Source organism: Thalassophryne amazonica, chromosome 1 (genome assembly GCF_902500255.1).
Source record: "Thalassophryne amazonica chromosome 1, fThaAma1.1, whole genome shotgun sequence".
In the NCBI taxonomy this organism is placed as follows: domain Eukaryota; kingdom Metazoa; phylum Chordata; class Actinopteri; order Batrachoidiformes; family Batrachoididae; genus Thalassophryne; species Thalassophryne amazonica.
Genome location: NC_047103.1, coordinates 161,477,663 through 162,054,378, shown reverse-complemented (window position 1 = coordinate 162,054,378; position 576,716 = coordinate 161,477,663). Strand labels below are relative to the sequence as shown.

The 576,716-nt window shown below is 41.9% G+C and overlaps 5 protein-coding genes and 1 long non-coding RNA gene across 9 annotated transcripts; 4 read left to right on the top strand and 2 right to left on the bottom strand.

Moving 5' to 3' along the window:
- Nucleotides 1–11,598: 11,598 nt before the first annotated feature.
- On the bottom strand, nt 11,599–125,691 carry LOC117517162 (inositol polyphosphate-4-phosphatase type I A-like). 2 transcript variants are annotated; one of them, XM_034178096.1, is made up of 27 exons: nt 125,597–125,688; nt 90,008–90,128; nt 82,916–83,136; nt 82,787–82,831; nt 82,469–82,587; nt 82,140–82,256; nt 81,906–81,985; nt 81,224–81,341; nt 76,005–76,095; nt 72,505–72,652; nt 70,088–70,218; nt 69,868–69,972; nt 69,639–69,747; nt 67,108–67,125; nt 59,553–59,739; nt 57,875–58,090; nt 57,395–57,536; nt 55,915–56,055; nt 52,093–52,125; nt 51,612–51,784; nt 46,470–46,593; nt 46,297–46,364; nt 44,503–44,702; nt 44,225–44,322; nt 41,949–42,061; nt 41,599–41,753; nt 11,599–11,771 (listed from the first exon to the last, which is right to left on the bottom strand). In XM_034178096.1, the coding sequence occupies exons 3-27, from the start codon at nt 83,019–83,021 to the stop codon at nt 11,639–11,641; spliced, it is 2,970 nt and encodes a 989-aa protein (XP_034033987.1). In that variant the 5' UTR covers nt 83,022–83,136; nt 90,008–90,128; nt 125,597–125,688; the 3' UTR covers nt 11,599–11,638. The 2 variants fall into 2 exon arrangements, with proteins under 2 accessions (XP_034033987.1, XP_034033979.1); XM_034178088.1 differs by lacking the exon at nt 11,599–11,771 and adding an exon at nt 24,984–25,647 and having other exon boundaries at nt 125,597–125,691.
- Nucleotides 125,692–136,809: 11,118 nt separating this feature from the next.
- Nucleotides 136,810–182,071, top strand: LOC117518410 (sodium/hydrogen exchanger 2-like). The gene is made up of 13 exons (XM_034179560.1): nt 136,810–137,242; nt 137,677–137,929; nt 143,173–143,245; nt 151,439–151,573; nt 152,184–152,278; nt 157,944–158,042; nt 166,688–166,899; nt 167,194–167,227; nt 176,983–177,189; nt 177,452–177,557; nt 180,734–180,850; nt 180,938–181,031; nt 181,339–182,071. Exons 1-13 carry the CDS (start codon nt 136,963–136,965, stop codon nt 181,644–181,646), a joined length of 2,013 nt encoding a protein of 670 aa, XP_034035451.1. The 5' UTR covers nt 136,810–136,962; the 3' UTR covers nt 181,647–182,071.
- Nucleotides 182,072–205,664: 23,593 nt separating this feature from the next.
- Nucleotides 205,665–449,232, top strand: LOC117517143 (inactive dipeptidyl peptidase 10-like). Of its 3 annotated transcripts, none has more exons than XM_034178064.1 (27): nt 205,667–206,019; nt 339,382–339,496; nt 339,772–339,867; nt 371,693–371,787; nt 379,039–379,113; nt 388,065–388,117; nt 388,271–388,352; nt 395,262–395,382; nt 397,529–397,683; nt 404,144–404,241; nt 404,321–404,444; nt 411,009–411,047; nt 411,182–411,289; nt 414,078–414,169; nt 417,807–417,854; nt 417,927–418,045; nt 418,187–418,234; nt 420,709–420,804; nt 420,958–421,027; nt 424,480–424,608; nt 428,370–428,435; nt 429,487–429,541; nt 429,715–429,814; nt 435,239–435,297; nt 445,553–445,625; nt 445,869–445,942; nt 448,916–449,232. In XM_034178064.1, exons 1-27 carry the CDS (start codon nt 205,960–205,962, stop codon nt 449,045–449,047), a joined length of 2,382 nt encoding a protein of 793 aa, XP_034033955.1. In that variant the 5' UTR covers nt 205,667–205,959; the 3' UTR covers nt 449,048–449,232. The 3 variants fall into 3 exon arrangements, with proteins under 3 accessions (XP_034033967.1, XP_034033955.1, XP_034033962.1); XM_034178071.1 differs by lacking the exon at nt 205,667–206,019 and adding an exon at nt 326,137–326,302; XM_034178076.1 differs by lacking the exon at nt 379,039–379,113 and having other exon boundaries at nt 205,665–206,019.
- Nucleotides 449,233–477,797: 28,565 nt separating this feature from the next.
- LOC117520736 lies at nt 477,798–490,579 on the top strand. The gene is made up of 3 exons (XR_004563746.1): nt 477,798–477,808; nt 481,089–481,099; nt 490,267–490,579. It is a non-coding gene; the product is annotated as an uncharacterized LOC117520736 (long non-coding RNA).
- A 320-nt stretch (nt 490,580–490,899) lies between these two features.
- On the bottom strand, nt 490,900–504,363 carry LOC117517136 (nuclear receptor subfamily 4 group A member 2-like). The gene is given in 8 exon segments (XM_034178057.1): nt 490,900–491,224; nt 492,606–492,784; nt 497,827–498,026; nt 499,490–499,647; nt 499,782–499,911; nt 502,925–503,490; nt 503,493–503,805; nt 504,133–504,363. Coding segments are annotated over 7 exon segments (1,746 nt in total). The 5' UTR covers nt 503,758–503,805; nt 504,133–504,363; the 3' UTR covers nt 490,900–490,976.
- Nucleotides 504,364–519,741: 15,378 nt separating this feature from the next.
- gpd2 (glycerol-3-phosphate dehydrogenase 2 (mitochondrial)) lies at nt 519,742–568,353 on the top strand. Its single transcript, XM_034178049.1, has 18 exons — nt 519,742–519,848; nt 531,536–531,642; nt 537,607–537,615; nt 538,994–539,165; nt 543,571–543,695; nt 543,786–543,883; nt 544,040–544,203; nt 549,994–550,158; nt 553,542–553,686; nt 555,105–555,298; nt 555,715–555,849; nt 555,938–556,113; nt 559,219–559,350; nt 559,599–559,757; nt 560,064–560,176; nt 561,371–561,449; nt 561,543–561,641; nt 568,201–568,353. The coding sequence occupies exons 2-18, from the start codon at nt 531,541–531,543 to the stop codon at nt 568,324–568,326; spliced, it is 2,193 nt and encodes a 730-aa protein (XP_034033940.1). The 5' UTR covers nt 519,742–519,848; nt 531,536–531,540; the 3' UTR covers nt 568,327–568,353.
- The last annotated feature ends 8,363 nt before the right edge of the window (nt 568,354–576,716 follow it).

Below are 576,716 nucleotides of genomic sequence, written 5' to 3'. Positions count from 1 at the left end.
TTAATCACTGCATGTCTTATAAGCCAGCCGCAAGCTACTTAACTTATCATACAAACAAATCCCAAGAAAATTGCTCATTTTTAAAAGAAACCGCTGGGATAAAGCTCTTCTCTGAGCATTTTTCTGCCATATAAAAGCTGTATGAACACAGTGCCTTAGATGACATACTTACAACCCAAAACCAGTACACAACACCTGACACAAAACTGGGTGATAACCTTCTCAGAGTGGTGACTATAGTATATCCTCTCCCCCCTTCAATTTTTAGGTTAATGTTTATAAAAAAATAAAAAGTGGGAAGAAAACTGTAATTTTGCTCTGCTGGCTGTAACGTGAGTGTAGCATAATAAAATAAAATAGAAAGAAAATTAACCATGCTCAAAGCCAGGTGCTGAGGAAAAGGGGATGAAAATGGTGATTTGAGAAAAATGAGGAAGGAAGAGCTGAAAAACATCATGCAAGCGTTTGTGGGAGTGCAACTTTATTGAGCACAAGTACCGCAAACAGCGACTACCAGTACATTTTTTTAACAACAGCTTAACAACAAACTTTTTACAACATTCCAACACACAACTGGTCCAAACTTATTTTGGAAACACAAATTCACAAGTCAGTAAAAATCAGCAAAGCAGCAAGAAGTTATGTTTCTTCTAAGAAGCAGCATTTTGGAATTTGGAGTCGACTTGGTGCTGATTACAGAGAGGGCGACGGAGGTTATGTGCTCGTTCCTATCTGTGTCCACAATATGACCTTTGAGTCAAGGAGGCAGACTGAATCAAACTGAAAAATCTGGTGTCAAATACAATATAAAATTTAACAGAAGCGTCTCCAATTCTTTTTATTTTATATATTTTGGCATTTACAAAGTTTTTAACTGGATGCTAAATTACATTAAACAGTCCATGAGCCAAGCAGGGTTTCCAAACCACTTTAGGGGACTAAACAAGACTGACAGTTCTGTCTCAGTTTGCTAGGGCCTACACAAGAATGTATGATAGCCATCCCAGGGTGGCATCTGTGGCCAGATAGGGGTCAATGAAGAATAACACAGAGGACAGACAGACATTTTGCATCCTTACAGACCAACAAGCATCCAAAACACATCAGTTTCCCTGTGCTTGCACACAGATAAAGCAGGTTATCATATTTCCTCACTTTCACCAGATACGGACAAATTTCTGAGCTGGTTTTAAAATGTGTAGTAACATGTTGTCAGGTATATACAGTGAGGAAAATAAGTATTTGAACACCCTGTGATTTTGCAAGTTCTCCCACTTAGAAATCATGGGGGTCTGAAATTTTCATCTTAGGTGAACGTCCACTGTGAGAGACATAATCTAAAAAAAAAAAATCTGGAAATCACAATGAATGATTTTTTAATAATTTATTTGTATGTTACCGCTGCAAATAAGTATTTGAACACCTGTGAAAATCAATGTTAATATTTGGTACAGTAGCCTTTGTTTGCAATTACAGAGCTCAAACGTTTCCTGTAGTTTTTCACCAGGTTTGCACACACTGCAGCAGGGATTTTACTCCAGACCTCCATACAGATCTTCTCCGGATCTGTATGGAGAACCGGACAAATGCAAGTCACTTGGTATTTTACATGCGACCATTTTTCAGATGATGACTATGAGATTATGCAGTCATTAAATAGTTCCATTTCTGATTATGAGATAATGGAACAAAAGGAACACAGGATATGTAGCTGGATGAGATATACAGTAAAACTCGAATTTTGTCCGTTAAAGTCAAAACCAGCTATACGAGGTCTGTCCATAAAGTATAGGTCCTTTTTATTTTTTTTCAAAAACTATATGGATTTCATTCATATGTTTTTACGTCAGACATGCTTGAACCCTCGTGCGCATGCGTGAGTTTTTCCACGCCTGTCGGTGACGTCATTCGCCTGTGAGCACTCCTTGTGGGAGGAGTCGTCCAGCCCCTCGTCGGAATTCCTTTGTCTGAGAAGTTGCTGAGAGACTGGCGCTTTGTTTGATCAAAATTTTTTCTAAACCTGTGAGACACATCGAAGTGGACACGGTTCAAAAAATTAAGCTGGTTTTCGGTGAAAATTTTAACGGCTGATGAGAGATTTTGAGGTGATACTGTCGCTTTAAGGACTTCCCACGGTGCGAGACGTCGCGCAGCGCTCCCAGGCACTGTCGTCAGCCTGTTTCAAGCTGAAAACCTCCACATTTCAGGCTCTATTGATCCAGGACGTCGTGAGAGAACAGAGAAGTTTCAGAAGAAGTTGGTTTCAGCATTTTATCCGGATATTCTACTGTTAAAGGAGATTTTTTTAATAAAAGACATGCGGGCGGATTGCAGCGTCGGCTCGCCGCCGCGATGCTCCGCCACAGGAAAACACCTCTGTTGGAAGCCTTAAGGACAAGTTGGAACATGTCCAGCTGTTAAACAATTTCTCATATACTCACTCCACTGAAAGCCATCAAAAGCCGCCTGGATTTTACAAATGGTTATCAACACGGAGGTGTTTTTCCTGTGCCGCCGCACCGTGCCGGCTGCGTCCCGACGCGCGGATCCGTCCGCACGTCTTTCATTAAAAAAATCTCCTTTAACAGTGGAATATCCGGATAAAATGCTGAAACCGACTTCTTCTGAAACTTCTCTGTTCTCTCACGACGTCCTGGATCAATAGAGCCTGAAATGTGGAGGTTTTCAGCTTGAAACAGGCTGACGGCGGCGCCTGGGAGTGCTGCACGACGTCTCGCTCTGTGGGAAGTCCTTAAAGCGACAGTATCACCTCAAAATCTCTCGTCAGCCGTTAAAATTTTCACCGAAAACCAGCTTAATTTTTCTAACCGTGTCCACTTCAATGTGTCTCACAGGTTTAGAAAAAATTTTGATCAAACAAAGTGCCAGTCTCTCAGCAACTTCTCAGACAAAGGAATTCCGACGAGGGGCTGGACGACTCCTCCCACAAGGAGTGCTCACAGGCGAATGACGTCACCGACAGGCGTGGAAAAACTCACGCATGCGCACGAGGGTTCAAGCATGTCTGACGTAAAAACATATGAATGAAATCCATATAGTTTTTGAAAAAAATAAAAAGGACCTATACTTTATGGACAGACCTCGTATGTACAGTGAGGCAAATAAGTATTTGATCCACTGTCGATTTTGCAAGTTTTCACACCTACGAAGAATGTAGAGGTCTGTAATTTTATCGTAGGTACACTTCAACTGTGAGAGACAATCCAAAAAAAAAATCTGAAAATCATATTGTATGATGATTTTAAATAATTAATTTGCATTTAGAAATAAGTATATGATCCACTAGAAAAAGACCTTAATATGTGTACCGAAACCTTTGTTTGCAGTTTATGGCTAACCGAGAGCACGCTCCACACGCCAGGCACCACACGTGATGCAATTTAACAAACTTTCTTTGTGCTACATGGACATAGCGCAGTAAAGTAAATAATTACAAACTAACTGTGCTCTAAACTGCTTCTAAAGCAAGGTACATTAGCAATTGGTGGCTTTCAGTACACATTTCAGTTTACAAGTTGCTACATACCAACAGCATCATTCAGAATCCCACTCTGATTCAGATGATGATGATGATGATGGTGAATGAAGACATGGTCAAGAGGAGCAACTGTAATGCTTACTTTTACTCATTACTGAACAATTCAGCACAGAAGATTTGCTTATTTCAACTTAGTTAACCATTGTGGGCAACCCTTTGAGATGGTATTTGGCTTTTGCAATGTAAAATAATTTAATTTGATAAGCAAACTCACCATATATTTACAAATAATTGAGAAACTGTTCCCAGCAGAAGCTGTGTCCTTTTCCATCGATAATTTCTTGATGCAATATTTTTTTGCTATGGTGGTAAAAAACATCAATTCTTGTCTTGGAAAATTCTTGTGATTTTGGTCCACCACAATTTTGTCCAGGGACATTTGGAGCATATCCTTGATTTCCAGTAATGTAATGTCCACCTTGTTTCAAGGTTTGTGGAATTAGATGTCTATTATAATCAGTTTAAACCAAGGCACAATGAACATTTACTAGTAATTGGGAAGTCCACTGTGTCCTTCATGATATCACAACTAGGGGGCAGTCTTTTTAAATTTTGTTAAATTTTATTCTATGACAATAAAAGGCATCTTATCTTATCTTACCTCCCTATTACACAATACTGTCAGTGGTCAGAACAGTGGTTATGATACATCTCTACACTGTTACTTTAAAATGTGAATAAAATGTTATCTATTGATTCTAAATCATTCTTTGTATTTTTCTTTAGGCATTTTTGCATCTCATGGATATACCGCTAATTGATGGCTAATTACTAATTAAGGAGCAACTATTTTTGTGGGAACTCTGCACTTTCTGATAGTCCTGACTACTACAGAAAATCAAGTGGAGTTCTCTTGCCCCTTGAAAATCACCACCAAGTCAAAAATTAATCCCCGGACAGATTTGGCCCCATGGTGTAGTTCTGGAGTGGCCATCTCAGTCTCCTGACTTCAATATCATTGAGCCACTCTGGGGAGATCGCAAACATGCAGATCATGCAAGACAACCCAGGAATTTATAGGAACTGAAGGCTTTTTGCCAAGAAGAATGGGCAGCTTTACCATTAGAGAAAGTAAAGAGCCTCGTCCACAACGACCACAAAAGACTCCAAGTTGTCACTGATGTTAAAGAGGGAAACACACTGTATTAAGAACTGGGGTATATAAACTTTTGATCAGGGTCATCTGGGTAGTTTCTGTTGTCATTGGGTAGGGCGTGTTGTCAGACTGCACTCTACTGGTGGTTGGCTCTCACTGTGGTATTGTATCACTTCCTGTTCCGGAGCACAGCGGTGTTGCTGTATCTGTTAGCTGTTTAATCTGCGTAGTTAGATTGATCTAGATAACGATTTATTTCATCATTCATTCATTTGAAAGCTTGACTCTTAGTCTTGTCCATCCAAATTGGAAGTCTCAAAAACCAGTTTTATTTGTTATTATCTATCGTCCACCTGGTCGTTACTGTGAGTTTCTTTGTGATTTTGCAGACCTTTTGTCTGACTTAGTGCTTAGCTCAGATAATTATAGTGGGTGATTTTAACATCCACATAGATGCTGAGAATGACCTCAACACTGCATTTAATCTATTATTAGACTCAGTTGGCTTCACTCAAAATGTAAATGAGCCACCCACCACCTTAGCCACACTTTAGATCTTGTTCTGACATATGGCATAGAAATTGAAGCCTTAACAGTATCCATGAAAACCCCTTTTTGTCTGATCATTTCTTAATAACATTTACATTTACTTTAATGGACTACCACGCAGTGAGGAATAAGCTTCATTACAGTAGAAGTCTTTCTGAAAGTGCTGTAACTAGGTTTAAGGATATGATTCCTCTTTGTTATGTTCTTCAATGCCATATACCAACACAGTGCAGAGTAGCTACCTAAACTCTGTGAGTGAGATAGATTATCTCATCAATAGCTTTACACCCTCATTGAGCACAACTTTGGATGCTGTAGCTCCTCTGAAAAAGAGAGCCTTAAATCAGAAGTGCCTGACTCCGTGGTTTAACCCACAAACTCGCAGCTTAAAGCAGATAACCCGTAAGCTGGAGAGGAAATGGCGTCTCACTAATTAGAAGATCTTCATTTAGCCTGGAAAAGTGTCTGTTGCTCTATAAAAAAAGCCCTCCGTAAAGCTAGGACATCTTACTATTCATCACCAATTGAAGAAAATAAGAACAACCCCAGGTTTCTTTTCAGCACTGTAGTCAGGCTGACAGAGTCAGAGCTCTACTGAGCCGAGTATTCCTTTAACTAGTAATGACTTCATGACTTTTCTTTGCTAATAAAATTTTAACTATTAGAGAAAAAAATTATTCATAACCATCCCAAAGATATATCTTTATGTTTGACTGCTTTCAGTAATGCTGGTATTTGGTTAGACTCTTTCTCTCCGATTGTTCTGTCTGAGTTACTTTCATTAGTCACTTCCTCCAAACCATCAACATGTCTATTAGACCCCATTCCTACCAGGCTGCTCAAGGAAGCCCTACCGTTAATTAATGCTTTGATCTTAAATGATCAGTCTATCTTTATTAGTTGGCTATGTACCACAGGCTTTTAAGGTGGCAGTAATTAAACCATTACTTAAAAAAGCCATCACTTGACCCAGCTATCTTAGCTAATTATAGGCCAATCTCCAACCTTCCTTTTCTCTCAAAAATTCTTGAAAGGGTAGTTGTAAAACAGCTAACTGATCATCTGCAGAGGAATGGTCTATTTGAAGAGTTTCAGTCAGGTTTCAGAATTCATCATAGTACAGAAACAGCATTAGTGAAGGTTACAAATGATCTTATGGCCTCAGACAGTGGACTCATCTCTGTGCTTGTCCTGTTAGACCTCAGTGCAGCTTTTGATACTGTTGACCATAAAATTTTATTACAGAGATTAGAGCATGCCATGGGTATTAAAGACACTGCGCTGCGGTGGTTTGATTCATATTTATCTAATAGATTACAATTTGTTCATGTAAATGGTGCGTCTTCTTCAGGGACTAAGGTTAATTATGGAGTTCCACAAGGTTCTGTGCTAGGACCGATTTTATTCACTTTATACATGCTTCCCTTAGGCAGTATTATTAGAAAGCATTGCTTAAATTTTCATTGTTATGCAGATGATACCCAGCTTTATCTATCCATGAAGCCAGAGGACACACACCAATTAGTTAAACTGCAGGAATGTCTTTCAGACATAAAGACATGGATGACCTCTAATTTCCTGAAGTTATTGTACTAGGCCCCACAAATCTTAGAAACATGGTGTCTAACCAGATCCTTGCTGTGGATGGCATTACCCTGACCTCCAGTAATACTGTGAGAAATCTTGTCCTTCTTGTCCTATGTCCTTCAATGCGCATATTAAGCAAATATGTAGGACTGCTTTTTTGCAATATCTCTAAATTAGAAAGCCTTGTCTCAGAGTGATGCTGAAAAGCTAATTCATGCATTTATTTCTTCTAGGCTGGACTATTGTAATTTATTATTATCAGGTTGTCCTAAAGTTCCCTGAAAAGCCTTCAGTTAATTAAAAATGCTGCAGCGAGAGTGCTGACAGGGACTAGGAGAGAGCATATTTCACCCATATTGGCTTCTTTTCATTGGCTCCCTGTTAATTCCAGAATAGAATTTAAAATTCTTCTTCTTACTTATAAGGTTTTGAATAATCAGGTCCCATCTTATCTTAGGGACCTCATAGTACCACATCACCCCAATAGAGCGCTTCGCTCTCAGACTGCAGGCTTACTTGTAGTTCCTAGGGTTTTTAAGAGTAGAATGGGAGTTTTTTTTCCTTTCCACTGTTGCCAAGTGCTTGCTCATAGGGGGTCGTTTTGACCGTTGGGGTTTTTTCTGTAATTATTGTATGGCTTTTGCCTTACAATATAAAGCGCCTTGGGGCAACTGTTTGTTGTGATTTGGCGCTATATAAATAAAATTGATTTGATTTGATTATGATTTAAAAAGAGTAAACACAGTTGTTTGACAATAAATGACTTTACCCAACTAATAACCATGAGTGAACAAAAAGATTTTATCATTCATATTCTCTGAAAAACTGAAAAGAGGAAGAAAAACAAAATCCTGCCATCGTATGCAAACATTTGAGCACAACTGTGTGTGCGTGTATGTGTGTGTGTTCCTATTGATCTTCACCCAGGCGCACAAAACTTTCTTTGTGATTTTGTAAAAAAAAAAAAAAAAAAGCCTTCATGTGCAGCTAATATGTATATGTTGTGGGCATGAACGAGCGAAGCTCTTCAGCATCTCACCATGCCATTTAGGACAATGTTGTCCGGTTTGTGGCTTCTTCTCCAATGGGCAGACCTTTTGTGCCATTTCCGGTTTGTGGCTTTTTACGACAATGTTGTCCGGTTTGTGGCTTCTTCTCCAATGGGCAGATCTTTTGTGCCATTTCTGGTTTGTGGCTTTTTACGACAATGTTGTCCGGTTTGTAGCTTCTTCTCCAATGGGCAGATTTTTTTGTGCTATTTCCACTTTGTGGCTTCGTCTACCATAGAGCAAGCTGCGCAGCGCTAAGTTCGTAATATGTATATGTCACAGACATGAATGAGCAAAGTTTTTACGACAATGTTGTCCGGTTTATGGCCTCTTCTGCAATGGGCAGATTTTTTTGTGCCTTTCCGATTTGTGGTTTCGTCTACCATAGAGCAAGCTGCGCAGCGCGAAGCTCGTAATATGTATGTCGCAAACATGAATGAGCAAAGTTTTTACAACAATGTTGTCCAGTCTGTGGCTTCACGGCTTCGTCTACCATCGGTTTGTGGCTTTTACGACGATGTTCTCCGGTTTTGTGCCTTTGTCTACCATAGAAACAAACAAACAAAAAAATCGCCAGTTCTAAGGCTGTGGATGAACTTTTCATCTGTGAGTATGATTGAAATGGAAAGAAATTAACAATAATTTGAAGAGTTCTATCCCTTATTCCAGCATATAGGCAAAGATAATAATAATAATATGTGGCTTATGTGTAGCCACATGTTGAGTATCATGTTGGATGAACTATTTTAAGACATTAGGTCTACTTGTGCATTGTTTTGGAGCTTTAGGCATTGTTGCTACGAGCTTTATTACTAATATTAAGCTGGAGCTTGTGTAATAAATATTGTCCTTGAGAGGGAAAAACATCTCTCCTATACCTAGTTAAGTAGTGTTTTATTCTTTCAGTGTAACTATAAAAAAAAAATCCACTATTGCTATATTATCCATCATGACTTTTGTTATCCATCCAATTTTGTTCTTGTTCACTGTATATATATATGAGCGGATGCCAAAACGTTTTGAGGCTCGCACATTTTTCCCAGTCGGATATTATAGTGCATCACACCTGATCTACATCAGTGCCTTAGCTACTTATTTCATGAAGGATCATATTGCTCACTTCAATTGTTGAGTCATAACACTGTGTGGAAGACACACACCCTCCAGTGTCAGTCGTGGCATTCTGCTTCACCAGGACAACACACCAGTCCACAGCAGCCGGGTTGGCATGGACACTGCACGAGTGTGACTATGAACTTCTTCCTCACCCACCCTATTCTCCAGACCTATCCCCTAGTGACTTCCACCTCTTTCCCAGGCTGAAAAAAATACCTTCGGGGCCAGAGATTTGAGAATGACGATGAGCTGACTGCTGCAGTGGCGGGCTGGATAGGGGACCAAGATGCAGAGTTCTACCGATCGGGTATCAATGACTGGTAATTAGATGGAACAAGTGCATGGAGTTGGGAAGGGGACTATGTTGAAAAATACATTATAAATCAAAATATCTTGCTCTTTCTGATAGAAGCTCAAAACTTTTTGATATCCCCTCGTAAATATATCGATAAGCTTGCGGATGATTTCACAAAACTTGTACAAACGTTGATTAAAGAAACATAATATTTAGAATTGAGTATCTGTTCCAGTGAGATATGAGTCACTGAGAATAAAAGGGGGAGAAAGTGTCAAAGTAATAAAAGAAAGAAAGTAAATAAATCAAATAGCTAATCACGGCAGACAGATTAGGAGGGATGATCAACTGGAGAACAAAAATAAGGACATGAGAGAATCAGTTCAGTTATTACTTGAAATTGTTGACGCTCTAATAAGCCGTCTTTGTGCGGTCCGTATAACGTGTGAGTGGTAAGATGGCCGCCTGTTTGGTTCAGCGGTTTGTACGGAGTGTGTGGGCCAATGAGCGATCCAGTGTTCTACTCAGATCAGTGGGCCGTCTCCTCTGTAGATATGACGATCTCTGGAAGCTGAAGAAAACGTCAATTCACTGCTGCAGAAATTATACAGAAATGAAGACGTTTATAAATATTATAATTCCATTTCTGTTAATAAACGCCTCTAAATTCTACAAACTGGAGCTTTAGTATGACACTGTGCATTTTTAACATTGAAGGTGAAGCTGAGAGTCCTGATTTAAATCATGTTTTTTTTATATTAGCATTTTGCAAAACAGGATTTCTGTGGTCAGTGGTGAGTAAAGCACACAGAGACTCGATGACTAACAATGTTTCATACAAGTCCAGATTTACAACGTGAACTTTCCCTTTAAAACTATTTAAACATCAGCTGTCACTTTTATGTCTGTACGAACAGATTCGGTTTTTTGTGTCGTCACTGTACTGATCTGAAGCCGCCTCAAAACAAACAACAAACAAACAACACTTTTTAATCTTTATTTCAGCATCATAGAGACAAGTAATTTAAAACAATGAAACCTTTTCTAGGTCTGGATGAGAACAGTTCGTGTTGTAATGTCACTTAAAAATTCACTGTGAGACGACAAAACAAGCAGCATTCAGATGGTGAATAAAACATATTCAATAATGGACGGACACGCGGTTCCTGTCCCAGCTGGACGTGTTTGCTCTGACATACAATGAATACTGTGTTTGGATTTGATTTTTTTCAGCACAGTGGATTCAGGTTCACAGTGTTCACGACTTCACTGGAAGAATTGAAACATTCTGGTGCACTACAAAGGCGTTTGCTGCCATTAAATATCCCGCTGTAGGTGAAAGACACTGCAAAGTTTAATCCACAGAAGAAGTTTTATCTCATTGTGACTATTAGATTTCACAGAACATCTTCTCTGGCTCCACTTTTTAGAGGTCTGACAAATTTTTACTTTATGTTTGCTTAAAGACAGATGGATTAATCATCATAAAAACCTTTTAATATCTGTGGATCTAATCGATTTCTGTGTTAGACAGAATGACTCAGCACAGTGCTGCACTTGGAACATTTATGCCTCTATGTGTGAGGCGCCAGTGTGTTTTTCCAGGAGAAGAAGAGCTAGCAGCTCATGTAGCTGTGGTGCTCTGATCGCTTCCGCCATCTTTTATGATAAAATAATGCTGAATTTATGTGGAAATGATTGCTGTACAAAAGCTTCAGATATCTGTCGCTGAGATAGATGATGGACTGGTGTGCAGTTTGAAGCAGAAACAAGGTGATAATCGGTGAACCGCGGCTGATGACGCATGCACAGTAAAGGCAGGGCGGGCCAATTTTTAGGGGGCACCGTTCGGTCTGCGACACTGGACTCAAGCAGCTGGGAAGAAAAAGGGAAATGGCAGATGGGTGGGGATGGACTGGTGGAAATGCATGATCCCAGACCAGACCTGACCTGCAAGGATGAGGGATCAATAAAATCAAGATTTGTTGAAAAGTACTTTTTTCTTGTCGCTTCCTTTTTGATTGATTTTAGACAACCAAGTTGAATTTCATTTTTATCTGACTGACTTTGATTTTGCTTATATTTGTGCTTCACTATTCATTTCTCAAACGTTTCCACGGTGCGTTACTGATTGTAACAGTGCTCGACCAGGCATGAGGCAGTGATGTTTATCTGTATTTACAGTGTGTAAAAAAACAAAAACATAACAGCACTTGAAACTGCAACTAACAGGAAAAAGTCACAAACTTGCGTGGCACAACAGTTCAGATCAGTTTTTGTATCCAAGTGCCTCCATTGTGTCCACAGTGTCTCCATTTTTCCCACTTCACCTTCCCAAAACACAGCAGCCCTACTATCCAACAGCATGGCGGGGCTGACTGATCCAATCAGGTTTCGACTTTCCCGTAGGTCCCCTCGGGTGGCCGGTACTGTTTGGGGAAGGCCTTGAGTTGCAGTGCGTTAAAAGCGTACTTTCGACATCCGACGTTCTTCAAGGTGTTTTCTCGCCTGCAGCCCTCGCTGAGGAAACACGAGACAGACAGAACGTCAGACACGGGATCAGACATCATCAGAATCAGAAGGGCCTCAAAAACAATCATAAACTTATCTGATACAACGTCAAGCAGCACCAGTGTTGTGCTGCATTCACATGTTGATGGTAAACCAGACGTTCTGTAGTTTTCAACGAGAAGATGACAGAAAATTCTAGAACCACTGCTTATAAACGCATCATCCATGCACGATGACACCATTTCCCATCAAACATTAAAATTTTGCAGCTAGCTGTTGACGCCTGTGGTAGCAACAACTAAAAACTGGATGTTGTCTTAACTTTAATGATTGGGAAAAACTTAAAGTTACATTTTAATGCCACTAAAATATTTTTTTAAAAAGCAATAGAGTAAAAGGTTGCTGTTTTAACATAACATCTGTGCATAATACTAAAACTTAAGTGTATTTTTCAGTTAAGTAAATCACTGCCTATGTTGCTTATTCAGAAAAAAAACCCTCAAATCATCTCCTGCTGTAGGTTCTGCTGCTGATGGTCATTCTGATAGTTTTTCTACAGTCAACATGTGAATGCAGCGTGTGCTCGACCTTACCCTTATGAAGCGTCTTGGGGTTACTGATGTTGTGATTTGGCGTTACATAAATAAATCAAATTAAATGCAGCATCAGAATTCATGGTAAAAAATTAAGATGTTTTGGACTTTTTTTTCCACAAAAGCTTTTTTGTGAAGGAAAGCAAACATGGCTGTAAATCTGACTGGATTTTACATCAATCGGCTCAACTATCACAAATTTATTTACTGTGTGCCAAAATTTCTGTTGTTGCAAAGTTATTTTGTAATTCTGACTTGCCAACAACTGAGGACTGCGTGAGCCGGGATGGTTTTAAATTTAATAGAGTATGACTAACCCGTCTGCTGTATCACATACATAAAAAAAAAAAAACACACAACAAAAACAACACTGCGGCAGACAGACCTAATGACGAAAACCAAATTAACCAATGTACAAGTTGTTAACCCTGTGATAAGCTCAATATCACGATTTATATCAATCATTGGCCACTGGTTAAAATGTTTTAAGTAACTAAATGCTGTGAAATGTCTAATATTTATCAGTAAAATGGTTGGTCAGATATTTTTATTTAAGAATAAGAAAGAACTTTATTAATCCTGAAAGAGAAATATGCTGTCACTTGATAACTGTAGCTTTCATTTTTGATGAATATATTTTCTTTAGGAAAGTTAATGACATGAAGAAGGTCAGACTGCATTTTTAAAATAAAAATTCTACAGTGCTTAACCCTCTGGGGTCCGAGGGCATTTTTTTTTTTAGACAATTCACTCGCCTGGCATAAATGTTTTATTATTGCTGTTAACAGCTCTCCCTGCATCCCACAATCAAGTTTTATGTCTCTTTTTTTCCAGGACAACCTGTACTTTCATAATAAATATGCTTTTGTTGTGTTTTATAAGTGTAATAAAGGTTTACAATCAGAAATAAGAAAGGAAAAAGTAAAGCGGGAAATAATTTTCCACACACATTTATTCAAAACACACAGCAAACTATAACAAACAACGGTTTTGACACTTTATAAAGGTAATTTCAAAAGAGAAAAAGAACTAAACTGCTGCTCAGTGGTCCAAAGTCCTCTTTTGAGATAAAAGTAAATTTTGCATTTCATTTGTCAAAGTCAAAGTGTACTTTATTGTCAAAAATCTATGTAACAGGGTTAACACAGAAGATTGAAATTTCATTTGACCAGTCTCCAATGTGTAGTTAAACTAACATATAGATAAGACATTGACAATAATCTCTCACACACACACACACACACACACATGGACAGACGGACGAATGAAACTGACCAACAGAGTCCTGATAATGAGCAAGAACGACAGCCTGCACAGTTACAACAAATCAGTAGATGTGAAAAACATCAGAATGTAACGTTTAATCACACAAATAAGTAAAACCAGCAGTGAGGCTGAAGCTCGCCGACACAAACAGCTGATCAGAAAACTTGAGCAAATATTTGGAGGCAAAAGTAAAAACATGGAAATCTGCACCAGATATTTTTGAAACAATAGATCACAATAGTCTGAGCTCTCCTTCAACAAATCTAATCAACAGATATCCTAACAGATATCCACCAAATACTATCATCATTACTATTATCATCAACATCATTACAGTGTGAATGTCTTTATAAGATAAGAAAGAAACACAAACAGTTCCTGGAGAACCAGATCCAATCCAGAATTTAAAAGAAAATTTGAGTTGTTCTTTGGGTCGACTTTGTTCCTGCACATAGTTTCATGAAATGTGCAATTAAAAAAAAAAAAAAAAAAAAAAAAATCTATATCTCAAAACCCAATCAGGTGTTATGATCCACTGACACAAAGACTACAGATCCGAGGCAACAGAACAGGGCCCGACAAGACTGGATGTGATCCCAGATTTGGGCTCTATGTTCTCAGAAGGGAACATGTTAAAATCCTTTAGTGCAAATAACGGTGAAGAAGACAAATATCTCCAAATGTCCCAATAACTGACAGACATATGTAGAAAGAAATCCTGTGTGAGTGAGCGAAGCCAATGGACAGGTTGAGACACTTTCTTTTGTAAAGAGAATAAAGAGTGTGAACATTTTTTTTAAAACGTAACTGCAAATTAAATGTCTAAACATAACAGTTACATGACTAAAACAACATAAATGGGCACATTACAGCAAAAGCACTGCGATGTGAAGATGTAATATTCTGACAGTTGTTGCACAAACACTTTAAAACATGTCATTTATAGATATACTTATACAGTATTCTGCTTTGTAATAAGACAATACAGAGCAGTTGTTAAGCATACAAGCATGTAAATACAGCGGCAGTACACACAAATATATTCTTTGATACAACTTGAATAAAAAGAAAAAAGTATCACCCTCTGTGGAGGATTATATCATTACATCTGTTCACGTTGGTGAAATAAAGATAAAATGTTTCAAAAGCCTTTAATTAGACGCATGACACAGGGGATTAATTATACCTGCAAGAAACTGTAAGATAAGCTTTTAATAAATTTTATAATCTGATAAAGTAATTCCCATTTCCTCACTTCCAGACAGTAAACAAATAGAAAGGTACAGAAGTTAATATTTTGCACTATCACAGAGGTAGTCTAAACAGAAACAGATACATCATACCATATTCAAATGTTGGATCACGTATAAAGATCCACAGGCTTTTAAAAATGTGTTGAAATTTATTAACAACCAATAAAAGGCTTAAAAACAACATACTGCAGAAAACCTGGAACACTTCACAGTAAACTGATCTCTAAAGAGCCGACTGTAATATTAGAGTGTTTAGAGGTCACTGGAGCACGGCGTCATCCCAAAGGAGACTATTCTGGGACGATCCTTTTCGTTACTGGGTCGATCTAAATGACAAAGCGGTCTCCGAACTCTTGGGAGCTCAATGATGGTTCATTTGCTTCACAGGTTTCTACGACATGGATTCCAATCAATAAATCAATGCGAGGGCCCGTGGTTTCTTGTAGGGTTTTTTGTATTTACGACTTTGACATTTCCTCTAAAGTACAAACAAAAGAAAACTACCAACACACTGATAAACACAAGCTGAGATATCAAACGCAATTAAAAGAAAAAAACAAAAAAAATATATTATTATGCTGTATATCATTAGTATATAATTATACATCATTACTGCGCTATGAAAAACAACTTGGAAACAAAAATCAACTCTGTTTTCAGACAAAAAAGAAAATATATTTTTAGAGTTGGGGGTGGGGTGGGGGTGACATGTTCTATTGCTTAATAATTTTCACTTGAAATTTTTGAAACTTAAAGCTATAGGGCCACCCAATTTCATTAAACTGGCAAAATTTGTTTCTACTGACATGAACGCATAATGGGGTTTATTTTAGAAACCTCTTGAAAAATTTACAGGTCATTTTAATAGAGAGAATATAATTATCTGGGGGGATGTCCATAAGGAATATTTCTTTTTAACACTGTCTGGAGGAGGGTGTGCATGTGCGCATGTATGAGCTTTTGAAAAGAGTGGAAGCCATCTTTGATCATGGTGATGTGTGCACACGTAGCATGCATGCTGATGTCCCTAAGAAATCTTGTAAATCAACAAAAACAGTGCTTATTTCTCAATTTCAATTCACAACAATTGCTACCTTTTATAAAATATATGAGAAACATGCTAGATTTATACAGAAACGCCGCGGTTTCGGAGTGTTTTACGCCATGTTAGATTAGCAGCCAGAGAGAGGCCGGCCAGTGAGGTCATGATGCCTCTCTACTCTGGTTTGCTGTCACCATGTTGTTCTCCAGAATGAATCACTCAAGTCTGAGGAAGCTCCCACATGATCTATGATGTCACTGTCATCGACTAGGTGGGTCTCAACCATTGCTGCCATAAGTAGTTCAAGGTCATCTGTTCTTGATATTTACCCATCAGGGAACTTTTCATTAATTTTTTCTAGGCAACATAAAATTTGATGATAATGGCAATGTCATAATATGAATCCCCCATTTAAAGGCTAATAGATAAAATTGTAGTGGTGCCCAAAGAAAATTCTTTTTATGCCTTAAATCTTAAAAAGCTTAGTGGCCCTATACCTTTAATAAATAAAGCTTCAAATCATTAATAGTTTCTTTTTTTTAAAGCAAGAGAAATTTTCTGTTGTGCATTTTTCATCTATTTCAAAGTGCATAAACCAACATAAAAGTGATGTGAATTCAGACGAGGACATTTCATTCACTGCGGCTTAAATTTCTTCACAGACAGATGGAGCGGACCTGGATTCCCCCGACAGAACCTGACTAAAGCATTTGGCACAAAGCATGATTACATTCCTTATTCAGTCATCCGAATGCTTCGCTACAAACATGGATTAATTGCATTAACACAACCGGAGAGTGTCTCACTGAGCAGAAGTCAACGCCACAAAATAAATAAAAAACTACTGCGAACCAAACAGGTACCAGCTCTGAAGAGTGCAGAAAGCTACAGTGATACTCTGCATAATCAAACAGATCCCCTGATTATCCAACAATCACACATTCAACAACCACAAACAGAATTAGAAAGAAAAAAAAAAAACAAATATCTGTCAAATATTCATCTTCACCACAACAACAAAAACCGAGTTGCAGAAGTGGTTGAATCATCTGGATTAACTCATGGTGTAGTGCAATAAGAACCATGAATTTCCAAACTGTAATTTTGAATGACTAACAAAACGTGCATGACTGGCTGATCAGCTACAATGTGGGAGTTCAAAAAAAAAAAGCTTGAAGCCACCAACAGGTACAGCTTCAAAAGTTTAAATGACCAAGTCTGTCTCCCAGACTACACCTAAAAACAATCTAGTTAGCACATTACCAAATTAAACAACATATAACTGAACTTTACCAACTCATACAACTTGGCTGATTCAGGATTATAAATAAAGTGGTGGATAACTACAACATTACTATCTCATTGTTAATTGTGAACAAAAAATGCTATTGGAAAATTTAATTATTGTTGTAAATTTCTATCCTCCAGGTAAGCGAACTCTAACTGTGACAGGAAAAGACAGTTTTATTTAATGCATTACTGAATGTATAATAATAATAAAGTTATTTATAAGGCATTTTAAATTAAGAAAAAAAACATACTCCATAACTCCATAAGAACATTAAACAGAGACCCCCATACCACCGAGTAAATAAATTAATTCTGTACCATCAAATGTATTAAAGAAGCTAAAAACTACAAAACTAATGACAGCCAATAGATAAGAAATAGGTTTTAATGTCAATGGAGTCTTTCAAATCCCAACATGTAGGCTATTCCACATGAGGAAAAAAGGCTCTAAAACCTGTCCTTTGGATCACAGAGGACCCAAAGAGAAGAGAACCCAAACATCGCTTCAACCGGAGGAAAACAGCTGCAAGACACCAGGATCTCAAAAACTATTGCTCAATAATAACAGTAACAACAACAACAACAATAATAATAATAAAAAAACTACCATGGGGAAGTGATCTCTTAATAGTCAGCTCTTCAACAAGCTGACAAGTTATCATGTGACTCAAAAATATATTAGTGTTGCAACTTGAGATTATTTCCATTATTGGTTAATGTGACTATTATCTTCTCGATTAATCAATTAATTGTTTGGTCATTAAGATGTTAGGAAATGGTGAAAAATGTCAGTCAGTGTTTCCCAAATCTCAAGATGACATCCGCAAATATTTTGTCCACAAAAAAAACCCTGAAAACATTCATGATTAAGAAGCTGAAGTCAGACAATTTAGATAAAAAAAGTGACTTAAAAATTAACTGATTATCATCACAGCTGGCAATTAATTTAATAGTTTATTCATTGTCGCAGCTCTACAACAGAAATCCCAATCAGGAATCAGTGATTGTCTGCTGGTTGCTAGTGCAGGCTAACAGTGGTGGGCATAGCTAACCAAAAGTGAGCTTTGATAACCATTAATCCACTAACTGAAAAGTTAACTTTTATAAAGCTAAACCAATAAATCCCTAAAAATTTTAGCTGACGTTACAGATAAAAGCTAACCTGATAACTTTCAGTATTGATTTCAGCACACAGGCAACTACTGACAACAATGAGTCAGCGCTTCTGTCTCAGATCAGCCTTCCCTCAGCAAAAGAGACCTGGTGACCAGAGAGAAAAGAGGGAGGGAAAAAAAATGATCTTCACAACATACCAGCTGGCATATCACTGGAGTCATGCACAGGCAGACAGTTTTGACTTATGGTTAGAATTTTAAACAAACTAATTATGGACAAGTTATTGAAATTAACATCATGTCTGTCATTTTACAAAGTGAAAATATCAGCTATATGTTTTAGTTTTAAAGTAATGCACGAGTTTTGAAGGTTTTAGCATTTAGACACACATACCGCAATGCATTATGGGAACATTCGTTTCAGTGGTCGGTATAACCATATACTGAAACGTGGTGGGTTTTACAAATAAATCTGTATATGTCATTTTTTTTCATTTGTTAAAAAAAGGCAATTTGAAAACTGAAAATTCTGTTTGCTAAGTGATTCATCACTTTTAGCGAATGTGTGGCAAATGCTATTCACACTGCCATGAACACTGCCATCTACTGATGTCAGGACACTAATGTTCCCATAATGCATTGTGGCATGTGTGTCTAAATGCTAAAACCTTCAAAATTCGTGCATTACTTTAAAAGTAAAACATGTAGCTGATATTTTCACTTAGTCAAACAACACACCTGATGTTAATTTCAATAACCTGTCCGGAATTAGTTTGTTTAAAATTATAACCATAAGTCAAAACTGCCTGCCTGTGCAAGACTCCAGTGATATGCTGGCAGGTCTGTATGGTGTGAAAATAAATTATCTTTTTTTCCTCCCTCTTCCTTTCTCTCTGGTAGCTCTCCCATTCATGGCTGTCTGTCTGCTAGAAAACATGTAACAGGTAGGCACTAACATCTTTGATTTCAGACTTTACGGGAACTAAATTTATTGGAAGCTAATTGGTCCGTTGAGGATTTTCAAAGTTATCTGGAAAGCTAATCCACTAATGAAAACATAGCTTCGATAATTAGCGGTTAGCGGATTTCGGAAATGTGCCCACCACTGCAGGCTAACAAGTCTGAGAAGCGTCATTTTTGTGATATAGATATACATATTGCTTATCACCAGGGCTCTATATCGTTTCTCAAAACTCAAGACAATGCAATACGCATCACTGCACATCCGATACTCAATACATATGATATCAATACATTTATGTGCTTAATACTGCTCATGAATTTTTGGCATTTAAGTCGCAATAGAGTATAAGTCACAGGGCCTCCCAAACTAGTAAAAAAAAAAAACATGACTCATACTACAGAAAATATGGTATTTTCTTCAGCACAATTTCACCTTGTCTTTATTTTTATACCAAACTGACTAAGATTACTAGCCACAAGAAACAATCATTTTCATATGTATGGCTTCCATCATCCCAGTTGACCTGATTTTAAAGCTAGAACCCCAAACAGACCCAGTTATGCATGAAAGTGGACACCGCTTAAAAACAAAACAAACAAAAACAGCATTTTGCCTCACATCCCACTTAAATAATGCAGAAATGTTAAATTTAGTAAACATTTTTATATGGCTCATCAATTCCACTCAGTGCAGAACTGTAGTAAAACATACGCCCAGAGTAATACTGATCAGAGTAATGCTGATTAAACAGTTGTTAAAAATACTATTATTAGTAGTAGTAGCAGTAGCATTAGTAGTAGTAGTAGTAGTAGTAGTAGATACAAAAAAATGTCTTCTAGAGTGGACCTTTATACTAAGAGTGTTAGGGTGGCTGGGGTGGGAAGGAATTCTGATCCCTCTGGTTACGCCCCTGGACTGCCCATGTGACCAGGAAAAATGGAAACTTTATTTATTCAGAAAACGCCACCTGATTGACAGGTAAGAAGGTTTTATCCATGACTTTATCCTCATAAGAGAATGTGCATATTTGGGGGCGTTAGCAGCGGGTGAGCTGCTGCTGTTCTTAGCTTCTGTTGGCTTCGCACTAACACAGCCAGAGGATGCGCACCGTTTGAAAGAAAGCAAACATGGAAATATGTTTTTAAAACTCACCGTGGGTGTTTGTTTTGTGTGAGACAAAGCAAGACAACGCCAACTGTTATAAAGCAAACAGAGCAGCTGCTCGCCACTTCCAGCACTAATACACCAAAAAATATGGTGACGGGAATACTGGTACATGTACCGAACGCCTTCTACCGGTGCTCTAATTAAAATATGAACTGGTATAAACCTGTATTTATCCCAAGAGAAGGCCAGAGAGCAGCAGGAATCCAGTCACCAAAGAAACACATGACCACTCGATGACACACTCATGGATGATGACTCTGACTAGACGATAAACTACAGCTTTAATAAAATGAAAAACTGACTTACACACTATGCCTTTTTATGCACTCTATTTAAAATAACTAGGCTAAATAGCTGAGGATGAAGAAAAAAATGACACTGAATATGAGAAGATTCAAGATATATCTAAAACAATATGCTGTACATATGCAGAAGACAAGTTTTCATTACTAAACTTTGTATGTTAGTCTGGTTGATTCATTTACTGCTGAATAAAGAAATGCAAATAAAATAAAAAACTTAGACCTTAATATGACCAACAAACTCAGCTCAGCACTGTCGTTGATACAGTCTGGAAAACCCCCACTAAAATTCCAAACCCAACAATAACTGCTATATCGTTGACATAAATGATGAATAATCTACATCTGGTAGAAGTGCACAAACTAGAAGCAAGCAGCTTCCATCAATAACCTGAAGATTTAAAAGGAGCAAAGGTGACCTGAAAGAGCAGCAGCTACAACTGGTTTGGTTCAAATTCTGCTTTAGCTTTTAAGTGCAAAAGTACATGGAAGACAATGAGATAAGCATAAACAACAAATGAAACAAGTCAAATTGAAATTATATATTTATACCATTTATAATTATGAATATATATAATTAATGTTAACCCTCCTGAGAAAATGAATAATCTATATCAGTATGGATTAGGGATGTTGTTCTCTCCCTTTTAAGCCTTTAATGGTCAGCTCAACCTGACCATACTGATATCTACTACATTTGATTGAAAAATGTGAGACAGTTAAAGGGTTTAAAATGGTCAATGTGGTGGCCAAGTGGTTAACGCGCTTGGTTTCAGTTCAGAAGGTTCCGGGTTCAAATCCCACCCCTGCCACATTTCTCCATGTAATGTGGAGTTGCATCAGGAAGGGCATCCGGCATAAAACCTGTGCCAATTCAACATGCAGACCCACACTGGATTTGCTGTGGCGACCCCGAATGCAACAAGGGAGCAGCCAAAGGGACTTACTTACATCTGGATACATGGGTTACAATAGTTTTCAGGGACGAGTCTTAAACAATTAACATTTTCTGTAATTTGATGTACTGTATTCCAAAACAAGTCTCTGTTTAATGTAAACATTCATTTGGGGGTATTGTGAATCTCTGCAGCCTGTCATGCTAGCATTTTGGCTACACATTTTTCAAGCAGGTTTTAATGCTGCGTTCAGGACCCTCTAAGATTCTGACCTCTAGCTCGGGGAAAATGCCTTGAATGCTAATTTTCACTCAGAAACTTGTAAGGAAATTACTAACGTTGAAAATGCATCTTTAAATAAGTTTTTAACAATTCATTACTGTTATACAATATATTCACATTCTATGTAGAATTAGTGAAGTTACCAGCACCACACATCAGCAAAAACATCTTTGACAATTTAGGTAATTTAGCTTAAAAGATAATGCCAGTCTGTGGTATAGGCTAAGTAGTTGATGACTGAAAATATGGAGGTAATCTCATGAATGCATTTTTGACATAAGTAGGGTTTTTTTGTTTTGTTTTTGTCTGGTCTTTCTGAACGTCCAAGGGTTCTGAACGCAGTATAAATCACGTATTTACCGAGGCCAAAATATGGTCATCAGCAGTGGTGGGCACAGTTCCACTAATCCGCTAATCGCTAATTATCAAAGCTAACTTTTTTGTTAGCGGATTAGCTTTTCAGCTAACTTCAAAAACCATTAGTGGACCAATTAGCTTCAGATAAATTTAGTCCCGATAACTTTTAGACCGCTATCGTTTTTTTTTTTTTACATAGTTAGCAACAGCGAAAAACATTTAGAAACCCTGTTGGCTCCTGTCTGCTATGTATTTTGCAGCAGTGAGGCAGCTGAGAGGAGCTGAGCTCAACTCTACACCAGCAGAAAGGGCTGACCGTCAGGCTACCACAAAAAAAGAGAAGTCATTACCCTTTACAGCATACAGCGGTCCAGCTGTGAGGCGGAAGTCCTCAAAAGGAAAGCAGGTTTGACTTATGGTTTTGAATATAAACCAAATGAATCTGGATCCACTGTAAAACTCAATGAGTTAGTTGAACTCAAACCATTTGAGGAAACCAGATTGCCTTAAACCATTTGAGTTTGCCAACTTAAATAAAATATTTTTCAAAAATTTAATTGTTAAAGTTTTAGTAACTTAACAATTTATAGTTAATTAAACTTATGTAAATCTAGTTTAGGTTTTTCAATAAAAAGTGACAAAGTTCTGCCTAAAAAATTTGCATTATATTTTGGATTAGATTTTTGATGCATTCTTTGGTTTACTTGTTGACTCTGGGTTGTGCTGTTATGACTCTGGCCATTCGCTCCCCTCAGGACGCAAACTCACGATCTCCAGCATGGAAGTCGAACTCTCTAACCAGAAGGCTAAAACCCAGTACTCTGGCCTTGTGACCAGAGAAATCTTTAGAGCTGTTGGGAGTGAAGTTTACTATCTACATATGCACAGTGACACCTACTGGCCTCCATTACATAAACTCAATTAAAATGAGTGAATGAATGCACTGGAAATACATCACCAACAGTTAAAACTTTAAATGCACTTAAAGGAACTGAGTTGTTATGACAACAATTCATTTGTGAGTTTGTTTAATTAATGGAAATGAGTGATTATTACTTTTTCAAAGTTTGAGGTACATTAACTTAATTAATGTATTAAAATGGACTGTTCGGTTTAACAGTGTAGTTTAACGGCATTAATGTCAACTCTGTCATTTGTACAAAGTGAAATTCTAACACATATCTTTTAATTTTAAAATAATGCACAAATTCTGAAGTTTTGAACACATATTAACACACATACAGATGCCAAACTGCATTATGGGTAAACTGAGCCAGCGATCACCGATTGGTTGATTCATTTAACCAACACAAAACTTAATGTGTGTGTTGGTTTTTACAAATAAATGTGTATTTGTAAAATATGTCATTTTTTTCATTTGTTAAAAAAACGCATTTGCAAAACTGAAAATTCTGTTTGTTAAGTAGTGAATCAGCCAGGCAGCAACAACCATGTGCTAAAATCAGGCATCATTCACACTGCCATCCAGTAGATGGCAGTGTTCTATGCATTTTGAACCATCTACTAGATGGCACATTACACACTGGCATATTATGTTACTATGCTTTTTATTTTTTACTCTCTTATTATGCTTTGTAATCTTTTAATTCATTTTGTGTTTTCTGAATTGTTTTGTGTGAAGCGCTTTGAGGCAACTCTGTTGTGATATGGTGCTATATAAAGTGAATAACTGAACTGAAATTGGGGCTCAGTTTACCCATAATGCAGTTAATACATTCAAAACTTAAGAATTAGTGCATTATTTTAAAATTAAAAGATATGTGTTATATTTGACAGACTTCACATTAATGTAGTTAAACTATCTGGATTAATTTGGTTTATAAATCAAAACCATAAGTCAAACCTGCTTTCCCTTTCAAGATGTCTGCCTCACGGCTGGACCACTGTATGCTGTCAAGGTAAATGACCCTTCCCTACAGCAGTGGGCAGGGCGCACAAAGACAGAAGCACTGACTCATTTGCTGTGTTTGGGTTCGTGATCGCCTTTGATTCTATCAGAAGCGTTGGCGGTGTTTAAACTCAAAATTGGCTTGTCAGTAGCTAAGAGTGTACGGGAGACAATATTGAAAGTTATCGGTTAGCTGTAGCTTCCAATAAATGTTTTGGTGGTTTATCGGTTAAGCGTTATAAAAGATAACTTTTCAGTTAGCTGATAAGTGGTTATTGAAGCTAACTTTTTGGTTAGCTGTGCCCACCACTGGTCATTAGGTATTGGAAAGTCTTTGCGTCCATCCGTCCGTGCTCAGCTTAAGTCTAGTCCTATTACTGCCAGGGTCTTCAAATTCACAGGGCCCATTCTTGGGACACAGACCTTGGACAAGTTCAAAGATGGCTAACCTTGACCTATTATAAGGGGTCAAAAGGTCACATTCTTTTTCCTATTTTCATGTTCATATGGCAAGGGTCTATTAGCATTACGTTATATTTAATTTGCAATGGGGTGGTTACGTTTCTGTAGCTGTAAAAGCATTCATGTAACTTGAACTTTAGCGCATCTTTCAACAATCATATGGCATCCCAATACTGCTCAGCATTAAAGAAACCAAAAAAACAACGGCATCCAAAATGGAGGTGGTTTGTTAACTGTGTGTATAATTGAAAAACCAAAAAAAAACAACAACAAAAAAAAAAAACCCAGTGCTAGCTGAGCATAAAATGTTTTTAAAAAGTTTAATTTAGCTTCTAGTCATTAGACAACAGTGGATAGCTCAAGTAGTGCAACTGCCTGGGTATGATATCAACTGAGCCAGCTAGCGTAGCCCTATAACATGCCTGCAAAGCATGTACCCTACTTAAAAGCAAGTTTGTAGAACCCGTGTGTGCGCAAAAAATCCATTCTACTAACGTGGAGTCATGGGTTAGGATTAGGCTGTTACCCAGTTTGTATTTAACAAAACAACTTCACCTTGCCATTGTGGCATTAGCGCCACAGTAACAATGCACTGATGGGGTTTAGCTCCACCCACTCATGAGAACACAAAGGAAATTCATGTTGTAATTTCCGAATGAGAGCAGTGCCTGTGTTTACGGATGGTGCAGTGGTAGTGTGACAGTGTCACAGTTTCAGTAAGTCATTGTGGAACATTCCGACCCACAAACGTGCTTGTTGGCTGGGAGTTGTGTTTTGCATTTTGTTAGTCCTTCCAAACAGGCTGTTCAGCTGCAGCGGAGCTTGGCGAGGAAATAGGCCACGCTGAGGAAGAGCCACACCACCAGCAGGTTGGGGCTGAGGGCCAGCAGGGGCAGCGAGTACATGAGGCTGGGGTCCAGCCGGAAGTCGCGCACCGGCAACAGGCCACTCAGGTTCTTCTGGATCACCCCCTCCCTCGTCCCAATGCTGCCGAGTAGAACGAGGTGGGAGGAAGAGGAGGAATGGATCAATGTTGTGGTAAGGAGGATGAGTCAAAGAAAGAGGTAAGGAAAGGTAAGTAAGAGACAGAAGGGAAAGTAATGAGAAACAAAGAAAAAGAAAATAATTGAGGGGCCAAAACAGGTGAAGAAAAAGGGAGGATATTGCAGGGAAGGAAGAATGAGGTATAGAGAAATAAAATGATAATAAGGAAGGAGGAAAGGAAAGATTCAAGGAGAAGGATTGTTGTGTTGCACCAAAGCCCAAATAAACAGATGGCGTATACGTGTGCACGCACAGCGGTGAAATGTCAAATAAAAACATGATACCAGTGGAAAAAAAAAAAGAGGTCACAGCCATCACAATGGTCACATGACAGGCGTGTTATTTAAACAAAATAAATAAAAATGAAATAACAAAATGGGACAAAAATTTGAAATGAGTCACAAACAAACCACAGCAAAACAATCACACACAAAAACAAATTTAAAGACAGCAGGGTCAAACACGGGAAAAACAGGAAGAGACAAAAAGAGATAAACAGAGAAAATTAAGGAAGACGTTCTTCAATCTTGAGGAAAAAAAAGAGAGAAGATAATACAGTAACGGCTCTCCACATTTGATACTTTAAAATGCCGGTGTCGCAGACTGAACAGTCCCCCCTAAAAATCGGTCCGCCCTGTCTTCACTGCCGATGCGTCATCAGCCGCGGTTCATCGGTTATCACCTCATTTCTGCTTAAAACTGCACTCCAGTCATCATCTATCTCAGTGACAGATATTTGAAGCTTTTGTACAACAATTATTTACACGTAATTTAGCATTATTTCATCATAAAAGATGGAGGAAACGATCAGCGTGTGCAGCTACACAAGCTGCTAGCTGCCTGGGTACACAGTGTGTTTTCTTAACCTGTTATGCCTTAAATAAATAGAAAATAGCTGTTATTCCACAGACACTTTGCTTCTGTGATCAAGACAATGATATTTTGAAATTTGTCTGTTTTCAAGAATATTCTCGATTCGCCTTCACTACTACTGAGTAGTCTTCTAGAATATTCTTTAACTGCTAGAACTGTCCAGAATTTTCTAGACGTTTCCAGAATTATCTAGAAATTTCAAGAAACTTTTAGAACTTTCTAGAACGTTAAAAAAAAAAATCAAAGTTTGTGCTGAATGTAGTCATTTTTCCATAGACTTTAGACATAAGCAGTTGAAATATAACACTTAGAAGCCAGGAACAAAAATTGTGTTACATAGTGTTATCGCCTCGTTTCTGCTTAAAACTGACTTTAGAATGATTTAAGAGGTTTTACCTTGTCATCTGATGGTTAATAATCCCATGAATCCATTTGATCACTTTGAGATTCTGTCTCAGACGAGCTGCTGAGCTCCAAAATGACACATGCGCAGTGGAGGTAGGGCGGACCAATTTTTAGGGGCGGACCGTTCAGTCTACAACACCGGATTAAATCATGCAAGGGAAGGAAAAGTAAAATGTTAAAGATGAATGATAACCAAAAGCATGCACTGAAAAACACCCTTGAAGGATTAAATCAAAGCACATGTTCCCCCCACTGAGTCTGGTCTGCCTGAGGTTTCCTCAAAGAACCAAAAACTGCTTTTTCCTGACACTGTCACCAATAGTGATGCTAGGTAGCATCACTATTGGCAATCAACATGGTGGTTTTAGGCTCTCAGACTTTTAAAAGTGATGTATGGCTGTAGTAAAACCAACAAACTTGTGCTGTTTCCTAACAGTATTAAGACATTTATTCTACATTTTTATTATTTTATTATTCATTTTATTGTTGCACGTTTTGTATTGTATTGGAATTGTACTGACTTAGAATGATTAATGCCATAATTCCCCACTTTCTGACACAGTAGGTGGCGGTATGCACTTTTGAAGCTGGTTTGCGATCTGCCAATGAAGTTTTATTAAGTTATAAATGTTATGTTTATTTTCAGACAGTGGCTGAAACTGTCCAAGGAGAACACCTTAAAGCAGAGGTTCATGATGGATTTAATCTTTTGTGTGTCTTGAAAACATCATGTTTTAGAAGTTGCTATTATTACATAGCCCAATGCTAACAACTAACATAGCCAAATGGCTTCATTGTGAGCATTTTATTAGAAATACTTGTAATATATATTTTTTTCTGGGGATAATCTTATGCACACAGAAAGAAACTATACAGAGAGTGCCAAATTCAATGCGGGCACACATGCAGAGGTGCACACTTAAGGCATTTCATACAGGTGAGCCCCATTAACTTGTGCGAGTTGTGGTTGAAAAAAAAAAAAAAAAGAAATCAGACCGCAAGTTAATGAAGTTGACCACAAAAATATACAATACATAAATATACAGTCTAAATTTTTGGGGTCTACCAATCTACTGTGAGTAAAGCTGAATTGTGGCTTACGGATGCGCGAGTTAACGGGGTTCACCTGTATATAGGATAAATGTGTAAATCTCAATTAAGCATTGCAGTGTAATCAAAGCAGATGTGTGTTTAAAAAGCAGGAAATGTCTGTCGATATGTGGGCCACTCGGTCTGGTGCAGGCTTGCTGCCGATATGAAAAATGATCAAATCTGTGACAACAAACCCCAATCAGATCAAGTGTGAGTTTTGTGATCCCTTGCACACTTCACTGACAATATTCTGTATTTCCTTCAACTCCCGTTTTAGGACTACAAAAAAGTTTGCAGTTGTGTTTCAAATAACCTAGGGTTGGTTTCGTGCACCACTATTTGAAAGACAAGCCCAGTTCAGACTAATAGCACTTGATTGTGTGCCAGTTACTGAAGATAATGCAAATAATTGATGCTGAAAAGCTACAAATTCAAGATCAAAACAAACTTCATATTAAGTCATGGTTACGACTGATGTTAGTATGAATGGATTCAAAAAGGGAAGACGAGGCACTGAAGCAGGGATTTGGAATAAAGTGGTAACTTCAAGGCTCTTTCCCAGCATGCATCACAGCTCAAACAAGCACAAACAAAAATGAATAAGTGAAACAGAGCCAAAGGCTACATTCAAATTGCAGGCAAAAGGTTCCAGATACAGTAGTGTTCAGAATAATAGTAGTGCTATGTGACTAAAAAGATTAATCCAGGTTTGAGTATATTTCTTATTGTTACATGGGAAACAAGGTACCAGTAGATTCAGTAGATTCTCACAAATCCAACAACACCAAGCATTCAATCAATCAATCAATTTTTTTATATAGCGCCAAATCACAACAAACAGTTGCCCCAAGGCGCTTTATATTGTAAGGCAAGGCCATACAATAATTATGTAAAACCCCAACGGTCAAAACGACCCCCTGTGAGCAAGCACTTGGCTACAGTGGGAAGGAAAAACTCCCTTTTAACAGGAAGAAACCTCCAGCAGAACCAGGCTCAGGGAGGGGCAGTCTTCTGCTGGGACTGGTTGGGGCTGAGGGAGAGAACCAGGAAAAAGACATGCTGTGGAGGGGAGCAGAGATCGATCACTAATGATTAAATGCAGAGTGGTGCATACAGAGCAAAAAGAGAAAGAAACAGTGCATCATGGGTGTTAAGGATTTTATATATATATATATATATATATGTTATCACTGTTAAACATTTGTACCTTCGTCTTCTGTCTTATGAAAACGGTGTTGTGCTGTTTGCACTTCACCCTGAGAATGTATGTGTTATTCAACCTTGTTTTAGCTTTGTCTTCTTTCTCATGAGAACGGTGTTGTGCTGTTTTGCACCTGTCTTAACCAAGCCTGAGAATTCAATTTTGTTTTAGCACTCTGGGGTCAATCTGAGCTGGGAATGAAGGACTGGATGTACTTATTGTTATAACATAACTTTGTTTTCGCAGCCTCTAACGACTGGGAGCAAGAGAACGTTTTGACTATTGTGATGTGGTGTTTAGTGTGAAGGAGTGTGGAAGACAGGACACTTCAGGCAGATGCAGAACAGCTGATACCTGCAACAGACGAACGAGATGTGCTGACCTGAAGTGTTCTTCCTTACAGCTGCACTTGACGTATGCGTTTATGTTATGGGAAGAAACTTGTCTTGCGTCATTACCCCCACCCTTAGGACAAGTTTCTTGTTTATGTGATGAGGGCGTCTCTTAATAAAAAGAGCGGAAAAGCAGGCCAGACTTTAGTGTAGCCTTGGTGTACAGCCTGGCCGCACTCCGCGCGTAATATTTGACTTTCTGTCTCACTGGTGTTTCTTGACTCTGTTTGTCTTGTTAAAGGTTATGCAAATGTTTGGAGGAGAAAATACCCAACAATGGGAACCCCCCAGCAGTCTACGTCTATAGCAGCATAACTAAGGGATGGTTCAGGGTCACCTGATCCAGCCCTAACTATAAGCTTTAGCAAAAAGGAAAGTTTTAAGCCTAATCTTAAAAGTAGAGAGGGTGTCTGTCTCCCTGATCTGAATTGGGAGCTGGTTCCACAGGAGAGGAGCCTGAAAGCTGAAGGCTCTGCCTCCCATTCTACTCTTACAAACCCTAGGAACTACAAGTAAGCCTGCAGTCTGAGAGCGAAGCGCTCTATTGCGGTGATATGGTACTACGAGGTCCCTAAGATAAGATGGGACCTGATTATTCAAAACCTTATAAGTAAGAAGAAGAATTTTAAATTCTATTCTAGAATTAACAGGAAGCCAATGAAGAGAGGCCAATATGGGTGAGATATGCTCTCTCCTTCTAGTCCCCGTCAGTACTCTAGCTGCAGCATTTTGAATTAACTGAAGGCTTTTTAGGGAACTTTTAGGACAACCTGATAATAATGAATTACAATAGTCCAGCCTAGAGGAAATAAATGCATGAATTAGTTTTTCAGCATCACTCTGAGACAAGACCTTTCTGATTTTAGAGATATTGCGTAAATGCAAAAAAGCAGTCCTACATATTTGTTTAATATGCGCTTTGAATGACATATCCTGATCAAAAATGACTCCAAGATTTCTCACAGTATTACTAGAGGTCAGGGTAATGCCATCCAGAGTAAGGATCTGGTTAGACACCATGTTTCTAAGATTTGTGGGGCCAAGTACAATAACTTCAGTTTTATCTGAGTTTAAAAGCAGGAAATTAGAGGTCATCCATGTCTTTATGTCTGTAAGACAATCCTGCAGTTAAGCTAATTGGTGTGTGTCCTCTGGCTTCATGGATAGATAAAGCCGGGTATCATCTGTGTAACAATGAAAATTTAAGCAATACCGTCTAATAATACTGCCTAAGGGAAGCATGTATAAAGTGAATAAAATTGGTCCTAGCACAGAACCTTGTGGAACTCCATAATTAACTTTAGTCTGTGAAGAAGATTCCCCATTTACATGAACAAATTGTAATCTATTAGACAAATATGATTCAAACCACCGCAGCGCAGTGCCTTTAATACCTATGGCATGCTCTAATCTCTGTAATAAAATTTTATGGTCAACAGTATCAAAAGCAGCACTGAGGTCTAACAGAACAAGCACAGAGATGAGTCCACTGTCTGAGGCCATAAGAAGATCATTTGTAACCTTCACTAATGCTGTTTCTGTACTATGATGAATTCTAAAACCTGACTGAAACTCTTCAAATAGACCATTCCTCTGCAGATGATCAGTTAGCTGTTTTACAACTACCCTTTCAAGAATTTTTGAGAGAAAAGGAAGGTTGGAGATTGGCCTATAATTAGCTAAGATAGCTGGGTCAAGTGATGGCTTTTTAAGTAATGGTTTAATTACTGCCACCTTAAAAGCCTGTGGTACATAGCCAACTAACAAAGATAGATTGATCATATTTAAGATCGAAGCATTAAATAATGGTAGGGCTTCCTTGAGCAGCCTGGTAGGAATGGGGTCTAATAAACATGTTGATGGTTTGGATGAAGTAACTAATGAAAATAACTCAGACAGAACAATCGGAGAGAAAGAGTCTAACCAAATACCGGCATCAGTGAAAGCAGCCAAAGATAACGATACGTCTTTGGGATGGTTATGAGTAATTTTTTCTCTAATAGTTAAAATTTTATTAGCAAAGAAAGTAATGAAGTCATTACTAGTTAAAGTTAATGGAATACTCAGCTCAATAGAGCTCTGACTCTGTCAGCCTGGCTACAGTGCTGAAAAGAAACCTGGGGTTGTTCTTATTTTCTTCAATTAGTGATGAGTAGAAAGATGTCCTAGCTTTACGGAGGGCTTTTTTATAGAGCAACAGACACTTTTTCCAGGCTAAGTGAAGATCTTCTAAATTAGTGAGACGCCATTTCCTCTCCAACTTACGGGTTATCTGCTTTAAGCTACGAGTTTGTGAGTTATACCACGGAGTCAGGCACTTCTGATTTAAAGCTCTCTTTTTTAGAGGAGCTACAGCATCCAAAGTTGTCTTCAATGAAGATGTAAAACTATTGACGAGATACTCTATCTCACTTACAGAGTTTAGGTAGCTACTCTGCACTGTGTTGGTATATGGCATTAGAAAACATAAAGAAGGAATCATATCCTTAAACCTAGTTACAGCGCTTTCTGAAAGACTTCTAGTGTAATGAAACTTATTCCTCACTGCTGGGTAGTCCATCAGAGTAAATGTAAATGTTATTAAGAAATGATCAGACAGAAGGGAGTTTTCAGGGAATACTGTTAAGTCTTCAATTTCCATACCATAAGTCAGAACAAGATCTAAGATATGATTAAAGTGGTGGGTGGACTCATTTACTTTTTGAGCAAAGCCAATAGAGTCTAATAATAGATTAAATGCAGTGTTGAGGCTGTCATTCTCAGCATCTGTGTGGATGTTAAAATCGCCCACTATAATTATCTTATCTGAGCTAAGCACTAAGTCAGACAAAAGGTCTGAAAATTCACAGAGAAACTCACAGTAACGACCAGGTGGATGATAGATAATAACAAATAAAACTGGTTTTTGGGACTTCCAATTTGGATGGACAAGACTAAGAGTCAAGCTTTCAAATGAATTAAAGCTCTGTCTGGGTTTTTGATTAATTAATAAGCTGGAATGGAAGATTGCTGCTAATCCTCCGCCCCGGCCCGTGCTATGAGCATTCTGACAGTTAGTGTGACTCGGGGGTGTTGACTCATTTAAACTAACATATTCATCCTGCTGTAACCAGGTTTCTGTAAGGCAGAATAAATCAATATGTTGATCAATTATTATATCATTTACCAACAGGGACTTAGAAGAGAGAGACCTAATGTTTAATAGACCACATTTAACTGTTTTAGTCTGTGGTGCAGTTGAAGGTGCTATATTATTTTTTCTTTTTGAATTTTTATGCTTAAATAGATTTTTGCTGGTTATTGGTAGTCTGGGAGCAGGCACCGTCTCTACGGGGATGGGGTAATGAGGGGATGGCAGGGGGAGAGAAGCTGCAGAGAGGTGTGTAAGACTACAACTCTGCTTCCTGGTCCCAACCCTGGATAGTCACGGTTTGGAGGATTTAAGAAAATTGGCCAGATTTCTAGAAATGAGAGCTGCTCCATCCAAAGTGGGATGGATGCCGTCTCTCCTAACAAGACCAGGTTTTCCCCAGAAGCTTTGCCAATTATCTATGAAGCCCACCTCATTTTTTTCATTCAAGTATACTATTATGTCCAAACTGCTTTTTTATCAATCCTGTGAATCACTAAACTAGTATTTAGTTGTATAACCACAGTATTCCATGATTTCTTCACATCTGCAAGGCATTAATTTTGTTGGATTGGAACCAAGATTTTGCTCATTTACTAGTGTGCTTGGGGTCACTGTCTTGTTGAAACACCCATTTCAAGGGCATGTCCTCTTCAGCATAAGGCAACATGACCTCTTCAAGTATTCTGACATATCCAAACTGATCCATGATACCTGGTATGCGATATATAGGCCCAACACCATAGTAGGAGAAACATGCCCATATCATGATGCTTGCACCACCATGTTTCACTGTCTTCACTGTGAACTGTGGCTTGAATTCAGAGTTTGGGGGTCGTCTCACAAACTGTCTGCGGCCCTTGGACCCAAAAAGAACAATTTTACTCTCATCAGTCCACAAAATATTCCACCATTTCTCTTGAGGCCAGTTGATGTGTTCTTTGGCAAATTGTAACCTCTTCTGCCCATGTCTTTTATTTACAACAGAGGGACTTTGCGGGGGATTCTTGCAAATAAATTAGCTTCACACAGGCGTCTTCTAACTGTCACAGCACTTACAGGTAACTCCAGGCTGTCTTTGATCATCCTGGAGCTGATCAATGGGTGAGCCTTTGCCATTCTGGTTATTCTTCTATCCATTTTGATGGTTGTTTTCCGTTTTCTTCAACACGTCTGTTTTTTTGTCCATTTTAAAGCACTGGAGATCATTGTAGATAAACAGCCTATAATTTTTTGCACCTGCGTATAAGTTTTCCCCTCTCCAGTCAACTTTTTAATCAAACTACGCTGTTCTTCTGAACAATGTCTTGAACGTCCCATTTTCCTCAGGCTTTCAAAGAGAAAAGCATATTCAACAGGTGCTGGCTTCATCCTTAAATAGGAGACACCTGATTCACACCTGTTTGTTCCACAAAATTGACGAACTCACTGACTGAATGCCACACTACTATTATTGTGAACACCCCCTTTACTACTTTTTTTTTTTTACTAACAGCCCAATTTCATAGTCTTAAGAGTGTGCATATCATGAATGCTTGGTCTTGTTGGATTTGTGAGAATCTACTGAATCTACTGGTACCTTGTTTCCCATGTAACAATAAGAAATATACTCAAAACCTGGATTAATCTTTTTAGTCACATAGCACTACTATTATTCTGAACACTACTGTATGATCCTTTCCCACCACGTCATCCCAATCAGAGTTTTTTTTCTCCTTCCTGACCAAAACTGGCTGCTAACCTGATATGAGTGAGAATAATAAGGTGGGATTTAATGGTTTCTTTCCATCTACTGTATTGGTCCAAGGACAAAACATGTTTTGGGTATCACCTTAGCACCTGCGTCCACAGTGTTTTTTTTTCTTAGTGCCAGCGTGTTTTCCTTATTGTTCCAAAGGTGAAAAAAGGGTATGCGCCTTCCGCCATTAGAAGCACAGCACCTAGGATTATCTTCAGTGTGTACTGCCTTCTTTGTGCAGCCACTCTTTTTGCATAAAGTTAATAATCTCTGACCTTTTCAGGCAACCAATCAAATGGGGCAAAACCTGTCATCCTTACAATCAAGAAAGCAGAAGACAAAACTTGCTGTCTTCACCTTCAGTCAGCTACTATGTCACATAAAATCTATCACAATAGAGACCAAACAACCTCGTCTGTGACAGCAGGATGGACAGATGCTGTGGTCCCTCTGCAGGTGAGTGCTTTTAATCACTGCATGTCTTATAAGCCAGCCGCAAGCTACTTATACTTATCATACAAACAAATCCCAAGAAAATTGCTCATTTTTAAAAGAAACCGCTGGGATAAAGCTCTTCTCTGAGCATTTTTCTGCCATATAAAAGCTGTATGAACACAGTGCCTTAGATGACATACTTACAACCCAAAACCAGTACACAACACCTGACACAAAACTGGGTGATAACCTTCTCAGAGTGGTGACTATAGGTGTATATCCTCTCCCCCCTTCAATTTTTAGGTTAATGTTTATAAAAAATAAATAAAAAGTGGGAAGAAAACTGTAATTTTGCTCTGCTGGCTGTAACGTGAGTGTAGCATAATAAAATAAAATAGAAAGAAAATTAACCATGCTCAAAGCCAGGTGCTGAGGAAAAGGGGATGAAAATGGTGATTTGAGAAAAATGAGGAAGGAAGAGCTGAAGAAACATCATGCAAGCGTTTGTGGGAGTGCAACTTTATTGAGCACAAGTACCGCAAACAGCGACTACCAGTACATTTTTCTTAAACAACAGCTTAACAACAAACTTTTTACAACATTCCAACACACAACTGGTCCAAACTTATTTTTGGAAACACAAATTCACAAGTCAGTAAAAATCAGCAAAGCAGCAAGAAGTTATGTTTCTTCTAAGAAGCAGCATTTTGGAATTTGGAGTCGACTTGGTGCTGATTACAGAGAGGGCGACGGAGGTTATGTGCTCGTTCCTATCTGTGTCCACAATATGACCTTTGAGTCAAGGAGGCAGACTGAATCAAACTGAAAAATCTGGTGTCAAATACAATATAAAATTTAACAGAAGCGTCTCCAATTCTTTTTATTTTATATATTTTGGCATTTACAAAGTTTTTAACTGGATGCTAAATTACATTAAACAGTCCATGAGCCAAGCAGGGTTTCCAAACCACTTTAGGGGACTAAACAAGACTGACAGTTCTGTCTCAGTTTGCTAGGGCCTACACAAGAATGTATGATAGCCATCCCAGGGTGGCATCTGTGGCCAGATAGGGGTCAATGAAGAATAACACAGAGGACAGACAGACATTTTGCATCCTTACAGACCAACAAGCATCCAAAACACATCAGTTTCCCTGTGCTTGCACACAGATAAAGCAGGTTATCATATTTCCTCACTTTCACCAGATACGGACAAATTTCTGAGCTGGTTTTAAAATGTGTAGTAACATGTTGTCAGGTATATACAGTGAGGAAAATAAGTATTTGAACACCCTGTGATTTTGCAAGTTCTCCCACTTAGAAATCATGGAGGGGTCTGAAATTTTCATCTTAGGTGAACGTCCACTGTGAGAGACATAATCTAAAAAAAAAAAAATCTGGAAATCACAATGAATGATTTTTTAATAATTTATTTGTATGTTACCGCTGCAAATAAGTATTTGAACACCTGTGAAAATCAATGTTAATATTTGGTACAGTAGCCTTTGTTTGCAATTACAGAGCTCAAACGTTTCCTGTAGTTTTTCACCAGGTTTGCACACACTGCAGCAGGGATTTTACTCCAGACCTCCATACAGATCTTCTCCGGATCTGTATGGAGAACCGGACAAATGCAAGTCACTTGGTATTTTACATGCGACCATTTTTCAGATGATGACTATGAGATTATGCAGTCATTAAATAGTTCCATTTCTGATTATGAGATAATGGAACAAAAGGAACACAGGATATGTAGCTGGATGAGATATACAGTAAAACTCGAATTTTGTCCGTTAAAGTCAAAACCAGCTATACGAGGTCTGTCCATAAAGTATAGGTCCTTTTTATTTTTTTTCAAAAACTATATGGATTTCATTCATATGTTTTTACGTCAGACATGCTTGAACCCTCGTGCGCATGCGTGAGTTTTTCCACGCCTGTCGGTGACGTCATTCGCCTGTGAGCACTCCTTGTGGGAGGAGTCGTCCAGCCCCTCGTCGGAATTCCTTTGTCTGAGAAGTTGCTGAGAGACTGGCGCTTTGTTTGATCAAAATTTTTTCTAAACCTGTGAGACACATCGAAGTGGACACGGTTCAAAAAATTAAGCTGGTTTTCGGTGAAAATTTTAACGGCTGATGAGAGATTTTGAGGTGATACTGTCGCTTTAAGGACTTCCCACGGTGCGAGACGTCGCGCAGCGCTCCCAGGCACTGTCGTCAGCCTGTTTCAAGCTGAAAACCTCCACATTTCAGGCTCTATTGATCCAGGACGTCGTGAGAGAACAGAGAAGTTTCAGAAGAAGTTGGTTTCAGCATTTTATCCGGATATTCTACTGTTAAAGGAGATTTTTTTAATAAAAGACATGCGGGCGGATTGCAGCGTCGGCTCGCAGCCGCCGCGATGCTCCGCCACAGGAAAAACACCTCTGTTGGAAGCCTTAAGGACAAGTTGGAACATGTCCAGCTGTTAAACAATTTCTCATATACTCACTCCACTGAAAGCCATCAAAAGCCGCCTGGATTTTACAAATGGTTATCAACACGGAGGTGTTTTTCCTGTGCCGCCGCACCGTGCCGGCTGCGTCCCGACGCGCGGATCCGTCCGCACGTCTTTCATTAAAAAAATCTCCTTTAACAGTGGAATATCCGGATAAAATGCTGAAACCGACTTCTTCTGAAACTTCTCTGTTCTCTCACGACGTCCTGGATCAATAGAGCCTGAAATGTGGAGGTTTTCAGCTTGAAACAGGCTGACGGCGGCGCCTGGGAGTGCTGCACGACGTCTCGCTCTGTGGGAAGTCCTTAAAGCGACAGTATCACCTCAAAATCTCTCGTCAGCCGTTAAAATTTTCACCGAAAACCAGCTTAATTTTTCTAACCGTGTCCACTTCAATGTGTCTCACAGGTTTAGAAAAAATTTTGATCAAACAAAGTGCCAGTCTCTCAGCAACTTCTCAGACAAAGGAATTCCGACGAGGGGCTGGACGACTCCTCCCACAAGGAGTGCTCACAGGCGAATGACGTCACCGACAGGCGTGGAAAAACTCACGCATGCGCACGAGGGTTCAAGCATGTCTGACGTAAAAACATATGAATGAAATCCATATAGTTTTTGAAAAAAATAAAAAGGACCTATACTTTATGGACAGACCTCGTATGTACAGTGAGGCAAATAAGTATTTGATCCACTGTCGATTTTGCAAGTTTTCACACCTACGAAGAATGTAGAGGTCTGTAATTTTTATCGTAGGTACACTTCAACTGTGAGAGACAATCCAAAAAAAAAATCTGAAAATCATATTGTATGATGATTTTAAATAATTAATTTGCATTTAGAAATAAGTATATGATCCACTAGAAAAACAGACCTTAATATGTGGTACCGAAACCTTTGTTTGCAGTTCCAGAGCTCAGACATTTCCTGTAGTTCCAGACCAAGTTTGCACACTGCAGCAGGGATTTTGGTCCACTCCTCCATACAGATCTTCTCCAGATGTTTCAGGTTTGGAGTTTCAGCTCCCTTCAAAGATTTTCTATTGAGTTCAGGTCTGGAGACTGGCCAGGCCACTCCAGGACCTTGCAATGCGTCTTACAGAGCCCCCCCTTAGTTGCCCTGGCTGTGTGTTTGGGGTCATTGTCATGCTGGAAGACTCAGCCATGACCCATCGTCAATGCTCTTACTGAGGGAAGGAGGTTGTTTGCCAAAATCTCGCAATACATGACCCCATCCATCCTCCCTTCAATACGGTGCAGTCGACCTGTCCCCTTTGCAGAAGAGCACCCCCAGAGTATGATGTTTCCACCCCCATGCTTCACGGTTGGGATGGTTTTCCTGGGGTTGTTCTCATCCTCTAAACATGGTAAGTGGAGTTGATTCCAAAAAGCTCTATTCTGGTCTCATCTGACCACATGACCTTCTCCCATGCCTCCTCTGGATCATCCAGATGGTCACTGGTGAACTTCAAACGGGCCTGGACATGTGCTGGCTTGAGCAGGGGGACCTTACTGCCCTGCAGGATTTTAAACCATGACAACATCATGTGTTACTAATGTAATCTTTGTGACTGTGGTCTCAGCTCTCTTCAGGTCATTGACCAGGTCCTCCTGTTTAGTTCTGAGCTTTTTCAGAATCATCTTTACCCCACAAAGTGAGAGCTTGCATGGAATCCCAGACTGAGGGAGATTGACAGTCATCTTGTGTTTCTTCCACTTTCTAATAAATAATCACAACAGTTGTTGTCTTCTACCAAGCTGCTTGCCTGTTGTCCTGTAGTCCATCCCAGCCTTGTGCAGGTCTACAGTTTTGTCCCTGGTGTCCTTAGACAGCTCTTTGGTCTTGGCTATGGTAGACAGGTTGGAGTGTGATTGATTGAGTGTGTGAACAGGTGTCTTTTATACAGGTAACAAGTTCAAACAGGTGCAATTAATACAGGTAAAGAGTGCAGAATAAGAGGGCTTCTTAAAGAAAAATTAACAGGTCTATGTGAGGCGGAATGCTTGCTGGTTGGTAGGTGTTCAAATACTTATTTGCAGCAGTAACATACAAATAAATTATTTTAAAAAATCAGACATTGTAATTTCCAGATTTGTTTTTTTAGATTATGTCTCTCACAGTGGACATGCACCTAAGATGAAAATTTCAGACCCCTCCATGATTTCTAAGTGGGAGAACTTGCAAAACCGCAGGGTGTTCAAATACTTATTTTCCTCACTGTATGGATGTGCATTTTCTAGATTGATTTTTTTAATCTTTTTTTCTACTCACAACACCCCATAATGACAACAAGAGAAGGTTTTTTAACTGTTGCAAATTTATTAAAAACAAACAAACAAAAAACTAAGAAATCACGTGTACATAAGTATTCACACCTGTTGCTCAATACTTTATTTACGCACCTTTGGCAGTAATTGCAGTCTCAAGTCTTCTTGAATATGATGCCACAATCTTGTTGTAACTATCTTTGGGCAGTTTTGCCCATTCCTCTTTGAAGCACCTCTCAAGCTCCATCAGGTTGGATGGGAAGCATCGGTGCACAGCCATTTTCAGATCTCTCCAGAGATGTTCAATGAGATTCAGGTCTGGGCTCTGGCTGTGACACTCAAGGACATTCAAAGAGTTGTTCTGAAGCCTCCTTTGATATCTTGGCTGTGTGCTTAGGGTCATTGTCTGAGGTCAAGAGCGCTCTGGAGCAGGTTTTTAACCAGGACGTCTCTGTACATTGCTCCATTCATCTTTCCCTCAATCCTGACTAGTCTCTCAGTTCCTGCTGCTGAAAAACATCCCCACAGCATGATGCTGCCACCACTATGCTTCAATGTAGGGATGGTGCATGGTTTCTTCTAAACATGACACCTGGCATTCATGCCAAAGAGTTCAAGCTTTGTCTCATCAGACAAACTCCAGGCGGGCTGCCATGCCTCTTTTACTAAAGAGTGACTTCCATCTGGCCACTCTACCAGACAGGCGTGACTGGTAGATTGCTGCAGAGATGGTTGTCCTTCTAGAAGGTTCTCCTCTCTCCACAGAGGAATGCTGGAGCTCTGACAGAGTGACCATCGGGTTCTTGCCACCTCCCTGACTAAGGTCCTTCTCCCTCGATCGCTCAGTTTAGACGGCCGGCCAGCTGTAGGAAGAGTCTTGGTGGATCTGACCTACTTGCATTTACAGATGATAGAGGCCACTGTGCTCATTGGGACCTTCAAAGCAGAAATGTTTCTGTTCCCTTCCCCAGATCTGGGCATCGAGACAATCCTGTCTCAGAGGTCTACAGACAATTCCTTGGACTCCATGCTTGATTTGTGCTCTGATCTGCACTGTCAACTGTGGGACCTTATATGTAGACAGGTGGTTTTCTTTCCAAATCATGTCCAATAAACTGAATTTACCCCAGGTGGACTCCTATTAAGCTGTAGAAACATCTCAGGGATGATCAGTGGAAGCAGGATGTACTTCAGCTCAATTTTGAGCTTCATGGCAAAGACTGTGGATACTTACGTACATGTGATTTCTTGTGGTTTTTATTAATAAATTTGCAAAAACCTAATAACGTTTTCACATTGTGATTATGGGGTATTGTGTGTATAATTTTCAGGAAAAAAAAAAATTTAACCTATTTTGGAATAAGGCTGTAACATAAAATGTGGAAAAAGTGCAGCGCTGCGAATACTTTCTGGATGAATGGTATTTCCTCAAGAAAATCAATTAATTAGAACAAATAAAATTGTCAAGGGAGAAAATGTGCCTCTGAATTTGATTATATAATGGAGAATGCACAGACGTTATCTTAGACACAAAACAAGGTACACATTGAAATCGCCATAGAAATCTCACTTTGTTAATGCTGCTGGTATGTCAACATGACGACTGACAGATCTTGATTTTTGCTCGAAAGCACTTACCTCACGCGTGGGCGAAAAGACTACATGCTAAAACCTTACCTGACTGAATTAAACCATGATTATGGCACCCTCCATGGTTAGCGGCTAAAGAAAACCTACGACACTAGCTCTAAGCAATTATGCACAGAATCTTTTTTTTCCCAACACTTGAATAAATGAGTTTTCACTAAACAGAAAAATGATACTTATGCCTGAACACGACTGTTTCCAGGCAGTTTTCAGAGTCCTACCTTCTCATACAGTCGAGGGCTTGCGTGAAGACCTGCGGCGCCATGCCGTGTTCATGCTGCAGGATCAGGCACTGTTCCAGGGTGACCGACATGGCTGTGCGGTCTTTAGCACTTTTGCAGCTGGTAAAACGTACTCCGTGTAACCGGCGACAGATCTGAAAACGGAAAGAGACACGATTTACAATAAACAAACAAAAAAATCCAGCATCTTTCATTGTACAACTTTAACGTGCAGCCATGATTTCAATCATAATCACAAATGTACAATTAAAGCCTTTTAAGAAATGTAAGGATCTCAATAACAGATGAAATTCTGAGGTATCTGATGTCCAAAAAAGCAGAAACGTCACCTCGGCAGCCTGCCACAGGATGTCCACGTTCTTGTTTTTCCTCGCATTGACATTTTGTCCCAGAAACCTCAGCAGCTCAGGAAGACAAGTCTGAGAGCGAGACCTCGGCAGGCCTGAGGGTTTTTCAAGAAGACAATGAATGGAAGTAAAGCAAAAAAAAAAAAAAAAAAAAAAAAATCCAAGAAGGAAGAATAAAGGGCACAAAAAATTGGAAGAATTCAAACAGCCTGGGAAAGTGAAGTTTGGGCTCCCCTGCTGGAGCTGTTGCCTGCACAACGCGATCCCAGATAAGCAGTTGAAGATGTATGTACAGCTGAAATATTGCAAAAACAAACAAACAAAACAAAAAACTAACAGATAATGCATTGATTTTTAACTAACCCTGATGATTGGCATATTTTAATGGCTTTGAGAGGGATTAAGAAACAGATTTGCCATTTCTGAAAAACAGCGAAGCAAAGAATCAACGAAGCAGCAGGTCGGAGCGCTGCTTCATTGCTTCAAGCTGAGTCACACTGCAAAAGCGGATGATTACAGACCCGCTGCAGGGTTTCCAATCAACGTAGAGTAATTATCATTTTCCCGACACACACCCTCAAAAACAGCGGCCACTCTGAAGGACCGATAAGAGAATTGTTAAGCAAAAAGGATATTGATGTCGGTGGATCGAGTCATTTCTTAACGATTCTCGAAAAGAACCGGTTCCCGATACCCAACCCTAATCAGTATTCATTTATTAATAGTGATCAGTGTCTTTATATTATTAAATAATGTATCATTTAATACATTAGTTAACATGAACACTAATAAATGATTGTTAACATTTAGGCCTGAATCATTGTTAATTACTGCTTAATACTGCTTTAACTAACAGTTAATTGTGTTCAGCAGAGGTGCCCAAGTTCGGTCCTCGAGCTCTACCTTCCTGGCACTCTTAGTTGTCTCCCTGTTCCAACACACCTGAATCCAACAAAAGACTCGTTAGCAGGCTTTTAATGAGCCTTTCATTGGATTCAGGTGTGTTGGAACAGGGAGACAACTAAGAGTGTCAGGAAGGTAGCGCTTGAGGACCAAACTTGGGCACCCCTGGTGTTCAGTAATTATTTACTAATGTGTTCAATACCCTTATAAATTACTAAAGGTAATGTATAAATTAATATCTAAGCATGAACACCCTTAAATGATTCTTAAGCAGTTGAGTCTTATTTCACTGTTAATTAATGCTTACTATTGCATTATCTAACAGTTAATTAAGAGTTAAGTGTTTAATCATTTATTAATGTTTTTAGTAACATTAACAATTAATGTAACAAACACAAAACAAATATCTTAGCTAACATGAGCACTCTTAAATGACTAAGCAGTTACATACCAATTCACTGTTAATTAACATTTAATGCATTAACAAGGAGTGAATTACAGTAAGAATTAACAGTGTTTAGGCATCATTTCAAAGTTTTCAGTTGTTTTGTTGTTGTTCATTTGGCTGCTCCCATTGAGTTCGGGGTTGCCACAGCGGATACAGCCAGATCTGCATTGGTAATTGGCACAAGTTTTATGCCGGACGCCCTTCCTGACGCAACTCCAATTTTACCTGGAGAAACACACACAGCCGCTGGCATTCCAAAGAGGTCTCCCATCCAAGTACTAACCAGATCCTGCTCTGCTTAGCTTCTGAGATCTGATGGGATCAAGCTGACACAGAGCAGACCAGCTGCTCAAAGTGTTCAGTAGCATTATAAATTATTAGATAATATATAAATTAATACCTTAACATCAACAACATTAATAAAAGATTAAAAAATACAATGTAGACTTAATTCACTTTAACTTCATTCTTACTACTCAGTTTTTGTACTCTTATTGTAAAGCATCACCAGGGTATCTGTAAATATTAGACATTTAGCAGCTTCTCATTATATTTTAAAGGTTTCTGGCACATTAAAGAGCCAACATGGTGGCCAAGTGGTTAGTACACTTCCTTCCAAAACAGAAGGTTCACAGTTCAAGATATGCCCGTTCTCCCATGTAATGTGGATTTGTGTCAGAAAGGGTATCCGGTGTAAAACTTGTGCCAAATCAACATGCAGATAGATCCATGTTGGATTTGCTGTGGCGACTGGAGAAGCCAAATGTTTTTTGCCACAAAACAGCAGACATCATACCACAGGACTGTGTTCTCCAGTTTAAAGAATACACATTAAAAATACAGTTATTTTTCTCGCTGAATTCAGTCGTCTCTGTAACAGATGGATGATGAGCATGTTTGCACTTACAATCTTCAGGCAGAACTTCTTTGAATTGTTGGTAGTATGAATTTAGCCTGGTGAGACTCTCCATGTTAATGGTCTCCTGGAGAGATGTGTCTCCAAACCTGCAATCGCAAACAACCTTTTTAATTTTCTTTGAACAAACTTGAAGTGAATCCCATCTTCAGTCACACTGTGTGGACTTCAATCATCATTATTCTCTCCAGGAATTTTCAAAGTTACGCTGATTTGAACAGGTGAGTAAATGATATGTAGACGTGTAGATTTCACACTAACTCACTCACTTCTCAGCCAGCGTCTGCTGCTCGTTAATGCCGACGTTGAAATGCACCGGTTGAACCCTCAGTAGCATCCCGCTTTGGATCTCCCGCGGTAACGCGTCAAACATGGTTCCTGGTAGAGGAATGCGGACGTTGAAGCCGGCCCGGTTCCCTGTGATGACTGGCAACAAGTCGGGAGTGGAGCTGCTTGTTGCCTGCGTGACCTTAAAGTTGTAAGCCCGACCGACCGACAGAGACAGAGATGAGATACAACATCACGGGTAAGATGCTGCTTTGTAGATGTAATCATTAGCAATTAAAACATTTATTCAACCTTACTAAATTTCCACTGGAGGTAACGCAAACTATCTTCAAATGTGAACCGATGTTTATGCTGATCAACATCTGCAGCCCGTTGCTAGACATTCCAAGAAACAGACAGATTTCCACCTTCTGGCTTTATTTTTTTATGAAATTGGGTTCCATTAGCCTCAACAAGCTAACAGGTTATTGCTAATATCATCTAAAGGCCCTGTCACACCTTGATTTATCCAGCGTATGCCGATCGCATTAAAAAACGCTGGCATAAGTCTAATAAGTTAAGGGTAAGTTGTTTTTTTTTATATAAGTTAAGAGCACGTTGAAGCTCACTGATGTATGTCCTAATAAGCTGAGCTCCTCAAAAAATTTGGGGTATGCTGAAAATTTTCAACGCATACCAGCGTGTGACTCGCACATGCGGGAACATAAGTTGAGGTAAGTTATACAACTGTTGGCATATGTTTCTTGTAATTTACTCATGAGTCTAAATATGTCCATTAATGCTGGCCACTGATTGGCTGAAGCCTGCAGTCCTCATGCGGACAGACTGTTTCTTTCACACACGGAGTAAATCTGACCTGTTCATTTCAGTCCAATTCACCATCACAGACTGACATGAATCCACATAAAGCTCCCGGTTTTTGAAAATGACGTCTGAAAATACTTTAATTCGTGGCTGGAAAGGTAGCGTTTTAAACCAAGTCCCTCTGTGGTTTTTCTGCTCCAGGTGCGTTTCTCATGCCAGTGTCACGCTCTGATCACACAGAAGCGCCGTGATGATTTAAACTTTTAAAGCACCGTCACTGTGGTGTGATCGATCGATCAGGGTGATCACACCTGATTAATGCGCTGTTTAAACATTTAAAACGCCATCGCTGTCGGTGATCACCACACCGACCGAGCACACAGCACTTCATTCATATCACGCCTGATATGCCTGATATGTCGAGTGGTACTTTAAAAGTTTAAATCATCACAGCGTTTCATTATTCAGGTCTCTGATGACCTGATCAGCAGACCTGATCAGAAATCAACAGCGCTTGAAACATTTAAAGAGACAGCACTTCATTCATTCACGGCAGCATTTCCAGTCCACTCATCATTATTCTGCACACAATGAAAATGCTCCACCAAGATAACAAAATGAAAATAAAAAAATAAAATAATGTTAAATTACTCTGTTTCTGACCGCACCCCACCATGCAGTACCGACCCGAACCACTGGGTAGACACGGGACTGTCGGCATACGCTGGTGAATCATCAAGGTGTGACAGCTGCATTAATTTATTAGATGTACGGCAGCGTGTGCCAGCATTTTTAATGTGGTCGGCATGCGCAGGTTAAATCGTCAAGGTGTGACAGGGCCTTAATCACCAGAGACTCTGCTGCTTTCTCATTTGACACTATAATTATTTGAACTTTATCTCTGCTTATGACCGAGTCATCTTCCTATCATGTTATTCTTGTATTTTTTTGTCAGTAGTCTCGTTAAATACCTTAAAGGTGACGTTACGTAGATCCATAATGCCAACACACATGTCCTCTAACATGGCGAGCTCCTCTCCTGGTGACACACAGATATAACAGATATGAGTAAACAGCTGTAATCCATAAACACCAACACTGTAACAAAGGGAAGCTGTGCGTGTGTGTGTGTGTCTGAGCACACCATAGGTACTCAGCAGGGACTCAAAGTGAGCCAGCAGGCCGATGGTGTGGAGCTGTCGGAGGAATCCGTTGTCACGGAGACAGTTCCTTAGTTTGATAATGAAGCCACAAATGAGAGCTGTGAGCTACAAAACACACACACACACACACACACACACACACACACACACACACACACACACACTGGTAAATGCTTTTTTGATCATATACAAAATCAGAAAAAATTTTCTCAGCAGCAGATGGTTTGAACATACTTTCATTTCTCAGTGACCAAGAATCCGTAATTCTCTGTCATTACGCATACACAATGATTTTTTTTTTTTGGTAGCTCTAGGCTTAAAAAGGCACAGGTACTTTTGAAAAAGTACTTTAAAAGAGCATGTGTGTGTCTGTAGGGGGCGGATGGTCTGATGGTCTGTATGTGTGTGTGACTGCAGGGGGCGGATGGATTTCACAGCTCGGGGGAAGAAGCGGCCTTTTAGTCTGGTGGTACGTATTTTTATGTTTCTGTACCATTTTCTGGAAGGAAGCGGTACACACAGTCCACTGCCTGAGTGCAGCGGTACATCTGGCCCTCTTCTGTACACGTCCAGCGTATACCGAGTCCAGATCTGGGAGAGGACCTCCCACAATCCCCAGTGCTGTTCTCACCACCGGGGTTAAGTCCTTCCTGCCTGTGTCGTACTACACTGTCGCACTGAGACAGAGGACATTCTCTACTATGGCTGTGTAGAAGTTAGCGAGCAGCCGACAGGAGATTTGATTTTTTTATTTTATTAATTTTTGTCATGTCTCATGTCATGGTCTCAGCCATATCACTCGAATCTTTCAAAGTTACAGTGAGGAACACAGAATTCTTGGTATTTACACAGAGTAGAGTGTGAAGAAATGGTTTCTTTTGTTAATTCTTCCCCCAGTTCTTTCTGTAATACTGCACCTTACAAAGTACAAACATAAACTATTATGTACTTTTAAGTTTAATCAAAGTCACAGCAAAAATAATCAGGCCTGGGCCCTGCAAGAACTCCTCTTACAGACAAGGTCCGCTCTTACAGAACCCAGAACAATGGATACACATATATACACATACAGTAGTGTTCAGAATAATAGTAGTGTGGCATTCAGTCAGTGAGTTTGTCAATTTTGTGGAACAAACAGGTGTGAATCAGATGTCCCCTATTTAAGGATGAAGCCAGCACCTGTTGAACATGCTTTTCTCTTTGAAAGCCTGAGGAAAATGGGACATTCAAGACATTGTTCAGAAGAACAGCGTAGTTTGATTAAAAAGTTGATTGGAGAGGGGAAAACTTATACGCAGGTGCAAAAAATTAAAAGCTGTTCATCTACAATGATCTCCAATGCTTTAAAATGGACAAAAAAAAAAAACAGAGACACGTGGAAGAAAACAGAAAACAACCATCAAAATGGATAGAAGAATAACCAGAATGGCAAAGGCTCACCCATTGATCAGCTCCAGGATGATCAAAGACAGTCTGGAGTTACCTGTAAGTGCTGTGACAGTTAGAAGATGCCTGTGTGAAGCTAATTTATTTTCAAGAATCCCCCGCAAAGTCCCTCTGTTAAATAAAAGACGTGCAGAAGAGGTTACAATTTGCCAAAGAAGACATCAACTGGTCTAAAGAGAAATGGAGGAATATTTTGTGGACTGATGAGAGTAAAATTGTTCTTTTTGGGTCCAAAGGCCGCAGACAGTTTGTGAGATGCCTCCCAAACTCTGAAGTCAAGCCACAGTTCACAGTGAAGACAGTGAAGCATGGTGGTGCAAGCATCATGATATGGGCATGTTTCTCCTACTATGGTGTTGGGCCTATATATCGCATACCAGGTATCATGGATCAGTTTGGATATGTCAAAATACTTGAAGAGGTCATGTTGCCTTATGCTGAAGAGGACATGCCCTTGAAATGGGTGTTTCAACAAGACAATGACCCCAAACACACTAGTAAACAAGCAAAATCTTGGTTCCAAACCAACAAAATTAATGCCTCGCAGATGTGAAGAAATCATGAAAAACTGTGGTTATACAACTAAATACTAGTTTAGCGATTCACAGGATTGGCAAAAAAGCAGTTTGAACATAATAGTTTTGAGTTTGTAGCTTGAACAGCAGATGCTACTATTATTATTATTTTTTTACTAATAGCCCAATTTCATAGCCTTAAGAGTGTGCATATCATGAATGCTTGGTCCTGTTGGATTTGTGAGAATCTACTGGTACCTTATTTCCTATGTAACAATAAGAAATATACTCAAAACCTGGATTAATCTTTTCAGTCACATAGCACTACTATTATTCTGAACACTACTGTATGATAGACATATGATTTAGAATAGTAACGTAACTCTCCTTATCCTAAGTGGTACAAACTGGTTAAATCCAGTTCTACATGCACATACCAAGAGAGAACAAAGGAAAATGAGAATAAGAATGAAACTAAAAATATAACCCTAAATGAAATAACTACCTTAATACCAGTGGTGGGCACACTTCCGATAATCCGATAACAGATAATTATCTAAGATAATGTTTTCATTATCAGATTATCTTTTTAGATAAATTTAAAAACCATCATCGGACTAATTATCTTCCAATGAATTACCGTCCGATAACTTTTAGACCGATAACGTACTAAACTAAGCTGAACAGTGAAAAACATTTTTAAAACTGTTAAAGCTGTTGAAACCTACCTGTTATAAGTTTCCTAATAGGCATGTTGTTCTACCCTTTGCAAACAGAAACCACTCTATCATCTGTAAGCAAAGGAAAACTGGTGACCAAAAAAAAAGTCATTTCCTTTAACACCATACTAATATAATCACAATGTCACCAAGTCATCCAGAGGCATACATGTTTAACTTATGGCTCAAATTTTAACCACTCATTTTAGACAAGTTATTTAAAATTATTGTCAAGTCTGAAGTTTATAAAGTAAAAATATCAGATATATGTTTTCGTTTTAAAGTAATGTGCTAATTTTTAAGGTTTTGTGAGCACATGCTGTGCCAGGCAGCAATGCATTATGGGTAGCATAAGGTAATCTCAGACGTTCACGACAGGACAAATGCATTTCAGACACTCTGTTCAGGGTCCACAGATAGCAGCATTAAACTCTAGTGCCTAAAACTCTCGTGAATATATTCTCTGGGTTTATAGACGTTAGTGTATTTGCGTTTGTTAAATTCCACGCATCTTAAATGTAGCAGGCACGGATTATCTGGAATTTTGTTGGACATTTTTTCAAGGCCGCTACTGCCATCTACTGGCCAGGAGTGTTCATGGCAGTATTAAACATCTGGGTACATGGCTGCTCTCAAAGTGTTGGTATTGTCCATTGTCCAGGCCCTTTTGTGTGCATATATTTGTTAACTTTGTATTCTAAAACTACGGTTAGAAGTAACTCCGACTCCTTATCGGTCCACACGAACGAGGTTGGCGCCATGTTTTTAGTTTTTGTGGAAGTGACGACAAGAGAATAAGGCTCCTGATTGGATAGAATTTTAATCAGTACCGCCACCCAAAGGTTTGGCAGACTAATTACAACACATTTATACGGTGCAATGTGGATGGATGTTTTTTTTAAACGACGTAGTGTGGATGAAATGTTTTCCCCAAACTGAAAGGGTAAGATATTCGGTTTTACAAATACCCGACGTGTGTACATGGCCTTATGTCTGTGAAAGGCACTATATAAATAAATTTACTTACTTACTTACTAATATTGAGTACACGTTTTACAACATCATAACAGTTTTAAAACATGCAACTGCGATGACACTTCCAGGGCTCCGTAAAAATGCCTGTTTTTACAAATAAAAATAGAATATTTTACAAAAGCACATTTATCTTTAAACCAACACACGACACACGTCACATAAACGTGTTGGTTTACATAATGGATTACTGAACCAATCACTGTTTAGCAATTTTACCCAGAATGCTTTGCGGTCTGTGTTTGTTACAAAACCTCAGAATTAGTGCCTTATTCAACATTAAAAGATATATGTTATATTTTAACTTTGTACAAATGACAGAATTGACATTAATGGAGTTATTCTATCAGTATTTTCAAAAAACCATAAGTTAGTATGACTTTATTTTTCAAGACCTCCGCCTGACCGGAGTGTTGAAATTGATAGGAAACTGGCCTTATGGTTGCTCTCGGTGTGTCTCTGTGGTGGGAGCGCTGTTGTAAACAAGAGCTTTGAGCAGGGGCAGAATGTTGAAAGAAAAATTATTATGATTAGTAAAGAGTTGATTTCGTGGGTGCTCTCAGGATTTGTCTGTGCTGGTTCCTGCAGGGGGCAGCATGGTCAAACATTCTTGCTTATTCTTTAGGTCTTTTACTGCTTTTCATGCTTTCAAAAGCGATCGTGTTAAAAATCAATTTCAGCTCTTTAGTAACTGCATATGTCCCATAGACAACACCGGAATTTATCGGTTATCGATTATCTGTACCGTCCGATATATTTTTGGGTGGTTTATCGATCTTTATCAAAGATAACTTTTCAGTTATATTATCTGTTATCGAAGTTAATTTTTTGGTTATCTGTGCCCACCACTGCTTAATACCAAAAACAAGTATAGAAAAAAATAAAGAAAACCATAATTGAACACAGAAATATATCTAACAGTTTTCAGTCCTTGTAGAAATTAGCAATAAACGTATTTTGATTTAACATTATTATTGTAAAATTGGTTGTTTTTCCTCGTAGAAGTGACTGGTGCACATGGTTAAGTCAAGAACTGAAATATGAAATAAATTTTATAACCTTGATGATAATTTCCGTATTTTTTTTTAACAGTTATGATAAAAGATTTTGGTAATTTTTAAGAAGAAAATGTGCCTTTCATACCCACTGGTGCATTGTAGGTTTCAGAGGGTTCATCCAATCCATTATTCTGTGCTTCATAAAGCTGTTTGGCTTTGATCAGGCTGTAGAGAACTGTTTTAATTAAAGACTAAAGAGCATCGTAACAAAAGTATATGAAGGCTGACTTTAATAACATGCAGCAGCTTGAGGGGTGTGTAGTTTGCATCAACACTTTCACTGAGAAAGGTCTGCAAAACAAACACTGCCTGTGAAAAACATCTTCAATTGAAGTACGCTGGTGCGTGCTGACCGTCTGACAGAAGACCACGTCGCGGCGGTACTGCAGTGACAGGTCCATGGCTATCGTCGGAGCGCTGTCCTGCATCAACAGGAACACCATGGACTTCTTGGCCGTGTCACTCATCATGGCGACGCACTCGGTCAGCGTAGTGAGGAGAGGGTACAACGCCTCACTCCACTCACCTGAAAACACACACAGAGACAAAGTTAATGAGAACTACAAACACAGCAATGCACACAATTAAAACCAAAGCACAACTGGAAGGTACACGCAACATCAGCCAATGAAATAACGGATAAAAGCCTGAATCAGACCTGCATTGGCCTAAAAATATAATCTGCAGCTGAATTATTCACAACTCTTTCTTTAAAAATGAATGTATGCCATGATCATTGTTTTTCCTCCCTGTTTTAAACTTTCTACAAATCACATGAGCATGACTGAAGAGATGGGGAAAGAAGACAAGCGTGTACAAGGAGGCAGCGCTTACCTGGGTACACCTCCTCAATGCTGGAGCTTTCATCTGGAAGAGGGGATGGAGGTGCAACATGCATGATTAGGGGGTGCTGTAGTAAGCCACAAACAATAGCACAGACACACAAAGAAACATGCAGACCAGGGCGAAAGAGCCGTCAAAATAAAGTCCCCAATAAAAACATGGGTGCGTAAGAGCAGCTTTTGGATTTCTTCGGATTTCTTCTGTGAAGAGATGGGGCTTTTTCCCCTCTGACAGAGATTATTACTGCAGTGTGTCATTTTTACTCTGGGGGGAAAACAAACCTGAGATACAGATGAATCTCTCAAATATGCCATTATTTGCAGCAGCACTAATGAACTTTAATGCACATCATCACATTATGCAACTGGCCTAAGTCTTGTATGGCAACCACCCCGCAGACCATCACCCAAAAATAACCATCTATCTGTCACAGTCTGGTGATAGGAAGTGCTCCCTTGGCCTTAATCACATGTTGCGGTCCTCAACAGTGGGCTGAATGCTGGCTCATACCCAAAGAAGCACCACAGCCAAAATGTTATGACTTATGTTATCTCACAACGCAAATGACACTGAACTGTTCATTTGGCACACAAATTGTTAAAAAAAAAAAAAAAAAAAAACCCCACCAAAATACTCCAATGGCACCCAAAGACCTTCAAAAGAGGCCGAGTACCAAAGCTATTCAGTCACTGCCTTTGGTTAGCATCTAGGTCTGACAGCCACACACAAGAAAGGAAGCACCAAGACCAAAGGTCTCTCGATCTCAAAGCCCGAAGATCCAGAGACATGAATTTCATTTCTGAGATAATGTGTCTATAAGTGAGTGCTGGAAGTCATTGAAAGCCTGGATCTTAGACATGATGTGGGACATCACAAAAGCAGACAGACTCCTCACTCAACTTGTCAGGGGCTGCAATCAGGAGATCCACAGATTACCCAGAGCTCCAGTATCACCCATGAAGTCAGCATCAGTAATCTTTTCCTCACTGAAAAACACACGCACTCAGTGGTTTCCACAACACTACCCAACACCAAGTCCATGAAATCCCCTAAGAACTGACCCCCAGAGGTCAGTTCTTGGCCCTCTATTGTTCTCCTTCTATATGTTATCCTTAGATTTTTAGGAAGCATGATATTCCTTTTCACTACTTCGCTGACGATGTTCAGGTATATTCGCTGTTGAAGGCCCCTTTCAAAGATTCTCTTCAGGCTGTGCTTAACTGCATCAGTGATATTCAAATGTGGATGGTGTTAAATTTCTTAAAATTAAATGAAAACAAAACAGAGGTTGTCCTGTTCAGTCACCCTGACCTGGTTCAGGTCCTTGCCAGCTCCCTAGGTCCACTAGCACCTTACATAGGATCCCATGCAAGGACACTTGGTGTGATTACTGATGGTGAATTAAAATTAGATAAACAAGTTAGCTTAGTGGTTAAGTCCAACTTTTTTCAGTTGAGGCTTTTAGCCAAAGTTAAATCTTATCTAAGCCAGAAAGATCTTGAAAAAGCGATTCATGCATTTATTACACCTCGCTTTGATTATTGCAACTCCTTGTATATTGTCATTGATCAGTCAGAGCTTAACCACCTGCACCTTGTGCAGAATGCAGCAGCTTGTCTCCTAACTTGGACAAAGAAGTGTGAACACATAACTCCGGTGCTCTCTTCCCTTCACTGGCTTCTGGTTAAATCAAATCAAATCAATTTTATTTATATAGCGCCAAATCACAACAAACAGTTGCCCCAAGGGATGGTTCAGGGTCACCTGATCCAGCCCTAACTATAAGCTTTAGCAAAAAGGAAAGTTTTAAGCCTAATCTTAAAAGCAGAGATGGTGTCTGTCTCCCTGATCCGAACTGAGAGCTGGTTCCACAGGAGAGGAGCCTGAAAGCCTCCCATTCTACTCTTACAAACCCTAAGAACTACAAGTAAGCCTGCAGTCTGAGAGCGAAGCGCTCTATTGGGGTGATATGGTACTATGAGGTCCCTAAGATAAGATGGGACCTGATTATTCAACACCTTCTAAGTAAGAAGAAGAATTTTAAATTCTATTCTAGAATTAACAGGAAGCCAATGAAGAGAGGCCAATATGGGTGAGATATGCTCTCTCCTTCTAGTCCCTGTCAGTACTCTAGCTGCAGCATTTTGAATTAACTGAAGGCTTTTCAGGGAACTTTTAGGACAACCTCATAACAATGAATTACAATAGTCCAGCCTAGAAGAAATAAATGCATGAATTAGTTTTTCAGCATCATTCTGAGACAAGAAGATTCCCCATTTACATGAACAAATTGTAATCTATTAGATAAATATGATTCAAACCACCGCAGCGCAGTGCCTTTAATACCTATGGCATGCTCTAATCTCTGTAATAAAATTTTATGGTCAACAGTATCAAAAGCAGCACTGAGGTCTAACAGAACAAGCACAGAGATGAGTCCACTGTCTGAGGCCATAAGAAGATCATTTGTAACCTTCACTAATGCTGTTTCTGTACTATGATGAATTCTAAAACCTGACTGAAACTCTTCAAATAGACCATTCCTCTGCAGATGATCAGTTAGCTGTTTTACAACTACCCTAGGTTAGGTACAGGATTGATTTTAACATTCTTTCATTTTTTTTAAGTGTCTGAATGGGCTGGCTCTGGAATACTTGTCTGACTTTATTCAACTGCACCAACCCTCCAGAGCCCTTAAGTCGATGAACCAGATGCTTTTGGACGTTCCCCAATCCTTCTTAAAAACCCGAGGAGATTGAGCCTTTGCGGTTGTGGCTTCCACTCTGTAGAACCTGCTATTGTTCACTGTGCAGGCTGCGAATAGCCTCTCCAGTTTTAAAATGCTTCTTAAGTCTCACTTGTTCACCTTGGTCTTTGGCTGAGTATAACCACCATTATTGTTTTTTGTTTTTTTTTATCTGTTTTATTTCAGTGTATTAGTGTTTTTGGCTTTTATTATTTTTACTGCTTTTCGTATTTGTATTTTTGTGCCTATTTTATTGTAAAGCACTTTGGGAGGCCAATGGCTGTTTTAAATGTGCTAAAGCTGACACTGACAATCAAACAGATCAGGAGCCAGAACACATCCCTGAGGAATACCAGTATTCACAGTGAGGAAGTTAGAGACAGCCCCAACCCCCACACTGACAGCATTAATACACTTTGATTTACTTATTGACACTGCAGACATCAGACATGGGTGCTGGTCTTCCTGTCCATCCTGTCCACCTTTCAATAATTTGCAGGCGATTTACCGTGACAGACATTTCACCCTGGTCCGGTACAGTGTACATTAAAACAAACTTGACATACTGAATGCATTTAGCTCTAACACAAGCAACATGGTCTGTACTGGCACAGAAAACCTAGGAAAAAAATTGCTTCTGTGCACGACTGAAGAGTGCAACATTGTGGACTAGGAACAAACAAAGATGGGCAACAGACATGGTGCACAAAACATAACCCTCAACACGAGATACGTACTTCATCGCAATATAGGAGGAGGAGCTGTTAAGAAAGAGCCGACTTCTTATGTCAACAAAAGTTGACAGATGTGGGTAAAGAAAACTAAATTTACTTTACAAACAAATTTCAGAAAAAAATAAAGGGATTGCAATGAAAAGTACAAAGAAGATGATGCAGGAAAATAATTTTTTTCTACGTATGTCATTTGACTTGATGGTTATTGTAGCTGTCAAGCTTTAAAAAAGAATGAAAAAAAAAAACCTAAATCAGCTGAAAATTGAACTAAAATGAACATAAGATTGGCCAGATGAAGGGTTGAAAAAAGAAGATGAAATGAAATAAACGTACAGGATTCCTGCTCGGCGCTGGGAGGATATGCAGACGAGTGTGCAAGCACACAGGATGACGATGATGATGACAACAACAGTGTTGCGGAGTTCCACGATTCATTCCCTGGGTTGATCCAGTAGGCTCGTGGCTTCCCATTATCTTATCACAGCGACACACAGATGTCATTTATTCACCAAACATACATTATTAAACGTAGGGCTGAGCAATAAGACAACAAATATCACAGTTTTCCCCGTGTTGACTGATAGATATTCATCATGGTATATCATTTAATTAATAATGCTGCCAGTTTGAAGACAATCCTGATAATGGTTGAAACCTGAAGGAACTAGTGGGTTCATCAACTAAGCCTTTGTCTTTTTTCTTTTTTGTATTTTACTTTGAAAAGCACTTTGCATATAAGGTTAGAAAATCCTACACAAATAAATGTTGTTAATGTTATTGGTGCTGCCACTGCAGTGCATGTGTCAGATTTTTTTATTGTGAAAGGTGAGGATGGCTATCGTTACTTCTCCTTCCCAAAATGGGTTTTGCTCAACAGTATCTATGTTGTCATCCTGCTAAAAGGGTGAACACAGCTGCAATAGCCTAATGACATAACCTTGTTTGGCAACAATTTCCTCAACTTTGAAGGATGATGAAGGTTCGATTTCACAGTTGTTTTTGTGTTCGCCGGTGACTCAACTCTTCCCCACTCTCTCCCCCCCCCCCCAGTTCTTTCTTGACCACCGGTAAAGCAGTTCACAGTATATATATTCCCAAAGTTTATCATTGTTATTGATGCGTATGTTATCCTAGTACATTATCATGACTGTTTTATCCTCCAGCCATAATTCATTGTGAATTTTATCGAATGTTGACTTATGCTTCTGTGTAACACATGAGGCAGAGACACTTGATTAAACAGTGACCGGGAAGCGGGAGGCGACACCAGCACTTGCCACTTGCCGGTGTTGGCAGTAAGTGCTGACGAGTACACCACGCTAATGGTTGCCACTAACACACCACACACGCCTCCTGTGTGAGAGCTACTTGAGCACCAGTTTCTAAACAAACAGAAAACAGTGTTGTCATCTGACAGAATCAGCAACTATCAAATGGCCCAATCACAGCTCATGGTTTTGCACTGGTCACAGTGTGGTTGGATTTTTGGAACAAAGCATGTGATTATGGCACAGATGTACTTTTGCAGTTAATATCCACATTTGACACGGGAATAAATCAGCTTTTATTTTTCCCTGCAAAATATACTTTCAATGTTTACAGTCTAATAAATAGATGTCATCACAGATTTCACCTTAATAATTTGGAATTTTTTTTTTAATTTTGATTTATTCTTTATTATTAAGAGACTCCACAAAAGCAAATTAATGTAGAATAAAGCATTCAAAATGAAACATGAATGATCTAAACAGAGCGTTAATGTTACTCAGTGGCGACAAGCTGCACAGAATACAGGTGGTGCAGTGCGCTCTACCTTTTTTCGTACTGCCGCCCTGCAGGTCAGTCTGGGTACTATCCTGACTGCTATCGCTGGGTCTCCTGTCCTTCTGAAGCATCTTATCAACACGCTGAATGACACACTCCAGAGACTTCTCCACATTCATCCACACCTTCTCCTGGAGACAGAAATAAATTACAGTTTTAATATCTTTTTTTTTTTTTTTGGGGGGGGGGGCAAAACTTCATTAAGAAACTCACCAATTCACTGCATTTCAAATTTAAGACCTGCTTTAATATTTGCATATATATTAAAATATCAAACCCTAAATTATGAACCTGTGTCTGGATTATTAACATTCCTTTCGGTGTGGATTCTGTGAAATAAATGTTCTTGTCTCTGCGTGTGTTTGATGTGGATGTTGAGCAACATTGTGGCTGCGACAGGGACGTTTTAACGTCACCCACCTTCATCAGAAACGGCATCATTTTCATGACTCCTAATCAGTTAACTCACCCAGTCCTCCTCGTGCCAGTCCACATGCAGTGAGGACCGGCTGTTGCTGCCGCTCCACTTGGCCAGCAGCGTGTCCTGGTCGTTACGGAGGATTACTTGTTCTGAATCAGCAGAAGGAGAAGCTTTGGAAGCAATGTATTCGGGCCGTGCTGCGTTCAAGGCTTGAATGGCTGAAGCCAGCAGCTTACAGTCGCACACATTTACCAGCTGACGAGTCTGAGAAAAAAGAAGAATTTGGCTCCTGATTTTTATGCATCTAATAATGAATGTTAATCCAGAGCACCTCACTCACTCACTCACTCACTCATCTTCAACCGCTTACTCCAATTAAGAGTCACGGTGGGCTGGAGCCCATCCCAGCAGTATCGAGAGCACCTAATCCTTCCAAAAAAAAATTCTAAAATAGAATGGCAGGGCACATACCTCAGCCATGGCCTCATAGTCCCTTAAGGTAAGCACCAAAACCAAAGTCCAACCCTTAGACCACTATGATTTAAGACCAGTCCTGGATCTTTACTAGGGGTGGGGCTGATCCGAACCAATATCAGTATCGGGTTCCGATATCAATGTAATTCATGTATCAGAACATAGCCGGACTTTGGTAAAGATGCTTTTCCAAAGTCCAGCTATGGCTGGACAATCATGGAAGCTTGATCAGTCACCTTTGACCCTAATCACTCATCTTTGGTTGTGATTGCTTATCTTTGATCATAATTTCTCAACTTAAATCCTGATTGCTGAACTTTGATTCTGACCACTCAAAAATTAATTCCTGGCAGTTGAACTTTGATCCTAATCACTCAAATTAAAAATTAATTCCTGGCGGATGAACTGTGATCCTAATCTATCCATCCATTTTCTATACCCGCTTACTCAATTTAAGGGTCACGGGGTGCTGGAGCCTATATTAGCAGTCACTGCGCGTGAGGTGGGTACATCGTGGACAGGACACCAGTCTATTGTAGGGAAACGTGGACAGACAAACACATTCACATCCGCACGCACACCTATGGTCAATTTAAAAAGTTTCTAATTCACTGCACCTGCATGTCTGGATGTGGGAGGAAACTGTTGCACCCAGAGGAAACTCAAGCAAACATGGACACAACATGCAAACTCCACACAGAAAGGCCCCAGGTGGGAAGCGACCCCACAATCTTGCTTTGAGGCAACAGCACTAACCACCAATCGACTGTGCTGCCTTGATCCTAATCACTCAAATTAAAATGTAATTACTAGCAGCAGAACTTTCATCCTGGTCATTTGTCTTTGATGCTAATTATAAACCTTGATTTGGGATTAAAGACATCTGAGTCAGAGATCAAACATCAAAGGGAAGGTTCTGCTCCTTGGTCAGGGGCCACACAAAATTTAAGTGGTTCCCTCTTAAGCCAAGGCCTATGACTCCACCAAACCTGACTGAAATCCACGCATGTTCTTTCAGGATATGCTGAGAATCTAACAGATAAATGGTAGCAAAAACATAACCTCCTTGAAAGAGGTATTAAAAGTCTGTATTCAAGTAAAACAAAACATAATAAAGAACTGCCTCTAATATTGTCTTCTTTTTAGCAAACGATGCTTTTAAAAATCTTTGACAAAATTTAGATAATGGATATCCATTGTTCTTTCAGAACTACACTTTTATTTGTTTAGCACTCCAATTTCAGTTCCTTACCTTATCAGCCAAAATGGTGAGCGTCTTCTCCAGCCCGCTGACAGATCGGTCCTTGGCAGCTCGGGAAAGCCTCTCAACGTAGTAGCTGACCTGAGTCTTAAGCGTGTTGATGCGACCGATGATCTCTTTGGCGCAGACGATGTCGTTGGGTATGTAGACGATGGACTGTGAGCTGGACAGGGCACTGCTGCAGAGAGATAAGACATGTCTGTGTCAGAGTATGATGATGACCTCTGGCATCATCTCTACAGTACTGCAAATATAGACATACAGCATCGTCAGATCATGACTCACTCGGCTAATTTCTCCACAGTTGTTGTTTGCTTAGACTGATCCCAAAATTGCCTTTAAGGAGTTTGCTTTGGAAAAAGCCAAGATCACTGGGTTCAAAGGTCATATTTCAACGTTTGACTTCAATGCCAACCAAACATCAATCAATCAATCAATTTTTTTTATATAGCGCCAAATCACAACAAACAGTTGCCCCAAGGCGCTTTATATTGTAAGGCAAGGCCATACAATAATTATGTAAAACCCCAACAGTCAAAACGACCCCCTGTGAGCAAGCACTTGGCTACAGTGGGAAGGAAAAACTCCCTTTTAACAGGAAGAAACCTCCAGCAGAACCAGGCTCAGGGAGGGGCAGTCTTCTGCTGGGACTGGTTGGGGCTGAGGGAGAGAACCAGGAAAAAAGACATGCTGTGGAGGGGAGCAGAGATCGATCACTAATGATTAAATGCAGAGTGGTGCATACAGAGCAAAAAGAGAAAGAAACAGTGCATCATGGGAACCCCCCAGCAGTCTACGTCTATAGCAGCATAACTAAGGGATGGTTCAGGGTCACCTGATCCAGCCCTAACTATAAGCTTTAGCAAAAAGGAAAGTTTTAAGCCTAATCTTAAAAGTAGAGAGGGTGTCTGTCTCCCTGATCTGAATTGGGAGCTGGTTCCACAGGAGAGGAGCCTGAAAGCTGAAGGCTCTGCCTCCCATTCTACTCTTACAAACCCTAGGAACTACAAGTAAGCCTGCAGTCTGAGAGCGAAGCGCTCTATTGGGTGATATGGTACTACGAGGTCCCTAAGATAAGATGGGACCTGATTATTCAAACCTTATAAGTAAGAAGAAGAATTTTAAATTCTATTCTAGAATTAACAGGAAGCCAATGAAGAGAGGCCAATATGGGTGAGATATGCTCTCTCCTTCTAGTCCCCGTCAGTACTCTAGCTGCAGCATTTTGAATTAACTGAAGGCTTTTTAGGGAACTTTTAGGACAACCTGATAATAATGAATTACAATAGTCCAGCCTAGAGGAAATAAATGCATGAATTAGTTTTTCAGCATCACTCTGAGACAAGACCTTTCTGATTTTAGAGATATTGCGTAAATGCAAAAAAGCAGTCCTACATATTTGTTTAATATGCGCATTGAATGACATATCCTGATCAAAAATGACTCCAAGATTTCTCACAGTATTACTAGAGGTCAGGGTAATGCCATCCAGAGTAAGGATCTGGTTAGACACCATGTTTCTAAGATTTGTGGGGCCAAGTACAATAACTTCAGTTTTATCTGAGTTTAAAAGCAGGAAATTAGAGGTCATCCATGTCTTTATGTCTGTAAGACAATCCTGCAGTTAAGCTAATTGGTGTGTGTCCTCTGGCTTCATGGATAGATAAAGCCGGGTATCATCTGCGTAACAATGAAAATTTAAGCAATACCGTCTAATAATACTGCCTAAGGGAAGCATGTATAAAGTGAATAAAATTGGTCCTAGCACAGAACCTTGTGGAACTCCATAATTAACTTTAGTCTGTGAAGAAGATTCCCCATTTACATGAACAAATTGTAATCTATTAGACAAATATGATTCAAACCACCGCAGCGCAGTGCCTTTAATACCTATGGCATGCTCTAATCTCTGTAATAAAATTTTATGGTCAACAGTATCAAAAGCAGCACTGAGGTCTAACAGAACAAGCACAGAGATGAGTCCACTGTCCGAGGCCATAAGAAGATCATTTGTAACCTTCACTAATGCTGTTTCTGTACTATGATGAATTCTAAAACCTGACTGAAACTCTTCAAATAGACCATTCCTCTGCAGATGATCAGTTAGCTGTTTTACAACTACCCTTTCAAGAATTTTTGAGAGAAAAGGAAGGTTGGAGATTGGCCTATAATTAGCTAAGATAGCTGGGTCAAGTGATGGCTTTTTAAGTAATGGTTTAATTACTGCCACCTTAAAAGCCTGTGGTATATAGCCAACTAACAAACATAGATTGATCATATTTAAGATCGAAGCATTAAATAATGGTAGGGCTTCCTTGAGCAGCCTGGTAGGAATGGGGTCTAATAAACATGTTGATGGTTTGGATGAAGTAACTAATGAAAATAACTCAGACAGAACATCGGAGAGAAAGAGTCTAACCAAATACCGGCATCACTGAAAGCAGCCAAAGATAACGATATGTCTTTGGGATGGTTATGAGTAATTTTTTCTCTAATAGTTAAAATTTTGTTAGCAAAGAAAGTCATGAAGTCATTACTAGTTAAAGTTAATGGAATACTCAGCTCAATAGAGCTCTGACTCTTTGTCAGCCTGGCTACAGTGCTGAAAAGAAACCTGGGGTTGTTCTTATTTTCTTCAATTAGTGATGAGTAGAAAGATGTCCTAGCTTTACGGAGGGCTTTTTTTATAGAGCAACAGACTCTTTTTCCAGGCTAAGTGAAGATCTTCTAAATTAGTGAGACGCCATTTCCTCTCCAACTTACGGGTTATCTGCTTTAAGCTACGAGTTTGTGAGTTATACCACGGAGTCAGACACTTCTGATTTAAAGCTCTCTTTTTCAGAGGAGCTACAGCATCCAAAGTTGTCTTCAATGAGGATGTAAAACTATTGACGAGATACTCTATCTCCCTTACAGAGTTTAGGTAGCTACTCTGCACTGTGTTGGTATATGGCATTAGAGAACATAAAGAAGGAATCATATCCTTAAACCTAGTTACAGCGCTTTCTGAAAGACTTCTAGTGTAATGAAACTTATTCCCCACTGCTGGGTAGTCCATCAGAGTAAATGTAAATGTTATTAAGAAATGATCAGACAGAAGGGAGGTTTCAGGGAATACTGTTAAGTCTTCTATTTCCATACCATAAGTCAGAACAAGATCTAAGATATGATTAAAGTGGTGGGTGGACTCATTTACTTTTTGAGCAAAGCCAATAGAGTCTAATAATAGATTAAATGCAGTGTTGAGGCTGTCATTCTCAGCATCTGTGTGGATGTTAAAATCGCCCACTATAATTATCTTATTCACAGAGAAACTCACAGAGAAACTCACAGTAACGACCAGGTGGACGATAGATAATAAATAAAACTGGTTTTTGGGACTTCCAATTTGGATGGACAAGACTAAGAGACAAGCTTTCAAATGAATTAAAGCTCTGTCTGGGTTTTTGATTAATTAATAAGCTGGAATGGAAGATTGCTGCTAATCCTCCGCCCCGGCCCGTGCTACGAGCATTCTGACAGTTAGTGTGACTCGGGGGTGTTGACTCATTTAAACTAACATATTCATCCTGCTGTAACCAGGTTTCTGTTAGGCAGAATAAATCAATATGTTGATCAATTATTATATCATTTACCAACAGGGACTTAGAAGAGAGAGACCTAATGTTTAATAGACCACATTTAACTGTTTTAGTCTGTGGTGCAGTTGAAGGTGCTATATTATTTTTTCTTTTTAATTTTTATGCTTAAATAGATTTTTGCTGGTTATTGGTGGTCTGGGAGCAGGCACCGTCTCTACGGGGATGGGGTAATGAGGGGATGGCAGGGGGAGAGAAGCTGCAGAGAGGTGTGTAAGACTACAACTCTGCTTCCTGGTCCCAACCCTGGATAGTCACGGTTTGGAGGATTTAAGAAAATTGGCCAGATTTCTAGAAATGAGAGCTGCTCCATCCAAAGTGGGATGGATGCCGTCTCTCCTAACAAGACCAGGTTTTCTTCCAGAAGCTTTGCCAATTATCTATGAAGCCCACCTCATTTTTTGGACACCACTCAGACAGCCAGCAATTCAAGGAGAACATGCGGCTAAACATGTCACTCCCGGTCCGATTGGGGAGGGGCCCAGAGAAAACTACAGAGTCCGACATTGTTTTTGCAAAGTTACACACCGATTTAATGTTAATTTTAGTGACCTCCGATTGGCGTAACCGGGTGTCATTACTGCCGACGTGAATTACAATCTTACCAAATTTACGCTTAGCCTTAGCCAGCAGTTTCAAATTTCCTTCAATGTCGCCTGCTCTGGCCCCCGGAAGACAATTGACTATGGTTGCTGGTGTCGCTAACTTCACATTTCTCAAAACAGAGTCGCCAATAACCAGAGTTTGATCCTCGGCGGGTGTGTCGTCGAGTGGGGAAAAACGGTTAGAGATGTGAACGGGTTGGCGGTGTACACGGGGCTTCTGTTTAGGGCTACGCTTCCTCCTCACAGTCACCCAGTCGGCCTGCTTTCCCGGCTGCTCGGGATCTGCCAAGGGGGAACTAACGGCGGCTAAGCTACCTTGGTCCGCACCGACTACAGGGGCCTGGCTAGCTGTAGAATTTTCCACGGTGCGGAGCTGAGTCTCCAATTCGCCCAGCCTGGCCTCCAAAGCTACGAATAAGCTACACTTATTACAAGTACCGTTACTGCTAAAGGAGGCCGAGGAATAACTAAACATTTCACACCCAGAGCAGAAAAGTGCGGGAGAGACAGGAGAAGCCGCCATGCTAAATCGGCTAAGAGCTAGTAGCTACGCTAACCTAGCGGATTCCTAAAACACGCAAAGTGAATAATGTGTAAATAATTTAGAGGTGATTCAGCAGAAGGAGTGCTTTAGTTAAGGCACGTAAAGATTACACTGGGAAACAAATCGTAATCTAGATAACTAGATCAATCTAACTGCGCAGATTAAACAGCTAACAGATACAGAAAAACACCGCTGTGCTCCGGAACAGGAAGTGATACAATACCGCAGTGAGAGCCAACCACCAGTAGAGGCAAGCAAGAGTGATGCAGTGTCCAAACATGGTACAAACTGTATGTAGATAGTTCCTGGAATTGCCACAGTGGTGTCAAATTTGCCAAAGGTCAATCATTTCATTCAAAGGGCAAAATGAAAGTTTGGGTGGGTTCATGAACTGCCAAACAAAGTCAAATTTGCCAAAGGTCAGTCACTGAGTTCAAGGTCAAGGTCTGTCTTTTGGCCTCCTCCGTCAAGGTCTTTTGGCAGAGTACTAACAAATTTGGTATGTCAAAGAAGGTTGGCCCCAAAATTTCACTCAAAAAATTCATTTTGCCAAAGGTCAAAGAATTTGATTTTCAACCCAACTTGGACAAATGGGGCATACTTGTAGGTGGGTCCTCTAACTGCCTTGGCACCATCAGCCAGAGATCTATCATTTCTGTCAAATTTCAGATTGCCACAGCTGTTACTGTCTTCATATCCACAGGTATTACCTAGTTTCTTACAATCTGTGGCGTCAACCTGTTAAAACATATGGGTCAACACAGAAAAATTATCTTGTAGTTTTTAAATTTTGCAAGACAAGATTCATTGCCTTTTTAATGGATTCCCCCCCACCAAAAAAAAAAAAAAAATCCTTTTCACATGATTAAATAATTGACATGATGGCAGTCTTGAATCACAATATAAACCTTCAAATGTCAACCTGCCGGCAGGTTTAAAGGTATGCTTTCAAACATTACAAATGTGAAATCTTCAATGGTTCATCTGCAATTAACAGTGATATGGGAACAATTTAGCAAATATTCAACTGAATTACAGCGTGGGACAAATAGAGAGCTATGTCAAGAAAGACAGCATAGAAAAACAAACATGTTTAGTATAAGTTCAGCATGTGATGCCCCTTCAATATCAGTAACACTTGTGGGCAGGAAACTGTTTCCATTTTTTCTAAAACAATCAAAGAAATTCAACTCAAGTCTTCCCCCAGCCCCCACCCTTTTATGATTTATAATTTCATAACTTGTAGTACTGCCTAAAAACATTTTTGTTTTCAAACAAAAATGCCTTCTTCTACCCATAACGGGGTTGTTTCCATGGAGCTGCAGGATTTACAGATGCAGCGAAAAATTTGCCCACAGTGAGTAAAATTGAAGAGATCAAAAGCTTCCCAGAAAGCAGCCCCTCACTGAAAAATATTTTAATCATTAATTTAGGAGGGCAAGCAGAAATTTTAGGGAACAGACCTTAAATTGTCCTACCACACAAATATATAGATTTTTCCCAATTTTAACTGTTACTGATAAATGCTTTTGAAATAAATTAATTCTTTCAGCCATTCCTGTCGGAAGCATATATTTTTTTTCCTAATCTGTCATTGAAGGCTTAAATGGAGTTTTCTCAATCTCTCAAACACTGTGATGCCAGTACATGATGTTCCTGAAAGGGAGCGACAGACCCACACAGCGACAGACTCCTACTGGAATATCACACAACCGAGACTTTTTCAAAATAGAATGCAACACCACTAAACAAACCACAGAGCATAATATGAACTAGAGAACAATGTGAAATGATAGGGAGGCTCGGTTGGTCCTTGTTTTTCAACATGGAAAAAAAAAGTCTGCAAATTTGCAAGTCACACGTGCGAAATAGCTGTAAAAAAAAAAAAAATGCTCGCACCATCTCAAAAAATGTTTGCAAAGAGCAACCATTTGGTTTCATTCTGGAGCCCTGCACCAGCTTAAACCTGTTTTGTAAAGGTTTTGGCACAAGCAGAAATTTTTGTTACATTCCAATCTTAAATTACTACCTGCAATGAAGCCCCCTTTTTAATTTAGTTGAACATAATGTAGTTCAAGAAATGTAATATGAGTGACAAGCTGGCGTGTTAGCGAACGTGACTTTCAGGGTTGCTGTCAAAGCACAATGCCGATCATTGTGACACACTAACATTCATAATGCTGACATATTTTTCAGGGCAACACATTAGCTGTATTAACATGCACATGCCTGATCTTAACCAGTGGCTCAGGAAAAATGCTACAGATACACATGAAAACAACATAAAACTGATGTTAACAGATAAAGCTGGGGGGAGATACCGCTAATTTTTAAAATTTACAAAAATGAGCAATTAAATAATTTTACATGAGTGCAATTTCATCAGCTCGCCTCAACCTCCTACAATTTTAGTTCTTTTTTATTATTACACATGATTTAATTTTTGTCTAAAAATGAGCAGTATTCAACAAACCTTTGTAAATTATTTTGAAGTGTTTTTATTTTCAGACACATTTTATTTACAGTGTTAATACCAATATGCCACCTGTCATTACGTACAGTACCAACAGCACAGGCTGTGTGAAAGCCTATTTGAAGTGTTGCTCCCAACCAACTGTAATCTTATGCATCCTACGCCTAATTTCTCTCAATTTACACAGTGCAAAGACACAGTGACCCAACATTCTCTTTATGTGGTGCAAAAGTGAAAGACAAGTGCACAAACATGTAAGAACAAGCAAAGCAGTGCAGTGACTCACCATTCCTCCTCATTTATGCTGATCAAAAAAGTAACAAAAGCAAAAGTAAGAGAAAGCCACTGAAATCAACTGCAAAATTAATGCAACAGCTGAAAGAAATAAAACATTCCCTTCATGTAAAAATGACAACAGGGCAGCTACATTAAAAATAACAAATTAAAAAGACTCATTTGAAGTAAATTATTTACCATTTGAATAACAAATTTCAAACTCCAAAATATGGCTTAAGCTTAAAAATAGAGAACTTGTCTGGCAATATTTAACACAAAAAAATGAAGCAAATAAAAGCAGGCATCAGTTTTGGAAAATAAAATAAATTAATTAATGAAAATGCAGTGTTTTTATTTTTAAACTGAATTGAGATTCAGCAAAGGATTTTAATGGAACCAGTGCATGACTGGATGTGCAAAATGTCAGACACCGTAAAATCTACTACATATTCAGCTCTAATATTTGAGGTTCTTATAGATGCAGGTGAGGATCAGTCATACTACTACTGTGGGTCATGTTGACAACTTTTAATATGCAAAATAAATGGAAATGACCATCATTCATGCACAGTCTGTCACCAGTGTTGTCAGAGCCATTTGCCGGGACCCTGCATAGTTCAATCACAGTTATGTGCAGGAAACTGAATAGGTGCTACATTCTTTCACATGCCACATTTCTGCCACAAAACCCCCCCCCCAAAAAAAACAGTCAAAAGTAAGTTCACATATTATACTCAACAAAAATATAAACGCAACACTTTTAGTTTTGCTCCCATTTTGTATGAGATGAACTCAAAGATCTAAAACTTTTTCCACATACACAATATCACCATTTCCCTCAAATATTGTTCACAAACCAGTCTAAATCTGTGATAGTGAGCACTTCTCCTTTGCTGAGCTAATCCATCCCACCTCACAGGTGTGCCATATCAAGATGCTGATTAGACACCATGATTAGTGCACAGGTGTGCCTTAGACTGCCCACAATAAAAGGCCACTCTGAAAGGTGCAGTTTTATCACACAGCACAATGCCACAGATGTCGCAAGATTTGAGGGAGCGTGCAATTGGCATGCTGACAGCAGGAATGTCAACCAGAGCTGTTGCGCATGTATTGAATGTTCATTTCTCTACCATAAGCCGTCTCCAAAGGCGTTTCAGAGAATTTGGCAGTACATCCAACCAGCCTCACAACCGCAGACCACGTGTAACCACACCAGCCCAGGACCTCCACATCCAGCATGTTCACCTCCAAGATCGTCTGAGACCAGCCACTCGGACAGCTGCTGAAACAATCGGGTGCATAACCAAAGAATTTCTGCACAAACTGTCAGAAACCATCTCAGGGAAGCTCATCTGCATGCTCGTCGTCCTCATCGGGGTCTCGACCTGACTCCAGTTCGTCGTCGTAACCGACTTGAGTGGGCAAATGCTCACATTCGCTGGCGTTTGGCACGTTGGAGAGGTGTTCTCTTCACGGATGAATCCCGGTTCACACTGTTCAGGGCAGATGGCAGACAGCATGTGGGTGAGCGGTTTTCTGATGTCAGTGTTGTGGATCGAGTGGCCCATGGTGGCGGTGGGGTTATGGTATGGGCAGGCGTCTGTTATGGACGAAGAACACAGGTGCATTTTATTGATGGCATTTTGAATGCACAGAGATACCGTGACGAGATCCTGAGGCCCATTGTTGTGCCATACATCCAAGAACATCACCTCATGTTGCAGCAGGATAATGCACGGCCCCATGTTGCAAGGATCTGTACACAATTCTTGGAAACTGAAAATGTCCCAGTTCTTGCATGGCCGGCATACTCACCGGACATGTCACCCATTGAGCATGTTTGGGATGCTCTGGACCGGCGTATACGACAGCGTGTACCAGTTCCTGCCAATATCCAGCAACTTCGCACAGCCATTGAAGAGGAGTGGACCAACATTCCACAGGCCACAATTGACAACCTGATCAACTCTATGCAAAGGAGATGTGTTGCACTGCATGAGGCAATGGTGGTCACACCAGATACTGACTGGTATCCCCCCCCCCCAATAAACAAAACTGCACCTTTCAGAGTGGCCTTTTATTGTGGGCAGTCTAAGGCACACCTGTGCACTAATCATGGTGTCTAATCAGCATCTTGATATGGCACACCTGTGAGGTGGGATGGATTATCTCAGCAAAGGAGAAGTGCTCACTATCACAGATTTAGACTGGTTTGTGAACAATATTTGAGGGAAATGGTGATATTGTGTATGTGGAAAAAGTTTTAGATCTTTGAGTTCATCTCGTACAAAATGGGAGCAAAACTAAAAGTGTTGCGTTTATATTTTTGTTGAGTGTATGTTGTTTAAATGTGGTATTGTTCACTCCTTATTGCATTTTTTTGAGCCGTTCTGTCTCATGCTGGCCGCATGAAGTTCTTAGTTCAGAGAAAGTGTGCATCAATCACGCTAGCAGCCTCAATGCTAATTGCAGGTTTATGAAGGCAATTAAGGAACTGGTTGAGTGTATGCAGAAAAGTCTGTTAAAGCTTAAACTTACTGTTTCTTTGTCTCCTCAAACTTCTGAATTAGTTTCCTCAGGCCTCCGTTTTTAAACCCCTGGCAATGAGCTGTCGGCGCACCAATTGTGACCACATCATAGGTGTGATCTGCAAAAGAACAGAAGCAAAGAGTCAACAAAATGTTTTTTGTGTATATCCAGAAAGTAAGAATGTCTTCAGAGTGTATGATCAGAGTAGATGTTTGTGTCTAGGTTGGTCCCATCTCACCAACACCAAACTCATCTTGCACCCTCATCCTCTGCACATGCAAGTTGGTTGCCATGAACTCGAGCTTCCTGTCTGCCTTCAGGTGACTGGCTTTAAATGACGGACCTGAGGCGGCATGGGCGCAAACAAGTAACCAACGGGAAACAGGTGAGACAACCTAAAATAAAAACCAAGCTATTTCAACCAAGAAGGCTACACAGAGACATACATAGAAGCTGACCTCTGTAGTCACCGAGGTCAGATAGCGTTTCCTGGCATGAGAGTATTATTGTCTGGTACTGAGAGACAATCTGTCTCCGCAGATTCTCCCAGCAGGGGGACAACTCTCCGAGCTCCTCTAGTTCACACACTCTGGAAACAGAGAGGCACAGAGAGCAAGAATGAAAAAAAGAGTGAAAGAAAGAAAAGGTATAAAAAGTAAAGCTGTATAGAAATGAGTGCCCATAGTATGTTTGGTCACTCCACATATTATTGTTTACCCTACGATCAGATCAACTACAAATGAAGGTGAAAAGCAGTAGGAATTTGTCAGCTGTTGTGCAATCCCGGGTGTGGACAGATCATGTGGTTCCTTGTCGTTAAAGCACACAATGTATAATAATAGATTATAAAGGATGGGAATATCAGACAAGGTTTTCCTCCATCCTTGACTGCTTAATGGAACCAAAGTTCGGTTGATTTGTTTTAGTGAAACGTGTCACAGTGATGCTCTTGTATTGATGGCCTAGGGAGGTGATGGACTAGTGGTTAAGCGTTGGGCCTGAGACCAGAGGATCCTCAGTTCGAAACCCAGCCTGACTGGAAAATCATGAAAGGCCCTTGTGCAAGGTCCTAAATCCCCAAGCTGCTCCGGGTGTTTAGTGAGCACCTTGCACTGGCAGCACCCTGACAACGGCTGTGTGAATGTGAGGCATCATTGTAAAGTGCTTTGAGCTTCTGATCAGGTTGGAAAAGCGCTATATAAATGCAGTCATTTACCATTTATTGATAGTTAGCTTGCTAACATCTGATATCTTGTAAATCACCTCAGAGGTAATACTTGATTACCAAAACAGGGTCATAGATCTAAAAGTTTTTATTTTTCGCTAACCTTTGTAAAATATGAGAAAGAAAATGCCAAACAGATTTATACAGAAATACATCTGCCTGGGCACATATTTAGTTAACTCAGATTATTTTGTTTGAGCAACCAACAAATCTATGTCACACAGCCGTCATTTTGCCGTCACCTAGTTTGCAGACGTGTTGCCTCACTCAGCATTTATATAAAGCAGAGTTCTCATCAATAGGGCACTGCAGTCCCATTTGAAACCTGCGTGATATTGCGGGATTTGACAACATATGGGGACCACCGGTTCCGTTGTGCAATATATACACAGCATAACTTCACATGGAAAAATGGTGAACTGGTTTGTTTTCGGCTGCTATCACCGAAGCAGTCGCAAAAAGTGTTTATTTTTCGGTTCCCAGTGGAGAAGGGAAGATGAGGCGAATGGGAGATGTGTTGGTAAGTGTTAACCTACACAGTTATCCAGAGTAGCTGTGTTCTCTCGCCTGCAAAACCGCCTTGACATGTTTGAGCTCCGGGTCATAAACAAATCGGAACACATGTCCACTTTCCCACCACATCCTCCTTTTTTCTTTGCATTTTCACTTTGTTTGCGTGCTGCCCAAAAACTCTGCGAAAATGCTGTGTTTTTTTCCCTAGAGAAATATGCGTCATATTTTACTCCTTTAGTGCCCGCCCTCAAACGAGACTGCGGTGCCCAATTTTAGCCCTGCCTATTTGGCGGCATAGAGACCACTTGTCACTCTGACTGAAAATGAATGGCAGCTGGTCGCATTGCCTCTGTCTCTTGTAGGTAATGTGACCAAGAAGTTAGCAATTGACAGCTTCAAGGAATACTTAGAAGATTCACCATATGAAGATGCAGATCACTGATTTGCAGTGACTGCTCCCTCACAAGTTGAAGTGTACTGACCCCTAAATCCAACAGGTGTGACCGGACTGCGTGTACGTGTTGGTGATTCTACCAGCAGCACCGTGCTGCAATTCAGGTGTCTCTCAGAAGAGGCTTTCTGCTCTGTGCAGAAGACATGTCAGGTCTATTTGTGGGAAATGACACTTCTAGTAAGCGTATCACTGGTCAATCAAGTCACATTTTCCACATGATTTATGAGTTTTTCCCGTCACCCTGTCTCATCACTGTAATGTATTTTAAACAACTGAAAACACATCCACCAGTCTTTTTTGGTCCCCGTTGTTCATAACTGAACTTTAAGGCCCCTGTCACACATAGCAAGAATGTGGAGGAGCCATTCCGACACGGCAAATACTGCCATTATCCAACGCAGTTGGAAGAAAAAGAGGTGTGGTCAGGCGTGGTCAGCCATGGTCCGAACACATGCAGACTGCCTCGTGCACAACTGCAGGATGCAGCCCAAACATATTTCAGACAACAGTCAGATGACACAGATTGCTGTGGTACAGTTGATTTGTTAAGTTAAGCAGAAGACTTGTAGAAAAGTATCTGTACTTGCACTCAACTTCACTTACTTTATGAGGTCACCATTCACTATGAACATCACAATAACTTAACTGAACATCCTCATACTCGATCTAAACCAAGTGTGCACCTGTCAGCATCTTCCTCCAGCAGCAGCTTGACGAATTGTCTGGGAACGTTTAGGGACAGGATGCTTTCGGCCATCTGCTCCAGGACCTGCAGGTGGTTTCCGTCAGTTGTAGGAAAGCGATACATCCTGGACATCGTGCCACCAAACACTGAGGCCAAAGAAAATGTCGACACACCTTCAACTAGACTCATATTATGTCAGACCATTAAGCTGATTTAATTCAGATCTAAGTTCCCCAATTAGATCAGTGAAGTAAGTAAGTCCCAGATGGCCCTGAGGTACAATTAATTCTTTCTTACCTCTGTTTAACTTATTTGTGTGTTTTGGGGCTTTCTTAGAAGACTGTAGCTTCGTCTAAGTATAAATGTGAGATGTAAAAACAATATACTGTTGGAACTAAACCACTAAAGTCAGGCATAGCTATTATGGCTATTGATACGGAGGACCTGTGCAGCATTTTCTGGTGCTGGAAAAGATGCAGGGCTATTGGTCAACATAGGTAGATTTCAGCCGTTTCCTAAATGTGGCCATTTAAAATTATGTCATTGTAGGTAACTGTTACAGTTCTATCAATTGGCCAAACTCTAAGTACATCGGTGAATACATTTTTTTCTAATCTAGCACTGCAAAATAAATAAATCATTAATTGGAGCAGAACACCAGTCTCACGAAAACTTGGACATACCAGGATCCACAGGGAATTCTCATATCTGTACTATAGCGAGCTTGTTCCTTCCTAGAATTTTGTAAATCTGCAAAGCTTAATAAAATTCTAGGAAGGAATAATAGAAATAAAATCAACATCAACAACATACACTCAACAAAAATATAAACGCAACACTTTTGGTTTTGCTCCCATTTTGTATGAGATGAACTCAAAGATCTAAAACTTTTTCCACATACACAATATCACCATTTCTCTCAAATATTGTTCACAAACCAGTCTAAATCTGTGATAGTGAGCACTTCTCCTTTGCTGAGATAATCCATCCCACCTCACAGGTGTGCCATATCAAGACGCTGATTAGACACCATGATTAGTGCACAGGTGTGCCTTAGACTGCCCACAATAAAAGGCCACTCTGAAAGGTGCAGTTTTATCACACAGCATAATGCCACAGATGTCGCAAGATTTGAGGGAGTGTGCAATTGGCATGCTGACAGCAGGAATGTCAACCAGAGCTGTTGCTCGTGTACTGAATGTTCAATTCTCTACCATAAGCCGTCTCCAAAGGCCACTCTGAAAGGTGCAGTTTTGTTTTATTGGGGGGGATACCAGTCAGTATCTGGTGTGACCACCATTTGCCTCATGCAGTGCAACACATCTCCTTCGCATGGAGTTGATCAGGTTGTCAATTGTGGCCTGTGGAATGTTGGTCCACTCCTCTTCAATGGCTGTGCGAAGTTGCTGGATATTGGCAGGAACTGGTACACGTTGTCGTATACGCCGGTCCAGAGCATCCCAAACATGCTCAATGGGTGACATGTCCGGTGAGTATGCCGGCCATGCAAGAACTGGGACATTTTCAGCTTCCAAGAATTGTGTACAGATCCTTGCAACATGGGGCCGTGCATTATCCTGCTGCAACATGAGGTGATGTTCTTGGATGTATAGCACAACAATGGGCCTCAGGATCTCGTCACGGTATCTCTGTGCATTCAAAATGCCATCAATAAAATGCACCTGTGTTCTTCGTCCATAACAGACGCCTGCCCATCCCATAACCCCACCACCACCATGGGCCACTCGATCCACAACATTGACATCAGAAAACCGCTCACCCACACGACGCCACACACGCTGTCTGCCATCTGCCCTGAACAGTGTGAACCGGGATTCATCCGTGAAGAGAACACCTCTCCAACGTGCCAAACGCCAGCGAATGTGAGCATTTTCCCACTCAAGTCAGTTACGACGACGAACTGGAGTCAGGTCGAGACCCCGATGAGGACGACGAGCATGCAGATGAGCTTCCCTGACACGGTTTCTGACAGTTTGTGCAGAAATTCTTTGGTTATGCAAACCGATTGTTTCAGCAGCTGTCTGAGTGGCTGGTCTCAGATGATCTTGGAGGTGAACATGCTGGATGTGGAGGTCCTGGGCTGGTGTGGTTACACGTAGTCTGCGGTTGTGAGGCTGGTTGGATGTACTGCCAAATTCTCTGAAACGCCTTTGGAGACGGCTTATGGTAGAGAAATGAACATTCAATACACGAGCAACAGCTCTGGTTGACATTCCTGCTGTCAGCATGCCAATTGCACGCTCCCTCAAATCTTGCGACATCTGTGGCATTGTGCTGTGTGATAAAACTGCACCTTTCAGAGTGGCCTTTTATTGTGGGCAGTCTAAGGCACACCTGTGCACTAATCATGGTGTCTAATCAGCATCTTGATATGGCACACCTGTGAGGTGGGATGGATTATCTCAGCAAAGGAGAAGTGCTCACTATCACAGATTTAGACTGGTTTGTGAACAATATTTGAGGGAAATGGTGATATTGTGTATGTGGAAAAAGTTTTAGATCTTTGAGTTCATCTCATACAAAATGGGAGCAAAACCAAAAGTGTTGCGTTTATATTTTTGTTGAGTGTAAAATCAACATCAACAATCAATAAAAGCTTTGAATCTTGAACATTAGATTCATTAAGTGCTTCCTTTATAAACACTACAACATGTTAGCAAATCCAAACTATAAACAGCAAAACTTCAAATACAACAAAATTGACTAAGTTTTTTTTTTCAGATTCTCCCTTTTTATCCCTCACTCTCAGTCGCCACAGCAGATCCAAGATGGAGCTGCATGTTGACTTGGTTTTATATTGGATAGCCTTCCTGGTGCAACTCCACATTACATGGAGAATGGGCATGGGTGATCTTGAACCAGGAACCTTCTGCTCCCACACTGTCCAAAAATTTGAAACTTGACTACTTGTTAATAATAATGACAATAACAATACATTTTAATGTTTTCCTTCCACATTCTTTGATCCTGAAATATGGAGTTTCTGCAGAAACTTGTAAAAAGAAAAAACAAAAACAAAACAAAACAAAACATAAGAACAAGCAGAAGGACAGTTTTTATTTGGAAATGAAACAAACCTATAATGCCTCCATTACCTAATGGGAATCGATCTGATTTACTTTTCTGTGTTGACTCATCTTCCAAATCTTATTGTACACTTTGAAACATTCTGCACGCTATTTCTAGAGCGACAATCCATCGCTGAGGTAAAATAATACCTCCCACAGATCAATGACAATTTATTTCTGCTGGGTAATGAGATTTACAGTCTGATGCTTCAATAAACACGGAGCCACGCAGGTGAAAGGAGAGGCCGAAAGAAAACATGTGAATGCTCATGTGAATCACCATCAAAACAGAAACTCTGTACAAAACGTTTCAACCAGTTGTAACTAAAATTAACAGACGTTTAACACTGAAGGTAGAGATGGAACAATTTGTGAAGACTGCTTTAAGAATGAGGAGCGGTTAACCCACCTGAGCGCAGCAAAGTGTCTTTGCTTAGTGACGCGTACTTGATTCGCACTCCCATGGACTCAGTCAGACTCTCGTCAACAGACAGCACCATCTACATGACACGTACAAATTAAATGCAGTGGTTTACACAAACAGACACATCCTGCTATCTCACGCACACAACACTTTAGCGCCTCTGACACATACATGAAGCTTACGTTGCTGTACAGCAATATGAACACATTAGTGTCTAATATGACAGCATAGTTCGAGTACATTCTACACTCTTCTTTTGCAGCTAAAATCTGATTGAAAATCTGCTAGAAATTTAGAATTATATAATTCATTACCTGATCAAACTGACCTGTCAAAATACTGCACTGGGATCAGATTCGTATGATTCATATAATTTTCAAACTAATGTTCACTGTTGAAGTTGAACTGAGGTAGATCCTTTCCCTGATTATTGTCCTACAGATTAAGTAATTATTTTTGGTTGAAACTTACATATACTCTACTTGATTAGAATGCAGTATTTGATAGTTTTGAATATGTCAGGTAATAGAATTTGCAATGTCATACATTGCTAGTCAAACAAAATTCTATTTTTTATTAGAAAAAAAATAACGTTACAAACGTTAATAAACTAAATAAAAAATGTTTTGTAAGTGCACTATAAACAAATATTCAAATAACATTGAAATGAGAGCGCTTTTTCAATTTCATTGATGTAAAAAAAAAAGAACTTACAAACCTCAATAAAAGCATGAGGATAAATATTCAAACAAAAAACAAACGGGGAAAAAAGATCATTAAAGAAAAATTAATCAAGTTACAAACCTCATCTAAGAGACTTTCTGGTCAGTGTTCTGTTCAATACAAGACAATGCAAAGACTGTCTCTGATGACCACTCAATAACATAATTAAAAACCTGATTAAATGCAATCCAAACATACTTTAAACTGCACAACATTAATGTAACAGCCAACCAAATCACCTATTTTTTTTTTTTTTTTTAAGTTGTAGGTACAAATTACCCAACAACCTCTTTTGTATGTGAAGTGGTTTATAGGACAATAGGGGATTGCATGTGTCAGTGCGCATTCACTCATGCAATGTATCATGAGATAGTCTGTATGCCTACAGCTGGCATCCATGGACGTAAAGAAGGAGAGATGCGGTACTTTCAAGCCAATTCTGGACCCAGTAGATGTACCTGGAGCTGTTATTAATTCACCATTTGAGGCAGCAACAGTAGCAGAACTAAAACGATGGTTAAAGTATTTCTGGAGTTATTTACAAGACTACGCATGAAATGGCAGCTGCAATTTTGGCAGCAGTTGTGGACAAAACTACCGTATTTGTGGTTTTGATGGAATTGGTTTGAGTGGAAAAACAGTTGGTGTGTCTACCATGTTATTTTTTGTAAGTTTTGAATTTTGTATCACCAGTTATCCATCTTCATGATGAAGTGGTATAGAGGAGGATTTTCTTAAAAAGAAGACCCGAAAGTTTAGCTACAAACTGCCAGAAGGTACATCTGAGATGCAAGCCTGGATTTGATCTGTTTTGGTGAAAGAAAATCCTTCTCTGCTCTACTCCACTATGAAGCTAAGAGTAGTGATGCAAAATGCAAAGCTTGCACTGTGCACAATTTCTCCAATCACAGCCATATAAGCCTATAACTTCTCCTGGGTTGTCTGGGTGTCTTGGTGGCTTTCCTCACTCTTCTCCTTCTTGCACAGTCACTCAGTTTTGAGAACTGTCTACTCCATGCAGATTTACCATAAAGTGCCATATTGTTTGTATTTCTTTGTAATTAATGTAAATAAAGTCTGAAACATATTCAGTGGCAGCTTTACCATCAGAGAACCTCGTCCAAAACTACCACAAAAGACTCCAAGCTGTCACTGATGTTAAAGGGGCAATGCACAGTATTAAAAACAGGGGTATGTAAACTTTGGATCAGGGTCATTTGGGTAGTTCTCTTGTCATTTTGATTTAAAAAGAGGAAACAGTTGTTTGACAATAAATGGCTTCACCCAACCACTAACCATGAGTAAAAAAAACGTTTTTGTGTTGTCATTCATATTCTCTTAAAAAAACTCAGCCACATGGGGTGTGCAGCCACTACATTCTGAGTGCCGGTCCCAAGCCCGGATAAATGAGGAAGGTTGTGTCAGGAAGGGCATCCGGCGTAAAACAAGCCAACCCAACTATGCAGACTAAGAATCGAATTTCCATACCGGATCGGTCGTGGCCCGGGTTAACAATGTCCGCCACCGATGCTGTTGCCCAACAGGGTGCCGGTGGAAATTGGGCTACTGCTGGGCGAAGACGATGAAGAAGAGGAGGAGAACGTTTCCACAAACAGCAGGAGAAGAAAACCGATGATGATGATGAATATCATCAGTGCATATGCCCCACAGGTAGGTTGTGAGATGAAGGAGAAAGAAGATTTCTGGAGTGTGTTAGATGAGGTGGTGGAGAGTGTGCCCAAGCATGAAAGAGTGGTGATAGGAGCAGACTTCAATGGGCATGTTGGTGAAGGGAACAGAGGTGATGAGGAAGTAATGGGTAGATATGGTATCAAGGATAGGAATGGGGAAGGACAGATGGTAGTTGATTTTGCAAAAAGGATGGAAATGGCTGTGGTGAATACCTACTTTAAGAAAAGGGAGGAGCACAGGGTAACATATAAGAGTGGAGGAAGGTGCACACAGGTGGACTACATTCTTTATAGGAGATGCAAGCTAAAAGAAATCAGAGACTGTAAGGTGGTGGCAGGAGAGAGTGCCGTTAGACAGCATAGGATGGTTGTTTGTAGGATGAATTTAGAGGTAAAGAAGAAGAAGAGAGTGAAAGCCCAACAAAGGATCAGATGGTGGAAGCTGAAGGAGGAAGACTGTTGTGTGCAATTTAGTGAGCAGGTGAGAGAAGCACTGGTTGGAGGGGAAGCAAGTTTGGACAACTGGAAAAGTACTGCAGATGTGGTGAGGGAGACAGCTAGGACAGTACTGAGTGCGACATCTGGACAGTGGAAGGAAGACAAGGAGACTTGGTGGTGGAATGAAGAGGTCCAGGAAAGCATAAAGAGAAAGAGGTTGGTGAAAAAGTTTTGGGATAGTCGTAGAGATGAAGAAAGTACAAGGAGATGCAGTGTAAGGCGAAAACAGAAGTGGCAAAAGCGAAGGAAAAGGCATATTGCGAGCTGTACAAGAAGTTGAATAGTAAGGAAGGAGAAAAGGACTTGTACCGATTGGCCAGACAAAGGGACAGAGCTGGAAAGGATGTGCAGCAGGTTAGGGTGGTAAAAGATGCACATGGTAATGTGCTGACAAGTGAGGAGTGTGTGCTGAGAAGCTGGAGGGAATATTTTGAAGAGCTGATGAATAAAGAAAATGAGCGAGAGAAAAGGCTGGATGATGTGGTGAGAGTAAATCAGGAAGTACAAGAGATTAGTAAGGAAGAAGTGAGGGCTGCTATGAAGAGGATGAAGAGTGGAAAGGCAGTTGGTCCAGATGACATGCCAGTGGAGGCATGGAAATGTCTAGGAGAGATGGCAGTAGAGTTTCTAACCAGACTGTTTAATAAAATCTTGGAAAGTGAGAGGATGCCTGAGGAGTGGAGACGAAGTGTGCTGGTTCCTATTTTCAAGAACAAGGGTGATGTGCAGAGCTGCAGTAACTACAGAGGCATAAAGTTGATCAGCCACAGCATGAAGTTATGGGAAAGAGTAGTAGAAGCTAGGCTTAGAAAACAGGTGAAGATCTGTGAGCAGCAATATGGTTTCATGCTGAGAAAGAGCACTACAGATGCAATGTTTGCTCTGAGAATACTGATGGAGAAGTACAGAGAAGGCCAGAAAGAGTTATAGTGTGTGTTTGTGGACTTAGAAAAAGCTTATGATAGGGTGCCAAGAGAAGAGCTGTGGTATTGTATGAGGAAGTCTGGAGTGGCAGAGAAGTATGTTAGGGTAGTGCAGGACATGTACAAGAATAGTGACAGCGGTGAGATGCGCAGTCAGAATGACAGACTCATTCAAGGTGGAGGTGGGATTACACCAAGGATCAGCTCTGAGTCCTTTCTTGTTTGCAGTGGTAATGGACAGGTTGACGGATGAGATCAGACAGGAGTCCCCATGGACTATGATGTTTGCAGATGACATTGTGATCTGTAGTGACAGTAGAGAGCAAGTTGAGTCTAGTCTGGAGAGGTGGAGATATGCTTTGGAGAGAAGGGGAATGAAAGTCAGTAGAAACAAGACTGAGTACATGTGTGAGAATGAGAGGGAGCCCAGTGGAATAGTGCAGTTACAAGGAACAGAAGTGGTGAAAGTAGATGAGTTTAAATATTTGGGGTCAACTGTTCAAAGTAATGGAGAGTGTGGTAAAGAGGTGAAGAAGAGAGTGCAGGCAGGGTGGAGTGGGTGGAGAAAGGTGGCAGGAGTGATTTGTGACCGAAGAATATCAGCAAGAGTGAAGGGGAAAGTTTACAAGACAGTAGTGAGACCAGCTATGTTGTACAGCTTAGAGTCGGTGGCACTAACAAAAAGACAGGAGGCAGAGCTGGAGGTGGCAGAGCTGAAGATGTTGAGATTCTCTTTGGGAGTAACAAGAATGGACAAGATTAGGAATGAACATATCAGAGGGACAGCTCAGGTGGGACGGTTTGGAGACAAAGTCAGAGAGGCGAGATTTAGATGGTTTGGACATGTGCAGAGGAGGAACCCAGGGTATGCAGGGAGAAGGATGCTGAGGATGGAGCCACCAGGCAGGAGGAGAAGAGGGAGGCCAAAGAGGAGTTTATGGATGTGTTGAAGGAGGACATGCAGGTGGTTGGTGTGACAGAGGAAGATACAGAGGACAGGGTGAGATGGAAACGATTGATCTGGTGTGGCGAACCCTAACGGGAACAGCCAAAAGACAAAGAAGAAGATTCATATTCTCTTAAAAATGGCCAAAAAAAGCAAAAATTCTGCCAGGGTATGTAAACTTTTGAGCACAACTGTAAGTTTACAGGTTTATCCCTGAGATGTTTACTAAAGCATCCAGGGGTATAAGTAATCCCCCAGCATTCTGTGCCTTTTGTTTACTTTCTAAGTGCACGCATTTCCAATAATCGCCTGCGCAACCAAAATCCAATATGGTGAGTATGCAAACCCCCTATTAAAAGAAGCCACAATGGTCAACTGAACTACGCGCAACATAACATCTCAAATGCCAAAGGCATCTCATACCCGGGTGTTGATGCTTTCTGACAGACGACCGATTGACACAGATATCTTCTGATCTGCCTTCTCCTCCATCTGCCACACAGCTACCACAACCTTCCCGACCCGCTCGTTCTCTGCCGACCTGTTCAAGTCCAAAGCATGTCAGACTAAATCAGAGTTGGTGGAGCAGTGGAATGAAAACACACTGACTTTATCCAGTGAAATGCAACTGACCAAGAATTATGTGAGCTAGACCCTCTCAAAAGAATACCGTAGGGTACCAGGTATACTGAAGAGATATCATCTTGAAAAAGTGAAAATCAATCATCTGCATGCGTCAAATGTGTTTGATTATCTTGCAAACAAAAGTCACAAACATTTACTTTTACATGTTCAAAGCTCTACCTCTAAATGAATATGAGCTGACAAATTTAATAATAATAAAAAATATAAAAATTTTATACCATTACCAGCCAGCAAATACAATTCATTAAAAAAAATCCCTCGTTTAGTTATTACAAACTTTCCAACTATAGAACCAACAGATGGAGGCAAAAACTTCCTTAGTGAAAGTAAACATGCTTCTAGATCTAAAAAAATAAATGTGACTTTAAGATTTTACAAATCAACATGTATTGCAAGTGTTCTACAGAAAATTAACAGGTTACTAAAGTAAACATAAGACAAACCTGACAGGAAACATTACCTCAGTTCCAGCTGCAACCTGTGGTTCTTGTCCTGTAACAATTCCTTCACAGGAAAAAGTGCTGAACCCAGCAAATACATCTACAGAAAATGAGACTGGGATTCAGACTTCTGTTCAGCTTCAGCTGCTTCTTGGAAGATATTTTGTGAAAATATTGTGGTTAACTGTGTAATAATCAACATCATAATGGGTTAGCAGGAAGGTGTGCACGGCTGTCAGTGCTCTACATCATACCATGCCCTGGGAGCGGTCCTTGACATCGTAGACGCATAGTTTCACTTGTGTTTGCTGGTTGATGTTGGAATCCTGGAAGAAGGCAATGCTGCTGAGGAAAATGGGATTACTGCTGCCCTACAGAAAGGAGGGTGGCACATACATCAGTGCACTGTTACCACCAGAGTTGCTTTAATCTGATTTGAAGGTTCAGTTAGCTTGCATGGCTGAAAAAAATACAACTAAACACTGAACAGCAGCTTCCTCCTTCATATGCAACACTTCTGATCTAAAAGCATGAAGCACACTGCACTGTGATGGATATGTCTATGTATGTGCAGAGGTCTGACCTCTATGACCTCTGTCTGGGCGTGTTTGGTCCAGAAGGCTTGTGGCGGCGTAGTGCAGGTCACTGCTACAAAGCTGTTTGGTTTTCGATCCAAAGCAGGAGTCACCAGGTCTGTGCAGGCTGTCAAGGAAAAGACATAAGAAAAATTAAAATATCTACATCAGAACAGAAATGAGAGGTTTATTGCTCCAAACAGCAAAATGTATGAGCTGCTGAAATATTTAAGAATGTTTACAACATGTAAATTCTTTCCAACACATCCCTTAATGATGACGATGATTTAAATGCTTTAAATGTTTTCAATTCCAGCAGTACTCACAGAGACTGAACTCCAGCACAGGCTCGTCTGGGTCCTGAATGTTTCCTGGAAAACAATCAATAAGTCATGAATACGTTTTTTTTTTTTTTTTTTTGTTATTTTTAGTCGTAAACTAGTAGCTTATCTCACCTGCGAGGGCCAACCCGATCATCTCACTGGACAGCTCGAACGTGTTGGCCCGGTAAACCGACCACGGTCTCTGTATCCGTGAGCCGCGCTCTCTGCCCCCTGCCATGGCTGTCCGGGAAGAGCGGGTGATGGCAGGAGGCCTGAACACACACCCTTACACACACTCCCATGTGATGTGCCCCTCGTTCGTAAATCCAGTTTCTGCAGGAACCAGCTCACTTCTGTAAAATAGAAATGGAGGAACAGAAAAAAAGAAAAGGCTATTGAATGAAAGATTTTTTTAAGAATAACAACATTGGTGTCAGGTTCTTGAGAATTAAATAAATATAAATTTGCACATCATTACAAAAAAGTTACATTTTTCATCAATTTAATCACACACAAAAAAAGGTGTCATAAAATTTAGAACATTTTCCCAGTCAACTCAGTGAGGTTAAATCTTCAAAATAACCCAAACTGGAGCTACAAAGTCTTCCAAAAATAATTATTACTGAGTAAATGTATTGCATATTTTATGGTAGCAGACTGACTTTATCTGGACCCTTTGGCTTTTTCTTGTAACAGCAATCTGACATTTGACCCTACTAACCTTGATCTTCTAACAAATGACTCTGGCTGACCTTGCCAGGGCAAGTCTGGAATCCTTAAATAATAAATTTGAACAAAGGTCAAAAAATTTTCAACCCATTTTAGACCAAATGCAGCACACATTTAAGGCCAATTATAGGGTCAACCTTCAATTATATACTACATTTTGTTGAAATCAGCAAATGGATTTGGGATGAGGAGTCCAACAGACAGACAGACAAGACCTTTGACCTCAATCACTGAGTTTTGTCAAATTTGACCTCACCTGTCTGAAACGTTTGGTGCAAATTGGAGTGAAAAACTTAAATGTTGACCTTAAATCCAATGACCTTGATTGCCACAATGAATGACCTTTATTAAATTTGATCTTCCCTGGGCAATTCCAGAACTAACCCATATATGTGTGCCACATTTCATCGACATCAAAATGAAAAATCTAAATTTTTATCTTTCACCCCAATCAAAAATCCTTCAAGGCCAGTTCTGGTGTTGACTGTCTGTATGAAGATTAATGGGAATCAGCTGAAGGACTTCAGAGAGCAAGGAAACAGACATTAATCTTTGCTCAAATTACAGCAAGACATACATTTACATTTATATCAAAATCCTTAGAGGGCTTCCAACATTTCATCCCCAAAGTGGAAAAAAGAAAAATCAAGTCAAGTGGACAACAGTATTCCAACAGCTTAAATTTAACAATGATGATGACACCTCTTCACAAGTTCACAAGCATCATCTCTTCACAATGGACACAGAATGTGTTCATTCTGATAATGTCCAACTGATGTAGTGTACATCTTTAAATCATGCAAATCAGACTATTTTTCAGTGTGGCATTAAAAAGAACAGATAGATGAAATATGACAAGCAGACAGACAAACATCAACATATGAAAGCAGAAGAAGACACAGCTGTGAAAACCAAAAGTAGGTGGTGAAACAGCTACACCGCCGGTTAAATAGTTCATCCTGCCCCTGAGGACATCCAAACCTCTGCAAAGCAAATCAGCTGTGGTATGCCACTTGTTTTTTAACCTGACCCAGACTATGAGAAGGATGACAGAGCCGAAAACAAAGCTGATTACAACATTTTTATATTTTATGGTCTGATTCCAACAAAACATGGCACAGATGTATTATGTCACTTCATTGATATGAAACTTAAAATGGCAAAGTTTTATTACTGTGAAGAATTACAACAAATTTAAATAATTTGATGGATCATGATGGATTAGTGAATTGGTGGTTCTGAATTGACTAAGTGTGAGTGTGTGTTCTTCTGTCTGTATGTGGCCCTGTGACAGACTGGTGTCCTGTCGAGGGTAACTGGGTATGGTGAATGAATGAATGAATGAATGAATGAACTGATGGATGAATGACTAGCCTCATGAATGTGCAAAGACTAAAAATGAATTACTGCTAAATTAATAAAATAAAATAATAATAATAATAACAACGATGATCTATGAAAGAAAATGAACTTGAGCTCTGATCTGTCTTCTTCCTACACTATCTCAGCTGCCTACCTTTCCATAAAAACAAATGCATATTAATGCACCATACAAACGCCTACTAGTGCAGCAGGGGCACCGCCTGAAGAGGTCAGAAAGAAAGGAGGAGAACCAGAAAGCAACAGACCAAAACAAAGAATATATGAGCTGGAGAAAAGCAATCTGTTGCTTAGGGGTGGTGCAATACAGACCAAAAAATATATATATATATTTTTTGCCTGTGAAAACAATGATCATTTGATGATTTCTTTAAAAAAATGTGTTTGTAAAGATCTTAGAACTACTAGGCATTAATTGCTTACCAGTGACACTAATGGGCACAATGTTTCAGCAAAACCACTCCTATTTACATACATCTTCAACCGCTTATCTGAAATCGGGTCACAGGGGCAACAGCTCCAGCAGGGGACCACAAAATTCCCTTTCCCGGGACACAGTAACCACCTCTGACTGGGGGATACTGAGGCATTCCCAGTCCAGTGTGCAGATATAATCTCTCCACCTAGTCCTGGGCCGTCACCGAGGTCTCCTCCCAGCTGTACATGTCTGGAACACCTACCTAGGGCTCTGCTGCATCCACGTCAGGTTGCACATCATTTAAACAACAATCACAATATTATTATAGATTATATATATATTGCACACCCCTATTGTTGCTGATTGCAGCATCTGGGAATTAACTATTGTACTAATTTACACTATGACTGAGATAAATAAAAACACTAATCTGAATGGGAAAATTTGCTGTTCACTGATCAGTTTTCCTCCTAATTTCAACTAACTCTTATGAGACTTATTTTCCTCAAGATTTTCGCCTGTCAAGCAGTGAGTATCCCACAAAGCCTACGAGTATGTTCTACTTTGATGAAGAGCAATTAGCCTATTTGTAGCAAATGTAGAAGCACCGCGGTCGAGTTACAGTCAAAGACATTCATAGTTTGACACAGTACAGCTGTGTTCCAGTTCATGCAGAAAAACACCTATGACTCAGTTTTAGGTCCGATCATACACCTATAAAGGTTAGGAAAAAAGGTTACTCCAATTTTTTTTCATGAACAGAAGGAAAATTTAAATCTGTAAAGATCCCCAAATAAAACAGACTGAAAACCAGCTTTGAGATGTTGATTTTATAAACAGGACCACATAGTGAGCTTGCTTTCATTTTGGTTCATCACTGGCAGCCCACATCCTAGAAATGACCACCACTGATTACCAACCAATCTTTACTCTCGATCCTTTATCTGTTAAACCACAGCTCATTTGTGTACATTTGAATTTAGTTTGCATTTGCTTGTATGCAAGAGCAGATCTACAATGTCCAACAGAGATTCCTCCAAAATGTTCTGGTGTTGAAGCTTTCTTAATAAGAAATCGTAAAACTCTGAATACAGCAACAACAATGATAACGCTCAATGTCTACTTGATGTATGTAGACCGTCAATGTCTACATAGAATGTGTGCACTTGATCTAACATTGGTATCATTCTTCAGACACACAATACTATTATGTTATTTACATTTATTTAGAATCCACACGGTTTGACTGATGAACAATGAAGAGATATACGATAACAACCCACACATCAGATGAATAGGATTTTGGAGCCCATTTCTAAGAACAAAAATTTCATAATTCCGTTACTGTAATCCAGTTACCATGCAGTCTTATTTAATTTTCTTTTAGATGTATAGTGCACTCATTCCCAAACCTGCTCACTGGAACCCAGAGAACTACACATTTTCATTGCATACTGGTCTCTGAACTACTTACACCGGATTAGCTCAGTGAAGTGTTTTCTGCCAATCACTGAACACATCTGGTTTCACTCACGATGTGCAGTTAAAGCTGGCAAAAATGAAAAATGTGCAGTCCTTGGGGTCCAGAGCACCAGCTTTAGGATCCATTGGTATAAAAAACTTGACAAAGGTTTTCTCAGCAAAGAGGTAACTTATGAAATAATTTTTCAAAGTAAGTGATTTTTTTACAATTCTGTCACCAATAAACTGAGCAGAACTGTTCTTCATGTGAATTGTAGATGAGGTTTGAACCCGTCAATACAAAATTTTGGGCTGATTCTCCCAGTAAGTAAGTCCCTTCGGCTGCTCCTTTGTTTGCACTCGGGGTCACCACAGCAAATCCAAGGTGGATCTGCATGTTGAACTGGCACAGGTTTTACGACGGATGCCCTTCCTGACACAACTCCACATTACATGGAGAAATGTGGCAGGGGTGGGATTTGAACCCGGAACCTTCTGCACTGAAACCAAGCGCATTAACCACTTGGCCACCACCCCTGGGCTGATCCTCCCAGTATAGGATAGATTTACTTTTTGTCTTTTTGGCTAGAAAAGGGTGAAAGCTTGAATACTGACACATTTTGATCTTAATGCAAACCTATTCCTGAAGATTGCGTAGTTGTCTTTAACATAAACTGTCTATATAGTGGACAAACACTCTGTGATGTCATACAGAATTCCTGAAGAACAGGTCTGAAGCTCAAATGGAGTGGCGTAAAATGTTGGAATCGTGGCAGTGCCTGACTTCACTTAACTCCCAGCCCACCCATAACTAGTTAACAAGATGGAGCATGGACATGACTGGCAGGATGTGGGTGGGATGAATGAAGCCTGAACACGCCCCCTTTTCACAGTTAAAAAAAACAAGCTAAGGCTAACAGACTAAACCCTGAGTGTGATTAATGTACCTTTTTGATGACCGAGTGGTGGTTTCATAACGGATATGATAAGCACTGACTTGCATATTACCATAGTAACCACGGCATGACCAATGGAGCCAATGTCACCAAGCTATGATACCAGCTAATGCGCTAACATTTTACGCGACAGAAATACTGGAACACAGACTTCTTAGATGGTGCATTAGTACAATTAGCCATACAGCAAGCCATATTATTTCAAATACTTGAAAGTAAATGCTCAGAAAGCACAGTCAAGTCCATAACAGCTTGTAGATGCAGCAGCACCCAAGCAGTCATTCAAAACTGCTTTTGTACTAGGATGTAAACATTAATTTCTGCTGTGAAGTTAGCATTTTAACTCTGCGGTCAGAAGGAGTGACTCACTGTTGGAACCTGCCTCAAGTGGACATTCAAGGAACTGCAAGATTTGGCACTTCTGCCTGCATAGGTGACACAGTACCAAACAATGCTGGCAGTGGAACAGGGGAGAGCATCATGTTTTTTCAGTATGAAATGAACAACACACACACACACACACACACACACACACACACACACACACACACACACACACACACACACACAGAGGAGCCTGTAAGAGTCATTAGCAGAGTGCTGTAGTGAAGAGCAGACACACAGGAACGTAAACACGAAGGTGTTGCTTACTTCAAAATCCCACCAGACACTGTGACAGTGTCTGCATGAAAAGGGCTTTTCAATGTTTTAAAATAAGAAATAAAAACAGGAACGAGTGACTAAAGGGGTTTCAAAGGAAATGTGCAGTTTCGATTTGTTGCTAAAACAAAGTTTCATGGTGATAACGGGCATCTAAACAGTCAAACACACATTAAATGAACCACCTTCCTAAACGGACATTCCACAGAAGTGACTATTATTAGCCAAAAGCGTTGTCTTAATTGCATGTTATCAACAAGGGCTGGGCGGTAGACCTTGCCGTAGCTATCACCAGTGTGATAGTTCACCACGATATAAGAAAAGCATTTGTCCTAGTGGCCGTCTGTGTATTTACCATATTTTCCAGAGTATAAGTTGCACATTTTGTTACTGCATTATCAGCTGTCAGACCAGAGTATAAGTGTAATTGCACATGTCACAGTGCATGCATGTAGTGTAATGTGCATGCTACTGCCCTCTTCTTCTTCTACTGTGTAATCAACCTAAAAGGCTGTAAAAGCATCAACATTTGATTTGTGACTTGTACAAAGCTTATAAAGAGTCAATAAATGCGTTTATGTTGAGAAAATCAGAAGATCACAGACAGTCGATGTGGCTTCTGCACATTCTCTACACAGATTTATCAATTAAACAATGCGTAAAACAAGAAGCTGATGCTCAAAGGCAACACCAGCCTAAAGGATTCATCCCACCCTGGCCACTCTGTGTTTGAGCTACTGCTGTCAAACAGACAGTCCAGCACCATTAAAGCAAGTACAAATAGACTGAAATACAGTTTCTACCCAACTACTGTTAGAGCTATGAATGCCACTGGAACCAAACAGCCATGTCATTCACATACCACATTTGAAAGGAGTGCAATATTTGTTAATGTGCAATCCACCCTTTTCAGGTTTAAAATCCCGCAAAACTTCAGAGAGGTTGCCGCGCTGCGAGATCTCAGTAACATTGAGAACTGCATTGAGACGCTCTGATCATGCTGCACTTCAACTGCGGCACACGGACAACACCATTAACATCGCAACATAAAACTATTTTAATATTGTGCCTAAAACTCTCATGAATATATTCTCTGGGTTTATAGACATTGTTATTGCGTTTGTTTTATGTAAACATGCGAGAATCACAGGTCGTTTCTCTGTTATTTTCAAAGGGAGCTGCTGTGAGCTACAATCGCTTCCTGATCATGTCGTTCTGGGGGAAAGTGAAGTTTGCTCTTTAACGTCTTGATTATTGTTCTTTACAACACTGTTCAGGATATCATGTAGCAGTCTCTTATTAACATGACAAAAAGCATAAAAAATTACATTTTTCTAGTATAATATTCATTTACAATTGTCATGTGGATTCTCTATGTTGTTTTGACTGCAGCGACTGTCTGGCACGCAAGGGATTATGGGATACATGAAAACCCTGGTGATCCACTGCCACTGAAATATCCAGTTTTGTACAAAAGTTTCTCTGTACCACACAGACAGACACACACACACACACACACACACACACACATTTATTTATTTATTTATTTGGGCTGAAAGGGTAAAGCAGAACTGGACATGTCAAAAGCGATTTGTTGTGTACTGCGGAAATACGACAAACCTCAAAGCCCAACTAGCAAGGCACCATCCTGAAGTAAATGCAGAGCTTCCAGCCAAACGTCCTACAGCAGCAGCAAGCCAGCAGACACTGAAAGCAGCATTTTCCAACCTATCCAGCAGTTCTGACAAAGAGAAAAGCATCACAAAATCAATCACGGACTTTATTTGCAAAGACCTGCAGCCTCACAGTGTTGTGGAAAATATGGGTTTCAGGAACATGCTACACACGCTGGAGCAGAGGTACGTGATACCTTCCAGAAAGTATTTCTCTGAAACAAGAGGGTCACATTTGAGTTTTCAGGTGCTCAGGTTCAGGTGCTCTGTTTGTGAAATTTGTTTTATTACAGCACTGACTAAGCAGAACAGTTAAATAAGCTACAAAAGTAAATATTTTTGTTTGTGTATTATACATTTTATTTACTACGAGGGCTGTCCGTAAAGTATAGGTCCTTTTTATTTTTTTCAAAAACTATATGGATTTCATTCATATGTTTTTACGTCAGACATGCTTGAACCCTCGTGCGCATGCGTGAGTTTTTCCATGCCTGTCGGTGACGTCATTCGCCTGTGAGCACTCCTTGTGGGAGGAGTCATCCAGCCCCTCGTCGGAATTCCTTTGTCTGAGAAGTTGCTGAGAGACTGGCGCTTTGTTTGATCAAAATTTTTTCTAAACCTGTGAGACACATCGAAGTGGACATGGTTCGAAAAATTAAGCTGGTTTTCAGTGAAAATTTTAACAGCTGGTGAGAGATTTTGAGGTGATTCTGTCGCTTTAAGAACTTTTCACAGTGCGAGACGTCGCGCAGCGCTCTCAGGCAGCGTCATCAGCCTGTTTCAAGCTTAAAACCTCCACATTTCAGGCTCTATTGATCCAGGACGTCATGAGAGAACAGAGAAGTTTCAGAAGAAGTCGGTTTCAGCATTTTATCCGGATATTCCACTGTTAAAGGAGATTTTTTTAATGAAAGACGTGCGGACGGGTCCGCGCGTCGGCTCGCAGCCGCCGCGACGCTCCGTCACAGGAAAAACACCTCTGTTGGAAGCTTTGAGGACAAGTTGGAACATCTCCAGCTGATAAACAATTTCTCATATACTCACTCCACTGAAAGCCATCAAAAGCCAACTGGATTTTAACAAATGGTTATCAACACGGAGGTGTTTTTCCTGTGCCGCCGCGCCGCGTCGGCTGCGTCCCGACGCGCGGACCCGTCCGCACGTCTTTCATTAAAAAAATCTCCTTTAACAGTGGAATATCCGGATAAAATGCTGAAACCGACTTCTTCTGAAACGTCTCTGTTCTCTCACGACGTCCTGGATCAATAGAGCCTGAAATGTGGAGGTTTTAAGCTTGAAACAGGCTGATGACGCTGCCTGAGAGCGCTGCGCGACGTCTCGCACCGTGAAAAGTCCTTAAAGCGACAGAATCACCTCAAAATCTCTCACCAGCTGTTAAAATTTTCACTGAAAACCAGCTTAATTTTTCGAACCATGTCCACTTCGATGTGTCTCACAGGTTTAGAAAAAATTTTGATCAAACAACGCGCCAGTCTCTCAGCAACTTCTCAGACAAAGGAATTCCGACGAGGGGCTGGACGACTCCTCCCACAAGGAGTGCTCACAGGCGAATGACGTCACCGACAGGCGTGGAAAAACTCACGCATGCGCACGAGGGTTCAAGCATGTCTGACGTAAAAACATATGAATGAAATCCATATAGTTTTTGAAAAAAATAAAAAGGACCTATACTTTACGGACAGCCCTCGTACTTCTGAAGTCTAGGTTTTTAAAAGAGCACTTTTCAAATTCAATTTAATAAAGTTAAAGGCTCACATTTGAGTTTTCAGGTACTCAGGTTCAGGTGTTCTGTTTGTGAAATGTGTTTTTTTACAGCACTGACTGAGCAGAACAGTTAAATAAGCTGCTAAATAAATATCAAAAACAGATTCACATGTGATATGTATTTTTGTGGGAAATATACCTCCTGATATAGACTGCAGACATCATTATGCAACTTTTTCACTGGTACTAAACTAAGAATCGCAAAAATCGGCAATATTGTAAAAATCACAATTTAAATCGAATCGGCACCCAAAACGTCGTGAGAGAATCAAATCGGTGGAAAAGCATATCATCCCATCCCTAATATATCTTTTTTGCTACTATGTACTTATTTCTTTTCTTATATACTGGGCAAACCCTCTCATATCACCCAAAGGCTTTCTGAAGAGCAGTTCTGAAGCTCAAATAGGGTAGTTCGAAATGTCACCAACTTGACAGCGCCTGACTCCATCTAACACTGGCCAACCCATAACTTGGTAATTCCATCCAATGTGGTAGTTCCCAAACAAGTGAAGCTACTGCTAAGACTTTAACTTTGGTTCAGGTATTTGATAAATGTACATTTTTAATAGACCTCGTGGTGGAATTTATAACTGATGGCTTGAAAACACCAGCACACAGCTGTCACTCAAAGCGACCACACTTTTAGTGGCACATACAGCCTGAAGATTTCTGCTTCTGCACCACTTGCAACATTTGAAATGCATAAAACTATGAAGTGGTCCAATCACAGCTATTGCAGCCTGGCATAGCTGGCTGGCAAGTTCCGTCTTTAAATGTGCTGTACGTACGACTAACAGGAAAACACACATCCTGTTTCTTGGTTAAAATATGAAAGACTTGAGCCATTCTCAAATGTGTCTTTTCTTCTGTGAATCTGAACTGGATTTAACTCCATTAAAAAAAAAAAAAAAAAAAAAAAACTTTTATTAGACCATGACAAACTTTGATTTTACTTCCTTCATGGATGATTCGAATAAAATGTCATAGTGAGATTGCTGACAGCAGGACGCATCGTATTACACAGAACTGATGCTTTTAAGTCTGAAATTTGATCACAGTGATCCCTAGAGGAACAGTGCTTCAGAGTATTGACTTTCAAATTGTCAACTTTTTAAATAAGTGAATTGATGCAAAGGCAAAAATTGAAAAAAGTGTTCTGCCAGAGATGAAATTATGAAGTCATTGATCAGAACTGCAGGAAACATCTTGCTTATTTGCAACCCCCTGCTTCCACACTTCATGGCAAACAGATGACAAATATGTTACAACAATTAATAATTAATAATAATTAATGACAGACAGACAGACAGACAGACAGATAGATAGCTTTTATTGTCATGGTCATTACAACAACGACATTTCCGCACTCACATTCCACCGACAAACAACAATTAATCCACAATTATTACTTGTTTACCGTAAGCTTTTATTCCTCCTTATACAGGTCTGAAAAGTGCTGTGAACAAACAACAAGTTTTTCCTTACCACTGTTGCTCTGGGGGTTGGTAAGGTTAGACCTTACCTGTGTGAAGTGCATTGAGGCAACTCTGTTGTGATTTGGCGCTATATAAAGGAAAATACACTCAACAAAAATATAAACGCAACACTTTTGGTTTTGCTCCCATTTTGTATGAGATGAACTCAAAGATCTAAAACTTTTTCCACATACACAATATCACCATTTCCCTCAAATATTGTTCACAAACCAGTCTAAATCTGTGATAGTGAGCACTTCTCCTTTGCTGAGCTAATCCATCCCACCTCACAGGTGTGCCATATCAAGATGCTGATTAGACACCATGATTAGTGCAAGGTGTACCTTAGACTGCCCACAATAAAAGGCCACTCTGAAAGGTGTAGTTTTATCACACAGCACAATGCCACAGATGTCGCAAGATTTGAGGGAGCGTGCAATTGGCATGCTGACAGCAGGAATGTCAACCAGAGCTGTTGCTCGTGTATTGAATGTTCATTTCTCTACCATAAGCCGTCTCCAAAGGCGGTTCAGAGAATTTGGCAGTACATCCAACCAGCCTCACAACCGCAGACCACGTGTAACCACACCAGCCCAGGACCTCCACATCCAGCATGTTCACCTCCAAGATCGTCTGAGACCAGCCACTCGGACAGCTGCTGAAACAATCGGTTTGCATAACCAAAGAATTTCTGCACAAACTGTCAGAAACCGTCTCAGGGAAGCTCATCTGCATGCTCGTCGTCCTCATTGGGGTCTCGACCTGACTCCAGTTCATCGTCGTAACCGAATGAATCTCGGTTCACACTGTCCAGGGCAGATGGCAGACAGTGTGTGTGGCGTTGTGTGGGTGAGCGGTTTTCTGATGTCAATGTTGTGGATCGAGTGGCCCATGGTGGCAGTGGGGTTATGGTATGGGCAGGCGTCTGTTATGGACGAAGAACACAGGTGCATTTTATTGATGGCATTTTGAATGCACAGAGATACCGTGACGAGATCCTGAGGCCCATTGTTGTGCCATACATCCAAGAACATCACCTCATGTTGCAGCAGGATAATGCACGGCCCCATGATGCAAGGATCTGTACACAATTCTTGGAAGCTGAAAATGTCCCAGTTCTTGCATGGCCGGCATACTCACCGGACATGTCACGCACTGAGCATGTTTGGGATGCTCTGGACCGGCGTATACGACAGCGTGTACCAGTTCCTGCCAATATCCAGCAACTTCGCACAGCCATTGAAGAGGAGTGGACCAACATTCCACAGGCCACAATTGACAACCTGATCAACTCTACGCGAAGGAGATGTGTTGCACTGCATGAGGCAAATGGTGGTCACACCAGATACTGACTGGTATCCCCCCCAATAAAACAAAACTGCACCTTTCAGAGTGGCCTTTTATTGTGGACAGTCTAAGGCACACCCGTGCACTAATCATGGTGTCTAATCAGCATCTTGATATGACACACCTGTGAGGTGGGATGGCTTATCTCAGCAAAGGAGAAGTGCTCACTATCACAGATTTAGACTGGTTTGTGAACAATATTTGAGGGAAATGGTGATATTGTGTATGTGGAAAAAGTTTTAGATCTTTGAGTTCATCTCATACAAAATGGGAGCAAAACCAAAAGTGTTGCGTTTATATTTTTGTTGAGTGTAAATTGAAATAAATTGAAACAAACAGAGCAAATGAAGATGTTTGAAAACAAAGATGATGGCTTCAATGTTCAAGCTTTATTTATTTATTTCATTTATATAAATGCCAAATTATAACAAAGCTGCCGCAAGGCGCTTCACACAAGTAAAGTCTAACCTTACCAACCCCTAGAGCAAGCACACAGGTGACAGTAGTAAGGAAAAACTCCTTCTGATGATACTGAGGAAGAAACCTCAAGCAGGCAATACTCAAAAGGGTAACCCATTACTTACTTGCAAAGTTTTACAAAACTGAAGGAACAGAAAACAGGAAATCAAACAACACAACTTTATAAAAGAAAAAAAATGATTAATTTGATGAGAAGTCCACACAGGCAGGGGTTATCCAGGCTTCCTCATGCCATCAGTAGGCCTGTTCATCTGACAACATCCATTCCAGACAGACTGCACAGATACAGTTAGGCTTAAAGCTCCAGTCCTACGAATAATAAGCCATGAATAATGAGCCACGCATGGGTGTGTCAGCGATTATTTGAAGAATGATCCATGTTTTCATCTATCACGTATCCAATATGAAGAAGCCTCTACGTGTCTCTAAGTACCTCACGTGTCAGGTATCAGCCTCTAGTGAGCCACAACTGACCTGTGATTTGACCCCAGTCCAGCCTCAAATGGCTCGTGTCGCCGCATATGATCCACGTCAAGCCACATATGATCTATGTAGCGCCATGTTAACGTGGCATTGGTGCACGTTTGGCATGGGTTTGGTCCAAACATCCAGCCATCCCACACTTGATCTTGATCCCTTTAAGTGTGGGTTTTCAATTCACAGCATCCATTCAAGATGTCACATTTTTTAAATGCCGTCCAAAAATAGACGTGCCAGTACTGTCTGGCGGGTGTGCGCTACAGGTTCCTGGACAGTCACCTCAGCGCTTCCTCTCGATGGATTTATTCCTTCCGTGGCTTAACAGGCATTTTGACACCGTGATCCAACTTTTAACTTTGTGTTCGTCCGTTATTCATTGCAAAAATCAGTCTTTTGCGCATGCGTGCTGCCGTTCTGGATAAATGGATTTCTTGAGCAAGAGTCATTGCGTCAGTGCGCACAGAGAACACCTCATCTGATCCATTAGAAGATGTTAAATATATCATAAACATACTTTTACAGCAGCTTATAAAGAAGGAATGAACATGCAACTGTTTTACCAAGCTATTACAATAAAAAATAATTATCTTTTAAGCTGTTCCAAAATATGTTCTCCACTTCATGGAGCAGGAGAGAGGAAAACAAAAGGGTCCAGATGAAACGGTTCTCTGTGATTCCAGAAGCGATTAGAGGTGTTTTCAACATCCAAACTGACAGAAAATGATTAATCCACTACAAAATAATTAATTTATATACAGCGTCCGGCGTACAAAGCAGGTGGGATTATGCACAAGAGGGTTGAGCCTGTCCAAAACGATCCTTGTAGCTGCCAGGTGCTCGGACAATGGGATTTTAACAGCCTCATCCTCACCATACACATGCCTCTATAATCCTTGTTAGTCTTCGTAGTAACTCGCACACAAACTGCCCTACGCTGTTATTAAATTTTGAACATGAAATTAGCGCCCCGTTCAGAGATGAGCCTTTTTAATCGAATATACTGCCTCATTATTCATCCTTCATTATTTGGTGGGACCAGGGCTTAATAATACAGGGATGCCTTCTGTGAGTGTGTCCGGTGCTGTTGTGGTTTGCTAACGTGGGGCGAGATGACGCAAGAGATTGAGATGATGGGTGTGGGGGAGGGAGTTCCCATTAAAAATGCAGATCAATGCTTGCTCCCACTCTGCTGGGCACTATGTCATTACTATAGCAACCAATGTGGAAAAAGATGGAAAATGATGACTACCACAGAGATCAGATAAGGTCAGTTGCTATGTATAATGTGAACAGTCATTGATTCATTCATACATTTTTTGCCACTTTCCAGGTCTGGGTCATGGTGACAGAAGCTCCCAAGTCAGCTTGGAAATGTGATCCCTCCAGTGTGTCCTGAACTTTCCCAGGGGCCTCCTCAGACCTCCTGAAGGAAACAACCAGGAAGGATATTAGAGAAGCTTGAATCTTCAAATGGACCGAGTTGCTTGACGCAAGGACGTTTTGCTTCTAATCGCAGAAGCTTCCTCAGCTAAAATTCTTGCTCTGGTAGTCTGACTTCTGTCTTGACTCTTGTAAGTAAATCCCTTCGGCTGCTCCCTTGTTTGCACTCGGGGTCGCCACAGCAAATCCAAGGAGGATCTGCATGTTGAATTGGCACAGGTTTTACGCCGGATGCCCTTCCTGACGCAACTCCACATTACATGGAGAAATGTGGCACCTTCTGCACTGAAACCAAGTGCATTAACCACTTGGCCACCACCCCTTCTGTCTTGACTCTTGTAGAGAAGAATAAAACAGAAGCCAACAAAATCTGGAGTTTTAAACCTAACTAGACCCCTCCTTCCGAAACGCAGACTGCTATTGGGTAGTGACTTAACAATTCGTCTAATTAGCACCTATTGTGCTCTAGTCAGCACCCTCTTAATGACAGGGTAGCTGTCTCTCCTAACGATGGGACTGACACCTCTCCTGACAACGTGAATGACTCATTACCATGAACAAAAGACTGAAACTGCTTTGACCTGAGTACCCCATTGTAAACAGGGGACAAAGCGTGTCTCAGACCCCCTCCCCGGTTAAGGCTGGGTTTCAACTGTTTCACATACAATGCTTCTTTCACTCCCCTCTCAAACTATTTCTTTTCTCTGGCTAAGATTTTAACTCCCTTGTCCTCATATGTGTGGTTAGTGTCTTTAAGGTGAAGATGAACTGCAGACTGAGGTTCACCGGCGCCCTCTCTGCGGTGCTGGTATAGCCTTTTGTGCAATGGCTGCTTAGTCTCACCTATGTAGTGTTCGTTACAGTTTTCCTGACATCTGACAGAATACACCGCATTCCTCTGTTTGTAACTAGGGATCCTGTCCTTAGGGTGAACTAATTTCTGTCTCAAGGTGTTAGTTTTAAAGTAAACTGAGATTTTGTGCTGTCTGAAGATCATCTGTAGTTTTTCCCCTACTCCTGCTAAATAAGGGAGAGACACTCTTCTACTTGGCTCTGTCAAATTGTCAAATCTGCAGTGTCAAATTTGTAGTTGTTGATCCTCATACCAGTTGCTTCATATTCTGCCTCAAACCTGCCCAGCGCACAAAGATGGGACCCACCATTGCAGTTCACCAATCCAGAGGTCAGACCTCCATGTAACTGTGTCTCGGTATGTCAGCCAAGACAGCCCAAAAAATATTCAGAGACTTCAGCATCTCAGGGCGAATTATCTGGAGTTGGTCTCTGGGCACAAGACTGCGGCTGCCCACTGCTCCTAGCGGTTGAATTGTGTCTAACTGCAATTACGATGAGTTAAATGCAGAGTACAGATTTGGCTGCATACATGTATGTACAATAACAATAAAAGACACTTTACTTGAATCTCATCCACTCCAGGTGACTTGCCAATGAGTTGTTTTCACTACCTCAGTGACTTCTGACACTCAATCAGTGAAATCAGATTTGAATCAGCTATGCAATAAATCCGATTTGAACTAGCAGTCTGAAGAAAACCTTATATACCACATACGTTTAGCCTATTATGAGAAGTTCAAGAGGAAGAATAAAGATGTGCTTCCTTTGCAAAACAGAGTAATACACTTATCAGCTCTCAAGTAACAGAATAAAAAAAGCAAGCCAGAACAAAAGGACATTTCGCTGCCATAAAGGATTCAAGGATTCAAAGGAATTTTATTGTCATATGCACAGAAGAACATGTTCCCTGCACAATGAAATGTGTCTACTGCATTTAACCCATCCTAACTGCCAGTAGGAGCAGAAGTCGCCATTAGGCGCCCGGGGACCAGCTCCAGATGTACATCCATGCCTTGGTCAACAGCAGGGCTGAGCAAACCAAGACCGACCCATAACAAACGACACACAACACACATAGGCCGGCCCGGTACAGAAACATATATTGAAAAGCAAAACACGAGGGAAAAGGAGAAAAAAAAAACCCTCATAGCCGCTGCATTACACAGCAGCAATGAGGAAAAAAAATCCCCATCAGCACAGAAAAACAATAATCACACAGACAAAACAAGGACGCAGGACGACAACCGAGATTTGAAAGGTCCAGTTTATCAGAACACTCCGGAGGCAGCCTATTTGGCGCCGTCAACGGCCTTGTCCGACAATCCAGGAGGGGGAGGGGCTCAGCCCTGAGCAGTCCACTGTCACAGTCAACGTCAGAGCTGGAGAAGCTGAGGGGAGGGGGGAAGACCAGGCAGCGAGGCGAGGAGAAGTGTTGATCTTCTGAGGAGGTTTTATCACAGCGACCTTGAAGTGCAGCTGTGTTAGGGAGGCCAAATGAATAACCAGATTAGCAGACGCCTGAAAGATTCCACAGTTCTGAGAACAGAGTGGCTCTCAATGCATCTGAATGTACAATGTGGTCTTCACAGACGGTCAAAGCGGGTTTCCAGGGCTGCGATTCTGCTCGAGATCTTTTCCAGCGTGCGGTTAACACCCGCCGACTGCGCAGCCACTGCCTTCCCAATCGAATCAATCATGTAGGGCAGCCTGGAAGGACCAATCAAAGCTGCTTCCACTTTCTTGATTTTCCGGTAAACCAGCGCTGTGCCCGCTCCACACAGCAGAAAGCCGGTCACCACCAAGCCGAATATGTACACATCTTCGACGTCCTCCACAGAAAGCATGTAAAGGCACATGACCTGCCATCTCCTCCACGAGTCCATCACGTAACCCATCACATGCGTCCTGGCAGGACAGGTCGGGTCCTCCGCCCCCGAATGTCTTGTAGAAAAAATTGTGTCAATTGCATTCAGAGACCACTTTAACAGATCTATTTTTGTCATTTTCCAGAAGAGCAAAGTTGCAGCCTCACAGACAACACGCCACAGAAGCAGGAAAGATAAGGAGGGAGGGAGAAAAGTGCGTCCGTCTCGGCCGAGTGCAAGCGGGCCATCTCGGCCCGCTTGCACTCGGCTAAACAAAGTTCCATGAACATTAATGCCAACAAGATGATTACAAGATTCAGCTCTAGACCACTTTGTTTCAACTCCTAGAAGGTATTTTCCAGACTCTGCCAAGTGGAGTCATATTTTCCACTCTCAAAGCCAAAAACACCATCTTTTGACAGAGTTCACGCTCAAGCTCAGACCTTTATTCTCGTTTCCAGATAAAAAGGCTTTCCTGCACGTCATCCTTTTCCAAGTTTGATTCCTTTTATAGGCATGAATGAACTGACTGAATGTCAAGCTGTTGATGTTGGGTGTATCTGACCAACACTCCAGTCCAGATGTAGGAACAAGCATTTCCACATTTTAATATGAATACAAAAAGGGGGGAATTCTAATCTAAACCTGTCAAGTCCAAATTACTTTGACTGTAGTGAGGTAATTACAAGCAGTGTCATGTGATTTTTTTTTTAACTAACAGAGATATACTAACAATTATCTATTTTGTCAAAAGACTTGTGAGCACACACTGCAATAAATTCATAAACATTTTGTTTCCTAATCCAACACTCGCCCATGTGAATAAAATACCACTTTGTGCATGACCTGTAAAAGATGACAAATTTAACACATAATTAAAGTCAACTACCACATACAGTATGGTTGTTGCTTTTACTGGCAAAATGGTACAAAGATGTCAAAACACAGGATGTGCACATCAACTCAAGGAGTTAAAACTGCCTGTGAACTTGGCTCAGGTAATGCTGCCATATAAGGGGGCCCCAAATTTAACCCAGCGTGTTATTCTGCAGATGTGCATAGATTTGTGTCAAACAACACACATACACTCTGTATCAGCCACAGAATATCCAGACCAGAGCCCCTGACATGTAAGCACATAAACCGGGACTGCAAGTGGATCTAGGTCTATTAAGGGACGGTACAAAAACAGGTCTTGACAACAATATATGAACTGAAAAGATAAAAGCTGGAAGACGCATTGTGTCAAAGTCAGTCACTGTCACAACACCATGAGGTCACACAGCAATTGTTCAGGCCACCACATTACCAAGACCTAAAAATAAATAAAATAAAATAAAAATAGGAGGGCAAGTCTGTTAGAGACTAAAATAAGCAGTTTGGTGTTTACGGTTTAGCAGATTGGGCCACACACACACACACACACACACACACACACACACACACACACACACACACACACACACACACACACACACACACACACACACACACACACACACACACACACACTTTTCTCCCCCTCAATCTCAGCCATGTGACAGTGTCACCTGTTTACATTATTTGCTACAGCAGGCTAACCCTCTGCCATCTGTTAACATGATGTATGCTATCATTTTGTACCTCAGCTAATTAAAAGGACACGTAAGGTGTTTTCTCACATGTAAACACGAGTTCTTCTTGCATCATTTTATCAACCCAGTAGTTTTAGCCACTTGCACACATTTAACCCCCGCAAATCCTCGTGCCAATGCGACCCGCTTAGTTCCACTGGATGCTGCACTTTGTGCCACTGGGCACTGCATTATATAAAATAATTATTTTGTAGCAGATAAATCATTTCCTCTCAAGAGTTTGGCTGATGAAACCATCTCAATCACTCTGGAATCATAGAGGAATTATGGCTGTTCTCATGTGCTTCATGACGTGGAGAATGCATTTTCTTGTCTGTAAAATTCTGTTCATTATAGATTTAACATCTCGTCATAATCATTCAGATGAGCTGCGCTGTGGTGTGTCGCGCTGACTCAGTGACTTGCACTGACACAGCGTTTTTTGAATTGTTTGCGCAATGTTCACATGTGGTTCACAAAATTAATGCATGCCAGAGATTTTGAATATTTTGAAATGTTCTTTGTACTCGTGCACAGTTTACAACGCGTTTACTCTCTGACACGGCAGATTGCATACCAGTGCGCAGATCAAATTCATCAAGTGTCAAGGTGCCTTTACTTCAGTCCAACTTCGACCTGGATGTCACTCTTTAAAAACACTCATTCATGCCTTTCAGCCAAGGTTTTACTCCACTTGTGAACACGTCATCTGCCCACTTGCTGTTCCAGAATCAACATTAAAAGCCAACACACTGAACACAAAGTTATGAGCTGATTAAATCTATATTAAAGTACAACACAGAGACCAACGCTTCAGTTGCTTGCAGAATTCATGACTTTCAGTCACACAAAAATTAGATCATGGTCTGAGTCATGTAGAAACCTCATTCAGAGTGTTAGTGTGTGTGATCTATGAGTATTTCTTCTTCAAGACTGGAGCACTTCCTTCTGTTGTTTCAGGAAATTTTTGAAAGCATCATCTCTCAGCAGTAACTTCCATCTGACGACACTTAGTATCTACTGTACCTGCTTTGCTGCCATAATCACATTCAAGATGCATACAAGTCTAAGTACAGTATTTGCACTATATATATAATTGTTTATTTTAGACAAGCCCCCTCCATTGTGGTCGCCAGCCCTTCCTGCTCCTCTGATGAATTGCTTGCACCTCTTTGACCTCTGGTAGATGGTAGCAGAAACTCTGTCCTGCCACCACCGGACTTAACTGTTTCTTCCCTCGAGCAGCAACACTGCTCAAACCCACATTGTTCACTCAACACCACACTCATGAAATCATCTTAACCTCCTCCCACTCAATGTGCATAAATCCGCCTCACTATGCACAAAATACTTTAATCAATGCTGCATCTGCATTTTCAATAATATACAATGCTCTTATGTTCTGTTTCAGCATGTCTGCACCTGTTGCAGCTTTGTTTCTCCACTTACACATGAAGAGCTTAGATGCAAAATGCTACAAATGCAAAACTACAATATTTAGTTGAGGTCAATATGCATTTGGCTGCTTAGGTCACTGTGCAAAATATTTATGAATCTGAAAACACTATTTTCATTTTATTAAAAAAAAACCCTGCATTTTCTAATGCATTTTGCTGTGAATTTTTCATTGCATTTTCCCCATTTGAAATGGACTTATAGCATTTTGCATCTAAATTGTTCATATTCACTTTGTCATTTATATGCTGTCAAATGAAATCAAATTTCACTCCAGCATGTGGTTAAGCAGAAATTTTAGTTCTTGGAACTGAATAACACATCAGAACATGAGCATGTTTTTGTTGTTCAACATGAAAATAACTATTTAAAGAGACACATGAAAGCAGAAGTGTGCTCAAGGTTCTAGGTTATAACTCAGTTTTACCAAGTTAGAAAAAAAAAAACGCAAGCACCAGCTCAGATCATATGAACGACACACTCAATGAAAACCAGCTGACAAAGAACAGAAGTGATCAGGTTCAGGTCTGTAAAAACATGTTGCCAGTGCTTTGCAGTCTTTGATTTCTCACTTCTATGCCAAAAATGCTGAGGAGGAATTACAGAACAGAGACAGTTAAGATGTTGGGAAATAGCAAAATCAAAACCTGTTGCAAATGAACCTCAAGATCTGAATGTACAATTCTTATGATAAATGCTGCACCAGTACTGCTTGGGATTTAAAAATACTCCCGCAGCCCACGCCTGACAACAGCAACTTTGACTCTGTTAAGCAACGGTAATTGTTCTATTTTTCAGACCAAACATTTCATTAAAAAAATAACTGACAGTCACAAATCCTACGGCTCTTGGGACACATCGGGCACTGCTATTTGAATTAGTATTGAACCTTAAAAATCTGGTGGTCATTTTACTTGAATCAATGAAAGCCATCGTTAATAAAGCCATCGAAAAACATAGCTAATAAGCTAATCCACCAACAAAAAAGTTATCCAAGTTGTAAATTGGCTACTAATTAGCATTGTTGGCACCCCCATCCATGGTCGACTCCCACCACATTACACTTCCTTTCTGTGGAAAACACTGCAATTATTATTAACATTTTTTTAGTTTAGCCTGGTAATCCCAAAGTGTAGGTGCTTTGGAGTATGCGCTGTTTGTTTGTGGAGAAAAGTTTGATTTATGCTAATACAGTTTAGTACAGAGTGGTTCTTCATGTCACGCATATACAAGAGTTAAGGCATAACAATAGCCTGGATTTTTTTTTTTATATACAACCCCTGGCAAAAATTATGGAATCACTGGCCTTGGAGGATGTTCATTCAGTTGTTTAATTTTGTTGAAAGAAAGATGATAATGCATCTTGCCATAGAGCAAAAACTGAAAGCATTCCTTGCAAAAAGACACATAGGGTCAATGTCATGGCATAGGGTCAATGTCAAGGAGCCGATCTGATTTGATGCAGGTGTTAGTTTTGGGGATGAAAATTTACAGGGTGATTCCATAATTTTTTCCTCAGAATTGAGTGATTCCATATTTTTTTCCTCTGCTTGGTCTAAAAAAGTAACCGTTACTGACTGCCACAATCTTTTTTCTTGATTTCTTATAGTGTTTCTTAAAGCCAGAAAGTTGCCATTTGAAATGACTTTAGTTTTGTGTCATGTCTGTGATCTGCTTTTTTTCTACAAAATTAAACAACTGAATGAACATCCTCCGAGGCCGGTGATTCCATAATTATTGCCAGGGGTTGTATATACACCTGGCAAAGCAACAGGTTTTTTTTTTTTATAAAGGCAAATGTGACCTCTAATTTTAAAAGAAAGAAAAGTGATGCTTTACTTAAAAAATAGTCAATTTAACGAAAGCATTTACCAAAAGAAAGGACATTAGTTTGCCATGCATCAGGTCACTGTCATAGACTGGACAAACTCTCCGTGACGTCACCCATAGGTTTTCTGCAGATCTGAAGAGACATTTTGAAGCCCAGAAATTGCTGCTCTGGGTGGTGCCACATTGGCAGTGCTAACTCTACCTACATCATGACTAAAACATATGTGATAAAGAGGTGGAGCATGGCTGACACCATGTATGACCTGGGCAGGACAGATGAAGCCTGACCACCCCCAACCTCAAGTTACCACAAAGCTGACAGGCAAACCTTGGTTAGAGTGTTTATTCATACACTATCTTTGGCCTAGGCATTAAAAATGATAGCCTGTGTATCTTTTCAGTAATAACGCATTAACAGGACCTAACGGACAAGCTACGAATAGCTTCTGTTAGGTATCACTCAAAACGGCCACACCCCTAATTATGCATTTCTTATAAAAAATAATTTTGAATAAGAAGGCAGAAAAAAATTCACCCCTGTACAGTTAAGATGGAGGCATAAGCTATCTAGAGATACCAAAATTGTTTTTTGTACCAGGCTGTAGACATGTTGATTTCTTCTCTAAAGTTGTACATTTTAAAATGCTCAGTTTTAGAGGAAACCTCAAGTGGCCAGTCAAGGAACTGCAACTTTTTTCTTCCAGGTATGCCTCATTTGGGACCACTGATGTTTACCATTTGGTCACCATGTGTCTGTCTCCATTCATGCAGCTCTGTTCATGCTGAAGATCATGATTTTATCTGCACAAGTTTGATGCTAGTTTTCAGCACAGATATTTGGGCTCATTTGGCAGAAGCTTTTAATATCAGGTGGCAACACTGTGTTCTCAAGTAAGACACATCCCGCTGAGGAAAGCCAGTATGTCAACACATAAATCCTCACATGCAACACACACACACACACACACCCCTCCTGTATGGAAACATGTTGCTCTGCTGATATCCTGTATACATACATATGACCATTTCTCAATAAATTCTAAGGTACTGTGTACTCCAGACAGATTTATGCCATAGTACGGTACATACACATAGTATGGTACTACAATACTATGTGTATTTCATAATGAGTGCTGCAAATGTAGCCCAAGACTAATTCAGTGACTTTGAAATGTTTGTGTATCCATCTCATGATTTGTGTAAAGAACACTGGGTGTAAAAGTAATCATCTGTATTAACAATAATGCTTATATTTAGTTATATTTAGTATGATTACTTATGGCCTCTGACAATGAAGGCACTGTATCTAAAATGGCTGTTATTCCTAAATAGTAATTTGGTTGTTTTTGTTAAACTCCCTGAATTAGCTACAAACACATAATGACAGCTTCATATTGAACCCATTGTGGTGGTGGTGAACTACAACCCCAATTCCAATGAAGTTGGGACGTTGTGTAAAATGCAAATAAAAACAGAATACAATGATTTACAAATCCTCTTCAACCTATATTCAATTGAATATACCACAAAGACAAGATATTTAATGTTCAAACTGATAAACTTTATTGTGTGCAAATATTTGCTCATTTTGAAATGGATGCCTGCAACACGTTTCAAAAAAGCTGGGACAGTGCTATGTTTAACACTGTGTTACATCATCTTTCCTTCTAACAACACTCAATAAGCATTTGGGAAGTGAGGACACTAATTGTTGAAGCTGTGTAGGTGGAATTCTTTCCCATTCTTGATGTATGACTTCAGTTGTTCAACAGTCTGGGGTCTCCATTGTCATATTTTGCGCTTCACAATGCGCCACACATTTCCAATGGGTGACAGGTCTGGACTGCAGGTAGGCCAGTCTAGTACCCACACTCTTTTACTACGAAGCCACGCTGTTGTAACACGTGCAGAATGTGGCTTGGCATTGTCTTACTGAAATAAGCAGGGACATCCCTGAAAAAGACATTGCTTGGATGGCAGCATGTGTTGCTCCAAAACCTGGATGTACCTTTCAGTATTCAATCAATCAATTTTTTTATATAGCGCCAAATCACAACAAACAGTTGCCCCAAGGCGCTTTATATTGTAAGGCAAGGCCATACAATAATTATGTAAAACCCCAACGGTCAAAACGACCCCCTGTGAGCAAGCACTTGGCTACAGTGGGAAGGAAAAACTCCCTTTTAACAGGAAGAAACCTCCAGCAGAACCAGGCTCAGGGAGGGGCAGTCTTCTGCTGGGACTGGTTGGGGCTGAGGGAGAGAACCAGGAAAAAGACATGCTGTGGAGGGGAGCAGAGATCGATCACTAATGATTAAATGCAGAGTGGTGCATACAGAGCAAAAAGAGAAAGAAAGAAAGTGCATCATGGGAACCCCCCAGCAGTCTACGTCTATAGCAGCATAACTAAGGGATGGTTCAGGGTCACCTGATCCAGCCCTAACTATAAGCTTTAGCAAAAAGGAAAGTTTTAAGCCTAATCTTAAAAGTAGAGAGGGTGTCTGTCTCCCTGATCTGATTTGGGAGCTGGTTCCACAGGAGAGGAGCCTGAAAGCTGAAGGCTCTGCCTCCCATTCTACTCTTACAAACCCTAGGAACTACAAGTAAGCCTGCAGTCTGAGAGTATTGATGGTGCCATCACAGATGTGTAAGTTGTCCATGCCATGGGCACTAACACACCCCCATACCATCACAGATACTGGTTTTTGAACTTTGTGCTGGTAACAATCTGGATGGACTTTTTCCTCTTTTGTCTGGAGGACATGACGTCCATGATTTCCAAAAACAATTTGAAATGTGGACTCATCAGACCACAGCACACTTTTCCACTTTGCGTCTGTCCATTTCAAATGAGCTCGGGCCAAGAGAAGGTGGCAGCATTTCTGGATGTTGTTGATGTTTGGCTTTCCCTTTGCATGGTAGCGTTTTAACTTGCACTTGTAGATGTAGCAACAAATTGTGTTAACTGACAATGGTTTTCTGAAGTGTTCCTGAGCCCACGCGGTAAGATCCTTTACACAATTATTGGTTTTTAATGCAGTGCCGCCTGAGGGATCGAAGGTCACGGGCATTCAATGTTGGTTTTCGGCCTTGCCGCTTACGTGTAGAAAGTTCTCCAGATTTTCTGAATCTTCCGATTATATTATGGACTGCAAATGACGGAATCCCTAAATTCCTTGCAATTGAACATTGAGAAACATTGATCTTAAACTGTTGGACTAGTTTTTCACGCAGTTGTTCACAAAGTGGTGATCCTTGCCCCATTTTTGCTTGTGAACAGCGAACCTTGTGGGGATGCTCCTTTGATACCCAATCATGACACTCACCTGTTTCCAATTAACCTCTTCACCTGTGGAATGTTCCAAACAGGTGTTCTTTGAGCATTGTTGCCTCTGTCCCAACTTTTTTGAAAAGTGCTGCAGGCATCCATTTCAAAATGAGCAAATATTTGCGCAAAAACAATAAAGTTTATCAGTTTGAACATTAAATATCTTGTCTTTGTGGTGTATTCAATTGAATAAAGGTTGAAGAGGATTTGCAAATCATTGTATTCTATTTTTTTTTTACATTTCACACAATGTCCCAACTTCACTGGAATTGGGGTTGTATGAAATGGGAAATTTAGTTAATCTTGTTATGTCAACCGGACCTACAAAACATGTGTTTAAAAAAGGGAAAAGCAAATTGTAACAACTAACTTCATACTGTGTGTTTCCCATTTAAACAACAAAGTTTCGTCAGACCGGTCGCCACAACATGGTCAAGGAAATATAGCTTATGTTTTTTTTTTGTTTTATTGACTGATTTTTTTTTTTTTTTGAGTGTGTACAGAGGAAAACTAACATAACATTTCAGCTTTAGCTATGCCAAATTTTTTCGTGGAGAATAAATTAGTCAAGACATTTTTTGGGGCTTTTTTCTTCTTTTGTGACAACTTAAGTAGCCAATTATTATTTACTTATTTACCAATAAGTAAATAAAATAATAGTCATAATAGTAGTTGTAACAATAATAATAACAATAATTTGCGTAATTAATGGTTAATTTCTCAAAAAAGCCAAAGCTACATTATAATTTCTTGAGTACTTGTGTGACATTTTCACACACTAAATAATTCATTTATATAAAAAAGTGATGGGGACAAAACAGTCACTGACTTAAAACGCACAGCCTCAGCTGTTTATCTATTCCTATGACCCCCCACCCCCCACCCCCCCCACCCTCTGACTCATTCTGTCCACTTCGATCAGATCATTTTCACAATGACAACAGTTTAAACAAAAAAAAGGAGATGATGTCAGTATCACAGCACTCAGCAACATAATCCAGTGTCGTACCGGCTTCCAAACACAGCAGAAGCACTATTAGGACTAAATCAAGTTTTACAAGCAGCAATCAGCATGACTGTGCAAAACAAAGAACATCTTAATCTCAACACACAGGAAAAAAAAAAACAGCACAACACAAAGCTGTTGACAAGGGTGTTGCAATAGAGTAATTACGGTAACAAACCAGAGGACGTGTGCTCCACTCCGATCCGTGTGCTGCCAGTGGATGTCAACAAACTCACGCTGCAGATATCGCCACGAGCCAGGAAGACTGCAGCTGCTGTCAGCCCTCACCTCACCCTTCCACTCTCACAGAGCTCAATGCTTCCAAAGCATGCCAGTGGATTAACTCTCTGCAGAGTCAAGTGGGCAATATCACCTCTCCCGGTAACATAGACAGATGTGAGCACATATCTGCACGGGCTTTATCTCCACAAGTCAGAGAATTCTAATGCTGACCCCTTTCAGAGCTTTGTTACATTATACGCTTCCATCTCACAGTTATCAAACAAGTGGAACTAAGCTAATGCTAACAGGCTAACATTGGTTTGGGTGTTTGTTTTTACACAAAAAGGTGGTGAGCAGCCCACATCCTCGGTCGCAAACATGTTCTAGATTGTGGACATTTGATAGACTCTTTTTCCTCTCTGTTTATTACCCAGAAGAAAATAATGATCAGATTGACAGTGAAATTCATAGCTAAATCCCTCAAACTATATCAGCACAACTATGTTTTAAATAAAGGCATAAAAATGGCATGAAATCAGCCCCATTAGCAAAGCGGGACTAATAATATTTGATATACGACTTTGTTGCAGTAAAATTGAGTCATGCAAATTAATCCTATTGTGACAAACCATAATTTTAGTCATGCTCCATGTGGGTCCAAACACACACACACACACACACACACACACACACACACACACACACACACACACACACACACACACACACACACACACACACACACACACTCACACTCACTTTTCTTTTTATGGAAACTTCTCCATTTCCTGGTGTTCATAATTTATGAAACAGATCAGTTTATGAGGGCAGCAAAGCACATCTCTGCTTTTTGCTGATGATGTTCTTCAGTTGGTTTCAGACTGTGACCTCTGATGTGCTCTGAGGAGGTCTGAGGCAGACTGTGAAGCCAGTGGAATTAGGATCAGAATCTCCAAATATGAGAAGATGGACCTCTGTCAGAAAAGGGTGGCTTGTCCCCTCTGGGTTTGGAGAGTTATTGTCGCAAGTGGAGTTCAAGTACATATAACATCACCTATGGTCATGAACTTTGGAACAATTGGGGGATATGAGATTGATATGAGGAACTCTGAGCAGCTTCTTTGAACTGAAAGAAGCCAGATGATTTAGCTGGGACATCTGTTGAGGATAAGCCAATCATCCCGATTAGCAGAAGTGGGTTTCCTCTGGGTGCTCCGGTTTCCTCCCACATCCAAAGATATGCAGGTTAGGTGGATTGGAATCTTTAAATTGTCCATAGGTGTGGAAGTGGGTGTGAATGTGTTTGTTTGTCTGTTTGTGGACCTGCGACAGACTGGCTTCCTGTCCTGGGTGGTACCCTGCCTCGCGCTCTGTGTCTGCTGCGATGGGCTCCAGCCCCCCCACGACCCTTGATTGGACGACTGACTGTAGGTATGAGTGTAACAGGAAGAAAGCAAACCAAACAAGAACAGACTGTGTCAAAGCAAAACAGGAAGTGGGGTGAAACTGACAAGACATTAGAATAAAACCAAAGTAGGATATTTAGAAATACACCTAAACCTCAATAACACTTAGAAACAAGGTTGAAACCAGATATACACTTAAAGAATAAACCAGAACTAAAGCATTACATGGATCACAACACTCGAACCGAGGTTAGCCTAGGTGGTTTGGACTCAAAGAGAGGGGCATGTTCAGGCTTCTTTCATCACACACCGATCCACCCACACGCCAACACTTTATGGATTAATGAGTTTATCCTGACAAAGCCAAAATCAGTGCAGCCACTGCCGCCAACATGGTGATATGGGCTTAATATCGGATGTTCTAGCTCATTATAGAAAACCTATGGGTTACATCAAAAAGGCTTTGTTCTGTTTATGGCTCTTGCATGACATGGAGAATTGCACAGGAGGTCTTCAACAGGGAATCATCTGTTTTCAAAGCACGTGCACTAACCACTCGGCCACTATGCTGCCCCTACTCACACCACAACCAAAACCGGTTAAAACGCCTCAATGTCACAGAGCTCACATGGTTTTATTCTCCACACTATTTCCTCCCGAACTGTGCAGTTCAGAAAATGGCACACTGTGAAAAAAAATTCTTTACCATGAGCTGTTAATTTTCTAAAAATCATTCTAGCATTTACACTATTGTGTAAATACACTTCTGAATGAACCCTGAGTAGCAGGTGAAATGTTTACAGCAGTGTGTGAACTGTCTTGGGGGACAGTAATTTACACACTACTATAAATATTTTTTTTCTGGTAGTTGAGGTTCTCTTCCAAAATCTTTACAACAGTACCTAAATTTTGTTGAATGGTATGTTATTTTGGTGATTTTTTTTCTTCAGCCACTATGCAATTCGAGAACATACACCATTTTGGCTAAATTTTTTTTGTTTTCACCACCAAAACCTGTGAACAGTGCGTAATGAATCAAACAAAGCCATCAGAATTAAAATATATCTGTTGTGTGTTGGGGGGATGTGACTGGACATTTTGGTGTTCTTTTCTTTTCTTTGCTCTCCAGGTGGTATGAAAACTGATTTGTCTGTGGAGAAGGTGCTGGCTGATGAGTCCTTCGCCCTCATCAACGTTATGTGCATCACCTGTGGATGGTGCTCACGTGCAACCTTAGAGACTTTCGGCTGAAGCGGATGATGAGATGGCGTTCTGCATTTAAGCCATGTGTGATTCAAGCAGAGTTGCCGGGAACTCGACCTTGTGATGTTCGTTTGTGAGACGCTGAGGACCGCGCCTGGGTTTGACACATCGTGCCTGTGAAGGAAGAAGGGTGAGGGACACATGCTGTCAGCACACATCTGAGGTGATTAATTGTTTGACTAATTGTTGATAGTAACTTGGTGTTTTGTTACGCAGTAGATTTGAATTATGATGAGAACTGTGCAGCTCGCTTCTCACTGCCGTGGCGTGCGGAGTGGTAATCCTCCACCTGTTGTGAGAAGCTGCTCATTTACATAAAGCTTAAATACAGACCTGAATGTGTTGCTGATAGTGTGTGCCTTTTGAAGGATACTGATTGTAGCTGCTGACTTACCTCAACTTTTCTATCCTTCGCAGAGAGTCGGTTTGTCGTGTCCACCTGGGGGGTGTTTGGCGGTAAAGTGAGTCCAGAAGCGCCGGGCTTCGATCCTTTTAGGCGCTGGAGAGCGTGCCAGCCTTCACTCCACCAGACTGACGCATTTTTTTGTTCATACACTTTGTTATGCACCAGAGGGTGGAAAAATAAATTGTTTTGTTATTGGAACCGCTTTCTGGTTATTTTAGCGCTGGGTTCCATCAGACGCAGGTCCGCTCCTCAACCCGCGTCGACACATAACAATATCACAACCATTTTTGTCTGTATTTCCCCAAAATGTGCTTTAACGAGGCAAACAAAACTGGAATCAAATCCAACCGGACACTGAAGGAGGAGCAGCTATCGATTTAGTAATCAAGTATTCTGTCAATTATTCTGGCGATTAATCGAGCAATCCGATAAAAAGTACATTTGTGTTTCTAAACATCAATAGTCAAGGGCTCTACCTAAGCAATGGCACAATGTCACTGCATCAAAGCCTTGACATTTTGCTGAAGTGGTATTGGGGTGTGGCTTTCTGTTTTGTTTTGTTTTCCCCAACTTGTAGAATTTAAATGCGCAGTAAGTCTATTTCAGATGATCAGCGTGGACTCTCTTTCTCTTAAAAGCCTTTACTTTACTCTGTGTGTTGCACTGGAAAGCTGTAGCTTTTGGTGCTAAATTGCTCTAGTCTTCTGTTTTGTTTTGTTTTTTCTGGTGACGTTACAGCGCCAAACACAGGCCTGGCATATGTACTACAACGTTAAACAGAGTTTCAAGGCACAGAATTTGCCTCGAACATTTTTTGTAATACAATTATTCAAGTTACTCGACTAATCGTTTCAGCCCTACATTTGAATGAATTTCACAAGTTTCAATAACAAGAGTTCCATATTTTCCTAAAAATTCCAATTTAAAATTTCTGCAAGAAAGAATTGTGAATAGTGCTTAGGTGAAGCAAACAAAATCACTGAAATCAAAATTCATCAAGAACAGAAAGAGAACAAGCACTATGGATTAATTTCACAGTTTTCACCCAAAAGATATCCATATATTCAATAAAATGTAAAATTTTTAAATTCTGTGAGGACGAATTGTGAGCAGTGTGTAGATGGTACAAACAAAGTCAGGAGAATCAGAACGAAAAGGAGATCCAACTACTGGTACACCATTTTTGATACAATTTCTCAGATTTTATATTTGAGAATCTGTCCTTCCCCCATGTAGCTATATTTGGCTGGCCAACAGATGATATTAAAGTGTCAGTGACTCAGCGGCGTGTCACTGCCTTTACCTCTTTGTTCGTTGACCTGAGAAATTTGCTTTTGTGGAAGTCATTGTTGCCACCTTCAATTAAGGCCTGGTTGCACAATGTCTTGTTTCTTTTGAAACTGAACAAGTACACGCTCAGCAAGTCTTCTGATAGGTTCGTTCCCCACTGGAAGCCTCTAATTTACCATGTCAAGCATCTCTCCCTGGGGAAATCTCCCCATAATGGAAGTAAGTCCCTTCAGCTGCTCCCTTGTTTTCACTCGGAGTCACCACAGCAGAGCCAAGGTGGATCTGCATGTTGATTTGGCACAATTTTTAATGCTGGCTGTCCTTCCTGATGCAACTCCACATTACACAAAGTGTGGCAGGGGTTTGAACTGGAAACCTTCCACGCTGAAACCAAGCACACTAACCACTTAGCCTGCCTAAATCTCCCAGTAATGTAATGGAGTGAAACTGGAATAATCTCACTCTCGGTCCTACTTTGCCATCTGCTCACCTGCCACTTGCACGGTCACAGGACCCACTGGTTCTTTTTATTATTAATATTATTATTACTATTATTGATGGATCCTCTGCATGTGCGTTTTTGTTTGATTTCTTTGGTCCATTTTTTGGGGTTCGTCTTTGTTCATTTGTCTATAGTATTTATACTGTTCAGTAAAATATACAATTCAATTTTCAATTTATTTTCATTTATATAGCGCCAAATCACAGAGTTGCCTCAAAGTGCTTCACACAGGTAAGGTCTAACCTTACCAACCCCCAAAGCAACAGTGGTAAGGAAAAACTCCCTCTGAGGAAGAAACCTCAAGCAGACCAGACTGAAGGGGTGACCCTCTGCTTGGGCCATGCTACAAACATAAATTACAGAACAATTCACGGACAAATATACAAGAAATGCTATTGGCGCACAGGACAGGAAGATCGCCAACACGAATACAACTCCCATCTCTGGATGGAGCTGCACTTTAAACAAAGAGAAAAAACAGAATCAGGCATCAGAAAGACAAAAAAATACTGTATAATTTGCCAGCATTAAACAACAAGAAAAACAGAGAAATACTAAGGTGATCATTGGCCACTAGCCCTAAACTTCACTAAAAGACCCAGAATTTAGGTAAAGTTGAGGCCGCAGCCCGCTCCTATTACTAATAAATGAATTAAAAGAGTAAAAAGCATAAAACAAAACTGTACCAGTATGCTAGCCATATGAAAAGGAAAATAAGTGCGTCTTAAGTCTGGACTTGAAAATCTCCACAGAATCTGTCTGTTTTATTGATGCAGGGAGCTCATTCCACAGAAGAGGGGCACGATAAGAGAAAGCTCTGTGACCCGCAGACTTCTTATTCACCTTAGGGACACAAAGTAGTCCTGTACCCTGACAACGTAAAGCCCGGGCTGGTACGTAAGGTTTAATTAGGTCAGCTAGGTAGGGAGGTGCCAGTCCATGATTAATTTTATAGGTTAGTAGCAGAACCTTAAACTCTGATCTCACTGGGACAGGAAGCCAGTGAAGAGATGCCAAAATGGGTGTAATGTGGTCGAACTTTCTGCTTCATGTCAAAAGTGTGGCTGCAGCATTTTGAACAAATTGGAGACCCCTAATGCTAGACTGTGATAAACCAGAAAATAGAACATTGCAGTAGTCCAATCTAGAAGAGATAAATGCATGGATCAGGGTCTCAGCATCAGCCATAGACAGGATGGGACGAATCTTCACTATATTTCGCAGGTGGAAGAAAGCAGTCCTAGTAATATTTCTAATGTGGAAGCCAAAGGACAACGAAGGATCAAAAATTACCCCAAGGTTCCTCACTTTGTCAGTGTGATGTATGACACACGAGCCGAGGCTGAGCATTAACTGGTCAAATTGATGCCGATGTCTCACTGGACCAAGAACCATCATTTCAGTCTTATCAGAGTTTAAAAGTAGGAAGTTTCTAGACATCCAACTTCTCACTGCTGCAAGGCAATCTTCTAAGGATTTTATGTGAACGAGATTACCAGCAGTTATCGGCATGTATAACTGAGTATCATCTGCATAGCAGTGAAAGGTAATCCCTAAACGCCGCAATATGAGCCCAAGGGGTGCTATATAATGGGAGAAAAGCAGGGGGCTTAAGACAGCCCCCTGTGGAACCCCAAATTTCATGTCACTAAGGTTAGAGGTAGTGTTACTGTACAAAACACAGTGAGAACGACTGGTCAAGTATGACGTCAGCCATGCAAGGGCACTCCCAGTAATCCCAAAATGATTTTCCAGCCTATCAAGTAGAATATGATGATCCACTGTATCAAATGCAGCACTGAGATCTAACAGCAACAGAACCGTAGTGGTGTCCGAATCCATTGTAAGCAGAAGATCATTTACCACTTTAGTGAGAGCTGTCTCTGTGGAATGATATTTTCTAAAAGCAGACTGCAGTGGCTCAAAGAGATTATTCTCAGTAAAATAGTCTACGAGCTGCCGTGACACCACTTTTTCCAGAATTTTAGAGAAAAATGATAGATTTGATATCGGCCGCTAGTTTGTCAAGATTAGGGTCAAGATTAGGTTTCTTAAGTAATGGTTTAATCACTGCAGATTTGAAACATTTAGGAACAGATCCAGAAGTTAAAGAAAGATTAATAATTTCCAGCACAGTCAGCCCAAGAGTGGGCCACAGGTCCTTAACTCATTGAGTGCCATTGACGCTTAAACGCGTCTTTTCAGATAGTAACGCTCAGCGCCAGAGACGCGTTATCACACCAATTACATTTTTTATGGGGGGGGGGGGGGGGGGGGTAATCAGCTGATCTAGCTTGTGTAAAAAATCAGAGTTGTAATCACAAGGGAACCCATTCTGTGGGTGGTAGCAGTGTGAGTGTGGACCGGAGCGCGGCTCGCTCTCCACCGTTGTGCGGACGTCTTACAGTTGTACCGCTCCTAATCCGAATGGTTTCCACCTGGCTGTCGCCCGGTGTCTGTCAAACTGTGATGCAGTCGCGCTGCTCCAGTCGTTCCGTCTTTTTCCTTGGAATGAAAAAACGCTGAGCGCACGACACACACCTCACACAAAGGCTGCCTACAAGCAAATGACGCAATCGACAGGCTCATGCAAGCACACGTGATTCAAATCCATCAGGTTTTTGAAAAAAATAAAAAGGTCCGATACGCGGGAGCCAGAGGGAAAAGACGCGCCACCGAGAGAAGAGACAGACGGAGTCCCTCCCCTAATGATTTTTTTTTTTTTTTGGTGCATTATACAATAGGATCACTTTTCATAATGTTTGAGATGTCACTGAAACAAAAACAATTATAATCAAAGACATTTTCTCCTTGACATGTTACTTGTCACAAAAAGCCAATTTTCTCAGTTTTTTGTCAGAAATCAGCATTTTTAGTAATACCCACCCATGTTCTGCAGACAATTACTAAAGAATGGAAAGAGGTACAAACAAACATTTTTTTTCTGATGATAAACGAAAGTCTGAAGTTTCTTTTGGTATGTTTGTTGTTGACATGGACATAGAACTCAATTTTCTATGGGTCTTTAAAAACACTCAAATGCTGAAAAATCCTGGCACTGGGATGTTCAGAACTTTGAAAATGGCTGGCACTCAATGAGTTAAACAGTTTTGTTGGTATAGGATCAAATAAACAGGTTGTGCTTTTTGTTGACATTACGAGTTTTGTCAGCATGCCTAGTGAGATACTATCAAATTCTGTAAATCTAGGTAATACCTCAGTAGTGGCGCCCACCTCAATAGCAGGGTGTAGTGGCTGGGTTAAGGCATGCCGGGATATGTTTAACCTGATGTCTTCTATTTTCTTCCCAAAGTAATCCAGGAAATCTTGTGCTGTAAAAGGAGAGCGAACTACAGGTGGTTGTCCATGTATAAGTGTTGCCACCGTGTCAAACAAGAACTTTGAGTTATGCTTGTTTTTGTTGATCAAATCAGAGTAGTAAGTCCACTTTGTAGCCAATAATGTATGCTTATAGTCTAAGATAGCATCACGCCACGCAAGGTGAAATACTTCTAATTTTGAACGACGCCATTTCTGTTCTAGACCTCTTGCTTTATGCTTGAGGTCACACAGATAATCATTGAACCAAGGTGACTGTGATTTGGGGGAGCGCGGTTTTAACACAGGGGGTGCAATCATGTCGAGTGTAGTTTTGAGCACTGAGTTTAAACTATCCACAAGTCTGTCTACTGACTGGGTATTTGTCAAATGTGAAGCTAAGACATCAGGCAGTCTAGCTTCAAGTTCAGTCTTAGTTGAGGAGTTGATGCATCACCGTAATGATATATAAGGTTGTTGTTCCACTAAACACGGCAGCGAAACTGTAAACTTAATAAGTGAGTGATCAGACACCACTGATGTAAAAGGCATGATGTCTATATTCGTGACAGCAATACCATGTGCGAGAACCAGATCCAGGGTATTTCCACTAATGTGTGTTGAATCCCGAATGCACTGCCGAAATCCTAATACATCCACAGTTTCCATAAATGATTTGCAGAGGGGATCAGAAGGCTTATTTATATGAATGTTAAAGTCACCAATAATCAGAATATTATCTACACTAGTTGACAAGTTAGAGATGAATGCACCAAATTCATCTAAGAATTCAGAATATGGGCCAGGGGGCCTGACAAAGTAATACGACTGATTTTTATTCTTCTGACCTTGGCAATGTGTAATATCCTGAGCAGAGCGGAGAATCAGATGCTCAAACGAGTGATATTTGTAACCCCCAGGTAATAAGCTAAACCTAGATTTATAAATAAGAGCAACACCCCTGCCTTGCTTCACATCACGAGGGACGTGACTAAATGTATATGCTGGTGGGCAGGCCTCATTTAAGGGGAGGACAACTGTAGGTTTAAGCCAGGTTTCACATAGCCCAATCATATCTAAGTGATGATCAATAATTAGATCATTGATCAACAATGATTTTGAGGACAGTGATCTTATGTTAATGAGACCCAGTCTAAGGACCTCAGTGGGGTTAACAGTTGAACTGTTTGGGTTTAGGGGTGGTTCCAGAGTAGCATATATAAGATGCCTAGAAGTAGATTTAGGTTTAAGACATTCCATGCGCGTTTTAGGTAGCAGACACGAAATCTTTGCTATTGCTGGAACAACCACTGGCCATTCTCAATTTCAACATCATCCAATATAGTAATGGGTATTAAGTTTGGAAAGCATATCCCTCTATGATTTTTATGGACACGAATACGGAAGCAGGTCAAAGTCTCAACTTGTTGAAATTCCCTCCACGGCAAATAAACGGCACTATCACCATAGTGGATTTTCTGCACTAAATTCCCCGCTAAGCTAATGGATTCCACACCCACATTTGTCGTAAGCCTTGCAGGGTCTATAATCACCTGCTCCATGGCCTGCTGTAGATTCCTAATGTTACCCTCCCTGTAGAGCTCTATCTATGTTCGCAGACAAGATGGCGGCACCTTCCCCAGTAGAGTGGAGGCCGTCCAGCATCAGCAAGCCACGGCGGCCGCAACACAAAAGCCAGTTATCAATAAAGCTAAAGCCTTGCTGTCTACAAAACTGCGCCAGCCACCTATTTAATGATGTCAGCCTGCTAAACGCCTCATCAGTACCCCGGGAGGGGAGGGGACCAGAGACTATTAATCGATACCGACACATCTTTCTGGCAAGGTCACAAGTCCTCTCTAGGTCCATTTTTGTGACCTCCGAGTGCTTCATCCTGATATCATTGGTGCCAACATGAATAACTATGTGACTATATCTCATGTCATGTTCCTTCGTCTGTCTTCCCTTCTGCAGCGTCAGCACCCTAAGATGAGATGCAATGTTAGGAGCTCTGGCCCCAGGAATACATTTAACGTCAGCCGGCGTCTGTAACCTGACTTTGCGGGTGACAGAATCCCCTATCACTAAAGTCCGGTGTTTCGGCCTGGAGACAGGAGTGGAAGTCACTTGTGGGCTCAGAGAAGTCACATCTGGCAAATCCAAGGGGGAGAAACAATTCACAGTTTGCACTGGCGAGTGTGATTGGAGTGCCACAACCGGGCACTAAGCCCTATGTGGCTTCCTCTGCCGAGCCACAGTCTGAAAGCAGTCCTCCACAGCCGGCGTTTCTAAGCTGATGCTAATGGGCTTGCTTGCCGGCCCAAGAGTAACCTCATCTGGAGTGCCCGTAACATCTTACTCCACTGAGCTAAAAAGCTGCTCTAACTTACGGACATGGCTCTCTAAGAGAGCCACCCTATCTTCCAACATCAAGCAGGATTTACAGAGGGTGTAAAGTAGAATTAGTAGTGTACTTTGTGCACTAAGAAATTCAAGAATGTAGCCAAGCAAACACGAGCTAACCAATAATGGAAAGCTAACCACTCCTAAGGCTTACACAGACGTAAATAAATTAATTAAAATTCACAGCAGTTACACTGAAAAACTAACAGAAGTATTAAACAGGTAAAAAAATCAGCAGCTATAAAATACACTAAACAGTTAACTAACAGGAGTGTAAAAAAAATGAAATGAAAAAATGATGACGGGGGTCCGAAATAGCTAACGCAAGATAACTGCTAGTGAAAAACTAGCCGCTCCTAAGATTTTACACAGTAAAATACACTCAACAAAAATATAAACGCAACACTTTTGGTTATGCTCCCATTTTGTATGAGATGAACTCAAAGATCTAAAACTTTTTCCACATACACAATATCACCATTTCCTTCAAATATTGTTCACAAACCAGTCTAAATCTGTGATAGTGAGCACTTCTCCTTTGCTGAGATAATCCATCCCACCTCACAGGTGTGCCATACCAAGATGCTGATTAGACACCATGATTAGTGCACAGGTGTGCCTTAGACTGCCCACAATAAAAGGCCACTCTGAAAGGTGCAGTTTTGTTTTATTGGGGGGGATACCAGTCAGTATCTGGTGTGACCACCATTTGCCTCATGCAGTGCAACACATCTCCTTCGCATAGAGTTGATCAGGTTGTCAATTGTGGCCTGTGGAATGTTGGTCCACTCCTCTTCAATGGCTGTGCGAAGTTGCTGTATATTGGCAGGAACTGGTACACGCTGTCGTATATGCCGGTCCAGAGCATCCCAAACATGCTCAATGGGTGACATGTCCGGTGAGTATGCCGGCCATGCAAGAACTGGGACATTTTCAGCTTCCAAGAATTGTGTACAGATCCTTGCAACATGGGGCCGTGCATTATCCTGCTGCAACATGAGGTGATGTTCTTGGATGGCACAACAATGGGCCTCAGGATCTCGTCACGGTATCTCTGTGCATTCAAAATACCATCAATAAAATGCACCTGTGTTCTTCGTCCATAACAGACGCCTGCCCATACCATAATCCCACCGCCACCATGGGCAACTCGATCCACAACATTGACATCAGAAAACCGCTCACCCACACGACGCCACACACGCTGTCTGCTATCTGCCCTGAACAGTGTGAACCGGGATTCATCCGTGAAGAGAACACCTCTCCAACGTGCCAAACGCCAGTGAATGTGAGCATTTGCCCACTCAAGTCGGTTACGACGACGAACTGGAGTCAGGTCGAGACCCCGATGAGGATGACGAGCATGCAGATGAGCTTCCCTGAGATGGTTTCTGACAGTTTGTGCAGAAATTCTTTGGTTATGCAAACCGATTGTTTCAGCAGCTGTCCGAGTGGCTGGTCTCAGACGATCTTGGAGGTGAACATGCTGGATGTGGAGGTCCTGGGCTGGTGTGGTTACACGTGGTCTGCGGTTGTGAGGCTGGTTGTATGTACTGCCAAATTCTCTGAAACGCCTTTGGAGACGGCTTATGGTATAGAAATGAACATTCAATACACGAGCAACAGCTCTGGTTGACATTCCTGCTGTCAGCATGCCAATTGCATGCTCCCTCAAATATTGCGACATCTGTGGCATTGTGCTGTGTGATAAAACTGCACCTTTCAGAGTGGCCTTTTATTGTGGGCAGTCTAAGGCACACCTGTGCACTAATCATGGTGTCTAATTAGCATCTTGGTATAGCACACCTGTGAGGTGGGATGGATTATCTCAGCAAAGGAGAAGTGCTCACTATCACAGATTTAGACTGGTTTGTGAACAATATTTGAGGGAAATGGTGATATTGTGTATGTGGAAAAAGGTTTAGATCTTTGAGTTCATCTCATACAAAATGGGAGCAAAACCAAAAGTGTTGCGTTTATATTTTTGTTGTGTAATTACTTAAAATTCACAGCAGTTCAACTGAAAAACGAACAGAAGTATTAAACGGGTAAAAAAAAAAAAAAAAAAAAAACAGCTGTAAAAAGTAACGACGGCGAGGGGAGGGGTTGAACTAGCTAGCAAAAGCTAACCGCTAGCGAATGCTAACCACTAGTGAATGCTAACCGCTAGCGATTCACAACAGGACTGTTGTTAAATAACGTTCAGAGTAGATACAATTAATAACCAGAACAGAAATAAAAGAAGCGTATACAACCGTGTGAAGTTCAGAGTGGTGTCACAGCAACAAACAATCCGTCAGAAGCAAGTTGCCAGAGCAGTATAGATCTATACTGAAAATAAAATAAAATAAAAGAAGGGAAGGAGAAGCATTTTCTATGAACTGGGGATGGACAACGAATGGACAGATACTTTGCCATGACATCGGACCATTGGTTCAGATGAACGGTCAACCAATTACTGGCCTGGTTGATTATTGGATGAGATTTTTATGATAGTCAGTACTGTTTTTTTACTGATTACTGACACAGAGCATTATTTAATAATGTGCTGTGTGTCTGTCTGTCGTCATTATCAGTGGTATTCAGCAATGCGCTACACTGCCTGTCACTAATTATCAACACTGAAGTGAATCCTGCCACACAATAACTGGAGCAACACAAGTAAGTGAGCGGAACGTGTTCTAAGTTGTAAGGTTCACTATGATACAGTTAATGAATTAACTGCATCATAGTGAGCCTTAGAACTTTTCAGCCTACCCTCGTATAAGGCAGCAGGTATTGCCAAAGTTGCAATAAACAGCACAATCATCAAACTGAAGTTAAAAAAAGTCATCTTCTATTTCAATTATGACAAGTAGGATGAGTTTGCATAAGTAATAGACTTTGTTGCAGTGATATACAGATAAAGGTGCCCTCAGATTTTATGCACTAATAGCGCAGCCAACTGTGGATTCAGACTTAACAGCTTCCTGTGGAAATAACAAAGCAACACACCCTCTGTGCTCTGAGCTTTTCTCCTTTTACAATCTTAATCGGGCTGTGTCTAACGTCTTGATGCATGAGATTCTGTAATGATGAACTGTGGGGAAAAACATGCTAGTATTGGTAAGCAGAAATGCCAACATCTGAACCATACAATTTTGATAGATTGGTGGGGGGGTGAAATTCTTGATTCCTATTCCCACTGGAAGGAAGATGTGCTAATAAAACAGATGATCCATTTGGGCAGACTTGCTGTTTCCTCCAGTACTGACACCAGGATGGAAGCAAAGGCCACAAAAACTCAAGATCAGACACTGAGTTTAGTCACACAGCAGCATGGCCTCATTTCCAAGCAAGTCACTCTCCATCTCACAAAGAGCATCATCAGCTCTACAAATCAATGTGTCTGGTGAGCTTGACTCCTGTACAGTGAAACTCAAAACCACAGAAAGACTGCAGTAGACCATGCACAAATGCACATAGACTCAGCACAGGTGCACATCCACATTCATATTGTGCATGTGGTACACAATAGCACAGTATATATACAGATGCATTTGTTCCCACAGTGGTCGCACATGACAGAATTATGAAAATGAATTCAGAATATAATCATTTATGAACTCTGAGCTGCAAAGTCAAGTATATAAAACTAAATCATACTGAAACTGTAAGGTGATCAGCACAAAAGTGAACAGGTACTTCCATAATTTGTTTCAGTCAAGCGCGCACACAAAAAAAAAAGAGATTCTCAAATGCAAGAGTTTGTTCCTTTTCAGGTTTGAAACTAGGGATGCACAGTTATATGGGAAAGCATCTTATCAGCCAATAAACCTTAAAAGGATAATTATTGGGATCTGCAGATATGAAAATTTATGGCGATGAAATTGCCCGATAAGGTGACAGACTGAATGCTGCATGTGTACTTTTCCCTTTAAGACCAAGTGCGATGTTGGCAGGTTGTCATCATTTTTAAGACATGTCAATCAATCAATCAATTTTTTTATATAGCGCCAAATCACAACAAACAGTTGCCCCATGATCAGTTGGGGAATCCGAAATGCATTATGGGAAGTGTGGTTCGTTTTAGTTTTAGTGCTTTAAGCCCTCAGAACCCATTTATGTTTCATTTCAGACCATGGGTAAAGACATGGCCGAGGGGAGTGACTTGAAGCAGCAACAACTGAATCATTCAGGAGTGCACAACGAGGAATATTGAGAGCACAACCACCCACAGTGCTTCTGTATTGTATTATAATGTAATCGCTTATGTGCAATTACATTATCTCTCTCTCTGTGTGTGTACAAAATATCTCAGGAGCAGCTGATCAAATTTTCACCAACTTGGTGGGAACACTCCCTGAGTGAGTGCTTTAAGGGTTGTGATGGTCAAAGGTGGATCCAACTACATGTAGCACAACCACATGCTACCAAACCTGGCCTGTAGTCAAGGAGGGCATGCTGATTGATACCTTTGCTTTCCATGAAGGTTAAGGTCCAAGTCTCTGCAGCCCTGTGGCTTCCTGTCTTATAACACGGTTATGAGACTTGGATTCTAACCAGCAACCAAACGTAATGACTGGATGGCTTTGCAGCTAGGGTTCTCCGAAGGATCTTGGGTACCACCAAAATGATTGCACCACATGAGCAGTTACTACAGGAGACTCAGATGAAGGCAAGAGGCATATTACATGCATGACACTTTTGTCATATGAGACACAATGGTCATGTGATGCATTTTTCTGAGCATGAACCAACATACAGGTGCCCAGTGCTGAGAACCTGAGCCATTTAAAAGGGGCAGGAGGAAACCCCATGTATTACATGGCTGCTACAGAACATAACATTCAGGATGGAGTGGTGGTTTGTCTGGATGGTTGCTATGCTAGTAAGAACACAGGAGGGCAAGTTCTCAGCTATCACTTGACCAGTTAAGTAACTTCAAACAAACTGCAATCTTACATTACAAATAAGGTGGTTTCAACATGTCTGAAATAACCTTCACATGTACTGGATTACAAAATAAGGCATTATCTGTTTCTGCACTGCTTTAACATCATGAATGCATTGGTAAACTGGATTAACTAAATTAACCTGGTATCAATTTGTCAATAGGTTTTGAACAATTACCTTTGCACTTTTTAAGAATCTCACATAAACAGATCACTGAATTTAGATGGATTTAATTTTGAGATCAAATCTAAAAACACAGACTCTCTTTAGATGTGACTGGTGATGAGATGTGATGGTAAACTGTGGCAACAAACTCTGCAGAGCAATCACAGGAAATACACAAAATTCACACATTTCAGGCTGCAAGTCACCTGACAGTCAAGACACTTTGCATCTTTTCTCTTAGGGAACATTTTGTGCACATCCGGGCAGATAAACAATTATAACATATTACTCACTTCATCTTTAAACTCCTGACCGTGTACTAGTAATCCATTATAACATAATGTGACCAAGTTAATAAAACAGACTTAAAAGCGTTTGTGGTTTTGAGTTACTCGAATTTATGACGTCACGATAGACAGCTTCAGTCTTTAATATTCGTCTCCGTCCTATTTTACGCAAATGGTCTTGCAAGCTATTACTAAAAAGTTATTATATTTCAGGTAAATAAAGAAGTAGTCATAAGGATTCGCTCAACTTTGCCTCAGTACCCTAACGTGAACTTACCGGTAAGCGCTTAAAAAACGCTTTTGCTAGCTCTTTCAGCAGAAGCGCTGTTTATAATCTGCATATTTAACTGAACACAAGAGAACCGTTCATTACTTACCACTCTAGCTAAAAATTCAGATAAATATCCATTTATTTGAGGAAAGCTACCTCCCCTCAGAAGAGTGTGTTAGCAGCGACCTAATGCTCTTTCTCCATTTCAGCCGCAGTGACTAAGTGCTGCTGTGCTGTTGGACACGCCCCCGACGTACCACGCAGGAAACGTCATCACGTACGTACGCTCGTCAATGTTTTCAAACTTCCAAATAATGTTATTCACGTGATTTCTCTAGCAGTAAATAAATAAATAAAAATACAATTATATTATATTATATTTATTCTATATATTCTATATATCCGGAGTCGCGATCCGACTCCGGATAAAGCGGAAGAAAATGGATGGATGGATGGATGGATATTGTATATTTTATTTTTCCATTAGGCAATTAGAGGGCACTCCACAATAGAAATAAATGTTTCCGCTTGATTTTACTGCTTTGTTTTATGTATTTTATGTTCTGTCGTGTTGAGGCAACCCCCCGCCCCACGACGGAGTTTTAGGGCCATGTACATTGAATTTCTTTCTTTCTTTTTTTTTTTTTTTCTTTTTTTTTTGGACTTCGAGAATAAAGTCGTAATATTACGAGAATAAAGTTGTAATATTACGAGCGAAAAGTCGTAGTATTACGAGAATTTTACGAGAAAAAAACTCGTAATATTACAAAAAAGTCGAATATTATGACTTGTAATATTATGACTTTATTCTCGTAATATTACGACTTTATTCTCGTAAAATTGCGACTTTATTCTCATAAAATTACGACTTTATTCTCGAAGTCTTAAAATTACAACTTTATTCTCATAATATACGACGTTATTCTCGTAACATTACAACTTTATTCTTAAGTCTAAAAAAAAAATTCTATGTGGCCACGCGTCGTAACAAGTCATTTCTCATTTTTAGTTATAACAGTTTTAATGAGACTCGCTTGACAAAAAAAAAAAAAGGGAATTTGTTAGGAAAACGTGTTTTTAATTGAACCAGGTTAGTCCCATTGAGATCTCTTTTGCAAGGGAAACCTGAACTCGTATTATCAAGTTTGCAATTCACCTAACCTGCATGTTTTTAAATGTGGGAGAAAACCCACACGGGTAGAACATGCAAACTCCACACAAAAAGGCCACAGGTGGGAATTGATTCCATGACCTTGCTGGGAGACAACAGTACTAACCATAAGCCGCCATGCTGTTGATGATAACATAGAACTAGGCATGCACCCGTGGTCCCGTCAAATCTCAGAAGTTACACAGAATAATAACACACACACACACAGACAAAACAACAACAGAAAATTATTCCGATAACTTCTGCTAAAAGCACAACCTGTTTGTTTGACCCTATGCCAACAAAAGGACCTGTGGCCCACTCTTGGGCCGACTGTGCTGGAAATTATTAATCTGTCACTAACCTCGGCATCTGTTCCTAAATGTTTCAAATCTGAAGCGATTAAACCATTATTTAAGAAACCTAACCTTGACCCTAGTGTATTGAAAAAAATATAGGCAGATATCAAATTTATCACTTTGTTCTAAAATTCTGGAGAAAGTGGTTTCACAGCAGCTTGTGAACCACCTTACTGAGAATAATCCCTTTGAGTCACTGCAGTCTGCATTTAGACATACCATTCCACAGAGACAGCTCTCACTAAAGTGGTGAATGATCTGCTAGCAGTGGATTTAGGCACACTACCATTCTGGTGCTGTTAGATCTTAACACAGCATTTGATACGGTGGATCATCGTGTTCTACTTGATAGGCTGAAGAATCATTTTGGAATTAGTGAGAATGTCATGGTTGGCATCATACCTAACCAGTCGCGCTCACTGTGTCCTGCAGAACAACACTACCTCTAACCTTGTTGTCATGAAATACAGGGTTCCACAGGGCTCCATCTTAGGCCCCCTGCTTTTCTTGCTTTATATAGCACCTCTTGGGCACATATTGTGGAATTTTAGGATTACTTTTCATTGTTACACTGATGACGCTCAGGTGTACATCATGATAACTGCTGGTAATCTCATACACGTAGTGTTTAGAGGATTACCTTGCGTGAGTGAAAAGCTGGATGTCCAGCAATTTCTTGCTTTTAAACTTGGACAAGACTAAAATTATAGTCCTTGGTCCAGCGAGACATTGACATCAGTATGACCAGCTAATGATTAACCTAGGCTCGTGTGTTATACATCACACTGACAAAGTGAGGAACCTTGGGGTGATTTTTGATACCACATTGTCCTTTGACCTACACGTTAGATATATTACGAGGAGTGCTTTCTTCCACCTTCAAAACATAGTGAATATTCATTCAACCTATCCTGTCTATGGCTGATGCAGAGACTGCTCAATGCATTTGTTTCTTCTAGATTGGACTACTGCAATGTACTATTCACTGGTTTTCTGCAGTCCAGCATTAGGGGTCTGAAATTGGTTCACAATGTTGCTGCCAGAGTTTTGACAAGATGCCGAAGGTTTGACCACATTACACCCATTTTGGTATCTCTTCACCGGCTTCCTGTCCCCAATGAGACCAGATTTTAAGGTTTTGTTACTAACTTGTAAAATTATTCACAGACTAGCACCTCCCTACTTAGCTGACCCAATTACAACCTACATACCAGCTCGGGATCTGTGTTCTCAAGGCGCAGGACTACTTTGTGTCTCTAAGGTTAGAAAAAGGTCTGCGAGCCACAGAGCCTTCTTGTGCCCCTGTTTTGTGGAATGATCTCCCTGTAGAGATAAAACAGTCAGATTACGTAGAGACATTCAAGTCCAGACTCTGTTCTCTCTCATATGGTTAGCATACTGGCATAGTATAGAACTATGCTTTCTATCTCTTTAAGTCATAACGGAACAGGTCTCGGCCTCCCTTCATCTAAATTCTGGGTCTGTTAGTGAAGCTCAGGGTTAGCTGCCCGCGATCACCTTAGTATTCTCTCTGCTTCCCTATCGATTTATTGCTGGTGAACTTATACCTTAGATGCAGTTCTTTCCAGCTGATTGATTCTGCTCTTTTTCTCTCTCTCTCTCTCTCTCTCTCTCTCTCTCTCGAGGCACTGATGACAGCGCACAAGGCTGACAACTGCACACCACACAGTGCTGGACTGACCACAAGATGCCATGGCTGAAGCTGACACAGCACATTGCTTGTACTGTGGCTCACTGATGATGTGATGGATGGACGCTGGCGCTGCACCCCAAGGTGCTGGATGACCCCTGCCTAAGGTGCCAATGACTGCATGCACATCACAGTAATGCCCTTTGTTTTTGATGCTATGTTGGTTTTGCTGATTTCTGTTTCTTCAGTTTTGTAAAAACATTGTTAAAAAAAAAAACTTATAACTGCTAGAATGGCCTAAGCAGTGGGTCACCCTTCTGAGTCTGGTCTGCTTCAGGTTTCTTCCTCAACATCATCAGAGGGAGTTTTTCGTTACCACTGTCACCTGTGTGCTTGGTCCAGGTCCAGGTCATGGTGACAGCAGAGCAACCAGCTCATCCCACACGTCCCTATTCTCAGCCAAGTCTTGTAACTTTTCCTGGGGGGATCCCAAGGCATTCTCAAGCCAGCTGGGAAATATAATCTCTCCAGCATGTCCCAGGTCTTCCCTGTGGCCTCTTCATGGTTGGACGTGCCTGCAAAGCCTTCCTAGGGAGACAACCAGGGAGCATCCTCACCAGGTGCCTGAACCACCTTAATTGACTCCTTTCAATGTGAAGAAGCAGTGGCTCTACTGTGAGTCCCTGCTGTATAGTCGAGCTCCTCACCCTGTCCAGGAGTGCAAGACCAGATACCCGATAGAGGAATCTCAATTCTGCCACTTGTATCTATTCTTTCAGTCATTACACAAAGCCCATGATCATAGGTGAGGATAGGATCATAAATCGACTGGTAAATTGAGAGCTTTGCCTTCCGGGCTCAACTCCTTCTTCACTACAACAATCCGGTACAGTGTCTGTAAGACTTCAGACACCGCCCCAATCCAACTATCGATCTCATGCTCCAGCTTACCCTTACTCATGAACAAGACCCCAAGATACTAAAACTCCCCCCACTTAGGGCAGTAACTCTCCCCTAAGTTTCTCCTGTCCCAGAGAGGACAATCCACCATTTTCTGGTGACAATAAAAGTCTTAAAGCACTTTTATAAAAAATTTCTAAATATTTTTCTGTTATCATCTTAGCATTTAAATTATTTAATCACTAGAATAATTTGTTTACTAATTGAAAAAATTGATGTTTGTTAAACATTTTTTTTTACCTTGCAGTTACAGTCTGTTGCCAGTAGGCACTGCTGCAGTCTCCTCAGCACCACTACTTCCAACATCCATACGTGATGGTATGTGGTGTCTGTAGTGCCCTTCTAGCTATTCATTGGACTTATTACCCTGTGCAACAGCTGTGCAGCAGAGTACTCTAATCGATTGTGTGTGTGTTTGACTCTCTGTCTGGATACAAAATAACTCTACCTGGTGAACAGATTTTGAATGAATGAATGAGTTTATTCAGCACGCACACAAACATATCCAACAAAAGAATCTCTTACTAACAAAACAAATAAAAAAAAAAAAAAAAGAAGAAAATACATCAATAACTCAAACCATTTTCCAGTTGGGTGCAGGCTGAAGCAAAAGCTTATAAACGCCAACCCCTTACTACAACCCCTGGCAAAAATTATGGAATCACCAGCCTCGGAGGATGTTCATTCAGTTGTTTAATTTTGTAGAAAAAAAAGCAGATCACAGACATGACACAAAACTAAAGTCATTTCAAATGGCAACTTTCTGGCTTTAAGAAACACTATAAGAAATCAAGAAAAAAAGATTGTGGCAGTCAGTAACGGTTACTTTTTTAGACCAAGCAGAGGAAAAAAATATGGAATCACTCAATTCTGAGGAAAAAATTATGGAATCACCCTGTAAATTTTCATCCCCCAAATTAACACCTGCATCAAATCAGATCTGCTCATTGACATTGACCCTATGCCATGACATTGACCCTATGTGTCTTTTTGCAAGGAATGTTTTTGCAGTTTTTGCTCTATGGCAAGATGCATTATCATCTTGAAAAATGATTTCATCATCCCCAAACATCCTTTCAATTGTCCAAAATATCAACATAAACTTGTGCATTTATTGATGATGTAATGACAGCCATCTCCCCAGTGCCTTTACCTGACATGCAGCCCCATATCATCAATGACTGTGGAAATTTACATGTTCTCTTCAGGCAGTCATCTTTATAAATCTCATTGGAACGGCACCAAACAAAAGTTCCAGCATCATCACCTTGCCCAATGCACATTCAAGATTCATCACTGAATATGGCTTTCATCCAGTCATCCACAGTCCACAATTGCTTTTCCTTAGCCCATTGTAACCTTGTTTTTTTCTGTTTAGGTGTTAATGATGCCTTTCGTTTAGCTTTTCTGTATGTAAATCCCATTTCCTTTAGGCGGTTTCTTACAGTTCGGTCACAGACGTTGACTCCAGTTTCCTCCCATTCGTTCCTCATTTGTTTTGTTGTACATTTTTCGATTTTTGAGACATATTGCTTTAAGTTTTCTGTCTTGACGCTTTGATGTCTTCCTTGGTCTACCAGTATGTTTGCCTTTAACAACCTTCCCATGTTGTTTGTATTTGGTCCAGAGTTTAGACACAGCTGACTGTGAACAACCAACATCTTTTGCAACATTGCGTGATGATTACTCTCTTTTAAGAGTTTGATAATCCTCTCCTTTGTTTCAATTGACATCTCTCGTGTTGGAGCCATGATTCATGTCAGTCCACTTGGTGCAACAGCTCTCCAAGGTGTGTTCACTCCTTTTAGATGCAGACTAATGAGCAGATCTGATATGATGCAGGTGTTAGTTTTGGGGATGAAAATTTACAGGGTGATTCCATAATTTTTTCCTCAGAATTGAGTGATTCCATATTTTTTCCTCTGCTTGGTCTAAAAAAGTAACCGTTACTGACTGCCACAATCTTTTTTTCTTGATTTCTTATAGTGTTTCTTAAAGCCAGAAAGTTGCCATTTGAAATGACTTAGTTTTGTGTCATGTCTGTGATCTGCTTTTTTTCTACAAAATTAAACAACTGAATGAACATCATCCGAGGCCGGTGATTCCATAATTTTTGCCAGGGGTTGTATACACATTTAGATACACTCAGAACAAAGTACCAATCAGAAAAATAACGTAACTGAACACAACAAAACAATCAGTAATATAATGTGCATTTAGACCATGGGGCTTAGCTTGAAAGAGGCTTAGAAATGAAGTTTCGTTTGACATATGAGCTAACAACCTGAAAACACTTATTCCTAGGTAATTTAGGGGTGCTAAATTCAAAAATAATGTTTTCTTGGTCATAAATGTGCACATTAACCCCTCATGCCCCAAAACGTACAATATAAGAGCAAAACACTAAAAATTGTTTAATTGTGGGGGGAAATGAGCAAACAACCTGAAAATAGGTATCCTTGGGTATTTTTGGGGTGCTCAATTCAAAAATTATGTTTTCTGGGTCATAAAACTGAATATTAACCCTCCACGAACCAAAACTTGCACTATAAGAGCAAAATTCTTAAAAATGGGATAAATGTGTGCATCATGAAATTGTGCATGATTTTTCATGAAAATTTTGGAATATCAAATGAAAGTGATATACTCTCTCCTGAAAAAACATATTTCACATTAACCCTTTACATGCCTGGAAAGTACATGTGTATGGTGCACGAGAACTTTAAATTCAAAATTCAGCTTTCTTCAAATCATTTTCAACATATGGAGGAGCAACACCACCCGTAGCCAAGTTGACAATTCCTTTGTCAGAGACAGAAAATGGGTTGCACATGGCTGTAACTGTTGAAATGAGGTTCTGCACAGATTTTTCATCAGTGGAGATTCTGTATTTGTCGAGGTCCTTTTTTGGTCTACTGCTGTCTGTTTTCCCAGCCATTTCTGCTAGTCTGTTGCTGATTTCTGCTCTTGCAGGGTAGGAAAGAATCCATCTATGGACAGCACCCTTGTTGGTTGTGATTCCTGTCATGCCTCCCTTTGTTTTTGAAGATCTATTCACTGTTTGTTCAATTGTCTGGTCTATAGGAACCTGGGAAAAGCCATATCTATTCTGCCGTTGGACTACAAATCCTCCACTTGACATGTCTTCATGGATGGCTGCATGCAATGTCTTGAAGTTGGTCATCTTTAGTAGGTACACGGGAGCATAACGTGCATAGTTGGTACGGTCGTAAGGGAAGAAACTGGGTATCATTCTGCATAATGATGAAAGGTGTAGCTCCCAATTACCTTGTCTAGAGGCCCTGATGAACATGAGGAGATTCCTGACCATAGTGAGGTAAGAGGACCAATACTCAAATGTAGGACTTTCCTGACATCTGCGGTCTACGAATTGATCAAAGTCATTCAACAATCCAGAAAAATCATCTGAGAGGCTTATGTCCTGGAACTCCTCGTGTGGAAACATGGCCTGTAGCTCAAGCACCGCATTCCCTACTTCAGTAGCCTTGATCTCTGGCAATTAATCAAGATATTCCTCCCACAGCAGCCTATGTAATGCTTCATAAAAAAGTTTATGTGATCGTACACTACGATTGTAGTGGTTTCCTGTCAATACTCCATTGACTGACCCCTGAGCTATGACACCTGATTCAACCAGTATATCTTGAATCCCAGAGTCTTTAAATCTCTTGCCAATGACAGCTAGGTATGCCTTTATGGTGTGAAATTGGCCTAAGCGGATGACTAGACGTTCTTCAAAGATCTGTTTTTTCCAACGTATTTGCTGCGCTTTGCAGTAGCTGGCTTGATCAGATACGAGAGTGATGGCATGAAGGTTGAGCTGGTCTGCAATGCTGATACTCCTGTGTAATATTGTATTTACTGTTGTCATTTCTGTGGGACTTGCTGGTAGAAAGGCAACGTGACTCATGGGTGGAATATTATGCCACAGTAAGGTGTTAAAACCTCTCCAACCAGGCAGAGGTGTCTCCGTCTCTGTCGACTTCACAATGACATAAGCTGCATCAAGTTGACAAGCTCTCTTTTCCTCAGTGCATGTAGCTGCAGTCGTGTCTTCCAGGAACTGTTTTGGTCCCACCTTCTCGCCCCCATAGTACTCCACTAGATTCTTTTCTGGGGTACCTATTTTTCTGTTACGTGATTTTGGCAGAGAAATTTCAGTAATAGTGCATGGTGGTGCTTCCTGATGGCATTGGATAGCAATACCATTGGTATTATGTGTTGGTCCTGCCCCACTGAGTGTTTCCTCTACAAAATCATTGTTGTCCCATGCTACTGTTGTGGGTATACCCATGATGAGCCCCTCTGGAAGACCATCATTGAGCAAAGCTTGCCTTTTAGCCAAGGCTGTATCATATTCTAGGACTTTAGTGTGTGAAATTGAACGTCCCAGACCATTCATGTATTCTACAAGCTCAGATGAACCTGTCATATAACGCAAGGTCAATCCTAATGGCAGGTGTTTAGGGATGTCTTTTTTTCCTTTGGATGCAATATACACAATGTCTTGTCCTACTGAGAAAATCTTGCTTTGCACATCTGAGTCCTGAATGGAAATGCATCCTTCGAACTGAACATCATCTGTTTCTCCAACCAACCATGCCAAGAAATTGTGTAGTTCAGCAGGGACAAATTTTTTTATTGCTTCATCATCCAGGAATTTAGAACTTGGTGGCCATGGTCCACATTGTTTAGGGATTTGAGACATAACACCACGCAAAAACATTGCTGATTTGTACAGATTTCTGATAGACTCTTGCGAATAATGTCGTTTCTGTTCATTGTCTAACCCCTCTACCAGATTGGTTTCAGATTCTGAACTATCACTGAACTCTGTGGAACTACTTTCATCACGTGGTACTTTAAGGTTTTGAACTTGATCATATAGAACTAATTCACAAGGGCTGCATGTTCTGTTCTTTAAGAAGACAAGGTCTGGAAACTTCCGTTTCAGGCAGCGCTTTAGCAGGCAGTTTTGGTAATCAGGTGGCGACTCGTGATCATCATCCACACTCATCTTATACTGCAAATACTGTGTAGTCAGCTTGTACATGTGAATTATTCTCCACCCTGGATGATTTTGCCTTCAATAATTTCTGAGCACAAGATGTCAAATGCTTTATCACCTTTATTCTTTGGTTCCTTGGTACAAGCTGGTTTCAGAATACGTGTGTACTCTCTGTAACAGCACCTATGATAATGGGCTTATCATCATTTACATCTATTGTTCTTATCAAGAGCTCTTCATCATTGTGCAGTTTTGCTGCTGTCTTTAATGCATCTGAGGCATTTTCTGTAAGGCACTGACTTACTACCTTTCGCTTTCTACTGGCAGCATCTCTCATGTATTTAGCCTTGTGACATATACAGCATTCCAGAGGAAATAGGTCAAGGCGCTTCCTACGTTCCTCTAATGAAACACTATGAGAAATCTGTGATCTGAGCCTGGGCTTTTTGCAACTTTGTTCCCCACTATGACTAGTGCTAGCACATGCTGCCCCAACTTTAGCTGAAGATGGTGCAAGACCTTTCAAATGCAGTTTGTCAATCCTTTTCTTGGCAGCCTCTATCCTATTTTTGTCAGTGAATAGGGCATAACACCGTTTGTGATGGCCAAGTTTAGAAAGGAACACACAGTGCATGACATGCATGACACATCACCAGAGAATAGGAACTCATGTTCAGGACAATCAGCACTTTTTTCAGAAAGAAGACTAGCTACTGCCAATTCCTTCCTGTCCAGACAATTCCACTCTTTCATACAATCACAAATCTTCTCGTAATTAGCCACAGAGATATTTGAAATTGGCCCAAAGTTGTTCTCCAAAAGATGTAAGCAGCATTCCATGGGGGCTGCCATGTTGCTTTCTTGATGATAAAACAAAGAAGCTGATTGGTAAATTAATGTCACCAGAGCCCTCTGGGAGACCTGTTAAGAACTACAGTCATATTAAAACAAAGACTGTAGATTGGCACCTGGTGCACTTTTGAAACAGCTGTTACTAATTAATGTGCAGGTAATATTTCCAGAAAAATGGCATTCTGGCACATATGTACCATTCATCAGAGGATACAAGAGTCAGATCTTTGTTCAGTAATGGGTCAAACGAAATTTCATATTTCTGTGGAATGCCCCATGGTCTAATTTAAACAAAAGAACAACCACAAAGACAGTTAACCTAATATTATGTACTATAACTATAGTAAGAAATGAAGTTGTTTTTATAACTTGGTGGGAATACGCCCTGGATGAGTGGGTGAGTTGAAAGCACTCACCCACTCATGGTTCGGATGGTTAACATTTGGAGATGGGTCAAAGGTCATGTTCAAAGTAGTCAAAGGATATCATGAAAAATATATTTCAGGATATTGTCGCCATCATTATCCATTACCTTGTTACTTATCATTACATAGCACAAGTAAAATCATAATTACATCACTAAAAAATCATGAAATGATGAATGTTAGAGACTATCATACTTTTACTGTGGAGTATTATTTGTGCATGTGGTAAGTTGTGAAACTCAAAACCATAGTAAAGCTGTGAATGCTTTTATACTGACATTGTTGCTGAATGGATTGGTTCAAAACAACTACATTTATGCATAGTTCATTTTTGTATCTTTTATAATCTTCTATAACAACCAGCCTACAATTACCTACATACTCCTCCACTCATATTATATACTCAGAGAGATACTTCCAGGATAATCGCAATAATAATATTATAGTAAAAATAACAAATTCATTCCACAAACCATACAAACATGATCATACATTTAATTAAGAATTAGTGGTAAAATATACTGTGTTTATAATTTCAATTTTATTAATTTGTTTTGTTGTTATTTTCCTGTATTTAAAATACTATGTGAACAATTGCTTTTGTCATTATTGCTATTACGGCAGGTGACTGTTGAAAGAAAAATGGTCCTTTATCCCCATCACATGGCAGTTATGTATAATTACATGCTTTCACACCACTTGCATTTCAACTTGGCATAAATCATTACTTTACAATAAAAGGGATTTTGTTAAATAATTTCAGGACTTTGATTCAGTCAGTAACCAACTGCATAATTCTCCTTGTTGATCATTTCGTGAGCTCCACCCAGTAGGCACGGCACACCGGTGATGTGACAAGCAGGTTCAACAAGAATCTTGCTGCACCTCAGAGATGACACACGAAAAGCTGAAGCGAACAGAAACTCTTTTCATGTGTTGATGTTTTGTTGTACTGGACATGAACTGGAGGAATGGATTGGCTGAGGTACTAAGAAATGAGAGATTTTTGAAAATGAATCTTCATTGATGGATATTGACGAGTGGAAATGTGGAGTGTAAGTTTGTCTGAAGTCAGGATGGGCAGAGGGGCTCTTTACTTGGTTTTGCTTCTGCTGGCCTACTGCACTGGAGGGAAATGCGAGATTCAGGACACAAATCCTTTATCAGTGACCAATGTCCCTGCCGTCAAACCTGACAACAATCAACCTCAGGCCTTCCCGAGTGAGGAAAAGAATAACCTTCCGGTGTTCATGATGGACTACCCTCGGATCCAGCTCCCATTTGAGTTCACACTCTGGGTATTGCTGGCCTCCTTTGCCAAAATTGGTATGTTTGCACAATTTGGGAATCTAGATGGTTGATGCAGAGATGGTTTATAGCAGTGGTGTCCAAGGTATTCCAGAAAGGGCTGAGAGGGTGCAGGCTTTCCTTGCAGCCATTGACTTCAGCAGGTGATTTCACTGATTGCATCACTATGAGCAGGTGGGATGAGTTCAGTGAAATCACCTGCTGGATTCAGTGGTTGCAAGGAAAACCTGGACCCTCTTGGCCCTTTCTGGAATAATTTGGACACCATTGGTTTATAGGACTGTGTGTGTATGAAGATCATACTAAAGTCAATTAAACTCCAATAAAACCCAGTGACAGGGTGGTATAACTGCTTGTTTGAAATGTGGTTGGATCAACAGCTGTTTTTGGTCTTGGGGTTTGAAGCCATCACAGGAACCCAGGAACCTATCTCTTCTTCTCTTCACAAACAGGGTTTCACATCTACCATAAAGTCACCATCTGGATCCCAGAGTCCTGCCTCCTGATCGCCATCGGCCTCATAGTTGGTGCCATCATGCACTCAGTGAAAGAGGAGCCCCCTGCTGTGCTCAGCTCAAATGTTTTCTTCCTCTACATGCTGCCGCCCATCGTCCTCGACGGCGGTTATTTCATGCCCACACGGCCGTTCTTTGAGAATATCGGCACGGTGCTGTGGTACGCCGTGGTGGGGACTCTGTTGGGAAGGTGTCGTAGCACGGACCCACAACAGGGGGCGCAAATGAACGGACAATGAGTAAGCCAAAAGGTAACAATTTACTGTTGTGACAATACACAACTAAATGTACAGAAATTGCAAAGTCAATGAACACCAGGTGACGTGTGGGCAGGCTCGAAGATAGAAGACCCCGACCGAGAGAGAGACCCGCGTCCCACACGGCCTCCACCACCAACGGTCTGAAGAACACCGGAGCCGCCAAGTCCCGAATCCCCAGGTGACCTCTGTCTTCGGCTGTCGACCCTGGTACTGCTGGCAGAAAGCAGAAAAAGATGAGTGAGTGTAAATCCTTACACTCAGTGGTCTACAGTCTGTGCACAGTTAGGAGGAGAACCTCCACCTCCGAATCACACACTCGTGCAGCTCCTAGTGTGACCACTTATCTGTAGCGCGGTTGTCGTCGTCACGCTCCACGCCACTTCCAGATAAGGGTGAACACCACAGGATTACCGGCTGCAACAAAAGGTCAGAATCCTAACACTGTGTTAAAGTCAGCAGAGAAAATTACCTCACGGTAGTCGATTTCTCGGCGAGGAGGTGGAGTTCCGATCCGGGTTTTAAGATGGTGATGCTGATGATGAACGAGTGACAGCTGGTGCAGGGGATGAATGACAGCTGTCACTTCTTCAGGGTCCGGCGCCCTCTTGTGCTTGGAGCCCGCACTCCAAGCAGGGCGCCCTCTGGTGGTGGTGGGCCAGCAGTACCTCCTCTTCAGCGGCCCACATAACAGGACCCCCCCCCTCAACGGGCGCCTCCTGGCGCCCAGACCGGGCTTGTCCGGGTGTCGGCTGTAGAACTCGGCCAGGAGGGCCGGGTTCCAGGATGAAGCTCCTCTTCACCCAGGAGCGTTCCTTCAGGTCCATACCCATCCCCGTCCACCAGATATTGGAACCCCCGGCCCTTACGACGGACGTCCAGGAGCCTGCGGACCGTCCAAGCAGGTTCCCCGTCGATGAGCCGGGCAGGAGGGCGGCGTAGGTCCAGGTGCACAGAAGGGGCGAGGTGTGGTGAGGCTTTATGTGGGACACGTGTTTGGAATACCGGGTGGATCCGCAGTGAAGCTGGGAGTCGGAGCTTCACGCGCGCTGGGTTGATGATCTTGAGGATTGGGAAGGGTCCGATGTATCTGTCTTTCAGTTTGGGGGAGTCCACACAGAGGGGAATGTCCTTGGTCGCGAGCCACCCACCTCCTGCCCGGGCTGGAACTGGGGGCCGGGGACCGTCGGCGGTCTGCATGGGACTTGGCCCTCGTCCGGGCCTTTAACAGGGCAGAGCGGGCGGTCCGCCACACCCGGCGACATCTCCGAAGGTGGGCCTGGACCGAGGGCACACCGACCTCTCCCTCCACCAGCGGGAATAATGGGGGCTGGTACCCCAAACACACCTCAAAAGGGGAGAGGCCGGTGGCAGACGAAACTTGGCTGTTGTGGGCATACTCGATCCAGGCCAGATGGTGACTCCAGGCCGCCGGATGTGTGGAGGTGACACACCGAAGGGCCTGCTCCAACTCCTGGTTGGCCCGCTCTGCCTGGCCGTTGGTCTGGGGGTGGTACCCGGACGAGAGACTCACGGTGGCCCCCAGCTCCTTGCAGAAACTCTTCCACACCTGTGAAGAGAACTGGGGACCACGATCCGAGACGATGTCCGACGGTATCCCATGCAGCCGCATGACGGGTGGACCAGGAGGTCTGCCGTCTCCTGGGCAGTCGGGAGCTTCGGGGGCCACGAAGTGGGCCGCCTTGGAGAACCGGTCCACTATCATGAGGAATTACGTTGTTGCCCTGGGACGGCGGGAGGCCCGTGATGAAATCCAGCCGATGTGAGACCAGGGGCGATGAGGCACCGGCAGGGGGTTGGAGGAGGCCCGTCGTCCTCCGATGTCTGCCTTGCCCCTGGCGCAGATGGTACAGGCCTGGATGTAGTCCCGGACGTCGGTTTCCAGGGACGCCCACCAGAAGCGCTGCTTGGACTACTGCCACGGTCCTACGGCACCCCGGGATGACAGGAGAGCTTGGACCCGTGACAGAAGTCCAATACGGCAGCTCTTGCCTCTGGTGGGACGTACAGTCTGTCCTTGGGGCCAGTCCCCGGGTCCGGGCTCCTGGTCAGGGCTCTCTCCCGGACGGTCTTCTACACGTCCCAGGTAAGGGCGGCCACGCAGTGGACTCGGGTATGAATGGTCTCGGTGGGTTCGACAGCCCGCTTTGGCTTCTTCTTCGTGCACCCGGGGAGAATGCATCTGGTTTTTGGTTCTTGGTCCCGGGGCGGTATGTAATCCGGAAGTCAAGCGCCCGAAGAACAGAGAACAGCGGGCTTGCCTGGGGTTCAGCCGCTTGGCGGTCCGTATGTACCTCCAGGTTCGATGGTCAGTGAAAACCGTGAAGGGCAACGAAGCCCCCTCCAGGGGAGGTGTCTCCACTCTTCAAGGGCCTCCTTCACCGCAAGAAGTTCCCGATTGCCAACGTCATAGTTCCGTCAGCTGGGGTCAACCTGCGGAATAAAAGGCACAAGGATGTAGAACCTTATCAGCCTCCACGCTCTGGGACAGCAGGCTCCTATCCCTGAGTCAGAGGCGTCCACTTCTACTACGTACTGGCGATCAGGATCAGGCTGCACCAGAACTGGCGCAGTCGAGAACGGCGTTTCAACTCCTGGAACGCGGGCTTCGCACCGATCCGACCAGGCAAAGGGGACCTTGGTGGAGGTCAGGGCAGTCAGGGGGCCTAACTACCTGACTGTAACCTTTGATGAACCTCCTGTAAAAATTTGCAAAACCGAGGAACTGCTGTAGTTTCCTGCGGCTTGTTGGTTGGGGCCAATCTCTCACCGCCGCAACCTTAGCCGGATCAGGGGCGACGGAGTTGGAGGAGATGATGAACCCCAGGAAGGACAAAGAAGTGCGGTGGAACTCGCACTTCTCGCCCTTCACAAACAGCCGGTTCTCCAACAACCGCTGTAGGACCTGACGTACATGCTGGACATGGGTCTCAGGGTCCGGAGAAAAGATGAGTATATCGTCCAGATATACGAAGACGAACCGATGCAGGAAGTCCCGCAAGACGTCATTTACCAAAGCTTGGAACGTCGCGGGGGCGTTAGTGAGGCCGAACGGCATGACCAGGTACTCGAAGTGACCTAACGGGGTGTTGAATGCCGTCTTCCATTCGTCTCCCTTCCGGATCCGAACCAGGTGGTACGCATTTCTAAGATCCAATTTCGTAAAGATTTGGGCTCCATGCAGGGGCGTGAACACTGAATCTAACAGAGGTAACGGGTATAGGTTGCGAACCGTGATCTCGTTCAGCCCTCTGTAATCAATGCATGGACGGAGTCCGCCGTCTTTCTTGCCCACAAAAAAGAAACCAGCACCCATCGGGGAGGTGGAGTTTCGGATCAGCCCGGCAGCTAAGGAGTCCCGGATGTAGGTCTCCATTGATTCGCGTTCCGGACGTGAGAGGTTGTACAACCTACTGGACGGGTACTCAACGCCCGGGACTAAATCGATGGCACAATCGTACGGCCGGTGCGGAGGAAGAGTGAGCGCCAGATCTTTGCTGAAAACGTCAGCAAGATCGTGGTACTCCTCTGGCACCGCCGATAGATTGGGGGGGACTGTGACCTCCTCATTAGCTGTAGTGCCGGGGGAACCGAGGATCCTAAACACTCCCGGTGGCAGGCTTCGCTCCACTGCGTCACAACCCCGGACGGCCAATCAACCCGGGGATTGTGCTTCACCATCCATGGAAAGCCCAAAATCACTCGGGAGGTAGATGGTGTTACATGGGAACACTATCTCCTCCCTGTGAGTCCCAGACACAACCAATGTCACTGGTTTGTGTCTGATGTTGTGATCAATGGGAGCAGGGTGCCATTCTAGTGCTCGCACCTGCATGGTGCTGGCAGAGCCACCAGAGGGAGCCCTACTTCCCTTGCCCATCTGCTGTCCCAGCAGATTCCCCTCTGACCCGTGTCTATCAGTGCTGGGGCGTGAAGGGTTAACTCCTCACAAAGGATGTCACTGTGATTCGTAGCCGAATCTGCGGGGTCTTTCCCGCGTGTGTATTATGGCCCACCCTTAGTCCAGATTCTAAGGACGGGCGTTGTAGTTTGACCGTTCAGGGCATCCCTCTGCATATGCTCACAAGAGCCGCAGAACAAAAACACTCCCCGCGGGCCAGTCTCCTTTGTCTGTCACTTATTTTAACTTTGGCCCTGCTTGTGCGCTTCCACCCTGGCGGTGAGAGCCTCCACTCTCGATTAAGGAGGACATTCTGCTCGAGTCGCTAAATCAACCGAGCCGTGAAGTCGGTTAAGATCTGCTGCAGCTCACCCACACGCCTCCCGCTGAGCCTGCGCTCCTGGCTCTGCCATTGGCCGTTCACGCTCGAGCTGACGCCCCTCGGAATCCATGACGATTGGCCGAGAAATCCTGTTGGGAAGGTGTCGTAGCACGGACCCACAACAGGGGGCGCAAATGAAACGGACAATGAGTAAGCCCAAAAGGTAACAATTACTGTTGTGACAATACACAACTAAATGTACAGAAATTGCAAAGTCAATGAACACCAGGTGACGTGTGGAGGCTCGAAGATAGAAGACCCCGACGAGAGAGAGACCGCGTCCCACACGGCCTCCACCACCAACGGTCTGAAAAGAACACCGGAGCCGCCAAGGCCCGAATCCCCAGGTGACCTCTGTCTTCGGCTTTCGCCCTGGTATGCTGGCAGAAAGCAGAAAAAGATGAGTGAGTGTAAATCCTTACACTCAGTGGTCTACAGTCTGTGCACAGTTAGGAGGAGAACCTCCACCTCCGAATCACACACTCGTGCAGCTCCTAGTGTGACCACTTATCTGTAGCGCGGTTGTCGTCGTCACGCTCCACGCCACTTCCAGATAAGGGTGAACACCACAGGATACCGGCTGCAACAAAAGGTCAGAATCCTAAACACTGTGTTAAAGTCAGCAGAGAAAATTACCTCACGGTAGTCGATTTCTCGGCGAGGAGGTGGAGTTCCGATCCGGCTTTTAAGATGGTGATGCTGATGATGAACAAGTGACAGCTGGTGCAGGGGATGAATGACAGCTGTCACTTCTTCAAGGTCCGGCGCCCTCTCGTGCTTGGAGCCCGCACTCCAAGCAGGGCGCCCTCTGGTGGTGGTGGGCCAGCAGTACCTCCTCTTCAGCGGCCCACATAACAGACTCTGTGGAACAGTATTGGCATCGGGCTGTCACTCTTTGCTATCTGCCAGTTTGAGGTCTTTGGAGTTCAAGATATCAACCTGCAGGTCAGTTCATGTTCATGCATGGAGTAGGTGGGGCAGAGTGTTGGTGTCTCAGGTCAGAGGGGAGACTCACCCCACTACTGATGAGGTCCTCCACTTCTTCAGAGAGCCCTTTTTAGAGCTCATTACTTTGATGCTGCCTTCCACAGTTTTTCCCACCAGCCAGATCGAACTGAATTTTTTCTTTTTGATCTTTGAAATCCCAGCAGGGTAGAAATTTTTTTTTCAGTTTATTTTGACATACATAAAAAAAAACTTTATGTGTATCTTGTGAAAGGGACTCTAGAATAGGGAAAAAAAAATAGCAAAGCCATAGTTTGCTCGAGAATTGAACTTGGGTGGTGCAATAAACGGTTCCTGTAATCGGTGGTTTAAAAAAATTTTTTTTTCTTTAATTGGAACAGTTACCCAAAAAGAAAGAAGGTAAAACTGAAAACCATCATGAAAGCCAACATGAAGATCTTTTTGGGAAGGTACCACATTAAAATCATGGGTATACTGTGGATTGGGAAAGTAGTCACAGTGCTTCACTTTCTCCACATTTTGTTATGTTACAACTTATTCCAAAATAGAGGAAATTCATTTTTTCCCTCAAAATTATATACACAATATCCCATAATGACAATGTGAACAGTGTTTTTTGAGATTTTTGCAACTTTATTAAAAAAAAAAAAATCACATACGAGCCTTTCCCATGAAACTCAAGATTTAGCTCAGGTGCATCCTGTTTCCACTGATGATCCTTGAGATGTTTCTACAGCTTAATTGGTGTCCACATGGGGTAAATTCAGTTGATTGAACATGATTTTGGAAAGACACACACCTGTCTGCATACAGTTTGACAGTGCATGTCAGAGCACAAACCAAGCATGAAGCCAAAGAAATTGTCTGTAGACCTCTGGGACAGGATTGTCTCAACGCAAAAGTCTGGGGAAGGGTACAGAAACATTTCTGCTGCTTTGAAGGTCCCAATGAGCACAGTGGCCTCCATCTTCCATAAATGGAAGAAGTTCAGATCCACCAGGACTCTTCCTAGAGCTGGCCGTTCGTCTAAACTAAGTGATTGGGGAGAAGGGCCTTAGTCAGGGAGATGACAAAGAACTCAATGGTTACTCTGTCAGAGCTCCAGCATTCCTCTGTGGAGAGAGGAGAACCTTCCAGAAGGAAAACCATCTCTGCAGCAATCCACCAATCATGCCTCTATGGCAGCATCATGCTGTGGGGATGTTTTTCAGTGGCAGGAACTGGGAGACTAGTCAGATTGAGGGAAGATGAATGCAGCAATGCACAGAGACATCCTGGATGAAAACCTGCTCCAGAGCGCTCTTGACCTCAGACTGGGGTGACGGTTCATCTTTCAGCAGGCCAGTGACCTTAAGCACACAGCCAAGATATCAAAGGAGCGCCTTCAGGACAACTCTACATGTCCTTGAGTGGCCCAGCAAGAGCCCAGACCTAATCTGATTGAACATCTTTGGTGAGATCTGAAAAATAGCTGTACACCGACGCTCCCCATCCAACCTGATGGAGCTTAAGAGGTGCTGCAAAGAGGAATGGACAAAACTGCCCAAAGATAGGTGCACCAAGTAAAGGTATTGAGCAAAGGGTGTGAATACCTATGTGCATGCAAATTCTTGGTTTTTTATTTGTAATAAATTTGCAAAAAAAAAAAAAAAAAAATCATGTTGTCATTATGGGGTGTTGCAAGTAGAATGTTGAGGGAAAAAAATAATTTACTCTATTTGGAATAAGGCTGTAGCTGTTATGTGAGCTGCTGAAGAGGAGGTACTGCTGGCCCACCACCACAGAGGGCGCCCTGCTTGGAGTGCGGGCCTCCAGCACGAGAGGGCGCCAGACCCAGAAGAAGTGACAGCTGTCACTCATTGCACCAGCTGTCACTCATTCTACACCACTATATAAGCCGGACTGCAACTCCACCTCCCTGCTGAGAAATCGACTACCGAAGAGGTAATTTTCTCTGCTGACTCATATCGTTGAGTGATAATCTGAGCTTCTTTTGCAGCCGTTATCCTGTGGTGTTCGTCCTTGTCTGTGGGATTGGCGTTTGGTGTGACAGCGACGGCTTTCGCCTCACACCCCAAACCAGATAAGGTGGATTAAACAGGAGCTGCACGAGTGTGTGATTGGAGGTGGAGGTACTCCCTCCTAACTGTGTGCAGACTGTGGATTGCTGAGTGTGGCAGACTCACACTCATAGTCATCTTGTCTTTGCTTTCTGCCAGCAGTACCAGGGTCGACAGCCGAAGACGGAGGCCACCTGGGGACTCGGGACTTGGCGGCTCCGGTGTTCTTCAGACCGTTGGTGGTGGAAGCCGTGTGGGACGCGGCTTCTCTCTCGTCGGGGGTCTTCTATCTTCGAGCCTGCCCACACGTCACCTGGTGTTAATTGACTTTGCTAATTTTGTGTATTTAGTTGTGTGTTGTCACAACATTAAATTGTTACTTTTTGGCTTATTCATTGTCCGTTCATTTGCGCCCCCTGTTGTGGGTCCGTGCTACGACACCTTCCCAACAGGATTTCTCGGCCATTCGTCATGGATTCCGAGGGGCGTCAACCCGAGCTTGAACGGCCAATGGAAGAGCCAGGAGCGCAGGCGTCAGCGGGAGGCATGTTGAGTGAGCTGCAGCAGATCTTAACCGCCTTCACGGCTCGGCTAGATTTAGTGACCAAGCAGAATGTTCTCCTTAACCGGAGGGTGAGGCTCTCACCGCCAGGGTGGAAGCGCGCGATCAGGGCGCTGCTGGCAGCCACTCCTCTTGCTGGTCCTGGGCCCGTAACAGACGTTCCACTGGGTCGTTCAACGACCCCCCCACGTCCCCGGAAGCATACATAAGCCTCCGGAACCGTAACGGGGCTGTGTTGAGACGTGCGCAGACTTCCTCATGCAGTGTTCGCTTGTCTTTTCACAGCGTCCTGTCATGTACAAGTCAGACGCCAGCCGGGTGGCTTATGTTATTAGTCTGCTTCGAGGAGAGGCACGCGCCTGGGCTACGGCGCTTTGGGAGCAGAATTCACGGCTCCTAACGTCTTATGCTGGGTTTATACGGGAGTTCAAACAAGTGTTTGACCATCCCAACAGAGGCGAGACCGCTTCGAGCGTGCTGCTGTCAATGAGACGGGCGTCGCAGCGCAGCCGAGTATGCAGTCGACTTCCGCATCGCGGCAGCGAGGTCCGGCTGGAATAACGTTGCGCTCCGAGCCGCCTTCGTAAATGGACTGTCTCCGGTCCTGAAGGAGCACCTGCTGGCTAAGGAGGAACCGTGGGATTTGACGGGCCTTGTCGATTTGGTTATACGCTTAGACAACCGTTTAAATGAGCATCGTCGGGAGCAGACCCGGGGGGCGTGACCGGGCACGAGCCGTCCCTCCCCCTTCCCGTTCTGAAAAGGTGACGTCGTCCCCACGCTTCACTGCCATGAGCTCCGTGTGGCTACAGCTCCCCTGCTGAGGAGCTATGGACACGAGCAGGGCCAAGTAAAAACAAACGTCAGACAAAGGAGGCTGGCCCGCGGAGTGTTTTGTCTGCGGCTCTTGTGAGCATAGCAGAAGGACTGCCCCAAAACGGTCAAACTACAATGCCTGTCCTTAGAAACTGGGCTAAGGGTGGGTCATAACACGCACGCGGGAAATCCCGCAAATCTGCATGAATCCCAGTGATGATCCTTTGTGGGGATCTAACCCTTCACGCCCCAGCACTGGTAGACACGGCGTCGGAAGGGAATCTGCTGGATAGCAGATGGGCAAAGGAAGTAGGGCTCCCCCTGGTGGCTCTGCTGGCACCATTGCAGGTGCGAGCACTAGATGGCACCCTGCTTCCATTAATCACTCATCAGACCAGCCAGTGACCTTGGTTGTGTCTGGAAATCACAGGGAGGAATAGTGTTCCATGTAACACCTTCTACCTCCCGAGTGATTTTGGGATTTCCAAGGATGGTGAAGCACAATCCCTGGATAGATTGGCCATCCCGTGGTTGTGACGCAGTGGGAGCGAAACCTGCCACCGGGGAGTGTTTAGGATCCTCGGTTCCTCCCGGCACGACGGCTAATGAGGAGGTTAAAGTCCCCCCCAATCTATCGGCAGTGCCAAAGGAGTACCACGATCTTGCTGACGTCTTCAGCAAAGATCTGACGCTCACTCTTCCCCCGCACCGACCGTACGATTGTGCCATCGATTTGGTCCCGGGCGCTGAGTACCCGTCCAGTAGGTTGTACAACCTCTCACGTCCGGAAACGTGAATCAACGGAGACCTACATCCGGGACTCTTTAGCTGCCGGCTGATCCGGAACTCCACCTCCCCATGGGTGCTGGTTTCTTTTTTGTGGGCAAAAAGGATGGCGGACTCCGTCCATGCATTGATTACAGAGGGCTGAACGAGATCACGGTTCGCAAACCGATACCCGTTACCTCTGTTGGATTCAGTGTTCACGCCCCTGCATGGAGCCCAAATTTTCACAAAATTGGATCTTAGAAACGCGTACCACCTGTTCGGATCCGAAGGGAGAAGAGTGGAAGACGGCATTTAACACCCCGTTAGGTCACTTTGAGTACCTGGTCATGCCGTTCGGCCTCACTAAACGCCCCCCAGACGTATCCAAGCTTTGGTAAATGACGTCTTGCGGGACTTCCTGTATCAGTTCATCTTCGTATATCTGGACGATATACTCATCTTTTCCCCGGACCCTGAGACCCATGTCCAGCATGTACTCAGGTCCTACAGCGGTTGTTGGAGAACCGGCTGTTGTGAAGGGCGAGAAGTGCGAGTTCCACCGCACTTCTTTGTCCTTCTTGGGGTTCATCATCTCCTCCAACTTCGTCGCCCCTGATCCGGCCAAGGTTGCGGCGGTGAGAGATTGGCCCCAACCAACAAGCCGCAGGAACTGCAGCAGTTCCTCGGCTTTGCAAATTTCTACAGGAGGTTCATTAAAGGCTACAGTCAGGTAGTTAGCCCCCTGACTGCCCTGACCTCCACCAAGGTCCCCTTCACCTGGTCGGATCGGTGCAAAGCCACGTTCAAGGAGTTGAAACGCCGGTTCTCGACTGCACCAGTTCTGGTGCAGCCTGATCCTGATCGCCAGTACATAGTGGAAGTGGACGCCTCTGACTCAGGGATAGGAGCCGTGCTGTCCCAGAGCGTGGAGGCTGATAAGGTTCTCCATCCTTGTGCCTATTTTTCCCGCAGGTTGACCCCAGCTGAACGGAACTATGACGTCGGCAATCGGGAGCTCCTCGCGGTGAAGGAGGCTCTTGAAGAGTGGAGACACCTACTGGAGGGGGCGTCATTGCCTTTCAACGGTTTTCACGGACCATCGGAACCTGGAGTACATCCGACCGCCAAGCGGCTGAACCCAGGCAAGCCCGCTGGTCTCTGTTCTTCGGAGCGATTTGACTTCCAGATCACGTACCGCCCCGGGACCAAGAACCAAAAATCGGATGCGTTGTCCTGGGTGCACGAAGAGGAAGCCAAGGCGGGGCTGTTCGAACCCCACCGAGACCATCATCCTGAGTCCACTGTCGTGGCCTCCCTTACCTGGGACGTGGAGAAGACCGTCCGGGAGGCCCTGGCAAGGAGCCCGGACCTGGGGACCGGCCCCAAGAACAGACTGTACGTCCCACCAGAGGCCAGAGCTGCCGTATTGGACTTCTGTCACGGATTCAAGCTCTCCTGTCATCCGGGAGTGCGTAGGACCATGGCAGTGGTCCAGCAGCGCTTCTGGTGGGCGTCCCTGGAAACCGACGTTCGGGACTACGTCCAGGCCTGTACCATCTGCGCCAGGGGCAAGGCAGACCATCGGAGGACCTCGGGACTCCTCCAACTCCTGCCGGTGCCTCACTGCCCCTGGTCTCACATCGGCCTGGACTTCATCACGGGCCTCCCGCCATCCCAGGGCAACACCATCATCCTCACGATAGTGGACCGGTTCTCCAAGGCGGCCCACTTTGTGGCCTTCCCGAAGCTCCCGACGGCCCAGGAGACGGCAGACCTCCTGGTCCACCACGTCATGCGGCTGCATGGGATACCATTGGACATCGTATCAGATCGTGGTCCCCAGTTCTCTTCGCAAGTTTGGAGGAGCTTCTGTAAGGAGCTGGGTGCCACTGTGAGCCTCTCGTCCGGGTACCACCCCCAGACAAACGCCAGGCAGAGCGGGCTAAACAGGAGTTGGAGCAGGCCCTTCGCTGCGTCACCTCTGCGAGCCCGGCGGACTGGAGTTACCATCTGGCCTGGATCGAGTATGCCCATAACAGCCAAGTCTCGTCTGCTACCGGCCTCTCCCCTTTTGAGGCATGTTTGGGGTAACCAGCCCCCATTGTTCCCGCTGGTGGAGGGAGAGGTCGGTGTGCCCTCGGATCCAGGCCCACCTCAGGAGGTGCCGCCGGGTGTGGCGGACCGCCCGCGTCTGCCCTGTTGAAGGCCCGGAGCGATGGCGCAAGACCCATGCGGACCGCCGGCGTTCCCCGGCCCCCACATACCAGCCCGGGCAGGAGGTGTGGCTTTCACAAAGGACATCCCTCTCTGTGTGGACTCCCCTAAGTTGAAGGACAGATACATTGGACCATTTAAAATCCTCAAAATCATCAACCCGGCCGCAGTGAAGCTCCAACGCCCAGCTTCACTGCGGATCCACCCTGTATTCCATGTGTCCCGCATCAAGCCACACCACACCTCGCCCCTCTGTGCACCTGGACCTATGGCCGCTCCTGCCCGGCTCATCGACTGGGAGCCTGCTTGGACAGTCCGCAGGCTCCTGGACGTCTGTCGTAAGGGCCGGGGGGTTCCAATTCTGGTGGACTGGGAGGGGTATGGACCTGAAGAACGCTCCTGGGTTGAAGAGGAGCTTCAATCCTGGACCCTGCCCTCCTGGCCGATTTCTACAAAAGACACCCGACAAGCCAGGTCGTGCGCCAGGAGGCGCCCGTTGAGGGGGGGGGTCCTGTTATGTGGGCCGCTGAAGAGGAGGTACTGCTGGCCCACCACCACCAGAGGGCGCCCTGCTTGGAGTGCGGGCTCCAAGCACGAGAGGAAGAACCCAGAAGAAGTGACAGCTGTCACTCATCGCACCAGCTGTCACTCATTCTACGCCACTATATAAGCCGGACTGCAACTGCACCTCCCCGCCGAGAAATCGACTACCGAAGAGGTAATTTTCTCTGCTGACTCATATCGTTGAGTGATAATCTGAGCTTCTTTTGCAGCCGTTATCCTGTGGTGTTCGTCCTTGTCTGTGGGATTGGCGTTTGGTGTGACAGCGACGGCTTCGCCTCACACCCCAAACCAGATAAGTGGATTAAACAGGAGCTGCACGAGTGTGTGATTGGAGGTGGAGGTACTCCCTCCTAACTGTGTGCAGACTGTGGATTGCTGAGTGTGCGGACTCACACTCATTCATCTTGTCTTTGCTTTCTGCCAGCAGTACCAGGGTCGACAGCCGAAGACGGAGGCCACCTGGGGACTCGGGACTTGGCGGCTCCGGTGTTCTTCCAGACCGTTGGTGGTGGAAGCCGTGTGGGACGCGGCTTCTCTCTCGTCGGGGGTCTTCTATCTTCGAGCCTGCCCACACGTCACCTGGTGTTAATTGACTTTGCTAATTTTGTGTATTTAGTTGTGTGTTGTCACAACATTAAATTGTTACTTTTTGGCTTATTCATTGTCCGTTCATTTGCGCCCCCTGTTGTGGGTCCATGCTACGACACCTTCCCAACAGTATCATAAATGTGGAAAAAAAAAAAGAAGCGCTTTGAATACTTTCCAGATACACAGTAGTTGGGGGCCTACTGGATGCTTCACCTCCAAAACCAAATAAACATGAGCAACGTCTAAAGTCGATTACTGCATATTTTGGATAAGACTTTAAGATCATTTACTATTTCAAAATATTATTTCATATTTTTATAAAATCGCCCGAGCTCTGAAATAAGTCTCAGACTTCCTAATTAATTAATAAATCCTAATTTGTATGGAATAAAGCACAGTGGGGTGTCTGGTTCGTGTGGTTGCCTCCAAACAAAAGACCCCAAGGCACATGCTCGACTTTCCGTGTACATCTGGAGTTATGTCACAAAGAACATTTTGTGCCAAAATAATGACAAAACAACTTCCAGATCCACTTGTGACCTTATATGCCAAATTAATTGTTTGGTTTGCCATTTCACATCATCCCTTGTTCCATCACAGGAGAACTTGCTGTTTGCTGCCATCATATCGGCTGTGGACCCAGTGGCTGTGCTGAATGTGTTGAGGATATTGGAGTCAATGAGCAGATATATTGTCATATTTGGTGAAGGGCTTTTCAGCGATGCTGTCACAGTGGTAAGTATGATATTAGTAGAAAATCATTGTGTTGACATAATGGGTTTACTGACCTTGATGTTACAGATGATGCAATGGTTTGGAATCAATGGATACCTTGATTGTAGTATTTGATAAACTGAGTGAGGAACAGGAGTGTTTGGGTTTGAAATGGTGTTGGATCAGACTAAGATCCAGGCTTTCACTGATTTCCTGGACTTATCTGTATGCGGTGAAAGTGACAAACTTGCAGAAACATTCACTTCTCTGGATCCTTCACCTTTGAGGTTGAGAGACACCTAGGAAGAGTTTATGAAGTCATGAGGTCACTGGACAGAGGTTCAATGGTTTTACAGGAGAATGATGGTCCAAGTCTTTAGGAATCCTGGTGCTTCCGCTGTTATGTATGGTTATGAAACTTGGGTGCTAATCAGTAACCTAGACCTAGACCCAGCACCAAAGACTGAATGTCTTTGGTACCAAGTATCTTCATAGGATTCTTGTTTTTTACTGGAATGATTTAGATGATTACGCAGGCTGACTAAGATGAAGAGTATCATTTGCATTGTGAAGGAGCGTCAGCTATGACATGCTTTTGGTCATGTGGTGCGTTTCTCTGTGTGTGATCCAGCACGGAGGTGCATCACTGTTGAGGACTCCGCGACTGGAGAAGGCCAAAGGCGATGCCCACATTTCACCTGGCTGCAGGAGACAGATGGTTACTTTCTAGAGGTGGGGATGAAACTGCAGTCTGCCTCGGTGGTTGCCCTCGAGGACCTGATGGGTTCTGTAGTGTGGTGGATGCAGAAACGTGGGACACCATTGTGTGTTCCCTGACCTGACCTGGCATAATACAAAGTTTTTCTTACATAGTATATCAGTTAAGGTACATATAATTTAGATTAACCCCTTAACCCTAGAGTCCCCAAATTTGGGGACTTGCCCTGTTTTGGAACATTTGAACACTCATAACTAACCAATGCTGACACCAACATACACTTATTATACATCAAAATGTCAAGCGAAGTCTCCTCTACAAAAGTATCCACTTCAGTCACATATCAACTAACCACAGCTGAAACGCCAAGCAAATAAATACATAAATCGGAATTCATTTTTTGGGAAATAAACCTCATGTACTCCTACCAAGTATTATTCACTTTCAATTTTTTTGCATCCACAACATCCCCTAGGACCTGTCTTTTAGCTGATCCAAACTTTTGCATTTTTGACCTTGTACATGCCGAGAAATAAATCATAATGTATGGGTATGTGATTTTGGTGCAATAGGCTCTAGGGCTTAAGGGGTTAAATACCGAACATCACCGAGCTATTTCTCTTGTACACTACCGGTCAAAAGTTTCGATACACTTTCACAAATGGGAAGTGTGACTAAACATTTGACTGGTAGTGTACATTTATTTAAAGCTATCTTGGGCCAGTAAACTTGTTTCACTCTCTACATTTTGATTGGCAAGATTCCCACTGATGAACAATATGTCAGTCATACAAATCTCTTCTTTCCTGCAGCTGAGTTTCAGTTAAGAGTTTCACCTAACACAGTCTAACACTGCATTCTTTCAGTGGTTTCTACAATTTGAAGTGGAAAAAAAACATGTCAACACACTAATTTTGCCAGTAAAACACTAAAATTATGTCAACATTTTCAGCCTAACAACTGAAGCTGAAACAGAGTACATGCCTGGGAATATTAGAGTGGTTGAACCTGTTTGAAGAGAAGATAAAACCGGTTTAGAGATTTATGTGCATGGTTTACACTATGTGCAGAAAATGCAGAAAGTCCACCCCGGTGTAAGCAACACAGCATGACCACTGAGAACATTCTTGCTTCCACGAATCTGTTGGAGCTGTTCAGGTTTGTAGTGACACCCACTTTATTCACAATTTGCATTTGTGACAAAGATGAATAAAATAGACCATTTATCTCCTTGACAACCAAGGAGGAAAGGGTTACGAAATGCATGTAATAAGAAAAATACACTGTATAGAGAATTCATAAAACTAAAGACTAAAGAGGCAGAAAATAGATATAAGAAATACAAAAATAGATTAACTAATATTATACGGGTATGTAGGAAGGAATATTATAGTACATATTATATAATAACAAAAACATATTAAAGGAATATGGTATATATTAAATAGCATTATCAAAAATGGTATAAAAAAACAGAGTTACCCTCAGTATTTCATTGATATAATGTCAAGAAGGAAAATAAGGATGAGGTAGTCAACGGTTTTAATAATTTTTTTGTAAATATTGGACCAAGCTTGGCAGAAAAAATTCCCGATTCCCAACCTGAGGATTGGGATAATAATCTCATAGAAAGAAATCCTGTTCAATGTTCCTCACAGCAGTGGATGGAAATGAAATTATAGACATTGTGAATAATTGTAAATATAAAACATCTACCGATTTAAATGAAATTGATATGGTGGTGGTAAAACAGGTCATTGAATGGATTGTAGAACCATTAACATACATCTGTAACTTATCATTTCAAACCGGTAATTTCCCAATCAAATGAAAATAGCTAAGGTTGTGCCGCTGTATAAGACTGGGGGATAGACACCACTTCACAAATTATAGACCTGTTTCTTTGCTTCCACAATTTTCCAAATTATTAGAAAAGTTATTCAATAATAGATTAGACAAATTCATAAATAAACATAAATTACTTACTGATAGTCAATATGGATTCAGAGCACATAGTTCAACATCACTTGCATTAATAGAATCAGTTGAGGAGATTACAAACGCCATAGACCACAAATTACATTCAGTTGGAATAGTTATAGACCTTAAAAAGGCTTTTGATACAATTAATCATGACATATTAATCAATAAACTTGAACAGTATGGGATTAGGGGGTTGGTGTTGCACTGGGTGAGAAGCTACTTAAGTAACAGAAAACAGTTTGTGAAGTTGGGGGAATATACATCATCATGCTTGGACAATGCTTGTGGCGTCCCACAGGGGTCAGTATTGGGTCCAAAACTGTTTCTAATTTATATAAATGATATTGTCAATGTTTCCAAAATATTAAAATTAGTATTATTTGCAGATGACACAAGCATTTTTTGTTCAGGGGGGGATTTACAGGAGTTACTGAGGAGGATCAGTATAGAAATGGGAAAATTGAAAATATGGTTTGACAGAAACAAATTATCATTAAACTTAAGTAAAACAAAATACATGTTATTTGGCTATTGTAATACAGACATACAGGTTCAGTTACAAGTCGAGGGGTAGATATTGAAAGGGGTACATGAAAATAGTTTCTGGGGGTGATAATAGATGATAAGATAAACTGGAAGACTCATATAAAACATATACAAAGTAAACTGTCAAGAAGCATTTCAGTTCTAAACAAAGCGAAACATATTCTGGACCACAACTCACTCCGCATTCTTTACTGCTCACTGGTTTTACCATATTTACAGTACTGTGCAGAGGTATGGGGTAATACTTATAAGGTACAACACAATCACTATCAGTAATGCAGAAAAGAGCTATAAGAATTATTCATAATACTGGCTATAGAGATCATACAAATCCACTATTTTTACAATCCAAATTCTTAAAATTCACAGACTTGGTTCATTTTCAAACAGTACAAATCGTGTATAAAGCAATAAACAATTTACTTCCAGCAAATATTAAAAATATGTTTTTTAACAGATCAGGGGATTACAGTCTGAGGGGGAAATTTAATTTAAAGCATCAGTGGGCACGAACAACATTAAAAGGTTTCTGTATTTCTGTCTGTGGGGTGAGGATGTGGAACAGATTGGGAGTGGGGCTCAAGCAATGTCCAAGCATGAACCAGTTCAAACAGCGGTACAAAAATATGTTTTTTCTGGGTATAGGGAGGAGGAAGGGTAATGAGGGTTAGGGTGTTTTTGTTTTTTGCTTCGGCTTGTAAATATATAGTATTTTGTATGTAAGTAGGTATGTGTAGGTGTATATTTATGTTTGTGTATATATATATGTGTATATATGTATATGTGTATATATGTGTATGTATATGTGTATGTATGTTGATGTGTGTATGTATATATGTATGTGTATGTGTATATATATGTATGTATATATATATATATTGATATCGGTTTAGGTGTGTAGGAATCTATGTGTATATGTGGCAAAGGGTATTACTGGTTGTGGGGAAGAAGGGGTAGGGATAAATAAGCTGATGCTTCACCCTACCCCTTTCGGACATGTTGGGTACACAGTAGGAACTTTTTGTTGTTGTCTTTACTGATCTATCTTGTAATTGTTGTTGTATCAAATGTTCGAAATAAACAGTTTTCATTCATTCATTCATTCATGCTCTGCTGTCTCACTGGCATGACATTTGTTGCTCTGAGGACCTATACGAGGTCTGTGAGAAAAGTATCGTACCTTTTTATTTTTTTCAAAAACTATATGGATTTGATTCATATGTTTTTACGTCAGCCATGCTTGAACCTTTGTGCGCATGCGTGAGTTTTTCCATGCCTGTCGGTTGCGTCATTCGCCTGTGGGCAGGCTTTGAGTGAGCACTGCTCCACCCCTCTCGTGGTTGTTTCATTGCGAGAAAATGGCGGAATGGTTTGGGCTTTTTTTCCATCAGAATTTTTTCAGAAACTGTTAGAGACAGGCAGCTGGAAACCATTCGAAAAATCTATCTGGCTTTCGGTGAAAATTTTACGGGCTTCACAGAGAATAAGGACTGTTACTACAGCTTTAAGGATGCCCCACAATGGCGCACAGCGCGCCACGCTCCGAGCTGCGACGACGAGGCACAAACCACTGGATCATTTCTAAATGGATGGTTGTGTGGATACGAGACCGTCGTGTGCTCTTTCTCTGTTTAACACAAGAGCTGGACATCAGCCATTTTCCGGCAGATTTCACTTTTAACAAGAGATTTTGTCATGGAAAGCCGCGCGGAGGCTTTGTGCGTAACGACCGATTCGCTGTGGAAGCGAGACAAAGGAACACCTCTGTTTCGGAGTGTTAGAGGACAAGTTTGGACATGCCTATCTCAGCTTTCAATGCTTACCAGTCCAGTAAGTATCAGAGAAATTGTGGAGAGCTGGGCATGTCCAAACTTGTCCTCTAACACTCCGAAATGGAGGTGTTCCTTTGTCTCGCTTCCACAGCGAATCGGTCGTTACGCACAAAGCCTCCGCGCGGCTTTCCATGACAAAATCTCTTGTTAAAAGTGAAATCTGCCGGAAAATGGCTGATGTCCAGCTCTTGTGATAACCAGAGAAATTGCTCACGATGGTCCCAGCTCCACACAAAATTTTCACCAAAAGCCAGATAAATTTTTCGAATGGTTTCCAGCTGCTTGTCTCTAACAGTTTCAGAAAAAATTCTGATGGAAAAAAAGCCCAAATCATTCCGCCATTTCCTGACAATGAAAATCCGACAAGGGGGCTGGACCACTCTTCCCACAAGGCGTGCTCACAGGTGAATGACGCAACCGACAGGCGTGGAAAAACTCACGCATGCGCACGAAGGCTCAAGCTTGGCTGACGTAAAAACATATGAATCAAATCCATATAGTTTTTGAAAAAAATAAAAAGGCACGATACTTTTCTCACAGACCTCGTAATTCTTTGTTGTTACTGCCCAATGCAAATATATACATTTGACAGCAGGTGATGTAGTTTTCCCATTTAGTGGGATTTAACCTTTAAAGGTGCTGTGGAAGATTTTTCTACCACTGGATGTCGCAATTGTGCCAGACTTCAGTGCATAAACAGAGCTTGATCCTTGGCCACTCCTCTTCAACCCTTCCTCCTCCACATTAGCAGGACAATGCCAATTAGAGTCTTTGAACAAGTCTAACAGCTCCAAAGTGTATAGTTACATTTAAAGATTAACAAAAGTAAAGCACAGTTAATTAAGATAAAAGAAACGATTCCAACCTTGTATCAGTAGAAGAGCGGAGAGAAGTCCAGGCGCCGAGGACTCAATCCATTCACAGGGGCGGGAGCGGCAGCCTGCTATTCCTGCAATCTGATTGGCCACCCTGTATGCTTCTCCATTGTCACTGGCTGTTGGTCATGTCAATCATTGTGCTTGATGTAAGTCTCCATTGTGTGATCAAACGGAAACAAAACAGACACCTAGAATAAGACTGCGCCGTGTATGAAACACTATAGAACTTTTATTTTGACACAAATGCAGGAAGTGGCTCTGCAGCTGCGCCGATTAAATGCTGTAGCTTCACCGATCACGGACTTTCTTCGTGTTGACAGCAGTGCGCGGTTCGAGAACACTGTATATTTCCATAATCTCTATAAATATGGGAGGGCCGGCCCACGCATTTCTAAACGTGCAGCGGCCCACCGGGCAAATGCCCAAAATCACAGATTATCAGTCCGAGCCTGGATCGAGCCCCTCTTTGTCTTCATGTACAGCTACCTGGCATACTTGGTGGCTGAACTGTTTGCCATCTCCAGCGTTGTGGCGTAAGTGGAAATGCTAAGAAAGAATGTGACCAGTAATTATATCTTTGGTAAAGGTTCCAGTCTGTAGGTTTAAATATGATTCATGATTAAGAGCTCTGAGTAGGGCTGTAAAAATGTGTTGACTCATTAATTATATACAGCGCATCCAGAAAGTATTCACAGCACTTTAATTTTCCTCCATTTTGTTACAGCCTGATTTCTAAATGGATGAAAATTCAGTTAAAAATTCTACACACAATACCCCAAAATCAAAACGTGAAGAAAATTTGAGATTTTTGTAAATTTATTAAAAATAAAAAAACAAATAAATCACATGCACATAAGTATTCACAGCCTTTGCCATGCAGCTCAAAACTGAGGTCAGGTGCATCCTGTTTCCACTGATCATCCTTGACATGTTTCTACAGCTTAACTGGCATCCACCTGGGGTAAATTCAGTTGATTGGACGTGATTTGGAAAGACACACACCTGTCTATATATAAGGTCCCACAGTTGACAGTCAGAGCACAAACCAAGTATGAAGTCAAAGGAATTGTCTGCAGACAATGAAACACACATTTGAAGAAGTTGAAAACCCTATTCTAACCTTAAAACACTTAAAAGTTGCTTATATATATATATATACGAGGTCTCTTAGATAATAAACCGACCCTTTTATTTTTTTTTTAACTATATGGATTTGAATGACATGCGATTACACCAATCATGCTTGAACCCTCGTGCGCATGCGTGAGTTTTTTCACGCGTGTCGGTGACGTCATTTCCCTGTGGGCAGGCCTTGAGTGAGATGTGGTCCCGCCCTCTCGGCTGAATTCCTTTGTTTCACACGCTGCTCAAGACGGCGCGCGTTGCTTTATCAAAATTTTTTCTGGACCTGTGAGGAATATCCGAGTGGACACTATTCGAGAAATTAAGCTGGTTTTCTGTGAAAAGTTTAACGGCTGATGAGAGATTATGGGGTGTTTCTGTCGGTGTAAGGACTTCCCACGGAGCGGGACGTCCTGCAGCGCTTCCAGGCGCTGTCGTCGGCCTGTTTAGAGCTGAAAACATCCTAATTTAAGGCTTAATTCACCCAGGACATCGTGAGAGAACAGAGAAGATTCAGAAGAGGCCAGCATGAGGAATTTATGCGGACATTCCACTGTTTAAGGACATTTTTTTAATGAAAGACGTACGCGCAAATTCGCCGAGTTGTTTCCGTGACGACTCGGCAAATCTGTGTGCGCCGCGACAGGAAAAACACCTCCGTGTTGAAAACCATTTGTAGAATTCAGGCGGCTTTTAATGGCTTTCAACAAGTGAGTAACTGAGAAATTGTTTAACAGCTTGGGCATGTTCCAACTTGCCCGTTAAGATTTCCAACGGAGGTGTTTTTCCTGCCGCGACCCCCCGCGGTCGGGTCCAGCCCGACATGCGACTCTGCCCGCACGTTCTTTCATTACAAAATGACCGTTAACAATGGAATGTCCGAATAAACTCCTCATGCCGACTTCTTCTGAAAGTTCTCTGTTCTCTGACGACTTACTGCGTCAACAGAGCCTGAAATGTGGAAGTTTTCAACTTGAAACGGCGAGACGCTGCCGCCTCGAAACGCAGATCGCCATCAGGCGCCGTGGACCGTCCTTAAAGCGACACTACCAGACCAAAATCTCTCATCAGCCGTTAAATTTTTTACCGAAAACCAGCTGAATTTATCGAATGGTGTCCACTCAGTTGTGCCTTAGAGTTTTGAAAAATTTTTTATCAAACAAAGCAACAGTCTCTGAGCCATTCCTAAACAATGAAAAAAAATCGACGAGCGGGTGGACAACTCCTCACTCAAAGACTGCCCACAGGCGAATGACGTAACCGACAGGCGTGAAAAAACTCTCGCATGCCCACGAGGGTTCAAGCATGTCTGATGTAATCACACGTGATTCAAATCCATATGGTTTTTGAAAAAATAATAAGGTCGGATACTTTTCTAATAGACCTCGTATATATATATATATTTTAAACTGTTGTATTGTAATATATCTTGTGCTTAGGACTCCTTTTATAAGCTAAGGTAGCTTCTTGGGAGATCCTTTTTACAAATTTCAAGAAAGCTTCCTCAAATGCATACTTTCTGAAATGTAAATGAAATGTCTTTCTTTGAAACATTTGTAAATAAAATTTGTAAATAAAAAACAAATAAAAATAAACTTCTATATTAACCAGATTAAAACCAGGTGAAACCAGTTCAAAGTGTTCCACTTTAAAATAACTTTAATACATGTTTGAAGCAGTTTAAGAGAAACTCAATAATTTCAACAATATCAAGCCATTTAAAACATGAAGAAAAATGCATCTACGTTAACCAGATTACAATCACTTGAAATGTTTTATTTTCATTTAGAACAGTTTAAATTCTATGGAAACTAAGGTTTCTGGATTTAATCAGTTTAAAAGACTTTTAAAGCCATTTAAAAGGAGCTTGAACCTTTATATTCTTGGTTAACCGTTCACAACAACATATCTTCAATTTAAAACCACTTTACTTTGGTTTTGGGCTGTTTATGATCCATAAAAATGAAATATGTGGTTTAAAACTATTTGAAAGAAGTTTCTCTTTGAAATCAGTTATTCTGGTGTTTGTTTATAATATTTTTCAGTAAACCCACAAATCAATTGTTTCAAGTAACTGTCTCCACAGACAAACAAACTGAAGTATTTGTTGTGTGGGCCGCTGAAGAGGAGGTACTGCTGGCCCACCACCACCAGAGGGCGCCCTGCCTGGAGTGCGGGCTCCAGGCACCAGAGGGCGCTGCCGCCTTACGAGAGCAGTCAGGGTGACAGCTGTCACCCATTACTGGACACAGCTGACTCCACTCAGCACGGAGGTATATCATCAGGACGGCGTCTCCACCTCAGTGCCGAGATATCGCCTTAAGATTGAGGTAACGTTCTCTGCACGCATATTCTGCATAACCAGATAAAACTTGTTAAACCTTTTCAGGACAGCTGACTACTGAAAGCTAATTACTTGGATAAGTACTCACCTTCCTGCTGTATAGTGACAAGAGGTGGAGGCGGCTTCTCCCCTCTCCGTTTACTGGGTGCTGTCGCATCCACACCTGTGTGTTTGTTGCTCTCTCCCGCCAGCAGTACCGGATCCGACGAGCGGAGGCAGTGGCCACCTGGGAATTCGGGACTTGGCGGTTCCAGTACTCCCAGGGTTCGGTGGCAGAGGAGATCTGGGTGGTTCCGGTTCGACTGGGACGGACGTCTCCTACCTTCGAGCCTGCCCACACGACACCAGCGGATTTCGACTCAAACCCCAAATTATTGATTGTTGTATTAGTTGTGCTCGTTTCACAACAGTAAAACTTGTTATTCACCTTTCTCCATTGTCCGTTCATTACGCCCCCTGTTGTGGGTCCGTGTACCTACACTTTCACAACAGGATATCTCGGCCAGCGTCATGGATCCCGAGGGGATTCCGGGCGCCGCTGCGGCTCTCCCTCCCGAGGACCCTGCGCGTGATAGCGACGTTCCACTGGTCGTTCAACGGTCCCTTCCTCCGTCCCCAGAAGCTTACATAAGCCCTCCAGAACCGTACGGAGGCTGTGTGGAGACGTGCGCGGATTTTTTGATGCAGTGTTCGCTCGTCTTCGCACAGCGTCCCGTGAGGTACGCGACTGACGCTAGCAAAGTAGCTTATGTAATAAACCTGCTTCGCGGGGAGGCACACGCTTGGGCTACAGCGCTCTGGGAGCAGAACTCACGGCTCCTTCATACATACGATGGGTTTGTGCGGGAGCTCAGAACGGTGTTCGATCATCCCAACAGAGGAGAGACCGCTTCAACCGCGCTACTGTCAATAAGACAGGGGCGTCGGAGCGCAGCTGCCTATGCAGTCGCCTTCCGCATCGCGGCGGCGAGATCCGGCTGGAATAGCACTGCCCTCCGCGCCGCCTTTGTAAATGGACTGTCACTGGTCCTAAAAGAGCACCTGGTGGCGAAGGACGAACCGCGGGATTTAGATGGGCTCATCGATCTAGTCATACGACTCGACAACCGGCTAGAGGAACGCCGTCGGGAACGAGGCGAAGGGCGTGGCCAGGCACGCGTCGTCCCTCTCCCTTCCGGTTCCGACCGAGCTCCGCCCTCCCCACGCTCCTCTGTTCCTGCGCTCCGTGCGCCTACGGCTCCCCCTGCTGACGAAGCTATGGACACGAGCAGGGCAACATTTAGGGCACCTGGAGCACAAAGGAGGCGGGCCTACGGAGCTTGTTATGTTTGTGGCTCGAGTGAGCATCTCGCAAGCGACTGCCCCGAGCGGTTAAACTCCAACGCCCGCCCCTAGAGACTGGGCCAGGGGTGGGCCGAAACATTCACGTGGGACACACCCACATTGCTACACGACTCCCAGTCACGATCCTGTTTGAGGATTCAACCCTGAAGGCCCCAGCACTGGTGGACACGGGCTCTGAGGGGAATCTGCTAGACAGTAGATGGGCCAGGGAGATAGGGCTCCCTCTGGTGGCTCTTACCTCGCCTGTGCAGGTTCGGGCACTAGATGGCTCCCTACTCCCACCAATCACGCATAAGACACCTCCAGTAACTCTGGTGGTGTCAGGTAACCACCGGGAGGTGATCGAGTTCTTTGTGACTCAGGCCACCTCCCGTGTGGTTTTGGGTTTTCCCTGGATGCTAAAGCACAATCCCCGGATCGATTGGCCGTCCGGGGTAGTGGTTCAGTGGAGCGAAACCTGCCATCGGGAGTGTCTAGGTTCCTCGGTTCCTCCCGGCTCCCAAGCTAAGGAGGAGGTCCGAGTCCCGCCCAATCTGAAGGCGGTGCCGGCGGAGTACCATGACCTCGCTGACGTGTTCAGCAAGGATCTGGCTCTCACGCTTCCTCCCCACCGCCCGTATGATTGTGCCATTGATTTGGTTCCAGGCAGTGAGTTCCCGTCCAGTAGGCTGTACAACCTCTCACGGCCGGAGCGTGAATCAATGGAGACCTACATCCGGGACTCATTAGCTGCCGGGTTGATCTGGAATTCCACCTCTCCGATGGGTGCTGGTTTCTTTTTTGTGGGTAAAAAGGATGGCGGGCTTCGTCCATGCATTGATTATAGGGGGTTGAACGAAATCACGGTTCGCAATCGATACCCGTTGCCCTTGTTGGATTCAGTGTTCACCCCCTTGCATGGAGCCAAAATCTTCACCAAGCTTGATCTTAGGAATGCGTATCATTTGGTTCGGATCCGGAAGGGAGACGAATGGAAGACGGCATTTAACACCCCGTTAGGTCATTTTGAGTACCTGGTCATGCCGTTCGGTCTCACTAATGCTCCCGCGACTTTCCAAGCGTTGGTAAACGATGTCTTGCGGGACTTCCTGCACCGGTTCGTCTTCGTGTATCTGGACGATATACTCATCTTTTCCCCGGATCCTGAGACTCATGTCCGGCATGTCCGTCAGGTCCTGCAGCGGTTGTTAGAGAACCGACTGTTTGTGAAGGGCGAGAAGTGTGAATTCCACCGCACTTCTTTGTCCTTCCTGGGGTTTATCATCTCCTCCAACTCCGTCGCCCCTGATCCGGCCAAGGTTGCGGCGGTGAGAGATTGGCCCCAACCCACAAGCCGTAGGAAGCTGCAACAGTTCCTCGGCTTTGCTAATTTCTACAGGAGGTTCATTAAGGGCTACAGTCAGGTAGTTAGCCCCCTGACAGCCCTGACCTCTCCAAAAGTCCCCTTCACCTGGTCGGATCGGTGCGAAGCCGCGTTCAAGGAGTTGAAACAACGGTTCTCGTCTGCACCAGTTCTGGTGCAGCCCGATCCTAGCCGCCAGTTAGTGGTTGAAGTGGATGCCTTGGACTCAGGGATAGGAGCGGTGCTCTCCCAGAGCGGGAAGACCGATAAGGTCCTTCACCCGTGTGCCTATTTTTCCCGCAGGTTGACCCCCGCTGAACGGAACTATGACGTCGGCAATCGGGAACTCCTTGCTGTGAAAGAGGCCCTCGAAGAGTGGAGACATCTGTTGGAGGGAACAGCCGTGCCATTCACGGTTTTCACTGATCATCGGAACCTGGAGTACATCAGGACCGCCAAGCGGCTGAACCCCAGGCAAGCCCGCTGGTCACTGTTCTTTGGCCGTTTTGACTTCCGGATTACCTACCGTCCCGGGACCAAGAATCAAAGATCGGATGCATTGTCCCGGGTGCACGAAGACGAAGTCAAAACGGAACCGTCGGATCCCCCGGATCCCATCATCCCGGAGTCCGCTATCGTGGCCACCCTCACCTGGGACGTGGAGAAGACCGTCCGGGAGGCCCTGACCCGTGACCCGGACCCCGGAAACGGACCAAAGAACAGACTATACGTCCCACCAGAAGCTAGGGCTGCAGTCCTGGACTTCTGTCACGGTTCTAAGCTCTCCTGTCACCCTGGGGTGCGAAGGACCGTGACAGTCGTCCGGCAACGCTTCTGGTGGGCATCCCTGGAGGCCGACATCCGGGACTACGTCCAGGCCTGTACCACCTGCGCCAGGGGCAAGGCCGACCACAGAAAGACCTCAGGGCTGCTACAGCCACTGCCCGTGCCTCATCGCCCCTGGTCCCACATCGGCCTGGACTTTGTCACGGGTCTCCCGCCGTCCCAGGGAAACACCGTCGTCTTCACGATAGTGGACCGTTTCTCCAAGGCGGCCCACTTCGTGGCCCTCCCGAAGCTCCCAACGGCCCAGGAGACAGCGGACCTCCTGGTCCACCACGTCGTCCGTCTGCATGGAATACCATCAGACATTGTCTCCGATCGCGGTCCCCAGTTTACCTCACACGTCTGGAGGAGCTTCTGCCGGGAACTGGGGGCCACGGTCAGCCTTTCGTCCGGGTACCACCCCCAGACCAACGGGCAAGCAGAGCGGGCCAACCAGGAACTGGAGCAGACACTACGCTGTGTGACAGCCGCGCACCCGATGGCCTGGAGTACCCACCTGGCCTGGATCGAGTACGCCCACAACAGCCAAGTGTCATCAGCCACCGGCCTCTCCCCGTTTGAGGTGTGCTTGGGGTATCAGCCCCCCTTGTTTCCAGTGGTCGAGGGAGAGGTCGGTGTGCCCTCGGTCCAGGCCCACCTACGGAAGTGCCGTCGGGTGTGGCGTGCCGCCCGCTCTGCTTTGTTGAAGGCCCGGACGAGGGCGAAGAAACATGCAGACCGGCGGCGGGCCCCGGCCCCCAAGTATCGTCCTGGGCAGGAAGTGTGGTTGTCCACCAAGGACATTCCCCTTCAAGTGGACTCCCCCAAACTCCAAGAACGATACATCGGTCCCTTCAAAATCCTCAAAGTCATCAATCCCGCCGCAGTGAGGCTCCAGCTTCCGGCCTCGCTGCGGATTCATCCAGTGTTTCATGTCTCCCGGATAAAACCCCATCACACCTCACCCCTCTGCACCCCGGGTCCGGCACCACCTCCTGCCCGGATCATCGACGGGGAACCGGCTTGGACCGTGCGCCGGCTCCTCGACGTCCGTCGAATGGGCCGGGGTTTTCAGTACCTGGTGGACTGGGAGGGGTACGGCCCCGAAGAACGCTCCTGGATGAAGAAGGGCTTCATCCTGGACCCGGCCCTCCTGGCCGACTTCTACCGTCGCCATCCGGACAAGCCCGGTCGTGCGCCAGGAGGCGCCCGTTGAGGGGGGGGTCCTGTTGTGTGGGCCGCTGAAGAGGAGGTACTGCTGGCCCACCACCACCAGAGGGCGCCCTGCCTGGAGTGCGGGCTCCAGGCACCAGAGGGCGCTGCCACCTTACGAGAGCAGTCAGGGTGACAGCTGTCACCCATTACTGGACACAGCTGACTCCACTCAGCACGGAGGTATATCATCAGGACAGCGTCTCCACCTCAGTGCCGAGATATCGCCTTAAGATTGAGGTAATGTTCTCTGCACGCATATTCTGCATAACCAGATAAAACTTGTTAAACCTTTTCAGGACAGCTGACTACTGAAAGCTAATTACTTGGATAAGTACTCACCTTCCTGCTGTATAGTGACAAGAGGTGGAGGCGGCTTCTCCCCTCTCCGTTTACTGGGTGCTGTCGCATCCACACCTGTGTGTTTGTTGCTCTCTCCCGCCAGCAGTACCGGATCCGACGAGCGGAGGCAGTGGCCACCTGGGAATTCGGGACTTGGCGGTTCCAGTACTCCCAGGGTTCGGTGGCAGAGGAGATCTGGGTGGTTCCGGTTCGACTGGGACGGACGTCTCCTACCTTCGAGCCTGCCCACACGACACCAGCGGATTTCGACTCAAACCCCAAATTATTGATTGTTGTATTAGTTGTGCTCGTTTCACAACAGTAAAACTTGTTATTCACCTTTCTCCATTGTCCGTTCATTATGCCCCCTGTTGTGGGTCCGTGTACCTACACTTTCACAACAGTATTCACACATATCCTTCATAAGCATGAACATGACTCAAAATCAATTCATGGCACTATGAGGCACATTATTGTGTAACATTAGTGAAAATTTCATCTTGAGACACAGACCGTGAAAGACATTTTACTTGCACCATTTTAGGCTCATCATTGGCATTTAGTTGACACGCACACATTATCACATCCTTCAACATACTGGCCACTGTAAAAATGAATTGACACACTCTGGCATCTTCTCCCTCCAGCATCATCACGTGTGCCATAACCATGAAGTACTACGTGGAGGAGAACGTGTCCCAACGCTCCTGCACCACCATTCGACATGTAGTCAAGGTGCTGGCCATCATCTCCGAAACCATCTTCTTTCTCGGCGTGGTGACCATAACCACTGAGCATGAGTGGAACTGGGCCTACATTGTCTTCACGCTGGTGTTTGCTTTCATCTGGCGGAGCATCGGTGAGAAATGGGGCGTGTGGTCTTCATGTTTATCTGAAAATACCTTTGGCTTCTATTTTTGCTCTGGGTTGATTTGGCATGGACATCAGTCTATAAGACCTTCCTAAAGTGACTCCAGTTATACAAGGAGAACAAAGTAAGAGTGGCCTCAACGTAGAGATCTTCTCAGTGGGACACAAGCATATGAGCTGCTTGTGCCAACATGCTTCCCCTAGTCCAACAATACTGTGCACATGTACTTCCATATTTGTCATTCTTCTTCTTGTGTTCAGTCTGTCTTCTCATCTTGTGCAGGCATTCTGGTTCTGACCCGCCGCGGAATTCCTCCGCACGTCTGTCTCAATGTGCCAAAAAAGTGCTGATGTCCATGTCTTTTCACAATTCCTGTGCTAGTCAGACGACGTCCCGGATAAAACACAGCGTCCAGTTTGGAAATGAACGGTACATTCCACTGTTACAGGAGTTTTTGTCATGGAAAGAGAAGCGGAGGCTTCGCGCGTCGCGGTGGTGCTGCTTGGCGCAAAGCAATGCCGTGATGAAGCCTCACGGGACATGTTCTGGCATGTCCAGGCACATCCACAATTTCTCGGATAATCACTCGATGGAAAAACCACCGTCAGCTGTCTGAACGCCATCTCAAAGCCGTCCTGTGAGACCAAAACGGAGGTGGTTTTGTCTCACTCCAGTAGCGAATCCATCGTGACGCGCGAAGCCTCCGCTTGGCTTTCCATGACAAAATCTCTTGTTAAAAGTGAAATCTGCTGGAAAATGGTTGATGTCCAGCTCTTGTGATAACACGATGGTCACGGCCATCCGTTTAGAAATTAAATGGTCATTTAGCCTGTCGATGGCGGCTTTGGAGTGCGGCGCGCCCCACAGCCGCTGGGGGCCATCCTTAAAGCGACAGTAACACTCCTTATTCTCTACCAAGCCCGTAACATTTTCACCGAAAGCTAGATAAATTTTTCTAATGGTTTCCAGCTGCCAGTCTCTAACAGTTTCTGAAAAAATTCTGATGAAAAAAAGCCCAAATCATTCCGCCATTTCCTGGCAATGAAACAACAACGAGAGGGGTGGACCACTCCTCACTCACAGCCTGCTCACAGGCGAATGACGCAACCGACAGGCGTGGAAAAACTCACGCATGCGCACAAGGGTTCAAGCTTGTCTGATGCAATCACACGTGATTCAAATCCATATGGTTTTTGAAAAAAATAATAAGGTCGGATACTTTTCTAATAGACCTCATATATGCACAAAAACAGTAAAGTTTATCAGTTTGAACATTAAATATCTTGTCTTTGTGGTGTATTCAATTGAATATAGGTTAAAGCGGATTTGCAAACCATTGTGTTCTGTTTTTATTTACATTTTACACAATGTCCCAACTTCATTGGAATTGGGGTTGTAAGTAAAAACATAAATCATAGTGGCAACAAGCTGTAGCGAGTACGCGCGTGCACAGAGTGGACATTGACCGCCTGCCAGGTTGAAACAGACCGTCAGATCAGAACACGCAGTGGGTGATGTGACCATCACTTCACCCACATGTGCACTGTTCTACATGATGCAGTGTCTGTGCTGTGGTGCACCGTCCACAAGACACGCATCTCGGGCAGTACATGCACTTGGGGCCGGCTGGATACGCCGACAGCAGATGTGGACATGATAAGAGCGCCCTGCTTCTCATTCATGTTATTTCATGACTGTATGTCAGTGACCATGGGTTCATATTTGTATTGCTCGCTTGATAAATGCAGTGTTTTTACATGGTGTGTGATTTTAATTTTTTTTGTAATACTTCCATGTCCTTCCTGATATGAAGCGGCTTCCCATAGTGTTCAAAGAACAGCTCCATAGCCGCAGTGGTAATGTTGCTGACTGGGAATCAGAGCTTTTAAAAGGCATGAGTTCGCATCCCGGGTGGTGTTTTTTTTTTTTTTTTTTTTTTTTTTTTTCTTATTCTACATAAGCAGCACGATGTGGTCCCACTGGTACTGGCTTGTTATTTTTTTTATTTATTCCACATAAGTGGCACGATGTAGTCCCACACACACCAGCTGGTTTTTATTTCTTCCACATAAGCGGTGCCATGTGCTGCACCTAGCACTGTTCCTGCTCGAAAGACACCTGTGCATGCACAAACTCTCGCACCGGGTTAATGCACACCTACCCGCCAGCTCGATGTTTTGTGGGCACTAATTTCAAACTGTTTTGCGCTGTTTCACCGTAATCAACCAGACCTCGACCATACTATGGACTATGTATGAAGGGGCCCTTAGGACTGTCTTGTGTTCCCTGTTCTCACTCTGTCCCAGTTTGAGTTCCACATTTTTTACTCTGTGTATTGCCTATGATGTTAGCTTTTGGGTTTGGACTGTTTGTTATTTGATCTATGTTGAGTGGTTTTCTACATCATGTCTGTTTGTTCAACGTTTGTTTTTGCAGTTTCGTGTACTTTATGTTTTGGTTTTACATTTCATGATTTGGTTTTATTTCTGTTTTTATTTATTTCCACTCCACTTGTTTTATATTGTATCTTTGGATGTCCCTTTATTTTCTCTCATGCCCCAGCTCTTAACTGGTTATACACTTGCTGTTAATTAGTTGAGGTTGTATTTAAGTCACACCTTTGTTGTTCACCTGCCGGTCGATTGCCTCTGTCACGCGTTCTGTTAGTCTCTACTTTGGTCTTTTCTTGTAAGTACTTTTCTTTTGTTGTAAGTGTCTTTTTCCCCCGCTGTGTGTTTTTGCATTTTCAGAGTCCTAGCACCTCCCCCACGATATCCGCCCTGTCCTTGCATTTGAACTTGGTTTTTGTATTCTTGCCCTGTCACTGTTGTCTTCTAGTCATCTCAGTGAATCGCTCTGTCACTGACTGATTAGCTTGTTTGGCACTGAAGGTTACTAAAGCACCTTGGTGCCCTGCCCAACTTCTGTGCCCTGGCTGCCTGCATCTGGGATTCTATTTGTTTTAAGTTTAGCGCCAATCGTATTTTGCAAACTATACACAAGTACGATCTAGGCCAGGGGTGGGCAACTGCCAGGATGGTGTAGGTTTTCCTTTCTTGCATCACCTCAGCACCTCAAGTTTTAATGATGAACTTTTGCCCTCAATTAAAAGTCCTGATCATGTTGGGGAAGTGTAATGACACGGACCCACAACAGGGGGCGCAAATGAACGGTCAATAGATAGTCCAATAAATACAATTTATTGTGGCAAATGTGCACAACAGGTCGAATACTGCTTTTAGACAGTCAATTACAAAATACAACAGGTGACATGTGGGCAGGCCCGAGGGTAGGAGACGCCTATCCAGAGAAGAGCCAGGGCCCACAAGGTTCCGCCGCCAACGAACACCTGCAGTACACCGAAGCCACCAAGTCCCGAGTCCCCAGGTGGCCTCTACTTCAGCTGTCAGATCCGGTACTGAGTGGTAAACTGATATCTCGGCAGAGATGTGGTGTCTCCTCCAGGCTTTTATGGTGCAGTGATGATGATTACTGACAGCTGGTAGTCCTGGCTCCTGGGTGGTGACGTGACTGCGCCCTCTGGTACCTGAAACCCGACTACAGGCAGGGCGCCCTCAGGCATTGGCCAGCAGTACCTCCTCTTCGGGCGGCCCACATAACAGGACCCCCCCCCCTCAATGGGCGCCTCCTGGTGCCCGACCTGGCTTGTCGGGGTGTTGCTGGTAGAACTCGGCCAGGAGGGCCGGGTCCAGGATGAAGCTCCTCTTCACCCAGGAGCGTTCTTCAGGTCCATAACCCTCCCAGTCCACCAGATATTGGAGACCCCGATCCCTCCGGCGAATATCCAGGAGCCTGCGGACAGTCCACGCAGGCTCGCCGTTGATGATGTGGGCAGGAGGCAGCGCAGGTCCGGGGGTGCAAAGGTCTGAGGTGTGGTATGGTTTGATCTTGGAGACATGAAAAACAGGATGGATCCACAGTGAAGCTGGGAGTTTCAGCTTCACTGCGGCTGGACTGATGACTTTGGCGATCTTGTAAGGTCCAATATACCTGTCCGTCAGTTTTTGCGACTCCGTGTTGAGAGGAATGTTCTTTGTTGACAGCCAGACCTCCTGCCCGGGCTGATATTCCGGGGCCGGGTCACGTCGGCGGTCTGCATGGCTCTTCGCCCTCGTCCGGGCTTTCAGCAGGGCAGAGCGGGCTGTACGCCACACCCGACGGCACCTCCTGAGGTGGGCCTGGACCGAGGGAACCCCGACCTCTCCCTCCACAGCTGGAAACAATGGGGGCTGGTACCCCAAACACGCTTCAAATGGGGAGAGGCCGGTTGCTGATGAAACTTGACTGTTATGAGCGTACTCGATCCAGGCCAGATGTTGACTCCAGGCTGTCGGGTGCGCGGAGGTCATACACCGCAGGGCCTGTTCCAACTCTTGATTAGCCCGCTCTGCTTGTCCGTTGGTCTGTGGGTGGTACCCGGATGAAAGGCTCACGGTGGCCCCCAGTTCCCTGCAGAAACTCCTCCAGACCAGGGAGGAGAACTGAGGACCACGATCCGAGACGATGTTCGTAGGGATACCATGCAGACATATGACGTGGTGGACCAGGAGGTCTGCAGTCTCCTGGGCCGACGGGAGCTTCGGGAGGGCCACGAAGTGGGCCGCCTTGGAGAACCGGTCCACTATCGTCAGGATGGTTGTCATACCCTGGGACGCAGGGAGACCCGTGACGAAGTCCAGGCCAATATGGGACCAGGGGCGATGAGGCACAGGCAGCGGCTGGAGGAGTCCCTTCTCCGGTTGGTGGACTGCCTTGCCCCTGGCACAGGTGGTACAGGCCTGGATATACTCCCGGACATCGGCTTCCAAAGACACCCAACAGAACCGCTGCCGGACAACTGCCACGGTCCTCTGCACCCCTGGATGGCAGGCAAGCCTGAAACCATGGCAGAAGTCCAAAACTGCCGTCCTAGCGTCTGGTGGGACGTACAAACGGTTAGGTGGTCCACCGCCGGGGTCCGGGTGACGCGTCAGGGCCTCCCTGACGATGTTCTCCACATCCCACGTCAGTGTGGCAATGATAGTGGACTCCGGGATGATGTTTTCTGGTTGATCCGACAGCTCCGCTCTGACTTCCTCTTCATGCACCTGGGACAGTGTGTCAGACCGCTGGTTCTTAGTCCCAGGGAGATAGGTGATCCTAAAGTCAAAATGGCCAAAAACAGAGACCAACGGGCTTGCCTGGGGTTCAGACGCTTAGCGGTCCGGATATACTCCAGGTTCCAATGGTCGGTGAAGACCATGAATGGAACCACAGCTCCCTCAAACAAGTGTCTCCACTCCTCCAGGGCCTCCTTCACCGCCAGGAGCTCCCGATTGCCGACGTCATAATTCCGCTCTGCTGGGGTCAACCTGCGGGAGAAATAGGCACAGGGGTGGAGTACCTTATCGGACTCCCCGCTCTGGGACAGCACAGCTCCTATCCCTGAGTCAGAGGCATCTACTTCCACAACAAACTGGCGGCTAGGATCAGGCTGCACCAGAACTGGCGCAGTAGAGAACCGGCGTTTCAACTCCCTAAACGCGGCCTCGCACCGATCCGACCAGGTGAAGGGAACTTTTGGGGAGGTCAGGGCTGTAAGGGGACCAACAACCTGACTATAGCCCTTGATAAACCTCCGATAGAAATTAGCGAAGCCGAGGAACTGTTGCAGCTTCCTACGGCTTGCCGGTTGGGGCCAATCTCTCACCGCCACTACCTTGGCCGGATCAGGGGCGACAGAGTTGGAGGAGATTATGAACCCCATGAAGGACAAAGAAGTACGGTGGAACTCGCACTTCTCGCCCTTCACAAACAGCCGGTTCTCCAACAACCGCTGCAGGACCTGACGTACATGCCTAACATGGGTCTCAGGATCCGGGGAGAAGATGAGGATATCGTCTAGATATACGAAGACGAACCAATGCAGGAAGTCTCGCAAGACGTCATTTACTAATGCTTGGAATGTCGCGGGGGCATTAGTGAGGCCGAACGGCATGACTAGGTACTCAAAGTGACCTAAGGGGGTGTTAAATGCCGTCTTCCATTCGTCTCCCTTCCGGATCCGAACCAGGTGATACGCATTCCTAAGATCCAATTTAGTGAATATTTTGGCTCCATGCAGGGGCATGAACACTGAATCCAACAGGGGCAATGGGTATCGGTTGCGAACCGTGATCTCGTTCAGCCCTCTGTAATCAATGCATGGACGTAGTCCGCCGTCTTTCTTGCCCACAAAAAAGAAACCTGCACCCATCGGGGAGGTGGAGTTCCGGATCAACCCGGCAGCTAATGAGTCCCGGATGTAGGTCTCCATTGATTCTCGTTCGGGGCGTGAGAGGTTGTACAGTTTACTGGACGGATACTCAGCACCCGGGATTAAATCAATGGCACAATCGTACAGTCGATGCGGGGGTAGAGTGAGTGCCAGATCTTTGCTGAAAACGTCAGCAAGGTCATGGTACTCAACAGGCACTGTCCTGAGATTGGGGGGGACTCGAACCTCCTCTTTAGCAGTCACACCGGGTGGAACCAAGGATCGTAAACACTCCCGGTGGCAGGTTTCTTTCCATTGAACCACAACCCCAGACGGCCAATCAATCTGGGGATTGTGCTTACTAATCCATGGATAGCCCAAAATTACTCTGGAGGTAGAAGGTGTCACAAAAAACACAATCTCCTCCCTGTGATTCCCAGACACAATAAGTGTTAAGGGCTGTGTCTGGTGTGTGATTAATGGAAGAAGGGTGCCATCACTGGTGAAGGAAGGGCCACTAGAGGGAGCCCTACTTCTGTAGCCCATCTGCTATCAAGCAGATTCCCTTCCGATCCCATGTCAATCAGTGCTGGGGCTTGAAGGGTTAAATCCCCACAGAGGATCACAACTGGGATTCGTGCGGATTTTCGTGCAGTACCCGCGTGTGTGTTATGGCCCACCCTTAGCCCAGTTTCTAAGGGTGAGCGTTGGTGTTTGACCACTTGGGGCATTGTTTCTGCAGATGCTTGTTAGAGCCGCAGAAAAAGCACTCTCCGCGGGCCAGCCTCCTCTGTCTGTTTTCTAATTTTATTTTGGCCCTGCTCGTGTCCATAGCTTCGTCAGCAGGGGGGGCTGTTGTCACACGGAGCACTCGGGCTCTGGAGCATGGGGAAGGTGGGGCTGCTTCGGAACGGGAAGGGAGAGGGGCGGCGCGTGCCTGGCAACGTCCTTCGTCTCGCTCCCGTCAACGTTCTTCCAATCGGTTGTCTAGCCGTATAACCAGATCTATAAGCCCATCTAAATCCCGCGGCTCATCCTTAGCCACCAGATGCTCCTTCAGGACTGACGACAGTCCGTTTACGAAGGCGGCGCAGAGTGCAGCGGTATTCCAGCCGGACCTCGCAGCCGCTATGCGGAAGTCGACCGCATACTCAGCTGCACTCCGACGCCCCTGTCTCATTGACAGCAGCGTCGTAGAAGCAGTCTCGCCTCTGTTTGGGTGATCAAAGACTGTTCTGAACTCCCTCACAAACCCAGTATAAGAGGTAAGGAGCCGTGAATTCTGCTCCCAGAGAGCCGTAGCCCAGGCGCGTGCCTCGCCTCGAAGCAAATTAATTACATAAGCCACCCTGCTGGCGTCCGACTAGTACATCACGGGACGCTGTGAAAAGACGAGCGAACACTGCATTAAAAAGTCCGCGCACGTCTCCACACAACCCCCGTACGGCTCTGGGGGATTATGTATGCTTCAGGGAAAGGTGAGTGGGGTCGTTGAATGACCAGTGGAATGTCTATATTCGACACCGGGTCAGCAGGAGGAGGAGCTGCAGCAGCGCCCTGAGCGCGCTTCCACCTGCGCGGTGAGAGCCTCCATTCTACGATTGAGGATGACGTTCTGCTCGGTCATTAGATCCAACCGAGCAGTAAAGGCGGTGAGGATTTGCTGCAACTCACCAATCACGCCTCCTGCAGACGCCTGTGCACCCTGCTCTTCCATTGGCTGTTCAACTGGTGGTTGACGCCCCTCAGGATCCATGACTTTGGCCGAGATATCCTGTTGGGGAAGTGTAATGACACAGACCCACAACAGGGGGCGCAAATTAACGGTCAATAGATAGTCCAATAAATACAATTTATTGTGGCAAATGTGCACAACAGGTCGAATACTGCTTTTAGACAGTCAATTACAAAATACAACAGGTGACGTGTGGGCAGGCCTGAGGGTAGGAGACGCCTATCCAGAGAAGAGCCGGGGCCCACAAGGTTCCGCCGCCAATGAAGACCTGCAGTACACCGAAGCCACCAAGTCCCGAGTCCCCAGGTGGCCTCTACTTCAGCTGTCAGATCCGGTACTGAGTGGTAAACTGATATCTCGGCAGAGATGTGGTGTCTCCTCCAGGCTTTTATGGTGCAGTGATGATGATTACTGACAGCTGGTAGTCCTGGCTCCTGGGTGGTGACTGCGCCCTCTGGTGCCTGAAACCCGACTACAGGCAGGGTGCCCCCTCTGGCGTTGGCCAGCAGTACCTCCTCTTTGGGCGGCCCACATAACAGATCATTTGTGTAATCACCCGCTAAGGTGATCAGTAACAAGAAAAACCTGCACCATCTTAGCCCTTCATGGCACCCTGTTGCTCACCCCTGGTCAAGACCTTACTGACCCCATGAGCAAGCATGCTAGCAACAGTGGTAAGGAAAAACTCCCTCAGTATTTTTTTGATTACAGGAAAAAAAACCTCAAGCAAACCAGAATCACTGGAGTGTTCATCTGCTATGGCCATTCTCAACGACCAAATATTTTACCTGCCTGCCTGCCTGGAAACTGTTTACGCTATGAGCGTCTTTGACCACGTGGCTTCTGGTACTTTCCAGTATGTCACTACTGTATGTCACTGCCCACGTGGCAATGTGGAGCTATAAACACATGCAGGCAGGTACTTGTACCTGCTTGAACATATCAGTCAAATCTGCATTGTTTCAGTGCACCCAACTGTAAATGAGGACCGACCTCAGCTGGGGAAGTAAACACTGTGTAACTGGCATCTTGTTCAGGGTGAGGGGTAGACTCTCATCTACTTCAGGCTATGGAACCCAGGGAGAAGCACCATCACCAATGGGCCTTAGGGCCTATATAGGACTTACTGCTTCTAGCTTGTTCTATGTATCTTGTGATGCCACTTACTGTTTAAAGGGTAGTATATGTTATATGTTGCTGCTGTTGACTGTTGGTACCTCGCTTGCACTTCTGTCATCATTTTACTGGCGTTATCTGCATTGCTCTAGCCTGTTGTTTATGTATAGTGAGTATCTGGACTGGTACTACCCGTTGCTTGCTAGGATGCAAGCTTGGTCTTCTTTGTTCTTTGGCATGTAAATGCCATTGTATCTTAGAATCAATTTCTAAGTCTGAGATGCCCTGATTGGCTCTGTTGCTATCTATACCTAACATTTTATTGGGGATGTGATGGTCTAGTATTTAAGCACTGAGCTACAGACCAGAGAATCCTCAGTTCAAATGCCAGCCAGACCAAAAAATCGTTAAGGGCCCTTGGGCAAGTTCCTTAATCCCCTAGTTGCTCCCGGTGTGTAGTGAGCACCTTGCATGGCAGCACCTTGACATTGGTGTGTGAGTGTGTCTGTGTGAATGGGAGCTTTGAGCTTCTGATACAGATGGAAAAGCCCTATATAAAAGCAGCCCATTTACCACCCAAAGCTTTGCAAAAGGGATAGTATTCTTGTCTCTGATGTTTTTGTTGTTGTTGTTGTTTTTGTTTTTGCGTTGTTATTGTTTGGGGGAAATATTAAATATATCACTGTATACAGACAGTATGGAGATATCACATAAATAGTTTAACTGTTTCCATGTGGTAGGGGTATGCACAGTATAACTGTCCTTGCAGTGTACTCTTAATTATTCAGCTGAAAGTCTGTTTTGTTGATCTTGGGTAACATTTAGTTTATGTAATTACTGATCTGAATTTGTAGTCACAAATCAGGAGTCTGTTTTTACTATAAAGTAAATAAACGTCTCTTTTTAGAGCTTTAAACTAGTAATTTAGCACTCACGTATCCATGGATGTCTATTGACCATGAAGTGAGAATTTAACAAGATCTGTGTTCTTTTTGTGCATCAGGTTTAAAAAGTTCAACGATCATATTTTGAGGCGTATCCTTCTCCAAGAGAACAAGGAAGAGTCCAGCATTGTGTCTCTGTACAAGAGACTAGAACTGCAGAACGCCATTGAGCTGCTGGACACATCTGTGGGAGACATCAGCGCAGCGCCATCTGTTGTGTCTATAAAGTACGTTTGATAGACCGAGCTGGTCCTTTTATGATGAAAGACAGACTGGACATCACTCTGTAAAGTGTAATTGTCTTTGAGGAAGACTCTGAAAGTGTATCTACTCACTAAAGACAAGTCCATCATCTAAATGCATAAAACATTTACACCAAATCTAATTTGGCTACAGCTGAGGAGGCTGCTTCCCATCAGATGCAAGTCGAGCATATCCTGATGTCAATAGTAATAACAAATCTCCATTTACTGCTCTCACATTCATCAGCGATGACAGGAATGAAGCCTCTCGACCAAAGAAGACGTTCTTGGCTGGTGATGTGAGAAAAATGCACGACATCTTGTCGAAGTACATGTACAAGATCCGACAGAAGGTAAAACCACACAGAAACTATTTTCTTAAGAAAGAAATTGATCTTATATAAAACTGTAATTTACTGTATTTGAATGAAGAAATAATTCCTGAAAATAAGAAATAGGGCCTGAGGCTGATTGGTGCTGGTGTTCATCACCAGATGCCACGAAGCGGATGAAAGTCCACAAGTTGTCCTAAATGGGACCTCAGCCCATCTGAGGTTACTTCCTCAGCCAAAGCTGGATGGACTGAGACAATGCAAATGAAGTATGTTGTCCAATGACACACAAGACAATGTGACTTGGAATCAAAAATTCAGATAAGGTCTAGTTTTATAGGTGTCGTGTAGGTCTGTGCCAGTATTTACCTGGGTACCAGTGTCACTAAGGGCATCACTATGGAAGTGTTGCACTAAACGCTTCTCTTTTGCAAAGTTTAAGGGAGATTGGTTCAAACATTTTTGGATACATAATCCTGCTAAAAGATAAGTTAAGTCACAAATGGTGCTGGTCAAGAAACGTGCAAAAATCTTTTTAATAGCTTCTATTTTCATGCACACAAATGTATTGGGAACACTGCACATTCTATTCCAAATCAAAACATAAAAATAAAAATGATCAGATTTGTTATTCCTTTACAGAAAGCGAAGAAGAAGGAATATTAGGCTGTTAAATAAAAAGCAGTGTCTGTATTTTTCTTTACGATTGCAAACATTTACTGTATAAACTGAAACATGCTTGAAAATTCAGCTTCCTGTGAATGACTGAACTAATATTTAGTTGTATAACCACTGTTTCTGAGAACTGCATCTCATCGGTACTGCGTGGAGTCGACCAACTTCTGGTACCTAGGAACAGGTATTCTAGCCCAGGAAGACTGGACTGCATTCCACAGTTCTGGTATTCTAGCCCAGGAAGACTGGACTGCATTCCACAGTTCTTCAGCAATTCTTGGTTTTGTCTCAGAAACAGCATTTTTGATGTTACTCTACAAGTTTTCTATTGGATTAAGGTCCCAGGATTGGGCTGGCCACTCCATAACTCTGTAACATTAATCTTGTTGGTCTGAAATCAAAATGCTGCTTGCTTGCTGGTGTGTTTGGGGTCGTAGTCTTGTTGAAATACCCATTTCAAGGGTATTTCCTCTTCGGCAAGAAACAGCATGACCTCTTCAAGTATTTTGATGTATTGAAAGTGTTCCATGATCCCCAGTATGCGAGAAATAGGCCAGACACTATAATATGGGAAAAAAAAACCATATCATGATGCTTACTCCGCTGTCTTCACAGTGTGCTGTAGCTTGATTTCAGTTTCTGGAGGTTATCTGACAAACTGTCCAGACCCAAAAAGAACAATCTTGCTTTCATTCGTCCACAACATGTTGCACCATTTCTTTTTAGCTCAGTCAATGTGTTTGGCAAATTGTAACCTCTTCAGCATATCATTTTTTTTTGACAGTAGGAGTTTGCAGGGGCTTCCTGCCTATATCTTGGCTTCACACAGGTATCTTCTAATTGTTACTTTACTCACAGGTAACTTTGGACGTTCTTTGATCACCCTGAAGCTGATCATTGGTCTAGTCTTTGCCATTCTGGCTATTCTTTGATGTATTTAAATCATGGTTTTCTGTTTTCTTCTACATTGTTCTGGTTTTTGTTGCTGTTTTAAAGCATTTGAGATCACTTCAGCAAAGCAGTCTATCATTTCCATCACTTCTTTATATGTTTTTCTCTCTAGTCAACTTTTAAACAAAGTACGCTGTTCTTCTGAACAATGTCTGGAACGACCCATTTTACTCAGATTTTCAGAGAGAAATGCACCGCAGCCAGCATGTACAGCATTTGCTGCCTTTGTACTTAAATAATGGCCACCTGTAAGGGTGTAATTGGAGACCGCAGTCTCATTTGAGGGCGGCGCTATAGGGGTAAAATATGACGCATATGATGTAATTTCTCTACTTCTGGGAGACCAACCACAGTATTATCAGTGGGTGTTTGGGCAAATCAAATGCAAACAAAGTGAAAATGCAAAGAAAAAGTGACAATGCGGTGGGAAAGTGGACATGCGTTGTGGTTTGTTTATGATCTGGAGCGCAGGCGAGAGAACAGAGCTACTCTGGTTAGCTTACACTTACAGACACAACGTCTCCCATCTGACTCGCCTTTTCTTCTCCAATGGAACCCCCCCCCCAAAAATTGCGACTGTTTCGGTGATTACCACCGAAAACAAAACAGTACACCATTTATCTGTGTGATGTTATGCTGTGTACATATTACGCAACAGTGCTGAGTTCCCCCTAAGTGGTCAAATCCTCCAGTATCACATAGGATTCAAATGAGACTGTGGTACCCTATAAGGGTCACAGAATGAAACATGCAGACACTGCTATTTTTTTGAACAGCCAAATATTCCTTTTGCTTCACTTTCTGGAAAGTAATAACAAAAATTTCATCAATTTGTCTTCATATTTTAATTTGAAATAGAATATGCAGTGTTCCCAATGTGTTTGCGTATATGGAAATAAAACCTATAAGGATTTGGAGGTTTACTTTTTTTTAAACACATTGCTATTATTTTGAACACGACTGTACATGTGTTGTTTGACTAGACATTTGATCCAAACTGACGTATATGTGCGGAGCAAAGAATCAGGCTCAAGTACAGTAAAAGACATTGCAGAGGACAATGAGTGTAGAAGGAAAGGAAAGAGAGCTCGGTACATTAGGGTGACAGAAGGTTATCAGAGGAAGTGATCTCAAAAGAGATGGGTCTCTAATAAGTTCCTGAAGATGGGCAGGGATGCCCCTACTCTAATAGGAGCTGGTAGGTTGTTCCACCATTGTGGAGTCATGATTGAAGATACTCTGGACTGAGATTGTCTCATGGATAGTTACACCAGATGGCATGTGATCTTGTAATTTGATTGAATACTACCAGATGTGTCACCAGGTTCTGAACCATATGTAAACGTTTCACTGCACATGCCAGGAATTCTGCTCAAAGGGTATTGTAGTCGTCAGTGTGAGCAATAACCATGGCCTGTACCAAAAGCTGGGTAGCTTACTAAGGTAGGTAAGGCATGATTTTTTGGATTTTGTAAATAACGAAACGGGGTGACTACCAACCTGAAGGCTTCTAACAGACATCACTGAGATCTGTATATCAGCTTTAACACTTTGTTTTTCACATCATCCAGACACAAGCCTACACCAGCAAATACAATCTACCTGACAACAGCCAGGCCAGAGAGATCTTGATCCGCTGCCATCCAACTGTCAGACGCAGTCTGCGTGCAAGTAGTTTCAGAGATACGGTGGGTCACTGTTTTAACAGAAGGATCCCATATTGTGTATTCTTTTCCCATTCTATCTGATTCTTCTTCTGATTCTTGTTCTTCCAGCCTTCACAGAACATACCTCGGTCTCAGAAGTACTTCTCCCTCCAACCTGGAGGAGACCTGGAGTCTGCTTTCGCCCGCAGAAGACATAGTCAGGGTGAGATGAATCAAAGTTCATTTCCACGAATAAATCACAAACTCACATTTGTAAAGAAGACAAATGAAGTTGAAGGAAACTCAAAGAAATAAGTAAAGACCGAATGCTAAAAAGGGTGCACTGGAGTGTAATGCTTTTGTTTTTCCGACTATAAATATGCAAATGAAATATTTCCTCAGTTACCTATCAAGCCTTTGTGTGTTTGGTGTATCTCATTGATGTTTTAAACATTTTATACAATTCATCAAGTTTCTCACTTCATCACTGTGCTATAAGTGGACAATTGTAAAGATTGGTTTTGTCTTAGGTGGGGGTGATGAGGTGGTCCGACTCTCAGCTCGTCTCCAGTCTTCTGGGGTATCACCACGCTCTTCATTCAGATCTTTCGTTCCTCTAAGAACGTTGAACACAATCAGGGAATCAGGGGACAGTTTACACAGGCTTGAAGACAACAGAGACCAAGAGTTTAGATCTGCTGGAGAAGAAGAAGAAACGCCAATTCCAACACCACCTCAAGTCTGGGTACCTGAGAATCAGGATCCCAGGGAGCACGGGGCAGGGAACCCCCTCCTCAGATGCACAGCAGAGGGGTCTCAGGACTCATGGAGGTCATGACAGGATGAACAATTTGACTTTAGTATTCGTATTGTGCATTGTAAAGGCCTAGTGCCCTATCTTGATGGTGTTAAGTGCATGATGCAGCTGGATCTGGGATGTGTCCAAGGCCTTTTTGCTCTCCAGAAGGAATGAAAATTCTCCACTAAGTTTGGCACTGAATGCAAAGGGAGTAAATTTATCCTCTTTCTTGGTCATGGCCATGTTTTGAGCATAACATGAAATAAACCAATAAATTCAACTCCATTCCATTCATTTATGCAATGCCAAATCAGAAATAAGGAATTCCCCTCAAACCATCATTATTATTATTATTATTATTGTTATTATGGAACTGCCGTCCTGTCCAGAGTGTACCCTGCCTCTTGCCTTGTGACTGCTGGTATATGCTCCTACTCTGGCCAGAGTAGGACCATATGAGGTCTGTCAATAAAGTATAGGTCTTTTTTATTTTTTTCAAAAACTATATGGATTTCATGCATATGTTTTTATGTCAGACATGCTTGAATCCTCGTGCGCATGCGTGAGTTTTTCCACGCCTGTCGGTGATGTCATTCGCCTGTGAGCACTCCTTGTGGGAGGAGTCGTCCAGCCCCTCGTCGGAATTCCTTTGTCTGAGAAGTTGCTGAGAGACTGGCGCTTTGTTTGATCAAAATTTTTTCTAAACCTGTGAGACACATCGAAGTGGACACGGTTCGAAAAATTAAGCTGGTTTTCGGTGAAAATTTTAACGGCTGATGAGAGATTTTGAGGTGATACTGTCGCTTTAAGGACTTCCCACGGAGCGAGACGTCGCGCAGCGGTCCCAGGCGCCGTCGTCAGCCTGTTTCAAGCTGAAAACCTCCACATTCAGGCTCTATTGATCCAGGACGTCGTGAGAGAACAGAGAAGTTTCAGAAGAAGTCGGTTTCAGCATTTTATCCGGATATTCCACTGTTAAAGGAGATTTTTTAATGAAAGACGTGCGGACGGGTCCGCGCGTCGGGACGCAGCCGGCGCAGTGCGGCGGCACAGGAAAAACACCTCTGTGTTGATAACCATTTGTAAAATCCAGGCGGCTTTTGATGGCTTTCAGTGGAGTGAGTATATGAGAAATTGTTTAACAGCTGGACATGTTCCAACTTGTCCTTAAGGCTTCCAACAGAGGTGTTTTTCCTGTGGCGGAGTGTCGCACCGGCTGCGAGCCGACGCTGCAATCCGCCCGCACGTCTTTCATTAAAAAAATCTCCTTTAACAGTGGAATATCCGGATAAAATGCTGAAACCGACTTCTTCTGAAACGTCTCTGTTCTCTCACGATGTCCTACATCAATAGAGCCTGAAATGTGGAGGTTTTCAGCTTGAAACAGGCTGATGACGGCGCCTGGGAGCGCTGCACGACGTCCCGCTCCATGGGGAAGTCCTTAAAGTGACAGTATCACTTCAAAATCTCTCATCAGCAGTTAAAATTTTCACCGAAAACCAGCTTAATTTTTCAAACCCTGTCCACTTCGATGTGCCTCAAAAGTTTAGAAAAAATTTTGATCAAACAACGCGCCAGTCTCTCAGCAACTTCTCAGACAAAGGAATTCCGACGAGGGGCTGGACGACTCCTCCCACAAGGAGTGCTCACAGGCAAATGACGTCACCGACAGGTGTGGAAAAACTCACGCATGCGCACGAGGGTTCAAGCATGTCTGACGTAAAAACATATGAATGAATCCATATAGTTTTTGAAAAAAATAAAAAGGACCTATACTTTATTGACAGCCCTCGTATGTACACTGGCAGTGTTAAATTAACACTACCAGTGTTAGTTTTACACTGGTGAATTTACTGTGTAGCTTTCGAGCTGATGAGTGCAAATTTTCCTCCAGTATTTTCTGATAACATACTGCATTCATCCTGCCATCAATTTTGGCCATATTTCCTGTGCCTTTGTAGCTCACACATCCCCAAAACATCAGCGATCCACCTCCATGCTTCACAGTAGGAAGGGTGTACCTTTCATCATAGGCCTTGTTGACTCCTCTCCAAATGTAACATTTATGGTTGTGGCCAAAAAGTTCAATTTTGGTCTCATCACCCTAAATGGCTTTGTTCTCTGTGCTGTTTGGCATATTTTAAGCGGGATACTCTGACGTTTGCATAGTAATGGGTTTCTTCTGGCAACCTGACCATTCATCCCATTTTTTCTTCAAGTGCCTCCTTATTGTGCACTTTGAAACAGCCACACCACTTTTTTCCCAGAGTTCTGTATTTCAGCAGAAGTTATTTGGGGGTTTTGCTTTGCATCCCGGACAATTTTCCTGGCAGTTGTTGCTGAAATTTTTGTTGGTCTACCTGACTGTGGTTTGTTCCAACATAATCAATCATTTTCCACTTCTTAATTAGAGTTTGAACACTGCTGATTGGCATTCTCGTCCCTTGGATATCTTTTTAGATCCCTTTCCTGTTTGATACAGATGGATGACATTTCATTTGCTTTCCCTATGACTCAGAAACCAGAAACATCAGTGCAGCACTGGATGAAAGATGCAAGGGTCTGTCAGGACCCCAGAAACTCACTGACCTTTTATACACACACAGTGTTTACAAGCAAACAGATCACAGGTGAGGATGTTTACCTTTAGTACCCATTCAAATCCGTTGGTGAGGATGTTTACCTTTAGTAGCCATTCAAATCCGTTTGTGTCAACTTGTGTGCATGCTATCAGGCCAAAATCACCAGGGTATGTAAATTTTTGATCAGGGTCATTTGGTTAATTTCTGTTGTCATTTTGATTTAAAAAGAGTAAACACAGTTGTTTGACATTAAATAGCTTCACACAACCATGAGTGGAAAAAAAAAGTTGTTTTTCATATTCTCTGAAAAATGGCCAACAAATCAAAAAAAATTTCCAAGGTATGGAAATTTTTGAGCACAGCTCAAAAGTATTTCTCACTCCTTTCTTTGAAAAGGAGTGAGAAATACTTTAACAGATCACTTAAGTCATCTGTTTGCCTTGAAAAAATGTGTACATTTCAAGTAATGTGAACCAAAGATTGTATGATCAGTGGTGCCTGAGATATAGCATAACTTGATGATTATGCATTCAAAGAGGCTCAGGCATGAAATAGAGTCAATATGCACTAATTGATTCATATGTGGGTCATCCAGTGTTTTTTTTTTATTATTAATTTAGTGTATACTTCTACTAACGCCAGTAAATTCTATAATTTTTCATCAGGATCAGCGACATTATTACATGACTAGTCATTCATTAACATCATCACCATCAATGTCATTGCTGAGATAAGTGAATGCCTCTCAGCTTTAACATTTTCATACGGATACACTTCTGAAAGCTGACTCCTCAAAGTCACTGAATACCTGGATCTTTTATGCAGCTGTTTCATGCCCTTTGCAAACTCACCAATAGGTTCAAGGTTGAGTGTCCTGGAGATGGTGAACATCCCAGCAGGATGATCAGGCTTATGCGGTGCATCTGGAAAGTCTTCACAGCGCTTCACCTTTTCCGCATTTTCTTATGTTACAGCCTTATTCCAAAAAGGAGTAAATTATTATTTTTTCCCTCAAAACTCTACTCACAACACTCCATAATGACAACATGAGAAAGGTTTTTTTTTTTTGTGCAAATTTATTAAAAATTAAAAACTAAGAAATCACATGTACATAAGTATTCATACCCTTTGCTCAATACTTTGTTGATACACCTTTGGCAGCAATTACAGCTTCAATTTGTCTTTGCAGCACCTCTCAAGCTCCATCAAAAATGTAAAAAAACAAAAACAAAACAAAACAAAAAAACCTTTTTCACATTGTCATTATGGGGTATTGTGTGTTTGATGAATTTTGATGAAAAAAAGGACCATTGCTTTCCTCATTACTAAACTCTTTCAACAACCAGAGCTGTTCGTCTGAGCCTCGCATTTGTGTCCTGAAAAACCCGAGTGTCATCATGCACAAATAGTGAAGAAGAATGTGACAAATTTTACACCTGTATTGTTGGGAAAGTGTAGAAACACGGACCCACAACAGGGGGCGCAAATGAACGGACAATGGAGTAAGTCAAAATAACAACGCTTTACTGTTGTGAATGTGCACAACGAATACAACCAATTACAGAAATGGACAACAGTCAATTCACAAAAGCTCCTGTGAGGCGGCGGCGCCCTCTGGTGCCTGGAGCCCGCACTCCAGGCAGGGCTCCCTCTGGTGGTGGTGGGCCAGCAGTACCTCCTCTTCAGCGGCCCACACAACAGGACCCCCCCCTCAACGGGCGCCTCCTGGTGCCCGACCGGGCTTGTCCGGGTGGCGAGGGTAGAAGTCGGCCAGGAGGGCCGGGTCCAGGATGAAGCTCTTCTTCACCCAGGAGCGTTCTTCGGGACCATACCCCTCCCAGTCCACCAGATATTGAAAGCCCCGGCCCATCCGTCGGACGTCCAACAACCGGCGCACTGTCCAAGCCGGCTCGCCATCGATGATCCGGGCAGGAGGTGGTGCCGGACCGGGTGTACAGAGGGGCGAGGTGTGATGGGGCTTGAGCTTCGACACATGAAATACTGGATGGATCCGCAGTGAGGCTGGAAGCTGAAGCCTCACTGCGGCGGGATTGATGACCTTGAGGATTTTAAACGGTCCTATGTACCTGTCCTGTAGTTTTGGGGAGGCCACTTGTAGCGGGATGTCCTTTGTGGACAACCACACTTCCTGCCCGGGGCGATACGTAGGGGCCGGGGTCCGCCGCCGGTCTGCATGGGTCTTCACCCTCATCCGGGCCTTCAACAAAGCAGAACAGGCGGCACGCCACACCCGACGGCACTTCCGCAGGTGGGCCTGGACCGAGGGCACACCGACCTCTCCCTCAACCACCGGGAACAATGGGGGCTGATACCCCAAACACACCTCAAAGGGGGAGAGGCCGGTGGCTGATGACACTTGACTGTTGTGGGCGTACTCGATCCAGGCCAGATGAGTACTCCAGGCCGCCGGGTGCGTGGCTGTCACACAACGCAGTGTTTGCTCCATTTCTTGATTGGCCCGCTCTGCTTGCCCGTTGGTCTGGGGGTGATACCCGCACGAGAGACTAACCGTGGCCCCCAGTTCCCGGCAAAAGCTCCTCCAGACATGCGAGGAGAACTGGGGACCGCGATCGGAGACGATGTCTGATGGTATCCCATGCAGGCGGACGACATGGTGGACCAGGAGGTCCGCTGTCTCCTGGGCCGTTGGGAGCTTCGGGAGGGCCACGAAGTGGGCCGCCTTGGAGAATCGGTCCACTATTGTGAGGATCACGGTGTTTCCCTGGGACGGCGGGAGACCCGTGACAAAATCCAGGCCGATGTGGGACCAGGGGCGATGAGGCACGGGCAGCGGCTGTAGCAGTCCCGGAGCCTTGCGATGGTCGGCCTTGCCCCTGGCGCAGGTGGTACAGGCCTGGATATAGTCCCGGACGTCGGCCTCCAGGGACGCCCACCAGAAGCGCTGCCGGACAACTGCCACGGTTCTCGCACCCCTGGATGACAGGAGAGCTTAGAGCCGTGACAGAAGTCCAGGACTGCAGCCCTTGCCTCTGGTGGGACGTAAAGTCTGTTCTTTGGTCCAGTCCCGGGGTCCGGGCTTCGTGCCAGGGCCTCCCGGACGGTTCTCTCTACGTCCCAGGTGAGGGTGGCCACGATAGTGGACTCCGGGATGATGGGTTCCGGTGGATCCGACAACTCCGCTTTGACCTCGTCTTCGTGTACCCGGGACAAGGCATCCGATTTCTGGTTCTTGGTCCCGGGCCGGTAGGTGATGCGGAAGTCAAAACGGGCGAAGAACAGTGACCAGCGGGCTTGCCTGGGATTCAGCCGCTTGGCGGTCCTGATATATTCCAGGTTCCGGTGGTCAGTGAAAACCGTAACTGGCACGGACGTTCCCTCCAACAGGTGTCTCCACTCTTCAAGAGCCTCTTTCACCGCAAGGAGTTCTCGGTTGCCGACGTCATAGTTCTGTTCAGCCGGGGTCAACCTGCGGGAAAAATAGGCACACGGATGAAGGACCTTATCGGTCTTCCCACTCTGGGACAGCACAGCTCCTATCCCTGAGTCCGAGGCGTCCACTTCAACCACTAACTGGCGACTAGGATCGGGCTGCACCAGAACGGGTGCAGACGAGAAGCGCCATTTCAACTCTTGAACGCTGGCCTCGCAACGATCCGACCAGGTGAAGGGGACTTTTGGTGAGGTCAGGGCTGTCAGGGGGCTAACAACCTGACTGTAGCCCTTAATGAACCTCCTGTAGAAATTCGCAAAGCCGAGGAACTGTTGCAGCTTCCTACGGCTTGTGGGTTGGGGCCAGTCTCTCACCGCTGCAACCTTGGCCGGATCAGGAGCGACGGAGTTGGGGGAGATGATGAACCCCAGGAAGGACAAAGAGGTGCGGTGAAACTCACACTTCTCGCCCTTAACAAACAGCCGGTTCTCCAATAACCGCTGCAGGACCTGACGTACATGTCGGACATGGGTCTCAGGATCCGGAGAAAAGATGAGTATGTCGTCTAAATATACGAAGACGAATTGGTGCAGGAAGTCCCGCAAGACATCATTAACCAATGCTTGGAACGTCGCGGGAGCATTTGTAAGACCGAACGGCATGACCAGGTACTCAAAATGACCTAACGGGGTGTTAAATGCCGTCTTCCACTCGTCTCCCTTCCGGATCCGAACCAGGTGATACGCATTCCTAAGATCAAGCTTGGTGAATATCTTGGCTCCATGCAGGGGCGTGAACACCGAATCCAACAAGGGTAAGGGGTATCGGTTACGAACCGTGATTTCGTTCAGCCCCCTGTAATCGATGCATGGACGTAATCCGCCATCCTTTTTCCCCACAAAAAAGAAACCCGCACCCATCGGGGAGGTGGAATTCCGGATCAACCCGGCAGCCAAAGAGTCCCGGATGTAGGTCTCCATTGATTCGCGTTCAGGTCGTGAGAGGTTGTACAGCCTGCTGGACGGGAACTCAACGCCTGGAACCAAATCAATGGCACAATCATACGGGCGGTGCGGGGGAAGGGTGAGTGCCAGATCCTTGCTGAACACCTCCGCAAGGTCATGGTACTGCACCGGCACCGTCCCTAGATTGGGCGGGGCTCTGACCTCCTCCCTGGCCTGGGAACCGGGAGGAACCGAGGAACCTAAACATACCCGATGGCAGGTCTCGCTCCACTGAACCACTACCCCGGACGGCCAATCGATCCGGGGATTGTGTTTCAACATCCAGGGAAAACCTAAAATCACACGGGAGGTGGCCGGAGTCACAAAAAACTCGATCTCCTCCCGGTGATTCCCCGACACCACCAGAGTTACTGGTGGTGTCTTGTGAGTGATTGGAGGGAGTAGGGAGCCATCTAGCGCCCGTACCTGCACAGGCGAGGTAAGCGCCACCAGAGGGAACCCTATCTCCCTGGCCCATTTGCTGTCTAGCAAATTCCCTTCTGAGCCCGTGTCCACCAGTGCTGGGGCCTTCAGGGTTAAATCCTCATAAAGGATTGTAACTGGGAGTCGTGTGGCGATGTGGGTGTGTCCCACGTGAACGTCTCGGCCCCCCCCTAGCCCAGTTTCTAGGGGCGGGCGTTGGTGTTTAACCGCAGTCTCTTACCTGATGCTCAATCGAGCCACAAACAAAACACGCTCCGCGGGCCAGCCTCCTTTGTGTGACCGGTGCCCTAAATGTTGCCCTACTCGTGTCCATAGCTTCGTCAGCAGGGGGGGCTGTGATCGCACGGAGCGCAGGGGCCGTGGAGCGTGGGGAGGGCGGAACGCGGTCGGAACCGGAAGGGAGAGGGACGATGCATGCCTGGCCACGCCCTTCGTCTCGTTCCCGACGGCGCTCATTTAACCGATTGTCTAATCGTATGACAAGATCGATAAGCCCATCTAAATCCCGCGGTTCGTCCTTAGCCACCAGGTGCTCCTTGAGGACCAACGACAGTCCGTTTACGAAGGCGGTGCGGAGGGCAGTGCTATTCCAGCCGGACCTCGCAGCCGCGATGCGGAAGTCGACTGCATAGGCAGCTGCGCTCCGGCGCCCCTGTCTCATTGACAGCAGCACGGCTGAAGCGGTCTCTCCTCTATTAGGGTGATCGAACACCGTTCTGAGCTCCCTCACAAACCCATCATATGTCAGAAGGAGCCGTGAACTTTGCTCCCAGAGCGCTGTAGCCCAAGCGCGTGCCTCACCACGAAGCAGATTTATCACATAAGCTACTTTGCTAGCGTCGGTCGCGTACATGACGGGACGCTGTGCGAAGACGAGCGAACACTGCATAAGGAAATCCGCGCACGTCTCCACACAGCCTCCGTACGGCTCTGGGGGGCTTATGTATGCTTCAGGGGAAGGTGGGAGGGGTCGTTGGACAACCAGTGGAACGTCGCTGTCACGCACAGGGTCTACGGGAGGGAGAGCCGCAGCGGCGCCCGGAGGGCGCGCTTCCACCTGCGCGGCGAGAGCCTCCACCCTGCGGTTCAGGAGGGCGTTCTGCTCGGCCATCAAGTCCAACCGAGTCGTGAAAGCGGTGAGGATCCGCTGCAACTCACCGATTACCCCTCCTGCGGACGCCTGTGCGCCTTGTTCTTCCATTGGCCGTTCAACAGCCGGTTGACGCCCCTCAGGATCCATGACGATGGCCGAGATATCCTGTTGGGAAAGTGTAGGAACACGGACCCACAACAGGGGGCGCAAATGAACGGACAATGGAGTAAGTCAAAATAACAACGCTTTACTGTTGTGAATGTGCACAACGAATACAACCAATTACAGAAATGGACAACAGTCAATTCACAAAAGTGTCGTGTGGGCAGGCTCGAAGATAGGAGACGCCTCTCCAAGGTAAGACCGGAACCACACGGCTTCCTCCGCCACAGGACCCCGGGAATACTGGAGCCGCCAAGTCCCGAACTCCCAGGTGGCCACTGCCTCCGCGTGTCGGACCTGGTACTGCTGGCGAGGAACAAAGAACAGTTAGATGGGGGCGCGTTTGCACCCAGAACTCCGAACAGCAGGAAAGGTACCTCCACCTCTCGTTGGAACAGTAATCCAATAAACTAGCTCAGTCAAAAAATATGTACTCTGTTTGCTTCGATATGTTACCTCTCCGGTAGAAACGATATCTCGGCGATGAGGTGGAGATGCCGTCCTGCTGATATACCCCACTGATGATTGCCGTCAGCTGTCTCAGGTGATGGCTGACAGCTGTTACCGAGGCTGCTCCTGTGAGGCGGCGACGCCCTCTGGTGCCTGGAGCCCGCACTCCAGGCAGGGCTCCCTCTGGTGGTGGTGGGCCAGCAGTACCTCCTCTTCAGCGGCCCACACAACATGTATTACAGGATGATAATCATACTCGCTGACAATTTAGCATCTCACATGCCATTAAAGCTTTAATATAGATTGCTGTTGTTTCACATTCCATCTCATCACTCTTTGTGCTCATTATCTTTAACGTAAATAGATCTTTAAGTACATTAAACTGGGGTGGAGATTTGCGTCAGGATGCAGATCCAAGTAAATGGTCATTGATGCATGCAGACTGGGAGTAATATTGCAGTACTCTAATCTGCCATTTAACCAGTGCATTTAAAACCAGGCAGAGGACCCAGCAGTGCCATTAAATCCAGCAGGGAGGAGATAGTGCACTAAACAGCAGCTCGATTGCTTTCATGTCTTTTCTAATTTGTCCATCCGACTGTCTGATGGCCGTCCCCCATCCAGTGGCGTCTTTCAGCAAAAGAAATACATCAGTGTAGAGAACAAAGGCAGTGGAATATCGTTATTTGCTGCACATTCATCTGTGATAATCCTCTTATTACACAACGCATCAACTTGCCTTCTTTCTTTTCTGCTGATATAAGAAATTCATTCATGTACAGGCAGGAGCGACTCTTCATTAGTTTTTATTTATCGCTGCTGCACCAACATGAGGTCATGGGTCTGCTCTTCACCATTATGGAGCATGGTCTAAAGCGCACTACACAAGTGCATTAATGGTGTGTCTACCTGCACTTTTCTTAGCATGTAATTGGAGTGCAAATTAATGTGTAGGGTGCAAGGAGGGTGTATTTATTCAACTAATTAGGCATGTGTGTGTTTTAGGCATAACATGAAATAAATCAGAGTATCACCTGTCATTGTCTTTAAATGGCAAGTGTTCCAGAAAATGATGTGCTACTATTTAGATGCAGAAGTGAGAGGTTTATGTCAAGAGCGCCACCTGAAACACTGCCTTCTCACCATCCTACAGCCATCTGATCTCCTGCAAATCACACCAAGTGCAGACACACATCACATCATTTCAAGGTATCACTTGGAGATTTTAATCCATGCTTTTGTCATGACTCGGCTGGACTATTGTAATGCACTGTACGCTGGTATTAGCCAGGCCTCGCACGGCTGCAGCTGGTTCAGAATGCTGCAGCCCGGCTTTTAACTGGATCCCGGAAGTATGACCATATTTCACCCCTTCTTTCTTCCCTTCACTGGCTGCCAGTTTGATATCATATTGATTTTGAAATTTTATTGTTTGTTTTTAAATGTCTCAATGATCTTTCTCCACGGTATCTGTCTGACCTGCGCGTGTCTTATTCCCCATCACGTTCTCTTAGGTCACGAGATCAAGCTCTGCTTGTAGTTCCTCAGACCAAGCTCAAACTTAGAGGTGATAGAGCTTTTTCTGCTGTTGGTCCCAGATTGTGGAATGACCTGCCTCTATCAGGCAGGCGGAGTCACCTCTAGTCTTTAAATCTTGCCTTAAAACATATTTTGACTAGGGGGTTGATGATTTTACTGTTTTAAAAACTTTTATCATTGCCACTGTTATTTTACCATGTGATTATTTATTTATTTATTTTATGTCTTTGTACAGCACTTTGGTCAACTTTGTTGTTTTTAAATGTGCTCTATAAATAAACTGGATTGGATTGGATCAACATCCCCCCCTCCTGCCCAACACCCGCACCATCATTTAGACATGGTTTTTGGTGCTCCAAGTGATGGACAGTATGAACATGCCATTTTGTGTTTGACCACACGTATGTGTAGGCCATCATGAGGATTAGTGGCCTCATGACTTCAAGGACACGGGCAGAAAAATGACAAATGTGTTGTGTGGGCCGCTGAAGAGGAGGTACTGCTGGCCCACCATCACCAGAGGGCGCCCTGCCTGGAGTGCGGGCTCCAGGCACCAGAGGGCGCCGCCGCCTCACGGGAGCAGCCTCGGTGACAGCTGTCACCCATCACCTGAGACAGCTGACGGCAATCATCAGTGGGGTATATCAGCAGGACGGCATCTCCACCTCATTGCCGAGATATCGTTTCTACCAGAGAGGTAACATATCAAAGCCTACTGAGTACACAGTTTTGACTGAGCTAGTTATTGGTTACTGTTCCAACGAGAGGTGGAGGTACCTTTCCTGCCGTTCGGAGTTCTGGGTGCAAACGCGCCCCCTTCTAACTGTTCTTTTTCCCTCGCCAGCAGTACCAGGTCCGACACGCAGAGGCAGTGGCCACCTGGGAGTTCGGGACTTGGCGGCTCCAGTATTCCCGGGGTCCTGTGGCGGAGGAAGCCGTGTGGTTCCGGTCTTACCTTGGAGAGGCGTCTCCTATCTTCGAGCCTGCCCACACGACACCTTTGTGTATTGACTTTTGTCCATTTCTGTAATTGGTTGTATTCGTTGTGCACATTCACAACAGTAAAGCGTTGTTATTTTGACTTACTCCATTGTCCGTTCATTTGCGCCCCCTGTTGTGGGTCCGTGTTCCTACACTTTCCCAACAAAATGTGTCTTATCAAAACTAACGATGGCACCTGCTGGGTGCAAGTTTGCACTGGATGGAAGATGGAAAACATGTCTGCTTTGCTATATTCACAGAAAATCTTTTGTGGGAGTTGTGGCCATGTATTTTGAGTTTTAGAATGTAACTATTGTTAAAAAACTGAAAATAATAGTTTACTGCTCTGATTTATATCATGCATTTCTGAGTGGAAAGTCTCTCTCTCTCTCACTGACCCCATTCACTGTGTACCTCACTCAGCCATCTCTGTCATTCTCTCATCTTTTTCTTTCACAGCTAAATTCATATAAAATCCTTTCCACTCAGCTGTGTAGAGATATGACCATGTTATTTGAGTTTTAGAACATGAGCACTATTAAACAATCAGAAACTAACAATTTACTTCACTTATTTATACCCCTATTCCACAGAGTGTCGTTCCTTCCCATTACATCCCGAGTAGCATCATAGTAACTTCTTGATCCATGTTTTGTCAATCTTGAACAAACTTGGTATGCACAATAGTTACGGCCATCATCGGCATCCATTTTTTGAGCTGTTCAAAAAATTTCAAACATGTCAAACATGTACCTGAGACGTTACACACTCTGTGTGACCCTATAAGTATAAATTCATTTGCCACTATAAGTTCATTGCAAACAGTCATTATTTGAAACAGTGTTTGTCTTAGTTAAACTCAGCGTCACTGCTTTCAACAAACAGCTGCTCTGATTAAACGCTCACCGCAGCGTTGAGTACGATAAGAGCGTTTGAGTTACTGGAAATCACCACAGTGTGAAATTAACCATTTTATGATGGGAATAAAAACAAAGGTGCGTATTGGTAAATGCGCAATTTGGGATTATTGTAATTAGTGGAACTTAAGTATGGTCAGTAAATGAAGACAAATGTGCCAATTGAAGAGTAAAGTTCAAATACAGACTCAGAAATATTAGTGACAGAGAGAGAGTGAGAGAGAGGGGAGGGAGTTATTTCCTTCTCAGGTAGCATTTCAAATATGGTTGTTGTTTTTGACCTTCGAAAGGAGTCAGTTGAGGTGGCTTGGACATCTTTTCCGGATGCCCCCTGGACGCCTCGCTGGAGAGGTGTTCCGGGCACGTCCCATTGGGAGGAGGCCCTGGGGAAGACCCAGGACACGCTGGAGGCACTACATCTCTCGGCTGGCTTGGGAACGCCTTGGGGTTCCCCCGGAGTAGCTGGGGGAGGTGTGTGTGGATCGGGAGGTCTGGGCGGCTTTGCTTGAGCTGCTGCCCTCGCGACCTGACTCCGGATAAAGCGGAAGAAAATGGATGGATGGATGGATGTGGTTCTCTGTGTTGGGGTCCTCTGTCTAGCCTTTACAAATACACCAAGCTATGAGATGCACACATTTAATGAATTGTTACAGAAAAAAATTTACCAGGTTTGCCTCCCTTTTTGCCATCAAAATTAAGCCTTCCATCTCTTTTTGACAATCCAAGCTTTGTAATTACCTCATAAGCTGTAATTGCTTGCAAAGCTGTGGACCATTTGTGCAAGGGGAACAAATGATTAGAAGTTGTAGATCTTGCAGACCCACTTTCTGTAATTCTTTCCAAGAATCCTCAACTATTGACAGACGGCACTATTTTTGGCATGTCTGCCTCCATCTCTGATGAAGTGCCTTTGACTGACATGACATTTTGATGTCATTTTGTCAATCTGTCATTTCAACAGACCACTTCTACACAACCAGCTGGATCTGGATTTGCTTTTACTGGCATGCGAGGTTATGTTTAAAGTTTTCTCATCTCTCACATGACTTTCTGCAAAAGACAGCATCTTTGCCGGTGCAGAAACAACATCTGTATCTATCGGCAATGGAATGGTGATGATACATCTAATTAAATCATAAAAAATGAGGACATGTTTGTCTCACTCATGTTTCCTAAAATGTATGAAATTATGTGGATTTGTCGCATTTCTTCAACTAACTGTTGCATTTCCAAGTGTGGAACTGATATTGGGGAGTGATGCTCTGATATTTATTTTTGTCTTCCTCAAGAGGGAAAATAAATGTAAATGGTTTTCAAGTATGCTGAACTTGTCATTCTAATAATTCACATATTGCAACACAGTGCAACATTCTTACATGCCTTCAATGTTTTTCTTCTTAATCCAAAAATGATGACGAATTCATAGATTAACCAAAACATCAGACCTTCTCACATATACATACAGAACAATTACATTATATTAGTTTCAAACATGATCATAATTTTATGTTAAATCACAGTCCCAGTTTTTGAATATGTTTGATTGATGAACAATTACTGTATTTTCCGAAGTTGCACATGTCAGAGAAAGCCTCTTTAATAATAATAATAAAACATATAAATTACTCAGGAATATAAGTTGCATCTTTTGCCTGTAATATCAGCTCTGTAATTTGCCATTTTTGTGCATTGTTGTTGTGTACTTTTATATTGGCATTTATTCAACTGTTAGTGGATATTAATTTGTTTAGTGCTTTGATTCTTGGAAAAGCCCTACATAAATAATAATAATAATAATTATTATTATTATTCATAATAGTCATTCGCTTTTTTCGTATATAATCTGCGGAGGAGTATAAGTAGAAAGACCTCCCAAAGTAGCAAAAAAACAAAGAAAAATAACATGACTTAAAACCTGGAAAGTACGGTACTTTAAATGCATCATGTATCATTATTGAAATTTTGATGTTTGTATTTTAACTCAAAATTTTGTAAAACTTTACATGATCATCACAGTTCTGCTACAAATGTTGATCATCTCTACCCTGAACAGACTTTTTTCTGCTATTGCTTTGCTACAGTATTGTCTAAGAATGAGGATTTAATTTAAACCAGTGTGCAGGATTTAAATAACTACACCAGAAGAAAATACATTTTCATTGTCTGGGCCTATAAAGTGCAGTTGAGCAGAAACCCAACTTTATTTGAGAGCTGCACAAAATTATATTTAAAGGGAACTGTGGAGAGTTTAATGTTATTTTAGAGGATTTTTCTATCCATCCTGCAAAAGTTGTGTTCCTCTTTCATGCAAGGCTTTTATAACATTCAAAGTTACTGAATATTATCAAACACTTTTTACGATAACATTCTGTTACCTGTAATATCCCATTTATGAACCACCTAATCTCATTTAAAGGCTCCATATTAGCGTGTAATAAATCTGCTGTATGCACAGATAAAAAAGCAGGAGGTGGAAACTGATTCATGTAAAGGGTTCTGCAGAGAGAATGTGAAATCTGAAAGAATGTGTATTGCTGAGAGTTTATAAACGTTAAAAGCTCTATGGTGCATGCTCAATAAAAGTGATCAGACATGATAAGAAATATGATTTGTGCTATGGAAAATGGCAGGTCATTAAACATGCATCACGGGCATACATTTTTAATGCAATCAACAATTTACTGCAACGTCATAACAAATCTGGGAACAGGGCTGCAGGGTTGATGTGTAGATACGCATGGATCTGAAACGTATGTCACATTAATCATTTTTTCCATCTTGGCAGCAGCAGGCATTCAGTTTTTGTAGAGTTGTCTTACATGAACTGAACAGAAATCATAAATATTAATTACCGAGTACCACCCGAGGTAGTGAAACTTGTGATGTTGCACATGACCATGCTGAAGATGAGGTTCACTGTGGAAAACTATACCAACAGGCAAATGCTCGAGGAGGGCATTATGACAGGATGCACCATTTTGGTGGTCTTGTTTGTGGCTGCAATGAACCTGCTTCTTAAGGCTGGGGAGATGCAGTACAGAGGCCCTAAAGCTGATGATGGTACAAGACATCCTGCCTGCCGAGCTTTCATGGACGATGTAACAGTCATGACTCCATCCATCCAGGGAACACAGTGGATCCTAAGTGCATTGGAGAAGATGGCAACATATGCTCGAATGCAATTCAAGCCGGAGAAATCCAGGAGCCTCTGTATCCTAAAGGGTAAATTAACAACTAACACATTTAGGATCCAAGGATCACAGAATCCAACTATTCAAGATCAACGTAACTGTTGCCTTGGGAAGAACTATGACAGCTCTCTGAAGGATGCCGGCAACCTCAAGGACACTAAATTTCTACTTGGCACCTGGCTCAAAGCGATTGATGGCAGTCAACTGCTTGGGCGCTTCAAGGTGTGGTGCTTTCAGTATGGTGTTATACCCAGACTGCAATGGTCACTCCTATTGTATGACTTTCCCATATCACAAGTGGAAGAGATGGAGAGGCTGTACAGCAAGTTTTTTTTTTGTGTGTAAATGGCTGGGTGTCCCCCATCTTTTAGCTCAGTGAACCTGTACAGCAAGTCCTCCAAGCTATGCTTACCAGTCTCATCAGTGTCAGAAGAATTCAAAGTCACCAAGGCAAGAGCAGTCAGTTTACTGCTTTTGTCCAAGGATGAGAAGATTTGGCATGCCAATAAATCCATTAGGTGTGGAAGAAAATGGAACCCCCAACAAGCGGTGTCGGATGCAGAAGCATATTGGATGCACCAAGAGGTTGTTGGTGTGGTCTGCCATGGCCAGCTAGGCCTTGGAAATTACAACACCAGGAGCTGGAGCAAGGCTGGCACTGAACGCAAAAGGCAGCTTGTGGTCTAGAGGGTCCAAGAAGCTACAGAAGAGGATCGCCAGGTGAAAGTGGTCGGACCTGCTTCTCAGGGGCAATGGATGCAGTGGGAACAAGCACTTGAGTGACCACTGTCCTGGAAAGAGCTCTGGGGCACTGACCAAGGCAAGCTGTCCTTTGTGCTATGAGCGGTAGCTGATCTTCTGCCCCAAGGCGTTCCCAAGCCAGCCGAGAGATGTAGTCCCTCCAGCGTATCCTGGGTCTTCCCCAGGGCCTCCTCCCAGTGGGACGTGCCCGGAACACCTCTCCAGCAAGGCGTCCAGGGGGCATCCGGAAAAGATGCCAGAGCCACCTCAACTGACTCCTTTTGACGTGGAGGAGCAGCGGCTCGACTCCGAGCTCCTCCCGAGTGACCGAGCTCCTCACCCTATCTCTAAGGGAGCGCCCAGTCACCCTGCGGAGGAAACTCATCTCGGCCGCTTGTACTCGCAATCTCGTTCTTTCTGTCATGAGCCAAATCGCATGACCATAGGTGAGGATCGGAACGTAGATCGATCGGTAAATCGAGAGCTTTGCCCCCCTACTCAGCTCTCTCTTCACCACGACACCACGTCCGATACAGTGACCGCATCACTGCAGATGCTGCACCCATCTGTCTATCAATCTCACGCTCCATCCATCCCTCACTCGTGAACAAGACAAAGAGATACTTAAACTCCTCCACTTGAGGCAAGGACACTCCACCGACCTGAAGAGGGCAAAGCAACTTTTTTACGGTCGAGAACCATGGCCTTGGATTTGGAGGTGCTGATTTTCATCCCGGACGCTTCACACTCGGCTGCAAACTGCCCCAGTGCACGTTGAAGGTCCTGATTTGACGAAGCCAACAGAACTACATCGTCCGCAAACAGCAGAGACAAGATTCTGTGGTTCCCAAACCAGACCCCCTTTACACCCTGGCTGTGCCTAGAAATTCTGTCCATAAAAATAATGAACAGAACCGGTGACAAAGGGCAGCCCTGGTGGAGGCCAACGTGCACTGGAAACAGGTTTGACTTACTACCGGCAATGCGGACCAAGCTCCTGCTGCAGTCGTACAGGGACCGGATAGCCCTTAAGAAAGGACCCCGGACCCCGTACTCCTGGAGCACTCCCCACAGGGTGCCCCGAGGGACACGGTCGAACGCCTTCTCCAGATCCACAAAACACATGTGGACTGGTTGGGCAAACTCCCATGAACCCTCGAGCACCCAATGGAGCGTGTAGAGCTGGTCCAGTGTGCCGCGACCAGGACGAAAACCACACTGCTCCTCCTGAATCCGAGGTTCGACCATCGGTTGAATTCTCCTCTCCAGTACTCTGGAATAGACCTTACCCTGGGAGGCTGAGGAGTGTGATCCCCCTATATTTGGAACATACCTTCCGGCCCCCCTTCTTAAACAGAGGGACCACCACCCCGGTCTGCCAATCCAGAGGCACTGTCCCCGATCGCCACACGATGTTGCAGAGGCGTGTCAGCCAAGACAGCCCCACAACATCCAGAGACTTAAGGTACTCAGGACGGATTTCATCCACCCCAGGAGCCTTGCCACCGAGGAGCTTTCTAACCACCTCGGTGACTTCGGCCTGGGTAATGGATGAGTCCACCTCTGAGTCCCCAGTCTCTGCTTCCTCTTCGGAAGACGTGACAATGGGATTGTGGAGATCCTCGAAGTACTCCTTCCACCGCCCGACAACATCCCCAGTCAGGGTCAACAGCTCCCAACCCGCACCGTAAACAGTGCTTGTGGAGAGCTGCTTCTGCCTCCTGAGGCGTCGGACGGTTTGCCAGAATCTCTTTGAGGCCGACCGATAGTCCTCCTCCATAGCCTCCCCGAACTCCTCCCAGACCCGAGTTTTTGCCTCTGCGACTGCACGGGCTGCGGCACGCTTGGCCTGCCGGTACCTGTCAGCTGCCTCTGGGGTCCCACCTACCAACAAAGATAAGTAGGACTCCTCCTTCAGCTTGACGGCATCCCTTACTTCCAGTGTCCACCACCGGGTTCTGGGATAGCCGCCGCGACAGGCACCAGAGACCTTGTGACCACTGCTACGAGCAGCCGCATCAACAATGGAGGTGGAGAACATGGTCCACTCAGACTCCATGTCTGCAACCTCCCCCGGGATCTGGGAGAAGCTCTCCCGGAGGTGGGAGTTGAAGACCTCGCTGACAGAGGGTTCCGCCAGTCATTCCCAGCAGACCCTCATGATACGTTTGGGCCTGCTAGGTCTGACCGGCTTCCTATCCTCCCAGCGGATCCAACTCACCACCAGGTGGTGATCAGTCGACAGCTCTGCCCCTCTCTTCACTCAAGTGTCCGAGACACGTGGCCGAAGGTCAGATGATACGACTACAAAGTCGATCATCGACCTCTGGCTCAGGGTGTCCTGGTGCCACGTGCACTTATGGACACCCTTGTGCTCGAACATGGTGTTCGTGATGGACAAACTGTGACTAGCACAGAAGTCCAACAACTGAACACCACTCGGGTTCAGATCGGGGAGGCCGTGCTTCCCGATCACCCCCCTCCAGGTCTCACTGTTGCCGCCCACGTGGGCGTTGAAATGCCCCCAGGAGAACAACGGAGTCCCCAGTCGGACGCGACCCTCTCGTTCACCGGAGTGAACTCCAACACTTGGCGACTGAGCTGTGGAGCAATAAGCAATGCGATCCCAGCTCTCCGCCTCTCCCCGTGGGCGACGCCAGAAAAATGAAGCGTCCAGCCCCTCTCCAGGAGTTGGGTACCAGAGCCCAAGCTGTGCGTGGAGGTGAGCCCGACTATCTCTAGTCGGTATCTCTCAACCTCCCGCACAAGCTCAGGCTCCTTCCCCCCTAGCAAGGTGACATTCCACGTCCCAACAGCCAGGGGCTGTGAGCATGGACCGGGCCACCGGGCCACCCGCCCTCGACCGCCCCCCAATCCTCTTTGCACCCGACCCCATGGCCCCCTCTGCAGGTGGTGAATCCACAGGAGGGCGGGCCCACATCACTCTTTTGGGCAGAGCCCAGCGGAGCCCTATGGGCTAAGGCCCGACCATCAGGCGCTTGCACATGAGCCCCAACCCCAGGCCTGGCTCCAGGGTGGGACCCCGGCTCCGCCATACCGGGCGACGTCTCAGTCCTTGATCTTTTACTGGTCATGGAGGTTCTGAATATTATCTTGTGCTTTCTAACTGAAAGCACAAGATAATATTTCTGTCTTACTTTTACCTCAGATATTGTAAGTCAGAACTGAGAATGACGTCTCAGGTAAATATTTTCCACAAAGCACAGCAAGTTGGAAAATAGGCTCGATGCCTCAAAGACTTGAGTACAGTGTTACTATATCTATCTATATACACATATATATACATATATATATATATATATATATATATATATATATATATATATATATATATATATATATATATATATATATATATATATATATATATATATATACACACTATATACATATATATACATATATATATATACACACACACACACACACACACACACACAGTGTTGCCACAGTTACTTTGAAAAAGTAATCCAATTACTGATTACTCCTTGAAAAAGTAACTTAGTTACTTTAGTGATTACTCAGTTTTAAAAGTAACTAAGTTAGATTACTAGTTACTTTGTTACTTTCAGAAGCTGCCGACAACCCCCCCCCCCACCATCTCAACATGAAAATAAGCCGTTTTGCCAATACTTGCTTTAATATAAATATTAAATTCTTTCTAACATTTTTCAAACATAAATTCCTTCTAAAATTTAGTTGCTGAATTTTAGTTGTTGAAATTATTATTATTATTATTAAGTAGTATTAGTAACAGTAAGAGTATGAGGGTGATTCTTAGACTACGGGCACTTATTATGTCCTTTGATCATATTGTATGAAAAACAGAAAAAAGGGGAAATTTCACACTCTTATAGTTATCTTTACAATGAAAGTGTGTTAAGAAATTTATTCTAGTAGTCTATGATGACTTTTTCACCTTTTTTCAGCATCATTATATGCAAATATTGCTGTTTTTGTTGTGTGTTGGGGGGTGTGGCTGGATGTTTTGGTGTTCTTTTCTTTTCTTTGCTCTTCAGGTGGCATGGAAACTGATTTGTCTGTGGAGAAGGTGCTGGCTGAAGAGTCCTCACCCTCATCAACATCATGTGTAGCACCTGTGACTGGTGCTCACATGCAACCTTAAAGACTTTCAGCTGAAGCAGATAATTGGATGGTGTTCTGCATTTAAGGCATGTGTGATTCAAGCAGAACTGCCGGGAACCCGACCTTGTGATGTTCGTTTGTGAGACGCTGAGGACCGCGCCTGGGTTTGACACATCGAGCCCGTGAAGCAAGGAAGGGTGAGGACACATGCTGTCAGCACACATCAAAGGTGATTAAGTATTTGACTAATTGTTGATAGTAACTTGGTGTTTTGTTACACAGTATACTTGAATTGTGATGAGAATGGTGCAGCTTGCTTCTCACTGCTGTGGCGTGCGGATAATTGATCCTCCACCTGTTGTGAGAAGCTGCTCATTTGCATAAAGTTAAAAAAGATACAGACCTGAATGTGTTGCTGATAGCGTGTGTCTTTTGAAAGATATTGTTGTAACTGCTGACTTACCTCACCTCTTCTTTGCTTCACAGAGAGTCAGTTTGTCGTGTCCACCTGGGGGGTGTTTGGCGGTGGTAGTGAGTCCAGGAGCGCCGGGCTTTGATCCTTACGGGCGCTGGAGAGCGTGCCAACAGTCACTCCTCCAGAGGGACGCTTTTTAAGTTCTTGCACTTTATTATGCACTAATGGGTGTAATAAATACATTGTTTTGTTATTGGAACCGCTTTCTGGTTATTTTTAGCGCTGGGTTCCGTCTGACGCAGGTCCGCTCCTCAACCCGCGTCGACACATAACAGTTTTGTGCTTGTCCCACACCCAGACTTTTGATCTTCAATGATAAAAATGAATGGTAAAGAAACGTTTTTTCTAATGTTTTAAAATATCTCTGAATAAAATATCAGTAAAATAATCAAAACATAATTGGGGTATTCAATGTCATACAACTGTTGTGATTTTGTTTTTAAACAAAATGTAGTTGTCCCACACTATTGCCGTAATTTCCACCACAACACTGTAATGTCCCTTTAAACAGTTTGTATGAAAGATTGTTTGGGTAGTTTCTATGGAGATAAACAGTGACATCAGAGCACATGTATATAGCGCCAAATCACAACAAACAGTTGCCCCAAGGTGCTTTATATTGTAAGGCAATGGTGTGGTGGAAATTACATTTACAAGGCCAATAGTGCCCATGAATAAAATGACTTCAAAAGTGGACCTTTAATCTAGGGCTGCTGTAGGGAGACACGTCCAACACCCCCTTCCTGTGTAGAGTCGCCCTGGTTTGCTGTTTGAGCTGAAGAATGGATAAAATTTATTTATGCAGAAAACATGACCAGATTGACAGGTAAGAAAGATTTGTGTGTGTGTGTGTGTGAGTGTGCATGCATACACGAGATTGAGAAGCAGCAACAGTCGGGTGTGGTTCTCCATCTTTTGCATCCTGAGAAACCAACATTTCTTGAGAATGTGGGAAGTTTTGACTCACTGGTTGCAATGTTGAGAAATGTTGGTGGAAAACACCAAAGAGACTTTGTGGAAGTGGACAGGTACCTCGTTACATTACTGTTTTTCATTTACCGCTCAGTTTGTAGCGTGGGGTAGACAGTTGCTGTTTGCAACATCTACTGGGTTAGCCAATATTTGCAGCACCACTTCGTAAACAACATTTTATGCAGTATTTCACACATAAAAATGCTGCATCAACATGTCCACATGCACCAGCTTGTCCCCAGTTTATTAAATTAGACACAAAAAAACCCTAAGTACTGAAAACCATTAAAAACTACAGCTTTCATTACTGCTGCTGCTGCAGGCAGGCATGTTGGGTTGTGAACTCAGACTACGTTGGGTTTGAACGAGCGGACAAGTTGGAATTCTGACATCAGAGGCCATATGCTTGAAATTCTTACTTCCAAGTAGAAATGGAACACATGAGAATGAGTTATGACCGGCTGCAAAACATTATGATCCTTTTGGAACAAATCAGGATCTTGTGCACAAGATATTTTCTTTTAAGACAAATAATGCTGATGAGCATAAAGATAACTGTCTTGGTGCACTGAGCTGTTATCCTGTCATTGCAAGTTTTTGTGATATTCACTTACTGCCCCGTGCATAAAAGGATGTCATGGCTATGAGCCCACAAGACCTTATGATCATAAGCTCAAGGTCAGGATATTATACGAAAATAGTGACACCAGATAAAAATGACATAATATCTGTGGGCTTTAAGATACAAAATTAAAATGCAGCAAAACCGAGACAGATTGAAAATTGCCGGCGTCTCTTTAGCTGATATTTACGTCATTTTTTTCCACACAGACTGTCAATAACAATAAACTAGATTTTGAGTCATGAATCTAGTCACGGTTTTAGAGTATCCCAGAATCCTTTGTGTGCTGGGGAGGGAGGCTTGATAATGGCTCAGCTTAATGCTAACTTTAACATTGAAAATGCCATAGACATGCTAACGCGTTAGCATCTGTCCCGTTCTTAAGTTATTAAATACATCTGTCAACTGTTTCAGAAGACCATAACAGGTCAGCTTATCATAAAAAAGGCAAATATTACTCAGACATATGCTCTTTAGGGTTTTAGTGGGGAAAAATTAAGATAAAGTTAAAATAAAACAAAGAAACAAAACAGCAGATCGAACACTGAAGCAGTGCTTCAGTTGTTCAAGGTTCAAAGCAAAGCCGTACTGCAGAAACGGTTGATTATACATACCCGCTGCAGGGTCTGTAATCAATTTAGAGAAATGATCATTTTCCAAACACCCCCAAAAACAACGGCCAATCTGAAAGACCGATAAGGAAATCATTACGCAAAAAGGCTAATGATGTCGATGGATCGAATCATTTCTTAAGGAACCCTAATAGCAACACGCTTTTTAAAAAAATTTTTTTTTTTTATAAAACTCACATTAAAGACTCACGATTATCTTAGTTAAACACCTAAATACATATTTTGGTTGAACCCACCTCCATAACGGCGCAATGTTGCAAACAAGTTGCCGCAAACGCTTGTTTACACTGACAATGAAATCTCGGACTCCCCAGCGAGAACGTGATTATGCGCAAGATTTGACACCGTAAAGGCGTCTATAAGGAATCACAGCCTTAAACCAAATCTTCCACTCCAGGTTAGAATGTGCATCAGAAGAGCTGGAGGGACAAAAGTTCAAGCTCAGCATTAAATCTCCTGAACACAAATATCTTTCACACAAAACACTTACTGTACATCTCCTCGAATAAAATGCCTGAAATGTAAAAAAGCCCAAACCCAAGCTCCTGCAATATCTCTGCCTGAAGGAAATTTGCATTCTGATCAAGAAGCGTCTTGATACGTGGGAGTGTTTGGCAAACGTCCTGGTGTATGAAGTGTTTCTCAGCGGCTGTGTGGTGATGAGGCAGCATATACTGGCCTGAGTGGGAAAAGTGGGAGGGAGGAGGGACGGCTTTTGTTTGTTGCATTTAATCCATTTACAGAGCCGGTGAAACAAAGAAGGAGGGCAAACAGATATTGCATATGTAAATGTGTCGCCTGTGGTGATGCTTCAGTAATAAAGCGAAGCTCGGTGAAGGATCAGTGGAGCCGCTCTGCAGCCCACAGGTCTCAGTATTATTAGCATCAGCAAGACTTGGGTCAGCCAAGAAACAGAAGAAGAAACTCTAAACTACAGCCATCCGTGCCTCACGGTGCCTGAATGCATCAGAAATAACCTAGTGCTCTGATAAAGGGATATTCTGTGAAACGGCGTAGCCGCATCCAAAATGAACCAAACTGCGTCCGTCTCTCATCAGATCGAGTGTCAGCCAGTCAAGGATAGCAAGGTAGGACGGATTTATTCCTGTGCCCATTTGGTATTCCATCCCTTTTTGTCTTGCATCCTTTATCACCACGGCACCGCTCTGGCTTATCTGACAGAATGTAAGCAGCATATAAACAAAGTTTGAGTGTTTAGTCATATATAACAGGCAGCGTGTTCATATTCTGTGAATGTTGCATGCAAGAAGCACCAAGTGTTGATATTTGCTTTTAAATGTAAAGTTTTTCCAACTTTATCCTGATCACAATCAGTTTTATAGCAAAACTAATCAAATTCACTAAACTTTCAAGCTTCACTATCATCATTAAAGATATTTCAGTCTTACTTTTCATTTTCAAGGACGCTTTTAAATAATCGGCTGCAAAGTTAGTTTGTATTTTTTTCCTACTTTCCCTTTTTGCCCTTAATATAGACTGTAAAGGGGCAGAAATGTGTGTTGGCTAAATGTCTGAATATTAAAATAAACCTGTGAATAACCTGACTTTTATGTCACAGCACACATAAATTTGCTGTCAGTCACGCAAATTAAAAAAAGTAAATACAGAAATAAAACATATCTGTGAAATGGCAGATACACAGTGCTTTTAATGTGTTTTATTTTTATGAACCATTTAAAAGATGTTATACTTTTAGACTTTATTTTATTTTCCCAGCAACATGTTTGTTGGCTTGTTAAATCAAAACCTGATCCATTTCACAGGCGATGCTAGGGGGATGGATGTTGGATTCAAACCCTCACCATCACTATTTGAGGCTTTTACAAATATAAGAGAATTAGTTGTTATGAGCATATTTGTGAATATCATGTGCTGTTTTAAAATGATTGAAAACATAACAGAACTAATTGCTTAAAACATGACTAAACTGTTTTCAGGCACTTGAAACACAAATTAAACAAGTGTTTCAGAAACAAATGTTCAAAACAATAGCAAGCCTAACTAAAGCAATTGTTTTGGGAAATGGTTGGAACACTAAATTAAACAATTACTTCTTATAATTTGATGGCTTTGAAACATTCAACATTACAAATGAAATAATTTCTTCAGACAATGATTAGTGTTTCAAAACAATCAAATGAACAAACAAAAACAGCTAACCTGAACCAGCTATTGTAGGAAATTATACACCTCTTCAAAATGCTTGCAACACTAAAACAATTATTTCATATAACTTGAGAGTTTTGAAACACCAGGTCAAACAAATGAAACAATTGCGTCAGAAAATGATTAACTGTTCAAAACAATAGTTAAAAACCTAACTAATCCAACTGTTTTAGGAAATGATATTAATGCTTGTAACACTAATTTAAACAGTTGCTTCATATAACGTGACAGTTTAGAAACACTCAATATAAAAATATAACACAATGCTAAAATACCCTTGGCAGTATGAGCATTGTGTTCTTTATAATTTACAGTTGTTTAAGATCCTACTGCCTTACATACCATTTGTACATGTTTAATAAAGCCTCTCTATCAATCAATCAAAAACAATATTTATGTTTTAAGAGTGGAAGTTGTGCAAATCAAGGGATATTTGTAGATCACCTTCTCTGCATTTGCAGGTGTTAATGACACAAATGTACCCCATAGGAAGTTAGCTTTGAGTTAGCAGAAGACACATGCACTCCAATGTCTGTAAAATGTCTTGTAAATGATTCCAGAGGTGTTATCAGGTTACGAAAACAGCGCTTTCAGTTTTACAATTGTTTATTTCTTGCTAGCTTTTACATAATATATAACAAAGAGGATATATTTACATACAAATGAGTTTTAAAGCTTGCTACCAGGCTGTGATGTCACCATGCTAATGTTCGCAAAATGTCTTGTAAATAAATTCAGAGATGTTATTAGGTTCCATTAACAGCATTTTCAGTTTTAGAAGTGTTTAGTTCTCACTAGCTTTTACATAATATATGAGAAACGTATATAAACACACAAAAAGCGATTTTGGAGAGAAAAGCCACTGACGTCATGGTGCAGCTCTATTCTGATTGGCCGTCAGCCTCGCCACTCAAAAACAAAACAGAACAGACTGAAACTGAATGCAACATTTTAACCCCTTAAAATACTTCTTGAAATATGTAAAAGTTAGCCATCTTTGAACTTGTCCAAGGTCTGTGTCCCAAGAATGCTCTTTGTGAATTTAAAGACTGTGGCAGTAATAGGACTGGACTTATGCTGAGCACAGATAGACAGACAGACGGACGCAAAGCCTTTGCAATAGCCGATGGCCATATTTAATGGCCTCAGGTAAAAATGAAACAGTTTCTTCAGAAAATGATTAACTGTTCAAAACAATAAAACACTAACTAAACCATTTATTTAGAAAATTACATAACCTTTCAAAATGCTTGTAACACAGTTGTTTCATATAACTTGACAGTTTTGAAAAACTCAGTATAACAAATGAAATAATTACTTCGTAAAATAATTTACTATTCTGAAAATGTGGAAAACATTCAAATTATTTGTGACAATTGCTACACATATGTCTGCAGTTTTGAAAGACTCAAAATAACCAAAAATTGCTTCAGAAAATTATTCACTGTTCTGAACCTGCTTAAATCATTGACTAAAACAGTTGTTTCATAAAATAAATATTCAAAACAATTAAAACATTAATTGAACCTGTTGCTTGAGAAATTAAACAATTGCTTCAGATAAATTCACTGTTTTTAAACATTTAATATAGTAAATGAAACAACTCTTCCACAAAACTATTCATTGTTTTAAAGCATTAAATCAGTAAATAATTTTTTTTCTGAAATATTTACTGTTTTAAATGACTTATTATGCTAAATAAACTGATGCTTAAGAAAGTGATTCAGTGTATCAAAACTGTAAATGAAACAATCGCTTCAATAAAAGATTCAGTATTTTAAAGCAGCCTTAGTAGAGATATGCTCTTCCAGATCTTTCATTTAATTGCATTTTTCTACAATACCCTAAATAAAATTAAAACTGTTTATAAGTAAAAGTTTCACTGACATCTAAACTTATGGGTCGCACACCACAAACTATTGTGCACATAGGACCAACGGTGGCGCAGATATTCAACAAATTCTGCTTGTTGTTATTTATTTATTTCACAACTGGGGCATTCACTATTTCTGTTTGTTCTATATTGAGAATCCAGAAATGGCTGTTTCTCATTTTTTTTTAAATTGGTTTCCTCCCACTGCAGCGGTGCAGATGATGAAAGTGCGGTTGTGTTGCCTGTGATCTCGCCATGTTTTGTTGCTGATGTCAATAAATTCCGACATAGTGACAACAGCAAGTGGAAGAACGGTCCAATCATTAAGGAGCTACATTTTTGCTAGCGGTTTATGCAAAGCACTTCTGAGCTGCAAGCACATCCCTGAGACGAAGAGCCAAGATCTAATCCAGTACAATCCTGTGGCCCTGCAGCAGCAGGATAGCAATAATACGGCAGGACGAAGCAGCAATTTATGCAAAGAAGAAGTTGCATTACTCTTTCCAAAGATTTATCATTCAATATAATTGTCAACACACCTTTTCGTATCTTGTGTTGACTAACGGTTTTAAAAAGAAAAATCAGAGTGTCCTTTAAAGAATCAGGAGCGGCAACAACATCAAGTAATCTGAAGGATTCCTTCTAATATTTTGCATAACTGAGTCTGTGCTCTTTAAGTTGTGTCATGAATCACGCCTCAGTAATCCACCCTCATCCTGCCTTCTGGTTTCAGCTGCTTCATAAATAAGCCGGAGATAAACACACTCACCCACCTCAAAGCTGCTTGGTGCTGAAAGTGAAACACAGCTTATCTTCTCAGTCTCTGGACATTTTAACATGAAATTAACTGAAACAACAAATGTGGATACAGACAAATATTTAACACCACTTCAGACAATATGTTTTTGTGTCTTCTGATTGTTTATTTGGATGGTGACATTTTTCAGCATTTTATTTAATAGCTTAGGTTATTAAGTTTGCTTCTTTTAGGCAGATGGCCAAGTGGTTAGTGCCCTGTGTTTCAGTGCAAAAGGTTCCCGGTTCAATCCCCACCCCTGCCACATTTTTTTCATGCAATGTGGAGTTGCGTCAGGAAGGGCATCCAGTGTAAAACCTGTGCCAAATCAACATGCATACCCACCTTGAATCTGCTGTGGCGATGCAGAGTAAAACAAGGGAACAGCCAAAAGGTCTTACTGTGAGGTTTATTTGTTTCAAGCCTTTGAGATCGTGAAAACCTGGGAAGATCACTGGACAGTGTTTTGGCGATGCCCATATCTTTGCAGGAGAACAAAAGCCTGAGAGTTTTCATCATGAAATGCCCGATCAAGGCAGTTTTTGATTAATCTCTATCCTATTAATTAAACCCGTCACCTAATAAGTGTTCAAATATCTGCTATGGTATAAAACCGTTGTCCTCTCTTTAAACAGTGCAGACTCGCTCTGTTTCACAAGTACGGCACAGTCACAGGCTGAGAGCTTCACAGTATAAGTGTAAAAACGCACTTGGCTTCAAACACATACCAACTCTGTTTCTGTGATATTACCTTCCTCCCAGCCAATCAGGTAGTGATTTCCACACAAAAAAAAAACAAGTTTTCCTCACCTTCATCTGTTTAACTCCTGTTTACACAGGCAAGGCACAGGTGCGGAGCCACAAAGGGGGGTTAAAAGGACTCTACCCCCCTTTATGACATCTTTATGCATACAACAAAAACAACAACAACGATAATAATAACAAATATATTTTTAACATCTAAAACATCATGCATACTATTACCCTGAGCATCCTAGTTTTTTCTACTGCAGCACTGCACAAATTGGCATTGATGAGACATAAAAAAAATCTGTTGTTTTAATTTATAAAAAATAAATAAGAATTACACTTTTATTGAAGATAATGTGTGATTAACTGGGATTAATCAGAAGTTAACTATGGTCAACCATGTGATCAATCAATCAATCAATTTTTTTTATATAGCGCCAAATCACAACAAACAGTTGCCCCAAGGCGCTTTATATTGTAAGGCAAGGCCATACAATAATTATGTAAAACCCCAACGGTCAAAACGACCCCCTGTGAGCAAGCACTTGGCTACAGTGGGAAGGAAAAACTCCCTTTTAACAGGTGATTGCAATGATAACATTTTATAAATTGACATGAAGAGGAAGAACCTATTAAATTTTTTCTATGAGTTGAGTGGTGTTGATTATGGACAGTTTTTAATACATAGCAAAATTCAGAATTTGTTTGACATTTTGATATTTCTCAAAACGTAATGCACTGATTATGATTAAACTTGTCAGTCACACTTATAAGATAAACAGTCAACATGTGAAATTTATTGTATATTCATATAAGGCTCCATATATATATATTGCAATAAAATGTACATCCAGACACGGGTCATGTAAACTACAACACTGAAAAACTTCAAGGATTGTTCAGCTTTAGTTAGGTTCTATTTTCAGATAAGTAGACTACCCAAGGCATTTTCTGTTAAAAACAAGCAACCGGCTGATTCTTATGTATTTTGACGTACAGAATTCAAATATTGTTGTTAGCATGCTGTAACTCTACTCCTTCACTGCCTAATTTGCATAAACTAAATGGGCACCCGTTTTTTCACATTTTCCCAAAGTTTGCTTGTTTTTGCTCAAGAAAGGCAATGAAAACTCTTATCTTTGTGTTATTTGAACTGCTGAGTTCATAGTTTGTTATTTGCAAGCTGTATCTTCTCTCCTTCATCCCTAATATGCATGAAACAACATGGCCGCCTGCTGTTTTCATACTTTGTAGAAGCTTGTTCTACAAAAGAAATTGATAACAAAACTAATTTTTCTCAATGCCTCTGCTGCACAATCAGGCCTACAAATGTATGTATTTGTCAATCTTACTTATACTAGCCTATTGAAAAACATCTCCTGTGGATTTAAAATTCACAGTATCATTATATTCATTCCTTGATGGCATGTGAATGACTCTCATGCATATTTCATCACAAATGCTGACCAATATAATGCTAATACTATGTGAAAACCTATATAATTTGCTCAGTACAGCACAGATTATGTATACAGCTTCAACACCTGAGGGTGACTGCTTTCGACACCAGAGGGCAAGAAGCCAAAATTCATACCAATCAAAGACATCACCTAAGCCACTGCCCTGAATGATGAGGATGTGAAGCTGTTGCTGCCCTTCCATGCACTCACTGGAAGTGACTCAACTTCCAGTGAGTGCATGGAAGAAGACAGCTCTGAAAGTATTCAGAGAGCACAAGATGCTCCTAGCAAACCTTGGAGAGGAACCACTCACTAGGGACTCCGAGGCAAATGCTAAGAAGTTCACATGTCTTGTGTATAGCACTTCCGATGACACCACTAACAGTGCTAGGGTCACTCTGTTCAAGAAGGGAGTGAAGCAAGAGCTTTTGCCACCAACAACTGATGCTGCACAACTTCACATCAAAAGGAGCCATCATCAGGCAGCAACTTGGCTGCAAGCACACAAAGCATTTCCTCAAGTTCCCCCAGTAGTTGGCATGGGCTGGGAGTGGAGAAATGGACAGTTAGTGCCAACTCTGCTCACGTTACCCCACATACCAGAGTCCTCCTGGCAACTGGTGAGCTGCCGTTGCACATCTGGATGTTCCTCTTGTCACTGCAAATACAGGAAATCTGGCATGCTTTGCTGCGGGTCATGCAAATGCTAACTGCTGCAATGTGGATGCATCATAGACTGAGTAGGGATAAACCCTTGTGTTTATTATGCCTGGTTCACACGGCAAGATTTTAAAATTGTCTGTAAGTTTCCAATACCTGAGAGACCACACACATGAAGATAAAAACAACAACAACAAAAAACATTGATCTTACAGTTTTGGTCATAAAGTGTGCGGTGTGCAGCCATACGGTAAAGACAACGCACCACACACGAACATTCCCAGGTCAGACAGGAAATCTCGCAAATCCTCTCCAGATTAAACGTGACTTCAGAGTAAACAAACGTGGTGGATGAGGAAGAAGCAAAGGATTGTTTAAAGGAGTGGAGACAGCGCAACCACTGGACTTTCTGGTGCGCCATAACAGCCGTTTTGATTTTGGATTCTGCTCCATGCGTACGTTATGTCGCTTTCTGATTTGGTATAAGTCACATTCAGCAGGCTGCGTGCTTGTTTGTGGTTGGGGGACACCACACACTGGGATATCGGGCCAAGACAATCCAACATGTTGAATATCCATGATTTGAGGTCTGAACAGTCCTGACGTCCTTCCAAGCAGACTAGAGCACCACACACAGCAGGCATATTTGATAAGATTTTCTTTAGCGTCATCACAATAGCCGGGGCATCCTTAAGATTGTCAGAAGGGGAAAATCGGGTCCGATATCAGCATAGTTATTTTGCCATGTGAACCAGGCATTAGTATGTTTCTGTCAATGTAGAAATTGATCTATGTATATACTGTTATGTATAAAATTGTAGTCTTCATATTAGTGTAGCATTACGGTTAGGCATTACAATACATTAGTGCTGTTTTCAATGTTCACGTTAGACTGTTTGTATTATGTATCAGGTAGTTTAATGTTCATGTTAGACTTAAGGAACATTTGTATTATTTACGTAACCACACTATTACTAGATAGATAGAATAGTTTTACCCACGTTTGACCTTTAGAGACATGCTTATTTATCCAAGAAACGTGTTTCATGTCAAACTATCATTCTTTTTTACTTCATTTTGCTCATTTGCTTGCCTTGGTCAAATCAAAGATGATTTAATTTTTAGTGATAACAATACCAGCCAGTCACTAAATTCATTATTTTTTATTTTTGCTAATTATGGGGTGAAGGAGTAGTAATACACACCAATCACACCACACGTCTGACAAATTTGATGAAGAGGGCGGCCAACAACAATAACTGAACTCAGCATGTCAAAATACATAGAAATAGAAGTTTTATTTTCTCTTCTAATGCAAACACAAGCAGACTTTTGAAAAGATTCATGAAATGAGCAGCTATTTTGTTTAATGAAAATTAGGGGTGAAGGGATAAAGATATAGCTTGCCAACACTATTTGAATTCAGCAGGTTAAAATACATAGAAATTGATGTTTAGTTTGCTTTGATAGTACATATACAACCAAAACTGTGGAAATTTTGATGTAATTGGTGGCCATTTTGCTTTATGCAAATTAGGGGGTGAGGAGGTAAAGATACAGCATGCCAGCAGCAATTTTTGGTCTCGGCAGGTCAAAATGCATAGGAATCAGTCTGTTGTCTGCTTTTAACAGAAAATGCCTTGGGCACTTTATACAAGCTTCTTTTCTGAAAATGGAACCTTACCAGCTTGGCAGAGGTTTGTGTTCGCTGAGTGGCTTTCAAGATTAAGTCAAGCAATGTCTTTTTAATAAATATAAATTACAGCCTTATTCCAAAATAGAGTAAATCCATTTTTCCCATCAAAATTCCCATCACAAGACCCAATAATGACATAAAAAAGTTGTTTTGTTTTTTTTTTTGCAAATTTCTTAAAAATTTAAATTGATTAATTGCACTACATATATTAGTGTAATGATTGCAGTTTTTAAGATGTTTGCAAATTTGCACTTTTCCCGTTCTCCCTGCACAATTTTCTAATTGCTCTCACAATATAAAACAGATTGAAATACTGAAATAATACTTGTGCTGTTAATGAATGTTTTTGTTGTTGCTATCTGTTAAAAAACAAACATGCAAAAATTCCTCTATAATTCCCAGTAGCAAGAAAGAAAGAAATAGGATTTGCAATAGAAGTATTTAAGCACATGGTTTGTGGGCGTTAAGGAGACAGAGACTAATTCTGTGTTTGTGCTACGACCCAACATCCCATATAGCAGCTGAGGTAATCTTAATTTTAAAAGTCACAAGGAAACAGCCTCCAAACAGATTCACGGCAGCGTTAATCATCTCGCTCAGCATCTTATATCAGTTCAGTGCTGCTCTGGAGGTGTAAAATCTAAACATAGCTGCTGGTAAAGCAAAAACAAAACAAACAAACAAACAAAAAACAAGTATAAACATATTTGCAAATAGCTAAGGACATAAAATATAAAAATAAATGCATGTTAATGGTCTGAATTCTGAATATTTCTTACCCACTGAGCATTAATTTGTCCTTCTGTTTGGCAAAATTAGTGTATTTTCAGCAGAATATCAGCCACTAAATTGTTTGATTACATTATTTTATACAGTGTAAAGGAAGAAAATCAAATATAATAGACAAGAATACCCACAAAAATGTTGCACTTTCAAATTAGATTAAAAAAATACCCAAACATTTGCATTACGAGTGTAACTTAAATTCTTAATGTGACTGTAGGACCTTTGTGACTGGGATGGCGGTGGGATCGAACCCAGACAGCTCGCACTAAAGACCATTCCTCTACCAGGTCAGCCAAAGGGGAAAGCCCTGTTAGCCAAGCTAGCGGGAACGTCTTTTCAATCAGGACCCGGGACCTTCATCCCGCTACATATCTCCTCACCATTTTTGACTTCGTCCCGAAGTCACAGGTGCATTTAAGCATGTTCTGTGACTACCCACATCCTGTTCGTGATGCCAGATTGTGACCGCAGGACATTTGTGGCCGGGGCGGCGGTGGGATTGAACCTGGACGGCTCGCACTAAAGACCATTCCTCTACCAGGTCAGCCAAAGGGGAATTCCCCATTACCCAAGCTAGCGGGATTGCCTTTTCAATCAGGACCCGGGACCTTCATCCCGCTACATTAAGATTAGCAGTAATTAAAATATTTGTTAATTAATATTTCCTCATCTGGTAATTTAGCAGACAAAAGCAGATGAGGATATTACAGGCAAGATATTCAAGATGTTCCCACAATGAAGCTCCAGCTACAAGTTAACTAAAATAGGTTAAAATATAAACTCTGGGGTGATTGTGCTTTTGCGGTAGCTGGCCCCAGACTGGAACAAGATACCTCTTGATTTATGCACTATTCCTGACCTACCACTTTTTATATCTAAGCCAAAGACTTATTTATTTAAGCTGGCTTTTGACACCAAGTGGACAGGTGACATGTTCTCTTTTTATGTGCTGTGTTAATTTAATTGTATGTGTGTTTTATTTTTAGTTTTGTGAATCTGTGTTTTTAAACACAGATTCACACCAAATCACTCAGTTTAGACGTGTTTCCAGCTCTAGGAAGAGTCCTGGTGGATCCGAACTTCTTCCATTTATGGATGATGGAGTCCACTGTGCTCATTGGGACCTTCAAAGCAGCAGAAATGTTTCTGTACCCTTCCCCAGATTTGTGCACAGACAATCCTGTCTCAGAGGTCTACAGACAATTCCTTTGACTTCATGCTTGGCTTGTGCTCTGACATGCACTGTCAACTGTGGGACCTTATATGTAGACAGGTGTGTGTCTTTCCAAATCATATCAAATCAACATAATTTACCCCAGGTGGACTCCAATAAAGCTGCAGAACATCTCAAGGATGATCAGTGGAAACAGGATGCACCTGAGCTCAGTTTTGAGCTTCATGGCAAAAACTGTGAAAACCTATGGTATGGACATATAATTTCTTAAGGCCCTGTCACACCTTGATGATTAGCCAGTGTATGCCGACAGCCCTGTTTCCACCCAGTGGTTCAGGTCAGTACTAAACGGTGTGGTGTGGGTCAGAAACAGATTACCTGATCAGGTCATCACAGACCCGAATAACGAAATGCTGTGATGATTTAAACTTTTAAAGCACCAGTCGACTATGATCAGGTGTGATCTGAATAAAGTGCTGTGTGTTCTGTCGGTGTGATTGGTCAGTATGGTGATCACCGACAGCTACGGCACTTTAAATTTTTAAACAGTGCATTAATCAGGCGTGATCACCCTGATTGATCAGGTTGTCTGATGATCACACAGACAGCAACGGCGCTTTAAAAGTTTAAATCATCACAGCACTTCTGTGTGATCAGACCACACGACACCGGCATGAGAAACGCACCTGGAGCAGAAAACCCACCGAGGCACTTGCTTTAAAACGTTACATTTCCAGCCACAAATTAAAGTATTTTCAGACGTCATTTTCAAAAATCAGGAGCTGTCATGTCCATCTGTGATGGTGAATTGGACTGAAATGAACAGGTCAGATTTACTCCGTGTGTGAATGAAACAGTCTGTCCGCATGAGGACCACAGGTTTCAGCCAATCAGTGGCCAGCATTAATGGACAGATTTAGACTCATGAGTAAATTTCAAGAAATGCGTGCCAACAATCACATAACTTACCTACAACTTATGTCCCGCATGTGCGGGACGTATGAGTCACATGCTGGCACTCGTTGAAAATTTTCAGCATGCCCAAAATTTTTTGAGGAACTCAGCTTATTAGGATGTACACCAGTGTGTTTCAGCGTGTGACAAGGCCTTTAGGTTTTTAAGTTTAATAAATCTGCAAAAAACTTAAAAAAAAAAAAAGAAAAAAACTTTCCCATTGTCATTGTGTGTTGAATTTTGAGGGAAAAAAAATCAATTCCATCCATTCTGGAATAAGGCTGTAACATAAAATGTGGAAAAAAGTCAAGCCCTGTGAAGACTGTTGGAGTACTTATGGGAACAGCTATTTTGTGAATTTCGCCGATGATACAGTATGGTCATTTTGAGCCTTTTAATTAAAAAAAAAAAAAAAAAATTGAGCATGGTCGTAATGTTAGTGACTTCATTACTTGGTGCAAGGATTATTTTTCATCAATCAAGACCTGTTTAGCGATTTTTATAGAATCCAGCCTCATGTCACACACACTGTCCTTCACGAGAAGGATGTTGACGTTGTTACTCACTATAAATACTTGGGTCTCATTATTGATGACACATTGAGCTTTGAAACGAATACTGTTTGTAAAAAAAAAACAAAAAAAAACAAAAAAACGTCCAGCAGTGACTTTTCTGTTTAAGGAAGATGAAATTTTTGAATGTGTACAATGTTTTAATGACTTTGTTTTATGAGTGTTTCATTAATCTATCATCACATTTTGCACTGTGGTTGTATGGTGGCCTTTCAGCGTCAAGTAAGAACAGGCTGACAAAGCTGGTAAAAGCGGCGAGTAAGGTGATTTGGGGTGCAGCAAACCCAGCTGCAGAATATTTATAGACAGCATGTTACAAGTAAAAGTCAACACATACTTCACTGTCATGACCATCCACTTTTTATGGACTTTAATCTCCTTTGGTTTAGAATGACTAGAAGAAAAACACACAAACACACACACACGCTGATGTGTTTGCAGCAGTTTATTACATTTCTAGATGATTGTAAATCTACACTGTTTCTGGCCTTCAGAGGCTTCAGAGTTAAAGCCACCTTGACACTTGCACAAATCTGATCCCTGTACTGGCACGCAATCTTGCGTGCCAATGAGTAAATTTATTGGAAAATGTGCACGACTGCATGCCAGTGGGAAAAGAAAATTTTGAAGTGTTCAAAATTTCTGGCAAGTATAAATTTCTTGCCACTTGTGTGAACTAGTTGCGAACATTGTGCAACCTACTGGCAAACACTGCGTGTCCCTGCATGTCAAGGCATGCCATTACACGCAGGACCTCACACAGTTTACAACAGTTTATGAGTTTACTCATTGGCACGCAAGACTGTGCCAGTGCAGGGATCAAATTCTTGCAAGTGTCAAGGTGGCTTAAGACATGTCAGCCATTGTAGGCTTCCTCACAATTTATATATATATATATATATATATATATATATATATATATATATATATATATATATATATATATATATATATATATATATATAGTATTTTATTGCCATCATGACACTGGAGCACTGTTGTCTCTCATACTTTATCTTTGCATTTTCAGCTGCTGCTATAATCATGTGGGTTGTTGCTAAGTAACTTGTTATTTGAGGACATTTACAGTGTGTGTGTGTGTGTATATATATATATATATATATCATTTAAATCCTGTTTGCACAAGAACTGAACTGAGGGAGCGTGTTCATCTTCATACATGGAGGTTTGCAGTGAGTCACCTCTAGTAGTGCCAACTCATTCTCATCTTCTAAAAAACAACAAAAAATTTTTATAATCTTTTTGTGTCTGTGTTGAAATTCTGACGATCTGTTGACATTGTGATGCATGACATTGTGACTGTTTTTGATTTTTTAATTAATTGCCCTCTATGTAGATATTAGAAAAGCAACTCAAACAATATTTCAAGAGTATAAGTTTTGTTCATATTTTATATTAAATACTGTTGGGATTTCATGTTAAACATCCTCAAAGTCCCACATGTACGCTACATTCCACCATAAATCTAAATTCAGACGTGGAATAGCTCATTGTAGACTTTCACAACATATGTCACATCTCACCTGCTCAGCAACCTGATTGTTTCTCTTTATCCTCTACTGACCATCAGTCCAGAAGGGCGATATAGAAATGCTCTCCATTAGTGCACATGTGATGCATACATCACACTTTTTTGCACCCATGATAACCTGTACAAAAAAACAAAACAAAACATTTTTATTCAATTTGAAGGTGACATCCTAAATTACTGTATTTTGGACCAGTTTGAATTTAGGAATAAATGGCTTTGGTCAAGACCCTCTAGGGACCGGCCACTTTACTGAACAGAGTATGGATTCTTGTGTTCATGATAACTTGAACAAAATGTATCGGCATTTCACCAAATTTGAGGTTGCCAGAATAAATGCTTTAAGGACACTGCATCTTCGAAAACCCTTGACATTGATGTCCTGGGAAACCCTTGCACAAGAACACTCTGCGTGGCCGAGCAGCATCAACAAAGGAAGACAAACCCTTGAGCCAAAATAAACCTCCAAAGCAAAATACAAGTAAGCTTTATTATGCAGATATAAGACAGCAGCTAACCTGAACTGGTGTAAAGTCTGCCATCTGATTTGAATCCCTTTGAAGTGCCCTTGAACAATCTGCTTACTTTTACTTATAATTATGTACAAAATTACAATGTAATTATACTTTACATAATTCATATATCATTGTGTTGTTAACTGAAGTCTGAATTGTCTCAAGCGTAAAATTTAAATAAATAAAACCCACTTATGCTCTGACTCACGAAAGAGACTTTCCATTAGCACTGTATATTTTCTTCAAATCACCAAAAACAGTTAAGAAATGACACATGGGCTGAACTTTCGATGCAAGACTGAGCAGACTTTGATGATAGCCGATGCTTTGCAGCCTGTACAGAAACCCAGCGACAGTCCAATCACTGAATAATAACAACACGAAACACTGCTGTCACGGCCATCTGTTACAATGGAGCAATCAGGAGTTGCTAAGGCGTCAGAGTCGCGATGGGAGATGACTAATTCAGTCTCATCTGTCCTTATCCTCATTTACTTTACCAGACCGGTGATGCATGCAGCGTCTTAGTCTTTACCTAAGTAGCTTCTGTCATTTTAAATCTCACCTCATCATCTGCAACCGCTTTATCCAGGATAGGGTCGCGGGGGCAACAGCTCCAGCAGGGGACGCCAAACTTCCCTTTCCCATGCTTCCCATGTTATTTTAAGTCCTTCAAACAAAAGCAAACTATACTATCTCAGACATACATAATGCACATTTAGGGCTGTAAATGTCACTGAACTCAAATGATTTGGATGTTATGCGAGCGCTCCACTCACCTGTGACAGCTGCATTAGGAAGTACATGGTATCAACAGAGTACCTCCAGCAGAGCTCCATAGGAATTCAAACTAAGTTTATCCAAGCCTTGAATTTACAGCGTGTAATGCATTCTTGCATTTTATGATAACTTACATCATATATGAGTGATGGTATTGCTACATTTTGAATGGGACCGTTTACCTACTGGTGGTACTTGAATCTTCTTCAACCTGCATGTGACCACATCCATAAACCTCCTTTGTGGCCTTCTTATTCCCCTCCATCCTCAGCATCCTTCTCTCAATATACCCCGCAGCCCACCTCAACACATGCCAGAATCGTCTCATTTTCAAGAGCTGAATCAACTTTTAGAAAATGACTCATAATGCAAGATCCACGCATGACAACAGCAAACACCTAATGTTAATGGAGGGCTGACACAAAACCCTGAGTAATGGGAAAGTGTATACCTATCTGGCTGTGTTTCTTTAGGAATTGTTGCAGCACCAGTGTGCTGATGATTAAAAAAAATCGGTTGTTGGCATTATTTTGCTACTCCAAGTGTATGCATTTTTTCTTTTTTTTTGTTTTTGCACTCATACATTTTATTTGTAACAAACTAGTGATTTTGCTGTAAGAGGATAGTTAAAATGAAAACTTGCGCTCTAATATCTGCTGCTATTATAAATGCAATTATAGCTGTTGCCCCATGGTCACATTAGCCATAATACAGGACCAAAATAACTTCTCAAATCAATATACAGTCAAGACCATGCCGGACATTTGAGCAGCTTTTCTTGTCATCTAGCGAGCGATGTGAGCATTTCAGGGCTTCTGTACATTACCTACTGGAAACCAATTGATAAATGTCTGATTATTATTATTATTATTATTTCTAACACTAGACACATTGAGTTTTGGCTGACAAGTAGTTGGAAAACCAGCCTGTAGCATGCTCAGATAAGCCAGTGTTACAGATGTCTTTCTGTCAAGGTGACATGGCCTACTGTGTCAAAGCCTTTTGACAAATCAATAAAAAGGGCTGCACAATATTTCCTGCAGTCCTGTGCCTCGATAATGTCAATTACAACCTTAATAGCAGCTGTTATTGTGCTGTTTTCTAAATCCAGACTGATATGGAGATTAAATACTATTTGTATCTAAAAATTATTTAAGTTGTTTGCTGACAAACCTTTCACAGACATTGGCTAAACTACGATAGTTGTTAAGAACTGAGAAGTCGCCTCCTTTCAGTAAAGGGAGAACATAAGCAGAATTCCAGATAATGGGAATGACATTATGGGAAAGTATAAGATAAGATACGTAAAAGTACCGGAATCTTTCACAATGCAGGCTGGCAATTCATTCGTGGTTACAGGCTTATATGAGGATTTTATTGCTTTCCAAAAAGTGTTGGGGTCATTAAGGTTGGTCATTTTGATTGGGGAAAAACGAGATTTAGCCTTTCTGATAAAAGAGGTAAAATGATTTAAACTGGACAACTGAGGGGTAAACCATGGATAGTTTCAGCGTGTATCTCTAAATTTATGAAAGGGGGCATGTATATTTATGATTTTAAGAAAAGCATCATAAAAATAATTCTATGCTACTTCTGCATCATTAATAAAAGAGATTCTGCTCCAGTTGAAGTCCCATAGATCATAAAAAGGAGGCTAGTGGGGCAGCATAGCAAAACAATTGTTCATTTTGTGATAAAAGCATGGAATTTGGCACACATATTCTAAATTAACTGTTTATTTTCAGATATGGAGCCATCCTGGACCGTGAGCCACAGGGGTTGTCGTCACCAAAAAAGTGGCAAAGGCTACCATACCTTTTCTGAAAGCCTGAAATCTCAGCTTTTCAATGATATGATGGCCATCTGACAAGAGTTACAAGTTATGGCACATAATGTAATCTAAGGTTGAGAAAAATTTTGCAGATGAACCAATGCAAAATAGTGAAGTAAAATGGTATAACAACAAGTGAGACATGGATTCCTATGTTTTTGGGTATGACAAACCCAATTATGACATTAGCATTGCTGTAGAAGGTCAAGGTCATGACCTTTTGGCAAGGTCAATGACATTTTTTGACATTTTCCCACAAATTTTGTCAATTTTCCCATCCTTTATTTTGTGAACAACAAATGAGAAACAGATTCCTAAGTTTTTGTTTGTTGAATATCCAATTACAAAAATAACAATGCCATGAAATGAATGGCAATGAAAAGCAATGAAAGGTCAAGGTCACAACCTTTTTCTCAGGCTGGGTAACATTTTTACCAGCCTGAGAAAAAGGAGCAGCCACAAAATGCAGCTCTCTACCAATCATAACGCTCCGGTCAGGTGGAGGTCTTGGAAAATAAAGCCATGCTGACTTATGGTTTTGATTTATAAGTAATATTAATACCAATAGAATAACTCCATTAATGTCAATTGTGTCATTTGTACAAAGTTAAAATATAACATATCTTTTAATGTTGAATAATGCACTAATTCTGAAGTTTTGTAACAAACACAGACAGATCACAAAGGATTCTGGGTAAAATGTGCCTCTGCTAAACACTGATTGGTTCAGTCATTCATTATGTAAACCAACAGGTTAATGTGACGTGTGTCATGTGTTGGTGTTTACAGATAAATGTGCTTTTGTAAAATATACCATTTTTTTTATTTGTAAAAACAGGCATTTTTACGGAGCTCTGGTAGTGTCATCGCAAAATGTTTTGCATGTGGAGAGAATTTTAGGATGTTTTTGTTGGGAAGGTGTCGTGACACGGACCCACAACAGGGGGCGTTAATGAACGGACAATGGATAAGCCAAAAAGTAACAATTTAATGTTGTGAATCGCACAACGAAGTACAGACAATAACAATATTGTGGAATGTCAATTATACACAAGGTGACGTGTGGGCAGGCTCGAAGACAGAAGACGTCTGGCGAGAGAAGAGCCGGATCCCACACAGCTTCCACCACCAACGGATCTGAAGAACACCGGAGCCGCCAAGCCCTGCGCCCCAGGTGGCCACTGTCTTCAGCAGTCAGACCCGGTACTGCTGGCAGAGAACAGAAACAGTATTGATGAGTGTGAGTTCGCACACTCAGTAATCCCACAGTCTGTGTTCTTTTGGGAGGGAGCACCTCCACCTCCAATCACACACTCGTGCAGCTCCTGTCTAATCACTTATCTGGTTGGGGTGTGAAGCGAAGCCGTCACTGATCACACCAAACGCCAATCCCACAGATAAGGAAAACACCACAGGAAAACGGCTGCAAAGAAGTTCAGATTATTACTCAATGTTTTAAGTCAGCAGAGAAAATTACCTGAATGGTAGCTGATTTCTCGGCAGGGAGGTGGAGTTGCAGTCCGGCTTTTATGGAGGATGACGTAGATGAGTGACAGCTGGTGTTGATGATGTGACAGCTGTCACTCCACTAGTTTCGGCGCCCTCTCGTGCTTGAAGCCCGCACTCCAAGCAGGGCGCCATCTGGTGGTGGTGGGCCAGCAGTAACTCCTCTTCAGCGGCCCACACAACAGGACCCCCCCCTCAACGGGCGCCTCCTGGCGCCCGGCCTGGCTTGTCCGGGTGACGGTTGTAGAAATCGGCCAGGGGGGCCGGGTCCAGGATGAAGCTCCTCTTCACCCAGGAGCGTTCTTCGGGTCCATACCCCTCCCAGTCCACCAGATACTGGAAGCCCCGACCCTTACGACGGACGTCCAGGAGCCGACGCACGGTCCATGCTGGCTCCCCGTCAATGATCCGGGCAGGAGGCGGTGCAGGTCCAGGGGTGCAGAGTGGTGAGGTGTGATGGGGTTTGAGACATGACACGTGGAACACCGGGTGGATCTGCAGTGAAGCTGGCAGCTTTAGCTTCACTGCGGCCGGACTGAGGACTTTGAGGATGGGAAACGGTCCGATAAACCTGTCTTTGAGTTTCTGTGATTCCACTTGCAGCGGGATGTCCTTGGTCAATAACCACACCTCCTGCCCGGGCTGGTAAGCAGGGGCCGGGGAACGCCGGTGGTCTGCATGGGCCTTGGCCCTCGTTCGGGCCTTCAACAGTGCAGAATGGGCGGTCCGCCACACCCGGCGGCACCTCCTGAGGTGGGCCTGGACCGAGAGCACACCGACCTCTCCCTCCACAAGTGGGAACAATGGGGGCTGGTACCCCAAACACACCTCAAACGGGGAGAGGCCGGTGGCTGACGACACTTGGCTGTTGTGGGCGTACTCGATCCAGGCCAGATGGGTGCTCCAGGCCTTCGGGTGCGCGGAGGTTACGCAGCGGAGGGCCTGCTCCAGCTCCTGGTTAGCCCGCTCTGCCTGTCCGTTTGTCTGAGGGTGATACCCGGACGAGAGACTCACGGTGGTCCCCAGTTCCCTGCAGAAGCTCCTCCAAACCTGGGAGGAGAACTGAGGACCACGATCCAAGACGATGTCCGCTGGTATCCCATGCAGACGCACGACGTGGTGGACCAGGAGGTCTGCTGTCTCCTGGGCCGTAGGGAGCTTCGGGAGGGCCACGAAGTGGGCCGCCTTTGAGAACCGGTCCACTATCATAAGGATGGTGGTGTTGCCCTGGGACGGCGGGAGGCCCGTGACAAAGTCCAGGCCGATGTGGGACCAGGGGCGGTGAGGTACCGGTAGGGGCTGGAGGAGTCCCGAAGTCCTCTTATGGTCAGCCTTGCCCCTGGCACAGGTTGTACAGGCCTGGACGTAGTCCCGGACGTCGGCCTCCATAGACGCCCACCAGAAGCGCTGCTGGACCACTGCCATGGTTCTGCGCACCCCGGGATGACAGGAGAGCTTGGAACCATGACAGAAGTCCAAAACCGCAGCTCTGGCCTCTGGTGGGACGTACAGTTTGTTCTTCGGGCCGGTCCCTGGGTCCGGGTTCCGTGTCAGGGCCTCCCGGACGGTCTTCTCCACGTCCCAGGTGAGAGTGGCCACGACAGTGGACTCGGGGATGATGGTCTCTGTGGGGTCTGACAACTCGGCCTTGGCCTCCTCTTCATGCACCCGGGACAGGGCATCCGATCGTTGGTTCTTGGTCCCGGGGCGGTATGTAATCTGGAAGTCAAAGCGCCCGAAGAACAGTGACCAGCGGGCTTGCCTGGGGTTCAGTCGCTTGGCGTTCCGGATGTACTCCAGGTTCCGATGGTCCGTGAAAACCGTGAAGGGCATCGTCGCTCCCTCCAACAGGTGTCTTCACTCTTCAAGAGCCTCCTTCACCGCCAGGAGTTCCCGATTGCCGACGTCATAGTCCCTCTCAGCCGGGGTCAACCTGCGGGAAAAATAGGCACAAGGGTGGAGAACCTTATCGGACTCCCCGCTCTGGGACAGCAGGGCTCCTATCCCTGAGTGAGAGGCATCCACTTCCACTGTGAACTGGCGATTAGGATCAGGCTGCACCAGAACTGGTGCAGACGAGAACCGGCGTTTCAACTCCCTAAACGCGGCTTCGCACCGATTCGACCAGGTGAAGGGGACCTTAGTGGAGGTCAGGGCTGTCAGGGGGCTAACTACCTGACTGTAGCCCTTAATGAACCTCCTGTAGAAATTTGCAAAGCCGAGGAACTGTTGCAGCTTCCTACGGTTTGTTGGTTGGGGCCAATCTCTCACCGCCACAACCTTGGCCGGAACAGGGGCGACGGAGTTGGAGGAGATGATGAACCCCAGGAAGGACAAAGAAGTGCGGTGGAACTGGCACTTCTCGCCCTTCACAAACAGCCGGTTCTCCAACAACCGCTGTAGGACCTGACGTACATGCTGGACATGAGTCTCAGGGTCCGGAGAAAAGATGAGTATGTCGTCTAGATATACGAAGACAAACCGATGCAGGAAGTCCCACAAGATGTCATTAACCAACGCTTGGAATGTCGCGGGGGCGTTTGTGAGGCCGAACGGCATGACCAGGTACTCAAAGTGACCTAAGGGGGTGTTAAATGCCGTCTTCCACTCGTCTCCCTTCCGGATCCGAACCAAGTGGTACGCATTCCTAAGATCGAGTTTGCTGAATATTTGGGCTCTATGCAGGGGCATGAACACCGAATCCAACAGAGGTAATGGGTATCGATTGCGAACCGTAATCTCGTTCAGCCCTCTGTAATCGATGCATGGACGGAGTCTGCCGTCCTTCTTACCCACAAAAAAGAAACCCGCGCCCATCGGGGAGGTGGAGTTCTGGATCAACCCGGCAGCTAAGGAGTCCCGCATGTAGGTCTCCATTGATTCGCGTTCTGGACGTGAGAGGTTGTACAGCCTGCTGGACGGATACTCACCGCCCGGGATCAAATCGATGGCGCAATCGTATGGTCGGTGCGGGGGAAGGGCGAGTGCCAGATCTTTGCTGAAGATGTCAGCAAGATCGTGGTACTTCTCCGGTACTGCCGTCAGATTGGGGGGGACTTTGACCTCCTCTTTAGCTGTCACACCGGGTGGAACCGAGGATCCTAAACACTCCCGGTGGCAGGTTTCGCTCCACTGCGTCACAACCCCAGACGGCCAATCAATCCGGGGATTGTGTTTCAACACCCATGGAAAACCCAAAATCACTCTGGAGGTAGAAGGTGTTACATAAAACACAATCTCCTCCCTGTGATTCCCAGACACAACCAATGTCACGGGCTGTGTCTGGTGTGTGATTAATGGAAGAAGGGTGCCATCTAGTGCCCGTACCTTCAAAGGTGAAGGCAGAGCCACCAGAGGGAGCCCTACTTCCTTTGCCCATCTGCTGTCCAGCAGATTCCCTTCCGACCCCGTGTCTACGAGTGCTGGGGCGTGAAGGGTTAACTCCTCACTAAGGATCGTGACTGGGATTCGTGCGGATCTACGGGGCTTCCCCGCGTGCGTGTTATGGCCCACCCTTAGCCCAGTTTCTAAGTGACGGGCGTTTGTCATTTGACCGTTTGGGGCAGTTCCTCTGTATATGACCACTAGAGCCACAGAAAAAACACTCCCCGCGGGCCAGCCTCCTTTATCTGTCATTTGGTTTCACTTTGGCCCTGCTCGTGTCCATAGCTTCGGCAGCAGGGGGAGCTGTTGCCACACGGGGCCCTCTGGCTGTGGAGCGTGGGGACGACGGCACCCTTTCGGACCCGGAAGGAAGAGGGACGGCTCGTGCCCGGTCACGCCCCCCGCCTTGCTCCCGACGGTGTTCCTCTAAGCGGTTGTCTAAGCGTATAACCAGGTCGACAAGCCCGTCAAAATCCTGCGGTTCCTCCTTAGCCAGCAGATGCTCCTTCAGGACCGGAGACAGTCCGTTTATAAAGGCGGCGCGGAGTGCAACGGTATTCCAGCTGGACCTCGCAGCCGCGATGCGGAAGTCGACTGCATACTCGGCTGCACTGCAGCGCCCCTGTCTCATTGACAGCAGCACGCTCGAAGCGGTCTTGCTTCTGTTGGGATGATCAAAAACCTGTTTGAACTCCCTTACAAACCCAGCGTATGACGTTAGGAGCCGTGAGTTTTGCTCCCAGAGCGCCATAGCCCAGGCGCGTGCCTCTCCTCGAAGCAGATTAATGACATAAGCCACCCGGCTAGTGTCTGACGCGTACATGACGGGACGCTGTGCAAAGACAAGCGAACACTGCATTAGGAAGTCCGCGCACGTCTCGACACAACCTCCGTATGGCTCCGGAGGGCTTATGTATGCTTCAGGGGACGGTGGGGGGGGGGGGGGGGGGGGGGGGGGGGTCGTTGAACGACCAGTGGAACGTCTGTGTCTGACATGGGACCAGCAGGAGGAGGTGCTGCAGCAGCGCTTTGATCGCGCGCCTCCACCCTGGCGGTGAGACCCTCCATCCTCCAATTGAGAATAACGTTCTGCTCGGTTACCAAATCCAACCGAGCAGTGAAAGCGGTTAGAATTTGCTGCAGCTCACCTAACACACCTCCTGCTGGCGCCTGTGCACCTCGCTCTTCCATTGGCTGTTCAAGCTCTGGTTGACGCCCCTCGGGATCCATGACATTGGCCGAGAAATCCTGTTGGGAAGGTGACGTGACATGGACCCACAACAGGGGGCGTTAATGAACGGACAATGGATAAGCCAAAAGTAACAATTTAATGTTGTGAATCGCACAACGAAGTACAGACAATAACAATATTGTGGAATGTCAATTATACACAAGGTGACGTGTGGGCAGGCTCGAAGATAGAAGACGTCTGGCGAGAGAAGAGCCGGATCCCACACAGCTTCCACCACCAACGGATCTGAAGAACACCGGAGCCGCCAAGCCCTGCGCCCCAGGTGGCCACTGTCTTCAGCAGTCAGACCCGGTACTGCTGGCAGAGAACAGAAACAGTATTGATGAGTGTGAGTTCGCACACTCAGTAATCCCACAGTCTGTGTTCTTTTGGGAGGGAGCACCTCCACCTCCAATCACACACTCGTGCAGCTCCTGTCTAATCACTTATCTGGTTGGGGTGTGAAGCGAAGCCGTCACTGATCACACCAAACGCCAATCCCACAGATAAGGAAAACACCACAGGAAAACGGCTGCAAAGAAGTTCAGATTATTACTCAATGTTTTAAGTCAGCAGAGAAAATTACCTGAATGGTAGCTGATTTCTCGGCGGGGAGGTGGAGTTGCAGTCCGGCTTTTATGTAGGATGACGTAGATGAGTGACAGCTGGTGTTGATGATGTGACAGCTGTCACTCCACTAGTTTCGGCGCCCTCTCGTGCTTGAAGCCCGCACTCCAAGCAGGGCGCCATCTGGTGGTGGTGGGCCAGCAGTACCTCCTCTTCAGCGGCCCACACAACAGTTTTATCTTTATGACCTATTTCTCACACAATATTGTCATGTACTCTCATAAATTTCATGACGTTTTATGATGTTGTGCGCACGTTATATTATATTGTGCAATGTGCACGAATTTTATTATATTGTAAAACGTGCACTCAATATTGTCTTGACACAAATGTTGGCTATTCACCCTACTGACATTTCAAATCCCGCAAAACTTCAAAGAGGTCGCCGCTCTGCGAGATCTCAGTAACATTGAGATGCTATGATCACGCTGCACATGGACAACACCATTAATATCGCAACATAAAACTATTTTTTATTGTGCCTAAAACTCTCGTGAATATATTCTCTGGATTATTGTCATTGTTATTGCTTTTATTTTATGTAAACATGCGAGAATCACAGGCTGGGAGCTGCTGTGAGCTACAATCGCTTCCTGATCATGTCGTTCTGGAGGAAAGTGAAGTTTGCTCTTTAATGTCTTATTGTTCTTTACAACACCGTTTGTCCTCTTTGTCTGAGACTAATATATATAATATGTCTGAAATTCGGTTTGCGTTTATTAAATTCCACTCAGATTAAATGTAACAGACACGGATTATTTGTTCTATTGTTTTAGCAAGTTTTCAGGGTATCATGCATGCAGTCTCTTATTAACGTGACGAAAAGCATAAAAAACCCATTTTTGTAGTATAATATTAATTTACAACTGTCATCGTGTTGATTCTCTATATGTTGTTGACTGCAGCAACTCTCTGGCATGCAAGGGATTGTGGGATACGTCAATAGGGCGAATGAACACTACTGGCCAGTAGATGGCAGTAGAGACCTTGAAAACTTGCCAAAACAAAATTGAAGATAATCCATGTCTGCTACATTTAAGATGCGTGGAATTGAATAAACGCAAATACAGTAACAACATTTATAAACCCAGAGAATATATTCATGAGAGTTTTAGGCACTAGAGTTTAATGCTGTTGTCCGTGGAGCCTGATCAGAGTGTTTCAAATGCATTTCTCATGTTGTGAACGTATTACCCTATCCTACCCATAATGCACTGCTGGGCACAGCATATATCCACACTAAAACCTTAAAAATTAGCGCATTACTTTAAAACTAAAACATAGCAGAGAACTTAGGCGATAATGATGTACATGTTCCTGATGTGTACTATCATAGGGCATGTAGGAGTAAAAACTCTGGATAGGTTGAGAAAACAATGTCCTGCAGAACCATCATGCAGTGTGCAGGACAACTTTGAGCCACCCAGAAAGATGGCCCGTGGATCTCTAGTTTCAACCAAAACATCCAGAGCATATGACAGGATTTGCATATTTTGCAAAAAGCAGGACAAGTACAAAAAAGGCAGTCACACAAGACAGCCTCTTGTGAAATGTGCAGAGTTGAGTTGTGATGGAAAAAGTTCGCAACATAGCAATGAGAAGAAATGATGCTGACATCCTAGCAATTAGTTCTAGGGATATTGTTGCTGCTGAGGCACACTACCATCGTGTCTGTTACCGTCAGTACACTTGCAGTGCTTCATTGCAGTCAAATCAGGCAGAATTCACTGACAGCGATGACAGACCGTATTGTCGTGCTGAAAGTGAGGCTTAAAAGAAACTGTATGCCTATATCAGGAATACAGTCATACCAGAATGCTGTGTTGTGAAACAATCAGATCTGTTAGATAAGATAATCCAGTTTATGAGAACAGATGATAGTGTGACTGAAATTAAACACTCAGCCAAGACACACATTTGTAGAAATCTTTCTAAAGAATTTGGCACAAGCATTCATTCAGTTCCTGATAATAATGGAAAAGTCCTGATATTCCCTGACAGTCTCACTCGTGAAATGCTGGTCAAAGAGAATATGACTCATAGGAAGAGAATTTCAAATCTTGAAAGACCAAGAGATGGCATTGAAGTTTTATGTCAGGTTGTTGCAAACCAAATCCATCAAGATGTGAAGCATCTCAATCAGGACCAGCCATGGCCACCTCTACCGACAGAATTGGACTCCTATTCCTCTGTCATTCCTTCCTCTGTGAAGTCATTGCTATCTTATCTGTTACCACTATTACTATCAGTGTATTATATATGTATAATATACCAACAAATTGTGATAGAATACAGGTGTTCTTTTCTCATTTTTGAATGTTTATACATACTCATATAAATACATTAAACATATGCCAATATTCAAAATCTCATATGGGTCTTTGACTCGAAAGTGCATCACTGAAACACTGCAATATTTACCTTTGTAAAAAAGCTGGTGTCTGCCTCCTACTAGGCTAATATACAAATGCTATATACCATTTAAAAGAGCATTTCATTGGGATATAAATAAAGACATCTACATGTGTCCTCACAAAATTATGGATGGTGAAAATTGAAAGAAAAATTATATAATTTGTACAAAAATGTCAAAAAATGTCATTGACCTTGCCAAAAGGTCATGACCTTGACCTTTTACAGCAATGCTAATGTCATAATTGGGTTTGCCATACCCCAAAACATAGGAATCCATGTCAAACTTGTTATACCATTTTTAGATTTTCAACTATCTCACTATCCTTCTTTGGTTTGTCGACAAAAAGTTTTTCAACCTTAGATTACGTTTTGTGCCATAACTTCATTACAGCTACTCTTGTCAGATGGCCATCATATATTATTGAAAAGCTGAGATTCCAGGCTTTCAGAAAAGGTATGGTAACCTTTGCCACTTTTTCGGTCATGCTTTCCGTATTTTGAGGTCCTGGCTCACGGCCTCGTACACCTGTTGCTACAACTATTTGTGCACACCAGCGGCTGAATGACAAAGTGTGCGCTGTGTGAACCCATTGCACCCTCTTGTGACAGGTGTCAGTCAAATTCCAGGTAACACGCATGAACATCTAACACCGCTCACACGGCACTTAGAAAATGTGTGGCCAGTCGCACTCTTGGCATGATAACAGACTGCAGATGACCACTGTTGTACTTGCAGAGAAATTTGTCTAAGTTCCCCACAAGTGTGGCTTTGGTGTGTGCACTGAGAACTGGCAGGAGGTGTGGCTATAACAGAGCAGCTGTGGTGATCTGTCATTCTGGACATTCCAGCTGGACAACACCTACTGTGTTTGGACAGACATGGACTAACAACTGTCCACAGTGAGGTGCATGTGTCTGATTGCTGTACTTACGTGGACGTTAACAAAAACATATATTCTGGTGGCGACAAGCTGCAGCCAGCAAGCGCGCGCACGGAACGGACACAGCCTGCCAAGTTGAAATGGACCATCAGATCAGAACACGCAGCAGGCAATCTGACGTCACATCACCCACATGAGCTCTGTTCCACATGACGTGGTGTCTGTGCTGCGGCGCGTCATCCACAAGACACACGTGTCGGGCAGAACATGCGCGCAGCTGACTGGACGCACCGGACCAGTAGATGTGGATATCAGAGTGCACTGCTTCTCATTCATGTCATTTCATGACTGTATATCAGTGACCATGGGTCATCTACAGAGGAACAGATGGATCATATTTGTATTGCTCACTTGATAAATGAAGTGTCTTTGTATGGTGTGGGATTTAAAAATTTTTTGTAATACTTCCATGTTCTTCCTGATATGAAGCAGCTTCCTGCAGCTTTCAAAGGACAGCTCGGTAGCTCAGTGGTAAAGTTGCTGACTGGTAATCAGAGCTTTTGGAAGGCGGGGGTTCGCGTCCAGTGGGTTGCATTTTTTTTTTTTTTTTTATTCCACGTGAGCAGCAACAATGTGGTCCCACAGGTACCAGCTGGGTTTTATTTTTATTTATTCCACATAAGCCGTGCAATGTGGTCCCACAGGTACCGGCTGGTTTTATTTTTTATTTGTTCCACATAAGCGGTGCGATGTGGTGCACCTCACACTGTTCCTGTTCGAAAGACACCATCGCATGTATGAACTCTTGCACCGGGATTGTGCACATCTGCCCATCAGCGTGATGTTTCATGCTGTTTTATTGTATTTGTCCAAATGTCATCCAAACTTCACACTATGTGTGAACAGGCCTTAACAGTTCCAAAAAGTTATAGTTTGGATTATCTATGATTGAATGTTCTGGAGTTATGGGGTGAAAACGGCAAAAATGGTGACAAAGGTCAGTTTCAGTTTGTACAGGGGTCAAAAGTTAAAGTTGCTCCAGTTTTGGTAAAAAGTGGTGCAAATTATTAGTTGAAATAAAAGGATTAATAAATGGAATAGTTTTTGACTGTGTTGAATGCTTGGTCTCCAAGGTAAAGATCAAACAAGGTCAACGTCCATTAGATTCCATCATGTACGACATATGTTACCTTGTAACATAATACCTAAGCATGACAGATGGTGCAAACTATTCCTTTTTAAAATGCTATTAACTCAGCCAATAATTTGATTTTTTTTTTTTTTAACCAAAACTGGAGCAACTTTAACTTTTGACCCCTGTACAAACAGAAACTGACCATTTTTGCTGTTTTTACCCCATAACTCCATGGAATTCAGTCTTAGATAGTACAAATTATACCTTTTTGGAACTATTATGATCAGACAAATAATGTGGTATAGTTTTCAACATGACTGGAGCATTTTTAAATTTTGACCCCTGTGTAATTCTTTATTGACCCCTGTAGCTCATTAGAGGTCAGCTCCAGGACAGTTCCATATCTGAAAAAAACATTAGTTACTTTAGAATTGTGTGCCAAATTCCTTGCTTTTATCACAAAATGAACAATTTTTATGTTAATTTTAGCTAAGCTGCACCACTAGGCTTACTCACAGAAATGCTTAAAATTTTTTTTAAAGGATTCAGCTCGCTCCGCTGCACTATTCCATTTTTGCCTTACAAACCTTGTACTTTTTCTTTCGAATTCCAGTTTCACTTTTATTTTTACTTTTTGTATTTATGATGTTTTGACCACCTGCAGAATGTCCAAGTCTAAATGTAAGCCCAAACAAAACCGAGAAACTTCACAGCTTGCTGCACCTGTAACTACAGCAGAAATTAGCCTTCTGCTGGAAGATCACCGAGCTGCGCCGTCTGCGGGCTTTAAGCCATCTTTTGAAAGTTTGTCATCCAAGATGGACAGTGTCCAGTCTGCAGTGCATGATCATGGATTACGCATTAATTCTCAAGAATCCGCTCACACCAATTTTGATTGAACCAGCTCAAGGACAAATGCTCTGCACTCCGAAAAAGTGCTGGACCAGGAACACGTCTAAACGTTGCAGGACACCGGTCCGCGAGTATTGGAATTAAATACCTCTGGTCTGTACAGTTCATGGTGCCTCAGAAGAGCCCACAGCATTTTACAGGGTCTAATTCATCCGGGACACGCACTGTTTGGACTGCTGCCCTCGAGCAAACTGTTCAGATCAATAAAATCCAGACATGTAGAGAAGCAATAACTGCCCTCAATGCTGTGCATACTTGACTCTGCGTGCAATATCGGTTACGTCTGTGTAGGACAAGCTGAATGTAAAGGGTATGCACATACAAACAATACTGAAACTTTAATCTATACTTTTATTTAAATATTTGTATAAAGTACAGTGCATCCAGAAAGTATTCACAGCGCTGCACGTTTTTTTCACATTTTTAATGTTACAGCCTTATTCCACAATAGATTAAATAACTTTTTTTTTCTCAAAATTCTACATATAAAAACATTTTTTTTTTTCAAATTTATTAAAAATAAAGGTCTAAGTAAGTATCATGAGTATTCACAGCCTTTGTCATTTAGCTCAAAATTGAGCTCAGGTGCATCCTGTTTCCACTGATCATCCTTGAGATGTTTCTACAGCTTAACTGGAGTCCACTTGGGGTAAATTCAATTGCTTGGAAATGATTTGGAAAGACACACACCTGTCTACATATAAGGTCACACAATTGACAGCATGAAGTCAAAGGAATTGTCTGTAGACCTCTGAGAAGGGAAGATTACACAAACATGTCTGCTGCTTTGAAGCACAGTGGCCTCCATTGTCCATAAATGGAAGAAGTTCAGGTCCACCAGGACTGTTCCTAGAGCTGGTTGCCCGTCTAAACTGAGTGATCGGGAGAGAAGAGCCTTAGTCAGGGAGGTGATCAAGAACCCGATGGTCACTCTGTCAGAGCTCCAGCATTCCTCTGTGGAGAGAGGAGAACCTTCCAGAACCTTCCAAAAGAGGAGAACCTTGCAGCAATCCACCAATCAGGTCCTTATGATAGAGTGGCCAGACGGAAGCCACTCCTTAATAAAAGGCAGATGGCAGCCAGTCTGGAGTTTACTAAAAGGCACCTGAAGGACTCTCAGACCATGAGAAACAAAATTCTCTGGTCTGATGAGGCAAAAGCTGAACTCATATTTGGAGGAAACCAGGCACCATCCCTACAGTGAAGCATGGTGGTGGCAGCATCATGCTGTGGGGATGTTTTTCAGAGGCAGAAACAAAGAGACCAGTCAGGATTGAGGGAAAGATGAATGCAGCAATGTACAGAGACATCCTGGATGAAAACCTGCTCCAGAGCGCTCTTGACTTCAGACCGGTGTGACGGTTCATCTTGCAGCAGGACAATGACCCTAAACACACAGACAAGATATCAAAGGAGTGACTACAGGACAACTCTGTGAATGTCCTTGAGTGGTCCAGCCAGAGCTCAGAGCTGGATCCAACTGAACATCTCTGGAGAGATCTGAAAGTGTCTGTGCACAGACACTCCCCATCCAACCTGATGGAGCTTGAGAGGTGCTGCAAAGAGGAATGGACAAAACTGTCCAAAGATAGGTGCACCAAACTTGTGACATCATATTCAAGAAGACTTGAGGCTGCAATTGCTGCCAAAGGTGCACCCACAAAGTATTGAGCAAATGGTGTAAATACATATGTACATATGACTTCTTAGTTTTTAATTTTTAATACATTTGCCAAAATGTCAAAAATATTTTTATCGGGTGTTGTGAGTAGAATTTTGAGGGGGAAAAAAATTACTCCAATTTTGGAATAAGGCTGGAACATAATGAAATGTGAATGAATGAATGAATTTACACACACACACACACACACACACACACACACACACACACACACACACACACACACACACACACACACACACACACACACACACACACACACACACACACACAACAAAAAAAAATCTCTCGTAAAACAAACAAAAATTGCTGAGGCAATTTTATGCAAAAAGTGAAGTGAATAGTTTCTGGATGCACTGTACCTTTATACTTTTTACATTCATTTGTAGCACCAAAGGATACATGGAGTTTCATTGTATCCAGTATTCCAGGCCATCCCTCCAGGACCGGGACACTTCCAGGGCCCTGAAGCGAGCAAGGAAGATAGTGGCCAATCCCTCTCACGCAGGACACAAACTTTTTGCCACCCTCGCCTCTGGCAGATGGCTGAGGTTCATCAGGACTAAAACCTCAAGACACAAAAACAGCTAATTTCCATCTGCAGCTAGACTTATAAATAATGACAAAGACCCTATTTATCCTTCTCCTCCCCACTACCACAAAGTACAGATTGATCATCCCTGCATTGACAGGTACTTTACATCTGTATGCCTTACACAGCCCCATTCCACTATGTTATATTTATTTGACAGTGAACATAGTTTGCCCATTTTGTCTATTTGACTCCTTCACATCTTACAGAAGTATTTTTCCTTTTATTTTTATTGTTTTTTTTAATGCACCAATTACTTCTTACATACTGTAAGTATTTTTTCCTTTTCTTTTTATTGTTGTTTATGCATCCATGACACCAGATCGAATTCCTTGTATGTGAGAACTTATTTGGCAATAAATTTGATTCTGATTCTGATTCCATGACAATAAAGGCTTAATTGAATTGAATACTAAACCACCATTGATCCTGATTAGAAACTAGCTGGGTAGACCAGACTATTAAAATGGGATTCATGATTAAACAACAAAATTAAGGAACATGTACACTGATGAATTATCATCAAGCAAACATCATGGCCATTTACAGTGAGGAAAATAAGTATTTGAACACCCTGCGGTTTTGCAAGTTCTCCCACTTAGAAATCATGGAGGGGTCTGAAATTTTCATCTTAGGTGCATGTCCACTGTGAGAGACATAATCTTAAAAAAAAAAAAAAAAAAAAAAAATCCGGAAATCACAATGTATGATTTTTTAATAATTTGTTTGTATGTTCCTGCTGCAAATAAGTATTTGAACACCTACCAACCAGCAAGAATTCTGGCTCACACAGTCCTGTTAATTTTTCTTTAAGAAGCCCTCTTATTCTGCACTCTTTACCTGTATTAATTGCACCTGTTTGTTGTTACCTGTATAAAAGACACTTGTTCACACACTCAATCAATCACACTCCAACCTGTCCACCATATGCAAGACCAAAGAGCTGTCTAAGGACACCAGGGACAGAACTGTAGACTTGCACAGGGCTGGGATGGACTACAGGTCAACGGGCAAGCAGTTTGGTAGAAGACAACTGTTATGATTATTTATTAGAAACTGGAAGAAACACAAGATGACTGTCAATCTCCCTCGGTCTGGGATTCCATGCAAGATCTCACTTTGTGCGGTAAGGATGATTCTGAGAAAGCTCAGAACTACACAGGAGGACCTGGTCAAGAGAGCTGGGACCACAGTCACAAAGATTACATTAGTAACACATGATGCTGTCATGGTTTCAATTCCTGCAGAGCAGCAAGGTCCCGCTGCTCAACCCAGCACATGTCCAGGCCCGTTTGAAGTTCACCAGTGACCATCTGGGTGATACAGAGGGGCATGGGAGAAAGTCATGTGGTCAGATGAGACCAGAATAGAGCTTTTTGGAATCAACTCCACTTACCATGTTTAGAGGATGAGAACAACCCCAAGAAAACCATCCCAACTGTGAAGAATGGGGGTGGAAACATCATACTCTGGGGGTGCTCTTCTGCAAAGGGGACAGGACGACTGCACTGTATTGGAGGGAGGATGGATGGGGTCATGTATTGTGAGATTTTGGCAAACAACCTCCTTCCCTCAGTAAGAGCTTTGAGGATGGGTCATGGCTGGGTCTTCCAGCATGACAATGACCCCAAACACACAGCCAGGGCAACTAAGGAGGGGCTCTGTAAGAAGCATTTCAAGGTCCTGGAGTGGCCTGGCCAGTCTCCAGACCTGAACTCAATAGAAAATCTTTGGAGAGAGCTGAAACTCCAAACCTGAAAGATCTAGAGAAGATCTGTATGGAGGAGTGGACCAAAATCCCTGCTGCAGTGTGTGCAAACCTGGTGAAAAACTCCAGGAAACGTTTGACCTCTGTAATTGCAAACAAAGGCTACTGTACCAAATATTAACATTGATTTTCACACATGTTCAAATACTATTTGCAGCAGTAACATACAAATAAATTATATAAAAGAAAATCATATATTGTGATTTCCGGATTTTTTTTTTTTTTTAATTTAGATTATGTCTCTCACAGTGGACATGCACCGAAGATGAAAATTTCAGACCCCTCCATGATTTCTAAGCTGGAGAACTTGCAAAACCACAGGCTGTTCAAATACTTATTTTCTCTACTGTAGCTGACACTTGATATCAGGAGATCATAGGTGTGAGATATTGTATGGTTTGGGGGGCTTTTGCCCCATCCACTGCGTGTAGAACAGCACACCAGACCCTTCATTTTCTCCTTGTGGGTAGTGAGCTCACATGGCGGTAACACCATTGTGTTTCTTTAGCCTGAGCCCGATCTGATCCCAGGCTGTCTCCTGTGAGCTTCCCCCACAACCCAATCCCGGCTTCAAGAGGAGTCCCGCAGATTCCCTCATCAAGGTGAGGGGACTTTCTCTTTTTCTGTCAGTCATGAAGGGTCTTGGCTGAATCTTTTGTCTGTCTCCTTACCTGGAACTAATTTTCTCAAGGAGGTCCCACCAGGAGCTAATGCTGTAGACAACACAGCTCCCAGGACTACTGGCATCCCCAAACCCTTCCACCACTGTAAACTGTTGATTGAGGGAGAGGTGTGTGGGTTAAGAGTGTATGAGGATCAGCACCTCTGAATATGAGACCTTGGTCCCCTGTCTGAAAAGAGTGGTTTGTCAGGGGAGAGTTGCTGCCCCAAGTGGAGGAGTTCCAAGTATCACAGTATCTTGTGTTGGAGGCAGATGGAGCACGAGACTGACAGAAGGTCTGGGCTGCGTCTGAGGTCCTGTAGACCTCAGGTGAAGAAAGAGCTGAGGCAGATGGCAAGGACCTCAATTTACCATTTGATCTACATTCTTATCTACACCTATGGTCATGAGCTTTGGGTAATGACTGAAAAAACAAGGTCACAGATACACGTGGTGGAAATGAAATTCTTCCATTGGGTAGCTGGGCTTACCCTCGGGGGCAGACTGAGAAGGTCAAGGGACTTGGAGTAGAGCCACTGCTCCTTCACATGTAAGGCAACCAGATGAGGTAGCTTAGGTATCTGGTGTGTATGCCCAAGGGGCATCTGGGGAAAACCCAGGACATACCAGAGAAGTTATATCTCCCAAAAAGACTTGGAGGATATGGCCGACGATGGCAAAGTGTTGGCTAACCTGTTTATTCTGCTACCCCCATGATCCGGACCCAGATGAGCAGCAGAAAGTGAATAAATGAATGGATTTTCTTTTTCAGATTCTGGCAAATTGTAGCTGAACTTTCAGTCCTCCTCTTGTCATGTATTGTGTTTTGTCCTATATTGTGCTGTTGGTTTTTGTTTCTGGATTATATTGCTTTTCTGGCTGGGTGTGTCTTGCTTGGGTTTTCTGGTCCGCATTTCTCTTGTCTGCCTTTCTTTGAGCTTGGTGGGGGCGTTTCACTCTGGTTGGGTCACGCCTTGTTCTGGATCTTTCTACACTTATTACTGGGAGTATTTAAACACCACTGGTTGCACTGATTTTTCACCCGATCGTTGTGCCCTGTGCCATCACTTCTAGCTCTGTACTTTGTTCATTTTATGTCCTGCTTCCACGTTGTGTTTTGACCACCTGCCTGTTTTACTGACCACGCCATTGCCTGATGTTTTGGATGTTTGCTTCTCTTGGACTGCCTCTCTGTGTACTGAACCCAACTGAGCCTTTCAGTAAACGCCTCCTTGAACCAGAGCTACGTTGTCACTACGCTGCATTTGTCTCCAGCCTTCTTTGTCTGACAGCCCTGATAGAACGATCAGGCCAACAATGGAGTCAGTGGACTCGAAACCGTTCCAGTCAGCAGTTCGTCACCATAGCCGCCAGCTGGCAGAACAAGAGGATCGCATCACTGCATTAAGCGCCAGAATCTCTGACCTGGCCAAGAGACAGGGCGCCTTCATGTCCTCAGTGAGCACACAGATTGACCAGCTTATTACCACCCTGACACATCAGGCTCCGTCTGCCTCGGCTTCCACCAGCCAGCTACTTCCAGGACCGAGTGCTGCCCTGCCGGTACCTACAGCTGCCCCTGTTGTCTGTAACCAGCTGTCTCGACCTGAGCATTTCTCCGGAGAATCCGGAGACATCAAGCCCTTTCTTACACAATGCGACCTACATTTTGAGTTAATGTCAGCAATGTTTCCGTCCGACAGGATGAAGATAGCATTCATCATAACTCACCTCACTGGCCGGGCAGTGGCGTGGGCCTCAGCAGAGTGGAGCAGGCAGTCTCCGGCGTGTGGATCACTCCAGCCGTTCAAGGCCGCGCTCCTCCAGGTCTTCCAGCATACGTCACTGGGCCGTGAGACAGCCTGTTCCCTGATGCGTCTTCGACAGGGGAACAGACGTGTTGCTGACTGCGCTATCGATTTCCATATTCTAGCAGCGAAGAGCAAGTGGAACCCGTCGCATTCCATGACGTTTTCTTCCAAGGCCTTTCGACGCAGATCCAGGATCAGCTGATAGCAGTTGATCTCCCGGAACAATTAGACGAGCTAATTGCACTAGCCATCCGCACTGATCGCCGGCTGGTGGACCGGCCCCGACGAGACGTGCGCACCTCGTCCCAGCACTCGGAAACTTCGTCCGCTCATCACGCTGGGTCCTCCTCCTCCGGCTCCAGCTCGTCTCACGCAGCTTCAGAAGAACCCATGCAGCTGGGATGTTACTCCTCAAAACGTGATCACGGCCAGCTTAATCTCTGATCATTCATCATGCTCTGTTCTGTTATTTATTGATTCAGCTTCAAACGCTAATTTAGTCCAATCTTCTCTCACCAGGTCTTTACACCTTAAGCTGTACCGTCTCTCACGTCTGCTAGTAATGCATGCAGTTGATGGTCATGTGCTCAGTCACATCACCCACCGCACTCAGTCTGTTCAGCTGATCATAGCCGGTACTCACTCAGAAACGATAAGCTTTCATATATTTGATAAAATGACTCACTCCGCCATTTTGGGGCATCCCTGGTTAAAAAAACATTGTCCACAAATTAACTGGTCCGACGGACAAATCACTTCCTGGGGCTTTGCCTGTGCGGTGCGCTGTGTCACGAAGTCCTCAAGGATCACTAGTTCCCTTAATCCTGATTTGACAGTGGTTCCTACTGAGTATCACGATCTTACAGAAGTATTTAGCAAAGCCAAAGCTAAGTCGCTGCCGCCACATCGTGCTTATGACTGTATAACTGTATGACTGCAATTGAGCTACTTCCGGGCTCCAGTCCCCCATGGGGGAAACTGTTTTCTTTGACCAGCCCTGAACGCATCGCCATGAACGAATACATCCAGGAATCCTTAGAGGCCGGTTTGATTCAGCCATAGTTATCTCCCGCAGGGGCGGGGTTTTTCTTTGTAGAAAAGAAAGATAAGTCACCCCGTCCCTGTACTGATTATCGTGGGCTAAACAACATCACTGTTAAAAATCGTTATCCCCTGCTACTGATAGCCTCCGCGTTTGAACTGCTAGAGGGCGCCACAATCTTCACCAAGCTTGATCTCCGCAATGGCTATCATTTAGTGCGGATCAGACAGGGCGATGAATGGAAGACTGCTTTCAATACTCCCACCGGCCATTATGAATATTTAGTCATGCCCTTTGGCTTAACCAATGCACCCGCAGTATTTCAGAACCTGATCAATGACATGTTATGTGATTTTTTAAATAAGTCTGTGTATCTTGATGATATACTGATTTTTTCCCCGGATGCAGAAACACACTCTCGACATGTGCGTACAGTGCTTGAGACCTTGTTGCGCAATCAGTTATTCGTTAAAGCAGAAAAATGCGAATTTCACAAATCCACCGTATCATTTCTGGGATTCATTATTGCACCAGGGTCAATCCAGATGGACCCAGGTAAGGTAGCCGCTGTGCGTGATTGGACACCCCAAAAGACCGCAAGGAGGTCCAAGGTTTCTAGGATTTGCAAACTTTTACCGGAAGTTCATACAAAATTTCAGTTCGGTAGCAGCTCCTCTACATAATGTTGTAATGTAATGTTACCTCATCCCTTTGGCCCTTTTGCTGCACACCGGAGTGTGACGAAGCATTTCAGGTCCTAAAGAAACGCTTTACTACGGCCCCTGTGCTACTCCTCCCTGACCCCGCCCAACAGTTTGTGGTCGAAGTGGGGATCGGAGCTGTTTTGTCTCAGATCCATCCCACTGATAAGAAATTACATCCCTGTGCTTTTTGTCCCAAAAACTAAATCCGGCGGAGTGTAATTATCACACTGGCTACCGCAAACTGTTGGCGGTCAAAGTGACCTTGGAGGAGTGGCGCCACTGGTTGGAAGGGGCACAAGTACCATTTTTGGTATGGACCAATCATAAGAATCGAGAATATCTGCGCTCGGCGAAACAACTCAATTCAGACAGGCTAGATGGTTTACTTTCTTTAGTCATTTTAACTTTGTATTATCATACCGGCCCGGAACTAAAAATGGTAAACCCGATGCTCTCTCTAGATGGGAAGAACCGTCGGATGAATCGGCAGAACCTAAGTCCATCTTGCCTGCATCCTGCTTCCTTCAGTTCTTACCTGGGACATTGAGACCAAGGTTCGGTCCGTGACGTGCAGCATTCCTGTACCTCAGGACTGTCCTCCGGGGGGGGACCTGTACGTGTCAGAGGCCCTCAGGGGGAAGTGATTTGTTGGGCACATAGCAGCCGTTTCGACTGCCATCCTGGAATCAGAAAGACTGCCACTATAATCTGGGAAAGGTTTGGTGGCCTCGATTACTCTCCAACATAACGGGATACATTGGGGCATGTACTACCTGCGCTATGTACAAATCTTCCACCCGACCACCTACCGGCAAGGTCCATCCATTACCCGTTCCCACCCGACCTTGGTCACACATCTCAGTGGACTTTGTTACCGGATTGCCTCCCTCCAAGGGACATACTGTAATTCTTACTGTTGTTGATCGACTATTCAAGATGGCCCATTTTGTACCACTACCTAAGCTGCCATCAGCCAAAGAAACCGCTGAGGCCTTGTTAAATCACGTGTTCAGATTACACAATTTTCTACAGGACATAGTGTCTGATCGATGCCCCCAGTTTGTCTCTCAGTTTTGGGGAGAGTTTAATGCCCTGAACGCATTTGGTGCAAAAGGTCTATTAGTTTTTTACTTTTAATAAATTTGCAACAATTAACAAAAGAAAAAAAAAATCTTTTTGACGTTGTCATTATGGGGTCTCATGAGCATAATTTTGAGGGGGGAAAAAATATTTACTTCACTGTTGAATAAGGCTAAAACATAAATCAAATCAATTTTATTTATATAGCGCCAAATCACAACAAACAGTTGCCCCAGGCACCTTATATTGTAAGGCAAGGCCATACAATAATTACGGGAAAAACCCCAACGGTCAAAACGACCCCCTGTGAGCAAGAACTTGGCAACAGTGGGAAGGAAAAACTCCCTTTTAACAGGAAGAAACCTCCAGCAGAACCAGGCTCAGGGAGGGGCAGTCTTCTGCTGGGACTGGTTGGCGCTGAGGGAGAGAACCAGGAAAAAGACATGCTGTGGAAGAGAGCAGAGATTAACCACCAATGATTAAATGCAGAGAGGTGCATACAGAGCAAAAAGAGAAAGAGACAGTGCATCATGGGAACCCCCCAGCAGTCTAAGTCTATAGCAGCATAACTAAGGGATGGCTCAGGTCACCTGATCCAGCCCTAACTATAAGCTTTAGCAAAAAGGAAAGTTTTAAGCCTAATCTTAAAAGTAGAGAGGGTGTCTGTCTCGCTGATCTGAATTGGGAGCTGGTTCCACAGGAGAGGGAGCCTGAAAGCTGAAGGCTCTGCCTCCCATCTACTCTTACAAACCCTAGGAACTACAAGTAAGCCTGCAGTCTAGAGCGAAGCGCTCTATTGGGGTGATATGGTACTATGAGGTCCCTAAGATAAGATGGGACCTGATTATTCAAAACCTTATAAGTAAGAGAAGAATTTTAAATTCTATTCTAGAATTAACAGGAAGCCAATGAAGAGAGGCCAATATGGGTGAGATATGCTCTCTCCTTCTAGTCCCTGTCAGCACTCTAGCTGCAGCATTTGAATTAACTGAAGGCTTTTCAGGGAACTTTTAGGACAACCTGATAATAATGAATTACAATAGTCCAGCCTAGAGGAAATAAATGCATGAATTAGTTTTTCAGCATCACTCTGAGACAGACCTTTCTAATTTTACAAGATATTGCGCAAATGCAAACAAGGCAGTCCTACATATTTGTTTAATATGCGCATTGAATGACATATCCTGATCAAAATGACTCCAACATTTTTGATCAGTATTACTAGAGGTCAGGGTAATGCCATCCAGAGTAAGGATCTGGTTAGACACCATGTTTCTAAGATTTGTGGGGCCAAGTACAATAACTTCAGTTTTATCTGAGTTTAAAAGCAGGAATTAGAGGTCATCCATGTCTTTATGTCTGTAAGACAATCCTGCAGTTTAGCTAATTGGTGTGTGTCCTCTGGCTTCATGGATAGATAAAGCTGGGTATCATCTGCGTAACAATGAAAATTTAAGCAATGCCGTCTAATAATACTGCCTAAGGGAAACATGTATAAAGTGAATAAAATTGGTCCTAGCACAGAACCTTGTGGAAGTCCATAATTAACCTTAGTCTGTGAAGAAGATTCCCCATTTACATGAACAAATTGTAATCTATTAGATAATATTATTCAAACCACCGCAGCGCAGTGCCTTTTAATACCTATGGCATGCTCTAATCTCTGTAATAAAATGTTATGGTCAACAGTTATCAAAAGCGCACTGAGGTCTAACAGAACAAGCACAGAGATGAGTCCCACTGTCTGAGGCCATAAGAAGATCATTGTAACCTTCACTAATGTTGTTTCTGTACTAGGATGATGATTCTAAAACTGACTGAAACTCTTCAATAGACCATTCCTCGCAGATGATCAGTTAGCTGTTTTACAACTACCCCTTTCAAGAATTTTTGAGAGAAAAGGAAGGTTGGATATTGGCCTATAATTAGCTAAGATAGCGGGGTCAAGTGATGGCTTTTTAAGTAATGGTTTAATTACTGCCACCTTAAAAACCTGTGGTACATAGCCAACTAATAAAGATAGAGTGATCATATTTAAGATCGAAGCATTAATTAATGGTAGGGCTTCCTTGAGCAGCCTGGTAGGAATGGGTCTAACGACATGTTGATGGTTTGGAGGACGTAACTAATGAAAATAACTAAGACAGAATGGAGAGAAAGAGTCTAACCAATACCGGCATCACTGAAAGAGCCAAAGATAACGATACATCTTTGGGATGGTTATGGAGTAATTTTTTTCTCTATAGTTAAAATTTTATTAGCAAAGAAAGTCATGAAGTCATTTCTAGTTAAAGTTAAAGGAATACTCGGCTCAATAGAGCTCTGACTCTTTGTCAGCCTGGCTACAGTGCTGAAAAGAAACCTGGGGTTGTTCTTATTTTCTTCAATTAGTGATGAGTAGTAAGATGTCCTAGCTTTACGGAGGGCTTTTTTATAGAGCAACAGACTCTTTTTCCAGGCTAAGTGAAGATCTTCTAAATTAGTGAGACACCATTTCCTCTCCAACTTACGGGTTATCTGCTTTAAGCTGCGAGTTTGTGAGTTATACCACGGAGTCAGGCACTTCTGATTTAAGGCTCTCTTTTTCAGAGGAGCTACAGCATCTAAAGTTGTCCTCAATGAGGATATAAAACTATTGACGAGATAATCTATCTCACTCACAGAGTTTAGGTAGCTACTCTGCCCTGTGTTGGTATATGGAATTGGAGAACATAAAGAAGGAATCATATCCTTAAACCTAGTTACAGTGCTTTCTGAAAGACTTATAGTGTAATTAAACTTATTCCCCACTGCTGGGTAGTCCATCAGAGTAAATGTAAATGTTATTAAGAAATGATCAGACAGAAGGGGGTTTTCAGGGAATACTGTTAAGTCTTCAATTTCCATACCATAAGTCAGAACAAGATCTAAGATATGATTAAAGTGGTGGGTGGACTCATTTACATTTTGAGCAAAGCCAATTGAGTCTAATAATAGATTAAATGCAGTGTTGAGGCTGTCATTCTCAGCATCTGTGTGGATGTTAAAATCGCCCACTATAATTATCTTATCTGAGCTAAGCACTAAGTCAGACAAAAGGTCTGAAAATTCCCAGAGAAACTCACAGTAACGACCAGGTGGACGATAGATAATAATAAATCAAACTGGTTTTTGGCACTTCCAATTTGGATGGACAAGACTAAGAGTCAAGCTTTCAAATGAATTAAAGCTCTGTCTGGGTTTTTGATTAATTAATAAGCTGGAATGGAAGATTGCTGCTAATCCTCCGCCTCGGCCCGTGCTATGAGCATTCTGGCAGTTAGTGTGACTCGGGGGTGTTGACTCATTTAAACTAACATATTCATCCTGCTGTAACCAGGTTTCTGTAAGGCAGAATAAATCAATATGTTGATCAATTATTATATCATTTACTAACAGGGACTTAGAAGAGAGAGACCTAATGTTTAATAGACCACATTTAACTGTTTTAGTCTGTGGTGCAGTTGAAGGTGCTATATTATTTTTTCTTTTTGAATTTTTATGGTTAAATAGATTTTTACTGGTTATTGGTGGTCTGGGAGCAGGCACCGTCTCTACGGGATGGGGTAATGAGGGGATGGCAGGGGGAGAGAAGCTGCAGAGAGGTGTGTAAGACTATAACTCTGCTTCCTGGTCCCAACCCTGGATAGTCATTGTTTGGAGGATTTAAGAAAATTGGCTAGATTTCTAGAAATGAGAGCTGCTCCATCCAAAGTGGGATGGATGCCGTCTCTCCTAACAAGACCAGGTTTTCCCCAAAAGCTTTGCCAATTATCTATGAAGCCCACCTCATTTTTTGGACACCACTCAGACAGCCAGCAATTCAGGGAGAACATGCGGCTAAACATGTCACTCCCGGTCCGATTGGGGAGGGGCACAGAGAAAACTACAGAGTCCGACACTGTTTTTGCAAAGTTACACACCGATTCAATGTTAATTTTAGTGGCCTCCGATTGACGTAACCGGGTGTCATTACTGCCGACGTGAATTACAATCTTACCAATTGACTATGGTTGCTGGTGTCGCTAACTTCACATTTCTCAAAACAGAGTCACCAATAACCAGAGTTTGATCCTCGGTGGATGTGTCGCCGAGTGGGGAAAAACGTTTCGGCGTTTGATCCTTTGTTCACCTTCTTGGACAGTACCTCCCATTTACATTTGTTTGTAGAAAGCTTTGTTGGAGATCAGGCTTTTTCGCCAGCTGTGTCCTGTGATGATGCAAAGGTATTTGCGGTGACAAGCATCTTGCCTTTGTCGTGGACCACCTATTGCAGTTGTACATCATTTTGGACAGACAACAGACCTTGTATAAACGTAAACATTTTTCTAATGGGATTTTGGACTCCAGAGATTCTAGAGGGATTGGAATTCAATGTTTCCCAAGGTACAGCAGAACTGTAAATCTACAGTGTTACAGAAAGACAAACCCTGTTTTCTGCTTTTCCGCCATCGTTCATTGCAACAGCTGGGAAGCCCATAAGCCTCAGTTCCTGATTTCTCAGTGAGGTGCACGCAGGTGACATTCATTCGGGATCCATAGTGGTTTCATAGGATGGTGTAAGTTGTGTGACCTTATAATGATGTCTTTTGTGAACAATGTCCACAGTGTTAGGGGTTGCTCAGTGGGATAAGAAGTAGGGCTGTCAGAAGACCATCAAATCTGGAGGAGCTTGAGAGATTCACCAAAGAAGAATGAGATGGGATTCCACAGGACATATGTCTTGGACTTCTTGAAAACTACAACAAATGACTACAGCCTGTTATCCAACAAAAAGAACAAAGAATTGACTATATTAGCATAAGGAGGGCTAATAATTTTGAGCCTGCATGTCTAACCTGCATGTCTTTAGAAGTGGGAGGATGCTAGAGCGCCCGGAGGTAACCCACATGAAACTGGGGAGAACATGCATACTCCACACAGTGATCCCAGGAACTTCTTACTGTGAGGCAAGAATCCTAATCACTAAACCACCATGACCAAAATGTTCTACACTTACATAAAACGACAAACACATGGTGCTCTTTGGGACATCTTGAGAATTCATGGGATCTCTGATTAGTTATTGGACATCATAGCCAGCCTATACACAGATACTGTGAGTGCTGTGTGTAGTAGTGAAAACTGGTGTTCATCAGGGACGTGTTCTGGCTCCTACAATGTTCATGGACTGGGTGTTGGGAATAGTTTTGGAAACCAGCTACTTGGGTGCCTTTGATGGCAAGGACAGGTTTATTGACCTTTACTTCATGGACGATGTTGTGATCTTTGCGTAATCAATGGATACCTCTATTGCAGCACTTGGGAAGCTGAGTGAGTAGTCTACATGTCTGGATTTGTGATTGTCCTAGATCAAAACTAAAATCCAGGCTTTTAATGACTTCCTGTACTCACCCATCAGAAGTGTATCTGTATCTGAGGATCCTCAGTTCAAATCGTAGCCTGACTGGAAAATCACTAAGGGCCCTTGGGCAAAGTCCTTAATCCCCTAGTTGCTCCCGATGTGTAGTGAGCGCCTTGCATGACAGCACCCTGACATTGGGGTGAATGTGAGGCATTATTGTAAAGCGCTTTGAGCATCTGATGCAGATGGAAAAGCGCGATATAAATGCAGTCCATTTACCATTTATGATCCAGCGCGCAGGTGCCTGGGTGTTGAGGACCCCAGCTGCTGCAGACGGCTAAGGCCACGCTCACATTTCACATGATGGTGCCACATAGTAGATGTTTATTTTAGAAATGTTGAGATGGACCAGTTGCTTGCTTTGGTGATTGCCATCCAGAACCAATGGGTAGTTCTGTGGTATTGTATATGTACCAGCGCATGCTCCAAAAGCTGCCTCGAGTATGAGCTAAAGATGAAATAGAAGTCATCTGCTTTTTCAGTTTTGTTGTGTGGGCTGCTGAAGAGGAGGTACTGCTGGCCCACCACCACCAGAGGGCACCCTGCCTGGAGTGCGGGCTCCAGGCACCAGAGGGCGCTGCCGCCTCACAGGAGCAGCCGGGGTGACAGCTGACACTCATCACCTGTGACAGCTGTCACCACTCATCTGATCTGCATCGGTATATCAGCAAGACGTCATCTCCACCTCTTTGCCGAGATATCGTTCTACCTGAAAGGTAATATCCTCAGCCTGACTGCTTGATAGATAGAAAGCCTTTTGTTGTGATTTTTGTGAGTGATAACAGACTTTTTCTCCAACGAGAGGTGGAGGTAGCTTCCCGGCCGTGCAGATTGCTGGGTGCAGACGCACCCACGTTTAATTGTGTTTTTGTTCCTCGCCAGCAGTACCAGGTCCGACACGCGGAGGCAGTGGCCACCTGGGAGTTCGGGACTTGGCGGCTCCAGTATTCCCGGGGTCTGGTGGCGGAGGAAATCGTGTGGTTCCGGTTCTGCTTTGGACAGGCGTCTCCTATCTTCGAGCCTGCCCACACGACACCTTGTAATTTGACCTTTGATCTATTGTGGAATCTGTTGTGTTTGTTGTGCACGTTCGCAACAGTAAAGTGTTGTATTTGACCTATTCTATTGTCCGTTCATTTGCGCCCCCTGTTGTGGGTCCGTGTACTTACACTTTCCCAACAAGTTTGACATTGGTCGGCATTTGCGTTGCATTCATCTGCACGGTCTCTGTCCACCCAGCTGTAAAAGTGTACCAGCTGTGACTGGGAAAGTAAAGGGGATCAGAGTGGCTTCTCGTCAAGGGAGAGATGTAGACTCTCATCAAGCATTGATAGCAATGGACCTCAAGGCCTTTACAGGAATGACCTTCTTTTCTTACAGTCCTCACAAGCTCTGAAATAAGACCATCATCTGTTAAAATACAGTATGTTGTGATTTTTACACAGCTGACCAGTCTTGTATAAAGTACCTCAAAGTGATACTTGAGTGAAAGTACAAGTATCTTAGCATAAAATTACTTTGGTAAAAGTTAAAGTCTCCTTTAAAAATATGACTTGAGTAAAAGTCTTAAAGTATCTGACATTTACTGTACTTAAGTATCAAAAGTAAATTTCTCATATAAATGTACTTTAAGACTGCCTGATTCACTGACTGAATCACAGACTAACCTACTGCCTGCATGACTCAAACACAGACTGACTGCTTGACTCACTGGCACACTCGCAGATTGAATTAAGCCACTGACTAACTCACCCACAGACTGACTGACTGACTGACTCACTCACAGACTGACTGCCTCACTCAGTGACTCACTCACTCACTCACTCACTCACTCACTCAAGACTGACTGACGCACTCATTGAGTGACTGACTCACTGACAGGCTGACTGACTCACACAGTGGCTGATAGACTGGCTCAGACTGAATTATTGACTGCTTGAAAAACTCACTCATGAATGCTCTACTAATTACAATGAAAAAAGAAGCCTGACTTTTTTCAATCTGATTTTTAAAGAAAATTAAAATGCGTAAAAGCAAAGGGGTTCAAAAACATTTTCACAGCACTGAATAATCTAATTAAAATGCAGACAAATGGTTACAGACCTTCATTTAAAGCACTTCTCCCTTTTTGCTGAGCAACATTGGCCGCAGTGCACCAAGCAAACAAGTTTAAATTTATGATAATCACACAGCAGTGAGGACAATTTCCAAGCAAAACTTGACTCAAAGCAGCTTGTTCTGTCTCCCCCCGAGGGACTTAGCAGCAGTGACACCCAAAACCTGAAAACCTTCTGTCAGAAACATGGTCCCAAATCTCATTTAATCATCAAATTCCAGTTTCAGTGTTGGCACAGCTTCAGTTTTAGTGCAGCAGATAAGAGAATATTTAGAGCGGAATCCTGCAAATGGTGATAAAAGCATCAAATTCTGCAGAAATAGTCCTCAGACAATCCTCTTTTGAAAAAAACCGACTGGCCACTTGAATTTTTAGTTGGCGTTCAGGTAGAGGTCAATTGAAGAATTACACAGGAGTCAAAATTAAAAGATGCTCCAATCATATTGAAACCTATGCCACATTATTTGCCTGATCATAAAGATTCCAAAAGGTATAGTTTGGATGCTCTGTAACTGAATTCTATGGAGTTATGGGATAAAAACAGCAAGAATGGTGACAAAGGTCAGTGTCGGTTTGTACAGGGGTCAAAAGTTAAAGTTGGTCCAATTTTGGTAAAAAGTGATGCAATTACTAGTTGAGTTAGCACAGTTTTAAAAAGGAATAGTTTGGACCATGTATCATCCTTAAGTATCATGTTACGGGCATGGGCGCAGTTTGGTGGGGGATGGGGGAACATGTCCCCCCCACCTTTTTCAACTGGGGGGACAGTATGTCCCCCCCACCTTCTGACATATATGTGTGTACTTGAAACATGCTATGCCAGTCTTATGTGCAAACCATGTCAGAATAGTATCTTTTTTCTGCAAGTTTGTATTTTAGCAGCATTGACTTGTTTACACCTGCTTCTGGTTGTCACATTCAGAATTTTCTGGGACTGCATTTGCCCAGATTTGAAACCAAAATAGTTGCCTCTAGGGACTAGTGTCTACACATAAGTATCAATGGACCATATGCTAATTACTAAATTCTGAAAGTTAGAAAAGGAAATCAGAAAAAGCTATCTGGGACCTCAGAAAGCCCATCTGCAATTATTGCTTGATCTCCAAATCAGTCTATGCAAGTGAAATTATGTTCAGTATGAGTGTTGTCATTAGTGCCACTTCAAAATTAAATTCACGATAATTAATTTATCCTAAACTTATGATCTGTTGTTTTTTCAAACTTATGCAAAAAACAAATCTTGAGAAAAAAACATACAGTATGCGATAGTTAATAATTATTAAGAGCCTGTTCTTTCATATTTATGAATACATTTTACCACATTGCAGTTGTTTTTTTTAATGAAAACTCAACCTATCATTCTTTTTGAGTTCTACACATTTGGTGATACCTTATTTAAACCAGGATGTTAACAAAATCAATGCTGGCTATTCTCAGAATAAAGTACTTATATCCACAGTTTCAACTTGCATAAGTCAAATGGTGTCCACTTTATGGTCTTCTCAAAACATTAAAATTACTGTTCTGGATGCTCAGAATGCATCTGAGCTTATCTAGAAACCGTTGGCTTCTGGGGGCCTAAAGCGGCTCCCAGAACCCCGGCCTATGGGCTTCGGCCCTGCGGGCCTCACACTTTGTCCCCCCCAATTTCTAGTACGAAATTGCACCCTTGGTTACGGGGTAACATATGTCACATGTCATAGAATCCAATAGACATAGACCTTGTTTGACCTTTACTTTGGAGACCAAGCATTCAACACTGTCAAAGCTATTCCATTTATTAATCCTATTAGCTCAACTAGTAATTTCCATCACTTTTTACCAAAAATGGAGCAACTTTAACATTTGACCCTGTACAAAATGACACTGACCTGTGTCACCATTCTTGCTGTTTTTATCTCATCACTCCATAGAATTCAGTCACAGATAGTCCAAACTATACTTTTTTGGAATCTTTATGATCAGGCAATAATGTGGAATATTTTTCAATATGATTGGAGCATCTTTCAATTTTGACCTCTGTGTAATTCTTCACTGACCCCTACCTGACCACGACTGAAAAGTGAAGTGGACAATCGGTTATTTCAAAAGAGGAGTGGTCTAAGGAGTATTTCTGCCGAATTTGATGCTTTTATCACCATTTGCCTGATTGTTTCAGTTATCTGCTGCACTATGTCAGAAGGTGTGGAACGTTTCAGTATCAATTCGGGACCAAGGACAGCAGCTGATGAGAAGTGGCAGCTGTTTTTATGTCTCTATTTGAATGAAATATGAATCACTTTAGATCTCATTCATGAACGCAGCTCGGTGCTTATGCCAGTAGAGGGCACTGTTACACAAGCTCCATTAAACTTCAGTGATCGTCAACCTTGCATTAAGATCATATAACTGTTGTGTTCAAGTCTTTTATTAGAACTTTTCCTGCCTGTATTGGACACTCCAGCATTGACTTTAATATATTTTGTTTTTGGGTCAGTGAGTCAGACTGTGGCTCGTACTGCACAAAATACCACAAGGATTCCTCTCAGGTTGGTAGGCCCTGAAATCTAATTGTCCAATCCAAGGTCACACCAGCACCAGAGGCTACAGACTGCTCACATGACTGCACAAGGACACAATATTTTCCTCTCTCATCTACAGCTGCTCAACTGAAGCCCAGAAAGTGTACCAGAAATGTAAATTCCACGACACATTTTTAAAGAATAAAGAATCTAACAAGCTGTTATGTCAACTAGTCTACTGGAAACTACAAGGCCAAGAATGAAGTCTATGTTTATAAAAGAAGACTAAAAACTGGGTCATGTCAAAGTTGAAAGATGGGTAACTTCACTGTAAAAAATTCCAAGTACACTCAACTTAAATAATTGTAACCTCGCTGCCTTAAAATTTGATTAAGGCTAGCAAATTATTTTAGGTCATTTGAACTCACAACTTAGTGTCTCCAACTTTAAAGACCAAATTCACATGACTTATTGCTTTGTTCTGGGAACTTTCTTTTTTAGTCAAATAAACAATTATTTTTGTTCTATCAACAATGATACTCAAGTAATCTCAACTCACTTTTAAATCAGTTTTTTAAACTTAAATTTTTTTGTTTTTTTTATTTCAAAACGTGTTTCAGCAGTTTTAAACCAATTACTGGCATAATTTAATACATTTAAATGGCTATAAAATGGTATAAATTGGATTGCAGTGGTGGGCACAGTTCAGCCAATCAGCTTAATTAGTAAAGTTAAACTTTTCATTTCATTTCCAGCTGACTTTGAAAACCATTCCCAGACCATTTAGCTTCCACTAAATTAAGTTGTGATGACTGTCAGCTCATTTTGATTTTGTTAAATAAGTTTAATGGTCAGAAACATTTGTAAAGCCTAAAGTCACACGTTTAGCTGTTGGCACACTCATCCAAAAAGTGAAATCAACAAATGTGTGAAGGCAACAAGCATCACTTCGAGGATCAGGAGGTCAAGCCAGAGTAAATTTTTCATCCCACACTGTCCTTTGACCTGCACATTAGAGAAATCACTAGGACTACTTTCCCACCTCACACTGAAGCCACCGTGCTGCCGTAATAAAAGCTAATGATTAATATTCTGTTGATTTAGCTAAATGTCTTCCCAGTTTATAGATTTAGTATTATCACAGTTAACTTTTCAGGTAGCAGATCAGTTATCAGAGCTAACTTTTAGATTAGCTGCTGGATCTGGCCAAGTCCCATTACGAGGTCTGTGAGAAAAGTATCGTACCTTTTTATTTTTTTCAAAAACTATAGATTTGATTCATATGTTTTTACGTCAGCCAAGCTTGAACCTTCGTGCGCATGCGTGAGTTTTTCCATGCCTGTCGGTTGCGTCATTCACCTGTGAGCAGGCTTTGTGGGAGGAGTGGTCCCGCCCCCTCGTCGGATTTTCATTGTCAGGAAATGGCGGAATAATTTGGGCTTTTTTTTTTCCATCAGAATTTTTTCAGAAACTGTTAGAGACAAGCAGTTGGAAACCATTCGAAAAATTTATCTGGCTTTCGGTGAAAATTTTACAGGCTTCACAGAGAATAAGGAGTGTTACTACAGCTTTAAGGACGCCCCACAATGGTGCACGGCGTGCCGCGTCCGAGCCGCCATCGAGAGGCAGAAAACACCGCATTATTTCTAAACGGATGGCTGTGTGGAGCCGGGACCGTCGTGTGCAATTTCTCTGGTTATCACAAGAGCTGGACATCAGCCATTTTCCGGCAGATTTCACTTTTAACAAGAGATTTTGTCATGGAAAGCCGCGCGGAGGCTTCGCGTCACGACCGATTTGCTGATCGAGCGAGACAAAGGAACACCTCCATTTCGGAGTGTTAAAGGACAAGCTGGGACATGCCTATCTCAGCTTTCAGTGCTTACCAGTTGAGTGAGTATAAGAGAAATTGTGGAGAGCTGGACATGTCCCAACTTGTATGTACTCGTATGTACACAAAGCAGTTTAAAGGATATTGATTTAAAATGGGATGTTCTTGGTGATTTTGGTTGATTCACAGTCTGTTCAGGTGTAAGTGACAGTTTGAGGGTTTTAATTGATATGTTAAAAACAAAATGGTGAATTGGTTTGTGAAGGCACCTGTTGAGGTGAACAAAGAGCCTTTAATATTTTATTGTGCCTAAATATCAGTGACGTTCTGTGCAGGCAAATGGGAGAAGATATTCCACAGCATCATTGATTTAACTTTTTTCTGAAATCCATTTTTGTCAAAGTGTCTGTTGAGTAAATTGTGTTCCAGTGTCACCACAAGGCAAATTTCCTCTAACAGAATTAATTAGACAAACTATGCCAAGTGAATCTGGGTTAAATGAGTTACTGATGACCGACACCATTTTTGGGTAAAATCAGAACACAAGAGGTTTTATGTGTGTCTGAGGGAAGACAAACAGCAGGCAGACACATGCCCAGGTTGGCGGCACAAGCAGGAAAATCATCCGCTTTGGAAAATCGCGGCTGCTGTAGCTGGATGACATCGTTTGGGTTTTAATTTGTTTTTTTTTTTTTTTTGTTTTTTTAACTTGTTGCTGTCTTCATACTGGATGTGAGGAGCGTCTGGGCGAGAATCTGATGTCAACATGATGGATCCTGAGCTCAGGTTCCTGGAGGTGAGATGTATTTACACAAAGTGGTTTTACTGCAGTTCTTCCTGGAAGGTGGTTATGTGCAGAGAAACAGGACGTGGTCCCCTCAGCAGGAGCCACAAACCAAACTTCTCCTGGAAAGCTTTTCTGTTGAGAATGGACTTTTTGCTGTGTTTTGGCCAAGTGTACCTGCCCTAATGACCTAGCCATAACATGTCCTACATTTAAATGAAAGTAAAACTGAGTCTACTATGTTTGATGTTTGGTACCTCATGCAGGCTGTCAAAATTCTGGGAGTCTTAACTGTTTGAAATTTGATCGACACACTCTGTTGTTGAAACCAGCATCGCCCAGCTTCGTAGTCTGGCTAAAGTAAAGCTCTTCCTCAGTAGGTGTGATCTTTCACACCGTTATTAGCTCAAGGCTGTACTATTGTAACGTGATGTATGTTGGTGTTAACCAGTCCTCCCTTGCATACTTTCAGCTTGTTCATGCTTCTTTGTCTCTTAAACACTTCCAGACCTGAGCATATTACTCATGTACTTTACTCACTCCACTTGCATCCAGTTCATTTAAGAATTGACTTTAAGGTCCTTATGCTTGGCTTTAAAGCCATTCATGACTCTGCACTACATTACTTGCCCAAAATTTTAAGTCTCTGAATTTATAACAGGGTGCTATGGCACAATACAAGGCATTTATCTCGAGGTCAAGATAAATTCGTTGTGGTGATCATACTTTAGCAGTCACTGGCCCCAAACTATGAAACAAGTTACCCAATACAACCCCTGGCAAAAATTATGGAATCACCGGCCTCGGAGGATGTTCATTCAGTGTTTAATTTTGTAGAAAAAAAGCAGATCACAGACATGACACATAACTAAAGACATTTCAAATGTCAACTTTCTGGCTTCAAGAAACACTATAAGAAATCAGGAAAAAAAAAAATTGTGGCAGTCAGTAACGGTTACTTTTTTAGACCAAGCAGAGGGAAAAAATTTGGAATCCCTCAATACTGAGGAAAAAAATTATGGAATCATGAAAAACAAAAGAACGCTCCAACACATCACTAGTATTTTGTTGCACCACCTCTGGCTTTTATAACAGCTTGCAGTCTCTGAGGCATGGACTTAATGAGTGACAAACAGTACTCTTCATCAATCTGGCTCCAACTTTCTCTGATTGCTGTTGCCAGATCAGCTTTGCAGGTTGGAGCCTTGTCATGGAGCATTTTCTTCAACTTCCACCAAAGATTTTCAATTGGATTAAGATCCGGACTATTTGCAGGCCATGATATTGACCTTATGTGTCTTTTTGCAAGGAATGTTTTCACAGTTTTTGCTCTATGGCAAGATGCATTATCATCTTGAAAAATTATTTCATCATCCCCAAACATCCTTTCAATTGATGGGATAAGAAAAGTGTCCAAAAAATCAACGTAAACTTGTGCATTTATTGATGATGTAATGACAGCCATCTCCCCAGTGCCTTTACCTGACATGCAGTCCCATATCATCAATGACTGTGGAAATTTACATGTTCTCTTCAGGCAGTCATCTTTATAAATCTCATTGGAACGGCACCAAACAAAAGTTCCAGCATCATCACCTTGCCCAATGCAGATTCGAGATTCATCACTGAATATGACTTTCATCCAGTCATCCACAGTCCACGATTGCTTTTCCTTAGCCCATTGTAACCTTGTTTTTTTCTGTTTAGGTGTTAATGATGGCTTTCGTTTAGCTTTTCTGTATGTAAATCCCATTTCCTTTAGGCGGCTTCTTACAGTTTGGTCACAGACGTTGACTCCAGTTTCCTACCATTCGTTCATTTGTTTTGTTGTGCATTTTCGATTTTTGAGACATATTGCTTTAAGTTTTCTGTCTTGACGCTTTGATGTCTTCCTTGGTCTACCAGTATGTTTGCCTTTAACAACCTTCCCATGTTGTTTGTATTTGGTCCAGTGTTTAGACATAGCTGACTGTGAACAACCAATATCTTTTGCAACATTGCGTGATGATTTACCCTCTTTTAAGAGTTTGATAATCCTCTCCTTTGTTTCAATTGACATCTCTCATGTTGGAGCCATGATTCATGTCAGTCCACTTGGTGCAACAGCTCTCCAAGGTGTGATCACTCCTTTTTAGATGCAGACTAACAAACAGATCTGATTTGATGCAGGTGTTAGTTTTGGGGATGAAAATTTACAGGGTGATTCCATAATTTATTCCTCAGAATTGAGTGAGTCCATATTTTTTCCCTCTGCTTGGTCTAAAAAAGTAACCGTTACTGACTGCCACAATTTGTTTCCCTGATTTCTTATAGTGTTTCTTAAAGCCAGAAAGTTGCCATTTGAAATGACTTTAGTTTTGTGTCATGTCTGTGATCTGCTTTTTTCCTACAAAATTAAACAACTGAATGAACATCCTCCGAGGCCGGTGATTCCATAATTATTGCCAGGGGTTGTATAATCTGATTCCTGTGACATGTTGGGCATAAATAATAATTAAAAAAAATTGTCTCACACTTTTTGTTGCGCTCCCATCATGAATTGAGTCACATTTTGGTGACGCAGTATTTGTATTTTACTGTTTCTAACCTTAACATGGCCTAACCCTAACATAACCCCACAGAGCCCTCCCCCCATGTCACACTGCATTTTTCATGATAAAATGAATTCATGGAAATTAAAATGTGATGCTTTTTGTGGCGGTATCACAAATCAATAGATTAATTTACTTTTTGTGATGCCATCACTAAATGGCGTGAGATTGGGTTGGCCACAAAGGTGGCCTTATTTTTTTTGACTGTGTCTGTTTTTTAGCAGTTAGCCGGATTATTCAGAAATTAAAAGAGATTTTTAGGGAGTTTGAAGACTTAAATTGGTGTCGGTACAACATCTAGTTGATGCTCTCTAATGGAGATTGGACAGGGACCCACTGTAGACAGGCACGGAGGCTTTTATTCTTCTCTATTCTATTTGAATTTGGATCCTTGGGGCCGGTTCAGATGGCTGCAGAGCTGTGAAGACGGTGTGCATGCATGCGTTGTGTTTGAACACACACACACACACACACACACACACACACACACACACACACACACACACACACACACACACACACACACACACACACTGCTGTAATGGTAGAGATGATAAAGATCCATCTGGAGGATGGGTGTTTGTTCCCAAATGGATCCTCCTGACTTTCTGTGGTCTCCTGGGGGAGTCAAGGCTCTGAGAGTCAGAAAAGGATCCCGTGGGATGCAAAGTGTGTCAGGTCACACAGGGTTGTTGTGTGCATGTAAGTAATTTGAACCATTTCATCTCTTTATCTGTATGTCATTCTGATCAGAGATAAAAAAAAAAAACAAAAAACAGAATTCAATAAACACAACAGGTCCCCAGTGTTTAAAACAGAGTGAAATACCCCTCAGGAATAAACATCGTCTTCACTGATGAAAAAAATTTAAAGAACATATGCCATCATCATTTTGGTCCTGATGGACTGAAGAGATATGACATCAGAATTATTTTCATTATTTCTGAGATACTTTGCAGTGAAGTCTGATGCAAACAATCCTAAACTTGCAACACTCCGTTCTACTTGCATCACGAAGATTCAATGCAAACTGAGAATATTCAAATTAAAGTGTATCAGATAACACGTCTCCTGGTTTATGGCAAATAAAAGAAATCAGAATTACTTAGCTGGATTATGTATTTATTGACTTTTTAAACATCCTGCATTTATTGATTTAACTTTGCATTTTAACAGTGATTTTTCTTTAAATACATTTGTATTTATCATTGAACTAAAAAACAGGTTTTATATATCACTCTAAGAAATGAGACACAGGGGTTTTAAATGTGATTAATGCCATTATTTTCAGTATACTTGCAAAAAGTAATAATGTTTCATTTGTTTTAATTAATTTCAACTGCAATATTGTTTTGCACTTAACTGACAATATTATGTGGAAAAGTTACCTTAACTTTATCAATTAAATTCAATGTTTTATTTCTTAGTGTGATATATATATATATACATACATACATACATACACACACATACATACATATATATAAAAACTCAAAACATAACTGAGTCAAGAATCAGTCATTAGTCACCATGCAAGCTAAGGCTAATGTTAACAAGCTTATTTTAGTTTGATATTTGGTTAATGCATTTTTTGTGGACTGGCCACCAGTGGTTTTATAATGTGTGGTTTGGACACAACTGGAAAAACAATCATTTTGTCTTGATTATTATTTTTACAATCATTTGATGCCAAAATTGGAATTGCTATCAAAATCCGATCAATGGTCCAGCCCTATCAGATACAATGCAACCTTCAAGCACCATTTTGAACAATTATTTAGCATCAGCATAAACAATAAACAAAATTTTAACTAAAGCATGCATGAAAACACATCTATGTCATTTCAAGAGGACACGGGTTTGCAGGGGAGTCAGTAAAGATGGATTTATGTGTCCAAAGACATGAGCAGTAATACTTGACACTTCAACCTGCTGTTATTGTGGTTTAGCTGGTTCCTGACCAATTAAAATCCTCCTTATATCTAGAGTTTCTGAGCAAACCCCAGCTCAGAACCCTGCAGACCTCCACCCCGGCAGCAGGTTAATTACGTTCACCTGTCCTCCCAGGTGTAACTCAGTTGCTGATTAGACGGCTGGAGGCAAACGCTTTGAGGATCAGAGAATGAGGAGGTTGAAGCTTTTTGGTTTGTGATCCATAAAACAGACAGTTGACTGTCTGCTGCCTCTCACTGAAGCATTTCGTTAACTGAAGGGAGAAACATTCAGGCTAAATGGAAGTTGTGGTGTTGAAAGAGCAAACAACATCATGGATTTCCTTCTCTTTCACAGGAAACCAGAGACTTAAATCATGTCAGAGTGGAGCAACCAGCCTTTCACTGCTAAGTGATTCTTGCATTTACTTTGGCTTTTGTTTCATTGCAGACAGTTCATGTTTTGCATTGTCAACTTCACTTCATTTGTTAATATACATCCACTCCTGAATTTCTGGCCTGCAGCACATTCCGAAAAAGTTGTGATGAAGGCAATTCAGGGCTAGAAATTAGGAAATGATTTGGTAGAACAGCAGTATTCGTGAAAGACAGGGCAGAAGATCTCCAATTTGTCAACAAATGAGAAAATTTTTGAAATGGAAATTCAGCATGCAAAGGGTAAAGGTCTCTGATCCCTAAATGGCACTGCATCAAGAGCAATCATTAATCAATAGCTGATATCACCACATGGACAACAGATTACTTTGGGAAACCTTTGTCAAGCACTAAAATACAGAGTTACAGTCAGAAATAAATCCATTTAAAACTGTACTGTAAAACAAGGAGCCTTAGAATTACCTTGTCCAGAAGTGGCTTCTGCCTTCTTTTTTTTTTTGGCAGGATGGCTTAGTGGTTAGCACTGTTGCCTCATAGCAAGAAGGTCCACCTGGTCCCTTCTGCGTGGCGTTTGCTTGTTCTTTTCTCCAGGAACTCTGGCTTCCTCCTACTTTTAAAGCCATGTGGGTTAGTTGAACTGTTGACTCTCAATCGGGGTTATTCAACTCATTCCAGGAAGGCTGAGAGGGTGTTGGTTTTCTTTGCAACCACCAACTCCACCAGGTGGTTTCAGTGATTAACTGATTCCATCTGCTCAAACGGATAATCAGTAAAATCACCTGGTGGAGTGGATGGTTGAAAAGAAAACCTGGACCCTCTGGACCCTTTCTGGAATAAAGTTAAAGTTGCTCCAGTTTTGGTAAAAAGTGGTGCAAAATTAGTTGAAATAAAAGGATTAATAAATGGAATAGTTTTTGACTGTGTTGAATGCTTGGTCTCCAAGGTAAAGATCAAACAAGGTCAACGTCCATTAGATTCCATCATGTACGACATATGTTACCTTGTAACATAATACCTAAGCATGACAGATGGTGCAAACTATTCCTTTTTAAAATGCTATTAACTCAGCCAATAATTTGATTTTTTTTTTTTTAACCAAAACTGGAGCAACTTTAACTTTTGACCCCTGTACAAACAGAAACTGACCATTTTTGCTGTTTTTACCCCATAACTCCATGGAATTCAGTCTTAGATAGTACAAATTATACCTTTTTGGAACTATTATGATCAGACAAATAATGTGGTATAGTTTTCAACATGACTGGAGCATTTTTAAATTTTGACCCCTGTGTAATTCTTTATTGACCCCTGTAGCTCATTAGAGGTCAGCTCCAGGACAGTTCCATATCTGAAAAAAACATTAGTTACTTTAGAATTGTGTGCCAAATTCCTTGCTTTTATCACAAAATGAACAATTTTTATGTTAATTTTAGCTAAGCTGCACCACTAGGCTTACTCACAGAAATGCTTAAAATTTTTTTAAAGGATTCAGCTCGCTCCGCTGCACTATTCCATTTTTGCCTTACAAACCTTGTACTTTTTCTTTCGAATTCCAGTTTCACTTTTATTTTTACTTTTTGTATTTATCATGTTTTGACCACCTGCAGAATGTCCAAGTCTAAATGTAAGCCCAAACAAAACCGAGAAACTTCACAGCTTGCTGCACCTGTAACTACAGCAGAAATTAGCCTTCTGCTGGAAGATCACCGAGCTGCGCCGTCTGCGGGCTTTAAGCCATCTTTTGAAAGTTTGTCATCCAAGATGGACAGTGTCCAGTCTGCAGTGCATGATCATGGATTACGCATTAATTCTCAAGAATCCGCTCACACCAATTTTGATTGAACCAGCTCAAGGACAAATGCTCTGCACTCCGAAAAAGTGCTGGACCAGGAACACGTCTAAACGTTGCAGGACACCGGTCCGCGAGTATTGGAATTAAATACCTCTGGTCTGTACAGTTCATGGTGCCTCAGAAGAGCCCACAGCATTTTACAGGGTCTAATTCATCCGGGACACGCACTGTTTGGACTGCTGCCCTCGAGCAAACTGTTCAGATCAATAAAATCCAGACATGTAGAGAAGCAATAACTGCCCTCAATGCTGTGCATACTTGACTCTGCGTGCAATATCGGTTACGTCTGTGTAGGACAAGCTGAATGTAAAAGGGTATGCACATACAAACAATACTGAAACTTTAATCTATACTTTTATTTAAATATTTGTATAAAGTACAGTGCATCCAGAAAGTATTCACAGCGCTGCACGTTTTTTTCACATTTTTAATGTTACAGCCTTATTCCACAATAGATTAAATAACTTTTTTTTTTCTCAAAATTCTACATATAAAAACATTTTTTTTTTCAAATTTATTAAAAATAAAGGTCTAAGTAAGTATCATGAGTATGTATTCACAGCCTTTGTCATTTAGCTCAAAATTGAGCTCAGGTGCATCCTGTTTCCACTGATCATCCTTGAGATGTTTCTACAGCTTAACTGGAGTCCACTTGGGGTAAATTCAATTGCTTGGAAATGATTTGGAAAGACACACACCTGTCTACATATAAGGTCACACAATTGACAGCATGAAGTCAAAGGAATTGTCTGTAGACCTCTGAGAAGGGAAGATTACACAAACATGTCTGCTGCTTTGAAGCACAGTGGCCTCCATTGTCCATAAATGGAAGAAGTTCAGGTCCACCAGGACTGTTCCTAGAGCTGGTTGCCCGTCTAAACTGAGTGATCGGGAGAGAAGAGCCTTAGTCAGGGAGGTGATCAAGAACCCGATGGTCACTCTGTCAGAGCTCCAGCATTCCTCTGTGGAGAGAGGAGAACCTTCCAGAACCTTCCAAAAGAGGAGAACCTTGCAGCAATCCACCAATCAGGTCCTTATGATAGAGTGGCCAGACGGAAGCCACTCCTTAATAAAAGGCAGATGGCAGCCAGTCTGGAGTTTACTAAAAGGCACCTGAAGGACTCTCAGACCATGAGAAACAAAATTCTCTGGTCTGATGAGGCAAAAGCTGAACTCATTTGGAGGAAACCAGGCACCATCCCTACAGTGAAGCATGGTGGTGGCAGCATCATGCTGTGGGGATGTTTTTCAGAGGCAGAAACAAAGAGACCAGTCAGGATTGAGGGAAAGATGAATGCAGCAATGTACAGAGACATCCTGGATGAAAACCTGCTCCAGAGCGCTCTTGACTTCAGACCGGTGTGACGGTTCATCTTGCAGCAGGACAATGACCCTAAACACACAGACAAGATATCAAAGGAGTGACTACAGGACAACTCTGTGAATGTCCTTGAGTGGTCCAGCCAGAGCTCAGAGCTGGATCCAACTGAACATCTCTGGAGAGATCTGAAAGTGTCTGTGCACAGACACTCCCCATCCAACCTGATGGAGCTTGAGAGGTGCTGCAAAGAGGAATGGACAAAACTGTCCAAAGATAGGTGCACCAAACTTGTGACATCATATTCAAGAAGACTTGAGGCTGCAATTGCTGCCAAAGGTGCACCCACAAAGTATTGAGCAAATGGTGTAAATACATATGTACATATGACTTCTTAGTTTTTAATTTTTAATACATTTGCCAAAATGTCAAAAATATTTTTATCGGGTGTTGTGTAGAATTTTGAGGGGGAAAAAAATTACTCCAATTTTGGAATAAGGCTGGAACATAATGAAATGTGAATGAATGAATGAATTTACACACACACACACACACACACACCACACACACACACACACACACACACACACACACACACACACACACACACACACACACACACACAACAAAAAAATCTCTCGTAAAACAAACAAAAATTGCTGAGGCAATTTTATGCAAAAAGTGAAGTGAATAGTTTCTGGATGCACTGTACCTTTATACTTTTTACATTCATTTTGTAGCACCAAAGGATACATGGAGTTTCATTGTATCCAGTATTCCAGGCCATCCCTCCAGGACCGGGACACTTCCAGGGCCCTGAAGCGAGCAAGGAAGATAGTGGCCAATCCCTCTCACGCAGGACACAAACTTTTTGCCACCCTCGCCTCTGGCAGATGGCTGAGGTTCATCAGGACTAAAACCTCAAGACACAAAAACAGCTAATTTCCATCTGCAGCTAGACTTATAAATAATGACAAAGACCCTATTTATCCTTCTCCTCCCCACTACCACAAAGTACAGATTGATCATCCCTGCATTGACAGGTACTTTACATCTGTATGCCTTACACAGCCCCATTCCACTATGTTATATTTATTTGACAGTGAACATAGTTTGCCCATTTTGTCTATTTGACTCCTTCACATCTTACAGAAGTATTTTTCCTTTTATTTTATTGTTTTTTTTAATGCACCAATTACTTCTTACATACTGTAAGTATTTTTTCCTTTTCTTTTTATTGTTGTTTATGCATCCATGACACCAGATCGAATTCCTTGTATGTGAGAACTTATTTGGCAATAAATTTGATTCTGATTCTAATTCCATGACAATAAAGGCTTAATTGAATTGAATACTAAACCACCATTGATCCTGATTAGAAACTAGCTGGGTAGACCAGACTATTAAAATGGGATTCATGATTAAACAACAAAATTAAGGAACATGTACACTGATGAATTATCATCAAGCAAACATCATGGCCATTTACAGTGAGGAAAATAAGTATTTGAACACCCTGCGGTTTTGCAAGTTCTCCCACTTAGAAATCATGGAGGGGTCTGAAATTTTCATCTTAGGTGCATGTCCACTGTGAGAGACATAATCTTAAAAAAAAAAAAAAAAAAAAAAAAATCCGGAAATCACAATGTATGATTTTTTAATAATTTGTTTGTATGTTCCTGCTGCAAATAAGTATTTGAACACCTACCAACCAGCAAGAATTCTGGCTCACACAGTCCTGTTAATTTTTCTTTAAGAAGCCCTCTTATTCTGCACTCTTTACCTGTATTAATTGCACCTGTTTGTTGTTACCTGTATAAAAGACACTTGTTCACACACTCAATCAATCACACTCCAACCTGTCCACCATATGCAAGACCAAAGAGCTGTCTAAGGACACCAGGGACAGAACTGTAGACTTGCACAGGGCTGGGATGGACTACAGGTCAACGGGCAAGCAGTTTGGTAGAAGACAACTGTTATGATTATTTATTAGAAACTGGAAGAAACACAAGATGACTGTCAATCTCCCTCGGTCTGGGATTCCATGCAAGATCTCACTTTGTGCGGTAAGGATGATTCTGAGAAAGCTCAGAACTACACAGGAGGACCTGGTCAAGAGAGCTGGGACCACAGTCACAAAGATTACATTAGTAACACATGATGCTGTCATGGTTTCAATTCCTGCAGAGCAGCAAGGTCCCGCTGCTCAACCCAGCACATGTCCAGGCCCGTTTGAAGTTCACCAGTGACCATCTGGGTGATACAGAGGGGGCATGGGAGAAAGTCATGTGGTCAGATGAGACCAGAATAGAGCTTTTTGGAATCAACTCCACTTACCATGTTTAGAGGATGAGAACAACCCCAAGAAAACCATCCCAACTGTGAAGAATGGGGGTGGAAACATCATACTCTGGGGGTGCTCTTCTGCAAAGGGGACAGGACGACTGCACTGTATTGGAGGGAGGATGGATGGGGTCATGTATTGTGAGATTTTGGCAAACAACCTCCTTCCCTCAGTAAGAGCTTTGAGGATGGGTCATGGCTGGGTCTTCCAGCATGACAATGACCCCAAACACACAGCCAGGGCAACTAAGGAGGGGCTCTGTAAGAAGCATTTCAAGGTCCTGGAGTGGCCTGGCCAGTCTCCAGACCTGAACTCAATAGAAAATCTTTGGAGAGAGCTGAAACTCCAAACCTGAAAGATCTAGAGAAGATCTGTATGGAGGAGTGGACCAAAATCCCTGCTGCAGTGTGTGCAAACCTGGTGAAAAACTCCAGGAAACGTTTGACCTCTGTAATTGCAAACAAAGGCTACTGTACCAAATATTAACATTGATTTTCACACATGTTCAAATACTTATTTGCAGCAGTAACATACAAATAAATTATATAAAAGAAAATCATATATTGTGATTTCCGGATTTTTTTTTTTTTTTTAATTTAGATTATGTCTCTCACAGTGGACATGCACCGAAGATGAAAATTTCAGACCCCTCCATGATTTCTAAGCTGGAGAACTTGCAAAACCACAGGCTGTTCAAATACTTATTTTCTCTACTGTAGCTGACACTTGATATCAGGAGATCATAGGTGTGAGATATTGTATGGTTTGGGGGGCTTTTGCCCCATCCACTGCGTGTAGAACAGCACACCAGACCCTTCATTTTCTCCTTGTGGGTAGTGAGCTCACATGGCGGTAACACCATTGTGTTTCTTTAGCCTGAGCCCGATCTGATCCCAGGCTGTCTCCTGTGAGCTTCCCCCACAACCCAATCCCGGCTTCAAGAGGAGTCCCGCAGATTCCCTCATCAAGGTGAGGGGACTTTCTCTTTTTCTGTCAGTCATGAAGGGTCTTGGCTGAATCTTTGTCTGTCTCCTTACCTGGAACTAATTTCTCAAGGAGGTCCCACCAGGAGCTAATGCTGTAGACAACACAGCTCCCAGGACTACTGGCATCCCCAAACCCTTCCACCACTGTAAACTGTTGATTGAGGGAGAGGTGTGTGGGTTAAGAGTGTATGAGGATCAGCACCTCTGAATATGAGACCTTGGTCCCCTGTCTGAAAAGAGTGGTTTGTCAGGGGAGAGTTGCTGCCCCAAGTGGAGGAGTTCCAAGTATCACAGTATCTTGTGTTGGAGGCAGATGGAGCACGAGACTGACAGAAGGTCTGGGCTGCGTCTGAGGTCCTGTAGACCTCAGGTGAAGAAAGAGCTGAGGCAGATGGCAAGGACCTCAATTTACCATTTGATCTACATTCTTATCTACACCTATGGTCATGAGCTTTGGGTAATGACTGAAAAAACAAGGTCACAGATACACGTGGTGGAAATGAAATTCTTCCATTGGGTAGCTGGGCTTACCCTCGGGGGCAGACTGAGAAGGTCAAGGGACTTGGAGTAGAGCCACTGCTCCTTCACATGTAAGGCAACCAGATGAGGTAGCTTAGGTATCTGGTGTGTATGCCCAAGGGGCATCTGGGGAAAACCCAGGACATACCAGAGAAGTTATATCTCCCAAAAAGACTTGGAGGATATGGCCGACGATGGCAAAGTGTTGGCTAACCTGTTTATTCTGCTACCCCCATGATCCGGACCCAGATGAGCAGCAGAAAGTGAATAAATGAATGGATTTTCTTTTTCAGATTCTGGCAAATTGTAGCTGAACTTTCAGTCCTCCTCTTGTCATGTATTGTGTTTTGTCCTATATTGTGCTGTTGGTTTTGTTTCTGGATTATATTGCTTTCTGGCTGGGTGTGTCTTGCTTGGGTTTCTGGTCCGCATTTCTCTTGTCTGCCTTTCTTTGAGCTTGGTGGGGGCGTTTCACTCTGGTTGGGTCACGCCTTGTTCTGGATCTTTCTACACTTATTACTGGGAGTATTTAAACACCACTGGTTGCACTGATTTTTCACCCGATCGTTGTGCCCTGTGCCATCACTTCTAGCTCTGTACTTTGTTCATTTTATGTCCTGCTTCCACGTTGTGTTTTGACCACCTGCCTGTTTTACTGACCACGCCATTGCCTGATGTTTTGGATGTTTGCTTCTCTTGGACTGCCTCTCTGTGTACTGAACCCAACTGAGCCTTTCAGTAAACGCCTCCTTGAACCAGAGCTACGTTGTCACTACGCTGCATTTGTCTCCAGCCTTCTTTGTCTGACAGCCCTGATAGAACGATCAGGCCAACAATGGAGTCAGTGGACTCGAAACCGTTCCAGTCAGCAGTTCGTCACCATAGCCGCCAGCTGGCAGAACAAGAGGATCGCATCACTGCATTAAGCGCCAGAATCTCTGACCTGGCCAAGAGACAGGGCGCCTTCATGTCCTCAGTGAGCACACAGATTGACCAGCTTATTACCACCCTGACACATCAGGCTCCGTCTGCCTCGGCTTCCACCAGCCAGCTACTTCCAGGACCGAGTGCTGCCCTGCCGGTACCTACAGCTGCCCCTGTTGTCTGTAACCAGCTGTCTCGACCTGAGCATTTCTCCGGAGAATCCGGAGACATCAAGCCCTTTCTTACACAATGCGACCTACATTTTGAGTTAATGTCAGCAATGTTTCCGTCCGACAGGATGAAGATAGCATTCATCATAACTCACCTCACTGGCCGGGCAGTGGCGTGGGCCTCAGCAGAGTGGAGCAGGCAGTCTCCGGCGTGTGGATCACTCCAAGCGTTCAAGGCGCGCTCCTCCAGGTCTCCAGCATACGTCACTGGGCCGTGAGACAGCCTGTTCCCTGATGCGTCTTCGACAGGGGAACAGACGTGTTGCTGACTGCGCTATCGATTTCCATATTCTAGCAGCGAAGAGCAAGTGGAACCCGTCGCATTCCATGACGTTTTCTTCCAAGGCCTTTCGACGCAGAGATCCAGGATCAGCTGATAGCAGTTGATCTCCCGTAACAATTAGACGAGCTAATTGCAACTAGCCATCCGCACTGATCGCCGGCTGGTGGACCGGCCCCGACGAGACGTGCGCACCTCGTCCCAGCACTCGGAAACTTCGTCCGCTCATCACGCTGGGTTCCTCCTCCTCCGGCTCCAGCTCGTCTCACGCAGCTTCAGAAGAACCCATGCAGCTGGGATGTTACTCCCTCAAAACGTGATCACGGCCAGCTTAATCTCTGATCATTCATCATGCTCTGTTCTGTTATTTATTGATTCAGCTTCAAACGCTAATTTAGTCCAATCTTCTCTCACCAGTCTTTACACCTTAGCTGTACCGTCTCTCACGTCTGCTAGTAATGCATGCAGTTGATGGTCCATGTGCTCAGTCACATCACCCACCGCACTCAGTCTGTTCAGCTGATCATAGCCGGTACTCACTCAGAACGATAAGCTTTCATATATTTGATAAAATGACTCACTCCGCCATTTTGGGGCATCCCTGGTTAAAAAAACATTGTCCACAAATTAACTGGTCCGACGGACAAATCACTTCCTGGGGCTTTGCCTGTGCGGTGCGCTGTGTCACGAAGTCCTCAAGGATCACTAGTTCCCTTAATCCTGATTTGACAGTGGTTCCTACTGAGTATCACGATCTTACAGAAGTATTTAGCAAAGCCAAAGCTAAGTCGCTGCCGCCACATCGTGCTTATGACTGTATAACTGTATGACTGCAATTGAGCTACTTCCGGGCTCCAGTCCCCCATGGGGGAAACTGTTTTCTTTGACCAGCCCTGAACGCATCGCCATGAACGAATACATCCAGGAATCCTTAGAGGCCGGTTTGATTCAGCCATAGTTATCTCCCGCAGGGGCGGGGTTTTTCTTTGTAGAAAAGAAAGATAAGTCACCCCGTCCCTGTACTGATTATCGTGGGCTAAACAACATCACTGTTAAAAATCGTTATCCCCTGCTACTGATAGCCTCCGCGTTTGAACTGCTAGAGGGCGCCACAATCTTCACCAAGCTTGATCTCCGCAATGGCTATCATTTAGTGCGGATCAGACAGGGCGATGAATGGAAGACTGCTTTCAATACTCCCACCGGCCATTATGAATATTTTAGTCATGCCCTTTGGCTTAACCATGCACCCGCAGTATTCAGAAACCTGATCAATGACATGTTAGTTGATTTTTTAAATAAGTCTGTGTATCTTGATGATATACTGATTTTTTCCCCGGATGCAGAAACACACTCTCGACATGTGCGTACAGTGCTTGAGACCTTGTTGCGCAATCAGTTATTCGTTAAAGCAGAAAAATGCGAATTTCACAAATCCACCGTATCATTTCTGGGATTCATTATTGCACCAGGGTCAATCCAGATGGACCCAGGTAAGGTAGCCGCTGTGCGTGATTGGACAACCCCAAAAGACCGCAAGGAGGTCCAAAGGTTTCTAGGATTTGCAAACTTTTACCGGAAGTTCATACAAAATTTCAGTTCGGTAGCAGCTCCTCTACATAATGTTGTAATGTAATGTTACCTCATCCCTTTGGCCCTTTTGCTGCACACCGGAGTGTGACGAAGCATTTCAGGTCCTAAAGAAACGCTTTACTACGGCCCCTGTGCTACTCCTCCCTGACCCCGCCCAACAGTTTGTGGTCGAAGTGGGGATCGGAGCTGTTTTGTCTCAGATCCATCCCACTGATAAGAAATTACATCCCTGTGCTTTTTTGTCCCAAAAACTAAATCCGGCGGAGTGTAATTATCACACTGGCTACCGCAAACTGTTGGCGGTCAAAGTGACCTTGGAGGAGTGGCGCCACTGGTTGGAAGGGGCACAAGTACCATTTTTGGTATGGACCAATCATAAGAATCGAGAATATCTGCGCTCGGCGAAACAACTCAATTCCAGACAGGCTAGATGGTTTACTTTCTTTAGTCATTTTAACTTTGTATTATCATACCGGCCCGGAACTAAAAATGGTAAACCCGATGCTCTCTCTAGATGGGAAGAACCGTCGGATGAATCGGCAGAACCTAAGTCCATCTTGCCTGCATCCTGCTTCCTTTCAGTTCTTACCTGGGACATTGAGACCAAGGTTCGGTCCGTGACGTGCAGCATTCCTGTACCTCAGGACTGTCCTCCGGGGGGGGACCTGTACGTGTCAGAGGCCCTCAGGGGGGAAGTGATTTGTTGGGCACATAGCAGCCGTTTCGACTGCCATCCTGGAATCAGAAAGACTGCCACTATAATCTGGGAAAGGTTTTGGTGGCCTCGATTACTCTCCAACATAACGGGATACATTGGGGCATGTACTACCTGCGCTATGTACAAATCTTCCACCCGACCACCTACCGGCAAGGTCCATCCATTACCCGTTCCCACCCGACCTTGGTCACACATCTCAGTGGACTTTGTTACCGGATTGCCTCCCTCCAAGGGACATACTGTAATTCTTACTGTTGTTGATCGACTATTCAAGATGGCCCATTTTGTACCACTACCTAAGCTGCCATCAGCCAAAGAAACCGCTGAGGCCTTGTTAAATCACGTGTTCAGATTACACAATTTTCTACAGGACATAGTGTCTGATCGATGCCCCCAGTTTGTCTCTCAGTTTTGGGGAGAGTTTAATGCCCTGAACGCATTTGGTGCAAAAGGTCTATTAGTTTTTTACTTTTAATAAATTTGCAACAATTTAACAAAAGAAAAAAAAAATCTTTTTGACGTTGTCATTATGGGGTCTCATGAGCATAATTTTGAGGGGGGAAAAAATATTTACTTCACTGTTGAATAAGGCTAAAACATAAATCAAATCAATTTTATTTATATAGCGCCAAATCACAACAAACAGTTGCCCCAAGGCACCTTATATTGTAAGGCAAGGCCATACAATAATTACGGAAAAACCCAACGGTCAAAACGACCCCCTGTGAGCAAGCACTTGGCAACAGTGGGAAGGAAAAACTCCCTTTTAACAGGAAGAAACCTCCAGCAGAACCAGGCTCAGGGAGGGGCAGTCTTCTGCTGGGACTGGTTGGCGCTGAGGGAGAGAACCAGGAAAAAGACATGCTGTGGAAGAGAGCAGAGATTAACCACCAATGATTAAAGCAGAGAGGTGCATACAGAGCAAAAAGAGAAAGAGACAGTGCATCATGGGAACCCCCCAGCAGTCCTAAGTCTATAGCAGCATAACTAAGGGATGGCTCAGGGGTCACCTGATCCAGCCCTAACTATAGCTTTAGCAAAAAGGAAAGTTTTAAGCCTAATCTTAAAAGTAGAGAGGGTGTCTGTCTCGCTGATCTGAATTGGGAGCTGGTTCCACAGGAGAGGAGCCTGAAAGCTGAAGGCTCTGCCTCCCATTCTACTCTTACAAACCCTAGGAACTACAAGTAAGCCTGCAGTCTGAGAGCGAAGCGCTCTATTGGGGTGATATGGTACTATGAGGTCCCTAAGATAAGATGGGACCTGATTATTCAAAACCTTATAAGTAAGAAGAAGAATTTTAAATTCTATTCTAGAATTAACAGGAAGCCAATGAAGAGAGGCCAATATGGGTGAGATATGCTCTCTCCTTCTAGTCCCTGTCAGCACTCTAGCTGCAGCATTTTGAATTAACTGAAGGCTTTTCAGGGAACTTTAGGACAACCTGATAATAATGAATTACAATAGTCCAGCCTAGAGGAAATAAATGCATGAATTAGTTTTTCAGCATCACTCTGAGACAAGACCTTTCTAATTTTACAGATATTGCGCAAATGCAAAAAAGCAGTCCTACATATTTGTTTAATATGCGCATTGAATGACATATCCTGATCAAAAATGACTCCAAGATTTCTCACAGTATTACTAGAGGTCAGGGTAATGCCATCCAGAGTAAGGATCTGGTTAGACACCATGTTTCTAAGATTTGTGGGGCCAAGTACAATAGCTTCAGTTTTATCTGAGTTTAAAAGCAGGAAATTAGAGGTCATCCATGTCTTTATGTCTGTAAGACAATCCTGCAGTTTAGCTAATTGGTGTGTGTCCTCTGGCTTCATGGATAGATAAAGCTGGGTATCATCTGCGTAACAATGAAAATTTAAGCAATGCCGTCTAATAATACTGCCTAAGGGAAACATGTATAAAGTGAATAAAATTGGTCCTAGCACAGAACCTTGTGGAAGTCCATAATTAACCTTAGTCTGTGAAGAAGATTCCCCATTTACATGAACAAATTGTAATCTATTAGATAAATATTATTCAAAACCACCGCAGCGCAGTGCCTTTAATACCTATGGCATGCTCTAATCTCTGTAATAAAATGTTATGGTCAACAGTATCAAAAGCAGCACTGAGGTCTAACAGAACAAGCACAGAGATGAGTCCACTGTCTGAGGCCATAAGAAGATCATTTGTAACCTTCACTAATGTTGTTTCTGTACTATGATGAATTCTAAAACCTGACTGAAACTCTTCAAATAGACCATTCCTCTGCAGATGATCAGTTAGCTGTTTTACAACTACCCTTTCAAGAATTTTTGAGAGAAAAGGAAGGTTGGATATTGGCCTATAATTAGCTAAGATAGCTGGGTCAAGTGATGGCTTTTTAAGTAATGGTTTAATTACTGCCACCTTAAAAACCTGTGGTACATAGCCAACTAATAAAGATAGATTGATCATATTTAAGATCGAAGCATTAATTAATGGTAGGGCTTCCTTGAGCAGCCTGGTAGGAATGGGGTCTAACAGACATGTTGATGGTTTGGAGGACGTAACTAATGAAAATAACTAAGACAGAATGGAGAGAAAGAGTCTAACCAAATACCGGCATCACTGAAAGCAGCCAAAGATAACGATACATCTTTGGGATGGTTATGAGTAATTTTTTCTCTAATAGTTAAAATTTTATTAGCAAAGAAAGTCATGAAGTCATTTCTAGTTAAAGTTAAAGGAATACTCGGCTCAATAGAGCTCTGACTCTTTGTCAGCCTGGCTACAGTGCTGAAAAGAAACCTGGGGTTGTTCTTATTTTCTTCAATTAGTGATGAGTAGTAAGATGTCCTAGCTTTACGGAGGGCTTTTTATAGAGCAACAGACTCTTTTTCCAGGCTAAGTGAAGATCTTCTAAATAGTGAGACACCATTTCCTCTCCAACTTACGGGTTATCTGCTTTAAGCTGCGAGTTTGTGAGTTTATACCACGGAGTCAGGCACTTCTGATTTAAGGCTCTCTTTTTCAGAGGAGCTACAGCATCTAAAGTTGTCCTCAATGAGGATATAAAACTATTGACGAGATAATCTATCTCACTCACAGAGTTTAGGTAGCTACTCTGCCCTGTGTTGGTATATGGAATTGGAGAACATAAAGAAGGAATCATATCCTTAAACCTAGTTACAGTGCTTTCTGAAAGACTTATAGTGTAATTAAACTTATTCCCCACTGCTGGGTAGTCCATCAGAGTAAATGTAAATGTTATTAAGAAATGATCAGACAGAAGGGGGTTTTCAGGGAATACTGTTAAGTCTTCAATTTCCATACCATAAGTCAGAACAAGATCTAAGATATGATTAAAGTGGTGGGTGGACTCATTTACATTTTGAGCAAAGCCAATTGAGTCTAATAATAGATTAAATGCAGTGTTGAGGCTGTCATTCTCAGCATCTGTGTGGATGTTAAAATCGCCACTATAATTATCTTATCTGAGCTAAGCACTAAGTCAGACAAAAGGTCTGAAAATTCCCAGAGAAACTCACAGTAACGACCAGGTGGACGATAGATAATAATAAATCAAACTGGTTTTTGGCACTTCCAATTTGGATGGACAAGACTAAGAGTCAAGCTTTCAAATGAATTAAAGCTCTGTCTGGGTTTTTGATTAATTAATAAGCTGGAATGGAAGATTGCTGCTAATCCTCCGCCTCGGCCCGTGCTATGAGCATTCTGGCAGTTAGTGGACTCGGGGTGTTGACTCCATTAAACTAACATATTCATCTGCTGTAACCAGGTTTCTGTAAGGCAGAATAAATCAATATGTTGATCAATTATTATATCATTTACTAACAGGGACTTGAAGAGAGAGACCTAATGTTTAATAGACCACATTTAACTGTTTTAGTCTGTGGTGCAGTTGAAGGTGCTATATTATTTTTTCTTTTTGAATTTTTATGGTTAAATAGATTTTTACTGGTTATGGTGGTCTGGGGAGCAGGCACCGTCTCTACGGGATGGGGTAATGAGGGGATGGCAGGGGGAGAGAAGCTGCAGAGAGGTGTGTAAGACTATAACTCTGCTTCCTGGTCCCAACCCTGGATAGTCATTGTTTGGAGGATTTAAGAAAATTGGCTAGATTTCTAGAAATGAGAGCTGCTCCATCCAAAGTGGGATGGATGCCGTCTCTCCTAACAAGACCAGGTTTTCCCCAAAAGCTTTGCCAATTATCTATGAAGCCCACCTCATTTTTTGGACACCACTCAGACAGCCAGCAATTCAGGGAGAACATGCGGCTAAACATGTCCCTCCCGGTCCGATTGGGGAGGGGCACAGAGAAACTACAGAGTCCGACACTGTTTTTGCAAAGTTACACACCGATTCAATGTTAATTTTAGTGGCCTCCGATTGACGTAACCGGGTGTCATTACTGCCGACGTGAATTACAATCTTACCAATTGACTATGGTTGCTGGTGTCGCTAACTTCACATTTCTCAAAACCGAGTCACCAATAACCAGAGTTTGATCCTCGGTGGATGTGTCGCCGAGTGGGGAAAAACGTTTCGGCGTTTGATCCTTTGTTCACCTTCTTGGACTAGTACCTCCCATTTACATTTGTTTGTAGAAAGCTTTGTTGGAGAATCAGGCTTTTTCGCCAGCTGTGTCCTGTGATGATGCAAAGGTATTTGCGGTGACAAGCATCTTGCCTTTGTCGTGGACCACCTATTGCAGTTGTACATCATTTGGACAGACAACAGACCTTGTATAAAACGTAAACATTTTTCTAATGGGATTTGGACTCCAGAGATTCTAGAGGGATTGGAATCAATGTTTCCCAAGGTACAGCAGAACTGTAAATCTACAGTGTTACAGAAAGACAAACCCTGTTTTCTGCTTTTCCGCCATCGTCATTGCAACAGCTGGGAAGCCCATAAGCCTCAGTTCCTGATTTCTCAGTGAGGTGCACGCAGGTGACATTCATTCGGGATCCATAGTGGTTTCATAGGATGGTGTAAGTTGTGGACCTTATAATGATGTCTTTTTGTGAACAATGTCCACAGTGTTAGGGGTTGCTCAGTGGGATAAGAAGTAGGGCTGTCAGAAGACCATCAAATCTGGAGGAGCTTGAGAGATTCACCAAAGAGAATGAGATGGGATTCCACAGGACATATGTCTTGGACTTCTTGAAAACTACACAAATGACTACAGCCTGTTATCCAACAAAAGAACAAGAATTGACTATATTAGCATAAGGAGGTGGCTAATAATTTTGAGCCGCATTGTCTAACCTGCATGTCTTAGAAGTGGAGGATGCTAGAGCCTCCCGGAGGTAACCCACATGAAACTGGGGGAGAACATGCATACTCCACACAGTGATCCCAGGAACTCTACTGTGAGGCAAGAATCCTATCACTAAACCACCATGACCAAAATGTTCTACACTTACATAAAACGACAACACATGGTCTCTTTGGGACATCTTGAGATTCATGGGATCTCTGATTAGTTATTGGACATCATAGCCAGCCTATACACAGATACTGTGAGTGCTGTGTGTAGTAGTGAAAACTGGTGTTCATCAGGGACGTGTTCTGGCTCCTACATGTTCATGGACTGGGTGTTGGGAATAAGTTTGGAAACCAGCTACTTGGGTGCCTTTGATGGCAAGGACAGGTTTATTGACCTTTACTTCATGGACGATTGTGTTGATCTTTGCGTAATCAATGGATACCTCTATTGCAGCACTTGGGAAGCTGATGTGAGTAGTCCTACATGTCTGGATTGTGATTGTCCTAGATCAAAACTAAAATCCAGGCTTTTAATGACTTCCTGTACTCACCCATCAGAGGTATCTGTATCTGAGGATCCTCAGTTCAAATCGTAGCCTGACTGGAAAATCACTAAGGGCCCTTGGGCAAAGTCCTTAATTCCCCTAGTTGCTCCCGATGTGTAGTGAGCGCCTTGCATGACAGCACCCTGACATTGGGGTGAATGTGAGGCATTATTGTAAGCGCTTTGAGCATCTGATGCAGATGGAAAAAGCGCGATATAAATGCAGTCCATTTACCATTTATGATCCAGCGCGCAGGTGCCTGGGTGTTGAGGACCCCAGCTGCTGCAGACGGCTAAGGCCACGCTCACATTTCACATGATGGTGCCACATAGTAGATGTTTATTTTAGAATGTTGAGATGGACCAGTTTGCTTGCTTTGGTGATTGCCATCCAGAACCAATGGGTAGTTCTGTGGTATTGTATATGTACCAGCGCATGCTCCAAAAGCTGCCTCGAGTATGAGCTAAAGATGAAATAGAAGTCATCTGCTTTTTCAGTTTTGTTGTGTGGGCTGCTGAAGAGGAGGTACTGCTGGCCCACCACCACCAGAGGGCACCCTGCCTGGAGTGCGGGCTCCAGGCACCAGAGGGCGCTGCCGCCTCACAGGAGCAGCCGGGGTGACAGCTGACACTCATCACCTGTGACAGCTGTCACCACTCATCTGATCTGCATCGGTATATCAGCAAGACGTCATCTCCACCTCTTTGCCGAGATATCGTTCTACCTGAAAGGTAATATCCTCAGCCTGACTGCTTGATAGATAGAAAGCCTTTTTGTTGTGATTTTTGTGAGTGATAACAGACTTTTTCTCCAACGAGAGGTGGAGGTAGCTTCCCGGCCGTGCAGATTGCTGGGTGCAGACGCACCCACGTTTAATTGTGTTTTTGTTCCTCGCCAGCAGTACCAGGTCCGACACGCGGAGGCAGTGGCCACCTGGGAGTTCGGGACTTGGCGGCTCCAGTAATCCGGGGTCTGGTGGCGGAGGAAATCGTGTGGTTCCGGTTCTGCTTTGGACAGGCGTCTCCTATCTTCGAGCCTGCCCACACGACACCTTGTAATTTGACCTTTGATCTATTGTGGAATCTGTTGTGTTTGTTGTGCACGTTCGCAACAGTAAAGTGTTGTTATTTGACCTATTCTATTGTCCGTTCATTTGCGCCCCCTGTTGTGGGTCCGTGTACTTACACTTTCCCAACAAGTTTGACATTGGTCGGCATTTGCGTTGCATTCATCTGCACGGTCTCTGTCCACCCAGCTGTAAAAGTGTACCAGCTGTGACTGGGAAAGTAAAGGGGATCAGAGTGGCTTCTCGTCAAGGGAGAGATGTAGACTCTCATCAAGCATTGATAGCAATGGACCTCAAGGCCTTTACAGGAATGACTTCTTTTCTTACAGTCCTCACAAGCTCTGAAATAAGACCATCATCTGTTAAAATACAGTATGTTGTGATTTTTACACAGCTGACCAGTCTTGTATAAAGTACCTCAAAGTGATACTTGAGTGAAAGTACAAGTATCTTAGCATAAAATTACTTTGGTAAAAGTTAAAGTCTCCTTTAAAAATATGACTTGAGTAAAAGTCTTAAAGTATCTGACATTTACTGTACTTAAGTATCAAAAGTAAATTTCTCATATAAAATGTACTTTAAGACTGCCTGATTCACTGACTGAATCACAGACTAACCTACTGCCTGCATGACTCAAACACAGACTGACTGCTTGACTCACTGGCACACTCGCAGATTGAATTAAGCACTGACTAACTCACCCACAGACTGACTGACTGACTGACTCACTCACAGACTGACTGCCTCACTCAGTGACTCACTCACTCACTCACTCACTCACTCACTCAAGACTGACTGACGCACTCATTGAGTGACTGACTCACTGACAGGCTGACTGACTCACACAGTGGCTGATAGACTGGCTCAGACTGAATTATTGACTGCTTGAAAAACTCACTCATGAATGCTCTACTAATTACAATGAAAAAAGAAGCCCTGACTTTTTTCAATCTGATTTTTAAAGAAAATTAAAATGCGTAAAAGCAAAGGGGTTCAAAAACATTTTCACAGCACTGAATAATCTAATTAAAATGCAGACAAATGGTTACAGACCTTCATTTAAAGCACTTCTCCCTTTTTGCTGAGCAACATTGGCCGCAGTGCACCAAGCAAACAAGTTTAAATTTATGATAATCACACAGCAGTGAGGACAATTTCCAAGCAAAACTTGACTCAAAGCAGCTTGTTCTGTCTCCCCCCGAGGGACTTAGCAGCAGTGACACCCAAAACCTGAAAACCTTCTGTCAGAAACATGGTCCCAAATCTCATTTAATCATCAAATTCCAGTTTCAGTGTTGGCACAGCTTCAGTTTTAGTGCAGCAGATAAGAGAATATTTAGAGCGGAATCCTGCAAATGGTGATAAAAGCATCAAATTCTGCAGAAATAGTCCTCAGACAATCCTCTTTTGAAAAAACCGACTGGCCACTTGAATTTTTAGTTGGCGTTCAGGTAGAGGTCAATTGAAGAATTACACAGGAGTCAAAATTAAAAGATGCTCCAATCATATTGAAACCTATGCCACATTATTTGCCTGATCATAAAGATTCCAAAAAGGTATAGTTTGGATGCTCTGTAACTGAATTCTATGGAGTTATGGGATAAAAACAGCAAGAATGGTGACAAAGGTCAGTGTCGGTTTGTACAGGGGTCAAAAGTTAAAGTTGGTCCAATTTTGGTAAAAAGTGATGCAAATTACTAGTTGAGTTAGCACAGTTTTAAAAAGGAATAGTTTGGACCATGTATCATCCTTAAGTATCATGTTACGGGCATGGGCGCAGTTTGGTGGGGGATGGGGGAACATGTCCCCCCCACCTTTTCAACTGGGGGGACAGTATGTCCCCCCCACCTTCTGACATATATGTGTGTACTTGAAACATGCTATGCCAGTCTTATGTGCAAACCATGTCAGAATAGTATCTTTTTTCTGCAAGTTTGTATTTTTAGCAGCATTGACTTGTTTACACCTGCTTCTTGTTTGTCACATTCAGAATTTTCTGGGACTGCATTTGCCCAGATTTGAAACCAAAAATAGTTGCCTCTAGGGACTAGTGTCTACACATAAGTATCAATGGACCATATGCTAATTTACTAAATTCTGAAAGTTAGAAAAGGAAATCAGAAAAGCTATCTGGGACCTCAGAAAGCCCATCTGCAATTATTGCTTGATCTCCAAAATCAGTCTATGCAAGTGAAATTATGTTCAGTATGAGTGTTGTCATTAGTGCCACTTCAAAAATTAAATTCACGATAATTAATTTATCCTAAACTTATGATCTGTTGTTTTTTTCAAACTTATGCAAAAACAAATCTTGAGAAAAAAACATACAGTATGCGATAGTTAATAATTATTAAGAGCCTGTTCTTTCATATTTATGAATACATTTTACCACATTGCAGTTGTTTTTTTTAATGAAAACTCAACCTATCATTCTTTTGAGTTCTACACATTTGGTGATACCTTATTTAAACCAGGATGTTAACAAAATCAATGCTGGCTATTCTCAGAATAAAGTACTTATATCCACAGTTTCAACTTGCATAAGTCAAATGGTGTCCACTTTATGGTCTTCTCAAAACATTAAAATTACTGTTCTGGATGCTCAGAATGCATCTGAGCTTATCTAGAAACCGTTGGCTTCTGGGGGCCTAAAGCGGCTCCCAGAACCCCGGCCTATGGGCTTCGGCCCTGCGGGCCTCACACTTTGTCCCCCCCAATTTCTAGTACGAAATTGCACCCTTGGTTACGGGGTAACATATGTCACATGTCATAGAATCCAATAGACATAGACCTTGTTTGACCTTTACTTTGGAGACCAAGCATTCAACACTGTCAAAGCTATTCCATTTATTAATCCTATTAGCTCAACTAGTAATTTCCATCACTTTTTACCAAAAATGGAGCAACTTTAACATTTGACCCTGTACAAAATGACACTGACCTTTGTCACCATTCTTGCTGTTTTTATCTCATCACTCCATAGAATTCAGTCACAGATAGTCCAAACTATACTTTTTTGGAATCTTTATGATCAGGCAAATAATGTGGAATATTTTTCAATATGATTGGAGCATCTTTCAATTTTGACCTCTGTGTAATTCTTCAACTGACCCCTACCTGACCACGACTGAAAAGTGAAGTGGACAATCGGTTATTTCAAAAGAGGAGTGTCTAAGGAGTATTTCTGCCGAATTTGATGCTTTTATCACCATTTGCATGATTGTTTCAGTTATCTGCTGCACTATGTCAGAAGGTGTGGAACGTTTCAGTATCAATTCGGGACCAAGGACAGCAGCTGATGAGAAGTGGCAGCTGTTTTTATGTCTCTATTTGAATGAAATATGAATCACTTTAGATCTCATTCATGAACGCAGCTCGGTGCTTATGCCAGTAGAGGGCACTGTTACACAAGCTCCATTAAACTTCAGTGATCGTCAACCTTGCATTAAGATCATATATAACTGTTGTGTTCAAGTCTTTTATTAGAACTTTTCCTGCCTGTATTGGACACTCCAGCATTGACTTTAATATATTTTGTTTTTGGGTCAGTGAGTCAGACTGTGGCTCGTACTGCACAAAATACCACAAGGATTCCTCTCAGGTTGGTAGGCCCTGAAATCTAATTGTCCAATCCAAGGTCACACCAGCACCAGAGGCTACAGACTGCTCACATGACTGCACAAGGACACAATATTTTCCTCTCTCATCTACAGCTGCTCAACTGAAGCCCAGAAAGTGTACCAGAAATGTAAATTCCACGACACATTTTTAAAGAATAAAGAATCTAACAAGCTGTTATGTCAACTATGTCTACTGGAAACTACAAGGCCAAGAATGAAGTCTATGTTTATAAAAAGAAGACTAAAAACTGGGTCATGTCAAAGTTGAAAGATGGGTAACTTCACTGTAAAAAATTCCAAGTACACTCAACTTAAAATAATTGTAACCTCGCTGCCTTAAAATTTTGATTAAGGCTAGCAAATTATTTTAGGTCATTTGAACTCACAACTTAGTGTCTCCAACTTTAAAGACCAAATTCACATGACTTATTGCTTTGTTCTGGGAACTTTCTTTTTTTAGTCAAATAAACAATTATTTTTGTTCTATCAACAATGATACTCAAGTAATCTCAACTCACTTTTAAATCAGTTTTTTAAACTTAAATTTTTTTGTTTTTTTTATTTCAAAACGTGTTTCAGCAGTTTTAAACCAATTACTGGCATAATTTAATACATTTAAATGGCTATAAAATGGTATAAATTGGATTGCAGTGGTGGGCACAGTTCAGCCAATCAGCTTAATTAGTAAAGTTAAACTTTTCATTTCATTTCCAGCTGACTTTGAAAACCATTCCCAGACCATTTAGCTTCCACTAAATTAAGTTGTGATGACTGTCAGCTCATTTTGATTTTGTTAAATAAGTTTAATGGTCAGAAACATTTGTAAAGCCTAAAGTCACACGTTTATTGCTGTTGGCACACTCATCCAAAAAGTGAAATCAACAAAATGTGTGAAGGCAACAAGCATCACTTCGAGGATCAGGAGGTCAAGCCAGAGTAAATTTTTCATCCCACACTGTCCTTTGACCTGCACATTAGAGAAATCACTAGGACTACTTTCTCCCACCTCACACTGAAGCCACCGTGCTGCCGTAATAAAAGCTAATGATTAATATTCTGTTGATTTAGCTAAATGTCTTCCCAGTTTATAGATTTAGTATTATCACAGTTAACTTTTCAGGTAGCAGATTATCAGTTATCAGAGCTAACTTTTAGATTAGCTGCTGGATCTGGCCAAGTCCCATATACGAGGTCTGTGAGAAAAGTATCGTACCTTTTTATTTTTTTCAAAAACTATATAGATTTGATTCATATGTTTTTACGTCAGCCAAGCTTGAACCTTCGTGCGCATGCGTGAGTTTTTCCATGCCTGTCGGTTGCGTCATTCACCTGTGAGCAGGCTTTGTGGGAGGAGTGGTCCCGCCCCCTCGTCGGATTTTCATTGTCAGGAAATGGCGGAATAATTTGGGCTTTTTTTTTTTCCATCAGAATTTTTTCAGAAACTGTTAGAGACAAGCAGTTGGAAACCATTCGAAAAATTTATCTGGCTTTCGGTGAAAATTTTACAGGCTTCACAGAGAATAAGGAGTGTTACTACAGCTTTAAGGACGCCCCACAATGGTGCACGGCGTGCCGCGCTCCGAGCCGCCATCGAGAGGCAGAAAACACCGCATTATTTCTAAACGGATGGCTGTGTGGAGCCGGGACCGTCGTGTGCAATTTCTCTGGTTATCACAAGAGCTGGACATCAGCCATTTTCCGGCAGATTTCACTTTTAACAAGAGATTTTGTCATGGAAAGCCGCGCGGAGGCTTCGCGCGTCACGACCGATTTGCTGATCGAGCGAGACAAAGGAACACCTCCATTTCGGAGTGTTAAAGGACAAGCTGGGACATGCCTATCTCAGCTTTCAGTGCTTACCAGTTGAGTGAGTATAAGAGAAATTGTGGAGAGCTGGACATGTCCCAACTTGTATGTACTCGTATGTACACAAAGCAGTTTTAAAGGATATTGATTTAAAATGGGATGTTCTTGGTGATTTTGGTTGATTCACAGTCTGTTCAGGTGTAAGTGACAGTTTGAGGGTTTTAATTGATATGTTAAAAACAAAAATGGTGAATTGGTTTGTGAAGGCACCTGTTGAGGTGAACAAAGAGCCTTTAATATTTTATTGTGCCTAAATATCAGTGACGTTCTGTGCAGGCAAATGGGAGAAGATATTCCACAGCATCATTGATTTAACTTTTTTCTGAAATCCATTTTTGTCAAAGTGTCTGTTGAGTAAATTGTGTTCCAGTGTCACCACAAGGCAAATTTCCTCTAACAGAATTAATTAGACAAACTATGCCAAGTGAATCTGGGTTAAATGAGTTTACTGATGACCGACACCATTTTTGGGTAAAATCAGAACACAAGAGGTTTTATGTGTGTCTGAGGGAAGACAAACAGCAGGCAGACACATGCCCAGGTTGGCGGCACAAGCAGGAAAATCATCCGCTTTGGAAAATCGCGGCTGCTGTAGCTGGATGACATCGTTTGGGTTTTAATTTGTTTTTTTTTTTTTTTGTTTTTTTAACTTGTTGCTGTCTTCATACTGGATGTGAGGAGCGTCTGGGCGAGAATCTGATGTCAACATGATGGATCCTGAGCTCAGGTTCCTGGAGGTGAGATGTATTTACACAAAGTGGTTTTACTGCAGTTCTTCCTGGAAGGTGGTTATGTGCAGAGAAACAGGACGTGGTCCCCTCAGCAGGAGCCACAAACCAAACTTCTCCTGGAAAGCTTTTCTGTTGAGAATGGACTTTTTGCTGTGTTTTTGGCCAAGTGTACCTGCCCTAATGACCTAGCCATAACATGTCCTACATTTAAATGAAAGTAAAACTGAGTCTACTATGTTTGATGTTTGGTACCTCATGCAGGCTGTCAAAATTCTGGGAGTCTTAACTGTTTGAAATTTGATCGACACACTCTGTTGTTGAAACCAGCATCGCCCAGCTTCGTAGTCTGGCTAAAGTAAAGCTCTTCCTCAGTAGGTGTGATCTTTCACACCGTTATTAGCTCAAGGCTGTACTATTGTAACGTGATGTATGTTGGTGTTAACCAGTCCTCCCTTGCATACTTTCAGCTTGTTCATGCTTCTGTTTGTCTCTTAAACACTTCCAGACCTGAGCATATTACTCATGTACTTTACTCACTCCACTTGCATCCAGTTCATTTAAGAATTGACTTTAAGGTCCTTATGCTTGGCTTTAAAGCCATTCATGACTCTGCACTACATTACTTGCCCAAAATTTTAAGTCTCTGAATTTATAACAGGGTGCTATGGCACAATACAAGGCATTTATCTCGAGGTCAAGATAAATTCGTTGTGGTGATCATACTTTAGCAGTCACTGGCCCCAAACTATGAAACAAGTTACCCAATACAACCCCTGGCAAAAATTATGGAATCACCGGCCTCGGAGGATGTTCATTCAGTTGTTTAATTTTGTAGAAAAAAAGCAGATCACAGACATGACACATAACTAAAGACATTTCAAATGTCAACTTTCTGGCTTCAAGAAACACTATAAGAAATCAGGAAAAAAAAAATTGTGGCAGTCAGTAACGGTTACTTTTTTAGACCAAGCAGAGGGAAAAAAATTTGGAATCCCTCAATACTGAGGAAAAAAATTATGGAATCATGAAAAACAAAAGAACGCTCCAACACATCACTAGTATTTTGTTGCACCACCTCTGGCTTTTATAACAGCTTGCAGTCTCTGAGGCATGGACTTAATGAGTGACAAACAGTACTCTTCATCAATCTGGCTCCAACTTTCTCTGATTGCTGTTGCCAGATCAGCTTTGCAGGTTGGAGCCTTGTCATGGAGCATTTTCTTCAACTTCCACCAAAGATTTTCAATTGGATTAAGATCCGGACTATTTGCAGGCCATGATATTGACCTTATGTGTCTTTTTGCAAGGAATGTTTTCACAGTTTTTGCTCTATGGCAAGATGCATTATCATCTTGAAAAATTATTTCATCATCCCCAAACATCCTTTCAATTGATGGGATAAGAAAAGTGTCCAAAATATCAACGTAAACTTGTGCATTTATTGATGATGTAATGACAGCCATCTCCCCAGTGCCTTTACCTGACATGCAGTCCCATATCATCAATGACTGTGGAAATTTACATGTTCTCTTCAGGCAGTCATCTTTATAAATCTCATTGGAACGGCACCAAACAAAAGTTCCAGCATCATCACCTTGCCCAATGCAGATTCGAGATTCATCACTGAATATGACTTTCATCCAGTCATCCACAGTCCACGATTGCTTTTCCTTAGCCCATTGTAACCTTGTTTTTTTCTGTTTAGGTGTTAATGATGGCTTTCGTTTAGCTTTTCTGTATGTAAATCCCATTTCCTTTAGGCGGCTTCTTACAGTTTGGTCACAGACGTTGACTCCAGTTTCCTACCATTCGTTCATTTGTTTTGTTGTGCATTTTCGATTTTTGAGACATATTGCTTTAAGTTTTCTGTCTTGACGCTTTGATGTCTTCCTTGGTCTACCAGTATGTTTGCCTTTAACAACCTTCCCATGTTGTTTGTATTTGGTCCAGTGTTTAGACATAGCTGACTGTGAACAACCAATATCTTTTGCAACATTGCGTGATGATTTACCCTCTTTTAAGAGTTTGATAATCCTCTCCTTTGTTTCAATTGACATCTCTCATGTTGGAGCCATGATTCATGTCAGTCCACTTGGTGCAACAGCTCTCCAAGGTGTGATCACTCCTTTTTAGATGCAGACTAACAAACAGATCTGATTTGATGCAGGTGTTAGTTTTGGGGATGAAAATTTACAGGGTGATTCCATAATTTATTCCTCAGAATTGAGTGAGTCCATATTTTTTCCCTCTGCTTGGTCTAAAAAAGTAACCGTTACTGACTGCCACAATTTGTTTCCCTGATTTCTTATAGTGTTTCTTAAAGCCAGAAAGTTGCCATTTGAAATGACTTTAGTTTTGTGTCATGTCTGTGATCTGCTTTTTTCCTACAAAATTAAACAACTGAATGAACATCCTCCGAGGCCGGTGATTCCATAATTATTGCCAGGGGTTGTATAATCTGATTCCTGTGACATGTTGGGCATAAATAATAATTAAAAAAATTGTCTCACACTTTTTGTTGCGCTCCCATCATGAATTGAGTCACATTTTGGTGACGCAGTATTTGTATTTTACTGTTTCTAACCTTAACATGGCCTAACCCTAACATAACCCCACAGAGCCCTCCCCCCATGTCACACTGCATTTTTCATGATAAAATGAATTCATGGAAATTAAAATGTGATGCTTTTTGTGGCGGTATCACAAATCAATAGATTAATTTACTTTTTGTGATGCCATCACTAAATGGCGTGAGATTGGGTTGGCCACAAAGGTGGCCTTATTTTTTTTGACTGTGTCTGTTTTTTAGCAGTTAGCCGGATTATTCAGAAATTAATAAAGAGATTTTTAGGGAGTTTGAAGACTTAAATTGGTGTCGGTACAACATCTAGTTGATGCTCTCTAATGGAGATTGGACAGGGACCCACTGTAGACAGGCACGGAGGCTTTTATTCTTCTCTATTCTATTTGAATTTGGATCCTTGGGGCCGGTTCAGATGGCTGCAGAGCTGTGAAGACGGTGTGCATGCATGCGTTGTGTTTGAACACACACACACACACACACACACACACACACACACACACACACACACACACACACACACACACACACACACACACACACACACACACACACACACTGCTGTAATGGTAGAGATGATAAAGATCCATCTGGAGGATGGGTGTTTGTTCCCAAATGGATCCTCCTGACTTTCTGTGGTCTCCTGGGGGAGTCAAGGCTCTGAGAGTCAGAAAAGGATCCCGTGGGATGCAAAGTGTGTCAGGTCACACAGGGTTGTTGTGTGCATGTAAGTAATTTGAACCATTTCATCTCTTTATCTGTATGTCATTCTGATCAGAGATAAAAAAAAAAACAAAAAACAGAATTCAATAAACACAACAGGTCCCCAGTGTTTAAAACAGAGTGAAATACCCCTCAGGAATAAACATCGTCTTCACTGATGAAACAAAAATTTAAAGAACATATGCCATCATCATTTTGGTCCTGATGGACTGAAGAGATATGACATCAGAATTATTTTCATTATTTCTGAGATACTTTGCAGTGAAGTCTGATGCAAACAATCCTAAACTTGCAACACTCCGTTCTACTTGCATCACGAAGATTCAATGCAAACTGAGAATATTCAAATTAAAGTGTATCAGATAACACGTCTCCTGGTTTATGGCAAATAAAAGAAATCAGAATTACTTAGCTGGATTATGTATTTATTGACTTTTTAAACATCCTGCATTTATTGATTTAACTTTGCATTTTAACAGTGATTTTTCTTTAAATACATTTGTATTTATCATTCCATTGAACTAAAAAACAGGTTTTTATATATCACTCTAAGAAATGAGACACAGGGGTTTTAAATGTGATTAATGCCATTATTTTCAGTATACTTGCAAAAAGTAATAATGTTTCATTTGTTTTAATTAATTTCAACTGCAATATTGTTTTGCACTTAACTGACAATATTATGTGGAAAAGTTACCTTAACTTTATCAATTAAATTCAATGTTTTATTTCTTAGTGTGTATATATATATTTATATATATACATACATACATACATACACACACATATACATACATATATATAAAAACTCAAAACATAACTGAGTCAAGAATCAGTCATTAGTCACCATGCAAGCTAAGGCTAATGTTAACAAGCTTATTTTAGTTTGATATTTGGTTAATGCATTTTTTTGTGGACTGGCCACCAGTGGTTTTTATAATGTGTGGTTTGGACACAACTGGAAAAACAATCATTTTGTCTTGATTATATTATTTTTACAATCATTTGATGCCAAAATTGGAATTGCTATCAAAATCCGATCAATGGTCCAGCCCTATCAGATACAATGCAACCTTCAAGCACCATTTTTGAACAATTATTTAGCATCAGCATAAACAATAAACAAAATTTTAACTAAAGCATGCATGAAAACACATCTATGTCATTTCAAGAGGACACGGGTTTGCAGGGGAGTCAGTAAAGATGGATTTATGTGTCCAAAGACATGAGCAGTAATACTTGACACTTCAACCTGCTGTTATTGTGGTTTAGCTGGTTCCTGACCAATTAAAATCCTCCTTATATCTAGAGTTTCTGAGCAAACCCCAGCTCAGAACCCTGCAGACCTCCACCCCGGCAGCAGGTTAATTACGTTCACCTGTCCTCCCAGGTGTAACTCAGTTGCTGATTAGACGGCTGGAGGCAAACGCTTTGAGGATCAGAGAATGAGGAGGTTGAAGCTTTTTGGTTTGTGATCCATAAAACAGACAGTTGACTGTCTGCTGCCTCTCACTGAAGCATTTCGTTAACTGAAGGGAGAAACATTCAGGCTAAATGGAAGTTGTGGTGTTGAAAGAGCAAACAACATCATGGATTTCCTTCTCTTTCACAGGAAACCAGAGACTTAAATCATGTCAGAGTGGAGCAACCAGCCTTTCACTGCTAAGTGATTCTTGCATTTACTTTGGCTTTTGTTTCATTGCAGACAGTTCATGTTTTGCATTGTCAACTTCACTTCATTTGTTAATATACATCCACTCCTGAATTTCTGGCCTGCAGCACATTCCGAAAAAGTTGTGATGAAGGCAATTCAGGGCTAGAAATTAGGAAATGATTTGGTAGAACAGCAGTATTCGTGAAAGACAGGGCAGAAGATCTCCAATTTGTCAACAAATGAGAAAATTTTTGAAATGGAAATTCAGCATGCAAAGGGTAAAGGTCTCTGATCCCTAAATGGCACTGCATCAAGAGCAATCATTAATCAATAGCTGATATCACCACATGGACAACAGATTACTTTGGGAAACCTTTGTCAAGCACTAAAATACAGAGTTACAGTCAGAAATAAATCCATTTAAAACTGTACTGTAAAACAAGGAGCCTTAGAATTACCTTGTCCAGAAGTGGCTTCTGCCTTCTTTTTTTTTTTTGGCAGGATGGCTTAGTGGTTAGCACTGTTGCCTCATAGCAAGAAGGTCCACCTGGTCCCTTCTGCGTGGCGTTTGCTTGTTCTTTTCTCCAGGAACTCTGGCTTCCTCCTACTTTTAAAGCCATGTGGGTTAGTTGAACTGTTGACTCTCAATCGGGGTTATTCAACTCATTCCAGGAAGGCTGAGAGGGTGTTGGTTTTCTTTGCAACCACCAACTCCACCAGGTGGTTTCAGTGATTAACTGATTCCATCTGCTCAAACGGATAATCAGTAAAATCACCTGGTGGAGTGGATGGTTGAAAAGAAAACCTGGACCCTCTGGACCCTTTCTGGAATAATTAAATACCCCTGCTCTAAATTGATCCTAGCTGTTTGTCTGTTTATATGTGGCCCTGCGATAGAGTGGTGTCCTGTCCAGGGTGTACCCCACCTCTCGCCCATTCACCACTGGGATAGGTTCCAGCTGCACTATGACTGTTCACTGGAATGAGTGGAGATAGAAAATGAATGAATGGATGTAGTGTGCTTTGGACCAAAGATGAAATGGACCACCCATTTGCAACAAGTCCAAAAGCCAGGGTGTGTCATGGTATGGGGTTGTGTCAGTGCCCTTGGCAAAGGTAAATTACATTTCCATGATGGCAACTTTAATGCCGAAGCTACACTGAGATTAATATACACTGAGTAACATATGCTGTGTTCAAGACAACACCTTTTCCAGGGACGTCCATGCATTTTTCAACAAGATAATGCAAAACCACATTCTGCACACATTACAAATGCGTGGCTGTGTAAGAAGCAAGAGTATGAGTAATGGACTGGCAACAGTGATGACCTTGCACTGTTGCACACCTTAAGTGTTTGCAGGAAGAATGAGAGAAAATAACACCTGAAAGGCTTCATCACGTCTTATCCTCAATGCCAAAATTGTTTAAAGTGTTATAAGATGGAATGTAGAGGCTTCACTCCTTTAAAGAAATTCCACACAAAAAGTACTTCTCTCAGCTTGAATGATATAAATAAAGAAATCTTTACCAAACCTCATCACAGTTTAACTGTTTGAGAAGCACTGTGTGGATTCTGGGCAATGAATCAAGTGACAAGATAAAATACTTGCTTGACTTCTAATCCTGTGTTAAAGCATAAACAAACAAACAAACAAGCATTAAGATTCGTGTGGCAGATTAAAAAGATTTTGTTAGGGTTTTTTTTCTACCCACATACAGCTGATTGTTGAGAATGAGGAGAAGATTTCACCCTCAGGGACCTTAGTGAATTTGTTGAACTCCAGCAGAGAGAGAGAGAGAGAGAGAGAGAGTCTGAGATCATTTCCATCTGCTCTCTGATTGCACCTACGTATTAAATATTTAATGGAGGCGGGAGTCAAACCCAAAAGCTTTGAGGATCTTTTCCTTCCTCTCCCCATCTGATTTTTCCTGTTTTGATTGCCTTCTATATTATTTCCACCGTCTACATCACCTCTTCTGCTGAGGCCCGAATTTCTCTCTCATTCTCAACCTGTCTTTCTTCTTGTAGTTGTTTAGGTAATAACAGCTTCCATCAAGGACACATACAAGCACACTTAACAGTAACAGTACATCTGAGACTTGTAATTCTGGTCCAGGTGCTGTTCGACAACAACATAAAGTTATTTTTAGTTAAACTTGCTAAAATTCCACCAGGTGTTTGTGAAAAATTGTCCAAATTATACCCAATCTTTAAATGAGGGTTTGTTTGTTTTTTAAAGAAGACAAAAAACAATACAGCATCCACATTGAGATTTACAGTAGTGTTCAGAATAATAGTAGTGCTATGTGACTAAAAAGATTAATCCAGGTTTTGAGTATATTTCTTATTGTTACATGGGAAACAAGGTACCAGCAGATTCAGTAGATTCTCACAAATCCAACAAGACCAAGCATTCATGATATGCACACTCTTAAGGCTATGAAATTGGGCTATTAGTAAAAAAAAAAAAAAAAAGGAGAAAAAGGGGGTGTTCACAATAATAGTAGTGTGGCATTCAGTCAGTGAGTTCGTCAGTTTTGTGGAACAAACAGGTGTGAATCAGGTGTCCCCTATTTAAGGATGAAGCCATATGCTTTTCTCTTTGAAAGCCTGAGGAAAATGAGATGTTCAAGACATTGTTCAGAAGAACAGCATAGTTTGATTAAAAAGTTGATTGGAGAGGGGAAAACGTACTATGATCTCCAATAATTTAAAATGGACAAAAAAACCAGAGACGCGTGGAAGAAAATGGAAAACAACCAACAAAATGGATAGAAGAATAACCAGAATGGCAAAGGTTCACCCATTGATCAACTCCACAATTCAAGCCACAGTTCACAGTGAAGACAGTGAAGCATGGTGGTGCAAGCATCATGATATGGGCATGTTTCTCCTACTATGGTGTTGGGCCTATATATCGCATACCAGGTATCATGGATCAGTTTGGATATGTCAAAATACTTGAAGAGGTCATGTTGCCTCATGCTGAAGAGGACATGCCCTTGAAATGGGTGTTTCAACAAGACAATGACCCCAAGCACACTACTACACAAGCAAAATCTTGGTTCCAAACCAACAAAATGAATGCCTCGCAGATGTGAAGAAATCATGAAAAACTGTGGTTATACAACTAAATGCTAGTTTAGTGATTCACAGGATTGCTAAAAAAGCAGTTTGAACATAATAGTTTTGAGTTTGTAGCGTCAACAGCAGATGCTACTATTATTGTGAACACCCCCTTTTCTACTTTTTTTTTTTTTTTACTAATAGCCCAATTTCATAGCCTTAAGAGTGTGCATATCATGAATGCTTGGTCTTGTTGGATTTGTGAGAATCTACTAAATCTACTGGTACCTTGTTTCCCATGTAACAATAAGAAATATACTCAAAACCTGGAATAATCTTTTTGGTCACATAGCACTACTATTATTCTGAACACTACTGTATGTGTTATTTAATCCCTTTCTACAGCACACTCAGCACAGCACACTCAGCAAAACAACATGCTTAGGCTGAGGCTGTGGGTATGACCAGGCAGATTCATATTTCCAGCCCTGTATATGTGTTGGCCATAATTTAATTTAATTTAATTTAATTAGCTTATAATGAGCTAGGTGCCTCACATGAAACAATTCAACATAAAATTGAATTAAATAATTAAAAATGAATTTAAAAAAATTCAAATACATAATGAAAAACAGAAGTAAAAGAATAAAACGGATTAAAAAAACTGTTCATAAGAAAGAGAATAAAAATAGGTTTTCAGTCTTGACTCAAAAATGTCCACGGACTCTGACTGCCTCATGGTCGCAGGAAGACTGTTCCACAGGGTGAGTGCACGATACGAAAAGGCTCTTTGACCCACTGACTTTTTCTTCACCCTTGGAACACAGAGAAGTCCCGCATCCTGCTACTGCAAAGCCCGAGCTGGCACGTAAAGTTCCACCAGATCAGCCAGATAAGATGACGCCAGTCCATGAACAACCTTATAAGTCAATAACAAAACCTTAAAATCTGCTCTCACAAAGACAGGGAGCCAGTGTAAAGATGCCAAAATGGGTGTGATATGTTCAGACCTTCTGCTACGTGTCAGAAGTCTGGTTTCTCTAGCCATCTCTTATTTAATCCCTTCCTTCAGCTACTTTATGTTCTCAACTGTTAAGCACCTGACTGTCCTGTACAACCCAGTTTGCCTTCCTGCCTGAATACATTCATACATGGACGTGCTTTTTGTTGTGCGCCATGAGCGGCTCCGTCCCGATGCGCGAATTCCTCCGTATGTCTTTCATTATAAAATCTCCTGTAACAGTGGAATGTGCCGTAAAAGTGCTGATGTACACCTCTTCCACAATTTCTCTGGTAGTCAGACGACGTCCCGGATCAACACAGCCTTCACTTTGGAAATGATCTGGTCGTTTCAGCCTGTCGATGGCCGCTCGGAACGCGGCGCGCCCTACGCCGCTGTGGGCCATCTTTAATCCGGTTGTAATGATCCTTAATCTGTGTAACGCCCAGCGTATCTTCACCGAAAGCCGTCTGAATCTTCCAAATGGTTTCCACCTGGCTGTCTCTCACAGTTTCTGGAAAAATTTGATTCAGCGCTGCTCCAATCGCTCAGCCATTTTACTGACAATGAAAATCCGACAAAAGAGGTGGACCAGTGGTCAGTCAAAGCCTGCCCACAGGCGAATGACGCAACCGACAGGCATGAAAAAACTCACGCATGCGCACGAAGGTTCAAGCTTGGCTGATGCAAGTGCACATGATTCATATCCATATAGTGTTTTTTAAAAATAAAAAGGTCAGATAGTTTTCTAACAGACCTCGTATAAGACATCAGCATTCCAAAACAAATGTTGGGCAATTGTTTTGATTAAAATGATTGGCATTTGGCTTATGTCTAAAACAGGTTAACCCGGGCAGCGCGGGGTAGCATTTCCCTTGGGGTGAGTTTAGCAATGGACAGGAGCTCATTGTTGTACATTTGCACACCACAGCATGTGCTGTTACTTACTAACATAAGGACTTCTAAATTCCAAAAATAAAAAAACATGGAAAATAAATGCTCAATGGATAACAGATTGCCTGGAGCACCTCTCTATGTAGGCGCCCAAGGGGCATCTTTACTAGATGCTCAAACCACTTCAGCTGGTTCAATGCGAAGAAGCAGCGCCTCTATTCTGAGCTCCCCACGAATGACTGAGCTTCTCACCCTGTCTCTAAGGGAGACACCAGCCACCCTCCTCGTACCCACAATCTAGTTTTTTTTCGGTCATGACCCAACTCTCATGACCATTTGTGAGAGTAGGAATGAAGATTGACCACTGGATCAAGAACTTTGCCCTTCGGTTCAGTTCCCTTTTTGTCACAACAGTACAGTAGAGCGAGTGCAATACTGTCCCTGCTGTGCCAATCACGCTCCATCATCCCCTCACTCATGAATAAGACCCGAGCTACTTGAATTCCATCACTTGGGGCAAGACCGTATTCCCTACCCAGAGTAGGCAATCCATTGGTTTCCTGCTGAGAACCATGGCCTCAGATTTAGAGGTGCTGATCCTCATCCCAGCCGCTTCACACTCGGCTGTGAGCCGATCCAGTGAGTGTTGGAAGTCACAGGCCGATGAAGCTACAGGACCTCATCATCTGCAAAAAGCAGTGATGAGACTCTGAGCCCACCAAACTGAAGACCTCCCCACGACTATTCCTCAATATTCTGTCCATCAATGTCACAAACCAGATTGGTGACAAGGCGCAGCCCTGGCGGAGGCCAACTCCCACCGGAAACGAGTCTGACTTACTGTCGAGAACCCGAACACAGCTCTTGCTTTGTGAGTGCAGGATCCTCATGAGAATGAAGAGCTGGTCAGTTGGTCCATGCCTAGAATGAAACCTGCATTGTTCCTCTTAAACCTGAGGTCCGACTATCACCCGAACCCTGCTTTCCCTCCCTGGTAAAGTACCAGGGAGGCTGAGTAGTGTGATGCCCCTGTAATTGACGCACACTCTCTGGTCCTCTTTTTTTTAAATATGGGGACCACCACCCCAGTGTGCCACTCCTTAGGCACTGTGCCAGACCTCAACGCAATGTTGAAGAGACATCTCACCAAAGATGGAATACGTCCACCCAAGACGGAATAAAATCATCGGCGTTTGTTTATTTGTCTGTCTGTTAGCAGGATTACGTCAAAACTACTGCACGGATTTTGATTAAAGTTTCACCACAGATACATATTAGACCATGGAAAACACATTAAATTTTCGAGGTGATCTGGATCCGGATTCTGGATTAAGTTTTACTTTATGTAGGCTTTGAAAGATTACTGTTAACAGGGTTACGTCAAAACTACTGCACGGATTTTGACGAAACTTTCAATAATGGTATGTATTAGACCATGGAAGACTCCATCAAAGTTTGGAGGTGATTCAGATCTGAATCCAGATTCTGGATCAACATCCCTTTATAAAGGCTTTGAATGGTTATTTCAAAACTACTTCACGGATTCTCACCAAATTTGCACCACAGATAGATATTAATGCATGGAAGACTCCACCTAATTTTAGATGTGATCGAGATTCTTGATCAAGATTTCACTTTATGTAGGCTTTGAAGGATTACTTCAAAACGACTTCAGAGATTCTCACCAAATTTGCAACACAGATAGATATTAGGGCATGGAAGACTCCACTGAATTTTGGAGGCGATCCAAATCCAGATCGGCCGACGTCAGAAATCTCTGTTTGCTGTTCATGCATATTCCTACAATTTCACATGCTTTCTTACACAATGTGCATTTAAATAATAATAATAATAATGTTAAGTAAAAGACCACATCATTTTTATGTTCACTCGGATGATCTACAATCTTGGAGTTGGTGATGCCAAACCTGTCTCAAGGTGGAAAGTATGTACACTGAAAAAAATACCAAGGAAACGCTGTCTCAACGAGAAAAAGTGCTGTAACAATTTGCAAAGTTTTTTAAAAGTTATTTCAACTTAACTAAAGTTATTTCAACTTAACTAGAGAAGTATTGTGGCATTAACTCAGTTGAAAGTTGAAATAACCAAGGTGAAATAATAATAAAAAAAATCTATGCAAATTCTTACATCAATTTTTCTCATTGAAACAGTGGCTTCTTTTTTAGATCGTGGGATATGTAGGAATTCTGCCCAAAAAATGCCTATGCATTAGCACAGAATTTGTGCACCAATTTTTCACAGGTTTTCCATCAAACCTTTCATGAGAATATTGTAGGTATGCAATGTGAATGTGTCTGTCTATATGTGGCTCTGCAATAGACAGGCATCCTGTCCATGGTGTACCCCGCCTCATGCCCTATGACTGCTTGGATAGGCTCCAGTTCCCCTGTGACCCTTAATTGGAGCAAGCAGGTATAGAAAATGGGTGGATGGATGGATGGATGGATGCCGGGTATGCATATTAGACATTAGATTGTGAAGATAGTGAACAGTGTGACAACGGGCTTCCAAGAATTTATAAGTAGTAATCTACTAATGGTTTGATGCTTTTTCCATTACAACATACCAGTTTTATCTGTGCTGTTTTGGCATAAACTGCATTTATTACATATAATATCAGTAAATCATTGTGGTGTGAAACGGTGGCTTTACAGCAGTGGTGCATTGTCCTCAGGAACGCTTGCAGCTTACAGACCATTTCTTTTCCAGCAGCAGTAACTTTAATTAATGTGTCACTTGACAGCAGAGTGATGAGAAATCTGTCTTTCTGAAAATAAATAAATAAACAAAAATCCAAAAATAATCTCCATTCTTAGAAAATGTATTTGTGATTTTTTTTTTCTCTTTGATTGTAGTGGAATATAGTAGTCATATGATTTCTGTATCCTGATTACACAATGCCATTAGTTGTAATTTATTATTCCCCAGGTCTGTTACATGTTGTATACATGCATATTGGAAAACAATTATAGAATAGACTCTTTATTGTCATTGTAACATGTACAACAAAATTAAAAATGCTAGACCAGTCAGTACAACATGCAACAACATTCAGATCATATAAAACTACAAGACTAAAACTATAAAAGCATAAAAAATATATATAAACATACGTATTAGTCCATGAGCCAAGCAGGTTTTCGGTACCATTTAAGCGGAAAAAAAAATGACACTTAGAATCCAGCCTCAGTGTGTCATGGCCTACACAAAAATGTATGATAGCCATCCCAGGGTGGGAGCTGTAGCCAGCTAGGGGTCAATGAAGAATTACACAAAGGTCAAACTTTAAAAATGCTCCAATCATGTTGAAAACTATATCACATTACTTGTCTGATCATAACGATTCCAAAAAGGTATAGTTTGGACTATCTATGATGGAATATTCTGGAGTTCAAAACAGCAAAAAATGGTGACAGAGGTCAATTTCAGTTTGTACAGGGGTCAAAAGTTAAAGTTGCTCCAATTGCAGCAAAAAATTGATGCAAATTATTGCTTGAAATAAAAGGATCATTGAATGAAATAGTTTTGACTGTGTTGAATGCTTTGTCTCCAAAGTAAATGTCAAACAAGGTCAACATCCATTGGATTCTATGACAAGTGACATATGTTTCCCTGTAACATGATAACTAAGCATGACAGATGGTGCAAACTATTCCTTTTTAGAACCCTATTAACCCAAACAATAATTTGCATATTTTTTTTACTGAAATTGGACAAACTTTAACTTTTGACCCCTGTACAAACTGAAATTGACCTTTGTCACCATTTTTTGCTGTTTTTACCCCATAACTCCAGAATATTCCATCATAGATAGTCCAAACTATACCTTTTTGGAATTGTTATGATCAGACAAATGTGATATATTTTTCAACATGATTGGAGCATTTTTAAAGTTTGACCTCTGTGTAATTCTTCATTGACCCCTACCTGGCTACAGCTACCACCCTGGGATGGCTATCATACATTTTTGTGTAGGTCATGATACATTGGGGCTTGATTCTAAGTGTAGTTTTTCCCCCTTAAGTGGTACCGATTAGGTCAAAATTCATGACTGGCTCATGGACGATATCTAAATAAATAATTATAATACAAACCAGCAAACACTCACCCAAACATTCAACATTAATTGCACAATCCCTTAGTCGGACGAGCCGCAGTATTACATTTCAGGTTTACTGAGTGTGGTTATTGCTGTGGGGTAAAAGCTGTTGAATCTGTTTGTCCTTGTTTTGATTGATTTGTACCGTCTGACTGACGGTAACAGATCGAACAGGGAGTGACCAGGTTGTGAGATATCTTTTATAATGTTCTTGGCTTTTTTGAGGCAGCGGGAACGGTGCAGTTCTTCCAGAGTGAGGAGAGGGCAGCCGATGATCTTCTGGGCCGTGTGGATGACCCTCTGGAGTGCTTTCATCTCAGCCACTGTGCAGCTGGTGTATCACACACATTTACAATATGTCAGAATGCTCTCTATGGAGCACTGATAAAAGGACACCAGCAGTCGCTGTGTGATTTTTTTTTTTTTTTTTTTTTTTTTTTTTTTTCGGAGCACCGTCAGGAAGTGCAGTCTCTGCTGGGCCTTTTTCAGCAGCTCAGAGGTGTTCACACTCCAGATTTCATTCTCCTCAATGTGAACTCCCAGGAGACGGACGTTTGCCACCCTCTCCACACAGTCCCCGCTGATAATCAATGGTGTAATGTCTGTTTTTTTCTTCCTGAAGTCTATTATCAGCTCCTTGGTTTTTGAGATGTTGAGGATCAAGTTATTCTCCCTGCACCACCCTATTACCTGCCGCACCTCATTCCTGTAGGCAGACTCATCCCCTCCGGAGATGAGGCCCACCACTGTGGTGTCGTCCGCAAACGTGACGATGGTGTTACTGTGTAAATATCCGCAGGCTGCTTGTCTTATGGCATCCATGTCTTTATTTGTGTTTCTCGCCATCTTCCCTCCCTCTCGGTGTCTTGAGTATTTTTAGCTGTGGTAGTAAGCACACTCTGTGTACTGGGGCATTTGTGTCCTCGGGGCTTTCTCCATGACACCTATCAGTTTGCATTCAGTCACTTGGCAGTCAGAAAGGCCAGCTGATTACTGATCTGCTGGACTGTTTCGCTTCGTTCCTCTCTGAAAGGTTTCTGATGAAGTCTCGGTTTGGTTCCTCCAATGAGACTCAAAGCAATCATCTTACAATATATTTTAGAGGGATTATTTCTCCTGGAAAGAACAGAACAGCTCAGAGTCCCACAAGTAATAATATATAAAGAGTGCAGTGACGTGATCGGAGATAAAAAAAATATATATATATACCAATTGCATGACCCAAACACGATGCAAGTCCCTATGGGAATATTACAGCCATGTACAAACAAGTGACCAGGATACTTTAGAATTTGATAGTTATCAAAAAAAAAGAGAGAAAAAAAAAATCCTGTGCTGCAAAAATGATCCATGCATTGCACGTTCTTTAACAATATCGGAGATAATAATATGAGATCATAATAGTTGTAATGCAAACTTACAATTTGGTACAAGAAAACTTAAAAACACACAAAGAATGAACAAATAAGTCTGTTGTGATTTGGTGCTATATAAATGAAAATAAACTGAAACTGAATTGAATTCAAATCTTGACCTTTAACCACATACTAAGTTTGTTGGAAATCAGACAATGTGGAAGGAGGTTTAACACTGCAGAAGAGGGACATATAGTTTTGTATTCGGGCTCATTAATTTCTCTGAGTCCTGTCAAATTGTTCCCTTAATGCTTGGTTTTGCAATTTTTGCATGTCTGTAAACCTTATGGCATCTTATTCATATGAGGGCATGTTGATGCAGCCTCACTTTTATTGCATTTGTAGATTAACAATGACAGCAATATCCTCTATTAGTCTACATGCTTATTTATAACGTGATAATGATTTGCATCGCTTTTTAAATTTTGACACACGGCAGTGAGCACTGCTTTCCTCCTCTCGTGTTGTATTATTATTACAAGATAACAATAGCATCAAATTGGATTTTTAGCAGCACAGACGATGAAGACTTGTGTTTTCTTCACATGGATGCACACTGTGCGAGGTCTCTGATGGAGCCGCCTTGTGCCTCATCATCCACAGTTCTTGTGTTACCTTCACAACAACAGCACACAAAGACTGACCTTCAGGTCTGGAGATTTCTATGCTGTCATTCTGAGAGTCATCCAGAAATGCAAAAAGAAACACGAGTACAGTTTCATCATTTTGTTTTTGTCTCAGATTCTCACCAACAAGTAAATAAACATAGATGATGTTTAATATGTGCTTTCTGGAAAATCTTGCCTGCCACACTGCACACTGCTCAGTCAAGGTGCATTTTTATCTCTCCAACAGCCTTTCATAGGAATTGACCTGGTAAGAGCCTCAGCAGAAAAAACACAATTTTGCAGCTGTTCACATTTAACAAAAATATTGCCCAAACCATTTTAGACTTCTAGCCATATACGCAGGTTTTTCCTTTTCAGGGACCATACATAATTGGACAAACTAAATATAAGGTTGATTGTTTATATGAATCATGGTGTTTGCAGCCAGTTTCCTTTAAAGAAGTCAGGGGCTGGACACATGAACAAATGCAAACTGTATGGTACTTTGTGGATAATCTGTCTGGAAGAAGCAGTTCTCAAAAACCGAGCGAGTGTGGAAGAAGAAGATGACTCATGAGGGAAGCCACCAAGACATCCTTTACAACTTTGAAGGAGGTATAGGCTTCTGTTGCTGTGCACAGTGCAACTTTTGTTTAGAGTGGCATTGTGACAGATTTAAGATGTGAAATGTCTGCTGAAGTTTGCCAGAAGGCACATGAAAATTCAGTATATATATAATTCGGTATTTCTTATATATTATATTCCAATTCTAAGGTGGAACTAGCCAGTATACAAAGGTATATCTAAATATCTAAAAAGGAGGAGTAAAATAGGAGACTAGAAAAGAGTAGAGTAGAGCCACTTAAGGTGCCTGGTCTTGAGAACCAGGGATGGTAGGTTAAAAACCTTGTTTATCCCATGGGAACTCTCCCTACCCACCCAAGCAGCTCAAGAAAAAGGTATATATAATATAATAAATAATAAGACATAAGAAGGATAAGACACCACATGAGAAAATTGTTATCAAACACAAAGGAACCAACTATTTTGTAAGCTACGATGAACGTTGCTAAGGCCGGCTAGATAAGCTAATGTTAGCTGTTAGTATAACTAATTGTACCCCACTCCTCTAATATTTACTAAAATTCAATAATATTAAAAAGGGGGGAACAGGAAAAACGTGTAGAAATGTATATGGAGACATAAGTATATATATATTGGCAGAAAAGAGAAAAATGGCGGGCGTTTTAATCACCAAACCTGCAGCTGCTAGCGTTATACATCTTGTTGTTTCTTCTTCTTCTGCTATATTTTTAACACAATATTCAGTAGCAACGCCCTCGTGTGGGAACACATGTAATTACAGCTGATCATCCCAGTAACCACTTAAAGCGTTAAACATGAAACTACCATATATATACGAGGGCTGTCAATAAAGTAACGGTCCTTTTTATTTTTTTCAAAAACTATATGGATTTCATTCATATGTTTTTACGTCAGACATGCTTGAACCCTCGTGCACATGCGTGAGTTTTTCCACGCCTGTCGGTGACGTCATTCGCCTGTGAGCACTCCTTGTGGGAGGAGTCGTCCAGCCCCTCGTCGGAATTCCTTTGTCTGAGAAGTTGCTGAGAGACTGGCGCGTTGTTTGATCAAAATTTTTTCTAAACCTGTGAGACACATCGAAGTGGACACGGTTCGAAAAATTAAGCTGGTTTTCAGTGAAAATTTTAACAGCTGATGAGAGATTTTGAGGTGATTCTGTCGCTTTAAGGACTTTTCACGGTGCGAGACGTCGCGCAGCGCTCTCAGGCGGCGTCATCAGCCTGTTCAAGCTGAAAACCTCCACATTTCAGGCTCTATTGATCCAGGACGTCGTGAGAGAACAGAGAAGTTTCAGAAGAAGTCGGTTTCAGCATTTTATCCGGATATTCCACTGTTAAAGGAGATTTTTTTAATGAAAGACGTGCGGACGGATCCGCGCGTCGGGACGCAGCCGACGTGGTGCGGCGGCACAGGAAAAACGCCTCCGTGTTGATAACCATTTGTAAAATCCAGGCAGCTTTTGATGGCTTTCAGTGGAGTGAGTATATGAGAAATTGTTTAACAGGCAGGACATGTTCCAACTTGTCCTTAAGGCTTTCAACAGAGGTGTTTTTCCTGTGGCGGAGCGTCGCGGCGGCTGCGTCCCAACGCGCGGACCCATCCGCACGTCTTTCATTAAAAAAATCTTCTTTAACAGTGGAATATCCGGATAAAATGCTGAAACCGACTTCTTCTGAAACTTCTCTGTTCTCTCACGACGTCCTGGATCAATAGAGCCTGAAATGTGGAGGTTTTCAGCTTGAACAGGCTGATGACGCCGCCTGAGAGCGCTGCGTGACGTCTTGCACCGTGAAAAGTCCTTAAAGCGACAGTCTCACCTCAAAATCTCTCATCAGCCGTTAAAATGTTCACTGAAAACCAGCTTAATTTTTCGAACCGTGTCCACTTCGATGTGTCTCACAGGTTTAGAAAAAATTTTGATCAAACAAAGCGCCAGTCTCTCAGCAACTTCTCAGACAAAGGAATTCCGACGAGGGGCTGGACGACTCCTCCCACAAGGAGTGCTCACAGGCGAATGACGTCACCGACAGGCGTGGAAAAACTCACGCATGCGCACGAGGGTTCAAGCATGCCTGACGTAAAAACATATGAATGAAATCCATATAGTTTTTGAAAAAAATAAAAAGGACCGTAACTTTATTGACAGCCCTCGTATATATATATACTCAACAAAAATATAAACGCAACACTTTTGGTTTTGCTCCCATTTTGTATGAGATGAACTCAAAGATCTAAAACTTTTTCCACATACACAATATCACCATTTCCCTCAAATATTGTTCACAAACCAGTCGAAATCTGTGATAGTGAGCACTTCTCCTTTGCTGTGATAATCCATCCCACCTCACAGGTGTGCCATATCAAGATGCTGATTAGACACCATGATTAGTGCACAGGTGTGCCTTAGACTGTCCACAATAAAAGGCCACTCTGAAAGGTGCAGTTCTGTTTTATTGGGGGGGGGATACCAGTCAGTATCTGGTGGGACCACCATTTGCCTCATGCAGTGCAACACATCTCCTTCGCATCATCCGTGAAGAGAACACCTCTCCAACGTGCCAAACGCCAGCGAATGTGAGCATTTGCCCACTCAAGTTGGTTACGACGATGAACTGGAGTCAGGTCGAGACCCTGATGAGGACAACGAGCATGCAGATGAGCTTCCCTGAGACGGTTTCTGACAGTTTGTGCAGAAATTCTTTGGTTATGCAAACCGATTGTTCCAGCAGCTGTCCGAGTGGCTGGTCTCAGACGATCTTGGAGGTGAATATGCTGGATGTGGAGGTCCTGGGCTGGTGTGGTTACACGTGGTCTGCGGTTGTGAGGCTGGTTGGATGTACTGCCAAATTCTCTGAAACGCCTTTGGAGATGGCTTATGGTAGAGAAATGAACATTCAATACACAAGCAACAGTTCTGGTTGACATTCCTGCTGTCAGCATGCCAATTGCACGCTCCCTCAAATCTTGCGACATGTGTGGCATTGTGCTGTGTGATAAAACTGCACCTTTCAGAGTGGCCTTTTATTGTGGGCAGTCTAAGGCACACCTGTGCACTAATCATGGTGTCTAATCAGCATCTTGATATGGCACACCTGTGAGGTGGGATGGATTATCTCAGCAAAGGAGAAGTGCTAACTATCACAGATTTAGACTGGTTTGTGAACAATATTTGAGGGAAATGGTGATATTGTGTATGTGGAAAAAGTTTTAGATCTTTGAGTTCATCTCATACAAAATGGGAGCAAAACCAAAAGTGTTGCGTTTATATTTTTGTTGAGATATATATATTGAGCCTTGATCTGTTATATAAAGGTGTAAAAAATTGTGTCACTGTTCATCTACTATAGATATATAATTAAGATCTCAGAAGCTCAGCAGTGTGGGATCTGGTTAGTACTTGAATGGGAAACTTCTTTGGAACACCAGCGGCTGTGTGTGTTTCTCCATGTAAAACTGGAGCTGTGTCAGGAAGGGCATCCGACGTAAAACTTGTGTCAACTACCAATGCGGATCTGGCTGTATCCAGTGTGGTGACCCCGAACACGAAACAGAAGCAGCCGAATGAACAACAACAAAACATTCATCATGCATATGTTCGCAGTGTGTAAGATCCACATTATGTTGCACTGAATATAACATGCCTATCTCGGCTTTCAGTGCTTACCAGTCGAGTGAGTATAAGAGAACTTGTGGAGCGCTAGAAATGTCCAAACTTGTCCTCTAACACTCCGAAACGGAGGTGTTCCTTTGTCTCGCTTCATCAGCGAATCGGTCGTGATGCGCGAAGCCTCCGCGCGGCTTTCCATGACAAAATCTCTTGTTAAAAGTGAAATCTGCCAGAAAATGGCTGATGTCCAGCTCTTGTGATAACCAGAGAAAGAGCACACGACGGTCTCGTATCCACAGTGCCATCAGCTTAGAAATGATCCAGTGGTTTGTGCCGCGACGTCGTAGCTTGGAGCGCGGAGCACCGACCGTCCTTAAAGGGGTCCTTAAAGCTGTAGTTAAAGTCCTTATTCTCTGTTAAGCCCGTAAAATTTTCACCAAAAGCCAGATAACTTTTTCGAATGGTTTCCAGGTGCCAGTCTCTAACAGCTTCTGAAAAAATTCTGATGGAAAAAAAGTCCTTTTCATTCCGCCATTTCCAGACAATGAAAATCCGACGAGGGGGCGGGACCACTCCTTCCACAAAGCGTGCTCACAGGCGAATGAAGTCACCGACAGGCGTGGAAAAACTCACGCATGCGCACAAGGGTTCTAGCATGTCTGACGTAAAAACAGATGAATGAAATCCATATAGTTTTTAAAAAAAATAAAAAGGACCGTTACTTTATGGACACACCACGTATTTCTGTATTATTTCAGTGCACTTTGTTTAGTTCTTTGATTCCTGGGAAAGTAGTAAATAGTTATAATAATAATTATATCTATCTATATATATATAATTATATTATATATATTTATTATATATTGTATATATATTATTATAATAACAAAAGTGTGATTTTTTTCTCAGTGTATAAAGTCACACTAGAATGTAAGTCGCAGGATCTCACAAAACTAATAAAAACAAAACATGACTTATACTCCATAAAATGTTTAATTGGTATCCCAGTGTGTGTGTGTGTGTGTGTGTGTATATATATATATATATATATATATATATATATATATATATATATATATATATATATATATATATATATATATATATATATATATATATATATATATATATATATAAATTAGACATTTATTGTTACTTACATTAATTATTATTACATTATATTATTATTATTGATAATAATTATAGGCTATTGTCTTACATACAATTTGTGCATGTTCAAGAAACCCCTCAATCAATCATCAATCATAAGCAATACCTTTTAACAGTGTCTGCAGCAGGGTGTGCATGTGCGCATACATGAGCTTTTGACAAGAGCAGAAGTTTGGTTTGAGTTAGCGAATGTGCAGGCTGACATCCGTGAGATGTCTTTTAAATCACTCCAGAGGAGTTATCAGGTTACATACCAGTGTTTTCAGTTTTAGAAGTGTTTATTTCTTGCTAGATTTTCAGAATATAACAAAGAGCTTATATTTACACAGAAAAGAAATGGAGTTTGCAGCTAGCTAGACCAGCTACTGATGTCACGGTGTCGCTCTACTCTGATTGACTGTCACCCCTGCCCCTCAAAAAAAAAAAAAAAAAAAAAAAAAAAAAAACAGAACCTATTTTAAGAGTTTAAAAAGTCACATTCTGATGTGACTTTTTAACCTCTTAAAATAAGTCAAGGTTCACCATCTTTGAACTTGTCCAAGGTCTGTGCCCAAGAATGTTTCCTGTAAATTTGAAGACTGTGGCAGTAATACAGACAGTAATAAGACAGATGGACAGACGGATGGACGCAAAGCCTTTGTAATACCCGATGGCCATATTTGATGGCCTTGGATAACAAAACATGACTTATGCTCCAGAAAATGCGGTACACTTGAACAGCATTAAAGATAATTCAGTGCACATTTGTGTATGTCATAATTGAACTAATGTTGAAAAAGTGATCAGGCTGCATCACTGCCAGTGTTTTTGGGCCATTTGCTGTATGTATTCATATCACACAGAGGGCGTATTAGAAGCGTAGCATGTTATGTGCCTGCTGGTTTTCATACAGATTTTTGCTGTTCTAAAATGGATAGGTCCATCATTCATTTAAATCCACCTTCTTGTTGTTACAAACATGTCATCTGATGGAAAGCCTGTCAGAAATGTACCAGACATGGCATCCGTCAAAAATAGACCATGTGTACAGAAGTGTTCAGAATAATAGTAGTGCTATGTGACTAAAAATATTAATCCAGGTTATGAGTAGATTTCTTATTGTTACATGGGAAACAAGGCACCAGTAGATTCAGTAGCGTCTCACAAAAAAAGAAAGTAGAAAAGGGGGTGTTCACAATAATAGTAGTGTTGGGAAGGTGTCGTAGCACGGACCCACAACAGGGGGCGCAAAGGAACGGACAATGAGTAAGCCAAAAGGTAACAATTTAATGTTGTGACAATACACAACTAAATACACAAAATCTGCAAAGTCAATTAACACCAGGTGACGTGTGGGCAGGCTCGAAGATAGGAGACCCCGATGAGAGAGAGGCCGCATCCCACACGGCTTCCACCACCAACGGCCTGAAGAACACTGGAGCCGCCAAGTCCCGAATCCCCAGGTGACCTCTGTCTTCGACTGTCGACCCTGGTACTGCTGGCAAAAAGCAGAAACAAGATGAATGAGTGTAAGTCTTTACACTCAGTGGTTCTCGGTCTGTACACCGTTAGGAGGGGGAACCTCCACCTCCGAATCACACACTCGTGCAACGCCTGTGTAGCCACTTATCTGTCCAGAGAGTAAGGCGCAGTCGTCGTCGTTAATCTCCGCCACTCCAGATAAGGCTCCGTCCACAGGAATAGGGCTGCAAATAACACAATGTGTCAGTCAGCAGAGAATTACCTCACGGTAGTCGATTTCTCGGCGGGGAGGTGGAGTTGCAGTCCGGCTTAAGTAGTGGCGTAGATGAGTGACAGCTGGTGTGATGAGTGACAGCTGTCACTTCCTCTGGATCTGGCGCCCTCTCGTGCTTGGAGCCCGCACTCCAAGCAGGGCGCCCTCTGGTGGTAGTGGGCCAGCAGTACCTCCTCTTCAGCGGCCCACACAACAGGACCCCCCCCCTCAACGGGCGCCTCCTGGCGCCCGACCTGGCTTGTCCGGGTGTCGTCTGTAGAACTCGGCCAGGAGGGCCGGGTCCAGGATGAAGCTCCTCTTCACCCAGGAGCGTTCTTCAGGTCCATACCCCTCCCAGTCCACCAGATATTGGAACCCCCGGCCCTTACGACGGACGTCCAGGAGCCTGCGTACTGTCCAAGCAGGCTCCCCGTCGATGAGCCGGGCAGGAGGCGGCGCGGGTCCAGGTGTACAGAGGGGCGAGGTGTGGTGAGGCTTGATACGGGACACGTGGAAGACAGGGTGGATCCGCAGTGAAGCCGGGAGTCGGAGCTTCACTGCGGCCGGGTTGATGATCTTGAGGATGGGGAATGGTACGATGTATCTGTCCTTTAACTTGGGTGAGTCCACACAGAGGGGGATGTCCTTTGTTGACAGCCACACCTCCTGCCCGGGCTGGTACGTGGGGGCCGGGGAACGTCGGCGGTCCGCATGGGACTTGGCCCTCGTCCGGGCCTTCAACAGGGCAGAGCGGGCGGTCCGCCACAACCGGCGGCATCTCCTGAGGTGGGCCTGGACCGAGGGCACACCGACCTCTCCCTCCACCAGCGGGAACAATGGGGGCTGGTACCCCAAACACACCTCAAAAGGGGAGAGGCCGGTAGCAGACGAAACTTGGCTGTTGTGGGCATACTCGATCCAGGCCAGATGGTGACTCCAGGCCGCCGGATGTGTGGAGGTGACACACCACAGGGCCTGCTCCAACTCCTGGTTGGCCCGCTCTGCCTGGCCGTTGGTCTGGGGGTGGTACCCGGACGAGAGACTCACGGTGGCCCCCAGCTCCTTGCAGAAACTCTTCCACACCTGTGAAGAGAACTGGGGACCACGATCTGATACAATGTCCGATGGTATCCCATGCAGCCGCATGACGTGGTGGACCAGGAGGTCTGCCGTCTCCTGGGCCGTCGGGAGCTTCGGGAGGGCCACGAAGTGGGCCGCCTTGGAGAACCGGTCCACTATCGTGAGAACGATGGTGTTGCCCTGGGACGGCGGGAGGCCCGTGATGAAATCCAGGCCGATGTGAGACCAGGGGAGATGAGGCACTGGCAGGGGTTGGAGGAGGCCCGTCGTCCTCCGATGGTCTGCCTTGCCCCTGGCACAGATGGTACAGGCCTGGATGTAGTCCCGGACGTCGGTTTCCAGGGACGCCCACCAGAAGCGCTGCTGGACTACTGCCACGGTCCTACGCACTCCGGGATGACAGGAGAGCTTGGACCCGTGACAGAAGTCCAATACGGCAGCTCTAGCTTCTGGTGGGACGTACAGTCTGTTCTTGGGGCCAGTCCCCGGGTCCGGGCTCCTGGTCAGGGCCTCCCGGACGGTCTTTTCCACGTCCCAGGTAAGGGTGGCCACGACAGTGGACTTGGGGATGATGGTCTCGGTGGGGTTCGACAGCCCCGCTTTGGCTTCTTCTTCATGCACCCGGGACAATGCATCTGATTTTTGGTTCCTGGTCCCGGGGCGATACGTGATCCGGAAGTCAAAGCGCCCGAAGAACAGAGACCAGCGGGCTTGCCTGGGGTTCAGCCGCTTGGCGGTCCGGATGTACTCCAGGTTCCGATGGTCCGTGAAAACCGTGAAGGGCAATGACGCCCCCTCCAGCAGGTGTCTCCACTCTTCAAGAGCCTCCTTCACCGCAAGAAGTTCCCGATTGCCGACGTCATAGTTCCGTTCAGCTGGGGTCAACCTGCGGGAATAAAAGGCACAAGGATGGAGAACTTTATCAGCCTCCATGCTCTGGGACAGCACGGCTCCTATCCCTGAGTCAGAGGCGTCCACTTCTACTATGTACTGGCGATCAGGATCAGGCTGCACCAGAACTGGTGCAGTCGAGAACTGGCGTTTCAACTCCTGGAACGCGGCTTCGCACCGATCCGACCAGGCGAAGGGGACCTTGGTGGAGGTCAGGGCAGTCAGGGGGCTAACTACCTGACTGTAACCTTTTATGAACCTCCTGTAAAAATTTGCAAAGCCGAGGAACTGCTGTAGTTTCCTGCGGCTTGTTGGTTGGGGCCAGTCTCTCACCGCCGCAACCTTAGCCGGATCAGGGGCGACGGAGTTGGAGGAGATGATGAACCCCAGGAAGGACAAAGAAGTGCGGTGGAACTCACACTTCTCGCCCTTCACAAACAGCCGGTTCTCCAATAACCGCTGTAGGACCTGACGTACATGTTGGACATGGGTCTCAGGGTCCGGGGAAAAGATGAGTATATCGTCCAGATATACGAAGACGAATCGATGCAGGAAGTCCCGCAAGACGTCATTTACCAAGGCTTGGAACGTCGCGGGGGCATTAGTGAGGCCGAACGGCATGACCAGGTACTCAAAATGACCTAACGGGGTGTTGAATGCCGTCTTCCATTCGTCTCCCTTCCGGATCCGAACCAGGTGGTACGCATTTCTAAGATCCAATTTCGTAAAAATTTGGGCTCCATGCAGGGGCGTGAACACTGAATCCAACAGAGGTAACGGGTATCGGTTGCGAACCGTGATCTCGTTCAGCCCTCTGTAATCAATGCATGGACGGAGTCCGCCGTCTTTTTTACCCACAAAAAAGAAACCAGCACCCATCGGGGAGGTGGAGTTCCGGATCAGCCCGGCAGCTAAGGAGTCCCGGATGTAGGTCTCCATTGATTCGCGTTCCGGACGTGAGAGGTTGTACAACCTACTGGAGGAGTGGCGGAGATTAACGACGACGACTGCGCCTTACTCTCTGGACAGATAAGTGGTTACACAGGCGTTGCACGAGTGTGTGATTCGGAGGTGGAGGTTCCCCCTCCTAACGGTGTACAGACCAAGAACCACTGAGTGTAAAGACTTACACTCATTCATCTTGTTTCTGCTTTTTGCCAGCAGTACCAGGGTCGACAGTCGAAGACAGAGGTCACCTGGGGATTCGGGACTTGGCGGACGAGAAATCCTGTTGGGAAGGTCTCGTAGCACGGACCCACAACAGGGGGCGCAAAGGAACGGACAATGAGTAAGCCAAAAGGTAACAATTTAATGTTGTGACAATACACAACTAAATACACAAAATCTGCAAAGTCAATTAACACCAGGTGACGTGTGGGCAGGCTCGAAGATAGAAGACCCCGATGAGAGAGAGGCCGCATCCCACACGGCTTCCACCACCAACGGCCTGAAGAACACCGGAGCCGCCAAGTCCCGAATCCCCAGGTGACCTCTGTCTTCGACTGTCGACCCTGGTACTGCTGGCAAAAAGCAGAAACAAGATGAATGAGTGTAAGTCTTTACACTCAGTGGTTCTCGGTCTGTACACCGTTAGGAGGGGGAACCTCCACCTCCGAATCACACACTCGTGCAACGCCTGTGTAGCCACTTATCTGTCCAGAGAGTAAGGCGCAGTCGTCGTCGTTAATCTCCGCCACTCCAGATAAGGCTCCGTCCACAGGAATAGGGCTGCAAATAACACAATGTGTCAGTCAGCAGAGAATTACCTCACGGTAGTCGATTTCTCGGCGGGGAGGTGGAGTTGCAGTCCGGCTTAAGTAGTGGCGTAGATGAGTGACAGCTGGTGTGATGAGTGACAGCTGTCACTTCCTCTGGATCTGGCGCCCTCTCGTGCTTGGAGCCCGCACTCCAAGCAGGGCGCCCTCTGGTGGTAGTGGGCCAGCAGTACCTCCTCTTCAGCGGCCCACACAACAGGACCCCCCCCTCAACGGGCGCCTCCTGGCGCCCGACCTGGCTTGTCCGGGTGTCGTCTGTAGAACTCGGCCAGGAGGGCCGGGTCCAGGATGAAGCTCCTCTTCACCCAGGAGCGTTCTTCAGGTCCATACCCCTCCCAGTCCACCAGATATTGGAACCCCCGGCCCTTACGACGGACGTCCAGGAGCCTGCGTACTGTCCAAGCAGGCTCCCCGTCGATGAGCCGGGCAGGAGGCGGCGCGGGTCCAGGTGTACAGAGGGGCGAGGTGTGGTGAGGCTTGATACGGGACACGTGGAAGACAGGGTGGATCCGCAGTGAAGCCGGGAGTCGGAGCTTCACTGCGGCCGGGTTGATGATCTTGAGGATGGGGAATGGTCCGATGTATCTGTCCTTTAACTTGGGTGAGTCCACACAGAGGGGGATGTCCTTTGTTGACAGCCACACCTCCTGCCCGGGCTGGTACGTGGGGGCCGGGGAACGTCGGCGGTCCGCATGGGACTTGGCCCTCGTCCGGGCCTTCAACAGGGCAGAGCGGGCGGTCCGCCACAACCGGCGGCATCTCCTGAGGTGGGCCTGGACCGAGGGCACACCGACCTCTCCCTCCACCAGCGGGAACAATGGGGGCTGGTACCCCAAACACACCTCAAAAGGGGAGAGGCCGGTAGCAGACGAAACTTGGCTGTTGTGGGCATACTCGATCCAGGCCAGATGGTGACTCCAGGCCGCCGGATGTGTGGAGGTGACACACCACAGGGCCTGCTCCAACTCCTGGTTGGCCCGCTCTGCCTGGCCGTTGGTCTGGGGGTGGTACCCGGACGAGAGACTCACGGTGGCCCCCAGCTCCTTGCAGAAACTCTTCCACACCTGTGAAGAGAACTGGGGACCACGATCTGATACAATGTCCGATGGTATCCCATGCAGCCGCATGACGTGGTGGACCAGGAGGTCTGCCGTCTCCTGGGCCGTCGGGAGCTTCGGGAGGGCCACGAAGTGGGCCGCCTTGGAGAACCGGTCCACTATCGTGAGAACGATGGTGTTGCCCTGGGACGGCGGGAGGCCCGTGATGAAATCCAGGCCGATGTGAGACCAGGGGAGATGAGGCACTGGCAGGGGTTGGAGGAGGCCCGTCGTCCTCCGATGGTCTGCCTTGCCCTGGCACAGATGGTACAGGCCTGGATGTAGTCCCGGACGTCGGTTTCCAGGGACGCCCACCAGAAGCGCTGCTGGACTACTGCCACGGTCCCTACGCACTCCGGGATGACAGGAGAGCTTGGACCCGTGACAGAAGTCCAATACGGCAGCTCTAGCTTCTGGTGGGACGTACAGTCTGTTCTTGGGGCCAGTCCCCGGGTCCGGGCTCCTGGTCAGGGCCTCCCGGACGGTCTTTTCCACGTCCCAGGTAAGGGTGGCCACGACAGTGGACTTGGGGATGATGGTCTCGGTGGGGTTCGACAGCCCCGCTTTGGCTTCTTCTTCATGCACCCGGGACAATGCATCTGATTTTTGGTTCCTGGTCCCGGGGCGATACGTGATCCGGAAGTCAAAGCGCCCGAAGAACAGAGACCAGCGGGCTTGCCTGGGGTTCAGCCGCTTGGCGGTCCGGATGTACTCCAGGTTCCGATGGTCCGTGAAAACCGTGAAGGGCAATGACGCCCCCTCCAGCAGGTGTCTCCACTCTTCAAGAGCCTCCTTCACCGCAAGAAGTTCCCGATTGCCGACGTCATAGTTCCGTTCAGCTGGGGTCAACCTGCGGGAATAAAAGGCACAAGGATGGAGAACTTTATCAGCCTCCATGCTCTGGGACAGCACGGCTCCTATCCCTGAGTCAGAGGCGTCCACTTCTACTATGTACTGGCGATCAGGATCAGGCTGCACCAGAACTGGTGCAGTCGAGAACTGGCGTTTCAACTCCTGGAACGCGGCTTCGCACCGATCCGACCAGGCGAAGGGGACCTTGGTGGAGGTCAGGGCAGTCAGGGGGCTAACTACCTGACTGTAACCTTTTATGAACCTCCTGTAAAAATTTGCAAAGCCGAGGAACTGCTGTAGTTTCCTGCGGCTTGTTGGTTGGGGCCAGTCTCTCACCGCCGCAACCTTAGCCGGATCAGGGGCGACGGAGTTGGAGGAGATGATGAACCCCAGGAAGGACAAAGAAGTGCGGTGGAACTCACACTTCTCGCCCTTCACAAACAGCCGGTTCTCCAATAACCGCTGTAGGACCTGACGTACATGTTGGACATGGGTCTCAGGGTCCGGGGAAAAGATGAGTATATCGTCCAGATATACGAAGACGAATCGATGCAGGAAGTCCCGCAAGACGTCATTTACCAAGGCTTGGAACGTCGCGGGGGCATTAGTGAGGCCGAACGGCATGACCAGGTACTCAAAATGACCTAACGGGGTGTTGAATGCCGTCTTCCATTCGTCTCCCTTCCGGATCCGAACCAGGTGGTATGCATTTCTAAGATCCAATTTCGTAAAAATTTGGGCTCCATGCAGGGGCGTGAACACTGAATCCAACAGAGGTAACGGGTATCGGTTGCGAACCGTGATCTCGTTCAGCCCTCTGTAATCAATGCATGGACGGAGTCCGCCGTCTTTTTTACCCACAAAAAAGAAACCAGCACCCATCGGGGAGGTGGAGTTCCGGATCAGCCCGGCAGCTAAGGAGTCCCGGATGTAGGTCTCCATTGATTCGCGTTCCGGACGTGAGAGGTTGTACAACCTACTGGAGGAGTGGCGGAGATTAACGACAACGACTGCGCCTTACTCTCTGGACAGATAAGTGGTTACACAGGCGTTGCACGAGTGTGTGATTCGGAGGTGGAGGTTCCCCCTCCTAACGGTGTACAGACCAAGAACCACTGAGTGTAAAGACTTACACTCATTCATCTTGTTTCTGCTTTTTGCCAGCAGTACCAGGGTCGACAGTCGAAGACAGAGGTCACCTGGGGATTCGGGACTTGGCGGACGAGAAATCCTGTTGGGAAGGTCTCGTAGCACGGACCCACAACAGGGGGCGCAAAGGAACGGACAATGAGTAAGCCAAAAGGTAACAATTTAATGTTGTGACAATACACAACTAAATACACAAAATCTGCAAAGTCAATTAACACCAGGTGACGTGTGGGCAGGCTCGAAGATAGGAGACCCCGATGAGAGAGAGGCCGCGTCCCACACGGCTTCCACCACCAACGGCCTGAAGAACACCGGAGCCGCCAAGTCCCGAATCCCCAGGTGACCTCTGTCTTCGACTGTCGACCCTGGTACTGCTGGCAAAAAGCAGAAACAAGATGAATGAGTGTAAGTCTTTACACTCAGTGGTTCTCGGTCTGTACACCGTTAGGAGGGGGAACCTCCACCTCCGAATCACACACTCGTGCAACGCCTGTGTAACCACTTATCTGTCCAGAGAGTAAGGCGCAGTCGTCGTCATTAATCTCCACCACTCCAGATAAGGCTCCGTCCACAGGAATAGGGCTGCAAATAACACAATGTGTCAGTCAGCAGAGAATTACCTCACGGTAGTCAATTTCTCGGCGGGGAGGTGGAGTTGCAGTCCGGCTTAAGTAGTGGCGTAGATGAGTGACAGCTGGTGTGATGAGTGACAGCTGTCACTTCCTCTGGATCTGGCGCCCTCTCGTGCTTGGAGCCCGCACTCCAAGCAGGGCGCCCTCTGGTGGTAGTGGGCCAGCAGTACCTCCTCTTCAGCGGCCCACACAACAAGTAGTGTGGCATTCAGTCAGTGAGTTTGTCAGTTTTGTGGAACAAACAGGTGTGAATCAGGTGTCCCCTATTTAAGGATGAAGCCAGCACCTGTTGAACACGCTTTTCTCTTTGAAAGCCTGAGGAAAATGGGACGTCCAAGAATTAAAAAGTTGATTGGAGAGGGGAAAACTTATATGCAGGTGCAAAAAATTATAGGCTGTTCATCTACAATGATCTCCAATGCTTTAAAATGAACAAAAAAACAGAGACGCAAAATGGATAGAATAATAACCAGAATGGCAAAGGCTCACCCATTGATCAGCTCCAGGATGATCAAAGACAGACTGGAGTTACCTATAAGTGCTGTGACAGTTAGAAGATGCCTGTGTGAAGCTAATTTATTTGCAAGAATCCCCCGCAAAGTCCCTCTGTTAAATAAAAGACATGTGCAGAAGAGGCTACAATTTGCCAAAGAACACATCAACTGGCCTAAAGAGAAATGGAGGAATATTTTGTGGACTGATGAGAGTAAAATTGTTCTTTTTGGGTTCAAGAGCCGCAGACAGTTTGTGAGATGACTCCCAAACTCTGAATTCAAGCCACAGTTCACAGTGAAGACAGTGAAGCATGGTGGTGCAAGCATCATGATATGGGCATGTTTCTCCTACTATGGTGTTGGGCCTATATATCGCATACCAGGTATCATGGATCAGTTTGGATATGTCAAAATACTTGAAGAGGTCATGTTGCCTTATGCTGAAGAGGACATGCCCTTGAAATGGGTGTTTGAACAAGACAATGACCCCAAGCACACTAGTAAACAAGCAAAATCTTGGTTCCAAACCAACAAAATGAATGCCTCGCAGATGTGAAGAAATCATGAAAAACTGTGGTTATACAACTAAATAGTAGTTTAGTGATTCACAGGATTGCTAAAAAAGCAGTTTGAACATAGTAGTTTTGAGTTTGTAGCGTCAACAGCAGATGCTACTATTATTGTGAACTCCCCCTTTTCTACTTTTTTTTTACTAATAGCCCAATTTCATAGCCTTAAGAGTGTGCATATCATGAATACTTGGTCTTGTTGGATTTGTGAGAATCTACTGGTACCTTGTTTCCCATGTAACAATAAGAAATATACTCAAAACCTGGATTAATCTTTTTAGTCACATAGCACTACTATTATTCTGAACACTACTGTATTTGCATTCAAGAAGAGGCAAAAATATGGTTTTGTAATGTTTCTGAAATACGCCACAACACTGCTGGTGAGATAGTGAGCACTGACTACAGAGATGGCCGGCAGGTTTGTTGATGTGTCATGAATGTTTAATAAACCCAATAGCGATTGCTCAAAAGACCCCTTTCTCGGCCCAGATACTGTAGTCTGTGATTGAATTGGAACATCCCTCATGATTTCAGTGTATGTACACCATGCAGCAGGAAACATGCAACAAAAATATCATTGCCCAGCAACATCTTTGACCTATAACAATGGTTACTTACTCTGCACATAGCTCCCACACCGTTGGCTGCACAACACAACACAACTGAATCACTGTGGTTTGGGTGAGTGTCGTGGATCGTGACTTTGGTGGCTGTGGCACAAGATTACAGTGCCACCCAATCTCATGCTTAGAGATCAATGTGGGCAACATCACATCTAGCAATAGATTCGGCTGTTGGCACCATGAACATCATCACAGACAGCAAGATATTTGTTTTTTAGAAGCACAGACTGTTACTTTGGACCATGGACAGAATGATGTGGCAGCAGATTTTGGTTTCAGTACCATGGACAGAGCCACGTGTGGCACCAGATTTGGATTTTAGGACCACTGACAATTTGACAGGTGATTTTGATTTTCCACTCATGTAGCAGATTTGGGCTTTGGGAGGTGGACAGTAGCACTAACAGCAAGACATTTGGTTTTCAGCACCACAGACAGCACCACATTAGCAGCATATTTTGTTGTTGGGATGATGTACAGCACCACATATGATGTGATAGAGGATAGATTAACAAAACATTTCAGTATTTATATTTGTATATAATGAAAATATATTAAATGAAGCGTATCCTTTCTGCAAGTACATAACATTATACAACGCCAATTACAATGAAGTAAATAAAAACAGAATACAATGATTTGCAAATCCTCTTCAACCTATATTCAATTGAATACACCACAAAGACAAGATATTTAATGTTCAAACTGATAAACTTATTATTTTGTGCAAATATTTGCTCATTTTGAAATGGATGCCTGCAACACATTTTAAAAAACCTGGGACAGTGGTATGTTTAACTGTGTTACCTCACCTTTCCTTCTAACAACACTCACTCACTCTAACAACACTGAGGACACTCATAATTGGGTATAAAAGGAGCATCCCCAAAAGTCTCAGCTGTTCACAAGCAAAGATGGGGCAAGGATCACCACTTTGTGAACAACTGCATGAAAAAATAGTCCAACAGTTTAAGAACCATGTTTCTCAACATTCAATTGCAAAGAATTTAGGGATTCCATCATCTATAGCCCATAATATAATCAGAAGATTCAGAGAATCCGGAGAACTTTCTACACATAAGCGGCAAGGCCAAAAACCAACATTGAATGCCTGTAACCTTTGATCCCTCAGGCGGCACTGCATTAAAAACCGACATCATTGTGTAAAGGATCTTACTTTGTGGGCTCAGGAACACTTCAGAAAACCATTGTCAGTTAACACAGTTCGTCACTACATCTACAAGTGCAAGTTAAAACTCTACCATGCAAAGCAAAAGCCATACATCAACAACATCCAGAAACACCGCCGCTTTCTCTCGGCCCGAGCTCATTTGATATGGACAGACACAAAGTGGAAAAGTGTGCTGTGGTCTAATGAGTCCACATGTCAAATTGTTTTTGGAAATCATGGACGTCGTGTCCTCCAGATAAACGACGGCGAAGACCATCCAGATTGTTACCAGTGCAGAGTTCAAAAGCCAGGATCTGTGATGGTATGGGGGTGTGTCAGTGCCCATGGCATGGGCAACTTACACATCTGTGATGGCACCATCAATGCTGAAAGGTACATCCAGGTTTTGGAGCAACACATGCTGCCATCCAAGCAACGTCTTTTTCAGGGACGTTCCTGCTTATTTTAGCAAGACAATGCCACGCCACATTCTGCACGTGTTACAACAGCGTGGCTTCGTAGTAAAAGAGTGCGGGTGTTGGGAAAGTGTAGGAACACGGACCCACAACAGGGGGCGCAAATGAACGGACAATGGAGTAAGTCAAAATAACAACGCTTTACTGTTGTGAATGTGCACAACGAATACAACCAATCACAGAAATGGACAACAGTCAATTCACAAAAGTGTCGTGTGGGCAGGCTCGAAGATAGGAGACGCCTCTCCAAGGTAAGACCGGAACCACACGGCTTCCTCCGCCACAGGACCCCGGGAATACTGGAGCCGCCAAGTCCCGAACTCCCAGGTGGCCACTGCCTCCGCGTGTCGGACCTGGTACTGCTGGCGAGGAACAAAGAACAGTTAGATGGGGGCGCGTTTGCACCCAGGAATCCGAACAGCAGGAAAGTTACCTCCACCTCTCGTTGGAACAGTAATCCAAAAACTAGCTCAATCCAAAAAGATACACTCCGTTTGCTTCGATACGTTACCTCTCCGGTAGAAACGATATCTCGGCAATGAGGTGGAGATGCCATCCTGCTGATATACCCCACTGATGATTGCCGTCAGCTGTCTCAGGTGATGGGTGACAGCTGTCACCGAGGCTGCTCCCGTGAGGCGGCGGCGCCCTCTGGTGCCTGGAGCCCGCACTCCAGGCAGGGCGCCCTCTGGTGGTGGTGGGCCAGCAGTACCTCCTCTTCAGCGGCCCACACAACAGGACCCCCCCCCTCAAAGGGCGCCTCCTGGCGCCCGACCGGGCTTGTCCGGGTGGCGACGGTAGAAGTCGGCCAGGAGGGCCGGGTCCAGGATGAAGCTCCTCTTCACTCAGGAGCGTTCTTCGGGACCGTACCCCTCCCAGTCCACCAGATATTGAAAGCCCCGGCCCATCCGTCGGACGTCCAACAACCGGCGCACTGTCCAAGCCGGCTCGCCATCGATGATCCGGGCAGGAGGTGGTGCCAGACCGGGTGTACAGAGGGGCGAGGTGTGATGGGGCTTGATTTTTGACACATGAAATACTGGATGGATCCGCAGTGAGGCTGGAAGCCGAAGCCTCACTGCGGCGGGATTGATGACCTTGAGAATTTTAAACGGACCTATGTACCTGTCTTGCAGTTTTGGGGAGGCCACTTGCAGTGGAATGTCCTTGGTGGACAACCACACTTCCTGCCCGGGGCGATACGTAGGGGCCGGGGTCCGCCGCCGGTCTGCATGGGTCTTCGCCCTCATCCGGGCCTTCAGCAAAGCAGAAGGAGCGGCACGCCACACCCGATGGCACTTCCGCAGGTGGGCCTGGACCGAGGGCACACCGACCTCTCCCTCAACCACCGGGAATAATGGGGGCTGATACCCCAAACACACCTCAAAGGGGGAGAGGCCGGTGGCTGATGACACTTGACTGTTGTGGGCGTACTCGATCCAGGCCAAATGAGTACTCCAGGCCGCCGGGTGCGCGGCTGTCACACAACGTAGCGTTTGCTCCATTTCTTGATTGGCCCGCTCTGCTTGCCCGTTGGTCTGGGGGTGATACCCGGATGAGAGACTGACCGTGGCCCCCAGTTCCCGGCAAAAGCTCCTCCAGACATGCGAGGAGAACTGGGGACCGCGATCGGAGACGATGTCTGATGGTATTCCATGCAGGTGGTGGTGGACCAGGAGGTCCGCTGTCTCCTGGGCCGTTGGGAGCTTTGGGAGGGCCACGAAGTGGGCCGCCTTGGAGAATCGGTCCACTATCGTGAGGATGACGGTGTTTCCCTGGGACGGCGGGAGGCCCGTGACAAAATCCAGGCCGATGTGGGACGAGGGGCGATGAGGCACGGGCAGCGGCTGTAGCAGTCCCGGAGCCTTGCGATGGTCGGCCTTGCCCCTGGCGCAGGTGGTACAGGCCTGGATATAGTCCCGGACGTCGGCCTCCAGGGACGCCCACCAGAAGCGCTGCCGGACAACTGCCACGGTTCTTTGCACCCCTGGATGACAGGAGAGCTTAGAGCCATGACAGAAGTCCAGGACTGCAGCCCTTGCCTCTGGTGGGACGTAAAGTCTGTTCTTTGGTCCAGTCCCGGGGTCCGGGCTTCGTGCCAGGGCCTCCCGGACGGTTCTCTCTACGTCCCAGGTGAGGGTGGCCACGATAGTGGACTCCGGGATGATGGGTTCCGGTGGATCCGACAACTCCGTTTTGACCTCGTCTTCGTGTACCCGGGACAAGGCATCCGATTTCTGGTTCTTGGTCCCGGGCCGGTAGGTGATGTGGAAGTCAAAACAGCCGAAGAACAGTGACCAGCGGGCTTGCCTGGGATTCAGCCGCTTGGCGGTCCTGATATATTCCAGGTTCCGGTGGTCAGTGAAAACCGTGAATGGCACGGACGTTCCCTCCAACAGATGTCTCCACTCTTCAAGAGCCTCTTTCACCGCAAGGAGTTCTCGGTTGCCGACGTCATAGTTCCGTTCAGCCGGGGTCAACCTGCGGGAAAAATAGGCACACGGATGAAGGACCTTATCGGTCTTCCCACTCTGGGACAGCACAGCTCCTATCCCTGAGTCCGAGGCGTCCACTTCAACCACTAACTGGCGACTAGGATCGGGCTGCACCAGAACGGGTGCAGACGAGAAGCGCCGTTTCAACTCCTTGAATGCGGCATCGCAACGATCCGACCAGGTGAAGGGGACTTTTGGTGAGGTCAGGGCTGTCAGGGGGCTAACAACCTGACTGTAGCCCTTAATGAACCTCCTGTAGAAATTCGCAAAGCCGAGGAACTGTTGCAGCTTCCTACGGCTTGTGGGTTGGGGCCAGTCTCTCACCACCGCAACCTTGGCCGGATCAGGAGCGACGGAGTTGGGGGAGATGATGAACCCCAGGAAGGACAAAGAGGTGCGGTGAAACTCACACTTCTCGCCCTTAACAAACAGCCGGTTCTCCAATAACCGCTGCAGGACCTGACGTACATGTCGGACATGGGTCTCAGGATCCGGAGAAAAGATGAGTATGTCGTCTAGATATACGAAGACGAATCGGTGCAGGAAGTCCCGCAAGACGTCATTAACTAATGCTTGGAACGTCGCGGGAGTGTTTGTAAGACCGAACGGCATGACCAGGTACTCAAAATGACCTAACGGGTTGTTAAATGCCGTCTTCCACTCGTCTCCCTTCCGGATCCGAACCAGGTGATACGCATTCCTAAGATCAAGCTTGGTGAATATCTTGGCTCCATGCAGGGGCGTGAACACCGAATCCAACAAGGGTAAGGGGTATCGGTTACGAACCGTGATTTCGTTCAGCCCCCTGTAATCAATGCATGGACGTAATCCGCCATCCTTTTTCCCCACAAAAAAGAAACCCGCACCCATCGGGGAGGTGGAATTCCGGATCAACCCGGCAGCCAAAGAGTCCCGGATGTAGGTCTCCATTGATTCGCGTTCAGGTCGTGAGAGGTTGTACAGCCTACTGGACGGGAACTCAACGCCTGGAACCAAATCAATGGCACAATCATACGGGCGGTGCGGGGGAAGGGTGAGCGCCAGATCCTTGCTAAACACCTCCGCAAGGTCATGGTACTGCACCGGCACCGTCCCTAGATTGGGCAGGGCTCTGACCTCCTCCCTGGCCTGGGAACCGGGAGGAACCGAGGAACCTAAACATACCCGATGGCAGGTCTCGCTCCACTGAACCACTATCCCGGACGGCCAATCGATCCGGGGATTGTGTTTCAACATCCAGGGAAAACCTAAAATCACACGGGAGGTGGCCGGAGTCACGAAAAACTCGATCTCCTCCCGGTGATTCCCCGACACCACCAGAGTTACTGGTGGTGTCTTGTGAGTGATTGGAGGGAGTAGGGAGCCATCTAGCGCCCGTACCTGCACAGGCGAGTTAAGTGCCACCAGAGGGAACCCTATCTCCCTGGCCCATTTCCTGTCTAGCAAATTCCCTTCTGAGCCCGTGTCCACCAGTGCTGGGGCCTTCAGGGTTAAATCCTCATAAAGGATTGTAACTGGGAGTCGTGTGGCGATGTGGGTGTGTCCCACGTGAACGTCTCGGCCCACCCCTAGCCCAGTTTCTAGGGGCGGGCGTTGGTGTTTAACCGCTCGGGGCAGTCTCTTACCTGATGCTCAATCGAGCCACAAACAAAACACGCCCCGCGGGCCAGCCTCCTTTGTGTGACCGGTGCCCTAAATGTTGCCCTACTCATGTCCATAGCTTCGTCAGCAGGGGGGGCTGTAACCGCACGGAGCGCAGGGGCCGTGGAGCGTGGGGAGGGCGGAACGCGGTCGGAACCGGAAGGGAGAGGGACGACGCGTGCCTGGCCACGCCCTTCGTCTCGTTCCCGACGGCGCTCATTTAACCGATTGTCTAATCGTATGACAAGATCGATAAGCCCATCTAAATCCCGCGGTTCGTCCTTAGCCACCAGGTGCTCCTTGAGGACCAACGACAGTCCGTTTACGAAGGCGGCGCGGAGGGCAGTGCTATTCCAGCCGGACCTCGCAGCCGCGATGCGGAAGTCGACTGCATAGGCAGCTGCGCTCCGGCGCCCCTGTCTCATTGACAGCAGCACGGCTGAAGCGGTCTCTCCTCTATTAGGGTGATCGAACACCGTTCTGAGCTCCCTCACAAACCCATCATATGTCAGAAGGAGCCGTGAACTTTGCTCCCAGAGCGCTGTAGCCCAAGCGCGTGCCTCACCACGAAGCAGATTTATCACATAAGCTACTTTGCTAGCGTCGGTCGCGTACATGACGGGACGCTGTGCGAAGACCAGCGAACACTGCATAAGAAAATCCGTGCACGTCTCCACACAGCCTCCGTACGGCTCTGGGGGGCTTATGTATGCTTCAGGGGAAGGTGGGAGGGGTCGTTGGACAACCAGTGGAACGTCGCTGTTACGCACAGGGTCTACGGGAGGGAGAGCCGCAGCAGCGCCCGGAGGGCGCGCTTCCACCTGCGCGGCGAGAGCCTCCACCCTGCGGTTCAGGAGGACGTTCTGCTCGGTCATCAAATCCAACCGAGTCGTGAAAGCGGTGAGGATCCGCTGCAACTCACCGATTACCCCTCCTGCGGACGCCTGTGCGCCTTGTTCTTCCATTGGCCGTTCAACAGCCGGTTGACGCCCCTCGGGATCCATGACGCTGGCCGAGATATCCTGTTGGGAAAATGTAGGAACACGGACCCACAACAGGGGGCGCAAATGAACGGACAATGGAGTAAGTCAAAATAACAACGCTTTACTGTTGTGAATGTGCACAACGAATACAACCAATCACAGAAATGGACAACAGTCAATTCACAAAAGTGTCGTGTGGGCAGGCTCGAAGATAGGAGACGCCTCTCCAAGGTAAGACCGGAACCACACGGCTTCCTCCGCCACAGGACCCCGGGAATACTGGAGCCGCCAAGTCCCGAACTCCCAGGTGGCCACTGCCTCCGCGTGTCGGACCTGGTACTGCTGGCGAGGAACAAAGAACAGTTAGATGGGGGCGCGTTTGCACCCAGGACTCCAAACAGCAGGAAAGTTACCTCCACCTCTCGTTGGAACAGTAATCCAAAAACTAGCTCAATCCAAAAAGATACACTCCGTTTGCTTCGATACGTTACCTCTCCGGTAGAAACGATATCTCGGCAATGAGGTGGAGATGCCGTCCTGCTGATATGCCCCACTGATGATTGCCGTCAGCTGTCTCAGGTGATGGGTGACAGCTGTTACCGAGGCTGCTCCCGTGAGGCGGCGGCGCCCTCTGGTGCCTGGAGCCCGCACTCCAGGCAGGGCGCCCTCTGGTGGTGGTGGGCCAGCAGTACCTCCTCTTCAGCGGCCCACACAACAGCGGGTACTAGACTGGCCTGCCTGCAGTCCAGACCTGTCGCCCATTGAAAATGTGTGGTGCATTATGAAGCACAAAATACAACAGCAAAGACCCCAGACTGGTGAACAACTGAAGTTGTACATCAAGCAAGAATGGGAAAGAATTCCACCTACAAAGCTTCAACAATTAGTGTCCTCAGTTCCCAAATGCTTATTGAGTGTTGTTAGAAGGAAAGTTGATGTAACACAGTGGTAAACATACCACTGTCCCAGTTTTTTTGAAACGTGTTGAAGGCATCCATTTCAAAATGAGCAAATATTTGCACAAAAACAATAAAGTTTATCAGTTTGACCATTAAATATCTTGTCTTTGTGGTGTATTCAATTGAATATAGGATGAAGAGGATTTGCAAATCATTGTATTCTGTTTTTATTTACATTTTATACAACATCCCAACTTCATTGGAATTGGGGTTGTATGCACAAAGTAATGTTTTAAAAGAATTTGGTTAAATTCTGTAGATATGAAGAAATAGGAGCCAATCAGGGGGGTGGCTATTACTCAAAACCTTCAGAGGCACTATCAAGCATATATAGTATTTACAGGATTTCTTAACCATAGCATCAGTCTGACGGAATCTTAAACAATGTGCAAAAATTTAAAAATAAATAATACCCCCTTCTCTGGCATTAAATGTATAACATCATTTTTCCAGAATCTGCATCCAATCATTATGACAAATTAATGAGTACTTCATCTGATAATAATCAATACTTACACCACGTTTAATAAAGATTACACCTAAATGTAAATGATAACATTGAGGGGGAAGAAACAGACAGAGAAGAACAAACATATAACCTCCACAGAGGCTGTCATTAAAATAATATAAACTTATATTTTCAGATGCCCTTATTTTGAAAACCACAGCCAGAAGTCATTGTTGTCATGGTTGCAGCTTAACTGCTGCTGTTAAATTGACTCACAGACAGGTTTAGATGTTATAACAGAGACAGAGAAAGAGAGAGCGACGGGAAGCTGGATTCAGGCTGACAGACGCTGGATTCTGCAGAATGACAGCATCCAAAGAGCCGACAAAGAAAAAATCCAAAGAGGCACAGCAGGATGAGGTACTCATGACGGAAAGAGCCAAAGGCAGAGATTTTATTCAGGTTTTTAACCATTCAGCTGCTCAGTGTGGACTGACACTTTCTGTACAACATCAAATGTGCACAAACTGAAATGTAAATGTGATTGTTCTTGGCATAGAATATTAAAAAGAAGGTATTTAGATACAACAAAGACAAAATTGCAATAATGTCATCAGGCTGCAACACTCATAAGTCATTCAAAATATATATAGCTTTTCTTTTTACTTTTTGTGAAGCTGCATGTTACATGTGGAGATGATTTAAAAGCTTTGATTTTCTTCTTTACTCATGCTGATGGATATGATGTTATTTTACAGTGGAAACTCTCCAGAACAGTTTTTTATTCCTTCTTCACAGATGTTCTGTGTTTGATCTGTGGGGCAGGTGGAGCTTGTTTGCATCCTGTTGAGATGGGAGATTAGTTTCCTATCAAGACCTAACTGTATCTGACTGTAAAGTAGTAAAACAGACGCAGTATTATATGATCACTCTTTCTTTCATTCCATGTCTTGAGCTGTCACTCTCGCTTTTCCCACAGAAGCCAAATTCTGCCCATTTAAAATAAGAATTAGGTGTTATATCATTTTTATGAAATAATGAATCACACTTGTTAAATATCTGCGGCGATTCATTCAGATCAAAGTATCCATGGAGGTTGAGTCAGGTCAACAGGTCTTGTTTATTTCTTACAAAATGTTTCTGAAAGAAGAGCAAAACATTTTTAAGGAAAGATAAATCCAGTTGGCCGGACTCAACCTACTTGGAAACATATGTTAAACAAGTCAGACAGTTTAACAGTAACTATATTTATCATGTTCACTGAAACATTCATCACACTTCTGAGTAAATCTGTCATTTATGAAGTGATAAAACCTATGAGATAATATATCATAGCTGCATATGAGATAATATATCATAGCTGCATAACTTATGAAGTACTAAAGCATAATTAAAATAATAATGATATCTTGTGAGATAATTAGTTATACATGAGAAAATGTCATATCTATGAAAGAATATCATAATATTCACAGAATTAATCATACTGTGGGATGATTCATATATATGGAGTAATAAAGCATAACTAATTGATAACTTATTCATATGAGATAATCATTTATATGATATAATGTCCTATCTATGAAATGATGTCATAGTATTCAGATATGTGAGATAATAATTCAACTATATGAACTACTAAAGCATACTTAAGAGATAACTCATACTTCAGAGATAAGCATATACAGTATGTACGATATAATGTCATAATGTTGAGATAAGTGACATAATTAAAATATATGAAGTACTAAAGCATAGTTAACTCATACTTCAGAGATAATCATATACAGTATGTATGATATGTCATATCTATGAAATGTCATAATATGCAGATAAGCATGCTTTACTACATATATTTGACATATGTCACTTAACAGATAACTCAAACTTCAGAGATAATCATATACAGTATACATTATGTCATATCTATTAAATAATATATTTGTATAATTAATCATACAGTGAGATAAGTCAAATATATGTATATACAGTATATATATTATATGTCCTATTTATGAAATAATGTTAACATTCAGAAAATTAATCAGACAGGAAGCTAAGAAAACATATGGGGTAGAAAAGATAATGACTAGTAATTGCAGATAAGTTATATCTATGAAATATTGTCAATAGAGAAAATTATTCATCACATGAGATAAGTCAATCATATGTAGTATAATTAAAATATAATAACTTGCAACTATGATCTTTTATCATAATTAATCTTTTATGAGATAATGTCATATCTATGAAATAAATTTGATTTAGTAAAGAATAATTAAATAACACATGTCATGTCTATGAAATAATGCCATAATTATCAGATAATTAATTATAGTAAAGAATATATACTAAATGGTAAGTCATACATATGAGATATGTCATATCTTTGAAACAATGCAGCAGTTATCACAGTTGATCACACTGTGAGATGAGTAGTAAGAAGGCGTGAGCAGATGATGAGTAATAAAGCATAATTAAAAGACAATAACTCATAACTATGAGATAATCAACCATACATAGACAGTAACCATAAATATGAGATTATATAAGATAATTAATAATATGTCTTATGAGATAATTAATCATACATATAGCAACAAGTCATACTTCAGAAATACCTACAAGGTCATATAAAATACAGATGAAATCATGATGATTACTATATAATTATCATATAAAACATAACATGCAATGGTAGACTGTACATGGTCTGTTTTACAAGGACATTAAACAAAATATTAGGTGACTTTTAACAACTCTAAACTCAGGTAAATTTTATTAATTTGATTAAATTTGACATGAACTGGATTTGAATAAGTGCTTCTTTGGATTCTGGATTCTGTTACTGGAAAACAGTTCAAAGACATATTGGGATCTAAAAAATTTGTGAAGGCACTTAAAAATTATTAGTATTATTATTTTGCCCTCCTCACATTAATCATAAAAATAATTAGCACATTAATCGATCATGAAAGTTGCTTTATATCGACTCCACTCCTCACTGGATTAATCAAAAATGAAATTTGTTTGATTTATTATACAATATGGAGTTGAAGATGTATGTGGCGTGTAAACTGTGTGCAGCAGAGGGTTCATTTCATTTCCTTTCTCTCTGTGACACACATACTTGATTCCCTCGCTTGCTTTACGTTCCACTGATGTGCGTCTGATTGACACTGTTAATCACACGGCACAGAATCAACTCCAGCACTCGCACAGCAGTCGGCACGCCGCCGTGTGACTGTGAATCAGGTTTTACTGCTTCATTAAGCAAACCTGTCTGCACACACCACACAAAGATCACATTTCTGATCAAATGTGGATTCAAATGGTTTCACAGCCACAAGCTCAGGCTGCAGCTACCGATGGATGTCATTAATGACTGTTCTGGACCTTATTTGTGCAATTAATCAGTTGATTCATGGAAAGTCGGAAAATGCTTTAAAACCTACAGAAATGCTTGTTCTAACAACAAAACCCTACAAAATCAATATATTTTAATAATTAAAACAGAATTATCTCAATTTTTTTGTCAAGTTAAAAAAGTTTAACATTGATTCAGCAGTAAATCTGCTAAAAAGACGTCTACTTTAAAATTCTTTTTAAAAAAAACTTAGAAGTAACTACCTGTGGCTGGTTTAAAATTTCAAATACACTCAACAAAAATATAAACGCAACACTTTTGGTTTTGCTCCCATTTTGTATGAGATGAACTCAAAGAGCTAAAACTTTTTCCACATACACAATATCACCATTTTCCTTAAATATTGTTCACAAACCAGTCTAAATCTGTGATAGTGAGCACTTCTCCTTTGCTGAGATAATCCATCCCACCTCACAGGTGTGCCATATCAAGATGCTGATTAGACACCATGATTAGTGCACAGGTGTGCCTTAGACTGCCCACAATAAAAGGCCACTCTGAAAGGTGCAGTTTTGTTTTATTGGGGGGGGATACCAGTCAGTATCTGGTGTGACCACCATTTGCCTCATGCAGTGCAACACATCTCCTTCGCATAGAGTTGATCAGGTTGTCAATTGTGGCCTGTGGAATGTTGGTCCACTCCTCTTCAATGGCTGTGCGAAGTTGCTGGATACTGGCAGGAACTGGTACACGCTGTCGTATACGCCGGTCCAGAGCATCCCAAACATGCTCAATGGGTGACATGTCCGGTGAGTATGCCGGCCATGCAAGAACTGGGACATTTTAAGCTTCCAAGAATTGTGTACAGATCCTTGCAACATGGGGCTGTGCATTATCCTGCTGCAACATTAGGTGATGTTCTTGGATGTATGGCACAACAATGAGCCTCAGGATCTTGTCACGGTATCTCTGTGCATTCAAAATGCCATCAATAAAATGCACCTGTGTTCTTCGTCCATAACAGACGCCTGCCCATACCATAACCCCACCGCCACCATGGGCCACTCGATCCACAACACTGACATCAGAAAACCGCTCACCCACACGACGCCACACATGCTGTCTGCCATCTGCCCTGAACAGTGTGAACCGGGATTCATCCGTAAAGAGAACACCTCTCCAACGTGCCAAACTGTGAAAGAATGTGAGCATTTGCCCACTCAAGTCGGTTACGACGACGAACTGGAGTCAGGTCGAGACCCCGATGAGGACAACGAGCATGCAGATGAGCTTCCCTGAGACGGTTTCGGACAGTTTGTGCAGAAATTCTTTGGTTATGCAAACCGATTGTTTCAGCAGCTGTCCGAGTGGCTGGTCTCATGACGATCTTGGAGGTGAACATGCTGGATGTGGAGGTCCTGGGCTGGTGTGGTTACACGTGGTCTGCGGTTGTGAGGCTGGTTGGATGTACTGCCAAATTCTCTGAAACGCCTTTGGAGACAGCTTATGGTAGAGAAATGAACATTCAATACACGAGCAACAGCTCTGGTTGACATTCCTGCTGTCAGCATGCCAATTGCACGCTCCCTCAAATCTTGCGACATCTGTGGCATTGTGCTGTGTGATAAAACTGCACCTTTCAGAGTGGCCTTTTATTGTGGGCAGTCTAAGGCACACCTGTGCACTAATCATGGTGTCTAATCAGCATCTTGGTATGGCACACCTGTGAGGTGGGATGGATTATCTCAGCAAAGGAGAAGTGCTCACTATCACAGATTTAGACTGGTTTCTGAACAATATTTGAGGGAAATGGTGATATTGTTTATGTGGACAAAGTTTTAGATCTTTGAGTTCATCTCATACAAAATGGGTGCAAAACCAAAAGTGTTGCGTTTATATTTTTGTTGAATGTATATCTAGTTTATCAAGTTAAATTCGGGGGGCTCTATCTTCATCCCGGTGCTAAGCACTACACAGCAGTGCTCGTTTCCAGCTGACACAGTTGTCTTGTTCATGCTCTGCACCCACACTGTTTAACCCTCTGATGTCGTCTGATGCATTAAAAGTCACATGACCTAATTAAGCTATCATCCCATCAAATCCACCAGACTTGAGTTTCCATTTGAATTTGTGTTGAAAGTGCAGACTTCAAACTATGTACCAGTTTTTGTTGATAGGCCCAGTAAAACTTGAATCATGATTAATAATTTTGCCATGTTTTTTCCTGAATGTTAGACATTTTTGGTGCACATTTTTATAGAAACATGCAGCAAACTGGACCTTCTACTTCCTTGTCAACTCTCCTTCAGTGCAGTACTTGTAGGCATAAAAAACAACTTCGCCTTTATCATTGGTGGAAAAACGCACTACCTAAACCAATCAAAATTACCAGCCCTACGTGGGCTGATCACCAAACCATGTGGGGTTGTTGCTGAGGTGATTTAGCCAAAACGTCAGCAAAAACAGACTAAAATGTCAACACTGCCTCCAGGTGGACAAGAGCAGGAGTGACACTCCTCTTGTGGGTCAAGACAGTGTTCACTCTGTCTTGTGCTGGACAGGAATTGTTTTTTAGTGCCACAAGTAATTTGTGTGGCATCTTATTGTTTTGTAAATAGTTGTACAAAAATACCTGAAGCATTTCCTGCATTTTCATCTAAATAGTTGTATATAACATGCAAGATTTTTACATGTTTTTTTAAATTTACAATTTACAAGGTCTATTAGACAATAAACCGACCCTTTTATTATTTTTTTTAACTATATGGATTTGAATGACGTGCGATTCCACCAATCATGCTTGAACCCTCGTGCGCATGCGTGAGTTTTTTCACGCGTCGGTGACGTCATTTCCCTGTGGGCAGGCCTTGAGTGAGATGTGGTCCCGCCCTCTAGGCTGAATTCCTTTGTTTCACACGCTGCTCCAGACGGCGCGCGTTGCTCTATCAAAATTTTTTCTGGACCTGTGAGGAATATCCGAGTGGATACTATTCGAGAAATTAAGATGGTTTTCGGTGAAAAGTTTAACGGCTGATGAGAGATTATGGGGTGTTTCTGTCGCTGTAAGGACTTCCCACAGAGCGGGACGTCCTGCAGCGCTTCCAGGCGCCGTCGTCGGCCTGTTTCGACCTGAAAACATCCTAATTTAAGGCTTAATTCACCCAGGACGTCGTGAGAGAACAGAGAAGATTCAGAAGAGGCCGGCATGAGGACTTTATGCGGATATTCCACTGTTTAAGGACATTTTTTAATGAAAGACGTGCGCGCAAATTCGCCGAGTCGTCACAGAAACGACTCGGCAAATCTGTGTGCGCCGCGACAGGACAAAACACCTCCGTGTTGAAAACCATTTGTAAAATTCAGGTGGCTTTTGATGGCTTTCAACAAGTGAGTAACTGAGAAATTGTTTAACAGCTTGGGCATGTTCCAACGTGCCCGTTAAGGTTTCCAACGGAGGTGTTTTTCCTGTCGCGACCCCCCGCGGTTGGGTCCGGCCCTGACGTGCGACTCTACCCGCACGTTCTTTCATTACAAAATGTCCGTTAACAATGGAATGTCCGAATAAACTCCTCATGCCGACTTCTTCTGAAAGTTCTCTGTTCTCTGACGACTTACTGGGTCAACAGAGCCTGAAATGTGGAAGTTTGGAACTTGAAACGGCGAGACGCTGCCGCCTCGAAGCGCAGATCGCCATCAGGCGCTGTGGGCCGTCCTTACGGCGACACTACCAGACCAAAATCTCTCATCAGCCGTTAAAATTTTTACCGAAAACCAGCTGAATTTATTGAATGGTGTCCACTCAGTTGTGCCTTACAGTTTTGAAAAAATTTTGATCAAACGAAGCAGCAGTCTCTGAGCCATTCCTAAACAATGAAAAAAACGATGAGAGGGTGGGCGACTCCTCACTCAAAGACTGCCCACAGGCGAATGACGTAACAGACAGGTGTGAAAAAACTCTCGCATGCCCACGTGATTCAAATCCATATGGTTTTTGAAAAAAATAATAAGGTCAGATACTTTTCTAATAGACCTCGTATATTTGCATTGTAAGTTATAAAAATGGTTTGTTAAACATGTTTGTGGTTTTCCGAGTATTAAAAATCGTTTGAGTTTTTTGTTTTTGTGTGAATTTAGGTTAATTGTGTTAATACAGTATGTCAGAATGAAAGAAAAACTATAAAGTCACACAGGTGAGTTTGTGTTAAAAAAATAAATAAAAACAGTCAAAAACAGCCAATAAAACCCTGAACCCCAGAGGGTTAAAATGTGTTTTAGGTATATTAAAAATAACTTAAACCACCCTAATTTTTATTCCATTCAAAACCAATTCATTTAGTAAAACAGAAAATAAAAGTGACACATTTTAGCAATAGCAACATTCTGAATTTAAAAAACAAATGAATCACTTTTGAAACACTAAACAAAAATGCTTTAGAAAGCTTAGCTCTACTGAATGCATTGAAAAATAAGTTATTTCTTTTCATTTGGGGTCACTACAACAGATCCATGAAGGATCTGCATGTTGATTTGGCACAAGTTTTCCACCAGATGCCCTTCCTGTTGCAACTCCACATTCCAGAGAGAATGGGCGGCCTTGAACTGGGAACCTTCTGCTTTGAAAATAAAACCACTAACCGCTTCACTACCACACTGCTGAATGAACTGGAAGACCAAATTAAATCATAATAACATCTAGTGGACAGTAGTGTGTCTTAATTGAGAGAGTGGAGACATGACAAGTAAAAAAAAAATCGGTCACGTGACTCCTGGTGCCATCTTGGGTTCAAAATAGTGTTCGCTGTTAATCTGTCTGCATGGAAATCCAGCTATTTTATTTATTTATTCGTTGAAAATGCTGAGTTGTTGTGCATGTGGATGCACAAATAGACACAACAAGGGCTTTAAGATGTACAGATTCCCTTCAGATCCAAACAGAAGAAAAATTTGGGAAAATAAAGTTGGCTGTGTGGGATGGAAGCCGACATCATCATCAAAGCTTTGCAAGGTAGGTACATTTATTGTTCAGTTCCACGTACAGTAAAACTCACCTAAACAGTCATCATATAAACAAGATATTCGCAGTCAGCGGTCAAAAAAAAGTCCCAAAGATTTTGTATTGTTTTCCATGTAATAAACACTGTATATAACTGATTTTGTACAATGGATGTTAGCTCAAATCGAACAGAATATCCTGTCCGATCGCAATGTATTTCCATTAAAAAACCCCATGCAGTCTGGACGTGCACAGTAACAGAGGTACAAATTAAAGTTCGGCTCTGACACTCGCCGATTTGAGGAAAGTGAGACTGGAGTCATTTCACTGATTAAAAGTCCAACCGTCTATTTTTTTCACACCATGTTCAGACTCGGACCTGAAGTCTGACGTGCACCTGTTAAATCAGACCCAAAGGCTGTGATTTGACTCGTTTCTGCTTTCACTCTTTCATATTATAATAGTATTTACAGTGTGCACGCTGATTATAAATGGAACAGAAAAGTCCACACATTTATGACACAAAGTCAGAAAAAAGTTGAAATTGTTCAGCTTACCTTTGAACTGGAGGTGATGACTGTAGAAAGAAAAGCTTGTTGAGGGTCAAATTAGTCCAGAATAAAGCATAATCCAGAGACGGAGAACTTTACAACTGTCACGCACGTCATTGCATGACACGGAATTACAGAGTTGCAGAAGCATAAATCAGGCTTTAAATTAATTAAGTAAATCACCATGAATTGTAAATTTATGTAAATCTGTACCTGGATGTGTTGCTGTATGTGGTTAAATGATTTTCATTCAGTCATTCAGCACACTTGGAACCAAAATGGCGCCATTTTCTGAGTTGATGCCCCTCGCTCAATTAAGGCATTCTACTGGACAGTGCGCCCCCCCAACTCTGAATCCTGGGTATGCCTCTGTCTTCTACCACAAATCAAATGTTACTGTGAAATTATTCTTTGGTTCACTTTTTTTTTTAACAGATGTGGCCTAATAATTTTTACCTCAATGTAATAAAAAAAAAAAAGATGTAAAACAAAATGTTTACCTTCAATCTGTCCGGTTTGATTTGCTCCTCATCTTTTCTTGATGTTTCTGTCAAACTCTGAAGAAAGGTGAATTACTCTGCAAGAATTCCCTGCAGCACCTCAGCTGTGAACTTCATCCTCAGCAGGTTTCAGGCCAAATCTCTGAAGAAGAGAAAAAAAAAAAACCCACCTTTCGTCATTTTTTAGCCTCTTTATTTCTTCTTTAAAGTCTTGGCTGCAGGTGACTTTCATCATACTCGCATAAGTGCAAAGATGAGTCCAGAAAACTGATGTAACCTGTCAACACCAGAAACGTCAAAAAGTTACACGCTGTGTTTGCTGTCCAATAAGCCTTTGAGCAAAGCGCTGTGAGTCAGTGAGTCAAATTTTAGCCAGTGTGAGCATATCAATAAAATCCAAAAAGCATTTGCATATCAAGCTGCAGCTTTGGGTTTTTTTTGTTGTTGTTTTTTTGTGCACTGCAGATATAATCACTGACGTGTTTCGATGAAATGAGCTGCATGAAAGCATGTCTCCTATCTCGTTATCTATCTGAAGGCCTCCAATGCAAATTTCAAAAAATCATTCATGCAACAGTCAGAGCAGAATCCTAACAAGTGCGCTCATTAACAGTTTCATCTGCCAAACGTTTTAGTCTGTTTATTTTATCTCTTAAAGTTGGATGTTTGAAAAATAGTAAATATGCATAATTTGCCCCTATTGTTTATTTTGAATGCCAGAAATTGGGCTGTTCATTTTAGTTCTGTGTAATGTACTGTTTTGAACACGAATTGTTTGTATAATGTGTGTGAGAAGTAATGCAGCGATGATGTCTCGGTCTGATGTGATGTACAGCTGAATTTCCTATAGAACTAGCTTAATACATACAGCAGAATGATTTAATATTTCATAATATTAAAAAAAAGGAGGAGAGGAAACAGACAGACATAACATAAAAACCTGTGCCTAATCAATAATGCGTTTTCTCCACAGCTGTTAGGTTTTGGCTGTAAGAACGCAATAATGCAGACACTGAAGAAGAAACAAGGAGTGTGTTACAACTCAGATGTTCTATTGGTGAAGCCACACGCAAACACTTCAAACAGTACAGAAAGTGACAAACGTATCAAAATGTCCAATTATAAAAGTGGGAGACTACTGGGAAAACAAACTATTACAAAACCAGAAAGGGCTAAATGATGACGGGGTAATCACAGAGATCAAAATACTCAAAGAGAGGGCGGGGAGCAGACAAAGGAATGAACAGACAAGGACAAACTAACAGGTGAGGGCGAACAGACAAGGACAAACTAACAGGTGAGGGCTTAAATACAAAAAGACTAAAGACTAACAGGTGCACAAAACAAGAACCGGAACCAAAGCCACAAGTGAAAATAAACAGAACACAAGGTAACAAAAAACTAATCAGACCTAAGCCGGTGATAAACAATGGACATCAAAGGGTGAGTGGAAAATAAATCAACACAATAACCAAACATAACTGAAGAAGAAGAGAAATCATGATACAGAAACCAATGGAAAACTCAGAACTAAAAGTGCAGCAATGTAGAAACCAACATGAAAACTAAGAATGAAATAAGGAGGTGATCAAAACACAAACGACAATCAGAACTGAACAAAGACAGAAACCTAAATCCAGAACTAAAGCAACTTGAAACTCAAAATTAACAGTGCGCTCACGATGCAAATGAAAAGACACAGAGACACAGACCGGAACACAGATGACCGACCTGGGCAGGGGACCTATCACAACACACACATACACAGGAGGCATGGAGATGGTACACACAACAGGCAAGGGAGGACACACCCACATACACACACTCAAAAACTGATGCATTGGATAAACTCAATTCAGTTATGTGCAGGATTAGATGGAAATCCTGCACATAATGGAATTGAGTTCATCCAATGAGTCATTTGTGTGATACACTCAAAAAATTGACTCACTGGATTGGGTTCCATCTAATAAATAGATGTAGTCCCAACTGAATTAAATTACATTATCTTGCATGGATGTGTTTTATTTGAGTTGGGACTACATCTGTTTATTAGATGGAAATCCTGCACATAATTGAATTGAGTTCATCCAATCAGTCATTTGTTTGTGTGATACTCTCAAAAAACTGACTCATTTGGATTGGATACCATCTAATAAATATATGTAATCCCAACTCAAATAAAGCACATCCATGCAAGATCATTAATTAAGTTGGGACTACATATATTTATTAGATGGAAATCATCCCCATAACTGAATTGAGTTCATCCAATCAATCAGTCATTTGTTTGTGTGATACACTAAAAAACTGACTCATTTGATTGGATTTCAACTAATAAATATATGTAGTCTGAACTACATTAAATTAGATTTTCTTGCATGGATGTGTTTTATTTGAGTTGGGGCCACATCTATTTATCAGATGGAAATCCTGCACATGATTGAATTGAGTTCATCCAATGAGTCATTTGTTTGTGTGATACTCTCAAAAAAACTGACTCATTTGGATTGGATTCCATCTAATAAATATATGTAGTCCCAACTCAAATAAGGCACATCCATGCAAGATAACTTGATTTAGTTGGGACTACATATATTTATTAGTTGGAATCCAAATGAATGACTCATGTTTTTTGAGCTTATCACACAAACAAATGACTCATTGGATGAACTCAATTCAGTTATGGGCATGATTTCCATCTCGTTAGAATCCAATCGAATGACTCAGTTTTTTGAGTGTATCACACAAACAAATGACTCATTGGATAAACTCAATTCAGTTATGTACAGGATGAGATGGAAATCCTGTACATAATAGAATTGAGTTCATCCAATGAGTCATTTGTGTGATACACTCAAAAAAATTGACTCATTGGATTGGATTCCATCTAATAAATAGATGTAGTCCCAACTGAATTAAATTACATTATCTTGCATGGATGCGTTTTATTTGAGTTGGGACTACATCTATTTATTAGATGGAAATCCTGCACATAGTTTTTTGAGAGTATCACACAAACAAATGACTCATTGGATGAACTCGATTCAATTGACTCATTTGGATTGGATTCCATCTAATAAATATATGTAATCCCAACTCAAAGCACATCCATGCAAGATCATTAATTAAGTTGGGACTACATATATTTATTAGATGGAAATCATCCCCATAACTGAATTGAGTTCATCCAATCAATCAGTCATTTGTTTGTGTGATACACTAAAAACTGACTCATTTGATTGGATTTCAACTAATAAGTACATGTAGTCCGAACTACATTAAATTAGATTTTCTTGCGTGGATGTGTTTTATTTGAGTTGGGGCTACATCTATTTATCAGATGGAAATCCTGCACATCATTGAATTGAGTTCATCTAGTGAGTCATTTGTTTGTGTGATACTCTCAAAAAAACTGACTCATTTGGATTGGATTCCATCTAATAAATATATTAGATTGCATGGATATGCCTCAAATAAGGCATATCCATGCAAGATAACTTAATTTAGCTGGGACTACATATATTTATTAGTTAGAATCCAAATGAATGACTCATGTTTTCTGAGCTTATCACACAAACAAATTACTCATTGGATTAACTTAATTCAGTTATGGGCATGATTTCCATCTCGTTAGAATCCAATCAAATTACTCAGTTTTTTGAGTGTATCACACAAACAAATGACTCATTGGATGAACTCAATTCAGCTATGGGCATGATTTCCATGTAATAAATATATGTCGTCCCAACTAAATTAAGTTACATTTTCTTGCATGGATGTGTTTTATGTGAGTTGGAGTGACATATTTATTAGATAGAAATCCTACACATAACTGACTTGAGTTCATCCAAACAGCCTTTTTTTTTTTTTTTTTTTTGAGTGCAGGAGACATAGAAATGGCACACATGACAGGCGAGGGAGGAGACGACAACAGCTCATAACGTAATCAAAAACATACAGGACTGAAGTGCAAACCATAACAACCCCAACAGATGGGCACACAGACCACAACAGCAATGAACCACTGTACTGATGAGGACTACTGGCTGCTGAAAGCATCACTTCTGGATTGTTTTTGTGTGCAGGAGTTTGTGGACGTCAGCCCCCCACAGAGGAACTGGAAGGGCATCGCCATCTCTCTGCTGGTCATCGTGGTCGTCTGCTCACTCATCAGCATGTCAGTGATCGTCCTCACACCAGGTACACGGTTGTTCCTTCTGTTCTTCTTTCTTTTTATATTTTTATCTAGAGAATTGAGAATTTAACAGGGATGAAGCTCCGAGCTGTTTTTCGAGGATTTCCCTTCAGAGATGTCACAATCAAACATTTCATGTGATTTGAAATCCTATTTTTCTGAAGCAATTGCAAATGGATTAACTATTTTGATACCCCTTTGCATGTTGGGTTTTGCTTTGTTTTACAGTGTCAGTCAAAGCAATAAATCAAACTTGACTTGATGTTTACCGTTTTCCCAGCGGAGCTTCCCGGCAGCAGCAAGGCCAAACTGACTGTGACTGATCTGTACAAACCTGAGTTCAGCGTGCACGATCCCAAGGCTCAGTGGATCAGTGGTGAGTAGTCAGTTTTCACCCCTCCAATAAGATGCAGTTCCTGTAAGCTGCAGTTCCTACATTTCCCACAATCCATTTCAACAGGCCCCAGCTGTGGCTAAAGAGGGAATATACTGCAAAAAGAAAATGTAATGAATCAGTCTTTGCAGGCACATTCTCCTCTCAGTCAGGTGTTCTGACCAAAATCAGGCCAACATTTAGCCAGTCAGCAGATATCCCCTGCTTTTTTGTTTGTTTGTTTTTTAATTGCAAGATTTCATCTGATCATTCGATACAGGAGACAAAATGCTGAAAATTGTATAATGGGTTGAGCTGATTAAAATTTTGGAGTGAGTAGTTGCAGATCAAGATCTGTCAGCTATACCACAACATCTATAAAGTCTTGCATCATTATCACATCAACTACGATAGAGTCCATGATGCCAATAATGGTCCTCTTGCTGTTGATGGCAGCTTGGTATTTTCATTAACCTTATGGACTCATTCAGAGAGTGATGAAGAGTGATGAGTGATGAGTTCAAATAAATGTGATGAAAGTTGTCATGTTCATAGAGAACAGCAGAGGACCAAGAACAGCTCCTTGAGGCACACCGCCTTAATGGATTGTAGAAGGTTCAGTTTGACTAACTATTCATACGCACTAGCAGATATATAACTAATGTTTATGAGTGCAATTAGAAGAATATTTTCACTTGTGGAAAGGTGGAACATAACATTCAGTGAGGCTAATGTTGATGTTCAGCAGACTTCAGCAAAATAAAATGCTGCACAAATAGATTCAAAATGCACAGTGCATGATGTTACTCATGCAATGGGACCAATAATGATTGTTAATGGACATACAGTATAATTCACCAATCAACTGGCCAGGATCTATTTAGGTGTCATATAATATATGATGTACTATAAATATTAATCACTTTCTGAATCAGTTTCTGTGAGAGGTGAGTGCACTGAATGGACCAACAAATCTTCATCAGTCACATATGGCCTGTCCTGTGGATTGTGAGCAAATCAAAGCAAGGAGGTACAGAAGGTGTGCAGAAAGTCAGCCGGTGTGTACAGTGTTGTTGGAAAGAGGAAGAGGTGCAGTGACACTGGAGTCAGGAGGTGAGGACAATGTGACATGAGAAAAACATGATGGTGATGTAACAAGCGAGAAAGAATCACAGAAGGTATGAAGTCTGAGAGAGGCTCATTCTGAAGAACTTAGATAATTTGAGGCCAACCTGGCATCTTAAAATTGAACTGGGCTATATTTTATCTTACCAACAGTTTTGAAATTACCAGATGTGTTTGTCATAGGAGTTCAGGTTCAAACCCCTCCTGAAATATTCTATACCTGATAATTCAGTGTTTGAAACACTAAAACACTAAAACTATTGTTTCATTTAGTGTTTCAAAATGACTGAAGCACTAACTACAACCCCTGGCAATAATTGTGGAATCACCGGCCTCGGAGGATGCTCATTCAGTTGTTTAATTCTGTAGAAAAAAAGCAGATCACAGACATGACACAAAACTAAAGTCATTTCAAATGGCAACTTTCTGGCTTTCTGGCTTTCGTCCCCAAAACTAACACCTGCATCAAATCAGATCTGCTTGTTAGTCTGCATCTAAAAAGGAGTGATCACACCTTAGAGAGCTGTTGCACCAAGTGGACTGACATGAATCATGGCTCCAACATGAGAGATGTCAATTGAAACAAAGGAGAGGATTATCAAACTCTTAAAAGAGGGTAAATCATCATGCAATGTTGCAAAAGATATTGGTTGTTCACAGTCAGCTGTGTCTAAACTCTGGACCAAATACAAACAACATGTGAAGGTTGTTAAAGGCAAACATACTGGTAGACCAAGGAAGACATCAAAGCGTCAAGACAGAAAACTTAAAGCAATATGTCTCAAAAATCGAAAATGCACAACAAAACAAATGAGGAACGAATGGGAGGAAACTGGAGTCAATGTCTGTGACCGAACTGTAAGAAACTGCTTAAAGAAAATGGGATTTACATACAGAAAAGCTAAATGAAAGCCATCATTAACACCTAAACAGAAAAAAACAAGGTTACAATGGGCTAAGGAAAAGCAATCGTGGACTGTGGATGACTGGATGAAAGTCATATTGAGTGATTCCATATTTTTTTCCTCTGCTTGGTCTAAAAAAAAGTAACCGTTACTGACTGCCACAATTGTTTTTCCTGATTTCTTTCTTAAAGCCAGAACGTTGTCATTTGAAATGACTTTAGTTTTGTGTTATGTCTGTGATCTGCTTTTTTTCTACAAAATTAAACAACTTAATGAACATCCTCCGAGGCCGGTGATTCCATAATTTTTGCCAGGGGTTGTAGTTAAGCCTATACTGTTGGCATTTAGTGCACATCATTCCACAAAAACGACACTCACTAACACTGAATGATCTGTTGCTGACTGAATGTAAATTCTACATCAGTGCTGCTGTTAATGGATTTAAGTGAAACCTCCAGCACAGCTCAATAATGTGTTTTGTTGGACATAAGTGAAAATTATTTTGCCATCTCTGGATGGCTTAGCTGTTGTCAGGATGAATGTATCTCCTAGAACAACACTACTCCTCAATTTTACACATTAAAGTACCACAGGTTGTCCTCATATAAAAAAAAAAAAAGCAGACCAGAGAGTGTGTGCCAACTACAGGGGCATCACACTACTCGGCCTCCCTGGTAAAGTCTATTCCAGTGTGCTGGAAAGGAGGGTTGAGCCGATAGTCAAACCTTGGATTGAAGAGGAACAATGTGGGTTCTGCCCTGGCCGTGGAACAACAGACCAGCTGAGTGTGAAGTGGCGGGGATGAGGATCAGCACCTCTAAATCTGAGGCCATGGTTCTCAGCAGGAAACTGATGGATTGCCCACTCCAGGTAGGGAATGGAGTCTTCTCCCAAGTCAATGAGTTCAAGTACACTGCGGTCTTGTTCATGAGTGAGGGGACAATGGAGAGTGAGATTGGCCAGAGAATCAGCGCAGCAGAGACGGTATTGTATTTTCTTTACCGTACCATTGTGATGCAAAGGGAGCTGAGCCAAAAGGCGAAGCTCTCAGTCTAACGGCCAATCTTCATTCCCACGCTCACCTATGGTCATAAGGATTGTGTCATGACTGAAAGAACTAGATCGCAGGTATAAGTGGCTGACATGGGTTCCCTCAGGAGGGTGGCTGAGATCTCCCTTAGAGATAGGGTGAGAAGTTCAGTTGTAAGAAGTTCTGTTGTACTCGAAGTAGAGCTGCCGCTCCTTTGTGTTGAAAGGAGCCAACTGAGGTGGTTTGGACATCTGATAAGGATGTCCTCTGGGCGCCTCCCTAGATATAGATATATACTTTATTGATCTCATAATGGAGAAATTACATTTACACTCCAGTTACCTCAGACAGCAATTAGTCCATGAGTATTACTTGTTTACCGTAATAATGGCACACATCAGAATTAAAGGCAACACATACATATTTGACATTGTTTATGTGCACTAAGTTTGAAGAAGTCCGTTATCTGAATTGAGGCAAGTGGGTGAAGGCCACACAGCAACCCTGAGTTGCACCACCAACATCAGCTTGGGGGGGGGGGCGTGGGCTTGCAGGTAAAACTGCACCGCCCCGCCAAAGGGAAACAGGATGATGAGAAGCAGGCGCCGGAAAGGGTGGGTGTTGATGGGGGAAGGAGGGGGTGGGGGGGAGAGAATGGAACATGCTTCAGTCCTGTGAAAAGCAGTTTATTGTCTTTGTGAGATGAGATAAACAGCCAATGTTCCCCAGGCCAAAACAAATGCCTCAGGAGGAGACAGTTGGGCAATTTTACCTTCGGCTTGATAAGCCTGTAATGTTATTGTTGCAGCAGTGAAATCACTTTTTAACAGTTACACTTGCACAACCAAATCCCAATTATGAATTAAGAATATTCACCGGCTTCTGAAATCTTCAGCTTCAACTGCAAGGCACACATCTGCTCCAAGATGTGATCCAATTTGCATCTGAGTTCAAAAATCATTGCAGTCTGAGAATGCACTGCCTTGCCAACCTCTTTAATCATGATGGACAAGCGAGGGATCGTGGTTCTTGATGCCGCCATCTTGCCAATTTTCCGGTAGATCAGGGCAGCACATAAGCCAAAAAGTACCAGCCCTGCTACCATGAGACCAAAAATGAATAAATCCTCGATGTCCTCAACGGAGAAAGGCGCCAAGCATGCAACATGCCAAGACCCCCAGGAGTCGAGGACATAGCCCGCAAGATATGTTCCATCTGGGCAGGTAGAATCCCCCGGTCCTGACCTTCTTGTAGAAAAAATGGTGTCAATAGCATTCAGAGACCAGCTGATCAATTCCATGGTTAATCCAATAGTAGTCCAATAGATCCAGAATCCAATATGATTTTCAGGAATTCACAGTCTGGTGAAATAGGGACTTGAAGTTTAAAGGCAGAGAACAGAGATAAGAGAGAGCAGAGGAGATGCGACCGCCCTCGTCGGAGTCCCAAGTTGATAGGGAGGTGTTCCAGGCACATCCATCTGAAAGGAGACCCCAGGAAAGACCTAGGACTAGGTGGAGTGATTATATCTTCACACTGACCTGAGAATGCCGCAGTATCCCAAGTCAGAGGTGGTTAATGGGGCCCAGGAAAGGGAAGTTTGGGGTCCCCTATACTGGAGCTGTTTTCCCCCCGTGACCTTATCCCATATAAGCGGTTGAAGATGAGTGATGATGAAGTACCACAGGGTTCCATCTTGGACCTATCTCTCAATCAGAATATACCAAGATATGGGATTTACTTTCACTGTTATGCTGATGAGATACAGCTTTACACACCCAATATTGCAGTAAATGTTTCTTGTCTTCCAGAACTGGAGGTTTCTCTGACTGTTGTGAAAGGATGCATGTTATTGAATTCATGACTTTTGAACTCAGAAGAGTGAGATGATTGTTGTTGGCTTTGCTGATCAGAGACATTTTGACAGTTGTTGTCACTGGGTGATTGTATGATTGAAAACAGTTGAAAAAACACTTTTGTGTTCTCCAGAATTGATGACTGTAATTTTCTATGTTCTGGTTTGCGGCATAAGAGTACAAGATGTCTGTAAATTGTTTAAACTATGTCTTCTGGAGTTTTAACTAGAACCAAGATTATCACTGTTGTGTTAAGATGGTCTCTCTGTGCTGATTTCTGGCCTGGATTAATGACCCAATTCCAAAAAACACAGTAATAAAGGCAAATTGTCCATAACAGTAGTCTAAAGTCATGTGTCATAGTAATGCACATGATTATGTGGCAGGTTACTGCTAACATTGAAAGCTGCCCTATGACATGGGAGCTACTGGCATGCTCACAACAGTATTGTGTAATTTTATTCACCAATGTCTGTGGTTATAACAAGATGTTAATGCAAAGATACAATGAATCGATAAACATATGAAAACTGAAATGAAATTTTCAAGCTTTTGAAAATGTCAATTAGGCAATTGCTTCAGAAAGATTCAGTGTGTCAGAATATTCCAAACAATAAATGAAATTGTTTTTGGGGCTTCAAAACACCTGGTCCCCTTAATAAACTATTTTTTTTAACATATACTGATTTGAAATGTACAAAAATGAATTCATTCATTCATTACCTGAGGCCAAAATATGGCTATCGGATATTGCGTAGACTTTGCGTCTGTCTGTCCTTAGCATAAATCCAGTCCTAATACTGCCAGGGTCTTCAGATTTACAGGGACCATTCTTGGGATGCAGACCTTGGACAAGCCAGAAAACATGGGTAACCTTGACCTATTTTTAGAGGTCAAACGATCACATTCTGTTTCCTATTTTTATGCTCATACAGCCAAGGGTATTTTAGTATTGTGTTATTTCTACTATTCTGCTCTCAGCCAATTCCTGTAACTCTTCCGGGGGGATCCAGAGGTGTTCCCAAACCAGAAGGGAAATATAATCCACATTGGTTTACAGTCACTTCGCCTTAATTAGGGAAACTGGGGTGTGTTCTTGGTGCCAGGCCTTGGGGGGAGCTCAAAGGTGAACACCTGTTGGCCAAGTCTACAATGACTAGGCATGGAGTCACCTCCATGTGGACTGACCATGCACAAGGGAAAGGTAAAGGGTCTGCTGTGTTGCAGGCAGTGGACAGGTGCAAATGTCCACACAGAAAGTTGAAAAACCTCAGTGAAACCATTCATTCACATCAGAAATTTTATGAGATTTCCAAAGACCTCAAAAGTTATACAAGCCCTTCTGAAAGATTCGCTGTTTCACAATGTTTTAAACAGTGAATGAAACAATCCTGATAATGTTCCAGTCTTTCAAAACACCTCAACAACTTAATAGAGATTTTCTTCAGAAAATATTTACCATTTTCAAATATGTACAAAACACTTTATGAAACACAGAGAAGTTGAGCTTTTCAAAGGACTCAAAGTAAATGAATCAGTTACTTCAGAAAGATTCACCATTTTAAAATACTCAACACAATGAAACAATCAGAAAATGTTTCTCACTCATCTTCAACCGCTTACTTTACTCCAATTAAGAGTAACAGGGGTGCTGAAGCCTATCCCAACAGTCATAGCATGAGGCAGGTTACACCCTGGACAGGACACCAGTCTGTCGCAGGGTCACAGATAGTCAAATAAACAGTCACACCCACAAGCACACCTACGGACAATTTTTAAAGTTTCCAATCCACCTAACCTGCACGCAAGCCAGAGCACCTGGAGGAAACACATGCAAACATGGGGAGAACATGCAAACTCCACACAGAAAAACCACAGGTGGGAATTGATTCTTTGACCTTCTTGCTGTGAGGCAACAGTGCGAGCCACTAAGCCCCCGTGTTGCCCAGAAGATGTTTCTATGATTCAAAATACTTGAACCACTTATTAAACCAATTCTTCAGAAAATGATTTGTTTTCAGATGACGCCAAACAAATTAATGCTTCGGAAGGATTCACTATTTTGAACTGCTTATACAGTAACTGACAATTGCTTCAGGAAATGCATCAATGTTCCACATCAATTCACTCAAATCAATTGATTGAGACAATAATTTACTGTTTAAGTGCGTGAGAAACTAAAGGAATCATACCATCAGAAAAAATGGTTTCAAAGGGTTCAAGACAAATGAAACAATACTTTCAAAAAGATTCATCATTTCAAAATGCTCCAAGCAATAAATGAAACAATTGCTTCAAAACATTTTCAAATGTTCTTAATAAATGAGAAAAAATTGCTTCAGAGAAAGATTCAGTGTTTCAGATCTCTACCATAATAACATCTCTTTGACTTTGTAAAAGGGAACTCAAAAATCGGAGTCCCTGGCTGTTCCTCTGACCCGGAAAATTTTAATGCAAGTAATTAGAAAATACTACTTTAGTTTAGAATATCATTACATGCAGAACAAATGTCTCTAAAGCAACATTTAGACTGTCAGAGGATGATGAAAGTCTGGACACACACACACACACACACACACACACACACACACACACACACACACACACACACACACACACACACACACACACACACACACACACACACACACACACACACAAACAAACAAAAAACCCAGAATCATTGTGATGAAGTGATGAGACATGGATGCATTTTCTAAGCAGCAGATTTGACTCACTGGAGGTTAATTGTTTCCATTCTGTGGTGAAAATGAAAAAAACATGTTATTGTCATGCTGCAGGTAGACCACACTGACTGCTATATGACTGATAGATGACTTTAATAAAAATCCAATATTGTGGAGAGGATTTTTTTTTTTTTTTAATCAAACCTAAGGCTGGACAGGAGCTGTGCTTAAAAAGTACAGAGCGCTGTGGGAAGTATATTGGGATAAAATGAGAATCTGAGCACCTGAAGTTTCATTCATGAAGTCCACATGTGCTGCACCTTCGTCCGTGCAGAGATGGCCGTTAATAATACCGATATTAAAAGCATTTATTGGCCAAGATCAAAACCTGCCATTGGAGCTGCTAACAATGTGTTGCCTGCACATCAATATTGAACGTTTTCAGTCAAACCTGAACTGCAAGAAAATGAAATTATGAGTCATACATGGATTTTTTTTGATAAGCATCTTTCTTTGTTTTTGGCTTGACATTTGCATTTGTTGAAATGTCATTTGTCTTTATTATCTGTAGTTACGGTAAGTCACTTTAAGAGAATGCAAGTTAGTTTGTCTTCACCTGACTTCTAAGACAAAGGTTAATCAATATAAACGTGGGACACTTTTGTAGAAAAGCTGCAATGCAGTGACCTTTGTACTCCTCCTCCAATCACAGCATTTTGTCTCCTAGAAGATCAAACCGTAGCCCTGTTCCCTTTAAGGCTTTTTAATTGCTTCACGCTGCCGTTTTAATCTAATCTTTTCAAAAATTGTCTCTCTGCAATTCATCACGGTGCCTCGGTGCTTCGCCGCCGTGCAAACATGACAGAATGTCGTCGTTTGAAGAGACGCCCGCTGACCTGCACATCCAAACACACAGATGGCCTCACAGTGTCGCGTGCAGTCACGAAGCCGCGGTCAACTCTGACTCAGGGTCAGATCAGCTCCCACCTCGTGCTGCAGCGCTAAAAATGACGCATGCTTACTGGTGCGTGTGCTCACAGGAACATGGACTCAGGCAATACAACTCAATGTTTGTTTGTTTGTTTGTTTTAAATAGCAACATCAAACAAAAGTAAAAGCTTTAATTTTGAATTCATTTTGCAATAAAATAAATGAATAAATAAATCTGCCAATCAGTAAGCAACAATTAAAAGTAGAATTGTGTACGTCTCTCCCAAGCTTGTTGTTGAATTGGCAACATGTCTGTGGCACTGTTTCTTACATTAACTTCATCATGCATAGGCACAGCTACAGGGGTGGAGCTTAGTTTTATATCCCCTAGTATATTTTAGACTTGATGTGAAACCTTGAACCAAATGGACAAATGAGTTCAGAAAAATCACTTGCACTTTTGAAACTTTCTACAAACTACACAGACCAGTTGCTTCACCCATTTATCCATTTTCTATATCCACTTACTCCAATTGGACAGCACAGTCTTGTTTGAGGGTGAGCACTAAGGGGGTAAAATATAACGCATATGACGTAATTTCTCTACTTCCGGGATTGGAAACATGCCACTTTCTCTGAGATTTTGGGCAAATTACACACAACCAAAGTGAAAATACAAAGAAAAAGTGACAATGCGGTGCAAAGTGGACATGTGTTGCAGTTTGTTTATGACCCAGAGCTCAAACGTGTCAAGGCAGTTTTGCAGGCGAGAGAACGTAGTTACGCTGGTTAGCTGGTTACCGACACAACGTCTCCCCTTCTCCACTAGGAACCGAAAAAATGCACTTTTCGCGAGTGCTTCAGTGATTGCAGCCAAAAACAAAACAGTACAGCATTTTTCCGTGTGAAGTTATGCTGTGTATATATTGCACAACTGGAGCGGCTGTCCCCATAAGTGATCAAATTCCGCGATATCACGCAGGGTTCAAACGAGACCGCGGTGCCCTATTAAGGGTCACATGGGTGCTGAAGCCTATCTCAGCAGTGTGAGGTGGGATACACCCTGAACAGGACACCAGTCTGTCACAGGGCCACATGTAGAACATTCACACCCGCAGGCACACCTACGGTCAATTTAAAGTTTCTAATTCACCCAATCATATCTTTGGATTTAGAAGTAAATTTCAAATAAATTGAAATTGAAAACTGAAATTGAAGCCAGACCACCTGAATGGAACCCACACAAACACGGGAAAACATGCAAACTCTATACAAAAAGGTCAAGGATGGGAAGCAATCCTACAACCTTCTTGCTGTGAAGCAACAGTAATAACCCCAGTTGCTTCAGAAAAAGGAAAATAAATTATTTCAGAAAATGACTCAGAACATTCAGACATTCAGAACACTGAATGAAACCATTTACTGAAAAAAGTAATGCAGTTTCAAAATAGCAAGCAAATGCATCAAACATTTGCAATTTCTCCTAATCCTGAATCTTTCTCCGATTCAGACGTTCCTTGATCGGCGACGTCACATTGCAGAGAGCACAGTTTGCACGCATTGTGCCACATCTTCTCTTAGTGCCATCTTCACACATAGTGCGAATAAGTGCAAATCAGAGTGAATCATGGTGACACAGCTTATATGAGCGAACCGCAAAAACATCAAGCCCACGGGGAGGCGTCAGCTGGAGTATGTGTAACCACATTGTGCAGCTGCTGTGAAGAAAAAAAAAGAAAAATACATGCCAGCCACAAGATTCGAACCTACAATGCACAAAAGCTCTGGTTGCCAGCCAGAAACTTTACCACTGTGCTATCATCACTATCCTATAAAAGGTGCGGAAAAATGCCTGAAATCAACAAGGACATAAACCTATTATTTTTAAAAAAAGAGAAAAAAGCACTGTGATAACTGACCAAATGGCTTTTGTTACAACGTATTTCTGCCGATACGTGACTGAAAGTGGCATATTTGACACACTGTTGGCTTGTCATCTAGTCCCGCGGCGCACCGCTCACACATGTCCTGTCAGACAGACGTGACATTCAGATCGCCTGCTGCTTGTCCACATGAACTAATGGCACACACTGACAGCTGAGACAGCTTGTCAACGTGCGCACTCTCCAGCCCATCACAAAAGCGATTTTTGTTTTTATGTAATTCCACGTGAGGACAGCAAGCACACACACACACCTGCATGTCCATCAAAACATGGTACGAGTTCTGCAGCTGTGACGTCCAAGACCAGAATTCTCAACAGCCACTGCTGTTGGCAGCAAGCCACGCCCCCTGTCCATTCAGCACACAGACCAAGGTGGCACTCTGTGATCAGATGAGAGGCACCTCGCCTGTGTGTGTGGGGGGGGACCACATGCACACGTGTTGTGGGAGAGTCAACACTGGCATGCCACATGTGTACTCAGCAACTCCACAGTCGTGGGGGCACTTAAATAAATTTCACCGCCAGCTCAAGTGATCGTCTGCTGACTGTTTTCATACTAACAGTGCGAATGGCCACACATTTTCTACGTGCCAAGCGAGAGGTGCTAGATGCTGGTGTGTGTCACTGGAATCTGGCCGACACCTGCCATGAGAGGGATCGATGTGCTCTCACAGCGCACACTCTGTCTTTCAGCCGCTGGTGTGCGCAAATAGTTGTAGCAACAGGTGTACGAGGCGTTAGAGACAGCTTCCAATTTCCTGCTTCGACCACATTTGTACTATGTGTAAAGGGGCCCTTACTCATGTCCAGAAGTTGAGAATCTCATTTTAACTGGCTCGTTGACAGCTGTCACAGATTGTGCTTACATCTGCAACGCAAGATGGAAACACAAAACAATGCAAACAGCAGCTTCAGCTGGAGGAAATGTGAGTGAAGCAGCAATAAGACACAAAAATCACCGTAGGTCCACAGACAGGGTGACAGCTAAAGGGTTATTATTGCTTTAAAGGCAATTTTAAATAAATGAATCCACAACAAAACCCTTCTGCAGAATCACAAGCAGTGAAAGCGGAGGGCAGAGGAAGACACAAAGAGATGTCCTTCTCACGATATGAGACATGGATCTACTGCCTGTGTCCCTCCTGACTCATCCTCCATCCAGCAGCTTCTCAAAGGTTCACATTAAACTCTAATTCAATGCAAAATGACTCTTTTCTTGTTCATCTAACATCCTGTAAAACACAGACATGGACCCAAAAACATCTGCCAGTTTGGATCTCATTTGACCTTTGACTTTCAGAAATAATCTAGAACGTGATCTAGAATTTCTCAACAAAACCAAAGCTTCCAGCATTTTCCTCAGCATACTGGTAGGGAATGTCTGAGGTCAAATGTCAAGATCATTTGACCTCACCTAGCACCACTCAAACTCATCAGTGTAGCAGCGCAGAGGAAACAGTTTCCGCAGTGCTACATTCTGTCCTTTCACACTTGGACAATAGCAACACATACTGTACATACACATAAATGCAACCTTCTAGAATTCCAAATAAAGTGTTACGCTTTTGACTTGTTTTATTTGACACTCTAGAATTCAAATATCAAAGGCAGCATGGAATCAATTGCATTTCATCGTAAAATATCAGTGATCTTTGTATGTATATGTATGTGTGTCTACTTTTGACTGGCCTGTTGCCTAGTAACAGTAACCATAGCAATACAACATCTCACCGGGGCAGCACCATGCTATGTTATGGTCCCATGTTATGGTACAATCAACAGCCTTATGAACTCTGTTTATGGCCCTTTCACACATAACACGAAGTTGGGAGAAAGAAGTAGAAATCGGCCGGAAAAAAAATTTGGCGAACCACGAAAAATTCCAGGCATGTACGATCCCGCGGCGATGGTTTCATGCTCGCTTGTGTGCACACACACGAACACATAGAGACAGATGTGAGACCGCAAGTCACACAGCAGCGGGGAAGCAAAACAAAAAACAAACAAAAAAAAAAACAGTGGGGAAGCATGGAATATTTCATTACTGATATAAAAAGAGCAGAGAATACAGGAAGTATCGTCCATCTGTTCCTCTTCATTCATGCCCACAGATGTAAACAAGGACTTTAATGAAACTACATGTATGAAATAAAATGAAATATAAACATTCCCTCCATCCTCCCCTCTACCTCGTGCACGCAGTGACCGATGCTCAGTCCAGCAAAGTTCAAGGCTGCTGAGGGTCCATGTGGACCCTCCGTGCTCACAACAAAGATCGCAAGGATAATTTCGTATGGCCCAGCATGGGTGCATGGTCATCACCATGCACGCTGAGCTGTGGCTGAGGGTGATAGGTGATATCTTTTGTTTTTATTTTCACCGTTTGCACACACTCATACATGTGACAATATGTGTTCCTCAGCATTGCGTTGCACTGATGCGGCGGTCAGCTGGAGCAGCACAAACAGCTGAGGAATGCATTCACTGGCCACGCTGGCAGCGCAAATAGCCCCACCTTTTCTAAGTGCCCCACGAGTGGCGTTGGATGTTCATGGGTGGCACCTGGACTCCAGCCGAGAGTGGGTCGAATGGCCACTCGCCTGACATTCGCTGTCATTCGGCCGCTGGTGTGAAGTCTGCCTTGATCACACTATTCAGCCAGGGTTCGACGCGGCCGATGATTTTGTGCAGCCCCTCAGCCGCTGCACGATTTGTCCAACCTGTGCCGTGAGAATGTTGCAAGCATAATCAGATGACAGTGTGACCTTATCTTGCCCGCCATTCAAATGGGTTTCTGGCGTGAGTGTTCTGTGTCCAAATGTTTGTGATGACGACTGCTGTACGAGGCGTTCGAGGCGGCTCCGAAATTTCATGAGTGGCATTGACTGCTCCTTTATGCACCATTCGGCCTCATTCATGCTATGTGTGAAGGGGCCCTTAAAGAAGGAATTAAAATGTTAAGAATGAATAAAATTACATTTTAAAATTAAATGACTAAATAAAGTCAGTTTAAAAAGCAAACCACTGAAATTGTTACAAAGAAAAACTCTGGACAACAGAGCATAGAAAAATATTAAGCATGCTGGAATCAGTGCATCAATGTGGTCAGTTTAGGTTATAAGGTTGTGAGGCTGAATTTGAAGGAGCTCATGTTTAGCCATGACCATACGTAATCCAAGAAGTCCTCATGCACTCTGCAGTGATGGAAAATCTAAGAACTTTGTTTATTCTGAGGTTCTGCAAAATTAGCCAGTGAAATAATATTTTATATAAAAGTATGTCCTTTCAGCTTCTGCCTTATTTTCACTGGTGGTGGACCTGCATGTTGATTTGGCACAAGTTTTACACCAGATGCCCTTCCTGACACAACTCCATACTACATGGACAAGGGGCACGGGTGGGTTTTGAACTGGGACACTTCCACACTGAAAACAAGCACACTTAACCCACCTCTGCCCCAGTTAAATATTTAATGTACACTTATTTATTATGGCATATTTATTCTTTACTTGGGTGAAGCCAGGGAAGCTCCGCTAGCAACAAACAAACAAATATATATATATATATATATATATATATATATATATATATATATATAGTAAATAAAAGTTGCAACATATCTTCAAGTTGTTTAGAACTTAAAAAGGTCAAATCATGATTATCACTGACTTCACATATTCAGCAGATGTCCTGACAGACTCTTCATGACTGTATATCTCGTGCCAAGTTTTAACCACATTTATTTGGTCCATACTGTACAGCTGATCCAAATAACTCTGATTGTCCCCCACAAGTGAAACGAGGTGTAGAACACCTGTATTCGAGATAAGTTTAACCAGCAGATTTGCTAGAGCACCGTTGCTAAACCTTGATGAAATGCTTTGAAAATGATATTTCTGGACTCATTACATATGCACTATCAGGTAAAAGCTTATATTTTCTTCTGTTTTATTTTAACAGTGCCATATTTCTGCCTTACACACCCCGCACTGTGACCATTGCAGGAAACATTTCATCAAATTTGAGTTGAACTTTTAAAAGAAATCATAAATCATGATGCAGAATTTGTGGAGTTTTGGGGTATTTTATGGGTGCTCTATCACAATTACAAGCAAAATTCTGGGTTAAAAAAACTTTTATTTTTACAGGTAAGCATCAAAGGACAAAGAATTTTAAGACACATTCTACCATATCATGTTACGTTTGAGATCTTTTGCATCCTTTGTAAAAATTGTGCTGCAGAAAACACCCAATATGATGATACACTCCATCCCAATGGAGAGTGAAAATGAAGTTGTGCTGTTGCTCCACAAACATTTTTTTTTTTTTTTTTCACCCAACAAAGATGACCAAGTCCCATTTGGAGCAACTGATGATGAAAACAGGAAATTACTGGCTGACTTGTTGTGTGGTGTAAATCTGGACTCTGATGAATGCTGGGAATCCATATGGACGTGCACGTCCAGGGCTTGAATTTACTGCGGGGCCCTCTGGAGGTGTTCCGGCTGTAATTCAAAAACATCTACAAGAGAAACTGCTCACTTAACAACCACAAGTCATTTCTTCTCACCGCCACTAACAGCACGAGGGACACTTACATCAGGCCTCTTATTACAGAGCTGCAACACCTGAAAATTACTGCCAGATTCATGACAATACCTCCAAGGTGTCTGAAACACTTCAAAATTAAGACGCCTTTGCCTGACCTGCATGATATTAAGATAATATTTCCACCAAATGTCATCAGCAGAAACAATCAGCCCTTAACTGATTTTGTGAGCGAACGCGACACGTTCTCGTCACACATGAATGCAAATAACCAAAGTCCTCATGCATTCACCTGATCTCATCGGGCCGACAGACAGTATACAGTAATTAATATCAAAGACTTTTCATAACAGCATTTTTGAAGATTGAATTTTCTGATTTTCTTTTTTTTTTATGTTTCACTCATAGACAAGTGATCATCGATCTCAAAAGCATTTTCAAAATGCACACAGTTGGACAACAAAAGAGCCAAAGAGACGAGGAGAAAAATACATAAAAAATGCTTTCAATGCTTTCAACAGTGACAATGTATTGATGCAATCTTGAAGAAAGGAAAACGAAAAGAGGTTTTTTGTGTTTACATTCAGCACATTTTAACTCTGAAAGTCCCCAGAAAGGCTGATAAAAGTTCATAATAGATGATGGAGAAAGCAGAGAAATACATTCATGCTGCATTTCATTTGAGATATATGTATAAATGTAAGTTTTGCTGGTGTTTTATCAGCACAAGTTCAGTCGGCGAACTCGCACCAAAGGATTTATTGTTTATTTAAAGAGCAGAGGAGAGAGTGAAAAGATTCACTTCATCAGAATATCATTTCCTGACCTCTGCAGGTGTTTTCCAGCCATCCTCTGTCATATCTGATGTTCTTATGGCCGACGGGGATCCAGTGGGTGGAGCAGCTCCTCCTCCTCACTACAAGCAGAAATAGATTCCTGTTAACTGAGTAATTATCTGCAGCCGCTACGTCTGTTCCATAGCCAGGCCCCATCAAGATTCGGTGGGATCAGTAATCAATTGCTGCTGAGGGCTGAAGTGTCCTTTCACCTTTTATTTGGGAATTTTGTCCCCACATGGCAACACCACATGAATGAGTGAACAGTATAAAGAGAAAATTTGCAAAATGGAAGTTAAAAACAGTTTGGTCTTTGAAAAACACAAAACGGTAAGAAAGCACTTGATTTGAAAGAGTTCATCTAAATTAAGTTAAACTGGCATCAAACATGTTCAACTCAGAAAGTTAAGTGAAAAAAATATACTTTGTTCTTTCAATGTGACTTTAAGTTATTTCGATTAAAAACTCATTATTACTTGCTATCCTTGTTAACAAGGAATTTTTAATGCGCAGCCCGTCCACTTGTATTTTTGAGTTCAACAACATGTTCGTACTTAAGTCACTTTGGATCAGTGTAGTTTGATTGAGTGCTACCCACTGAAGCACTTAAAAAAAAAAAAAAAACGCTGATCCAACAAGTCTATTTGTATTTACTTTTTTACTGAGTTCACCTCATTCCTGTACAATATTAACATCAACTTGCTAATGTTGGAATAGTCTTCATATTTATTAGTGTATTATGCCATGAAAATTGTAGGCTGACCAGGAGGCTTTTGTCATCTAGTTTATTTTGGTATTTCAGTCCCATGGTGTCTTGTTCTGTGGACTCTTTACTGTTATTTGATGTTTTAAAAAAAACTAGCAGATTACTGGGCAGGTTTGATTCGGGGACTGAAATGAAAACTTCATCCTCACCAACAAAGCTATCACCTCCCACATATCCTGCATTCCAGAGAACTGTTAGAGTGCGACTAAAGCTGCCTCAACAAGAGACAGCTACTATTACTACTACTACTATTACTACTACTTTGCTACTGCTACTTGCAAAAATGAAAAGGTAAAACGTTCAAAGCAAAATCGAAGACTATAGAAAAATATGACACCGACCTCTTAGCACATTTGCTGATGATGATGACGTAGCACAAAAGTGTCTCTCCCCTTAACTACAATTACTACTACAACTACTAAAGTGCTCTATAGCATATGTCACTCCCTGTATGTCAAAGTTTGGCAGTTCCAAGGTGCTGTTTGGACAGGAGAGGGACGGACACACACACAGTTGTCTCTTAATACAACCCCAATTCCAGTGAAGTTGGGACGTTGTGTAAAATGTAAATAAAAACAGAATACAATGACTTGCAAATCCTCTTCAACCTATATTCAACTGAATACACCACAAAGTGGGACGGGGCAACAAAAAACTGGGAAAGCTGATGAATGCTCAAAGAACACCTGTTTGGAAACAGGTGAGTGTCATGATTGGGTATAAAAGGAGCATCTCCAAAAGGCTCAGCCATTCACAAGCAAAGATGGGACGAGGATCACCACTTTGTGAACAACTGCGTGAAAAAACAGTTTAAGAACAATGTTTCTCAATGTTCAATTGCAAGGAATTTCGGAATTCCATCATTACAGTCCATAATATAATCAGCAGATTCAGAGAATCTGGAGAACTTTCTACACGTAAGTGGCAAGGCCGAAAAACCAACAATGAATGCCTGTGACCTTTGATCCCTCGCTGCATTAAAAACCAACATCATTGTGTAAAGGATCTTACCGAGTGGGCTCAGGAACACTTCAGAAAACCATTGTCAATTAACACAGTTCGTCGCTACGTCTACAAGTGTAAGTTAAAACTACCATGCAAAGCAAAAGCCGCACATCACCAACATCCAGAAAGGCTGCCGCCTTCTCTTGGCCCGAGCTCATTTGAAATGGACAGACACAAAGCGGAAAAGTGTGCTGTGGTCTGATGAGTCCACATTTCAAACTGTTTTTAGAAATCATGGACGTCGTGTCCTACAGACAAGAGGAAAAAGACCATCTAGATTGTGACCACTGCAAAGTTCAAAAGCCAGCATCTGTGATGGTATGGGGGTGTGTTAGTACCCATGGCATGGGCAACTTACACATCTGTGATGGCACCATCAATACTGAAAGGTACATCCAGGTTTTAGAGCAACACATGCTGCCATCCAAGCAACGTCTTTTTCAGGGACGTCCCTGCTTCTTTCAGCAAGACAATGCCAAGCCACATTCTGCACGTGTTACAACAGTGTGGCTTCATAGTAAAAGTGTGCGGATACTAGACTGGCCTACCTACAGTTCAGACCTGTCGACCATTGAAAATGTGTGCGGCATTATGATGCGCAAAATAAGACAACGGAGATCCTGGACTGTTGACCAACTGAAGTCATACATCAAGCAAGAATGGGAAAGAATTCCACCTACAAAGCTTCAACAATTAGTGTCCTCAGTTCCCAAACACTTATTGAGTGTTGTTCGAAGGAATGGTGATGTAACACAGTGGTAAACACACCACTGTCCCAGCTTTTTTGAGACGTGGTGCAGGCATCCATTTCAAAATGAGCAAATATTTGCACAAAACAATAAAGTTTATCAGTTTGAACATTAAATATCTTGTCTTTGTGGTGTATTCAGTTGAATACAGGTTGAAGAGGATTTGCAAATCATTGTATTCTGTTTTTATTTACATTTTACATAACGTCCCAACTTCATTGGAATTGGGGTTGTATATAGGCAATTAAAAAAAAAATCACTTTGTAAAAAAAAAAAAAAAAAAAACCTCTTTGTATCAACCTAGAAAAATGAGTGTCCTCCTGCCTTTAAATCTGAGCTGACTGAATCTGAAAATATAAGTTTGGGTAACTTTTATAATGATTCAACCACTGCAATAACAAATCTGTTTTCATGTCAATGGATCTGCACTGAGCAACAAGTATTTAAGAAAAGAAATGTCCTGCATGGGTGACATTAAACCACCATGCTGTTAAGCATAACAAAGACAAGAATCATTACCTTCACGCAATATTATTCAGGTAACTTGTGCTTATTTGTAAGGCTGCATTTGTTCATAGGAACGTCACAGTGGCATGCTGGGAGTGCACAAAGCCATGTGTGGTTTGGGGTAGAGATCTATATCATAATAGCCAAGTGGCCTCTGTGTCTGTGTGTGCGTGTATAACTTCAGTTACAGAGAAACTGGGGACAGCTGACATTTGCCGTTTGGTGTGCTTATGTATTTTGGGTCAAGGATGAACGCTGCAAAAATGAAAAGTTGATAGGACAAATATTTTTGGGAGAAATTAGCGATATTAGCAAACAAGAGTGAACAATGAACATTGTGCCGTTACCATGAGTGGGAAGAGTAGTTGATGTTTTCCACCACCATCTGTTTGTGGGCGTGTCAAAATAAAAGCACCTGTTTGTGACCAAATGCAGAAAAGACAAAAAGCTGTGCGTGCATGTGTTTGTATAACTTCAATCATGGGCAAAGTGATAGTTTGGTGTGCTTATGTATTTTGGGTCAAGGATGAACGCTGCGAAAATGAAAACTTGATAGGACAAATATTGTGGAAATACTACATACGTATATTAGCTAACAACACTGAACAATGGATATTTCTAATTACATTCTGGACTCGCACACCAGTCCAGCAGGGGGTGGTAAATCATCTTTATAATATGTATATGTTGCAGACATGAATGAGTGAAGCTCTTCAGCATCTCACCATGTCATTTCAGCTTTGTGGCTTCGTCTACCGTCGTGTGACATGTGACATAACAAAAATGTGATACCGCGTTGCAAAGGTTGAATCACTATAAAAGATTCCTCACCTTATCTTTTCTAGTTCTGTTAACTTAAAATTTCACGGTAGACCAAATACTGAGTTTTTAAGTTAATGGAGCGAGACAGACAGATAGATACAACGCAGGCATGTGTGCGCACGGTCTTTTCTTGCATCATCATGAACATTACGGATGCTAGAGTAAAATAAGTCATTACTGCAGCAACCATATTCAGCTCCGCTCAGCTCTAATTATTATATTTCTTTATTCTGTATGTTTTTCATCTCACCAGTGGAACATGTAAGGAGTCTTTCCTAAAACTGGCTCAGAGACAAGCATGCGTGCGTGCACGTATGTGTGTGTGTTCTGGACCAACGCCACTTGTCATACATGATTGCTAATGAGATCTGTGCAAACAGTGGACTCCGTCTTTAACAATGACCCATATGAATAAAACAGCATGAATAATGCAGCATTTCTAATGATTAAATTATGTAAAATAACCAAATCATGCAGAGAAACAAAACAATATAATAAATCCCAGAGGCAGTTCTCACAAATCTTCTATTTACGAACTATTTACTATGAATGTGCAAATACTATAAAAAAGATCTGTCTTCCCTAAATTGAGACAATCCCATCCTTTTGAAAGAAAAATGGTGTATTTGGAGGGGAAAAGAACAAGAAGAAGAAGTTGGTTACAAACTGGAAACTACAACTAAAACTCCTTTGTGTGATATATTCAGTTATATTTCGATTTGTGTCCACAACAGACTGTATATTTTGATTCATTCCTCTCTTCTGCACAGCACGGCTATTGGAGAAAATAACAGAGAAGTTTGGTTGAGCAGAGGATGAATGATCGAAAACTGGAAACGGTGCCTTTCTTTGTGTTCTGCTTTGAGCACAGGTGTGCACGTTTTGTGGTGGGATTGTTGGATTTATCAGACAAAGCAGCAGGGCAGAGGTGGAGAAAGAAGGACTCAAATCAGCTTCATGCAGGTTTTGTGTGTCTGCGCCGGCTGCTGAAATACAGGTTTGATTCTTCTGCCAGAATAACAGCACACTGTAAAACTCAATGAGTTAGTTGAACTCAGACCATTTGAGGAAACCGACTGCCTTAAACCATTTGAGTTTGCCAACTTAAATAAAATAATTTTCAAAAAATGAATTGTTAAAGTTTTAGTAATTTAATTTATAGATAATTAAACTTATGTAAATCAAGCTCAAGTTTTTCAATAAAAAAGTGACAAATTTCTGCCTAAAAAAAAAATTGCATTACATTTTTGATGCACTCTTTGGTTTACTTGTTGACTCCGCCAGGGGCGTAGGTTTGCATATGGACCATAGGGACAAGTCACAACCAATATTTTGGGATGGCAAAATAGTCCCTACCAATATTTAGCATTTTTGTTTATATAACAAAATCATTCACTATTTTTTTGCGAACTCGATACTATAATTTTAGTCGTCACGTTTTGTGTTTTCGACGTGCCAGAATGACAGGGTTACCCATGTTGCAATTTCATTGGCTCACGTTCTTCTCACATGGACGTAAACAAAGCGCATCTCGTGGCAGGCAGTGCTTAATTTGTAAAGTGGGAGGTCCCGGAGCGCAGAGGATGGGTGGCTCCGGTGCAGTGTTGCCAGATGTACGATAATTATCGTATTTGTGCGATAGTTTTGCCATCTGTACGATCTATAATGGGGGGGGGTTGCGAACAATGCTGTGCGCCACACTTAAAATAAACTGCACACCCACACAAACACGCACACACACCTTCACAAATGACACTAACATCCTGCCTTTTCCTCAAAAAATACTACATTTATGTTTGCTGTCTGTCTATGTACTTTTCTGTCACTTTTGCGCTCTTTTTCATACTTTTCCCTCGTTTCAAAAGTCACCGAATGCACTTTACCGTAATATATGCAACATATAGCATGCTGTTGGAAAGCACGGGTTCTTGGCTTGCTGTCAGTGTTGAAATTTTTCAGAGTGAGGGCTTACATGAGAACTTACGGTAATGAGAATCAGCAGCGCACTAGTGTGAAACTTCCGTGTTTTTCCTCTGCGTTATGACATCACAGGCTTACGTTTACCGTAATACACCATATATATAATTGGAAATCCCTTTTTTTTTTTGGCAAATTAGGTTGCCAGATACCTACAACTGCATTATTGATGAAGAGAATAGATTATACATCTTGTTTGCAAAAACTTTTTTTTTTTTTTTTTTTGTTAGCTCCACAAGTATTTTTTTTTTGTTGTCTTGTTCTCTCAGGTGTAGGCCTATAGAATAGATTCGTGATTTTGGGTGCAATTTTGTTATTTAAGCTATTTGTTTGTTTGCCTACACACTTAATATTGTAGATAAAGTGTTAAATTATTCAGCATTATGTCGTCATATGTTATGTATTATGCTGTACTTGTGCGTCTAATGGTATGAGTGGGTTAGGGGGTGATGGTGGTGAGCAGGGGGGCCGGGTGGGGTGTGTGGTATTGTCCCTACCAAAGCTGAGACCAAACCTACGCCCTTGGATTCCGCCCATTCGCTCGCCTCGGGATACAAACTCTCAATCTCTGGCATGGAAGTCGGACTCTCTAACCAGAAGGCTAAAACCCAGGGCTCTGGCCTTGTGACCAGAGAATTCTTTTGAGCTGTTGGGAGCGAGGTTTACCAACTACATATGCACAGCGACACCTACTGGCCCCCGTTACATAAACTCAATTAAAATGAGTGAATGGAATGCACTGGAAATACATCACCAACACTTAAATGGCCCAAAACTTTAAATGTACTTAAAGTAACTGAGTTGTTATGACAACAATTCATTTTTGAGGTAGTTTAATTAATGGAAATGAGTGGCTATAACTTTTTTCAAAGTTTGAGTTACATTAACTTAAATATTATATTAAAATGGAGTGTTCAGTTTAACAGTGCACATTGAGTGCTACACTTTCTCCTTTACCACTTCCAAAATGAGTAAAAGTTGTTGGCTGGAAGGGCTGCAGACGAAATGTGTGAGTGATGATGGTGACAGACTGAACACATAATTTTCTTTAATCAAACGGCAGAACAAGTGGCATGACACAAATATTGTCCAGTTTCTCATCATGTGACCATTAAAGCTGCAACAAGTGGGGGGTATCACTGATTTATCAGGTGATTTTTTTTTTTTTAGAACAAATTGTGGAAAAACATGGGCAATGTCTTAGAACTCAGACATCTTGAAATTACTTTGACAATATGCAGATGTTATGACAAGACAAATTAAAGATATTATGGGGTTTTATAGAAATACTTACTCAATGACTAAAAAAAAGCCATTTAACTGATCTTACGTATTACTTTTGTTTTAATAAATTCAAATGACCCTATAATAGAAGAGCAGCCTGTAGACCTCGTAACTACACTCTGGGAACAAAGGTTTGAAAGCGTTTTTGAGTTACTGATGGATTTTTGAACATGGCCGCCCTCTTCAAACTTGCAGGAATTTTCAGGAGGAGGCAAGAAAATTGTCCCATTTGTGTCAATATGCATATCAAATTACTCGTTTACTCATAATAATTACAAAAATATATATAGTTTGTTATGCATCCGACCTCAAATGAGGGTGCTATGGCCTGAAATATCAAAAGGTCAATGAACTTCTGATAATATGAAAATTTGGTAAAACGGTTAACCTTGACCAGTTTTCATGATATTGGTGTCTAATCATGTTTTCCTGCATGAGAAATTAATTTTAAGTACTTTTGAAAAACAAATAATATGCCTGACCTGCTGATTTTGAAATAGCTACCATTATTTGTAAAAAAATGTAAGAATTAAGTGTCAAACGCACCTTGGTTTATCACATCGTACTTATAATGACTCACCTGTACAATGATCTTCACAAATTATTGCTCTGAGTGAATATATGTGTATTGACAACAATAGCACATACATTTAAAGTTCTATTTTATTTATTTATATAAATTAAATATATAATTATATGATTAACCTACTTATTGATTTTCTTATTCGTTCTAAATATTATATCAAAGTCAAAGCTAAAAATAACATTTTACTTACCAATAGAAAGCCAATAAGATCAATAAATTTCTTGAAGACAAGCAAGAGGGCATCACATCTGTGATGTTCAGTTTGTGAGCATTTCTATGCAACTAAAGGAATGCCAAGGTTTTTAAAACAATTCCAAGTAAATCACAGTAATGTGTCATTATACACTTATGGTTACTGTATCTGATTTGAGGATCGTAAATACCTTGCTATTTCCAAGAAAAAGTACAGAGTAATGAAATCCACCTGTTATAATTTTTACGTGTATATCGAGCATGAAATAAGGTCGTGATCCACAAAGCAGGATGCTGAACTCTTTAATCGATACTTTTAGGATAGTGATGAAAAATATGAAAGGCTGTTATGACATAGGTCTACTTACCATCAAAATTTCAGTGTGATTTAATCTATTATTTATGAACTTGAATTGCTATTCAGCCATTTCTTACTGAAGCCCTATTTCTTCACATGCCTGGTCATCCTCATTGACCAATTTCCCTTCAGTGTTACTAAGAATGCAAATCATCATCTGCATAAAATTTTAAATTGTTACAGGTTTTCATTTTGCAGAATTTGAATTCATGTAGCATTCATTCATATCTGATACACGATCCAGACCAATTGTCATGGTAACGGTCTGAGATGGGAAAATCTCAGGCTGGAAATTAGCTCATCAGAGTGCGCATGCTATCATAGCCATATAATAAATGAGCTAGTACACGTTTCGCGTATCAGATTTGCGAGGTTTTGTTTTTTGTTTTTTACAATTTTCACAGCGCAAAATTAGACATTTTTCCTTGTTAAACAAGAAATTTAAAAGCAAAATAAAACAAAAAGCGAAAAAAGAAATTATGAGCATTGAAGAGGGTCATTCTAAGAGTAAATTATATTACACTGAGTTTGAATTGTAGGAATTAACAGCAAATGAGCTCAAGGTGACCATGCAAAATGAAGACTAACAAGATGAAAACACAATCAAGAACAGATTGAAAACTTCATTACAAACCACAAAGCTAAAAACACAATTAGAAAAACCAAGTTGGACATGAACATACTCCATAAATATCTATGAAATTTTGTTGATGCAACTAAAAACGAACCATATAATGAATAATTTATTAATCTCGCGCTTGGTTAATAATCCTTTATTCTTACCCAGTTACATGCTAAGCTATTGCAGTGACTGGATTAGGCTAGCTAGCGAGGCCACTACAGGTGCCAGTGTTCACCGGCACTTAACGTCTTTTATGCGAATTTCAGAGCCATGCTCAAAACATGGGAGGTGTTTCAAAGGATTTAAAATGTTTTCAAGCAGTGTTTCAAGTTACCCAACACTAATTTGCAGCACTGACAAAAGGTTTTAGCACCATATCCAGCCATGTGTTCCAGCTATCCTTTAATTTTTGGGTTTACTTTACCATTCTGTTGTATATTTTTGCTCATATTATGATGTCTTCCTTTTCCTGCTCACCGTGGAACAAAAATGTCTCAAAACAGTGTTTCAAGTGAGTAATTTAGAACGACACTCAAAAAATGGTTCTTTGGATGAACTCAATTCAATTATGTGCAGGATTTCCATCTAATAAATTAATGTAGTCCCAACTAAATTAAAATACATTATCTTGCATGGATGTGCTTTATTTGAGTTGGGGCTACATATATTTATTAGATGGAATCCAACCCATACAAATGACTCATTGGATGAACTCAATTCAATTATGGGCAAGATTTCCATCTAATAAATTTATATAGTCCCAACTAAATTAAATTATATTGTATGGATTCACTTTGAGTTGGTGCTACATATATTTATTAGATGGAAATCCTGCTCATAATTGAATTAAGTTCATACAATGCACCAGTTTTTTGAGTGAACTAAAGCTTTTGGCTCCATCTCTGCTACAGCGATTGTTTAATTCTGGTTTCAATAAGCATTAGCTTTCTTATATTTGTGAAGATGAAGGCAAATCGGCGAACTCCTGTACATGTATTTGCCTCCCTTCAAGGATGACATTTTTCATAGTTTAAATAACCATTCCCGGAGAGCTGTCCTTCACTGAGGAAACATTATCGCTGCTTTTTACAGAAGGGTTTCAGCTTAAACATAGTGACCCCTACGTAGACCTCACCATCACTGCACTTTTTCAACGAACTGATCTGAATGCATGTTTTCTTTTCAGCATTAATGCACATTTATCCTGAAAGATGTCACTTATCATATAGCGGTGAGTGGGTGCCTCCTCTGCAATCAGCCATAAATTCACTCCAAATGACTTTGAGGAGTCCATCGAGGGGGGAATGGAGGACACACAGCTGCTGCCGGTTCAGTTTAACAATGCTGTTTGGAATGTCAAAAGGACGACTTTATCCTGGAGATATCTGGCCATTTTAATGGAAAAGTAACACAGGTACTGATAATGGAATGGTTAAAAATCCAAAAAGGCAATAAAACAAAGATGTCCCACTGTGTTCAGCAACAATTTATTCAAAGTGGAAATTTACAATTTGAAAATTTTAACCTGTAAGAGTTCCAGCATGTAAATTGAGCAAGCATTAACTCAGCTGCTAAATAAAGTGGTGTGAACACATTTGTTTAAATAATTTACCTATAAATTAATGTAAAATAATCAGTGTTGCCACAGTTACTTTGAAAAAGTAATCCAATTACTGATTACTGATTACTCCTTGAAAAAGTAACTTAGTTACTTTACTGATTACTCAATTGCAAAAGTAACTAAGTTAGATTACTAATTACTTTTTTAGTTACTTTCCCCAGCTGCCGACAACAACCCTCTGCCACCTCAACATAACAGTGATACCTGTTTCTTGACTGTTCCTTTTCTTGACTTCAATGAAAACAAATACTTGTTTTATAAAAAGTAAAATAAAGACCTCTTTCTTGACCTCATATTTAACTGTTGACAGCACTGTAACAGTAAAACGTGCAATTTCTAACCTACATTGTTTATAAATGTAACTATTAAATTCTTTCTAACATTTTTCTAACATTTAAGTTCTCTCTAAACATTTTACTTGTTGAAATTATTATTATTATAAGTAGTATTAGTAGTTGTAGTAAAAAAAAGGCTTCAAAACTGGACCTTTAATCTAGGGGTGTTGTGGGGGGGGGGAGACATCCCTGCCCCATGCCCCCATTCCATCTGGATTCGCCCCTGCTTTGGCATTTGAGCACAAAGAATGGACATTTATTTATGCAGAAAACATGACCAGATTTACAGGTAAGAAAGTTTTATTGCGTTTTCACATCATGTGGTCCTCAGAAAGAGAGTTTAGGTGCATTTGAGTGGGAAAAAAGTGTTAGTTATTGACGTGTCGCGGAGGATCAGCTGTTTTTAACGAGCAGATACAGAGCGGCTCAGCTCAGAATTCTAAATAAAGGAGAAAAAAAAGCATAAAATGTCTTTGTAAAGCTCAGTGCAGGTGTGCCGTTGTCACCGCGCTTTAAGGGGTGAGGACGAGTCGTAGCTGCTGCAGAAAACCGCGAAGTGTGCAGTTCAATCGAACCCCGACCCCCTGCCCACGGACCAAGTTTAATGCTGCTATCGACCCACAATGCAAAAATAATAGTAATGCACAGTGACTTGGAGAAGTAACTTTGATCTTATTACTGATTTGGAAAGATTAACACTTTAGATTACTCGTTACTAAAAAAAAGTGGTTAGTGTTGTGTGGGCCGCCAGAAGAGGAGGTACTGCTGGCCCACCACCAGAGGGCGCCCTGCCTGAAGTGCGGGCTTCAGGCACGAGAGGGCGCTGCCGCCTCACAGGAACAGCCGAGGTGACAGCTGTCACTCATCAACTGTGACAGCTGTCACCGATCATCTGCACTTCATCCCGAATAAAAGCAGGATGACACCTCCACCACGTCGCCGAGATATCGTTCTTCTAAGGAGGTAATATTCTCAGCCATAAACTAAACTGTATCTTAGTCTGAACTCTTTTTGCAGCCGCTTTCCTGTGGAGCCTTGTCCGCTGATTGGTGGTTTGTGAGAGTGCCGACGTCTTCGCCTCTCACTCTTTCCAGATAAGTGCTGAAACAGGAGCTGCACGAGTGTGTGATTTGAGGTGGAGGTGGAATACCCACCGTTGTTGTTACTGGGTGTACACACACCCACACTTGACTGTCTTTGCTCTTCGCCAGCAGTACCAGATCCGACACGCGGAGACGGTGGCCACCTGGGGGACTCGGGACCTGGCGGCTCCAGTATCCTTCGGGTTCGGTGGCGGAGGAAATCGTGTGGTTCCGGTTCTTCTTTAGACGGATGTCTCCTATCGTCGAGCCTGCCCACACGACACCTTTATCCATTGACTTTGTATCATTCTATAATCTGCTGTGTATGGTTGTGGCATTCACAACAGTAAAGTGTTCAAATTTGACTCCTTCTATTGTCCGTTCATTTGCGCCACCTGTTGTGGGTCCGTGTCACTACACTTTCACAACAGGTTAGATTAGAGTAACGCGTTACTAAGTAATGCGTTACCGGCATCACGTAAAATAATTTAGCAAATATTTGCATTTAATAACCTAGCCAGCGTAATGCTGCCTTCATGAGGAGGTCAGAAGATCCCTCATGTGAAGTTAGAATTATGAGGATACAGAGTTTAAGTGCTTTGTTGTTGGAGTAGAATGAAAAATGTACTGATCAAGTTTTATTTATGTCCTCAATGCAGCATTCATTAAATATGGAGGATCTGCCTACACGGATATTGATCGTTGTATGTATCTATATATTACACTTGTACCAGGCAGACTGCAAGTACATTAAAATCAACCTTATGTATATACTTGAAAATTCAATAGATCTGCAAAAAAAAAAAAAAAAAAGAATACCTTAATTTTTACAAAATCAGCTTTTTTTTTTAAAATGTGGGGCATAAGTTCCACTGAATGTAGCATTGTAGAAATAACTATAGAACAATCAGAGTAATATGGATTGAATTAAAGTAATAATAATAATCCATCCATCCATCCATGTTGTGAATCTGCTTGTCCCAGCCCTCGACAGGACATCAGTCGGTATGTAGGACCGACTCATAGACAAATACATTCACACTCACGTCTTTGGTCTGTTTAGGGGTTCCAGTTGATTATGGTTTAATCACACTCGGAAAAACAGTGGTTGGAGACGGCAGAGCAACCGTGTGCAATCACTTTGCTATCACGTTGCTACAACTACCAATCCCTGAAATGAACATGTCAGATGGAGTTAAAATAATCATCAGTCACCTGCTGAGAGAATGGAAGCAAGTTGGCAGTTACATGAAGTCTGTATGCAATAATACAGTGAATGAGTGACAAAAAGGCAGCACAGCAAATCTGTTGAATCTGTTGCCATTTACAGGCAACAATCAACTCAAGGGTATTTATTCTGGATGATTCTGGATCTCGATGCCAGTTCCAATCTGGCTGTGAAGGTGACAGAATCATGTCAAGACACATTATGGCTTTTTGAGAGGAAGAGAAGAATTTGTCAGATGACCTGAGCAAAAAACCCAAAAATCATTCTGATTAAGTGGGTGTAGCCTGTAATGCGGTAGCCTGATCTGTTAAGCCCCATTAATGCACAATTACTGAGAAAATTATTCATCATAATTTTAAATGTCCACACAAAAGCAAATCGTTAGGAGAACCACTGCACAGTCCCCACAAAATCATTTAATAAACACTCAAACCAAGGTTAGCCTGTTAGCTTGACTGAGGCGTGTTCAGACTTCATTCGCCACACACTGAGCCACCCATGCACCACCTCTTTAAGCATTAATGACTTTATCGTGACATAGCCACAATCAGCAACACCTAGATATGGGCTTCATATCACTCACTCATCTTCAACCGCTTATTCACGGCCTCCGCCAGGGCCGTGCCTTGTCACCAATCCTGTGATATTCCTGGACAGGATATCAAGGTGTCAGGGGGAAGAGGGTTTCCAGTTTGGTGCACTCAGGGTCTCATCACTGCTGTTTGCAGATGATGTGGTCCTGTTGGCTTCATCAGCCTGTGACCTCCAACACTCACTGGATCGCAGCTGAGTGTGAAGCGGCTGGGATGAGGATCAGCACCTCTAAATCTGATGCCATGGTTCTCAGCAGGAAACCGATAGATCTACTTCGGGTAGGGAATGAAGCCTTGCCCCAACTGAAGGAGTTCAAGTACTTCGGGGTCTTGTTCATGAGTGTGTGTGTATACGCACGGTCTTTGACTGCAATCTGACATGTGCACGCAGACGTTGAGGATGCAGCACCTTCAATCTCCCTGCAACCAGCTGGTCCCTTGCAAATGCTCAGTGGTACTGACACAATTTACTGCAATCGTCAGGTGGCCACCATTTTTTCCCTCATCATGAGGAGGTTGTCATCCTCCTCATCATGAGGAGGTTGTCATCCTCCTCATCATGAGGAGGTTGTCATCCTCCTCATGGTCTAGTGGTTAAGGTGTTGGGCTTGAGTCCAGAAGATCATGGGTTCAAATCCCCGCCTGACTGGAAAATCACTAAGGGCCCTTGGGCAAGGCCTTTAATCCCCTATTGCTCCCGGTGTGTAGTGAGCGCCTTGTATGGCAGCACCCTGACATCGGGGTGAATGTGAGGCATAATTGTAAAGCGCTTCGAGTGTCTGATGCAGATGGAAAAGCGCTATATAAATGCAGTCCATTTACCATTTATCCTATTTTTACTATAGTGTGACTGGGGCTGAACCTGCATTTCTTTGAAGGTGGGAAGAAGCTGGAGCACCCAGACGGAACCCCACAGACACGGGGAGATCATACAAACTCTACACAGAAAGGAGCAGTGTGGATTTGAACCTGGGACCTTGTTGCTGTGAGGCAACAGTGCTAACCACTTAGCCACTATGTTGCCCAATAATAACAACAACAACAATATTTTTGGATTTTGGAGGGCACAATGGCTGATCATCCCCCCTCTGTCTACACGTGATGTAGTTATATAGTTCATCTTAAATCTGGCTCAACAGGCAACACCACCATCTCCTGCAAAAAGATATAACTACATTGGGTAATAAAAGGCAAAGGATTATGGGTAATCCTCGGGGCACTGGAGGATTTGCAGCAGAGACAGAGCATGAGCGCTTGTCCACACAATCTGTGTGATTTTTATTGCCTGTTGTTACCAAAGCAGGGAAGTAAACTGACAGTTTCCCCAAAACTGACCAGCTCCAAGAGTTTAATTTAAGGCAGAAGACATCATGCGGAGCTCACATATGGTTCCAAAAACACCATTTTTACATTTAGAAGTGTTTTTTTTTTTTGCTAACCTTTACGATAGGAGAGAGACAAAACAAACACATGTTAGATTTAGAACAGAAATACACCTCTCTGAATGTATTCTGCCACCTTGGATTATTTGGCTTGACCAACCAACCAACTAACTGACCTCATGGATCTCATGCTAGCTTCAAAAATGCTGGGGCAGAATATTAATTTTAACCATGTTATTTCACATAATACTCTACATTTTTATATTGCTACTACTTACCTACAGGACAAAATTGTAAATAAGCAACAGCGAGCAATAACAGTGGAACTTAAAAATACAGAATTGCAAACATCTTTGACTCAATACTTTTCTCCACCATGTTGAAAGTCACTCCAACTTCTCAACATGTGTCACAAAATTAAGTTTCATTCTTGCAGTTAAGACTTGAGGGATTTAATTGTGCAATTTAAAAGTCATCAACTCATGTTTACCATAATTCTGACAGCATATGGACGCAGCATAAATATCTGCAGTAGGAGGCTGACTTATTGTTAACATCTTTCATTTTTCCTGTATTTTACCTGGTAATTATCAGTATGACTTTGGATGATTATCGAAAACACCAAATATGGTTTCATTTACCAAATGTGAAGTTGATAATGTGGTTGTTGTTGAGATTTGAGCCACTTGTGGTGAATGTTGGCCGATTTGTGGTTTTATAGGGACTGCCTGTGGCCGAACATTGTCACTTCATGTTGGCCCAACAATGTGGACAACGTGATCCTGGCAGGGACTGGTGTTTATTTTCAGTGATATATCAGCCACTGTTCGTGATTTTGTTTGTGTGTCCTTCCTCAGACTCGGAGGTGGTTTTCAGAAACCGTGATGGTCATGTCATCAAGTTTAACTTCATCCTGAACGAGACTGAAGTCATTCTGAGCAACAATACATTTGTAAGTGCTGTTTTAGCTTTTCAGCTTTTCTGGTTGTCATTGACTTTTAAAAATTTTCTTAATATTATTCTTCTACTGTGCCAACATTTTTGATTAATGTCCACTTTTATGAAAGTATGGAATTTGGACTTTTTTTTTTTTTTAATTTAACCAGGTTAGTCCCATTGAGATTGAGATTTCTTTTGCAAGAGAGACCTGGGCAATCATAAAGTTTCCATTTCACCTAACCTGCATGTCTTTAAATGTGGGAAGAAACTGGAGCACCCGGAGGAAACCCACACAAACATAGGGAGAACATGCAAACTCCACACAGAAAGGCCACTGGTGGGAATCGAACCCATGACCTTCTTGCTGTGAGGCAACAGTGCTAACCACTAAGCCACTGTGCTGCCCAAAAATGATGCATTGTCAGCAGGATGCCACAACATTCCCAAATAAATGATCAATCACTGTAGCCCTGAAGTGAAAAATATGCCACGCACAAAGGTAAAACTTTAAAAACACACCTCTGAAATAAATAAATAACTGTTCTAAATGTGCTTTGAGTTTTGTTGTTGCCATCACCCAATTCAATTCAATTATTCCATTCATACAGAAAATGAAATAAAGACAAAACAATGTTCTTTCCCATTGTCAAATTGAAATGTAAATTCTAACAAACAAGGAACCATTACAAAATAGCTCCAGTTTATGATTTATTGAAGTTTCTTTCCAAATTACTATTACAAAAATCCCCCAACATGTCAATGTTTCTGTGTTCATGAAAAATTGAAAAAAAATTTTTTCTCGTTAGCAAATAGAAAAGCTATCAAACAAAGAAACCACAGTGTCACACTTTACACATACACGACACACAGACCTCATTCTCGTGAACCAACACCCTTCGAGAGCCAAACGTCGCTAACCATGGAATGAATGCATCTTTTACATACCTGATTTGCTGCTGGAGATACGGCAGTATCAAGGTCTGAATCACAAGTGCGTTTGCCTCATATTATGTTTGTCAAGTCTCCACATATTGATCCCAGATTTTACTTTCTGGACACCCATTTATTACATCATTTTCGACATTGCGATATGCTTTCTTAGTAAACTCATGAGATGTAGACATTTCCGGTGATAGACATATTCAGTTGTTGCCAAGGTGACACCTGGATGTCTTTGGTAGTAGGTCTCTTCAGAGGATCCTTGGGTACGGCTGGAATGACTGTGTTAAATGAGTTGTTGCTGAGGGAGACACAGAGGAGCAGCAGCACTTGCATTGTGAGGGAACAATACCTACAACATTTTGTTCATGGGTGGTGTGGCTCCCTGACTAAGTTTCAGTGTGCAGCTGCATCAATGCTGAGTATCCCAACAACTGGAAAAGGCAAAGGGAACACCCACGTATCACCTGGCTGTGGCAGACAGATGGATACTTCCAGGAAGTGGGGATAGACCAGTTACCTATCTTGGTGGTTGCCAACCAGGGCCAAGGTTGGTTCTGTAGAACGCTGCATGTGGGAACGTGTGGCACCAGCACATGCTCCCAGACCTCATCACACTTGTGATACATTATGCATTCATAAACACATCATGACTTACTGACATGTGAGACTATTGCACCTGGAAATTGTGGGCTTTGTGGCGTTTTGGTAGCAAAGTAGCAAAGTGTGACTCCACACTAACTAGATACAAGAAAACTGGGGGGGAAATAAGAAAATTAAATGTCAATGTCTTGTTTTAGATTTTCCTTTTTGAGCGGAAAACGGGGGGGGGGCAATAGTTTCAGAGAAATCAGAAAAGCAAAATATAGAATTTTTATTTATGGAATAACTGAACAGATGGTACATTGATCTTATTGCTTATGTTGTTATTGTATTTGTATTGTATTGTATTTGTTATTGTAAATGTTTTTTTCACGCTTGTGTTTTGCAAATGTATTTCACTCATATGTTAGTTATTTTTGTTGTTTATTGTGCTTTGTTGTGATGTAATTTACTACTACTACTACTACTACTACTACTACTACTAATAATAATAATAATAATAATAATAATAATAATAATAATAATGTTTCCAGTGCTATTTTTTTGTTGTTGTGTTTTTGTTATTTTGTTGTTTTTTTCCTCTTTGTTGTGTTTTGAGTTTTATGTTTTTCTATTTTGTTTGTGTTTTTTTGGTTTCACTGACATGCTCTCTGATTTGAGTTACATTGGGTTTTTCCTTTTCTTTGTGTTTCATAGATTTTGATAAACCGCTTCCTTCTGTGCCTTTATGTTTTGCACTTCACGACCAAACTGCCCCATTTTCTTTTCTTTATTATGAAACTACATTTTAATTTTATTTATTATATTTATTTATTTTATTTCATTCAAATTGCATAAAATACTGCTTTGTCTATTCTTGCAGAAGAAAAATTACAACCTTTGCTTTCAAAATGAGATACTGCATTTACATGACACTTAAGAACAAAATATGACTGTTGCAGTGTTTTGTTCTGATTACATTTGTTGCCATTTTATGCATATTGGTGAGAAAAAGATAACATGTGCACAGCTTGGGCAATAAAATTATTAAATGATTAAAAAACAAACCAAAAAAATCAGGCATTTTTTAAAATAAAAATAAATACTCAACGGTAAAAATGTTTAAGATGGAGCCTCCTATACATGCTGTTGGTCAGTCCTGAAAGTATTCTTTAAATGGAAGAGTGAGAGACACTCTGTTCTTCTCATACTGATGGGATTTGATCCCCAGACACTGTTGAAGAGCTGCGAGCGACACCTCACATCTCCTTTACCTGCACTCAAAATATGATAATGTCCTGCTCGGTGTGTGAAGCATTCAATGATAATTTATCATCTGCAGTTATTACTATGCATTACATTCATGCATGTGAAATCTTGTCATTATTTGTAACGTCATTATTGTTCCACTTCTGTGTTAGTGTTCTCTAATGAGCCCATTTTACCACAAGTAGGTCACATGGAACTGTTTTGCAAAGGCATAACAGACTCGTGCTGAAACATTCTGCATACTCTGGCCACAAATATGGATCAGTAATGAATGTTTTATGTATGAAATTAATATGTTTTCATCCAAGTGGTTGAGCAGAATGGACCTACTTGTTGAGTACATGTATGTGGCTACCACAGGCATTGTGTTATAATGTGGAGCTGATAACAATATTTACAGAGGAATCCTTAAAATGGTGATACAAGCACAAAATTTGGCAAAAGTACACCTTAGATATTACTCTTTTGAAAAAACTGATGGGCCACTTGAATTTTCAATAGGTGGCCACGTAGGGGTCAATTGAAGAATTACATAGGGGTCAAAATATAAAAATGCTACATTCATATTGAAAATTATACCACATTATTTGTCTGATTGTAAAGATTCCAAAAAGTTTTAGTTTGGACTATCTATGAGTGAATTCTATAGAGTTATGGGGTAAAAACAACAAGAATGGTGACAGTTCAGTTTCAGTTTGTACAGGGGTCAAAAGTTAGAGTTGCTCCAGTTTTGTTCAAAGGTGATGCAAATTATTGGTTGAGTTAATAGGGTTTCAAAAAGGAATAGTTTGCACCATGTGTCATGCTTAGTTATCACGTTACGGGGTAACATATGTCACATGTCATAGAATTCAATGGACGTCAACATTATTTGACCTTTACTTTAGAGACCAAACATTCAACACAGTCAAAACTATTCCATTTATTAATCCAAGTAGCTCAATCAACAGTTTGCACCATTTTTTACTAAAATTGGAGCAACTTTAACTTTTGACCCCTGTACAAACTGAAACTGACCTTTTTCACCATTCTTAAGTTTTTTACCCCATAACTCCATAACATTCAGTCATAGATAGTACAAACTATACCTTTTTGGAATCTTTATGATCAGAGAAATAATGTGGTATAGTTTTCAATATGATTGGAGCATTTTTACATTTTAACCCCTGTGTAATTCTTCAATTGACCCCTATGTGGCTGCCTATTGAAATTTCAAGTGCCCCATCACTTTTTTTCAAAAAAGCAATGTAGAATTTGTGCTGGATTTGGTGCTTGTATCACCATGTGAAGTATTGTTTCAATTCTTTTCTACACTATTATAATGTGGAGCCAATTGTCACAATTTAGTTGTCAATAAAATAATTTAGCTCATGATATTTAGTAAAATTATTAACTGGGTACCAACCTGATATTACACTATCAACATACATTTTGAGAATACATTTGCTCCATAAGCCAGTTTGTGAGCCAGATGCATATCATTTACGCAGGCTAGCAGGCTGCAAGAATATTAGGATACCTACGTAGGATACCTACGACTATACCCTGGTAGTATGTAAATTCTCAGTCAATCAGAAAGTCAATACCCAAAACGTCATTCACATGATTAGGATATGATTAACATACCAATTAACATACCAATACACGTAACATAAACGTAATGCATTCTGGGTAAAATGTACTAATAAATAAATGTGTCATTCTGCAAATTGCAATGCTTTATACTACTGCTGTGGTGAACATGTTGATGTTTCTTCGAGCTTGTTAAAATTTTGTCCATAGGTGCTTTTGATGTCTAAATTATGAAACAGCATGACACCATAAATGAGTGGTTGGTTTGTTTTATGTGCTTCAAAGGCCATGCTTCATGCTGTTGGAGTGCAGTACTGTTGGAACAACCCCAGAAATTTCTCCTGCTTGCTCACAAAAAGCAGACAATTTCAGAATTGAAACTCTTTTCTGGAGTCTGACTTGTCATGCATTTCAATCTTTAAAGTAACGTATCATTCCATAAAAGGAATTAAAACTTTTTTTATGGAGTAATACGTTAGTTTAAATAACTTTGTGTTTTCACACTTCCTCACTTACTACACAGTGGTTAAAGCCACTGTTATGCCATGGTAAGTAAGTAAGTCCCTTTGGCTCCTCCCTTCTTTGGACTTGGGGTCGCCACAGCAGATTCCAGGTGGATCTGCATGTTGAATTGGCACAAGTTTTACACCGGATGCCCTTCCTGACGCAACTCCACATTATGCAGAGAAATGTGGCAGGGGTGGGATTTGAACTAACCACGTGGCCACCAATAATATAGTTCATTATGAAAACCACCACCCAGTTTGCAAAAATCTACATAAAGCAGGCCTGTTAGCCTCAGCTTGTTTGTTAATGCCGAAAAGGGGGACATGCTTGGCTTCAATCTTGTTTTGTCCACACTCCACCTCTTTACCCATTTAATGGGTTGGCTGGGAGTTGGGTGGAGTCATGCACTTTCAAGATGGTGACATATGGAGCTGCACCATTTGAGCTTCAAGCCCGTCCTTCAGGAAATCTATGGGTGATGTCACAGAGGGTTTGTCCAGAATAAGTGCAGTCTGTGGTAGAGCCCGACCGATATATCGGCCGGCCGATATTATCGGCCGATATAAGCCCTTTTCAAAGTACTCACTCTCGGCCAAAATTTTGCCGATAGAACGCCGATAATTTCTCATAAACAGAACAGTTACTGAAATAATGTTTGTGTCGGCAATGTAAAATGTCCTTGCACCGTTTGTCCAGTAGATGGAGCTCTGACTCCATTCAACTGAGAGCTGCTTACACCCCTGCTTAAATGTGTTCATCACCATCCCCATAGTTCGCCATCACACTGCACTGATCGGTTGACAAAAGCATACAAGTAAGTTTATAAGGATCTATATCCTTAACCTGAACCTATATCTAAGTTGCAGCAACAAGAGGTACAAGATCAGATGTATTTCACAACTCTTTTTAAGGATATGTATTTGCTAATTTCACAAAGGTTTTATTCTTGATTGTATTTTTTGAACTTGAAAATTTTTCTTTGTTATAAAGTTAATCAATATGAGGACAAAGCTTCAGCTTTTAGCTCATACCTTTTTTGTTAAGGGTCCAAAAAAGAACATTTTATTCATTTAAAAAAAAAAAATAATAATCAGCATTTTTTTCATCCAAATATCGTTATCGGCATCGGCCTCAAAAAATCCATATCGGTCGGGCTCTAGTCTGTGGTTGTGTCCATCTGCTGTGAATGAGGTTCCTCAGACTGTGGACGAGTCTCCGGCTATCTACAATGTAGCACAACTAGCGAGACCGTTTTTCCCAGGTAGCATGGCTCTCTGTCATCCTCTAGTGGCTGGCCATGTGTTAATAAAGCTGTCTGTTTGAAGGGCTATATAAGTAAATTGTTTCTGGCATATATTTTGCACTTCATGCTGCTAAAGCTTTTAGTTTTGAGGGGATTTGAGGTCTGTGTGTTCACGGTTTTGAACACCACTCAGGCAAAAATCAAAGGCAGTGATGGCCTCTCAGTGAGGAAGTCCCATAGAGGAAACGTTACACCTTTGACCCCCAAAGTAGCAAACTGCACCTGTCACAGCATCGACGAGCAGGAAACTCTCATTCCTGTCAGTGTAAGCCTCTCTGGGTAAGGACATCAGCTAAATGCCACTCAAAAATCCAATACTTTCAACCACTCAAATCCACCAATTCATTAACTTTCCTCCCATGGGCATTCATACGGCAGCGGCACCAGATCCCATTACGGCACCGACAGACACGAGAGGAGTTCAGCTTAAAAAATGAAGCTGGGTGAAGTGGCACATCGATGGAAAACAGTGTAAAAATAGAATGCGTTTGTTTTGGCAGCAAAGCTTTTCATCACCGAGTTTCTCTGCTCAAAGTGATGGCAGCAGTAATGGCTTTCTTCATATTTTCTTTGACAAAAACTGACAAACAGATGCCACAGTCAATTTGACAAACCGCGCCACTCCACACTGTTGAAATTCAGTAGAATTTTGGTAGTGTGATGTACGTTTGTTGCGGTGCAGTCAGCCTGGTAAATCAGTATAAAGTGGGGTTTGGACATGTTTGAAATGGCATCTGTAACATATGTGCATGCCGTGTCTGCTCGCAAATGTCAAACCTGCTGCAGCTCCCTGGTGGTTCTGTGGCCTTTAGCTGCTAGATTGGCTTTGCCTCGTTGCAATTTTGTCATTGTCACAGAATGAAAGCAATAAATATGAACAGTGGCATGCCAGAACAATCACAACCAGTGAAACGTGAGTTCATTCGGAAAGATTCACTCCTTTGTCATGGGAAATTTGAGGTTGCATCTTCCCCGTTTCCCAACAGAAACCTCGCTCCAAGGTTTTGCACATTTTGTACATTTTCTTGTTTGGCTTCATCTGTAATTCTGCTGCAGTGATTCAGTTCAGATTCTGTCCTTCTCTTTTGTTAGCTGGCGTTCAAGGTAGCAAAGTACTCGCTCTCTGCAGATTTGAAGTATGCACTCTTCGCTTATGATGTCAAGCAGGTGAGTTTCACAATAAAACACATTTTACGCGCAATCAGAGCGCTGCTTTTCAAATATTTGTCAATGCAAGAAGAGGGTCACACAAACAAAAATTTAAATGTGCATCCTTGTGTCAACTGCACTGAATCATCCTTTTGCTTTATTTATTTACCAGCACGCGGTCTGTTACATCCTGATCAGTACCTCAGGGCGCTGTCACTCAGTCATCTACATGCACAAACACTCCCACGCACTATAGCAGCATCTTTAGCTGGTTATTTGTTTAGATCTGTTTGTATTCAGATTTCTGTACTTTTGTTCTCTGGGGAATTCTGCGGTTTTGTGTTTCTTGAAAGCGACACAGTTTGAATAATTCCCAGGCCTGGACCGAAGCCTGCCTATTTGAGTTTGCGCCAATTGTTTGCTACCTCAACTGATATTTTCCTGGCAAATTGCACCACCTGCGCTGAGCAGGTGTGGATTTATTTGCTGTGTTTCTGTCTTGTTTGTGCAGTTTTGTGGCTCTTTCTTTGTCTATTGGCAGAGGGTGTTTGTTAGCATTCAGTCACTCGCCGTCAGGTTTTCTTCTCCGCTCACATTCAAGGTTTTGCTATTGATTTTTGGAGATATTTGCAAGCACATGCACCCAATTAGGCCTGTTCAGAAGCAATGCAGTGGCATAAAAGCCAGAAAAGGATATGTGTGTGTCTTTGGTAATGTTGAGTCAGAATTAGTTTTAGAAGACCTAAGAATTCAAGAGTTCACCTCCCCTGAGCTGCTGAGCCCTAAAACATACAGAAAAACTGTTTTTTTTTTTTTAAGCAGCATTTTGTGCAGATTTTCCTCTTTTCCTCCTTGAGATGCAAATAAAACCATTTACTATGGAGTTTCTTTTAGTTTGTGCACTGCCCTGGTGTGTTGTCCACCTATGGCAGGGGTGGGCAACGAGGGCCAAGACCCTGCAGGTTTTCCTTGCAACCAATCACCTCGGCAGGTGGGTTGCTGATGAGCTTCTCCTCTGAACATAAATACCTGATCGTCGATGTTGCAGAGGCAATTGGTAGCAAAGAAAACCTGCGGTGTCTCTGCCCTTCATGGTGCATGATTGCCCACTCCTGACCTATGGCATCAAGCACCTGGGATGGAGGAAAACAAGTTAAAGGAATCTGTGTAGGCTCTCAGTTGTCCAGATGGTTTCCATAGTGGAGACCTCAGTCTGCAGTTCATCTCCACCTTAAAGACACTAACCACACGTTTGACGACAAGGAAGTTAAAATCTTAGCCAGAGAGAAGAAATGGTTTGAGAGAAGGGTGAAAGAGGCATTCTATGTGAAAGAGTTGAAACCCAGCCTTAACCGAGGAGGGGGTCTGAGACACGCTTTGTCCACTGTTTACAATGGGGTACTCAGATCAAAGCACTTTCAGTCTTTTGTTCATGGTAATGAGTCATTCACGCCATCAGGAGAGGCGTCAGTCCTTCGTTAGGAGGGACAGCTACCCTGTCATTAGGAGGGTGCTAACTAGAGCCCAATAGGTGCTAATTAAAGCAGTTGTTCAGTCACGAGCCAATAGCAGTCTGCCTCCCGGTAGGAGGCGTCTGCTTAGGTTTAAAACTCCAGCTTTTGTGGCTTCTGTTTGTTCTTCTCGACAAGGGTCAGACAGAAGTCAGACTACCAGAGCAAGAATTTTAGCTGAGGAAGCTTCTGCGATTTGAAGCGAAACGTCCTCGTGTCAAGCAACCCAGTCCAGTTGAAGATTCAACCTTCTCTACTAAGTTAAAGGAATGCAACAAGTTTTGGGGGCCGTTTCTGAAGATTACTGCCTCAGCATCATGATCCACTTTGGAAAAACATTTTAAATGGGTAAATGCAAACTTGGAGATGATGTCATAATATGGGAGATGTTGGTGACTGGTGTAGCTCCAGCAGTTTAAGTAAAGAGGTTCTGGTGGGATTTGAACAGCAGAATTTGGCTATGTCCTTCTCAGGCTTGGGGAGTAACGGAATACATGTAACGGCGTTACGTAATTAGGATACAAAAAAAAGGTAACTGTATTCCGCTACAGTTACAGAAAAAAGACATATTCAGATTACAGGTATATTTAGTAAAAATGGGGATTAGTTCACAGGATTACAATTTTAATGCATTTTATGATATTATCTGTATTTAATATATTTTTTTTCTTTGAAACGAAAACATGGACAGCATGACATCTCCTAACCGGGCAAAATATTGATGAAGTTCCCGGATGTTAATGTATTTTCAATGGAAATTCGCGACTGAACACACGCAGAAAAATGCTCGCAAAATACATGTTAAAATGTCATTTTGACCTGGATATCAAGCCAGTAAAATTAAATGACACTAAATTATGTCAGCAAAGTATTAAACTTACTCTGACACACACACATTCCCAAATATTAGTGTTGAAAGTTACACGGATCTGCGCTGTTCAAGCTGCTGAGCTGATTTGTCCTGCTGCAGCTGCTGCTGTTCAACGCAGCACGGCTCCTAAAACCATAACAATACATATATATATATATATATATATATATATATATATATATATATATATATATATATATATATACTCAACAAAAATATAAACGCAACACTTTTGGTTTTGCTTCCATTTTGTATGAGATGAACTCAAAGATCTAAAACTTTTTCCACATACACAATATCACCATTTCCCTCAAATATTGTTCACAAACCAGTCTAAATCTGTGATAGTGAGCACTTCTCCTTTGCTGAGATAATCCATCCCACCTCACAGGTGTGCCATACCAAGATGTTGATTAGACACCATGATTAGTGCACAGGTGTGCCTTAGACTGCCCACAATAAAAGGCCACTCTGAAAGGTGCAGTTTTATCTCACAGCACAATGCCACAGATGTCGCAAGATTTGAGGGAGCGTGCAATTGGCATGCTGACAGCAGGAATGTCAACCAGAGCTGTTGCTTGTGTATTGAATGTTCGTGTCTCTACCATAAGCCGTCTCCAAAGGCGTTTCACAGAATTTGGCAGTACATCCAACCAGCCTCACAACCGCAGACCACGTGTAACCACACCAGCCCAGGACCTCCACATCCAGCATGTTCACCTCCAAGATCGTCTGAGACCAGCCACTCGGACAGCTGCTGAAACAATTGGTTTGCATAACCAAAGAATTTCTGCACAAACTGTCAGAAACCGTCTCAGGAAAGCTCATCTGCATGCTCGTCGTCCTCATTGGGGTCTCGACCTGACTCCAGTTCGTCATCGTAACCGACTTGAGTGGGCAAATGCTCACATTCGCTGGCGTTTGGCACGTTGGAGAGGTGTTCTCTTCACGGATGAATCCCGGTTCACACTGTCCAGGGCAGATGGCAGACAGCGTGTGTGGCGTCGTGTGGGTGAGCGGTTTTCTGATGTCAGTGTTGTGGATCGAGTGGCCCATGGTGGCGGTGGGGTTATGGTATGGGCAGGCGTCTGTTATGGACGAAGAACACAGGTGCATTTTATTGATGGCATTTTGAATGCACAGAGATACCGTGACGAGATCCTGAGGCCCATTGTTGTGCCATATATCCAAGAACATCACCTCATGTTGCAGCAGGATAATGCACGGCCCCATGTTGCAAGGATCTGTACACAATTCTTGGAAGCTGAAAATGTCCCAGTTCTTGCATGGCCGGCATACTCACCGAACATGTCACCCACTGAGCATGTTTGGGATGCTCTGGACCGGCATATACGACAGCGTGTACCAGTTCCTGCCAATATCCAGCAACTTCACACAGCCATTGAAGAGGAGTGGACCAACATTCCACAGGCCACAATTGACAACCTGATCAACTCTATGCGAAGGAGATGTGTTGCACTGCATGAGGCAAATGGTGGTCACACCAGATACTGACTAGTATCCCCCCCCCCCCCCCCCCCCCAATAAAACAAAACTGCACCTTTCAGAGGGGCCTTTTATTGTGGGCAGTGTAAGGCACACCTGTGCACTAATCATGGTGTCTAATCAGCATCTTGGTATGGCACACCTGTGAGGTGGGATGGATTATCTTAGCAAAGGAGAAGTGCTCACTATCACAGATTTAGACTGGTTTGTGAACAATATTTGAGGGAAATGGTGATATTGTATATGTGGAAAAAGTTTTAGATCTTTGAGTTCATCTCATACAAAATGGGAGCAAAACCAAAAGTGTTGCGTTTATATTTTTGTTGAGTGTATGTGGTCAAAACTATTTATATTTAGTTTCTTTTGTCTGTATTAGCATATTTGATATTGGAGTAATCCAGAAGTAATTGAAAGTAATCAAATTACATTACTTTAATATTATGGCACTTGGATTACGTTACTGAGTACATTTTTCAACAGGTAACTAGTAACTGTATCGGAATACATTTTTAAAGTAACCCTGGTCTGACCCAACCCTGGTCCTTCTAAGGCTGTGTCCTGTGAAGATCTGGCCATCTGGCACAGTGGAGGCTCAGCGGTTCTGAACTACCCTCTGGTGCCTGGGAAACTTGACAGCTACATGTGACAAGTTAAAGTAGTGCGTGCAACCCATAGTTTAGTAATAATTTTTCAATACTGTACTTATACTTTAAACACTACTTCCTTACAATTGTACATGTGGAGTCTGAAGTTGTCCATATGCTGTATTTTTTATTTATCACTCATTTATCACAATGACTCTTGGGATTTTTTGGGGGATGCAAAGTATACAGCTGTTGCACTCACAAGACCAATGCTCTGCCAGGTCATCATAAATCAGACCACAAGCCAAGCTAATTGGGACATATTTCAGTCTGATTTGCTGCTTATATACTTGTATTAACTTCTTACCACAAATTTTATCTGGACCCAAGGTCACAGATGCAATTTAGCACTGAATTTCTTTTCCTGCAACTAGGACTATATAGTCAACTGCAAATCCTGCCAACATTAACCAAGAGAATTCTTTGGTTTTGGGGGTGACTTGAACTCTTAGACCCTGAAACCTATGCTGTACCAGGTCAGCCAAAGGATCGCCCCACAAGATAAGCTAGAAGATGTTTCACTCTGGATTGAACCTTTCTGCATACCTTCCTACCACATTTGGATGTTGTGCCAAGATCACAGCTGCATTTAAGCATCAACAATCTTTACCTCCAACTGGGACTACAGGGTCACCTGCCACTTCAAGAACAAGCCTATTTGCAGCAGAGTGACATATCTTTGTGTTTCTGATGGAATTTGGATTCCATGTAATGATCATGAGACCAGCGGTCTACCAGGTCAGCCAAAGGAGAATCCTCCCACCAGCCAAGTTAGTAGGAATGTGTTTCAGTTTGGATTTCACCTTGTAACCATATTGTCATCAGTACACACAACCTTTAAGCATGCGTATACTGTGACAGCACAAGGGAGGTAACAGAACAAGTAAACATTAGTAGCAACAAACAAACAAACAAACATGGTCTTAGAAGAACGTTGAAGATGAAAAGGGATGACTTGATGTGGAACAACAGTTTCTCAAGGTAGACAGGAGAAAATATTATCTGCCATGTGTGTTGTTGTCCCACTCTGGAAAAGGTAATTGCCTGGATTTCAGTAGCTACTGTTCTTTCTGTCTAGAACAGTGCTTGGATTCAGGATTTAGTTCCATTAAGTGTCGCTTAGTAACCAGAACTGTCTGGCTTCACACTCAGGAACTCAACCGTCGACCACATCTGAGCTCTGTGACTACTCACTGATGGAAGCACAAATATAGTCAGTGCTGCTCTGCAGCATATGTTGATATTCCAAATATTGGTGGTCAGTTTTAGGAGCACAAGATATTCAGAGTTTGTCCACATTTGCACACTGCAGAGTTGACCTCACACATGACATGTGACTACTTAACTAGTCATAATTTGCATTCTGCTTGAGAATGATTGTTTTAGAAATGTATAAAGAAATGTATAGGCTCGGATCCAGTTTAGCAGTTTTGTGGATCCACTGCTGGTCTGAGTGTATCAGTAAACTTTGGCTGATGTTTTGAGGTAATGCTGTTGCACCATACATCTATAACATCTGGTGCGTTTGAGCACAATTAAGGTTTCTGATCAAATAAATTCTGCTTTTGCATGCTTTAAACCTGAATGGAGAGAAAATTATGGTGGACAATCGAGGTCACAACATGTACAAATTAAGACAGCATTAGTAAATACAGAAAACACACACTATCAGTTCAACAACAGACGCACACTCCTCTTCAACTGCTTATCCAAGATCGGGTCACGGGGGGCTGGAGTATGGGGCCATTATTGTAGGAAAAGTATTTCCAAATGCGTATTTTGATCTGTGTGTGTAAACAGATCCACAAATGCGTATAGCAATCTGTGTGTGAGTATTTTGATCCCTGTGTGTGTGTAAACAGATCCACAAATGCGTATTGCAGTCTGTGTGTGAGTATTTTGATCTGAGAGTGTGTGTAAACAGATCCACAAATGCGTATAGCAATCTGTGTGTGCGCATGATCTGCGTGTGTGTGTAAACAGATCCACAAATGCATATAGCAATCTGTGTGTGCGAATTTTGATCTGAGCATGTGTCATATTTTAATTCAACATGCCAAAATCCATAATAAATAGCACATTTTATTTCTGAATCAGACAACTTTGAAATATTTGTATACCAGCATAACCACTCATTTATAGATACTGCATGCAAATTAAACTGTGTGAGTCCCCGTCTGTGATTGGTAGATGGTCTAAGGGGCGGAAACAAAGCAGTGTGTTTTTTATGCTGTGTGTCCAGCATAAACGACACACTGTTGCATTCCCGATATTTGTCTTTTGGTCATTTACGGGGCCATTATGCCAGGCTTAAAACAACAGCAATGAGTGATGTCATCAGTGCTTGCGCCCTCTGGTGGAGGCACACAGACAAGTCTCCACATACATACACAAATTGCTGCACGCATTTACAGGTCGAATGCGTTAGAACTGTAGCAAAAGTCACATGTAAGAACACATCCAATCGAGTGGCCCATTTTCACAGACACACGGATACACACGCACAGATCAAAATATGCACACACAGATTGCTATATGCATTTGTGGATCTGCACACACACACGCAGATCAAAATGCGCACACACAGATTGCTATACGCATTTGTGGATCTGCTTACACACACGCGTAGATCAAAATGCGCACACACAGATTGCTATACGCATTTGTGGATCTGTTTACACACACGCGTAGATCAAAATGCGCACACACAGATTGCTATACGCATTTGTGGATCTGCTTACACACACACGCAGATCAAAATGCGCACACACAGATTGCTGTACACATTTGTGGATCTGTTTAAACACACACAGATCAAAATACGCATTTGCAAATACTTTTGCTACAATAATGGCCCCATAGAAGAGCTTCATGAACAGAAAATTGCATTAAAAAGTTTTGCAAATTGAGAAAATGCTCATAAACAAAGAACACAAACAAATATAACCTGCAGCAATTCAATTTCATGACATGTCTGCTGAAAATTCATACAACACACATAAAAACAGACACACTTCAAAGAGCCACAACACAACGACAGTGCCACTGTCGCGGCTGCACTCTGCGTTTTTGTTATGACTCCGAACACACATAAAAACAGACACACTTCAAAGAGCCACAACACAACGACAGTGCCACTGTCGCGGCTGCACTCTGCGTTTTTGTTATGACTCCGCCCATTCGCTCCCCTCGGGACGTGAACTCACGAGCTCCGGCATGGGATTCGGACTCTCTAACCAGAAGGCTAAAACCCAGGGCTCTGGCCTTGGGCCCAGAGAATCCTTTTGAGCTGTTGGGAGTGAGTTTTACTAACTACATCTGCACAGCGACACCTGCTGGCCTCCGTTACACCACCAACAAAAAAACAGCTTCTGGACACTGGCATATCATCAGCGGGCCGTTTAGTGCAATGGTAATGTTCCATTATCTTTATGGTCTCCTGGCTGGCAGAGCTGAGTAAGTTTATTTACTTTATGAATGATTTTACTCTTAAGTGAACTATATTTTGATGTTTTAATATGTTATTTGCGATGCATTAAATGTTTTTTGTGTGTGTGTGCTATGGAGGTTTGCAGTGTGTCCATGCATTGTACTGTATGACTTTGCAACAGACATTATCAAATTAAATTATTGCGTGCTGCAGGTTGTATTTGTGGTCTCTATGTTTGCCGGCATTTTCTTAAATTTGCAAGGTGATTTTAATTATATTTGTTGCAGAACTGATACAGGTACTTTTTGCAAGTCCGGACGTGTTATGATCTGTCATGGCCACCCTAAAATATATGTATTTTTTGTCATTATGTTTTGCAGATATCTGCTTGGCAGTTTCCTTCATGCTTTATAATTTTAATTGCACACTTTGAATTAGAAGTAATCTTTCTTCAGTCCTCAAGACTCTTTCTTTGAGCCATTCGGCAACTGTCTTTAAATGGTTCACGAAGGAAAAACATACTGTTTCAAAATCAACAACCCATTACCTAACAGTTTGTGTTACAACCACACATGCTCTAATACTGAAATTAAATTCATGTTTTTCTTGTTAAATATTCCATTTTATCCAAGCAATTATTTTATTTTTTTTACAGCAGAAACACAGACTGAATAAAAACTTTGTGCTGCGGTGTGATAAATAATGCAAATAGCTGTGGGTAGTGAGCTTATCTACATTCTGCTTCTGTGTTGAAATTGTTAGTTGCGTCCCGCCTGTTTACACAACCTGTCTTCCTGTATTGTTTACATTCTGGTTTTTTCCTTGTTATTTCTCCACTCTTCCGGCTTTTTGTTATTTTTGCTGTTCCAGAGTGCTTGCTTCTTCGAATCACTGACGTTACATATTAGCATAATGTCAGAGGCCGCCTTTGCTGCGAGGTGTCAGGCGGGATTGTGGATCGATGTTGTGCACATCAGTGTGTGTAACTGATTGTACTGTCCTTGCAGATGTACAAATATTCCTACACAGCATCCTACATTGTGTACAACATCTACACACGGTAAGCATTACTCCCTTTCACCGCTCCTTGTTGATAGGTGACCACCTTTCTGTGTAGTTTGAATCGTCTTGACATCATTTCTGCACCTGATGATAGTGTTGTACATTCCGGAACAGATGGCGGTTGTTAATAAATGTGCTTTGTGTGGAACAGGGAGGTGTGGGAGCTAAACCCGCCAGAGGTTCACAACGCAGTGCTTCAACATGCAGCTTGGGGAAGACAAGGACAACAGTTGGTAAGACGGAGCCGCTGTGTGTTTGCGTTTTTATGTCATCTATTCGCTCTATTTTGTTTCTGGTCACGTCAAGGTCGTAGGTCAAAGGTCAAATCAAAGTTCTAAAACACCCTAATGACCACATCGTAGGAACGACAAGATACTGAAACTGTTTTCTGTGTAGAATTTTGCTTTCCCGGGGCGAACAGACGCATCAGACCTCTGACATCACTGATGTCATATGACATCATCGTTGTGGGGCAAGTGGGCACTGCAATCATCTGGATGGCTTGTTATTTGGAGTTTTCAGTGACAAGATTACTATGGATTAGCTGTTTGTGCCTGTAATTAATTATATCAATGTCCATTTATTTCTACTGAGCGAGAATTGATTCCACTTATCCACCTTAGAGAAAAGCCAACAACAGAGTAACAAAACTAGTAAAGTAAGTCCCTTTGGCTGCTCCCTTGTTTGCACTCGGGGTCGCCACAGCAAATCCAAGGTGGATCTGCATGTTGAATTGGCACAGGTTTTAAGTCGGATGGCCTTCCTGACACAACTCCACATTACATGGAGAAATGCGGCAGGGGTGGGATTTGAACCCGGAGCCTTCTGAACTGAAACCAAGCGCATTAACCACTTGGCTCATATATATATATATATATATATATATAAACTAAATTTAGTGGAAGATACCTGGTCCACTAATGTTTTGCATGTTAGCTGAAAAGCTAATCTGCCAGCAAAAAATTATGACCATAAAAATAAAATACAACAATAAAAATGACTGAGTGGCGACTGTTTCCAAGATAATTAAGTATTCACATTTTATACCCACATAATTATATAGTGTTGATCGTGGTGTTTTAATGATAAATCATGGGCATAGGTCTTTTCATGTTTCTCTTATTGTTTACATAATAATATGCATATGTCGCGGAAATGAACGAGCGAAGCTCGTTAGCATCTCACTGTCATTTAGGTTCTTCAGACTATTTTGAGGAAATGCTTCAGGGGAGCATTAGCATGGCAAAAACCTTTCAGCTTCTGGGGGAGCTCCACCTCTCCAGACTCCCCCCCCCCCACACACACACCTTTTTAGGCATTTTTCTTTATTTGCCTCTCACATGCCTGAAAAAGCCAAAGCATGAGCATGACTAAAACCTTTCAGCTTCTGGGGGGCTCCACCTCCCCCAGACTCCCCACCTTTTTAAGCATTTTTCTTATTTTGCCTTTCAGCTTCTGAAGGATTCTGCTCCCCATACTCCCCACCTTTTTAAGCATTTTTCTTTTTTTGCTTTTCAGCTGACTCCCTAATTACAGCCCTCTTAACCCCCCGCCACTTTAAGCATTTTTTTTATGTAGATGTAAATTAATATTCAAAGTTTTCAGCTAGTTGACAGTAGGGCTGTACAATATGGCCAAATGATCATATCTCAATATTGTCATATAAATTGTCATGTAAATGTTACTTATAGACATGCTGTCCATATTCTTGAGCTGCTTAGGTGGGTAGGGAGAGATCCCATGGGATAAAAAAAGCTTTTCAACCAACCATCTCTGGTTCTCCAGACCAGGCACCTAAGTGACTCTACTCTCTCTCTCTTTTTTTTTTAAGATATTTAGGTGTACCTTAGTAAACACTAGTAGAGTTCCACCTTAGATTTGGAATGTATAATAGAAGATATACATTAGTGAATTTTCATATCAATATGATATATGATGACTATGATTTGACACAAAGTGCAGCAACAGTGAAAATTAAATATTCTTAAACAAACAGTAATGATACCACACTCATTTTGCACTCATCATAAGGTTAGGATACTGTGCCCTCCAAAGGTATTGGAAGACTTGGTATTTCACACATTTTAATTTGTTTATGCCATTTTAAATACAAGAAATACCAAAAAATAAAGAATAAAAATTTCTAAAATTCTCTTCCTCAAACTCAAACAGAAAGCAAATCTCTAAAACTTGAATAAACCTGTAAATAATAATCAGTTTTATTGCCAGTTTTCTTTAGACAAGTCAAGGGATGGAAACATGAACATTTCCAAGTCACTGAATATGTCTTGGACTTTATTTACATCAATTATGAAGAAATATAAAAGTTTCTTTCACCAAAACATCAAATCTCGGCTTTCATCTCAACTGTACTTTCTGTCAAATTGTAGCTGAACTTTCAGGTTTTCTTTTTAAGAAAATCCACCTCTACACCACTTCATCAGGAAACTGGATTTTATATTTTTAATTCATTTATATCAAGTTGTAGAAATTTGCTTTCAGTTTGAGTTAAGGAAGATAATTTTAGAAAAAAAAATGTATTTGAAACGGAATAAACAAATTAAAATGTGTGAAATACCAAGTATCCCAACACTTCTGAGGGCAACTGAGAAACACTGAGAAGCAGCATCTTACATTTCATATATAGTGCAGCAGATAAGAGAATATTTACAGTGAAATCCTGCAAATGGTGATACAAGCATCAAATTTGGCACATATAATCCATAGACATGAACTCTTTTAAAAAAAAGTGATTGGCCACTTGAATTTTCAATAGGCAGCCGGGTAGGGGTCAATTGAACAATTAGACAGGGGTCTAAATTAAAAGATGCTCCAATCATATAGAAAACTACACCACATTATTTGCCTGATCATAAAGAGTCCAAAAAAGGTATAGTTTGGACAATTTGTGACTGAATGTTATGGAGTTATGAGGTAAAACAGCAAGAATGGTGACAAAGGTCAGTTTCAGTTTGTACAGGGGTCAAAAGTAAAAGTTGCTTCATTAATTTTGCTCCAGCTGTATTTGTGCTGAATTTGATGCTTGTATCACCATTTGAAGGTGTTGGGAAGGTGTCGTAGCACGGACCCACAACAGGGGGCGCAAATGAACGGACAATGAGTAAGCCAAAGGTAACAATTTAATGTTGTGATAATACACAACGAAACGTGCAGGAATCTTCACAGTCAATAAACACCAGGTGACGTGTGGGCAGGCTCGAAGATAGAAGACCCCCGACGAGAGAGAAGCCGCGTCCCACATGGCCTCCACCACCAACGGTCTGAAGAACACCGGAGCCGCCAAGTCCCGAGTCCCCAGGTGGCCTCTGTCTTCGGCTGTCGACCCTGGTACTGTTGGCAGAAAGCAGAGATATGATGTGTGAGTGTGAGTCCGCACACTCAGTAATTCACAGTCCAAACACAGTTGGGAGGGAGCACCTCCACCCCCAAATCACACACACTCGTGCAGCTCCTGGTCAACCACTTATCTGAGATGGGGTGTGAGGCGAAGCCGTCGCTGTCACACCAAACGCCAATCCTCCAGATAAGGCAACACTCCAGGAAAACGGCTGCAATAGAAGTTCAAGTTATTACACATGCAGTGTTAGTCAGCAGAGAAATTACCTTGGTACTGGTAGTCGATTTCTCGGCGAGGAGGTGGAGTTGCAGTCCGGCTTTTATGGTGGTGACGATGATGAACGAGTGACAGCTGGTGCAGGGGATGAATGACAGCTGTCACTTCTTCTAGGTCTGGCGCCCTCTCGTGCTTGGACCCGCACTCCAAGCAGGGCGCCCTCTGGTGGTGGTGGGCCAGCAGTACCTCCTCTTCAGCGGCCCACACAACAGAAGGATTGTTTCAGTTATCTGATGCACTAATAAGCCAACAGAGCATGAACCAGCTGCTATCTGTTAGCTTAAACATGTGTATATAAAGCACCCCGAATTAAAGGACAAATGCTGCTTTTAACAACCTGGACCTCGTTTCTGGCATAAAATATGGTCGTTTACTCACCAATATAAGTTTGGTGTCATTAGAAGTCCATAGTTCAAATGACGTGTTCAGTTCAAATCTGAAGCAAACATTTTTCTTATTCTACTAAGGTGGATTAGAACTTTTTATGGTAAACAGCACAAACTGCTGGACAGGAGGAACCTAGCAGTCAATGTGACTCAGTGATTTGAAAATGCAGCTCTTTCAACCAGATGTGGGGTGCTGTGACATGTCAATCATCTGAGTCCAATCAGTTCAGGGGAGTCCAGTGAAACCCTGGCCTCCGCTCTAGCTCCACCCATGCTAGGAAGTATTCAGGATTTGACATTTCCTGTTTCACTGTGACTGAAAATTTGGCACTTCTTGTTTGAGTGTTAGCTTTCCACTGAGTTCTCATGAGATTCCATGGGATCTCGTCTGTCAATTCTTGAAGTGTTTGACATTTGAACATTTCCTGTTTTACTGTGGATTTGAAATTTGGCACTTCCTGTTTAGGACGGCCTGTACCATGAGTGAGCTTAACGCCGCTGCGTGATGCTTTGCTCATAATATTTGCCAGTTATCTTTTTGTAACACTTTAAAGGTCACCAAAAGGGTTATATTTTAACCCTGAGTAGTATAGTAATAGCATACCTTAAAAACTAAAGCCAGTCAACAATTTCAAACACCATTTTTATTCTCAGTGACCCAGAATTAGCAAAGTTTGGTTTTGGCTGTAGACGAGTGTAATTTGTGTGTGTGTGTGTGTGTGTGTGTGTGTGTGTGTGTGTGTGTGTGTGTGTGTGTGTGTGTGTGTGTGTGTGTGTGTGTGTGTGTGTGTGTGTGTGTGTGTGTGTGTGTGTGTGTGTAAATTCTACAAAACTCCATTTTAAAGCAAAGTCTGAGACAGTACGTAAATCACAATAAAAATAATGAATAAATAAAGACTGCACATGACTCATGTGGAGACTGAATAAAACAGAATATTAGAAAACAGAATCTTTTTGAGCCACTGCAGTCTGCTTTTAGAAAACATCATTCCACAGAGACAGCTCTCACTAAAGTGGAGAATGATCTTCTGCTTGCAATGGATTCAGGCACCACTACGGTTCTGGTGCTGTTAGATCCTAGTGTCGTGTTTGATTATGTGGATCATCATATTCTACTCGACAGGCTGGAGAATCATTTTAGGATTACTGGGAGTGCCCTTGCGTGGTTGACGTCATACCTGGCCAGTCGTTCTCACTGTGTTTTGTACAATAACACTACCTCTAACCTTAGCAACATGAAATTTGGGGTTCCACAGGGGTCTGTCTTAGCCCCCCTTCTATTCTCCCTTTATATAGCACCGTTTGGGCACATTTGCGGCGCTATGGGATTACCTTTCACTGCTGTGCTGATGATACTCAGTTATACATGCAGATAACTGCTGGTAATCTCATCCACATCAATTTGACCAGCTAATGCTGGGCTCAGGTTTGTGTGTCATACATCACAACCACAAAGTGAGGAACCTTGGGGTAATTTTTGATCCTACGTTGTCCTTTGACCTCCACATTAGAGATATTACTAGGACTGCTTTCTTTCACCTGCAAAATATAGCAAAGAGTTGTCCCACCTGTCTATGGCTGATGATGAAACCCTGATTCATGTGTTTGTTTCTTCTTGATCGGACTACTGCAATGTACCATTTTCTGGTTTACCGCAGTTCAGTATTAGGGGTCACCAGCTGGTTCAAAATGCTGCTGCCAGACTTTTGACAGGAAGCAGAAAGTTTGACCACATTACACCCATTTTGGTGTCTCTTCACTGGCTTCCTGTCCCTGTAAGATCAGATTTTAAGGTTCTCTTACTAACCTATCAAACTGTTCATGGAGTAGCACCTCCGTACTTAGCTGACCTAATTAAACCCTACGTACCAGCCCGGGCTTTGCTTTCTCAGGGTGCAGGACTACTTTGTGTCCCAAGGGTGAATAAAAAGTTTGCGGGTCACAGAGCTTTCTCTTACCGTGTACCTGTTAAATAAATGGACTGCATTTATATAGCGCTTTTCACCATGATGTCAGGGTGCTGCCACACAAGGCACTCACCTCACACTGGGAGCAACTAGGGGATTAAGGACCTTACCCAAGGGCCCTTAGTGTTTTTCCGGTCAGGCTGGGATTTGAACCAAGGATCCCCTGGTCTCAAGCCCAACAGCTTAACCACTAGACCATCACCTCCCACCTGTTCTGTGGAATGATCTCCCTGTGTCAATAAAAGTCAGATTCTGTAGAGACTTTCAAGTCCAGACTTAAGAAGCACTTATTTTCCCTTTTGTATGGTTAGCATATTTCTATGCTTTCTACCCTTTTAAATTTCATTTATTAGTAAACGGTGCAGGCTGCGGCCTCAACTTGATCTAAATTCTGGGTCTTTTAGTGAAGCTTAGAGCTAGTGGCCGGCGATCACCATAGTATTTCTTCTGTTTTTCTTGTTGCTAAATGCTGATAAATTATACTGTATTTGTTGTCTTTCTACAGCCAGATTCTGTTTTTCTCTCTGTTTAAGGTGCAGCTCCATTTAGAGATGGGAGTGGGTGTTTTCTTCTTCAGGCCTCCCATCTTGTGCACCAGCATGGACTCCCAAAATCTCCCCAAATTTCCAGTATAATTTCCTGCATTGTGTATTGTGTTGGTAGCACGGTCCAAGCAGAGAGTCACCCCCTTTGAGTCTGGTTTGCTTGAGGTTTCTTCCTCAGATGATCAGAGGGAGTTTTTCCTTGCCACTGTCACCTGTGTGCTTGCTCTGGGGGTTGGTAAGGTTAGTCCTTACTTGTGTGAAGCACCTTGAGGCAACTTTGTTGTGATTTGGCACTATTTAAATTAAAATAAATTGAAATTGAAATATTAGGAATATGCCAAATGTTTTTGGCTCATTCTTGGTGATGTGCTTTATTTACTTGAAAGCAAAAAGTGTGTGTGTGGGGGGGGGAGAACAACAAAAACATGCATTTGGTGGTGAGATAAGTCAAGTTCTCATGAAAATCTGTATTCCATTACAATATAAAACAAGAGCACAAGACGACACTCAGCAGGGAGGAAAGGGAAAAAGAAACGCAAAATCATTTGGCCCTTAAGGAGTTCCGGTGTTATATATGAGCAGCTGATATATCCACTGTCTTTCTCCTCAGATCTACATCTTTGAAAACAACATTTACTATCAGTCGGATGTGAGGAGTAATTCCCTCCGAATCACTTCCTCAGGGATGGAGGGTGTCATCTTCAACGGCCTCGCTGACTGGTTGTACGAAGGTTTGTGTTTGCAGAAGTGTTCAGTGTTCAGTTTATTTATCTTTAATTACAACTGCAGTTAAAGATTAATTCCTCAGCCGTCCAGCAGAGGCGGAGCTTATATCACTGCCCGTGGTTACAGAGGAGGGATTTTGGATAGATAGATAGATAGATAGATAGATAGATAGATAGATAGATAGATAGATAGATAGATAGATAGATAGATAGATAGATAGATAGATAGATAGATAGATAGATAGATAGATAGATAGATAGATAGATAGATAGATAGATAGATAGATAGATAGATAGATAGATAGATAGATAGATAGATAGATAGACAGACAGACAGACAGACAGACAGACAGACAGACAGACAGACAGACAGACAGACAGATAGATAGATAGATAGATAGATAATTTGTAATGAAATTAACACTATTATAGGTGCTATCACCCACAACCCCATCCCAGTTGAAGATGAGTGATTGATAAGTGCCAACACTGTTAGCATCCAAAATTAAATCAAATGGTAGTTTCAGTCCCTGCTGCGATGGGCTACAGCCCCCCTGACCCTTAATTGCAGTAAGCGGTTGAAGATGAGTGAGTGAGATCATTTCACTCGACAGAAATAGTGGTACGTCTTAGATAATCTGTTCAGAAAAGCAAACACACAACAAGTCATGTTATAACAGATAGATGTAATAAAATGCTCATAATAACAGACACAGCCTTCTGCAACAGCTAGCGGTCAGAGCCAGCCGTCTCTGAAAGGACAGCTGAGCCGAGACTCAGCAACACCATCTTAAATGACAGAGGTTAAAAGAAGAAAAAAAAATCACCCTCTGTACAGTTTTCATGGAGGGGGGGGGGGACTACCCAAAACATTTTTTTTGTACCATGCTGTAAACATGCTTTGTTTGGTTCTAAAATTGGACATTTTAACATGAGTTCCTATGGGAACCTGCTTTCTTTTGGAGCCAGTCTCAAGTGACCAGTCAAGGAACTGCAACTTTTTCTAGTTCCAGGTACACCTTGTTTAGGGCCGTTGAAGGTTACCGCTTGAAAATGAATGAAATGCAATGACAAATGTTACCATTTGTCATCGAGCAGGCAACCTGAGCTGCAATAAAGGTGTAAAGAACAAATTAATGAATAGAACTTGAATTAGCTGATTTACTTAGTTGAAGAATTTCTAAATGTACCAATAAATGTGTTAAATTAAACAGTCTGGCCCTGCGGTAGACTGGCGTCCTGTCCAGGGTGTACCCCGCCTCATGCCCTATGAATGCTGGGATAGGCTATAGCCCCCCCGGCGTAATTGGAAGAAGCGGGTATAGAAAATGGATGGATGGAAATTAAACAGTCCAGGTGAAGCCTTCACAAATATTTGCATCTTCATATTTATCAATTCTGGAATAATTTAAACCTTTCCTGGGGGACCATCCATCTGGCCCCGCCTACTTGCTACAAAAATGTTTATGGTTTATCTTACCTTTCTGCCATCACTGCAGAATAGTTTAAAACAGCTTAATACTTGTTCCTTCTATTTTTGCCCTTTTAAAACCAGTTTAAGGTATTTTCTTAATGCAGAACTAGTCATTTATTAAATTCAAGAATTGTTCGTACACTTATTGATTAATTAATTTCTGATTCTAAATCTCACATGTTCAGGATTCTGTTTGCGTATTTCCCATTTTGCATATAAAAATGCTCATTTAATTAAGTGTGTAAGTAAGCACGAGGTTGGAGACGTCTGTAGGAGTCATAAGTAGTTTTCAAAATGTTTCAGAGCATTAAGAAAGTCTATAAATTCTGACTCCACGTTCCCATCAAGCTCAAGCTTTGGGATTATGTTGAGCTCCTTTGAGTCGCCAGAAGGCACAAATGTTCTGGGATCACAGGTTCAAGAAACAGTTGCAAGTTAGACATATTTAGTTGAGCTGTGTAAAATGTTTTGGAGTTTGGCTTTTGCACTCACGTAGCTGCAGAGCAAACGACGCAAACGAAAGCCAAATGGCTAAGAATGAAAAATCTCTCCATCCTCCTGCAGTTTGCTTACTTTGTGAGTTTATGTTAATTTTGTTGTCAAGATTCTGCAATAAAACTCTTGTTTCCATGTTATTTTAATCACAAATTGTTGCAAATTTGTGCTTTATTAAATTAGAAGAGATTTTGCATTCGCACTTGGCGCACTGGTGGTCACCGGATGGAGAACGACTGGCGTTCCTGACCATAAACGACACCCTGGTACCAAACATGGCCCTGCCCCAGTTCACAGGCAGCACGTACCCCCGTGGACTTCAGTACCCGTACCCCATGGTAGGACAACCTTTATTTCATGGATGGTTTTTAATTCTGAACAACTAGAAATATCTTTTTCAGCACCCGGTTGCAATAAAAACAAGGTTAAAACTGTACGGCCTTTGTTGTGTTGTGATCTGTTCAGCTGAGTCAAATTAGAACCCAATATGCAGGCGGCGTGGACACAGGGGATTTATCAATCAAGTGATTTATTGGGACAACAGTTTCCAAAAGGTGCAGAAGTGAAACAGTCCCAAAAAATCATATTCCATAGCAAATATTTTATTTTCCTTTTATCTCTGTCTTCAGGAGAACTTGCGTGTGCACGTGCATGAGGTTTTGAAATCACCAGGTTAGCTTCTGAGTTTGCATGATGTGTGTACACAGGGTGTGTGTTTAGATTTAGAAATGTTTATTAATTGCTTCTCACTGACTTTTAAAAAACATATGAGAAACATTAGATTTTACTGAAATAAGCTGTTTTGAAGTGTTTTCCACCATGCTGCAATATTTTATTCGAGAGACCAGCCAGCAGATGTCACTGTGCATCTCTGTTGTGATTGGCTGCCACCATGTGCTTCCCAGAACCCCTCACGCAAGTCAAGGGAAGCCCCCATGTGATCTACAGTCAACAAAAATATAAATGCAACACTTTTGGTTTTGCTCCCAATTTGTATGAGATGAAGTCAAAGATCTAAAACTTTTTCCACATACACAATATCACCATTTCCCTCAAATATTGTTCACAAACCAGTCTAAATCTGTGATAGTGAGCACTTCTCCTTTGCTGAGATAATCCATCCCACCTCACAGGTGTGCCATATCAAGATGCTGATTAGACACCATGATTAGTGCACAGGTGTGCCTTAGACTGCCCAAGCTGAAAATGTCCCAGTTCTTGCATGGCCGAACTCACCGGACATGTCACCCATTGAGCATGTTTGGGATGCTCTGGACCGGCGTATACGACAGCGTGTACCAGTTCCTGCCAATATCCAGCAACTTCGCACAGCCATTGAAGAGGAGTGGACCAACATTCCACAGGCCACAATTGACAACCTGATCAACTCTATGCGAAGGAGATGTGTTGCACTGCATGAGGCAAATGGTGGTCACAACAGATACTGACTGGTATCCCCCTCCCCCAATAAAACAAAACTGCACCTTTCAGAGTGGCCTTTTATTGTGGGCAGTCTAAGGCACACCTGTCCACTAATCATGGTGTCTAATCAGCATCTTGATATGGCACACCTGTGAAGTGGGATGGATTATCTCAGCAAAGGAGAAGTGCTCACTATCACAGATTTAGACTGGTTTGTGAACAATATTTGAGGGAAATGGTGATATTGTGTATGTGGAAAAAGTTTTAGATCTTTGAGTTCATCTCATACAAAATGGGAGCAAAACCAAAAGTGTTGCGTTTATATTTTTGTTGAGTGTATGATGTTGCTATCATAAACTGTAGAAGTTGCTATTGTTAGTTCAAGGCCATCTGTCCTTTTGAAATTAATTTTTCTAGACAACACAAATTTTGATCATATTGGCAAGGTCCTTTTATGAAGCCCTTATTTAATGTAAGTCCCTTTTCTGTTGTTTGTAAATTAATATAATATAAAATGACAAGGATCTATCCATTTTAGCAGTTATAGAAAAAAAAGGTTTTTACATTCTTTCAATGAAACAAATATTTCATGAGGTGAAAGCTGGAACATACCATTCAACGATGGTATGTTCCAGCTTTCACCTCATGAAATATTTGTAAAATTAAACTCAAACATTCATTATTTCTATACTATACCATATTATTTCTCTGAGCATAAAGATTCCAACAAGGTAGAGTTTGGACTACTTATGACTAAATGATATGGGATAAAAACAGCAAGAATGGTGATAAGGTCAATTTCAGTTTGTACAGGGGTCAAAAGTCAAAGTTGCTTCAATTTAGAAATTTTAGAGATCCATGTGAGGACCAGTGAACGTCCTATTTTGGGTCTTTTGGCATCTTTTAACATAATAATTTTACATCATGTTCACATCTTTGAACCTAATAATTTGTAATTGAACTTTTATATATGAGTTTGACAAGTGATGTCAGCACAGTGAGACGTGCCTGGGCTGTAAGAGAGTGACAGGAGATTGTTTCTGTCCGTTTAATCTCAGGCATTTATTCCTTATTTGAGGAAATGATTGAAACAAAAGTGCTTCTGTGTGGTTTCCATTTGTATAATCTGTAATATTACAGTACTGGAGGAGCTGCTTCAAGGTCACCTCTAAGTGCTCAGTGTAGATTCAGTGCCGTGTGTTTGATCACTAATGGGCGGCGGGTCAGAACCTTCTGCTGCACTTTCAAAGACTAACCTATTATTGTCCTGTTTCTGGAGGAGAAAAGCAGGCCTTTTCAGGACACGTCCTCTGTTCTCAATAATTACTGTCTCCTGTTTGTGTTTGCTATGTACATTTGTGTACATTTTCAGCAGGGTTTTTCATCATTTGTGAAGTCACCCTGCGGGATATATTTGGAAATGTCCAACGATAAAATCATCAAACAGAAAAAGTATTCAGAGTACCATAATTCACACTTCTGTAAGGTTTTCCTTTCATGTTTATATGTATGTACATTTTATATGAAAATAGTGTTTGTTAGTCATCCTTGTAGTGGAGATAATTGTTAGCTCAAGGCTTTCTTTTTTGCAACAAAATATAATAACAAAAAAAAAGGATGTTAAAAAAAGGCAAAGACTGGAGTACAAGTAAGTTTTACCACATGCTTCAAATCCAGCCCAGTCTCACAAAATGCATCACATTTTTGAGACGCGGTCAAGTTTAGTTCACTATTTTTAACCCTCACCCTAACCCCCTTGCTCCCCCACCCACCCATGGCACCCCAAATTTTGTGATGCCATCATGAAATAATTGCATGAGATTTCTGTGACTGTATCACAAATGAATAGATAAATCATTTTTCATGATGCCATCCCCACATGGTATGAGATCGGGTTGGTCAAATCATAGCCATCATCAAGTGCATATCAGCTTTTATTTAGAGGTGGGGTGAACATTTTGCAATCCCCTCTGTCAGAATGATTGGACAATACATATGCAATAGGAAAAAAAACAAACAAACAATAATTTGTGGCACATTTTGCAGTGTGTTAATTATAATCAAATATACAGGAAGAGAGGGAAGCAACCAAGACCCCCATGATAGCTAAGAAGGAAGTATTGGTTTAGTGGTTGTGTTTGGACAAACTATGCACAATGCAACGTTGGCCAGTCACACCACCAGTCACACCTTTATGGCAGATAACTTTATACAAATTATATATAAAGTTAAAAATAAACTGCTGCCCCAACATGTCCAGGATCTGTTTAAAATGAGGGACTCCAGTTATAATTTGAGAGGAATTTTATTGTTTAAAAATCAAGAATCCGAACTACTGCAAAAAGTCGTGTATCTGTCAAAGGTGTTAACATCTGGAACAACTGTCCAGACAACATTAAAGTACTTGGTAGGTTAGTAGGCTTTAAAAGACATTACAAGAATAACAAAATTGCATGCTATAGGTGAAGACTTAGGCCTATTGATTTGTTATTACTTTCCGGTTTGTGTGTTGTGTGCCAGTATTGTCTGGTTATATTTTGTAAATTTGAGTTCATTGACTAACTTTGCAAGTTTTTTCTTTTTGGTATTGTCATTGTGTGTGCGTATGTATGTATGTACATGTAGGTATGTATATGGTATATGTGTGTGTGTAGATATGCATTTATGAAATTTTGTTTCTGTGTATATGTTTCTTATTTTTTAGTATAAGGGGTGGGTATTTATAAGCATTGCTTCTGCCCTCACCCGCAGGACCTTTGTAAAGTTGCTTTGTTATGAGTTTTTTGTTTTTGCTGTTGAATTGTGTACCGAATAAACTCATTCATTCATTAATTCATTCAGAGTGCAACAAAATAATTTCATACAACAGATCAAATCTAGGCTCAAGTCTCCAAGTGCTCTTTATTTCTTTCTTGTCTTGTTAAAACTGAATGAAAAAAATTATTTCATTTTAAAAAATGGAGGATTGATTTACTCAAGGTTTACTGATTTACTCAAAGTTTGCATGTGTAAAAATATGTACACCTTTGCACTTATGCATAGACCTGCATGCTGAGTTAGTAACAGTGCACAAGGAGGCTAGCATTGGTCAGGTGCACAAAATACCACTTATAGTTAACCCTAGTGTGTTTGCATTCATACATATGCAATTTTAGTTGTGTCCTCCCGAGTGCGCAAAATTCTGGAAGGGAAAATGCAGTTAGATGAGGTTTGCGTATGCATCTTAATTTATCAAGGTCAAATTTCCCAGATACTGATTGCATCTGTATTTTGTCCAATTGTAACCTTTGTGTTAACTTATTGCTCTTTACAGGATGCTGTTCCAGTACAGGCGCTACACAGAATTAAATATTATATTATATATATATATATATATATATATATATATATAGTAAATGTTGGGCATATTTAATGGGTTAGCTATTTATGTCATGTGTTTTACTTCAAAAATAAGTGTCTCTGTGTGTAACATGTGGACCACACACAGACGTACATAGAGTCTGTGTGGGACATCACGGCTGTGTGCATACACAACACACAGCACTTCAACATGCTCATACACTGGCTGTTACAACAAACAAACAAAAAACTGATGAATAATTGTGCTGCATTCTGTCTGTGGAATGCACAGAGAACTACACACACAATGCATTCCCCTTACATAATTATTCAAAAGTTTGCTAAAATACCATGGACAGAACAAAAATGAAATGCCTGAAATTGAAGATTTGTTTAATTGTCCATACGTGAACATGTTCAGTTATGTGGCAGAGTTCATGCGTAACGAAGCACATTCATATATTGATGTTTACATCACTTTACCACCAGTTATCAATTGCACATTTGCACTTTGTAAATCACCCGCAAAATTGTCTCTACCTCCCCACAGATGTTTGGATTGCCCACAATTTAGTATTCATTGTCTCAGATCTGAATAAATCAAGCAGTCTATCTATATTATAATAGCCAAGTCGCCTCTGTGTGTGTGCATGCGTGTGCATGGCTTCGATCATGCAAAAACAGGGGAGAGCTGACATTTGCTGTTTGGTATGGTTATGTAGTTTATAGCACTAATATTTTTGGAGAAATTAGCAATTTTAGCTAACCAATAAACAATGATTGTTGTGCTGCAATGTACCATGGGAGTTTGGGGTTTGGGGGTTTTAAATGTTATTGTGGTTCATGTTAGTTTTACAGTGTTGTTCGTGTTATTGATTTATTGTGATTATGTTCAACTGGTTTAGTCACATTAGTTAAATGAGTTCTGTCTCATGTTGCTGACACAATGAGTGATATGTGTATTATATGTGATCTCTACACTGTTTGTGTCTAAAATTAGAAGCACCTGTATGCGGCAAAGACAAACAACAGTGCGTGTGTCCAACTTTGATCAGGGACAAACAGAGTACAGCTGACTTGCCATTTGGTGTGCTTATGTATTTTGGGTAAAGGATGAACGCCACCAAAACGGAACATTGATAGGACTAATAGCTTTGGAGAAGCGACGAATATTAGCTAACATTGCTAATTACATTTTGTACTCACATGCCATTCCAGCAGTAAATCATCTTTATATTAAAAGCATGAGTTTAAGTGCTTATAATTGTAATATGTTAAAAATACGAGGGTAGGCTGAAAAGTTCTAAGGCTCACTATGATACAGTTAATGCATTAACTGCATCATAGTGAACCTTAGAACTTTTCAGTCTACCGTACATGGATGACACAAGAAAGTGAAAATACTTATTGCCATTGTGGTTCATTTAAAAATCAAATGACAAAATAGAAGTAATAATAAAATACAAATAATAATGATAATGATGATAATAGTGTGTATATGATAACAGCAACCTAAAAAAATAATGAATACATTAAGACATTAAATTAACATTGAAAATTACATAGCTAACAGGAAATAAAAGGGTTGAGTTCCCCTTCTAACAATTGTTGAGGTCTAAGGTTCAATAAAACATTCTGGACTCATACGCCATTCCAACTCATTGCCTAATTTATTACCACCCTTGAAAAAGGTCAGCTACCTATTTTATACACACTACCCAATTTAGAGCACGTGGATCCTGCACAGGCAACACACTAGTATACAGTAATACCGCAATTCCAGTTCAAATACTTATGGAGCTGATTGTATGCGTTAGTCATTTTAAAAATGCATTCATGAACAAATGGGAAGTCTCAAATAAAATGAAGAAAACTGGTCAGTTTTTGACAGACTGTTTCTGTTTTCTCTTTGTTCATTAAAATCCTTGCTTTGACTAAAAGATTTGGACTGCCGTCGAGTCAGGAATTGGAAATTTGATGAGTTCTATCAGGATGCATCTGTGAGATTCTCTATCTCTCTCTTTGTGGCATCATCAGGCCGGTCAGATGAACCCTGCAGTCAAGCTGTGGGTGGTCAACCTGTTCGGAGCGACACATACTCAGGAGCTGCAGCCTCCTGATCAGCTCCGGTTCAGGTGAGACAAACTTAGTGCTCACATTGATGCAATGGCACGAAATCCACAATTTCATCCTCCTGCCTCCTTTCCTCTGCAGGGATTTCTATGTCACCATGGTGAAGTGGATCAGTAACACACAGCTCGCAGTGCGTTGGGTTAACCGGCCCCAGAATGCATCTCTGCTGACTGTGTGTGACGCCACCCTGGGAGTCTGCCTTCAGGTGAGGGTTTTTACGTTTGAGGATTTGAGAGTGTGACTTGATAAAATGGACAATATTTCCTACAGAGTGTTTGGAAAACACAAAAGTCAAAGTAACGCTGTTTGATGCTGTCAGAGGCCCATTTGAACAATGAATGGGCACAAATATGATAAAATATTTGAATTATAAGTGAATAAGGTCAGGTTAAGTGAAGTGAATCAGCTCACTTAACCTTTGTTTGAAAGTTAAGCATCAGTTATTCGCTATATATTCCTTCATCTTCATGACCTTTCAGAAGAGTGGGAAAAAAATGAGATGAATAAAATAAAAAGTAGTGTTTCTGGAGTGTGGGCTGCACCCGGTACTACAGGCAGACCATGAGAGGTCATTAAAAATTACAAATATAAGGCAATGCTGAAATACCTGCGGCCTTGCACGCTAGTCTGTTAAATGTCTTATAAATCAAATCAAATCAATTTTATTTATATAGCGCCAAATCACAACAAACAGTTGCCCCAAGGCGCTTTATATTGTAAGGCAAGGCCATACAATAATTATGGAAAAACCCCAACGGTCAAAACGACCCCCTGTGAGCAACCACTTGTGGGAAGGAAAAACTCCCTTTTAACAGGAAGAAACCTCCAGCAGAACCAGGCTCAGGGAGGGGCAGTCTTCTGCTGGGACTGGTTGGGGCTGAGGGAGAGAACCAGGAAAAAGACATGCTGTGGAGGGGAGCAGAGATCAATCACTAATGATTAAATGCAGAGTGGTGCATACAGAGCAAAAAGAGAAAGAAACACTCAGTGCATCATGGGAACCCCCCAGCAGTCTAAGTCTATAGCAGCATAACTAAGGGATGGTTCAGGGTCACCTGATCCAGCCCTAACTATAAGCTTTAGCAAAAAGGAAAGTTTTAAGCCTAATCTTAAAAGTAGAGAGGGTGTCTGTCCAAATCAGATCACTAATCACTCCAAAGGTGTTATTAGAAAAAACAAAAACAGCATTTTCAGTTTTAGAAGTGTTTATTTTCCTTCCCACTGTCGCCAAGTGCTTGCTCATAGGGGGTCGTTTTGACCGTTGGGGTTTTTCTGTAATTATTGTATAGCTTTTGCCTTACAATATAAAGCGCCTTTGGGCAACTGTTTGTTGTGATTTGGCGCTATATAATAAAATTGATTTGATTTCTTTTCTGCTAGCTTTTACATAATATATGAGAAAAGTGTTATTTCTAGCCATAAACAAAACAATGTTAGCAGCTAGCGACACCAGGAAGTGATGTCATCACGATAACTTCCACGAGATTATACCATAAAAAAATACGAGCAGAATGTGACTTTTTAACCTCTTAAAATAGGCCCAGGTTAACCATCTTTGAACTTGTCCAAGGTCTGTGTCCCAAGAATGTTCCCTGTAAAAGGTGCGGAAAAATGGTTGAAATCAACAAGGAGATGGACGTATTTAAAAAACAAACAAATAAGACCACACACCATAAATAAAACACTGCATTTTATTGAATCCCTCTTATCAAGCCAACAGCACAAGTATGAACAGTCTGCTCCTCTGTAAATGACCCATGGTCACAGACGTACAGTCATGAAATGACACGAGTGAAGCAGTTCATGCACTCTTATGTCCACATCTGCTGGTCCGGTGTGTCCGGCCCGACACACGTGGCTTGTAGACGGCGCACCACAGGACACAGAACATGGAACAGAGCTCATGTGGGTGACGTGACATTCAGATCACCCGCTGCGTGTTATGATCTGATGGTCTGTATCACCTGGGGCAGCCTGTCAATGTGCGTGCTGTGTGTGCTCTCCAGCCCGTCGCAAAAGCGATATATGTTTTTATGTATTTCCAAGTGAAGACAGTAAGCACACACGTGTGTGTCCGTTAAAACACGGTACGTGTTCTGAAGCTGTGATGTGCAGGACCAGAGATGTCAACAGCCACACCCCTGTCCATTAAGTGCACAGACCAAGGTGTCTCTGTGATCGGAGACACCTTGGTCTGTGTGCACCCCCCACCTGCTGCACAAACCACATACACACCATACACACGTGTTGTGGGGGGAGCCGATACTCTGGCACACCACATGTGTACCTGACAACTTCACAGTCGTGGGGGCACTTAGACAAATTTCACATCCAGCTCGAAAGTGATCGTCTGCTGTCTGTTTTTGCACTAATAGCGCGAATGGCCACACATTTTCTAAATGCCAAGCGAGCAGTGTTGGATGTTTGTGTGTGTCACCTGCAATTTGGCCGACGCCTGCCGCGAGAGGGATCGAATGGGCTCTCACAGGGCTTTCAGCCGCTGGTGTGCGCAAATAGTTGTAGCGACAGGTGTACGAGGCGTTAGAGGCAGTAGTGACACATGTACGAGGCAATGGAGGCAGCTCCGATTTTTCACAATTGGCATGCAATTCCTCATTTGTGTGCTAGTCGACCTACTGGCTTACTCTGTATTTAAAGAGTGCAACACTCAGGCACGCCTTACATAAGTGGATTCATAACACACAACGATACATAACAGCACATTATGGGATCATGAAACTGAGCTGACGAGAAACATTAACAATGATATTAAAGCAATTCAAACAAAACTATAACTTTTATAACTCTAGCTTGTACCATATTTTATGCTTCTGTGATAAAAACGCACTGCAGATACAAACCATAGACCACAGAAAGAAAGCTCAGATCTGCGCTAAAATGTGCACAACAGCGAAAGCACAGATCGAACAGTCTTTCCAGTACTTTGATTTATTCAGGATTTGCATATGAGATCCCCAAGATTGAATCAGGTGCATTTTCGTTAAGTTAGTTAACTAGTTAGTTAACTAGTTAAGTTAGTTTATTTATCTTTTTATACACCACTGGTGTTACTCTTACTAGTTAGTATAAATTCCAGCATTAGGGCTCTTTCTGCCTGATGATTCCATATGTGCACAAAAATCCGTTTCCTTGAAAGAAGACCACTGATTTTCCGCTGCAGTCGTGGCTGCGTGCAGGAGAACCTGCGCCCGCTCGGTCGTGTCTCCCAGCAGACTGACGTGCGCTCAGTCCGTGTGGCACTCGTCAACACAAGGTCACTCACAAGTAAGACTTTCATTTTGAATGACTTTTTCTCCAGTCGTGATCTGGACTTTCTCCTGTTAACGGAGACCTGGTTGAAACCAGGTGAAAATAGCGCCTTTTCTGAGCTCCTCCCCCCCGGCTGCTCGTTTTTCAGCTCCCCGCGAGCATCAGGTCGAGGCGGTGGTGTGGCCACGGTTTTTAAAGACAGTTTTAAATGCCGATTTTTATCTTCTAATGTCTACTCCACTTTTGAACTTCAGTTGTTTGTGATGGAGTTCGACTGTCCTGTGCTCTGTGCTGTTGTTTATTGTCCACCAAAATTTAATAAGGATTTTATTCAGGAGTTTTCTGAGTTTCTGGCAGATTTTATCCCAAAATATGACAAATGTTTGGTCTGTGGTGATTTTAATATTCATATCTGTTGTCCTTCTAATCAGCTGGCTGATGATTTTAAAAGCCTCCTGAACTCTTTTGGTCTAACACAAGTTGTGGATGGACCAACACATAATCTTGGACACACCTTGGACCTGGTTATTTCTTTTGGGCTCTCAGTTTCACTTAAGGACATATCAGACATTGCTATTTCAGATCACTTTCCTGTTATTTTTGAATTTATTGCTCCTCCATCTGCTAGTAAGCCACTTGTTCCTGTCTCTCGCCGCCGTTTGGTCACCTCCTCGACAGCGGGGGACTTTGCTGCTGCCTTCATGGACTCTCAGTTTTATGCCATGAATGGACTGGTTTCTCCATTACTCCCAGATAACATCCTCTCTTCTTTCCACTCTACATGCACAGTCATTTTGGACTCTGTTGCACCGATGTGCTGCAAATCCAGGAAATCAAAATCCGACCCCTGGTTAAATGCCACGACCCGTGCCCTCAGGCAACGCTGCAGACGGGCGGAGAGAAAATGGAAAAAGGACAAACTACAGGTGTCTCTGGGTTTTCTGAGGGACAGTCTGACTGACTATCAGAAGGCTGTGAAGGAGGCAAAAGCACAATATCTGTCTCATATTATTTCGAGCAGTTGTCATCGTCCCAGTGTGTTATTTCAGACTATAAACTCAGTTGTAAATCCACACACCTCTGTTTTGTTGGACGCTACAACCACAACCTGTGAGGAGTTTCTTCAGTTTTTTATTGATAAGGTTTCATCAGTCAGACAGAACGTTGATCAGAACTGTAATGTTGAGTTGTCTGCTCCTCATGCACATTCTGCTGTGCTCGAACAGTTTGAGCCCATTTCTTTTGCATCTCTCGCTGATGTTGTAAAACACATAAAATCTACAAGTTGTCCTTTAGATGTTGTTCCAGCTAAGGTGCTGAAGGAGGTTTTTAATACTGTTGGGGCGGGTCTCCTAACTTTTATCAATGCTTGCCTTAGATCAGGGTCTGTTCCAGCTGCTTTTAAACATGCTGTGGTTCGACCTCTTCTTAAAAAACCTCACCTGGACTCATCAGTTTTATCCAATTTTAGACCTGTCTCTCATCTGCCATTTCTATCTAAGGTTTTAGAAAAGGTTGTCTTTTTACAGTTACAATCATTTTTAGACGACATTCTCATCCTTGAAAAATTCCAGTCTGGGTTTAGATCGCGACACAGCACTGAGTCAGCACTTTTAAAAGTTCATAATGATATTACTCTGTCGGTGGATGCAGGGAATCCTGCTGTGCTGGTTCTGTTGGACCTCACAGCAGCCTTTGATACTGTGGATCACACAGTACTTGTTTCCCGGTTGGAACATTTTATTGGCATTCATGGTATTGCACTTGAGTGGTTTAGATCATATTTGGCTGAAAGGAGCTTTTCTGTCATGATTGGGGACCTTTCCTCATCAACTGCTCCTCTGTGCTGTGGAGTGCCGCAGGGATCTGTCCTTGGGCCGATTCTATTTTCTTTGTACATTCTGCCATTGGGGTCAATTATAACCCAGCACAATTTGTCCTTTCATTGTTATGCAGATGATCTGCAAATCTATCTGCCTGTGAGGACTAATGGGAGTGATGCTTTGTCATCATTATTTAATTGTATTCGTGATGTAAAGCAGTGGCTGTCCCGAAACTTCCTTTACCTGAATGATGGTAAAACTGAGATCATGGTATTTGAGCGCACTGGCATACCAAATGTGGTAACACCAAATTTTGGTGCTTTGGCTAACTATGTAAAACCAGCTGTCAAGAATTTGGGAGTGATATTTGACAGCTGTTTGAGGTTCGATCAACAGATAAATTCTGTTGTCAAAGCTAGTTTTTTCCAACTTCGCCTCTTGGCTAAAATAAAGCACTTTCTCAGTAGACGTGATCTTGAGACGGCCATTCATGCTTTCATCAGCTCCAGACTTGATTATTGTAATGCACTTTATGCGGGCATTAATCAGTCGTCTCTTGCGCGTCTCCAGTTGGTGCAGAATGCTGCTGCTCGTCTTTTGACAAACACTTCTAGACGTGAGCATATTGCGCCCATCCTATACTCACTCCACTGGCTTCCAGTTCGTTTTAGAATTGATTTTAAAATTTTAATGTTTGTTTTTAAAGCTATTTATGGCCTTGCACCTCCCTACTTGTCTGAAATTTTAACTTTGCGCACCTACAGTAGGACGTTAAGGGCGTCTGGCCAGCTTTACTTAGATGTTCCAAGGTTAAGATATAAACGCTGGGGTGATCATGCTTTCGCGGTAGCTGGCCCCAGACTGTGGAATGAGCTACCTCTTGAGTTACGTACTATTCCTGACCTAGCACTTTTTAAATCTAAGTTAAAGACTTATTTATTTAAACTGGCTTTTAACACTTAGTGGGGAGGTGACATGTTCTGTTATTTTTATGTTCTTTTTTTATGTGTTGTTTTAAAATTTTATTTTATATGTGTTTTATTTTGTAAATTTGTGTTTTTAATGTTAAGCACTTTGGACACCAGTCGGTGCTGTAAAGCGCTTTATAAATAAATGTTGATTGATTGATTGATTGATTGATTGATTGATTGATTGATTGATTGATTTCTGTGTTTATCCTGTGATCACCAACACACCAGATTCCAGTGCATCTTTGCTGTTCAAAGGGGGGGGTGCGGAGGTTGGGTGAAAGCAGACAGTCTGATTGGTTGATTCTGTGACATGCCCATAAAACACCCATGAATAATGTGGAGCATTAAAGCAGCCCCTTTGCATGCTGGTTTGCACAAAATTGATTTATGCTCATTTGCAGCATGTGTTTTGCACCTGTCATCAAACCAGAGCCCACAGTGTTCTCAAACAGACAGGCACAGTCAAATAATCTCTGCTCTCCTCTGTCGGTGTGGACATAACTACAATGTGATGAGACAAATCAGAAAGGAAGTGGTTCACAAGCCCTGAGATTCAGAACTTGCTAATATGTCACCAGGTTTTGTGTAGACTGTCTTCCTTAATGGCTGTTATGACAAAAAAATAATAAAAATCTGTTTTTCACTGTGTTTTTCTTCACACTGGGCTTTGATGTTGACCTGAGAATCATTGTCCTTCTTATTCAGAGGCAAGAGGAAACTTCAGAAACCTGGCTGTCCAGGCAGGTAAAGTTGAATTCACACATTTCATACGAAGGTGCTTAGATCTTTGCTTGTAATATCCTCACCAGCAACGTCATTTCTCTTACTGAGAGGTTCATTCATGCATAAAGCAGAAAGTATGCCACGTCTCTCCACAGGGCCAGGAGCCACTGTTCTCCAAAGACCGGAGCAGGTTTTTCCTGACTCTACCCATGAAACAAGGAGGTCAGGGAGAATTCCACCACATCACAATGTTCACCAAAAAGGTGACTCCAAGAACATCGTCCTCCTCGTCTTCCTCACAGTCTTTGTGTTTTCAAAGCAACAACAACAGTCCTGATGCCTCAGCCCCACAGACACAGGGACAGATTTCAAATGTTCTAAATGTAATGTGCCGTGAACAGTCGATTTGTCATTAGCGACCTTCAAAGCCGATTTGTATTGCTGCCCAGTCACACGCCATGTTGTACTGCATACCACTGAGAAGACAGAAGTACATAAGTCTTATATAGACTCTGAGGCATCACCAGTGGCCGTTCTTGTCCTGGATTCTGTAATGTGAAGCAGATAAGAGTCAACAACTCCCAGTGGACAGGATGCCAGTGCATTGCTGGTTACTTCCCCAGCCAACGCTGGTCCACATTTAGAGCTTGGTGGACTGGGACAATGCAGAAATGTCTTTTCCAAGGATACAAACAGGTAATGTAACCAGAAACCAAAGTCGACTGAGCTACCTCCTCTGCCCCTTTGAAGGAATGTAACCAAGCAGTGTCCAAAATAGTGACTACATACTTAAAAGCTCACAATGCTTGTGGCGTCCCACAGGGGTCAGTATTGGGTCCAAAACTGTTTCTAATTTATATAAATGATATTGTCAATGTTTCCAAAATATTAAAATTAGTATTATTTGCAGATGACACAAGCATTTTTTGTTCAGGGGGGGATTTGCAGGAGTTACTGAGGAGGATCAGTATAGAAATGGGAAAATTGAAAATATGGTTTGACAGAAACAAATTATCATTAAACTTAAGTAAAACAAAATACATGCTATTTGGCTATTGTAATACAGACATACAGGTTCAGTTACAAGTCGAGGGGGTAGATATTGAAAGGGTACATGAAAATAAGTTTCTGGGGTGATAATAGATGATAAGATAAACTGGAAGACTCATATAAAACATATACAAAGTAAACTGTCAAGAAGCATTTCAGTTCTAAACAAAGCGAAACATATTCTGGACCACAACTCACTCCGCATTCTTTACTGCTCACTGGTTTTACCATATTTACAGTACTGTGCAGAGGTATGGGGTAATACTTATAAAGGTACAACACAATCACTATCAGTAATGCAGAAAAGAGCTATAAGAATTATTCATAATACTGGCTATAGAGATCATACAAATCCACTATTTTTACAATCCAAATTCTTAAAATTCACAGACTTGGTTCATTTTCAAACAGTACAAATCGTGTATAAAGCAATAAACAATTTACTTCCAGCAAATATTAAAAATATGTTTTTTAACAGATCAGGGGATTGCAGTCTGAGGGGGAAATTTAATTTAAAGCATCAGTGGGCACGAACAACATTAAAAGGTTTCTGTATTTCTGTCTGTGGGGTGAGGATGTGGAACAGATTGGGAGTGGGGCTCAAGCAATGTCCAAGCATGAACCAGTTCAAACAGCGGTACAAAAATATGTTTTTTTTCTAGGTATAGGGAGGAGGAAGGGTAATGAGGGTTAGGGTGTTTTTGTTTTTTGCTTCGGCTTGTAAATATATAGTATTTTGTATGTAAGTAGGTATGTGTAGGTGTATATATATGTTTGTGTATATGTATATATATATATATATATATATATATATATATATATATATATATATATATATATATGTGTATATGTGTGTATATGTGTGTATGTATGTTGATATATATATATATATATATATATATATATATATATATTGATATCGGTTTAGGTGTGTTGGAATCTATGTGTATATGTGGCAAAGGGTATTACTGGTTGTGGGGAAGAAGGGGTAGGGATAAATAAGCTGATGCTTCACCCTACCCCTTTTCAGACATGTTGGGTACACAGTAGGAACTTTTTTTGTTGTTGTCTTTACTGATCTATCTTGTAATTGTTGTTGTATCAAATGTTCGAAATAAACAGTTTTCATTCATTCATTCATAATTATATTTTAGAATTTTCTCTCCATATGTGCCAAAACCTGATTATTATAGTTTACAATCCAATTTCACAAAAGAAATGAATGGTATAAATAACCTCTCACAATAATTAACTCGACCAAACTAGCTAGCAAGCTAACTACGCTATCTTAGTCACAACAACGGCATGCTAAGGCAGCTAGGTTTGCTCCTTAGCATGTGGAAACTCCTGAAAGAAAACAGAAAGCTTAAATGTTACAAGAATAATAACCATGATTGTAAATTGTGTTGCAGAGAAAGTGACCAAAATTGTCAGGAGTGTAATAAATTTTTTAAATATTTACCATAATTCTAGAACTCATTATTGGGCTTATTTGAAACAAGTTAGCTTGTCATTAAGTAAATGCTAAAATATTAAGGTGGGGGAAAATTTGCCTTTTTTTTATTATTAGACTGTAGTTGGTTCATGAACGTCACCATTTAGTTTGTTTAATAGACTGTATTATTTTTAGACATTCTGAATTAGATAGTGTCAAGTCTCAACAAACACTAATATGAGCTAGTTTCTAACTTTTGCCTGAAGTTACAGTTTTATGAGCTAATGTTAGCTTGCAAAAGCTAACATTTGCCTTACTTAACATTAGCTAATTAAGATTATCACTGTATAAGTTGCGCTGTCCCAAAGTTCATGACATCATCAGTTTTCCACGAGATAAAACTTAAGTTGGCAGTACCAGGTTTGACGACTGCGTTTTACATGGATCACATGCTGTGGAAGGTCAACATGTGACTTCACTGATTCACTTGAGGCAGCAGATGGAAAATCCTATGAAGCAAATACATTCCTGGATGTTCTAAATGCTTCAAACTGTTTGTGTTTCAGCTACGAAGCGACCAGGACGAGGTTCGCCACCTAACGTCGGGTGACTGGGAGGTGACAAAAATCTTGGCATATGATGAAAACAACCAGCTCATGTAAGTTTCTCTTTAGTTTCTTGTTTAACATGAACAAAACGCTAAAATAATTCAGTGAAGTAGATGAGTGTATCACAGTGCCGCAAACCAAAATGTCCAATGTGTCCAAATCACCACAAAATTTCACAGTATCTACATTTTCATAAAGTCTTCAATATTTCTTGTGATGCAAGCCTGGAAGAGTCAGGTTTTAAGTTCTGTCAGGCTGTTTTTGGTTTTATCTCAGGACCTACAGAAGAAAAATAGCTATTGACTAAATGTGGTACAAGCATTTTGCCTTTGTAGCTGACCGTACATGGCATGATGAGTAACTATGTTACAAATGTGCAACTTGGTAACTTCACCAAACATCCGCAATATCCGTGTAACATGCCTGTATGAGTCGGCCATCATCCGAACACGCCCGTGATCATCCGCAGAGGCACACATGTCCGCAACCAGGATTTTTGAGCTATTCAAAAATCTGGATGCGGATAAGATCCGCCTTACATACTCCATATATACTGAATTCATACACAATACATACTCACTCTATGCCAGGGGTGGGCAATCATGTGCCATTAAGGGCCGAGACATTGCAGGTTTTCCTTGCTACCAGTCACCTTCACAGGTGATTTCATTAATGTTCAGGTGTCTCAGCAGGTGATTTCATTGATGACCAGGTGTTTATGTGCAGGGGAGAAGCTCATCAGCAACCCACCTGGTGAGGTGATTGGTTGCAAGGAAAACCTGCAGTGTCTCGGCCCTCGTTGCCCGCCCCTGCTCTATGCGCTGTATATCTGCCGTTAACCGCTGATATCTGACACTGACGGGGATTTGCGGCTTGGCAGCGGACTGGGACAGTGAGTAAAACAGATATACAGTATATCGTGCCTAACACGTCCACATCACAAACTAAAATATGTTGTAGCGAATGCATACAAATTGGCCACGAATAAAGCGTTTTTATTACATTTGCTTTGCAGCTGATTTGCGGACAGTCTGTGAATGCATAACAAACACGTCACGTAAACCCAAAGTGTGGCAGAAAGTGACATACCTGCCAGTCAGTGCTGGTCCGGCTGTGTAGATCCACAAAGACATAGCTGCTGCAATCGTGTTTAACTCCAACAAAAGGAAGAGTTGCTGTTTAGCCACAACTCACGCTGAAGTCTGTTTTCTGTGACACTCTCAAAAAAAAAAAAAAAAAACACCGTCTCACACCCCAAGCGTCTTCCCCCCTCCCGCTCCCCAAACTCATGAACAGTTAACCCTCACATGACAAAATGAACATCAACTCTGTGATCAACTTGTCCAAGTCCAGCAAATGCTCCAGAGGCTGTATTGTTGGTGTGAATAGTGATGCCGACGGCCCGAGTGAGCTTATTTTATGACCGCAATGCAGATGCCGTGCACACGCAACACGTGCTCGATGCATTCATAATACACCCGTAATACTGCCGTGATAATCTCAATGTGTCGGATCAGTTTCCTCACTACATGTGTTATATAACCGTGATTGTTTATCATATATTCGCTATATATTATTAATATATCCGTAATTCATACTGGGACATTTGTCATTTTTGGCCATTTTTGTTGCGGACGACAACGAACGCCCATAATTTGTGTACTCAATTCATATGCAATTGATCGTCTCCCCAGTGGGACAGGGCCCTAAGAAAAAAATCTGTTCTGTGCTCAAATGTATGTTTGTTATGATCCACATAAACACGTAATAGTGACAACGTGCATCACTCAGGGTGTTACTGTCTATCTCTGTTCTTTGTGTGTGCTTGGCAATGTGACACAGGGTGCACACTTAGGATGGGTGCTTAAATTAATCAAACACAGGAGAAAATTATGTTTAGAGCACACAGTGGCATTTTGACTGTCAAATAAAACTTGGCATGGTTACATTTTTTATTTTTCTCTCACTAGAGGTATGCATCGGCCACAGATGGGACATCCTGTGCAACACCTGCTTCCTCTTCACTGCATGGACACTGGTGCACAGTGCACACTGTAACATGTGTGCACTGTGCTCTGTGGTTATTTTCCGATACATTACTGTATTACACTGATAAGGCACTATCTTATCAGGTCATCATCAGCTTTAGTCAGTATTTAAATAAATACAGAATGATTTTCCTGGCTGCCATTACACAACCCCACCCACCCCACTTCTGCTATTGACATTAAATTTGAATGGTATTTATTTCAGCAGTGCTTATCACTGCTCTAACACCGCAATGCTACAATTATTGTAATTGCTATTATTAAGGTCATTTTTGTGACTGCTACAACTCCCACCACTGCATTACTGTCACCTGTACGATTACTGCGCTGCCACTCTCACTGTCAATACTATTAATTCTTCCCACTTAACAGAGAAGGACCAATTTGCATGTAAGTGGATATCAAATACAGAGAGTTTGCAAGAGTTTGCAAGCACTTTAATTTTTTTGAATGACAAACTAAAAAAATAATAACACAAATTCAGGCTTCTCCATATTATACTTTCTAAAGTATGTCCTATCAACTTCATGTGAAAATAAATCTGTGCAACATCATGTAAAAAGTAAATAAAAAAATAAAAAAGCCAAATAATTGAATGCGCAAGTGGACACCCTTTACTATAATGCAACTAAATCATCACTTTTATAGCCAGCTTTCTATAGACAAGCCACCAAAAATATTTTGATATAGTTTCTTAATATATATCATGTCGTTAATATATATAATTGTTCTGAATAGGGAACAGAACCTGCAGGCATGAAGGCAGAGCAACAACAATCTGACATTTATTTATTAGATAAATCTGATCTTGACTTTCATCCAAATGATTGACCTGTGGCTGACCTTGCTCAGGCAATCCTGTGTGCCACATTTGATTCAAATTGGGTTGATAATTAGAAATCCTTGACCTTTGCCAAAATGAGTTTTTTTTTAAGGGTAGTTTCAGGGTCTAACTTCATTGACACCAAGTTTGGTAGAAATCAGCAAATGGACCTGGGAGGAGATGGTTTACAAAGACAGAAAGGGATGACCTTGACCCCAGTCATTGTCCTTTGGCAAATCTGATCTTCCTGGACAATTCAACAACAGACCTGTACATGTGTGCCAGCTTTGGTGTAAATCACAGTAAAAAAAAAAAAACTCTGACCTTTGGTGCCAATGACCTTAACCTCAATGATTGACCTTTGGCAAATTTGACCTCAGATGGGCAACTCTAGAACCACCCACCATATGTGTGCCATGCTTGGTGGCAATCGGAGTGTAAAACTTACATTTTGAAATTTAACCGCAGTGACCTTGACCTTTGCCAAAACAAACCCTTTAAGGGTAATTTCAGACTCAACCTTCATCCACATTACAAATTTATTGGAAATTATGCCAAGGACCTGAGAGGAGTAGAAGAATAAAAGATGCTTCCCAAACTATTGTATGACTTCATAAAGTGTGACAGTTTTCCAAACTTATTCATGCTGCTGCATGTTCAATCTGGAAGATTTAACATGACGGCTGTTTTGCATTGTGAGTACAATGATTTTGTGTTTGCAGTGTGCCTGTGACTCTGTGCAGTGACAATTGAAAACACAAGTGCAACAGATGAATGAACTTGTCCTTCTTTGGTAAATCATTGTTTCCTCAACAGATACTTTTTGAGTACAGAGGAATCTGCACAACAGAGACATGTATACAGGTGTGCAGCACATTAAAATAATACCATGCATTAAAAAAACATTTTTAAATCAGTTAGTTTCTCTCATGACAGTGTGTCCACCATGGGACTGTTTCCACGGCAATGCCTCACCTGTGGACTGAAGGAGGACTGTAGGTTCTTCAACGCCGATGTCAGTGCCGATGCACAGCATGCCATCCTACACTGTAAAGGTAAGTGAGAGGACATATGAGACAACGCATCTGATAATTTGGTTTTTTCACGTTTCATCCTTTGGATGTAAAATGTTTTCTGTGTCCAGAGGATCCAGCTCATCTCAGCTTCCTTAAAAACAGTGTTATTTTCTTGTGCAGGTCCTGGAGTTCCAGCTGTGCTGCTTCTAAATTTTGATGACATGGACTGTAAGTGTTGGTCCAATTTTTATTCAGTTTAGTTTTAAATGTTTGCTGGCTCTTTTTTCTTTTTCTCTTATGCCTGATTTGAAATGGAAAATAATTAGCAGCAATTACACATCATTTCACGTTTATAAAAACATCAACGGCTGTTGAGTTTGATGGCGTGCCATAAAGTGCGGGAAATTTGGTCTTTATCAAGAGGGTTTAAAAAAAAAAAAAAAAAAATCACACTTTTAATTGGCCACTTTTCATTTCTCCAATCTGACAACAATAATTTTCAGAGCTCCTGTACAGGTAGGACAAAAGAAAGAAAACTTATCTGAAAATATTCCAAATGTTTTTTGTGATATGTATGTACACGAATACACTAGAGCTCTTGACAAAACTCCGTGCATCCAGAAAGTATTCGCAGCGCTTCATTTTTTCCACATTTTGTCATGTTACAGCCTCATTCCAAAATGGATGAAATTCATTTTTCCCTCAAATGTCTACACACAATACCCCATAATGACAATGTAAAAAAAGTTTTGCAAATTTATTAAAACTAAAAAACAAACTAAGAAATCACATGTACATAACTATTCACGGCCTTTGCCATGAAGCTCAAAATTAAGCTCAGGTGCCTCCTGTTTCCACTGATCATCCTTGAGATGTTTCTACGGCTTAAGTGGAGTCCACCTGGGGTAAATTCAGTTGACTGGACATGTTTTGGAAAGACACACACTTGTCTACATATAAGGTCCCACAGTTGTCAGTGCATGTCAGAGCACAAACCAAACATAAAGTCAAAGGAATTGTCTGTAGACCTCAGAGACAGGATTGTCTCGAGGCACAAATCTGGGGAAGGGTACAGAAACATTTCTGGTGCTTTGAAGGTCCCAATTATCATAGTGGCCTCCATCATCCATAAATGGAATTAGTTTCGATCCACCAGGACTCTTCTTACACCTGGCCGCCGGCCTGAACTGAGTGATCGGGTGAGAAGGGCCTTAGTCAGGGAGGTGACCAAGAACCCGATGGTCATTCTGTCAGAGCGCAACATTCCTCTGTGGAGAGAGGAGAACCTTTCAGAAGGACAACCACCTCTGCAGAAATCCATCAATCAGGCCTGTATGGTAGAGTGGCCAGACAGAAGCCACTCCTTAGTAAAAGGCACATGGCAGCCCAACTGGAGTTTGATAAAAGGCACCTGAAAAAATTCTCTGGTGAGACAAAGACTGAACTCTTTGGCGTGAATGCCAGGAATCGTGTTTGGAGGAAACCAGGCGCCATCCCTACTGAAGCATGGTGGTGGCAGCATCATGCTGTGGGGATGTTTTTCAGCAACAGGAACTGGGAGACTAGTCAGGAAAGATGAATGCAGCAACGTACAGAGACATCCTGGATGAAAACCTGCTCCAGAGCGCTCTTGACCTCAGACTGGTGCGACGATTCATCTTTCAGCATATATATATATATATATATATATATATATATATATATATATATATATATATATATATATATATATATATATATATATATATATATATACACTATTACTGCTTTAAGCTGTTTTACAAATTTGTTTACAAACAATGTGTGGCTAATCCTACCAATTTTATGGCAATTCATTTATAGGACAACTGGCCTGTTACAAACCTTATTATCAATCTTCTATTTCGCATAATTTACACAAAAAATTGAGCAAATAGGCACAGAGAAATTTGGAGGTTCATCAGCTCAGGACTTCACTCAAATTGTATTTTGTAGAGCTAGCAATTAAATAACTAAAGAAAAAATTTAACTGAGTGTACAGTCATTGTTTATGGTCTTCAACACGCAATACTTCTGCTACCCATCGAGCAAGTTCACAATCATGTAAACTGAGAATGGCGTATATGCTTAAAACATTAGATTGTGTAACTTGAATTGAATCTAAATAAATAAATGTGCATTTATTCAATGTTTTTTAATGCATCACTAAACAGTGATAGGATGAAAAAAGGATATGTCTGGCTGAAAGATAGTAAGTCCCTTCAGCTGCTCCCTTGTTTTTTCACTCGGGGTCACCAGAGAAGATTCAAGGTGGATCTGCACATTGATTTGGCACAAGATTTACACCGGATGTCCTTCCTGACGCAACTCCACATTACATGGAGAAATGTGGCAGTGGTGGGATTTGAACCAAGAACGTTCGGCTGTGATACCAAGCACACTAATCACTTGGTCACCAACCCTGCCAGATCAGGATTCAAGCTAACTACCAAAAATTATTCAAGGTAGCTTTGCTGCTTGCAGCTAATAAACAAAATGCAATGCTTTGCTAGCTTAATTTAGCGTGGTGTGGTTGCTAAGTAGCTTGACTCGTATTAGCTGGTTATTAATCATTTTTGGTGACATTAGGCTGGTAAATTTTTTGAGTACTGTATGTGTTTTCCATTTTGGGGTCTCCTTTAAAACACTTTATTTTGTTGACTTTATTCTGTTTTATTTTACAGCATATTTCATCATGGAGAACAACGTCCCTCTGCGGTCAGTGCTGGAGACTAAAAGGAGCGCGCAGACTGAAATTAGGATGATTACACATAACTTTGGTAGTAATTATGCACGTCTAACAGCTGTGTGCATGTGTGTGTCTGTGTGTTTGTCAGGTGCTCGGCTGTCGTCCCGACCTCCTTTTCCGTCCTTCTGACTCGCCCTCAGTCACCTGTTCTTCCAGCTAATGTTTCATCTCGTTCTTCTCACAGAGTTGCCTCTGAAGGTCATCTATCCTCCTGATTTCTCTGAGTCCTACCTCTACGGTCTTCTCCTCATCATGTAAGTCTGCACCTCTGCCCCCTCCCATTCAGCTCTCCTTTATATCACAGAACATCAGGTGAGGAGGGAGCTGCAGAGGTTAAACATCAGGAAAGCAGCCGGTCCAGATAATGTGTGTCCCAGGCGGCTGAGAGCTTGTGCAAAGGAGCTTGGGAATCCTCTCCAGTATCTCTTTAACCTGAGCCTGCAGCTGGGACATGTCCCCTCCCTCTAGAAAACATCTTGTATTGTCCCACTGCCTAAGGTCAGGCATACCAGGGACAATAATGATTATCGCCCTGTAGCACTGACCTCTCATATAATGAAGACCTTGGAGAGGTTAGTGCTGCAGTTGCTGAAGCCACAGGTACAGCATGTCCAAGATCCTCTCCAGTTTGCATATAGAGAGAGAGTGGGGGTGGAGGACACTGTCCTCTACCTTCTCCATCGCACCCTCTCATACCTGGACGAAGGAGGCTGCACTGTGAGGGTGCTATTTTTTGATTTCTCCTGTGCTTTTAATACTATTCAGCCTCAACTGCTGCAGGAGAAGCTTATTGGAATGGCTGTGGAGCCACTCCTTGTGTCCTGGATTATGGACTATTTAAATAACAGGCCGCAGTATGTCCGCATGGGACAAAACATCTCCAGTACCCTGAGCTGCAGTGTGGGAGCCCCCCAGGGGACGGCACTGTCTCCTGCTCTATTCACACTGTATACATCTGACTTCCGCCATAACACTGCAACTTGCCATATACAGAAGTTTTCTGATGATACAGCTATTGTGGCCTGCATCAGAGAGGGAGAGGAGAGACAGTATAGGCAGTTGGTGGAGGATTTTGTGGTTTGGTGCCAAAAGAATCAGCTCCAGCTGAATGTTCAGAAAATTAAGGAAATGGTTCTGGACTTCAGAAAGAAGTCTCCAATCCCTCAGCCGGTACGCATAGGGGGAAGTGATGTAGAGATGGTACCATCTTATAAGTACCTGGGAGTAGTGTTGGACAAGAAGCTGGACTGGACAGCCAACACAGACCTTCTTTATAAGAAGAGTCAGTCTAGGCTGTACTTTCTCCGAAAGCTGGGCTCATTTAACATCTCCTCTAAACTTCTGTACATGTTTTATCAGTCAGTGGTGGCGAGTGCTCTCCTCTATGCAGTGGTCTGTTGGTGCAGCACCAGTAAGAAGAACATCTCCCGCCTGAATAAGATCATTAAAAAGGCTGGGTCAGTGGTGGAACTGAAGCTGGCTCCAGTGGAAGATGTGATTGAGCAGAGGACTCTGTCCCAGTTCAAGGCAATTATGAACAATGCCTCACACCCTCTATACGAGGCCTTCAGAGAGAGGAGGAGTGTGTTCAGCGGCAGACTGCTGTCCCAGCGCTGCACCACAGACAGACTGAGGAAGTCCTTTGTGCCTCGTGCCATTAGATTGCACAACACTCTGATCTAGCAAGAGAGTCTTGTGTCTTTTTATGTTTGTATAACTTTATAGTCTGTCAGTTTTACAACTGACTGACTGTTTTTAATGTAATGTTATTGTATTTTTGTCATCTATTTTAGTTATTTATTTGTTGTATGATTGATGTTTCATGAGCAGCAGGTCAGGGGGGCTGTAGCCCATCGCAGCAGGGACTGAAACTACCATTTGATTTAATTTTGGATGCTAACAGTGTTGGCACTTATCAATCACTCATCTTCAACTGGGATGGGGTTGTGGGTGATAGCACCTATAATAGTGTTAATTTCATTACAAATTATCTATCTATCTATCTATCTATCTATCTATCTATCTATCTATCTATCTATCTATCTATCTATCTATTTTATCTATCTATCTATTTTATCTATCTATTTTCATCACGTGCACTACAGCACCAAAAAAGGTTTTACAGCATTACACCATCAGCAGCAAATGAATAAAACTCAATCTGATGATCTCTAATGATGACCACTAACTTACACTTCTGGTGAATTTTTATCACTACCTTATTTTCTGGAGTATAAGTCACTTTTTCTTTTTCTACAAGTTTGCAAGGCCCTGCAACTTATACTCCGGTGAGACTTCGATAACGAAAATTCACAAGTTTGTTATTAAATATAGTAATTATAATAACTATTTATATAGAACTTTCCAAAGAATAAAAGTACTAAACAAAATAAACAATAATAAAAGAGTAAATGCCAGTAATAATAAATAGACTACAACAATGCACAAAAATCCCAAATCAAAGAGCTCATAATACAGAAAAGGGTGCGATTTATACTCTAGTGTGACCTATATATGTTTTTTCTTCTTGAAGAGGCTTTTTTGGGGGGCGGGGGTAAGGTGCCACTTATACTCCAGAAAACTGAATAATTTGTCTATGGAAAAGTTAAACAATAAAGAGGAGAAAAACACCAGTCCAAATTCCAGAACTACTGAGGAAAAATGTACTACTTGATCTCAATGATTTGGTTTAACTATTGGATTTATTGTTCAATATCACATCAAGAAGAGTAAATATCACAGTGGAGAGCAATGATGAAAAAGTAAAAGGATTATCTGAGTAAATCAAATTCTACACTTTTGATTAAACCCCTTTGGATCAAATTTCATCCAATTTATCAATACTTTAGACTGAGCTAGTAAACATTTTTTAATGGCTCATATCTAGTTTAACACCCATTTCATGTGGATTATCAGTATTTTAAACCAGATTTCCTTGGTGTAGAGCATTTAAAAAAAAATCACATAAAATCTAAGTATCCTAAACTGTATTTAATCAGATTTGCTTAAAGCCAGTTACTCTGGTTACGATTACGATAGCATCTTAAAACAATTGAACTACAATAAAACAAATTCCAGACATTTTACTTTTACTTTAGAGTCTTTTAAAGACAATAAAGAAGAGATTATCTGATTTAAACCCAATAAAAATAGATTTGAAACAGTTTGATTCTATCACCCATGGTGTAAAACAGTTGTGTGATAGAAATGCAGCACATGTGCTATTTCTTAGTCTCCCATTCCACAAAATTCATGAAAATGGAGGTGATGGTCAAGTAATTAAACCAGTGGGTTTGTGATCAGAGGACCCTCAATTCAAATCGGGGTCAGAGTGTAAAACCACTCGGGGCTCCCAGGCAAGGTCCCTAATCCCCACATTGCCCCCGGTGTGAAGTAAGCACCTTTCGTGGCAGCACTCAGAGTGGTTTGTGAGTGGGTGAATGTGAGGCATCAATGTAAAGTGATTTCACCATCAAAGAGCTATATAAATGCAGTTTGTTTACCAATGGAATGGAGTGAACATTTGTGTCATCAATTGTCAAATCTTAGAGGTTTCACTGCCAAACTAAAAATCCCTTGTTAGAAGATGTACATTTTCTAGCAGTCACATTCTCACCAAAACTGGGTTTAATTTTCCTGCTTATAATAACTTCCTTGAAGCTGCTTCATTAGTTTTATAGTTTTATTTTTGGGTGTCTCCTGACAGACGCAGTTCTCCGGCCGATCAGGTGGTGACTGAAGAGTTCAGGTTGGGCTGGGACCAGGTATTGGTGGGAACAGAGCAGGTCATCGTGGCGCGGCTTGATGGAAGCGGGACAGAGTTCAGAGGTCAAAGGTACACACTCATACTCTTTGTATAGTTGTGGTCAGAAATATACATACATGGGTGATTCTTAGACTACCGGCACTTATTATGTCCTTTGATCATATTATATGAAAAACAGAAAAAAGGGGAAATTTCACACTTTTATAGTTATCGTTACAATGAAAGTGTGTTAAGAAATTTGTTCTAGTAGTCTATGATGACTTTTTCACCTTTTTTCAGCATCATTATATGCAAATATTGCCATTTTGTGCTTGTCCCATACCCAGACTTTTGATCTTCAATGATAAAAATGAATGGTAAAGAAACGTTTTTTCTAATGTTTTAAAATATCTCTGAATAAAATATCAGTAAAATAATCAAAACATAATTGGGGTATTCAATGTCATACAACTGTTGTGATTTTTTTAAACAAAATGTAGTTGTCCCACACTATTGCCGTAATTTCCACCACAACACTGTAATGTCCCTTTAAACAGTTTGTATGAAACATTGTTTGGGTAGTTTCTATGGAGATAAACAGTGACATCAGAGCACATGTATATAGCGCCAAATCACAACAAACAGTTGCCCCAAAGCGCTTTATATTGTAAGGCAATGGTGTGGTGGAAATTACATTTACAAGGCCAATAGCGCCCGTAGTTACAGAATCACCCACATTTACCATGGGCAACTCCTTTTTCAGGGACAGAATCTAGAAAATCCATCTGTAATAGCAAAAGAAGTTGTTGCACAAGATTTATGTTGGGTTTTCTAAAAACAGTGAAAGGTCACAAACATACATATGGCACACCTCATAGTTGATTAAATGTCCCTTAGCAAGTTTCACCTTGAAAATATGCTTGAGGAAGCCATCAACAAACTCGGAAGACCCAACTGTGTCCAGGTGTCAATCCTCAAGCTGGCAACACCCAAACATACAACCACCCAGACATACAACCTCCAGGGCACCGGTTCCACTAGCAGCAAGTCCCAGAACATTATACTACTGCCACCATGCTTAAAAGCTGGTACAGTATTCTCGTGGTTGAACACCTCATCTTTTTTCCTCCTAATATACATCAGGTCAGCATGGAAACTACTCAAATTTCATCTCATCTGACCATAAACCTGTGTTGCAGATTCTTTTTCTTTGACAGCAGCCTTTTAGTGCAGCAACATGTAAAACTAGCTGGAGTGTCAACAGTGACATCTGTGTTCCAGCACATTCCATTTCATGGCACACTTGTGCCTTAGTGGTTCCTGGCTTGTTCCTGACCAGCCGTCTGGAACAAGTTAGAATCTGACGTTTTTGAGAAATTGTTCTCTAGAAATTGTGACTTTTTGTGCAAATCTATGACTGTCTTTCTCAGCTACTTGGATGTTCTCATTGCACTATGTGAGTAAATCCAGTGCTGTCAAACATATATACAGTGGTATGTAAAAGTTTGTGCTCCCCTGATGATTTCCATGATTTTCCCACATAAATCGTTGGTTGTTTGGATCATCAAGTTCAGTTAAATATATCATATAGCAGACAAACACAGTGATATTTGAGAAGTTAAATGAAGTTTATAGGATTTACAGAAAGTGTGCAATAATTCTTTAAACAAAATTGGGCAGGTGCATAAATTTGTGCACCTCAAAGGAAAAAAAAAAACATCAATATTTAGTAGCTCCTCCTTTTGCAGAAATAATAGCTTCTAAATGCTTCCTATTGCTTCCAATGTGAGTCTGGATTCTGGTTGAAGGTACTTATTTTGGACCATTCTTCTTTACAAAACATCTCCAGTTCACTCAGGTGTATTGGTTTCCGAGCATGGACAGCTCACTTAAAATCACACCACAGATTTTCAATAATATTCAGGTCTGTGGACTGAGATGGCCATTCCAGAACGTTGTACTTGTTCCTCTGCATAAATGCCTTAGTAGATTTTTGAGCAGTGTATAGGGTGGTTGCCTTGTTGAAAGATCCAGCCCCAGTGCAACTTCAACTTTGTCACTGATTCATAAACATTGTTCTCAAGAATCTGCTGATATTGACTGGAATCCATGTGACCCTCAACTTTAACAAGATTCCCAGTACCTGCACTGGCCACACAGCCTCACAGCATGATGGAACCACCTCCAAATTTTACTGTAGGTAGCAAGTGTTTTTTTTTTTGGAATGCTTTTAGTTTCATCAGTCCACAGCACCTTATTCCAAAATGAAGCTGGCTTGTCCAAATGTGCTTTAGCATACCTCAAGTGACTCTGTTTGTGCCATGTACGCAGAAAAGGCGTCCTGTGCATTACAGCATCATACAGCATCTTCTTGTACAAAGTGTGCTGTATAGTTGAATGATGCACAGAGACACTATCTGCAGCAAGAACATGTTGTAGGTCTTTGGAGCAGGTCTGTGGGTTGACTGTGACTGTTCTCACCATCCTTCGCTTCAGCTTATTTGAGATTTTTCTTGGCCTGCCACTTCAGGCCTTAACTAGTACTGTGCCTGTGGCCTTCCATTTCCTCACTATGTTCCTCACAGTGGAAACTGACAGCTGAAATCTCTGAGATAGCTTTTTGTATCCTTCCCGTAAACCATGATGTTGAACAATCTTTGTTTTCAGGTCGTTTGAGCATTGTTTAGAACATCCCATGTTGCCATTCAATAGAAGAGATGCAAAGAGGGAAACATTGGCAAATGGCCACCTTAAATACCCTTTCCCATGATTGGATTCACCTGTGTAAGGAGGTCAAGGGTCAGTGAGCTTACCAAACCAATTTTGTGTTTCAATAATTAGTGCTACATGTATTCAAATCAATAAAATGAAAAGGGTGCCCAAATTTATGCACCTGCCTAATTTAGTTTAAATAATTATTGCACTCTTTCTGCAAATACTAGAAACTTCATTTCATTTCTGAAATATCAGTGTGTTTGTCTGCTATATGATATATTTAACTGAAATTTATGATCCAGACAACCAATGATTTATAAAGGAAAATCATGGAAATTATCAGGGGTGCCCAAACTTTTGCGTACAACTGTATATATGTATGTATATATCAGCCAAGAGACACTATGAGCTGGAGTCAACCACAGTCACTTAGTGGAAGATAAGCATCCTTAATTTAAGACATTTTTGACCTTTCAGCACCACTGGATTAATAATCTTGATACATTTCTGACCCACTGTGTATTATTTTAACCCTGTGATGACTTCAGTAAGAAGTCTTATATTGGCCCTGAGGCCCAGTGGTGCCAGGCTTCCCCAGCTGAGGTCAGTAACCACTTTCAGCTGGGTGTTTTCTTTTCAAAGATGTATAGTGTCATCATTCTGCCCTAGCAAAAGAACAATTCCAAGAAATCACTGAATGCCCAAAACTGCCAAGACATTTACATGCACGGGTGCATGTGAATGCACACTCAAACAGAATATACATCTGACAACTTCTGTAGCTTATGTTTATCATGGATATGAGGTACATTAAAACAATAAAAAGATAATACATAGAATTCAATAGTTTCTTTAACCAGTACACAGTGTGCTTGCTTGCAAAAGAGAAAATCCCTAGTTGAAGGTCACCTTTGCCTCATTCTACTTGTGCAACTGATACTACATTAGGAAGACCATCTAGTGTGAAATTAGTACTAAATAAACATGCGGATCCATACCAGATCCACTGTGGTGCCCCTGGGCAAAATGGGAAAAAACAAAAGAAATTACTAACATATGATCAAATATCACATGCTCTTTTGATGCAAAATGAAAGCTGGCCCTCAACAAACCCAAATCCTTCTGTCATTTCACAGGGTTTTACAGCAGATCCACCAGAAGCTCGGGATGGTGGACACAGAGGATCACATAGCAGCCCTGGAGTATGTAATATGTTCTGTGCATCTGGAAGCATGAATTCAGGCTGGTGATGACTGTTCATCACCATTTCATCTGATTTCTGTTCATTTAGAAATACTTTTAACTTTTGGTCACATTATGAGTACAGGAACAGAAGATTTTCTTCAGATGACATGATAATGAGAAATGCAAATTTAAAACATTAAAAAAAAATAAATAACAACAACAATAATAATGATAATAACAATACCCAGCTGCTTAAAGCTACAGTGTATAGAATTTATGGACAACTAGTGGTGATCTTGTAAATTGCATTATTCTTTCACTGGTCATGAGTTTATTACGCGTCAAATTTTTTGCTTCTTTTTCCAATGGGGTTTCATGCCCCTTGGTCTTCTCTTGTGATAAGCAACATGAATGAGCTTCCATTCCACAAATATGAGGGTTTTCAAGTTTGTTGGCCTGCAACAACATGGCAGCTCGAGCATGAGGGGAGCCGCTCCTGTGTAGATACAAAGTGCTCATTCTATGCTTATGACAACACACAATCATTTTTGCAGGTAATTCTCCATGAACAAATAGATGATTATGAATGCTGTATTCCATTTCTGCATATAAACATTCCCTAAATCCTACATACTGCAGCTTTAAGGAGAAACAGTTTAATCTCAGAGCAGTTGTCCTCTTACCGCAATTACTGTTTGAACACGTGCTGCTTTCAAAGCACAGGATATATTTTTTGGAAATGCATGTGTGGTAGGTAGATGGTGACTCATTTAATGGAGAAGTATCTGTTTAAAAAAGTATTCCAAGTATTCCGTTATTGCCAGAAAGTGAACTTTGACTTTATTGCTTGGTAGCCGTGAACTGAAGGTTCCTCTACTGAACTTTTCATGAATGCTTCAGCTGAATGTGTGCAGTGTGTCAAATGTGAAAAGAAAAATAGAATAATGTAACTTAAACACAGCTCTGTGTGTTTCTGTTCTTGACCTCCTGACCTGATCCTTTCAGATGTAAATGCAAAATGAAGTTAGAGTTGTAGTGTAATTAAAATGCTGTTTGTGCACACCACAGATACCTGGTGAACCTGCCGTTTATCGATCGCACACGTGTGGGCGTTTTTGGCGAGGTATGCCGAATGAATCTGACCTCTTCGCCCACTTTATTTTCAACTTTAACTACATAAATATTTGGAATGTGACTGCATTAATGTGCAACTTCTACAACATCTCAAAGTGACATGTACTTTAGATAATCACTTGATATTTAATTGATTATGTATCTGATTTAATGCTGTTGTAGGCGTATGGAGGCTACATCACGCTGATGATGCTGAAATCAGCAGAGAGGCTGATCAGGTGTGCAGCTGTTCAGGCTCCTGTCATCGACTGGACCATGTACGGTGAGTCCAGTTTAAACTTTCCTGGAGTCTTCAAATTCTGTTTACTCTGTTTTATTGTTGCATCACAACCCCGTGAGTAGATCTTCAGAGCACATTTCTGACCAAACACATGGTTTAGACACAACCCCCCTCCAAAATGCAGAAGAGGTCACGTCTTTGGCACAGTGATCTCACCCGCTAAATATAGCAAGCGACCAGATTATATGACCTACATTTGTAGGCTCTAGCCCCATGTAGTAAATCATCATATCAAACATTGTTTTAGTTCGAACAGTCGTGCCTGATGTGTAACGGTTAAACTGAGAATGTAAATGGACTGCATTTTTTTATAGCGCTTTTCCATCTACATCAGATGCTCAAAGTGCTTTACAAATAATGCCTCACATTCACCCCGATGTGAGGCATTTGCATTTGTATTTAGATCTATAAACAAAGGTCACAGAGAGGCAGCAACTTGCAAACATACCTAAAATATCTAGAAAGTTAAAAAAAACAAAACAATTCTGGCTAGGCATTAGTTCAGTCGTATTACATCCTGTTAAGTTCTCACCCAGCTTTGTGTCGAATCAGATTTATGTTAAATGTAAATCCAGACACCGTGCACCTCAAAATTCATGGTCACCTGGAATCGAGAACCAGAAACAAAACTGATTAGGAAGTCTTTGTGCATACTAGGCTTATGTAGCAGGATTAAGGTCCTGGGTCCTGATTGAAAAGATGTTCCCGCTAGCTTGGCTAACGGGGAATTCCCCTTTGGCTGACCTGGTAGATGAATGGTCTTTAGTGCGAGCCATCAGGGGTTCGATCCCACCGCCGTCCCGGCCACAAAGGTCCTATGGTCACAATTGGCTTCACAAACAGGATGTGGGTAGTCACAGAATATGCTTAAATGCACCTGTGACTTCGGGATGAAGTCAAAAATGGTGCAGAGATATGTAGCAGGATGAAGGTCATGGGTCCTGATTGAAAAGACGCTCCCGCTAGCTTGGCTAATGGGGAATTCCTGTCCTGGTAGAGGAATGGTCTTTAGTGCGAGCCGTCCAGGGTTCGATCCTACCGCTGTCCGGGCCACAAAGGTCCTACAGTTCACACTTATATCTTGGAGAACCTCATGGCAGTCAAACAGTCTTGGGTGTCATCGTGTAGCTTTAAAAAAAAAAATGGCTGAGCAGTTCTAAATGACCTTAAGGGGGCATTTCTGGCCTCATTCACCAGGTGGTTCCAGATTAGCATCATGTGGTGTTGGATATTTGAAGCATTGCCTTATGATACACAGCAAAGTCTTTCATAAATATCACAATTTATCCTAACTCTGGACATGGGCTAATTAACTTTATATTCGTCAACCAGTCTACCAGTTTCCATGTTTCAAAACAGAAGTCCCCAGGCCCAAAATCTTTCACCACCTAGTACAGTAGAACCAAAAAAACTGAACTGAAATGCCAGAGATTTGGATTATACTGTAGATGTCATTATCTGTACAGAAATTACTAAATACACTAGTCTGGTTGTTAGAATTTTCTGATCAAAATGACAGACTCAAACTTAAATTACTAAACTTAGTTCTTGAACCAAAGCTTTTCTCCTGTTCATATTATTTATTTAGTTATAGATTCACTTAGATTTATACAGTGCTTGGCTAGTGTTAGCCTCAGTTAATTGTATATTCTTAGCTTTAAATTCTGTTAATTGTAACTTTCCTTATTTTTTTCATTAGCCTTATAGTCAGTTAGCTTTAGTTTCTATTAGCCTTATATTCAGTTAGCTTTAGATTGTGTTAGCTTTATATTCTGTTAATTCAGAACTAATTTCAGTTGGAGTTATATTAAATTAATATAAAATATATTGAATTAACTTTAAATTTAGTTATTTTCTGAGCGTTTGCTTTCATAGTTACTGTATTTTCTGTGGCATAAATGGCGTTTTTCATTGTTGTTTTGTTACTAGTTTGGGAGGAGCTGCAACTTGTACTCTGGTGTGACTTATATACTGAAAATTCACAAGTTTGTTATTAATAGTAGTAATTATAATGACTATTTATATAGAACTTTCCAAGAATCAAAAGCACTAAACAAAATAAACAATAATAAAAGAATAAATGCTAGTAATAAACAAATACACTACAATGCACAAAAATACCAAATTAAAGTGCTCACAACATGGAAAAAGGTGCAATACTGCAGTGCAACCTATATATGTTAGCTTTAGCTTAGTTAGCGTTGCATTTTCCTAACTCCAAAACTAACTGAAGATAGTGTTTAAAAAAATGTGCTCTGCTGTGCTGTATTCACAACATTATCAAAATCGTTTTCTTGATTCTGTTTGATGGTTCTGTGGTTATTGTTTGTATTTTCTGAGCCACTTAAGTCTTCATTATGAAAGTCATACTTTAGAAATTTTAGCTGCAAAGCTTTATTCAACTGTTGTACCGGAGTGTGGATGGGCGACTGGATTGTGATTGTAGTTTGACAGGCTTAAAAGCCCCTTCACATACGAGGTCTGTTAGAAAAGTTTCCGACCTTTTTATTTTTTTCAAAAACTATATGGATTTGAATCATGTGCGCTTGCATCAGCCAAGCTTGAACCTTCGTGCGTATGCGTGAGCTTTTTCACGCCTGTCGGTTGCATCATTCGCCTGTGGGCAGGCTTTGAGTGAGCACTGGTCCACCCCCCTCGTCGGATTTTCATTGTCAGGGAAATGGCTGAGCAACTGCCGCTTTGCTCCATGAAAATTTTTTCAGAAACTGTGTGAGACAGCCAGGTGGAAACCATTCGGAAAATTCAGATGGCTTTCGGTGAAGATTCTATCGGCATCACACAGATTAAGGAGGATTACAACCGGATTAAAGACGGCCCACAGCGGCGGAGGGCGCACCACGCTTCGAGCGGCCATTGACAGGCTGAAACGACCAGATCATTTCCAAAGTGAAGGCTGTGTTGATCCGGGACGTCGCGTAACTACCAGAGAAATCGCAGAAAATGTGGACATCAGCACTTTTGCGGCACATTCCACTATTACGGGAGATTTTGTAATGAAATACGTGCGGAGGAATTCCGTGTTGGAAGTCTCACAGGACATGTTGTGGCATGCCCAGCTGTTACACAATTTCTCGGATACTCACTCGACTGAAAAGCCACCGAAAGCTGTCTGAATCTTCCGAATTGTTTCCAACACGGAGGTGTTTTTTGTTGTGCGCCATGAGTGGCTCCGTCCCGATGCGCAAATTCCTCCGCACGTCTTTCATTACAAAATCTCCTGTAACAGTGGAATGTGCCGCAAAAGTGCTGATGTCCACATTTTCTGTGATTTCTCTGGTAGTCACATGACGTCCAGGATCAACACAGCCTTCACTTTGGAAATGATCTGGTCATTTCAGCCTGTCGATGGCTGCTTGAAGCGCGGCGCGCCCTCAGCCGCTGTGGGCCGTCTTTAATCCGGTTGTAATCCTCCTTAATCTGTGTGACGCCGATAGACTCTTCACCAAAAGCCATCTGAATTTTCCGAATGGTTTCCACCTGGCTGTCTCACACAGTTTCTGAAAAACTTTTCATGGAGCAAAGTGGCAGTCGCTCAGCCATTTCCCTGACAATGAAAATCCAACGAGGGAGCTGGACCAGTGCTCACTCAAAGCCTGCTCACAGGCGAATGACGCAACCAACAGGCGTGAAAAAAACTCACGCATGCGCACGAAGGTTCAAGCTTGGCTGATGCAAGCGCACATGATTCAAATCCATATAGTTTTTGAAAAAAATAAAAAGGTCGGATACTTTTCTAACAGACCTCGTATACTGCAAAGTTTGGCCGAATACGGAGAAACAACGCAAAACAGTTCAAATTAGCACACCATGAAACATCGCACTGGCAGGCAGGCGTGCACGATCCCGGTGCAAGGGTTCGTGCATGCGACATCTTTCGAGCAGGAACACAGTGCAAGGTGCCCCACATCGCGCTACTGATGTGGAATAAATAAAACATAAAAACTAGCTGGTACCCATGGAACCACATCGTGCCACTTATGTGGATTAAATAAAAACCAGCTGGTACCTGTGGAACCACATTGCGCCGCTGATATGGAACATATATATATATATATATATATATAAATTCCACCCACGGGATTCATGCCTGCACTTTACTGATTGCCAGCCCAATACTTTTTTTTTTTTTTTACCACTGTGCTACCATCATTGGCCTGTAAACAGTGTGGGTAAAGTACCTGAAAACAAAGAGATGGATGTACTTAAAAAAAAAATAAAACCATACACCATTAAAAAAAACACAGCATATTATATTGAATCCTTCTTATCAAGCGGGCAATACAAATATGATCCATCTGTTCCTCTGTAGATGACCCATGGCCACAGACATACAGTCATGAAATGACATGAATGAGAAGCAGTTCGCTCTTCTCATGTCCACATCTGCTGGCGCATGTCCAGCTGGCCCGCGCACGTGTCCTGCCCAACGGGCATGCCTTGTGGACAGTGTGCCAGAACTGACACAGTGTCATATGGAATAGAGCTCACATGGGTGACGTGAAAGTCAGATCTTCCGCTGCGTGTTATGATCTGATGGTCTTCTTTCAGCCTGGGGGCAGCCTGTCAATGGGTTGCAGTGAGGGAGCATGCGTACCATCACTGCAGCCCACAGCAAATATTGCCACAGCGATATATATTTTTATTTATGTCCACGTGATGACAGCAAGCAGACACCCGCGCATCACAGTGGGCAGTTGTTAGTCCATGTCCACCCAAACATAGTATGTTTTGTCCAGCTGGGATGTTCAGATCAACAGATTTCCACAGCTGCTTCTGTCAGCGGCGATACCTCCTGTCAGTTCAGCGCACACACCAAAGCCACACTCATGGGGAACTCAGACAACTTTCACTGCCAGCATGACAGTGATTGTTTGCAGACTGTTGACCTGCCAAGAGTGTGAATGGCTACACATTTTTTAAGTGCCAAATGAGCGGTGTTGGATGTTTGTGTGTGTCAGCTGGAATTTGGCCAACACCTGCCGCGAGAGGGATCGACGGATTCACACAGTGCACACGCTGTCTTTCAGCCACTGGTGTGTGCAAATAGTTGTAGCAACAGGTGTACAAGGCGTTCGAAGCAGGGATGATTTTACATGATTCCTGCTTCATGCGCACTTCGACCAAACTTTGCACTATCTGTGAAGGAGCCCTAACACAAGTGCAGTCATTCCCGGACCAAAGACTTGCCTGTTTTTGGATGGAACTGTAATGAGAAACCACACATTTGCTAATTTTTTTTTCCCCTCCTCATTTCTGAAAAACAAATTTAGTCAAAGCTAGTTGCAAGATTGTGTATTACAAATTTTCCTTCTCTAAATCTTCCTTTCTCGCTCATTCGCATAAATCACTGCACAGGAACTATTTGCTTTCTGCTCTCTCTTTCAGCCTCATCTTTTTCAGAGAGATACTTCGGTTCGCCTTTGACTGAAGACAGCAGATACCAAGTGAGCTATATTTTTGAAATCACTTCTTTCACCTTTGTCGGGGTAATACAGCAGGTCATGTCAAAAAACAGCAAGGAATTTAGCACTGCATATATATTTGGTTAAATTCAGTGCTTGTTTATTTGTAGATTGACAATAACACTGAATACCTCGAAGGGCTGCACAGTTACAAGAACAAACTGTGATGGATAAACAAATAAAATAATAAAAGTACAAAATGTAAAATAACTAATAACACAAGGAAAACATGATGTTGTGTGTTGGGGGGTTTGGCTGGACATTTGGGTGCTGTTTTCTTTTCTTTGCTCTCCAGGTGGTATGCAAACTGTTTTTTTCTGTGGAGAAGGTGCTGGCGGAAGAGTCCTTCACCCTCATCAGAACTATTGGCTGCACCTGTGTAGGATGTTCACGTGCAGGCCTAACAACTTGCAGCACCTGTGGATGATGCTCACGTGCAGACTTAAAGACTTTCAGCTGAAGCAGATAATGAGATGGCATTCTGCATTTAAGCCATGAGTGATTTGAGCAGAACTGCCGGGAACTCGACCTTGTGACGTTCGGTTCTCTGACCCGTGTCAGCACATAACAGTAGTTCCCGGCCAGTACTAAATGGACTCAGCGGCAGAAGCGGTTCCATTTGCGGAAAGAGTTCAAGAACACTTGGAGAAGATATGGGAGCAATTACAGCATCTCGCAAACCAAATTAAACAAACAGATGCCCGCGTTACGGAGCTCGCAGCGCAAGCCGTTCCACTTCCTGCTGCCCCAGCTGCGGCACCATCGATACCGGTGCAGATAACTCCGTCACCCAGAGAGTCGGCTTCCGAACCAATTATTTGTCATCCGGAACCTTATGCGGGAAACGTTGAAGCCTGTGCTCCGTTTTTGATGCAATGTTCTCTGGTTTTCGCTCAGCGACCGGCTTCCTTCTCTTCTGATGGTAACTGTGTCTCATATGTGACAAATTTGCTTTGAGGTGACGCCTTAGCTTGGGTCACTGTGGTCACAGGCATAATATATATATATAAAAAAAAAAAAAAGGGGGCAGACCTCTGGTTATTTAGTTATTTTATTTAGTTATTTGATCTGTTTTGGTTTTCATGTAGGGGTTATAAAGTGTTTAGGGAATTAGAGGCTGTTCTGGTTGGGTGAACGACTGGCAGTTCAGAGCTCGGCTGGACTCAGGTAATCGTATGTCTTCATTATTTGAACTTAGGTAATTTTTGTTTGTGGATTGGGTTGTTTTGTTTTGTTGTTTTTTATTTCCCTGTTTCCCTAACCCCAACCTCACGTACTCTAAGACCGTTTGTTTTTTGGGTTGTGGGGTGGTGCAGGTTGGTTACGCTGAGCGCTTCTCAGAAAACCTCTGCGCCTAGGGGGGGGTTGTCAGGGGCGTTTTTTTTGGGTTTGGTTGTTACCCGGTTCCACTCCAGCCCCGGTGGGCCTTTGACCATTCATCATTGGCGTTACCGGGGTGTAGTGCAGCGGGAACATACCTCAGTCGGAGTGGTGGGCCGATCTGTGCCGTTCGCTATTTCGGTAGTTCCACCCCTCCCGATAGGCTGGTGGTATGGTCGGTTTAGGGGCACCAGACGTATTTCCGGTTTTCCGCTGCGCTTAGGGGATGGGACTGGGTTGGTTAGTTTTTCCTGTTTCCTTCCCCGGCTTGGTAGTTTTGTGCCGTTCGCCGAAATTGTACTGACGATAGGCTCTGGGAGTAATCTGGGGTCTTTCGGGGTGCTGGGGAGGGTAACAGGGTTTCCGGTTGTTTTCTTTGCTCCCGGGGTGGTTTAGTGGAGTCCGCCGGGGGTTGGATTTTTGTGTTTTTTATGTTTCCTTCCAGGTTCCACATCCAGGGTTGATGGGATGGTCCTCTGGGGGGGAATTGATTGTGGGGCCGACTAGCCAAGTGTGGCCTGGTCTGGGGTTCCTGGGTTGTGGGGAGGGTGCCTCCTGGGGTTGATGGTACGGTCCTCTGGGGGGCGCTGTTGCTCAATGTATACCTGGGGACCTCTGTGGGATTCTGGCTTTGGTTATTACTCCTGGAACTGGCGGTAAAGGTCTTCTGGGGGGTGTTGATCTCTGCACGTCGTCTGGAGGGGTTGTTTGTTATTTTTCTTTGTGAAATTGTGTTTGTATTGTGTTGTCGGGGCTATGTTGGGTTATTGGATTTGGGAGTTTTTCTTTTCTTCCCAGGGTTGGATGGGACGGTCCCCTGGGGAGGGTTTGGGTGGGTTTTGTATTTTTCTTGTATGTTAGGTTGTACTTGGGACTCTTTTGGGGTTTTTGTTGATGCCAGCTGGCCTTCCAGCCGCGGTGTCCTGTCCTGCTGTCTGCTGTGGACTTTGGGGGCATTACACCATCTGCTTCCCGTCGTGGACCCCGGAGGGAGGTGCTGTTCTCGGGCCTGGTCTGTTCGGTCGCCGGGAGGCTTCCCGTTGATGGGGGGGTACTGTTGTGTGTTGGGGGGTTTGGCTGGACATTTGGGTGCCGTTTTCTTTTCTTTGCTCTTCAGGTGGTATGCAAACTGTTTTTTTTCTGTGCAGAAGGTGCTGGCGGAAGAGTCCTTCACCCTCATCAGAACTATTGGCTGCACCTGTGGAGGATGTTCACGTGCAGGCCTAACAACTTGCAGCACCTGTGGATGATGCTCACGTGCAGACTTAAAGACTTTCAGCTGAAGCAGATAATGAGATGGCGTTCTGCATTTAAGCCATGAGTGATTTGAGCAGAATTGCCGGGAACTCGACCTTGTGACGTTCGGTTCTCTGACCCGCGTCAGCACATAACACATGAGGTTTTCAGTTTTGCTTTAAAAGAAACAAGTCTGTTTACAGGCAAATTGTTCCAGTGGAACAATTTGCTCCAGCAAACTAGAGCATGATATGAAATGGCTCCATGACCTGCTGACTTCTTTTTCACCTTAGGGACTGATCTGTGAAAATCAGACCTGGCAAAAACAGAAAGCCAATAATGGAAAGCCAAAACAGGAGTAGTGTGGTTAAAGCATTGTGTATTTTCACAGTTTTAGTAGCTGCATATTCAATAATCTGAAGACTTTTAAGACCAATCAAAAACAAACACATTGTAATAGTCTAAACTAGAGCTGGAAAAAAGACATGTCTAAACACCTGGCATTGATAGAATGGACTAAGTCTTATATAAAAATATCTTGCAAACCAACTGTGTTTTCTCAGAGTACAACAAGAAAATTATAGAATCTAGTTTTTCATGACAGTCAGCATGGCTTTATGATTGTTTTATCTAATAAGTACAGTTGGGCAAATATTTTTGTATGGATCTTTGCTAAAAACCTCTACTGTTTAATTATGTTAAAACAGCAAAATAATTTATCCGAGGAAGACAATATTTAGAGGGAATTGCTGAAGTCTTATGGCAGATCCCTGAGGTACACCATGGTGTACAGTAGAAGGATTAGACAAGATATTTCCAGGAAACACTCACGATGATTGATTGATGGGTGTGATTGTAAGAAAGAAAGGACTGAACCAGAATTGCTGAAACAGTTCTAAAGAAATAGAATGATCTGTAAAGCTTTATTTAGATGAGGGGAAATTTAAAACTATATGGCAAAACAACAAAGGCTCAAAAAAAATTGTTATCTATATGAGCAACTGATGAGATTCATCTTTCCAAAATATTTGAGGTGGCAAAGGCAGTATTTTGTCATTTTGGAGACATTCAGAATGACAAGCAATAAACAGAAACAATGGCCAACTGATGAGATTCATCTTTCCAAAATATTTGAGGTGGCAAAGGCAGTATTTTGTCAATTTGGAGACATTCAGAATGACAAGCAATAAACAGAAACAATGGCAAATTGTGAGTATGTTATAGAATAGAGTTCAGGTATAAAATTGTTGGAAACAGTCATTGATGCAAACAAGCTTAAAAATAAAAATTGTAAAGTCTGTAAAAAGTTTTGACTTAAATTACATGATATTTTAGTTTAGCACTTGATACTCCACATCATGTTTTATTGTATTGAGGTAAAGGCTATGCAGCTTTCTAAAGCAGGTCACACACATCTACTTAAAAATAAAACAAGAAAATTTTGCCACCAGCATTTCAGACACCTTCAAATTGTGCCCTTTCCTTCATAGCTGGGGGAGAGAAAAATAAAACTGAAAAATGGGAAAAGTACAGATTACTCAGTTGTCCTCTACTTGAAGGTTGCAGTCCGAATGTTTTTCATCTTTAAGTGGGTTACGTAAAACTGGGTCGGCGTATGCTATTTTTGTGGCTCTCACAGCAGGCGGGAGGTTTACTTTAAATGATACCCAAAGAAGGCAAAGTAGCACCATCTGATCAGACAACAATCAGCAGGGCATCATCACTCATTCTGTCTTCTGAGGCTGAGACGGACAAAAAGAACAGAGATCTAAAATAGCCGGCGTGACATGCTCTCCTGTTGTAGGTGACTGTGGCCAGAAAATGTGCTGGTTTTAATCCCAGCTGGGATGATGATTGGAACAAGAGATGGAGATCTCCCCTGACTGACTGCAAGGTCTCATGAGCAATAAATCGTAATGCAGTCTAACGTTGTCTCACAGAAAAATACAAATCGCAAATGGTGTGAACTTGATGCACACCAGTATTATTTCTCTGCAAATACACATTATTATTTGCAGTGGGGCTGCCAAAAGACTTTTCAAAATAGTGCTTTCAGAGACTGAAGTTGTTCAGAAAAATTTGGAAAAATGTGTTTAATAACTATTAAATACATATTAAATGTATACTTTATATTTTTGTCATTATGGTTTAATGTATTTTGACAATAATAAATGCATCATAAATAAATAAAATAAATATACCTTTCCCTTAAGAAATCAACATTTCTGCAGCAATTTTCTATCTGATGCAAAACCTCAAAGTCCTTTCTATGTAGTTTCTTGTCTGACAAGGAATCAAACCAAAAATCCTCTGATTGTGAGCCTGCTTCTCTAAATTCCAGGCCACCACCTTCCAATGCAGGTCAGAGCATTTTAAAGCAATATAAAAGTGACTGCCGATATTACCATCAAAACACATTTAAGTTTTCTCCAAAAAGATGCAGGTCAGATCAAGTGGGAAAAATCCTTATGTTTACATAAGATGCATGTACACTGAACAAAATGCAACACTTTTGTTTTTGCTCCCATTTTTCATGAGCTGAACTCAAAGATGTAAAACATTTTCTGTATACACAAAAGTCCTATTTCTCACAAATGTTCACAAATCTCTCTAAATCTGTGTTTGTGAGCATTTCTCCATTGCAGAGATAATCCATCCCACCTCCCAGGCGTGGAATATCAAGATGCTGATTAGACAGCATGATTATTGCACATATGTGCCTTAGGCTGGCCACAATAAAAGGCCACTCTGAAATGTTCAGTTTGGTCACACAGTGCAATTCCACAGATGTCATAAGTTTGAGGGAGTGTGCAATTGGCATGCTGACTACAGGAATGTCCACCAGAGCTGTTGCCCATAAATTGAATGTTTATTTCTCTACCATAAGCTGTCTCCAAAAGTGTTTCAGAGAATTTGGCAGGGAAGCTCATCTGCATGCTCGTCGTCTTCATCAGGGTCTCAACCTGACTGCAGTTCGCCATCATAACCGACTTCAGTGGGCAAATGCTCACATTCAATGGCGTGTGGCTACTGATCAACTCTATGCAAAGGAGATGTGTTGCACTGTGTCAGGCAAATGATGGCCACACCAGATACTGACTAGTTTTCTGACATTTCAGAGTGACCTTTTATTGTGGCCAGCCTAATGCACAGCTGTGCAATAATCACACTGTCTAATCAGCATCTTGATATACCACACCTATGAGGTGGGATGGATTATCTCAGCAAAGGAGAAGTGCTCACTAACACAGATTTAGACAGATTTGTGAACAATATTTGACAGAAATAGGCCTTTTGTGTATATAGAAAGTGTTTTAGATCTTTGAGTTCAGCTCATGAAAAATGGGAGCAAAAACAAAAGTGTGCCTTTCCCTGTGGAGCGGTGCCAGTGAGGTTTATGCAGCTAACAACATGGACTCGGACATTACTTCTCCATCCAACTTTATTGTATTGTTTGACAGATGTCAGATTAGGATTAATGGTGTGTAGTCCACTAACAATGCTTCAGCTTTGTAGACATCCCTGAGCCTCTGTGAAAGCTTGACAGTCTCTACATCTACATACGAGGGCTGTCAATAAAGTAAGGGTCCTTTTTATTTTTTTCAAAAACTATATGGATTTCATTCATATGTTTTTACGTCAGATATGCTTGAACCCTCGTGCGCATGCGTGAGTTTTTCCACGCCTGTCGGTGACGTCATTCGCCTGTGAGCACTCCTTGTGGGAGGAGTCGTCCAGCCCCTCGTCGGAATTCCTTTGTCTGAGAAGTTGCTGAGAGACTGGCGTGTTGTTTGATCAAAATTTTTTCTAAACCTGTGAGACACATCGAAGTGGACATGGTTCGAAAAATTAAGCTGGTTTTCAGTGAAAATTTTAACAGCTGATGAGAGATTTTGAGGTGATTCTGTCGCTTTAAGGACTTCCCACGGTGCGAGACGTCGCTCAGCGCTCTCAGCCGCCGTCGTCAGCCTGTTCAAGCTGAAAACCTCCACATTTCAGGCTCTATTGATCCAGGACGTCGTGAGAGAACAGAGAAGTTTCAGAAGAAGTCGGTTTCAGCATTTTATCCGGATATTCCACTGTTAAAGGAGATTTTTTTAATGAAAGACGTGCGGACGGATCCACGCGTCGGGACGCAGCCGACGCGGTGCGGCAGCACAGGAAAAACACCTCCGTGTTGATAACCATTTGTTAAAATCCAGGCGGCTTTTGATGGCTTTCAGTGGAGTGAGTATATGAGAAATTGTTTAACAGGCAGGACATGTTCCAACTTGTCCTTAAGGCTTTCAACAGAGGTGTTTTTCCTGTGGCGGAGCGTCGCAGCGGCTGCGTCCCGACGCGTGGACCCGTCCGCACGTCTTTCATTAAAAAAATCTCCTTTAACAGTGTAATATCCGGATAAAATGCTGAAACCGACTTCTTCTGAAACTTCTCTGTTCTCTTACGACGTCCTGGATCAATAGAACCTGAAATGTGGAGGTTTTCAGCTTGAACAGGCTGACGACGGCGGCTGAGAGCGCTGAGCGACGTCTCGCACCATGGGAAGTCCTTAAAGTGACAGAATCACCTCAAAATCTCTCATCAGCCGTTAAAATTTTCACTGAAAACCAGCTTAATTTTTCGAACCGTGTCCACTTCGATGTGTCTCACAGGTTTAGAAAAAATTTTGATCAAACAACGCGCCAGTCTCTCAGCAACTTCTCAGACAAAGGAATTCCGACAAGGGGCTGGACGACTCCTCCCACAAGGAGTGCTCACAGGCGAATGACGTCACCGACAGGCGTGGAAAAAACTCACGCATGCGCACGAGGGTTCAAGCATGTCTGACGTAAAAACATATGCATGAAATCCATATAGTTTTTGAAAAAAATGAAAAGGACCCTTACTTTATTGACAGCCCTCGTATAGTACTATACTATAGAGTAGGCAAACAGCAGTACATCACAATCTGTGGGGTATCTGAATACTCGGTATGCATTTAGCAGGAGTCAAACAGTACCTGGATGATCTGCTAACTCCATAGTGTTCAAACAATCTATACTACGGTATCCTGTGATGCAGCTGGAACCTGGTCACCGAAGAACATCAACAGTAAAATTCAAAGAAAACGGTGGACATGCAAGAAAGTAGCTGCATCCAAGAGGCCATGACATTGTTTTAAAACAGTATACATCGGGAATCATTAAATACATGTCTGTCGTTGCAAAATAGGAACTTTTGTAGGCATACATGGGTAAGATCATCTGTAAACATCTGAGTGAAAGGACAGGTAAGATGGCAGCAGTGTAGTACATCTGAACTGTATCACTACTTGCTCAATTACTTCTGTTATGTATGACAGTAAAAGATCTCAGAACCAACATTAGTACATACTAAGTAATTGGATGCAGGGAGTGGTAGGAAAACTGGCGATCTTGCTAACCCTGACATTTCGTAGTCTGAAAAAGTTTATAATTAGTGTAGCAGTACAACAGTGTAGTTTCAGTTACCTCGTCTATATCCATGATGACAGTCAGTGCTGTGTGTCATGCTACAGTGTGTCATGCTGTGTTCAAGACACTTGGAAGGTCAGCGATTCCTACCTTGAGCTCAGGGGAAAATGGGCTCAGTTGGGCTGGAATTTTGGCTCAGACACTCATGAAGGAAATGGAGCAACTGGAGGATTCAGATCTGACATCACAGCCATGGCAGCCGCGTTTGTGACTGGTTAGACAACAGTGTTACTAATGTTTAAAATCTTTAAAATGGAATTTTACTGCTGTATGCAATATATTCACATTCTATGTACAATTACTTAAACTACAACCCCAATTCGAATGAAGTTGGGGCGTTGTGTGAAATGTAAATAAAAACAGAATACGATTTCCAAATCCTCTTCAACCTATATTCAATTGAATACACCACAAAGACATAGATATTTAATGATCAAACTGGAAAAAAAAAAAAAAGCTGGGACAGTGGTATGTTTACCACTGTGTTACATCACCTTTCCTTCTAACAACACTCAATAAGCATTTGGGAACTGAGGACACCAATTATGAGTGTCATGATTGAGTATAAAAGGAGCATCCACAAAAGTTTCAGCCATTCACAGGCAAAGAAGGGGCGAGGATCACACTTTGTGAACAGCTGCATGAAAACATAGTCCAACAGTTTAAGAACAATGTTTCTCAACATTCAATTGCAAGGAATTTAGGGATTCCATCATCTACAGTCCATAATATAATCAGAAGAAACATAGAATCTGGAGAACCTTCCACATGTAAGCAACAAGGCTGAAAACCAACACTGAATGCCTGTGACCTTCGATCCCTAAAACCATTGTCCGTTAACACAGTTTGTCGCTACATCTACAAGTGCAAGTTAAAACTCTACCATGCAAAGCGAAAGCCATACATCAACATTCAGAAACGCCACCAGCTTCTCTGGGCCCGAGCTCATTTGAAATGGACAGACGCAAAGTGGAAAAATGTGCTGTGGTCTGATGAGTCCACATTTCAAATTGTTTTTGGAAATCATGGATGTTGTGTCCTCAGGACAAAAGAGGAAAAAGGCCATCCAAATTGTTACCAGCACAAAGTTCAAAAGCCAGCATCTGTGATGGTACGGGGGTGTGTTAGTTTCCATGGCATGAGCAACTTGCACATTTGTGATGGCACCATCAATGCTGAAAGGTACATTCAGGTAGTAAGAGTGCGGGTACTAGACTGGCCTGCCTGCAGTCCAGACCTGTCGCCCATTGAACATATGTGGCGCATTATGAAGCGCAAAATATGACAACAGAAACCCTGGACTGTTGAACAACTGAAGTCCTACATCAAGCAAGAATGGGAAAGAATTCCACCTACAAAGCTTCAACAATTAGTGTCCTCAGTTTCTAGACGCTTACTGAGTGTTGTTAGAAGGAAAGGTGATGTAACACAGTGGTAAACATACCACTGTCCCAGCTTTTTTTGAAACGTGTTGCAGGCATCCATTTCAAAAATGAGGAAATATTTGCACAAAAACAAAGTTTATCAGTTTGAACATTAAATATCTTGTCTTTGTGGTGTATTCAGTTGAATATAGGTTGAAGAGGATTTCCAAAGCATTGTATTGTTTTATTTACATTTCACAGGCTAAATAGTTGTCTCCAGGATAATATCATGAACGTACTTTTTCCAGAAGTGGGGATTTTTTTAATATTGCTCTTTCCGAGCTTCTGAGGGTTCTGAACGCAGCATACAGTATGTCTATTTCACGAGCACACGTGGAGGTCAAGTTTCAGTTATTGGACTGGTTGCAATGCAAAATCTCAACACTAGATGGGGACAAAAAAACTTTATAATGTATTTTTAAAGTGTTCAATAGAACCATAATGCAATGGCAGACGACACATATTGACCCGCAGTGGTCCACCGGTTCAAAATCTGACTTACCGATAAACTCATGTACAACAGAGTATAATCTCAGTGTCTAATAGTCACTGTTGGGGTTGGTAGAGTGCCACCATTTCAGAAATCAGTGTTTTGGGGAAAGTTGTTCCACAGCATGTTACCAGAAAACTACTGTATATCCCCAGTTTGACTTCAGATTAGCCTGAATGATGTTAATGATGCACAAATCATTTGTCTGTGTTCAGACGTCCAAAGTCCTGCCCAACATGAAGGGTCTGCCCGATGGCACGCTGTTTCTGGCTCATGGAACTGCTGACGGTATGCACAGTCGCACAAACACGTTCAATGGGTTCTATGTATAAGAAGTGATTTTTCAGAGCAAACTGTACTCTGTGTGATGATAAAAGTGGACATCAACCTTTCCAGATGCTGACTATGTCCTTTTGTAATGAGCCTCTTTACTGAGAGTATTAAAACTTTACCTTGATGGGAGCCACAGCTTTTATCCAGCAGTGGACTTGACCTCTAACACTTATTTGCATTTGTTGTTTTTCTCTTCAGCAAGTGTTCACTTTCAGCACTCAGCAGAGCTCATCAAGCACTTGATAAAGGTCGGAGCCAACTACACTATGCAGGTAGGTAAATGGCCTAAAAGACTTGTTTTTTAGGCATAATTTCAAGCACAAGATGTCTGCTCTCCTCCCAAAGCGTCCACGTCATAACACTCTTGACATTTCATCACCGTGTGGATGTGGAAGGTATCGCTATCTCATACTTCTTGTCCTCTCAAGAGGCATGGGGACGTTTGGCTGTTCCCCATATGGAAAAAACAGTACGGTTTATACAGTAGTGTTCAGAATAATAGTAGTGCTATGTGACTAAAAAGATTAATCCAGGTTTTGAATATATTTCTTATTGTTACATGGGAAACAAGGTACCAGTAGATTCAGTAGATTCTCACAAATCCAACAAGACCAAGCATTCATGATATGCACACTCTTAAGGTTATGAAATTGGGCTATTAGTAAAATAAAGTAGAAAAGCGGGTGTTCACATTCGCATTCAGTCAGTGAGTTTGTCAATTTTGTGGAACAAACAGGTGTGAATCAGGTGTCCCCTATTTAAGGATGAAGCCAGCACCTGTTGAACATGCTTTTCTCTTTGAAAGCCTGAGGAAAATGGGATGTTCAAGACATTGTTCAGAAGAACAGCGTAGTTTGATTAAAAAGTTGACTGGAGAGGGGAAAACTTATACGCAAAAATTATAGGCTGTTCATCTATAATGATCTCCAATGCTTTAAAATGGACAAAAAAAAACAGAGACGCTTGGAAGAAAATGGAAAACAACCATCAAAATGGATAGAAGAATAACCAGAATGGCAATGGCTCAGCCCTTGATCAGCTCCAGGATGATCAAAGACAGTCTGGAGTTACCTGTACGTGCTGTGACAGTTAGAAGACGCCTGTGTGAAGCTAATTTATTTGCAAGAATCCCCCTCAAGGTCCCTCTGTTAAATAAAAGACATGTGCAGAAGAGGTTACAATTTGCCAAAGAACATATCAACTGGCCTAAAGAGAAATGGAGGAATATTTTGTAGACCGATGAGAGTAAAATTGTTCTTTTTGGGTCCAGGGGCCTCTGACAGTTTGTGAGATGACCCCCAAACTCTGAATTCAAGCCATAGTTCACAGTGAAGACAGTGAAGCATGGTGGTGCAAGCATCATGATATGGGCATGTTTCTGCTACTATGGTGTTGGGCCTATATATCGCATACCAGGTATCATGGATCAGTTTGGATATGTCAAAATACTTGAAGAGGTCATGTTGCCTTATGCTGAAGAGGACATGTCCTTGAAATGGGTGTTTCAACAAGACAATGACCCCAAGCACACTAGTAAACAAGCACAATCTTGGTTCCAAACCAACAAAATGAATGCCTTGCAGATGTGAAGAAATCATGAAAAACTGTGGTTATACAACTAAATGCTAGTTTAGTGATTCACAGGATTGCTAAAAAAGCAGTTTGAACATAATAGTTTTGAGTTTGTAGCGTCAACAGCAGATGCTACTATTATTGTGAACACCCCCTTTTCTACTTTTTTTTTTTTACTAATAGCCCAATTTCATAGCCTTAAGAGTGTGCATATGATGAATGCTTGGTCTTGTTGGATTTGTGAGAATCTACTGAATCTACTGGTACCTTGTTTCCCATGTAACAATAAGAAATATACTCAAAACCTGGGTTAATCTTTTTAGTCACATACCACTACTATTATTCTGAACACTACTGTATATGGAAAGCATCATGTCTTTCTTATATAAATTAAGCAGTGTTGTCCTTATAAGACTACGATATATTATGTAAAATATCCAAATGATTATGGCCCCTTTCATACCAGAAAGATATTTTTGAAATTTAAACTATATATTAAACTCATCACAATACTTTGGTCAAAATATCATGATAGAAATCACAAAAAAGTATCACACTTTGTGATACATTCAGTATATTGTAGCACCTCTAGTTAGAGCCTAAATCCTCTGATAGTGCTACTGTGGCAGAGCATCTACGGGTTCCCTTATCTGCTTTAAAGTTGGCTGTACTAGCCTCCCCCTATATATTTGCCTCATTTGTACCCATTGCACTTACATGAGGTCTGTTAGAAAAGTATCGGACCTTTTTATTTTTTGCAAAAACCTGATGGATTTGAATCACGTGTGCTTGCATGAGCCAACCTTGAACCTTCATGCGCATGCGTGAACTTTTTCACGCCTGTCGAGTGGATCATTTGCTGGCAAGCAGCCTTTGTGTGACGACATGTGTTGTGCACTCGGTGGATTTTCATTTCAAGGAAAAAGACGGAATGACTGGAGCAGCACCGCATCAAATTTTGCCAGAAACTGGGCGACAGCCAGGTGGAAACCATTTGGATGATTCAGACGGCTTTCAGAGACTTTTCAGTCGTGTGACTGTCCAAGAAATTGTGGAAGAGGTGGGCATGTCACAGCATGTCCTGTGACAGCATGTTGATGAAGGCTGTCGCCCAGTTTCTAGCAAAATTTGATGTGGCGCTGTTCCAGTCATTCCGTCTTTTTCCTTGAAACGAAAATCCGCCGAGCACACTGCACAATCCTCACAGAAAGGCTGCTTACCAGGAAATGACGCAATCGACAGGCGTGAAAAAGTTCACGCATGCGCACGAAGGTTCAAGGTTGGCTGATGCAAGCACACGTGATTCAAATCCATCAGGTATTTGCAAAGAATAAAAAGGTCCGATACTTTTCTAACAGACCTCGTATTGTCCTCATTGAATTCCTATATTTTCCCCTACATTTTGATCGAGCCATGCTAGGCGCCCTGTATTCAGAACCTTGTAAACCTTAACCTTGTAAAGCTGCGTTTTCTTAAACAAACATTTTTAAGTAATATAACTATTTCTCAGAGCTCTTTGAATTGAAAATCGATTCTGAATCGAATTGTCACCCCAAGAATCGGAATCGAATCGTGAGTTGTTGTACGATTCACATCCCTAATGCTGGAGCTGCTGCATGGTTTCTAATACTTGTTAACTTGTGGGTATATTGTGTTTCGCTTTTTTGGGACAGATATACCCTGACGAGGGCCATTTTCTCTCGAGACGCAGCCAGATCCAGCTGACTCACTCCTTCATTGGTTATTTTAGAGGATGCCTGCTTGACTCATCATCATTACTCGACCGGCAATGGGACGAGGACTGAGGAGCGCATTTATTTCAGGACTACATTGAACAACAGTCTGTGTGCCGCTTTGTTTGGCCCTGGTTTGAGTGATTTTTGAGTGTTTGTTTTTTATACCTACAGCATAATATTTGACGGCGCTGCTTCTTCAACATATTAGAAGAGGTTTTATTGCTTACAGGGCCATAGAATAAAGTTATTATGTCACTTTTATTGTCATTATTGTGATGCAGTTTCCACTCACAGGCAGCTTTGATAACAGGAGTGGCGGTGGGTAGGAACCAAAGAAGTGATGAAATAAAATGAAACGTATTAATAAGATCTGATTTGTTTCACCCAATGGGAGCCTCAAACAACTACTAAGGGCTGCTAAATGTCATCACTTTGCTGTAATCAAATAGGGGCAGTAAATGTGCATATCCAAACATTACAGAGTGAAATTTCAACAATTTATGTCCATAAATTAACAGTGTACCTTCTTCTAAAATAGACTGTGATGTGTATCATAGTAAGGGTAGAGGTACAAACCATAGACTGTACATATACACTCAACAAAGCCTGCGTGATGTCACCCGTAGGGTTCTATAAAGACATGAAACAGCTGATATGAAGCTCATGTCTGAGTGTCACCATGTTGGCAGCAGTGGCAGCGCTGATTCTGGATGAACTCATTAATGCATAAAGGGGCGGAGCATAGGCGGCTCATTGTGCGACGAAAGAAGCCAGAACACACCCATCTCTTTGAGACCGACCCAGCTAAACTAACAGGCTAACCTCAGTTCAGGCGTACATTATATCAAATTTTAGGAAACTGGGCAGTAGTTCTAATGGTTTCATTTGGTGTGGGCATTAAAAATTATGATCCACTTATTTTCTTAGAAATTGTGCAGTAAAGGCACATAATGGCTCAGACTACCAATAGCTGCTAAAAATGTTGACAGCATTAGGATACAACATTAAATACAAGTGTTTCATTTGGCGCAAATATTGCAGCAAGGACATCGTCGATGATCTGTTAGGCTGTTTTGCCACACAAGCCATATTATTCCAGGTGTTTGCAATAAAATACTCCAAATGAAACAGACAGCCTCCCCAACAGCTAGCAGGTTCGTCGAGCAGACTCTGAATTACTGATGCACAGTGAGAGTCAGTACTCAGCTCTGCTGCTTGGCCCAAGCAGAGGGTCACCCCTTTGAGTCTGGTCTGCTTGAGGTTTCTTCCTCAGAGGGAGTTTTTCCTTACCACTGTTGCTCTGGGGGTTAGTAAGGTTAGACCTTACTTGTGTGAAGCGCCTTGAGGCAACTCTGTTGTGATTTGGCGCTATATAAATGAAAATAAATTGAAAACTGCTGTCATTCAAACTGACCACACCCGCATTATACATAACCTTGCAGTATAAGACGTCTTAAATTAAGACGTTAGAAGAAACTAACCTCCATACAGTTGTCATGGAGGAAGAAACTATCTATAGAGACCAAAACCGTTTTTTGAACTAGGCTGTAAACATGTTTATTTCTGCTCTGAAGTTGGATATTTTAACATGGAGTTGAATGGGAACCCGCTGGCTTTTGGAGCCAGCTTCAAGTGGCCACTGAAGGAACTGCAATGTTTTCTTCTTCATGTATGGCTTCATCTGATACCACTGAAGCTTACTGCTTGGTACAAACATCATACCAAATATGAAGGAAATCCATTGAGCACGTACTGAGACATAGCTCCAGACAGACAGTGCTGGACAAATATAAGTTTAGGTTGAAATTCTGCTTGAATATTTCATCAGGTGTGAATGCAGTTACACTGCTGAAGAGATTGTAACATTTTCTGTACTTTTTCATTTATTGATAATGTACCCGTATTTCCATATCAATTTACTAAATTTGGATTTGCTAATATTTAAAACAATTTAAACTCTGCTCTTTTGGACAAATGAACTCAAGTGAAATTTTATCTTTGCAGCTATTTTGGAGCCCTGAGTTACTGAAGTACCTTATTTTTTACTAAATCATTCCCTTATTTTAGCAAAATGTGTCTCTTAATCTAATCTTATTTTTGTCTAATGTTGAACTTGTGCTTTCATGTTATTTTATGGAGAAAATAAAATACTGGCCATATACTAGCAACACCAAAAGGCTGTGGCAAAGCTTTACGGTTCTAAGCCTCTGAATTCAAATGTACTTGAAACTTCACAGCAGCACAAGCAAAGGTGTTTAATACAGCTTTGCAATTTCTTTTTGTGAAGTTGAACTAAATCATCAAATTGATCAAATACATCTTATGCACACATGCTTGATTTAAACTTAGCAACAACAAACATGTTTGTGCAAATCCTCCAAAATTGTTGTGATAAATTGTTATGACTAAAGGGGCAGTATAACTGTAGGATGAGGACCAAGTGTGAAGAAGAAGAAGAAAAAAAAAATGCATAAACAATGACAAAACAATACCAACACCAAGTGTGACATATGCTCCCACTCATATGTTACATTGTGTGTCTGGTTTTATAGTAGAAGTGATAATGAAGCTTGGAAGTTATTTCTTCAGTGAAAATTTGGTGCTTTAAAGATCATATACGGTCTGTTTTAATACTGAAAGACTGTCCCATTAAAATTGGCATGTGGTGTATAGACCCCCTTTTTCAAAAGGATTCTTGCTGTAACTTCTGCCAATATACAACCAAGAAATGGTTTCAATCAGACTTTAGTTATTGTGTGGAAAGAGAAATCAAGCTGGTGTATGTGGTGGCCATATTGGATAATGGATGACAGCCATTTTTTGAAATGAACTGTCCTCTATCCTCCCCTGATACATGATAAAGTATTCTTTAGTTAATGCACAGGAACAAAAATCAACATGACATCTACAACCCCTGGCAATAATTATGGAATCACCAGCCTCGGAGGATGTTCATTCAGATGATTAATTTTGTAGAAAAAAAGCAGATCACAGACATGACACAAAACTAAAGTCATTTCAAATGGCAACTTTTTGGCTTTAAGAAACACTATAAGAAATCAGGAAAAAAAAAATTGTGGCAGTCAGTAACAGTTACTTTTTTAGACCAAGCAGAGGGAAAAAAATATGGACTCACTCAATTCTGAGGAAAAAATTATGGAATCATGAAAAACAAAAGAACGATCCAACACATCACTAGTATTTTGTTGCACCACCTCTGGCTTTTATAACAGCTTGCAGTCTCTGAGGCATGGACTTAATGAGTGACAAACAGTACTCTTCATCAATCTGGCTCCAACTTTCTCTGATTGCTGTTGCCAGATCAGCTTTGCAGGTTGGAGCCTTGTCATGGACCATTTTCTTCAACTTCCACCAAAGATTTTTAATTGGATTAAGATCTGGACTATTTGCAAGCCGTGACATTGACCCTAAGTGTCTTTTTGCAAGGAATGTTTTAACAGTTTTTGCTCTATGGCAAGATGCATTATCATCTTGAAAAATGATTTCATCATCCCCAAACATCCTTTCAATTGATGGGATAAGAAAAGTGTTCAAAATATCAACATAAACTTGTGCATTTATTCATGATGTAATGACAGCCATCTCCCCAGTGCCTTTACCTGACATGCAGCCCCATATCATCAATGACTGTGGAAATTTACATGTTCTCTTCAGGCAGTCATCTTTCTAAATCTCACTGGAACGGCACCAAACAAAAGTTCCAGCATCATCACCTTGTCCAATGCAGATTCGAGATTCATCACTGAATATGACTTTCATCCAGTCATCCACAGTCCACGATTGCTTTTCCTTAGCCCATTGTAACCTTGTTTTTTTCTGTTTAGGTGTTAATGATGGCTTTCGTTTAGCTTTTCTGTATGTAAATCCCATTTCCTTTAGGCGGTTTCTTACAGTTCGGTCACAGACGTTGACTCCAGTTTCCTCCCATTCGTTCCTCATTTGTTTTGTTGTGCATTTTCGATTTTTGAGACATATTGCTTTAAGTTTTCTGTCTTGACGCTTTGATGTCTTCCTTGGTCTACCAGTATGTTTGCCTTTAACAACTTTCCCATGTTGTTTGTATTTGGTCCAGAGTTTAGACACAGCTGACTGTGAACAACCAACGTCTTTTGCAACATTGCGTGATGATTTACCCTCTTTTAAGAGTTTGATAATCCTCTCCTTTGTTTCATTTGACATGTCTCATGTTGGAGCCATGATTCATGTCAGTCCACTTGGTGCAACAGCTCTCCAAGGTGTGATCACTCCTTTTTAGATGCAGACTAACGAGCAGATCTGATTTGATGCAGGTGTTAGTTTTGGGGATGAAAATTTACAGGGTGATTCCATAATTTTTTCCTCAGAATTGAGTGAGTCCATATTTTTTTTCCCTCTGCTTGGTCTAAAAAAGTAACCGTTACTGACTGCCACAATTTTTTTTTTCCTGATTTCTTATAGTGTTTCTTAAAGCCAGAAAGTTGCCATTTGAAATGACTTTAGTTTTGTGTCATGTCTGTGATCTGCTTTTTTTCTACAAAATTAAACAACTGAATGAACATCATCCGAGGCCGGTGATTCCATAATTTTTGCCAGGGGTTGTATAAGCAACAGGTTGGTTGTCATTGGTGGGTGTCAGCCTGTACTCATGATTCTTGAAATGGAGCAATATCTCCACCTAGTGAACATTTACCATTAATGCTGGTACAATGGAATTTTGCTCCAGTATTGAATAACCAAAAGCCTTTTTTGAAGGAGCCTTCTTCTGGCCTCCATCAGTACACCACCAAGAAATATTTTCAATCAGAGTTGCTCTTAGTTCTTGTGCAGAAATGAAATGTTTAAAGACGAATACCGGGACATACAGACAAGGTGAAACCCCACCCCCACCACCCCCCACCACACACACACACGCACGCACACACACACACACACACACACACACACACACACACACACACACACACACACACACACACACACAATTTCATTGAGCGGAAGTACAACAAAATTAGTAATAATGACAATGTGTTTGTGTTATTTTTTTTTTTTTAAACAGTGCTCTTGGGTTTGTCAAATTTTAGGCTCCATTTTTTTCCCCAAAGATTCAAATAGAATGTGCAAAATAAATAAATAAATAAATAATAAAATACAGTCCCAGATGATTCAGCACTAATCTGCCCCCTGATGGACAAACTTTTATGTCTTCAGCTTCATGCCAATATGCAGACAAATGTGATAAATTACCATCTAAATGTGTCTTTTGCATACTCTTCCCAGATATTTCCTGAAGTTTTTCTTCACTGCAAATATTTTGTTATGGCAGCGTAACTTGTTTCAGTGTGCACTAAACATGGACATATGGCATTCAAAGTCATTTAGAACTAATCCTTGCTGTGTACAGTCATTCTAAATGCTCCCAGGCTGTGATGTTTAATTATGAAAAAGGCACTATGTTGTGTTTTTGTCAGCACTGTGCCTGACTGCATTCTTTAGTCTGATTGAATGTGATTCAGACTATTACATGGGAAAAACTGCAAAAATAGCAACTTGGCTCCAAAGTTAGCAACAAATGACTGATAATTCTAACGTCCCTTTGGATACAGGTGATGTCATAATTCAGTTAAAGACGAAAATTGGAGCTCTGTTATCTTTGGAATGTTGCAATATGTTGATGCAAGACACTGAAAATCTGCTCTACGTGTATGTGATTGAGCTGCCTGCGTGTGGCGCTGTCCTTCCCCGTGTCCTTCCCTGTACCATTTCATGAAATGCAGAATTCAACTGAAAGAAATTGTGCATAAAGTCATGGCTATTGTTTCTATGGCATTTGTACTGTGAATTTTCTTTGATTTTATAAAAACATTGTAAACGTGAAGTGAATAAAGAAAAACGCAATGTTTTGCAGTTTTCTTATTAAAAAAAACAATATATAGGGTTCTTTTGAGTCTCATTTTGGATATGAGGTAACAATAGAGAAAGTTTGTATTTTATATTACAGTGTTATATTATATGAAATATTATTTCTTGCATATATATATATATATATATATATATATATATATATATATATATATATATATATATATATATATATATATATTACGGTTCTATAGCCATATATTGCTGTGATTGTAATTCTGTTGCCATAGATTTCCACTATAAAAATCCCCACCCGGTCCACCAGATGTCTGTTTCTTGAACCAAAAGTACCATAAGTAATGTTTTATCTCTGAAATTAACCATCTTGCTTTTCTGTCCACTAAGATACCTCAAAAAGGGCGACTCATAATGTAGTGTGGCTTGGTTCTGTGGCACTAAAATACAATGCATTCGATCTTTGACTTTCACTGACATTCTGAAAGTGCAAAATTAGCATTTGTGCCATAAAATGTGACTTTAATTCAAATGGAGATTCCAAAGAAAAACCAAACCATCCATCCAGCACTATGCATCTGACGCTGCATATGTACAGTCTGAGGTCAAAGGTCAGTTTTGAGGAAGACGCTTGTCTGCTGTAGAACCACAACAGAAAATAGTTTGATTGCCTGCACGTTTAGTGCTTCATGGTTGAACTGCACAAAATGTCCTTTAATGTGTCCTGGCTTGACCCTGAAATATGACATTTTGACCTTCTTTACCCAGTATCACTTGAGGTCAAAGTTCAATTTTCAAAATGATGTATTTTTAAGAAAACATTCCTCATAACAGAGAAGCTGTTTTTGTGTGGTAGCCTGCAGAAAGCAAGAGGAAACAAAAGTCTGAAAATGCCAGAAAAGGTCTTTGAGAGGCTAGAATACGGATGGGAAAAAAAAAAACGATATACTGTGCCAGCATTTATGAAGCCAGAAAAGTCATTTCTTTCTCTGTGTCCTTGGTGAATTTTTCAATCCCCTGTTCACACTGTGCAGAAACAAAGGAGTCTTAATTATGTCAAACCAGTCAGAGCCTGCTGAAGGTCTTAAACACAGGGAGGCGCAAATATGCCGCAAACCAAGAACCACGTCCCTCTCTGATGGGTTTGGACAACACACAGAGGAATCTGGTCATTGCAACATGCTGAGTCATATTTAGAAGATGCCAAGTCATAATTGCAGCATGTTGAGTCATAATTAAGAGATGCCATGTCAAAATTACAACATGCTGAGTCATATTTAGATTAGATTAGATATACTTTGTTGATCTCACAATGGAGAAATTATGTTTACACTCCAGTTACCTCAGACAGCAATTAGTCCACAATTATTACTTGTTTACCGTAATAATGGCACACATCAGAATTAAAGGCAACACATACACATTTTACATTGTTTATGTGCACTAAGTTTGAAGAAGTCCATTATCCGAATTGAGGCAAGTGGGTGAAGGCCACGCAGCAACCCTGTGTTGCGCCACCATCATCAGCTTGGGGGGGGGGGGGGGGGGGGTGATGTGGGCTTGCAGCTAAAACTGCACTGCCCCCGCCGAAGGGAAAAGGAATGATATTATTAATTCCCAATTATGAATTAAGAATATTCACTGGCCTCTGAAACCTTCAGCTTCAACTGCAAGGCACGCATCTGCTCCAAGATGTGATCCAATTTGCGTCTGAGTTCAAGAGTCATTAATGCACTGCTTTGCCCACCTTGTTAATCATGACGGACAAGCGAGGGGCCATGGTTCTTGATGCCGCCATCTTGCCAATTTTCCAGTAGATCAGGGCAGCACATAAGCCAAAAAGTACCAGCCCTGCTACCATGAGACCAAAAATGAATAAATCCTTGACGTCCTCAATGGAGAAAGGCAACAAGCATGCAACACGCCAAGACCCCCAGGAGTCGAGGACATAGCCCGCAAGATACGTTCCATCTGGGCAGGTAGGATCCCCCGGTCCTGACCTTCTTATGGAAAAAATGGTGTCAATCGCATTCAGTGACCAGCTGATCCATTCCATGGTTAATCCAATAGTAGTCCAATAGATCCAGAATCCAATATAATTTGAGGAATTCACAGTCTGGTGAAGTACGGACTTGAAGGTTAAAGCAGAGAGCAGAGATAAGGGAGAGTGGAGGAGATGCAACCGCCCTCGTCGGAGTCCCAAGCGGATCTAGAAGACGCCAGGTCATAATAGCAACATGCTGAGTCATAATTATAAGATGACAGGTCATAATCACACCACAAGCTAACCTAATGGTTAACCTGTTTAGTAGTCATTTTTCAAAACTTATACTTTGTTTATAAATATCACTTATTGTACAGTACATGTGGCATGATTTCTTTCTAATGTACCAGCCATTTTGTCATGAGAATAGATAAAATAATAAATAAAATCTTACAAAGACTCTTGGGATTGTTTGGAACATGAAGGATAAACCTGTTGAACCTTTTGCTTTGGGGGGAAAGAAGGCTGCATTTGCCAGCAGCATTCCAAGGAGCCTTTGAAATGGGACAGCCGAGTGGTGTCACTATGATGTAAGCTATGGACAAGTACAACCTTTGAAGTATGCGGCCGAGTTAAGACAGTTGATGATGCAATCAAGGGATGCCATCCTGAACTGGTCACGCTCAAGAACAAGGAGGTCAGATTACACTTTGCCAGAAAAACAACACAGCCGATGACCTAAAATACCTCACATCATCTGTCCAACATGGTGGAGGCAGTGATATGGTATGGACAGGTGAAGTGTATCAGACTGGACAATCTGCTCAGAGTGAGCCAAATGCTGTCAAACTGATAGACTGGGGCTTTAAGGTGCAGATGGACAATGAGGCAAAACAAACTGCCAAACCAACCCAAGAGCTTGTCAAGGCAAAGAAACAGAATAATCTTCAATGGCCAAGTTGGTTACCTGACCTCAACCCACCAACCCAACAGAACATCCATATATCCAGATATTAGTTCTACAACCCCAATTCCAATGAAGTTGGGACATTGTGTAGAATGTAATTAAAAACAGAATACAATGATTTGAAAATCCTCAACCTATATTCAATTGAATACACCACAAAGATAAGATATTTAATGTTCAAACTGATGAACTTTATTGTTTTTGTGCAAATATTTGCTGATTTTGAAATGGATGCCTGCAACACGTTTCAAAAAAGCTGGGACAGTGGTATGTTTACCATTGTTACACCACCTTTCCTTCTAACAACACTCAATAAACGTTTGGGAACTGAGGACATTAATTGTTGAAGCTTTGTAGGTGGAATTCTTTCCCATTCTTGCTTGATGCACGACTTCAGTTGTTCAACAGTCCGGGGTCTCCGTTGTCCTATTTTGCACTTCATAATGCACCACACATTTTCAATGGGCGACAGGTTTGGACTGCAGACAGGCCAGTCTAGTACCCGCATTCTTTTACAACGAAGCCATGCTGTTGTAACACATGCAGAATGTGGCTTGGCATTGTCTTACTGAAATAAGCAAGGACGTCTCTGAAAAAGACGTTGCTTGGATGGCAGCATGTGTTGCTCCAAAACCTGGATGTACCTATCAGCACTGATGGTGCCATCACAGATGTGTAAGTTACCCATGCCATGGGCACTAACACACCCCCATACCATCACAGATGCTGGCTTTTGAACTTTGCAGTGGTCACAATCTGGATGGTCTTTTTCGTCTTTTGTCTGGAGGACACGACATCCATGATTTCTGAAAACAATTTGAAATGTGGACTCATCAGACCACAGCACACTTTTCCGCTTTGTGTCTGTCCATTTCAAATAAGCTCGTGTCCACAGAAGGCGATAGCTTTTCTGGATGTTGTTGATGTATGGCTTTCGCTTTGCATGCTAGAGTTTTAACTTGCACTTGTAGATATAGTGACGAACTGTGTTAACTGACAATGGTTTTCTGAAGGGTTCCTGAGCCCACTCGGTAAGATCCTTTACCCAATGATGTTGGTTTTTAATGCAGTGCCGCCTGAAGGATCAAAGGTCACGGGCATTCAATGCTGGTTTTTGGCCTTGCCGCTGACGTGTAGAAAGTTCTCCAGATTCTCTGAATCTTCTGATTATATTATGAACTGTAGATGATGGAATCCCTAAATTCCTTGCAATTGAACATTGAGAAACATTGTTCTTAAACTGTTGGACTATTTTTTCACGCAGCTGTTCACAAAGTGGTGATCCTCGCCCCATCTTTGCTTGTGAACGGCTGAGCCCTTTGAAGATGCTCCTTTTATACACAATCATGACACTCACCTGTTTCCAATTAACGTCTTCACCTGTGGAATGTTCCAAACAGGTGTTCTTTAAACATTCATCAACTTTCCCAGTCTTTTGTTGCCACTGTCCCAGCTTTTTTGAAACGTGTTGCAGGCATCCATTTCAAAATGAGCAAATATTTGCACAAAAACAATAAAGTTTATCAGTTTGAACATTAAATATCTTATCTTTGTGGTGTATTCAATTGAATATAGGTTGAAGAGGATTTGCAAATCACTGTATTGTTTTTATTTACATTTCACACAATGTCCCAACTTCATTGGAATTGGAGTTGTATGTCCAAGTAACAATAATATTTACATTTATAATTATTTGTCCAGTTACTTTTAGCCTCTGTGATGCTAGCATTTAATATATTTAATGTTTTCACGATTACAGTTTTACATTTAACTATTGTCTTTATATAATTCCTTGGCTGTAGATCACACGAAATGTCACTAGATGGCGGTCTTATTTTGATTTTGAGCACAACGTGTAAAGTGGATTAGTGACTGCAGATGTTCTACCAGTTTGCCAGCAGGGGGAGCAAATGATAAAACAAATGGAGGTCTCATATCCTGAAATTGGATTTGAAACCTCCAGTCTTCAACAGTTTTTACGTATGTCCAGCCATCCTCTACCGCTCGCCACTGCTCAGGCTGCAGTGGTCTCTCTCGGTTGGGCCGAACCACTATTAAGATTTTTAATATTCTGTGCGCATCCGCGCTCTGGCCTCATCACCAATAAGTGATTACTACACCTAAAGTAGTCCCAAAACAAAAAGTGTATTTCAATTTAAAAAATATATACATAGATAAATATAGATAAATAAAGCTAGAGTGCCTTGATTACTGTACATGGGGCTGAACAATAAATTTACCTACCGAGCAAAGCTTTGATGATGATGTCGGCTCTATCTAGTCAGGCTACATCCGGTTCGTGTGCCTCGAGTGGAGAGTGACGTCAACTCAGAACATGGCGCCATTTTGGTTCCAATTGTGCTGAACTACTGAATGAACCTTTTGTTTTCAACTTTTTTTAATCATTTAACCACATACAGCAACACATCCAGGTACAGGTACTATCAAAATAAATGTAAAAATAGTTAAGCTATCAAATTTACAATTTATGATGACTTATTTAATTAATTTAAAGCCTGATTTATGCAGCAGTAACTCATGCAATGACATGCGTGACAGTTTTAAAGTTCTCCGTCTCTGGATTATGTTTTATTCAGGACTAATCTGACCCTCAACAAGCTTTTCTTTCTAAAATCATCACCTCCAAATCAAAGGTAAGCTTTACAGTTTCCTCTTTTACCAACTCTGTGTTGTAAATGTGCAGTCTTTTCTGATCCATTTGTAATCAGTGTGCGCACTGTAAAAACTATTAAAATGACGGCAGATGAAGGAGTAAAAGCAGAAAAGTGTCAAATCACAGCCTTTTGTGTCTAATTTAACAGGTGCACGTCAGGCTCCGGGTCCAAGTCTGAAAAAAATAAATGGTTGGGCTTTAAATCACAGCAATATATGAATATATTGCTGTGTGTAATTATGTATGTGTATGTTGGTGTGTGTATATATGTATATATCTATGTATGTAGATGAAGACACGGGGTTCACTAGATGTTTAGGATAATGGGATTTGAGTTTGTGTTGTTAAATGTGTTTGTAGCATGGCCCAAGCAGAGGGTCACCCCTTAGAGTCTGGTCTGCTTGAGGTTTCTTCCTCAATACATCAGAGGGAGTTTTTCCTTACCACTGTCGCCTGTGTGCTTGCTCTGGGGGTTGGTAATGTGTACTGTATATATGTATGTATGTATGTATGTATGTATGTATATATGGGGTGGGCGTTTATAAGCTTTGCTTCTGCTCACCCCCTTTTTGGTCACACATGTCACTGTGGAATTGTCTTGTGTATCAGTTTTTGTTATTGTCAAGTTTGTGTGCCAAAATAAATAAATTCATTTCAAATGATTCTGGTCCCATTTTCCTCAAATTGGCGAGTGTCAGAGCTGAACTTTAATTTGTACCTCTGTTACTGTGCACGTCCAGACTGCTCTGGGTTTTAATGGAAACGCAATGCGATTGGACGGGACATTTTATCTGATGTGAGAGAAAATCCATTGTACAAAATATATGGTGTTTATCACATGGAAAACAATACAAAAACTTTGGGACTTTTTTTGTCCGGTGACTGCGAATATCTGGTTTATACGGTGACGGTTTAGGTGAGTTTTACATGGGACCGAACAATAAATTTACCTCTCAAAACTTTGACGATGATGTCGGCTTCCATCCCACACGGCTGACTTTATTTTCCCAAATATTTCTTCTGTTCAGATCTGAAGGGAATCTGTATATCTTGAACCCCTTGTTGTGTTTATTTGTGCATTAAAATGCACAGCAACCTGGCATTTTCAGCGAATAAATAAATAAAATAGCTGGATTTACATGCAGACAGATTAACAGAGAACATTATTTTGGAACCAAGATGGCACCATGAATCACGTGACTAGTTTTTTTCGACTCATTATGTCGCCACTCTCTCAAATAAGGCACAATAACCATGACTGCACAGCACAGTCAGAAGCCACGGGCAGTGTGATGTCCAGCGTGTATAAGTTGCATTTCCTTAAATGGCCATTTGGGGTTGGTTCCAGAAAGTAGCAGATTCCCATAGAGGCCCATGTTAAACATTACGTTACTTTTTTTTTCTTCTTCTTCTTTCTTCATAATGTGAACAACATAAATCACATGAAATCTGATTTATTTACAATTCCAATTTGGGCCACTTCCACATGTGGTCCTGAATCAGATACAGGTCTCATCTTTTGCAAGCCTCCGCCTGAAAGGTCATATGGGAATTTATGCAGCTTTCACTCTTGATTGATGTTTTTCATAAATCTGCACAGGTGACAGTCACCAGGGGTGGAAGTAACCAAATACAACTAGTCACATTACTGGAGAGTATTTTTTTTAAATCTGTGATTTTATTTGTATTTAACCATAAATTAAATTAATTTACATCACTACTTTTAAAAATCACAATTCATTACCACATAGGCCTAAAATACACCAGTTCCTCATCCTGTGACTGAATGGAAAGTGAAAATTACAAAAAAGTTCAGGTCGGAGTTGAAATAAGAAAAACAATCATCTAAAAGAATTAAGTCTTTTAAGTACAATGGCAGGTGGCACTGACTCACCCTGTGCATGTGATAATGACACGTGTTTGTCACAAAAATGGAAGGTGAGATTTATCACTGTTGATCATTCAATCTACAGCTTTAATGATGACTCACAATTCAACTGGTCTGCAGGAGCAATCATCAAATAATCTGCACAGGTGACATTATGGCAGCGACACATTTCTGTCAATCAAGCCTGCCAAGGGCGAGTTTGAGTGACAGTAATGTCTCACTGTCATAATGTCACACGTGCATCAGGTTTTACAGGAGTGCAGAGCTGAGCCGTCGCACCAGGCCTTCAGCTCTGAATGCAAACATCCTCATAATCCTCAAAGTCCTGAGTCCTCCAGAGCCTATAGTGCCATCACCTGAGCCGCTCAGTCCTCTTCAAACAGCCCACTCAACATCGTTTGGAGTGCACAGATAGGGCCGATAACCAAAACCATTTGAAGTGGTTGTCCGCCCCTCGGAGGCCCACAGATGGCTTTTCTTTTACATCTTTGTCAGTGCTGAGTCTGTAAACTCTTTCTTTGCCTCTGCTCTCTGTCTACTTTCTGCCGGTGCTTTGCAGCCATTTGCTGATCCTTTCTTTGCTGTCATGGCAAGACATGAAGAAAACAGCTCACACAAACCATCCTCCACCTTAAACTCTTCTCTTATTAAAAGTAGAATGCATTAAGTATTCATAAAGCATGCTCAGAACGCTAAGCAGGTGAAACCTAGGGGGTGGAGGGGGAGTCCACATAGAGTGATCAATCACAGTGATCAACCATTGATCCTGAATTCAGAGTTGGGAGAACCTGACTCAACTTATCCTGATCTATCAGTTTTACAGCACAAGGTATCAATTTGTTCAAGTCAGAGTTAAATAAATGAGTGCTGTGTGTTTTCATGGCCAACCTACAACACAAGTCACCCAAAGGTGCTTCACAAGGGTAAACTAACCTTACCAACCTCCCAAGAAAGCATGTAGCCAACAGTGGTAAGGAAAACCTCCCTCAGGCCTTTTTTGAGGAGAAAACCTCAAGCAGACCAGACGAGGAGGGGTGACCATCTGCTTTGTCCATATTAACAATAATAAAGATCAAGATTTTTTTTTCAAGATGGCGCTGCCGATGCAGCTGCTTGTTACTACAGCTCTGCCCCCTCTTTTCCTACTTTCGCTATTTTTAATACTTTTTAATAGTGCCTTATTGTTTTTATTTGCAGTAGGTGGTACCCTGTGCAAGTGTGCACATGGGAAACCCACTTTTGTAACTCTGGTGATTAGTTTTCTGCTTCTTTTGGCATTATTTGAGGCAGCGCGGGGAAATCCCTTTGTCTGCGGCTCCGGATGTCCCATTTTTTATAGCTGGGATCAGCTGCTTGGACTAAGAGACTCAATGTACAGTGGGCCGGGTCCCCGCTATGCTGAGCACCTGGACATACCTGCAGACATACGGAAGAAACGGAGAGGCTGCAGAGGTGGACGGACGAAGCGGAGAAGGACTTATTTTTCATCTGTGGTGTCTCTGCAACAAGACCGAGGAGCTAGCAGTGCTAACCCGTTTCCAGAGGCTGTATGAGGGCTACAGTCTTATGTGCTTCACAGACACGTGGTTGGACGAACATGTACCGGACTCTGTTATCAACATGGAAGGCTTCACACTCATCCGTGTGGACAGGACGTTGGCGGAGAGTGAGAGATGGTGCAGCGCAGCTCATGTTCACGTGAAGGATCAGATCTGCTCCTTGGATGTGGAGCTACTCGCGATGAGCATGAGGCCGTACTATCTCCCACGGGAGTTTGGAAGTGTGATTACGCTCTGCGCGTATATTCCTCCCTCTGCAGACGCAACCGCTGCCTGTGAGCAGATTCACAGTACAGTCACGCGGCTGCAGACACAACACCCCCGCACCCTCCTCGTCATCATTGGGGACTTTAACCATGCCCCCCCCCCGCCCCGCTCGGACACTCGGATCACAACCTCGTCTACTTGCTCCCCCAATACACACCCAGGGTGAGAAGAGAACCAGTGCCGAAAAGGTCAGTGAAACTCTGGCCTGAAAAGGCCACTGAGAGGCTGACAGACTGTTTCAGAACCACAGACTGATGCATGTTTCAAAACTCTTATGGTGAAGACATCAACAGCCTGACCCAGTGTGTCACTGACTACATGAACTTCTGTGTGGAGAGCACAGTGCCCACCCGGAGGGTACGGTGCTTTCCCAACAACCACCCCTGGGTGACCCCCGAGCTGAAGGTCCTGATGAACCAGAAGTAGAGGGCCTTCAACTCAGGAGACAGAGAGGAGCAGCGTAGAGTCCAACAGGAACTCCAGTGGAAGATCCGGGCAGCCAAGGAGTATGGAAGGAAGATGGAGGAGCAGCTGGCCTGGAACAATGTCAGGGACATGTGGAGAGGCCTCAAGACCGCCTCCGGATTTGGGCAGAGTGCCAGCAGGACTGCAGATGGAGATTCTCAGTTTGCAGAGGAGTAAAACAGTTACTTTAACCGTTTTGGCTCCTCCACACCTGCCCCACTGCCTGCTCCCGGCTCTCCATATGTCTCCAGCAGCCAGCCCTCCAGGCCCTCTGACCCCCCGCCTTCTTCCCCCTGGTCACCTCCACTGCACCCCGGACTTTGTCCCTTCTTCCCCCGGACTGTATTCAGCACCAGCCCACCTCAGCTCCCTCTCTCCACCCTGACTGTAACGCCGACTGAGGTGAGAGGCCAGCTCCTGCGGCTGAAGCAGAAGAAAGCAGCAGGACCTGATGGGATCTCCCCGAGGCTGCTGAGGACCTGTGCAGATGAGCTCTGTGAGGTCCTCAGCCACATCTTCAACAAAAGCCTCAGCCTGGGGGTGGTCCCCACCCTGTGGAAGACCTCCTGTGTTGTCCCGGTTCCCAAAACACCGCATGCCAAGGAACCAGCCCACTACAGACCAGTTTCCCTGACCTCCCACCTCATGAAGACCATGGAGCATCTCATCCTGTCTCACCTCCGCACCATTGTTGGTGACATCCTGGACCCACTGCAGTTTGCCTACAGGCCCAATATCGGGGTAGATGACACTGTCATCTACCTGCTGCAGCGAGTGCTCACCCACCTGGAGACCAGCGGGAGCGCTGTGAGAGTCATGTTCTTTGATTTCTCCAGCGCTTTCAACACCATCAGACCGGCGCTGCTGCGAGGGAAGCTGGAGGATGCAGGTGTGGATGAACTTGCTGCCTGGACCATCGACTACCTCACTGACCGCCTGCAGTACATGCGGCTGCGCGGCTGTCACTCTGGGGTGATAAGGTGCAGCACCGGGACCCCCCAGGGCACCGTCCTCTCGCCTTTCTTCTTCACTCTTTACAACTCGGACTTCACCTACAACACGGACAGCTGCCATCTCCAGAACTTCTCTGATGACTCCATCATCATGGGTCATGTGTCTGAGGGGAACGAGCTGGAGTACCGGTCAGTCATCACAGATTTTGTGGACTGGTGTGAGCGCAACCACTTGTGTCTCAACACCAGTAAGACGAAGGAGATGGTGATCGACTTCAGGAGGAAACCACCTCACCCACCAGTGAACATCCAGGGGAAGGACATAGAGACTGTGGACAGTTTCAAATATCTGGGTGTTCACCTCAACAACAAACTGGACTGGACTCACATCACCGACACCCTGTACAAGAAAGGACAGAGTCGCCTCCACCTCCTGAGGAGACTGAGATCCTTTGGAGTGAGCAGGCCTCTGCTTAAGACCTTCTATGACTCTGTTGTAGCCTCTGCTCTCCTCTATGCTGTTGTCTATTGGGCTCCGGGCAGCACAGAGTGGGAGAGAAAGAGACTGAATAAGCTGGTCAGGAAGTCCAGCTCTGTCCTGGGCTGTCCTCTGGACTCTCTGGAGGAGGTGGCTGAGAGGAGGATGTTAGCCAAGTTCAAATCCATCATGGACAACTCCTCTCACCCTCTGCACCTGACTGTAGTGTAGCTGAGCAGCTCCTTCAGTGACAGACTGAGGCATCCTCAGTGCAAGAAGGAACGATACCGCAGGTCATTCCTCCCTGCTGCTGTCAGACTGTACAATAACACTGTGAAATAACCACATGCAATAATATGTCCACAAACCACGTGCAATAACAGCTTGTTTACAAATCCCTGCACTAATGTCACCTCATCACATCTAAATTCCACTTCACATATTGTAAATAAGATGCTCCTATCTTTTTTCAATTCCAATCATGTTTATATATGCATATGTACTTATTTTTTTCTATTTCTACCTCATTTTCTTATTTTATTGTATTGTTACAAGTATTATTATTATTATTATTGCTTATCCTTGCACTTGTTGTTTGATGCACATTGCACATGCTGTTTGATGCACATTTTCCTCTACTAGCACCCATCTTGTGTGTTTTTTAAGAGTTGACGTATCATGTGAATTTCTCCACTGTGCAATCAATAAAGTCTTATCTTAAAGAACTGTCAAAGATACAAAACAGAGATGATGGACCTAACTGTCCAGATAGTTAAAGGTCCAGTGGGTATTGTGACACACATATTAAGGTGTCATGGAAGCCCAAGATGCTTTCTGAGTGGCCTTTAGCTCCTCTGTATTGTTGGTCTGGTGTGTCTTATCTTCCTCTTGACAATACCCCACATGCAATTTATGAGGTATTGTCAGTGGGATGAGTCAAGTACAGTAACACCATGGTCAGCAAACCAGTGAAGTTGTGCACTGTGGGCAGGTGGAAAGTCCTGCTGCAAAATGAAATCAGCATGACCATAAAGCTCGTCAGGAGATGGAGGTATGTTGTTGTTGCCAATTCGGCTGCTCCCGTTTTGTGGTCGAGGTCGCCACAGCGAATACAGCCAGATCCGCATTTGTAGTTGGCACAAGTGCTCTGAAATTTCCTTTTTATCAAATCCTGCATTGACTTTGGATTTGATAAAAGAAGGTGGACCAATGCCTCCAGATGACATGACACCCCAAATCATCACCAACTGTGGAAATTTTAATTCATTCAGTGTAGCAGTAATGGAGGACAACAACCAACCCTCTCTCTGGGGTGACTTCTCACCAAGAGAATCTGCTGGATGCACGCCGATGTCCAGATAAAAACATACACAACTGCGCTGTCTTTTTCTTGGCTAAATTAACAGCCGTGCTGCATGTTGCTGCAACTGTCCTCACTCCCCTGGTGCTGAAGTTACACCCCATGCCGGAGATTTGGTCAATCAAAAGTGCAGTCTGAACCATCGGACAACCAAAGAAAATGATTGCATGAGTATCGTAGAAGTAACAAGTAGAGGACAAAACAGTAAACAAACATGAATCACCCGGAAAGCTCTCCCTCTGATGTCCACTTAAAGTTTTGAGCATGCTCAAAATTTCCAGTGGACTTGACAGATATCAGCTGACAAGGAAAAATAACGTACAGAACAAAAACGGGTTCAAACAAATATCTAAATTTCATATATGCTACTCATGTTTCCTCAGTCCATTACAACGCGTCTCACGACAGGGTTAGGTTGGAGTAAGGGTTTAGGATTGGGGTTACACCTCATTCAGGCTGTGGCTGAAATGTCCATGGTCGTAACAACCTTCACTCATATGAAACAACAAAAACACTACAACCTGAAGCTGGATTTCTGGATGCCTTTTGCTTTTTTGTTTGAAAGTGGTAACTGTTTAAATTTCATATTTTGCAAAGACAGAATGGGTTCACAATGAAGAAAAGTGTTCCACATTAAGATGTTTTTTATTGTATAAATCACCTACTGGCTGGGCCTGTGCAAGGAGAATTGATGTACCAACCCACCTCTTTGATTTCAACAAGCTGTTTATTGTACAGTAGTGTGCTATGTGACTAAAAAGATTAATCCAGGTTTTGAGTATATTTCTTATTGTTACATGGGAAACAAGGTACCAGTAGATTCAGTAGATTCTCACAAATCCAACAAGACCAAGCATTCATGATATGCACACTCTTAAGGCTATGAAATTGGGCTATTAGTAAAAAAAAAAAAAAAAAGTAGAAAAGGGGGTGTTCACAATAATAGTAGCATCTGCTGTTGAAGCTACAAACTCAAAACTGTTATGTTCAAACTGCTTTTTTAGCAATCCTGTGAATCACTAAACTAGTATTTAGTTGTATAACCACAGTTTTTCATGATTTCTTCACATCTCTGAGGCATTAATTTTGTTGGCAACCTTAAGAGTCCCAGCCTTAACACAAGTAATCTTCAAAAACTCAGAATTTGTCCCACCAAACTGGAGACACTGATACCTACTGTCCAAGTAGCTTGCTATCCAGTCATGTGCCAATTCCTTGATACCATACTTCTGTAATTTGTCCAGTAGCAAGGTATGATCTATAGTATCAAATGCTTTCTGTAAATAAAAAAAACTCCTACAGTATATTTCTTATTTTCAGTCACATTAGAAATTTGTTGATGAAATCCATCACAGCCAATGAAGTAATGCGATTCTTTCTAAAACCATATTGCTGCTCACTATGGATATGATATTTAGTTAAAAATCATTTAACCTAATTTCAAATACCTTTTCTAAAATTTTAAAAATTGTGCTAAGTGGGAGATTGGCCTATAATTGGGAAAAAACATGCTTGTCACCAGATTTGAACAATGGGATCACTTTAGCCATTTTCGTTTTGAAAGGAAATTTCCCAGTTGTAATGTTAATATGGTCAATTTTATCAACTAATGAAATGAAAGCAACAAAAACAGGCAGATGGTCACTGATATCACTAATGAGAAGTCCACCCATTGTGATTCCCATGGTAATGTTTGTCAGTAAGTGTTGATGAATTCCTAGTTATCCTAGTTGGATGAGTAATTATTGGATACAATCCATACAAAATACAGGATTAATAAATTCATTTATATGTGATTGACTATTAGGATTGAGGAAATCCATATTGAAGGCTCCACAGATAAACAAAAGCTTATTATTTTTTAAAGGTGTTATACATATCTGTCAGTTTATCCACAAAAATATTTGTGTTTGAGCCAGGAGCTCTATAAATGCAACTTATGATTATGTTTTTTGATTTTTCACATTTAATTTCCACTGAGACACATTCCATGACATTGTCAAAAGAAAAGGACATATTATTAACAATTTCACACTGATAACTAAAACTGATATAAAGTGCCACGCCACCGCCCCTTTTATTTATCCTTCTTATATAAACAAAAAGATGATAACCATCGAGCCAGACCGTGTCCATGTGCTCATCCCTCAACCATGTCTCTGTAACCGCAATGACAGAAAAGGGATTATTGACATTTTTTAAACAATCCTGAATTTTGGACAAATTCATAGGAAGACTTCTACTATTAAAATGTATAATGGAGAAAGAACCGTTTATCATGGAACAGTTCTTAAGTTGTTCCTCGGTAAAGTAATTGCAGTGGTGAGTAGTATTTTTAAGAAAAAAAAACATTCTGGATCTATATTGTAATTAATGCTATGAGAATCACTTTTAGATCAAGCTCCTGTGCAGAAGTAAGTTGAAAAGAATCAGTTGACATCATAAAAGGGTTGTAATCGACAAACCAAAAATGCGGCTAAATATGAGATAACTATTTCATGTAAACCAGTATGTGATATGGATTTTGTCAAAAGTCGTCTCATAACAAAAAGGAAAACTAACACAAAAATCATAACAAAATCCCTTCAGATAAACGATAGCGAAACAATAAGGAACATTTTCCTCCATTCACAAGGAGAGGACTTCTTTCAGTTATTGGTTCAGTTTATGATCCAATGGGCATCTTGTCACCCGTAGTCTTGCCAGCAAAGATCATCCTGCAAGAATTGTGCAGACTGAAGATTGGATGGGGCAAGGACTTACCAGAGCATGTGAAGAAGCAGTGGGCTGACTGGCTAACCAGTCTTCATGCCTTGGAGCACTTCTTAGTTGCAAGATGTCTGACGTCTGAAGAATTTGGAAATTGTGTATTTGTGCAATTACGTCACTTTGCGGACACAAGTGAGAATGCTTTTGGATCAGTCAGCTACCTTCTCCTGCACAATGCAAACAATGAGACACATTGTGCGCTCATGATGGACAAGTCCAGAGTAGAGCCTCTCAGGCCTCCTACCATTCCCCGTATGGAACTGACCGCTGCCACAGTAGCTGTTAAGATGGACAGTGTCTTGAGAAGAGTGCTACAGTTGGATCTTACAGAATCAATTTTTTTGGACTGACAGTACGGTGGTACTTCAATATCTCCAGAACGAGGCCAAACCTTTCCGTACATTTGTGGCAAACAGAGCTTCAGTTATTCTTAAAGGATCTGATGTGAATCAGTGGAGACACATTGGTACAGACAAGAATCCGGCCGACTGTACCTCGAGAGGGCAAAGAGTGGTTGAATTCATGAAAAACACTACTTGGGTGTCTGGACCTGATTTTCTCTACAGCCCTGTTGAGTGTTGGCCCCGCACTCCATTGAACCAAACAGAAATCTTGAATGATCCTGAGATCAAAAAGGTCACAGTAAATCAAATAAAAATGGATGAAAATGCTTCTCCATTCATGAGACTAATAAACTACTTCTCATCGTGAATCAAGTTGAAAAGGTGTGTGGTGTGGTTCCTGAAGCTTAAAGCCTTACTTTGGAGTCTCTGTCAAAAACGTAAAGAGCTATGTGCAGCCAATGTGGAGAACAAGCTAAGTTATGGTCAATGACTGATCCAAAGTCAGCTTCATGGAGATCTTTAGGCACACACAACTTTCAGTGGACAAACTGGATAAAGCAGTGACCTGAATGATTTAGAGGCTCTGACACCTAATCATTTGCTGTTGCTGAATACAACACCACAGGATTTTTTGACCAGGAAGCCATCTACTCACGGCGCACATGGAAACAGGTGCAATATATGTCCAATTTACTCTGGAAGAGATGGATGAAAGAGTACCTACCTCAACTGCAGGAGCGCCAGCGCTGGGCTACAACATCCAGCAACTTCGCAGAAGGTGACATTGTGCTCCTTGTGGATGATTGCACCAAGAAGTTCTTGGATTATGGGCGAGATCATCAAAGCAGTTCCAGACAAGAAGGATCTTGTCTGCAGAGTTCGAATAAAGACAAAGTCTAATGTCTTGGACAGACCAATTACAAAGATCTGTCTGCTCATGGAATCAGAATGGACTAGTGGTAAAGGCCCTACAATGAGCTATGTGCTGGCAACCTCTGGCTCTATTTCTATCTGTATCTCTCATTTCTTTCCTCTTTATACTGAGTGATCAGTTCCTCACATGTCAGCACCTTATGCACACACATGCACGTGAGGTCTGTGAGGCTGGGAAGAAAAGGACGAGCGAAGGAGTGATTGAATGGAACTGTGAGTGACCGCATGGATGGAAGCATATGGCGAGAGTCCGGTCCATACGTTGGCTGTTCTTTGATGTCCTGTGCAAAGGGAGGAGCATTCTGCTCCAGTCCTGTTTGCCATCCGGACATTTGGAGATTGGGCAGTCTGCAGCGCCTTTTATGGCCATCTGACAGCAGTCTGTGTCATCTACATACACTCTGGATGCAATCTGACAGGTGTGGATGAGGCAGTCTGTCTGCGCTCCGACACTGCTGGCCACGCCTCTTTTCCTCCCGACTGCGTTGGATTATGACAATATTTGCCGCATCGGCCATGCTTCCGGCAAATTCTTGCTATATGTGACAGGGGCTTTACATTCAGAACTAGTGCACCGCGTTCGTAGAGCTCAAACCTCCGCCAACACTAGTTTCCAATTCCACAAATTTTTACCTTGGAAAAAAATTTCAAGGTCAATGGCCTGTTAGAAGTGACTTTTCATAAGCTAAATTAGACGTGGTCAAATGTCAGGAGGATGTATTTAGTTCATGCACTTGAATCAAAGTTTTTTGGGTGTTGTTAATTGTTTTTTGCCAACTTTTTCATTTCCAGATAACCAATGTTCTGTGAAAATTATCTCTGCTATGCACAATTTGTCATTGCTTTTTGTCACTTGGTTTATAACTGATAACTAGAAGATAAACAAACATACATTTGGTGAGCAGAAGCGTCACCAAACCATTAACATCTGGACCTCAAAACCTTGTTTTTACAGAGACTCACCCTGAGATACAGACATAACCAACCTATGCCAAAATTGCAAGAGCCAGATTGCACCATAGTCTTCCATTAGAATTGAGACCTAGACAGCAGAGTGCTCAGCCAATCCACGCCCATTTTCAGATTTAGAAATCTCTAGTTTCCTCACAGCTGGTGAACATATTTGATTATATAGCCTCCTTCCGCTCGCAGTGGGAGGGATGGGATGGATGATTGATGGGAGTTTTCAGCTTCAGTTTCTCACCACTATCATTTGTTGGTGGATCTGGTCCTATAGCACCCGTCTCCATAGCACCCAGGAGATATTTTTATGCACCGCACCAGGATCATCTAAGCAACTTCACTGACAAGTTATACTTATTAGTGCTTTTGTTATTCAGTCGGCTTTGAGAGTGGGATAAGTGGATATCATGCTTCCCTCAAACTGAGAACATCACCTGTTTGAAGCCACCAGTGCTCAGTTTTCCTTGTACATCTGGAGTTGTGTCAGGAAGAGCATCTGGCATAAAACTGTTGCCAAATGGGATTTTTATTTGTAGTGACCCAGAGTAACGTAGGAGATGCTGAAAAGCATAGTTTAATTCTACTTGCTCACATCATCAAGAACAGATTATCAGATTAGATTAGATCCTTGCTTAGGAACCAGAAGAAACAAGTCTGGCATCCTGGACAGGTTACAGCCAGGCCAACACAGGTTACTTCCCCAGCCATAGCCAGTACCTATTTACAGCTGGGTGGGCTGATAAGTTGATAAGCTGTATAAGGTGCAATTGAATTCAAAATTTCTCATCATTGCACCCAGTGAGTTGAAATTTCACATATTCTCAAGAAATGTTGGTTTCTCAGAATGCAAAAGATGGAGAACCCTGCCATACTTTTTCTGTGTCAGGCTCAAAAACTCTGTCACACTTCATAGATGAATTGTTTTGTCCAAGGACACAGGCAGCTAGCACAAACAGGATTCAAACCCAGGTCTTCATATTTGCAGACTAGTGCTTCATCCACTGAACTAATTACACTAAAGAGGAACCGGAACTGGAAATTAAGAAATAGAGGGTGACAGAACAACATTCGTAAAGAGGAAAGAAGAACAGCTGTGTAGTTTTTCTTTTGTTCTTCTTTGTAGGTTTTACAAAAAAATTACCAAATTTGCATTTGTGTCCTTTCATAAGAGTAATGGATGTATTAAGATTTTTAAAGCTGCAGTGTGGAGGATTTGGTGTCTTCTAGTGGTGAGGTTATACGAGGTCTGTTAGAAAAGTATCCGACCTTATTATTATTTTTTTCAAAAACCATATGGATTTGAATCACGTGTGATTACATCAGACATGCTTGAACCCTCACGGGCATGCAAGAGTTTTTTCACGCCTGTCGGTTATGTCATTCGCCTGTGGGCAGTCTTTCAGTGAGGAGTCGCCCACCCTCTCGTCGATTTTTTCATTGTTTAGGAATGGCTCAGAGACTGCTGCTTTGTTTGATCAAAATTTTTTCAAAACTGTAAGGCACAACTGAGTGGACACCATTCGATAAATTCAGCTGGTTTTCGGTAAAAATTTTAACGGCTGATGAGAGATTTTGGTCTGGTAGGGTCCCTTTAAGGACGGCCCACGGTGCCTGACAGTGATCTGCGCTTCGAGGCGGCAGCGTCTCGCCGTTTCAAGTTGAAAACTTCCACATTTCAGGCTCTGTTGACCCAGTAAATCGTCAGAGAACAGAGAACTTTCAGAAGTCGGCATGAGGAGTTTATTCGGACATTCCATTGTTAACGGACATTTTGTAATGAAAGAACATGCGGGCAGAGTCGCATGTCGGGCCGGAACCGACCGCGGGGGGTTGCGACAGGAAAAACACCTCCGTTGGAAACCTTAATGGGCAAGTTGGAACATGCCCAAGCTGTTAAACAATTTCTCAGTTACTCACTTGTTGAAAGCCATCAAAAGCCACCTGAATTTTACAAATGGTTTTCAACACGGAGGTGTTTTTCCTGTCGCGGCGCACACAGATTCAAGGTCAATGTCCTGTTAGAATTTGCGCGCACGTCTTTCATTAAAAAATGTCCTTAAACCGTGGAATGTCCACATAAAGTCCTCATGCCAGCCTCTTCTGAATCTTCTCTGTTCTCTCACGACGTCCTGGGTGAATTAAGCCTTAAATTAGGCCTCTACTGGTGGTTGGCTCTCACTGCGGTATTGTATCACTTCCTGTTCTGGAGCACAGCGGTGTTTTGCTGTATCTGTTAGCTGTTTAATCTGCGCAGTTAGATTGATCTAGTTAACTAGATAACGATTTGTTTCACAGTGTAGTCTTCACGTGCCTTAACTAAAGCACTCCCTCTGCTGAATCACCTCTAAATTATTTACACATTATTCACTTTGTGTGTTTTTAGGAATCCGCTAGCTTAGCGCAGCTACTAGCTCTTAGCCGATTTAGCATGGCGGCTTCTCCTGTCTCTCCTGCACTTTTCTGCTCTGGGTGTGAAATGTTTAGTTATTCCTCGGCCTCCTTTAGCAGTAATGGTACTTGTAATAAGTGTAGCTTATTCGTAGCTTTGGAGGCCAGGCTGGGCGAATTGGAAACTCGGCTCCGCACCGTGGAAAATTCTACAGCTAACCAGGCCCCTGTAGTCGGTGCGGACCAAGGTAGCTTAGCCGCCGTTAGTTCCTTTCCAGCAGATCCCGAGCAGCCGGGAAAGCAGGCCGACTGGGTGACTGTGAGGAAGAAGCGTAGTTCTAAACAGAAGCCCCGTGTACATCGCCAACCCGTTCACATTTCTAACCGTTTTTCCCCACTCGGCGACACACCCACCGAGGATCAAACTCTGGTTATTGGTGACTCTGTTTTGAGAAATGTGATGTTAGCGACACCAGCAACCATAGTCAATTGTCTTCCGGGGGCCAGAGCAGGCGACATTGAAGGAAATTTGAAACTGCTGGCTAAGGCTAAGCGTAAATTTGGTAAGATTGTAATTCACGTCGACAGTAATGACACCCGGTTACGCCAATCGGAGGTCACTAAAATTAACATTGAATCGGTGTGTGACTTTGCAAAAACAATGTCGGACTCTGTAGTTTTCTCTGGGCCCCTCCCCAATCGGACCGGGAGTGACATGTTTAGCCGCATGTTCTCCTTGAATTGCTGGCTGTCTGAGTGGTGTCCAAAACATGAGGTGGGCTTCATAGATAATTGGCAAAGCTTCTGGGGAAAACCTGGTCTTGTTAGGAGAGACAGCATCCATCCCACTTTGGATGGAGCAGCTTTCATTTCTAGAAATCTGGCCAATTTTCTTAAATCCTCCAAACCGTGACTATCCAGGGTTGGGACCAGGAAGCAGAGTTGTAGTCTTACACACCAGAGACGGTGCCTGCTCCCAGACCACCAATAACTAGTAAACATCTATTTAAGCATAAAAATTCAAAAAGAAAAAATAATATAGCACCTTCAACTGCACCACAGAGTAAAACAGTTAAATGTGGTCTATGTCACACTAACTGCCAGAATGCTCGTAGCACGGGCCGAGGTGGAGGATTACCAGCAATCTTCCATTCCAGCTTATTAATTAATCAAAAACCCAGACAGAGCTTTAATTCATTTGAAAGCTTGACTCTTAGTCTTGGCGATTTTAACATCCACACATATGCTGAGAATGACAGCCTCAACACTGCATTTAATCTATTATTAGACTCAATTGGCTTTGCTCAAAATGTAAATGAGTCCACCCACCACTTTAATCATATCTTAGATCTTGTTCTGACTTATGGTATGGAAATTGAAGACTTAACAGTATTCCCTGAAAACTCCCTTCTGTTCTGATCATTTCTTAATAACATTTACATTTACTCTGATGGACTACCCAGCAGTGGGGAATAAGTTTCATTACACTAGAAGTCTTTCAGAAAGCGCTGTAACTAGGTTTAAGGATATGATTCCTTCTTTATGTTCTCTAATGCCATATACTAACACAGTGCAGAGTAGCTACCTAAACTCTGTAAGTGAGATAGAGTATCTCGTCAGTAGTTTTACATCCTCATTGAAGACAACTTTGGATGCTGTAGCTCCTCTGAAAAAGAGAGCTTTAAATCAGAAGTGCCTGACTCCGTGGTATAACTCACAAACTCGCAGCTTAAAGCAGATAACCCGTAAGTTGGAGAGGAAATGGCGTCTCACTAATTTAGAAGATCTTCACTTAGCCTGGAAAAAGAGTCTGTTGCTTTATAAAAAAAGCCCTCCGTAAAGCTAGGACATCTTACTACTCATCACTAATTGAAGAAAATAAGAACAACCCCAGGTTTCTTTTCAGCACTGTAGCCAGGCTGACAAAGAGTCAGAGCTCTATTGAGCCGAGTATTCCTTTAACTTTAACTAGTAATGACTTCATGACTTTCTTTGCTAATAAAATTTTAACTATTAGAGAAAAAATTACTCATAACCATCCCAAAGACATATCGTTATTTTGGCTGCTTTCAGTGATGCCGGTATTTGGTTAGACTCTTTCTCTCCGATTGTTCTGTCTGAGTTATTTTCATTAGTTACTTCCTCCAAACCATCAACATGTCTATTAGACCCCATTCCTACCAGGCTGCTCAAGGAAGCCCTACCATTAATTAATGCTTCGATCTTAAATATGATCAATCTGTCTTTATTAGTTGGCTATGTACCACAGGCTTTTAAGGTGGCAGTAATTAAACCATTACTTAAACAGCCATCACTTGACGCAGCTATCTTAGCTAATTATAGGCCAATCTCCAACCTTCCTTTTCTCTCAAAAATTCTTGAAAGGGTAGTTGTAAAACAGCTAACTGATCATCTGCAGAGGAATGGTCTATTTGAAGAGTTTGTCAGGTTTTAGAATTCATCATAGTACAGAAACAGCATTAGTGAAGGTTACAAATGATCTTCTTATGGCCTCAGACAGTGGACTCATCTCTGTGCTTGTTCTGTTAGACCTCAGTGCTGCTTTTGATACTGTTGACCATAAAATTTTATTACAGAGATTAGAGCATGCCATAGGTATTAAAGGCACTGCGCTGCGGTGGTTTGAATCATATTTATCTAATAGATTACAATTTGTTCATATAAATGTGGAATCTTCTTCACAGACTAAGGTTAATTATGGAGTTCCACAAGGTTCTGTGCTTAGGACCAATTTTATTCACTTTATACATGTTTCCTTTAGGCAGTATTATTAGACGGCATTGCTTAAATTTTCATTGTTACGCAGATGATACCCAGCTTTATATATCCATGAAGCCAGAGGACACACACCAATTAGCTAAACTGCAGGATTGTCTTACAGACATAAAGACATGGATGACCTCTAATTTCCTGCTTTTAAACTCAGATAAAACTGAAGTTATTGTACTTGGCCCCACAAATCTTAGAAACATGGTGTCTAACCAGATCCTTACTCTGGATGGCATTACCCTGACCTCTAGTAATACTGTGAGAAATCTTGGAGTCATTTTTGATCAGGATATGTCATTCAATGCGCATATTAAACAAATATGTAGGACTGCTTTTTTGCATTTGCGCAATATCTCTAAAATTAGAAAGGTCTTGTCTCAGAGTGATGCTGAAAAACTAATTCATGCATTTATTTCCTCTAAGCTGGACTATTGTAATTCATTATTATCAGGTTGTCCTAAAAGTTCCCTGAAAAGCCTTCAGTTAATTCAAAATGCTGCAGCTAGAGTGCTAACAGGGACTAGAAGGAGAGAGCATATCTCACCCATATTGGCCTCTCTTCATTGGCTTCCTGTTAATTCTAGAATAGAATTTAAAATTCGTCTTCTTACTTATAAGGTTTTGAATAATCAGGTCCCATCTAATCCATAGTACCATATCACCCCAATAGAGCGCTTCGCTCTCAGACTGCAGGCTTACTTGTAGTTCCTAGGGTTTGTAAGAGTAGAATGGGAGGCAGAGCCTTCAGCTTTCAGGCTCCTCTCCCAATTCAGATCAGGGAGACAGACACCCTCTCTACTTTTAAGATTAGGCTTAAAACGTTCCTTTTTGCTAAAGCTTATAGTTAGGGCTGGATCAGGTGACCCTGAACCATCCCTTAGTTATGCTGCTATAGACGTAGACTCCTGGGGGGTTCCCATGATGCACTGAGTGTTTCTTTCTCTTTTTGCTCTATATGCACCACTCTGCATTTAATCATTAGTGATTGATCTCTGCTCCCCCCCACAGCATGTCTTTTTCCTGGTTCTCTCCCTCAGCCCCAACCAGTCCCAGCAGAAGACTGCCCCTCCCTGAGCCTGGTTCTGCTGGAGGTTTCTTCCTGTTAAAAGGGAGTTTTTCCTTCCCACTGTTGCCAAGTGCTTGCTCACAGGGGGTCGTTTTGACCGTTGGGGTTTTTCCGTAATTATTGTATGGCCTTGCCTTACAATATAAGGCGCCTTGGGGCAACTGTTTGTTGTGATTTGGCGCTATATAAATAAATTGATTTGATTTAAAGTAGGATGTTTTCAGCTCGAAACAGGCCGACGACGGCGCCTGAAAGCGCTGCGTGACATCCCGCTCCGTGTGAAGTCCTTACAGCGACAGAAACACCCCATAATCTCTCATCAGCCGTTAAACTTTTCACCGAAAACTAGCTAAATATCTTGAATAGTGTCCACTCAGATATTCCTCACAGGTCCAGAAAAATTTTGATAAAGCAACGTGCGCCGTCATGAGCAGAGTGTGAAACAAAGGAATTCAGCCGAGAGGGCGGGACCACATCTCACTCAAGGCCTGCCCACAGGGAAATGACGTCACCGACACGTGTGAAAAAACTCATGCATGCGCACGAGGGTTCAAGCATTGGTGTAATCGCACGTCATTCAAATCCATATAGTTAAAAAAAAAAAAAATAAAAGTGTCTGTTTCTTATCTAATAGACCTCGTAGACTGCATTATCCCATTGTTACTTGAAATGATGTTTCCCTTCATGCTTTTGATTTTTTGGCAGCAGAGATTCAAGTTCTCTTGCGATAAACAATATGTATGAGCCTTGATTTCATAAAAATGAGGGTTCTCAAACTTTAAGGCTTCATTAGCAACCAGTAGACAGTGGAAAGGGGAGCAACCACTGATTCCTCGTCTCTTTTCCTTAGTCTTGTGGCCATACTACAAAATGTGAAATGCGGAGTATCATGTTCCTTTTGGGCTCCTGTATCAACATGGTGACCTGCACGAGCAAACAATCTCCACCGCTTCCTTGTGGAGATTAAGGACTCATTCTACTCTTATGAAATTGCCCCTGAATCCTGCACGCTGCAGCTTTAAACAAATGCTGTTAGTTCGATTTGTTGTGTGTGAGTGAATTAAAAGGTCCATTATGGAATTTTTAACAGTAGTGGTGAGGTTTTGGATTGCAGCCAACCCTCACCCCTCCCTTTCCAACTGTGCAACACTACGTAAGCAAATGGCTTTTCACACCAAATGAAACTGTATACAGGCTGATGTTAACAACTGAGAATGTTGGTAAAATGGCTCATTCTTTGGTTGAAGTTACAAAATGTTCACACACAGACAACCTTCATAATATTCACAAGTGTAATTTGTGCTTGTCAAAAGAAATTGCTGTCCTTCATTCTGGCAAAACCTTTTGGGTACTGAAACTCAAGAACCATAAAACTCTCAATTTTTTTATACATTAATACTGGGAGGTCAAAAAGCTATCTGCCAAAAAAAAACAAAAAAAAAAACAAAGAAAGAAAGAAAGAAACATGCATTTCTGACATTGTCTTTTTTTAATGAATTCTGAGTTTCAAGTAGGAAATGTGCATTATCCCTGAAATGCTCATATCAACCACTAGATGGCAACAGAAGCTGCTCAAATGTGCAGGAAGGTTTCAGCTGTTCATATTTGCACATTTCCTACATATTTTGTCACTCCTACATAGCCAGTTTGAAATAAAAGCTTTTTATGGGAATTCAGTTATTTTGTTCATTAAACAGGACAATCAACGACAATCTTTTGCCAAAGCAGATTAAAGCACGTTGGCGGAAACACTGAAGAATTCATATTGAAAAAATCAGTCACATTTTGTCTGAAAACTCTCAGTTGAACTTGAATTTATCTGAGCAATTTTCAGTCTGGATGCATAGACCTTTTGGAAAAATAGGACCTATTAAGTAATGAGACTCCTTTCGATTCCATCTATTATTAGATTGTATGAGGTATAATCTGTAATAATCTGGAATGGATTACAGATTGGAAGTAAACAGGGGGTCCCTGCTTCTAAATCCATCTGTGGTGGTCTTGATATTCTGGGTCTCTGGGCTGGTGGTGATAAGGGTTAAGTTGTTTTGAAGCTTAATGGATGCAGAGATCAAAGGCAGCCAACAGACCCTCAGAAAATCCCACGTTGTGCTCTTGAGATAAAATCCTGGATGCCGCTCTGCGGCCACAAGCAACCTGAGGGCCAGGAGGCTTCAGCATCCCCTCAACGACCTGAATCTGGTGCAAGTTTAAGATCGATGAGGACTGCAGGACTTTATAACATTAAGTGGGTTTTAATTTTGCAAACATAATCCAATGAAAACAGCAAAATATGCAGGGATTAAAAGAAATGCAGGTTGTGTCAAATAAAGCCAATGTAAAGTGATGTACAATCAAACATCCCACTCATGTTAAACATTTCACAAGATTTTTATATGGTTGAATATATATACAAGAATCTATTTTTGTATGTGCTTTTTTTAAATTTTGATGCAGCATTTAAAAAAAATACATAATTCAAAATGCTGACAGCATACATCATGTGTACTATTTCTACTGACATTATAGTTTAACTACTGATAGATAGATATGCTCAAATTAAATTATTAACCCTCAAGTAGTTTTGTTATACTAACATCTGTGGGCTGTATTTCAGGTGAAATAAAGAAATTGTAGTTACAGTTGTCAACAGTTATCAGTGCAGTAGGTTACAGTTCTTCATCACCCCCAGTGTCAACATTACATACAACCAAAAATAAGTTAAAAGAAGGAAGCTGACAGTTTAGTATCTCCACTTTTTATATTCACACCGTATCTCTCCATGCAGGTTTAAAAATTAAACACAGAAAGCTGAATAAGACTTCTTACAGCTTCCAGTGTGTCAGAAATCATCAGTCCAACATCCTGACCCGTGTTTCTGCTCTTGCAACAACACTGTTGCTCCAATCAGAGGTTTAGGTTTGCTGGTCTTAACAGTTAGGGGTGAGGGGCTATGATCTAAAATCAGCATAAAGTCACGATTAGGGTTTGATGTTAGGACGAGGGTTTGGGGTTACAGTTACAACCTCGCCTTTCTCCACAAAAAACCAGGAGACATTCTGGGACATTTTACGACGTTCCTGTCAGGTTGGAAACAGGAAATCAAAATTCAAGGTCTAACCCACTTTGTTTTGTTATTATTAGTTTTTGCATGTTACTCTGAGGGTGACTAATAAAAGCACCTAAAATCTGGATTATGGATCTGAAGTCAGCACATGCTGTGGTTGATTATTTTAATTGAAAGGACAGACTGGACTTGGCCTCATGATGTGTCATTTTGGCTCATCCCACAGAGTCTGTTTTATTCAAATAATAACTGAAAGTTTGAATAACTTCCGAAATCAAACTTAAGTCATATCTTCAATCTGGTGCCTTAGATGTACGAGGTCTGTGATAAAACTAACGTACCTTTTTATTTTTTTCAAAAACTATATGGATTTGAATCACGTGCGATTACATCAGACAACCTTGAACCCTCGTGCGCATGCGTGAGTTTTTTCACGCTTGTCGGTTACGTCATTCGCTGGCTTTGGGCTGGCTTTGAGTGAGGAGTGGTCCACCCCTCCCGTCAGAATTCCTTTGTCTGACTTCTTCCTGAGAGACTGGCGCCTTGCTTGATCAAAATTTTTTCAGAACCTGTGAGGCAGATCGAAGTGGACACCATGCGAGAAATTCAGCTGGTTTTCTGTGAAAATTTTAACGGCTGATGAGAGATTATGGACTGTTGCTGTCGCTTTAAGGACTGCCCACGGAGCGGGATGTCATGACGCGCCCTGAGCCGCCGCTGTCTGCCTGTTTCAAGCTGAAAGCTTTCAAATTTAAGCCTCTGTTGACCCAGGACGTCGTGACAGAACAGAAGAGGTCGGGATCAGCAGTTTATCCGGACATTCCACTGTTAAAGGAGATTTTATTAATGAAAGACGTGTGGACAGGTCCGCGCGTCGGGCCGCAGCCGGTGCCTTGCGGCGGCACAGGAAAAACACCTCCGTGTTGATAACCATTTGTAAAAACCAGGCGGCTTTTGATGGCTTTCAGTTGAGTGAGTATCTGAGAAATTGTTTAACAGCTGGACATGTTCCAACTTGTCCTTAAGGCTTCGAACGGAGGTGTTTTTCTTGTGGCGGCGCGCAGCGCTGGCTGCCTGCCGAAGCTCGGAACCGTCCGCACTTTCTTTCATTACAAAATCTCCTTTAACAGTGGAATGTCCGGATAAACTGCTGATCCCGACCTCTTCTGAAAGTTCTCTGTTCTCTCACGACGTCCTGGGTTAATAGAGGCTTAAATTTGGAAGCTTTCAGCTTGAAACAGGCAGACAGTGGCGGCTCAGTGCGCATCGCGACGTCCCGCTCCGTGGGCAGTCCTTAAAGCGAAAGCAACAGTCCATAATCTCTCATCAGCCGTTAAAATTTTCACAGAAAACCAGCTGAGTTTCTCGAATGGTGTCCACTTCGATGTGCCTCACAGTTTTTGAAAAAATTTTGATCAAGCAATGCGTCAGTCTCTCAGGAAGTTCTCAGACAAAGAGATTCTGACGGGATGGGTGGACCACTCCTCACTCAAAGCCAGCCCACAGGCAAATGACGTAACCAACAGGCGTGAAAAAACTCTCGCATGTCCACGAGGGTTCAAGCTTGTCTGATGTAATCGCACGTGATTCAAATCCATATAGTTTTTGAAAAAAATAAAAAGGTCCGATACTTTTCTAACAGACCTCGTATAACATATTATGTGAGGTTAATTTGTGTAAAATATGACTCAGCCTTTGCGTTACGGGTTTTTTTTTTTTGGGGGGGGGGGGTCCACTTTTTCAGTTTGTGAATTAATATACTGTAACTTATTTTTATCATGAATTAACTGTTATTTGGGGATTTAACTGAACAAAAAGTACAGAGTGAGTTTTTTTTAAACCCTCATCAGGTGCGAGAAAGCGCCACTGTCGCTCTTGCCTCTGCTGATATACTATTGCTATATGCCATGAAATATCTGATATTAATCCCTTGTCTCCCAGCCATCAATTTCTGTCACTATCAGACTAAATTGGACATTTGTTCGATACAATTATTGATTTGCTCCTGTGAGCTTGCAGGAGCATTGAACAGCTATGTCTATCGATCTGTGGGCCTATTAAAGCCTGTGTGGCATCAAGATCCCATTTTTATGAGACATAATAACCCCCCACCACCACCACCCCCCCCCCACCACCACCACCACCAGCACCAGCACCACCACCACCCTTTTCCAAAGAGAGGAGAAAAGTTGTCACATATTGGCGCAGACAACCTAAGGTTGGGCACAAATTTCTCAGTGATCGATTATGACACAACAAATGCTCCAGATTTAAACATTTCACTGTGTGTCTGATTTTGTATTTCATATTAATTTAAGACTGTGTCATAGGTAAAGTGAAGAAGATTCAGCAGAAGATTTTTTGGGTTTCCAACAGTGTTATTTGGCAATTTGTGGAAAATAGAAACACCTTTTAGAATGAATTATTAGATTTCTTTGAAATGTTTACCGCTTTAAAAGTACTAATTCCAACATAATTTCAATTTCTGTTAAAAGTAGATGCTGATTGGAACACCTGTAGTGGTTGACACACCTGTTCCTCATTAACAGGCAGTATATGGCTATGGCTTTCATTTCCATCCATGCAAAATAGCTGCCTACACCTGTGACACTTTGCCTTTTTTTGTGCCTCAACTAATTGTTGCCTTTCCTCAGCACATAGCTCTCCATCAAGCCTAGTGTAGTTAACCAAGCCTGTGTGTGCACCTGCATGTATGTGTATGGCTTCGATCACGCAAAAACCGGGGAGAGATGACATTTGCCATCTGATAGGTTTATGTATCTTGGATTAAGGATGAACGCTGTGAAAATGGAACATTGTTAGGACAAATATTTTTGGAGAAATTAGCAATTATAGGTAACCAGTAACACTGTGCTGCAATGCACCATGGGAGTTTGGGGTTTCAAATGCTATTGTGGTTGATGTTTGTTTAACAGTGTTGTTAGTGTTATTGATTTATTGTGTTTTTGTAGTTCAACTGCTTTTGCCACTTTAGTTAAGTGTTATGTTCTTACCATGAGCGGATTAAGTCTCATGTTTGTACCATGACTGAAATGTGTAGTAGTTTTTATGTCTTCAGCCACTGTCTTTTTTTCAGCTGTGTGTGCAACTTCGCTCACAGACAAACTGGAGACAGCTGACATTTCCTGTTTGGCATGCTTATATATAAGGATGAATGCTGTGAAAACAGAACATTGATAGGACTTATATTCTTGAGAAGCTATGGATATTAGCTAACAGCACTGAACAAAGGATGTTGCTAACTACTTTCTGGACTCACACACCAGTCCAGCAGAGGGCAGTAAGTCATCTTTATAATATGCATATGTCGCAGACATGAATGAGTGAAGGTGTTTAAGGTGGCCATTTGTAAATGTTTCCCCTCTTTGCATCTCTTCTAATGAGTGGCAACATTGGAGCCTCTAAACAACTCTCAAATGACCTGAAAACAAAGATTGTTCAACATCATTTAGGGGACGGATACAAAAAGCTATCCCGGGGATTTCAGCTGTCAGTTTCCACTTGAGGAACATAGTGAGAAAATAGAAGACAACAGGCACAGTACCAGTTAAGGCCCGAAGTGGCAGGCCAAGAAAAATCTCAGATAAGCTGAAGCGAAGGATGGTGAGAACAGTCACAGTCAACAGACCTGCTCCAAAGACCTACAACATGATCTTGCTGCAGATATCTGTGTATCGTTTGACTATTCAGCGCACTTTTCACAAAGAGATGCTGTATGATGCTGTAATGTTGAGGAAGTCTTTTCTGCGTACATGCCACAGAGTTGCTTGAGGTATGCTAAAGCACATTTGGACAAGCCAGCTTCATTTTGGAATAAGGTGCTATAGACTGATGAAACTAAAATTGAGTTATTTGGACATAATAAGGGGCAGTATGCATGGCTAAAAAAGAACACAGCATTCCAAGAAAAACACTTGCTACCTACAGTAAAATTTGGAGGTGGTTTCATCATGCTGTGAGGCTGTGTGGCCAGTGCAGGTACTGGGAATCTTGTTAAAGTTGAAGTTCACATGGATTTCAGTCAATATCAGCAGATTCATGAGAACAATGTTTATGAATCAGTGACAAAGCTGAAGTTGCGCCAGGGCTGGATCTTTCAACAAGATAACAACCCTAAACACTACTCAAATCTGCTAATGCATTCATGCAGAGGAACAAGTACAACATTCTGGAATGGCCATCTCAGTTGCTAGACCTGAATATTATTGAAAATCTGTGGTGTAATTTTAAGTGGACTGTCTATACTCGGAAACCAACAAACCGGAGATGTTTTGTAAAGAAGAATGGTCCAAAATACCTTCAACCAGAATCCAGACTCTTATTGTAAGCTATAGGAAGTGTTTAGAGGCTGTTATTTCTGCAAAAGGAGGATCTACTAATTATTGTTGATGTATTTTTCTGTTGGGGTGCCCAAATTTATGCACCTGCCTAATTTTGTTTAAAGAATTATTTCACACTTTCTGTAAATCCTATAAACTTCATTTCACTTCTCAAATATCACTGTGTTTGTCTGGTATATGATATATTTAACTGAAATTGCTGATCCAAACAATCAATGATTTATAAAGGAAAATCATGGAAATCATCAGGGGTGCCCAAACCTTTACATACAACTGTACGTATTTTATAAACACTATCCAATCTATAGCCCGTGGATCCCCACGGGCTATACGCTACTATAACATTATGTAAAAGATCAAGTTAATGAATTGTGTGGTGTGTAACATAACATTATTTAATATAAGTGACAGTATGATGCAATGCCACATAACTGTGAAACGTCTTGTAGCCCCTCAAAGACAAAGGGAAGATCCAGCACCAAACACCATGAGCCCACAAGTCCAGAGTGGGCAGGTGGGACTGCTCACTGAGTGGATATTATTAGAATTAATATAGTGAAGAGTATAGTGTCGACCTGCTCTATATGAAAAGTGCCCTGAGATACTTCATGCTTCGACACTACATTAATAAAACTGACCTGTATTAATCAGGAGGCTTTGTAAAACAAAAAAGGGAGATTTGTGCTGAGATTCAGGACACATTTTTAAAATGTGTTTTAGTGTCAGAACAGGTCAGCTGTTGGAACAGAGTGTGTGAACAAGCAGCCATTAGTTCCAATAGAACCACTTTCTCTGCCAAAACAATAGCAGTGACCCACAACAGCAGAACCCTGAACCCTGAACCACAAGTTAGGAATGACACAGAAGATGAGACTGTTGATAGTTTTGATTACTTTGCTCACCCTCCAGTTTTTTTTTGTTTGTTTGTTTGTTTGTTTGTTTGTTTGTTTGTTTTTTTATCATCCTCACCAAACTTCTCATATTGCTATACCAAAGATGGAACCAACCACAAGTGGCTGACTTACATGTGAGTGGGACAGACTAAAGATGTCCCCTCTGGAGGGTTACACTGTTAGGACAGCTAGTGGACTGCCACAAGGAAGCAAGGAGGATCCTTCCATGGAACAGCAGGATGTTGAACTCAAGAGCAAAATTTGTTTTTCCTGTAAAAATTGTGCCATTTGTGTTCATCTCAACCTCTCTCAGAACAATCTGCTAACTGATGCCGACCATGTGATTGGACTGGCCTTAACACTGTCCATCATGCAGACAGGCTGTGACAGAAGTTTCTCAACAGTGAAATTCATAAAAAACAGATTCTGGAGCACTTTGACCCAGAAAAAACCTGAGTGCACTGAGAAAGAAATTCTCATGTCTTTGGACAATGATACTGTAATAAGCAAAGCTGCAGAGACCAGTGCACTGTTCCGGTGTCTTAGAGTTGGTCATGTTTCTTTCAAACTACTCTAATGCAGAGGAATAAAGAGACAGTAATGGCATCATTAGAAATGTATGTTATACAGTAAGTAACAAACTTGCAGAGAACCGTGCATGAATTATTTTATTCTTGATTCATAAAGATTAGATATCTGTGAACATTAATTTGTTTGATGTATGAACCTGCTGAAAATGTCATTCTGATGGTGTAAAGAACAGTGCTGGAGATTTGCCCTTTAACTCATGTCCTCATATTGTATTTGTGAAATGTAAGTTGTGAATGTTGGAGATGTGCACTCATGTTGAAATAAATCTACATTGTGAAGCAACCCTTACCTGCAGTGAATTGGAAATATTTTAGAAAATACACTAAATTACAAGGCTTTACAGAACAGTGCACTATGGTAGATTTAACATGTAAGGTTATAATTACATGATTTTAATAATGCGAGGTCGTGATCTAAAAGTCAGGCCAGTCGGAGGCATGAAATTCCAGGACTGAAAAGGAGTCCCACTCTGGCTCTGTTCTCGGCCACCATGCGGTTTGCTGGCTGACACCCCACCTGGTTTCGTGGCCGGTTCTCTGGTTCCTGGCTTTCTCACAGACCTCCAGTGCTTCTCCCCCTGCCCCTTGACTGCACCCCTAACTAACACTCCACCATCAAGCCCAGCACTGTTGTAAATAAACTTTCACCTTTTACATCACAGCCTTGTGCAGCCAACTGGTACTTTTGTTGCAGATCATAACACAAAGCTGGGAAAAAACGATTTCAGGCTGAGATTTTGATTTTGGCAGTTTCTATTTTCATAAAGAAGCCCAAAACACAGTTTACTCTAAAACATCTAAAAAGGCACTTTTAATCCACTTTACATGGATTTATAACCAGATAAACCCTTTAAATGTTTTAAATTGATGTCAAGCAAAACGATAAGATGTGTAAATTGGATTAAAATGGGTAAAAAAAAAAAAAATACATTTTTGTGAAATTTGGATTTTTTTAAGCATATTTTTGTACGTTTTCATAAAGAGTAAATGATGGCAAAGGTAAATGGGTTTTGAATAAAAATCCTCACTGCTTCTCAAGAATGCAGCTTTTTCCGTTCAGGTTACCAACTAGGGACTGTATGCTTAAAGTAAAACAAATATTAAAAATATTAGCAAACATATGCAACATGGTAATCGGCAACAACAGACTTTTATTTCATGCAAGCAGAGTGTTCATTTCCTCTGACTTTTGCTGGTGCGTTTCAGGCATTTTCAGCAGCAGAAAGCAGACATCTTTAATGCCAGGTCTGACCAAAGGGCTCCAGAAATGTCAGGCAGCCGGCGGCGATGACATCTCACACATGCACTCACGTTTCCTGTATAAAATGTTTAATTTTAACACATGCCTGAAAGATACAAAGGCGGAAGTTGACCTTTTGACCTTCACACATAGGCATGCCAGCACACGTCCTGATGTGTTAATTTAAAATCTTAAACACAGTATAAACTTGCTGTAATGACTTTTCATATTTACAAAATAAGTTAAAATAAATGTATTTTCCAGAACACGTGTGAGGACCCATAAATGTTATGAAGTTTAAAGTAATTGTGCATTTTTTCCCCTTTGCTTTAGTATATTCAACAATAAACTGTTTCATTTTAAATACATACTTTGATTTAATTTATGTGAGCAAATGTACGTATATAAGAAATGCCATAAGATTTTTTTGTTGCATTTGCAGTGTATTTTTTTCCACACACACAGCTTTTATTATCATCACAAATTATTTTTAAACTATTTCCTCTATGATTCCTATGCAAATTCTAACATGAAACAGTTTTAAAAGGAATTAACCCTGAAAAGCTTTAAGAAGCTGCAAGAAAATTCAACTTTGTCCTTAACACGTGATTGTGTCTTTAATAAATGTGAATGTCCAATAACAAATACAGCACTTGAAATCAATAATGATTCCTGGGTACAATTTCCAAAATCTGAAAAATAATATCAAATTACATATAAACTTTGATGTATGAAACTAAATGAGTCAAATTCCTGTAACTGTATTGAACATTGTTTTTATTATTATTATTATTATTCAGCCATGACAATAACATCGCTATTTACTGTCAAAACACAACAGAAAAATGAGCAACTTTACACCATAGTGCACACCCTTATAAAAATACACTGTAAAATCTGAAAAATGACTTCAACATAAACTTTGTGAGTTTTTTTTCATTTTAGTTATCTCACATTATTCAGCTGTGAAAACGTGTCTGCTTTCATTAAACATAAATGTGATTCATTTGTGTTAAATCATCTTGAATGAGCATAATGTAATGAAGATTTTTAACCATTTGCATTATGACAGAAGCAGTTGGGTATTAATCCAGTGACCTGTTTTTTTTTTTTTTTTTTAACCACCTGCTCTACAGTCAGTCAGTCACTGATAGATTTTTTTTTTTTTTCAAATTATATTTCATATATTTTGCTGTCATCTGCCTTGCTTTTGTGATAGTGTCCAATAAAAATGGACAATCTGGTCATCAAATGGTATTTTCTTCTTTTTTGATGTGATTTAATGAAGCAGACAGAGATGGTACGTGTGTGTGTGTACATATATATATATATATATATATATACACACACACACACGAAATAAAAACTTGATAAAAAGCTGTGATGTTCAATTATGTTGTTCTGAAATTACTAAGTTGTTGGATCAACCTCTCAGTGCTTCTGTACGTCAAAGTGTCCTTGACAAAGACACTAAACCCCAGTGTACTCAAACCAAAACTATTCAAAAACAGCAAGGACTGTGACCAAATCTGTTCACATTTTAAATTAGCTGTTGCACAATTATGAACAAGTGCAATAGAGTTGAAAATGTTATGTTTAACATAAATTTACCAAATTTCTCTCACTTAAAATAAGCATTGATACTGTTTTTTTTTGTTGTTGTTTTTTTTTGTAATTTTACTTCATTGAGGTGAGGTAATCATTTTCCTCAAAATAGCTAAATTTACCAGGTTTAAACATATTAATCACTATGAATTTATTATCAAGAATTTTAACATAACAGGGCATGTTTCATATCAAAAGGCTGAACAACAGGAAAAAAAAATGTAAAATGAGTTGAACTACTGTTATTTGTTCATTTACTTTAAAAAAATCAAATCAGCCATTATTAAGAATTAGGAATATTGTTCCTTTTTACTAATTTGCTTTATATTTAGTCTCAATTTATATTAAATCTTGATCCATCTCCTTCAGCCCCACAAAATGCTTTGAATTTGAAGAATTATTCATCTTCTGAAAGCTATATGATTTAAATTATGTGCTAAGATGCATTTAATGCAGTCCTCATTAATCACCACTGGGATTAAACCAGAAAAAAAACCCTTGTGTGTTTGGTTTTATGTTCCTAAAACGGCAACGTGTCGAGGAATAACTTATCTATTGTCGCAGGCGGTGGCACCAAATCCTCCAGCTTCAAATAGAAAATCCTCTGCAGGCCTTGAATGCACAGAGTGCGAAGTTCAGGCAGTTTTTCCAAAAGTCTGGACAAATGGTTTGACCAGCATGATGCTCCATTGGTGCTGTCCTTCAAACACTTAACAATGTTGTTCTGTAGCTCCTCCACCTTCTTCGGTTCCTTCAGTCCATGTCGTTCTGGAAGACGTGATTAAAAATAAATTATTATTAACTCATGAATACAAAGGAAAAGGCAATTTTTTGGTCTTTCTCTATGAACTATGTAGATCCTACTTTGCTATTTCCAGATGTGGGTAACCCCAGCTTCAGTGAGTTAAAGTCCTACCACGTATTTCTACCTGTCCACCTAAAACAGGTGATTTCACTGATCAGCTCGTCAACCTGCCTGAAGAGCTAAACTAAATAAAATCAGCTGCTTTAGTGAATAGATGGAACAAAGGGCATTTACTTACTAATCCTGGGGTTTTCCACTTCTAGACATTCTTCTAAATCATAAGTTCAAACAACTTGCAAGTGCACCTTCAGCCAGTTGAAGGCAAAAGCTGTCTTGCACACTAATAGCAGTTCAGAAGAAGTTTGAAGGGAAAATCAAAAATTCCTTTCACAGTGCTGACCTCTGGGAAGTGTGAGCACACGGTGATGATGTGTTTGAAGGTCCTCGATGAAGAAAAACACTTTTTAAAAATGCAATGAACTAGACTAGACACTCTACTCAGCTAGTGTATGTAAACACACCACCACTGTAAATATTTGACTCCAGCCAATTGCAGGAGGCCTCATTGTCCATTCATTTGTAATAGAAGTGAGAAGTTGGGTCTCCAAATTAGATCTTTTTTTTGGGGGGGGGATTTTGGCGTGCTCGATGCACAAAGTGTGTGTAAGGTAGGGAGGGGGAGGGTCCACTAGTCCTAGGGTCCACTGATCCTAACCTCTTTATTTTATTTAATGGTATATATTACAACGGCAGACTGATTTTAAATTTCACCCTAACCCTAACCAGACCTAGTGGACCCTAGGAGTAGTGCTCCCTAGGATTACTGTACCCTCAGACATGGACCCTAAGACTAGGGTACCCTAGTCTTATACCAGTGATGTCAAACATGACATACACTTCACCTGTGACATCCAAGACCATTCTGATGCTGCATTCATTGAAAACTGGAAACTCAGAAATCCCAACTTTTGACTTTTAAAAATAAAGCACCACCAGAAGTCAGGATTCCTACTTAGTAACTTGAGAAAGGTGTCACAACTCCAACGTCAAGTACTTCACCAACATGGAACCTTACAGAGGAAACGTTACTCAGCACGTGGGGCACACCACTGTTGACTTGTGTTTGTTGATGTTACAAGATGACTAGTTGAAGAAGAATATGTATGTTCCATCACAAGCTTCACAAATATGAAAGCACTTTTTAATCATTTAATTCTAGTTGGAGAAACAAAATCAGATCCCTGATTGAAATGTTATAGAACCACCGTTCGGTGGACTTGAACTTCTTTATGGTAAGAGCACATGAATGCAGCTCCAGAGATGAATGTCGGTAAAATGTCCCACCAGTTACTAGGGCGAGGGTGCATATGCATGAGAACGTGGGGATGTCCAGGTTCATCCTCTGCAGGTTAGCGGAGAACTCCACGATGCTGTCGATCCACTCTCCAAAACCCCGCAGGCATTGCAGTCGGTGCCACACTGAGCCATCACAGAAGATCAGCTTCCCTTCCTCTGGGTTGGATCTGGAACAGGACAACATTGTGTTAAAGTCTGAGAAATGTTTTGCTGTCAGTTCCCCTCCTCGGGTCCTTTGGCAGATTCCCACCAAACACAGAATGTGGATAAAGGGTGACCCCAGAACTGCCATGAAAGGGTTTAATTTGACCAAAATCAAGATCACTGAAATCAAAGATCAAAGTTTTTGGTTTGTCTGTTTATCCCCATCTCCTCCCTCGTCCTGTGGCCGGTTTCCACCAAAGTTGATATGGAAATGACAATTAACCTCAGAATTTTACAAAGTCTGCAACCAAAGGACTGTTTGGTCGTGGTGGCAATGCATGTTCTCTGAGTGCCCCCTAGTTTCTTCAAGGCAGTGATTCCTAAAGTCTGGGCCATGCCCGTGCCCATGAGAGGTCATTAAACACAAATAAATAAAAAGCATGTTTGATTTCATATTTTGTCATAAGGATTAAGATTGATAATAAAATATTCAATGTTATTTTAAGTGTAATCAAAATAAAATCAAACTATTAGATTTGAACTGTATATTATTCCTCATTTATTTTCCCTAACACAAAAGTAAGTACCTTCGTCTGCTCTCTCTTTTTTTTTTTTTTTTCTCGGGGTCATCACAGCAGGTCAGAGGTGGAGCAGCGTGTTGAATGGGCACAGGTTTTACACTGGATGCTCTTCCTGGTGCAACTCCACAGTATATGGAGAAATGTGACAGGGGTGGAGTTTGAACTAGGAACCTTCTGCACTGAAACCAAGCACACTAACCACTTGGCCACCACTTCTGCTACCCTAGTTTACCATAATACTGTTTGTATAATTACTGTATCTTAGTCTCATGTACCAAACAAAATTATCATCATGAAAGATTTACTGAACCCCAGAAGATTTTCAGATTTCAATGTGAGCTCCAGCATTCTTAAGTGCTATAGTGGATGTTAAGTTGGTGTCAGAATCCAACCCCTCATCCGCATCATGACACCTTGGATAACGGATCAAGTAGCCTGTTGGGGTGACATACAGTGGAGCCCTTGCGTGCCCAGCAGCCCTACAGTAACCACAAAAACCCGACAGGAACCCTCAACACGAGACTGGACTCTGGTCAAACAAGAAGCCCTCATCTCCAGATCAGGCGGCGGAGGTGATGGCTTGTAACCCAACGGAGGTGAAAGCAGATGAAGTCTGCAGCAGGTCCTCGGATCTTGACTATTTGGAATTTCCCAGCCATTGGACCAGGCTAAGGATCTGTCAAGGACCGTGTGCAGCGACATTCCCACCTTAAATAAACCCAGGCATCTTTAGATCGAACCTAAATGTTGATATCACAACATTGTTACGCAGATGATACCCAGCTTTATCTATCCATGAAGCCACAGGACACACACCAATTAGCTAAACTGCAGGATTGTCTTACAGACATAAAGACATGGATGACCTCTAATTTCCTGCTTTTAAACTCAGATAAAACTGAAGTTATTGTACTTGGCCCCACAAATCTTAGAAACATGGTGTCTAACCAGATCCTTACTCTGGATGGCATTACCCTGACCTCTAGTAATACTGTGAGAAATCTTGGAGTCATTTTTTATCAGGATATGTCATTCAATGCGCATATTAAACAAATATGTAGGACTGCTTTTTTGCATTTGCGCAATATCTCTAAAATTAGAAAGGTCTTGTCTCAGAGTGATGCTGAAAAACTAATTCATGCATTTATTTCCTCTAGGCTGGACTATTGTAATTCATTATTATCACGTTGTCCTAAAAGTTCCCTGAAAAGTCTTCAGTTAATTCAAAATGCTGCAGCTAGAGTACTGACAGGGACTAGAAGGAGAGAGCATATCTCACCCATATTGGCCTCTCTTCATTGGCTTCCTGTTAATTACTCATAACCATCCCAAAGATGTATCGTTATCTTTGGCTGCTTTCAGTGATGCCGGTATTTGGTTAGACTCTTTCTCTCCGATTGTTCTGTCTGAGTTATTTTCATTAGTTACTTCATCCAAACCATCAACATGCTTATTAGACCCCATTCCTGCCAGGCTGCTCAAGGAAGTCCTACCATTATTTATGCTTCAATCTTAAATATGATCAATCTATCTTTGTTAGTTGGTTATGTACCACAGGCCTTTAAGGTGGCAGTAATTAAACCATTACTTAAAAAGCCATCACTTGACCCAGCTATCTTAGCTAATTATAGGCCAATCTCCAACCTTCCTTTTCTCTCAAAGATTCTTGAGAGGGTAGTTGTAAAACAGCTAACTGATCACCTGCAGAGGAATGGTCTATTTGAAGAGTTTCAGTCAGGTTTTAGAATTCATCATAGTACAGAAACAGCATTAGTGAAGGTTACAAATGATCTTCTTATGGCTTCGGGACAGTGGACTTATCTCTGTGCTTGTTCTGTTGGACCTCAGTGCTGCTTTTGATACTGTTGACCATAAAATTTTATTACAGAGATTAGAGCATGTCATAGGTATTAAAGGCATTGCGCTGCGGTGGTTTGAATCATATTTGTCTAATAGATTACAGTTTGTTCATGTAAATGGGGAATCTTCTTCACAGACTAAAGTTAATTATGGAGTTCCACAAGGTTCTGTGCTAGGACCAATTTTATTCACTTTATACATGCTTCCCTTGGGCAGTATTATTAGACGGTATTGCTTAAATTTTCATTGTTACGCAGATGATACCCAGCTTTATCTATCCATGAAGCCAGAGGATACGCACCAATTAGCTAAACTGCAGGATTGTCTTACAGACATAAAGACATGGATGACCTCTAATTTCCTGCTTTTAAACTCAGATAAAACTGAAGTTATTGTACTTGGCCCCACAAATCTTAGAAGCATGGTGTCTAACCAGATCGTTACTCTGGATGGCATTTCCCTGATCTCTAGTAATACTGTGAGAAATCTTGGAGTTATTTTTGATCAGGATATGTCATTCAAAGCGCATATTAAACAAATATGTAGGACTGCCTTTTTGCATTTACGCAATATCTCTAAAATCAGAAAGGTCTTGTCTCAGAGTGATGCTGAAAAACTAATTCATGCATTTGTTTCCTCTAGGCTGGACTATTGTAATTCAGTATTATCAGGTTGTCCTAAAAGTTCCCTAAAAAGCCTTCAGTTGGTTCAGAATGCTGCAGCTAGAGTACTGACGGGGACTAGCAGGAGAGAGCATATCTCACCCGTGTTGGCCTCCCTTCATTGGCTTCCTGTTAATGCTAGAATAGAATTTAAAATTCTTCTTCTTACTTATAAGGTTTTGAATAATCAGGTCCCATCTTATCTTAGGGACCTCATAGTACCATATTACCCCATTAGAGCGCTTCGCTCTCAGACTGCGGGCTTACTTGTAGTTCCTAGGGTTTGTAAGAGTAGAATGGGAGGCAGAGCCTTCAGCTTTCAGGCTCCTCTCCTGTGGAACCAGCTCCCAATTCAGATCAGGGAGACAGATACCCTCTCTACTTTTAAGATTAGGCTTAAAACTTTCCTTTTCGCTAAGGCTTATAGTTAGGGCTGGATCGGGTGACCCTGGACCATCCCTTGGTTATGTTGCTTTAGATGTAGACTGTGTTTCATAATTATTGTATGGCCTTGCCTTGCAATGTGGAGCGCCTTGGGGCAACTGTTTGTTGTGATTTGGCGCTATACAAGAAAAAAGTTGATTGATTGATTGATTGAATTCTAGAATAGAATTTAAAATTCTTCTTCTTACTTATAAGGTTTTGAATAATCAGGTCCCATCTTATCTTAGGGACCTCATAGTACCATATCACCCCAATAGAGCGCTTCGCTCTCAGACTGCAGGCTTACTTGTAGTTCCTAGGGTTTTTAAGAGTAGAATGGGAGGCAGAGCCTTCAGCTTTCAGGCTCCTCTCCTCTGGAACCAGCTCCCAATTCGTATCAGGGAGACAGACACCCTCTCTACTTTTAGATTAGGCTTAAAACTTTCATTTTTGCTAAAGCTTATAGTTAGGGCTGGATCAGGTGACCCTGAACCATCCCTTAGTTATGCTGCTATAGACTTAGACTACTGGGGGGTTCCCATGATGCACTGAGTGTTTCTTTCTCTTTTTGCTCTGTATGCACCACTCTGCATTTAATCATTAGTGATTGATCTCTGCTCCCCTCCACAGCATGTCTTTTTCCTGGTTCTCTCCCTCAGCCCCAACCAGTCCCAGCAGAAGACTGCCCCTCCCTGAGCTTGGTTCTGCTGGAGGTTTCTTCCTGTTAAAAGGGAGTTTTTCCTTCCCACTGTCGCCAAGTGCTTGCTCACAGGGGGTCGTTTTGACTGTTGGGGTTTTTCTGTAATTATTGTATGGCTTTGCCTTACAATATAAAGCGCCTTGGGGCAACTGTTTGTTGTGATTTGGCGCTATACAAATAAAATTGATTTGATTTGATTTGATATCATGTCTGGAAATCAATCAAGAGACGCTCTTCCTCATCACTGAGGGATTGCCACGAGCGGATACAAACAAGACAGAAACAACGAAAAATGGATCACAACTGTGACAAAAATGATAAACACATCTGGCACAACACTCAAGGAAAGCTAACAGGCTCTTTCATCCCACGCCTGAGTGCAAGCTGTCATAAGGACCTAACACAGACGGGCTTTTTCTCTCTCTCTGGAAATAGTACTGTGGTGAAATCAGTTTTAAATGACACAAGATCTGGATGTTCATTTACCACCAAAAGTCATGTCAAACAACTGAAATGAGGTGGTAACCTTAAGAATGATAACACTGAAAGATTACCGAATTCTTCTAAAAATTCAAACCGTTTGCTCACCTTGTAAAAAGTCATTAAAATATTAAAGAAACAAACAAGGTAGAAGCCCTTAATTTGACCCCTAAGAAAAGAAAAAGATTGGATAGGGGAGGGGGTAAATGCCAATAATTCCAAGGGTGTTACTAGTTCCCTCCCAAGCACCCTTCTGGAGCTGCCTGAGGTGACAGTTATGGTCATTATTGAAATATTATTGTAAAACCTGATGTGTGGACAGAAATGGAGTTGCGTCTGCTAACCTGAGCATCTTTTACCTGTACGAAAGCCGCAAAACAAAGAGCTCCAGGAAAGATGAGTAGAAGAGGAGGTCCTGGTCATGCTTTAGGAGGGAAGTAAAGCCAGGAATCTTCTGAGCCCAACCTCGAATCACGTCCATCGATCTGGTGAGAAGGTCGTAAAACTGCCGGACATGTTGGACATCGTCTCTCAGAGGACTTCCTGGGCTCTCCCTGAACTACAGCAGGAGGGGACAAGTAACGAAAGCAGACATGGTAAATTCTATCTTTTGTTTGTTGCTGGGGGGGGGGGGGGGTATACATATGGATGATTTAATTCACCAGATCAGAAAATCTTCACTTTGTAAGTTTGCAACATTTGGTTGTCTGAAAAACAGGTTTATGCTGTTCCAGTGTTTAATATCTCATGATTCATTTTACCAGCGTAGGGTTTTAAACTCAGGGCTGGAGCACAGCCCCAAACCAGGAGGTTACGGCCCGTGGCATCACGAAATTCAGCCTGCAGGGCAACTAACTTTTTGTCCAGGAAATTTACAACAGATGCATTCACATACAACACAACAAGGCATTATGATAAACAGTCACCATTAATTATCCAGCAGCCAATCGGATAACAGAATGAAGTGCTGAGAGTTGAATCGAGAAAGATGACTTAAACATGAGGAATCTGGAAAAGTATTTAAATTCTATAAGGAAATGTGACAAAGAGATCAAATTGTTTCCAACTGAACTTTACAATTGAGCATTTCTGCTTCAAAACCAACACTTTGCATCAGGTTGAGGCCACAACACTTATTTTATTCATTGAGAAAATAATTAACCCTTTGAGTAAATGGAGTTTGAAACCTCTGCCTTAGTTATATTCAAGTTTAACTCCAATCCATCCTCATAAACAACAATAACAATAAGACCAGTTTGGAAATAAGTCTCTTTTTTACATTATGTGTAATCCTTTGTAAATATGCATTTATATTGTATTTTTACCCAATAAATTCATACCATAAAGACCAATAATAATAATAATAACAATATAACAACAACAAGACCAGTTTGAAAATAAGTCTACTTTTTACATTATGTGTAATCCTTTGTAAATATGCATTTATATTGTATTTTTACCCATTAAATTCATACCTTAAAGACCAATAATAATAATAATAATAATAATAATAAAACAACAATAAGACCCTTTTGGAAATAAGTCTCTTTTTTTACTTTATGTGTAATCCTTTGTAAATATGTATTTATACTGTATTTTTACCCAATAAATTCATACCTTAAAGACCAATAATAATAATAATAATAATAAAACAACAACAATAAGACCAGTTTGAAAATAAGTCTCTTTTTTTTACTTTATGTGTAATCCTTTGTAAATATGCATTTATATTGTATTTTTACCCAATAAATTCATACCTTACAGACCAATAATAATATAACAACAACAATAACAATAAGACCAGTTTGAAAATAAGTCTCTTTTTTACTTATGTGTAATCATTTGTAAATATGCATTTTATATTGTATTCTACATGTATGGATTTTTACCCAATAAATTCATACCTTACAGACGAATAATAATGATAATAGTAATAATAATAATAAATGATTATAATCATTATTAATGGTCAGCAAAGCTCAGTGATGTATAAACTGAGTGCTGAATTAGTAACTTGCTTACGTGGGTGTAGTTAAAATGAGATGGTGGAGGGTTCGACTCCACGTGCGCCTTGATGAGGGCGCTGAGGAGAGTTCTGTCAGGTGATGCCGAATCGAGTGGAGCTTTCGGTTTGGATGGCAGGCGACCCCGGCGACCTTTCAGACTGTCTGTCCTCACCACTACAGGAACACAGGAGGAACATTTTTTTTGTTTTCAGTTTTTGAATTATTTCTTCCAAGTGCAGTTCTTATCATGATTGTGTGAAGAAAAGTGTGAAATCACTCTTTATAAAAAATAAAATGAGCAGAATGACCTTCTTTGACCATTCCCACTGCAAGGCACTTCTGGAAGCGGCAGTACTGGCATCGGTTCCTCCTGCGTTTGTCCACAGGGCAGCTTTTGGTGGCCAAGCAGACATATTTGGCATTTTTCTGAACAGTGCGCTGCAGACAGAAAACTCTTCAGCTACATATAGATTTTACACACACACACACACACACACACACATATATATATATATATATATATATATATATATATATATATATATATATATATATATATATATTCCAACACCTGCAGCAGGAATTCTTGAAATTAATGTTAAATCAATAAGATAAAGTGTTTATAATTTACTGTCTTCAAAACTTTAAAAGAGAGACAACAACAAGGTTTTAAATGAAATTACAAGCACAAGATGCTCACTGATGGGCTGCTGAAGGATCCAAACATAAAACTACAGGAAACCTTTAAGCAACACACTCTTTGTGACATTTTGTGTTTTCTTGTACATGGTGCAATTTCATAAAAATCTTGCATGTTTAGAAGGTATTAAGTGAAATTTAGGATTGTTTTGATTACTGATTAATCTCTCGATTATTTTTTCAATTGATGGATTAGTTGTTTGGTTCAGAAAATGATGAAAAATGTTGATCAGTGTGTCCCGAAGGCCAAGATGAAGCCTTCAAATGTCTTGTTTTGTCCACAACACAAAGATATTCAGTTTACTGTCAGAAAACAAAACAGAAAAAATTTATATATATATATATATATATATATATATATATATATTACAGAGAACTAATCAATTATCAAAAGGAGATCAATCAATAGTTGGAAATTATTTTAATAATATTTAATAATAATTAATTAATAAATAATTAATAATAATTAATAATTATTTTAATAATTATTATTTTAATTATTTGTTTTCATCCACTAAAGGTTGCAGCTTCAATGAATAAGAATAATTTAATGGTAAGCTGTTTTTCCTTAAATAGTAAGTCCCTTCGGCTTCTTCCTTTTTTCACTCGGTCGCCAAAGCGGATCTGAGGTAAACTTGCATATTGGTTTGTCACAAGTTTTACGATGAATGTCCTTCCTGACGCAACTCTATATTACATGGAGAATGGGCAGCCTTGAACTGGGAAACCTTTCACAGTGGAAACAAGCACACTAACCGTTTGGCCACCACCCCTGTGAAGCTGCTTTTTTAAAAATAATATAGTATAATTTATCCAATGTGAGGTCATTGAAGAGGTTGATGACCTCGCATTAGACACACACAATGGAGATTGTTGATTCTGACCTGTGTTTGACCTGTGACCTTCATGGCAGAAGGATGACTAGGTCGAGCCCTCCTGAGTAACATCTTGACCTGGTCTACTCTGATGACTCTTGTTTCTACTTTCACGTTTGCATTTTCTTGTTTTTCCACTCTAGAGATGTTTTGTTTGTCTATTACTGGAGCACTTTTGCATTTCTGCCACTGATGTTCCTATCCAAACACTCAGCATGTCAGATGTTCTGGAGACTGTAAAACTTGCTGAGAGGTTCTACAATTTTCTACAATAAATTGACGTATCATTACAATAAAAATCCTGAATCCTGTCCAAATGGGTGAGTGAAACCCCCTGAATGGTCTTTTAAAAATTAGAAGTGACCCTCTTGGTCTCGTGGGCTCTCTGAAGCCGAGAGTTATTCAGGAGGCAGTCAGAGCTGTCTGGGTAAATACACAGTCATGGCCATTCATAATTTGTAGAAACACCCGCGGGGAATCTCTGCCAGAGAACAGAAGAGAAAGGTTTGAATTCATGGCACAGCGGGGGTCATTCTCATGTTGGACATTTGCCCCTTAAACGTGTCACGAGATCAAAGTGTACAAAGTTCAGTCAGAAGGTCTCAGTGGAATTTAAGGAGCAATTATGTGACTTTAATTCAAATTGTGGTGAGACAACAAAGTAGATCTGATCCGAATTAATCACTTTGGTTATTAAAGGGGGATAATTTTGATTTGTTGCAAATTTAGGAATGTGAGCATTTTTGTTAATTGTTTGAAATAAACTGCACCAGGCACAGACTGTTTACACTGCTCTGAAATGTGTTTAAAACCACTTTAAACCTAATCTTATCCTAAATGGACCATCAGATTTTTTAAGCGCTTTTCCAGTGCTACCATGCAGAGTGCCCAACTGCACACAGGGACCAACATGAGGATGAAGGACCTTAAGAGTAAACTATTGATCAGGGAATTGAACTTATGACCTTCTGTTACAACCTGTTTTTTGTTTGTTTGTTTGTTTACAAAACTGTTTATCTGAATTTGTTCCTTTTCTCATTAATTAAACAGATGATTTAACCTCTTCTTTAAACCTTTTTAAGAGATTCCCAATATCCCAGATCAGTCACATTTCAGACAATCTTGTTTTAATCGTTTTAAAACGGTTTTACACAAATAAAAATCTTGTTTAAATTTCTGATGCCCTGCTTTAAATTGATTTTTAAAAACAAATATTTAGTTTTTAAGCATTTTGATCAGCTCTAAACCATGACAAACTGGATTAAACTGACTTTACAGAAGCAAAAAAAATTGACACAAACTGGTTTAAATGTTGACAAAAGACTTTTGTTCTGTTAATTTGCAAAACCCACCTTTTAAATACTAATGGGGGTGGTGACCAAGTGGTTAATGCGCTTGGTTTCAGTTCAGAAGGTTCCGGGTTCAAATACCACCCCCGCCACATTTCTCCATGTAATGTGGAGTTGCGTCAGGAAGGGCATCCGGCGTAAAACTTGTGCCAATTCAACATGCAGATCCACCTTGGATTTGCTGTGGCGACCCCGGGTGCAAACAAGGGAGCAGCCGAAGGGACTTTACTTTTTACCTTTTAAATACTAATACTATACTTTCTTTTGGCTTTTCTTTAAAAATGAACGAAAACAAATCAGTGCCTTTCGTGAAGACTTAAAATAAAAAATGACTGACTTAAACAATCAGAAAATATCAAATCTGTTTTAGAAATATTGGAGAATAAGGAGATTTTAAAACCATTAGAGTGATTTTTAAGATGGCACTAATTTTTGGAATAAAACGCAATGTTCCGGCCTCGATGTGAAGGAGCTTTGAAAAATGATGAACACATTGTTCTTCCAGGCAGCTTTCAAAGTGGCGCAAACCTTGAAGAATCCCTTGCAGCCTTCGCAGGTGCGCACTCCGTAGTGCTGACACGCGGCGTTGTCCCCGCACACGGCGCACAGACCCTCCGCACTCAGCGCTCCTCCTCGGCTGCAGGGAGCAGAAGAAGCCTGGAAGTCCATGAAGTGGTGGCCGTGGGAGAGCTGCAGGGGGTGGGGGAAGCCCATTCCGGGCTGCTTTCCGAAACGAGTGGCGGCCAAAACCCCCGGACTGTCCAGCGACTGGTGCGCTCCGGTCGGATCCAAGTTCATGGACACATGAAAAGAACCGTTAAATTTCATTTGGCACGTGGACAGACTCTGGGCGCCGTGTTGCGCGTGCTTGAGGGAAAACCCCAGCGAGAATCGGACAACGCGTTTCCTGTGCGCTGCCGCCAAATAGTCTTGACGTAAACTGTATAAAGACCCCGAGTCTTCCCAGATGTGTGGAGTTTGTAAGGTTGAGGGGATGGGCGCGTGTGGAGACGCAGAGCGGTAATAATAAACAGAACCGGTTGGCGCTAACAGGTCGTCGGACTGATGATGCTGGCTCTGTTGGTAGCGCGCATCCTCACCTTTACGCACGGCAGCTCCCCTTGAACCGGCATCTGGAAGACGCATGGCGGCTTCACGTCGTAACCGGAGCCGTAGGAGTCCGCTAAAGGGCCAAACGTCGGTGCCGACGTGCTCGCGGAGATCTCACTGTTGGTCAGCTCCATGCTGAACTTGACGAATTCCGGGGTGAGGAAGTCGCAGTTGCGCTCTCCGTCGGCGCACTGGGAGGCCGGGCTGGCTCCCTGCGGAGAGGAGCCGCACTGGGTCTGGACGCACGGCATGGCACTGCAGACACACAAGGACTCGAGGCCGTTCGAGAAGTATTTGTGCTGCAAAATGGGAAAAAAAATTAAAATACGTCACTGCAAACTTCAGTCGAAGTGACTGTTTAAATTTTCTTTTACGTTATTACATCGAAGTCTGTATATGGAACATTGTTTACAAACCAAATTTGCGTAATTTGCATGCTTTTCAAAAGCAAAGTTCTGCACACGGCACACATGCTATGATGGAAGTGGGACACATGTACCTTCAATCTGTTATTCTCCGACGAAGAATCGACCTGTTAAAAAATGGTGCCACCATCAACCTCCAGACTGACATAACAGTAACAGATAGGGATTAATTAGTGGAAACGACCTGCAGCTGCAGCTCACCTCAGACCTGCGTGCAGCGCAGGAGAGCAGCAGTGAGTAAATCCATGTCGGAGGTGGCGCCTCGTGCGTCTTCTGATGCCTGTAACCGCGACAAAAGAGTCCACTGACTGTGAGGAGAGAAATGACAGCTCACTTCTCCCTCCCGTCTGTGTCCGAGTGGCACCATAATGTGCTTTTGTTTACGTGCTGCGTAATGCGCATTCATGTGCCAAATTCTGCTACGCACAAACGACAGAAGACGTTCTATTTCTCTCTCTCTCTCTCTCTCTCTCTCTCTCTCTCTCTCTCTCTCTCTCTCTCTCTCTCTCTCTCTCCAAACGATGTGGGCCTTTTTGTCAAACTTGTTGGCAAGAACTGATTATCATGATTAGAGAAGAAGTAAGCATAAAAATGTGGTGGTGATACAATTCACTGCGTTAATTACATATATTTTTGATCATCTCTGGCAATGATTCAAAATTTCCATCTTTGGTGACATTTTTCTTTTTATATATTTCATTGGTCTATTTTTGATTGTTGATCCCGATCACTCATCTTTGACCCTGACCTGAAATTTTGAATGCTGATATTTGATTGTAATCACTAATCATTGCTGAAGATATTTGATCTTGAGCCTGGGTCCTGATTGCTGCCATGCGATCCTGGTCTTTGGTGGTGATTGTCACATCAACTCATGGACTATCTTACTGAGAATAATCTCTTTGAGCCACTGCAGTCTGTTTTTAGAAAATATAATTCCACAGAGACAGCTCACTAAAGTGATGAATGATCTTCTGCTTACAATGGATTCAGACACCACTATGGTTCTGTTGCTGTTAGATCTCAGTGCTGCGTTTGATACCGTGGATCATCATATTCTACTTGATAGGCTGGAAAATCACTTTGGGATTACTGGGAGTGCCTTTGCATGGCTCACGTCATACTTGACCAGTCGTTCTCACTGTGTTTTGTACAGTAACACTACCTCTAACCTTAGTGACATAAAATTTGGGGTTCCACAGGGGTCTGTCTTAGGCCCCCTGCTTTTCTCCCTTTATATAGCACCCCTTGGGCACATATTGTGGTGGTTTGGGATTACCTTTCACTGCTAGGCAGATGATACTCAGTTATACATGCCGATAACTGCTGGTAATCTCGTTCACATAAAATCCTTAGAAGATTGCCTTGCAGCAGTGAGAAGTTGGATGTCTAGAAACTTCCTACTTTTAAACTATGATAAGACTGAAATGATGGTTCTTGGTCCAGTGAGACATCGGCATCAATTTGACCAGTTAACGCTCAGCCTCGGCTTGTGTGTCATACATCACACTGACAAAGTGAGGAACCTTGGGGTAATATTTGGCCTCCACATTAGAAATATTACTAGGACTGCTTTCTTCCATCTGCGAAATATAGCGAAGATTCATCCCATCCTGTCTATGGCTGATGCTGAGACCCTGATCCATGCATTTATCTCTTCTAGATTGGACTACTGCAATGTTCTATTTTCTGGTTTACTGCAGTCCAGCATTAGAGGTCTCCAATTGGTTCAAATGCTGCAGCCAGACTTTTGACACGAAGCAGAAAGTTTGACCACATTACACCCATTTTGGCATCTCTTCACTGGCTTCCTGTCCCAGTGAGATCAGATTTTAAGGTTCTGCTACTAACCTATAAAATTATTCATGGACTGGCACCTCCCTACCTAGCTGACCTAATTAAACCTTACGTACCGGCCCGAGCTTTACGTTCTCAGGGTGCAGGACTACTTTGTGTCCCTAAGGTGAATAAGAAGTCTGCGGGTCACAGAGCTTTCTCTTATCGTGCCCCTGTTCTGTGGAATGATCTCCCTGCATCAATAAAACAGTCAGATTCTGTGGAGATTTTCAAGTCCAGACTTAAGACGCACTTATTTTCCCTTTCATATGGCTAGCATACTGGTACAGTTTTGTTTTACACTTTTTACTCTTTTAATTCATTTATTAGTAATTGGAGCGTGCTGTGGCCTCAACTTTACCTAAATTCTGGGTCTTTTAGTGAAGTTTAGGGCTAGTGGCCGGCGATCACCCTTAGTATTTCTCTGTTTTTCTTGTTGTTTAATGCTGGCAAATTATACAGTATTTTTTGTCTTTCTGATGCCTGATTCTCTTTTTTCTCTCTGTTAAGGTGCAGCTCCATCCAGAGATGGGAGTTGTATTCGTGTTGGCGACCCTCCTGTCTTGTGCGCCAATAGCATTTCTTGTATATTCATCCATGAATTGTTCTGTAATTTATGTTTGTAGCATGGCCCAAGCAGAGGGACGCCCCTTTGAGTCTGGTCTGCTTGAGGTTTCTTCCTCAGAGGGAGTTTTTCCTTACCACTGTTGCTCTGGGGGTTTGTAAGGTTAGACCTTACCTGTGTGTAGCGCTTTTAGGCAACTCTGTTGTGATTTGGCGCTATATAAATGAAATAAATTGAAATTAATTGCTGGTCTTTGATCCTGACGGCTTATCTTTGATCTTGATAAATTACACTTTATTGTCTTTGATCCAGTCCTTAAATTTTGAATATTGAATTTGATTCTGATCACTCATCTTTGATGCTGACATTTTGATCATCCTCACTCTTCTTTGAACCCAAGCTTTGGTCCTGATGGCTGACCTTGGATCTTGATCACTCACATGTAATGATCTTTGTCATGGATCATCATGTTATAGGCTTTGTCCACAATGAAACAGAACTTTTTACTGGGGCAGCATGGTGGCTTAATGGTTAGCACTGTTGCCTCACAGTATGATACAAAACCTTTGTGGATGTGCCTGACCCAATCCCTGTGTGGACCGGGCCTGACCATTTGAAGATTCCACCATTCAGAAGATTCAGACAGCTTTCGGTGGATTTTCAGTCGTGTGACTATCTGAGAAATTGTGGAAGAGGTGGGCATGTCACAACATGTCCTGTGAGACTTCAACACGGTGGCGCTTTTGCTCCGTCAGCAGCTTTGTGCCAAAGCCATCGGCATGAATTTCGCTGCAACTCTTTTCATGGCAAAATCTTCTGTCACAGTGGAATGTGCCAAAAAAGTGCTGATGTCCACCTCTTCCACAATTTCTCGGATAGTCACACGACGGTCCCGCATCACCACAGCGTTCACTTTGGAAATGAACCGGTCGTTTCAGCATGTTGATGGCCGACCGGAGCGTGGCTCGCTCTCCACCATTGTGCAGACGTCTTTAAACCAGTTGAACCGCTCCTTAATCTGTGTGATGCCCATAGGATCGTCACCGAAAGCCGTCTGAATAATCCGAATGGTTTCCACCTGGCTGTCGCCCAGTTTCTGGCAAAATTTGATGCAGTCGGGCTGCTCCAGTCGTTCTGCCATTTCCTTGCAAAGAAAAAACGACGAGAGACTACACCCATCCTCACACAAAGGCTGCTTGCAAGCAAATGACACAATCGACAGGCGTGAAAAAGTTCACGCATGCGCACAAAGGTTCAAGGTTGGCTCATGCAAGCATACGTGATTCAAATCCATCAGGTTTTTGAAAAAATAAAAAGGTCGGATACTTTTCTAATAGACCTCGTAGAGTGCATCTTGGTTCCACTTAGAGTGCAAATTTGGTTCTGTACATTTGGTACAACTCCACTCTGCACGTGCACACACACACACACACACACACGCACACACACGGCCTTGTGCATGCTCGCACGGCCTTGTGCATGTGCACACGTGCTTGTGCATGCGCATGTACACATGCCCACACGTGCTCTTCCACACGTGCTCTTCCACACAAGACAAATCCACTGTGCTGTCTGGAGGCTGTTGGCAGGAAGTTGGAATGAAAAGCTGGACTAATTTCTGATGTGATTTTTTTCGCTGCACTGAGGATGTACACAGTCTTTTTTTGGTAGTACACGCGTGCACAAGAGGGGACAACTACTACCGAGACATGATTTGATTGAGCTAACTGACGCTGCTAATTCTTGTAACACACACATACACACACACACACACACACACACACACAAAACAAATCCACTGTGCTCTCTGGAGACTGTTAGCAGGAAGAAATAATGAAAAGCTGGACTAATTTCTGACGTGATTTTTTTTTTTCACTACACTGAGGATGTACACAGCTTTTTTTGGTAGTACTCATGCACATGAGCGCCGACCCGGTTGCATGTGTGTGCACGCGGGGGACAAGACATGATGATTTGTTTGACCTAACTGATGCTGCTAATACTTGTAACACACACACACACACACACACACACACACAAAATCCACTCCGCTGTAAGCCATCTGGATGCATGAAGAGCTGTTCAGATGAAAAACTGATGTGATTTTTGGCTGGACTGAGGAACTACACAAAGTCTTTTTTTTTTCTTCTTTTTTTAATGGAAGTCCGAAGTCAGTGCACTGCATCACTGGACTACACATTACAATTTGGACTTTAGCAACAGTGGAATGCCAAAATGTAAGTCCCTTTTCTGTTGTTTATAAATTAATAAAATGTCATATGACAAGGATCTATTTTAGCCGTTATATAAAACAAATAATTAATGTTATATTCTTTCAATGGCAGGAATATTATCAGTTATCAAGTTGTTCACCAGTGAATATGGCTTTATATGTTGGTAGTTTCCTCGCTTGCGAGGATAGTGGGAAGGCATTTTTTTTTCTTTTTTAGTTTATTTTCTACAAGCCCTCTGGTGGCTGAAAAGTCCGATGCGGGATGCACAAGACCTGTTACACTTGGGGCAAATGAACACTTGAGTAGGCTGGGCTTGTGCTGCTGCCCGCTCTTTCTGTCTTTGACGCTTCTGGCGTGAGGCCTCACTTCTTTCTGCCTCAAACTTCAGGCTGGTGGATTTGATGCTGGAACACCAGCTGAGTCTATCTGTAGCTAGATGCTGCCATGACTGATGCTGAATGCCTGCAAGGGAGAGCTGTTTCTTCAGCTGGTCCTTATAGCGCTTTTTGGGGGCCCCTTGGTTTCGTCTCCCTTCCTTGAGCTCGCCAAAGAGAATTAATTTCGGCATGCGTGTATCATCCATGCTGGCTACGTGACCTGCCCAACGAAGCTGTTGTTTGAGTATAATAGACTCCATGCTGGGCAATTTGGCTCTGGTAAGGATGTCCTCATTTGAGATGTAGTCCTGCCACTTGATCCCGAAGATGTTTCGGAGACAACGCTGATGAAAGCGTTCCAGTAATCTGATCTGCTGGCGATACAGAACCCAGGTTTCAGCTCCATACAGGATGGTAGGGACCACAATGGCTCTGTAGACCTGCACTTCTGTGGAAAGGCACAGTGCATGATTCTGCCAGACTTTCTTTGAGAGTCGACCAAAAGAACTGCTGGCCTTGGCAAGGCAACTGTCTAGGTCCTTGGCAACAGATGCGTCGTTTGAGATAACACTACCGAGATACGTGAAGTGCTCGACTGCATTCAGGCTGGTACCCTCAATGTTGTTTTGGGGTGGGGTATATGCTGTATGGGGGACCGGTTGATATAGCACTTCTGTCTTTCTCAGGCTGATGGTGAGGCCGAAGGCTCTTGCTGCTTCAGCAAAACAGTTGACAATGTGCTGCAAGGCTTGCTCCGTATGGGCGACGAGGGCGCAGTCATCTGCGAAGAGCAGCTCCATGATTAGCTGTTCTGTGATCTTAGTGTGGGACAGAAGGCACCGCAAGTTAAACAGACTTCCGTCGGTCCTGAAGCGGATATAGATGCCGTCTGTCAAGTCTTCTTTGGCCTCATGAAGCATCATGCTGAAGAAGATGGAGAACAGAGTGGGCACGAGGATGCAACCTTGTTTGACGCCATTTGAGATGGGGAAGCTGCCGGACAGAGTCCCGTTGTACTTCACTTGTCCCATCTGGCCTTCATGCAGCTGGGCAGCCAAGGCGTGCAAGAATCTTCCACAAACGCTCACGACTGACCGTGTCAAAAGCCTTGGTTAGGTCTATGAAGGCTGCATAAAGGGCCATGTTCTGTTCTCTGCACTTCTTCTGGATCTGTCTCAGGATGAAGATCATGTCGGTGGTTCCCCTGTTGGCCCGAAATCCGCACTGACTCTCGGGAGTATTTTCATGCGCTATGGTAGGGGTAAGCCTGTTGAGCAGCACTCAAGCCAAAATCTTACCTGCTATTGAGAGGAGAGTGATGCCCCGGTAATTAGAACAGTCAGACTTGTCGCCCTTGTTCTTGTACAGGGAGACAATGACCACATCCCGAAGGTCATGTGGAACCATTTCCTTTTCCCAGCAACTGCAGAAGAGAATCTGAAGCTTGTCGAGGACTGCCTCACCTCCATTTTGGTAAACCTCTGCTGGGATGCCATCTATGCCAGGAGACTTCCCTGGATTCAGCTGCGTGGTGGCCTTTCAGATCTATTCAAGTGTTGGGGGGTCATCAAGTTCCCATTTCACCTCCACCTGGGGAATCTTCTCGATTGATGACTCTTGCACAGTGCACTTGTCACTGAAGAGGTTTTCAAAGTGTTCTGACCAACGCTGCATAATGGTTTCCTTGTCCGTCAGAAGGGTGGACCGTCTGAGGAGCGCAGGGGTGCTTGCACTTGATGTGCTGGCCCATGGATTGTCTTAAGGGCTTCATAAAAGGAGCGCATGTCTCCGGCATCGGCATGTTGTTGTGTCTTTTCCACAAAAGCTAGCCACCAGTCGTTCTGCAGTATGCGGAGCATGCTTTGCAGTGTGGAGCAGGCATTTCTGTAAGCTGTCTTGGCAGAGTGGTCATCAGGTTTAGCGTCTTGTGGCATGCACGTTTCTTTTCTAGTAGTTCCTGGATCTGTGCATCAGACTCATCAAACCAGTCTTTATTTTTCCTGGCTGAGAAGCCCACTACTTCTGCTGCCCTCTCCTGAAGGATGGTCTTTAATCTCATCCACTGTTGTTCACGGTCGTCAGGCAGGCCTTCTTCTCCACCCAGTCTCTCCTCTAGTTTGGCCTGGAACTCCATTTTTGTGTCTATGTCTTGCAGCTTGTGGACTTGTAGCTTCTTAAACTGTGGGCCTTTCTTCTTAGGAGGGGGCTTGAAAGTGAAAGCAATGTTGGAACGGACCAAGCGATGATCCGTATAGCAATCCACGCTAGGTATCACCCTGGTATGTAGTACGTCTCTTCTATCACGCTGTCGCATCAGAACGTAGTCCAGAAGGTGCCACTGTTTGGAGCGTGGGTGTCTCCAGGTTGCTTTGAATCTCTCTTTCTGTTGGAACAGGCTGTTGGTGAGCGTCAAGTCATGTGCAGAGCAGAACTCCAGCAGCAGGCGGCCATTGTCATTACAGTTGCCTATACCATGTTTCCCTAGCACGTCCTTCCATACATCAGAGTCACGGCCCACTCTGGTGTTGAAATCTCCCATGATGAGGAGCTTGTCCTGGGTGTCGACGCGCCGTAGAAGGTTGTGCAGATCGCTATAGAAAGCCTCCTTAACTCTGATGTCGGCCTGCATGGTTGGGGCATACACACTAACAATAGTGGCAAAATCCTTGTTGTTGATGGGGAGCCGGAGTGACATGAGTCGGTCAGAATGTCCAACTGGCAAACTGTGTAACCTATGTGCTATGGCGCTCTGAATCATGAACCCGACCCCTGAGAGTCGACGATCTTCTTTAGCCTTCTCTGACCAGAACAGTGTGTAGCCTGTGCCTTCCTCGGTGAGTGACCCTTGGTCTGCAAAGCGCACCTTGCTGAGTGCAGCAATGTCTATGTCAAGCCTTGCTAGCTCTTTGGCGACTAAGGCTGAGCATCTTCGAGGACGATCGCTATTGTCTGAGTCCATCATTGTGCGTACATTCCAGCATGCAATTTTCAGGTTCTTTGTTTTTCTTTTCACACCGCGTGTAGTGATGCCCGTTGGCAGCAGTGAGCCAACCGGGTCTAGTGAGACAAGCCATGTTTAGACCACCTTTTCTAGGTCTGTCTCCATGTGGAGCAAGCAGGGCTATCCCTAAACAGGGCTGCTTGGTCACCCAGGGCCCTGCCGGATGATGCTGTGGTCTCGGGTCAGCAATCGACCATAGCTTCTGAGCCGCCTGCATGCAGGATCGAGACTGCAGCTCCCAGTGCCATCATGCACCTGCTGTTTTCGCCTCTTCCCATCGCTGCAGGACTTTCCTTCCCGCCTGCGCTCGTTGCTTAAAGTGGGGATCAGCTCGCGCACACCAATTCCACTCTTTAGGCAAGGTGGCACTCCACAGTGGCACAGACAATCAATCAATTCAATCAATCAATTTTTTTATATAGCGCCAAATCACAACAAACAGTTGCCCCAAGGCGCTTTATATTGTAAGGCAAGGCCATACAATAATTATGTAAAACCCCAACGGTCAAAACGACCCCCTGTGAGCAAGCACTTGGCTACAGTGGGAAGGAAAAACTCCCTTTTAACAGGAAGAAACCTCCAGCAGAACCAGGCTCAGGGAGGGGCAGTCTTCTGCTGGGACTGGTTGGGGCTGAGGGAGAGAACCAGGAAAAAGACATGCTGTGGAGGGGAGCAGAGATCGATCACTAATGATTAAATGCAGAGTGGTGCATACAGAGCAAAAAGAGAAAGAAGCAGTGCATCATGGGAACCCCCCAGCAGTCTACGTCTATAGCAGCATAACTAAGGGATGGTTCAGGGTCACCTGATCCAGCCCTAACTATAAGCTTTAGCAAAAAGGAAAGTTTTAAGCCTAATCTTAAAAGTAGAGAGGGTGTCTGTCTCCCTGATCTGAATTGGGAGCTGGTTCCACAGGAGAGGAGCCTGAAAGCTGAAGGCTCTGCCTCCCATTCTACTCTTACAAACCCTAGGAACTACAAGTAAGCCTGCAGTCTGAGAGCGAAGCGCTCTATTGGGGTGATATGGTACTACGAGGTCCCTAAGATAAGATGGGACCTGATTATTCAAAACCTTATAAGTAAGAAGAAGAATTTTAAATTCTATTCTAGAATTAACAGGAAGCCAATGAAGAGAGGCCAATATGGGTGAGATATGCTCTCTCCTTCTAGTCCCCGTCAGTACTCTAGCTGCAGCATTTTGAATTAACTGAAGGCTTTTTAGGGAACTTTTAGGACAACCTGATAATAATGAATTACAATAGTCCAGCCTAGAGGAAATAAATGCATGAATTAGTTTTTCAGCATCACTCTGAGACAAGACCTTTCTGATTTTAGAAATATTGCGTAAATGCAAAAAAGCAGTCCTACATATTTGTTTAATATGCGCTTTGAATGACATATCCTGATCAAAAATGACTCCAAGATTTCTCACAGTATTACTAGAGGTCAGGGTAATGCCATCCAGAGTAAGGATCTGGTTAGACACCATGTTTCTAAGATTTGTGGGGCCAAGTACAATAACTTCAGTTTTATCTGAGTTTAAAAGCAGGAAATTAGAGGTCATCCATGTCTTTATGTCTGTAAGACAATCCTGCAGTTTAGCTAATTGGTGTGTGTCCTCTGGCTTCATGGATAGATAAAGCTGGGTATCATCTGCGTAACAATGAAAATTTAAGCAATACCGTCTAATAATACTGCCTAAGGGAAGCATGTATAAAGTGAATAAAATTGGTCCTAGCACAGAACCTTGTGGAACTCCATAATTAACTTTAGTCTGTGAAGAAGATTCCCCATTTACATGAACAAATTGTAATCTATTAGACAAATATGATTCAAACCACCGCAGCGCAGTGCCTTTAATACCTGTGGCATGCTCTAATCTCTGTAATAAAATTTTATGGTCAACAGTATCAAAAGCAGCACTGAGGTCTAACAGAACAAGCACAGAGATGAGTCCACTGTCCGAGGCCATAAGAAGATCATTTGTAACCTTCACTAATGCTGTTTCTGTACTATGATGAATTCTAAAACCTGACTGAAACTCTTCAAATAGACCATTCCTCTGCAGATGATCAGTTAGCTGTTTTACAACTACCCTTTCAAGAATTTTTGAGAGAAAAGGAAGGTTGGAGATTGGCCTATAATTAGCTAAGATAGCTGGGTCAAGTGATGGCTTTTTAAGTAATGGTTTAATTACTGCCACCTTAAAAGCCTGTGGTACATAGCCAACTAACAAAGATAGATTGATCATATTTAAGATCGAAGCATTAAATAATGGTAGGGCTTCCTTGAGCAGCCTGGTAGGAATGGGGTCTAATAAACATGTTGATGGTTTGGATGAAGTAACTAATGAAAATAACTCAGACAGAACAATCGGAGAGAAAGAGTCTAACCAAATACCGGCATCACTGAAAGCAGCCAAAGATAACGATACGTCTTTGGGATGGTTATGAGTAATTTTTTCTCTAATAGTTAAAATTTTGTTAGCAAAGAAAGTCATGAAGTCATTACTAGTTAAAGTTAATGGAATACTCAGCTCAATAGAGCTCTGACTCTTTGTCAGCCTGGCTACAGTGCTGAAAAGAAACCTGGGGTTGTTCTTATTATCTTCAATTAATGATGAGTAGAAAGATGTCCTAGCTTTACGGAGGGCTTTTTTATAGAGCAACAGACTCTTTTTCCAGGCTAAGTGAAGATCTTCTAAATTAGTGAGACGCCATTTCCTCTCCAACTTACGGGTTATCTGCTTTAAGCTACGAGTTTGTGAGTTTTACCACGGAGTCAGACACTTCTGATTTAAAGCTCTCTTTTTCAGAGGAGCTACAGCATCCAAAGTTGTCTTCAATGAGGATGTAAAACTATTGATGAGATACTCTATCTCCCTTACAGAGTTTAGGTAGCTACTCTGCACTGTGTTGGTATATGGCATTAGAGAACATAAAGAAGGAATCATATCCTTAAACCTAGTTACAGCGCTTTCTGAAAGACTTCTAGTGTAATGAAACTTATTCCCCACTGCTGGGTAGTCCATCAGAGTAAATGTAAATGTTATTAAGAAATGATCAGACAGAAGGGAGTTTTCAGGGAATACTGTTAAGTCTTCTATTTCCATACCATAAGTCAGAACAAGATCTAAGATATGATTAAAGTGGTGGGTGGACTCATTTACTTTTTGAGCAAAGCCAGTAGAGTCTAATAATAGATTAAATGCAGTGTTGAGGCTGTCATTCTCAGCATCTGTGTGGATGTTAAAATCGCCCACTATAATTATCTTATCTGAGCTAAGCACTAAGTCAGACAAAAGGTCTGAAAATTCACAGAGAAACTCACAGTAACGACCAGGTGGACGATAGATAATAACAAATAAAACTGGTTTTTGGGACTTCCAATTTGGATGGACAAGACTAAGAGACAAGCTTTCAAATGAATTAAAGCTCTGTCTGGGTTTTTGATTAATTAATAAGCTGGAATGGAAGATTGCTGCTAATCCTCCGCCCCGGCCCGTGCTACGAGCATTCTGACAGTTAGTGTGACTCGGGGGTGTTGACTCATTTAAACTAACATATTCATCCTGCTGTAACCAGGTTTCTGTTAGGCAGAATAAATCAATATGTTGATCAATTATTATATCATTTACCAACAGGGACTTAGAAGAGAGAGACCTAATGTTTAATAGACCACATTTAACTGTTTTAGTCTGTGGTGCAGTTGAAGGTGCTATATTATTTTTTCTTTTTGAATTTTTATGCTTAAATAGATTTTTGCTGGTTATTGGTAGTCTGGGAGCAGGCACCGTCTCTACGGGGATGGGGTAATGAGGGGATGGCAGGGGGAGAGAAGCTGCATAGAGGTGTGTAAGACTACAACTCTGCTTCCTGGTCCCAACCCTGGATAGTCACGGTTTGGAGGATTTAAGAAAATTGGCCAGATTTCTAGAAATGAGAGCTGCTCCATCCAAAGTGGGATGGATGCCGTCTCTCCTAACAAGACCAGGTTTTCCCCAGAAGCTTTGCCAATTATCTATGAAGCCCACCTCATTTTTTGGACACCACTCAGACAGCCAGCAATTCAAGGAGAACATGCGGCTAAACATGTCACTCCCGGTCCGATTGGGGAGGGGCCCAGAGAAAACTACAGAGTCCGACATTGTTTTTGCAAAGTTACACACCGATTTAATGTTAATTTTAGTGACCTCCGATTGGCGTAACCGGGTGTCATTACTGCCGACGTGAATTACAATCTTACCAAATTTACGCTTAGCCTTAGCCAGCAGTTTCAAATTTCCTTCAATGTCGCCTGCTCTGGCCCCCGGAAGACAATTGACTATGGTTGCTGGTGTCGCTAACTTCACATTTCTCAAAACAGAGTTGCCAATAACCAGAGTTTGATCCTCGGCGGGTGTGTCGTCGAGTGGGGAAAAACGGTTAGAGATGTGAATGGGTTGGCGGTGAACACAGGGTTTCTGTTTAGGGCTACGCTTCCTCCTCACAGTCACCCAGTCAGCCTGCTTTCCCGGCTGCTCGGGATCTGCCACGGGGGAACTAACGGCGGCTAAGCTACCTTGGTCCGCACCGACTACAGGGGCCTGGCTAGCTGTAGAATTTTCCACGGTGCGGAGCCGAGTCTCCAATTCGCCCAGCCTGGCCTCCAAAGCTACGAATAAGCTACACTTATTACAAGTACCGTTACTACTAAAGGAGGCCGAGGAATAACTAAACATTTCACACCCAGAGCAGAAAAGTGCGGGAGAGACAGGAGAAGCCGCCATGCTAAATCGGCTAAGAGCTAGTAGCTACGCTAAGCTAGCGGATTCCTAAAAACACGCAAAGTGAATAATGTGTAAATAATTTAGAGGTGATTCAGCAGAAGGAGTGCTTTAGTTAAGGCATGTAAAGATTACACTGGGAAACAAATCGTAATCTAGATAACTAGATCAATCTAACTGCGCAGATTAAACAGCTAACAGATACAGAAAAACACCGCTGTGCTCCGGAACAGGAAGTGATACAATACCGCAGTGAGAGCCAACCACCAGTAGAGGCAAGCAAGAGGATCCAACAAGAGGCAGACAAGCTGAGACGGCTGTGGCGACCACCAGGCTGTAGGTTTTACATCAGAGTGACCTTCTCCTAGCATCTGGCTAAAGAACCTTCCTCTGAGGCACGGGGGCAGTAACCCAGGCTGGGGGTTTAACATCAGGGTTTTCCTTCCCCTAGGTGGACCGCCTTAACAGGGCTAATGAGTCCCATCTACCCACTGCTATAAGCCAGTCAGCTGGGAGGCTCGTGATGGCGGGAGCGCCTAGATCCCGTATAGGTCATGGACCTGCCACTGCCATACTTGAATAAACAATATCTGTGTTGTAAAACAACAACAACAAAAACACAAAACCAACCTAGTCAAAACCAAAGTGAGTGCAGCTCCAGGAAAACCTACCTGAAACAATCTAAAACTGACTGAAAATAAATCTGACTCAATCTAAACAGAAAACAATTCATCTAGCGCAATGTAACTATAGCTTGTAAGCTAACAAAGGAACATCAAATCAAATCAAATCAAATCAAATTTATTTATTTATTTATATAGCGCCAAGTCACAACAAACAGTCGCCCCAAGGCGCTTTATATTGTAAGGCAAGAGCCATACAACAATTACAGAAAAACCCCAACGGTCAAAATGACCCCCCTGTGAGCAAGCACTTGGCAACAGTGGGAAGGAAAAACTCCCTTTTAACAGGAAGAAACCTCCAGCAGAACCAGGCTCAGAGAGGGGCAGTCTTCTGCTGGGACTGGTTGGGGCTGAGGGAATATAAAGCTAACCAAATCTAAATGCATTTAAAACAATCACAGTTGAAACCTTTATCACTATGAAAACAGATAAGTGTGTATAAAGCTAACTGAATCTGAAAGTAACTGACAGGTAACTGAACATAAATTAATGCAAAGATATGCAAATTGTTAAATGAATATAAAGCTAGCAATCTAAAATGTACTTAAAATCACACTATCTGAATCTAAAAATGTATTTATCACTATGAACATAATTTCATGCAAAGCAATAGCTAAATGGATATAAAGCTAACAAAGTAAAATTGTAAAATTGACATAAAATAACACTATCTGAATCTAAAAATGTATTTATTACTATGAAAACAGTTAAGTGTATATAAAGATAACTGAAAAACAGCTAACTGAACATAAATTCATGCAAAGCTATGTGACGAGCTAAATGAATATAAAGCTAGCAATCTAAAAATTTACTTAAAATAACACTATATGAATCTAAAAATGTATTTATCACTATGAAAACAGTTAAATGTATATAAAGCTAACTGAAAAACAGCTAACTGAACATATAAATTCAATCTAAAAATGTATTTATTACTATGAAAACAGTTAAGTGTATATAAAGCTAACTGAAAAACAGCTAACTGAACATAAATTCATGCAAAGCTATGTGACTAGCTAAATGAATATAAAGCTAGCAATCTAAAAATTTACTTAAAATAACACTATATGAATCTAAAAATGTATTTATCACTATGAAAACAGTTAAATGTATATAAAGCTAACTGAAAAACAGCTAACAGCTAACTGAACATATAAATTCATGCAAAGCTATACAAAGAGAGAGTTAGAGTAGAAAAAAAATCATACTTACTTTATATATATATATATATATATATATATATATATATATATATATATATATATATATATATATATATATATATATAAAGTAACTCTCTCTCTCTCTCTCTATGTATATATGTATATATATATATATATATATATATATATATATATATATATATATATATATATATATATATATATATATATATATATATATATATGCTGAAGAAAACCATTCACCCTGAGGCCAAAGGCTGAAGGGTGTATGGTTTTCTTCGCCTCATTGAATGGTATGTTCCAGCTTTCACCTCATGAAATATTCGTACCATTGAACTGATAAACATTCATTATTACAGTGCCCCCCTTCCCCTGTGTCAAACAACGTTCTGGCTACACCCGTCTTACACAGAACTGCATGGACTGTAAACACCAAGACAGTAAATGTATTTATGTGTTGTAGTGTTTTTGTTTGGCGCTGAAACACAGACATGACAGCAGCTGCGTCCTTCAGACTGACACCAGCGTTGCCAATTTTTTTTTCAAATCTTTATTTCAACAAATACAATAACAACCAGTGAATGAACAAAAGACAAGGACACACAATTATAAATGGAAAGTGACACAAAAGGAAAAAATAAATAAATTGTGCAATAACAAACGTAAAGGGATTCCTTATAGCGATTGACAGTTTTATGACATTCGGGAGAGTCTATATGCTTAATACCGCTTATATTATATTGTTCAAATTCAGTCAGAAGTCCATGTAAATTACGAGTCCTTTTCACTACTCTGCATTTATGAATACTGAATTTACCAAACATTATTGAAAGGTTGATATTGTATTCCTAATCTGCATTGTTTTTTTTTTCTTTTCCTTTTTTATATAGACAAAACATAACAAGAGGCACAGACAGACAAGCGATATATACTTACATACAACGTGGCTATACAGGCATCATTACAAACAGTTAACATAACAAGAGACATATTATACAACGCAGACATCAGCTCTTTACTAGGTTTATTGTCTTTATTGCTTTTTTTATTATTTGTTTTTACTTGGTTTCCTTTCCACCTACGTCACCGATTTAGAACCGTCTCTACTGCAGCTCTGCGACCCGATTGGTTCTACGCCGTGTCACTCGACGCCGCAACAGTTCCGGGTTTTCTGTCACCCAGCAGGCTGCGGTCTGGTAAGCAGCTGATGACTGCAGCCACCGAGTGGCTTCGCCCCGAGCAAGTTTTACTTAAAAACACAGCAACAAATCCTGTAAGTGGCTATGAACTTGTATGTTGGAGTTTGTATGATTATTATTTTGTCTTTCTGATAACGGCTAACCCTGTATGTTTTAGCTTAGAGCTCAAATCCCACATCTGGGAGCGTTTGCTGTTGATTTTTTTTTTTTTTTTTTTTTTGGTTGTTGTTTAAATTGAATTTATTTAGACGGTACTAGGTTAGTATATGAAACAGAAATAACAATGGAGGCGTTGAGTTTCACCCTTTCAGTGGTTTATGTTTTAAAAATGTTAATCACAAACTAAACTGGCACTCAGAGTGCACATAGCTCCGCCAGCCATAACACTTCTGGAATGTTGCATTGGAATTAGCTGTTACTACGTATTTATTACACACATTTATTGTAATACACCTTTATTAATATCAGCTCTGGCCAAATGTCTGTCTGACTTCAACAAATACAGATATTTATCCATGTCTGTGCAGTATTTCACTGGTTGATTGTAAGGGTGGAGAAACATCATTTACCTTAAGTATTGAAATATTTAATTTTACTACATTAAAACAGATTATTTTTTTAAATTTCTGAAATTGATATAATTCTAATCAAATTAGTCTTTATTCTCCAAGTTGTTCCCTGTGTGCTGTTGAGCTCCTTACATGGAAGCACTGTGTCGTCGGTAGGGATGGGTATTGATAAGATTTTATCGATATCGATGCCATTATCGATTCTGCTTATCGATCCGATTCCTTATTGATTCCCTTATAGATGCCTTGTGAATTTTGTACTAAAAGTAGGCTTTGCAGGTTTTCTATGTACTTCATTGAGTTTTAAAGTAAATAAATATGAAATTGGTCACTGTATCCTTGATCTCTGGACGTAAATAAAAATAAACAAAACGGTGTTTCGCTTTGAAGTTATTAATTCAGACTGGATTCTATCGTTGTAACTGGACTCGGCAGAGAGCCGCCCAACGTTTGGAGCTGTGTGAACAGAACGGAGGACGATTCTCGTTTCTTTCTCGCAACAAGACAGGATTCCCAGTTAGTAACTTTAATCCGCACAAAAGTGACTCACGATTGACATATTCAGGGATGAAAGTGGTGAAAAACAAAAAAAGCTGAAACCCAAAATTACCCCAACATCACCCGCATGAAAATGTTTCAATTCTAGAACCTCTGAAATGTAATCTGGGACTATTCCAGACGATAAACTGGAGTGAGTGCAGCATCCATTTAGGTGAGAAAAAAAAAACAACTTTCCTTATTCAGATTCATTCCAGTAGTATTCTGCTCTTACTAAGATGCAGCAGTTTTCTAGTTTGGCAGATAGTTCTGGAGGAAATCACTGAAGAAATTAACAAATTGAAAATATGGTTTGACCGAAATAAACTGTCATTAAACTTAAATAAGACAGGGATGAAATGGAGGTGTAAGAGTCACTAGGTGTTCACAGGAAACACTTATTTATTTCTGTATGTACGAGGTCTATTAGAAAAGTATCCGACCTTATTATTTTTTTCAAAAACCATATGGATTTGAATCACGTGTGATTGCGTCAGACAAGCTTGAACCTTCGTGCGCATGCGTGAGTTTTTTCACGCCTGTCGGTTGCGTCATTCGCCTGTGAGCAGACTTTGAGTGAGGAGTGGTCCACCCCTCTCGTGGTTTTTTTCATTGTTTAGGAATGGCTCAGAGACTGCCGCTTTGTTTGATCAAAATTTTTTCAGAAAGTGTGAGGGACATCAAAGTGGACACCATTCGAGAAATTCAGATGGTTTTTAGTGAAAATTTTATGGGCTTCAAAGAGATTACGGAGTGTTACTGTCGCTTTAAGGATGGCCCAGAGCGACTGGTGGTGCGCCGCGCTCCGAAGCCGCCATCAACAGGCTGAGCGACCATTTCATTTCTAAACGGATGCCTGTATGGATCCGTGACCATCGTGTGCAATTTCTCTGCTTATCACAAGAGCTGGACATCAACCATTTTCTGGCAGATTTCATTTTTAACAAGAGATTTTGTCATGGAAAGCCGAGCGGAGGCTTCGTGCATCATGATGGATTCGCTACTGGAGCGAGACAAAACCACCTCCGTTTTGGTCTCAGAGGACGGCTTTGAGATGGCGTTCAGACAGCTGTCAGTGGTTTTTCCATCGAGTGATTATCCAAGAAATTGTGGATGTGCCTGGACCTGCCAGAACATGTCCCGCGAGGCTTCATCATGGCGTTGCTTTGCGCCATCCGCCGCGACGCGCGAAGCCTCCCCTCCTCTTTTCATGACAAAAACTCCTGTAACAGTGGAATGTGCCGTTCATTTCCAAACTGGACGCTGTGTTTTATCCGGGATGTCATCTGGCTAGCACAGGAATTGTGAAAAGACGTGGACATCAGCACTTTTTCGGCACATTGAGACAGACGTGTGGAGGAATTCTGCGCGTCGCGGCGGTGCCACATGGCGCAAAGCAACGCCGTGATGAAGCGTCACGGGACATGTTCTGGCAGGTCCAGGCACATCCACAATTTCTCGGATAATCACTCGATGGAAAAACCACCGACAGCTGTCTGAACGCCATCTCAAAGCCGTCCTGTGAGACCAAAACGGAAGTGTTCCTTTGTCTCGCTCCATCAGCAAATCGGTCATGACGCGCGAAGCCTCCGCTCGGCTTTCCATGACAAAATCTCTTGTTAAAAGTGAAATCTGCCGGAAAATGGTTGATGTCCAGCTCTTGTGATAACCAGAGAAACTGCACACGATGGTCATGGATCCATACAGCCATCCGTTTAGAAATGAAATGGTCGCTCAGCCTGTCGTTGGCGACTTCGGAGCGCGGCGCACCACCAGTCGCTCTGGGCCGTCCTTAAAGCGACAGTAACACTCCGTAATCTCTTTGAAGCCCATAAAATTTTCACCAAAAACCATCTGAATTTCTCGAATGGTGTCCACTTTGATGTCCCTCACAGTTTCTGAAAAAATTTTGACCAAGCAAAGCGGCATTCTCTGAGCCATTCCTAAACAATGAAGAAAATGATGAGGGGGTGGACCACTCCTCACTCAAAGCCTGCTCACAGGTGAATGACGCAACCGACAGGCGTGAAAAAACTCATGCATGCGCATGAAGGTTCAAGCTTGGCTGACGCAATCACACGTGATTCAAATCCATATGGTTTTTGAAAAAAATAATAATGTCGGATACTTTTCTAATAGACCTCGTATTTACGTATTTATTTATTTATGTATGTTCATTGTTAGTTGCTTTTATATTGTCTGTTGTGTTTCTATTCAGGTTCTTTTTGTCTCTTTCTCTAAAATTATATATAATAATCATTAGATTATTAATATATAAACAAAAATAAATTTAAGAAATAGTACAATTTGATGTACTGTGCTGATGACAGCTGCAACTGCTTAATACTAACTTTTAACATTGAAAATGCCATAGACATGCTAACATGTTAGCATCACTCCCGTTTTTAAGTTATAAAATACATCTATCAACTGTTTCAGAAAACCATAACAGGTCGGTTTAACATAGAAAAGGTAAATAATACTCACAGACGTATGCTCTTTAGGGTTTTAGCGGGGGAAAATTAAGCAAAAGAAAGAAAGAATAAATGAAGCAATAGATCGAAGCATTGCTTCAATCTGCGAACCACTGCTTCGATTGGTTCAAGGTTCAAAGCAAAGACGCGCTGCAGAAAAGTTGATTACGGACCCACTGCAGGGTCTGTAATCAATGTAGAGAAATTATCATTTTCCTGACAAACACCCCCCAAAACAATGGCCACTCTGAAGGACCGATAACAGAATCGTTAAGTACAAAGCTTATTGATGTCGGTGAATCGAATAATTTCTTAACGATACCCAAAAGGAACCAGTTCTCGATACCCATCCCTAGTCGTCGGTGTACTAATGTGTATTATATAATGGCGAAATAGATCCTTTTCATTTGATTGATGGTTTGTATGTCACATGATATTGATCATTCATCCCATTTGCCGTTGTGTTCCATTTACCGTGCAATTTTGGTTCCATACGCTTTGTACCATTGCATGCCGCAACCACCACACACTCACACTATCGCAGACGGCGCGGCCTGACACAGTGCCCAGGCTCTCTGGGTAACAGATGTGAAGGCTGGATGTGCCAAGGGGGCTTGAGAGCAAGTCGGGGGTGCTTGTAGGGTGTCACTGCTGCACAGCAGGCTCCATCAGATGACACCTGGGAGACATGGGGCATCTCGGTCTTGCTACCGAGCTTTGGTGAACACAATAGAACCGGGAAGAGTGTAAATCCCTTTTCTGTTGTTTATAAATGAATAAAATATCAAAATGGCAACAATCTGTTTTAGGTGTTATATAAAACAAATAATAATGTTTTTTTTCATTTGTGCAATGGAAAGAATATTTCATTAGGTGAAAGATGGAATGTTCCATTCAATGAGGTGCAGCATTATCGAAATACAGTCCATTTAGCATCTGGTGTAAAGAATTAAATGAGTAAATATTTGCAGAAAAACAATAAAGTTTATCAGTTTGAACATTAAATATCTTGTCTTTGTGGTGTATTCAATTGAATATAGTTGAGGATTTGCAAATCATTGTATTCTGTTTTTATTTACATTTTACACAACGTCCCAACTTCATTGGAGTTGGGGTTGTAAAACGCTCCTTCCCTGTTGTCTTAAACTGTCAGTTTCAAATGCATGTACCTGTAACTGAGGTGGTTTTCATGGCACGAGTACTGACTCCTGTGTCAATATATTGTTTTCACGTTTACATAACTGGAGAGGATGTGACACAGAATGAGAATCATATAGATTTGTGTATGTTTTATTTGTAGGCGGAGCTGTCTACGGTGCTGAGGTGCTGTTTTAGTCCTCGTGCATGGCACTGCAGAGACAGTTAGCATGTTGCTTTGAAATATGGAAACTGTAGACACAGCCCTTAGCCTGTTAAATTGCTTTTGGGTTTGATAAATCATGTTGTGTGTGCTAAAATTAACCTATTTGCATGTTCTCCCCCCAGTATTTTGTGCACTCGGGTAGACATACTCCATATTGCATATTCACAAAGGCAAACATATTAAATGGACAATTTGTGTTTTATTGTGCATTTGAAAGATGTAGTCCTCAGTGTTTACCATTAGTAGATTAGGTTTGCGGGTCATATGGCCTTTGCACGTTTTCATACATGCAGACTTTTTGTAAATCAGACCTTGGCTGTCTCATCTTAGCTTGCTAAAAAGATATACAATATGAATCATTTAAACTAGTTTTAATCTGTTCTCTGCCATGGATTGACTGGTTTAACGTGCACGAAATAAATAGGATCACATAGTGAAGTGGCTTTAAACAGATGTAAACAATTGTTGAACTGGTTTAAAGTGTCTAAACTTGAGAAACTGGTCTGAAGGTGTTCTACATTAAAGATGGCCTTGTTGTAAGTGCTTCAAGCACAATTCAAACATGTGTAAACCACAAATTGGTTTTGATTGTCCGTGTCTGTCTCTGTCGTTCTGATCACCTCAGTTGAGGTTGATACCAGTTGATCATCCAAACAGAACTCATTCAGGAAAGCCTGCTATGACTCAGGAAAGACTTTCCTGAGTCATAGTGAGCATGCAGGCTGATGTAAGTTTGTGGTGTAATGATTTTCTAACTTGTGGTCTTGGGGTGGTCCCTCTTCTTCACGAAGAGCACTAGTAGTGAGCTGCATTTAGAGTTGAGTTATCCAGTATTAATCAAACTCACTGACATTCCTCTGACGTTCAGTCAGCTGGACAACATTCCCTCATAAATATGTGTTACAGAGGTAATTATGAATGCATGTGTCTTCTTTGTGTGGAGGAGCCTTATGAAGGAAAGTGTAGAAATGAAATTGTCTGTTGAAGCTGATTTGACTCACAGATATTCACTCTTTACTTTTGACTTTGTCAGTCCTGAAGAGTTCATGAAACAGTTTCAACCATTTCTGTCCAGAATATCACTGCAACTGACCATTTCCATTATCTTCACATTAAACTCTCTTTAATAATTTTGGATGAATAATATTTTAGTTTGTAAAATGTTAAAAAGTAATGAAAGATGTCCAAAGCACAAATGTAACATGTTTACAATGATATACACGAGGTCTGTTAGAAAAGTATCCGACCTTTTTATTTTTTGCAAAAACCTGATGGATTTGAATCACGTGTGTTTGTATGAGCCAACCTTGAACCTTCGTGCGCATGCGTGAATTTTTTCACGCCTGTCGATAGCGTCATTTGCTGGTAAGCAGCCTTTGTGTGAGGATGGGTGTAGTCTCTTGTCGGATTTTCTTTGCAAGGAAAATGGCGGAATGACTGGAGCATCGCGACTGCATCAAATTTTGCCAGAACCTGGGCGACAGCCACCATTCGGAAGATTCAGACGGCTTTCGGTGGCTTTTCAGTCGTGTGACTATCCGAGAAATTGTAGAAGAGGTGGGCATCATTTTTCCGAGTCCAGCATGTCCTGTGAGACTTCAACACGGAGGCGCTTTTGCTCCGTTGGCAGCTTCGTGCCAAAGCCATCGGCATGAATTTCGCTGCATCTCTTTTCATGGCCAAATCTTCTGTCACAGTGGAATGTGCCGAAAAAGTGCTGATGTCCACCTCTTCCGCAGTTTCTCGGATAGTCACACAACGGTCCCGCATCACCACAGCGTTCACTTTGTAAATGATCTGGTCATTTCAGCATGTTGATGGCCGACTGGAGCGTGGCTCGCTGTCCACCGTTGTGCGGCCGTCTTTAAACCGGTTGTACCGCTCCTTAATCTGTGTGATGCCCATAGGATCGTCACCGAAAGCCGTCTGAATAATCCGAATGGTTTCCACCTGGCTGTCGCCCAGTTTCTGGCAAAATTTGATGCAGTCGCACTGCTCCAGTCGTTCCGCCATTTTCCTTGCAAAGAAAATCCGACGAGAGACTACACCCATCCTCACACAAAGGCTGCTTACAAGCAAATGACGCAATCGACAGGTGTGAAAAAATTCACGCATGCGCACGAAGGTTCAAGGTTGGCTCATGCAAGCACACGTGATTCAAATCCATCAGGTTTTTGCAAAAAATAAAAAGGTCGGATACTTTTCTAACAGACCTCGTAAATCAGGGAAAAACACAAAATCCTCACACTTGAGTAACTCTTATAAGAAAACTGGCTAAGAAAACATTTAATTTCTGAAATTCAATAATCAAATCATGTCTGGGGCATGAGCGGGAGCGACGTGTTGCAGCATCTGCCACAGCACAGAACTGCCCCATGTTCTGGATGGCAACCACCCAGATAGACAACTGATCCATCACCACCTCTTAAAATTAACCATCTATTTGCCACAGCCAGGGGGAAATGAGAAATTTAGGCCGCCCCTCGGCCATCTACAGACATTGTGGACCTCAACACTCAGGCACCTACGGTACCAGTCAAAAGTCTGGACACACTTTGGGAAAGTGTGTCCAGATTTTTGACGGGTAGCGTATATGTTGGATCATGCACAGAGAAATGTGCAACATGTCTAAAATGTCATAGTTGACGTCCTATCACAATGCAAGAGAACACGCCTCACCTGAGTCTACCTAAGTAACTGCTCCTTTCACACAAAGTCATTCCAGCAATATCCAAGGATTCTCCACACACATCCAATCCTCACCTTAGGTCACTGGTTAACATCCAAGTCTTAAAACCATGCAACCGTCTTTGTCTTGCTCCAGTACAGTCGTAAACCCGACCCTCCAATTCCACCGCATTTACCCCAGAAAATAATGGCATGATTATTTTGGCTATATTGGAGATATCAAGCGAACATGATCGCTGAAGTAGTGACATGCTGTAGTTCCCTGATTTACTCACAAAATGTGAGTTTCGTTGTATGATCACAGTGCAGTTTCACTTCTGTGGAGAATTTGTCCTCATGTCATCATTGGAGTCAAGGAAGAGACTGTTTTGTTGAAACTGCTATTGGCTGATGTCAGCACAAATTTTCTTTATTAGTTTTTCAGACTCCACTGTTTGAAAGCCATTGTTGGTCACCATGTAACTTTTAGTTATTTGTAATTCCGCAGTTGTTTCATGAGAAACTCTGAAAAAGTCCAGTTTCATAGTTGATAAATCTGGGCAAAAAATAGCTCACTGATTTTTAGTGCTAATACTGGTGGGTGGGGGAAAATGGTGTGGTGTGATGTCATTTCACTGTAAGGTTATGTCTGCTATTTGTTGTTCGTCTTTCAGCTGCCCCCGTGTTTTTTTTTTTTTTTGGTCAGGGTTGTTACAGTGGATCCAGTACAGATTTGCATTGGGATTTAGTACACGTCTTACACAGGATACATATAGTAGTGTTCAGAATAATAGTAGTGCTATGTGACTAAAAAGATTAATCCAGGTTTTGAGTATATTTCTTATTGTTACATGGGAAACAAGGTACCAGTAGATTCAGTAGATTCTCACAAATCCAACAAGACCAAGCATTCATGATATGCACACTCTTAAGGCTATGAAATTGGGCTATTAGTAAAACAAAGTAGAAAAGGGGGTGTTCACAATAATAGTAGCATCTGCTGTTGACGCTACAAACTCAAAACTATTATGTTCAAACTGCTTTTTTAGCAATCCTGTGAATCACTAAACTAGTATTTAGTTGTATAACCACAGTTTTTCATAATTTCTTCACATCTGCGAGGCATTAATTTTGCTGGTTTGGAACCAAGATTTTGCTCGTTTACTAATGTGCTTGGGGTCATTGTCTTGTTGAAACACCCATTTCAAGGACATGTCCTCTTCAGCATAAGGCAACATGACTTCTTCAAGTATTTTGACATATCCAAACTGATCCATGATACCTGGTATGCGATATATAGGCCCAACACCATACTAGGAGAAACATGCCCATATCATGATGCTTGCACCACCATGCTTCACTGTCTTCACTGTGAACTGTGGCTTGAATTCAGAGTTTGGGGGTCGTCTCACAAACTGTCTGCGGCCCATGGACCCAAAAAGAACAATTTTACTCTCATCTGTCCACAAAATATTCCTCCATTTCTCTTTAGGCCAGTTGATGTGTTCTTTGGCAAATTGTAACCTCTTCTGCACGTCTTTTATTTAACAGAGGGACTTTGCAGGGGATTCTTGCAAATAAATTAGCTTCACACAGGCGTCTTCTAACTGTCACAGCACTTACAGGTAACTCCAGACTGTCTTTGATCATCCTGGAGCTGATCAGTGAATGAGCCTTTGCCATTCTGGTTATTCTTCTGTCCATTTTGATGGTTGTTTTCCGTTTTCTTCCACGCGTCTCTGGTTTTTTGTCCATTTTAAAGTATTGGAGATCATTGTAGATGAACAGCCTGTAATTTTTTGCACCTGCATATAAGTTTCCCCCTCTCCAATCAACTTTTTAATCAAACTACGCTGTTCTTCTGAACAATGTCTTGAACGTCCCATTTTCCTCAGGCTTTCAAAGAGAAAAGCATGTTCAACAGGTGCTGGCTTCATCCTTAAATAGGGAACACCTGATTCACACCTGTTTGTTCCACAAAATTGACGAACTCACTGACTGAATGCCACACTACTATTATTGTGAACACCCCCTTTTCTGCTTTATTTACTAATAGCCCAATTTCATAGTCTTAAGAGTGTGCATATCATGAATGCTTGGTCTTGTTGGATTTGTGAGAATCTACTGAATCTACTGGTACCTTGTTTCCTATGTAACAATAAGAAATATACTCAAAACCTGGATTAATCTTTTTAGTCACATAGCACTACTATTATTCTGAACACTACTGTATCCTGACACAAGACCAGTTGTACCTGGAGAAACCCATACAGCTGGGGTGTCTTACTAAGAGGTCTCCCATCCAAGCCAGAACCCACTCCACTTAGCATCTGAGATCTGACAGGATCAGGCATACACAGAGCAGACTGGCTACAGGCTACGTCTTCCACTATGCTTCTCCATTGCCGCAAACAAGGTATCCATTGATTTTGCAAAGATCACAGCCTCATCCAACACATCAAGGTCAGCGAACCTTTTTCCTCACCGACAAAGGCACGTAAGTCATTGGACTTAACCAGACACACAGCCTGTGTAAGTACTGAACAGATTAGAAGCCAGAAATCATCCTTGATTAATGGCAAAATTCTTCATTAATCAACAAGTTAGAGACTCTGCCTTCACTCCATAGTGCTCACAGTACTGGTGTATGAGTTGGCTGTGAGCTTGTCTTGAGTATTCTCCAGGTGTCCCACAGTGCAGCTCAATTAAACCCATTGTGAAAATCAACACAAGCTGTGAAGAAGCCCTGTTGATATTCACACTCGCATTCAGTGAGTACTCACAGAACTAGGATGCAATTAATGAATGACTTCTTAGGTGTAAAACCAGACTGTTGTGATTGCTGAACAGCAAGCAGCTGACACTGAATCCTTCTGAGAATGACCCTTAAGGCACCTTAACACTTGCACACATTTAACCACGCACTGTTGCTCAATTCGTCATGCCAGTGCTACCCGCTGTGTTCCACTGGATGTGGTGCTTTGTGCCGCTGGATGCTGCATTATATTAAATAATTATTTTGTAGCGGATTAATCATTTGCTCTCAGAATTTGGCTGATGAAAACACCTCTAATCGCTTCCAGAATCACAGAGGAATTTTCGACAGCCGGAGCTTTTTTTCTCTCTCTCTTTCGTGCGCTTCATGATGTGGAGAGCACATTTGGAATAATCTGTAATAATTATATTGTAATAGCTTGGTAAAACAGTTGGATTTTCATTCCTTCTTGTGAGTATCTGTAAAATTATGTTTATGATAGATTTAACATCTCACCATAATCGTTCAGATGAGCTGCGCTGTGGTCTGTTGCGCAGACGGCATAGATTCACAGTGTTTTTGAATTGTTTGTGTAATGTTCACGTGAAGGTCACATAATTAATGCATGCCAGAGTTTTTGAACATTTTAAAATTTTATGGTTTACAGTGAGTTTACTCTCTGTCATGTGAGATTGCATACCAGTCCGCGGATCAAATTCGTGCAAGTGTCAAGGCACTTTTATAAGTATTAATTTTGTGTTTATTATTGCATTAATGTATGTTAATTAATGTACCCTTATCGTAACTGTTATAGAACTCTTTAGATGACTTGATAAGTTCACATTTTGAGTTGTGGAGGCTCTTATTTAAGTAACTAAGAGTTATTTGATTTAATCTAGAGTAATATTTGCATTTAGCAGCTGTGTAAGTTAAACAGCACAGGTGTATTATTTGCATGTGTTGCACACAGCAGTTAATTATTAATGCATACTGAATGAAATGTGTTTGTGCTGCACGGTTACACAAACATAATGATTTTTGCAAGAGGTGCCCACTAATGATCATTTTCAATATTGATGAATCTGTCAGTTAGCTTTTGCACCAGATCAATTTGTGTAATGATATTGTATTAAATGTCAGAAATAAGGACATGCCCATCACAAGTTCCCACAGCCCAGTGTGTCTGACAAACAGCTGAAGTTAAACCAAAGTGCATTTTCGTTGCGGTTTAAAAAGAGGAAAGCAAGGAAATAATCTGCCCACTGTGCAATACGTAATAATAAATTGTGCTGTTTTGCTTTGATGTCTTCTCATCCACTTTTGGTGACTTGCAACTTCCCTTGCAGCAGCACTTCCCTTGTCTGTTTCCTCACTGCACTTCTCTTTTTTTCTCCAGGACCAATGGCGTTCAGGAAAGCTCTGAAACGGTCAGCCATCCTCAGTGGCGGGGCGGCTGTTACACTTTTTGGCCTGTCACAGCTTATTGAATACAGGAAGAGGCAGGTAATCGAAAAAAAAAATCACACCCCAGTTTCAATCCACAAAGAATTTCTTCTTTTCTGTGAGTGTGGAGGAGCTCCACAATGCAAACTAGTCTTGGTATATTGTACAGTATTATTATACAGTACAGTGCACCTCACCATGCATCATCAGCAGAACATTTGTATTTTCATAACATTCTGCTGAACAGAGAGGGAATTCCTTTTCGGGCAAGTCCTTTCTGGATCTGGAATGCGTTCACTGTAGACTTTAAGTCTCTTTTTTTTCCTTAATATTGGAAACTCGCCAGCTGCCTTGAGATGTGTCTTGTACCGTCAGGATCCTCCTGTTTTTGGAACAAATGACCTCCCTTTTTTTCTCCTCCCATAGTTTGGTCAAATGTATCACAGCCGCCATTCCTGAAAAAATATCATCTCATTGCACAAAATGTAACTTAAGAATCAAGAAAAGCCTTTTCTCAATTTCCCACAAGGTGGGTCTGTTTATTTCGTTTGAGCTAATAAAACTAGCTGCTCATTAATAGCAGGTTATCAGTCAGAACAACAAAGCCTGATGTAGCAGCTATGTTAACACAGCAGTGCCACTTAGTGTTGGTTATCTTGTTGACTTAACCACACAGTATGTAACTGCTTGCCAAATGCAAACTTACAAATCAACTTTGCTGGGACATGTCTGAATGAACATAGAAGTAAGCTGCACATCAAGTAATTTTCTGAACCTGCTTAGTCAAGAACACAAGTACACTTGGCATCCATGACCATCTTTGGTATAATCTGTAAGCAGATGGTGTTAAATTCCACCACAACTTGACACTTCAAGTCAACCTTACATGTCTAATTGCCAAAGACAGTTACCAAAGAGTAGTTTATTTTATTCTTGGTGTCCTCTTATTATTATTATTCTTTTGGCTTCTTCTTTTAGGGGTTACCACAGCAGATCAATTGTTTCCATCTCACCCTGTCCTCTGAAACTTCTTCTGTCACACCAACCACCTGCACGTCCTCCCTCAGAACATCCATGAACCTCCTATTTGTCCTCCCAAAGAGGCTTCTTCTGCTCCTGCCCGGTGGCTTCATCCTCAGCATCCTTCTCCCTATATACTCTGCACATGTCTAAACCATCTCAATCTCGCCTCTCTGACTTTGTCTCCAAACCATCCCACCTGAGCTGTCCCACGGATATGTTCATTCCTAATCCTGCCCATTCTCATCACTCCCAAAGAGAATCTCATCATCTTCAGCTCTGCTTCCTGTCTTTTTGTTAGTGCAACCGTCTCTAAGCCATACAACGTAGCTGGTCTAACTACTGTCTTGTAAACTTTCACCTTCAGTCTTGCAGATATCACTCCTGCGACCTTTCTCAACCCACTCCACCCTGCCTGAACTCTCTTCTTCACCTCTCTACCACACTCTCCATTAATTTGGACAGTTGACCCCAAGTATTAAACTCATCTACTTTCACCACTTTCTAACCCTTGGAATCGCACTATTCCACCAGGCTCTCTCTCATTCACACACATGGACTCAGTCTTGCACTTACTGACGTTCATTCCAATGCTCTTCAGAGCATATCTCCACCTTTCCAGGCAAGACTCAACCTGCTCTCTACTCTCATCAATAATATATATATATATATATATATATATATATATATATATATATATATATATATACATACAGTGAGGATAATAAGTATTTGAACACCCTGCGATTTTGCAAGTTCTCCCACGTAGAAATCATGGAGGGGTCTGAAATTTTCATCTTAGGTACATGTCCACTGTGAGAGACATAATCTAAAAAAATAAATCCAGAAATCACAATGTATGATTTTTTAATAATTTATTTGTATGTTACTGCTGCAAATAAGTATTTGAACACCTACCAACCAGCAAGAATTCTGGCTCTCACAGACCTGTTAATTTTTCTTTAAGAAGCCCTCTTATTCTGCACTCTTTACCTGTATTAATTGCACCTGTTTGGACTTGTTACCTGTATAAAAAAACACCTATTCACACAATCAATCACACTCCAACCTGTCCACCATAGCCAAGACCAAAGAGCTGTCTAAGGACACCAGGGACAAAACTTTAGACCTGCACAAGGCTGGGATGGACTACAGGACAACAGGCAAGCAGCTTGGTAGAAGACAACAACTGTTAGGATTATTTGTTAGAAAGTGGAAGAAACGCAAGCTGACTGTCAATTTCCCTCGGTCTGGGATTCCATGCAAGATCTCACTTTGTGGGGTAAGGATGATTCTGAGAAAGCTCAGAACGACACAGGAGGACCTTGTCAATGACCTGAAGAGAGCTGGGACCACAGTCACAAAGATTACATTAGTAACACTATGCTGTCATGGTTTAAAATCCTGCAGGGCAGCAAGGTCCCCCTGCTCAAGCCAGCACATGTCCAGGCCCGTTTGAAGTTCACCAGTGACCATCTGGATGGTCCAGAGGAGGCATGGGAGAAGTCAAGTGGTCAGATGAGACCAGAATAGAGCTTTTTGGAATCAACTCCACTTACCATGTTTAGAGGATGAGAACAACCCCAAGAAAACCATCCCAACCGTGAAGCATGGGGGTGGAAACATCATACTCTGGGGGTGCTCTTCTGCAAAGGGGACAGGACTACTGCATTGTATTGAAGGGAGGATGGATGGGGCCATGTATTGCAAGATTTTGGCAAACAACCTCCTTCCCACGGTAAGAGCATTGAAGATGGGTCATGGCTGGGTCTTCCAGCGTGACAATGACCCAAAACACACAGCCAGGGCAACTAAGGAGGGGCTCTGTAAGAAGCATTTCAAGGTCCTGGAGTGGCCTGGCCAGTCTCCAGACCTGAACTCAATAGAATATCTTTGGAGGGAGCTGAAACTCCAAACCTGAAAGATCTAGAGAAGATCTGTGTGGAGGAATGAGCCAAAATCCTTGGCTGCAGTGTGTGAAAACCTGGTGAAAAACTACAGGAAACATTTGACCTCTGTAATTGTAAACAAAGGAGACTGTACCAAATATTAACATTGATTTTCACAGGTGTTCAAATACTTATTTGCAGCAGTAACATACAAAGGAATTATTAAAAAAAAAATCATACATTGTGATTTCCGGATTTTTTTTTTTTTAGATTATGTCTCTCACAGTGGACATGCACCTAAGATGAAAATTTCAGACCCCTCCATGATTTCTAAGTGGGAGAACCTGCAAAATCGCAGGGTGTTCAAATACTTATTTTCCTCACTGTATATATATAAAATAAATTCAGGGTGAACATTTTAGAGCTGATGGCCCATAGTACATTTAACTAGTGTTAAACAGTAATCTTGGGTTATGCTTAATTTTTATTAATGTAACTGTAATAATAGGCTGTCCTGTCAGTGGACAAAGGGCTTTTATAGTCCAGTATACAGTCATGCCATAGACAGTAAATTACCTCAACCTCTGATGGCCCCTGCACACATAACACGAAGTTGGGTGAAAGAAGCAGAAACCAGCCGAAAAAGGGCAAAAAAAAAAAAGGGATTGGAGAACCATGAAAAATTCCACCTGCTGTCGGGAGGGACACACGGTCAGTCAGACGTGTACGATCTTGCGGCGACGGTATTGTGCACGAACACAGTGTGAGCATGTAGGAGGTACAATACCACATTGCACAGACAGAAGTTGAGCAATTAGATGCTGGACATATGTTCATAAATCAACAAAAATGTTTAAGGACAAAATAATGAGAGAGCAGAGAACAGTAAAAGAACAATAGTCATGATTCTGTTCTCACTGTAAAAAAAAAAAAACACCTTAATATTTAATTCCTGTTATAAAGAGCAGACAATACAAGTATCATCTGTCTATTCCTCTGTACATGAACCATGGTCATGGACCTGAACAACGAAGTAATGAACGGACATGATTGATGAGCCTGGCTGATGATGTGCACTCTGACGTGCTCGCTGCTGACCGCATTGCAAAGGTGATATGTGTTGTGTATGTATCTATTACCGTGTGAGGACAGCATGCTGACATGTGTACATCGCGGTGGGGTGTTGGAAGGTGCTGGTAGTCATAGCACGATCTGTGTTCCCCAGCTGTGAGTTGCGAGGACACAGCGCTGAGCAGCTGCTGACATTTAGTTGTCCTCCTTCTCTCTGTTGTCTGTGTTTTAATTTAACACGTCATGTGCACTCTGTCAGTTCCAGCTGACAGTGAGTCGCTGGCTGGCAGTCAGCTGACATGCCCGCTGTGTCCACAACGCTATGAGCAAAGCGATCACACATGAATGGGTTCACGCTTTTCCCCTTATCATATATATTTATTTATTTTCCACTCTTTCTGTGTGTCATGTGGACTGCAATTAACATGGTGGAAGTGACAAAGTTCACACCATGCTGTGCACACTGAGACGTGGCTGGCCAGTCCTCATGTGATCTTGTGTGTATGTAATTATCAGCAAGTCATGAGAGCATGAGAGCCCGCCCATACATGTGCATTGTGTGGAGTGTGGACAGCTGATGTTTTTCATGGCACAATACGTGTACTCCAGCTGTGAGTTGTGAGTGCACAGCCGTCAGCTGTTCCAGCATGAACACGACAGCCATCCAGATGCGCACTCTGCTGGACAGTGATTGCACTCCGGCCACCTCAGCCGCACCTGACAATGTTGGATCATGGTGCTTGGGGGGGAGCACACTCACATGACATTTGTGTTGCGGGGATGGAATGGCACACTCACACGGCATTTGTGTTGCTTGGTAACACACTTGTGGGACACTTAGAAAATGTTGTCATTCACACAGCCAACTCGAATGTGGCAGCCTGCTCTCTATTTTTGTGCTGGCAGCGCAAATGGCCCCACCTTTTCTAAGTGTCCCACGAGTGGTGTTGGATCTTTGTGGGTTTCACCTGGACTCTGGCTGACTCTGGCCGAGAATGGGTCGAGTGGCCATTCGTTCGGCATTCGCCGACTTTCAGTCGCTGGTGTGAAGGCTGCTTCGATCGCACCATTCGGCCACGGTTCAACACGACCAATGATTTTGCGCAGCTCCTCGGCCGCGGCATGATATGTCCAGCCTGCATACGATATGCCATGTGAATGTTGTGCGCACAAACAGATGGCTGTGTGACTGCATCTTGCCCAGCATTCGAATGGGCTTTCCGGGCCGAGCAGCACATGAGTTTAGAGTGCATGGGCTGTGCCTGAATGGACGTGGCAACTGCTGTACGAGGCGTTTGAGTGCAGCTTTGATTTTCCATGACTACCATTTGAATCCTCCTTCATGTGCCATTCTGCCTCAATCATCTTATGTGTGAAGGGGGCCCTGAGCGACACTAGCTCTACTCCAGACTTCTACATTTATGTCAACAGGCTAATAGTTACTCATTAACTTGGTAAGTATGTCATTGTTGGCGGTATATTCTTATCCTCACTGGAATGCTAATGTAAGTTCTTCAGTGGTGTTTGTCCTGCTGACTCTGAGCTTAATTAATGCTTGTTTTGCAGCTCGGTTTTTGCATACACAGTCGTTTCTTCACTTCATGATATAAATCACTCCAGAGAATTGATGTTGTGAACAAGTGTGTATTTCTACCTATTGGTTATGAAAAGGCTGAAGGAGAAGGATACAAACCTCCTCTTGCTTCCTTCACTTAAGGTTCAGTTTGTTGATTTGAACAGTAAACAACCTTTGGGGTTTGAAACCAAAGTTTGGTCAACATGATCTGAATGACTCCAAAGTTGGTTCAGCGGTGCGCAAGGAACTTAATGTAGATTAGTGGAAATGTCCCTTATAATTTGATAGGATGAAGCGGCTGTGTTTCTCCTGAACTTTGACCTCACTTAGGCCTATTTTAAGGATGACATACAACTGCATACCATATGTTTTTGTTTTTTTTTGTTTTTTGACTGTATATCCTAATGTGAACTTTTTCTGTCCTTACAATAATGACTTCTCTTTCCTGTCATCATCTTCGCGACCAAGCATGGATTGGTAAGCAACACGTTGATCCTGATGAAATCTAATTATCTGTGCAATAGTTTGTAATCATGCATGCTCCTGAATCCCAATAATTGTAATGCTGATGAGATAAATGGCCATCTTGTCTCCTTTAGCAGTTAGTTTTCGACACAGTGTCCAATCGGTCATTAATAAGAGCGGCCTTACTGTGTCTTCTGCAGATTTGACTTGATTATAGGGGCATGCTGCCACTTAATTCTCTACTTGTGCTTGCTTGTATGCCTCATCAAAAACACACGGTGATTGTGTTGTCTTCTTGTTTGCTGTGGCTGTCCTGAATTACTAACACCTGCTGCTATTTGCAAGTCAAATGCTACGCTGACTCCAAAGCATCTTGATGCAATCATTTAGCTTGATCTGCTAAATAGACAAATGAATACATATTTCATTAGAAGTGAAATCCCACATCCTTATGTCAGAGGTGAGATTTTTGTTCCATAGATATGATTATTCCTGTAATTCTTGTGCTTGTCACACAATGGGGACAAATGATGTTCACAAGCAAAGATGTGATTATTTATTATCTTCCGCCAAGGAGAGCAGCTCCACAGAGTAACACTCAGAACAAAAGTAAAGTTTGCTATGCTGCTAATCTGAACACTAATATAATGTAGAGCTCCCTATTTAACACCTCAGTGTGAAATTAAAGGTCATCTGAGTCATTTTAAGCAAATTATAATCATATGTTGTCGAGAGTTGATGAAGAAAAACAAACATTTTCCCCAGTTTACAACACGCTGAAGTGAACTTCTGTTATTGCTTTCAATGATTTTGGGGTCCATAAGTATTTGGACAGTGATGTATTGTGTGTCCTTTGGCCTCTGTACACCATCACCGTGGAGTTGAAATTAAAACAGTCAGCATGTGCATATAGTGCAGACCTTCAGCTTTAGTTCAAGGTGTTTAACAAAACTATTGCATTAAGTAATTACAGCCATTTGTATACACCGTCCCTCCACTTTCAGAGCCCATAAATAATTGGACAAACTAAATATAAGCATTATTTTTAATCTGAATAATCACTTTTACATCGACTTATTGCTTGACAAGCTGGCAAAATGGGAAGACTGTGCAAGAAGTAGATGCATGAGAGAAGCCACCAAGAAACCTGCAACTAACTATAGCTAAATGAGCTACCGTTAAATTAGTCGTTAATAAGCCAACCATACCTTGCTAGCCAACAAGGTTAAACAAAGCCGGCAACTAGCGTATAAATTACAATAGCGTAGTTTAACCCTACAATAACAGTATTAACAAATACATATAACAACAAATGTAAACAAAAGTGTGCATTAATGTTAGCTTTCCAAACAGAACAGAACCGACTATATTGTGTTGGCATGGCATTCAGGTGAGGCTGACACACATGGCGGCAGAAGCAGAGCTGAAAGCTCCCTTCGCGGATCATCTTCCTACTCGAGAGGCCCAGCTGACGACGCTGAAAACCACCGAGGAGTTTGATGTCCTGGTTGTTGGAGGCGGGGCCACGGGAGCAGGATGTGCCTTAGATGCTGTCACACGCAGTAAGCTCCCTGTCTGCAGCTCCACTCTGCTTTCACCTGTTTCAAACCTGCTGGGACGCAACAGGTTTCAAAGTCTAAAATAATCCTCATTGAGTCTTGATTGACAGGAAACGCCTCACAAGTTGGAATCAGACCACCTGGCAGCACTTTATCATGAACTTGTTTGACTAGAAGAAGTCGCTGAATATAATGGCAAAGGCACAAAGTATAAATACACATATTCCTCCACAGTTTGTCTGCTTTGATTGTAATTAGTGTCATCTTAAACCTGACAGTCTGCACAAGAAGTTCAGGTTCTTTATTTGCATTCAAATATATATCAACCTTGCTGCACTTGAGCTGCAAGACTTTTTTCACACGTAAGTGGCAGCTTTGAAAGTCATGTCAAGTATTTACTTTCCTGAGTAAATGTTCTAAAAAAATTCAGTCTCTCTCTCTCTCTCTCTCTCTCTCTCTCTCTCTATACAGTGAGGAAAATACGTATTTGAACACCCTGCGATTTTGCAAGTTCTCCCACTTAGAAATCATCGAGGAGTCTGAAATTTTCATCTTAGGTGCATGTCCACTGTGAGAGACATAATCTAAAAAAAAATCCGGAAATCACAGTGTATGATTTTTTTAATCATTTATTTGTATGTTACTGCTGCAAATAAGTATTTCAACACCTGTAAAAATCAATGTTAATATTTGGTACAGTAGCCTTTGTTTGCAATTACAGAGGTCAAACGTTTCCTGTAGTTTCTCACCAGGTTTGCACACATTGCAGCAGGGATTTTGGTCCATTCCTCCACACAGATCTTTTCTACAATCCCTGCCAATAATTATGGAATCACCGGCCTCGAAGGATGTTCATTCAGTTGTTTAATTTTGTAGAAGAAAAGCAGATCACAGACATGACACAAAACTAAAGTCATTTCAAATGGCAACTTTCTGGCTTTAAGAAACACTATAAGAAATCCTGAAAAATAATTGTGGCAGTCAGTAACGGTTACTTTTTTAGCCCAAGCAGAGGGAAAAAAAATATGGACTCACTCAATTCTGAGGAATAAATTATGGAATCACCCTGTAAATTTTCATCCCCAAAACTAACACCTGCATCAAATCAGATCTGCTCGTTAGTCTGCATCTAAAAAGGAGTAATCACACCTTGGAGAGCTGTTGCACCAAGTGGACTGACATGAATCATGGCTCCAACACGAGAGATGTCAATTGAAATAAAGGAGAGGATTATCAAACTCTTAAAAGAGGGTAAATCATCACGCAATGTTGCAAAAGATGTTGGTTGTTCACAGTCAGCTGTGTCTAAACTCTGGACCAAATACAAACAACATGGGAAGGTTGTTAAAGGCAAACATACTGGTAGACCAAGGAAGACATCAAAGCGTCAAGACAGAAAACTTAAAGCAGTATGTCTCAAAAATTGAAAATGCACAACAAAACAAATGAGGAACGAATGGGAGGAAACTGGAGTCAACGTCTGTGACCGAACTGTAAGAAACCGCCTAAAGGAGATGGGATTTATATACAGAAAAGCTAAATGAAAGCCATCATTAACACCTAAACAGAAAAAAACAAGGTTACAATGGGCTAAGGAAAAGCAATCGTGGACTGTGGATGACTGGATGAAAGTCATATTCAGTGAGGAATCTCGAATCTGCATTGGGCAAGGTGATGATGCTGGAACTTTTGTTTGGTGCCGTTCCAATGAGATTTATAAAGATGACTGCCTGAAGACAACATGTAAATTTCCACAGTCATTGATGATATGGGGCTGCATGTCAGGTAAGGGCACTGGGGAGATGGCTGTCATTACATCATCAATAAATGCACAAGTTTACATTGATATTTTGGACACTTTTCTTATCCCATCAGTTGAAAGGATGTTTGGGGATGATGAAATCATTTTTCCAGATGATAATGCATCTTGCCATAGAGCAAAAACTGTGAAAACATTCTTTGCAAAAAGACACATAGGGTCAATGTCATGGCCTGCAAATAGTCCGGATCTTAATCCAATTGAAACTCTTTGGTGGAAGTTGAAGAAAATGGTCCATGACAAGGCTCCAACCTGCAAAGCTGATCTGGCAACAGCAATCAGAGAAAGTTGGAGCCAGATTGATGGAGTGTACTGTTTGTTACTCATTAAGTCCATGCCTCAGAGACTGCAAGCTGTTATAAAAAGCCTGAGGTGGTGCAACAAAATACTAGTGATGTGTTGGAGCGTTCTTTTGTTTTTCATGATTCCATAATTTATTCCTCAGAATTGAGTGATTCCATATTTTTTTTCCCTCTGCTTGTTCTAAAAAAAGTAACCGTTACTGACTGCCACAATTTTTTTTCCTGATTTCTTATAGTGTTTCTTAAAGCCAGAAAGTTGGCATTTGAAATGACTTTAGTTTTGTGTCATGTCTGTGATCTGCTTTTTTCTACAAAATTAAACAACTGAATGAACATCCTCCGAGGACGGTGATTCCATAATTTTTGCCAGGGGTTGTAGATCAGTCAGGTTACCGGGCTGTCGCTGAGAAACACGGAGTTTGAGCTCCCTCCAAAGATTCTCTATTGGGTTTAGGTCTGGAGACTGGCCAGGCCACTCCAGAACCTTGATATGCTTCTTACTGAGCCACTCCTTGGTTATCCTGGCTGTGTGCTTCGGGTCATTGTCATGTTGGAAGACCCATTCACGACCCATCTTCAATGCTCTAACTGAGGGAAGGAGTTTGTTCCCCAAAATCACGCAATACACAGCCAGGTCATCCTCTCCTTAATACAGTGCAGTTGTCCTGTCCCATGTGCAGAAAAACACCCCCAGAGCATGATGCTTCCACCCCCATGCTTTACAGTAGGGACGTTTTTTTTGGGATGGTACTCGGCATTCTTCTTCCTCCAAACACAGCGAGTGGAATTAAGACCAAAAAGTTCTATTTTGGTCTCATCTGACCACATAACTTTCTCCCATGACTCCTCTGGATCATCCAAATGGTCATGGGCAAACTTAAGACAGGCCTGGACATGTGCTGATTTAAGCAGGGGAACCTTCCGTGCCATGCATGATTTTAACCCATGACATCTTAGTGTATTACCCACAGTAATCTTGGAAACAGTGGTGCCAGCTCTCTTCAGGTCATTGACCAGCTCCTCCCGTGCAGTTCTGGGCTGATTCCTCACCTTTCTTAGGATCATTGATACGCCACGAGGTGGGATCTTGCATGATGAATGCTTCTCAAACGTCAGTAGCGTGCTTGTCTACCTTCTTAGTGTTTTTGGCATCCTTGGAGTTCAATATTTCCACCAGTTCCTCCTCTGTGAACTCAGCAAACTTCGCTGGCAGACGATTTTCTGCTGTTGTTGACATGTTTGTTGCCATTTTTTCAACAATCGTCTGTCAGCTAGTTCCTGACCTTCGTATGCCGCGCTCTGATTGGCTAGCTGTTGTCAGTAAGCTCTAACGCTATTGGTCAGTGGGAACCGATCCAGTATAACTTTTGGTCCTAGCCTTTTTGGATCCTTTTGGATCCAACATAACTTTCTGGTGCCAAGCATGCCAAAATACAGGTAAATGATGGACAGAAAGGCTAATCTGTGATTGGCTGTTGCTGTCTGAGTGGAGAACATATATAAATAATTGACCCCTTTAAACCAAAAACTGACAAGTTTCTCCAACAAAATATGAATTAAATTATAATATCAAAACCAAATAAGTGATGGCACTCTTTAGTGTAACACAAGTAATTTATGACTTTCACTGCCAGTTTTCTTTAGACAAGTAAGGGGATGGATGCATGAACATTTTTAAATCACTGAAAACAGTAAGGGAATTTATGCTTGGAGCTGCATCGGATTTGGGGTAGAAACTGAAGAATGTCTTCGCCAGTCATAATTCAACATACTGGGACATTCCTCTTCACTTCCTTTCCTCTTCTGTGGTCTTTTCAACCACTGATCGATGTGAACACTGGGCCCTACAGTGTATGGTTGCTTCGTGCAACATTTCTGTCACTATATGTTCTGCCACTTCAATGTTATGCTTTTGTTTGATTTTGTTAGTATTAGCAATACAAATGGTCAGTCCCACCGAGTCTGGTCTGCTTGAGGTTTCTCTCTGAAACGATTAAAAAAATATGCATTTACTATGTGTATATGTTTGAAAACATGTACAACATTTCAACATCCACACTTCTTACATTTGAGCTAAAAAGTAGTCCATATCTCCCCGAGCCGGTTGCATTATTTACCAGCTTCTTATGTTCCTCGACACTGACAACTTTTTTTTTTTTGCTTAGTTTTGCTAACATTAACTGATTTTTGACTAATGCTAATGATGAACCAACAAAAAGACTTGGGTGGAAACATAACATCCCGAGCTACAATAGTATAACCAAGCATCCTTTGACTTCTGTCCCAGACCTCAAGACTGCTCTGGTCGAGAGAAGCGATTTCTCTTCGGGAACAAGCAGCCGCAGCACCAAACTAATCCACGGTGGAGTCCGCTATCTCCAGAAGGCTGTCATGAAGTTGGATTATGAACAGGTTCTTCTTTGTCATCTTATTTAAAATTTTAATTTTCATTCTTTTTTTTCTCAGCATCATTGTGCTCCTCTTGTTTTTATATTATAACAGTACGTGATGGTGAAAGAGGCCCTCCAAGAGCGAGCCAACTTCCTGGAGATTGCTCCTCATCTGTCTGCCCCACTACCCATCATGCTTCCTGTTTACAAGTAAGTGCTAAAAATGAACAGCGTAAAAGTTACCAGTTCATAGCCATACAAACTGTTGTTATACAGCTGAAGAAGACTGCAGGAAGTGTTATATGCCAAACAACCATCAGATGGTTTAACTTGGTAATCCAACCCACCTTTTCTATTTGACATTAGATGGTGGCAGTTGCCTTACTACTGGGCAGGGATCAAAATGTATGATTTATTAGCTGGAATCCAGTGCCTGAAGAGCAGCTACTTCCTCACTAAGAGTAAAGCTCTGGAGCTCTTCCCCATGCTGAAGAAGGACAAGCTGGTGGGCGCCATCGTCTACTACGACGGTAAGTTACTGGTACATAGTTCTCTTCCTTAATACATATAACAGTGACATTGTCATGTAGATGGTACTGTGTGTGCATACTAATAAAAAAGTGCATTGATTCATTGCTCATTTCACTCATTCACTCATCTTCAACCGCTTACTCCAAATAAGGGACGCGGGGGGCTGGAGCCTATTTCAGCAGTCATAGAGCGTGAGGCGGGGTACACCCTGGACAGGACGCCAGTCTGTCGCAGGGCTTATTGCTCATTTCTGTTTTCATAAACACAAGGTAGTGACGAGAATTTTGCTGCTCTTGATCTTTCATCTTCACTTTCTGTCATGGCAGAGAAATGAATCTTTCAGTTAATTCTCAACTGAAAAGTAGGAAAATGAGCCAAACGACATTCACTTTAAAAATAAAATTGTTGGACCAACCTAATAAAGTGCTTGAATTAGTGACACTTAAATGAATTAAGTTGATTCAAGTTAACTTATCTGTGCCAATCTGTTATCTTAATTTGGATAAACATAATTTATTTGAATGTTAATAATTTAAGCCATTTAATTTTCATCTTTAATTCAAGGGGTTGAACAAAATGATCACATTAACAATTAAGGAATTTATATACATTGTGCCTCCATTTTCAGAGGCAATAATTAATTGGATAAACTAAATATAGGGATGATTCTTAATGTAAATCATCACTTTTACATCCAGTTTTCTTAGACACAAAAACATGAAGCAATTCCTTCTGGAGTGTGCTGTTCTGGAAAACTCAGTGAACATGCAATACAACTACAGTTAGAAAAGCCACTAACACACCCATGCCAACTCTGAAGGAGTTCCAGTCTTCTGTGTCTTTGACTGGAGAAACTTTATAGTGCAGTCACAGCTTCATGGTGGAGCAGGCTTGAGTCTCCCATGTGCCATGTTCACACTTTTAGTTAGTCTTACTGTACATTCACACCAACATTTTTTAAAATCTTTTTAAAAATCTTCAACACCATGCAAAAACCTTTGATGTAATTATCGCTGTATGCAGATGTTTCTGCCTGGAATATTTGATTATATTTGATGCCATTAAAAATAAAATCGGTGGCAGTCACTCGTGTCTGAGCAGTGGTTCTATGGCAGGATCCCTTGAAGCTCAATAAAATACATCATCACAAATTCAGGGTTCTTTTTTTTTTTTTTTATTTAAACAGAAATTTTCAAACTGGTAATATCAAAGTGACAACAAATGTCTGCAACATAAACCAAAATAAATGAAGATATGAAAAACAAAATAATGGATCGCTATAATCCATGCAACTTTTAATATATCACAGCTTAATCATCACTTTCACAGCCAGTTCGATAATGTTTACAAGACACTGAATATTGCTCTTGAATCAACCATAAGAGCCTCTTCACACATAAAGTTCAGGGCGACACACGGCGGTAGAGTCGTATGAGCTCACCACGAAACATCATGCCGACTGGCAGGCGTGCACGACGCCGGCGCGACGGTTCGTGCACACAACGGTGTCTGCCTGGAACACAGTGTGAACTGCTGCAGCTGCTCGCATTGTGTTACATGGGATGAGCTGCACCACATTGTTCTGCTGATGTGGAGGAAAATGAAATAAAAACAAGCTGTATTATTAGTGAATATCACTGGGCTGATATAAATAATACATAAAGGGGGACGCAACACAGAACCCTGCAGTTAAACAACCCTGGTTAAAAAACCCTGGTTAAAAAACAAAACACCACTCGTGTCTTGAACCTTTGCATCCTGATTACCAGATGGAAACTTTACCAATATACAACAATCACTGTCTTGTAACAGGCGTGTGAAATGGTTAAAATCAACAATCAGACAAATGTATTTTCTAAAAAAAAAAAAAAAGAAGAATAGCACTGTGGTAACTGACCAAACACTTTCTTATACAGCATATTTCTGCTGATAGGTGACTGAAAGTGGCGTATTTGTCATACTGTTGGCCTGTCATATGATCCTGCTGCACCCTGCTCACTGTCCTGTCAGACAGACGTGACGTTCAGATCGCCTGCTGCATATCCACATAAACTGACGGTCCGGTCCAGCTGGAACAGCCTGTTAGTGTGTGCGCTCTCCAGCCCGTTGCAGAAGCAATATATGTTTTTATATTTTTCGATGTGAATACAGCAAGTGCACACACACGCATGTCTGTCAAAACACGGTGCGTGTTCTGCAGCTCTGATGTCCAGGACCAGAGATTTCAACAGCTGCCACGCCCTGTGTCCGTTCAGAGCAAAGACCAAGGTGTCACTCTGTGATCAGATGAGATGCGTCTCGCCTGTGCGGGACACGCAAACCACATGCATGCATGTGTTGGGGGGAAGCACGCAACACATGCATGCACGTGTTGTGGGGAGCCGACGGCATGCCACATCTCAGCAACTCCACAGTCCTGTGGAACTTAGACAGATTTCACTGCCAGCACTACAGTGGTTGTCTGGAGACTGTTGTTGTGCCAAGAGTGCGACTAGCCACATATTTTCAAAGTGCCAAACGAGCAGTGTTAGATGTTCGTGGGTGTCAGCTGGAATTTGTCTGACACCTGCCGTGCGAGGGTTCGATGGGTTCGTCTTTCAGCCGCTGGTGTGTGCAAATAGTTGTAGCAACAGGTGTACGAGGCGTTGGAGGCAGGGACGATTTTACACGGTTTGTACACAATTCTTGCGTCATGCGCACTTTGAGCAAACTTCGCACTATGTGTGAAGGGGCCTTAATGAAACCATAAGGCACAATGATTTTTAAGAAATTTAGATCATGATGTATTTTTTTATACTGTTTTTTTAATAAAGTGGCCTGAATTATTATTTTTTTTAACTTCACCAAAATAAATGTGTTAATTTATCCAAGCATACCCACACATTTCCATATAACTTAATCTCTTTTAAGGACAGATGTGAGTGTATGATATTTTTAGAAATCTCACAGCGATGATCAAGAGATGATTTTTATTAAGCCAAAATTAGTGTTACATCTTAAATTTTAACACAAACAGATTCCAGACAGCTGTTTTGATTGTTGATTAATCATTTAAACCATGTGTCAATCAAAAATACCAACTTCTCTTCATGCCTTCTAAAACAAAAGTGTTAACTGCTTTTCTCTCACTTTTTAAAAGATGATAAACATATTACTTTTAGACTGTGGATTATTTTCAGATAATCTAGATATCTGAAAACTTTAACTTTGACTCTGGGAAGCTGTGATTGGCTTTTTGTCATTATTTTCTGATATTTTCTGGACTAAGAAATATTTTTTCTGAGGAACTCATAACAGAAACATTCATTAGTTGTAGCCCCGGAATACATTTTTCATTCTGTAATTGTGAAGCTGGATGTAACCTGTCCTAACTGCATGCTGGAAGAAGAGGAGAGCATTTTCACAGTGCAAACCAGCACGTTTGATTTCTACCTTCCCCCCACTGCCATTATGTGCTCTGAGGGGGGATGTGGCTGTGATGGTGAATGGCTGGCATGTCTTTTCTCCAATTATGCTGCCTGGAACAATCACGCCCGTGACATTTCAGAATCTGACCTTCTCTCCCGGCGGTTTAGCGCACAGAGGAGCATCATCGTCGGACGGAGCGACGCCGTGGTTTCTCTTCCCTCCGCCACCACCACCACCACTACCAGCAGCAGCTCTTTTATTCTCTTAATTTGTTTGGTTGCACTATGACTTATAGCTTATTTTGCTTACATTCTCAAGAAATTGCTTCTATAGAATATTTATTTTTCAGCAAACATCTTTCACTGTGGAGACATAGGATTGATTCCCACCTGTGGCCTTTCTGTGTGGAGTTTGCATGTTCTCCCCGTGTTTACGTGGGTTCCCTCCGGGTGCTCCGGCTTCCTCTCACATCCAAAGACATGCAGGTTAGGTGAATTGAAAACTTTAAATTGTCCATAGGTCTGCATGCGGGTGTGAATGTGTTTGTTTGTCTATATGTGGCCCTGCAACAGACCAGCATCCTGTTCAGGTTGCACCGTGCCTCACACCCTGTAACTGTTGGGATAAGCTCCAAAATCACATGTACATACGTATTCACACCCTTTGTTGATGCACCTTTGACACCAGTTACCTCAAGTCTTCTTGAATATGATGTCATAAGCTTGCGCACCTATCTTTGGGTAGTTTTGTCCATTCCTCTTTGCAGCACCTCTCAAGCTCCATCAGGTTGGATGGGGAGCGTCGGTGCACAGCCATTTTCAGATCTCTCCATAGATGTTCAATCAGATTCAGATCTGGACTCTGGCTGGGCCACTCAATGACATTCACAGAGTTGTCCTGAAGCCACTCCTTTGATATCTTGGCTGTGCGCTTAGGGTCATTGTCCTGCTGAAAGATGAACTGTCGCCCCACTCTGGAGCAGGTTTTCATCCAGGATGTCTCTGTACATTGTTGCATTCATCTTTCCCTCAATCCTGACGAGTCTCCCAGTTCGTGCTACTGAAAAACATCCCCACAGCATGATGCTGCCACCACCACACTTCACTGCAGGGATGGTGCCTGGTTTCCTCCAAACATGATGCCTGGAATTCACGCCAAAGAGTTCAATCTTTGTCTCATCAGCCCGAGAATTTTGTTTATCATGGTCTGAGAGTCCTTCAGGTGCCCAAACTCCAGGTGAGCTACTCTGTGTCATTTTACGAAGGAGTGGCTTCTGTCTGGCCACTCTACCATACAGTCCTAACTGGTGGATTGCTGCAGAGATGGTTGTCCTTCTGGAAGGTTCTCCTCTCTCCACAGACAAATGCTGGAACTCTGACAGAGTGACCATCAGGTTCTTGGTCACCTCCATGACTAAGGCCCTTCTCCCCTGATCGCTCAGTTTAGACGAGCAGCCACCTCTAGGAAGAGTCCTGGTGGATCCAAACTTCTTCTATTTATGGATGATGGAGGCCACAGTGCTCATTGGGACCTTCAAAGCAGCAGAAATGTTTCTGATCCCTTCCCCAGATTTGTACCTCGAGACAATCCTGTCTCTGAGGTCTACATACAATTCCTTTGACTTCATGCTTGGTTTGTGCTCTGACATACACTGTTAACTGTGTGACCTTATATTTAGACAGGTGTGTGTCTTTCCAAATCATGTCCAATCAACTGAATTTGTCCCAGGTGGACTCCAATTAAGCTGTAGAACATCTTAAGGATGATGAAAATGTGATGCGCTGTGAATACTTTCCAGATACACCGTATTTACTAAGAAAAATCTAATTTTACAGAAATGTTGAGTGTTTTTTAAAAGAAAGGAATTAAAACACCTTTTTGGTTTAATTTAAAGCTGATTGCTTTGAGGTTCCAGTGCATAATTCCACAATGACAAAATACAAGATAATAATAAATGAATAAAGAATTGATCAACATAATATTCTTGTAAAACCACACGATTCTTCACTGAAGTTACTCCAGTTTTAGGATTGTTACACCTGATATTTAATTTGTGCATTCTTTCTTGCTTTGTCACAAATTGTTTTATATTTAAACAGGTTCTTGATATTTTTGCAGCTTTATGAATTTTAAATCATTATTATGTGCTGTGCTCCACCTACCTTTATGCAATGCTGCGCGTCCTTTGATTTGCCTTTGCAATAACTAATTTTCATCAAGGGATCAATAAATTTGGACATATCTGTTGTTAAGTAAGTTTAAAAAGTAAATATTACCTGGTTAACCTCTCCCACCAGCTCCTTGTGTTTTATTCTGATTTTGTCTCTGTGTAATTTTCCTCGCTCTTTATTCTATCGTCGTTTTATTGTTTGTCTTTGCAGGGCAACACAACGATGCTCGTACAAACCTGGCCATCACTCTCACGGCTGCCCGCTATGGTGCTGCTGTGGCCAATTACACTGAGGTGGTTCACCTGCTGAAGAAGACAGACCCTTATAATGGCACGGAGCAGGTGTGTGGCGCCCACTGCAGGGACGTCCTCACAGGTGAGTCACAGGGTGGCCTGGTGCTGTGGTTCCCAAGGCATGGTCACCGATCCTCAGTGGTTAGGAAAACATTAGGTTTTACAATCTGTGAGAAATAATAGCAATTAATGAGCTAGTTTTTTTGTTTGTTTTTGTTTTTGTAGCACTCACATAATTACCAATAATTCATTAAAACGTACTTGTGGGTAAGTAACAAAATGAAAATCTGTTGTTCGCTTTTCAGTTATATGAAATTGACAGTTAACTTCTGTTAGACAAAAATTTTTTTTTTTTCTAAAACCTGTTTTATGTTTAACAAATGAGGTAAACGTCTTTAATTTATTAAAATTTTTGAAATAAACATTTTAATATACATATAATACCATGTGCAATTAGTATTTAAATAAGATCAAACAGTAAGAAATAAGAGAAAGAATCTGCTGCACTATCAACTTGACTTTTGTGGTGGAATGACATCATGGGAACGAGGTGTCAGAGGGACGAAGTAGCTGATAAAAAATGTTGTCTCCATTTCATGAAGTGGTGCTGTTGTGTTCTAAGTCTCTGAATGTGTTCATATATAGGAGGATTTTCTTCAAAATTGGTGAAATGATGGGGAATGGGCTAAGAAAGAAACCACTAAGCAGATCCAGTTAGGGGGTGGGTCGAGGATATTTTTTCACTTTCTTTACTATTGTAAGATCGGACTTTTTGTGAATTTTTCAAGTGATAACATGCTATATAAACCTGAATTGGATCTGCTCCAAAATGTAATGGTTTCCTCCTTGACCCATACCCCACCCTTTCACCAAGTTTGAATAAAATTGGATTATTATCAGTATCAAAAGCTGATGCTGCATACCCTGCACGATCTACACACCACTATATAAATGTATGTCAGTCTACATATTTTTGACATTTTTTTCAACTACACTCAACAAAAATATAAATGCAACACTTTTGGTTTTGCTCCCATTTTGTATGAGATGAACTCAAAGATCTAAAACGTTTTCCACATACACAATATCACCATTTCCCTCAAATATTGTTCACAAACCAGTCTAAATCTGTGATAGTGAGCACTTCTCCTTTGCTGAGATAATCCATCCCACCTCACAGGTGTGCCATATCAAGATGCTGATTACACACCATGATTAGTGCACAGGTGGGCCTTAGACTGTCCACAATAAAAGGCCACTCTGAAAGGTGCAGTTTTGTTTTAGGATACCAGTCAGTATCTGGTGTGACCACCATTTGCCTCATGCAGTGCAACACATCTTCGCATAGAGTTGATCAGGTTGTCAATTGTGGCCTGTGGAATGTTGGTCCACTCCTCTTCAATGGCTGTGCGAAGTTGCTGGATATTGGCAGGAACTGGTACACTCTGTCGTATCTGCCGGTCCAGAGCATCCCAAACATGCTCAATGGGTGACATGTCCAGTGAGTATGCCGGCCATGCAAGAACTGGGACATTTTCAGCTTCGAAGAATTGTGTACAGATCCTTGCAACAATCGGGCCATGCATTATCCTGCTGCAACATGAGGTGATGTTCTTGGATGTGGCACAACAATGGGCCTCAGGATCTCGTCACGGTATCTCTGTGCATTCAAAATGCCATCAATAAAATGCACCTGTGTTCTTCGTCCATAACAGATGCCTGCCCATACCATAACCCCACCGCCACCATGGGCCACTCGATCCACAACATTGACATCAGAAAACCGCTCACCCACACAATGCCACACACGCTGTCTGCCATCTGCCCTGGACAGTGTGAACCGGGATTCATCCGTGAAGAGAACACCTCTCCAACGTGCCAAACGCCAGTGAATGTGAGCATTTGCCCACTCAAGTCGACGACGAACTGGAGTCAGGTCGAGACCCCGATGAGGATGACGAGCATGCAGATGAGCTTCCCTGAGACGGTTTCTGACAGTTTGTGCAGAAATTCTTTGGTTATGCAAACCGATTGTTTCAGCAGCTGTCCGAGTGGCTGGTCTCAGACGATCTTGGAGGTGAACATGCTGGATGTGGAGGTCCTGGGCTGGTGTGGTTACACGTGGTCTGCGGTTGTGAGGCTGGTTGGATGTACTGCCAAATTCTCTGAAACGCCTTTGGAGACAGCTTATGGCAGAGAAATGAACATTCAATACACGAGCAACAGCTCTGGTTGACATTCCTGCTGTCAGCATGCCAATTGCACGCTCCCTCAAATCTTGCAACATCTGAGGCATTGTGCTGTGTGATAAAACTGCACCTTTCAGAGTGGCCTTTTATTGTGGGCAGTCTAAGGCACACCTGTGCACTAATCATGGTGTCTAATCAGCATCTTGATATGGCACACCTGTGAGGTGGGATGGATTATCTCAGCAAAGGAGAAGTGCTCACTATCACAGATTTAGACTGGTTTGTGAACAATATTTGAGGGAAATGGTGATATTGTGTATGTGGAAAAAGTTTGAGATCTTTGAGATCATCTCATACAAAATGGGAGCAAAACCAAAAGTGTTGCGCTTATATTTTTGTTGAGTATATGTATGACTTCATCATATGACTTCTGAGTTCATTTTGTAGTCATCCATACCAATCGCAAATATTTTGGTAAATAAAACAAATGGTAAATGGACTGCATTTATATAGCGCTTTTTCATCTGCATCAGATGCTCAAAGCGCTTTACACATCAATGCCTCACATTCACCCCGATGCAAGGCTGCTGCCATGCAAGGTGCCCACTACACACCGGGAGCAACTAGGGAATTAAGGACCTTAGTGATTTTTTCGGTCAGGCTGGGATTTGAACCGAGGATCCTCTGGTCTCGAGCCCAATGCTTTAAGCACTAGACTATCACCTCCCCTCCCCATTTTGCTGATCGGTTATGCTTTAGATCATCCATCGAGGCTTCTTGGTTATTGAGATATACAGAAAAGTTTATTTAGGACCATGTTTTCCTTGAGTTTTGATCTTGCTCAAACTACTCCAACATTTAATAGTCCATTGAGGTTTCTTGGTTATTGAGTTGTACAAAAAAGTATGTTTTTTGGAAAATGTTTTCTTTGACTTCTGACCAAACTATACTCCAAAATCTAAATGTATGCTGTAGATCATCTATCTTGGGTTTTTGATTGTTGAGACTTTTTTTTAAGTGTTTTTGGACCATGTTTTCCTTGACCTTTGACCAAATTAGTCCAAAATGGAATCACCTCTAGATATCTATCCAAATAATATTCCCACCAGATTTGAAGGAAATTCATCCAGCTGTGGACTTAGCTTGTCCACAGACACACACATGCCAGTGAAAGCAGTACTGTGTTCACTGCTTCACTCACACATGGTAAGAAACAGTGGAGTTCTCCTCTTTGTAAAACCTCGTAATGTAATTTGTGAATATTTCATCCTCATAGGACAGGAGTTTGACATAAGAGCCAAGTGTGTGATCAACGCTACCGGACCATTCACAGACTCCCTGAGGAAGATGGACAATCAGAAAATCAGTGACATCTGTCAGCCCAGCGCTGGTATTCACATTGTCATCCCTGGTTACTACAGGTGAACTGAAATTTGGATTTGAGATGATTAAAGTCATCAAGTTTTACTTCTTTTTTTCCACTCATATATGTGTAAATTGTCAGTTGGCTAAACTCTTATTTGACCTATCATTACCTGAACGAGACAACACTCTCTGGTTAAGATACGGCAAAGCAATTGAGTGGTTTTGTTGAAGTTGAAGTTTTAAAGTTCACCGGAGCTTATTGAGTGAAACCCGAGGGCTTGTAAGCCCTTTGAACAGAACCAGAAATGCCAAGCACCTAATTTTTTCCGTCATTTCTCCCATCTTCCTCCTGCTTCTATTTGCCCCCCTCCTTGTTCTCCCCATATCTATTTTTCCATTTACGTGTATTTTCGCCGCTGCCCTTCCTCTCCTATTGCTTCGTCTGTACCCTGACTTATTTTCATCCCTTCATTTTCAACCTCCAAAGAGGTTATTACCTCATTTTGTTTGTTTGCAGGATTACTTGGAAACAGGTGAATAGATTTTAGTGAAATTCATATTAGTTGAATTTGAAATGTCAACCACAAGCTTGAGAAAGAAACAGTTTTAAGGTGACTCACTATGCATCACTTTATATAGCATTCAGTTTTAATACTGCATATGGTCTTTTAGAAATGTAATTAATAACAAATGTTAAACTAGAGCAGCACTTGTAGTAACAACAGCAATAGTAATGATTATTATTACTGTTGTTGTTATTTTTTGTTTATTTAATTATATTGCACTTCTAAACCACAAACTACATAAACAGGTATGTACATCTACCGGTCATTAACTTTAGAGTGAAAGTCAGTCCCATGACTACATATTGTCTGACCAATATGTGCTATCTAGAGAATAACAGAGGACCTAGAACCAAACCTTGATGGACCCCATAATTTATTGTGGAAAATTAAGATGTAGTGTGGTTATTAAAAAAATAAATACCGCTACCAACCTGATGCATCAGATCTCAACCACAGGACCATAGCATCACCAAACTATCAATGTTTTCACTAAGTTTAAAGTTCATAGAATTGTGCTGTGAACAGTGAAAAAACAAAAACTAGAGCAGGGTTTACAATAATGCTTCCCTTTGCCAGCTGTTAAAAATGCATTTCACTCAGGTTTAGTCTCTTCCTCATACAGCAATTACTACTTTAAGGTATTCATTTTTTAAAGGCTTATAACTGTTTGAGCAGTCTTACTGTCAGTCAACTTGTTACTTGTCATTAAAGGATAAAAATGGATGGCCAGTCATTACTGCAGACACCATCACCAAGGTTCTTAACCACTGTATTTTTTTTTTTAATCACAAATGCATTGGTGTCTACACTCCAAACGTCTTCATCTTCCAAGCCAGGTTCAAACTTTTCACCAAGATGCCGCTACGTGTTAATAATGAATTCCTCTTCTTGATATCTGTGTTCTAAAGTCCTGACAACATGGGTCTGCTGGATCCAGCCACTAGCGATGGGCGGGTCATCTTCTTCTTGCCGTGGGAAAAGATGACCATCGCTGGGACGACTGACACGCCCACCAGTGTGACTGCCCATCCTATCCCAGGCGAGGAGGACATCAACTTCATCCTGAGGGAGGTCCGCAACTACCTCAGCTCTGATGTAGAAGGTAAAAAATCTAGTACATTTTGATGAGCATTCATTGCTCATCTCTTGCTCAATTGCTCATTAATTGGCATCAATTGCTTCTATTTGATCTGTTTTAATGTTATCTTGATGTTGTTAATTTGTTTATTACAACGTGTGCTGCTGCCCTTCTTAGCCAGGTCACCCTTGCAAAAGTGGTTTTGATCTCAATGGGTTTTTTTCTGGTTACATAAAGGTTAATAATAATTCATGGGTGTGGAGCTGTGAGGGTTGAAAACCTTGGTTTTGTTCAGTGTTACATATATGAATATATTTTACAATTTGTTTTGTTAAGAGGTTTACAGAACTCATTCCAGCACTATATGACCAGGTATGTCAAGTTTTTGTTGTGTTTTAGTTAATCTACAAATGAAATGTTTTTCTGCTTTGTGTCTGCAGTGCGCCGGGGAGACGTGTTGGCAGCGTGGAGTGGCATCCGCCCCCTGGTAATAGACCCCAACTCCAAAGACACTCAGTCCATCTGTAGGAATCACATTGTCAGCATCAGTGACAGCGGACTGGTCACCATCGCCGGTGTGTTTGTGTTTCTGCCAGTGAACATCTGAGGAGTCATCTGTTATTACTAATGTCTATTAATCTGTCACATGCTGTGCATTACCAGGTGGGAAGTGGACTACTTACAGGTCCATGGCTGAAGAGACTCTGGACGCAGCCATCAAAGCCCACAAACTGACAGCCAGTCCGTGTAAGACTGTGGGTCTGATGCTGGAGGGGGCTAAAGGCTGGACCCCAACCCTCCACATCCGACTGGTGCAGGACTACGGCCTGGAGAATGAGGTAACAACGTACATTTGCACACAATAAATACTACTGAAAATATCACCTCTGGTCTCTATTTTTGTTCAAGGGTATTGGCTTGCTATTCAGATGTTTTTAATGTTTTTTGCAGTGGAAAGAGCTGAGCGAAATGTCAGCACTAACAATAACAGCGTTTTACCCTTGTGAATGATTCAAACTTCAGACTAGAGCTGCACCAATTAATCGCTAAATTAATCTCCAACTACATTGATAATCTATTAATCATTTTGACTTTATTTTTAATGTCAAAATTTTCATCTTCTTAAATGTAAATATTTTCTGGTTTCTCTTTGCCAGTAAACTGAATATCTTTGGGTTGTGGACAAAACAAGACATTTAAGGACACAAGTTTTGGCTTTGGGAAATACTGATCAATATTATTCACCATTTTATGAACCAAACAACTAATCGATTAATTGAGGAAATAAGTAACAGGCTTATCAATCACTTTGTATCGAGAAGATCACACAGGAAGAATTAGAGAACTTGGCAGAGGATCGGGAAGTATGGGATGAGCTGCTTGGTGTACTGCCACCTTGACCTGTATTCAGATAAGTGGCAGAAAATAAATTAATTAATGAATCTTAATCAGCAATGAAAATAATTGGTAATTGCAGCTGTGCCGAACTTCAAACTTATCTCCTATATGGATTTTTTTAAAATCATTACAGTGCATCAGAAATAAAATAATAAAATTATCAATACAATAAATAAATAAACTTACAATAAAGTGCCTTTTTTTAAGATGATCATTTGTTTTAGACTGTGGAATACTCCAAAGAATATTTCACTTTTGTGGGCTGATCCTCATGATGTGTAAACTGAAATCATGTTGAAACTACTCCTACATTTTATGACCAAAATGCCAGCATGGCTGCAGTTTTAAATAAAGTGCTGTGAATGATCCATCAGTTATAGTCCTCTTTTTGTACCTCTTTCAGGTCAGTATACAGGAGCAACTTGTCTTACATGTGGACATTGCCATCTTGTGGCTATAAATGATAATGCAACATTTTTTTTACACATGAATCGCTTTGAAATATAAGTCACATGACCAGTTAAACAAGGAAAAAGAAAAACAATGTGGCTTACAGCCTGGAAAATATGATATGGTCTGTTCTGGCTATTTGCAGGGTGTTTGCATTTTTCTGTGTTTTGTGTAAGTTTCCTGCAGACATGTTATTAAACTAAATTGATGCCTGTGCTGTAGGTTATATTGTTTTGTGTTCTCTGCATTTAAAAACAGCTTGCAAGTTGAAGAAACATTTGCAAGCGCAGAGTCTGTTGCAGAGGTGATGACGGTGTTGTCTTAATTTTGAATTATTCAGACCTTCGTTGGTCACTGCACCATAGATATTAAATGCTTTGTGCTTTATTGTTGTCTTTTCCAATCAAGAATTAACTCCTTCGGTGGAAATATTTCCTCCACACACAGTCTGTGTCCTCGCCAGTAGCTACACGGTGCTGACATTAAAGCTGGTGCTTTAACAATGCTGACATTTCCACTGCACCAAACACTGGATGCACGTTAATACACGCTCTGTGTTGTGCACTTCTTCAGTGGCATTAAGTAAGGGCGCATTGATTTACATGCAAAGCTACATGCCATCTTTCCAGTAATTAGCTGTGCATTTTCATTAAATTCAATAAAACACTGTTTCATAAAGAAAAAGGACTCTTGCTCCGAGGGCCTGCAGTACACTTACTCCTCATTAGAAGCGTTCTGCACCAGCTGTGGTGTTCTGGAAAATTTTCCTCAAAGGTCACTGTTGATATTGGGTACTGTTTGCCCTTTTGCATGAGCTGCAAGCCAACGGTCTGATTAGCAAATAGCCCTTTTCTGTAAACATGTGACACCTCTTTGACAAACTGGGACTTATTGTTTAATTGTTAAGGGATCAAATCAGTCCTCTGAATAACATGAGCTGTCACTATAATTGATATTAAAAGCTCTTTTTATTTTGCTAAAGTGAAAAAGCAAATGTTTCCATAAAGAGGCTCCAGCATTCCAAGACAAGTCATCAAAACACAATACAGTCCATATATTAGTGTTCCACCTATCTGTCTGCTTTCTCCTACTAGTGCTGGATGATTTCCAGTACTGTGCAGTACAGTACTATGACTAATAATATACATCCCACCAATACCTTAAGGCTTAACTGAAGATATTTTCCCAGAATGAAGTTGTGGATGGATTATTTTAAATAAGCTATATAACAGTCCATGTTTATAATTTTTATGCTCCAGCTCAATTGCGTTTTCTGCCATTATGCTCTGACACTGTCCATTTGGGTGTCTGTCTGTAAACATTTAGTTTCTGCACCAAAACTAAAGAGTACCTTATCTGATTGAAACCATTTCTTGGTGGTGTATTGGAAGAGGCTTGAGGAAGTTTCTTGTCAAAAATGGCTATAATCCATTATCCAATATGGCTTCTACAGATGCCATCTTGCTTTTCATTTCCACGCAATAACTAAAGAACACCTCACCTGATTGAAACCATTTCTTGGTGGTGAGTTGGGCAGGTGATAAAAAGGTTCTTTTTGAAAATGGGGGTCATTCCTTGTCCAGTGTGGCCACCAAGGGTGCTATCTTTATGTTCACTTCTGGGCAGTGACTAAAGAATGCGTCCTCTAATTGAAGCCATTTCTTGGTGTTGTGTTGGGGAGCCTACAGGAAGTTTCCTTTTGGCAAGCTTTTGCAGTACAAATAGACCACATACCATCTTTAAAGGACCAGTCTTTTGCTGTAGAAATCATTTCCAGACTTTATTGTCACCTTTACTATAAATCCACATACCAACTTAACATGCGAGTTGGAGCACCTTTGCTCTTTGCATTGCTCTTGTACACACCATGCTAACGCACCACTTTCTGAATGTCCTACACAGTTGAACCATTTTATTGTGGCTGAATTTTACTTTGAAACCACCAGCTTTGGTGGTCCCATTCCTGATTGGTTTATGATGTGAGCTCACTAAAATGTCTAAACACAAACTCCAGCATGTTGTTGGGGTTCTGCCTGAAGAACATATGGGCTGAAATGGTCACTTTTATCTTTTGGTATCTTTCCCTTGCTGCATAGGTTGCCCAGCATCTGGCGTTGACGTACGGTGGCAAAGCATTTGATGTAGCCAAGATGGCCCATGTCACTGGACAAAGATGGCCAATTGTTGGGAAGCGACTGGTGTCTGAGTTTCCTTACATCGAGAGCGAGGTAGTGTATGGCAGCCGTAAAACAAATTATTATTTTATTTATTGAATGTGTATGTTGTTTTTGCTCAAGCAGTGGACACATTTTAAATTCTTGCCAAACACTGCATCACATTTCCCTACTTTGGCTGTTTGGTAATTAAAACGTATCCTCCCAAGGCTGTAAAACTAAAAGAGGATTCCTCTAAAGAGCTCTTTAATTCCTGTGTTGCCATTGCTATTAGTAAAATGATGGAACGTTCTCAAACACAGGTATTGTATGCAATCAGAGAGTATGCTTGTACCGCCACTGACATCATCGCTCGTCGAACTCGACTCGGCTTCCTGAATGTGCAGGCGGCGGACGAAGCCCTCCCGCGTATCATCCAGATCATGGGGAAAGAGCTGAACTGGAGTCAGGAGCGGAAGACGGTATGGGTTGACATCATCATTCTCTTTCTTTATTATGACATTGTTTTTCTGTAAGAAAATGTTGGAATAACTTGTTTGATTGCATGACAAAGACTTTCTTGGCTTATGTAACTGCTGAGATTATTCTTAGGAATATTGTTTATATTTTAAGGCCCACGTGAGACTGTAAACATCTGTACCAAAAGTGTTTTTATCATTTATTGTTATATGATTGCATTTATGAATATTAGAAGCTGATTATAATTTCCAGTGTCACTGTCAACGGATGTCTTTTTCGTCTTCTGTCTCTGCTGATGTGACATTTAGGCAGAACTGGAAGCTGCTCGGAAGTTTTTGTACTATGAGATGGGCTACAGAGCTCATTCTGAGCAGTTGGCTAAAATGTCTGAGATTAATCTGGATTACCAGGAAATAGTCAGGTAAATATGTACTCTTCCTGTGTCATCTCCACAGCTAGTGTCTTTATTTTGGATTGTTTAATCATGAAATTTATTTAGGTGCTGCTCATTCATTTATCACTGTTGGATGTTATAAGTGGAAGCATCTGTATCATTTCTTGCAGCATTGTGAAATTTTACATTTTTGACCAAATCCCAACAACAAAAAACATTTCCTGCATCTTTTTAATCCAGAAATTGATTAAAACATGTCTACTTTAACATGTCCAGTTTTATGTTAAAATTATTGTTTACAAACCAGATAAAACCAGTTAATAACATTCCATTTAAGGCTTACAATTAAGGATGAACAATTAAGGACAAGCATGATACCACTTTTATGTCTGATATGATACTGGAACCTTCAGTATCTACAGATACTGTTACAAATCCAATAACACATTTACCTGGATGTGCTTTCCTAACCAAAATATCTAATAAAATATCAACTCAAACTGGGAAACAAATATTCTACTCACTTAAAGGAAAACATACATACACCACAACATGAGTCAGAGGTTCAACAGACATTTTCGGTATTCATACGAGTAATTTTGGCCAATATTGGTCCAATATAAACTAAGATATCAACTTGGCACATCCCAACTACAATTTGAGTTGATGTTTTGTTCAATGGCTAGGTTGGGAAAGCACATTTATCAACAGATTAGTTATTTTAAAATGGGAAAAAGGATATCAGATTGGTATCAGTATCTGCAGATGCTGCAGGTTGTAATATCAGGCATTAAAATGTGGTATTTTCTATATCTTTATTGTCTGGCAGCTTATGTCTTGCATAGGAGACTTTGAAGTTAGTTTTTCATTATTCTTATCTGTGCTTCTTGAATCCCCCGTTTCTTATTATTATACCAGTGAACAGCAGATTAAGATACTGAGACTCCTTTCATTCTGTGACTCAGGTCTTCTAATAGCGTCAAAACCAAAACAGTGATGACTCGTGTATTTTTTTAGGCATCTCTGGCTGGACGGTATGTTCTGATGTTACCACAGAACATAAAGACAAACAAAGATTGTAACAGAAAACGCTTCGGGTGAATCGTGTCTGCCAGGCCTCTCTGGCAGGCTCTTAGAGAGTATTCTGTTTCTTCCATTATATCAAAGACCATTACTGCTTGAGGAAGTGACCAAATAAAATGCTGCTTATCAACCCGTCAGGTACAAGAAACGCTTCCACAAGTTTGACAAAGAGAAAAAAGGGTTCATCACCACTGTGGACGTCCAGCAAGTTTTGGATGTGAGTCTTTCGTCTTTAGTCTTCTTTTCATTCTTTCTACACCTCTCTTCATTAGAGAATATTGATCCCTCCTCTTGTATTGCATCTCTGCAGAGCATCAACATCCACATTGATGAAAACATGCTTCACGAAATCCTTAATGAGGTCGACCTCAACAAGAACGGACAGATTGAGATTGATGAATTCCTGCAGGTATGTCACACACTTCTGCAGAAAAACGATCACATGGATCCATGAAAGCTGAGCAGCACTCATAAAGTTGCAACTGTCAAATTATGCTGTGTAAAAATCATGATTTTAGTCTTTGTATACATTAAACAGTGATTGTACAAGTGTAACAAATACAAAAAAGGAATTTATTGGGCTCCACAAAAACCAAACAAATAATCCTGTTTAAAAAGGACACAAATAATTCTCTTCATACATCTTGTAATTAAATTGGACATAATTGAGAACAGATTCACAGACAGTCTCAAAGTGAATAATTGCACTTTTTGTGCAAACTGGCACGAACCTGTAGGTGTCTTCAGATATTTAACTGAGGGCCTCTTTGGCCAGAATTTGTTAATTGTTACATAATTGCTTGCACAAAAACCACCTTAATTTGATTTATTTCTTTACGAAAATACACCAAGTGCCTCTTACATCAAAGATGTGTCCACATCCTCTTTTAGTCCTGTGGGCATGTTGGAGTACAAATAGGGTGTGGCCGGGCACAGACATTTATATTGTTCATCACCAGACAGTGCTTGCTTCTTAGACCACCAGAAAACGTGACCTGCAGTCCAGGACTGTATAAACAGTGCAACAGTCAGATGCATCTTATATAAATAGAGATACAATTTACATACACTCTGCCTGCACATATCATCACCCATCACTTCTAATGGTGTACATTAATATGATGGCCAGTTATGTACACTGTAGGCAAAGTAAAAATAACAATAATAATATTAATTGGAGTGGGAGGAGGGAGAAAAACCCCACATTTAATGTAACTCTCTTTTGGTCTGCCTGGCTACATTATGTGTGTAAAATACACAACAAAACTGACTTAAACACTCACTTGTTGAAACAAGAGGAAACACTCATGGGAAAATAAAAAAGCTTCACCTTGAGACTTCACCTCAGGGAGCTTTGGTGGTCGCTGTCTGCTGTTCAGTCTGACAGGTTGTTGCTAATCCCTTAACAAGTCACAAATTCTTTCACTTGGATCTACTCAGTGGCAGTTTGACACTGAATTACACCACGGGCGTGACCCCCTCCAAGCGCCCCCCCCCCCCCAAAAAAAAAAACCCCACAAAATTTTGCACAAACTGCCATTTTTAATTATTTTATTATTATTATTATTATTATTGTTATTATTATTAATATTTTAGAAGTGTCCCTGAAATTGCAATTGAAATTGACATCAAAAGATCGCAGGCTACAATATAACTCCTATACAAAACATCCATGAATTGCAAATTTGAATAAACATGCCCTTACATGCTAAATGGCTGTCATTAGACACTTTATTGATCTGTCTTTCAAGGAGGAACAATTAGCCCCTTGGTTACTGCCTCGAATTCTGTGCTTGGCACACTTGTAGTTATTTACTGGTTAAACTATGCTTTGTCATAAAATAGAGTTGTAGCAATTAGAATTATTTTATTTACCTGTAACTCGGCTTCAGCCAATTTACCTCACAAAACCTGACAATTTCTCTGACCATTTTGAGTTCAATTTTATGGTGAAATTAGATCTCGTGTTTGTTGTTTAGACCAAATTATAAACATACCAACTTAGCAAGCATCATAGCAAGAAGGCAGTGTTGCTACAGTTACTTTGAAAAAGTAATCCGATTACTGATTACTCCTTGAAAAAGTAACTTAGTTGCTTTATTGATAACTCAATTGTAAAAGTAACTAAGTTAGATTACTAGTTACTTTTTTAGTTACTTTCCCCAACTGCCAACAACAACCCTCTGCCACCTCAACATGACAATGATACTTATTTTGCCAAAACTCACTTTATAGTCACCCTTTCTTGACTTCATTGAAAATAAATACTTGTTTTATAAAAAGTAAAATAAAGACCTCTTTCTTTACCTCATATTTAACTGTTGACAGCACTGTAACAGTAAAACTTGCAATTTCTAACCTCCATTGTTTATTAAATTCTTTGTAACATTTTTCTAACATTTAAATTCTCTCTAAACATTTTACTTGTCGAAATTATTATTATTTTAAGTAGTATTAGTAGTTGTAGTAAAAAAGGCTTCAAAACTGGACCTTTATTCTAGGGGTGTTGTGGGGGGGGCACATCCCTGCCCCATGCCCCCATTCCATCTGGATTTGCCCCTGCTTTGGCGTTTGAGCACAAAGAATGGATAACATGTATTTATCAGAAAACATGACCAGATTTACAGGTAAGAAAGTTTTATTGCATTTTCACATCATGCGCTCCTCAGAAAGAGAGTTTAGGTGCATTTGAGTGGAAAATAGTGTTAGTTGTTGACGCGTCGCGGAGGATCAGCTGTTTTTAGCAGCAGATACGGAGTGGCTCAGCTCAGAATTCTAAATAAAGGAGAAAATAAAGCATAAAAATGTCTTTGTAAAGCTCAGTGCAGGTGTGCTGTTGTCACCGCTGTTGTCACCGTGCTTTAAGAGGTGAGGACGAGTCGTAGCTGCTGCAGAAAACCGCGGATGAAAAGCTCACAACTCGCTTAAAGTGGGCAGTTCAGTCGAACCCCGACCCCCTGCCCAAGGACCAAGTTTAATGCTGCTATCGACCCACAATGCAGAAATAATAGTAACGCACAGTGACTTGGAGAAGTAACTTTAATCTGATTACTGATTTGGAAAGATTAACGCGTAGTAAGATTACTCGTTATTAAAAAAAGTGGGTAGATTAGAGTAACGTGTTACTAAGTACTAAGTAAGTACTACTAACGTTACTAAGTAACACGTTACTGGCATCACTGCAAGAAGGCTAACAAATTTGTTACACCACCAATTAGCCCTTCATTCATGACATGGATACTGTAATCATACAGAGAGAATACATTTGCATGCCTTTATCCTTTGCTCGGTTCTCCTCTTCTTTTCTTTTTTCTAAATTGGGCGCCTGATGGCTTTGACCATTTTTTGCCGAGTCTAGTTCAATACTAATACATGTATTGTAACACCCCTAATATATATAGAATTTTAGGCAGTGGATATTCTTCCATGACCGGAAGAGGACTTACTTTGGCTATTTTTCCAGAACACACTGTGATTGGTCACGCTTGATAATGTCATCACGTGACCCAGTGTAGTGGGTCACTGGATTTTTAATATTTTAGTGCTGTGGTGTCTTTTTTATTTTGCTATTCATAACCCTACCTCTTCCCCTAACCAGACACCCCCCACCCCCCAATCACACTCTTGTGCTCCCGTCACAGCATGTTCCAGACAAATAGCCAAAGTAAGTCCTCTTCCGCTCACGGAAGAATATCCACTTTGACAATTTTAAGCCAATGCATTTTTTTACCCTTTTATAATTTACAGTATTATTTTTAACTTCTTGCCTTGAAATAAGACCTAACTGCACACTGAAGCACACATATTACTGCAGTTTGAAAAGAAGCCTTTTGTCCAGCTGATGAAGATACCTGCTCACAGACAGAAGGTGTGAAGTCGTAACTCCCGAGCAGCAGATCCGACCAGATGCAGCTACTAATTAGAAAGAAGAATCTCTGTCAGTGTCTTCTGTAATGAGGACTGAAATGTCTCCAGGACAACTCTGTCACTCTGCTGCTAAATTACTTTCTCACTTCACAAGGAATCCAGAAAGGAGCCTTTACAGGCATGTTCGATGACAGCTGACTGTTTGGACTTCATTAGTGTGCCTGAATTTTCCAAAACAAGCTGTTTCTGGTTCTGTGAACAACACAGACTTAGACTTGTTTTATTGTCATTCAGTTAAAAACATCACAGATGCTGTCACAGAACTAAATAGAGATGCACTGCATGAATAAATAAAAACAGAATAAAAGGCCAAGGTGTGTGGTAGTGATAAGATGGGTTTGAAAAAACTATTTTAGACCTATTTTCATACCAGTGTCAGTCTTTGTGTTCTTGGCACAGGGTGTGTCATGATTGGCTACAACAAACAGTGTGTAAGTGTGCAGCACTGATGGCAAACCAGTGACGACTTAATCATCACAGTTCAGTGAAAACTCTCCTGCCTCTGGCAACATAGCAAAAACACTGAAGGACATGTTAAAGATTAACTTTGCATAGTAAATTGAGCATTTCCTCAATTAATTTAATTTATTTCATTTATATAGCACCAAATCACAACAAAGCTGCCCCAAGGCACTTCACCCATGTAAGGTCTAACCATACCAACCCCTAGAGCAAGCACACAGGTAACAGTGATAAGGAAAAACTCCCTCTGATGATTTGAGGAAGAAACCTCAAGCAGACCACTCAAAGGGGGAACCCTCTGCTTAGGCCATTCTGTTGACACACTTGACAGTACAAATACAAGGGCTGTCAATAAAGTATAGGTCCTTTTTATTTTTTTCAAAAACTATATGGATTTCATTCATATGTTTTTACGTCAGACATGCTTGAACCCTCGTGCGCATGCGTGAGTTTTTCCACGCCTGTCGGTGCGTCATTCGCCTGTGAGCACTCCTTGTGGGAGGAGTCGTCCAGCCCCTCGTCGGAATTCCTTTGTCTGAGAAGTTGCTGAGAGACTGGCACTTTGTTTGATCAAAATTTTTTCTAAACCTGTGAGGCACATCGAAGTGGACATGGTTCGAAAAATTTAAACTGGTTTTCGGTGAAAATTTTAAACGGCTGATGAGAGATTTTGAGGTGATACTGTCGCTTTAAGGACTTCCCACGGAGCGAGACGTCGCGCAGCGGTCCCAGGCGCCATCATGAGCCTGTTTCAAGCTGAAAACCTCCACCTTTCAGGCTCTATTGATCCAGGACGTCGTGAGAGAACAGAGAAGTTTCAGAAGAAGTCGGTTTCAGCATTTTATCCGGATATTCCACTGTTAAAGGAGATTTTTTTAATGAAAGACGTGTGGACGGGTCCGTGCGTCGGGACGCAGCCGGCACGGTGCGGCAGCACAGGAAAAACACCTCCGTGTTGATAACCATTTGTAAAATCCAGGCGGCTTTTGATGGCTTTCAGTGGAGTGAGTATATGAGAAATTGTTTAACAGCTGGACATGTTCCAACTTGTCCTTAAGGCTTCCAACGGAGGTGTTTTTCCTGTGGCGGAGCATCGCGGCGGCTGCGAGCCGACGCTGCAATCCGCCCGCACGTCTTTCATTAAAAAAATCTCCTTTAACAGTGGAATATCCGGATAAAATGCTGAAACCGACTTCTTCTGAAACTTCTCTGTTCTCTCACGACGTCCTGGATCAATAGAGCCTGAAATGTGGAGGTTTTCAGCTTGAAACAGGCTGACGACGGCGCCTGGGAGTGCTGCACGACGTCTCGCTCCGTGGGAGTCCTTAAAGCGACAGTATCACCTCAAAATCTCTCATCAGCCGTTAAAATTTTCACCGAAAACCAGCTTAATTTTTTCGAACCGTGTCCACTTCGATGTGTCTCACAGGTTTAGAAAAAAGTTTGATCAAACAAAGCGCCAGTCTCTCAGCAACTTCTCAGACAAAGGAATTCCGACGAGGGGCTGGACGACTCCTCCCACAAGGAGTGCTCACAGGCGAATGACGTCACCGACAGGCGTGGAAAAACTCACGCATGCGCATGAGGGTTCAAGCATGTCTGACGTAAAAACATATGAATGAAATCCATATAGTTTTTGAAAAAAATAAAAAGGACCTATACTTTATTGACAGACCTCGTATACAGGAAATTTTGGGAGTCCATGCTGGTGTCCAGGAAGGGAGGCTGGCTGGGGGGGGGGGGGGTGTTCCACAGATCCTGTCTATTTCATGACCACTGCAGAAGAATACCCCCACTCCCACTTCTGCATGGAGCCGCGCCTCAGAATTAAGACACAAACAGTCCTGAATTGTGATGTTGTGGAGTTAATTTCCAGTAAACCATACAATCAGTAAATTACATTTTGACCAAAAATTAGCAGAGCAGTTGAATTTTTGTGAGAGAAGTCTGTCTACCAATATATAGGCCAGGGGTTTGAGTCCACGTGTGCTTCAGGCTGTTTATCTGTGTCGTTGGACCAGACAGAACATCTGTATTGTCCCAGTCCACCCAGCTGTAAATGGGTAGCGGTCTTGGCTGGTGATGGAACCTATGAAGGACTGCTGTCCTATTCAGCGAAAGTCGTAGACATGCTAAGGTATCTGCGAATAATCACGCTATCAACAGGCCTCGGGGCCAGTATAGGAGTTATGTCTCAGATTTCACAGCCTGGAAAAAATCTAATTTCTACTTTTTCCCCTTTGAATGACAAATGATTGATCGGATGATTTTGTGTGAGCACCTGTGTTGGCGCTCATACGACACACCATATGAGCATTGGTGGTTGCGAAAGATGTTTCTGAGCTTTGTTATACCTCTGCCTTCTTCATCTTTTACATCCAAAGAAGACTATTCCACATCTCACAGGATTTGAAGGTGACGGGACAGATGTGAAGCCTCTCATTGTGTAACACGGTTCTCCATTACAGATAATTATTTCAACTGAGAAGAGCAGCTCTGGTGTCATCACATCCTTATTAATCTGACATGTTAACCTTTTCCTGCTTTGCATATGATGTCGTCTGCCTTTTCCTCTGTAGCTCATGAGTGCGGTGAAGAAGGGACAAGTGTCAGATAGTCGCCTCGCCATTCTCCTGCAAAGGGCAGAAGAAACGCTGGATGAGAGGGGGCCCGTGACAGTGGACCGCAGCGGGGGCGGACTCTAAGCCAGGCCAGTTTGTGTACAATGACCAGTGGTTTGAACAAGTGTCTACAATGGTGGGGGAAAAAAAGTGATTATATGCCGATGACATTATTGTAATAGGACCTGTCGGAATGAATGTGGCAAAATCAAGTGTGAAATATCATCTCCTGAGTGTTTTTTACATGAAACTGTAGCTAAGAGTGAACACGCTCACAGGGTCATGAGATTTTTATTTCATGAAGTTGTGCTTTATTTTGTCTGTGTGTCATGTTTATCTGGTGCCTGTGGTGTTCCACACTGTTTATACTGCCTTTTTTTAACACACATATTTGATATTACATTGTCTTTTATACTTTGTCTACATTTGTCTGTAACACTGTAAATACAACATTGTACACATTATTCATACGGTAGCTATCATGATCTTATTGTGTCTCATGTTCAAATATCACTGAATATTTAACGAGTCTACTTTAAGCACACATTCTTCTCATATATTTCCTCAACAAACAGATGTCATCTGAGTGAAAGCTGATCCATTTGTAGGTGTCAGAATATAACGTTTCACTCTTACCAGTGATCTTTTCTGATAATACATGATGAGGTGTCCAGCTTTGGTGATCTGTTTTTTAATCATACTTCGCTTTGGTCTTTGTATATATATAATCAGAGACATTTTTTTATTTTTTTTTTAAAGGTTATTCATTTTAAAAAGTTATTTAATTGCTTGCTGTAATATAATCAGTTAAACGGAAATTATTAGTAACAAAGAAAGACTTATAGCACTTTTTATATGTGGTTCTCCCTTTTTTTTAAACACACCAAAAATAACTGGATAAAATAACTCAATATAGTAAACTGTTGTGATTAATTCTTGGTTTCAAATTCTTTGCAGTTGATCTGTTGGGAAAGTGTCAGTACACGGACCCACAACAGGGGCCGCAAATGAACGGACAATGAAGAAAGTCAAATAACAAGGCTTTACTGTTGTGAACACGCACAACAAACACAACAAATCACAATTTCGGTCTCAAGTTAAATTCCAACGGTGTCGTGTGGGCAGGCTCGACGATAGGAGACGTCTGTCCAAGACGAACCGGAACCACCCGATTTCCTCTGCCACCGAACCCCCGGGATACTGAACCGCCAAGTCCCGAACTCCCAGGTGGTCTCTGCCTCCGCTCGTCGGATCCGGTACTGCTGGCGAGGAACAGACACAGTCAGACGGTGTGTGCGGCTGCACCCAACAACACGTGGGTGGAAACACCACCACCTCCACCTCTAATCAGACAAACAACACTGTTAGTAACTAGAATACTTATCGAATATGTTCCTTTCACAATGATGAAGGGCTGGCTGAGTTCGTTAACTCCTTGGTAGAGCGATATCTCGGCAATGAGGTGGAAGATGCCGTCCTGCTGATATACCTCCTCAGTGATTGGGATCAGCTGTCTCCAGTGATAGATGACAGCTGTCATCCTGGCTGCTCCCGTAAGGCGGCAGCGCCCTCCGGTGCCTGGAGTCCGCACTCCAGGCAGGGCGCCCTCTAGTGGTGGTGGGCCAGCAGTACCCTCCTCTTCAGGCGGCCCACACAACATGATCATTATCTGAAGTCTGAAACTCCAAGAAATAATAAGAAGAATAGGAAAATAAGAAGAAAAAGAATACTTATTATTATGGCACTTTTTTTTACGTGTTTCCGTTTTTTTTACCAGAACACAATACATTGCTTCATGTTACGTTCAACCAAACACAGTTTATAGCTACCATGACTAATTCTTGGTTTCAAATTCTTTGCAGTTGATGATGGTCTGAAGTCTGAAACTGATAGAAGTTTTAATATTTAATTTATTTATTTATATAGCACTTTTAAGAAGAAAACCAAAATTTCGCCCTCCTTCCTAAGTGGCCTACACAATAAAATATCAAAAAAGAACAAAACAAAATGTTGCATCCATAAGATCAATTAATGACATCAAAATAGAACCATAAAACTAATTATAAACTGCACAAAATAAATAGGTTTTAAGATTTGCTTGACCAAGTGTTGACTTTATTTCCTGGTGATACGGCTCAGGCTTCAGTTCCTGTGTGTTTTCGGGGTAAAATGCTGCTCGGTTGGATTCCGATCAGGTGTTTGGCTTGGATACTGCAGAACATTCCACTTCCGCTGTTGCTTTGGCAATACTTCGGTCATTGTCTGTCTGAACTATGACAGCAGTTTGAAGCATTTGATTGAATATGACTAGTTAATAAATCCTGTTTTTGTTTTTTTTTTCTTTCTAAATTTATTCCACTGCCAGTTATGAAAGGTTTTGAGGATTTGCAGATTTCCCACACTGAAAAAAGAGAATGTTTGAACCAACATAAAAAGTGTTACAATTTGTAAAAAAAAACCTGAATGAATTAAGTTGTTTGAACTTAAGTTTGTAAGTTAGAGTTGATTTAACTTTCAACTTAAGTTCAAACAACTTAATTAATTCAGGTTTTTTTTACAAATTGTAACACTTTTTTAAGTTGGTTCAAACATTCTCTTTTTTTCAGTGCAATGGTGACGGAACCTGTGTTTGTACCCGCGCACTGTATATGACATTAAGCATTTGCCAGATACTTATATTGCCATATTATTGCTGTATTATATTGGCATATTGCCGTATCTGGTTGCCATCAGCTACTGTTAGCTTGGATGTTATATCAGTCATTGCTAATTAATAACACATATGCTAATGCTAACCATGTTTAGCTTTTTTTTTAATATAGCCCTTTAGTAGACAGATATTCCACATCAGAGTAACAATGTTGGGTATAAATAAAATAGCATTATTCAGAAATCTGGGAATTCCTGCAAAGCATGTCAATAAATAAAACCAGTTGTGCACACCACAACGTGGCACCATCACGCTTTACAGGTGAGATGGTATGTTTTGGAACACAAACCGTTGTTTCCCTCCCATTGTGCCACAAGTTAATCATTTGTCTCACTTGTACGTAGCACCTCACTCCACAACTGTACAAACTTTTTTTATACAATTACTTAGTCTGACTTTTATACTGCCTTGAAAACACACACATTGATGTTACATTGTTTTTTATACTTTGTCCTATATTTGTCTGTAACATTGTGTGGAATACAGTGACTCTGACAAAACTATGGCTACCTCCTGGAGGGTGTTTTGATCTGACCAACTGCTGCGACATGTTTTATTTTTTTTATACGTGATATGGCCTCTTGGAGCTTCCGAGCTTTTTTTTTTTTTTTTAATGAAACTGCAACTAATATCTTTGCTTTCTTGGTGTGTTGTGTTTGGATTTTGGACAGTGATTTTGTAATGCCTCTGTGCACCACTACAAATAAGTTGGTATGATTAAAAAAAGATGTGCTTGTAGTGTTGAGTTTCGGCTTTAAATTAAAGGAATTAAAGGTATGATTGAAGCCACCAAAACACCCATGGCTGTTTCAGCTTCTGTGGCTGTGAAAAACAGTGCAACTTTTTTTTCTGTTACACTGCCAGTAAACAAGGATTTTCATAGTAGAAAACAGATGAAATCAAGGTTCTGATCTCCCTTGTGCCGTCTGGCAAACTGTAACTGAAATTTAACACTTTTTTATTTATTAATTTATTTATTTTGGGGGGAGAAACTGTCTGTGCCGCTCTACCATGACAATATACAACCCCTGGCAAAAATTATGAATCACCGGCCTCGGAGGATGTTCATTCAGTTGTTTAATTTTGTAGAAAAAAAAGCAGATCACAGACATGACAAAACTAAAGTCATTTCAAATGGCAACTTTCTGGCTTTAAGAAACACTATAAGAAATCAAGAAAAAAAGATTGTGGCAGTCAGTAATGGTTACTTTTTAGACCAAGCAGAGGGAAAAAAAATATGGAATCACTCAATTCTGAGGAAAAAATTATGGAATCATGAAAAACAAAAGAACGCTCCAAACACATCACTAGTATTTTGTTGCACCACCTCTGGCTTTTATAACAGCTTGCAGTCTCTGAGGCAGGGGTAGGCAACCGTTCCAGAAAGAGCCATGAGGGTGCAGGTTTTCTTTGCAGCCACTGACTCCACCAGGTGATTTCACTGATAACTGATTCCATCTGCTCAAAGTGATATTAATCAGTAAAATCACCTGGTGGAGTCAGTGGCTGCAAAGAAAACCTGCACCCTCATGGCTCTTTCTGGAACAGGTTGCCTACCCCTGCTCTGAGGCATGGACTTAATGAGTGACAAACAGTACTCTTCATCAATCTGGCTCCAACTTTCTCTGATTGCTGTTGGACCATTTTCTTCAACTTCCACCAAAGATTTTCAATTGGATTAAGATCCGGACTATTTGCAGGCCATGACATTGACCCTATGTGTCTTTTTGCAAGGAATGTTTTCACAGTTTTTGCTCTATGGCAAGATGCATTATCATCTGAAAAATGATTTCATCATCCCCAAACATCCTTTCAATTGATGGGATAAGAAAGTGTCCAAAAATATCAACGTAAACTTGTGCATTTATTGATGATGTAATGACAGCCATCCCCAGTGCCTTTACCTGACATGCAGCCCCATATCATCAATGATTGTGGAAATTTACATGTTCTCTTCAGGCAGTCATCTTTATAAATCTCATTGGAACGGCACCAAACAAAAGTTCCAGCATCATCACCTTGCCCATTGCAGATTCGAGAGTCATCATTGAATATGTGCTTTCATCCAGTCATCCACAGTCCACGATTGCTTTTCCTTAGCCCATTGTAAACCTTGTTTTTTTCTGTTTAGGGTGTTTAATGATGGCTTTTGTTTAGCTTTTTCTGTATGTAAATCCCATTTCCCTTTAGGCGGGTTTCTTACAGTTCGGTCACAGACGTTGACTCCAGTTTCCTCCCATTCTTTCCGCATTTGTTTTGTTGTGCATTTTCGATTTTTGAGACAATTGTTTTAAGTTTTCTGTCTTGACGCTTGATGTCTTCCTTGGTCTACCAGTATGTTTGCCTTTAACAACCTTCCCCTGTTGTTTTTATTTGGTCCCAGAGTTTTAGACACAGCTGACTGTGAACAACCAACATCCTTTTGCAACATTGCGTGATGATTTACCCTCTTTTAAGAGTTGATAATCCTCTCCTTTGTTTCAATTGACATCTCTCGTGTTGGAGCCATGATTCATGTCAGTCCACTTGGTGCAACAGCTCTCCAAGGTGTGATCACTCCTTTTAGATGCGACTAATGAGCAGATCTGATTTGATGCAGGTGTTAGTTTTGGGGATGAAAATTTACAGGGTGATTCCATAATTTATTCCTCAGAATTGAGTGGGTCCACACTTTTTTCCCTCTGCTTGGTCTAAAAAAAAGTAACCGTTACTGACTGCCACAATTTTTTTTCTTGATTTCTTATACTGTTCCTTAAAGACAGAAAGTTGCCATTTGAAATGACTTTAGTTTTGTGTCATGTCTGTGATCTGCTTTTTTTCTACAAAATTAAACAACTGAATGAACATCCTCCGAGGCCAGTGATTCCATAATTTTTGCCAGGGGTTGTACAAGTGGTGATAAAACAGACAAAACTTACAACAGACAAACTCAGCACATTTTCGCTATATTCACAAAGGCTTATAACTTCTTCAGAGTTTCTTGGTGGCTTCCCACACTCATCTCCTTCTTGCTTTGAGAACTACTACAGACAGATTTACCATACAGTAAAGTACTGTTTGTATTTCTTAATGATTGATGGAATTGAAATCAGATATATTCATTAGCCTTGGAAATGTTCATGTCCATCCCCTGATTTGTCTAAAAATAACAAAAATGGCTGTAAAAGTGTTTATTTGTATTAATAATCATTATATTTACTTTGTCCAGGTGAACTCAGATTATGTAGGGACTGTGCATGAAAATGGCTGTAATTCCTAAATTTTAAATAATGTTTTTGTTAAACCCCTTGAAATAAAGCAAAAACATTTACGAGCACATCTTGATTGTTTCATTTGAGCTCTATTGTGGTTGTGTACAGAGACAAAAATCAGCTAAAACGGTTACCGTCCAAATGCTTTTGGGCCCAACCGTATCTGTAAATATACTGAGGACAAATCTGATTTTGGAGCAACTGAGCAGCAAAATTGAGGGGGGGGAAAGCTGCACTTACTGTCTTAATTTTCTTTATCTGCTTAAACTCCGATAAACTGCCTTAAGCCACCAAAATAAATAACTCTGTACCAAACCCGTATTAAAAACATGTCTTAATTCTGCTATTCTCAAACTTTTAATCACAGAATTGATGGACACATCAGGCTGAGATGATTTATTTCCACATATATTAAACAAAAATAATATATAATTTAATAATATATATGTTTAATAATTTATCATTTGTTACTTCTAATTACAGTCTAAAAATAATCCATGTAATCCATTCTAAAATAACATATTTAAAAGATACTGCCATCTAGTGGGCTCAGAACAAACAGCAAATCTTTCATGAGGCCTCATTTGCCTATCACTATCAAAGACATACGAAAGATTTATCAATATTAATATTGAATGACCTGGGTCACCTACAGTGCCTCTCCCAGCCCACCAGAGGGCTGCAGCCTACACTTTGGAAACATTTCTTTGTGTCTCACCTTCCTTATACACTTAACAGAAATATAAACGCAACACTTTTGGTTTTGCTCCCATTTTGTATGAGATGAACTCAAAGATCTAAAACTTTTTCCACATACACAATATCACCATTTCCCTCAAATATTGTTCACAAACCAATCTAAATCTGTGATAGTGAGCACTTCTCCTTTGCTGAGATAATCCATCCCACCTCACAGGTGTGCCATATCAAGATGCTTAGACACATGATTAGTGCACAGGTGTGCCTTAGACTGTCCACAATAAAAGGCCACTCTGAAAGGTGCAGTTTTATCACACAGCACAATGCCACAGATGTCGCAAGATTTGAGGGAGCGTCCAATTGGCATGCTGACAGCAGGAATGTCAACCAGAGCTGTTGCTCGTGTATTGAATGTTCATTTCTCTACCATAAGCCGTCTCCAAAGGCGTTTCAGAGAATTTGGCAGTACATCCAACCAGCCTCACAACCGCAGACCACGTGTAACCACACCAGCCCAGGACCTCCACATCCAGCATGTTCACCTCCAAGATCGGGTGAGACCAGCCACTCGGAGAGCTACTGAAACAATCGGTTTGCATAACCAAAGAATTTCTGCACAAACCGTCTCAGGGAAGCTCATCTGCATGCTCGTCGTCCTCATCGGGGTCTCGACCTGACTCCAGTTCGTCGTCGTAACCGACTTGAGTGGGCAAATGCTTACATTCACTGGCGTTTGGCACGTTGGAGAGGTGTTCTCTTCACGGATGAATCCCGGTTCACACTGTCCAGGGCAGATGGCAGACAGCGTGTGTGGCGTCGTGTGGGTGAGCGGTTTTCTGATGTCAGTGTTGTGGATCGAGTGGCCCATGGTGGCAGTGGGGTTATGGTATGGGCAGGCGTCTGTTATGGACGAAGAACACAGGTGCATTTTATTGATGGCATTTTGAATGCACAGAGATACCGTGACGAGATCCTGAGGCCCATTGTTGTGCCATACATCCAAGAACATCACCTCATGTTGCAGCAGGATAATGCACGGCCCCATGTTGCAAGGATCTGTACACAATTCTTGGAAGCTGAAAATGTCCCAGTTCTTGCATGGCCAGCATACTCACCGGACATGTCACCCATTGAGCATGTTTGGGATGCTCTGGACCGGCGTATACAACAGCGTGTACCAGTTCCTGCCAATATCCAGCAACTTCGCACAGCCATTGAAGAGGAGTGGACCAATATTCCACAGGCCACAATTGACAACCTGATCAACTCTATGCGAAGGAGATGTGTTGCACTGCATGAGGCAAATGGTGGTCACACCAGATACTGACTGGTATCCCCCCCCCCAATAAAACAAAACTGCACCTTTCAGAGTGGCCTTTTATTGTGGGCAGTCTAAGGCACACCTGTGCACTAATCATGGTGTCTAATCAGCATCTTGATATGGCACACCTGTGAGGTGGGATGGATTATCTCAGCAAAGGAGAAGTGCTCACTATCACAGATTTAGACTGGTTTGTGAACAATATTTGAGGGAAATGGTGATATTGTGTATGTGGAAAAAGTTTTAGCTCTTTGAGTTCATCTCATACAAAATGGGAGCAAAACAAAAAGTGTTGCGTTTATATTTTTGTTGAGTGTAAATATTAGTTTAAAGTTTGGACACATTAAGTCCTTAAAACTGAAATTACAAAATCCAATATATTATTTTCAGGAGCCAATTTAAAAAAATTAATTCAGGGAAGAAATTAAAAATCAATTCCAGTCTTTTAAGTTTGTTTTTGTTGTTTTGTTTTTTAGTTGATATCGCCTCTACA

Bases quoted from the DNA above. Each gene is read 5' to 3' on its own strand.
- LOC117517162 (XM_034178088.1), bottom strand. From the start codon at position 83,021: ATGGCAGGGGGCAGAGAGCGCGGCTCACGGATACAGAGACCGTGGTCG. The intron at 69,973-70,087 runs GTCAGCTTCTAT...ATGCCGCCTCAG, and splicing joins TGACCTCGGTGACTACAGAG to GTCCGTCATTTAAAGCCAGT. The intron at 44,703-46,296 runs GTATTTAACGAG...TACAACTTTAAG, and splicing joins TACGTAACGTCACCTTTAAG to GTCACGCAGGCAACAAGCAG.
- LOC117518410 (XM_034179560.1), top strand. From the start codon at position 136,963: ATGTGGAGTGTAAGTTTGTCTGAAGTCAGGATGGGCAGAGGGGCTCTT. The intron at 167,228-176,982 runs GCACGTCTGTCT...TTGACCATGAAG, and splicing joins ACCCGCCGCGGAATTCCTCC to TGAGAATTTAACAAGATCTG. The intron at 177,558-180,733 runs GTAAAACCACAC...CACATCATCCAG, and splicing joins TGTACAAGATCCGACAGAAG to ACACAAGCCTACACCAGCAA.
- LOC117517143 (XM_034178064.1), top strand. From the start codon at position 205,960: ATGAACCAAACTGCGTCCGTCTCTCATCAGATCGAGTGTCAGCCAGTC. The intron at 379,114-388,064 runs GTGAGTTTCACA...CTGTCCTTGCAG, and splicing joins TCGCTTATGATGTCAAGCAG to ATGTACAAATATTCCTACAC. The intron at 397,684-404,143 runs GTAGGACAACCT...TGGCATCATCAG, and splicing joins TTCAGTACCCGTACCCCATG to GCCGGTCAGATGAACCCTGC.
- gpd2 (XM_034178049.1), top strand. From the start codon at position 531,541: ATGGCGTTCAGGAAAGCTCTGAAACGGTCAGCCATCCTCAGTGGCGGG. The intron at 556,114-559,218 runs GTAACAACGTAC...CTTGCTGCATAG, and splicing joins ACTACGGCCTGGAGAATGAG to GTTGCCCAGCATCTGGCGTT. The intron at 559,351-559,598 runs GTAGTGTATGGC...TCTCAAACACAG, and splicing joins TTCCTTACATCGAGAGCGAG to GTATTGTATGCAATCAGAGA.